This window comes from Hyla sarda, chromosome 4 (assembly GCF_029499605.1).
Source record: "Hyla sarda isolate aHylSar1 chromosome 4, aHylSar1.hap1, whole genome shotgun sequence".
Lineage (NCBI taxonomy): Eukaryota > Metazoa > Chordata > Amphibia > Anura > Hylidae > Hyla > Hyla sarda.
The window spans coordinates 264,063,137-264,639,852 of record NC_079192.1 but is presented as its reverse complement, the minus strand read 5'-3'; the positions used below and the strand labels follow the sequence as shown (position 1 = coordinate 264,639,852).

General features: G+C 42.8%; 1 protein-coding gene across 12 annotated transcripts; it reads right to left on the bottom strand.

Annotated features, from left to right (window-relative positions):
- Positions 1-253,368: 253,368 nt before the first annotated feature.
- On the bottom strand, positions 253,369-568,256 carry KCNC2 (potassium voltage-gated channel subfamily C member 2). Of its 12 annotated transcripts, none has more exons than XM_056574102.1 (6): positions 567,798-568,255; positions 566,663-567,291; positions 302,085-303,012; positions 280,789-280,944; positions 256,061-256,154; positions 254,261-254,394 (listed from the first exon to the last, which is right to left on the bottom strand). In XM_056574102.1, the coding sequence occupies exons 2-5, from the start codon at positions 567,236-567,238 to the stop codon at positions 256,093-256,095; spliced, it is 1,722 nt and encodes a 573-aa protein (XP_056430077.1). In that variant the 5' UTR covers positions 567,239-567,291; positions 567,798-568,255; the 3' UTR covers positions 254,261-254,394; positions 256,061-256,092. The 12 variants fall into 12 exon arrangements, 11 of the variants coding, with proteins under 11 accessions (XP_056430075.1, XP_056430073.1, XP_056430076.1 ...); XM_056574106.1 differs by having other exon boundaries at positions 280,828-280,944; XR_008892697.1 differs by lacking the exons at positions 254,261-254,394; positions 256,061-256,154 and adding exons at positions 259,806-262,180; positions 273,810-277,261.
- Between the last annotated feature and the right edge of the window lie 8,460 nt (positions 568,257-576,716).

The following is a 576,716-nucleotide window of genomic DNA, read 5'->3' as shown; positions in this document are numbered from 1 at the left end:
CAATGATTGGTGCCTGGCCCAATTAGCTTAATTGGCTCCCACCTGCTCCCTGCCTTTATCTAGTCTCCTCCCTTGCACTCCCTTGCCGGATCTTGTTGCCTTGTGCCAGTGAAAGCGTTTAGTGTGTCCAAAGCCTGTGTACCTGAACTTCTGCTACCCATCCTGACTACGAACCTTGCCGCCTGCCCCCGACCTTCTGCTACGTCTGACCTTGCTTCTGCCTACTCCCTTGTACCGCGCCTATCGTCAGCAGCCAGAGAGGTGAGCCGTTGCTAGTGGATACGACCTGGTCACTACCGCCGCAGCAAGACCATCCCGCTTTGCGGCGGGCTCTGGTGAAAACCAGTAGTGGCTTAGAACCGGTCCACTAGCACGGTCCACGCCAATCCCTCTCTGGCACAGAGGATCCACTACCTGGAAGCCGAATCGTGACAGTAGATCCGGCCATGGATCCCGCTGAGGTGCCGCTGCCAAGTCTCGCTGATCTTCCCACGGTGGTCGCTCAGCAATCGCAGCAGATTGCCCAACAAGGACAGCAGCTGTCGCAGTTGACCGCCATGTTACAGCAAATTCTGCCTCTGCTACAGCAGCAACCATCTCCTCCGCCAGCTCCTGCACCTCCTCCGCAGCGAGTGGCCGCTCCTAACCTCCGCTTGTCCCTGCCGGACAAATTTGATGGGGACTCCAGACTCTGCCGTGGATTTTTGTCTCAGTGTTCCCTGCATATGGAGATGTTGTCAGACTTGTTTCCTACAGAACGGTCTAAGGTGGCGTTCGTAGTAAGTCTTCTTTCAGGAAAGGCCTTGTCTTGGGCCACACCGCTCTGGGACCGCAATGATCCTGCCACAGCCACAGTCCAGTCCTTCTTTGCTGAAGTCCGAAGTGTCTTTGAGGAACCTGCCCGAGCCTCTTCTGCTGAGACTGCCTTGCTGAACCTGGTCCAGGGTAATTCTTCCGTTGGCGAGTACGCCATACAATTCCGTACTTTTGCTTCTGAACTATCCTGGAATAATGAGGCTCTCTGCGCGACCTTTAAAAAAGGCCTATCCAGTCGCATCAAGGATGTGCTGGCCGCACGAGAGATTCCTGCCAACCTCCAAGAACTCATCCATTTGGCTACCCGCATTGACATGCGTTTTTCTGAGCGACACCAAGAGCTCCGCCAGGAAAAAGACTTAGATCTCTGGGCACCTCTCCCACAGCATCCTTTGCAGTCTTCGCCTGGGCCTCCCGCCGAGGAGGCCATGCAAGTGGATCGGTCTCGCCTGACCCAGGAAGAGAGGAATCGCCGTAGAGAAGAAAATCTCTGTCTGTATTGTGCCAGTACTGAGCATTTCTTGGTGGATTGCCCTATCCGTCCTCCACGCCTGGGAAACGCACGCACGCACCCAGCTCACGTGGGTGTGGCATCTTTTGCTTCTAAGTCTTCTTCTCCACGTCTCACGGTGCCCGTGCGGATTTCCCCTACAGCCAACTCCTCCATCTCAGCCGTGGCCTGCTTGGACTCTGGTGCCTCCGGGAATTTTATGTTGGAGTCCTTTGTTAATAGATTCAGCATCCCGGTGACCCGTCTCGTCAAACCGCTCTACATTTCCGCGGTCAACGGAGCCAGATTGGACTGCACCGTGCGTTACCGCACAGAACCCCTCCTGATGTCTATCGGACCCCACCACGAAAGGATTGAGTTCTTCATTCTCCCCAACTGTACCTCTGAGGTCCTCCTCGGTCTGCCTTGGCTCCGGCTTCATTCCCCCACCATTGATTGGACCACCGGGGAGATCAGGAACTGGGACTCTGCCTGCCACAGGAAGTGCCTCTCCCCCCCTCCCAGTCCCATCAGGCAAGCCTCTGTGCCTCCCCATGGCCCCCGTCCTGGTGTCACACTGCCCCGTGCCAGGCCTCGCCCTCTGCCCTCCCTCCCCATTCCCACTCCTGCTGTACTGCCTGCCGTTGAGGAAACCCTCCATTCTTTCCAGGTGTCCTCATCCCAGGGGAGGCAGTTACCGGACAAAGAGAAGGGGAGACCTAAGGGGGGGGGTACTGTTACGCCTAGCGCTCCGGGTCCCCGCTCCTCCCCGGAGCGCTTACGGCGTCTTTCTCCCTGCAGCGCCCCGGTCAGTCCTGCTGACCGGGAGCGCTGCACTGTGTTGGCCGTTGGGGATGCGATTCGCACAGCGGGACGCGCCCGCTCGCGAATCGCATCCCAGGTCACTTACCCGTCCCGGTCCCCTGCTGTCATGTGCTGGCGCGCGCGGCTCCGCTCTCTAGGGCGCGCGCGCGCCAGCTCTCTGAGACTTAAAGGGCCAGTGCACCAATGATTGGTGCCTGGCCCAATTAGCTTAATTGGCTCCCACCTGCTCCCTGCCTTTATCTAGTCTCCTCCCTTGCACTCCCTTGCCGGATCTTGTTGCCTTGTGCCAGTGAAAGCGTTTAGTGTGTCCAAAGCCTGTGTACCTGAACTTCTGCTACCCATCCTGACTACGAACCTTGCCGCCTGCCCCCGACCTTCTGCTACGTCTGACCTTGCTTCTGCCTACTCCCTTGTACCGCGCCTATCGTCAGCAGCCAGAGAGGTGAGCCGTTGCTAGTGGATACGACCTGGTCACTACCGCCGCAGCAAGACCATCCCGCTTTGCGGCGGGCTCTGGTGAAAACCAGTAGTGGCTTAGAACCGGTCCACTAGCACGGTCCACGCCAATCCCTCTCTGGCACAGAGGATCCACTACCTGGAAGCCGAATCGTGACAGTTACTAGGTGTCTTCCTACTTGTCCAGAGCACATCCCCCCCCCCCCCCCCGGATGTGCTCTGGACAAGTAGGAAGACACCTAGTAACAGCTTTTTTAAACACAAATAAAACATAGAAAACTTAATTTTTTAACCCTTTAAGGATACAGTCAATTTTATTTTTACATTTTAGCTTTTTCCTCTTCGCCTTCAAAAAATCATAACTCTTCTATATTTTCATTCACAGACTAGTATGAGGGCTTGTTTTTTGCGCAACCAGTTGTCCGCGGCAATGCCTTCACTCACTTTACCATAAAATCTATGGCGCAACCAAAAAAATATTACTACTTTGTGTGGGAAAATGCAATTATGCAAATTTTGGAAGATTTTGTTTTCACACCATACAATTTACGGTAAAAATGACATTTGTTCTTTATTCTTTGGGTCAATACGATAAAAATTAAACCCTTTATTACATACTTTTCTATTACTGTTGCGCTTAAAAAAAATCGCAAACTTTTTAACCAATTTAGTACATTTAAAATCCCTCTATTTTTTTCATTTTTCTGTATAAGCGGCGGTATGAGGGCTCATTTTTACTGATACCATATTTGTACTTTTCACTGATACCATATTTGCATATATAAAACTTTTAATAATTTTTTTTATCAATTTTTTTGGAAATAAAATGTTATAATAAAAGCTGCAATTTTGGAAAATTTTTTAACATTCATGTCCTTCACCGTACGGTATCATTAACATTATATTTTAATAATTTGGATATTTACGCACACGGCGATACCAAATATGTTTACAAAAAAAATTACACTTTTTGGGGGTGAAATGGGGAAAATGGAACAATTGACATTTTTATTGGTGGAGGGGATTTTTCAATTTTTTTTACTTTTTTTTACTTTTATTTTTACACTTTAATAGGGGACTATTTATAGCAATCATTCGATTGCTAATACTGTTCAGTGCTATGCATAGGGCATAGCACTGACCAGTGTTATCGGTCATCTCAGACCAGAGCAGAAGACCCGTGAAAGGAAGCGGAGACAGGTGAGGGGACCTCTGTCTTCCGTTCTGGATGATTGGATCTCTGTGGCAGCACTGTGGGCGATCCGATCATCCATTTTAGTGACCGCAGCGCTGCAGATGCCTTGATCTGTATCTGCTCCGATGCTCGCGGTAATGTATAGGACATAAATGTGCATCCTGGATCGTTAAGTTACCACCGCACCAGGGCATACATTTACGTGCTGCGTCATTAAGGGGTTAAACAAAGTACATTAGAAAGATTTTTTATTTACCATAAGGAGTGCAATAGCAAAAATTAGTTTTAATGAGAGTGCACATTTAAAAATAAGAATGCAAAAACAAAAATTGGTTTTGTCATTAGGGGCGAAAGCTTATCTTTTTATTCTTTAACCTGGCATGCTACTGAACCATTGATACGACTGTTTAAACTATATTAATTGTATTGGAAAGCAATTGGCTTTACAAAATAACTGTACAAAAACAACACTGTACAGTATTTTATTTCTTCATGAAAGTCATTAACAGACTTAGGCAACAGTATATGCATACAGTATTACACATCTGGGTCATGCAGTTGGTGGGATCACTGGAAAAGTACCCAATAAATGTAACGGTGGTCATAATGTGTACCTATTCTTACACCATAAATCCTACTAAGAGATTTTAATTCTGATTGGCTGTTTCCATCATGACAGTATAAGAGATAGGTGCCTTAAAACTTAGCTTTTAATGAATTATAAAATTTAAAAAAATATCACCAATAATAAAGTGCATGTATAGTACTATCACCTAAATAAACAATTTAGCTGCTCCCAGATTCTATCTACAGGCGGTATATTATATAAATTTCACCAAATAGTTATTACACATGCCCCCATTTGCCAACCCAACGCGTTTCTGTCTGGTCGGAGTATAACGTAGACCAGACTTCATCAGGGGTATATATAAGCATGAGTGATATCGATGTACAATAAACAATAATCTGAATTCCAAGAAACCAGCAGCACATGGCCACAATAGGAAAAACGAGTCAAGAATTATAACATACAAGCACACAGTATGTGGTAACCCGTAGCAACCTAATTATAGAGACATAAACAATGCCTCACACATAATAGAAAAATGAGGCTGTTGATTGCGGGCTCCAAAAGCCTTAATATATTTACAGGAATGTGGCTGTTGTCAATAGCAACCAAATTAAACTGATAATATCAAACACTGCAATCAGCAGAGTGCTCTGCTTTGCAGGCATTTGTTTGGCACCTAGTTCCACACAGTGAGTATGCTATAATACCTTTGGTGCAGCGGACTGTCTTCTGATTTTACTGTTCGCTGCAGCGAATATTAGCCTTAATATATAATATACTATATATATATATATGTTAAGGCTTTTGGAGCCCGCAATCAACAGCCTAATGTTTCTATTATGTGTGAGGCATTGTTTTGGTCTCTATAATAAGGTTGCTACGGGTTACCACATACTGCGTGCTTGTATGTTATAATTCTTGACTAACTTTACCTATTGTGGCCATACACTGCTGGTTTCTTGGAATTCAGATTATTGTTTATTGTACATCGATATCATTCATGCTTATATATACCCCTGATGAAGTCTGGTCTACATTATACTCCGACCAGACGGAAACGCGTTGGGTTGGCAAATAGGAGCATGTGTATAACTATTTGGTTAAATTGATATAATATACCGCCTGTAGATAGAATCAGGGAGCAGCTGAATTGTTGCTTTATTTAGGTGATAGTACTATACACGCACTTTATTATTGGTGATATTTTTTTGATTTTATAATTCATTAAAAGCTAAGTTTTAGGGCACCAATCTCTTATACCGTCATAATACAATTTCCGATAGGCTAATTTATCTGTGGTTACGTAGAGCCAATATTTCTTTAAGTTAATTTCATGAAGGTTTCTATCCTAAGAGATACAAGGATTCAAGTTTTTTTTATTTTTTTATTTGACTATGCTACAGGGGCTGTAAAGTTAGTGTAGTTCATAATATAGTGTCTGTACCTGTGTGTCATGGTGGTCACGCAATTCTTCTGGGATTTTTGCACCAATATTTATTTTTAACTCAGGTCTCGGGTTTTCCCAGGTTGCAGTGTGTCGAGACATGACATCACTAGTCAGGTGTGCAAAGGGTGCCTGTCCTGCTTCAATGGATGGAGCGACTGCTGGGTAATAGAGATCATTTTGCAACAGCTGGAGGCAACCTGGTTAGAAAATACTGGTCTTTTGAATGGAATGCAACTCATTTGTGTTTCAGTGATGTGTGGGAGGAAGGAAAGTGACCTCACACTTTCTTACAAGGAAGTATGGGATGTGTAGTTTAAGAGACCGAACTCCAACAGAGAATAGCCAGTTCATCTTTGCAGATGACACCAAGCTTTGCAGCACGGTACAGTCTATAGAGAATGTGTATAGGTTACAAGACGACTTGGATAGACTAAGTGTCTGGGCATCCACTTGGCAAATGAGGTTCAATGTGGATAAATGTAAAGTTATGCATCTGGGTACTAATAACCTGCATGCGTCGTATGTCTTAGGGGGGATTAAACTGGCAGAGTCACTGGTAGAGAAGGATCTGGGTGTACTTGTGGATCACAGACTACAGAATAGCATGCAATGTCAGGCTGCTGCTTCCAAAGCCGGCAGGATATTGTTATTTATCAAAAGAGGCATGGACTCAAGGGACAGGGACAGAATACTCCCCCTTTATAAAGCATTGGTACGGCCTCACCTGGAATATGCTGTTCAGTTTTGGTCGCCTGTTCATAAAAGGGACACTGTGGAGCTGGAAAGGGTGCAGAGAAGCGCGACTAAACTAATATGGGGCATGGAACATCTTAGCTATAAGGAGCGATTAAAGGAGCTACAATTGTTTAGTCTTGAGAAGAGACGTTTAAGGGGGGGATATGATAAACGTATATAAGTATATTAATGGCCCATACAAAAAATATGGAGAAAAACTGTTCCAGGTTAAACCCCCCCAAAGGACGAGGGGGCACTCCCTCCGTCTGGAGAAGAAAAAGTTTAGTCTCAAGGGGCGAAACGCCTTCTTTACCATGAGAACTGTGAACTTATGGAACAGTCTACCTCAGGAACTGGTCACAGCAGGAAAAATTAACAGCTTTAAAACAGGGTTAGATACATTCCTGGAACAAAATAACATTAATGCTTATGAAGAAATATAAAATCCCATCCCTTCCCCAATATCGCGCCACACCCCTACCCTTTAATTCCCTGGTTGCACTTGATGGACATATGCCTTTTTTCGACCATACTAACTATGTAACTATGTAACAAAAATATAACCACAGTGTTATGGTAATCTCGCAACAAAGCCTTTTAGCCCCAAGACAAGCACAGATCCTTCCTAAGCATGTCCATTACTGTCTGGCAGGTAAGTACTGAAACCACCTTATGGTGGAGAACCCCTTTAAGGCTATTAAAACATTTGTAACCATTTTCTTATTGTCCAATGAATGTAAAATAAAAAAATAAAGCTACTTTGCAATAGGTCTTAATCTAAATGCTTCTATAGCTCTGATTCTGGCTAAGCTTCTCCATGGTAACAGCAAACAAGTTCTGTTTAGTGTAATCCTGCAGTCTTGCCGTTTCATGCTATTTTTCATTTATGCTCTATTGGTAAAAACTGTGCACAGCATGTTTTGGACCTGTTATGTATTTTTCATTTAGGTGACCTGTTAAATATTCTGTTTACCTTTTATTTCCTTTAGTACAAGTCTTAGGACTGAAGCAGCATCCAAGTCATAAAAATCTTTGATGTCCAAACTAGATTTTCTTTTTTTTTTTTTTTTTTTGGGCGGGGGGGGGGGGGTTGCTCCATTTTATAGCTACATTTTAAAGCATTTATTTGAAAGCCTTGTATGTTTCAATAAGTATTATTGTACTAAACCTTGCCTGGGGAAATGTTTAAGTGTACTTAAACAAATGCATACCATTTTGCAAAAAGTATCCATTGCTTTATATAAATAAATATATATATATATATATATATATATATATATATATATATACACACACACAGTATATATACTCAAAAATTTGGAAATGTTTACTCTTTATGCACTTGTGTTTAGAAGCCAAGTACTGTTTATTTATGATACTGCATTGATTCTGCATACAAAGCAACAGACTTGAAGCATTCCCTTACAAAAAGTTAACAAAATAAGAAAATCATATACATTTTCTGTGAGATTTCATAAGATATAGCAATCTGATGTTTTATATTTTTGTTCTATGGAAACATATTTATATAAATTATTTGTATACTGTTTTGACATTTAGTGGACTTTTTTCCAAAAACTTGGAAGAAATAGGCTGAAAGTAAATATAAAATGACATATGAAACATTAATATTTAATGTCCAGAAAAGAAATCTGTATACTGGGAAAACTTGGATCTGGCATGCTGGGTTTATGTGTGAATCTTTACCTCCCTGTGAGATAATATCTGCCAACAGTGACTATAATATCATCACGCACAAATAACATATCCAAGTCAAAGTAAACTCATCAAAACAACTCCTGTTTTAAATAACAATGTTTCGCTACATATTGATATTGTACTATTATTTAATAAAAAAAAAAAAAAAAAAAAAAAAAAAAACAACCACAATCCTTTGTGATAGTACTGACAGGTTTGGGGAACCAATAAGCTTTGAGCCTGCCCCTTCAGATAGAAGGGCGCTGTGTCCAATAATCACTCTCTTTAACGGTTAATGCTACACCCTTTCATCACTGCACAGCTACACCCTTTTGACCCTGCATCCCTAAGCTACCACATAATGCCATCTATAATACTATACTAAATTACTGAATAAATCATCGCCCAGCACAATGTCAGCCTTATCCAGTGACTGGCTGAGCAGTAATGTGACATATTGACCACAGTATCAGGAAGTGCAGCATAGCATATTCTGTGAACCACAATAATAGAGGCTGTGGGGGGAGCGCAGGGTGTAAGGACAGGCTTTTTTTACATTTATCAGGCAGTCTATTTTCAAGAAAATAGAATGTCCAGTGCAGTGTATGTCCAACGAATTCACTTTATTGGCTAAAACCCAGGATACTTGGATACAGCATACACAAGTGACGCGTTTCGGCTCAAGGATGAGCCTATGACTAAGGCTCATCCTTGAGCTGAAACGCGTCACTTGTGTTTGCTGTATCCATGTATCCTGGGTTTTAGCCAATAAAGTGAATTCGTTGGACCTACACTGCGCTGGACATTCTACTTTCTTTTCATATCTACTTGGCGCTGCCCACGCCAGTCCGTGCGCACGGTGCTTGAGGAAGAGAGCTGGACTCACATCTATACACATGTTAGTCTATTTTGTCTATACACCTGTTAGTCTATTTTGTCTTTGGACCCATTCTCTTAATCCACATAATTTTGCATGTGAGAGCTCCAGAACTAACCACAGTGTTCTAGATGCGGTCTCACTTAACCCGTCCTGGACACAGGGCGAACAGGTACGCCCAGGATGTACCTATATGCCTTGAATGTTTCTGTTCACTGCCGGTAACTGGGTGGGGAACATGATGGGATGCCTGCTGAAATCTTTCAGTAGGCATCCCGTGCAAATCTCTGGGGTGGTCCTGAGATCCCCCACCCCATCCCCATGCCTCAAATCATCAGTCATTTTAGATCAAATTATCTTTTCAAAAAGCCCAATCGTGCTCCATCTTTTCTGAGGCCTGTAGTGCGCCTGCAGAGCACTTTACATCCACATATGGGGTATTTTCATAGTGTTACAAATTTTGGAGGGCTTTTTCTCCTATTACCCCTTGTAAGGGTTAACAAACTTTCTGAATGTAATTTTGGGGTCCACTATGGGGTATTTCTACCATAACGACGCTCTAAATCACTTCAAAACTAAACTGGTCACTGATGAATTCTGATTTTGAAATTTTCGGGGAAAATTGGAAAATTGCTGCTAAACTTTGAAGCCCACTAATGTCTTCAAAAAGTAAAAACATGTCAACTTTATGATGCAAACAGAAAGTCCACAATCTATGTGTGAATCAATATATCATTTATTTGTCATGTCCATTTTCCTTACAAGCAGAGCGCTCCAAAGTTAGGAAAATGCTAAATTAAAAAAAAAATCATGACATTTTTTTATTTTTCACCAAGAAATGATGCAAGTATCAACAAAAATTTACCACTAACATAAAGTACAATATGTCACGAAAAAACAATATCGGAATCAAATTCACAAGCAAAAGCATCCCATAGATATTAATGTTTAAAGGGGTATTCCAGGAACTGGAATTCCAACTGACTCCAGAAAGTTAAGCAGATTTGTAAATTACTTCTATTAAAAAATCTTAATCTTTCCAATAATTATCAGCTGCTGAAGTTGAGTTGTTCTTTTCTGTCTGGCAACAGTGCTCTCTGCTGACATCTCTGCTTGTCTCAGGAGCTGAACAGAGTAGAACAGGTTTGCTATGGGGATTTGCTTCTACTCTGGAAAGTTCCCGAGACAGGTGTCATCAGAGAGCAATTAGACAGATAAGAACAACTAAACTTCAGCAGCTCATAAGTACTGAAAGAATTAAGATTTTTTGATAGAAGTAATTTACAAATCTGTTTAACTTTCTGGAGCCAGTTGATATATATATATATATATATATATATATATATATATATATATATATACATATATATATATAAAAGTATTTTCCTGGATAACCCCTTTAAGTGACAGTGGTCAGATTTGCAAAAAATGCTATGGTCCTTAACGTCAAAATAGGCTTGGCCCTTAAGGGGTTAAGCTCTATGCAATGGGACCACAGTCTTTCTTTTTCTACTGGTTATACCTCTAGTTATGCAGTTATTGATTTCCCTAATTACTCATAAATCCTTCTCTTCTGAAGTCTTTGCTAACACAGAACTGCTGACACAGGATTCATTCTGCCATGGTGCAAAATTTTACATTTAATAACATTTAATTGCAGTTTCTATTGTTTTGACAACTTATCTGGCATAGTTAAACTATTTACTATATGACGGAAACCTTCAGGAACATAAAGGCCTATTACAAACATCTATTACACTTGTCTTTAACAAGCACCCTACACTATTAGCATAAGGCACCATAGAAAGAGGGGCAGGGGCACTATACATCACAAACTTGAACAGTATAGTGTTACTGCCATGGGGTTTCCCTGCCAAGAGCAGGAAGAGTGCCAAATTGGGTCCTTAGTGTTTACCAAGCAGTTTATATGGATCAAAGTCTCCCTGCTGCCCTGCTGGCACTCTACAGTAGTTCTAAAGGAACTAATGTGCAAGTGGCACATGATGTGAATGCATTGCCAGCCACGTAAACAACTCTATACAACATGTGTAGAGCAGTGCAAGAGTGGTAGTGTGATAAAATGTGATATAACGCATATCAAACCAAAGAAAGTTTAAGAAATTATATACATTTCTTTTTTTTCACTCTCATTTTTAATGTCAGCTGTCAATATTTCCTCACCGAGTTTATGAACTAAAGAAAAGACAGTACATTGATTATTTGTTTTATTTAGAATTAATTTAGGATGTGCAGCCATTCTGTTTTCCTTCAATCCGTACTATTTAATTCTTCTTTTCAGCTAAGCACTTGAAATCATTCATGTCATTTTAGAGAATTTCTCTCATAGCTATAGGCATTTTCACATCTTCTGATGATTTATTATACTAGTTACTCAGCTGCTGAAAGTCAGGTATAAAATATTTAAACCTACAGGGTATGGTGGGGAGATTACCAATGCTACACATATTCTGAAATCTGATTAGGAAATACATATGAGACTTTGGAATGACATCCTACTTGGTTTACTGTAAAAAAGAACAGAGAAACTATTCCTAAAGGACATCTTTAACAGGTCACAAAATATTAAGTAATGCACAGAACTCAACTTTAGGCATACAATTCTAAAGCGTTTCTTTTTGAAGATGATACTCTCCTATGCAAAGCCAAATGCTCAGGTGAACAGACCTCACATAGCTTTACCCAGTTTGCATACGGTACAGTTGACAGCCCCCAGACTCAGTGTTCCTTCCAAGCCTTTGTAGTTAGATAGAAAAGCAGTTAGGGACCTGGGCACAGTTCCATCTAAATTGGTTGATCCAGAACAGCAGCAAATAAATTTTGCTGTATATTAACAAAACAATTATCCACAGCTAAGACTGTTAATTATTTTATGGTAACATCCCTAATGCCTGAGACATAGAAGGCATTAAATAGGCACTGTCAGAATCAAAACATTTTTATATGTTCTACATTATAGCAAAACATTAACCTTTCCAATATACCTCAATAAAATGTTATCTCCTTTTTATGGAAATTATGGCTTATACAAAGACCACTAGGGCCCTCATACCATCCAGAACAGAATCCTGTCAAACTGCAGCATAAGCTTTTTCCCCATAAACTTCTGTCCTGTCTATAAGACTGCAGCATGAAAACAGAGAGGAGAGGGTTACAGAGTAGCCTGCAGTGATTGGATGAATAGACCCAGCACAAGAGACTCATGGAGGTACTGAATACATAGTGGGCAGCTATCCAGCATTCTGCCTGGTTTCTAGGAAAAATGTACTAAGAGAATCTTTTTAAAACCAACATCCCTAATTGAGAAATGGTAAATATCTAAACTACTTGTGATTAAGGGCAGAAAAACTGTTAAAGGGGTTATCAGCCTTTGATGGCGTATTCTCAGGATAGACAATCAATTCTTAATTTGTCAGGGCCTGACTTTGAATCTTTTTGATTGAGGGGCTGCAGAACTTGTGGTCATATTTTTAGTCAACATTCTATTTGTTGTGGTGGGGCAAGGTATCAGCGATTCAATTGAACAAGATAAGGCTGCACTGCCACTACAAACGGTGAACTTTTAAACATTGAAGAGGTTGCAGTGCTCCAATGAGTGTCATGATGCCTTCCAACGAGTGTACCTCAGATGTTATATTGATGGCCTACATTAGGATAGACCATACATTTTTAAGACTAAATAAGCTCTTCTGTGTCAAAATACCTGGTTCTCCTTGTGAAGGACAAAGGGTGTGGACACTGTGCCACCCAACTTATTTGGCTTTAGGAAATCCTCAAGCGTATTGTATAAGTAGCCCACCTTGTTTCCTCCCTTTACCTTTATCATGGGGATCTTGACTTGGATAGAGAAGGCTACAAGGTTGTTTCCTCTGAGCGTGGTAGCTTGTCGATTGGAAAGAGAGATTTTGGGCATTCTGCTGGTATCAAGGACTTTTTTTCTTCCATTTGGTATCTAGTCTAATCCTATGCCAGATTTATCAAACAGCATGAGCAACTGGATAAGTCTGGTGCACATTTAAAGGAAATCTGTCATCAGTATCACCTGTACTAACCTGTCGATACCGACAGATAGTGCAGGTGACACTGATGACAACGGTACTCACCTTGTCCCATTCCGTGGTGGGGATCTTCGTTTATTGCCTCCGTTAGCTCAGCTCCAGGCATCCGGCTTGGGGCATCGGTGGAACTTAGTCACGTCACCCCAGCTGTTCTCTCACAGCAGGAGATGGGTCTGCTTATTTAACGGGTCCCGCAGAAGGGCCTAAATCATAATTGTGCTCCCAAGCATAAACATGAACAAAATAAGCCTATAATTTGTGTATATAAGGCAGGGAGGGCCTAAAGTGTAACTTTTAATTAATCTATTAAAAAGTATTTTTACTCGATAAACACCCAGTGTCAGTGTTATAAAATAGAATTAAATAGATAATACCAGTTGCAGTATACTAATAGCGTATAGACACCAACATCCGGTGTCCACACTGTTAGCGAGATTGGTCTACAAAATGCAGATTGAGTAGCATAGTGATCCAAAATCACATATAGACAAAATTCAATAGTATATAATTCCCAACGTGTTTCTAGTGCAATCATGCGCCGTCCTCAGGGGAATAAAGCAAAAGCAAGCTATCAGGTATTGATAGCAACCTGAATCAATATGTACAGTTAGTTATCGTGTATGCATCAACCATATCACTTGTCCTCAATAGAGGATCACCTATACTGCAATCCCTTTAAAAAGGAGCAGCTAATCCCACTGCTCACTGAATCAAGGACTCAATTGCCGTGAAACTCCAGGTACGTATACAGTGATGTATTCAGGTTCGGTACTGGAGTTCGGCAAGTAGTTCAGATGGAGCGCATACCTGCAGTGGCAGGGAGCCGTCACAACCGGCTACTGTGCGCTCTGTGCTCCCTGTAGGACTCAGCAGGGAGCAGCAGCGGTGACATCACTAAGCTCCGACCATGCCCCAAGCTGGGTGCCCGGAGAGGAGCTAATGGAGAAGATTACGAGAGATCCCTGCCACGGAACAAGACAAGGTAAGTACCTTTGTCATCAGTATCGCCTGCACTATCTGTCAGTACCGACGGGTTAGTGCACGTGACACTGGTGACAGATTTCCTTTAAACTCAATGTGCATTGTCTAACTGTTACATGGTATTAGTAAATCTGTATGTTGACCTCCTACATAAACATCTTCTTCATATTTGGCTTTAAAAGTGGTATATGATGGAGTTTCCCCATCCTATGAAACAATATCATATGGCTTAGATATACCATCCCTTTGTAATCATTGGGAATCTGAACTCTGTGTCCCCCACTGATTATGAGAATGAAGTGTATGCATTGCTGATATAGAGCCGTGTTCCTGCATGGATGTACTCTCAGCCAACTGTGCAAGGGGTTTTAGCTTTAATTGTTTTCCAGATGATTTAAATTCACACAAAATCTCCATTCTAAAGCTGAATAAGATACAAATTGCAATGGAAAACATCATCAAAGCTTGGCATCAGGGCAGCATCAGTATTTGTGCTTGTAAATATAAGTAGCCTGTTACGCCGAGCGCTCCGGGTCCCTGCTCCTCCCCGGAGCGCTCACGGCGTCTCTCTCCCTGCAGCGCCCCGGTCGGTCCCGCTGACCGGGAGCGCTGCACTGATATGGCCGTCGGGGATGCGATTCGCACAGCGGGACGCGCCCGCTCGCGAATCGCATCCCAAGTCACTTACCCGTCCCGGTCCCCTGCTGTCTTGTGCTGGCGCGCGCGGCTCCGCTCTCTAGGGCGCGCGCGCGCCAGCTCTCTGAGTCTTAAAGGGCCAGTGCACCAATGATTGGTGCCTGGCCCAATTAGCTTAATTGGCTTCCATCTGCTCCCAGGCTATATCTGCTCACTGCCCCTGCACTCCCTTGCCGGATCTTGTTGCCTTGTGCCAGTGAAAGCGTTTAGTGTTGTCCAAAGCCTGTGTTACCTGAACTCCTGCTACCCATCTTGACTACGAACCTTGCCGCCTGCCCCGACCTTCTGCTACGTCTGACCTTGCCTCTGCCTAGTCCTTCTGTCCCACGCCTTCTCAGCAGTCAGCGAGGTTGAGCCGTTGCTAGTGGATACGACCTGGTTGCTACTGCCGCAGCAAGACCATCCCGCTTTGCGGCGGGCTCTGGTGAACACCAGTAGCCTCTTAGAACCGGTCCACCAGCACGGTCCACGCCAATCCCTCGCTGACACAGAGGATCCACTACCTGTAAGCCGAATCGTGACATAGCCCTTGATGTTGAATATTGTTAGTGTTATTGTGATTTTACAGCAGAATTAAAAACTTTATAATATTTTGTCAGTATTGTACACTGCATGAGAGGAACTATGCTAGAAGCAAACCATGTGTGATTTCAGTGTCAAGTTCCTCTAAGTGGCTGTGTTGGTTGCATGTCAGGTTACATAGGCCAAGATTTTTCAAACTGTGTGAGAGAAAAAAAATAGAGTGATTTCCCCACAGCAACCAATCACAGCTCAGCTAACGAGCTCTGGTAAAGTTAAAGCTACATTTTTGCACCATGGTCTGTAGTTTTTGTTTTGATAGGACTATTTGATCGCTTTTTATTAATATTTTTATTGTGTGTGAAATGACCAAGATGCACAATTTTGGACATTGGTATTTATTTTACGTGTACTCCATTGACCGTGCGGTTTAGTTAACCTTATATTTTAATAGTTCAGACATTTACATATGTGGCTGTACCACATGTGACTATTTTAAATTTTTTATTACATATTTTATTTAAAAAATGGGAAATGGGGGGGGGGGGGGCATAATTCAAACTTTTATTAGGGGAGGGGCTTATTCCCATTTATTAACTTTTTTTTACACTTTTTACTTTTTTTTTATCCCCCATAGGGGCTATACCAAGCAATCTTTTGATTGCATACACTGTTCAATGCTATGCCATAGCATAGCATTGATCAGTGTTATCAATGCTCTGCTTCTCTAGCCTGCATGGCAGGCTTGGAGCAATAGAACACCGATCAGACGGTGAGGAGCCAGGTCAGTGCCCTCTCGTCGTCATCTCAGCTGATCGGGACATTGCAATTTCGTTGCGATAGTCCCGATCAGCTCCACTCCGGATTCTTCCCCTTTCATTTTAGACGCCACGATCAACTTTGATCGCGGCGTCTAAAGGGTTAATGCCTGCAATCGGATGCCCAGCATTAACCCTAGGTCCTGGCTACTGATAGCAGTTGGGACCCACCGGGTTTAAAGCGTTCTCCGCTCGTGAGCACGCTTTAAACGTCAGTAACGGGATACAGGTATGCCCTGCATCTTTAAGAACTTGGGCGTACCTGTACGCCCTGAGCCCTTAACAGGTTAAGTGCAGCAATCACTGTTGATCACAACATTTGAACTGTCAGATAGGCAACATCCTAGTAATCCCTGATGTTGGTCATTACCGGATGGGGTTAGCTGCAGATAGCAGTCTGCCACTCCCGAGTATGGAGCGGGTCTAGCTCCTAAGAGCGTGCCATACTTCCTCACCAACATGTCATATATATATATATATATATATATATATATATATATATATATATATATACTCACTTACTCACTCTCTCTCACTCTCTCTCTCACTCTCTCTCACTCTCTCTCTCTTTCGCTTTCTCCCTTCCCTGTCAGTGCTTTTCTGCAGTGATTTGGGCTTGTGGTGAATTGCTGCTGTGAAGCTGTTTTTCTGTGCAACACACACACTGCTCTATATCTATTTGCAATAAAATGCTCTCTCCGACATAAAACGCTGGAATGGCTGGCCGCAAGATGGCTGCCGATAATATAGGGCTGTGACATCACAGGGTCATCCCACCTACCCGCCTTCCCAGAGTTCCTTGCCCCATGTCCTCAAATGTGGATCCACCATTTTAGATGCCCCGGAGCTTGGACCGCACTAAATGGAGTTTAATGAAGCTATTTGTTTTATTGAATTGCGTTGAAATTCGGATTTGTTGCAAATTGAATTTTTCATAAAATTTGTAACAAATTTGGATTCTTCAGATTCAATTCACTCATCCCTAATCAATAATCGTGAACTCTATAGAAAAGGATACAAGAAAAAGCCAAACTCCATAACATGGAGGAATACAGGAACCCCAAAACCAAACTCCAGAACGTGGAGAAATGCGGATCAGGATAACAAACAGGAATATTACAAAACCAAACTCCATAACACAGAGGAATACGGATCAGGACTCTAAACAGGAATTCTAAAGACAGAGCATGGGTACCAGCAAGATTCACAGTTTGTACACAGACTAAGATATGACAAGGTACTAACAGCCGACAGATGTACATAAAATCAAGCAGACTAAAATATATATCATAACAGGAATCCAACCATGGTTAAAACTCAGATATTAACAAACAGACTAAACAAAGGTCAAAATAATAACCATCTCAGAGTTCCAACAGAGCTCGGGGTTTAAAGCCACACCCGAGCTGTAATAGGGTGAGAGCATTAACTCTCTCAACCCTGGGAAGAATTAGCACAGAAACTGTTCAGACATAAAAACAAAGTCTGAACTCGACTTAAAACGCAAAATAGCAAAAATACAAAAACATTACACCAAGTGGCCTCTTTCCAGATATGTCCCTGTTTACAACTTAACAGCATGAATACACATAACCCAGAGGGATAAATACACCACAGCATTTTACCCTCTTACACAGAAAAAAAGAGGGAATAGAAACATTCAAAAACAAACCATTTTCTATACTGCCTGAAAATGTATACACCTATGCAAGATAAATCTTAGAACAATAAAGTAGTTTTTACTGTGAAGATAGAAGAAACTTAACGTAAAAACTTATTTAGTCAAAGAAACAGGGAAGTTTAGCATGGTAATTTAAATCTCAGCCTTACGGAAGATTAATAAGATTGTTCTGCAGATAGTTCCTATAAGCTGCTTACAACTAAACCACTCGCTACAAATGGATGCAAAGATCTCTGTCACAGAACTTTTGGACCACAAAGCTATAAAACTTCAAACTGACCTCCAGGGGAAGTGTCTGTTTTAATGGTGTATGTCACTTATGTTGTTATTTAGTACTAATGGTGTAGGAAGAAAAATGGGCAAGAATTGTCTCCTTATTCCTTATTGTAGAATTCATGCTATTTCTTTAGCTCACAGTGTCCACCAAAATTCAGATTTCTTTGAGCTGAATGTGCCTTTCCTTTTAAAACCTACATCCATTTTTACAGATGTTTTATTTGTTTCCTTATATATTTACTCATTTTATTTTATTCATCAATTGCCCCAAGTGGGACTTCATATTGCTTTATTTCAGTATATTTTGGAAGTTCTGCACTAAATACCCCATAATGGCAAAGTAAAAACAGAATTTTAGAAATCTTTGCTAGTTAATTGAAAAGCAATAACTAAAATATTGCATTGACAAAGGTTTTCAGATTCTTTATTCAGTACTTAGTTGAAGCAATTACAGCCTCCAGTCTTCTTGGCTATGATTCCACAAGGTTTATACACTTAAAATTAAGGATTTTTTTTTGCCAATTTTCTCTGCAGATCCTCTCAAGCTCTGTGAGTTTGGATGAGGACGGTTAGTGGACAGCCATTTTAAGGCCTCTCCAGAGATGTTCAATTGGGTTCTAGTCAGTGCTCTGGCTGGGCCACTCAAGGGCATTCATACAGTTGTCCCTTAGCCACTCCTGTGTGGTCTTGGATGTGTACTTAGGGTTGTTGTTTTTTAAAAGGTAAAACTTTGGCCCAATTTAAGGTCCTGAGCACTCTGTACTTTCTCCATTCAGCTTTCGATTAACTCTGTCTCCCTGTCCTAGCCGTTGAAAAATACCCAAACACCATGATGCTACCCCCATCATATGCTACACTGTAGGGAGGTTATTGGGAAGGGGATGAGCAGTAGCTGGTTTCTTAAAGACATGAGGCTTGGAATTGAGGCCAATCAAGTCCTTTAGGTGTCCTATTTTGCAAAGTCCAGGTGGGTTTTAGACTAGAAAGGAGAGGCTTGTTTCTGACATCTCTGCCCAGATTTGTGAAGTGTTTTTTTTTTTTTTTTTTTTTTTTTACTTCAGAGGTGACTCTAGGCTTTGCAAGGACTTAGTTGATCATAAGGCCCTCACTGACACTTATAATTTAAAAAAAATAATATGCAAGCTGTGAGATGGTGATTGTGCCACACCATGACCACTACCATTACCACCACTTAGTTATTGGATAATACCACCATACTAATACAGAGACTAAATAGTGGTGATCTTAGCTCTACACAGGATCTGCAGACCATATAAATGATTACCATACAGAACCTGATCCAGCATGACATGAAGACTTCCTTTAATCCATTACTCCCCTCCACAGAATGTGCCAAGAAATCATCTTAGGCTAAACTCTTCCAGCATATTCCCCACCTTTTCCCTACCCATAGTCCCCAAATAATGCCTACCTTGATGCTCGGACTCCCCGCAATCTGAAACTTATCCCCTATCCTTAAGATAGGGGCTATGTTTTTCAAGACTGGAGACCTCGTTTAACCCATTCAGGACCCATGACCTACATGTACTTCATGGGACCCCGGTACTTAAGGACCCATGACGTACATGTACATCATGGTATATTCCGGTCCCTGCCACGGCGCCCGGCAGAGATCGGAATGGCATGACTGCTGAAATCGTTCATCAGGCATGCCATACAAACGCTGAAGGGGGTCCCGGGACCCCCATATGTCAGCAATCCCAGCAGAGCACTCGCGAATTCACGCGAGCGATCTGCTGCGATTCCGGTCACTTGCAACCCGATGACCCGGAAAACGAAGGTGATCAGCGGTGTACGATACACCGCCAATCACCTTCGGTTGCTGGGAGCGGTGACCGGCAATCGTCCGGCCAATAGCAGCGTGGCAGAGGAGGGGTTAACGGTCCCCTCACGCAGCTCTGCTCGCTCGCTGAGAACAGTCAGTGGGCAGAGGTGCCAGAAGAGGACCGGGACCCCCCCTCTGTGCTCCGGAGCCCCCTCATCCACGGCGATTGCCTCCCTAGTGCAGGGACAGTGTTCTTTCAGAGAAAGGTAGGTGTAAAATAAAAGTGAAAGTATAACCCCCCCCCACCTGACCCCCTAATAGGCCCCTAGGGTCCTGTAATCAGTGTCGCCAGGGACCTATTAGGCTTTGTGCGCCACCCCTTTTTTTTGGCCGCAACGTTTTTTTCCCCCCATTATAACGGTGTGTGAGGGATAATCACATACCGTTATATAAAGTAGTTCACCAAGCACCACCCTACATACTCCCCCCCCCCCCGCACACACCCCTCCCCCCGCCACCATAGAAAAAAGGCAAGTCTTACGCTTTTTTAGCCTCCGACTCCAAATCTGCCAGTGAGGACAAGGAAGATCCTACTTTTTTGTGTTCTTCCTTGTCCTCCTCATCATCTAGTAGTGATGAGGAGTCCCCTGTATGGTGGCGGAGACGCCGCCAGGCGAGGCCACGCACCCCCCATGAAAGTGACCCAGTGGCTGACACTAGTACGAGTGGCAATGCCACTCGTAATAGGAGTCCGGCCCCCCAGACAAGTGCACCGGAGCCCCCTTCCGATGACCCTGTCTGGAGCCCCCCAGAGGGTTATCAGCCACGGATTCCTGAGTATGTTGGCGACTCAGGAATCCGAATTGACCATGCTGGCTTCACTGATCTGGACTTTTTAAGTTTTTTTTTAAGTGACAGCCAGGTCAATCACATGGTGGAGCAAACGAACTTGTATGCCCAGCAGTTCATTGCCCACCACCCTGATTCGTTTTGGCAAGGTCCAATGAATGGTACGCCATTGATGCAGTGGAAATGAGGACATTTTGGGGCCTCTCGCTGCATATGGGCCTGGAGCGGGGACGTCCTCTATCAGACCCTGCTTTACAGTATGGCGATGACACGGAAGCGGTTCGAGGCCATTCGGAAATGCCTGCATTATGCAGATAATGCGGCATGTCCGTCCCGAGGAGATCCCACCTATGACCGGCTTTACAAAGTGAGGCCGGTCATCGATCACTTTGGGGCCAAATTTTTGGAGGCCGACGTACCGCTCAGGGACCTCTCGGTAGATGAATCTCTCATCAGTTTTAAGGGGAGACTCAAACTCTGCAGTATATTCCCTCGAAGCGGGCGCGGTATGGCGTAAAACTCTACAAACTCTGCGAGAGTACCTCCGCGTACACTTGCAAGTTTAGAGTATATGAGGGACGAGATTCTTGTATTGAACCCCCAAAATGTCCCCCCACTCTGGGTGTTAGCGGGAAACTCGTTTGGGACCTTATGCACCCATTGCTGGATAAGGGTTTCCACCTGTACGTGGATAACTTTTATACCAGCATCCCTCTGTTCAAACCCCTTTCTGCCAGATTCACGTCCGCTTGTGGGACCGTGCGGAAGAACCAGAGAGGCCTCCCTCTAAATTTGGTCCAGACGCCTATCCCCAAGGGTGAGTCCCGTGCCCTGACTCATGATAACCTGTTGTTGGTGAAGTATAAGGATACTATTCCCACTATTCATGGGAATGGCAGCACCCCTGTCCCTGTGCGAGGTACCGTGGGACCGGTCCTCAAGCCCGATTGTATTCTGGACTACAATTGGTATATGGGTGGAGTTGATCTTTTAGATCAAATCCTCAAGCCATATAACGCCATGTGGAAAACACGGGCATGGTACAAAAAAGTTGCAGTCTACTTGGTACAGGTTGCCATGTACAATGCTTTTGTACTATCCCAGTACGCTGGCAACACAGGGACATTCCTCCAGTACCAAGAAGAAGTCCTAAGGTTCCTGATCTTTGCTGACTGGGAAAGATCAGGTCGGACTTCCCAAGGGTCTGGAGTTATAGGCGCCAGGATCGTCCCTGGCCAGCACTTTCCAGGTGAGGTCCCCCGCACTGGTAGGACGGGACAAGCCCAGAAAAGATGCAGAGTGTGTCACAGGAAAGGGATACGGAAGGACACCACCACTCAGTGTGACACTTGCCCAGATAATCCGGGCCTCTGCATAAAAAACTGCTTCAGGGAGTATCACACTTCCATGGAGCGCTAAATTTTCCCTTTTCATTAGAATTTCCCATAATTTGACTAATGTACCAAGTGCAGAGTACATTCAAAATGTTAACCCCAATTAACCACTAAATTGCCAAAAAAAAACTGGGAAAAAAAAAAACCTGATAAGACCTCTGGGGGTGTTTTTTCAGAAATGGGTCATAGGTCACTGAGTCACTATCATCAGGGACTTTTTATGTTGCCTCAAATGCACAGCGCTCTCTCTCCACCTGAGCGGGTGCGCATTTGAGGCAACAGGTTAGGGACGGCCACACACACAGAGCATAGGGTTTGGGGCGGGCATATTTTTTTTTTTGTTTTGGCTATGCTCTGGGTCATCATTCTAGGAACATATCCTGTTTTATTATTATTTATAATTTTCTGGCCCACTGTACCCCATATTACGGGCCTATGTACCCCACCTGTCTACCCCAGTTACGGCCCGTTGTCCCCCAAGTGTTCCCCTATTTTAGGGCTCAGTGCTCCCTCAAATCCTGGCTCCATATGAAGCTCAAGGCCCCTGACTGACCTCACACTATAACAAGACCTGGTGTGCACCCGCCGAGCTGCTGTCATAAAAAAAAAAAGGTATGTCCTTACTCCAAAGAAATGTATTTACAAATTGTGGGGGGGTCTTTTCTGCTATTAACCCTTGTAAAAATGTAACATTTTGGGGAAAACCAACATTTTAGTGAATTTTTTTTTTTTTTTACATATTTTACATATGCAAAAGTCGTGAAACCCCTGTGGGGTATTAAGGCTTACTTTATTCCTTGTTACGTTCCCCAAGGGGTCTAGTTTCCAAAATGGTATGCCATGTGTTTTTTTTTTTTTTTTTGCTGTCCTGGCACCATAGGGGCTTCCATAATGCGACATGTCCCCCCCCATTTCTGCAAAGTTGGCAACTGTGACTCCTTCTATTCTGAGCATTGTAGCGCTCCTGCAGTGCATTTGATGTCCACTTATGGGGTACTTCCATACTCAGAAGAGATGGGGTTACAAATTGTGGGGGGTCTTTTCTGCTATTAACCATTGTAAAAATGTAAAATTTTGGGGAAAACCAAAATTTTTGTGAAAAAATATGCAAAAGTCGTGAAACCCCTGTGGGGTATAAAGGCTCACTTTATTCCTTGTTAAGTTCCTCAAGGGGTCTAGTTTCCAAAATAGTATGCCATGTGTGTTTTTTATTGCTGTCCTGGCACCATAGGGGCTTCCTAAATGCGACATGCCCCCCAAGCAAAATTTGCTCTCAAAAAGCCAAATATGACTCCTTCTCTTCTGAGCATTGTAGTTTGCCCGTAGTGCACTTCAGGTCAACTTATGGGGCACCTCCATACTGGGGTTACAAAATTTGGGGGGTATTTTCTGCTATTAACCCTTGCAAAAATGTGAAATTTGGGGGAAAACGCAATTTTTTGTGAAAAAAATGTTCTTTTTACATATGCAAAAGTCGTGAAACCCCTGTGGCGTATTAAGGCTCACTTTATTCCTTGTTACATTCCTTAAGGGGTCTAGTTTCCAAAATGGTATGCCATGTGTTTTTTTTTTGCTGACCTGGCACCATAGAGGCTTCCTAAATGCGACATGCCCCTCGAGCAAAATTTGTTCTCAAAAAGCCAAATATGACTCCTTCTCTTCTGAGCATTGTAGTTCGCCCGTAGTGCACTTCAGGTCAACTTATGGGGTACCTCCATACTCAGAAGAGATGGGGTTACAAATTTTGGGGGGTATTCTCTGCTATTAACCCTTGCAAATATGTGAAATTTTGGGGGGAACACACATTTTAGTGAGAAAACATTTTTTTTTTTACATATGAAAAAGTCGTGAAACACCTGTGGGGTATTAAGGCTCACTTAATTCCTTGTTACGTTCCTCAAGGGGGTCTAGTTTCCAAAATGGTATGCCATGTGTTTTTTTTTTGCTGTTCTGGCACCATAGGGGCTTCCTAAATGCAACATGCAAAACCATTTCAGAAAAACGTCCTCTCCAAAATCCCTTTGTCGCTCCTTCCCTTCTGAGCCCTCTACTGCGCCCGCCGAACAATTTACATAGACATATGAGGTATGTGCTTACTCGAGAGAAATTGGGCTACAAATGTAAGTATACATTTTCTCCTTTTACCCCTTGTAAAAATTAAAAAATTGGGTCTACAAGAACATGCGAGTGTAAAAAATGAAGATTGTAAATTTTCTCCTTCACTTTGCTGCTATTCCTGGGAAACATCTAAAGGGTTAAAATGCTGACTGAATGTCATTTTGAATACTTTGGGGGGGGGGTGCAGTTTTTATAATGGGGTCGTTTGTGGGGTATTTCTAATATGAAGACCCTTCAAATCCCTGAAAAAGAGTGAGTTTGAAAATTTTGTGAAAAATTGGAAAATTGCTGCTGAACTTTGAAGCCCTCTGGTGTCTTCCAAAAGTAAAAACATGTCAATTTGATGATGCAAACATAAAGAAGACATATTGTATATGTGAATAAAAATTTTTTGGGGGGAATATTCATTTTCCTTAGAAGCAGAGAGCTTCAAAGTTAGAAAAATGCTACATTTTCAAATTTTTCATCAAATTTTGGGATTTTTCACCAAGAAAGGATGCAAGTTACCACATAATTTTACCACTATGTTAAAGTAGAATATGTCACAAAAAAAAAAATCTCAGAATCAGAATGATAAGTAAAAGCATCCCAGAGTTATTAATGTTTAAAGTGACAGAGGTCAGATATTCAAAAAATGGCTAAAAAATTGTCCTAAAGTGTAAAATGGCTGGGTCCTGAAGGGGTTAAAGGGGTACTCCTCTAGAAAACATTTCTTTTAAATCCATTCGGTGCCAGAAAATTAAACAAATTTGTAAACCTCTCTTGCTCAAGAACTGTCCAGAGCAAGAGAGGTTTGCTATGGGAATTTGCTCCTACTCTGGACAGTTCCTGACATGGACATAGGTGTCAGCAGAGAGCAATGTGGTCAGGCATAAAGGAAATTAAAGAAGAAATGACCTTCCTCTTTACTATATAACAGCAGATAAGTACTGGAAGGATTGAGATTTTTAAATAGAAGTCATTTACAAATCTGTTTCTGGCACCACTTGATTAAAAAAAATGTTTTTCCCGTGGAGTATCCTTTAAGTGGTGGTAGGTAGATAAATCCCCACCTCATTACGTATACACCCCCAGTAAGTAAGTAAGTAAGGTGGATGCCTCCAGTAGAGAGATAATTCCCCATAGGTGTATACTTTCCCCTAAATTCAACAGCTGCTACTAATAAGTAAGTAATTTCCTCCAATTAGGTAGAAATCTGCAGAAAGTAGATACAATAGGTACAGTGGGGAGTTTCCTATTAGGTAGATCCTCCCAGTGGGTAGGAACAAAGGTAATTTCTGCTATTAGGTAAACACCCCTGGTTGGTATAGAATTCCCCCTATTAGGTAGAATTTCCCTATAGGTAAGTAGGGAATCCTCCCTATTAGGTAGAAGTACCCAGAAGAAAGTAAACTCCCCTATTAGGTAACCCCCCCCTCCCAGTAGGCAACTAGGGAATCTCCCCTATTATTTAGAAGCCCCCAATAGGTAGGTAGGGGATCCTCTCTAATATGTAGAAGCCCTCAGTAGGTAAGCGGGGAGGGGAAAAGAACATTCTCACACGTACTACCAAATTGACTCTAGCTTCAGGTGGAATTTAGTAAGCTTTTATTACCCTGTTTTCTGGCACACTTTGCTATTTTTTTTTACATTTAGATACTTTAACTCCTTGGGGACGGAGCCCATTATAACCCTAAGGAAGGGAGCATTTTTTGCAATTCTGACCACTGTCACTTTAAGCATTAATAACTCTGGGATGCTTTTACTTTTCATTCTGATTCCGAGATTATTTTTTCGTGACATATTCTACTTTATGTTAGTGGTAAATTTTGGTTGATACTTGCATCATTTCTTGGTGAAAAATGCAAAAATTTTATGAAAAAATGGAAAATTTTGCATTTTTCTAACTTTGAAGCTCTCTGCTTGTAAGGAAAATAAACATTCAAAATAAATAATATTTTGATTCACATATACAATATGCCTACTTTATGTTTGCATCATAAAGTTGATATGTTTTAACTTTTGGAAGACACCAGAGGGCTTCGAAGTTCCGAAGCAATTTTGCAATTTTTCACAAAATTTTAAAAATCGGAATTTTTTAGGGGTCAGTTCAGTTTTGAAGTGGATTTGAAGGGTCTTCATATTAGAAATACCCCATAAATGACCCCATTATAAAAACTGCACCCCTCAAAGTATTCAAAATGACATTCAGTAAGTGTGTTAACCCTTTAGGTGTTTCACAGGAATAGCAGCAAAGTGAAGGAGAAAATTCAAAATCTTAATTTTTTACACTCGCATGTTCTTGTAGACCCAGTTTTTGAAATTTTACAAGGGGTAAAAGGAGAAAAAGCCCCCCAAAATGTGTAACCCAATTTCTCTCGAGTAAGGAAATACCTCATATGTGTATGTCAAGTGTTCGGCGGGCGCAGTAGAGCGCTCATAAGGGAAGAAGCGACAATGGGATTTTGGAGAGTGAGTTTTGCTGAAATGGTTTTTGGGGGCATGTCGCATTTAGGAAGCCCCTATGGTACCAGAACAGCAAACAAAAAACACATGGCATACCATTTTGGAAACTAAACCCCTCAAGGCATGTAACAAGGGGTCCGGTGAGCATTAACACCCCACAGGTGTTTGACGACTTTTCGTTAAATTCGGATGTGTAAATGAAAAAAAAAATTTTTTCACTAAAGTGCAGGTTTTTTCCCCAAATTTACCATTCCTACGAAGGGTAATGGGAGAAAAATCGCCCCAAAATTTGTAACGCAATTTCTCCCGAGTACGGAGATACCCCATATGTGGCCCTAAACTGTTGCCTTGAAATACGACAGGGCTCTGAAGTGAGAGAGCGCCATGCGCATTTGAGGCCTGAATAAGGAATTTGCAGTAGGGGTGGACCCGGTTACAAGGATGGGGCATGTCTCCACCAAAACCCTACAGCAGTGTCTCCCACAGGGTGCCTCCAGCTGTTGCAAGACTCCCAGCCTCCCAGGACAGTCTATGGCTGTCCGGCAACACTGGGAGTTGTGGTTTTGCCACAGCTGGAGGCGCCGTTTAGGAAACACTGCGGTATGGGGGGAGGGGAGGCGGGCGATGTGTAAGGGGGTGTATGTGTAGTGTTTTACTTTTTATTATTTGTTAGTGTAGTGTTTTTAGGGTACATTCACACAGGCAGGGGTTCACAGTAAGTTTCCTTGAAGGAAACCCACTGTAAACCCGCCCGTGTGAATGTACCCTGTACATTCACATGGGGGGGGGGCACCCCAAACCTTCAGCTGTGGCAAAATGACAACTCCCAGAATGCACTGACAGACCGTACATGCTGGGAGTTGTAGTTTTACAACAGCTGTAGGCACACTGGTGGGGAACCACTGAGTTAGAAAACAGACTAGCTCAGTGATTCCAACCCATGTGCCTCCAGCTGTTGCAAGACTACAACTCCCAGCATGTACGGTCTGTCAGTGCACTCTGGGAGTTGTAGTTTTGCAACAGCTGGAGGCACACGGGTTGGAACCACTGAATTAGGAAACAGTCTCTAGCTCAGTGTTTCCCAACCAGTGTGCCTACAGCTGTTGCAAAACTACAATTCCCAGCATGCCCGTACAGTCAGGGATGCTGGGCGTGTAGTTCTGCAATATCTGGCCCTTCAGATGTTGCAGAATTACAACTCCCAGCATGCCTGGACAGTCTGGGCATGCTAGGAGTTGTAGTTATGCAACAATTGGGGAAGAACAGTGGCCTCCAAACTGTAGCCCTCCAGATGTTGCAAAACTACAACTCCAAGCATGCCCAGACTGTCCAGGCATGCTGGGAGTTGTAGTTCTGCAACATCTGAAGGGCCAGATATTGCAGAACTACACGCCCAGCATCCCTGACTGTGTGGCCATGCTGGGAGTTGTAGTTTTGCAACATCTGGAGGGCTACAGTTTGGAGACCACCATATAGTGGTCTCCAAACTGTGCCACTTCAGATGTTGCAAAACTACAACTCCCAGCATGCCCAGACAGTCAGTGCATGCTGGGAGTTGTAGTTTTGCAACATCTGGAGGACCACAGTTTAGAGACCACTACACAGTGGTCTCCAAACTGTGACCCTCCAGATGTTGCAAAACTACAACTCCCAGCATGCCCAGACAATCTTTGGCTGTGTGGGCATGCTGGGAGGTGTAGTTTTGCAGCTTTTAGAAGGCCACAGTGAAGATCACTTATCGCGATCTTCACTGCAGCCTTCTCAGCCGCAGTTTCCGGCCGCCGCTCCTCCTGCTCGCGCCGCTGCTCCGGGATGTCGCCTCCGCCGCCTCCTCTGGTCCGGGTAAGCCGGGCCATGTAACCCCCCCTCGCCGCCCGTATTCCCCCCGCTCTGTACCGACTTCGATCGGTGCGCAGAGCGGGGGGAAATGAGCTGTAACCCCCCCGCCCCCCTCCTGCCATTGGTGGTCAGCCTGACCGACCAATAGCAGGGAATAGGAGGGGGTGGCAACATTGCCACCTCGCTCCTATGCTTTAGGCTGGTCGGAGCTGTCTCTGACAGCTCCGATCAGTCTTATTTTCTGGGGGATCGGGTCAACAGTGACCCGATTTGCCCGGATCGCGGCAAATCGCAGGTCTGAATTGACCTGCGATTTGCTGCGATCGCCGATATGGGGGGGGGTCTCAGGACGATATGAGGGGGTCAGCAGGCATCCCGGTCCGATCACCACCCGGCGAGCGGCAGTGATCGGAAATACGGAGGGCGTATGGATACGCCCTCCGTCCTTAAGTGACGGGACGCGAGGGCGTATGCATACGCCCTTTGGCCCCCTATATAATCTGTACATATCTTGGGGAATGGACAAAATGTAACCTAAATTTAGTTTGGCTGTTTTTCCTGTGTTAGGCAGTACCTCCCTTTAGGCCATATTTTGTTGCTTGGCCACATGGTAGGTTCCAGAAAGAGAGGAGCCCAAAATGGCTTTCAGGATATAAACTTAGGCTAAATAAATATACACCACACTTCATGCTTGCAAAGGATTCTTGCTGGCAGAACCATACCACATCCCCAGAAGTGACCCCCCCCTCTTAAGTAGAGAGGGTTAAACTGCTGTAATCAAGTTTACTTTGATCCTGGCAGTGTGACAGGGGCTTGGCTGTGTGTGACAGCTCCTGCCATGAACTTGTGGGTATACTGGGCAACACCCATGAGATCAGATGACAGATATATCCATCATGTAACTAGTCTGTAAACCCGCTCATGGTGTATATACCTGTCTTCAGATGTAAAGGGGTTGAAAAAGCAAGGTAGTATATGTAGTATATTTTTAAATGAACATGGCATAATATACTATCATAATTAGAGATGAGCGAACTTTAGAAAAATTCGATTTGGCCAATTTTGACAAATTTTAAAAAAAAATACTGTTTGATCTAAATTTATTTGTGGTGAATCTACATTAAAACAACTATTTCTGGCCTACAGAGAGCCTCAATAGGGGGTGTAGAACACTTTGTTGTGTTCTAACATGCATTCGGAGTGTGTTGGGGTAGGGAAATAATACTGTTATTCAGTATGACATGCAGATTACAGGCATCGCTTTTAGAATGCCTGCCGCAGAGAGGCACAATGGCAGAGCTTGGAGGTGGCATCAGTATGAGGAGACCATATAGTGGCTGAAAGAAACAGCCTGGAGGTGGCTGAAGTAGGAGGAGACCATATAGTGTCTGAATGGCACAGCCTGGAGTTGGCAGCAGCATGAGTAGACACCAGGGCTTCACCATCCCTAAGAATAAAAGATGACTTTTAAAATTTAAATTGAAGATTTAGGGTAGCTAGGGCTACCGTAAAAAATTTTAGGCCCGGGCCCAGCAGCATCAGTAAACCATATATTGGCTGAATGGCACAGCCTTGAGTTGGCAGCAGCATGAGTAGACACTAGGGCTTCACAATCCCTAAGATTAAAACATGAATTCTGAAATTTAAGCTGGAGATTTTGGGTAGTCACTGCTACCATAACAAAATGTTTATTTCCAGACCCAGGCCCAGCAGCATTAGTAAACCATATATTGCCTGAATGACACAGCCAGGAGTTGGCTGTAGCATGATAGCATGAGGAGACCATATAGTGTTTGAATGGCACAGCCTGAAGTTGACCAAAGCCTGAGGAGACCATTGAAATTTATGATTTTTAAATTAAAATTTAAGATTTTTAAATTAAGGATTTTGAAATCGAACTTTTAACTCCCAAGTTTTAGTGTCCCGGGCCCCGGTGTGTGGGTACAAAGGACCAAATCTAGCCTGGAGGTGGCATCAGAAGGAGAAGATCATATAGTGGCTGAATGAAACAGCCTGGAGGTAGCATCAGTATGAGAAGACCATATAGTGTCTGCATGACTGCCTGGAGTCTGTGTCAGCATGGGGAGACCATATAGTGTCTAAATGGCACAACCTGAATTTGTCTGAAGCATGAGGAGACCATATAGTGGCTGAATGGCACAGCCTGGAGTTGGCTGAAGCTTGAGGAGACCATATAGTGGCTGAATGGCACAGCCTGTAGTCTGTGGAAGCATTAAGAGACCATATAGCAGCTGAATAACTGCCTGGAGTTTGTGGCAGCCTGGGGAGACCAAATAGTGTCTCAATGACACAGCTAGAAGTTGGCAGAAGCATGAGGAGACCATTTAAATCTAAGAACTTTAAAATAGAAATTTAAGATTTTAAATTGAAACTGAGGATTTTGAAATTCCCTAACTTTAAGTTTTTGTGTCCCGGGCCCTGGCATGTGGGTACAAAGGACCAAATCTAACAAGGAGTCACATGTCACATGGCAGCACAATGACAGAGCCTGGAGATGGTATCAGTAGGAGGAGACCATATAGTGGCTGAATGACACACCCTGGAGTTGGCTGAAGCATAAGAAGAGACCATATAGTGGCTGAATGAGACAGCCTGGAGGTGGCATCAGCATGATAAAACCATATAGTTGCTGAATGTCTGCCGGAGTTTGTGGCAGCATGGGGAGACCATGTAGTGTCTGAATGGCACAGCCTGGAGTTGGCAGCAGATGAGAAGACAATAGGGCCTCACAATCTCTAAGAATAAAGATACATTTTTACATTTCCATTGAAGATGTATGGTAATTAGTGCTACCATAAACATATATAGGTAATGTCCTAGGCCTAGCAGCATCACTAAACCATGTAGTTGCTGAATGACACAGACTGGAGCTGGCTGAAGCATTAGTAAACTATATATTGGATAAATGTCACAGCCTGGAGGTGGCTGAAGCATGAGGAGACCATATAGTGGTTGAATGACACAGCCTGGAGTTGGCTGAACCATGAGAAGAGACCATGTAGTGGCTGAATGAGACACCCTGGAGGTGGCAGCAGCATCAGGAGTCCTGAAAGTAACCCAGTAACAGAGTGGGGCAGTGGGTGGCAGTACCAGTATTCGGTTCCCCCCCCCCCCTCCCCCCCCGATTCAGACCTGTGAGAGGATGGCCGATGGCGCCAATAGGCATTGGTCAACTGACTACATAGGATGCCTCTGTAGTGGGTCAGTTTGTCCTCCCTCTCAGTGGGTGTAAAAAAGGCCCCTATTTTGTGTCGGTAGCAAGGGTCTAATAAGATGGAGATCCAGAAGTCATCCCACTGCCGAATGGTGACAATTCGGCTGTCACTACGCAAGCAAGTAAGCATGCATCGTGCTATTTGTGCAAGTGACTCGTCGGCACTCCCTGCCTCCATCTCCCCTGCATACTGCCATGGTGTGTCTGGGTCCTCTGTCTCGCCTCCCTTATGACCCTATAGATACTCTGGCGGCTCCTGCTCCTCCTCTCCTGTCAGATTACTAGAAAAACCGTCCATTTGACGAAACCTAAACTGTACTCCACTGTGCCCCTCCCCTCCTCCTTCTCCAGTTAAGCCCCCACAGGGCTCATGTGGCCGTGATATGTAGGCCCATGTCTCCAGTGCCCTGACCAGCCATCGTTTCCAACACATGTTGTAGGAAATTAAGCAGTGGAATGACGTTGTTCATCCTGTAATCCTGGTGACCTACTTATAATGTGGCTTCCTCAAAGGGTCTGAGCAAACGGCAGGTGTCACGTATGAGCTGCCACGGGTTCACATTGAAGTTACAAAGGGGAGTACCCCTATCCGCTTTGATCTTCAAGAAATTGGTGATGGCTTTTCTCGGTTTGTACAGTCGGTCAAACATATGGAGGGGGGAAATCCAACGTGTGGCAACGTCTAAAATCAGACTATGTTGGGGGATACTGTTCTGACGCTACAGCTCAAGGATGGTATGCTTTGCGGTGTACGAGTGGCTGAAGTGCATGCTAAGTTTCCTTCCCATTGTTAGGATGTCTTGCAAATGGGGGGAACACTTCAGGAACTGCTTCACAACCAGATTGAACACATGTGCCATGCAGGGTGCATGGCTCAGCCTTCCCAGTCGCAGCGCATGCAAGATGTTCTTCACATTGTCGGTCACTATGGTTCCCATTTCCACTTTTCGTTGAGTAAGCCATGCTGCAATTTCTTTACGAATGACTTTTAGTAGTTCCTCCCCTGTGTGACTCTTTTTGCCAAGGCAAACCATGTGAAGAACAGTGTGATACCGCCGTGCCCTGCACACATGGTATGCTGAAGGGCCACTGAGACTTGTCTGAAAAGTTGAGGCAGAGGACACGGTGGAGGATGAGGAGGCAGAGTTGCACACTTTCAAAGGACCAACGGCCTGAGAGCATGGAGGAGGAAGAGGCGTGACCTGTCCAGGTTGGTGTTGTGGCTGTGCAGGAACCACATTCACCAAGTGAGCCGTATTGTCCCTGACTATAGTTAGAGCTCCAGATGTTGGCACTGCTGTGCACTTTGGTACACACCAATAGGCTCAAGGACTGGACCACCTTCTCTTCCACAAAATTGTCTAGGGCTGGTACTGCCTTCTTCGCAAAGAAATGACGGCTTGGCACTCTCTACCTCGGCTAGGCACAAGCCATCAGTTCTCCAAAAGGTGCAGAGTCCAGCACTTGAAAAGGGAGGGCCTGCAGCACAAGCAACTTAGACAGGAGCACATTCAGCTTCTGTGCCGTTGAATGAGTAGCAGTCAATTAGTGTGGACTGTTGGTGGGAAAATCAGCTACTGGGCGGTGTGGCAGTTTTTCATCAAGCATCTGGAGGAGGTTCACATAGCCACATGCAAGATATTTCGGCAGAAGGTGAAGCGCGGCCAGGGTCCCAATGTTGGCACCAAGGCCCTGCATCAACATATGCTTCGTCACCATAAAGCGGCCTGGATTGTTGGTGGAATGGCTCACTAAAAGTAGTAGGAGCAGGAGCATCTGAAGCGACAAAAGGAGGGTATGACACACAGCTCCCTTCGGCTGAGGTGGTGAAGCCTTGGCTGGCTGAAAGAGGGAGCAGCGTGCCACTGGGTGATGCAGCAGGCTGGACCACTACATCGGAGCCGCGGTTCTCCCAGGCTGCTTTATGGTGGCGAAGCATATGTTGACGCAGAGCCATGGTGCCAACATTGGGACCCTGACATATGCTGACAAATCCTGCATGTGAACCTCCTCCAGATGCTTGATGAAAAACTGCCACACCACTGAGTAGCTGATTTTCCCACCAACAGTCCGCACTTATTGACTGCTACTGCAGCCGTCTCCAGAAATCCCTGTTCCACTACCCCTCGGGAAGGTAGACTGCTGTGAGGCAGGTGGTCTCCCCCGGGCACGTTTAGCTCCAGAATTTCCTCTTCTGCCACCACGCTGACTGCACACCATGCTACCACCTTACTGACTCAGCTGCTGCCTCACGGGCAACCTGCAACTCTCTCCTCCTGGTAATGATGAAGCCCCTTCTGCACCCGGCTACCAATTGCGATCAGCTTCATCATCATTAACAAGTGTCTGCACTTCATTGATGTCCTCCTCAGGTTCCTTAACAGTGTCTTCTTCAGGAGCCTGAACCCTGGCAACACCGTCTCCCACATCACTCTCCTCATCTCTACGGATGTCTCCTCCACTTGTTGGCTGGGCAGTAGCTGCTGACTGTCCTGTATTAGATCGTCCTCAGTGAATAGTGGAGCTGAACCCACAGCATAAGATACTTCTGTAGGGAAGGGAACAGCATAGGACAGAAGCAAAGGGAGGACAGGGACTGCTCCCGGGCCATGCCAACTAAGAGTTGTGTCTGATGAACCCACCATCTGTTGACTGGTGGTATCAGATGTCACTTGTGATGAAGTGGATTACCGTGTTAACCAATCGATGACGGCAGATGGGTTGCTGGTTGAGACACAACCGCTAGCTGATACCGGGAGCTCATGCCTCTCCTTGTGACTCCTGCTGCCACTCACCCCTACTCTGCTGCGACCTCCTCTGCCTGATGAATTTAGGCCTCTGACACTCCTCTGTGCACATCCTGGCACTTCTTTGCCTGACATACTTAGTGCGTATATGAGGGGAGTACAATACGCTTCACTATGCTTAAAACAGTATTTGTCTAGAACAGTAGCAGGTGTGTACTTTTGCCTGGACTTTCACAGTATCTTTTCTCTTAACAGTTTAACAGGTTTAAAATAGTACACTACTTAGATGTTGGTATGTGGTATGCACTTATGAGGGCAGAAAAATGCGCTACTGTACTCTTAATAAACGCATTGGGTTAAAATACCAGCCTGTAATTATTTTTGGCTGTCCTTTCACAGTATTTGGGCCCTTGACAGATTAACAGGCACAAAATAGTACACCACTTAGATATAGGTATGTGGTATGCACTTTTGAGGGCAGAAAATGTGGTCCACTACGCTTAAAAAAATGTATTTTAGTAAAACACCAGCTGGTAATTACTTTGGCCTTGACTTTCACAGTATCTAGGCCCTTGACAGATTAACAGGTACAAAATAGTACACTACTTAGATGTAAGTATGTGGTATGCACTTATGAGGGCATAAAAATGCGGTACAGTATGCCAAAAAAAACAACATATTTTTGCACAACACCAGCAGAACACAACAGTGCTGCAGCACAAAAAAGCTGTGTACTAAACACAAAATTTCACTCTGTCAAAGACTATTAGGAATGGACTGCTGGGTATTATACCGTCTACAGACTAGTATAACCAGTAGATTAGTTGTTGTGGAACAAAAGACACAGAATTGCGCTGAAAAATTCTTCCTGCCTCCTCTGCTAAGGTTTATGAAGTTGAGGCAGCTTGTTGAAATGTATGAGGCAACACACAGCTATCTGCCCCAATGCTGAAGAAAGTAACTGAGAGGTTATTGGCTGCAGTAAAAATCCTTTTCAGTGAAAAAAAAACTGCTCTCTGTCCACCATAATGATGATGTGACTAGGATGTGAAACACTGCTGGAATGAGCTTTTTTGTGTAACACAAACATACAGTGATATCCGTCCTATCTGTATGCAGTGTTATGAATGATATGACGAGCCGCAAAATGGCTGCCGATTATTTAGGTCTGAGACATTACAGCGGTGACTGGCTGCTGATAGGCTGCATCCTGCATGTGATTCAGGGCCATCCCGCCTACTTCCCTTTCCACCTTCCCAGCGTTCCTTGCCCCCTGTACTGACATGTGGAACCGCCATTTTAGATGCCCTAGAGCCTGGACCACAGGAAATGGAGTTTAATGAAGCGATTCGCACAATAGAATCGCAAAACTCGTAACAAATTCGGGTTCATCAGCTTCAATTTGCTCATCTCTAATGATAATAGTGTATATATTTAATTTATTTTGTGTATCTGAATAATTTATTTATGTTCTTTAAAGCACAAGAAATAAAAAAAAGCAAAATAGATCTGTAAGAACACCAAGGGTTAACCTTTCCTGATTTTTTTTTTTTTTTTTTGGGCCTAGTTGCTACGCTGTGCCAAAGCCAATCTGGCTTTGGCAGCAATTAGGCTGAGTCCCCTGTGAGTTGAACATTTAAGTCCAGCTCACTACTTTCCTGGTTGCCAGTGAAAGAGCTTGTCTCGTAGTGACCACCATTCTTTGTCCTGTATTATTGTAATTGATCTTGGCTTGGCTTTCTGACTTCTCTTCCGTATTTGCGTATTTGTACTTTGATAACTTCTGGTCCTGACTCTGACTTGACTGTGTGTTTGTCAAGTTTTATTTCTGTTAGTTGGCTAGTTTTGACCCTGACTTGACTATGTGTTTGTCTTGTTTAATGTCTGTTACTTTTGTGTGCACCCAGCTGTTGTCCATCACTTATTGTAGGAAGGGTCCGTCTTTATGGTTGTGGACCTGTTATCTAGGACAGGTATGCAAGTAGGCATGGACAGAGGGTGTGGGCAAGTTTAGGGCTGCACTCTATCCCAGCCCTACATGACAAGATCTCTTCTAGAAGGATGAAAACTATGTCTCTAGTACCACCTATAGGTAGCTACCCTATAAGTCAACACCCTTTATGGAACCCAGACCAGCTGGGTCTGTAAGACGAATCAGTATTGGTACCAGTATCAGCACAAAAAGACTACTGTGGAATACTGTGATCAGCAATTTAGTATACATTCTATTTTTCAGATACAGATACACAAACAAAATATTACATGGCTATCGTGCATATCTTTTATATTCACTGCAGAATATCTATAGATGGATACTAGCTGAAGACTAAAAAGGTTGGCTAGAAATTTTTACTTGATTAAACATTAAGATAAATAGACAAATGCTGACAATATAACAGGCCTTCAGATAGACAGAGGGCCTTTACTAATTTACTAGTGTGTAGTGAAAGTAGAGTAAATCATCTAAATGAAGAGGAAGCGTGGCATTGAGATACAGTGAGAACATTTTGGGATGCTATCTAACACACAAGCTCCTAGGAAGCTCATATCTCAGCAAGCTTCCTCTAATTAGCTTCTAATTTGCTCCTGTACTGTAGACATTTTAGTAGGATGCCAGCGTATTCTGCCAATACCATGTCAGTTCTGGACACATTTCAAATGTGAATTTAGTAAAATTTTGTTTGCATTTTGTTAGAACATTGCTACAAAATGGATTCAGTTGTTGTTATTAGGTAAGTAAAAGCTGACTGTTTTGCAGGAAATAAAGTATATTTTATTAAATTGTAGAGAAAAAATAATTATTCATTAGTCCTAGAATATTAAAAGATCAGGTATCTACGGTTTCTTTTTTTTGCGTGAGCTTTTATGCTTGTGTTTTTGCTGAAATATTTTTAAAACTTTTACAAGGCTGTGATTGGTAGGAGTGAAAAAAGGTGACATGTTCGTGCGGACCTGTTGTCCGTCTACAGCCACCCACAGCATGTATGTTTGTACACCAAAACAAGCAAACTACAATAAGTTACAGGGGGGGGGGGGGGGAGTTCAGAATCTTTGTGTCTTTCTACAATCGCATTTGCATACTCTGGCTAAGCAACTCCACTAAGTGGAACAAAGGTATCCAATTTTGGCAGCAAAGAGGGTGTATATTAAAAACCTAGACACACAGACCTAGACTGGTGTGATTGGTATGAGCATCAATTGGGGACATGCATTAAAATCTAGCCTTACTCATAGCAATTCCTATCATTATTAAAAGAAAAATCATGGTTCAAAACAAAAAGGAGAAGTAAGAATAATTTTTGTGTGTAGTTTTTTTTTAGGTAGTTTTTTTAAGCCATGGCTATGAGTGCATTCAAAATTATCTGGAAGTATAAAGGAAGGTCTTATACTTTTCTTACTGGATTCACTTCACTATTTTACTTTTAACTTTAAAGATAACTTGTCACATTGTACATGTTGTCTGAGTTGCAGACATCATGTAACAGAGCAGGAGGGACTGAGCAGAATAATATATAGCTTTGTAGGAAAAAAAATATAGAACTTATAATGTATTCACTTACTTGTCTGCTCATTCTTCCAATGGGGAGTGTTATCAGAGATTGAAATCCTTTCTTGTTTAAATTTGCGCACCAACATAGTTGTTAATCAGTGGAGAATACCACCCACTGGACTCCAAAACCTAGAATGACCAGTATTTAGTTGGATTGTATTATGTATTTATTATTTTTTTAAAGAAATTATGGCCCCAATGTACCTTTTGCCTGGAACCAGAATTGTCTGGCTTTTCCCACAGCAACCAATCACAGCTCAGCTTTCATTTTGCCTTTGTGGTGTCCCTATACCCTTGTATTGTGGTTAACCTTTACTTGATATGAAAAGTGATCTGTGCTTTATTGTTATGGGTCAAATTAGACATTTTTAGTTTTATGTATATATACTCATTGAATACTGACCTACATACTTGTGCCAGATTAGACTGCAAGCTTTAAAATGCAGGTTCCCTTTAATAACCTTATAACAAGATCTCAGTAATAAGGGAGGAGATTGTCCTACCCAACTCTTTTATATAGGAATATTTTTGGTCAGCTTTGAAACTTAGCTTTGAATATCCATTTAAGCATGCCAATATGTGAATTGTTGAAATGTACTGTATAATAACAATATTTTCAATATTTTATTAAGAGCTATCATTTTACTATTCCTACTCCTAATTTCTAAGGTTTTATTGTTGTTTGATTATGTCAATCTGGTTAAAGAGTACCTATCAACTAAACTGTCACTAACCCCCCCCCCCCCCCATTTGTCCCTGACACTCACTAACTCTATCCCTGTCATTGTTTTTGCTTCAAACTTAATATAAATACCTTTTTGGTGGTCTGTTTGGCAGCTCAGGATCCTGCCATATGTGAGGGGAGGAAGGGGGCGTGCCCCACCAGGCGCTATGTCAGTGAAGCCTGCTGGTGGGGAACGCTTCCGCCCTCCCTTCACACTGTAGCAGAGTCTGGACCGAGGAGAGCAGCGGAGGTTACAGTTGAAGGCCGGCTGGGAGAAGGTGATAACTTCTTACACACAGCTCTGTCACCTGTCTCCAGCCGGCAGGCCATGTCTGCAGCTGCTGCGGGCACAGCGCTCATTCCCACCTGTGCTGGTCACGTGGCCCGGCTGCAGTCTGAGATTTTGGACTCATGCAAGGCCAACATGAGTCCGAAACCTATAACAAACTAGCACCAGAGACAAGTAGGGAGAACCCTAGTGGTGGTTTATACAAAATGTAATTTAACATGAAAATATATATTTTTTTAAATAGAATACATTTAGGAATTTGCTAGGAAAGTCTTAATGTCCAACATATAAAATAAAAAATTCCTAACAGGTGCTCTTTCAAAGCCTTGGAAATAGATCTATATTTTTTTACTTGTGCTGATCATTATATTATATACAGATTTCACATTTCCTTTAATGCAAGAAAATGTATAATCTTCAGTAGGTTGCTTTAAAGTTTACCTGTCACTTTAAAAATCTATTTTTTACTAGTCCTAAAGACAAGTCAAATGATTTGATCAGTCAGGGTCTGAGAATTTAGACCCTGACCATTCACTAGAAGGAGCCAGGAGCGAAGAATGTACTGACCAAGACAATTCTATAGACTCACATTGTAAGTTTTTCTCGCTTAGCGGGCTTTTATACCAGGACTTCTAGGTTGCAGTCAGGGTCTGAACACCGGGTCAGATGACGACCGATCAAAACTGTTAACATGTCTCTAAAACATGTCAAAAGTTTTTTTATGAGTGACAGTGCCCATTTTAACTCCTTGGGGATGGAGCCTATTTTAACCCTAAGGACGGGAGCATTTTTTGCAAATCTGACCACTATCACTTTAAGCATTAAAAACTCTGGGATGCTTTTACTTATAAATTTTATTCTGAGATTTTTTTTTGGTGACATATTCTTATTTATATTAGTGGTAAATTTACACCATTTCTTGGTGAAAAATTCCCAAATTTCAGCACTGCTTGTAAGGAAAAGGGACATGTCAAATAAATTACATATATATTCACGTATAAATTATGTCTACTTTATGTTTGCATCATAAAGTTGATATGTTTTTACTTTTTGAAGACATCAGAGGGCTTCAAAGTATAGCAGCAATTTTCCAATTCTTCCTGAAAATTTCAAAATCAGAATTTTTCAGGGACCAGTTAAGTTTAGAAGTGAATTTGAGGGTCTTTATGTTGGAAATCCCCATTATGAAAACTGCACCCCTCAAAGTATTCAAAATGACATTCAAAAAGTTTGTAAACCCTTTAGTTGTTTTACAGGAATAGCAGAAAAATGGAGGAGAAAAAGGAGGGTAAAAAGGCCCCCCAAAACTTGTAATTCATTTACTCTCGAGTACGGAAATACCTCACATGTGGATGTAAAGTGCTCTGTGGGTGCACTAGAGGGCTCAGAAGGGAAGGAGTGACAATGGCATTTTGGAGAGCGAATTTTGCTGAAATGGTTTTTGGGGGGCATGTCTAATTTAGGAAGCCCCCATGATGCCAGAAAAGTAAAGAAAACCCACATGACATACAGTTTTCGAAACTACACCCCTCAAGGAACATAACAAGGGGTACAGTGAGCCTTAATACCCCACAGATTATTGACAAACTTTTGTTAAACTGTGACGTGAAAATGAAAAATTTGATTTTTAACACTAAAATGTTGGTGTTACCCCAAACTTTTCATTTTCACAAGGAGTAATAGGAGAAAATGTCCCCTAAAATGTGTAACCCTATTTCACTCAAGAAAGGAAATATTTCATATGTGGATGTAAAGTGCTCTGTGGGTGCACTAGAGGACTAAAAAGGGAAGGAGCGACATTGGGCTTTTGGAGAGCAAATTTTGCTGAAATGGTTTTTGGGGGGCATGTCGTATTTAGGAAGCCCCTATGGTGCCAGAACAGTAAAAAAATAAAAAAAGCCACATGGCATACTATTTTGGAAACAACACCCCTCAAGGAACATAACAAGGGGTACAGAGAGCCTTAAAACCCCACAGGTGATTGATGAACTTTCATTAAATTGGGGTGTAAACATTTTAAAAATATTTTTTTCAATAAAATGCTGGTGTTACCCCAAATATTTCATTTTCACAAGGAGTAATAGGAGAAAACAGCCCCCAAAAATGTATAATCCCATTTATTCTGAGTAGGGAAATACCCCATATGTGGATGTAAAGTGCTCTGCAGACGAACTTCAATGCTCAGAAGATTAGGATGCTGGGCGTGTAGTTTTGCAATATCTGGCCCTTTAGATGTTGCAGAACTATACCTCCCAGCATGCCTGGACAGTCTGGGCATGCTAGGAGTTGTAGTTATACGTCAGCTGGGGAAGAACAGTTTGAAGACAGCTAAGTAGTGGTCTCCAAACTGTAGCCCTCCAGATGTTGCAAAATTACAACTCCAAGCATTCCAGACTGTCCAGGCATGCTGGGAGTTGTAGTTCTGCAACATATGAAGGGCCAGATATTAAAGAAATACACGCCCAGCATCCCTGACTGTCTGGGCATGCTGGCAATTTTAGGTTTGCAACATCTGTAGGGCTACAATTTGGAGACCACCGTATAGTGATCTCCTAACTGTGCTTCTTCAGATGTTGCAAAACTACAACTCCCAGCATGCCAAGGCAGTCAGTGCATGCTGAAAGTTTTAGTTTTGCAACATCTGGAGGACCACAGTTTAGAGACCATTACACAGTGGTCTCCAAACTGTGGCCCTCCAGATGTTGAAAAACTACAAATCCCAGTATGCCCAGACAGCCTTTGGCTGTCTGGGCATGCTGGGAGTTGTAGTTTTGAAACTTCTAGAATGCCACAGTGAAGATCACTTACCGGCGATCTTCACTGCAGCCTCCTCTAACGCCGCACTTTTCGGCCGCACTCCTCCTGCCGCCGCTTCTCCGTTGACGCCGCTGCTCCATGCTGCCGCCACCGCTGGTCCGGTAAGCTGGCCCTGGTCCCCCCCTCGCTGCACGTGTTCCCCCCAGCTCTGCCCGGACTTCGATCGGTGGGCAGAGCGTGGGAAATGAACTCTAAGCCCCCCGTCCCCAACTGCCATTGGTCGGTCGAACTGACCAATGGCAGGGGATAGGAGGAGGTGGCTCCACTTCCACCTCGCTCCTATACTTTAGGATGGTTGGAGCTATCTCTGACAGCTCAGATCACTCTTATTTTCTGGGTGATTGGCCTGGAATTGCCGCAAATCGCCGACCTGAATTGACCGGTGATTTGCGGCAATTGCCAACATGGGGGGGTCCCAGGACCCCCTAGGCATTGCCACGGGATGCCTGCTGATAGATATCAGCAGTCATCCCAGTCCGGTCCCCGCTCGGCACACGCAGGGACCGAAATTCCCATGGGCGTACAGGTACGCCCTCCGTCCTTAACCTCTTAAGGACCCATGACGTACCAGTACGTCATGAGTCCGTTCCCGATCTATAATGCAGGGCCACGGCCGTGGCTAATAGCGCACGGAATTGATCACAGTGCCGTGCGCTGTTAACCCTTTAGACGCGGCATTCTAAGTTGAACGCCGCGTCTAAAATGAAAGTGAAACCATGCTGGTTAGCTCAGGGAGCTGTTCGGGATCACCACGGCGAAATTGCAGCATCCCGAACACGACACAAGGAGGGTCTCCTACCTTGCCTCCTAGTGTCCGATCGCCGAATGACTACTCAGTGCCTGAGATCCAGTGATCAATGTAGAAGATCAGTGTGTGCAGTGTGATTGGTCCCTATGGGAGCTATAACACTGCAAAAAAAAGTGAAAAAAATAAGTGAATAAAGATCACATAACCCCTTCCCTAATAAAAGTTTGAATCACCCCCCTTTTCCCATAAAAAAAAAACAGTGTAAATAAAATAAACATATGTGGTATTGCCGGGTGCGTAAATGTCCGAATTATAAAAATATATTGTTAATTAAACCGCATGGTCAATGGCGTACGCGCAAAAAAATTCCAAAGTCCAAAATAGTGCATTTTTGGTCACTTTTTATATCATGAAAAAATGAATAAAAAGCGATCAATAAGTCCTATCAATGCAAAAAATTATACCGCTAAAAACTTCAGATCACGGCGCAAAAAAAATGAGCCCTCATATTACCCCATACGTGGAAAACTAAAAAAGTTATAGGGGTCAGAAGATGACAATTTTAAACGTATACATTTTCCTGCATGTAATTATGATTTTTTACAGAAGTACAACAAAATCAAACCTATATAAGTAGGGTATCATTTGAATTTTATGGACCTACAGAATAAAGAGAAGGTGTAATTTTTACCGAAAAATGTACTGTGTAGAGACGGAAGCCCCCAAAAGTTACAAAATGGCGTTTTTTTTTTTTAATTTTGTCTCACAATGATTTTTATTTCCGTTTCGCCGTAGATTTTGGGTAAAATGACTGACGTCATTACAAAGTAGGATTGGTGGCACAAAAAATAAGCCATCATATGGATTTTTAGGTGCAAAATTTAAAGAGTTATGATTTTTTAAGGTATTGAGGAAAAAACGATGGATTTATTTTATATGACTCTTAACCCTTCGAGGACATAGCAATTAAAAATGTTTGCATTTTTATTCTCATCGCTTTTTAATAGCTACAAGTCTATAGGGTCATCTATACAGTTAATTCAACATTTTTATCATATTGTTCACTATTTTTTAGTTTTCATAGTGAACTGAACATAGCATAGCATTGATCAGTGTCATCCGCACTCTGCTTATACAGACTGCCTAGTAAAGAGAACAGATCTGATGGCATGGAGGCAGGTGAGGACCCTCCAGCTAATGTCAGCTAATCAGGACCCCGCAATCATGCCATAGGGTTCCCGATCATCCCACCGAGTTTAACGTCAATGCAATTTTTACATTTTAGATACCCCACTGATGTCTGGCATTAGCAATAAGTCCTGGTTGCTAATAGCAGGGTAACAGGGTATGAAGTGTGCTCAGCTTGTAAGTATGATTTATTCACGACTGACCGTGGTCAGGGGTGCATGTATATCCTGTTTTGTTAAGGTGTTAATCCTGTTGTTCTTTGCTTCTTGAGAACAACTACTAATAGTGATTGTCTATTAAGTTTCCTGGTCCCCAGTCTGTTTGCATGTGGAATTTTCAATCCCATTTCATTTGATCGCACCACAACTATACACAGTGTAGAGTTGCATAAGCTCAATGAGTGAGGAAAAACTCTTTTTACCAGATGTTTGTAAGACTTTATAGGATTTCTAAATCTTGCACATTTCAATGCGCCATCATCCTAATTGTTTCATTCACATCTTCTTTCTAACACAGGATCAATAACCCTATTAAAATAACCAATTAATAGAATTAAACATTTATTACACTAAACAACTCCAGCGTGTACTGTATCTTTACCTATCCAATATCTCCAGAAATGCTGTCAAAGATAAGTACACTGCTACAATTACCAATCCAATCCTTTAGGTCTGACTACATAGTGCTATATATCTTCCTTGAGCATTTCAGGATAAATAAGGGTTATAACTCTTGCTTATCCACAGTTTAAACGCATAATTTACTGTCTTGTAAAGTAGATGGGTCTCTTAAAGACTTATGACTTCTTGTGCATATGACTTACATATTTAAAAATAGCAGTTCACAATCTTATTATCTCCTCAATGAAAATATCCTTGTCATGAAAGCGAGAAAAAATCCTCACCTAACCTCTTTTCTCATTCTCCATCACACTCATTCCTGTCTGACTACACTTTGTCTGTTTATTCCCTATTTTTGTACCTTGTGCTTTGCCTGCTAACCCTTTGCATCCTGACCTACCACCCTTGTCATGCCCCTGTACTCACTCAGAACAGGGCCCGCCATGCAGTTGAGGCTCCATTACTTAAGTAGGTAGAACAATTGTCTGTGGTTAGCCTAGGGCTGCACTTATCCCTGACCTGCATGACACCTATCCCCAATTTATGTTTTCTGTCATTGTAATCTCCAATTCTATTTTGTTTTAAAGATCATAGGAATTAAACAGCTGGATAGTTTTTGTTTGAGGTCTCTGCATTTGTATTCCCAGAAGAGGATAACTTATTCAAGAATTAAATGAAATTCCTAGTTATAATAATCTTTTATTCCCAGCTCCATTGATTCCTGCAACCAACAGCAATTATATGCAACAAGTGTTCCAACAAATAATATAAATTGTTCTTGAAGATAACACAAATGTCCCTTCAGCTATTGACATAGAGATGGATGCAAATGCTTCTGCAAGATAATAATTGTATTAGCAACACGTTTTTATTTCAGGTGATAATGTAGTAATGCTATTTACAAATAGTGAATGCTGATCCCAATCACCACAGTTACTATTGCAAACCAAGACCGTCTTTAATGCTACAGCATTTATTCCTGCATGTAACAATAGATATTCCAGACATTGCATCCATTACACATGCAGAGAACTAGAACTGTTTTACCAGATCAAAACAATTATTTCAGCAAGTAAATAGTAATCACTTTTGTGGATAGTTGTATTTAGCAGTAATTTATTCACTTGGATATTAGCAACAGTCCATTAAACACAGCCCTCTTTTCATACCAGCAATAGGGAAAACTGGGTAGGTAGACTAAGAAAAGCTGCAGATTGGCATACTTTCATATGCCAACAATACTGCAGTTTTGCTGGCAAAAGTGTTAAACTATTGGCCAAGAAATGTGACATCCACTGCATGAGGACCCCACCTAAATAGTAAATGCTTCTTTGAATAGTTCCAATTAGTACTTTTAAGATATTTGTTTTCTTTCAGTGAATGAGAACACCCTTGAGGGTCTATTCACATGTACAGTATTCTGTGCAGATTTAACGCTGTGTTCAGTGATTTCAAGCTGTGTCCAGTCATTTAGTTTACATTGAAATCTGCAGTAGAAAATCCTGCTCATCAAATCTGTGCAGAATACAGTACGTGTGAATAGACCCTAAAGGAAATATCCAGTGCTGAAAAACGTATCCCCTATCCTTAGGATAGGGGATAAATTTCAGATTGGGGGGGGGGGGGGGTTAGACCGCTGGGGCCCCCGCGATCTCCTGTATGGGGCCCCAGCAGCCCACAGAAAGGTGGCGTGATGACCACTGCACAAAGCGCCGGCTGCCCCCCCTCAATACAACTCCATGACAGAGCCGGAGCGCTGCCTTCGTCAATCTCCGGCTCTGCCATAGCGATGTATTGAGGGGGCATGTCGGCCGCCGCTTCATGCGGTGGTCGACACCTACTATCTGGCCAGTGAGCCGGGGCCCCATACAGGAGATCGCAGGGGGCCCCAGCGGTCTGACCCCCCGCAATCTGAAACTTATCCCCTATCCTTAGGATAGGGGACAAGTTTTTCAGCACTGGATTAGCCCTTTAAATACATTCAGAGACTGCAAACTTCTGCACAGCTTGAATAGCTCTCCCCTGAAAGAGCAAAATGTGTGTGTTCTCATATTTGACTCTGCGAATGCGCTGCCAGCAGTCACAGAGCAACTGCAGAATAAGCTCCCTGCTTTGGCCGGGTAGCTCTGTATGTCAGCTCGTGACTGCCAGTGGGAAATCCGATGCTACGAGCAGACATAACAACCAATCAGATTACTTCTTTCCCGTTTCAGAGATCTTTTGAAAAATGAAGAAGTGATCTCATTGGTTGCTATGGGCAACTGCTCCATTGCTCCTCTATGCAGGTTTTGATTTATCTCCCAAAAAGATGTCTTAAGATGTAACTTTAATAAATGAAGAATCACCAAACTGGATTAGCTGTTGGACAATTGTTTTATTTTATTTTTTATCTACAGCAATAATTATTAGTAAATAAGAAGGTAAATGTCATGTTTGTTTTATTAAAAAAATATATATATTTTGACTTTGCTTTATTTCATTGTGGTAGTCGTTTTTTTTTGCAAAAGTGACAACAGGGAGTTAAAGAAGTACTCCGGGATAGAAAAACGTATCCCCTTTCCTAGGTGTCAGATCACAGGGGGTCCTCTGACTGCCGGGACCCCCAAAAGCTCCTGCTCAGGGCTCTGGCTCTCCTTCTAAATGGAGTGTGTTAACCACTGCAAGGAGCGATGACTGACATGTCCCCTTCATGCAGCTTTAACCCCTTAACGACCTCAGGCGTAAATGTACGACCTGGTTTGGCGGGACTTCCCGCACCAGGACGTACATTTACGTCCTGTGTATGACCGCGAGCATCGGAACGGTGCTTGCGTCATACACAACAGGTTCCGGCTGCTAGTAGCAGCCGGGGACCCGCCCGTAATGGCTGACATCCACGATCGTGCAAATGTCTGCCATTAACCCCTCAGATGCTGTGATCAATACAGATCTGATCATCCAGCATGGCATCCGTAGAGGTCCCCTCACCTGGCTCCGGCCGTCTCCCGGGGTCTTCTGCTCTGGTCTGTGATCGAGCAGACCAGAGAAGAAGATGACCGATAACACTGATCAGTGCTATGTCCTATACATAGCAATCAAAGGATTGCTATAGATTGTCCCCTATGGGAACATAAAAAGTGTAAAATGGAAATTGAAAATGTAAAAAATAAAAAGTAAAAAAAAACGTATAAAATTAAAAAAAAGTCCAAAAATGCAGCTTTTTGGCACATTTTATTTTAAAAAATTATAAAAAAAAAAATATCAAAAAGTTTTAAATATGCAAATGTGGTATCAATAAAAATTACAGATGATGGCGCAAAAAATGAGCCCTCATACCGCCCTATATATGGAAAATTGAAAAAGTTATAGGTGGTCAAAATAGGGCGATTTTAGATTACTGATTTTGTACAAAAAGTATTCCGGCATTGTACGGGCATTCTGCTACAGCAGAGTCTACCTGGCACCCTGCCTTTGATTCAGCAGCAGCTAGATGGCCCCGTTGTATAACCTGAGCTCATCTCTATGATCCATATGGTGTATGAAGAGCTCTTTGGTACCCCCTGGTATATTGGTATTGTCCATTTACAGGCTATCATGCCTACTAGGGGTTATTTATCTAATTGTTACAACTCTGAAGTTCTAATAATCTAATTTTTATTACTTGTGCTAATTCTAGTATTTCTAAGCAATTGGGACTGCTGCTGTCTGTAGTGCGTTTTTTTTAACTACCTATCTGACACCGGTCATCTATATTATATATATTCTCTTTGGCATAATACCTGTGCCCTCCAAATTACCCCTCATTAAGTTCTGTTTGAACGGAAACGCGTTGGGTATAATTATATATATATATATATATTAAAAAAATGGGGTTGATATTGGTGTTATCTTGGTGTACAGAGATAAGGATCTTTATGCGAGTTAGGGGAGCTGCATCTTGTGTTCCCCCTTTTCCTTGTATTTTAGTTTTGGGTTGTTTTGGTACCACAATAAATACACTACCCTTTATTATTTTGGTGTATTTTAACATTACCTAATTAAAAGTTATATTTTATGGCACCTACTTATATTTTTGCACATTTGAAAACAAAACCCTCCAAAATGCGCAAAATTTAGGTTTTCATGAAAATTTCCTCACTAAAAATTTTTTTGGGGGGTTGGCCGTACATTTTATGGTAAAATGAGAGGTTTCATTACAGAGTAAAATTGGTCACGTAAAAAACAAGCCCTTATATGGGTCTGTAGATGGAAATATAAAGGAGTTATGGATTTTAGAAGGCGAGGAGGAAAAAACTAAAACGCAAAAATAAAATTGGCCTGGTCCTTAAGGTGAAAATGGGCTTGGTCCTTAAGGAGTTAAGGGAGATTCCCGAGTGCAGCGCTCTGGCTCTGCCAAAGAGATGCATTGAGGGGAAGTGTTGGCCATTGCTTCATGTAGTGATCAACATGCCCCAGTCTGGAGGAGAGCCGGGCCTCATACATGAGGTTGAAGGGGGTCCCAGCAGTAAGACTTCCTGCAATCTGACACTTATCTCCTATCCTTAGGATAGGGCATATGTTTTTCTATCCTGGAGATCTCCTTTAAGACATGTTAGTTTTCACTTTTTAAAGGGGTTCTCCGGCGCTTAGACATTTTATCCCCTATCCTTTGGATTAGAAGTAGAGCAGGAAAAAACCCTCAGGTATGGCGCTGCAGACTCTTGTAGACAGATGAGGCGGATGCCAAAGGTAATAGGAAAGTCCTCAGCAGGACATTTTATTAAAAAAAACAATAAAATGGACAAGATTACGCGTTTCGGGAGGATCCCTCCCTTCCTCAGATCAGGATCCTGATCCTGATCCTGATCTGAGGAAGGGAGGGATCCTCCCGAAACGCGTAATCTTGTCCATTTTATTGTTTTTTTAATAAAATGTCCTGCTGAGGACTTTCCTATTACCTTTGGCATCCGCCTCATCTGTCTACAAGAGTCTGCAGCGCCATACCTGAGGGTTTTTTCCTGCTCTACTTCTAATATTGACTCCCAGGACGACTTGTTTCCTCCTGCAACCCATCGGCATAGCAGCGACTCGTACTACAGTACCCAGATTATATCGTGGGTGATATGCTTTTTTGCATAGATCTCAAGGTGAGCGGCCATCTATAAGCCCCGTGGGGTTCCCCCCCCCACCCACCACCCGATCTATTGAGGGTAAATACACGAGGCGCCGTCCGTCGGTCCTTTCTTTTCTTTTCTCTACTATCCTTTGATGGGGGTCTCGCCGCTGGGGACCCTCGTGATCTTGCACGCCGCACCCAGTTTAGAATCAGCCCCCGGAGCGTGTTCGCTCCGGGTCTCATTACTGTCGATCACGGGGTCAGAGCGTTGTGACGTCAAGGCTCCGCCCCGTGTGACATCACGCTCCGCCCCCCTCAATGCAAGCCCATGGGAGGGGGCGTGACATCACACGGGGTGGAGCCTTGACCTCACAATGCTCCAGGCCCCGTCGCATGAACTCTGGTTTGCATTAGCCATGGGGACACGTCTGATGATTTAATAAGGGAATATTGTTCAGCTACATTTAGAGCAACAATGGGATGTGATGGCTCAAGCCAAACACACAATTGTTGATGTATAGTCTAGGCCTTAAACATGTGATGTGTTTGTATCTTTGACTTTGACTAACATTTGGCCTTGTGCCTCTTGCATATGTGGAGGGTATTATACATTTTATCTTTTATTTCTACGCATCGTGATCAATAAAATTCTTGTTTTACACTTATTCCAACTTTCTGTCATTCACCAAATATATTTATTTAATGTGCATGTTTATCTTTTATTTCTACGCATTGTGATCAATAAAATTCTTGTTTTACACTTATCCCAACTTTCTGTCATTCACCAAATATATTTATTTAACGTGCATGTTTATCTTTCATTTCTACGCATTGTGATCAATAAAATTCTTGTTTTACACTTATCCCAACTTTCTGTCATTCACCAAATATATTTATTTAATGTGCATGTTTATCTTTTATTTCTACGCATTGTGATCAATAAAATTCTTGTTTTACACTTATCCCAACTTTCTGTCATTCACCAAATATATTTATTTAATGTGCATGTTTTTTTGCCAGTGAGTTTGTTTTCATTGCAGTAGCTTTCCAAAGCCAACAGGATTTAGATAGAAACAATTAATTAGAGCACTGGCAAGATACTGTATATTTGTACAAAACACTCCACATATTTGTATCATATAGTATTTCTTCCCAGTACCCATAATTGAAAATATGTTTATGTAATTGAAAGTACTTGTACAGAATACAACAAAGATGTAAATATTCCTACAACTCCTACAACCAGAACAATTAATCTCTAGCTGTAGCATTTTCAAAGAACAATTCTTACAAATAAAAATGAAACAATGACTGCATAAGCTTTAATTACTATGTAAGTTAAAGTTAAACCATACAAAATGTTTTGTATTTCTCATATTTGACCCCTTAAGGATCACTTAAATTTCTGCTCTGTGCCCGCTGTTTGAAGCATGCTCAGGAGCTCAGCACGCTTTATACCCTGTGGAGCTGGTTAACAGCTAGGATCCATGACAAATGCTTGACATCACCGATCAGGTTGATTTATGCTATTAACCCTTTAGATGCCATGATCAAAGTTGATTACAGCATCTAAAAGTGGTAAAATTCAGCTGCCGGACCTTAAGGTCCTGATCAGCTGATATGATGGCTATAGGGGGCCCTACCTGCCTCTGTGATGTCCGATCGGCACTTCAAGAATGTAGGCAGCCTCAGCAGCCTGTATAAGTAAAGCGCTGATAACACTGATCAGTGGTATGCTATGCTTTTTCTTACTAATTGTGCATTTTATTGCTGTTCTCTGAAGCTATCCTTTGTTTTTTGTTTGTTTTATATCTATCAAACGAAGAATGAAGTTTATGGAGTGCTGGCCTGTGCACCTTTTTCAGTTGCATAGCATTGTTCAGTGTTTGCAAAGTCCAATAATAAAATAAAAATGTAAAACTTGTTTAACCCCTTAAGGACACATGACGTACTGGAACGTCATGTGTCCACTCCCGATCTATAACGCGGGGCCACGGCGTGGCCCCGCGTCATAGCGGTTCGGGCCCGGCCTCTAACAACGGCCGGGACCCGTGGCTAATAGCGCGCGGCATTGATCGCTGTGCCGCGCGCTATTAACCCTTTAGACGCGGCGTTCAAAGTTGAACGCCGCGTCTAAAGTGAAACCGAAAGCATGCCGGCTAGCTCAGTGGGCTGTTCGGGATAGCCGCGGTGAAATCGCGGCATCCCGAACAGCTGACAGGACAGCGGGAGGGCCCCTACCTGCCTCCTCGCTGTCCGATCGCCGAATGACTGCTCAGTGCCTGAGATCCAGGCATGAGCAGTCATGCGGCAGAATCATCGATCACTGGTTTCTTATGAGAAACCAGTGATCAATGTAAAAGATCAGTGTGTGCAGTGTTATAGGTCCCTATGGGACCTATAACACTGCAAAAAAAAAGTGCAAAAAAAAAGTGAATAAACATCATTTAACCCCTTCCCTATTAAAAGTTTGAATCACCCCCCTTTTCCCATAAAAGAAAAAACACAGTGTAAATAAAAATAAAAATAAACATAAATGGTATCGCCGCGTGCGGAAATGTCCGAATTATAAAAATATATCGTTAATTAAACCGCACGGTCAATGGCGTGCGCGCAAAAAAATTCCAAAGTCCAAAATAGTGCATTTTTGGTCACTTTTTATATCATGAAAAAATGAATAAAAAGCGATCAATAAGTCCTATCAATGCAAAAATGGTACCGTTAAAAATTTCAGATCACGGCGCAAAAAATGAGCCCTCATACCGCCCCATACACGGAAAAATAAAAAAGTTATAGGGGTCAGAAGATGACAATTTTAAACGTATTAATTTTCCTGCATGTAGTTATGATTTTTTGCAGAAGTCCGACAAAATCAAACCTATATAAGTAGGGTATCATTTTAATCGTATGGACCTACAGAATACATATCAGGTGTCATTTTTACCGAAAAATGTACTACGTAGAAACGGAAGCCCCCAAAAGTTACAAAACAGCGTTTTTTTTTAAATTTTGTCGCACAATGATTTTTTTTCCCGCTTCACCATAGATTTTTGGGCAAAATGACTGACGTCATTACAAAGTAGAATTGGTGGCGCAAAAAATAAGCCATCATATGGATTTTTAGGTGTAAATTTGAAAGAGTTATGATTTTTTAAAGGCAAGGAGCAAAAAACGAAAATGCAAAAACGGAAAAACCTCCGGTCCTTAAGGGGTTAATATATGTGAATAAGCCCCTTCCCAATAAAAATAAATCACCCCCTTTCACATTTTTCAAATAAAATAATGTACACAAAAATAAGTATAAACATATTTGGTATTGCTGTGTGTAAATGTCCAAGCTATTCAAATATAATGTTTAGAAAGTCCAGACTTGAAGATTTTGATCATATCCTATAGCAGAAAACAATTTATAAAAAAATATTATCAAATCAAATATAGTACCGATAAAAGCTACAAATCACGCTGCAAAAAATTTGCCCTCATACAGCCCTGCATACTCAAAAATAAAAGTGTTTTTGGGGTCAGAATAGGACAATTTTAAGCATATTAATTTTCTTACAGGAAGTTACAGGAGGGATTTATCCACAGGTTAAGAACCTTTTTGGTGTAGAAAAGTCATAGAAATGTCTCTGTTGCACACAATTTGGGATGACTAAAATGACTTTGGCACGCACTTTTTTTTTTTTTTACTTTGCTGTGGTTGCTGATATATGAAGTGCAAGCTTGTCACAAAGCCCACAATTTGCCACAAACAGTCCAGACCTGACTTTCAAAACTGTCTATGGAGAGCATTTAAATAAAACCACAAATCTATGTGCACAGCAGGGTAAACAGTTGTAAAAATGAAGCAGAGAAAGAACCAAAGTGATAAATTTGTCGCTTGTAAACAAAACTAAAGTAAAAACAAATTATTGCAAAACACACTTTCTAAAGACACCCAATGATAAATGTCCCTTATAGTTTATTTTTTTATTTTTTTAACATAGTGAAGGAAACAAAACCTGTATGTTGTATATCATTGTTATTTTACTCATCTACAGAATAATTATGTCATTTTTACCGAAAAGTGCACTGCGTATAAAAGAAGCTGCATCTTTTTTTAAAATTTTCGGTTTTGTCCCACCCAGACCTTTGGGTGAATTTAAAGAGTTGTGGCTATTAGAAGGCAAGGAGTAAAAAATGCAAAAATGAAAACCACCTGCATCCTTAAAGGGGTACTCCGGTGCTTAGACATCTTATCCCCTATCCAAAGGATAGGGGATAAGATGCCTGTCCGCGGGAGTCCCACCACTGGGGACCCCCGTGATCTCTGGGTCTGATTACAGGCGACCACAGGGCGGGCGGCATGTGACGTCACACCTGCACCCCCTGTGTGACGTCATGCTCCGCCCCTCAATGCAAGCCTATGGGAGGGGGCGTGATAGCTGTCACACCCCCTCCTGTAGGCATGCATTGAGGGGCGGAGTGTGAAGTCACACGGGTGCACAGGCGTGACGTCACACGCCGCCCGCCCTGTGGTTGCCCGTAATCAGACCCGGAGCAAACACGCTCCGGGGACTGATTACAAATGGGGTGCGCGTGCAAGATCACGGGGGGCCCCAGCGGCGGTACTCCCACGGTCAGGCATCTTATCCCCTATCCTTTGGATAGGGGATAAGATGTCTAAGCAACGGAGTACCCCTTTAAGAGGTTAATAGCTAACAAAATGTGTCTACAAGAGCTGTTCTTGGTTATAAGTGTAAAATGGCATGTAACTAAAACTATATAATCTTGATCAGGTCATCCAAAGTCATCTACTCACATTAACATAATAGAAGTCATGTATTGACCTCTTTTTTTTTTTTAACAACATATAGAGACATTTATCAAGACCGGCATCTCTACTGCTGGTCTGAATAAATGCCCCGGCAGCACACAGGCTCATAAGATTTATGTAGAGGCATGTGCCAATTCACCAGCCTTACATACTGATCTGAAGAATAAAGATAACATGTCAATTTCACCTAACAGTGAACAACGTAATAGAGACCCCCCCCCCCCCCCTAACAATTTTTGGGGGGAGGTTCACAGCATATTTTGTGAAACATTTTAAGGTGTCATTGCAAAGTAAAACTGGTTTAGCAAAAATATAGAGGAAAAATAATAAGGTTATGGCTATTCAAATGTGAGGAGGAAAAATGAAAATGAAAAAACACATTTCCCTTACACATTTCATTAACTACTAGGTTGCTTGTTTTTCTACACCGGACCTCAACCTATTCCTGACTACTCTCTTTTCTTGCTCTTATGTACCGTGTCCTTTTATTCCTATACCTGGCTCTAACTCTTCTAGTCCTGTGGTCATGTTCCAGTTTTGTCAGCTTTTCTGTGCCCTTTTAGAGCTACAGCCTCTGGCTGCCAACTGGTAATTACCCTGGGAGCCACAACAGGGGCATACAAGTGGTGCCCAAAAAATAAACAGATTTGTAAGTTACTTCTATTTAAAAGTCTTCATCCTTCCAGTGCTTATCAGCTGCTGTATGTGTTCTGGATTAATTCATTGTTCTTGTACAGAATGTATATACCGAAGCATAGAGAAATAAATCAGACAGAGCCATTGTGCTTTAGCGTTCTGTGTGCTGTCCACTGGCTTTATTTCAAATCGTTCAAGCTTATATCCCCTTTGTCATTAACATAAGTTCCCACCCCCTGCTAGGGGATGCTCTAGCATATGGGGAGTGAGCAAATATCATGGGGGATGAGCCTTGTCCTCGTGTCTCTCAACTTACTGTAACTGTTTCACAAGTTTATTTTGTTCAGTCTTCAAACGATGGCGGGGGCCAAGATGGTGGGAGCGATGTAGTGAGCAGAGAGGGGAGGGGCAGATGGGGAAGGGGCTTCCTAAATGAAACATTTTTTTACATCGAAGGAAAGCATAGACACATCTATTACAAGCCCCCTAAAAATGATCATTCTACCTTTCCGTAATTCCCATCATCCAAACTCATCTGCCCCAATGTGTTTTCTCGAACGTTTCACTGCACTTTAGACGACCCATGGCTTATCCATGGACCCCCATAGCCTCAGACTTTACACATATGGAGTCAGATGCTGTCCCTATGGGTCACTGGTGTTATAGATGGCATTGAAGCTCTGTAATGGGGTATAGGCTTCATCTGTAATCTCAAAGTCCACATTTGTCATCACTGGCGTGGCATTCTTGTCTGTCGTCTCACACTTCTTCTTTAGGCAAGGCAAAACACAACACACAACAAAGCAAGATTATTAGAATTATAAGTATGGTTATTTTACTGGTCCTATATTGGCTGAGATATCCGCGCAACAAGTCTCTCAAACATCTTGTATACCCCCTTTTTCCTTTTACACCATACATCATATCTAATGCAGTACCATTTTGGAATATTATAGCGGATGTGACTCTTAGTTGTTCGGTCTAACCTTGAAGAGCATTTACAAAGAAATGTGTTAATCTTAGTTGGTTATAATAGATATAATTAATTTTACTCATGGAAATCTGGGATATTATTGACTCAACTACAGATTTTTACTTGACCTATAGCTGTAAAACTCATCTGGGGCCCCCCTTGGGACTCCTTTAACATCAATATACACAAAGGGATCGAAACTCCCAGCAGGGGCTTCACGTTTTCCTCTAAAGTGCGGTTTAGATTTCTTTGTAGGTTTGGTAATGGAAATGTGTATAGGCAGACTTGTCTTGACTAATGTGTATTCCCCAGTTTAATTCCTTTCTAATTTTACTCTAAACTTCATATCCCCAAGTATCCCATACTTTACAATAGTTACCATTTACTCATCCCGCTAGCTAGGTCTATCCTTTCTATAATCCTACACCAAGTATTCCTTTCCTTTATATTACTCACTGAAGTACTTGTTGCACCCCGCTATTTGTACATGTTCACCTACTGATTCTCCTCATACAACGTCACCTCCTAACAATCCGTTGTGATTATCTTTCCCTTTGGAACAACCATGGTTATGCACATACATAGATTTAACAATTATCAGAGATACATCTATACGGGATCATCATATGCAATCTTCTCTTTCCTCACTTATTTCCTGCATAGGTTTTGAAGAAATGGGTGACAATTACATAATCTGAATTAGGTACAGTTTCACAAAAGGTTCTTAATTGTATACTTTACTGTATCTATGGTTAGGGATCAATACAATTAGACTAGGAGATACTGATATTGACTAGTGTTGAGCGGCATAGGCCATATTCGAATTCGCGAATATTCGCGAATATATGGACGAATATTCGTCATATATTCGCGAATATTCGCATATTCGTTATATTCTCGTTTTATTTTCGCGTATGCGAAAATACGCATATGCGAAAATTAGCATATGTGGAAATTCGCATATGCGAAATTTAGCATATGCTAATTTTCGCATATGTGAATTTTCGCGCGCCAGTCTCACACAGTAGTATTACAGCCTTCTTTACACCACACAAGCTGGAAGCAGAGAGGGGTGATCACTGTGATGTGTACTGTGAAGAAAAAAAAAAAAAAAAAAACGAATATTCGTAATTACGAATATATAGCGCTATATTCGCGAAATTCGCGAATTCGCGAATATGCGATATTCGCGAATAATATTCGAATTGCAAATATTCGCGAGCAACACTAATATTGACTTACCCCAGGCAGTTGGATGAAGTCTACTCATATTCTCTGAAACAGGTAAGATGTTTATGGAGCGTGTTGTTCAGGTACCTTTATTGTTTTTACCTAGGTCATATGTCAGATGTAAATGATGACATCTGTACAAACCTTCTTTCTGGATTGTTGAATCCTGAGGCGACCCAATGTACTGACATTACTATGCACATAGCTCTCCTCTGCTTAGTGTATGGGGTCATATATGTTACCATGGGGTACAAGACTTCTGGCACATACATTTTCTTACCAACTCTTCCCGGATGCCATCTTTGCCCTGTACCACCGCTATTCTTCATCGGTTGGTCTCTCTCAGCATGCATAGCTGGTTCCTGCAAGAGACCTAACCAGAAAATTCCACATTGCCCATCCACCTGTACACTTTGTACCATCATTGTGGGGGAACAGGAGCGCTGCAGCCTTGGCAGCCTCCTTCACCATTCAATCCCCTTGGCTTCTTGGGCTGTTTCCTTCATGTGTCTCTGATCTTTATGATGGCCACTTTCTCTAGCCGCTCTCGGACTTTGAATACTTGAATTACAAACTACAGATTGGTTCGCTCAGGGATTCAAGAACACTCTTACTTCAATAGGCCCATACTTGTCGGCGATAATTAAAGTGCACCCGTACTCATTGTGTCATACCTTTAGATATCTTACACATCTCAGTGAATACCTTCAACTCTACTTCTCTGAATCACCAGCTCAAATAGAGTGGTTTATTGCAGTAGAACTTCATTCTGCGTGTGGTCACCATATATCCTGTCTTATGTATTACATCTTTACATTACTTGGAACAAACTTACATTTTTGACTCAGCATTAGCCATGGATTCTCCGATATCCTATCATGGCTCTTGAATCTTCATGGCTCTTGAATATTCATATTACACTAAATATCATTATTAAGTTATCCACTTAGAATGTATAGGTATATCACGTTGTGTATGCAGGTACTATAACACATTCAAGTTTAAACAGTAGATTTGTAGTTCCTTCAATTTAATTTGACTGTGTCTCATTAGACCAAGGCTGTTCTGTCAATCTTCCTATAAGCCCTTCCTTTTTCCTCCCACTCCTCTATGTCACTGGTCCCCACCCCTATGAGTCTGGCTTTTTGTCTTTCTTTCAGTTTGTTCATTCCTCAAAAATCCTTGAGCAATCAGTGCCTACATGGAGACATACCATACACATGTTACATGTAACAATACCAACATTTACAAATACTCAACATACAACACACACAGACAGGGCCCACATTCTCACCAAAAATAAAATGTAAAAGAATAAAAATATATACAGAGCTCTTTCAAAAATTGGGAAAAAATCATCTTCAATGCACATTATTTATAATCAATAAACCATTAGCTGATTTAAAATGCGTAAAGTAATATTCATTAATTAAACAGTGATCACTTTTTCATTTATTTTACGTTTTATTTTATTCTCATTGGCCAAACTTCTCTTGTTACTCCTATAATATAATCAGACAGTTAATTGCATTTCCTTATAAATTTCCTTTCCTTTTTTTATCCATCTTGAACTCCTGCGAAAACAAACATAAGAGATTAATAAAATATCATCAAGTAGTTTCATTATGACATAATCATGTACATACACAGTTTCACCTAAATCCATTCACTGGTCCTACCCCGTGTATTCCTAATTTATCATATATGTTTCACTTGACTAGGTGTGTTAAAATGGCTACAGGGGAGTGGAGGTGAGTACTAATTGTATGAACTAAAATGGCTGCTGGGGGAGGAACTTCACTTCTGGGAGTGGTAACATGGCTGCCCCCCACAGGAGTAAGCACATGGCAGAGACTAGTAGCCTAGAAGGAGAGGAAGAGAGAAAAAAGCATGGAATGAAGAAAGGTAAGATCTGGGTTATAACTTTAGGGATAAGTATTAGGGTGTCACTCCATAAGGGATTCTTAGCTCCATAATAATATTATACAGACCAATTTTCACACTCCCCCCCCCCCTGCTTAATACAAAGACTCTCTTAATTGAAAATATGATAATTCTCACCATCCTATCACCAGTTTATAAACAAATGTATGTCTGTACATCGGTGTTAACTTCAATATCTAAATATTTGCATCATACTTTCAGCCAACACCTTATGCATATCTTGTTCCACAATAGAGTAACAGAAAAAGATATCCGGCACTGTTTTGATTCCTTTCTAAAGTGTGAGCATATGCTGCTGATTTAATGCTATGAGTCCAAAGATCAATGTAGGTGGTGCTTCACGCTAAGATAAGGCAAGTGAATAACTGAACACATAAGAAAAAGAATTACGGAGCAGCTCACCAGTTTCAGAAGATCAGACATGTAGCATCGCGGTCAGGCGGTGGGAGGACGGGGAGGCTGAGATGTTACGGGGGGAATCAGATGTCAGGGCCACAGCCGTATCGCACCCTTTGGTGCTTCGTCAGGCCCCTGTGTGCCTTATGCCTATCTATTCACCTCACATTCTTTTGCCTATCTATATCCATTCAGAGAACTACAACATAACTAAGCCAAATCACAATTGTTCACAATTACACTGCCATATATATATAAACCTTCTTGGTTCCTATCAACCATCAATATATTTCAAACTTGCAACTGCCTTAATATCTATAATTTATCAATTCCATTTTGAACTCACATGCTTTCAATCAAAACTCCATTTTCTTTCTATACAACTCTGTGTAATTCCCTTCCCCCACTTCCTCTCCATATGCAATTCTATCAATGAGATCAGATTACTTCTGCACATTCCAAAGCCCTGCAGTTCTCTTCAGCCCTCCTTTCAGCTATAGCCCCCTCTGTCTCCTAAAAACCAGAAACCAACAAGCTCTAGGGTGCCCCCAGCTGTTGCAAACTAAATCCCTCTCAAAAAACCCTTACTTTTAGGAGATATCTTTAAAACACTAATACATTAGATCTAGTATTAGAAGGGAATTTATTTCCCCGTCTTCATCTGAATTAGCTAATTTAACAATAATCCATGGACACATTAAGACAAGACAAGACATATATCACATATTCAATCAGTTATTATGGGACAAGTTCCAGAAGTCTGCTATTGCCGGGAAAATCCCTTGTACCCCCAGTCTTAGATAAGCTCTAATTATGGTGTTATACCAGGCAGCCAGCACCATATCCGTCCTAGATCACTTATCTATATATGACTCTGTCCTAAACATTCTGATGATGCCTTAACATCCCAATGCTTATTTATGACAACCTACTCCGCAACTCAACTCCCCAATGAACAGTCCCAATTCCACTTATTCATTCACACACACTTCATTCACACTCGGAAGTAAGATAGATACATTATACATGGGTAATTGGCTGGACGAGAATTTATCTGTCTTTCTCTGTTAGGTCACATGTAAGTCAGCTAGATCAGCATGACAAAACAAAGGGGAGACATGGGTGTTTTTGGCTAGGTACAAGTATGTCCTACCGTATGTCTGGAGTTGAATCCCATCTGCATCCACCTTTGTTCAATCGTCTGGTCTGGGTATTACGACATGCACATGAGGCCTATAATCCAGCCCCACGATATTGGGCGACATCTGTTCTGGAATAATTAATCGTTCTTGTACAGAATGTATATACCAAAGTATAGATAAATAAATCAGACAGAGCCATTGTGCTTTAGCGTTCTGTGTGCTGTCCACTGGCTTTATTTCAAATCGTTCTAGCTTATATCACCTTTGTCATTAACATAAGTTCCCACCCCCTGCTAGAGGATGTTTTAGCATATGGGGAGTGAGCAAATATCATGGGGGATGAGCCTTGTGTCTCTCAACTTCCTGTAACTGTTTCACAAGTCTCTTTTGTTCAGTCTTCACACAATGGCGGGGACCAGGATGGTGGGAGCGATGTAGCGAGCAGAGAGGGGAGGGGCAGATGGGGAAGGGCCTCCTAAATGAATATTTTTTTTTTACATGGAAGGAAACCATAGAAACATCTATTACATATGCTCCACAGGAAGATCTTTTCTTTTTGAATATCTTTTCTATCTGACCAGAATGCTCTCTACTGACACCTCTGTCCATGTCAGGAACGGTCCAGAGCAGAAGCAAATCACCATAGCAAACCTATCCTACTCTGGACAGTTCCTGACATGGACAGAGGTGTCAGCAGAGAGCACTGTGGTCAGACAGAAAAGACATTCAAAAAGAAAATAACTTCCTTTGTAGTATACAGCAGCTGATAAATACTGGAAGGATTAAGATTTTTTTTAATAGAAGTCATTTACAAATCTGCTTAACTTTCTGGCACCAGTTGATTTGAAAAAAATTGGTTTCCACCAGAGTACCCCTTTAAGGGTAAAGATCAGTGCTTCCTTGGACTACAGGCCGTAGTCTAGCCAATACTACACCCGTTGCACCTAAGGATTTGTTACCTTAGCTTTGAGAGGTGTGATTCCCCCAATGCTCCAATATAGATGGAACTTAGATAAAAAGCAAAGCATACTGAACATTTGGCCAAACATAGTAAAGCAGTGCTTCTTGTATTCAGTTACAAGAAGCAATGAAGTGTAATGAGGACCAAATAGAGAAAAAAAAAATAAAGTGCTTTTGCCATTTTATACTTAGAATTCCATTTACAGGTTTTTATTGGATGTATGAATCAACACAATGTTGATGTTTATAGAGCACTGGTGACTATTAAACATCAACAGAAAAAGTACTGTGGAATTATTAAAACCCTGAAAACAATAAGCACAAATTTTTCTTATGGAAAAAAAAATGGGATAAATAAATTAACTAAAAACGGACAAAATCATCCTACAGTACAATTCTAATATAATGCTCCAACGGGTGTGGACTCGCTGTGTTACCTTCCAGTTTGACTTTGGCCATACTAGGGAGCAAAGTCTAGATATTCTCCAGTTTTCCCACTTTTTCCCACTCCTGGATGTGGAATCTGTATAGTACTGGTCAGCAGCAGGATATTCCACCCAGTGAGAATTCAGCAGCCTCAAAGAGAATGGGCCTCATTTACTAAGCTGAAACCGACCAGTTTTTGTCTGGTTATTTTGGCGCAGAGTGTCTGAGACATGTCTGCGCCAGTCTGCGCCAGTGTGCGACAGTGTGCGTCTGGAAAATCCGACAAATCCAACATTGCACTGTGAAAAGCCAAAAAGGGGGCGTGGTCTATCACAAAGGGAGCGTGGTGGGCCCGAAAAGGGGCGTGGTTTCACAACCCGACCGATTTACTACTGAATTCACAGAAAATCCTGTGGGTAAATGGCTGGAAATATCGACCTAGAAAAAGCTGGTCAGAAAATGTTCCCGACTTTTCCCAATAGGAAATAAAGAGAAAAATCCTGCAAGTCTAAAACAACTTTTCCACTAGTAAAAACCCGACACTCTTAGTAAATGAGGCCCAATGTGTAGCAGAGGTGAGGTTGTTTGAGTGTCAGCTGGATGAAGACCATGTGATTTATGATATGTTAGCTTCTTGGACTTTTCCATTAACCTGATAAAATCAAAAGCCCTCCTTCTCAAGAGCCCTTGTCAACCCTTCTGAACAAAACATACGTCCATCCAATAGAAGACTTTACATGTCACCTATGTGTGGATATTCCCAGTCCTGCTCTCACTGATTGTCTCAGAATGATTGTTTCTTTTAGCTTTGCATACCCAAATTCACATATTTTAAATGTCTGCTTTATTGGATTTTGAAAAATGTTTAAAAAAAAAAACACTCTGATACAGAAATACTTTTAGTGTATTGTGAGTGTATTTTCTACAGAATTATATTTTTCAATCTATGGGAAATACATCTCATGCAGAATTGGCCTTGCTTTTAAATTCTCATTGATGTCTAAAAGTCCAATATTTTATCATCTTTCTATATACAATCATATTTGATTTCTTTTTATTTGGCTTCTCAGCATATTTTAAGCTCCACCATTTCATGGCATTGTCTAGTATAAACTATACATATCTAAGGTATGCCAGTCATCAGTCTTTAATAAAATGGAAATTGGAACAGTATGTTTGATGAAAAAGAATACAAAATTAATGAAGACACTGACTTATATTTATTCTTTTGTATCAGTTGTGATAAATCAGAAAGTCATGTTCCGGAATACGATTTATGGATTTTGAAGTATGGCATTTCAGTCACTGAGAGATGGGTTATTCTTCAAGTTTTAGAATATATTATGTAGTCAATTGAAAACTATTGTGAACTTGGTATTATATGGTGCAGAATTATAATCAGGGAATAATTATCTCATTCCAAATTCAATCTATCTACTGATGACAGAAACATAAAAGCTCAAACATAAAGAAAAGGAAGGAAAATGAAATATGAATTTTAAATTACTTTCTAAAGGCTAATTGTACTAAACAAAAAAATCATTGAAATAGGTGATATGTATTATTACATTGTTATTGCTATAACTGTGTGGTTGTGATCTTGTCATACTAGTCATCCACTGTCTAGAACAGTAAACTAGATAAATTACACTATGTGCTCACTCCTCTGTTATTTTGCATTTATTTAACAAAACAAAAAAAACACAACTTACCAGGTTTTCTTTCAGTCATGATGTATGCTACTAGTAAGAATCTGTTGGTTTGAAATATGTGTTAATAGACACACAATGCATTTAGATAACCATTAGACCCTTTCACCAAGTTTACATTTTGTTTTGCTGAGGCTCTATGCTAAAAAAAAAAAAAAAAGTGTTTCCTTTATCAATCTGCACTCAATTCAATATAATTGGAATGTGAAAACAGAATTTTTAAAATTTTTGAAAATGTGTTTAGCAAGAAAATCTAAAAATGTGAATAGACCTATTTTTTTAGACCCTTAGCCATTTAGCACTGGGAGCTTTTTGTTTCTCTTGGGCATCTTTGAGATGTTTCTTCACTTTCAAAACCAAGTCAAGGGGAAAGAGATGCCTGTAGAGTTCAGGCACAGGACTGTGTAGAGGCATAGATCAGGAGAAGGGTACAAAACATTAATGCTTCCCTGAAAGTTTCCAAGAGCCCAGTAACCTCCACAATCATTAAATGGAAGATGTTTTAAACAACCAAAACTCTTCCTTGAGCTAGTACACCAAATTAAGTAATTGGAAGAGAACTTTGGTAAGTGAGGTGACCAAAAACTAATAGTCACTCTGACTTTGACATGTGTGCAGGTGGGAAAAACTTCTAGAAGGTCAACCATCACTGCAGCATGAGTGTTCAGTAAAAGATTCAGTAAAGCCACCCTGAAGTTTAAAAAAGTTTAGTCCTTTAAAAAAAAAGTACTTAAATGACTTTCAGACTATGATTGCCTTTTGCCCTCAAAATTTTTTTTTTTAATCAACTGGTGCCAGAAAGTTAAACAGATTTGTAAATTACTTCTAATAAAAAATCTTAATCCTTCCAGTACTTATTAGATGCTAAATACTACAGATGAAATTATTTTCTTTTTGGGACACAAAGGTCTCTGCTGACATCACGAGCAAAGTGCTCTTTGCTGACCTCTCTGTCCATTTTAGGAACGGTCCAGAGCAGCATATGTTTGCTATGGGGATTTACTCCTACTCTGGACAGTTCTTATAATGGACAGAGATGTCAGCAGAGAGCACTGTGCTTGTGATGTCAGCAGAGAGCTCTGTGTTCCAAAAAGAAAATAATTTCCTCTGTAGTATTCAGCGGCTAATATGAACTGGAAGGGTTAAGATTTTTTTTAATAGAAGTAATTTACAAATCTGTTTAACTTTCTGGCACCAGTTGATTTAAAAAAGAAAAAGAAAAAAGTTTTCCACCGGAGTACCCTTTTAACCCCTTAAGGACCTAGGGCGTATGGATAAGCCCTGGCTTTCTGGTACTTAAGGACCTAGGACGTATCCATACACCTGTGGGAATTTCAGCCCCTGCCGCTCACCGGGCGGGGACCGGACTGGGGTGACTGCTGATATAGATCAGCAGGCACCCCGTGAAAATGCCCAGGGGGGTCATCAGACCCCCATGTCAGCGATCGGCGCAAATCCCAAGTTAATTCACACTTGCGATTTGCGCCTATTCCAGGTCATTATGGGTCTATGGTGACCCGGTGACCCGAAATATAAGGGGGATCGTGGTTGTCTAAGACACCTACGATCCCCCTGAAGGGATAGGAGTGAGGTGGCAGGGGTGCCACCCCTCCTACCCTTGCTATTAGTCGTCAGAAGCGACGACCAATAGCAGATCAGGGGCGGGGGGGTGAACTTTGCTTCTCCCCGTCCTGCCCACCCACAATAGGCGGGGCAGAAAGGGGAAACCGAAGAGGACCGACGGCAAAAGATCCACTTACCCATCCGGAGGCAGTGGGCGACGGTGATCGGTGGGCAGCGATGTCGTGCGGCAGAAGAGGACGGCTCACTGGATCCTACGGAAGTCAGTAAGTTGCCTAGCAACATATGGAGGGCTAAAGTCTGAGACCACAGTACAGTGGTCTCTACACTGTAGCCCTCCAGATGTTGCAAAACTACAACTCTCAGCATGCCCAGACAGCTGTTTGGGCATGCTGGAATATGTAGTTTTGCAACAGCTGGAGGGCTGCAATTTGAGACCACCATACAGTGGTTTCTAAACTGTATCCCTCCAGATCTTGCAAAACTACAACTCCTAGCATGCCAGAACAGCTGTTTGCTGTCTGGGCATGCTGGAATTTGTAGTTTTAAAACATCTGGAGGGCCACAGTTTGGAGATCACTGTGCAGTGATGTTGCAAAACTGAAAATCCCAGCATGCCCAAACAGCAAACAGCTGTCTCGGCATGCTGGGAGTTGTAGTTGCGTACCTCCAGCAGTTGCATAACTACATCTCCCAGCATGCCCTTCGGTGATCAGTACATGCTGGGAGTTGTAGTTTTTCAACAGCTGGAGGCACACTGGTTGGAAAATACTGAGTTAGGGAACAGAACCTAACTGAAGGTTTTCAAACCAGTGTGCCTCCAGCTGTTGCAAAAGTACAACTCCCAGCATGCACGGTCTGTCAGTGCATGCTTGGAGTTGTAGTTTTGAAACAGCTGGAGGTTTGCCCCCCATGTCCCATTCACACGGACGGGTTTATAGTAAGTTTCCTGCTTCAAGTTTGGGCTGCAGCAAATTTTTCGCCGCAGTGCAAACTCCTGCCGGGAAACTCACCGTAACAAGCCAGTGCGAATGTACCCTAAAAACAATACACTACACTAACACAAAATAAAGGGTAAAACACTACATAGACACCCCCTTACACTGCCCCCCCCCCCCAATAAAAATGATAAATGTATTGTACGGCAGTGTTTCCAAATGGAGCCTCCAGCTGTTGCAAAACAACAACTCCCAGCATTTCTGGACAGCCACTGACTGTCTAGGCATGCTGGGAGTTTAGCAACAGCTGGAGCCACCCTGTTTGGGAATCACTGACAGGGAATAACCCTATGTCCACCCCTATGCAATCACTAATTTAGTCCTAAAATGCGCATGGCGCTCTCTCACTTTGGAGCCCTGTCGTATTTCAAGGAAACAGTTTAGGGCCACATATGGGGTATTTCCATACTCGGGAGAAATTGCACTACAAATTTTGGTGGGCTTTTACTCATTTTACCCCTTATGAAAACGGAAAGATGGGGGCTACACCAGCCTGTTAGTGTAAAAAAATAAAAAAAATGTTACACTAACATGCTGGTGTTGCCCCATACTTTTTATTTTTACAAAGGAAAAAAAGACCCCCAAAATTTGTAACGCAATTTCTCCTGAGTTCGGAAATACCCCATATGTGGCCGTTAAATGCTCTGCGGGCGCGCAACAAGGCTCAGGAGTGAGAGTGCACTATGTACATTTGAGGCCTAAATTGGTGATTTGCACAGGGGTGGCTGATTTTAAACTGGTTCTGACATAAACACAAAAAAATAAATACCCACATGTGACCCCATTTTGGAAACTACACCCCTCACGGAATGTGACAAGGGGTATTGTGAGCTTGAACACCCCACAGGTGTTTGACAAATTTTCATTAAAGTTGGATGGGAAAATGAAAAAAAAAATTTCACTAAAATGCTGGTGTTACCCTACATTTTTTATTTTCACAAGGGAAAATAGGAAAAAACTAAAACAAAATTTGTAACCCATTTCTTCTGAGTATGGAAATACCCCATATGTGGATGTAAAGTGCTCTGCGGGCGAACTACAATGCTCAGAAGAGAAGGAGCGCCATTGGGATTTTGAAGAGAAACTTTGTCCGGAATTGAAGGCCACGTGTGTATACAAAGCCAGATATAGTATAGTATAGTGCCAGAACAATGGACCCCCCCCCACATGTGATCCCATTTTGGAAACTACACCCCTCATGTAATGTAATAAGGGGTACAGTGAGCATTTATGCCCCACAGGTGTCTGACAGATTTTTGGAACAGTGGTCCGTGAAAATGAAAAATAAAATTTGCACAGCCCACTGTTCCAAAGATCTGTCAAATGCCAGTGGGGTGTAAATACTCACTGCACCCATTATTAAATTCTATGAGGGGTGTAGTTTCCTAAAGGGGGTCACCTGTGGGGGGGGTCCACTTTTCTGTCACCACGGGGGGCTTTGTAAACGGACATGGCCCCTGACCACCATTCCAAACGAATTCTCTTTCCCAAATTTTTTTTTTCATTTACACATCCAAATTTAACAAAAAGTCATCAAACACCTGTGGGTATTTAAGGCTCACTGTGCCCCTTGTTACGTTCCTCAAGGGGTGTAGTTTCCAAAATAGTATGCCATGTGGGTATTTTTTGCTGTTCTGGCACCACAGGGGCTTCCTAAATGCGACATGCCCTCCAAAAAACGACTGCGCCCGACCAAGACTTGACATACACATATGAGGTATTTCCTTACTCGAGAGAAATTGGGTTACAAATTTTGGGGGGCTTTTTCTCCTATTATCACTTGCAAAAATTCAAAAACTGGGTCTGCAAGAACATGCAAGTGTAAAAAATGAAGATTTTGAATTTTCTCCTTCACTTTGCTGCTATTCCTGTGAAACACCTAAAGGGTTAACACACTTACTGAATGTTGTTTTGGATACTTTGAGGGATGCAGTTTTTATAATTGGGTCATTTTTGGGTATTTCTAATATGAAGGCCATTCAAATCCACTTCAAAACTGAACTGGTGCCTGAAAATATTCCGATTTTGAAATTTTTGCGAAAAATTTGGAAATTGCTGCTATACTTTGAATCCCTCTGATGTCTTTCAAAAGTAAAAACATGTCAACTTTATGATGCAGACATAAAGTAGACATATTGTATATGTGAATCAATATATAATTTATTTGGAATATCCAAAATGCAAAATGTTCAATTTTTTCATCAAATTTTTGAATTTTTCACCAAGAAATGATGCAAGTATCGACAAAATTTTACAACTAACATAAAGTAGAATATGTAACGAAAAAACACTCTCTGAATCAGAATGAAAAGTAAAAGCATCCCAGATGTGGTCAGTGGTCAGAATTTCAAAAAATGGCCGGGTCCTTAAGGTATAAAGGGGCTGGGTCCTTAAGGGGTTAAGGAAAAGTTAAATGGACAAAAGTGCAGAGATATTCCTAATGAAAATCTTATCCAGAGTACTCTGGACTTCAGATCGGGCTGAAGATTCATCTTCCAACAATACCCTTAGCACACAGTTAAGACAACACAGTAGGGGCTTAGGGTCAAATCTTTGAATGTATCAGCCAGAGCCCTGAGTTGAACCCACTCGAACATCTCTAAAGAGACCTGAGAATGGCCCAATCTAATACCACAGAGCTTGAGAGTATCTGCAGAGAAGAAATTAAATAAATCCCTAAATCCAGGTATGCAATTCTTATAGCATCATATCCAAGACTGAAAGCTGTAATCACTGCCAAAAGGTGCTTCAACTAAGTACTGAATAAAGGGTCTTAATACTTACATCACTGCAATATTGTAGTTTGATCTTTTCAATAAATTAGCAAAGCTTTGAAACATTCTGTTTTTACATTTTATTACATCTTATTATGCAGAATGATGGGGGAAAACTTGAATTTTTTGTCCAAGGCACAACAAAACAAAATGTGAAAAATCTGAAGATGCATTGTATCTATAAACCATTGACTGTCATATTTTACATTTTTTTCTTTATAACAATAGATTTTATGGATTCATACTAAACCACTTCTCAGTAAGCCTCCAAGAGATCCATATACTTCACTATAGGATATATGGACATTTTCAAAAAAAGATTATTAATTACTTGGTAAACAAATTTCATCTATGATGTGTTTTAATCTGCAGTTATTTAATAATTTGTAACTTTTCCGACTTTTCCGACTTTTGCCGTACATGAACACTACTAGTTAAACAAGTAACATGGTATTTATCCCAAGATAAATTTTTAAAGTTGAAACTTCTTATTTTAAGGCTCAAATCTAATAACCTTTCTGGCTTATACTTACAAGGGTTCTTGGGCTACATTTACTACATTCCTTGTGAAAGAGATATTAGAAGGAGGCACCAGCTGCATGAACAGAGTAAATAGTCAGTGGTGAAAGCCCCTTGTGTTCCCTCCTTTTGCTTCTGTATGGTTTCTATTAGAGATGGGAAAATCAAAGCTGACGAAGTCGAATCTGAATTTACTCGCGCTTCGTGATAACGAATTGCTTAATTTACTTTATTGTGTGCGGGCTGGCGGGTGGGGGCTAAAGGGGCAGCTACACGTGTGAGGACATAGTGCAAGGAAGTCTGGGAAGGCAGGACCCCCCTGAATCACATGGTTGCATGCAACCTATCAGCAGCCAGCCAGCCCTGTGATGTCACAGCCTTATATATTTGGCAGCCACCTCAATCCATTCACCTCAAGCCTGCATTCATTCTGGCTAGAGAGAGAGCAGACACTGTGTGTTCACTAATCAGCGTTACTGACAATACAGATCAGCACAGGGAAAATCCATTGACCTCAAGCCCGCATCACTGCAGGCAGGCAGGGAGAGTTTAGAAGTCTTTTCAAAGTCTGCCTGTTGAGATCATGACAGCAAGTACTCCCCATTCAAAGACTGCAAGTAACCATAGTGCAGGCAGGGACAGTTCAGAGAGAGAAAGTACACTTTTTTCTATTGCAACTGTACTGGGGTGTATTACTGTAAAAAAAATCTCTTTAATCTCTTCAATTGTGACGCCATATGGTCTCCTGATCCTGCTGCCACACCCAGACTGTCATTGTGCCGCTCTGCTGCATTGATTCTAATAGCAATGCCTGTAATCTGCATGTCATACTGAATAACAGTATTATTTCTGTGCCCCAACACACTCCCTATGCATATAACGGCAAGGCAAAGTGTTTTACACCCCTATTGAGGCTCTCTGTAGCCCGGAAATAGCTGTTTTTAATAGTCATTCACAGCAAATATATTTGCATTGAACCAAATTTTTTCAGAAAATTCTGTAAATCAGCTGAATCGAATTTTTGAATAATTAGTCCATCTCTAGTTTCTATCTAGGATTTCTGTAGTTAATCTCTTCTATCACCTTCTGCTGTAGATGTACATGTAATTGTAAGGCTTATTCCCATTTTGCAAGGAATTGTATGTTGCTAGGATCTCCATCAATCCTGAAAGTGCAGGAACTGTAATGTTGGTTTAGCATTGTGTCCTCTTTATTGAAATCCAGCATGATCATGTTCAAGTGAATTGGGCCATTCTGACATGCTCAACATTTGCAAGAGATGTGAGAGGCATGTGAGTTCACTGTCGCATATATGGTTGTATTGCCATCTCATTCAGGATCAGAGAATTAAATTAACTTAATCTACTCTTCTCAGGTCATACTAGACCCAACCTTGTTTTACTTTGGCATCCTAATCAAAGTGTTGCCCCTTAGGAATGTAACTTAGAAATATTTTATCTCATTACAACAGCAAAACTGTTGCTCCATAGTAATTGGAGGTTGAAAAAACACTCATGACGCCCAATACTCACATTTCTGAGGATGCCCAATTCTGACTCTTCCATGTGTTGGTGGTTGTGGTGGAGAAGATCCAGAATATGTCAAAGTACTGTCAATCTCAGTACTGTACTGTAGTGTAAATCACTTAGTGTGCAAAAACGGTTCAGATTTATTCACATCATCAGCTGTCTAAGAATCTGTGGAAGGCCAATGCCGAAATGCATCCTGTACCTTGTACCTATGATTAGACGTAAATAAACCTGAACCTTGGTGAGTGCCGGTGTAGTAAAAAAAAAAAACTGTGTTCTGCGACCGAATGTGATCCTACAGCTGTGAAAATTGCTGAGTCACTGGACGGTCAGTGATTGGCTCAGACGCGCACACCCGCCCCCTTGCTATTGGTTGTAGAGGGGCTGGGAGAGGGGTGTGCACATGTCAGCTCAATCCTCCACTCAATCCTCCAATAAAGTTTTTTTCACAGGGATGGATCACTTACAGTGGGAGGAAACACACTCCCCCCCCCCCCCCCTCGACACTGTGAGTGCGTGCTGCGGGGACAAGTTACATGAATCCCCAGCATGGGGACAACTGTCAGAAATCCCGCTGCATGGGGGGGACACATTTCTTCCCCACTGAAAAGCAGGCATCTCAAGCACATTTCCCATCGCTGTCGCGTGTATCTCAGAGCGGAGACTGAAATACAATCAGCCTGTCAGGAGCGGAGTGGTGCTGTTAAAGGTGCCCAAGATCCCTGCTACTCAGCGGGGAAGAAATGTGCCCAGAGCAGAGACTAAAATGAAAGCAGCCTGTCTTCAGCGAGCAGGACTGTGAAATGGGGGCGGAGATTGTAGTGAAAGCAGCGCCCTAGATCCCTGTGCCCAGAGCGGAGATGTGGAAATGTGTCCCCCCTGCAGCATGATGTCTCCCTGCTGTGGATTTCTGACAGTTTTTCCCCGCAGCATGATGAGTCCCCACTGGGGATTCATGTAACTTGTCCCTCGCAGCGCACACTCACAGCGGGGGGAGAGTGTGCTTCCTCCTACTGTGAGCAATCCATCCCTGTGAAAAAAACTGTGTCGGAGGATTGAGCTGACACGTGCACCACCCCCTCGCAGACCCCCCCTCCCCCTCAACAACCAAAAGCAGGGGGGCGGGTGTGCGCGTGTGAGCCAATCACTGACTGTCCAGTGACTCGGCACTTTCACTGCTGTAGGATCACATTGGCCACAGATCACAGTTTTTTTTCACTACACTAGGATTTTCTAGTTGTTGTGCTGATCCCATTTTCTCCAAATGACCCCTTATGAGGCATATGGACTTCAAAAAAGGATTTTGTCCTCTATAAATCATAAATGAGCCAAGAGGTAATAAGCCGCAGCCCTTACAATTGTGCACCTGGTCTGTTATTTTATTAAATGTATACTCAAGGCTTTTAGCAGCTCTCATATTAATAGGAATGTCTCTGATAAATTATTCCATTTATCTCAGTGTTAGATTCCTCATTGTAGGGTTTAAATAATCCTCTTTGTTTCAACAAACTTTGCATAAATCAGTATCATATGTAGTACCAAGCAGAAAACCAGGGAAACATTGAATATTTAAGTTATAAAATAGACATAAATTGAGCTGCTTTTCATGTAGACACATGACAGCTTATCCGGAAAGGTTACCGGAAATCACGTGTAAGTTTTCCTCAGACTTCCTTTATTTTGTCAGCCCTGATCCAGCTGACACCCTGAGAAATCATATCCCTGAATCATTACAGACAAATGAAGTAAAACATGACATCAAATGATCTAGAACAGTCAGGAGCATGCAGCAAAGAAATATAAGAGGGAAAGGAAGAGATACATCAATTCATAAATTACTATTTGTATTTATATGTCTCGATTCAAAATCAGCTCAAGACTGTAACTATCCAGCCAAATAAATATATATATTATACATTTAAGTATTTACTAACACTGATGTGCTTGAAATGAACTCAGGTCTGGATTTTCTTTTTTTATCACTCACTTAAATGGGCACTGTCACCAACTTTATTTTTTGATATGTTGTAGTACTTATTTACTACAACATATCTCTAATATACTTTTATTATGTTTTTTTTTTTTTTCATTAAAAAGGTTCAATTTACATTTAAAAACCGGCTACTGAAAAAGGACTGATTTTGGAGTGGCAATCAGTCCTTTTTCAGTTGGGTTGCACTCGCTCCCTGCCTGTCAATCAGACAGGCGGGAGCGAGCGCATTGGCTCCCCGGCCACTGGCTGGGAGGCCACTCCTCCCGCACATCGGCACCGCCGCCTCGTTCCCGCCGCTGTCCAGCACGCCAGCTACCGGACTCTGCAGTAACTGCAAGTGTAATGAGGGAACGGGGTATGCGGGGCGGGGGGGGGGGGGGGGAGGGAACGGGCTAGTGCCGTAGCGGGGGGGGGGGGGGAACGGGCTAGCAAAAAAAAAAATTGGATGGTGGGAGCTACCCTTTAACACATATTTCCAATCAAAACGAGTGACAGAAAATCAGTTAAAGGGGTTATCCAACAAGCTTAATAAAAAAAAACTCAGATCAGCATTGGACATACATTTTGCATCTATTATTCTACTGTGACCTATGTATCTCCTGTACATGGCTCCAATTAACCTTTTTGCCCTCCTACTTGTTCACTTCCCCGCACACTGTCTATAAACTACAGTTCCCAGCATTCTTTGCTGCCGCTCTGTGCTCACGTCTTTATAACTGCCGCTTTCTGCTCCAGTCATCTGACCAGCCCCAACGCTCAGAATGTTACAAAGCAACCATTCCCATCCTGCTTTCATCTGCTGTACTATATAGCAATGATTCACAAAATACGTGCCTCCATCTGTTGCAAAACTACAACTCCCAGCATTTCCAAAAAGTCAAAGTCCATCTGTGCATGCGTGGAGTTGAAGTTTTTAAGTTTTTAAACAGCTGAAGGCACCCTTTTTGGGAAACACTGCTACATAGTATAAATATATATATATATATATATATATATATATATATATATATATACACACACACATATACACACACACATATACACACACTTGTATTTTTTTTCATACAGGTAGTTGTGCATATTAGATATTTTATTTCTATATACTAGCTGAGTACCTGGCGTTGCCCGGTTTTTCCTTCCCAATCCTTGTTGGAGAGGAAAATAAACAAAGGAGGAAGCTTTTGATTTCATATCCCGTCCTAATATATTGTTGTCATATCCCAACCCCATATCCCGTCCTCATATCCCGACCTCCTATCCCGACCTCCTATCCCGTACTCCTATCTCGTCCTCCTATCCTGACCTCCTATCCCATCCTCCTATCTCGACCTCCTATCTTGACCTCCAATTTCGACCTCCCATCTCGTCCTCCTATCCCGACCTCCTACCCCGTCCTCCTATCTCGACCTCCTATCTTGACCTCCTATCCCGACCTACTATCCTGATCTCCTATCCCATCCTCCTATCCTGTCCTCCTATCTTAACCCCCTATCTTAACCTCCTATCTCGACCTCCTATCTCAACCTCCAATTTCGACCTCCTATTCCATCCTCCTATCCCGACCTCCTATCCTGACCTCCTATTCCGACCTCCTATCCCGTCCTCCTATCCCGTCCTCATATCCCGTCCTCCTATCTTGACCTCCTATCTCGACCTCCAATTTTGACCTCCTATCCAGTCCTCCAATCCCGACCTCCTATCCCATCCTCCTATCTCGACCTCCCATCTCAACCACCTATCCCGACTCCTATCCCGACCTCCTATCCTGTCCTCCTATCCCGTCCTCCAATTTCGACCTCCTATCTCGTCCTCCTATCCCGACCTACTATCCCGTCCTCCTATCTTGACCTCCTATCTCGACCTTCTATCTCAACCTCCAATTTCGACCTCCTATCCCATCCTCCTATCCCAACCTCCTATTCCGACCTCCTATCCCGACCTCCTATCTCAACCACCTAACCTGACTCCCATCCCGACCTCCTATCCCGAACTCCTATCTCGACCTCCAATTTCGACCTCCTATCTCGACCTCCTATCCTGTTCTCCTATCTCGACCTCCTATCCCGTCCTCCTATCCCATCCTCCTATCTCGACCTCGTATCTCGACCTCCTATCCCGACCTCCCATCCTGTCCTCCTATCTTGACCTCCTATCCCGACCTCCTATCCTGACCTTTTATCCAGTCAGTGCATGATGGGAGTCATAGTTTTAAAAAAAACATTAGGTAGGCAGAAGTTCTCCCTCATTAGTTAGGCAGCAGTTCCCCCAAATTAGGTAGGCAGCTGTTTCCCCCCATTAGGTAAACAGCAGTTCCCCAACATTAGGTATACAGTAGTTCCCCCACATTAGGTATGCAGCTGTTTCCCCACATTAGGTAAGCAGCAGTTCCCCCACATTAAGTATGAAACAGTTCCCCCACATTAGGCATGCAGCAGTTCCCCCACATTAGGTATGCAGCAATTTTGGCACATTAAGTATGCAGCAGTCCCCCCACGTTAAATATGCGGCAGTTCCACCACATTAGATATGCAGCAGTTCCCCCACAAACGGTATGTGGCAGTTCCCTGACATAAGGTATGCAGCAGTCCACCGGCCTGGCCATGCCGCCCCCCCACCCGACAGTAGCACCCCCGTCATCTATCGACTGGATCATCCTCCTGGCAGTAGCACCCCCATCATCTATTGGCAGCACCATCCTTCTGGATAATGGGGTTGCTACTGCCAGGAGGATGATTCTGCCAATGGATGATGAGGGTGCTACTGGGCACCCTGGCAATGGCACCCTCATCATCCATTGGCAGCACGATCCTCCTGCCAGAACCCCTGAATATCAAAGCCTAGTAGCACCCCCTTTCTCCCTGGCTGTTTACATGGTCAGGTGCATCCAGTCTTCCTTGCGCTGGCTGGCTTCTGGTGACTGACCTGTGCTGGTCCTGTTTTTAACTGATCAGTGCCAGTTACCTCGGTGCCGTCCACCAAACTCCACCGCTGATGTCCCATCACAGAATGCTCCGGTGCCTGAGGAATGGCACCACCAGGCAGGAGAGGACCGGGGGTGAGGTTCTTAGGACGTGCTTCCAAGTAGATGAAGAGTTAGGGGGGAGTTAATGCCAGCCAGCCTGCCGCATGGCAGTTGTGGATGTGCCTCCCGACAGGTGAGGACGGGGGGTGGGGGGGGTGACTGCTGATAAATGTGCCGCTGGAGTTGGCCAGCTGAGGACCGCGTGGGGTTGATCGGGCAGAGACGGGTGCTGATGAACGTGCCACTAGCAAGCTTTGGACCGGGTGCTGCCCGCACCCCGGTCACTACGCCTCTGTATAAATGCAACATATCATCATTCTCCCTCACAGAAAGAGACTCATCTGGTCCGTCTAGGCAGTTGAGTCATGTGATCTCCGTCTCGGAAGGTGGAGGCTCTAGGAGGAGCCACAGCAGCTGAGACGAAGGTGCCAGAAGAGGGAGGCAAAAATTAGTTTTGATGACTTTTAACTATAGTAATAATGGTGGTAGGAATTTTAAAATTTTAATGAATATTAATTGCAAAAATAAAAAACCATGAAGGCGTAAACTAACAATAGATTCAAATTATTAACTGAACTACCCCTTTAATGTTTATAGATCTGTGAGTGCATAATTGACTAATGTATAGACCAACGGCTGTAATCATGTCTGACAAGAACTTAATTCAGCCATAAAACAGGCATTTTGTTGACATACATTATCCAAGCTGCTGTATTTAGCATTCACTCTTAAAGAAAGTCTTGCTAAAAGTGACAGCAAACAGATCTTCTAACTGAAATCCCCCATCTCCATCTGGTATGAACAGGTTTGGTAACGATATATTTAGACTCTATTTTTATATATTTCAATCAAAGTTAAACTTATTTTGTAAAAAAAAAAAAAAAAAAAAATTAAAACAGTTTCAACCTGTTCTACTTTCAGCACAAAAATAAAGTTTTTACTTGCCAAGAATCTGTTCAATGCCAAAAGCATGTCCGGAAACCTTTGGGGCGCTGGGACACCTTAATCACTTCTAGGTACTCTTAACAGTTAAAAATTAGCCGTAGAACATTTTAAGACAAACATTTTGATATGTTACATTTATAATACAAATAGTTAATCTTACTTCATTGTAACAAAGTTTTCTGTAACTAAGAGGTGTAATAAAAAAGATTTAAAAGGAATAATACAGTCAGCAGGAAAAGATGGAGCATAGCCCCCGAAACCAGAGGAATCACTAGAAAGGTGAGTACAGATCAGATGGTTGGACACATCAGAGAGCAACGGACAGGGAAACACAGCTTGCTGCATTCCCCTTTCCGGCGTCCAGAAACAATGGATGCTGGATGCCATACAACTGATGACAACTTGTCATCAGTTGTGGCATCAGTTGCGTCAAGATCTAAATAATATATTAAAGGGGTATTCCAGGCAAAAACTTTTTTATATATATATATATCAACCGGCTCCGGAAAGTTAAACAGATTTGTAAATTACTTCTATTAAAAAATCTTAATCCTTTCAATGGTTGTTAACTACTGAAGTTTTCTGTCTAACTGCTCAATGATGATGTCACGTCCTGGGAGCTGTGAAATAATGGGAAAATATCCCCATAGGAACTGCACAGTTCCCGGGACGTGAGTCATCAGAAAGCAGTTAGACAGAAAAAACAACTCAACTTCAGAAGCTAATAACTATTGCAAGGATTAAGATTTTTTAATCAAAGTAATTTACAAATCTGTTTAACTTTCCGGAGCCAGTTGATATATAAAAAAAAGTTTTGGCCTGGAATACCGCTTTAAGGAATATAGGTGCACTACTGTGGTAGATGTAAACAATGACATTGACTAACCCTCAAAATTGATATAAAATTGAGACATTCGCCAGTATATCCTTATATGAAGAACACACCTGAGCCTGTACACCAACGCCAAGGTTTCTCAAATGGTGTGGGACCTAACACTAACCTACCTGTGCATGATAAGCAAAACCAGGGGCCAGTGGGCGATTACAGCAGCATTAGGTCTGACCTACAGACTGCTCCTGGGTTACCTCCAGTGTGGCTGAGCACACATACAATGGGAGGGGGGATACAGGCTATAAGCCCCACCCAAGTTGGCTGATATGTTGCCGACCTCACAGATGAACCTTAATGCTACCTAAAATGATAATGAAGGCGCATTAGTATAAACTTAAAGCAACTACATTGGCGTGGTATCAGATAGCAGAAGGTGCTCAACCCATGAATGCAGATGTGCATAGATACTGGGGGCAGAGCATGCACTTTTGGTCCATTGCTATGGGTGATCCCAAGCAAAAAATGCGTACAATGGAGGATGCATGCAAACGACCACAAGTACCACATTGGCATCCTGCACCAGATGAATAGGTGTGGATGTGTGTTCAGTCTAACTGGAGGTAACCCGGGAGCAGTCTGTAGGTCGGACTTAATGCTACTGTGATTGCCCACTGGCCCCTGGTTTTGCTACTTGAGAAACCTTGACATTGTTGTTCGGGCACAGGTATGTCCTTTATATAAGATGTACTGGCTAATGTCTCAATTTTACATCAGTTTTGAGGGTTAGCCAATTTCCCCAAAAAAAGTAAAAAAAAAAGTTAATAGAGATAATTTAACCCTTTCCCTAATAAAAGTTTGAATGACCCCCCTTTTTCCATAAAAAAAAAACTGTGTAAATAAAAATAAACATATGTGGTATTGTCGCGTGCGTAAATGTCCAAACAATAAAAATATATCATTAATTAAACCGCATGGTTAATGGCATATGGGCAAAAAAATGCCAAAGTCCAAAATAGTGTATTTTTGGTCACTTTTTATACAATAAAAAAATTAATAAAAAGTCTGATCAAAACAAAAATTGTACCGCTAAAATCTTCAAATCACGGCGCAAAAAATGAGCTCTCATAGCGCCCCATACGTGGAAAAATTAAAAAGTTATAGGGGTAGACAATTTGAAACATTTAAATTTTCCTGCATGTAGTTATGATGTTTTTTCAGATGTACGACCTGTATAAGTAGGGTATCATTTTAATCATATGGACCTACAGAATGAAGATAAGGTGTCATTTTTATCAAAAAATGTACTGCGTAGAAACTGAAGACCCAAAGTTTACAAAATGGCGTTTTTTCTTCCATTTTGTCGCACAATGATTTTTTCCCGTTTCGCTGTAGATTTTGGGGTAAAATGACTGATTTAATTACAAACTAGAATTGGTGGTGCAAAAAATAAGCCATGATATGGATTTTTAGGTGCAAAATTGAAAGGGTTGTGATTTTTAAAATGTAAGGAAGAAAAAACTAAACTGCAAAAACAGAAAAACGCACCGTTAAGGGGTTATAGCGCAGCTGTCACTGATTTTAGCCCCAATAAACTAGCCCTAGGATGACAAAGTTTTAAAGATTACAATTCAAGCATACCTTTTTCTGCTTTCTAGCAGCTTTAATCTGGTAAAAAAAATGTTCTTTATTAACCCCTTCCGGCTATAGGACGTATACATACGTCCAAGCATCTGACGCGTTTGCGCAATTGGACGTATGCATACGTCCTACCGATCTCCGGCACTGCCATGGGCATCGCAGGAGATCGGCAATGGGACCCGGCTGTTAATCACAGCCGGAGTCTCGCCGCAGCTGCCGGAGCCATGATCGAGCCGGTCCCGACAGCATTAACCCCGTAGATGCCATGATTAATCCTGATCACTGAATCTATGGTGTTGACAGGGGGAGTGCCCTCCCCCTGTTCACCAACGGCGGTGCCGGGATACGATCGCGGGTTGCCGTTGGTTGCTATGGCAGCAGGAGGTCAGATCATGATCCCCTGTATGCCTGCTGTGGAAGCCTCTGAGATCCAGCCATAGGCTGGATCGCACAAGCTGTAGTGTGTGTGGCTCATCGGGTCATACTGTGCTGCAGTACAAATGTATTGCAGCATAGTATAACCTGTAAAAAAATTTAATAAAAAGTTCTTCAATAAAAGTATGAAGTATAAAAAACATTAAAAAAATGCCCCTTTCCCAATAAAAACCCTGTATTATCACCCCAAAAAAAAATCAAAAACACAAATCATATACATAATAGTTATTGCCACATCCGAAATGACATGTACTATAAAACTATAATGTAAATTATCCCGCACGGTGAACGCAATAAAAAAACATAAAAAAAGCGCAAAATTCACCAATTTTGGTACAAATAGCGGAATAAAAAAGATCAAAAAGTAGCACATAGCCAAAAAATATCAAAAGGTAGCACCTGCCAAAAATAAGCCCTTACTCAATGGCGTCGGATGAAAAATAAAAAAGTTATGGCTGTTGGAAAATGAATGGCAGAAAAATAATTTTGCTCAGAAAAGGAAAAAGAACATAGAAAGCCATATAAAATGGGTTTCGCCATAATCGTACTGACAAACAGAATAAATATAACATCACTTTTACCGCGGCGCAGTGTACACCATGAAAAAAAACTTTAAAAAAAACTTGTTTTTCACAATATTTTGAAGTTTTTTACAAAAAATGCTGCATGTGTCAACAAAAATGTACCAGTCATATAAAGTACAAAATGTCATGAAAAAACTATTTCAGAATCGCTTTGCTCAGAAAAAGCATTCTGAAGTAATTGCCAATGAAAGAGATACATGTCAAATTTTAAAAAAGAGCCTGGTCATTGAGGTAAAAAAATGTGTCCATCCTTAAGGGGTTAAAGTCAGTCACAGTCAGATATCGCCTGTATGTCATCGCTGGGACTGTTGTGTGATTGGTACACAGTTCCCAGCGCATAGTCCCCTTATTCTTCTCATATGTGGGTGGCACTTAAACAGTGCCCTTTCTCCTGTGCCCAGCGGGGATGAGATGCGGGCAGAACAGCAAGCGCTCAGTCCCTAAGGCCCTATGCGCTGCGTAATGCTGTAGCGGAATGAGCCAGCTACCCATTCTCCTGTCTTCCTAGAGTGCATAGTGGTGATGCGTTGTGCGGGGCCAGCTCATTCTGCTACTGCATTATGCCGCCCATCGGGAGTGGCCTCCCGCATCGCATCACCGCTGTGCACCAGCGGACCACAGCGGTCCCAACGCTGACATACAGAGGATATCCGACTGTTGCTGACTTTCCTAAAAAGCATTTTTTAGCCCAATTAAAGCTGCTAGAAAGCAGCAAAAGGTATGCTTGAACTGTAATTTCTAACAACTTTGTCATCCTGGGGCTAGTTTATGGGGGTTAAAATCCGTGACAGTTGCACTTTAACTGCGGGTACTACTGCTCCCAACATGGAGCACACTGAGCTCCATGCTGGGAGCTGTAGTACCTGCATTAATAGACAGATCGCAAAATCTGGCCAATCACAGCTCTCTGCGGGAAATCTGAATCTGTGATGTGAAGAACTTTACAATGCAGAACATAGTGCAGGATCGAGCAGAAGAGCGACTGACCGACCACATCAATACATTATATGGGAGGATTGCAACAGGTGTCAGACCCGGGGGTGATCTGTCTATTAATACAGGTACTAACAGTCTGTCCATGCTGGGAGTAGTAGTACTACCTAAAAATGTAAAAACTAAAGAAAAAAAAGGGAAAAAATTTAAAAACACACACACACACACTTTATTATATTGATTCACCATTAATTTATTCAGATCTAATCAAATTATTAAAAAAAAACTGGCGAATCAGCCAAATCAAATTTTTCTAAAAATTTGCTCATCTCTAGTTACATTATATGGATAGCCAGGTACATGTTAAATACCAAAAGCATCAAAAATTGGCAACTGAAAACCAGGACTGAATCATAGGCCAGTGGAAGGTTGCGGGCTGTTCTGATGAGCCATGTTTTCTTTTACATTATGTGGCAGAGACATAACTTACCTGGGGAGATGGTACCAGGATGCATACTGGAAAGAAGTAAAATACGCAGAGACAGCATAATGCAATGTTCTTCTGGGAAGCCTTGGGTCCTGGAAGTTGTGTCGATGTTACTTTGAAATATGCCATATAACTCAGCACAAACCAAAAATATGCCTAATAGTATCAGCATTCCCTAAATGTGGCACATTTTACATTACATTTTAATACATTTTGTACCAAAAAATAATTTTGCACTTCATGAACTCATAATTTATATTCTGGTGCAATTTGATTCACATTTTGAATCCATTTTGACCACTGTTTGGTGCATAAAGGTGGGGGAAATTCTACTACTCTGGGACCACTACCACTATGGCGGTGTAAACAGTCTTCCATTTTTCACAGCCTGACAAGCAGGAATAAATCAAGGGAACATATTATTGTTGTTGATAACAATATTAAGTGCCTTTGTTTCTACTATTCCATGATGATATTTTTATTTACTCTTGGTCTTGGTGTTTAAGAGTATGATCTTACACTTACACTGGCAGAGCATTAAGAAACCAACAGTGGCCAAAGTATGGTCTTTTCAGTTAGGCAGCATAATAGTGATGCTGGGTTTCTTCTTCTTCCTTTCAACCATATAGATATAGATCCTGGAAGTATGGGTAACCACTTTTGCTTTTATATATATAATGGACATTTTTCTATGATGCACTAAATTTTCAAAAGTATGTACACCATGCTTTACTATGTAGCAAACAGAAAAATCTAACAGTCAGGCAGACTTAAAAAGGGGTTTGGATGAACCCTTTTATTACTATCCAAACACATTGTTTACAAAAAATATATTGTTGAAATACATTTTTTAATTATATATTTTGGTTTAATAAAAAAAAGTATAACATTTAATTGGCCACTTTTTATATGTTGTACATCTTGGCAAAACATTAACCTTTACAATATACTTAAAAAGAAAATGTTATTTCCTTTTTGTAGAAATCATGGCTAATAAAATTATGTCTTTGTCCAAGCTGTGAGGATGGGCTAGCACTCCTCTGTGCTCTCTCCTGTCTGATAGTACACATCTGTGCTCTCTCCTGTCTAATTGCACTCCTCTGTGCTCTCTCCTGTATCATAGTACTTCTCTGTACTCTTTCTTGTCTGATAGCACTCCTCTGTGCTCTCTCCTGTCAGATAGTACACATCTGAGCTCTCTCCTGTCTAATTGCACTCCTCTGTGCTCTCTCCTGTATCATAGTACTTCTCTGTACTCTTTCTTGTCTGATAGCACTCCTCTGTGCTCTCTCCTGTCTGATAGTACTCCTCTGTGCTCTTTCCTGTCTAATAGTACTCCTCTGTGCCCTTTCCTATCTGATAGTACTCCTCTGTGCTCTCTCCTGTCTGATATTACTCCTCTGTTCTCTCTCCTGTCTGATGGTACTCCTCTGTGCCCTCTCCTGTCGGATAGGACTCCTCTGTGCTCTCTTCTCTCTGACAGTACTCCTCTGTGCTCTCTTCTGTCTAATAGCACTCATCTGTGCCCTCTCCAGTCTGATAGAACTCCTCTGTGTTCTCTTCTGTCTGATAGCACTCCTCTGTGCTCTCTCCTGTCTGATAGTACTCCCCCTGTCCTCTCTCCTGTCTGATAGTACTCCTCTGTGCCCTCTCCTGTCTAATAGTACTCCTCTGTGCTCCCTCATATCTGAAAGCACTTCTCTGTGCTCTCTCCTGTCTGATAGTACTCCTCTATGTTCTCTTCTGTCTGATAGTACTCCTCTGTGCCCTCTCCTATCTGATAGTACTCCTCTGTGCTCTCTCCTGTCTGATAGTACTCCTCTGTTCTCTCTCCTGTCTGATAGTACTCCTCTGTGCTCTCTCCTGTCGGATAGGACTCCTCTTTGCTCTCTTCTGTCTGACAGTACTCCTCTGTGCTCTCTCCTGTCTGATAGTGCCCTCTCTGTGCCCTCTCCTATCTGATAGTATTCCTCTGTGCTCTCTCCTGTCTGATAGTACTCCTCTGTTCTCTCTCCTGTCTGTTGGTACTCCTCTGTGCCCTCTCCTGTCGGATAGGATTCCTCTGTGCTCTCTTCTGTCTGACAATACTCATCTGTGCTCTCTCCTGTCTAATAGCACTCCTCTGTGCCCTCTCCTGTCTGATAGGACTCCTCTGTGCTCTCTCCTGTCTGATAGGACTCCTCTGTGCTCTCTCCTGTCTGAGAGTACTCCTCTGTGCTCTCTCCTGTCTGATAGTGCCCTCTCTGTGCCCCCTCCTATCTGATTGTACTCCTCTGTGCTCTCTCCTGTCTGATAGTACTCCTCTGTTCTCTCTCCTGTCTGATGGTACTCCTCTGTGCCCTCTCCTGTCGGATAGGATTCCTCTGTGCTCTCTTCTGTCTGACAGTACTCCTCTGTGCTCTCTCCTGTCTAATAGCACTCCTCTGTGCCCTCTCCTGTCTGATAGGACTCCTCTGTGCTCTCTCCTGTCTGTTAGAACTTCTCTGTGTTCTCTCCTGTCTGATAGCACTCCTCTGTGCTCTCTCCTGTCTGATAGTACTCCCCCCTGTCCTCTCTCCTGTCTGATAGTACTCCTGTGTGCTCTCTCCTGTCTGATAGTACTCCTCTGTGCTCTCTCCTGTCTAATAGTACTCCTTTGTGCCCTCTCTTGTCTAATAGCACTCCTCTGTGCTCTATCCTGTCTGATAGTACTCCACGGTGCTCTTTCCTGTCTGATCGCACTTCTCTGTGCTCTCTCCTGTCTGATAGTACTCCTCTATGTTCTCTTCTGTCTGATAGTACTCCTCTGTGCTCTCTCCTGTCTGATAACACTCATCTGTGCTCTCTCCTGTCTGATAGTACTCCTCTGTGCTCTCTCCTGTCTGATAGTACTCCTCTGTTCTCTCTCCTGTCAGATAGTACTCCTCTGTGCCCTTTCTTGTCGGATAGGACTCCTCTGTGTTCTCTTCTGTCTGACAGTACTCCTCTGTGCTCTCTCCTGTCTGATAGGACTCCTCTGGGCTCTCTCCTGTCTGATAGGACTCCTCTGGGCTCTCTCCTGTCTGATAGGACTCCTCTGGGCTCTCTCCTGTCTGAGAGTACTCCTATGTGCTCTCTCGTGTCTGATAGTACTCCTCTATGTTCTCTCCTGTCTAATAGTTCTCCTCTGTACTTCAGCTTGGACAAAATTATGATTTTATAAGCCATGATTTTTATAAAAATAAAATAAAATTGTCATATGAAGTATATCAGAAAGATTTATGTGCTGCCAAGATGTACAACTTATAATTTTTTTTTGAATCTGACAGTTTAACATCACATCAACATTCCTATGTTGCACTTTTTTGAATCATATAAAGACAATATCATGGTAAATACTTACAGTCCTCACAGATTAAAGTACTTAACATCATATTATCATGGAAATACTGTGTTTCCACAGAAACCTCTACAGCCCTCTTGAGTTTTGCAAGAGATGATATTACAATACAATTTTGGCACATGGAAATTAAATCAGAGTAACTGCTCAAAATGTAAATTTAATTTCTGAGGTTTATATGTGAAAAAAAAAGAAATAAACTATGATCACTTCTAACAATGCAGATAAGGCAGACAAGTGGACGCTTCAACACTTGGCTTTGGTTCTGTTTTGTCCTTGGCTTTAACTGGTCATATGGCCATCAGCAATTATCTCTTGTAACAGGACGCAACTCAGTAGACCTGGCCTCAAAGTATGTGGCTTGGTTCCTACGCCTAATTGTGGTTTAAACACCTGCTTTGAATATTTTGCTTTTGGCACGGATGCAATTTCAGCCTACTGCATCCTCCCTGCAGGTGGCACATTGTCTCTTTGAGATTATAGCTTAGATTCCTTAGTTAATGAACAGATTTATGAAGAACATAATTTTATCAAAAATGCCTCTGTATGGACCCTGTAATTACAATCTACATAATATTCTTGGACTCTAAGTTTGGATTATTTGAACTGTATTTTCTTTTCAGATTTGCTTTCAAATTCAGATTTTTGCATATTTGAAAATATAATAAAAAATTACTCATGGCTCAAAATATAAAACTATAATAAAACTCATGGAAAACACATTCTGCTTTAATGTATAATTTTACAATGGATTTAAAAACACTGTTTGTTTTATTATAGGACACCTAATAAAATACAGTAATGACATTGGTTTATGCTGTATGTGTTATGGTTATTATGACTATTCATCTTTATTTGTACACCATCCACTTAAGTGTTTTCTCTTATCTTTTATGGTGAAGATGATAATTTCAAAAATAATATGATGTTTCACTGCTAAATTTAAAAATGTTAGTAACAGAATTATTAAATTATAATGAAGTATAATAGAACATGTGACATTTATCCATCACAAGTATTTGAGAAGCATCAAGCTATTGGCAAAGTACCTGTCAATAAGAATTGCAGTAAAGGTTTACATCCCTGGACATAACATGATTTAAGCACCACAATTTATAATTCTTGAACATCATAAATTTAATGTATAGAAATAGCTACAAAGTAAGGCAAATAAATGAATAAATAGTTAAAATCAGAACTGTATGACATTTAAGTTGTCTTTGCTGGAAGTAAATAACTATATCGAGAGGGACTCTGTTTGGGTAACCAGACATTCTTGAAGCTTACAGTAGCCACAAGATGCACATTCTTTATGTCTACATCTGAAACATAGAAACATAAAATGTGTCCGTAGGTAAGAACCATTTGGCCCATCTAGTCTGCCCAATATCCTGAATAATATGAATAGTACCTGGCCCTATCTTATATGAAAGATAGCCGTATGCCTATCCCATGCATGCTTAAACTCCTTCACTGTTTTTGCAGCTACCACTTTTACAGGAATGCTATTCCATACATCCACTGCTCTCTTAGTAAAGTAATACTTCCTCATATTACTTTGCGTGAATTAGATGAGAAATATTAACCAAGAGAGCTGTTAACCAATCTTTACATTAAATTGTATATCTTTCAAGGATAAATTATTTCCAATAGCTTGGGCAATAGATAGATGTTATTTTATAATCTCTTCTAACTGAGTTCTTTACTTTAACAGGTAGGTATGGGAACATAATATTATCTTAACCCCTTAAGGACTCAGCACATTTGGGCCTTAAAGGGGTACTCCAATGGAAAACTTTTTTTTTAAATAAACTTGTGCCAGAAAGTTAAACAGATTTGTAAATCACTTCTATTAAAAAATATTAATCCTTCTAGTACTTTTTAGGGGCTGTATACTAAAGAGAAATCCAAAAAAGAAATGAATTTCCTCTGATGTCATGACCACAGTGCTCTTTGCTGACCTCTTCTGTCCATTTTAGGAACTGTCAAGAGCAGGAGAAAATCCCAATAGCAAACATATGCTGCTTTGGACAGTTCCTAAAATTGACCTAAAACACTGAAAAAAAAAGTTAAAAAAAAGTGTTAATAAAGGTAATTTAACCCTTTCCCGAATAAAAGTTTGAATCACCCTCCTTTTCCCATAAAAAAATAAAACAGTGTAAAAAAAATGTAAAAAAGTTCTATCGCCGCGTGCGTAAATGTCCAAACTATAAAAACATATCATTAATTAAACTGCACGGTCAATGGCGTAGGCGCAAAAAATTCCCAAAGTCCAAAAAAGTGTATTTTTGGTCACTTTTTATACCATTAAAAAATGAATAAAAAGTGATCAAAAAGTTCGATCAAAACAAAAATCATACCAATAAAAACTTCAGATCAAAGCGCAAAAAATGAGTTCTCATACCGCCCTGTACGTGGAAAAATAAAAAAGTTATAGGGGTCAGAAGATGACATTTTTAAACGTATAAATTTTCCTGCATGGAGCTATGATTTTTTCCAGAAGTACGACAAAATCAAACCTATATAAGTAGGGTATCATTTTAACCGTATGGACCTACAGAATAATGCTAAGGTGTCATTTTAACCGAAATATGCACTGCGTAGAAACGGAAGCCCCCAAAAGTTACAAAATGGCGTTTTTTCTTCAATTTTGTTGCACAATGATTTTTTTTTCCATTTTGCCATGAATTCTTGGGTAAAATGACTAAAGCCACTGCAAAGTAGAATTGGTGACGCAAAAAATAAGCCATAATATGGATTTTTAGGTGGAAAATTGAAAGGGTTATGATTTTTAAAAGGTAAGGAGGAAAAAACTAAAGTGCAAAAACTGAAAAACCCTTAAAGTCCTTAAAGGGGTACTCCGCCCCTAGACATCTTATCCCCTATCCAAAGGATAGGGGATAAGATGTCAGATCACCGGGTTCCCGCTGCTGGGGACCAAGGGGATCGCTGCTGCAGCACCCCACTATCATTACTGCGCAGAGAGAGATAGCTCTGCACGTAATGATGGGCAATACAGGGGCCGGAGCATCGTTACATCACGGCTCCGCCCCTCGTGCTGTCACGGCCCGCCCCTGTCAATACAAGTCTATGGGAGGGGTGTGGCGGTCGTCACGCCCCTGCTATAGACTTGCATTAAGGGGAAAGGGCGTGATGTTATGAGGGGTGGAGCCATGACGTCACGCTGCTCTGGCCCCTGTATCGCCCGTCATTACGCACAGAGCGAACTTGCTCTGTGCAGTAATGATGGCGGGGTGCCGCAGCGGCGATCCCTGGGGTCCCCAGCAGCGGGACCACGGCGATCTAACATCTTATCCCCTATCCTTTGGATAGGGGATAAGATGCCAGGGGCGGAGTACCCTTTTAAGAGGTTAAGGCCTCAGACAATTTTATTTTTATGTTTTCGTTTTTTCCTCCTTGCCTTCTTAAAATCATAACTCTTTTATATTTTCATCCACAGACTAGTATGAGGGTTTGTTTTTTGCACGATCAGTTGTCCTTTGTAATGACATCACTCACTTTACCATAAAATGTATGGCGCAACAAAAAAATACTATTTGTGTGGGGAAATTGAGAAGAAAACCGCAATTTTGATAATTTTGGAAGGTTTAGCTTTCATGCTGTACACTTTACGGTAAAATAGACCTGTTTTTTTATTCTGTTGGTCAGTGCAATTAAAATGATAGCCATGATTACATACTTTTCTATTATTATACTGCTTGAAAAAAATTGCAAACTTTTTAACCAAATTAGTGCATTAAAAATCCCTCTATTTTGCAGACCTATAACTTTTATAAGCGGCGGTATGAGGGCTCATTTTTTGTGCCGTGATCTGTCTTTTTTTTTATACCACAATGGCACATATAAAACTTTTAATACATTTTTTATCAATTTTATTTGGAATAAAATTTTATAAAATGTTTTTAACGTTCATGCTGTTCACCATACGGGATACTTAACATTAAATTTTAATAGTTCAGATATTTACGCACACGGCGATACCAAATATGTTTATTTAAAAAAATTACACTTTTTGTGGGTAAAATGGGGAAAAACTGGCAATTTGCATTTTTATTGGGGGAGGGGATTTTTCAAATATTTTTAACTTTTATTTTTACACTTTTATACTCTCCATAGGGGACTATTTATAGCAATCCTTTGATTGCTAATACTGTTCAGTGCTATGCATAGGGCATAGCACTGATCAGTGTTATCGGTCATCTTCTGCTCTGGTCTGCTCAATCTCAGACCAGAGCAGAAGACCCGTGGAAGGCAGCAGAGGCAGGTGAGAGGACCTCCTTCTGCCGTTCTGGATGATCGGATAGCCACGGCAGCGCTGCGGGCGATCCGATCATCCATTTTAGTGACCGCACTGCAGCAGATGCTGTGATCTTTATTGATTGAGGGGTTAATGGTGGACATCTGCGTGATCGCGGATGTCGGCCATTACCGGCAGGTCCCTGGCTGCTATCAGCAGCTGGGACCTGCCTCTTATGACCCGAGCATCGCTCCGATGCTCACGGTTATGTATAGGACGTAAATGTACGTCCTGGTGCGTTAAGTACCCCCTCACCAGGAAGTACATTTACGTCCTGCATCGTTAAGGGGTTAAAAAGCATAATGTATTAAAATATTTTTGAGTCCAATGAGTCTTGGCTTGTAAGTCTGTGCTTGCCCCTGAACCTTCCCTCCAAGCTTTAAAAACAATGATGGATGTAGGCATAATATCATAGGGTTATAGGAGGCATGGATTTATGATTCCTTTAAATGATACAAATTCTAACCATAAAATAATAAAGAATTAAAAATAAAAAACATATTTATTAAAATAAATATTGTACAACTCGGACATGTTAAATGCATTCTTCCTCCTTACACCCCCTCCTTACACCCCCTCATGGCCTAAATGTTCTAATATTTTTAACTCATAAAATCTGTAGCGATGTACTTATATTATATGTCCAATTTAGTGTTGCAACTTTAAGAGTTGCCAGGAATACTTTGCAGATACACTCTGGCTCTAAGTTGTGCATCATTAATGGAGAAATGCTATTTCACACGGAGTATAAAATATGAAAAATTACTAAAAAAAAAATCACAAATAATATAGTTATCAAATACATCTCTTTGGGGTAACTATTTACATGACAAATAAGACGAATAAGATGCACATTGATAATTAGTACAAATTAAATTGTATTACTAAAGTTAGGCCTGTCTCTACCAGAATTTGCACCAAAAATGTAAAAACCCAACCAACTCTCCATTTTACTAAAAAAAAAAGTGTGGTCACTGAGAAAAGAGGACGTGGTTGCCGAAAAGAGGGCGTGTCCCCAACATTTTCAAAAAAATCCCAACATAGTTATTTAGGTTTCCACAGAAAATGTGGTGGACTTGAGTTCCGGAAACCCCATGTGAAAAAATTAAAATTTAAAAATTTAAAAAAATTAGGGAAAAGTGTAAAACATACGGAAACTTTAGAAAATACTGCGGAAAAAGACTTGTAGGGAATAAAAACCCACAAAGAAAACTACACTACACTCTTATGAAATCAGAGCCATTATGTTGTGGAAAATAATCAAGCACAAAAAAACCTGTTATTTTCAATAGCTATTTTTTAAAGCCATTTATTTACCTGTCATATACACACATATGAAGAAGAGAGGGAGAAGAAATATTGCCTGTTAAAATATTTTATGAGTAAATTAACACTTTGACCACATTTCTGCATAATAGAGTGCTGCATGTTATATACATATTGGGTTTATTTAAAAAAAAAAACAAGCAGGAACATAACAGTTCAGCAGAAGGCTTCTCAGCAGCCGGTTAACTCAGTCCATACAACAAAACAAATAGAAGGTTGCTCCCTCATAAACATCCATACATGACCTTGTAGTGGTGGTTACTACAAGTGCCAGGCAGCAAGGCTCTCTCAGTCCTATTCTCACTGCTGTGACTGCTCCAGTCTGTAGCTCACTGCAGAGCAAAAACGTGGCAACCACACTCTTTAGTCGACACTCTCCTCACCTGAGGTCTAGGAGCAGCAGTTTTAATACAGACTAAGTCCAGTAAAGCCCGGACCGGACTTTGGGAACGGCCTTCCACCCACACTACAGCCGTTCCAGGAAAAGAGCCCACTAAAACTGCATGGCAGTTATCCTAGCTATGCACATATCAGTAACCTACTGTTACTGATTACAAAAAATGCACTTTTCCCCCCACTGAGCCCCGGGACTTCGGTGGCACATACACTGAAGCTTCCTTGCTTTAGCTTAGCTGCATGGCAACACTGAAATGGATTGCCGGATTGGCCTCTTTGACAACCCTGGAAGTTTAGTAGTGAATGCAGAAATCTACTTGGCACATATCTACCTTCCACCACTTTGCCTGCTGGTCTCCTACAATATATATATATTGTCAGAACCCGTGGGGTTTAACAGATCTGACAGCTCTCTCTGTTTTGTTTTGTTTTGGGCTATGCCCAGCTGTCTGGACTGGTCAGCTGACCTTGATGCTAGCACTTGGTGTTGACCTATTTAAGCTGGCAGTCTACTCCCAATCCTTGCCTGCTTAAGAGCTCTCTGTACTCCTAGCTAGCATTTATATTGCATCTGTTAGATCTGGCAATTTGACCATTTGGCTCCCCTCTCTTTCTTCTCCTGGCTTTGTGACTTGGCTTATCTGTAACCTCTTGGTATCAACTCGGACTGTGGACAGCGATTTATTGTGTGTATGTTTAGTTATTTTTCTGTTAGTCTGAGTGATTTCATTATGTGTCCTGACCTCCATCTGCATTATAGTTTATTATTTTTACTGGACTGCCCTCACTTATTGTAAGTAGGAGTCATCACCATGGTTACGGACCTGCTACCTAGGGCTGATATGTAAGTAGGCAGGGATAGGGGGAATGGGCAAGAATAGCGTGCACTCCTTCCCTGCCCAGACGTGATTATATATATGCTTTAGGTTTATTTATGGTGACATATACTCCTAGGAGTGATAATTAGAAAATTAGGAAATTATGTAAGTGTACCCTGGGATTTTACTCTAAAAGTACACTAAAATATAATGCAAAGTTAGAAAGTGCAAAACATTTGTATTTGAAGACTCTCATTTATATTCTGACTTATATGGTTTTCCTTTGAGTTTGCAGCAAATCTGAATTCGTAGTGATTGTCAGTGTTCCTGGCACTAGTTTCCTTAAAGCATTCTTCAAGTTTAAGTCCTTTCAGAATGTCAGACAACCATATCCCTTCTGTAATTTCTTTGTAGAGTGAGATGTGTTCTGCTTCAGATGCTGACAGATATACCATAGGTTGCATTGTTGCTTTACAGTTGATTGCTGACTGGAAAAATGTAAAGCCGTACCCTGCTGAGGATTTCCTATCAGTTGTCCAAGAATTCCAGCAGGCATCTGACTATACAACAATCCTTTCTTTTAAGGCATTGAGGTTTCATACACTAAAATATGAGTATACACATTCATAGCTATTGTTCTGAATCCCTAGAGTGTAGTGCCAATTGATACCAATGTAAAAGGTCTAAAATATAATGTTTGTGTACTGCTTAATGGCCTTGTGAAACTTTATAATAAGTAGGAAAAATATACATTGGTCTAGAGATATGATATAGACATGACCATTGGTACAGTAAAGAACAACATAGCTTGTAAACAAAGTAATCCAAAGTAATTTCAAAGTGATCCAGTACAGAAATATACATACGTAAGGGCTCGTTTTTGTAGGAATAAAATATTTTCAGTTCAGTATTACACCTATTCTTGTTCCATACTGTGCACTAAATTGTCTGTTTCTTTAGCCATATGTGTTCCATTTTCCATAAAGGATTAACACGTTTTTGCTGTTTTTGTAATGTTGTTAAAATACAGATGGTAAACATGAAACAAATACTTACATGCATTTTTAAATGGTGTCCATACAGATCTGTTGAAACATGCTGAAGTTTTGGAAATATGCCATGTCCATCAAAATAATGTTAATAAAAACATTACACTAAAACATTTAAATGCTTTGGCAATTCTTTTTTTCCAATGTAAAAAATTATTTTATACAGATCTGGAATGCAAGTGTAAATGAGCCTGACTATCTACATTGGATTTTTATTTTATTATAATGTAATATAATTTTTAATTTTTATAGTTTTCATTTTTTTAGTTTTCATTTTTAGTTTTTCACAAAATGTTACTCTATATTGCAAATAGTACAGAAAACACACAAATAGGTTGTAAGATCAATTTTAAAGTTATCTAGCTATACCTTTTTTTTTTTTTTTTTTTCACTAATGTGCCCATATTGTATAATAGCATAAAAAGTCATTTACTTGTGTCTGTCGCTCCCCCATGTAGCTCCTGTGTTTTGGCAAATATACTGATTTTGGCAAATATACTGACCACATTAGTACATGTGAACCCAGTCTTACTGAAGTGATTTGTTTAATTTTTCTCTGGGAGAAGTGAATTACAGTCATTATTTTGTTGTTTCAAACAACCCCCCCCCCCCCCCCCATGTGATGCCAATCTGATTGTAAGCGTTTTTGTAAATCACTTCATGAACCAAAAGGCATCTCACTTTTCTGTCTCTAGTAACAGCTATAACAGATCAAATTACAGGAAGAGTAGGGTTAAGCAAATTCTATGCACAAGGGAGAGAAAGAGAGTCATAGAAATGTTTACACCTGCTAAAGATGAGCCACACTGTTTTAGAGAGGTAAATCAAGGCTTTCCTCTCACACCCATTAAAGGGGTATGTCACTGGGGAAAAAAAAAATGAATCAACTGGTGCCAGAAAGTTGAACAGATTTGTAAATTACTTCTATTAAAAAATCTTAATCCCTCCAGTACTTTTCAGCTGCTGTTATGATCCACAGGTAGTTCTTTTCTTTTTGAATTTCCTTTCTGCCTGACCACAGTGCTCTCTGCTGACACCCCTTTCCATTTTAGGAACTGTCCAGAGCAGGGTAGATTTTCTATGGGGATTTGCTCCTACTCTGGACAGTTCCCAAAATGTACAGAGGTATTAACAGAGAACACTGTGGTCAGGCAGAAAGGAAATTAAAAAAGAAAAGAACTTCCTGTGGATCATAACATCAGCTGAAAAGTACTGGAAGGATTAAGATTTTTTTTTATAGAAGTAATTTACAAATCTGTTTAACTTTCTGGCACCAGTTTATTTAAAGCAAAAGGTTTTCCAGTGGAGTACCCCTTTAAGCTCAGGACAGCTGTCCCTTGTGTAATACCATGGCATGTATGTATACCATGCTGCGCTGTCTCTCCCCCTCTCCCATCTCTTTAGCTTTTCTTTATCCTCAGTAACAGCAACACCATTAGTGTAATCATTTCCTTCCTGAGATTCTCCTGCTGTTTCTTTACTTTGCTGTTTCTTTACTTTCTGCATGCACAGCAGTAGCACCTTGCAAACTGAGTACATTGGTAGCCCCTTCTCCCTGTACATGCCATCTATAGTACTGTATTGTTTGAATTATCAGTCCAGCACAATGCTAGCCTGTTTAGTCCAGTATACTCCAGCATTATGTCATGGCAGAGCAGAGAGGAGTTTGTGCTGAGCTTTGATTAGCCAGAGAAGTAAGCGAGGAAGTTCTGTGTGTGTATATTGTTAGCAGACAGTCTAGCTTTGGTCCTACTGCCTAAAATAGAGAGAATGAGAAAAAGCTGTGCACCATGGAAGGGACTCTCAGGAGCTCAATAACAGCAGTTGTAGTACTATATCACTATTCTAAAATCTGTCAAAATCATGTAGATTTTGAAACAACAGGTAATGAGTGCACTTTTCAGATTTGCACAGGTAATATCTGCAGAAATTGTTTGCAGATTTTGGAGCAAATCCCCACAGATCTTCAGCAAAATTCACAAGTGCAGGTTTTACAAATCATTTACTTTTTCCTTAATTGTTCTTCTTTAGAAAACAATTAAGTCAAATTAAATCATTCACAATGATTCCCAAAAAATCCAAGCTGTGTGAGCTTAATCTTATATTGCTAGTCTATTTTTCCTGCTCTCGGAATGTGAAGGTTTGTCTGAACCACAGGCAGATTTTTTTTTAGTATTCTGAGCCCATAACCTATTTGTTGATAGAGTACCTAGCACAGTGGAAAATGTAGTGCAAGTAATTGAATCATCAGACCAGATCTTCCTTGCATAACAAAATGCTTTACAGAAAATGCATAACTGTAATGTGGTATAAGGAAGAGAGTGTAATCCATTTCTGTGTTTTAAGAAGTGATCTCTGTTGCTGTTGTTGTTTTTCTAAATATATCAATGCAAAACATATTTTTTAAACATTGAGTCACCTTGAAGTGATGTAACAGAGTGATGAACAACAGTTACAGTGAAGTGATGTAATGTTTTGTGCATTTTCATAACACAATAGGTCTGTTGTCTCACTTTAAGGTTGTTCTTCAGGCATTACAAATGTGTGAGCTGGATATTCATAAATAATAATTGACTCACTCATTCAAGAGGATTATCTGAAATATCACATGAATAGGACAATGCTACAGCTTATACTACCACTACTAAAAGTAATGTATGTGGAAGGACGAGCTTCTGTAAACATTGAAAAGGCTTCAGTGCTGCAGCCTCTTGAAACAGCGGTGGATGGGCCAGGTGTCAGACCCTTGATGATCTCATACTGAATTTTAGAACATATAATGTGTCTGGCCATTTGGCCCATCTAGTCTACCCAATAATCTCTTTAGAATCTTTTTAGTGACTCTCTATTCCTATTCTTTGAATAGTGTTTTAAGCAAAGGACCCTCTTAGGAGCGGGAGAAGGTTACAAAACATATTGCCGCTGCGTTCATACTACATAATTCCCCTGGAATTAGGCGGGCGGAATTACGCGCGGTGAACTTTTACATCAGTGCGAATGGGTTTCCAAGAGACTCGTTCACACTGAGCAATTTCAGCGGCAGACAATTCCGCCACGGAAATTGTTCCGCACAGAGAATGAACATGTTCATTCTTTGTGCTGAATTCAGTGAGCCCTGCATAGCCGTCAATGGTGACGCGCAGTGCCGCGGGGCCCCACCGCTGACAGCGGCTGCCAGGCTGAATTTCTGCTGGCTGAAATTCACGAGCGAAGATTCAGCGTGCATGCCGCAGTGTGAACGCACCCTTAGACTATTTAGGCTTTAGGCTGTGTGTTCTACTAAAGTCCAATGGGACAAATAGAGTAATAAATAGTTTGGTATTCTGTATAAAAAATATTTTAGAGTTACAAATAAATTACATTTTGTTATTGTTATCACCAACAAAATGGATATGTGATACAACATTCCATTTGGCAATGGCTACAGAATCTAAGAAGTGTCCACAAGAAAGTATGTTTTTCCTGGTTGTGCTCTTCAGAATAGGGATGGAAAGTGGAAATACAAAGAGCTGACTGTGAAATACATAGGCACCAGCTGCATCATCTTGGGTCACATGCTTCACATTCAGAACCCGAGAAAGAATGATAGCCAGAAGTATTGTTTTATTATTAAAAAAAAATAGCTGGATCTGATGAAATAAGATTTGAGCAGTGTAATCAAAATTCTATCCCAATACTTGCATCATACCTCATTGGTGTGCCAACTCTATCTCTGTATATTGAATTCATAAAACATAGACAAATAATCAAGAGAATAGCATTTAGGAAGCAACAAGCTGAGGCTGAGACAGAACTAAAGTCAAAGAGAAGCCAGAAGGCAATACCTTACCGGCTAGACGCTGCTGCAACAGGGAGCCGGAAAGCCACACCCAACTGAGCTGCCACTTTCAGGAGAGCAGCAAGGCCAGGAATAGGCGAATAATGCATTCTTTGAACATTTAGCAAAACTAACTTTAAGACACTGACTTAAAAATTCTTTTATATATTAATTTATTTAACTTCTTTTGCTCCTTTTTTAATTAAGTGCCTTTATCACTTTGAATATAATGAAAGATTTGCTGAATGTTTGCTGCCATTATTTTTAATTAAGTTCAAGCAAACCTCTGCTCGATTAAAACATGTTGAGGTTGTATCAATATAAGACAGAGAATTGATGATAGATGCAAGACTCAATTACAACACGTATCAACCCAAAGTTTAAAGAGCACAATTCACTAAAACACAATTACATGATAACCAAATCAGTCATGCTGTCTTTGTTCTAGTAGCTTTGTTGAGTCAATTATGCATACCCAATAGAAAACTTGAAATTTAAAAATGACACATTTGTGCAATCAATTAACTATTGCAGATATACTGTAATAATGTGCATTGGTATTGGTATGGAGAAGAAGTTGGCTCCTTTTTATCTGCTTTGCATTTTGCAGAATGTCAAAAAGATATTAACAATCATTGGAGGACATATTTGATCAGGTAGTAAAATATTGTGCTAGAATTCAGTTCTGATTATTTCTCCAACTGTCTTAAATGGTCACGGTCAGATACAAAAACTTTTTATATGTTTTACATCTCAGAAAAACATTAACTTTTCTGTTATACTTTATAAGGAAATAATACTTCCTTTTTATAGAAATCATGGCTTATAAAATCATGGCTATGTCCAAGCTGAAGCACAGGCATGGACAAAGTCCAGTAAGTGAGGGTGGGCTAGCACTCCTCTGTCTGATAGGACTTCTCATTGCTCTCTCCTGTCTCATAGTACTCCTCTGTGATCTCTCCTGTCTGATAGGACTCCTCTGTGCTCTCTCCTGTCTGATAGTACTCCTCTGTGATCTCTCCTGTCTGATAGGACTTCTTAGTGCTCTCTCCTTCCTATCAGACAGGAGAGAGCACAGATGAGTCCTATCAGACAGTAGAGTGCACAGAGAAGTCCTATCAGAAAGGAGAGAGCACAGAGGAGTGCTATCAGACAGGAGATAGCACAGAGGAGTACTATCAGACAGGAGAGAGCACAGAGGAGTCCTATCAGACAGAGTACAGAGGAGTACTATCAGATAGGAGACAACACATAGGAGTCCTATCAGACAGGAGAGAGCACAGAGAAGTCCTATCAGACAGGAGAGAGCACGGAGGAGTACTATCAGATAGGAGAGAGCACAGAGGAGTCCTATCAGACAGAGTACAGAGGAGTACTATCAGACAGGAGAAAACACAGAGGAGTCCTATCAGACAGGAGAGAGCATAGAGGAGTGCTGTTAGACAGGAGAGAGCACAGAGGAGTGCTATCAGACAGGAGAGCGAACAGAGGAGTGCTATCAGACAGGAGAGAACACATAGGAGTCCTATTAGACAGGAGAGAGCTCAGGGGAGTGCTATCAGATAATAGAGAGCACAGAGGAGTGCTATCAGACAGGAGTGAGCACAGAGGAGTACTATCAGACAGGAGAGAGCAGAGGAATCCTATCAGACAGGAGAGTGCACAGAGAAGTACTATCAGACAGGAGAGAGCACAAAGGAGTACTATCAGACAGGAGAGAGCACAGAGGAGTGCTATGAGACAGGAGAGAGCACAGAGGAGTACTATCAGACAGGAGAGAGCGCGGAGGAGTCCTATCAGACAGGAGAGTGCACAGAGAAGTCCTATCAGACAGAAGAGAGCACAGAGGAGTCCTATCAGACAGGGGAGAGCACAGAGGAGTGCTATCAGACAGGAAACAGCACAGAGGAGTACTATCAGATAGGAGAGAGCACAGAGGAGTCCTATCAGACAGAGCACAGAGGAGTAGCATCAGACAGGAGAGAACACAGAGGAGTGCTATCAGACAGGAGAGAGCACAGAGGAGTGCTATCAGACAGGAGAGACCACAGAAGAGTACTATCAGACAGGAGAGAGCACAGAGAAGCCATATCAGTCAGGAGAGAGCACAGAGGAGTCCTATCAGACAGGAGAGAGCACAGAGGAGTCCTATCAGACAGGAGAGAGCACAGAGGAATGCTATCGGACAGAAGACAGCACAGAGGAGTACTATCAGATAGGAGAGAGCACAGAGGAGTCCTATCAGACAGAGCACAGAGGAGTACTATCAGACAGGAGAGAACACAGAGGAGTCCTATCAGATAGGAGAGAGCACAGAGGAGTCCTATCAGACAGAGCACAGAGGAGTCCTATCAGACAGGAGAGAGCACAGAGGAATGCTATCAGACAGAAAACAGCACAGAGGAGTACTATCAGATAGGAGAGAGCACAGAGGAGTCCTATCAGACAGAGCACAGAGGAGTACTATCAGACAGGAGAGAACACAGAGGAGTCCTATCAGATAGGAGAGAGCACAGAGGAGTCCTATCAGACAGAGCACAGAGGAGTCCTATCAGACAGGAGAGAGCACAGAGGAGTGTTATCAGACAGGAGAGAGCACAGAGGAGTACTATCAGATAGGAGAGAGCACCGAGGAGTATTATCAGACAGAGCACAGAGGAGTAGCATCAGACAGGAGAGAACAAAGAGGAGTCCTATCAGACAGGAGAGAGGACAGAGGAGTGCTATCAGACAGGAGAGACCACAGAGGAGTGCTATCAGACAGGAGAGAGCACAGAGGAGTCCTATCAGACAGGAGAGAGCACAGGGGAGTGCTATCAGATAGGAGAGAGCACAGAGGAGTGCTGTCAGAGAGAAGTGAGCACAGCGGAGTACTATCAGATAGGAGAGAGCAGAGGAGTACTATCAGACAGGAGAGAGCATGGAGGAGTCATATCAGACAGGAGAGAGCACAGAGGAGTCCTATCAGACAGGAGAGAGCACAGAGAAGTACTATCAGACAGGAGAGAGCACAGAGGAGTCCTATCAGACAGGAGAGAGCACAAAGGAGTCCTATCAGACAGGAGAGAGCACAGGGGAGTGCTATCAGATAGGAGAGAGCACAGAGGAGTGCTGTCAGACAGGAGTGAGCACAGAGGAGTACTATCAGATAGGAGAGAGCAGAGGACTCCTATCAGACAGGAGAGAGCACGGAGGAGTCATGTCAGACAGGAGAGAGCACAGAGGAGTCCTATCAGACAGGAGAGAGCACAGAGAAGTACTATCAGACAGGAGAGAGCACAGAGGAGTCCTATCAGACAGAAGAGAGCACAGAGGAGTGCTGTTAGACAGGAGAGAGCACAGAGGAGTGCTATCAGACAGGAGATAGCACAGAGGAGTACTATCAGATAGGAGAGAGCATAGGGGAGTCCAATCAGACAGAGCACAGAGGAATCCTATCAGACAGGAGAGAGCACAGAGGAGTACTATCAGACAGGAGAGAGCACAGAGGAATACTATCAGACAGGAGAGAGCACGGAGGAGTCCTATCAAACAGGGTAGAGCACAGAGGAGTACTATCAGACAGGAGAGAGCACGGAGGAGTGCTATCAGACAGGAGAGAGCACGGAGGAGTGCTAGCCCATCCTCACTTACTGTACTTTGTCCATGCCTGCTTAGATAAAGCCATAATTTTATTAGTTATGATTTCAATAAAAAAGTAAATAAAATTTTCTTATGAAGTGAAATGAAAGGAAAGTTTTTGAATCTGACAGTGCCCATCTAAATTTTATATTGTGAGCAGGGATAGCATCAAAATAATAAGACTAACAAAGTACTTCATTTTTTGCCACTGAAGTGATAGCAAATTCTCCTTGTCTTTGGTAATGAATGGTAGTAAATTATTATATAGGGGTGTATATAGGAAGTAGAGCTTGAGGTATAATTTGGACAGTTTGTCTTGTTTTTCTTATATATATTTTTTATCTTTCACTGGATGGGGGTGCATTTTCTCACTTAAATATATATATATATATATATATATATATATATTTTTTTTTTTTTTTTTTTAAATAATGATTAGCCCTGTAACTGGGGCTGACATAATGGCCCTAGTTAGAGGGGAGACATCCCCCTAACAATGCAGATGAAATAATCGCCTGTCCGGAAAGCAGTAAGCCGTATTACTTCCTGCTGAGCTGTATACACATTGCTCAATAAGCGCTGTGTATACAGATATTGAGAAGCCATTGATATACATCTTTCCGGCCTTCTTTCTGCAAAGCCTTTGCTCCAGCAGTGGTACAATCGCCATGCTACTGTTATACTCTACATGGCCATTATAAAGTGGTCATGTACAGGGAATTGCTGAATAAACAATAGATTTCACCATGTCCTTTTTTATTAAACAAAAATAAAGCCAAAATAGAAAAGCCATGTGTAAAACATTAAACCAATGAATCTATAGTTTGTATAACAATCTTTAGCAACAATAATTTGAAGTAATGTTTTTCTGTATGACTTTTTCTGTCTCTTCCATTGTTCTGGAATTTTAGCCCACTCTTTACAATGCTATTTCAATCTAATAAAGTTTGTGGGCATTAATGCATAGCTTAAAATCCTGCCAAAGCATTTCAATTAGGTTAGGGTTCTTAGCCTAGGCCATACCAACCCACTTACAACAGAGCAGGAAAATACGGAACATTGTGTAGGCGCTGATCACAGAATCCAGATCATTCAAAACACAATTGTGTCAGAAAAAAAGTGCCAGGAGGCACTATCTTTATTAACAAACTTCCAATGATGCGTTTTGGAGGGTATTTCCTCCTTCCTAATGCAAATCTGAGGAGGGAGGAATTACCCTCCGAAATGCGTCATTGGAAGTAAGGGTGTTTTTAGTTGCTTACATACTGTTAAATAAAAATTGACAAGTTGTAATTTTTCATGTGTTGTTTTTCATTTTAGGTTTTAATTTGCCTAATTTTAAGAAGAGATCATGTGTGATCTAAAATTCTAGTTTAGTCTTTAGTGCCTCAAGTGCACACTCCCTCGGAACGGAGCTGGTCAAATTGATAGTAAAGTAAAAACTCCAGTACCTGATGTCATTCTGAACTGAAATTGGTCAGTCATTTCTGGAAGCCATGGATTATTTCCTGGGCAACAAGCTGTGTTTGGCTGCTAGGACAAAAGCTATCACAACTCTATCGGGATGATAGTTAAAGCAACACCAATTATGGTACTTTGAGTTAACTATATTACTCAGTAGGTTTGGAAGAGATTAGATGCCATATATTGCAGCAGCAGTTGCAAACAAAAGGTGGTTGCGTGTGGTAAGTATCAACTTTATAAATTGACTCTTGTCCTTTAATCACCGTTATTTATCCAACCCTCTTCCCCTTTTTTTTAACAGTATTCCCCATAATACTTGGACCCTTCTTATAACCTAGCCTAATATCCATATATAGCTATGAAATAGATTTATATCAGTTGCATAAGGATGCAAATGAAAAGTTTCCGGTCCACTGAATGTTGAAAACTTCTCTAAGATCTCTGAAAATGTGTATCTTATTGTTATATATGTTGTCAGAGCTTACAGCTATATAAACCTGTATGAATCTTTCACCATTTAGGTTTTTGCAGACGTTTGTCAACTCAAATCAATACTTAAAGGCTTTAAGGCACTCAGTAATTTCCATAATAGACTCACAAAAATGTCAGGGGCACATAAAGTAAAATTTAAAGAATTTTCCCATAAAACTCAGCTATGTTGAGTATATTTATACAGCACTTGTATGTGTCAACAGCAGCAGTTCTTTCTTCTTCACTTTTATTGGGACTTTAAATAAAGCTGTCAACTAGACACAATTTTGAATAAGTTTCACACTAAATGTAATACAATTCAAAAGGAAAAGGTTGCATTAAAGAGACATTCCGGGAATCAGTTCCTAACTCTCACAAACCTTTAATAAGGTAAAGTAATTGTTATTATTTAATTATTTATAGTTGGTTTAAACAGGTATCAGGATGTCATTGAGGGGAAGGGGAGGGGGTCACAAATTTCTTCTGAGAGGTCCCAATCTTTAAAAGCATCTGACATTAGGACAATCCCAAACACGAGAGTGAGGGTGAGAGAGAGAGAGGGAGAGAGGGAGAGAGAGAGAGAGAGAGAGAGAGAGAGAGAGAGAGAAAGAGAGAGAGAGAGAGAGAGAGAGAGAAAGAGAGAGAGAGTAGCTGGTCACTAACCACATAACTATACAAAAAAATGTTATGTTTAGACTCACTTGTATCTTTTAACTCCCACGTCTCCAAATTATTTACTCACACCTACATTAGGTCCCATAATAAAAAAAAGAAACTGATTACGATTATAGTTTAATTATATCAGCCTTATTATACAACAAACCTTCTAGTAAACTCATTAAAACCATCTAAAAGAATGTGCATGAAGAAGGGGTTGGAGGTCACAGGCAAGGAGCCATATGCTTATGATGCATAGTTCATCAGAGGGCACTCTAATAAGATTCTAATAAGAAATGTGTAATGAGAAAATTGGAAACAATGATAAATTACTTTTTATATTTAAATTAATACAGATACATCTTTCATAATAAAAGGGTTTGCCTCAAAACTTAGACTAAAGCTGGGTTAACACTAAAATAGGTAATAAGATAGGTATAAAAATATTTTTATGTAAAAATGTGTTCGATTAAAATCTATAAAAAGTGGCCGTTCAATCTTGCAATTGCTGCCAATTTATAACTATGTTATGTTTATGCTTTCTTTAATTTATTTTACAATGGGTGAACGCTGCCTTTGACCATTTTTTTGTGGGGCTGTCCTTCCTGTTATTTCAGTTTTTTAGGAAATTATATTTTTATTTACTTAACCAATTTGTTTATTCTATTTGTTTTTGGATCACGCTATTTTCAACTTGAAAGGGGTTATCCAGGAAAAAACTTTTTATATATATCAACTGTCTCCAGAAAGTTTAAAATTGTTTAAGATTTGTAAATTACTTCTATTAAAAAATCTTAATCCTTTCTGTACTTAGGAGCTGTTAAAGATGAGTTGTTCTTTAGTGCTTTAGTTCTACCGTATATACTCGTGTATAAGCCGACCCGAGTATAAGCCGAGACCCCTAATTTCAACCCAAAATCCCAGGAAAAGTTATTGACTCGAGTATAAGCCTAGGGTGGGAAATACATCATCCCCCCCTGTCATCATCCAGACCCGTCATTAACATCCTCATCATCCCCTTGTCATCATCCCACACATCCCCCCTTCATCATCCCCTTATCATCCCACACATCCCCCCTTCATCATCCCCTTATCATCCCACACATCCCCCCTTCATCATCCCCTTATCATCCCACACATCCCCCCTTCATCATCCCCTTATCATCCCACACATCCCCCCTTCATCATCCCCTTATCATCCCACACATCCCCCCTTAATCATCCCCTTATCATCCCACACATCCCCCCATCATCCCACACATCCCCCCTTCATCATCCCCTTATCATCCCACACATCCCCCCTTCATCATCCCCTTATCATCCCACACATCCCCCCATCATCCCACACATCCCCCCTTCATCATCCCCCCATCATCCCACACATCCCCCCTTCATCATCCCCTTATCATCCCACACATCCCCCCTTCATCATCCCCTTATCATCCCGCACATCCCCCCTTCATCATCCCCTTGTCATCATTCGCCCTCAGTGGTCTTCAACCTGCGGACCTCCAGAGGTTTCAAAACTACAACTCCCAGCAAGCCCGGGCAGCCATCGGCTGTCCGGGCTTGCTGGGAGTTGTAGTTTTGAAACCTCCGGAGGTCCGCAGGTTGAAGACCACTGCGGCCTTCGACATCATCCAGCCCCCTCTCACCCCCCTTTAGTTCTGAGTACTCACCTCTGCTCGGCGCTGGTCCGCTCCTGCAGGACTGTCCGGTGAGGAGGTGGTCCGGGCTGCTATCTTCACCGGGGGCGCCTCTTCTCCGCGCTTCCGGCCCGGAATAGAGGCGTTGCCTTGACAACGACGCAGAAGTACGTTGGCAATGAACGCACCTCTGCGTCGTTGTCAAGGCAACGTGACTATTCTGAGGCCGGGCCCGAAGCGCTTAGAAGAGGCCTCCCCGGTGAAGATAGCAGCCCGGAACCACTATCCCACCGGACCACCTCCTCACCGGACAGCCCTGCAGCACCGGACCAGCGCCGAGCGGAGGTGAGTACTCAGAACTAAAGGGGGGTGAGAGGGGGCTGGATGATGTCGAAGGCCGCAGTGGTCTTCAACCTGCGGACCTCCGGAGGTTTCAAAACTACAACTCCCAGCAAGCCCGGACAGCCGATGGCTGGCCGGGCTTGCTGGGAGTTGTAGTTTTGAAACCTCTGGAGGTCCGCAGGTTGAAGACCACTGCGGGTGGGGGAGTTCACTCGAGTATAAGCCGAGGGGGGTGTTTTCAGCACGAAAAATCGTGCTGAAAAACTCGGCTTATACTCGAGTATATACGGTAAGTGCTCTTTGATGACACCTGTCTCAGGAACTGTCCAGAGTAGAAACAAATCCTCATAGCAAACCTCTTCTACTCTGTGCAGTTCCCAAGACAAGCAGAGATGTCAGCAGAGAGCACTGTTGCCAGACAGAAAAGAACAACCCAACTTCAGCAGCTCATAATTATTAGAAGGATTAAGATTTTTTGATAGAAGTAATTTTCAAATCTGGAGCAAAGTAGAAAATTAGTCAGCTCACCCGGCCACTGCACGGCAATGTTCCTCCAAGGATACGAAGAAAGCAGGTAGATGCCAGCTATTAAGAAACTTCACCTTTATTGGAACCACGTAAATTCATCGACATGGAGAGACTTCAATAAGACAAACATTTAAAATTCCAGGAATCAGCGCCAAGCATCTGTTTAACTTTCTGGAGCCAGTTGATGTTAATTTTTGTTTTCCTGGAATACCCCTTTAAGTAGTGGTGTATTTAATAATAGTATGATTAACAGTTATGGTTAATATACACTATCATAACTGTGAATTTTTTATTTTTTTTTACAGGATAGTTATGAATCTCAAAGTTAAGAACAAATTGCTTTTGTGAACAATTGAAAAGTTGAAAAATATTCAATTTTTGGGGATCGTGTCCTCATCATTATGTACTCCAACATTAAAGGGGTATTCCACCCCTAGACATTTTATCCCCTATCCAAAGGATAGGGGATAAGATGTCAGATCGCCGCGGTGCCGCTGCTGGGGACCCCTGGGATCCCCGCTGCGGCACCGCGCTATCATTACAGCACAGAGCGAGTTGCTGCACGTAATGATGGGCGGTACAGGGGCCTGAGCATCGTTACATCACGGCTCCGCCCCTCGTGATGTCACGGCCCGCCCCTTTCAATACAAGTCTATGGGAGGGGGCGTGGCGGTCGTCACGCCCCCTCCCATAGACTTGCATTAAGGGGACGGGCCATGATGTCACGAGGGGCGGAGCCATGATGTCACGCTGCTCCGTCCCTCGTATTGCCCGTCATTACGCACAGAGCGAACTCGCTCTGTGCTGTAATGATAGCGCGGTGCTGCAGCGGGGATCCCGGGGATCCCCAACAGCGGGACCGCGGTGATAGACATCTTATCCCCTATCCTTTGGATAGGGGATAAAATGTCTAGAGGCGGAATACCCCTTTAAGATGCTGCTGCTGTTCCTGTCTCTTTCAGGCTTTGGTGGACTAGTGGTAACTATAGCCAGCAGAGAGAAGGCACTGATGGATTTATAGTAACTGTAGCTAGCAGACAGCAGGCATTGGTGGACTAGTGGTAGCTGTAGCCAGTGGACAGCAGGCATTGGAGGACGAGTGGTAGCTGTGGCCAGGCCTTGTGATGTTGCTGCATTTGGTTACATACATTTGTAATTCCTAAACTTCGGTGATGGGCATGTCTTACTTTCCGGTTGCAGAGTTGCAACAGGATTGATGTCTCTAAATGGTGAAGAAGAAATAGCATTTGCAATTATTAAAGAGTTGAAAAATTATCAAAACTTCTTTCTTTTTGGAGTTGCAACAGGATTGGTGCGTGAAGGTGTCCTAAAATAGTGAAAATATAATAGATTTTGCAAACATTGAAAAGTTGAAAAAATTACCAGAAAATTCTCCCTTTTTGGGGGTCGCAACTGGATTGTTTTCTCAAAAATTGCATGTATATATATATATATATATATATATATATATATATATACACCCCCAATCTACTGTGCCCCTTCTCTGGAAGGTTTTTCTTTGAAGCTTTCTGAAGCAGCAGTGTTGCTGTCACCTGCATGTGAGCTGATTGTAGGACTGAGCCCTTTTTCACCATTAGGACTGAGCCCTTTTTTGCAATTGTGACCACTGTCACTTTATGCATTAATAACTCTGGGATGCTTTTACCGATTATTCTGATTCTGAGATAGTTTTTTTGTGACATATTCTACTTTAACACAGTGGTAAATTTTTGGCATTACTTGCATCTTCTTGGTGAAAAATCCCAAAATGTCATGAAAATTTTTAAAATTTGGCATTTTTCTAACTTTGAAACTCTCTCCCTGTAAGGAAAATGGATATTCCAAATACATTTTATATTGATTCACAAATACAATATGTCTACTTTATGTTGGCATCAGAAAGTTGACATATTTTTACTTTTTTAAGACATTAGAGGGCTTCAAAGTATAGCAGCAATTTTCAAAATGTTCACGAAAATGTAAAAATCTGAATTTTTCAGGGACCAGTTAAGTTTGAAGGGGATTTGAGTGGCCTTTTCAAAGTATTCAAAATGACATTCAGAAAGTTTGTTAACCCTCTAGGTGTTTCACAAGAATAGCAGCAAAGTGTAGGAGAAAAATCAAAATCTGCATTTTGTACACTAACATGTTCTTGTAGCCCCATTTTTTTTAATTATTTCAAAGTGGTATAAGGTGAAAAAGCCCCCAAAATGTGTAGCCCAATTTTTCTTGAGTATGGAAATACCTCATATGTTGACATAAAGTGCTCTGCGGGCTCACAACATGGCTCAAGAGGGAAAGAGCAACTGTGGGATTTTTTAAAACAAATTTTGCTGCTATGGTTTTTTGGGGGCCATGTTGCATTTAGGAAGTCCCCATGGGGCCAGAACAGCAAAATAACCCCCACATGGTATACCATTTTGGAAACTACACCCTTCACGGAGCGTAACAAGGGGTATAGTGAGCCTTATCACCTCACAGGTGTTTGACGACTTTGTGTTGAAATTGGACATAAAAATGGATATTAGATTTTTAACACTAAAATTATGGTGTTACCCAAAATTTTTCATTTTCACAAGAGATAATAGGAGAAAATGAACCTCAAAATGTGAAGCTCAATTTCTCCCGATTAAGAAAACGCCCCATATGTGGACGTTAAGTCCTCTGCTGGCGCACTACAGGTCTCAGAACAGAAAGAGCGCCATTGGACTTTTGGAGAGAGAATTTTGCTGAAATTTGAGGGCCATGTGCATTCACAAACCTCCCATGGAGCCAGAACAGCAGAAACCCCCCCACATGTTACACTATTTTCGAAACTAGACCCCTCCAGGAATGTAACAAGGGTTACAGTGAGTGCTTACACCTCACAGGTTTTTTGAACAGTGGGCCAAAAAAGTGAAAAATTTGATTTTTAACACTAAAATGATGGTATTACAAATTTTTCATTTTCACATGGGGTAGTGGGAGAAAATGGACCCCAAAATTTGAAGCCCAATTTCTCCTGGTTAAGAAAACACCCCATATGTGGACATTAAGTGCTCTGCTGGTGCAGTACAGGTCTCAGAACAGAAGGAGCGTCATTGGACTTTTGGAGAGCGAATTTTGCTGAAATTGAAGTCGGGGGCCATGTGCATTTACAAACCTCCCATGGAGCCAGAACAGCAGAAACCCCCAACATGTGACCAAATATTGGAAACTTAACACCTCACAAAATGTAATAAGGTGTGCAGTGAGCATTCACACCCCACTGGCGTTTGACAGATATTTGGAACGGAGGGCTGTGCAAATGAAAAATTAAATTTTTCCAAAATTGATCCCAAAATCAGTCAGACACCTGTGGGGTGTAAATGCTCACTGTACTCCTTAATACATTCCGTGAGGGGTGTAGTTTCCAAAATGGGGTCACATGTGGGGGGTTCCACTGTTCTGGCACCACGGGGGGCTTTGTAAACACACATGGCCTTCAATTCCAGAAACATTCTTTCTCCAAAAGCCCACTGGCGCTCCTTCTCTTCTGAGCACTGTAGTTCGCTTGCAGAGCACTTTACATCCACATATTGGGCATTTCCATACTCAGAAGAAATGGGGTTACAAATATTGAGGGGGCTTTTTTCCTATTACCCCCTGTGAAAATGAAAAATTTGGGATAACACCAGGATTTTTGTGAAGAAAAAATAAAACAATTTCATTTTCACTTTCCAACTTTAACGAAAAAACTATACCCCTTGTTACGTTCTGCGAGGAGTGTAGTTTCCAAAATGGGGTCACATGTTGGTGTTTTAAATTTTTTGCGTTTATGTCAGAACGGCTGTAACGATCAGCCACCCCTGTGTAATTACCTCAAATGTACATGGCGCTCTCACTCCTGAGCCTTGTTGTGCGTCCGCAGAGCATTTTACATCCATGTATGGGGTATTTCCGTACTCAGGAGAAATTGTGTTACAAATTTTGGGGGTCTTTTATTCCTTTTACTTTTTGAGAAAATAAAAAGTATGGGGCAACACCAGCATGTTAGTGTAAAAAAAAAAAAAAATTACAATAACATGTTGGTGTAGACCCCAACTTTACTTTTTCATAAGGGGTAAGAGGAGAAAAAGCCCCGCCAAAATTTGTTAGGCAATTTCTCCCGAGTACAGAAATACTCCAAATATGATCCTAAACTGTTGCCTTGAAATACGACAGGGTGTTGAAGTGAGAAAGTGCCATGCACATTTGAGGCCTAAATTAGGGATTTGCATAGGGACTTACCCGGATGCAAGAATTAGACTTGCCTCCAATACCGAAATTACCTTATGGCAGTGTTTCCCAAACAGGATGCCTCCAGCTGTTGCAAAACTACAACTCCCAGCGTGCCCTTTGGCTGTACGTGCATGCTGGGGGTTGCACTGACAGCAGAAGGGCATGCTGGGACTTGTAGTTATGCAAAAGCTGGAGAAATACTACTACAGCATGCCATTTGGCTTTCCATGCATGCTGGGGGTTGTAGTTATGCAGTTAACAACTGGAGCCACACTGGTTGCAAAACACTGAGAGTTTGTTACTTAATTCAGTGTTTCCCAACCTGTGTGCCTCCAGCTGTTGCAAAACTACAACTTCCAGCATGCATGGTCTGTCAGTGAATACTGGGAGTTATAGTTTTGCAACAGCTGGAGGCACACAGATTGGGAAACACTGAGTTAGGAAACAGACAATGTTTCCCAACCAGTGTGCCTCCAGTTGTTGTAAAACTAAAGCTCCCAGTATGCCCAGACAGTCAAAGGGCATGTTGGGAGTTGTAGTTATGCAAAAACTGGAGGAGAACAGTTTGCACACCACTGTGTATTGGTCTCCAAATTGTAGCCTTAGAGATGTTGCAAAATTGTAATTCCAAGCATACCCAGATTGCCCAGGCATGCTGGGAGTTGTAGTTCTGTAACATCTTAAGGGGCACATGTTTCTGAACTACAACTTCCAGCATGCCTGGGCAGTCTGGGCATGCTTGGGGTTGTAGTTTTGCAACATCTGGAGCGCTACAGTTTGGACACCACTGTATAGTGCTTTCAAAACTGTGGCCCTCGAGATGTTGCCAAACTATAACTCCCAGCATTCCCAGACAGCCTTTGGCTGCCTGGGCATGCTGGGAGTTGTAGTTTGGCAACTCCTAGAAGGCAGCAGTGGAGATCACTTAACACTGATCTTCACTGCTACCTACACCGCTGCTCCAACGCCACCTCCTCACTGCCACAAACCCCACTGCCGATCCCGCTGCTGCCTGCACCCATCCCGCTGCGATCGCGAGTCCCTGGACTCCGGTAACCACCGCCATCTCCCCCCCCCCCCCCCCCCGCTCTGCCTGACATCCAGAGGCGGGCAGAGCGGGGATTTCAACAGTAATCCCCCCGCCCCCAACTGCCATAAGTTGCTTAGTCCTAACAGACCAATGGCAGGGGATAGGAGGAGGTGGCATCACTGCCACCTCGCCCTATTCTTCAGGATGATTGGGGATGTCTCTGATATCTCCAATCATCACTATTTTCCGGGCTATCAGGTCACCAGAGACCCGATCAGCCCAGAATCGCCGCAAATCGCCAATCTGAATTGATCGCCAATTTGCGGCTATTGCCGACATGGGAGGGTCTCAGGAGCCCCCAGGCATTTGCATGGGATGCCTGCTAAATGATTTCAGCAGGCATCCCGGTCCCCGACCAGCTAGCGGCAGGGATGAAATTCCCACGGGCGTACCCATACACCCTCAGTCCTTAAGGACTTTAAAATGGGGGCATTTAAAGAGTACCTTTCACCAAACAAAACTTTAAATATATTGTTTCTTATGTAATTATAAGACACTTTGCTATTTACTTGCTGTTAAAATTCTCAACCTTTATATATTTTTAATGTGATTGAAAAAACGGCCACTAGGTGGCTCTGTTCTGTTCTCTGCCACAAGTCAAACAGTTGAAGTACTTTTGAATGGATGTAGCTCATATATGTTTCAATTGGTGGGGTGGCCGATGTGTGGGAAGGAGAAAATGGAATTATGGGATTTGTTGGCAAAAAAAAAAAACTCAAACAGGAAATATCAGTTCACCAAAAGCTAGTCACAGTGTTATGGTAATCTCACAACATAGCCATTTAGCCTCAAGACAAGCACAGAGTCTTTCTAAGCATGTCCAATACTGCCTGCCAGGTACGTACTATAAACACCTTATGGTGGATAACCCCTTTAATGGCCTGGGAGCTATATGACACATTATGCATGCATTGGATAACCTAGGTCATGTGATCTTGCTTCTAGCTGCAGTGTATGCCAGGCTACCCTGACATCATCTCAGTGTTCCTTGTACTTCCTTTATTTATTCAAGTGCAAAAACACCATGGGGGAGATTTATAAAAAAAAACCTGTGTAGAGGAAAAGTTGACCAGTTGCCCATAACAACCAATCAGATTGTTTCTTTTCTTTTTGAAAGGACCTCAACTTTTCCTCTACGTAGGTTTTGATAAATCTCCCCCATGTGTTACTCATCCCTTCTGCTACTAATGGCAAAATAATAGAATAGCTAAAAAAAAGAGAATGTCACAGAAATCAGAATGATTGCACCACTCTTTTTCCTTATATTCTTATATTGATATATTTTGTCAATATGGGTACTGCAGAATTGTAAAAATTGAAATCATAAAATTCACAGGCTTCTCCTGATTTCATTATCAATAAGACTAGAGCTCTTAAAGGATTGCAGAATAATAACCAAATTGTGTGAAAACAATCTGATAAAGGTGCAAATATTGTCATCACGAACAAGGGTATTTATAAAGATATGACCGTGACACTCCTGAATGACAGAGAGACATATAGGAGACCTGATCTTGATCCTTCAGAATAATTTATGAATGGCATTAAAATAATTATTTTAGAGGCAAAAATGTCTGGGTTAATAATCGAGGAGGAATATTCATTTTTGTTTAATCCATCATCTGCTGTCGCAGTGTTTTATGTATTACCCAAAATTCACAGGCATAGTTGAACTGTTCCTGGCCGTCCAATTGTTCCTGAATGCAAAAACATCACATTAGTGTCTATGTGAACAAATTTTTGGTTCCTTACGTTACCCTTTACGTATCAAATGTACTGTAACTTTTCCACCTAATATGTTGATCGCAAGTCTGGATATTGAGTCACTTTATACGAATATGACACATGATCTGGAGTTATCTGCAATTCAACATTTTTTTTAGCACTAAAGGCACACAAGACACAAATTATGCATATATTCATTTCTAGGGTAGTGAGAAAACACTAGTATTTTTTTTTCAAGAATATTCTGAATACACATCAGATATTTTGTTTTAGTGATGCTACATAGATGACATACTTATTTTTCAGGATGGTACTGTACACCTTTTTCACTTTTGGAATGCACTTCACTTTAGAGATTAAGAAATTCAAGCTAAATTTTTTAGATTTAACAAATCCAATAAACGAACCGTGTTCATACAGGTGCTCATACAGGTGTTTATTGTAAACCAGCATATATAAGTAGCTTTCTGAGGTCAACTAATTACCATCTAATACCTCTAGGCATATTCAACCCTATTAAAAATTATTTAAAGGGGTACTCCGGTGAAAACCTTTTTTCTTTTAAATCAACTGGTGCCAGAAAGTTAAACATATTTGTAAATTACTTCTATTAAAAAAATATTAATCCTTCCAGTACTTATTAGCTGCTGAATGCTACAGAGGAAATTCCTTTCTTTCCCGCGTAAATTTTTCAGCGTGAATTACTCTTCATTTACTCCGTGTGAATGCACCCTAAGAATGCAGCTGCTGCAGCCACTTTAGGAAAAGCACCTGTAAGAAGGAGTTTTGTGAAAAATGGGGGAGATTTATAAAAAGCTTTGCAGAGAAAAAGTTAACCAGATTGTTTTTATCTTGTTTTTCAGAGGTCTTTTTAAATATGAAAGAAGCTGTTTTATTGGTTGCTATGGGCAACTATTCCACTTATCCTCTGCACAGATTTTGATACATTTCCTCCAATGACTACTGGAGGCATGGATCAGTGAAGATTTTTTAACTTCGATTCCACTGATTACATATTACTGCCACCACCCCTATTGTCTACTGGCTACTACTTACACCAGTCCACCTTGTCTGCAGTTCACTCGCTACACCTATCACCAGTCCACAACCTTGCTGTCCAATTGCTGTAACTACCACCAGTCCAACATTCCTGCTGCCACTACTACCAGACCTATGTAAGAACAGAGCCCCTCTCCTATACATTGTTTGTCACTGTACTGCTGCTGATGCAACTACTTCTACCACCAACCCTGCTGCCACTACTACCAGACCTATGTAAGAACAGAGCCCCTCTCCTATACATTGTTTGTCACTGTACTGCTGCTGATGCAACTACTTCTTACCACCACCCCTGCTGCCGCTACTACCAGACCTATGTAAGAACAGAGCCCCTCTCCTATACATTGTTTGTCACTGTACTGCTGCTGATGCAACTACTTCTTACCACCACCCCTGCTGCCACTACTACCAGACCTATGTAAGAACAGAGCCCCTCTCCTATACATTGTTTGTCACTGTACTGCTGCTGATTCAACTACTTCTACCACCAACCCTGCTGCTGCTACTACCAGACCTATGTAAGAACAGAGCCCCTCTCCTATACATTGTTTGTCACTGTACTGCTGCTGATGCAACTACTTCTTACCACCACCCCTGCTGCCACTACTACCAGACCTATGTAAGAACAGAGCCCCTCTCCTATACATTGTTTGTCACTGTACTGCTGCTGATGCAACTACTTCTACCACCAACCCTGCTGCCACTACTACCAGAGCTATGTAAGAACAGAGCCCCTCTCCTATACATTGTTTGTCACTGTACTGCTGCTGATTCAACTACTTCTACCACCAACCCTGCTGCTGCTACTACCAGACCTATGTAAGAACAGAGCTCCTCTCCTATACTTTGTCACTGTACCCCTGCTGATGCAGCTACTTCTACCACCACCCCTGCTGCTGCTACTACCAGGCCTTCACAACCAGATAACGTATTTTTTCTTTTTGGCTTTCATTTGTAAAAAAATCCATTACACTTTCCAGGAAGCCAATTCTCTTGCTGTTCCCCACAATGTAAAAATGCTTGTATCACTTTCAAAAAGCTAATTCTTTGCAAGGTGCAAAACATGATGCTACTTCCAAAAAAGGATATTTTTGGACCACTTGAAAACAGGAAATGTTTCGGCCAATATCTATATTTGTGCATTAATTCATTAACAAATAACTGCCATCAAGATTGACTTTTTAAACCTTTTATTCTTTTAGAAAAGGATACAAAGGCTTCTACTGCAGTGTGATTGTTAGTTACCACGGGTTACCGAATATTGCAGACACATTAACTAAGCCATAAATAACAGGGCTCTTTGGCTATTAGACAGTATCATAGCACAAGTGTTAGCATTATTAACTTAACTTAAAATCAAACTTTTTGCTAAAATTAGGCAAACTTTCCAAACCAAAATTTTAAAAAGTGCTCTCATCTCCAGTAGCGACCAATGTCTTCCTAATTTTTAAGTCACTTTAAAATAATTTTTGTAACCAATAATCATTTTGCCATGTTCTTTTATATGACTTCATTTTCATTGAATGCTAATGTGGTATATATATATATATATATATATATATATTTGTTACATATTATTTGGCTATACAGTCATCCCTAATGTGATATAACTATGCATGTGATCTTTATCATGTTCTTGCCAGTATATAACATTTTTAGTCACTTTATTATATCACAGAATTTATATGATACTGATACCTGTCACTATTTGTGAAATAAAGTAATTGCATCAAAATCATGTATATGTTAATCACTAGTATGATATAATATGATACCATCAATAGGATTTTACACACCAATAACATGCATAATAAGTTCATACTTTTGACAATAAATTGAACTTTAAGATTGTATATTATTTTTATATATATTATTAATAATGTTTACATATTGTTAACCACTTAAGGACCAAGGGCATACCTGTACGCCCGTGGGAATTTCGGTCCCTGCCGCGCGCCGGGCGGGGATCGGACGGGGGGTGACTGCTGATATATATCAGCAGGCACCCCGCGCAAATGCCATGTCGGTGATCAGCGCAAATCGCAAGTGAATTCACACTTGCGATTTGCGCCAATTCCGGGTCTATGGTGACCCGGAAAATAAGGGGGATCGCAGTTGTCCAAGACACCCACGATCCCCATGAAGGGATAGGAGTGATGTGGCAGGGGTGCCACCCCTCCTATCCCTGCTATTGGTGGTCTAGGCGCGACCACCAATAGCAGATCGGGGGCGGGGGGCTTTAATTTCAATTTCCCCGTTCTGCCCACCCACAATAGGCTGGGCAGGACGGGGAAATGATGGAGGACCGGCGCTGACGTCCACTTACCCCGCGAGCGAGGCTGCGGGCGACGATCGGTGGAGGAGATCGAAGTCCGGCGATGTCGTGCGGCTGGCTCCCTCCATCCGAGGGAAGCCGGTAAGTTGCCTAGCAAAATCTGGAGGGTATAGTTTGAGACCACTATACAGTGGTCTCTAAACTGTAACCCTCCAGATGTTGCAAAACTACAACTCCAAGCATGCCCAGACAGCTGTTAGGGCATGCAGGGATTTTTAGTTTTGCAACAGCTGGAGGGCCACAGTTTGGATATCACTGGCAGTGATCTCTAAACGTGGCCCTCCAGATGTTGCAAAACTGCAACTCCTAGCATGCCCAAACAGCAGTTTGCTGTCTGGGCATGCTGGGAGTTGTAGTTTTGCAACAGCAGGAGGCACACTGGTTGGAAAATACTGAGTTAGGTAACAGAACCTAACTGAAGGTTTTCCAACCAGTGTGCCTCCAGCAGTTGCAAAAGTAAAACTCCCAGCATGCACGGTCTGTCAGTGCATGCTGGGAGTTGTAGTTGTGAAACAGCTGGAGGTTCCCCCCCCCCCCCCATGTGAACGTACAGGGTACATTTACACGGGCAGGTTTACAGTAAGTTTCCTGCTTCAAGTATGAGCTGCGGCAAATTTTTCGCCGCAGCGCATACTCCTAGCGGTAAGCTTACTGTAAACCGCCGCCAGTGTGAATGTACCCTAAAAACACTACACTTCACTAAACTAACACATAATAAAGGGTAAAACACTACATATACACCCCCTTACACTGTCCCCCCAATAAAAATGAAAAATGTATTGTACAGCAATGTTTCCAAAACGGAGCCTCCAGCTATTGCAAAACAACAACTCCTAGCATTTCCGGACAGCCACTGACTGTCCAGGCATGCTGGGAGTTTAGCAACAGCTGGAGGCACCCTGTTTGGGAATCCCCTATGTCCACCCCTATGCAATCCCTAATTTAGTCCTCAAATGCACATGGCGCTCTCTCACTTCGGAGCCCTGTCGTATTTCAAGGCAACAGTTTATTGCCATATATGTGGAGAAGTTGCACTACAAATTTTGGGTGCTTTTTCTTCTTTTACCCCTTATGAAAAAGAAAAGTTGGGGTCTACGCCAGCCTGTTAGTTTAAAAACTTACACTGACATGCTGGTGTTGCCCCATACTTTTTATTTTCACAAGAGGTAAAAGGAAAAAAAGACCATCAAAATTTGTTATGCATTTTCTCCTGAGTACGGAAATACCCCATATGTGGGCGTAAAATGCTTGGTGGGCGCACAACAAGGCTCAGGTGTGAGAGCGCACCATGTACATTTGAGGCCTAAATTGGTGATTTGCACAGGGGTGGCTGTGATTTTACAGCGGTTCTGACATAAATGCAAAAAAATAAATATCGACATGTGACCGCATTTTGGAAACTACGCCCGTCACGGAACGTAACAAGGGTTATAGTGTGCCTTAACACCCCACAGGTGTTTGACAAATTTTCATTAAAGTTGGAAGGGAAAATAAAAAATAAAACATTTTTTCCCAAAAATGCTGGTGTTACCCTAAATTTTTCATTTTCACAGGGGAAAATAGGAAAAAAGCCCCCCAAAATTTGTAGCCCCATTTCTTCTGAGTAAGAACATACCCCATCTGTGGATGTAAAGTCCTCTGCGGGCGAACTACACTGCTCAGAAGAGAAGGAGCGCCATTGGGATTTTGATGAGTAAATTTGTCCGGAATTGAAGACACGTGTTTACAAAGCACCCATGGTACCAGAACAGTGGACTCCCCCAACATGTGACCACATTTTGGAAACTACACCCCTCATGTAATGTACTAAGGGGTACAGTGAGCAGTGTGGTGTAAATGCTCACTGCACCCCTTATTCAATTCTGTGAGGGGTGTAGTTTCCAAAATGGGGTCACATGTGGGGGGTTCACTGTTCTAGCACCACGGGGGGCTTTGTAAACGTACATGGCCCCTGACTTCCATTCCAAACAAATTCACTCTTCAAAAGCTCAATGGCGCTCCTCCTCTTCTGAGCATTGTAGTTTGACCGCAGAGCACTTGACGTCCACACATGGGGTATGTCCATACTCAGAAGAAATGGGGTTACAAATTTTGGGGGTAATTTTCTCCTATTACCCCTTGAAAAATTTTAAATTTAGTGAAAAACCAGCATTTTAGTGAAAAAACTTTACCTGTGAGGTGTTAAGTCTCACTGTACCCCTTGTTACGTTCCTTGAGGTTTGTAGTTTCCAAAATAGTATTCCATGTGGGTATTTTTGCTGTTCTTTGCTTTCCAAAACCCAAATGCGACTCCTTCTCTTCTGAGCATTGTAGTTTGCCCGCAGAGCATTTTACGTCCTAACATGGGGTATTTCCATACTCAGAAGAGATGGGGTTACAAATTTTGGGGGGCATTTTCTCCCATTACCCTTTATAAAAATGGTAAATTTGGGGAAAAAACTGCACTTTAGTGAAAAAATTGTATTTTCATTTACACATCCGACTTTAACGAAAAGTCATCAAATGCCTGTGGGGTTTAAAGGCTCACTGGACCCCTTGTTGAGGGGTGTAGTTTCCAAAATGGTATTCCATGTGGGGGGTTTTCTGCTGTTCTGGCACCATAGGGGCCTTCTAAATGTGACATGCCCCCCAAAAACCATTTCAGAAAAACTCACTCTCCAAAATCCCACTGTGGCTCCTTTCCTTCTGAGCCCTCTACTGCGTCCGCCGAACACTTGACATACACATATGAGGTATTTCCTTACTCGAGAGGAATTGGGTTACAAATTTTGAGAGGATTTTTCTCCTTTTACCCCTTGTAAAAATTCAAAAACTGGGTCTACAAGAACATGCGAGTGTAAAAAATTAAGATTTTGAATTTTCTCCTTCACTTTGCTGCTATTCCTGTGAAACACCTAAAGGGTTAACACACTTACTGAATGTCATTTTGAATACTTTGAGGCATGCAGTTTTTATAATGGGGTCATTTGTGGGGTATTTCTAATAAGAAAGCCCTTCAAATCCACTTCAAACCGGAACTGGTCCATGAAAAATTCAGATTTAGAAAATTTTGTGAAAAATTGCAAAATTGCTGCTGAACTTTGAATCCCTCTGATGTCATCCAAAAGTAAAAACATGTCAACTTTATGATGCAAACATAAAGTAGACATATTGTATTTGTGAATCAAAATATAATTTATTTAGAATGTCTATTTTACTTACAAGCAGAGAGCTTCAAAGTTCAAAATTTTTTCATCAAATTTTGGAATTTTTCACTAAGAAACAATGCAAGTATCGACAAAATTTTACCACTAACATAAAGTAGAATATGTCACAAAAAAACTTTGTCGGAATCAGAATGATAGGTAAAAGTATCCCAGAGTTATTAATGCTTAAAGAGAAAGTGGTCAGATGGGCAAAAAACGCTCTGGTCCTACAGTAAAAATTGGCCTGGTCCTTAAGGGGTTAATAATAACCGTTATCCATAGGTCCATTTTTTATGCATACTAGATAAAACATCATATGAACACTATTTATGCACAGAATCTCTTTGAGAATGCCTTGATTCAGAATGTTCACAACTTAATGGAGACAAATCCACTCCGTGAAAATGGTGCCAAATGCTAAAAGATCAACAACCTTACCAAGTTTTTTTTGTATTAATAATGCATTGATTTGTGTACTTACAAAATTTCCTGCCGCTACTGTAGCTTCAGGAACTCATTGCTAATGTTAATTGAGAGGTTAATAATGTGGATCGCTTTTGCCATCTTGTGGCCATGTTAGGTAACATCACTATTACCATTGAGCTTTCAGCAAAGATAAACAAGGATTTCTTTTACAAATGAAATATGTGATGTGTTTGTATACTTATCTGCAATACTTACATGGCATAAGCAATTACGTAGCAACTTGTTTATTAACGAATGGTAAATTTCTCTAAAATCATGTTATTGAAGCTTTCCATAAACAATAGGCATATATAGAGCATGCAGTTAGTTACAAGTAAGCTTGAAAAAATATACAGAACCATTAAGTCCAAGGTATAATCCTACTCTGGTTATCAAGAGAAAAGCAATAACGCACCTATTAAGCAGGTGTTACTTGGTCAATATTAGGAAAACATTTGTATTATAATAAACCCCATAGCATTATCTCTCTTTCACCAAACTTTTACCATTGGCACAATGCAGTCAGGCAATTAACCCTTTAAGGACCCAGCCATTTTACACCTTAGGACCCAGCCATTTTTTGCACATCTGACCACTGTCACTTTAAACATTAATAACTCTGGAATGCTTTTAGTTATCATTCTGATTCCGAGATTGTTTTTTCGTGACATATTCTACTTTAACATAGTGGTAAAATTTTGTGGTATCTTGCATCCTTTCTTGGTGAAAAATCCCAAAATTTGAAGTTTGAAGCTTTGAAGCTCTCTGCATGTAAGGAACTTTGAAGCTCTCTGCTTGTAAGGGAAATGGATATTCCAAATAATTTTTTTTTATTATCATATACAATATGTCCACTTTATGTTTGCATCATAAAATTTACGTGTTTTAATTTTGGAAGACACCAGAGGGCTTCAAAGTTCAGCATCAATTTTCCAATTTTTCACAAAATTTCCAAACTCACAATTTTTCAGGAACCAGTTCAGGTTTGAAGTGGATTTGAAGGGTCTTCATCTTAGAAATACCCCACAAATGACCCCATTATAAAAAACTGCACCCCAAAGTATTCAAAATTACATTCAGTCAGCGTTTTAACCCTTTAGGTGTTTCACAGGAATAGCAGCAAAGTGAAGGAGAAGATTCACAATCTCCATTTTTTACACTCGCATGTTCTTGTAGATCAATTTTTTTAATTTTTACAAGGGGTAAAAGGAGAAAATTTATACTTATATTTGTAGCCCAATTTCTCTCGAGTAAGCATATACCTCATATGTCTATGTAAAGTGTTCGGTGGGCGCACTAGAGGGCTCAGAAGCGAAGGAGCGACAAGGGGATTTTGGAGAGTAAGTTTTTTTTAAATGGTTTTTGGGGGGCATGTTGCATTTAGGAAGCCCCTATGGTGCCAGAACAGCAAAAAAAACACATGGCATACCATTTTGGAAACTAGACCCCTTGAGGTAGGTAACAATGAATATAGTGAGCCTTAATAACCCATAGGTGTTTCACGACTTTTGCATATGTAAAAAAAAATAAAAAAAAAATTTTCACTAAAATGAGTGTTTCCCCCCAAATTTCACATTTTTTTCAAGGGTTAATAGCAGAAAATACCCCCAAAAAAATTGTAACCCCATCTCTTCTGAGTATGGAGGTACCCCATAAGTTGACCTGAAGTGCACTACGGGCGAACTACAATGCTCAGAAGAGAAGGAGTCATATTTGGCTTTTTGAGAGCAAATTTTGCTCGGGGGGCATGTCGCATTTAGGAAGCCCCTATGGTGCCAGAACAGCAAAATAACCCCCACATGGCATACCATTTTGGAAACTAGACCACTTGAGGAATGTAACAAGGTGTAAAGTGAGCATTTACCCCCCACTGGTGTCTGTCAGATCTTTGGAACAGTGGGCTATACAAAATTTTTAATTTGCACAGCCCACTGTTCCAAAGATCCGTCAGACACCTGTGGGGTGTAAATTCTCACTGCACCCCTCATTACATTCCGTGAGGGGTGTAGTTTCCGAAATGGGGTCACATGTGGGGTTTTGTTTTTTTTGCCTTTGTCAAAACCGCTGTAACAATCAGCCACCCCTGTGCAACATCACCTCAAATGTACATGGTGCACTCTCCCTTCTGGGCCTTGTTGTGCGCCCCCAGAGCACTTTGCGCCCACATATGGGGTATCTCTGTAGTCGGGAGAAATTGCATTACAAATTTTGGGGGGCTTTTTTCCTCTTTACCTCTTGTCAAAATGAAAAGTATAGGGCAACACCAGCATTTTAGTGTAAACATTTTTTTTTTACACTAACATGCTGGTGTAGACCACAACTTCACCTTTTCATAAGGGGTAAAAGGAGAAAAAGACCCCCAAAATTTGTTAGGCAATTAGTACGGCGTAGTACGGCGATACCCCATATGTGACCCTAAACTGTTGCCTTGAAATACGACAGGGCTCCGAAGTGAGAGCGCCATGCGCATTTGAGGCCTGAATTAGGGATTTGCATAGGGGTGGACATAGGGGTATTCTACGCCAGTGATTCCCAAACAGGGTGCCTCCAGCTGTTGCAAAACTCCAAGCATGCTTGGACAGTCAACCGGCAATACTGGGAGTTGTTGTTTTGCAACAGCTGGAGGCTCCATTTTGGAAAGAGTGGCTAACCAGACGTTTTTCATTTTTATTGGGGAGGGGGCTGTGTAGGGGTATGTGTATATGTAGTGTTTTTTACTTTTTATTTTATGTTAGTGTAGTGTAGTGTTTTTAGGGTACAGTCACACGGGCGGGGGATTACAGCGAGTTTCCCGCTGCGAGTTTGAGCTGCCGCGCAAAATTTGCTGCATTGCAAACTTGCAGCCTGATACTCACTGTAAGCCCCTGCCCATGTGAATGTACCCTGCACATTCACAGGGGGGGTACCTCCAGCTGTTGCAAAACTACAACTCCCAGCATGCACAGTCTATCAGAGTTATAGTTTTGCAACAGCTGGAGGCACACGGCTTGGGAAACACTGAGTTAGGAAACGGACAATGTTTCCCAACCAGTGTGCCTCCAGCTGTTGCAAAACTATAACTAGGCATGCTGGGAGTAGTAGTTCGGAAACATCTTTAGAGCCAGATGTTGCCGAACTACAACTCTCAGCATGCTTGGAGTTGTAGTTTTGCAACATCTGGAGGACTACAGTTTGCAGACCACTAATACAGTGCTTCCCAATCTGTGCCCTTCCAGATGTTGCAAAACTACAACTCCCAGTATGCCAAAACTGTCCAGTCATGCTGAGAGTTGTAGTTCTGCAACATCTGAAGGGCCAGATGTTACAGAACTACAACTCCCAGCATGCCTGGACAGTAAGGGCATGCTGAGCATCTGGAAGGGCACAGTGGTCCCAAATCTGTGGACCCCCAGAAGTTGCAAAACTGCAACTCCCAGCATGCCCAGACGCCAAGGGCTGTCTAGGCATGCTGGGAGTTGTAGTTTACAGGGTCCCAATACAGCAATGCATGTCGCTTTACGGCGACGTGCATTGCTGTAAAGTGCCCGACCGCGGCTGAAGATCCAGTAACCTGTCGCCGCCGCCATCTTCATAGCTGGGATCTGGGTCTTCAGGGACGAGGTAAGTACCGGGGCCAGGCCCCAGCACTCCCCCATCCCTCGCCGCGTCCTCCGGTCTTCCTCCCGTCCTCTCCGGATTTCCTGGGGCCGGGCAGGGCGGGACGAAGTAATGGCCCCCTTGCGATTGGTCGGTTAACTAACCGAAGGATAGCAGCGAATAGGAGGAGGTGGCAGGCTTGCCACCTCGCTCCTATACTTTAGCATGGTCCTGGTTGTCTGTGACAGCCGGAATCATGCAAAATTACTGGGCGGTCGGGTCCCAGAGACCCGATCAGCCCGGTATCGCAGCAGATCGTAAGGGCGATTTCCCTCGGAATTTGCATGGCCCCCTTCGGCGTTTGCCCTGGATGCCTGCTGAAGCATTTCAGCAGGCATCCGATACCGAGCTCTGCCTGGCGCGTGGCAGACACCGGAAAACGCCAGGACATACGGGGACGTCCTGGGTCCTTAAAGCCCAGGGTGCGGGTACGTCCCCGTACGTCCTGGGTCCTTAAGAGGTTAAAGGGGTACTCCGGTGGAAAACATTTTTTTTAAATCAACTTGTGCCAGAAAGTTAAGCAGATTTGTAAATGACTTCTATTTAAAAATCTTAATCCTTCCAGTAATTATCAGCTGCTGTATAATACAGAGGAAGTTCTTTTCTTTTTGAATTTCTTTTCTGTCTGACCACAGTGCTTTCTGCTGATACCACTGTTCATGTCAGGAACTGTCCAGAGCAGGAGAGGATTGCTATGGGGAATTGTTCCTGGTCTGGTCCTGACATGGAAAAAACGTGTCAGCAGAGAGCACTGTGGACAGACCGAAAGAAATTCAAAAAGAAAAGAACTTCCTCTGCATTATACAGCAGCTGATAAGTACTGGAATGATTACGATCTTTAAATAGAAGTAATTTACAAATCTGTTTAACTTTCTGGCACCTGTTGATTGGAAAAAAAATATATATGTTTTCCACCGGAGTACCCCTTTAACCCCTTAACCTCTTCAGGACATAGGGCGTATGGATACGCCCTGCATCCCGAGTCCTTAAGGACCGAGGGCGTATCCATACGCCCGTGGGAATTCCGGCCCACACCGCTAGCCGGTTGGGGACCGGAGCCGGATGCCTGCTGAAATCGTTCAGCAGGCATCCCGGCATATCGCCCAGGGGGGTCATTATGCCCCCCCATGTCGGCGATCGCCGCAGATCGCTGGACAATTCAGTCCAGCGATCTGCGGCGATTCCGGGTCAATCGGGTCTCCGGTGACCCGGTGACCCGGAATTACTGGCTGTTCGGGGCCGTCTCTGACGGCCCCGAACAGCCAGAGCCTGCAGGGGTGAGGTGGCACTGGTGCCACCTCACGATCGCCCTGATTCGTCGGCCGGATTACCGGCCGACCAATCAGGGCGCCTGCTGCGGGTGTCACTCCCGCACCCGCTCCGCCCCTCTTCCGGAGGGCGTGAGCGGGTGCGGGAAGACGACCCCCGGTGCTGGGGACCCCGATCCCCGGCGCCCCTGTTGGGATCGGGGCCCCAGGAGCAGCTGCGGCGGCGAGGGACAGTCCAGCGATGAAGCAACAGCAGGAGGTGAGTTACAGCCTCCTGCTGTTGCTTAGCAACAGCTCCCAGCATGCAAAAAGGGCATGCTGGGAGCTGTAGTTATGCAACAGCAGGAGGCAGACCACCACAACTCCCAGCATTCCCTTATGGGCATGCTGGGACTTATGGTTTTGCAACAGCTGGAGGCACATTATTTCTATGGAAAAGTGTACCTTCAGCTGTTGTCTAACTACAACTCCCAGCTTGCACAAACAGCTAAAGTGCATGCTGGGAGTTGCAGTGGTGCATCTGCTGGTTGCATAACTACAACTCCCAGCATGCCCGTTGGCTGTCGGTGACTGCTGAGAGTTGTAGTTTTGCAACAGCTGAAGGCACACTGGTTGTGAAACTCAAGAGTTTTTTTTTACCTAACTCAGTGTTTCACGACCGGTGTGCCTCCAGCTGTTGCAAACTACAACTCTCAGCAGTCACCTTACACCATGCACCGTACATGCTGGGAGTTGTAGTTTTGCAACAGCTGGAGGCACACTGGTTGTGAAACACTGAGTTAGGTCACAAACTCAGTGATACATAACCAGTGTACCTACAGTTGTTGCAAAACTACAACTCTCAGCAGTCACCGACAGCCAACGGGCATGCTGGGAGTTGTAGTTATGCAACAGCTGGATGTCCCCCCCAATGTGAACGTACAGGGTACACTCACATGGGCGGAGGATTACAGTAAGTATCTGGCTGCAAATTTGAGCTGCCGCAAACTTTCTGCTGCAGCTCAAATTGCCAGCGAGAAACTACTGTGAACCCCCCGCCCGTGCGACTGTACCCTAAAAACACTACACTACACTAACACAAAAAATAAAATAAAAAGTAAAAAACACTACATATACACATACCCCTACACAGCCCCCCTCCCCTCCCCAATAAAAATGAAAAACGTCTGGTACACCACTGTTTCCAGAACGGAGCCTCCAGCTGTTGCAAAACAACTCCCAGTATTGTCGGACAGCCGTTGACTGTCCAGGCATGCTGGGAGTTTTGCAACAGCTGGAGGCACCCTGTTTGGGAATCACTGGCGTAGAATACCCCTATGTCCACCCCTATGCAATCCCTAATTTAGGCCTCAAATGCGCATGGCGCTCTCACTTTGGAGCCCTGTCGTATTTCAAGGCAACAGTTTAGGGTCACATATGGGGTATCGCCGTACTCGGGAGAAATTGTGTTACAAATTTTGGGGGGTATTTTCTGCTTTTACCCTTTTTAAAAATGTAAAATTTTGGGGAAAACAAGCATTTTAGTTAAAAAAAAAAAAAAAATTTTTACATATGCAAAAGTCGTGAAACACCTGTGGGGTATAAAGGTTAACTTAACCCCTTGTTACGTTCCCCGAGGGGTCTAGTTTCCAAAATGGTATGCCATGTGGGGGTTTTTTTGCTATCCTGGCACCATAGGGGCTTCCTAAATGCGGCATGCCCCCAGAGCAAAATTCGCTTTCAAAAAGCCAAATGTGACTCCTTCTCTTCTGAGACCTGTAGTGCGCCAGCAGAGCACTTTTCACCCCCATATGGGGTGTTTTCTGAATCGGGAGAAATTGGGCTTCAAATTTTTAGGGGTATTTTCTGCTATTACCCTTTTTAAAAATAAAAAATTTTTGGGAAAACAAGCATTTTAGGTAAATTTTTTTTTTTTTTTTTACATTTGCAAAAGTCGTGAAACACCTGTGGGGTATTAAGGTTCACTTTATCCCATGTTACATTCCCCGAGGGGTCTAGTTTCCAAAATGGTATGCCATGTGGGTTTTTTTTGCTGTTCTGGCACCATAAGGGCTTCCTAAAGGTAACATGCCCCCCAAAAACAATTTCAGAAAAACGTACTCTCCAAAATCCCCTTGTCGCTCCTTCCCTTCTGAGCCCTCTACTGCGCCCGCCGAACATTTTACATAGACATATGAGGTATGTGCTTACTCGAGAGAAATTGGGCTACAAATACAAGTAAAAATTTTGTCCTTTTACCCCTTGTAAAAATTCTAAAATTGGGTCTACAAGAACATGTGAGTGTAAAAAATGAAGATTGTGAATTTTCTCCTTCACTTTGCTGCTATTCGTGTGAAACACCTAAAGGGTTAAAACACTTACTGAATGTCATTTTGAATACTTTGGGGGGTGTAGTTTTTATAATGGGGTCATTTATGGGGTATTTCTAATATGAAGACCCTTCAAATCCACTTCAAACCTGAACTGGTCCCTGAAAAATACTGAGTTTGAAAATTTTGTGAAAAATCGGAAAATTGCTGCTGACCGTTGAAGCCCTCTGGTGTCTTCCAAAAGTAAAAACACGTCAATTTTATGATGCAAACATAAAGTAGACATATTGTATATGTGAACCAAAAAAAAATGTATTCGTAATATCCATTTTCCTTACAAGCAGAAAGCTTCAAAGTTAGAAAAATGCTAAATTTTCAAATTTTTCATCAAATTTACGGATTTTTCACCAAGAAAGGATGCAAGTATCGACAAAAATTTACCACTATGTTAAAGTAGAATATGTCACGAAAAAACAATCTCGGAATCAGAATGATAACTAAAAGCATTCCAGAGTTATTAATGATTAAAGTGACAGTGGTCAGATGTGCAAAAAACGCTCCGGTCCTTAAGGCCAAAATGGGCTCCGTCCTGAAGGGGTTAAGGACCAGGCCAATTTTCACTGTAGGACTAGAGCGTTTTTTGCACATCTGACCACTGTCACTTTAAGCATTAATAACTCTGGGATGATTTTACATTTCATTCTGATTCCGAGAATGTTTTTTCGTGACATATTCTACTTTATGTAAGGGGTAAAATTTTGTCGATACTTGCATCATTTCTTGGTGAAAAATTCCAAAATTTTATGAAAAAATTTAAAATGTAGCATTTTTCTAACTTTGAAGCTCTCTGCTTGTAAGGAAAATAGACATTCCAAATAAATTATATATTGACTCACATATACAATATGTCTACTTTATGTTTGCATGATAAAGTTGACATGTTTTTACTTTTGGAAGACATCAGAGGGCTTCAAAGTTCAGCAGCAATTTTCAAATTTTTCACAACATTTTCAAAATCAGAATTTGTCATGGACCAGTTCAGTTTTTTTGTTCTCAAACATGTTTTTATTTGGATTTCAACAAAGGAAACAAACAAAGTATATACATGAAAGCTAATCTGACGCAGTAGAATTATACCATAAGGATCCAATGTACATATACGAGCGCTAATACAGAGTATGGACATGTCGTATAAACTTATCGTGTGAGTCTCCTACTAAAAGGGCAAGTCTGCAAAGCAGTACAATAGGATCCGGGAGGGGGAGGGGGGAAGGGGGGGTGGGGGGTGAGTGGATGAAGGGAAGATGGTGTAGTACATAGGCTGTATAAATTCTCAATCATCATATATTTACGGATAGTCACAAGAAACTATGTTTGAACGTAAGCTAGCCAGGGATTCCAGGTTCCATCAAATTTGTCTATTGATCTAGTCACTTTGTGAGATAGTTTCTCAAACCAGCATATCTGAGAAACTTTTGCAAGCCACTCCTCAACCATCTGGGGGGGGCTAGTCTGCAGCCATTTTAGAGGTATGATTTGTTTTGCTGCCATTAGAAGGTGTGTGAGTAATGAGTCTCTCTGCGGGGTGTGGGATGCAGCCTAGAAGAGTATTAGAGTGTTAGAGTGATCGTTTTATGTAAGATATGTGAGCTAATACATTCAATTTCCTGGCTTTGATGGAGAGACCGGAGCTTGGTGTTACATTAACCAAATTTGCTTCCAGAATGTAGTTATGTTCGGACAAGTCCACCAAATGTGTAGGTGTGTGCCTTCATAGTGCCCACACCTCCAGCATAAGTTGGAGTCAGAGAGTTTATGGGTGTACAACAAATCGGGGGTCCTATACCATCTGGAAATCAATTTGAATTGAGTCTCCAGGGTCCTTACACATCTCGAGAAGCCTCTGCTATGTTTCAGCATGAAGTTCCTTTCCTCACTTGTAAAAGAGTGGGATAATTCTTTTTCCCAAGATGTGAAGTAACCAGGTAGACTGTTTGAGACCAAAGAGGATTGAAGTGTAGAGCGTGACGATAGTTTCCTGAATTTTTCTGATAGTGATTGTGGAGAAGTCTCAAAGTCTGTGAGTTCTCTCAGTGGGTGAAACTTGGCGAGAAATATTTTACTGCATTTTTGAAAGTGAGCCAGATGTAAAAAAGATAATCTCGTACCTGGGAATAGCAGTGTTATCTCTTCATCAGTGAGAGTCCGACCGTCAGGGAATAGATGCATGAGTGAAATATTATCTATTTGCGACCACATACCGCTGAACCCCTCCGCCTCTTTGTCAACAACCACAGGTAATAAATATGAAGGAGTAAGAGGTGAAGGGAAGGGGGAGAGAGAGGGAAGAAAAAGAGAAGAAGCTTTATGTATACCTGAGAATAGGGTGTTTAAGCAGAACGCCTGATTGGTATGTTTAGGAGGGAACCATAGGTCTCTCGTCAGTTGTCCGGAATATGCGGATCTAGCTAGGTCTAGGTGGTCCAAGGGTTTAGTCAGAGGGAATGCCAGGTCAGTCCACCTACGGAATTGGATCGTTTTATAGAGATTTTCAACATCGAGTATATTTATACCACCTTGCTCAGGTGAACGGGCAAGTAAAGAGTAGGCAATACGAGGTCTTTTATGTTTCCAAATGTAGTTAGAGAATAGGGTCTTAACTTTAGTAAAAAAGTGGAGAGGTAAGGCTATAGGTAGCATTTGTAAGATGTATCTAATCTTGGGGAGAATGTAGCAATTGATGATATTTTTACGACCCAACCACAAAATTATGGGAAGGTCATAGTCTGTGAGAGATTTTGCGATGCTTACCAGCAAAGGTTTAAAGTTAAGATCGTACAATCCATCTAGGGCACTAGATATGTTGACACCCAGGTACTTAATTGAGAGCTTGGCCCAGGGGAAGGGGATTTTTTCTACAAGCGTCCGCACATCCGAACGTGATAGTGTAATATTCAGCAATTCGGACTTGGTAATATTAACTTTGAAGTTAGATATGTATCCAAAGTCTCTGAATAAATCAAGCAGGTGCTGAAGGTCTGAGGTTGGGTTACTAAGGAGGAACAGCAAATCATCTGCAAAGGCAAGGACCTTAAGTTGGCTTTTGGGAAGGGCATGACCGGCAATCATGGGTGATTGTCGGACCCTTTGTAAGAGAGTTTCCATGGTGAGAATGAACAAAGTCGGGGACAGGGGACAGCCCTGCCTAGTCCCATTCGTTATCTTAAAATGTGAAGAGATACTGTCATTAACCAGGAGCGAGGCATAGGGATGGGTATATAGGGACAAAATGGCAGTAATGAACTGGGGCGGGAACTGGAAGCTTCTGGGAGTCTCTGACATGAAGGCCCAATTGACTCTATCAAAAGCCTTCTCGGCGTCTACACCGAGAAAGGCAAGCGGGATTCTTTGTTTGTGAGCGTGCTGGATAACTGATAACAGCCTGGATGTATTGGTGCGGCCCTCTCTTCCAGGGATGAATCCCGACTGTTCCACACCTATCAGGTGTGGTAAGTATTTCTTAGTTCTCATAGAGAGCAGTTTTGCCCAGATTTTCAGGTCAAGATTTAGAAGAGAAATGGGCCTGTAGCTGCCACATTCCTCGGGATTTTTCCCTTCTTTGTGAATGAGGGTAACATGGGCTGCTAGAGACTGGGTAGGCAGTGATCCACCCCGGAAGAGTGAATCGCACATTGCAGTGAGATGCAGGCTAAGAATGTTCAAGAATTTATGATTATAGGCTAAGGGGAGGCCATCCGGACCCGGGCTGCATCCAGGGGGGAATGAGGAGACAACTTTAAGCACTTCCTCCCCAGTGATCGGTGCCATCAAGTCAGCCTGCATGTGTTCATCAAGAACTGGGAGGTTCAGCTTCCTGAGGAAATTGAGCATTGCACAGTGTTTGTCTGCGGTTACTTGGGGGTTATCAGAGGCGTTGAGATTATATAAGGAGGTGTAGAACTTCTGAAATGCCTGTGCTATGTCGGGTGTATTTGTTAGAAGGTCCCCTTCTTTGTTTCTGATTGCATGTATGTGTTGTTTCATTCTTGCCTTTTTAATGAGGGATGACATCAATTTACCACCTTTGTCACCATGGGCATATATGCGATCTCTGTGATGTAGGTACGCTTTGGCTGTCTTCTCATTGAGGAAGGAATTCAATTCCTCACGCAGCGATATCAATTCGGCCTTGGCCTCTCTAGCTAAACTCTGCTTGTGAATCTTCTCTAGTTTGGAGATATTGTTCAGAATGTCAGTGATCCTGACCCGGCGCTCCCTCTTCAACCTGGTCCCCCAGGAAATGAACACCCCTCGAATGAATGCCTTATGGGCTTCCCAAATCATGGGTGGGCTAGGACCAGAGGATGTATTAATGTCAAAGTAAGAGGTCAGTTGTGTCTGAATAGAGCTGTTGAGTTATCTAAGATGCTTTCATTTAGTCTCCAGCGCCAAGAGTTAGAAGGTAGAGAGGACAGATTCAGTGAGAGCGAGATAGGAGCATGATCGGAGATTGAAATAGAGTCAATACCTGTGTTGTCGAGGAGTGGCAGCAAGGAGGAGTGCGTCAGCAGGTAATCCAGTCTGTGGTAAGAGTTATGCACCGTTGAGAAGTGGGTGTAGTCCCTGATGGTCGGATTCTTCTGTCGCCAAGCATCTACAAGAGACAAATCACTCAGTTTAGATTGTAATTTGGCAATAGCTTTCTGGGGGATAGCGGAGCGCTAATGTGAGGTGTCAATGAGCGGGTTCAGGGGCACGTTTAGATCACCCGCAAGTACAATCAGACCATCAGCAAAGAGTCTAAGTTCCTCTTGTTTCTGCAAGAGCCATGGGACCTGGGCGTGGTTAGGAGCATATAAATTTGCTAGAGTAATTTTATGGGAGTGCCTCAGGAATCCTCAGGAATCCTAGGTCCTCAGGAATAATGCTCTACCCTCTGAATCAGTATGAGTCTGAAGCACCTTCAAGGGGCAGTTTTTGTGTACAGCTATCAAAACCCCCTTAGACGCTGAGGTGATGTGACTAGAGTGGTACCACTGGGAGTAAGCACCATGTGAGAGATTCGGGATGTTACTAGCTTTAAAATGTGTTTCTTGAAAAAATATTATTGCAGGGTTCAGTTTACGTAATACCTGGAATACCTGACTTCGCTTGTTGGGTGAGTTCAAACCACACACATTAAAAGAAACAAAGGTCGTTGGAGGTGTGACTGACATATTGAAGCGGACAAGCAAGGAGGGGTAAAAAAACGTGGCTAAAGGGGGGTTCAGCAGCGTCCACAAGGCTAAAAAAGCTGTATCTGTGTGGGACCCCTGAATAGAGCAGGAAAACAGGAGGAAGGGTGAGCTTCAGTCAGGGAAATGAAAGTGGGGCGTGGGAAGGGAGGGGGGAGGAGAGAGAATAATAGAGATGAAAACGGGAAGAGGGGAGAGAGAAAAGAATAAAGAAGGGTAGCCTAGGAAAGTACCGGTAAGACGGCAGTTTTCACCCTGTAGTATTGGGCAAAGAAGGAGGAGAAAGAGTGAGGCAAAGTAAAGTAAGTACAAGATGGAGGGGAGCAGCGGCAGTGGTGGAAAAGAAGAAGAAAAGTGGGATGTTTATGGGGGCATGGGGAGAAGGTGGGGATGTCAGATCAATTACGAGTCAATAGGGAGAAGTAGAGACAAAGGGTGTGGAGGAGAGGGTAAGGGGAGGAGAGAGAAAGCTGCAAAAAAATTTAGAGAAGGGAAGAGGGGAGAGAGGAAGGGAGACGGAGCGATGGTATAAATACCAGAGCAAGGTCAGGGGTAAAGTGGTATAAGATATGAGATTGGAAACTTGAAGTTAATAGTTGGAAGTTAGAAGTAAAAAGTAGAAGTTAGAAGGGGGAGGATATAGTGCCTAGTCTGAGGCGCACGCCAAAAAAAACTCTTCATATATAAGGAAACAGTTTAGTAACAGTATAGGAAACATCCTGACATATCATGGAACATTACAGTGAACAATAGTGCATGGCCAAGAGGCTAAGAACAAGTATTAAGCAATAAAGGCTTAAAATAGTAGTTAACAGAAGCCCATGAAACATGTGTCACACATCATAAGATTATAAGAGAACATTGAGGAATGCAACAAGCAAAACCAATATTAATATCTATCCAGAAAAAAAACTTCTCAGTCTCGCGAGGATACCGGTGTACAGTTGGGTACTTGACTGAGGAGCTTCGCTGAGGGTCCAAGACACCACAGGGAGTCTATCTGGAAGCATCAATCGACCATCAGTCTTAAGAGTACAGTGGGGGGGGGGGGGGTAGTGGTGTACGGGGTGAGTGTGGCAAAAGGAATGACATGGCATCCCGTAGAAGGGGGAGGGGGGATTAGGGGTACGGGAAGTCCACAGTTACTCACGGACCGAAGTTATATTAGCCTCCTGGCAACTCAAAAAGGTGACAGCTTGAGCCCCACATCAGCCCCACATCTTCCGGGCCAGGCGCGATCAAGGACCAGGACATACAGCAAGTTAGTTACAACAGCAGGTGGATGAATCTCAAGCACTATTGGTTCCAGACGACTTCTTTTCCTTGGGGGTACGCGATCTTGAGACCCTTTTCCATTCTCCCATAATCGGCAAGGCAGGGAGCGGTGTAGTATTAGCAGCCGGGAGCCACAAAGGTACTTCCACTGGGTCAATTCCAATCTGGTCCCACGCCGCGTCTAGATCAGAAGGTGACCTGATGACCAGTCTCTTGCCACCTTTAATGATAGAAAGGCCGAAGGGAAACAGCCATGCGTACTGGATACGTTACTTTATCTCTCAATTTCTTCAAAAAGGGGTGCAGCAGGCGCCTCTTGAGCAGGGTGGTAGGGGCAATCTCCTGATATAGCGAGATCTCCGTATCATCATAGTAGATCGGTCTACGCTCTCTGGCTGCTTGTAAAATCGCAGCTGTATCCACAAAAGAGAGCAGACCACATACAACGTCTCTTGGGGGTTCGGCAGGCTTTGGCTTAGAATGGAGTGCTCTGTGGATGCGTTCAATTGTGACTTTCACTGCACGGTCAGCTCCAAAGAGACCTGCGAAGATTTCGGCCGCCACTTTAGGTAAAGAGTCAGGGGCCCAGGACTCAGGTAAGCCCTTAAATCTTATGTTTCTCCGCCTGCTTCTGTTCTCCTGATCTTCTATCAGGGTCAGATCATTATTCAAGTGGGTTTCGAGGTGTTCTGTTCTGGTAGCAAGGGCAGAGGCATGTGCGGATATTTCCGAAGCTGCAGATTCTAAGGCCTCAGTGCGGAACCCCATGGACAGGACCTCAGATTTAATGTCCGCCAGATCAGCTCGTACGGGCTTGAGGGCTTGAAAGAGGGTCTTTTTCATGCAAGATTTCAGGAGAGCAGGGGTCAGAGTGTCTGAGGATGAATCCTCCAACTCACTGTCTCCGTCGTCAGCTTCCTCTGGGTGCCTCTGCGCAGCCTGTTCCAGCGCCATCTTGGAGCTCCGTGCAGGGGAACAGTCTGGCTTCTTAGAGAAGAATTTGGAGATGTCGGCAAGGTTTCTCCGGGCTTTTCGGGTGTCAGGCATGTCACAAGGTTGATATTTCCCTATCTTGACCATCACAAGTCACAGTTTCAAGCTTGAAATAGCGTTTTGGCGGCGTTCAGGCAAAAGAGCGCGGACTCACACAGCCATTCCAATCAGCGGCTAGGCTCCGCCCCCGGACCAGTTCAGGTTTGAAGTGGATTTAGAATACCCCATTATAAAAACTGCACACCTCAAAGTATTCAAAATGACATGCAGTAAGTGTGTTAACCCTTTAGGTGTTTCACAGGAATAACAGCAAAATAAAGGAGAAAATTCAAATTCAAAATTCAAAATCTTCATTTTTTACACTTGCATGTTCTTGTAGACCCAGTTTTTGAATTTTTACAAGAGGTAAAAGGAGACATATCTTCTCAAAATTTGTAACCCAATTCCTCTCGAGTAATTAAATACAGCATATGTGTATTTTAAGTTTTCGACGGGTGCTGTAGAGGGCTCAGAAGGGAAGGAGCAACAATGGGATTATGGAGAGTGAGTTTTTCTGAAATGGTTTTAGACAATAGGGCTGCACAATCCCAAAGATTAAAACATGAATTTAAAAATGTTAATTAAAGATTTTTCATAGCTAGTGCCACCATGACATATATTTTAGGTAATGTACCAGGCCCTGCTGCATCAGTAAACCATATAGTGGCTGAATGGCATAGCCTGGAGATGGCGGCAGCATGAGTAGACAATAGGGCTTCACAATCCCTAAGATTAAAAGGGTGTAGAAAATCCCGGGTACCTGGCACGATCCACTGTAACGGGACTCTTTGTACACAACAGATCCCAGCCAGCTTAAGGACCAAGGTGAGCAGTTTATTCAATGTAATAATCCTTGCACCACAATACTACTCTATGGGAAGCTATGCTTATCTTTTTTGTCTGTAGTTTTCTCTAAGATTAAAAGGTGAATTTCAAGATTTAAATTGAAAATTTACGGTAGCTAGTGCTACCATAAAATATTTTTAGGTAATGGCCCAGGCCTGGAGGTGGCTGAAGCATGAGGAGACCATATAGCGGCTGAATTCCACAGCCTGGAGGTGGCTGAGGCATGAGGAGACCATATAGTGGCTGAATGGCACAGCCTGGAGTTGGCTGAAGCATAAAGAGACCATACAGTGGCTGAATTGCAAAGGCTGGAATTGGCTGAAGCATGAAGAGACCATATAGTGGCTGAATGCCACAGCCTGGAGGTGGCTGAAGCATGAGGAGACCACATAGTGGCTGAATGTCACAGCCTGGAGTTGGCTGAAGCATGAGGAGACCACATAGTGGCTGAATAACACAGCCTGGAGGTGGCTGGAGCAAGAGGAGACCATATAGGGGCTGAATGGCAAAGCCTGGAATTGGCTGAAGCATGAGGATACCATATAGTGGCTGAATGGCACAGCCTGGAATTGGCTGAAGCATAAGCAGACCATATAGTGGCTGAATTCCACAGCCTGGAGGTGGCTAAAGCATGAGGAGACCATATAGGGGCTAAATGACAAAGCCTGGAATTGTCTGAAGCATGAGGAGACCAAATAGTGGCTGAATGGCACAGCCTGGAGGTGGCTGATGCATGAGGAGACCATATAGTGGCTGATTGGCACAGACTGGAGTTGGTTGAAGCATGAGGAGACCATATAGTGGCTGAATGGCACAGCTTGGAACTGGCTGAAGCATGAGCAGACCATATAGTGGCTGAATTCCACAGCCTGGAGGTGGCTAAAGCATGAGGAGACCATATAGTGGCTGAATGGCAAAGCCTAGAATTGACTGAAGCATGAGTAGACCATATAGTGGCTGAATGCCACAGCCTGGAGGTGGCTGAAGCATGAGGTGACCATATAGTGGCTGAATTGCACAGCCTGGAGTTGGCTGAAGCATGAGGAGACCATATAGTGGCTGAATGCCACAGCCTGGAAGTGGCTGAAGCATGAGGAGACCATATAGTGGCTGAATGGCACAGCCTGGAGTTGGCTGGAGCATGAGAAGATCATATAGTGGCTGAATAGTACAGCCTGAAGGTGGCATTAGCATTAGGAGTCCTGAAAGTTACCCGGGGACAGAGTTTTGCGGTGGGTGGCAATACCAGTACCTGGTGACAAAGGTGGGTGAAAAATGGTCTGATGCAGAGGAATGTTTTTTAACTGGGGAGCAGCGCCTTAAATCTGTTTGGCACTATCCATATTTGTGAAGTGTTGGTGTGGCACCATGGTCAATCTACTCTGATGCATCACGCATTGGTGGGCGGAAATCCTGGCTGATCCATGCCTGATTCATCTTCACAATGGTCAGTCCCTCAACATTTTTTGTGGAGAGATGAGTTCTTCTTAGAATGACTATGGCCCCCACCTCACTAAACACCCGCTCTGATTGTACACTACTGGCCGGGCAGGACAGCTTTTCCAGGGCAAACTCTACTAGTTGCAGCCACAAATCAAGTTTGGCTGCTCAGAAGTCCAGCGGATCTTCAAGGTGTGTTGACATGGTCATGTCAAGGTATGCTACCACCTGCTGGTTCAGGTCCTGCTCCAGGTGTTTAGCCACGCTGAGGGGTACCTGGGAGGACTCTGTAAGTCGACCTAATGCGGCCGTAATTGCTCACTGGCCCCTGTTTTGCTTATCATTCACAGGTAGGTTTAACGCTAGGTCCCGTGCCATTTGAGAAACCTTGGTGTTGGTGTGCGGGCTCTGGTATGTCCTTCATATAAGGATATACTGGTGAATGTCTCAATTTTAACATCAGTGTTGAGGGATAGCCAATGTCACTGTATACATCTACTACAGTAGTCCACCTATATTCCTGTATTGTCCTGCTCCAGGTGTACCTGCTGCTGATGAGTTGCTTCACTATGCAGGTGAAGAAAGCTACTCATTAGCGACTGTAGACTCAGACTCCTGCTGATGGAGCTGGTACTGCTCCTGCTACCCCAACATTCCCCAGCAGCCATGGCAGTGGAAGGTGAGCAAGTGCAATTGAATTCAATCCAGCTCGTTCCACCGATACACCCTCAGCACGGATCCGCACCCAGCCTGGTGCACACAAATCCAATCAAGAGAAACGATCCAGCGTGGGTAAGTAAAAAATCCAGACTTTATTAACTCACGGTAAAAACGGTACAAGCAATCAGCAGATCAGATACATTTCAGGCGCATGCGCCCTTCGTCAGTGATGTCATTCCTCAGCAAAGGTGTCAGTCAAATACCGGGCAGGTAGTGGGTGGAAAGTTTCTCACCAATCACACTACACAACGACCGCTGACATCAGTGCAGGGGGAGGATACTGATACAATACATAGATAAAATGTAGGTAAAAGTACACAAATGCTAAAACAGTACACTTATAAGCGATGTTACATTGGATGGCTTTGTTACAATGAACATAGTTGTAAAATACAGTAGATCCATGTTTACAAAACATGCAAAAGTAACATTTGTCATTGCAAACTGTTTTCATGAGCAATCATGTGTGTGAATGCGGCGTTAATAATGGAACAGCAATTCTCTTCTAAGATTCAATCCTTTGGGTGCGCTATTACCCAGGGTGAATTGCCAAAATGCTTCACGTTCCAATAATTTTCGCCGCACACAACCACCACGAGGCCCTATGTGAACACGCTCTGTAGCATATATTTGAAAGCAGTTAGTGTTTCCACCATGAATAGTTTTAAAATGTAAAGACGCTGCCAATCGATTTCTGATGGCATTACTACTTATGTCATTGAGATGCTCCAGTGCTCTAACCTTTAATTTCCTCGTGGTAGAACCTACATATTTAAGTTGGCACTGTGAGCACTCAATGACATAAATTACATTATGGTGGTTACAAGTGATGTAATCTTTTATATTGTAGTTTTTTATTTGCTCTGCATCAGAGAATTGTGTGCATAACTTAACATAGTTACATGTTCTACAAATCCTACTGCCACATTTAAAAAATCCTTTATTTCTTAACCAATTATGTCTATGTTTGCTGTGTTAAACAGGACCAGACTTGGAGATAATATATCCCCTACAGTTTTGGCTTTTTTAGGAACTATGTGACAGCCTTTGGACAGTATTTTAGCCACAGTTTTGTCCTGTCTAAGGAAATGAAGGTGTCTATTGATAATGCGCTTGACCTGTGTAAATTGAGGAGAATAAGTAAGTGCAATGACAGGTTTCCTCTCAAAATCTTGGCCTTTTTGTTGTACCTGGTGAACAGGTGGAGAAATTAAGAGGGAGCAATCTTTTTTGGCTACTGTTTTTTTTTTTTTTTTTTAGCTCTAGATAGAATACATGCAGAGTAGCCTCTGTCTGTGAGTCTCCGTGAAGCCTCACCAATTTGAGACTCGGAGAAAGTGGGATCACTACAGTTCCTCTTGATACTTGTGAATTCTCCTATAGGGATTGCCCTGATAGTATGTGGAGGATGATTGCTATCTGCTCTAAGAATCGTATTTCCGCAGTAGGTTTACGAAAAGTAGAGACAGAAATGATTTGGTCTGGCACTGAATTAAATTCAAGGTCAAGAAATTAAATATTAGATGTATCTAAATGGTGAGTGAATTTTAGATTGAAAGGATTATTATTTATGTATTCCAAGTACAGTGGTATGGCAGACATATCACCCCTCCAAATAAGGAGGAGATCATCTATGAATCTGCCATACCACTGTACGTTGGATAAAAAAAGGGTTGGATGCTGAAAAAAGGTACCTGGACTCCCAATAGGACATTGTCAAATTAGCCAGGGATGGTAAATGTCTGGCGCCCATTGAAACACCACTTACTTGGATAAAAAATACTCGATCAAAGGAAAAAAAAATTATGTGTCATGAGATACCATATACTCATCTTAATGAATTCCTTCAAATTGACAGTGTAGTTACTGTGATTGTCTAAGTGATACACCAGCACTTCCAGGGCAACGTGCCAGGGAATGCTGGTGTACAGTGAGACAACATCACATGTTAACCAACTATAATCACTCCTCCATGTGAAGCGCTCAAATGCTCTGAGAACGTCCCTGGAATCCTTAAGATAACCAGGGACCCTTTGGACCATAGGCTGAAGCATTTGATCAGTCCATATGGAAAGTTTTTCCAGAAGGGATCCACAGGAGAAGACAATTGGTCACATTGGGGGGGGGGGGGGTACAACTTGTTTATGTGTTTTAGGAAGTCCATACATGATGGGGATGATAGGCTCTTCCACCAGCATGTATTCCTTGTCCCTATTGGTGATTACTCCCAGGCTGACACCCTCACTAAGTAGTCTATCCAGCTCATTTTTAAATTTAGCAATAGGATTACTATCAAGTTTTTTGTACACATTTGTGTCAGAAAGCAACTCATTAATTTGTTCTGCATATGTAGTCTTGTCCATCACAGTGACCGTGCCGCCCTTGTCAGACATTTTGACAACTATGTCTTCAGCTGTGCTTAATTCATTAAGGGTGGCATTCTCACTGCGAGAGAGGTTACAATGTTTTTTAGAAGAATCTAGTACACTGTTGCCAAGGGCAATTAAGTCTGCCTCTACCGCATTTTGGAACAAATCCATGCCATTAGTTCTAGACTGTAGCGGATAGAAATAAGGATTTGCATTTCTATGAGCAGGATTGTTATTGATTACAGCATTAGGTTGATAATTTTTCCCTGCAAGATTCTGTAATGCACACAGTGCCACCTGCTCGGAGAAATGCAAGTCACCAAATTCATTGACATGATTGATTTTATCAATTGCATCGTTACGTCACGGCTCCACCCCTCGTGACATCACGGCCCGCCCCCGTCAATACAAGTCTATGGGAGGTCGTCACGCCCCCTGCCATAGACTTGCATTAAGGGGATGGGCCGTGATGTCATGAGGGGCGGAGCCATGACGTCACGTTGCTCCAGCCCCTGTATCGCCCGTCATTACGCACAGAGCGAACTCGCTCTGTGCAGTAATGACAGCGGGGTGCTGCAGCGGCGATCCCCGGGGTCCCCAGCAGCGGGACCGCAGCGATCTAACATCTTATCCCCTATCCTTTGGATAGGGGATAAGATGCCAGGGGCGGAGTACCCCTTTAAAAAATATGTAGGTTATTTGAAGGGGAAAAATTCATACCCTTACTCAAAACAATTTCCTGCTCAGGAGTAAGTGTTCTGCTAGATAAATTTAGTACTGTTAGTCTCTGTTCACTTGACTCCTCAGCCTGGGGGTACCGACGTCGGTTGTGCTTTCGCCCCCCCCTCCGGGAGGTTTTCCTTTGAGCTTGGAGTTTTTTGGAAAATTACGTTGTTGAACAGCTGAGGACTGTGAAGCGTCCGACTCTGTGCTATCTCCGTTGGCTTCGGTTTCATACTCCGATGAGCTGAATGTAACATTTTGTTTGAGGTTTCATAATTTTCTTCTGTTGTTATTATTTTTGTTTTTGAGGATTGATTTGGGCTCACTCGATTCCCATTTTCCCCAAGCATAGACTTGATTGGTTTCATAGTCCCGAATATCCCGCTGCAGTTTGATTTTTTTAGTTTCCATGATGTGGGTTTCCATTTTATTGATGCGCTCATTTATTTTATCCATGAAATCTTTGTATTCAGGTAAGTCCTTATATGATTCAGCCTCACTTTTAAATTTGTGAATGTCCTCTGTGAGGGTTTCCAACTTGAGAGACTCAAATTTGGTAATGGTCCGCATTATGCTCCTAGAACAAATGGTAAGAGCCTCGTTCCACTCACTTAGCATTTCATCACAAGATATCACATTGGGGATTTTTCTGATACGTAGACCCCAAGGAATGAAATCTTTAGTTATGTAATTGGTGAGGGTGGTGTGATCCCACCATAGCTTCATTTCCTGATATTGCAGGCGTTCAAGATTGTGCATGCATACTTTTAAGTTCACTAGGTTGGGTTCCTGGGAACCTGATGCGGCAAATAGATTAGCTACTTTCGCAGAGCGATTCAGGCCAGCCATGCTGCTAAACGCAATAGTGAACTGGGTTGCAATTAGATAGTACCTTGCATGTGAGTCCGTAAAGTCCTCTGGATGGTGGAGAGCGCGGAGTAGCTGTAAGACTTGACAAGTGCACTGTGTGCATTACAGATTCTTGCAGGGGAAAATTATCAACCTAATGCTGTAATCAATAACAATCCTGCTCATAGAAATGCAAATCCTTATTTCTATCCGCTACAGTCTAGAACTAATGGCATGGATTTGTTCCAAAATGCGGTAGAGGCAGACTTAATTGCCCTTGGCAACAGTGTACAACATTCTTCTAAAAAACATTGTAACCTCTCTCGCAGTGAGAATGCCGCCCTTAATGAATTAAGCACAGCTGAAGACATAGTTGTCAAAATGTCTGACAAGGGTGGCACGGTCACTGTGATGGACAAGACTACATATGTAGAACAAATTAATGAGTTGCTTTCTGACACAAATGTGCACAAAAAACTTGATAGTAATCCTACTGCTAAATTTAAAAATGAGCTGGATAGACTACTTAGTGAGGGAGTCAGCCTGGGAGTAATCACCACTAGGGACAAGAAATACATTCTGGTGGATGGGCCTATCATCCCCATCATGTATGGACTTCCTAAAACACATAAACAAGTTGTACCCCCCCCCCCCCAATGCGACCAATTGTCTTCTCATGTGGATCCCTTTTGGAAAAACTTTCCATATGGACTGATCAAATGCTTCAGCCTATGGTCCAAAGGGTCCCTGGTTATCTTAAGGATTCCAGAGACGTTCTCAGAGCATTTGAGCGCTTCACATGGAGGAGTGATTATAGTTGGTTAACATGTGATGTTGTCTCACTGTACACCAGCATTCCCTGGCACGTTGCCCTGGAAGTGCTGGTATATCACTTAGACAATCACAGTAACTACACTGTCAATTTGAAGGAATTCATTAAGATGAATATATGGTATCTCATGACACATAATTTTTTTTCCTTTGATCGAGAATTTTTTTATCCAAGTAAGTGGTGTTTCAATGGGCGCCAGACATTCACCATCCCTGGCTAATTTGACAATGTCCTTTAGGGAGTCCAGGTAACTTTTTTCAGCATCCAACCCTTTTTTATCCCACATACAGTGGTATGGCAGATTCATAGATGATCTCCATACCACTGTACTTGGAATACATAAATAATAATCCTTTCAATCTAAAATTCACTCACCATTTAGATACATCTAATATTTAATTTCTTGACCTTGAATTTAATTCAGTGCCAGAACAAAATCATTTCTGTCTCTACTTTTCGTAAACCTACTGCAGGAAATATGATTCTTAGAGCAGATAGCAATCATCCTCCACATACTATCAGGGCAATCCCTATAGGAGAATTCACATGTATCAAGAGGAACTGTAGCAATCCCACTGTCTGTGAGTCTCAAATTGGTGAGGCTTCACGGAGATTCACAGACAGAGGCTACTCTGCATGTATTCTATCCAGAGCTAAAAAAAAAAAAAACAGTAGCCAAAAAAGATCGCTCCCTCTTAATTTCTCCACCTGTTCACCAGGTACAACAAAAAGGCCAAGATTTTGAGAGGAAACCTGTCATTGCACTTACTTATTCTCCTCAATTTACACAGGTCAAGCGCATTATCAAGACACTTTCATTTCCTTAGACAGGACAAAACTGTGGCTAAAATACTGTCCAAAGGCTGTCATAGTTCCTAAAAAAGCCAAAACTGTAAGGGATATATTATCTCCAAGTCTGGTCCTGTCTAACACAGCAAACAGACATAATTGGTTAAGAAATAAAGGATTTTTTAAATGTGGCAGTAGGATTTGTAGAACATGTAACTATGTTAAGTTATGCACACAATTCTCTGATGCAGAGCAAATCAAAAACTACAATATAAAAGATTGCATCAATTGCAACCACCATAATGTAATTTATGTCATTGAGTGCCCACAGTGCCAACTTAAATATGTAGGTTCTACCACTAGGAAATTAAAGGTTAGAGCACTGGAGCATCTCAATTACATAAGTAGTAATGCCATCAGAAATCGATCGGCAGCGTCTTTACATTTTAAAACTATTCATGGTGAAAACACTAACTGCTTTCAAATATATGCTACAGAGCGTGTTCACATAGGGCCTCATGGTGGTTGTGTGCGGCGAAAATTATTGGAACGTGAAGCATTTTGGCAATTCACCCTGGGTACTAGGGCACCCAAAGGATTGAATCTTAGAAGAGAATTGCTGTTCCATTATTAACGCTGCATTCACACACACGATTGCTCATGAACACAGTTTGCAATGACAAATGTTACTTTTGCATGTTTTGTAAACATGGATCTACTGTATTTTACAACTATGTTCATTGTAACAAAGCCATCCAATGTAACATCGCTTATAAGTGTACTGTTTTAGCATTTATGTACTTTTACCTACATTTTATCTATGTATTGTATCAGTATCCTCCCCCTGCACTGATGTCAGCGGTCGTTGTGTAGTGTGATTGGTGAGAAACTTTCCACCCACTACCTGTCCGGTATTTAACTGACACCTGTGCAGAGGAATGACATCACTGATGAAGGGCGCACGCGCCTCAAAAGCGTCTGATCTGCTGGTTGCTTGTACCGTTTTTACCATGAGTTCATAAATTCTGGATTTTCTACTTACCCACACTGGATCGTTTCTCTTGATTGAACAGTGGAAGGTGAGCACAGAGGGCCCCCGGAGTCAGAGCTGCGAGAGGATGGACGATGGAGCTGATAGGCATTGGCCAGCTGACTACATAGGATGTCTCTGTAGAAGGTCAGTTTGTCCTCCTTCTCAGTGGGTGTAAAAAAGGCCCCCATTTTGTGGCGGTAGCGAGGGTCCAATAAGGTAGAGAGCCATAAGTCATCCCGCTGACGAATGGTGACAATTCGATGGCCACTACGCAAGCAAGTGAGCATGCATTGTGCCATTTGTAGAAGTCACTCAGAGGGACTCCCTGCCTCCATCTCCACTGCATACTGCACGGTGTTTCTGGGTAAGCAGTGGAATGACGTCGTTAATCCCATTATCCTGGTGATTTACTAATAATGTGGCTTCCTCAAAGGGCCTGAGCAAACGGCAGGTGTCACATATGAGCTGCCACTGGTTCACATTGAATTTACACAGGGGAGTACCCCTTTCCGCTTGGATCATCAAGAATTCGGTGATGGATTTTCTCTGATCGTATAGTCGGTCCAACACATGCAGCGTTGAATTCCAATGTGTTTCAACGTCACAAATCAGATTATGTTGGGGGATAACGTTCTGACGCTACAGCTCAAGGAGGGTATACTTTGCAGTGAATGAGTAGCTGAAGTGCATGCAAAGTTTCCTTCCCATTGTTAGGATATCTTGCAAATGGGGGGGGGGAACACTTCAGGAACCGCCTGACAACCAGATTGAACACGTGTGCCATGCAGGGTGCATGGCTCAGCCTTCGTTGTTGCAGCACAGACAAGATGTTCTTCCTGTTGTCAGTCACCGGTTCCCATTTCCAGTTTTAGTAGAGTAAGACATGCTCCGATTTCTTTATGAATGACTTTTAGCAGTTCTTTCCCTGTGTGACTCTGTTCCCCAAGGCAAACCATGCAAAGAACAATGTGACACTGCCATGCCCTGCATACATGGTATGCTGAAGGGGCACTGAGACTTGTCTGGGCAGTGGAGGCTGAGGACACAGTGGAGCATGAGGAGGCGGAGTCGCCCACTGTCACAGGACCAAAGGTCTAAGAGCGTGGAGGAGGAAGCCGTGTGACCCGTCCAAGTTGGTGTTGTGGCTGTGCAGGAACCACATTCACCCAGTGAGCCATAAAGGACATGTATTGTCCCTGACCATAGTTACAGCTCCAGAAGTCAGCGCTTCCATGTACTTTGGTATACACAGACAGGCTCAAGGACTGGCCCACCAGTCTCTTCCCAAAAATTGTGTAGGGCTGGTACTGCCTTCTTCGCAAAGAAACGCTGGCTTGACACTCCCCACCTAGGCTCAGCACAAGCCATCAGTTCTCTGAAAGGTGCAGAGTCCACCACTTGAAAAGGGAGGGACTGCAGCACCAGCAACTTGGACAGGAGAACATTCAGCTTCTGCACCGTTGGATGAGTGGGCGCATGCTGTTGTCTCTTGGACATGGCTTTGCGGATGGATTGCTGGTGGAATGGCTGACTAAAAGTGGGAGAAGCAGGAGCATCTGGAGCAACAGAAGGAGGGTATAACACATGTCTCAGTTAGGCTGAGGTGGTGGAGCCTTGGCTAGCTGAAAGAGGGAGTAGCGTGCCACGGAGTGATGCAGCAGGGTTGATGACTACATCGGAGCCACGGTTCTCCATGGCCGCATATGTTGACGCAGGGCCGTGGTGCCAACATTGGGACCCTGGCCATGTTTCACCTTTTGCCAACATATCCTGCTTGTGGCTATGTTAACCTCTTACGGATGCTTGATGAAAAACTGCCACACTGCCGAGTAGCTGATTTTCCCACCAACAGTCCGCACTAGTTGACTGCTACTGCCCCTGTCTCCAGGAACCCTTGTTCCACTACCTCCTGAGAAGGTAGGTTGCCACGAAGCATGTGGTCTCCCTCGAGCACGTTTGGCTCCAGAATTTCAACATCTGCCACCATGCTGACTGCCAACCATGCTACCACCTTGCTGGTTCAGCTGCTGCCTTATGGGCAACCTGCAACACTCTTCTCCTGATGATGATGATGAAGCCCCTTCTGTACCCGGCTCCCAATTGCAATCGGCTTCATCATCATCAAGTATCTGCACGTCACGGATGTCCTCCTCAGGTTCCTCAACAGTGTCTGTTTCAGGACCGTGAACGCTGGCAACACCGCCTCCCACATAACTCTCCTCATCACTACTTGCTTGCCTATCGGAGGAAGCAGCGGATGTCAGGTACAAAATTGTACACTACGCACTGAAATAAAACACCAGCCGATGATTACTTTTGCCTAGACTTTCACAATATGTTGGCCCTTGACAGATTAACAGGTACAAAATTGTACACTACTTAGATGTAGGTATGTGGTATGCACTTATGAGGGCAGAAAAATACGCTACAGTACGCTTAAAAAAACCATATTGGAGTAAAACACCAGCCGGTGATTACTTTTGCCTGGACTTTCACAGTATGTAGGCTCTTGACAGATTAACAGGTACAACATTGTACACCTTTTAGATGTAGGTATGTGGTATGCACTTATGAGGGTGGAACAATGCACTACAGTACACTTAAAAAAAAACATATTTTTACACAACACCAGCAGTACACAGTCCCTGTGTACTAAACCCAAAATTGCACTCAAAGACTATTACGAGAGGACTGCTGGGTATTATACCATCTACAGACAAGTATAACCAGCAGACCATTTGTTGTGGAAAAAAAGACACAGAATTTCACTGAAAAAGTATTCCTCCATCCTCTTAAGGTTCATCAAGATGAGCCAGCTTGTTAAAATGTTTGAGGCAACACTCAGCTCTCTGCCCCTCTCTGCAATACAATGCTGTACAAAGTGACTGGGAGGTTAATGGCTATAGCAAAAAATATTTTCTGTGCAAAAAACGCACTGCTCTCTGTCCACCAGAACACTGATGTCACTAGTAGGTGAAATCCTGCTGGAAAAAGCTTTTCTGTGTGACACAAACATGACGTCCTTCCTATCTCTCTGCAGTGAAAGGATGAAGTGGCAATCCGTAATATGGCTGCCGATTATATAGGGCTGTGACATCACAGGGGTGACTGGCTGCTGATAGGCTGCATCCTTCATGTGATTCAGGGTCATCCCGCCTACCCACCTTCCCACCTTGCCTTCCCGACTTCCCAGAGTTCCTTGCCCCATGTCCTCACATGTGGATCCGCCATTTTAGATGCTCTGGAGCCTTTAATGAAGAGTTTTGCATGATAGAATTGCGACGATATTCACATTTGTTGCTAATCGAATTTTTCATGAAATAAATTCCGATTTGTCAGCTTCGATTCGCTCATCTCTAAAAATCCCCAAAAAATGATCAATGGAAATCAAATTTATCAACCCATGGAGGTCTGGATATGGAGTCACACTCAAAATCAAAGTGGAAAACCACACTACAGGATTATCCAACTTTGATGTAATATCCTTAAAACAAGTCAAAATGAGGCTCAGTAGTGTGTGCGGCCTCCACGTGCCCATATGACCTCCCTACAATGCCTGGACATGCTCCTGATGGAGGTGGCAGATGGTCTCCTGAGAGATGTCCTCCCAGATCTGGACTAAAGCATCTGCCAACTCCTGGACAGTCTGTGGTGCAACGTGGCATTGGTGGATGGAGCAACATGATGTCCCAGATGTGCTCAATTGGATTCAGGTCTGGAGCGGGCCAGTCCATAGCCTCAATGCCTTCCTCTTGCAGGAACTGCTGACACACTCCAGACACATTAGGTCTAGCATTGTTTCGCATTAGGAGGAACCCAGGGCCAACCGCACCAGCATATGGTCTCAAAATGGGTCTGAGGATCTCATTTCGGTACCCAAGGGCAGTAGGGCTAGCTCTGGCAAGCACATGGAGGGCTGTGCGGCCCCCCTCCAAGAAATGCCACCCCACACCATTACTGACCCACCGCCATACCGGTCATGCTAGAGGATGTTGCAGGCAGCAGAATGTTCTCCACGGCGTCTCCAGACTCTATCATGTCTGTCACATGTGCTCAGTGTGAACCTGCTTTCATCTGTGAAGAGCACAGGATGCCAGTAGCAAATTTGCCAATCTTGGTGTTCTCTGGCAAATGCCAAACGTCCTGCACGGTATTAGGCTGTAAGCACAACCCTCACCTGTGGACGTCGGGCCCTCATACCACCCTCATTAAGTCTGTTTCTGACCGTTTGAGTTGACACATGCAAATTTGTGGCCTGCTGGAGGTCATTTTGCAGGGCTCTGGCAATGCTCCTCCTTGCACAAAGGGGGAGGTAGCGGTCCTGCTACTGGGTTGTTGCCCTCCTATGGTCTCCTCCACGTCTACTGGTAGCACCTCCATGCTCTGGACACTACGCTGACAGACACAGACAACCTTTTGCCACAGCTCGCAATGATCTGCCGTCCTGGATGAGCTGCACTACCTGAGTCACTTGTGGGTTCTAGACTCCATCTTATGCTACCACTAGAGTGAAAGCACCGCCAGCATTCAAAAGTGACCAAAACATCTGCCAGGAAGCATAGGAACTGAGAAGTGGTCTGTGGTAACCACCTGCAGAACCACTCCTTTATTGGAGGTGTCTTGCTAATTGCCTATAATTTCCACCTATTGTCTATTCCATTTGCACAACAGCATGTGAATTGCCAATAAGTGTTGCTTCCTGAGTGGACAGTGTGATTTTACAGAAGTGTGATTGACTTGGAGTTACATTGTGTTGTTTAAGTGTTCCCTTTATTTTTTGAGCAGTATATATATATATATATATATATATATATATATATATATATATATATATATATACACAGGATGGGCCATTTATATGGATGCACCTTAATAAAATGGGAATGGTTGGTGATATTAACTTCCTGTTTGTGGCACATTAGTATATGTGAGGGGGGAAACTTTTCAAGATGGGTGGTGACCATTGCAGCCATTTTGAAGTCAGCCATTTTGAATCCAACTTTTGCTTTTTCAATAGAAAGAGGGTCATGTGACACATCACAAGAAAAACAACGATGTGCTTGGTTTTAACGTAACTTTATTCTTTCATGAGTTATTTACAAGTTTCTGACCACTTATAAAATGTGTTCAATGTGCTGCCCATTGTGTTGGATTGTCAATGCAACCCTCTTCTCCCACTCTTCACACACTGATAGCAACACCGCAGGAGAAATGCTAGCACAGGCTTCCAGTATCCGTAGTTTCAGGTGCTGCACATCTCGTATCTTCACAGCATAGACAATTGCCTTCAGATGACCCAAAAGATAAAAGTCTAAGGGGGTCAGATCAGGAGACCTTGGTGGCCATTCAACTGGCTCACGACGACCAATCCACTTTCCAGGAAACTGTTCATCTAGGAATGCTCGGACCTGACACCCATAATGTGGCGGTGCACCCTCTTGCTGGAAAAACTCAGGGAATGTGCCAGCTTCAGTGCATAAAGAGGGAAACACATCAATTGCATGTAGCAATTTTGCATATCCAGTGGCCCTGAGGTTTCCATTGATGAAGAATGGCCCCACTATCTTTGTACCCCATATACCACACTATGCCATCAATTTTTGTGTTCCAACAGTCTTGGAGGGATCTATCCAATATGGGTTAGTGTCAGACCAATAGCAGGGGTTTTGTTGTTAACTTCACCATTCATATAAAAGTTTGCCTCATCACTGAACAAAATCTTCTGCGTAAACTGAGGGTCCTGTTCCAATTTATGTTCTGCCCATTCTGCAAATTCAGTGCGCCGATCTGGGTCATCCTCGTTGAGATGCTGCAGTAGCTGGAGTTTGTAAGGGTGCCATTTGTGAGTAGCTAATATCCGCAGAAGGGATGTTCGACTAATGCCACTCTCCACTGACATGCGGCTAGTGCTACGCTGTGGGTTCTTGCTGAATGAAGCTAGGACAGCCACTAATGTTTCTTCATTAGTGACAGATTTCATGCATCCACATTTTGCCAAATCCAACACTGAACCAGTTTCACGAAACTTAGCAAGCAGTTTGCTAACTGTAGCATGAGAGATGGGTGGTCTAGTAGGGTGTCTTGCATTGAAATCTGCTGCAATGACCAGGTTACTACGTTCACCAGACATCAACACAATTTCTATCAGCTCCTCACGTGTTAACCTCGGCGACATGTCAATGGCTGTAAACAATCGTGTTGCTCGTGAATATTTGCAATGCAAATTTTATTTGCGAATATTGCATATTCGCGAATATAGCACTATATATTCGTAATTACGAATATTCATTTTTTTTTCACAGTACACATCACAGTGATCATCCCTCTCTGCTTCCAGCTTGGGTGGTGTAAAGAAGGCTCCAATACTACTGTGTGAGACTGACGTACAAATTTACGCATATGTGAAAATTTACATATGCTAATTTCTGCATATGCGAATTTACGCTTATGCTAATTTTCGTTTATGCAAATTTTTGCATATGCAAATGTTCACATAGGCGAATCTTCGCATATGCGAAAATTTAACGCAAATATTACGAATATGCGAATTTAGCGAATATATGACGAATATTCGTCCATATATTTTCAAAATATCGCATATTCGAATATGGCCTATGCCGCTCAACACTAGTAAACAAAAAGAAACTTGCTGATTTATCAATCAGCCTGAAACCCTATTTGTTACAGCTCAACTTTCATATCTTAACAAGCTCTTCTAAAGTGAAAGCTATTCTAAACCGAGGATACTGTGTTGCACATACCCGTGTGCCAAATATATACTGATTTAAAAAATGGAAAAATAGCAGTCCTACTAGGCTAGGAAGAAAATTTTGAATAAGTCAGAATAAATAGAGATAAGTAAAAAAGAAAGATAGGAAGTGTCTTACCGGCTCCGGCGAAAGCAGTTATATGCGCATAGCAGTGCTTAACAGTGATCCGGATTGATGCCTCTCAGCTCCGGCAGCACGGGGAAGGTGTAGGAGAGGTGAAGATGTCCGGTACAGATGGTTATTGTGTAGTCCGCTGGAAAAGGTAATCGTTTGTAGCATGTGGCAGCACTGGAGGTCTCTGGTGTGGGAAACCTCTCTACCCCGACGGCTCGGGGAGAAGCTGAGAGGGCAGTAAAAGACTAGTGTTGCTCGCGAATATTCGCAATGCAAATTTTATTCACGAATATCGCATATTCTCGAATTCGCGAATATTTGCGAATATAGCACTATATATTTGTAATTACGAATATTTTTTTTTCACAGTATACATCACAGTGATCATCCCTTTCTGCTTCCAGCTTGTGTGGTGTAAAGAAGGCTCTAATACTACTGTGTGAGACTGGCGTACAAATTTTCGCATATGCTAATTTTCGTTTATGCTAATTTTCGCATATGCTAAATTTCGCACATGCGAATTTTCGGCCATGCTAATTTTTGCATATGCAAATTTTCGCATGTGCGGAATTTCGCATATGCGAAAATTTTACGCAAATATTACGAATATGCGAATTTAGCGAATATATGACGAATATTCATCCATATATTCGCGAAATATCACAAATTCAAATATGGCCTATGCCGCTCAACACTATAAAAGACCAATAGTGGTGGACATATAATCCAAATAGTCCCGACTTCTTGTGCAAAGGCAGTCTTGGACCAGACGTGTTTCGGGGAGCAGTGTCCCCTTTTTCAATGATGGATATGCAAAGACTGTCCATTGAAAACGCGTTTAGTCCAAGACTGCCTTTGCACAAGAAGTCTGAACTATTTGGATTATATGTCCACCACTATTGGTCTTTTACTGCCCTCTCAGCTTCTCCCCGAGCCGTAGCTGCCACACGCTACAAATGAACATTACCTTTTCCAGTGGACTACGCAATAACCATCTATACCGGACATCTTCACCTCTCCTACACCTTCCCTGTGCTGAGAGGCATCAATCCGGATAACCGTTAAGCACTGCTATGCGCATATAACTGCTTTCGCCGGAGCCGGTAAAAGGCACTAAGTGCCTGACTTTGATCTATTTTTCCTCTTTTACTTTGTACCCGTGCCGCCGGGGTATAGAGGATAGATCTTTAGCGCTACTGCTCATACAAGTATACTCAATGAGCTCGTAACTGCGAGCCTCCAGCGCTGCAAAAACTGTTTATTGGACATATTCTATTACAAACATTGGACTATAAACCCCCACCATTGTCCCACCGTTTAAGTGCAATACTATTTTAACGTCATGTTTTAAATGTTTATAACTAACTTTTACCATTCTATTTTAGTGAGCTGTCTGCGGCAAGGGCCCTGCCCCAGACCTCACAGTATTATTCAATAAATGTAATTATATTTTATATCTTATCTTATTATCAGACACTTACTTTCTTTCTTATTTATCTCTATTTATTCTGCCTTATTCTAAATTTTCTTCCTAGCCTAGTAGGACTGCTATTTTTCCATTTTTTAAATCAGAAAGTTGAGCTGTGATTGTTTGCTAAAGGAAAAAACAGACAATTAGGGTTTCATATAATGCAAATCGAAAAAACACTGCAGTTGTACTTCCACCCATTTAGAATCCAGAGAGTCATAAGAAGTAGGTTCCAAAAGCTCCATTATTGAAAGCTTGCAATAAAACCATAAAAATGCTGTATACAACGACAGGAAGGCCGTAAAGGAGCTTTTGGGCCCTACTTCTTACGACTCTCTGGATTCTAATTGGGTGGAAGTGCCGCTGCAGTATTTTTTCTACTTAAATTATATGCATCCACTACGGACCTCTGCCAAGGTTCCGTCTTCACCACTGCTGGCCTGCATACCCCCAACTTTCTCAGATGTCCCTACTAGTAGTGACATATCTCCTCACAAGGGTACCCTACATGGACGTACCGCATGGTCATGCCTGGCACTGTCACCTCCACCTTTTGCACTTCTCTACTCTCTCCAAATAGGGTTTCAGACTGGTTAATAAATCAGGGCTATAATGTCAATTAAACCACATAGTCAATGACATATGCATAAAATCCAATCCAGAATTGTATATTTTTGATAGTTTCATATATTAATAATAAAAAGCAATCAAAAAGTACCATTAAAACTACACTGCAAAAAAATTAGCTCTCTTATCCCTATTACATGGAAAAATAAAGGGGTCAGAAGAGGACACATTTAAACATACTAATTTTTGAACACAAAAAGTTTAACATTTTTAAAAGTAGTAAAAGATAATCAAACCTATATAAATTTGGTATCATTGCAATCGCGAGGACCTACAGAATAAAGTGTAATTATTACAGAAAACTTTACTGCATAGAAACTAAAGCCCCCAAAAGTTTTTTTTGTGTGGTTTTTTACTTCGCCCCACAAATATTTTTTTTTCACAGAAGATCTGGTGGTAACATGTGTGATGTCATTACAAAGTGTGAAAAAATTTAAAGACATGCCCATCTTTCGAATAAATAGCTTCGGTGGCGACTATCCCGGAAAGAAAAGAAGAACATTTTGGCATGTTTGGGGCACAACAATAATAAATGGAGTGATAATTTATACAGAACTCCAATTGTAAATGATGGACGATATGTTAACAACATGGATGAAATATGAGAAGACAGTTTGCTGGTCACAACTTGAGAAAAAATACAGCTGGCTGTTACTGAACATAAGTCAATGTAGTTGGTGGCAGCTGTGGCTATAGACAGGTGTGGGGACAGTCCTTTAGCTAACCAGTGATGCTGCAACATTGTAGAATGGAAGATGCAGGGTTTCCTCCATAGCAAATTGTTGGTAAAATAGAGTTATTTTTCCCACAATGCCTCACTTCCTGCAGAGTAGGGATAGATGCAGCAGAGGGACAAATCGCTTACAGGCAAAAACAGCCGATAGATGATGTGCCTATGTATGATATAAATATGCTTTTACTTTTCCTAAAATAATGTTTTTTGTTGTATATATTGAGGGAAAATATACTTACTTCTCTGCAATCCAGAATAGGTAGCTCAAGCTACTAAAGTGCCAAAGCCTGCCAAGCCTCCTCATATCCCCTAATCTAGTAGCCCCTCTTTGATTGACATAAAAGGACCTGTACATGAGTAAAGGAGAGTCTGGAAGGCATGGGAAAGTTAGAAGGTGTGCCAATTAGCCCCACCTCCTTGACACGACCAACAAATAAAAAGACAATGCTTTGAATCCACCATCGGCTCCAGGAAAGGTACAGTTTGCATTTATACCCTAACAACTATCCAGTGGTGTCTGTAACTCTTAGCAGAAAATATTGATTCCCTTTAAACAGCCCATTTTTGGTTTTTACAAGGTTGTCAGTCTGACAACATAGTGGAGGAGAGAATACCTCCAGAAGAAAAGAAGAGTGATAGCAGGGATGGTGGGTAGTAGAAATCTAGGATCAAATTCAGTAGATGCGACAAGATAAAGCAGAAGTTTATGGTCCTCTAATAAAAGTAAGATACCTTAAAGCAAAATACTTCACTGAAGTTATGTAACATATCTATTTGTACATATAATATGTACAAATCTGCAGAATGGATACAAACAGAATGTGACAGACCCCATTGACTTTAATAAGGTCTATCCAGTTTCTGGCATGGTGACCACCATTTTACTGGACTTTACCAGACAAAATAGTGCTTACAACGCTTTTTTGTCCATTATTTGAATTGAATCAGCGAAAGCCAGTGTGAACATAGCCTAATAAAGAGCAGGACATCACTTAGTTACCCCTCTGACAGCAGAATTGGCCCCAAAGCAAAACTGTCATGAAATTTGAGCCATGTAGACTTATGCCAGTATGTTAAAGGGGCTTAAATTTGTAATTCAGCATTACCTTTGCCTTCTTTATAGCAGCATTGATGTTTATAAAAAAAAACACTTTATTTGGCAGTCTCCAACAGTCAGGTCGATGTGGCCAGGGGTTCACAATGCCCTGCCTCCTTTACTTCAGCGCTGGGACTGCTATGTGATTGACACACGGGTCATCAGCATATGCATCCTTCATCTAGTCTTGTGTGTGTGGTGAGTTCTCTGAGCGAGCACTCACTACTGATGCCTCCTGGTGACAAACTGGGTACTGCGGTCACTAGAGGCAGGGAGCTCTCTCACCCTCTGCCTCTAGCAATACACAGGCTCACTGACTAAGGAGGCATTTGGAGCGAATGCTCACTCAGAGAACACACCGCGTGCATGGAGTCTAGATGGGAGTGCATGCGCTGAGAACCTGTGTATCAATCACACAGCAGTCCCAATGCTGTAGTAAAGGAGGTAGGTATTGATGTAATTACAAAGTACAATTGGTCCATCATAAAAAAAAAAGTGTTCTTATGGGTCTGTAGGTGGAAAATTGAAAGACTTATGGCTATTACAATGTTAGGCGGAAAGAAAATGAAAACTCCTAAATTAACCACTTTCCCTTTCTATAACGCGGGGCCACGACGTGGCCCCGCGTCATAGTGGGTCAGGCCCAGCCTCTAACAAGGGCCAGCACCCGTGGCTAATAGCGCGCAGCAATGATCGCAGTGCCGCACGCTATAAACCCTTTAGACGCGGCGTTCAAAGTTGAGATCCAGGCATGAGCAGTCAAGCGGCAGAATCATTGATCACTGGTTTCCTATGAGAAACCAGTGATCAATGTAAAAGATCAGTGTGTGCAGTGTTATAGCCCCATATGGGAGCTATAACATTGCAAAAAAAAAAGTGGAAGAAAAAGTGAATAAAGATCATTAACCCTTCCCCAAATAAAAGTTTGAATAATCTCCCTTTTCCCATAAAAAAAAAAAAAACTGTGTAAATAAAAATAAACATATGTGGTATCGCCACGTGGGTAAATGTCAGAATTATAAAAATATATAATTAATTAAACCGCACAGTCAATGGCGTATGCGCAAAAAAATTCCAAAGTCCAAAATAGTGTATTTTTGGTCACTTTTTATACTTGAAAAAATGAATAAAAGCGATCAACAAGTCCGATCAATACAAAAATGGTACCGCTAAAAATTTCAGATCACGGCACAATAAATGAGCCCTCATACTGCTCCATATACGGAAAAATAAAAAAGTTATAGGGGTCAGAAAATGACAATTTAAAACATAAAAATTTTCCTGCATGTAATTATGATTTTTTTCAGAAGTACGACAAAATCAAACCTATAAAAGTAGGGTATCATTTTAATTTTATGGACCTACAGAATGAAGAGAAGGTGTCATTTTTACCAAAAAATGTACAGTGTAGAAACAGAAGCGCCCAAAATTTATAAAATGGCGTTTTTTTTTTCAATTTTGTCTCACAATATTTTTTTTTTCCATTTCGCCGTAGATTTTTGGGTAAAATGACTGATGTCATTACAAAGTAGAATTGGTGGCACAAAAAATAAGCCATCATATGGATTTTTAGGTGCAAAATTGAAAGAGTTATGATTTTTTAAGGTAAGGAGGAGAAAATGAAAGTGCAAAAACGGAAAAACACCTGGTCCTTAAGGGGTTAAAAATGATGGTGTCCTCTTAAAGCTGAAATGACTATTAATAATCCACCATCCACAGATAAAAGGGACAGACCCATATTCCATAAAAGTAAGAAAGCAATATCAATGGAATGTGGCAGACAGATTTTACTTTGGATGCAAAGTCAATGTAGGTCCACTGGATGGTGCTATATCCTCATTATATCAAAAACAAATAGAAAAACATTTTGCTTGGAAAATTAAAGTACATTCCGAAAAGTAAATGTTGCATTACTTTGCAAGAGGGTCTCTTTTTTTACTGTTGTTTATGTCAACACTTTAAAATGTGATGGAAATTTCCCTTTATACATTTTTATGTTCTACCATGTACACATCTATGGACATGGCTAAGTGTGCTGAAGAAATCCATTATAGCACAATATGTACAGCTATCTTAGACTTTTCAAGAGTGTTTTCCTATACTATTCTAAATGGAATGCCCTGTATTAGATTATTATAGACATTGTCCAGATACACTTAACCCCTTCCTGTCACAGGACATATGCATACGTCCCTGTTGTCTACATAACTGGACATATGCCTACGTCCTAGCAATATCCTGCTCAGTGCGATCGCCGGTGGTAACGGGCTGTCAATCACATCTGGAGTCTCACCGCAGCTCCTGAGACTGGGATCTCACCAGTCTCGGCAGCATTAACCCCATAGATGCTGTGATTACTCCTGAACACAGCATTTTAAGATTGACAGGGACAGGGGGTTCCCCTGATTATGAACGACAATCCCGCAATACGATCGCAGAATCCCATTAATAAACATGGCAGCAGGAGACTTCCTTGTGTCTGCCTAGTACACAGACTGAATGTCATACAGTTATACTGTACAGATGTACTGCAGCATAGTATAACAGGTGAAAAGTGTAAAATATAAAAATAAAATGTTTTTCAATATTTTTTTTTATGTAAAAAAATGCCCTTTTCCCAATAAAACACTGTATAATCACCCCTCCCCCCTAAAAAAATCTTCCAAACCTATACATAATAGGTATCACCATATTTGTAATGACTTGTACAATAAAACGATAATTTTTTTATCCTGCACAGTGAACACCGTGAAAAAGGACAACAAAGAAAGTGCAAAAACGCAAATTTTGGTCCAAAATGTGAAATAAAAAAAGATATCTCAAAAAAATGGCACCAATAAAAAGTACAGCTTGTCCTGCAAAAAATAAACCCCACACAATAGCGTTGGATGAAAAATAAAAATGTAATGGCTGTCGGAACATAGCAACACAAAAAAGAACATAAAAAAATCTATTTAAATTGGATATCACCATAATCGTACCGACCCACAGAATAAAAATAACATAATTTTTACTGTACAGTGAATGATAGGTCACGAAAAAATCACGCCACGAAGTAAAAGCATGTCAAAGTTATAACCACTTAAAGAGACACTTTGGGCTTGGTCATTTAGGGGTTAAAGGTGTTATCCACCATAAGGTGATTTTAGTACATACTTGATAGACAGTCATGAACATGCTTAGGATGGATCTGTGCTTATCTTGGGGCTAAATGGCTATGTTGTGAGATTACCCTAACCTTGTGGCTAGCTGTTTGAGAACTGGTATTTCCTGTTTGAGTTTTCTCTTTTGCCCACAAATCCCATAATTCAATGTTCCTCCCTCCCACACATCAGCCACCCCACCCATTGAAACATAAATGAGCAGCATCCATACAAAAGACCTGTGGTTTTCAATCGGGGTGCTTACAGCTGTTGCATTAGTTGCATATTGATCTCTCTTCCATCAAGTGATCGCTCCACCCATTGAAGCAGACAGGCTCCCTGTCATAGCAAGTCAGGTCTCAGCCGCAAAAAATGTGATTAAAAAAAAAAAATAAATGTGAATAAGTCTCTCCCGTAATAAAAGTTTAAATCACCCCCCTTTTCCCATTTATCTAAGAAAATGATGTAAACAAAAATAAACTTAAACATATGTGATGATGCCACATGCAGAAATGTCTATACTGTTATATATATATATATATATATATATATATACCGTATATATATATACCGTATATATATATATATATATATATATATATATATATATTAAGTGCATGTGTGTATGTAATGTGTTCAGTATGGGTGTAGTGGGTGTATATGATGCATGCATGTACAGTATGTAATGTGTAAAGTATGTGTGTTGTGGGTGTATATGATGTATGCTTGTTCAGTATATATTGTATACAATATGTGTTGTGGGTGTATATGATGTATGCATGTACAGTATGTAATGTGTACAGTATGTGTTATGTGTGTATGATACATGCATGTACAATATGTAATGTGTGAATTATTTGTGTTCTAGGTGTATATGATGTTTGCATGTACAGTATGTATTGTGTACAGTATGTGTGTTGTAGGTGTATATGATGTATGCATGTACAGTAAGTATTGTGTACAGTATGTGTTATGTGTGTATGATGCATGCATGTACAGTATGTAATGTGTAGTGTTGCTTGTGAATATTAGCAATTCGAATTTTATTGCGAATATAGCACTTAATATTCGCAATTACGAACTAGGTCAATTGGCAATTAACTGAGTGTTTTAACTGTGGGAACTAACTAAATTGGGTACCAAATATGGTTATTAGAGTTAATTGAAACTGGATGTAATGTGTAATGCTGGGTATGAATGAATGAATGAATGAATGGGAGGTTAAGGAACCTAATGGGATATTTATCAATACATTTGCAGAGTAAAGGTTGCTCAGTTGCCCATAGCAACCAATCAGAATGCTTCTTTCATTTTTCAAAGGCCTTGTTAAAATGAAAGAAGCAATCTGAGTGGTTGCAATGGGCAACTGCACCACTCTTCCTCTACACTGGTGTGTAAATGTAATCGATTTTGCATAGGTAAAACTATTAGACCCCTATTCCACCGTATTCGTGAGCATATTCGCTCTTTAAAGACAGGAGTGGGGTCTAAACGTTTTATCCAACATTTGGCCAAAGCCCATAATAGTGACCCGGCTTGCTTCCAATTTACCGCGTTAGAAAAAGTGGAGTGTATTCACACTAGAGGAGATCGCAATGCGATTCTCCTGAAAAAGGAAGCAAGATGGATATTAAGACTAGAGGCCATGGGGCCTATTGGTCTTAATGACCGGACAGAACTGAGCATACTATTATAAGTTTTTTCTTATATATGGTCCTTTTTGTATTGCTATTGTTTTTAAACCTTTTTAACTCACTGTGCACTGATTAAATGTTTACTGTTGCTATAGTTACATCTTACCTGGTGCTATATACGTTCCGTCTGATGTCATGACGCTAAGCCTGTTGAAGCGCTCCGGCGTGAAATGGTACTATTGCTTTTATTCACCTGTTGAACCCGCCCGTCCTGTGTATGTCTTACACTCTGCACTGTCTGCCATGAATAAATCCACTTGATTCATCAGAATTTGGGTGAGTGCCCTCTCTCTATTCATAACTTCTATGGAATGCACCTTAGTAAAAACTGACATGCCTGATGCAAAAGAATGTTCAAAAAATCCCATTGACAGGAATGGGATTTTTTGACGGCCATTTTCAGGACTTTTTGCCGGGAGTTTTAACGATGGTTTTTTACAGATTGATACCTGTAGAGTGAAAGGGGCTTTACATTTTTCCTTTTTTTTAATTTGGATTACATTTTTTTTTTACTTTTGATAGGTTAGGGAACAAAGAAAGGGCTTTGTGGGCCTCTTTTGTGCCCTTGTGTAAATAGATTGGCATCTACCATATTCCGTAACTGGAATACCTTTTGTAGCAATAATTTACTGTTTACGCTCTCAAAAATACTCTTACAAACAAGCTATGTGCATTCTGCATCTGCTTTGCCTGCAATACACTGTTGCTATAGCAATATACTGTATACTGTATTGTTATGTCTCCCCACCTGTCTGATGCTGTATTTACAATATTAATACACACAAAAGAGAGCATGAACACTGTATTATGCAAACAGTATGATATACCATCCAGCAATCTGGCAAACATTAAACATAATAGTAATATGAGAACATAGCAGTCTTGTTGTTTATTGCAATATGATACACATCTTTTGACAAATAACGTGATACAACATGATGGCCTTATCACAATTGGCTCTTATATAATATGTTGACCTTTGCACAGCAGAAGGCAACATTTGCAAGTCATGGCTAAACATTGTGATCTGCCTGAGATTGCTTGGGCCTGCTGTTTGTTGGCTGTTCCCAAGCCATGGTATCAAAATTGTACCAAGACTGAATGAACCATAGACAGACATTTGATAGAAGATAACACAGCAGCACATGTGGTTGATATATGAATGGAAGAAAAACCATCTCAACTCCATATACACAGTGACCTTTGTTGACCTTTGCACAGCAGAAGGCAACATTTGCAAGTCATGGCTAAACATTGTGATCTGCCTGAGATTGCTTGGGCCTGCTGTTTGTTGGCTGTTCCCAAGCCATGGTATCAAAATTGTACCAAGACTGAATGAACCATAGACAGACATTTGATAGAAGATAACACAGCAGCACATGTGGTTGATATATGAATGGAAGAAAAACCATCTCAACTCCATATACACAGTGCCCGATCCAGACCTGGCCCAGTGCATCTTGTGCAGACATTTTAAACAGACAACCAATCCAGCACTTGTGTTAAATTCAGATTTTTATACCAAATAACATTGTAGGTGTCACATGTTCATGACATTAAATATCAAACTTAAAGCGTTTCAAGCACGTGCATTCTTTTTCATCTTTTGACAGATCGCATGCGCTCGAAACCTGTTAGCTAATCACCTACACCCATATCTTCAGGAGGTCTCCCCTGACCACAGTGCCATCTTCCAACAGGATATTGTTTTGTATCATCAGGCTTGGATCATTAGTGAGTGACTGAAGGAACATGACTAATGCTATGTTCACACCTCCAGAGATTTTCTGTGCAGACATTGCAGAGACCGCGGACACTAGCATAATATGAAGGCGATAAGAATGCACAAGAATGCACCGTCTTTGAACACATGGCTATGCATTCCGTGCGGAGTCTGCAGAAAGAATGAACAGATTTATTATTTTCGCAGACACGGAAAATGGAATTTCAAATGTCAAATGCAGTGGCGAGGAAATTCTGCCGTGTGCACAGCGCAGCAGAATCGCATTGAATACAATGGGACTCAGCTGCTCCAGAATCTCTGGTGGAATTCCAAAGCAGAATTCTGAATGGAAATTCCAGATGTGTAAACATTGTCTAAGAATTCTTCACACTGCCTTGACTTCAAAACTCACCAGTTTGGTGTATGCTGCACTAAGCCCTGAGAAATGCTCCTGCTCCTCCCAAAAATATGTATTGACTGACAAAACTGCTACAGTGAGTACATGTCAAGTTAAGTATGGAGGGTGTTAGCCACCTTGTGGAATATGTTCCCTGGAATCTGCAAGCAATGATCTCTTAAAACGGTGGACCCTTATATTTCCTAATGTCTTCACAACAACATTGTCATTATAGTGGATACTGCACATTCAATATTAAGGCTTCACACGCTCCCTAGAGGACCGTGAACACTTATGAACCTCTATGAATTCTCACGCAGGATATTGCCATTCCAGGATTAAGTTCTCTGGTAGTTTGTTCTTTCAAATGCATGAATTCGTAATACCAAATTTCCTTTTGTGAATTTCCTGGCCTTTGACTTTTATGTTTGTGACTTATTTTGTTTGTATTTTATGAAAACTTTAAATAAAAACTATAAAAAAGAAAAGGTGGACCCTTTAGTGAGTAGATATTCCCAATGCAGTAATCGTTCAGTGTAAAGTAAATGCTTGCCTGCTTTTGGGATCATTCTGCAATCACAGATCCTGGTAATATGTAATAATTAAATTTCCCTACCTTTTTAGAACATATATTTTAAACTGGCAGAGTCACTGGTATAGAAGGATCTGGGTGTACTTATAGCATGCAATGTCAGGCTGCGGCTTCCAAAGCTGGCAGGATATTGTCATGTATAAAAAGAGGCATGGACTCAAGGGACAGGGACATAATACTCCCCCTTTATAAAGCATTGGTACGGCCTCACCTGGAATATGCTGTTCAGTTTTGGTCGCCTGTTCATAAAAGGGACACTGTGGAGCTGGAAAGGGTGCAGAGACGCACGACTAAACTAATATGGGGGCATGGAACATCTTAGCTACGAGGAGCGATTAAAGGAGTTACAATTGTTTAGTCTTGAGAAGAGACGTTTAAGGGGGGATATGATAAACGTATATAAGTATATTAATGGCCCATACAAAAAATATGGAGAAAAACTGTTCCAGGTTAAACCCCCCCCCCCCCCCCCCAAAGGACGAGGGGGCACTCCCTCCGTCTGGAGAAGAAAAAGTTTAGTCTCAAGGGGCGACACGCCTTCTTTACCATGAGAACTGTGAACTTATGGAACAGTCTACCTCAGGAACTGGTCACAGCAGGAAAAATAACAGCTTTAAAACAGGATTAGATACATTCCTGGAACAAAATAACATTAATGCTTATGAAGAAATATAAAATCCCATCCCTTCCCCAATATCGCGCCACACCCCTACTCTTCAATTCCCTGGTTGAACTTGATGGACATACTAACTATATTAATGACATATAGGATGATAGATAAACAGATAGATAGGGACGACCCCAATGGGAACGAACGTCGCACCTACGTATGCGAATGTGTTCGTCGCCCACCTTGAGGAGGATGCCATCTATGTACCCCACCACTTAAGCCATGTGCTGGGGGGGTGGAGGTTCATTGACAACATCTTCCTCATCTGGTCCGGCAGTGCCAGTCAACTCCAGGCCTTCCATAAATATCTCAACAGCATACAAAATAACATCCAATTCACACTTACTCACTCCTCCACAGCAGTTGAGTTCCTGGATACACTTGTACGGATAGAGAGATGCTGTCTACAGACGGATCTGTATATTAAAAATACAGACAGTAACTCAATGTTGAGGTACAACAGCCAACACCCTTAACATATGCTGAATTCATTACCAACTAGCCAGATGTTAAGAGCAAAGAAGTTAATCAGTTCTGGCGACAAGCTGGAGTAGGCTCTCACCAAGATGGCTTCCAACTTCGGAGAACGTGGTTATCCTCGGAATCTTATTGATCAATGCAATCAGAGGGTTTAACACATGAATAAACAGGTGACACACACAAGACAAGAGATTAAAAGTCCCCCACATATTGCCTTCATATCCACCGTCTCTGGAGTATCAGGTAGATTGTCAGGGTAGATTTTCAGGAGACACTAGCATATCCTGAGAGACGGGTATGAGAAGAATTTACATCTCCCCCAATTATGTCTTACAGTAGGTCTGGGAACTTGAGAGACCGCCTGGTGAGAGCAGACAGGTCACTACAGGGTCCCAGACAGGGTTTCATTACCAATGCAAATTATGGATCTTTTCCCTGCAGGTCCTGCGTGAATTGCCCCTTGATGCAGAAGGGAAATAAATGTATACATCCCACAACAGGGAAAGAAAACCTGATCAAACATTATCTTACCTGTAGCTCCACTTTTTAAATATATGTCTTATGGTGCCCATGCAGGCTTTTTTATGCGGGGGAAACAAACTGGGATTTTAAGACAAGAATTAACCACCACACTATAAGAAAAAAGAGACAGGACCTCTCTGTAGCGAAACATTTTGATGAGTTTGGACACGCCGAAAAGGATCCTCGATTTATGTTGTTGGATCACATCCCCCCACTGAAGAAAGGTGGGGACCGTGTTAGCCTGTTAAAGAGAAGGGAACTTAGGTGGATTTACACCTTAAATTCCCTTAAACCTGTTGGTTTAAATACTGAATTCAAAATTAGTCATAGAATTTGTAACTCGAGACAAGTTTATTTATTCCTTACTGCAGAAAAGGTGCACTGAGATGCCTCTGTAAACCCTGATGTATGTTTGGTACTTTATATTACATTATATTCAAGTTTGTAATCACTTATTTTTTTCTTTCCATACGTGTGAGTGGAGAGCGGCGGGCATTGAATCACACCGGACACTGGAGACGCCCTTCTGTGATAATTTATATTTTTTTATTTTTTTTCTCACATTTTTCATGTTGGCATGAGATCAATCTCAATCTGAACATCTTGGGTACCAATCTTGGATACAAATGTGTACAGCTATAAGCAAAGATGGACAAGTGGATGCCAGGATGACCATATCCAGTATGAGCGAATTAGAGTACCATCACCCGATTGGGTCCCCACTCGGATTGACACAAGACTGGTATGTCTGAGGGAACGGGTCCCCACTCTGTGACAAGTGCTCCTGATTAAGGGTACATCCCCATGATGCGCTGGTATTACCAGTGAATGGCTGCACAAGTATGATATGGCATACTTGACAGAAAGGTAATGCCAGGTCCCAAGATGGTGCACGTCCTAACAGAGCACAGAGGACGCATGCACATGGGTTTCTCACCAGAATATTGTTTACATAACATCACTTACGTTCTAGACCGGAAATAGTGCAAGCATGGTCGCACTGTACACAATGCAGCGTTCCCGTGTGTTCCGGTGGGCGATATGCATGCCGAAGCTCCTCCTCCTCCTAGGAAGGTACACTAATTATGATAATCACCTGCACCTTAATTATGAACTTTATGTATAAAGACTTTTACTGTGTTAAGTTTTTCCCTGGGATTTTAATTTCATATGCGGTAGGCCTCCTATGTATATGCCGTGGATGTTATATGACCTGCATCATATGATCATAATGTCACTGTGCCATTGTTTCTCTAATTGTAAATAATCAAGGTCACTAATTGTATTACACCTGTATGCTAAATATATGTGGCACTATGTACCAGTTGTTACGCCGAGCGCTCCGGGTCCCTGCTCCTCCCCGGAGCGCTCGCGGCGTTCCTCTCTCTGCAGCGCCCCGGTCAGACCTGCTGACCGGGAGCGCTGCACTGACACTGCCGGCGGGGATGCGATTCGCATAGCGGGACGCGCCCGCTCGCGAATCGCATCCCAAGTCTCTCACCTGTCCTGGTCCCCGGCTGTCTTGTCCTGGCGCGCGCGGCTCCGCTCCTTAGGGCGCGCGCGCGCCAGCTCTCTAAGATTTAAAGGACCAGTGCACCAATGATTGGTGCCTGGCCCAATCTGTCTAATTAGCCTCCACCTGCTCCCTGTCTATTTGACCTCCCTTCCCCTTCACTTCCTTGCCGGATCTTGTTGCCTTTGTGCCAGAGAAAGCGTTACAGTGTTTGCCTTACCAGTGTACCTGACCTCTTGCTATTGCTATTGACTACGAACCTTGCCGCCTGCCCCGACCTTCTGCTACGTCTGACCTTGCCTCTGCCTAGTCCTTCTGTCCCACGCCTTCTCAGCAGTCAGCGAGGTTGAGCCGTTGCCGGTGGATACGACCTGGTTGCTACCGCCGCAGCAAGACCATCCCGCTTTGCGGCGGGCTCTGGTGAATACCGCCAATCCCTCGCTGACACAGAGGATCCACATCCAGCTAGCCGAATCATAACACCAGTCACTGCTTGACAAAGACCGCGTGAGGCTGCTGAAACGTCGCTACTCTTGATGTTTTGCTGAATAAAGCCACATATTATTCACAGATTCCCTGAGTGGTGCTGTTTTTCTAAAGTAGATATATGGATAGATATTAGATAGATAAATATTAAATCAATGGATAGATATTAGATAGATAAATATTAGATAGATAGATATTACATAGATATTAAATAGATAGATATGAGATAGATAGATAGATAAATAGATAGAAATCCAAAAAAGCTGCACATTCTCCAGTTCACATTAAATGGTATTAAGGTGTACGCAGTCATAAAAGGCTTGGTTAAGGACCTCAACTTCAATAAAAGAAAAAAACGCAGCACACAAAAAATCTTCAGTGCAAAAAAATTGTGTTTATTCCATCCTCAGCAAGAAATACAAAAAAGTGCAACATTTCGTTACTCCCACACCATCTTCATGCCTGAAGATGGTGGTGTGAGACTACCGAAAACTTTGCACTTTTTTGTATTCCTTGCTGAGGATGGAATAAACACCATTTTTTTGCACTGAAGATTTTTTGTGTGCTGTGTTATTTTCTTCTTTTAGATAAATAGATAGACATGAGATAATAAAAAATGAAGCAGCACTCTGTGATAGATGAAAAAAGTGGAGTTAGGTTTTATGCATCAAGTGCAGTACACAACGTTTCGACCGTCTCACACGGTCTTTGTCAAGCAAATAACATGTGCTCAAGTGGTTTCTTAAACACGTGGTGCCTCCATGACATCATCACATCTCATTATGCATAAATAATTACAATTGTTTTACAGAATATTCAAATATAATGCAATAGTACGTGATCACAAACATATATATATATATATATATATATATATATATATAAGCATCATCATACAGAGTGAATATAGGACGTCTTATGGGCGAGTATTATAAGAATTGCATTCAAACATCCTCAAGAGTTATTAATAAGTGCTTGTGGGCGTGAATAATATGGGAGGAGTTACACTGTATGTGAGTCACTCACCAGGATATTATGGTGCATGTATATGTATCCATCTGCCATGCCGTTGCTGGCATTCAGCTTCCGGACCCTAACTCAACTTCCGTTGTGGTATCCAGAACAGGACGGCTGGGATCATGTGACTGCCTTAGGATCACATGATCACGTGCACGTAGATATGCGGTGGCCGAGTACGTGATGGTGTTTCCTCATATTCTTCTCCTGCCCTGTCAGGCAGAGTCCCTCTATGTCCCTAGGGCCAACTGTAGTGTTATCCCCTATGTACATATGTTATCCCTTATAAAGTGTAATGTACCTTTAAATATTATACCATGTGATTAAAGTTATACCATGTGATTATTACCCAGGAGGCACTAGTGACCAAGTGACCCCCCAAGTGACCTATGGGCTCCTTGCACAGCCCCCTATATAACCAGGGGAGGGGCTGCAATCTCTCACTTGTTCCTGAGGTCCAGTGAAGTCAAGACATCTTACAGAGTGTGTCCAGAGCATTGGAGGCCTCAAGCCTAAAGTCTGCAGCCACAAGTCAGCTCAAGTAAGCTAAAGTCATTTTCTTGTCAGTCATCAGTCAAGTCAATTGTCTAGTCACCGTGGCCTGCACTAAAGTGCCTCTAACTACTGCAAGTCCCAGCAAGCCTGCAAGGTCCCCCTGTGTCACTGGTCACCTCATTGGGATTTTGGCTGTACTGCATAGACTGTGTAATCTGTCTAACCTCAGTAAAGCTACCGTTGTCCGTAACTTGGCGTCGGTGTCTTCATTGTCTCTGTGCCTAGCCCAAGACAAGCGGTATTACCTTCGGGTGGTTATGGCTAAACCACGCCCTGGCGTCACAACAAGAAGGGGTTAATGACATCTGCCCTTAAGGTTATAACATCTACCCTGCAACTCACACCCCAATGCTACAGATAGATATAGATAGACAGATAGATAGATAGATAGATGATAGATAGTCTGTTCCTCTAATGCAAAGCCACAAACTCTAGTGGTAATGTACAGCAAATCAATCAATCATTGCAAACGCTTCTTAAACACAATTGTATCATTTCTTTCAATGCTGTTTGTGAATGGGTTGTTTCATCTTCTGTAAAATAACATGCTATTTTTAGCATGCACATAAGACATTTAACACGGTTTATCTGACAAAGAAATTAATTAATTTACTGGAAAACCAAAACTTTGTGACATTGATTTAGAAATGTTATCAGTTCCTTGACCCAGACAGAATGAAGTCTACCGTTCTCTCATTTTTCCTAGTCTATTTTTGTATTTGGATGACATTGTTATCTCCTCTAAAATTTGCTCAGCAGTCACTTTAACAATTGATCAGACCTTTCTACCCCACAAGGCTGTTAGGCACCAGATAAACTGCATGCACTCTGCATTGTGTAATAGCGATCAGAAGAAACCATCTCAGTCTTATAGTTCAGCAAATTGGATTTATTGGATGACTTTTGTTTGTGTGCATTTCTATTATAAAGTAGAAGATTCCCTTGCAATGCTATAAAGAAACATAAACAACACGTGTTCAGCTCTGCTACACTGTTATAATCCAGATATTATATTAACCCCATAAGGACCCAGCCCATATTCACCTTAGGACCCGGCCATTTTTTGCACATCTGACCACTGTCACTTTAAGCATTAATAACTCTGGGATGCTTTTACTTTTCATTCTGATTCCAAGATATTTAAATGCATTTTGAAGCTCTCTGCTTAGAAGGAAAAAGACATACCAAATAAATTATATATTGATTCACATATACAATATGTCTACTTTATGTTTCAATCATAAAGTTGATATGTTTTTACTTTTGGAAGACATCAGAGGGCTGCAAAGTTCAGCAGCAATTTTCCAATTTTTCACAAAATGGAAGGGCCTTCATATTAGAAATACCCCATACATTATCCCATTATAAAAACTGCACTCCTTAAAGTATTCAAAATGACATTCAGAAAGTATGTTAACCCTCTTGTGTTTCACAAGAATAGCAGCAAAGTGAAGGAGAAAATTCAAAATCTTAACCCCTTAAGGACCAGGCCATTTTACACCTTAAGGACCAGAGCGTTTTTTGCAATTCTGACCACTGTCACTTTAAACATTAATAACTCTGGAATGCTTTTAGTTATCATTCTGATTCTGAGATAGTTTTTTCGTGACATATTCTACTTTAACTTAGTGGTAAAATTTTATGGTAACTTGCATCCTTTCTTGGTGAAAAATCCCAAAATTTGATGAAAAAAATGAAAATTTTGCATTTTTCTAATTTTGAAGCTCTCTGCTTGTAAGGAAAATGGATATTCAAAATAAAACATTAGGTTCACATATATCGGCGGGCGCAGTAGAGGGCTCAGAAGGGAAGGAGCGACAAATGGGTTTTGGGGGGCATGTCACCTTTAGGAAGCCCCTATGGTGCCAGGACAGCAAAAAAAAACCACATGGCATACCATTTTGGAAACTAGACCCCTCGAGGAACGTAACAAGGGGTAAAGTGAACCTTAATACCCCACAGGTGATTCACGACTTTTGCATATGTAAAAAAAAAAAAAATGTTTTACCTAAAATGCTTGGTTTCCCAAAAATATTACATTTTAAAAAAGGATAATAGCAGAAAATACCCCCCAAAATTTGAAGCCCAATTTCTCCCGATTCAGAAAACACCCCATATGGGGGTGAAAAGTGCTCTGCTGGCGCACTACAGATCTCAGAAGAGAAGGAGTCACATTTGGCTTTTTGAAAGCAAATTTTGCTCTGGGGGCATGCCGCATTTAGGAAGCCCCTATGGTGCAAGAACCGCAAAAAAAAAACCACATGGCATACCATTTTGGAAACCAGACCCCTCGAGGAACGTAAAAAGGGGTAAAGTGAACCTTAATACCCTACAGGTGTTTCACGACTTTTGCATATGTAAAAAAAAAAAATTTTTTTTTACCTAAAATGCTTGGTTTCCCAAAATTTTAACATTTTTTAAAAGGGTAATAGCAGAAAATACCCCCTAAAATTTGAAGCTCTATTTCTCCCGATTCAGAAAACACCCCATATGGGGGTGAGAAGTGCTCTGCTGGTGCACTACAGGTCTCAGAAGAGGAGGAGTCACATTTGGCTTTTTGAAAGCAAATTTTGCTCTGGGGGCATGCCGCATTTAGGAAGCCCCTATGGTGCCAGGACAGCAAAAAAAAAAACACATGGCATACTATTTTGGAAACTAGACCCCTCGGGGAACGTAACAAGGGGTAATGTGAACCTTAATACCCCACAGGTGATTCACAACTTTTGCATATGTAAAAAAAAAATAATAATTTTTACTTAAAATGTTGGTTTCCCAAAAATTTTAGATTTTTAAAAAGGGTAATAGCAGAAAATACCCCCCATAATTTGTAACACAATTTCTCCCGAGTACGGCGATACCCCATATGTAGCCCTAAACTCTTGCCTTGAAATACGACAGGGCTCCAAAGTGAGAGCGCCATGCGCATTTGAGGCCTAAATTAGGGACTTGCATAGGGGTGGACATAGGGGTATTCTACGCCAGTGATTCCCAAACAGGGTGCCTCCAGCTGTTGTAAAAGTCCCAGCATGCCTGGACAGTCAGTGGCTGTCTGGTAATACTGGGAGTAGTTGTTTTTCAACAGCTGGAGGCTCCGTTTTGGAAACAGTGTGGTACCTGACGTTTTTCATTTTTATTGGGGAGGGGGGCTGTGTAGGGGAATGTGTATATGTAGTGTTTTTTTACTTTTTATTTTATTTTGTGTTAGTGTAGTGTAGTGTTTTTAGGGTACAGTCGCACGGCCGGGGTTCACAGTAGTTTCTCGCTGGCAGTTTGAGCTGCAGCAGAAAATTTGCCGCAGCTCAAACTTGCAGCCGGATACTTACTGTAATCCTACGCCCATGTGAGTGTACCCTGTACATTCACATTGGGGGGGGGGGACATCCAGCTGTTGCAAAACTACAACTCCCAGCATGTACGGTCTATCAGTGCATGCTGGGAGTTGTAGTTTTGCAACAGCTGGAGGCACACTGGTTGTGAAACACCGAGTTTTGCAACAAACTCAGTGTTTTGCAACCAGTGTGCCTTCAGCTGTTGCAAAAGCTACAACCCCCAGCATGTACGGACAGCGGAAGGGCATGCTGGGGATTGTAGTTATGCAACAGCTGGAGACACACTGGTTTGCTACTTAACTCAGTGTGCCTTCAGCTGTTGCAAAACTACAACTCTCAGCAGTCACCGACAGCCAACGGGCATGCTGGGAGTTGTAGTTATGCAACCAGCAGATGCACCACTACAACTCCCAGCATGCACTTTAGCTGTTTGTGCAAGCTGGGAGTTGTAGTTACACAACAGCTGAAGGTACACTTTTCCATAGAAAGAATGTGCCTCCAGCTGTTGCAAAACCATAAGTCCCAGCATGCCCATAAGGGAATGCTGGGAGTTGTGGTGGTCTGCCTCCTCCTGTTGCATAACTACAGCTCCCAGTATGCCCTTTTTGCATGCTGGGAGCTGTTGCTAAGCAACAGCAGGAGGCTGTCACTCACCTCCTGCTTGATCGACGCTGCAGGTCAGTCCCGCCGCCCCCGTCGCCGCTCCTGGGGCCCCGATCCCAACATTAACGCCGGGGATCGGGGTCCCCAGCACCAGGGGTGCACGTCCCGCACCCGCTCACGTCCTCCGGAAGAGGGGCGGAGCGGGTGCGGGAGTGACACCCGCAGCAGGCGCCCTTTTTGGTCAGCCGGGAATCCGGCCGACGAATCAGGGCGATCGTGAGGTGGCACCAGTGCCACCTCACCCCTGCAGGCTCTGGCTGTTCGGGGCCGTCTCTGACGGCCCCGATCAGCCAGTAATTCCGGGTCACCGGGTCACTGGAGACCCGATTGACCCGGAATCGCCGCAGATCGCTGGACTCAATTGTCCAGCGATCTGCGGCCATCGCCGACATGGGGGGGCATAATGACCCCCCTGGGCGATATGCCGCGATGCCTGCTGAACGATTTCAGCAGGCATCGGGCACCGGCTCCCCTCCGGCTAGCGGCGGGGGGCCGGGAATGGACAGGACGTACGGACTCGGAAACGGGGGCGTAGGAGTACATCCATTGTCCTTAAGGGGTTAAAGGGGTTATCCAGGAAAAAACTTTTTTTTATATATCAACTGGTTCCAGAAAGTTAAACAGATTTGTAAATTACTTCTATTAAAAAATCTTAATCCTTTCAGTACTTATGAGCTTCTGAAGTTAAGGTTGTTCTTTTCTGTCTAAGTAATCTCTGATGACACGTGTCTCGGGAACCGCCCAGTTTAGAAAAGGTTTGCTATGGGAATTTGCTTCTAAACTGGGCATTTCCCGAGACACGTGTCATTAGAGATTACTTAGACAGAAAAGAACAACCTTAACTTCAGAAGCTCATAAGTACTGAAAGGATTAAGATTTTTTAATAGAAGTAATTTACAAATCTGTTTAACTTTCTGGAACCAGTTGATATATAATAAAAAGTTTTTTCATGGAATACCACTTTAATTTTTTGCACTCGCATTTTCTTGTAGACCCAGTTTTTGAATTTTTACAAGGGGTAAAAAAAGATAAATCTCCCTAAAATTTGTAACCCAATTTCTCGAGTAAGGAAATACCTCATATATGTACGTAAAGTGCTCTGTGGGTGCACTAGAGGGCTTAGAAGGGAAGGACCGACAATGGGATTTTGGAGAGTAAATTTAGCTGAATTGGTTTTTGGGGGGCATGTCACATTTAGGAAGCCCTTATGGTGCCAGAACAGCAAAAAAAAAAAAAAAAAAGAAAAAAGAAAAATACATGGCATACTATTTTGGAAACTACACCTCTCAAGGAATGTAACTAGGGGTACAGTGAGCCTTAACACCCCACAGGTGTTTGATGACTTTTTGTTATAGGTGGATGTGCAAATGAATTAGTTTTTTCACTAAAATGCAGTTTTTTCACCAAATGTTACATGTTTACAAGGGGTAATAGGAGAAAATGCCCCCCAAAACATGTGAACCCCATCTCTTCTGAGTATGGAAATACCCCATGTGTGGACCTCAAGTGCACTGTGGGCGCACTAGAATGCTCAGAAGAGTAGGAGTCATGTTTGGCTTTTGAAAAACAAATTTTGCTGAAATTGTTTTTGAGGGGGGTATGTCACATTTATGAAGCCAATATGGTGCCAGAACAGCAAAAAAATATAAATAAAAACACATGGCATACTTTTTTGGAAACTACACCCCTCAAGGAATGTAACAAGGGGTACAGTGAGCCTTAACGCCCCACAGGTATTTGACCTTTTTTTTTTGTTAAAGTTGGATGTGCAAATGATTTATTGATTTTTTTTCACTAAAATGCTGGTTTTCCCCCAAATTTTACATTTTTACAAGGGGCAATAGGAGAAAATGCCCCCCAAAATTTGTAACCCCATCTCTTTTGAGTATGGAAATACCTCATGTGTGGACATCAAGTGCTCTGCTGGCACACTACCATTCTCAGAAGAGGAGGAGTCACATTTGGCTTTTGGAAAGCAAATTTTGCCAAAATGGTTTTTGGGGGGCATGTCCAATTTAGGAAGCTCCTATGGTGCCAGAACAGCAAAAAAAAAAAAAAACACATGGCATGCTATTTTGAAAACTACACCCCTCAATATACATAACAAGGGGTACAGTGAGCCTAAACACCCCACAGGTGTTTGCCTCAGAGAGGTTGAGCCGTTACCGGTGGATACGACCTTGGTGCTACCGCCCCAGCGAGACCATCTCGCTTTGCGGCGGGCTCTGGTTAATACCAGTAGCAACTTAGAACCGGTCCACCGGTACGGTCCATGCCAATCCGTCTCTGACACAGAGGATCCACCTAAATCCTGACAGTGCGAAGTTCCTCCAAGGCGGGTCCCTGGAGCTGTCCCAGAAGCAACTGTTTCTGTTGATGAGGCGGTAATGCATTAATTCCAAAGAGGCTGTAGAACTTTTCTTTAAAGTGCCTCAATGTAAAAGGGTCACCATTGTAGGTGGGAAGCACAGAATTCCCCAAGAATACAGGTGCAGAAACAGGGGCTCCTAATACATAGGGAGAGGCTGGAGGTGGACTTGCTGGATCCGGCCCTGCCTGTGACGAAGGTCTTGCTGGAATCACCGGAAGAGCTAGTCTTTGTGAGGTAGAAAGTGTGGGTGAATGCGGCAGCCCCCTTCTGACTAGGGGTGGAGGTCCCATTGTTGGGGATACTGGAGCCTCGCCCCCCTGCTGCTCAGGTGGGGACTGTGGCACTGCAGGTTCTGACATCTTTATATTTGGTATGCTGGCCCTTTAAATAAATCTTGGATTCCTAGGTCCCGAGGAGATTCGCAGTTGTTCTCTAACCTGGAACTTGAGAACGTAGATTTCAAATTTAAGAGCGGTGACTTGAAACTCAATAGCCTTTAGTTGAAATTTGATTGTGTTGATCGGCAGCTGAAGTGACTCTATATATGACCTCAATTTGGCAATCTGATTTCTCAGAGTCCCGAGCTGTCCCGGCTCTTTACAACTTCCAACCCGCTGTCGCACTCTGCGCCTTTTCCCGCGCTGAACTATCTCTTTTTTGGTCTCTGGCACTAGACTGCAACAAAATGGCTGCCGCGGCACCGAGGGCTTCAGTGGGCGGGGTCTCTGGATCACGCGCGCAGGAGGGCCCTGCGCCGACTTCAGCTCTTTCTCTTTCAACTTGTAACTCCGCTGTACTCTTCGCCTCCCCCCTTACTTTTCATGCGCACTTCCTCCACACAGCATCATGCGCGCAAGCCCTTACTCTGGAGTATAAATCACAGTAGATGAATTCAGTCTGTTACTTTCTGGGGGGGAGTACAACTTCACTAGTGGCAAAAGTAGTAGGCACACACCCGAATCCTGTTCGTGCGACGCCAAAAAGGCTTTGTGGTAACTGCCTTGGGGTGTAGTGTAGTTGGGGTGTTGCTTCGGTATATGAGGGGTTAATTTACACCCCTGTCACTCGTGACGCCAGGGTGGGGGTTAATACGCTGAGGTAAATCTTCGGCCTATCGCCACCCTTCCCAGAAACGATAGGTGCGTGCTTAAAAGAATGAAGGTCCACAATAGAGGTGAACTTGAACTTGCATAAACTTTACTGAGGTACTTGCGGTACATCCAATTAACAGCAACAGTCTTAGCAATACAATCTCTGTACAGCACGGCAGTGATTGACAGATGCTGCGGACCATTGACTTATCCAAAGGATTATTAGAATTAGGATTGATGCAGAGATCCGTCCGGATTTAGGGGTCTGTTTAGGTCCTGTTTAGATCTTGCAGAGTTAACAGGGATTGAGATAACGCACACTTTTGTAAGATGGCCGTGGCCGCAAGGCTTGGGCCTAGTCACTGCTGAGGACAGCTGCGCAGATCCTCCTTCATCAGCAGCACACGAGGAAAGAGACTGAATAATGGCCACCGCTCCCTTATATGGGCAGGGGCAGGGCCATTTTGGATAGGTCCGGGTCAGCTGTCACTCACCGTTACAATGCATGGTGGGTGCATACGTCACGGGAACATCCAAAGGTCCTAAAGTAAAAAACCATAGAGTTTCTTCCTGATCACAGGACCCGCAGGTCCTGCTACGCTGCGAACAGGTGCATAACTAAATATATACATTTCTATACCTATAGTTATATAAATATCAAATAGAAGTACTATATATGTACTTACTAAGTGAGAGGTGACAAGGGGAAATCTAGACAAGAGGGACCCCAATGTCCTAGAGACTCTGACTATGGGGACCTCTATACAGGTAACGTATAGGATATGGTACCGGAACACCACAGGTATAACAGAGACTTGGTTGGACGATAGCTGTGACTGGGCGGTCAACATACAGGATTATAGTCTATTCAGGAAGGATCGGACAAAATGGAAAGGGGGAGGAGTTTGTCTTTATGTGAAATCAAGTCTGAAGGATGTATGGAAGGGAAATGATAATGTCATTATGGGTAGAAATATATGGAGATGAAAATAAAACAAATTCTGATAGAGGTTTGCTAAAGCCACCAAACATAATGGAAGATCAATTACTGAGGCAAATAAACAAGGCAGCCAATCAGAATGATGTCATAATAATGGGGGACTTAAACTATCCTGATATAAACTGGGAGACTGAGACCTGTGAATCTCATAAAGGAAACAGGTTTCTGACTATAGCTAAAGACAATTATCCGTCCCAAATGGTGCAGGGCCCGACCAGAGGGGGCGCCCTACTAGACTTAATATTAACCAACAGACCTGACAGAGTAACTAATGTGCAGGTAGAAGGATACCTAGGAAATAGTGATCATAATATAATACATTATAAATTGTTCTTCAATAAGGGAATCTCTCGAGGGGCCACCAAAACATTGAACTTTAGGAAGGCAAAGTTTGATCAACTCAGAGAAGCCCTTAACAATATGAATTGGAATAATGTCCTCAAAAACAAGAATACTGACACTAAACGGGAGACTTTTAAAAATATCTTAAATTCTCACCGTAAGATGTTTATACCTTATGGGAATAAAATGGTCAGAAATAAAGGAAAACCAATATGGATTAATAAAAATGTTAAGGGGACAATAAGTGACAAAAATAAAGCATTTAAATTACTAAAACAGGATGGCAGTGAAGAAGCATTAAAAAGCTATAAAGAAAAATGTAAAATATGTAAAAAAAAAAAAAACAGATAAAAGCCGCAAAAATAGAGACAGAAAGCCTTATTGCCAAAGAGAATAAAACTAACCCCAAAAGGTTTTTTAACTTTATAAATAGCAAAAAGGTTAAAAATGAAAGTGTTGGCCCTTTAAAAAATTATGAGGAAGAAATTATAAATGGGGATCAGGAAAAAGCAAATATATTAAACAAATTCTTCTCCACTGTATTCACCGTCACCGAGGAAAATGAAATGCCAGGTTAAATACAGCGAGATAAGGTAAACTCCCCAGTACAGGTCACCTCTCTAACCCAGGAAGAATTACATTGCCGCCTACAAAAAATCTAAATAGACAAATCGAGAGGTCCAGATAGCATTCACCCCCGTGTTCTAAAGGAATTAAATAATGTAATAGGCAGACCCCTATTTTTAATGTAACATGGACTGTTCCCCAGGACTGGTGCATGACAAATATGGTGCCAATATTTAATAAGGGGTCAAAAGGTGACCACGGGAATTATAGGCCTGTTAGTTTAAACTCTGTTGTATGTAAATTGTTTGAGGGTTTTCTAAGAGATGCTATTTTGGAGTATCTTGATAAAAATAAATGTATGACTCCATATCAGCATGGCTTTATGAGGGATCGGTCCTGTCAAACTAACCTCATCACCTTTTATGAGTAGGTGAGCTCCAGACTGGACCAGGAGCAATCGCTGGATGTCGTATATCTGTATTTTTTCAAAGCATTTTATACGGTGCCACATAAAAGGTTGGTACATAAAATGAGAAGGATGGGGCTGGGGGAGAATCTGTGTAAGTGGATAAATAACTGGCTCAGTAATAGGAAACAGAGGGTGGTTATTAATGGTACTTATGTGAATTCAAGTAGAGAAAACAGACATGGTCGCACATTCACAAATTGTATTTTGATCTAATTGCTTCTCAGCATAAATTCAAAAACTAACAGGTTGTCAGTATGCATTTTGATCAAAAGGTACAAGCCCACTCACCACGTCAAGGCCACCTATTTAGAGTGGGTCCCTAACGTCCATAGCATAAAAGTTGCACTGGGCGGCGACCACCACTGCCGCAACACCAGTGCCCACAGTGGGAACGATCCAACGGCAGAGCAGTCCCAATGCAACTCAGACCAGTCCTAGGCCGCGCCTCCCCATAGACACGGTGCCACGGCAGCAACGGGCACCACACCAGTGTGAACAAGGTGTAAAAGCTCACTTACCATGTGCTCCCAGTCAGACTGGGAGACTGCCAGAAAGGAATGAGCCCTGTGTAGCCACCTGTTAAGTGGGCAATAAATAACAAAAATAAAGCATTTAAACTACTAAAACAGGATGGCAGTGAAGAAGCATTAAAGGGGTACTCCGGTGCTTAAACATCTTATCCCCTATCCAAAGGATAGGGGATAAGATGCCTGATCACGGGAGTCCCGCCTCTGGGGCCCCCTGGATCCGCCCCTCAATGCAAGCCGACGGGAGGGGGCGTGATAGCTATCACGCCCCCTCCCGTAGGCTTGCATTGAGGGGCGGAGCGTGATGTCACACGGGGGCGGAGGCGTGACGTCACACGCCGCCCGCCCTGCGGTCGACCATAATCAGACCCGGAGCGAACACACTCTGGGCACTGATTATAAACGGGGTGCCGCGTGCATTATCCCGGGGGTCCCCAGCGGCAGGACTCCTGCGATCAGGCATCTTATCCCCTATCCTTTGGATAGGGGATAAGATGTTTAACCTCGCTGGCGGTATGATTCTTTCTGGAAATTTGTACCAAAAGCTGTACAATTTTTTGCACTGAATCTCACATCTCCCCCCGCCCATTTCACATCTCCCCCATCACATTCCCCCTCCCTTGTCACATTCCCCCTCTCCTTGTCACATCCCCCCGTCACATTCTCCCCCCTCCTTGTCACATTCTTCCCCCCTTGTCACATTCTTCCCCCCTTGTCACATTCCCCCCCTTGTCACATTCCCCCCCTTGTCACATTCCCCCCTTGTCACATTCCCCCCCTGTCACATTCCCCCTCCTTGTCACATTCCCCCCTGTCACATTCCCCCCCTTGTCACATTCCCCCCCCCTTGTCACATTCTCCCCCTTCATGTTACATTCCCCTCCCCCTGTCAAATCCCCCCCTTGTCACATCCCCCCCTTCATGTCACATGCCCCCTCCCCTGTCACATTCCCTCCTCTTGTCACATTCCCCCCCCCCTTGTCACATTCCCCCCTGTCACATTCCCCCCCCCCTTCATGTCACATCCCCCCCCCTTGTCACATCCCCCCTTCTGTCACATCCCCCCCTCTGTCACATTCTTCCTATCCCCCCCCCTTGTCACCTTGTTCTGCAGCAGAATACACTAGGTTTGCCGGGCAGATTTCAAACCTAGTGTATTTGCTGCAGAACAAGCCCTTTCCCCTTCAGCCAATCACAGGCTTTACACCACTGCGGCCTGTGATTGGCTGAAAAGTGAAAGGTCCTGTAAGATGAATAGAGCAGGGACCAGAGCGCACGGAGGGGAACGACATCTTCAGGGACCGGGACTAGGTGAGCAAAAGGTTTTTTATTTTACTACTTTTTCCTTTTACATTTAGCTCAGTGTTTTTCTGACAGGGTACCTCCAGCTGTTGTGAAACTACTACTCCCAGCATGCCCGGACAGCCTTTGGCTGTTCGGGCATGCTGAGAGTTGTAGTTTTGCAACAGCTGGAGGCCCCCTGGTAGGGAAACAATGACTTTTAGTATTTTTCTTTACCTGCTCTGGCCGGCCCCCGCAACGGGAGCCGACCAGAGCAGATAATCGCATGTTTTCCCGGGGGCCGCATCGCTATATCGCATTGCTTTTGTGATATATCGTGCAGCCGGGCCGGGAACTCTGTAATTCTACCCCGAGCGTGACTCGGGGTTACCGATCCTGGCAGGGAAAATTAACCCCGAGTCACGCTCAGGAATACTGCTCAGGAGGTTAAGCACCGGAGTACCCCTTTAAAAAGCTATGGAGAAAAATGTAAAATATGTAAAATAAACAGATAAAAGCCGCAAAAATAGAGATAGAAAGACGTATTGCCAAAGAGATTAAAACTAACCCCAGAATGTTTTTTACTATATAAATAGCAAAAAGGTTAAAATTGAAAGTGTTGGCCCTTTAAAAAATTAGGAGGAAGAAATAATAAATGGGTATCAGGAAAAAGCAAATATATTAAACAAATTCTTCTCTACTGTATTCACCGAGGAAAATGAAATGCCAGGTGAAATACAGTTAAGGCTAGATAAGGCAGTGCCACCTACAAAAAATCTAAATAGACAAATTGCCAGGTCCAGATGGCATTCACCCCCGTGTTCTAAAGATATTAAAGGGGTACTCCGGTGCTAAGACATCTTATCCCCTGTCACGCCCCCTCCATAGGCTTGCAATGAGGGGGCGGAGCCGTGATGTCACACGGGGGCGGAGCCTTGACGTCACTATGCTCCGTCCCTGTGATCGCTAGTAATCTAGCACGATGCACCGTGGAAGATCACGGGGATCCCCAGTGGCGGGACCCCCGCGTTCAGGCATCTTATCCCCTATCGATAAGGGATAAGATGTCTTAGCGCCAGAGTACCCCTTTAAGTAATGTAATTAACAGACCCCTATTTTTAATATTCATGGACTCTATAATAACAGGGTCTGTTCCCCAGGACTTGCGCATGGCAAATGGGGTGTCTATATTTAAAAAGTAGTCAAAAGGTGACCACGGGAATTATAGGCTTGTTAGTTTAACCTCCGTTGTATGTAAATTGTTTGAGGGTTTCCTAAGGGATGCTATTTTGGAGTATCTTGATAAAAATAAATGTATGACCCCATATCAGCATGGCATTATGAGGGATCGGTCCTGTCAAACTAACCTGATCAGCTTTTATGAGGAGGTGAGCTCCAGACTGGACCAGGGGCAATCACTGGATGTCATATATCTGGATTTTTCCAAAGCATTTGATACGGTGCCACATAAAAGGTTGGTGCATAAAATGAGAATGCTTGGACTGAGGGAAAATGTGTGTAAGTGGGTAAGTAACTGGCTCAGTGATAGGAAACAGAGGGTTGTTATTAATGGTACTTATTCTAATTGGGTTACTGTTACTAGAGGGGTACCACAGGGGTCAGTCTTGGGTCCTGTTCTATTTAATATGTTCATTAATGACCTTGTAGAGGGGTTGAATAGTAAAGTAGCAATCTTTGCAGTTTATACTAAACTCTGTAAAGTGGTAAACACAATAGAAGACAGTGCACTGTTTCAAATGGATCTGGATGGGTTGGGGTTTGGGCTGGGAAGTGGCAGATGAGGTTCAACACTGATTAATGTAAGGTAATGCACATGGGGAAGAAAAATCTGGGCTGGGATTATGTATTAAATGGGAGAACACTTGGGATGACGTGGAAAAGAACTTGGGAGTCTTAGATAATAGTAAATTTAGCTGTAGTGACCAGTGTCGGGCAGCTGCTGCCAAGGCAAATAAAATCATGGGGTGCATCAATAGGGGCATAGATGCCCACGTCAAGGAAATAATTCTATCACTGTACAAATCACTAGTCAGACCACAGATTGAATACAGTGTGCAGTACTGGGCACCAGTGTACAAGAAAGATATAGTGGAGCTGAAGAGGGTTCAAAGATGGGCAACCAGAGTAATACGGGGAATGGGAGGACTGCAGTACCCAGAAAGATTATCAGAATTAGGGTTATTTAGTTTAGAAAAAAGAAGGCTTAGGGGCTAACTAATAACTGTGTATAAATATATCAGGGGACCTTACAGAGATCTCTCCCATGATTTATTTATACCCAGGACTGTATCTATAACAAGGTGGGCATCTAGAGATAGATGTTTGTTCGTTTTTTTACTGTAAGAGCAGTGAGACTGTGGGACAGTCTCTGCCAGAGGAGGTGGTCATGGTGAACTCTGTAAAATAATTTAAAAGGGGTCTGGATGCATTTTTGGAGAATAATAACATTACAGGTTATGGATTCTAGATCTATATCAACTCAGTAGGGACTCATTAGGGTTATAGGTTGAACTTGATTAACTCTGGTCTTTTTTCGACCTTATGAACTATGTTACTATATTACCTTCGTCACCGGGACTGGTATTAACACCCACCACCCCACTTTACCAAAGTGTACCAAAGTGCACGGCAGCACCGAAGTTCGGAGCTGTAACTATGGTCAGGGACAATATATGTCCTTTACGGCCTACTGGGTGAAAGTGGTTCCTGCACAGCCACAACGGCAACTTAGACAGGTCACGCCGCTTCCGCCTCCACACTCTCAGGCGACTCCGCCTCCTCATCCTCCACTATGTCCCAAAGTCAACCCAAGGAGAACTCGTCTGACCACGAAAGAAGTGGAGAGACTGACCTTTGTGAAGCTGAATCAGGCATGGATCAGCCAGGATTTCCACCCACCAATGCCTGATGCATCAGAGTAGTTTGACCATGGTGCCAAACCAACACTTCACAAATATGGATAGTACCAAACAGATTTAAGGCGCTGCTCCCCAGTTACAAACATTTCTCCACATCAGACCTTTTTTCACCCACCTTCGTCACCAGATACTGGTATTGTCAGCCACCGCACCACTCCTGATGCTGCTGCTGTCATCTCCAGGCTGTGTCATTCTGCCCTATATGTTCTCCTCATGCTGCCGCCACCTCCACGCTGTACCATTCAGCCACTATATGTTCTCCTCATGCTGCCGCCAACTCCAGGCTGTGCCATTCAGACACTATATGGTCTCCTCATGCTTCCGCCACCTCCAGGCTGTGTCATTCAGCCACTATATGTTCTACTCATGCTGTTGCCAACTCCAGGCTGTGCCATTCAGCCACTATATGGTCTCCTCATCTGCCGCCAACTCCACGCTGTACCATTCAGCCACTATATGTTCTCCTCATGCTGCCGCCAACTCCAGGCTGTGCCATTCAGCCACTATATGGTCTCCTCATGCTTCTGCCACCTCCAGGCTGTGTCATTCAGCCACTATATGGTCTCCTCATGCTTCTGCCACCTCCAGGCTGTGTCATTCAGCCACTATATGGTCTCCTCATGCTTCCGCCACCTTCAGGCTGTGTCATTCAGCCACTATATGGTCTCCCTATGCTTCCGCCACCTCCAGGCTGTGTCATTGAGCCACTATATGGTCTGATGATGCTGCTGGGCCTGGGACATTACCTATAAAACTTTTTGGTAGCACTAGCTACCATAAATCTTCAATTCAAATTTGAAAATTAATCTTTTAATCTTAGGGATTGTGAGTCCCTATGGTCTCTTCATGCTGCTGCCAACTCCAGGCTGTGTCATTGTGCCACTATATGGTCTCCTCTTGCTGCCGCCAATTCCAGGCTGTGTCATTTTGCCAGATTTCTATAAGCAAATCTTGGGCGATTACGAAACAGACGGGCGATCTTGCAACCCCCAGTATTTTCAAATAGTCTGTTTTATAAGTTTAGAATGACAGTCATAAACAGAAAAAAATGTCACATCATTGTCTTTTCTCTGATCTTTCTTTTTATGTTTCCTGAGCTCTTCTCTCGGTATTTTATCAACTTCCTCCGTCTGTTTCGTAATCGCCCGAGATTTGCTTATAGAAGAAATAAATCTCTAGCAAACCACCTTATAAGAGCAGATGTAAAAAAGAAACAAATGAGCAAACAGACCTTCTTAAAAGCAAGACAGTGAGGGATATTTCCCTGCCTGTCATGCCAGAACTGCAATACTATCATCAAAGGAGATGTCATGGTGCACCCGATTAAGGGGACTAAAATTCCCATCAGAGGGTGGCACTCATGCAACAGCACGCAAGTGATTTATTTTTTAAAATACTCTTGTGGTAAAGGCTACGTTGGCCAAACCACAAGGAGCATTAAACAAAGAATTTACGAACACAAGAGCGCAATTAGAACTTTTAAAAAACAGGACAATGTGAACAGTAACGAAGGTGATGCGGTAAATAAAGAAAATTTTGAAACAAGCATAGCGAGACATTTTTTTCGAGCATAGACATCACGTGAATGAACTTAGATGGCAGATACTTGAGAATGTTGAAGGATAAAATAAAGAACAAATCAAAATGAAACTACTGAGAAATGAGGTACGCTGGATACAGAAATTAGGCACTTTAAAACGGGACGGAATTAATGAGATCTGTAACTTTAATGTTTTTCTATAAATATATGTATACTGGAGCTTTGATATTTTTAAGTGTGTTTTTAATTATTTTTGATACTTTTTGTAACTTTTGTATTCTCACTATAGAACTGAGATCTCGCGAGAACAATAGATGTATTTCATCTGGTGATGGGCGTTTTTCACACTATGCTTGACAAAGAAGGCGTTGCCTTTGAAACGTTGTATGGACTTCCACACCCTAGGGTGCAGGAGATGGACACAGGTTATATGAATACAAAGAACCTGGTGACCTGCTAAAAGATCTCCGCCGGACACTGCTGTTATATTTTTTGTGCACATGGGTGAATATATTTTTTGTGAGGATTGTATTTCTCTGTGAAACTTTATAAAAGAATAATATTGAACAGTAATTAAGCGTGTGTTACAATTTTTTCTGTGGATGTATAATACTGAGCGCTCAGGTGAACCACGCTCACCCTTTGCACACCAGTACCCTTGATTGTTGTTTGCAAGACTGTCCCAAATTTAGCACTCAGTACTCAGATACCTCCAGGACTCAAGTCATGAGGAAAAGCATACAAGCATGTATCAATATCAGAAGGAAACAAAATGAGATGGCAATTCATCAATTGTTGACCAGAACTGAAGAGGATGGCCCTTTTGTGGCAGTGAATTTGTAGGGGGCACAATGTGGGGGCACTATCATAATTTATGGGGCATTTTTTGTGTCATATAGTTTTTGTGGGATCACTGTATGGCACTATCATATTTTGAGGGGCAATGTGTTGCACTATCATGTTTTACCCATTGACAACATGTGCTGTACATGTACAATGTGACCATCTGGAAATTAAGATAGAAAAAAATTGTTGCACTCACCACGTTTTAAATGTTGAAGTAAAGCAGGTTTTACTAATGCGTGCTGTACATACAGGTAGAGGGGAAGGGAGTACATGTACTTGTACAATGTGACCATCTGGGCCTTAGCCTATCTTGCTATACCTGTAAGTCTGTAAGCCTACATTGTGCAGTAAGTCTATAAAACAAGCACATGAGTTGACTTCATTAGTTTAAAAGTGTGCATACCCTTAACACCTTCAGGATCAGGCCAATTTTGGCCTTAAGGACCAAAGCCCATTTTTCAAATCTGACCTGTCCCACTTTATGTTGTTACAACTTTGGGACACTTTAATTTATCAAAGTGATTCTGAGATTGTTTTTTTGTGACAAATTGTACTTAATGTTATTGGTAAATTTTTGTCAATAAATTCTGCTTTTTTTTTCCAAATTCCAGATTCTATGCTTTTAAGAAAGATAGTCATACAACATAAATTAGTTTATAATTAGCATTTTAAATATGTCTATTTTATGTTGGAATCAATTGTTAAAGGGGTACTCCCATGGAAAACTTTTTTTTTAAATCAACTGGTGCCAGAAAGTTGAACAGATTTGTAAATTACTTCTATTAAAAAATCTTAATCCTTCCAGTACTTTTTATGGGCTATATACTACAGAAGAAATGCTTTTCTTTATGGATTTCTCTGATGTCACACCACAGTGCTCTATGCTGACCTCTCCTGTCCATTTTTGGAACTGTCCAGAGCAGGAGAAAATCCCCATAGCAAACATATGCTGCTCTGGACAGTTCCTAAAATGGACAGCAGAGGTTAGCAGAGATCACTGTGGTTGTGACATCAGAGAAATCCAAAAAGAAAAGCATTTCCTCTTTAGTATACAGCCCATAAAATGTACTGAAAGGATTAAGATTTTTTAATAGAAGTAATTTACAAATCTGTTCAACTTTCTGGCACCAGTTGATTTAAAAAAAAAAAAAGTTTTCCACGAGAGTACCCCTTTAAATGTTTTAATTTTTTAGGAGGTTACGGGGCTTAGAAGTTTGGCAGCAATTTTCAACATTATAGAGAACATTTCTAAATCAGATCTTTTTAGGGACCAGTACAGTTCTGAAGTAGTTTTGAGGGGCCTGTATGTAAGAACCCTCTCTATAAATCACGCCATTATAAAAAATTGCACCCCTGAAAATAATCAAAATTACTTTTGGGAAGTTTATTAACCCGATAACGACCATGGACGAGTATAGACGTCCAGTTTGGCGGCCGTTCCCGCAAATGGACGTCTATACTCATCCATTATTATCGTGGGTGCTGCCCAGTGCACCCACGAGATCGCGCCAGGGACTCGGCTGTATCACACAGCCGGGACCCTGCTGCACTGCCGGGGCCGAAGTAAACTTCAGTGCCGGCAGTTTTAACCCTTACAGCCGCGGTCGTAAGTGTTATGACAGAGGGAGGGGGCTCACTCTGTCTCCTCTGCAGCACCCCGCATCGCGATCGCGGGGTTCTGTGTCTAATATGCGGCTGGCCGCGGCCTGCCGCACTGCCGGGAGTGAAGTCCACTTCACTCCCGACAGTTTAACCCTTACAGCCGCGGTCAGAAGTGACCGTGCGCTGTAAGGAGTTCTGACAGAGGGAGGGGGCTCCCTCTTTCTCTCCTGCAGCACTACGGAGCATCGCAGGTTGCTACTGCATACCTGGGCAGCCGGGGGTCCTACAAAGACCCCCAGGTCTGCCCTGGGTATTGCCTGTAGGACGTGCCAGAGGCACGTCCTGATATGCTGCCTGCTAGTGAAAACTGGCAGGCAGCATATAACTGCAATGCTTTGGAATACTAAGTATTCCAAAGCATTAAAAAGTGTAAAAATAAATAAATAAAATAAAAGTGTAAAAATAAATAAAAATGTTATAAAAGTGTAAAAAAAAATACATTTATTAAATGAATCTAATAAAAAAAATTCATAATGTGTAGGATTGCATTGGCGGACATCCGCGGCATGTAATATGCTGTAGATGTTCACCATGTGATCCTACACATTATGCAGCAGTTACGGTAATGAGCTCCCTGCTGGGTAGCTTTGTGTGTCCACTCATAGCGGCGGATTTCCGGCTGGCAATCATGAGCGGACACACTGAGCTACCCAGCCGCAGCAGTGATGGATATATTCGCCATGAGCGGGTGCTTATTCCCACAACATGGCGGATATATCCATCAGGAGCCTTCACTGTCACAGACAGACGTGTTATACTGCTAGCCAACCAAGGACCAATCAAAGAGGTCCAGCCAATAACTTGTAGAGGTGCGGTATATAAATGGGGTCACTTGTGGGGGTACTGTTCTGCCCTGAAAATCAAATGGCGCTCCTCTCCTTCTGAGTCCTACCACGCGGCCAAGGAACCATATATGGCCTAAGCAGGGGTATTTCCGAACATGGAACAAGCAGCTAAATAAAATATAGGGTGCATTTCTTTCAATATCAGAAGTGATGTACAAAAAAATATGTCCCACAAATGATGCATTTGTGAAAAAAAGCTAGTTTCGATTTTTTAACACGGACCTTGAGGGGTCTAGTTTTTAAAATGGTGTAATTCGGGGTGGGGGGGTGGTTCTCATGTTCTACTACTTCTCAGTTGCTGCAATCCTTGCTTAGCACATAAAAATAAGATGTACTTTTAAAATTTTAAAAATGTCAAGTAAATTTGTTAGGCCTCTAATACATCTAAAATGTGAATAATAATAATAAAAAAAAAGTTCAGAAAATAAAGTAGACATATGAAATTATAATTTTTGATAAATAAAAATAAAGATTATGTATAAATATATGCAACCTATTAACGTCAAAATAAAAAAAATCGTTTTTATTTCAAAAATTTCACGGTTTCTTGCATTGTAAATAAAAAAATACAAATGATATCGATTAACTTATACTATTTTAATGTAGCACAACTTGTGACAAAAAAACAATGTTAGAATTGTTTTCATTGGCAAAACATTACCAGAGTTATTCTCAAATAAAGACATACATCCCAGATTTGAAAAAACAGGCATGGTCTTTGAGGGGCATACAGGCTTAATTAGCTTGGTCCTTAAGGGGTTAATCCTTTATGGGTTTCACAGAAATTAAAGCAAAGTGGAAGTGAAATTCAAGATTTTAAAAAAAATTTTTTAGCAAATATGCCATTTTGCTAAATTTTTTCGTCAACACTGCGGAAAATACAACAGGAGAATACAACTCAATATTTATTCCCATAATGCTGACATATTTAGAAATATCCCATATGTGGCATTTGTGCGCTACATGACTCACACACAGGCCTCAGACATTAAGGGCACGGTGTTGATTTTGGGTCTTCCCTTTATTCAGGATATTTTGTAAACATCTTATCAAGATGCAGGGGCCTTTGGGTTCCAAAATATTTTTGTGAGACAAATTGATGTTTTCATTGATACCATTTTGAGGTACATGAGACACTCTGATCGCTTTTTATTCCATATTTTATGAGGTGGTACAAATAAATCGGTTCTGCCAATGTTTTTATTTTTTTACTGTTATTTTTCATGCGTTATATATTACATGTTATTTTTGTCTGCTGTTCAGTACGATTATGGGGATACCTAAATTACATACTTTTTTATTGTTCATCCCATTTACATTGCAAAAATAAGTTTTTTTTGTAAAAATAATTTTTTTGAGTGTCACCATATTTTGAGAGCTGTAACTTTTTTATTTTTTTACCAATGGATCTGTGAGGGGTCTTATTTTTTGCGGCATAAGTAGTGGTTTGAATGGTACTCTTTGGGGTATATCTGACATTTTGAAAACTTTTTATAAAATTTTTAGTGAGGCGGGATTACCAAAAAGAAGTAATTTTGGCAAGATTATTATTATTATTTTACGGTGTTCACCATGCAGTATCAATAATATGGTAATTTTATTCTACAGGTTGGTACAATTATGGCGATACCTCATTTATGTACTTTATTTGATGGTTCACTACTTACACTATAAAAACTATTTTTTCTTAAAAATATCTTGTTAGTGCCTCGCTATTTTCTGAGAGCTGTATTCTTTTTAATTTTTATACCAACAATTTTGTGTGATGATATTTTTCCATGAAGAGTTGACGTTTTTAGTGGTACCATTTTGGGGTACATGGGACATTTTGATAAATTTTTATTTTAGTTTTACAGAGGCGGCATTGATATCAAGCCATGAATTTATAAATTTGGCTTTATATCAATGGTATTTATTAATGTATTTAATTGTGCGGATTGACTAATGTGTTTTCTTGCTTGGGTTGTTACAGATACGGCGATACCAAATATGTGTATATAATTTTGGGGAGAAGGAAAGGGAGATTGTGTATGTTTTTCTTATTTATTTATATTTATTGTTTAACCCCTTAAGGACCAAGGACGTATGAGTACGTCCTTGGTCCCGCTCCCGTGATATAACGCAGGGTCCCACGGTGACCCCGCATTATATCACGGCGGGCCCGGTGTCCTAGTGAAGCCGGGACCCGGCCGCTAATAGCGCGCGGCACTGATCGCGGTGCCGTGCGCTATTAACCCTTTAGCAGCGCGCTCAAAGCTGAGCCACGCGGCTAAAAGTGAAAGTAAAAACTGCTGGTTAGCTCAGTGGGCTGTTTGGGATAGCCGTGGCGAAATCACGGCATCCCGAACAGCTTGCAGGACAGCCGGAGGGTCCCTACCTGCCTCCTCGCTGTCCGATCGCCGAATGACTGCTCAGTGCCTGAGATCCAGGCATGAGCAGTCAAGCGGCAGAATCATCGATCACTGGTTTCCTATGAGAAACCAGTGATCAATGTGAAAGATCAGTGTGTGCAGTGTTATAGGTCCCTATGGGACCTATAACACTGTGAAAAAAAGTGAAAAAAAGTGAATAAAGATCATTTAACCCCTCCCCTATTAAAAGTTTGAATCACCCCCCCTTTTCCCATAAAAAAAACACAGTGTGAATAAAAATAAACTTGTATGGTATCACCGCGTGCGAAAATGTCCGAATTATAAAAATATATCATTAATTAAACTGCACAATAAATGGCGTACGTGCAAAAAAATTTTGGTAACTTTTTATATCATTTAAAAATGAATAAAAAGTTAATAAGTCAATAAGTCCTATCAATGCAAAAAATGGTACTGTTAAAAACTTCAGATCATGGCGCAAAAAATGAGCCCTCATACCAACCCATACATGGTAAAATAAAAAAGTTATAGGGGTCAGAAGATGACAATTTTAAACGTATAAATTTTCCTGCATGTAGTTATGATTTTTTCCAGAAGTGCAAAAAAATCAAACCTATATAAGTAGGGTATACTTTTAATTGTAGGGACCTACAGAATAAAGATAAGGTGTCATTTTTACCAAAAAATGTACTACGTAGAAAAGGAAGCCCCCAAAAGTTGCAAAACTGTGTTTTTTTTTTCAATTTTGTCGCACAATGATTTTTTTTTCCATTTCACCGTAGATTTTTGGGCAAAATGACTGACGTCATTACAAAGTTGAATTGGTGTCGCAAAAAATAAGCCATCATATGGATTTTTAGGTGCAAAATTGAAAGAGTTATGATTTTTTTAAAGGCAAGGAGCAAAAAACAAAAGTGCAAAAACGGAAAAACCCTCGGTCCTTAAGGGGTAAATAAACAATAGCCAGGTAACCAGTGGCTGTTCAGAAGTCTCTTGTTTCCATGGCTACCCATGAGACCCTGCGATTGCATTGCGGGGTCTCATTGGAGAACAGAGGGAGCTCCCTTCCTCTATCACCGGCGATCAGTGCTGGGGTTACACTGACTGCAGCACTGAAGGGGTTAACCGTCAGGATGGGAGTGCAGCTCTGCTCCTGACAGTTGCAGTGGGTGTTTGGCGATATGTAATTGCCGGCTCCTGCTGCCGATCACCGCCGCACCACACCCACGGCATCGTGAATAGACATATACATATGTCCATTTGCGGCAAGTCACTGGAAAAATGGACGTATATATATGTCCAGCAGTGAGCAAGAAGAGACAAGAACCGGCACGTACGAAACTAAGCGACACAGTAAGCGGACATTACACACAGGACGGGATCCACTCAAAGCCTGCAGCGGAGGTGCGTAGCCAAAACAGGGAGCACGATGCAAAAGCAAAGGAAGACAGAGGCCGCACTCACCGGTCAGGTCTGTTTATTCTTATCCAACCAGCATAGCGGTGTAACAGGCAGGGGAGCGGGGTAGGAGGCGGGGAACTCCGGGACAAGTTGTTTTGTGTGACTTAGCGCACTTCCTTTAGCCGGAATAGAGTAAGTGCGCTAAGCCGCACAAAACAACTTGTCCCGGAGTTCCCCGCCTCCTAACCCGCTCCCCTGCCTGTTACACTGCTATGCTGGCTGGATAAGAATAAACAGACCTGACTGGTGAGTGCGGCCTCTGTCTTCCTTTGCTTTTGTATATATATATATATATATATATATATATATATATAAAAAAGAGGATTGCAGCAGCACACATTGGTCAAAAAAATTGAGGCTCTTAGCGCACTTTTTGATCAAAACGTGTCCCCCATCCACCACGGGGAGGTGGCCTCATTTAGGATGGGAACCTAGCACAAATTCTGAGCCTAACACTCAACTATCCACTCACCTCTGCTGGGCATATAGCCTCTGACTGGGTGACATGCTGGATCCATTTAAAACTCCACCTGTGAGAAAGGGGGAGGGGTGCACAGCTAAACAGGGTGCCATTACCCCCTGAATTGTACACACAAGAAAAAAAGAAAGATAGCCGGTACAACAGCCTAATACACGGGTGCACACTGCCATGGCATCAGAGTATACAAAAAAAGAGGATTGCAGCAGCACACATTGGTCAAAAAAATTGAGGCTCTTAGCGCACTTTTTGATCAAAACGTGTCCCCCATCCACCACGGGGAGGTGGCCTCATTTAGGATGGGAACCTAGCACAAATTCTGAGCCTAACACTCAACTATCCACTCACCTCTGCTGGGCATATAGCCTCTGACTGGGTGACATGCTGGATCCATTTAAAACTCCACCTGTGAGAAAGGGGGAGGGGTGCACAGCTAAACAGTGTGCCATTACCCCCTGAATTGTACACACAAGAAAAAAAGAAAGATAGCCGGCACAACAGCCTAATACACGGGTGCACACTGCCATGGCATCAGAGTATACAAAAAAAGAGGATTGCAGCAGCACACATTGGTCAAAAAAATTGAGGCTCTTAGCGCACTTTTTGATCAAAACGTGTCCCCCATCCACCACGGGGAGGTGGCCTCATTTAGGATGGGAACCTAGCACAAATTCTGAGCCTAACACTCAACTATCCACTCACCTCTGCTGGGCATATAGCCTCTGACTGGGTGACATGCTGGATCCATTTAAAACTCCACCTGTGAGAAAGGGGGAGGGGTGCACAGCTAAACAGGGTGCCATTACCCCCTGAATTGTACACACAAGAAAAAAAGAAAGATAGCCGGCACAACAGCCTAATACACGGGTGCACACTGCCATGGCATCAGAGTATACAAAAAAAGAGGATTGCAGCAGCACACATTGGTCAAAAAAATTGAGGCTCTTAGCGCACTTTTTGATCAAAACGTGTCCCCCATCCACCACGGGGAGGTGGCCTCATTTAGGATGGGAACCTAGCACAAATTCTGAGCCTAACACTCAACTATCCACTCACCTCTGCTGGGCATATAGCCTCTGACTGGGTGACATGCTGGATCCATTTAAAACTCCACCTGTGAGAAAGGGGGAGGGGTGCACAGCTAAACAGGGTGCCATTACCCCCTGAATTGTACACACAAGAAAAAAAGAAAGATAGCCGGCACAACAGCCTAATACACGGGTGCACACTGCCATGGCATCAGAGTATACAAAAAAAGAGGATTGCAGCAGCACACATTGGTCAAAAAAATTGAGGCTCTTAGCGCACTTTTTGATCAAAATGTGTCCCCCATCCACCACGGGGAGGTGGCCTCATTTAGGATGGGAACCTAGCACAAATTCTGAGCCTAACACTCAACTATCCACTCACCTCTGCTGGGCATATAGCCTCTGACTGGGTGACATGCTGGATCCATTTAAAACTCCACCTGTGAGAAAGGGGGAGGGGTGCACAGCTAAACAGGGTGCCATTACCCCCTGAATTGTACACACAAGAAAAAAAGAAAGATAGCCGGCACAACAGCCTAATACACGGGTGCACACTGCCATGGCATCAGAGTATACAAAAAAAGAGGATTGCAGCAGCACACATTGGTCAAAAAAATTGAGGCTCTTAGCGCACTTTTTGATCAAAACGTGTCCCCCATCCACCACGGGGAGGTGGCCTCATTTAGGATGGGAACCTAGCACAAATTCTGAGCCTAACACTCAACTATCCACTCACCTCTGCTGGGCATATAGCCTCTGACTGGGTGACATGCTGGATCCATTTAAAACTCCACCTGTGAGAAAGGGGGAGGGGTGCACAGCTAAACAGGGTGCCATTACCCCCTGAATTGTACACACAAGAAAAAAAGAAAGATAGCCGGCACAACAGCCTAATACACGGGTGCACACTGCCATGGCATCAGAGTATACAAAAAAAGAGGATTGCAGCAGCACACATTGGTCAAAAAAATTGAGGCTCTTAGCGCACTTTTTGATCAAAACGTGTCCCCCATCCACCACGGGGAGGTGGCCTCATTTAGGATGGGAACCTAGCACAAATTCTGAGCCTAACACTCAACTATCCACTCACCTCTGCTGGGCATATAGCCTCTGACTGGGTGACATGCTGGATCCATTTAAAACTCCACCTGTGAGAAAGGGGGAGGGGTGCACAGCTAAACAGGGTGCCATTACCCCCTGAATTGTACACACAAGAAAAAAAGAAAGATAGCCGGCACAACAGCCTAATACACGGGTGCACACTGCCATGGCATCAGAGTATACAAAAAAAGAGGATTGCAGCAGCACACATTGGTCAAAAAAATTGAGGCTCTTAGCGCACTTTTTGATCAAAACGTGTCCCCCATCCACCACGGGGAGGTGGCCTCATTTAGGATGGGAACCTAGCACAAATTCTGAGCCTAACACTCAACTATCCACTCACCTCTGCTGGGCATATAGCCTCTGACTGGGTGACATGCTGGATCCATTTAAAACTCCACCTGTGAGAAAGGGGGAGGGGTGCACAGCTAAACAGGGTGCCATTACCCCCTGAATTGTACACACAAGAAAAAAAGAAAGATAGCCGGCACAACAGCCTAATACACGGGTGCACACTGCCATGGCATCAGAGTATACAAAAAAAGAGGATTGCAGCAGCACACATTGGTCAAAAAAATTGAGGCTCTTAGCGCACTTTTTGATCAAAACGTGTCCCCCATCCACCACGGGGAGGTGGCCTCATTTAGGATGGGAACCTAGCACAAATTCTGAGCCTAACACTCAACTATCCACTCACCTCTGCTGGGCATATAGCCTCTGACTGGGTGACATGCTGGATCCATTTAAAACTCCACCTGTGAGAAAGGGGGAGGGGTGCACAGCTAAACAGGGTGCCATTACCCCCTGAATTGTACACACAAGAAAAAAAGAAAGCGGACACAGTAAGCGGACATTACACACAGGACGGGATCCACTCAAAGCCTGCAGCGGAGGTGCGTAGCCAAAACAGGGAGCACGATGCAAAAGCAAAGGAAGACAGAGGCCGCACTCAACGGTCAGGTCTGTTTATTCTTATCCAACCAGCATAGCGGTGTAACAGGCAGGGGAGCGGGGTAGGAGGCGGGGAACTCCGGGACAAGTTGTTTTGTGTGACTTAGCGCACTTCCTTTAGCCGGAATAGAGTAAGTGCGCTAAGCCGCACAAAACAACTTGTCCCGGAGTTCCCCGCCTCCTAACCCGCTCCCCTGCCTGTTACACTGCTATGCTGGCTGGATAAGAATAAACAGACCTGACTGGTGAGTGCGGCCTCTGTCTTCCTTTGCTTTTGTATATATATATATATATATATATATATATATATATATATATATATGTCCATTTGCGGGAAAGGGTTAATACTTAATACTGTGTATTGCCACCTTAAGTATCAATGACAATGTGCAGTCTTTTGTAATAGCTGTGTAGGAGGCCAAAACTTCTGCAGGTGGTATAGCTGTTCTTTCATCTTGGCAAATGCCTCTAGGTAATGCAAAGTATTTGGTCATCTTGCATGAACCACATGTTTGAGATCTCCCCAGAGTGGCTGGATGATATTAAGGTCAGGAGACTGTGATGCCACTCCAGAACCGACTTTCTGTTGTAAATACTTGAGGGTCACCTTGTCCTTGTGCTTAGAATAATTTTATTGCTAAGTCCAAGTGAATCCCATGCAAGCTTTCATGCAGAAGAATGCAAATTGTCCGCCAGTATTTTCTGATAACATGCTGCTTTCATCTTCCCTTTGATTTTCCCATTACCCCATGCATTTAGAGTGCTTTGAAATATCAGTGATCAACCACCATGCTTCATAGTGGGGATGGTATTTTAGTACTACTACTACCTAAAATGAATGCTGCTACTACTACATAAAGAAGGATGTTGCTAAAAGGGGCTGCTACTACTTAAAGGGGGCTCCTGCTACAACTCCCTAAGGGTATGTTCACACTGAGGAATTGGGGCGGAAATCACGCTGAAGATTTCCACCCCAAAATACATTTTTTTTTCCGCTCAGAATTAGCAGAGATTTCGCGCGGAAATCGCACGGAATTCGCACGGAATCCCGCGCGGAAATGCAGGTTTCATGCGGATTTTGTGTGGATTCCACGCGGATTCTGCGTGGAAATGCTTCTGAATGAAAAAAAAATGAACATTGATCTCTATGGTAGAACGACGCTGATTCTGCCTGAAAGAAAGAACATGTTCTTTCTTCAAGCGGAACATACTTCCTCATCAGAATTCAGAAGTGTGAACTGAGGGGCAGAAATTCTGTACAACTCTATGGGGTTTTCACTGTTGAATGATTTGGAGAGGAAAAAGTGAGCAGAGTTACTCGTGGAAATTCCTCTCCAATTCCTCAGTGTGAACATACCCTAAAGGGGGTGCTGCTGCTTCTACCTAAAGGGGACTGCAGAAGCTTCTGCAGCTACTACTACTACCTAAGGGGAATGCTTCTATTACTACCTAAAGGACGCTGCTTCAAGCAGGGCTCTGTACACTGAGGACAAGCAGGGCTCTGTACACTGAGGAGAAGCAGGGCTCTGTACACTGAGGACAAGCAGGGCTCTGTACACTGAGGACAAGCAGGGCTCTGTATACTGAGATCAAGCAGTGCTCTGTACACTGAGGACAAGCAGGGCTCTGTACATTGAGGACAAGTAGTGCTCTGTATACTGAGATAAAGCAGTGCTCTGTACACTGAGGACAAGCAGGGCTCTGTACACTGAGGAGAAGCAGGGCTCTGTACACTGAGGACAAGCAGGGCTCTGTACACTGAGGACAAGCAGGGCTCTGTATACTGAGATCAAGCAGTGCTCTGTACACTGAGGACAAGCAGGGCTCTGTACACTGAGGACAAGTGGGGCTCTGTACCTGAGGACAAGCGGGGCTCTGTACCTGAGGACAAGCAGGACTCTGTACACTGAAGACAAGCAGGGATCTGTACCCTGAGGACAAGCAGGGATCTGTACACTGAGGACAAGCAGGGCTCTGTACACTGAGGACAAGCAGGGCTCTGTACCCTGAGGACAAGCAGTTTGCGACTTTTTGAGCACCTTTTTTTTTTTTTTTTTTAAATGCTACAGCACGTCTTGTAAGCCAGGTCTGACCTGGCTTAAATTTGCAACTTTTTTTTAAGGGGGTTTGGACTGGGACAAAAAATACACTCTGACATTTAAGAATAAGCAGTCCATTTATTTTTTGGTGGGGTCTGAATGCTGGGACCTCCACCAATCACCTCGCTTCAAGTTGCTCTCCAGCTGTTGCAAAGCTACAACTCCCATCATGTCTGGAGCCTCAGGCATTATGGTATGCAGCTTTGTAACAGCTGAAGGCCACAGATTGGAGTACAGTGTCCCCATCATCACTGCAGAACTTACAAATTACAGCAGTAATGGGACAGTCAGGAGAATACACAACAATTTCACTGACCTGAGTGATGTCTTCTCTGTTGTCGTTCCTTTTCCTCTGGTCCAGACGCCAGGTCTTCTTCCAGCTTCATCTTCTCTGCAGAGTCTGAGGCCCAAACTTCATTGTCTCCTCACTATGTCAGCAGATTCTCATCCTCTGTATGACGACAATAATCATTATAATACTGCCAGATACTGTGCCCTAAATAAAATACTGCCCACACTGCACCCACGGAATGTAATACTGCCACACACTGTACCCACTGAATATAATACAGCCATACACTGAGCCCTGAATATAATACTGCCATACACTGCGCCCCAAATATAATACTGCCATACACTGAGCCCTGAATATAATACTGCCATACACTGAGCCCTGAATATAATACTGCCATACACTGTGCCCCAAATATAATACTGCCATACACTGAGCCCTGAATATAATACTGGCATACACTGTGCCCTGAATATAATACTGCCATACATTGCGCCCCAAATATAATACTGCCATACACTGAGCCCTGAATATAATACTGCCATACACTGCGCTCTGAATATAATACTGCAATACACTGCGCCCCAAATATAATACTGCCATACACTGAGCCCTGAATATAATACTGTCATACACTGCGCCCTGAATATAATACTGCCATACACTGCGCCCTGAATATAATACTGCCATACACTACGCCCTGAATATAATACTGCCATACACTGCGCCCTGAATATAATACTGCCATACACTGTGCCCTGGATATAATACTGCCATACACTGTGCCCTGATTATAATAATGCCATACACTGCCCCCTGAATATAATACTGCTATACACTGTGCCCTGAATATAATACTGCCATACACTGCGCCCTGAATATCATACTGCCATACACTGCGCCCTGAATATAATACTGCCATACACTGCGCCCTGAATATAATACTACCATACACTGCGCCCTAAACATAATGCTGCCATACACTGCGCCCTAAATATAATACTGCCATGCACTGTGCCCTAAACATAATACTGCCATTAGTCTTTGGATTAGCCTTTGGATAGGGGATAAGTTATAGATTGCGGGGGGTCCAAGCATTGAGACCCCCCCCGATCTCCTGCCTGAGGGCCCAGTCATTATGCCAGAAGTCGACGTCTGACCCCACAGGAAGCCGTGGTCAGCACGCTCCCTCCATGTATCTCTATGGAATATACGTAGGGGTGTGTCGGCCGGCACTTCGTGCGAGGTCGGCATACCTCTTTTCCAGCTGACTGCCAAGGCCCGTACTGGAGATCGTGGGGGTCCCAGCGCTTGGACCCCCCCACAATCTATAACTTATCCCATATTCTTTGCACCCCGCATCTATCAATCATGCATATACACCTCCCCCTTACCCTTGGTTTCCTCAGCCACACACCTCCCCAAACCCCCCCATCCTTGTTATCCTGACCAATACCCCCCAGCCTCCCCCCCTTCAATCATAAATATATACCCCTCCCCTCATCCTTGGTCCTAACCCCCCAGCCCCCCCCCCATCAATTATAAATATACACCCCCCCCCTCATCCTTGGTCCTAACCCCCAGCCTCCCATCAATCATAAATATACACCCTCCCCTCATCCTTGGTCCTAACCCCCCAGCCTCCCATCAATCATAAATATACACCCTCCCTTCATCCTTGGTCCTAACACCTCAGCCTCCCCCCATTAATCATAAATATACACTCCCCCTCATCCTTGGTCCTAACCCCCCAGCCCCCCCCCCATCAATCATAATTATACACCCCCCCCTCATCCTTGGTCCTAACCCCCCAGCCTCCCCCATCAATCATAATTATACACCCTCCCTCCTCATCCTTGGTCCTAATCCCCCAGGCTCCCCCATCAATCATAATTATACACCCCCCTCCTCATCCTTGGTCCTAACCCCCCAACCCCCCCCCCCCATCAATCATAAATATACACCCCCTCCCCATCCTTGGTCCTAACCCCCCAGCCTCCCCCCATCAATCATAATTATACACCCCCCCTCCTCATCCTTGGTCCTAAACCCCCAACCCCCCCTCCTCATCCTTGATCCTAACCCCCCAGCCTCCCCCCATCAATCATAATTATACACCCCTTCCTCCTTGTTCGTCACCCCCAGCCTCCCCCCCCCCTTCAATAATACATATACAACACCCCCCTCTCCTCAGTCTTACCTTAATCACACGCAGATCAGTCCCGCGCTCGGCAGCATTTCCGGGCTCCCAGCTTTATGGCGTGAAGATGCAGGGGGGAATGACGCCGCACGTGACGTCGCACGTGACTCCCCTGCGCTCCCAGGGCTGGACAGGGTGGCAGACAGAGCAGGCGGACACAGACGGGAGCGGGCAGCATATTTTCAGACCCCCCCACCCCCGGACTGCGGACCTGGCCGCCTCTAAGTCGGCGCTTGGTCCCCCTAGTTATAGAGCCGGGCCCGCAGGCGGCCCATGCGACCGCCTGTACAGCCCGCTGGTCCTATTTTCATGTAGGGGCCTGGAGCCCCTACGTTAATCTGGCCCCAAAGCGGCCCCAGGCCCAGCGGCCCACCGAGATAGATCCGGGCCTGCCTATAGATCCGGGCCAGCCTATACACCAGCTTGCTATCTGCTCTTGACTAAGATGAAGACCTTGGGATGAGGCCAAGAGAAGTGAGATAAGAAGAGGATGGAAATTGGAAGACAAAAGGGAGTAACTCTCACTGGCACCTACCTACCTGAGGCACCTGCAATATGGGGGAAACCATGTGAAGGGATCTTTCTACCTACTGGAGCAACTTAACTACTTAAAGAGTCCTGTCATCAAACCTTATTTTCTAAACTGACACGGTTTATATTTCCTAACAACTCCTAACACCCCTTCTGCCCTTTTTTTCCCAAGCATTAAAAAGCTTTATATCACACCTTTTCCCTTGTTCCCATTGTGTGAGCTCCCGGAAGAAGAAAGTGGGTGTTCCCCTGCAAGCGCAATGTCGTGTATGCAGTGTAGTAGCATTATTAAAGGGGAAAATATCCATCATCCCAAAAAAGAACATAACATTCCCGTGAAAGGCTATTTTAATTGCACCAGTGAGAACATTATATACTTATTAAAATGCTCGTGTGGTATGGGCTATGTAGGGCAAACCAGTAGAATGACAAAAACGCGCATTGCTGAACATAAAAACGCTATAAGAAAAACATTGGAGAACAAAACCTATCCCATGGAAAATAAATTCGGAGAAACTTCAGTAGCTAGGCACTTTTTAGAAAACAACGTTAGGACCAGTGATTTAAGATGGCAAGTGATGGAACAGATAACGCAAGGTGTGAATAAGGAGAGCAATAAAAAAAACAGCTTCTCCGCAGGGAAGTATTCTGGATGACAGAACTTGAAACCATCCAACCTTCAGGATTTAATGAAATTTGTAGTTTTAGACCATTCTTATTATATTTATAATACATAGAAAGTGTAATGTATGATGTATTTGTAAAAATGTTACTAATATGTTTATAGGACAAATCTTAACTAAGTGTAAGTAGATGTGCATATAAGTACATAAGGAGGTCTTTCAGCAGGTTCAGGTACGCATAAGTAAGGGGGTGTGACCCTCGAAATGTCACGTCATATCCTGTTGCCCTGAGCTGAGAATACCTGGCTGAAATGTAAATTTTGCATACTGCACTTTATTGGAACAAAAGAGGTAAATAAAGAAGACCGGCTGGTCGTTTATACTCTACTGGAACAGTGAGTTTATCTTTATATGTGTATGCTAGCACTGCCCTTGCGTTGGAAGCCGTGGAACTTTTTAAATGTTGCAATGTCATTGAAGCCTGCAAGAGCTGTGCCCTGCCATGCCCCGCATGCACTTCCTGAGTTTGGTCTCCTGCCAGGCCGGGAGGAGTCCAAACTAACTGACTTAAACAGGGAACAGAACAGAGCCACCTAGTGGCCTTTTTTCCCAATCACATTAAAAACATATAAAGGTTGAGATTTTAACAGCAAGTAAATAGCAAAGTGTCTTATAATTACATAAGAAACAATATATTAAAAGTTTAGTTTAGTGATAGATACTCTTTAATGTGGGGGAGAACTACTTATTCTTCCCCAACCCACCTATGTACCCACTCTACTTTATGGGACACCAAAGGGGTTATTACCTAGTATTTTTTATAATGTTTTCCTGTTATGTCGCCTATTATACCAAACTATGATTGACATTAGGCCCCTCTCCTTTGTGACTCCACCTTCACGTAGTCAAACCCATGACCAAAATGGGCTGCTTAATCTAAAATGCCCAAGCTTATTCGGTCCCTGTCCAGCACTGACTATAAGTTTGTTTTATTCATGAAAGGAGTTTTTCTCCCTCCACTACACTCCTTCCTCTGTCATTCTCTGTTGTTTTGTATGTCTGCACATGCAGCAGCCTGTCAATCACTGCCTTGAAGAAAGGTGGGGGCGCACTTTCCTCATGCATAGAGCAAACATTTAACTGTTCACTGCATTCTTTCATTCTCTCAGCACTCCTATTTGCTAAACTACATTAATTTCTGTTTTGGTAAGTAGGAGTAACACATTATAGCTGTAATATGCCTAAATGGACAAATCCACTTTATCATGACTTTTAGTCATGTCTTATGGGGAGAGGCCCCTGCCAAATGTTTGCCCAGAGGCTTCGACCAACCTTAAACCTGTACATATACAGTGTATGACAGTAAATTGGAGACCTAGTCAGCATAAATTTCCATTTAATAAGCTGAAGTGGAAATAAGTGACTAAATTGTGTTAGAGCAGAATGGGCTTTGAAGACCTTATCAATCAAGACTAGTGCCTTGGTAGTTCACTCTCTACAATGTCAGTGCAAAATGTTGATTTCTTTTTCATGTGTTATAACATTGCAGACTGTTTGAATGCCTTCAAGACATTTATCAAAGTCACCTTTGAAATGTCAGTTTGCAGTTATATAATACCAATGTATGTGACATTAGTGGATATAAACCTTGAGTTTCCACTGCATGTCTATTTCTTCCTGAGATAAAATATGTGTTTGAAGTCATTAATTGTCAGGGCATTTGAATAATGGAAATAGAACTGTCCTTGTTCAGATTTTAAGAGAAGTGATATTTAATATTATTTAATTACTTGCCAATTTTAGAATTTTAAAAGGGCATTTTAAATATTTGATAAGTATTAAAAAAGTATAATTCATTTTGTTATTAGTTTGATACAACTTACATATAGCGTTATTCCATCTCTGTAGTACTATATATTCTTCTGTATATTCTTCTATATTGGAGGAATGATTGCAATATATGATGGCAGAAAAGCATATTTGTTGTGGTTGTATGGTGTCCTATAGCTGGGAGACCCAGAGATAACTTTTTATCAATAGGGAAAATATAACTTAAGTATTAGAATTAACATGATGAACTAGGTCTTGCTCAATTGCTAAGCTGGACTCACATGGTAGAAATTGTAATAAAAAAACACTTTTGTAGATAGATATATATATATATATTGTTACGCCGAGCGCTCCGGGTCCCCGCTCCTCCCCGGAGCGCTCGCAACTTCCTCGCATTTGCAGCGCCCCGGTCAGACCTGCTGACCGGGTGCGCTGCAATGTCTCTCTCAGCCGGGATGCGATTCGCGATGCGGGAGGCGCCCGCTCGCGATGCGCATCCCGGCTCCCGTACCTGACTCGCTCCCCGTCGGTCTTGTCCCGACGCACGCGGCCCCGCTCCTTAGGGCGCGCGCGCACCGGCTCTCTGCAATTTAAAGGGCCACTGCGCCACTGATTGGCGCAGCAGGCTTAATTAGTGTGTTCACCTGTGCACTCCCTATTTATACATCACTTCCCCTGCACTCCCTTGCCGGATCTTGTTGCCATTGTGCCAGTGAAAGCGTTTCCTTGTGTGTTCCTAGCCTGTGTTCCAGACCTCCTGCCGTTGCCCCTGACTATGATCCTTGCTGCCTGCCCTGACCTTCTGCTACGTCCGACCTTGCTGTTGTCTACTCCCTTGTACCGCGCCTATCTTCAGCAGTCAGAGAGGTTGAGCCGTTGCTGGTGGATACGACCTGGTTGCTACCGCCGCTGCAAGACCATCCCGCTTTGCGGCGGGCTCTGGTGAATACCAGTAGCAACTTAGAACCGGTCCACCAACTCGGTCCACGCCAATCCCTCTCTGGCACAGAGGATCCACCTCCAGCCAGCCGAATCGTGACAGTAGATCCGGCCATGGATCCCGCTGAATTCCCACTGCCAGTTGTCGCCGACCTCACCACGGTGGTCGCCCAGCAGTCGCAACAGATAGCGCAACAAGGCCACCAGCTGTCTCAACTGACCGTGATGCTACAGCAGCTTTTACCACAACTCCAGCAACAATCTCCTCCGCCAGCTCCTGCACCTCCTCCGCAGCGAGTGGCCGCTTCCGGCCTACGATTATCCTTGCCGGATAAATTTGATGGGGACTCTAAGTTTTGCCGTGGCTTTCTTTCACAATGTTCCCTGCACTTGGAGATGATGTCGGACCAGTTTCCTACTGAAAGGTCTAAGGTGGCTTTCGTAGTCAGCCTTCTGTCTGGGAAAGCTCTGTCATGGGCCACACCGCTCTGGGACCGCAATGACCCTGTCACTGCCTCTGTACACTCCTTCTTCACGGAGATTCGAAGTGTCTTTGAGGAACCTGCCCGAGCCTCTTCTGCTGAGACTGCCCTGCTGAACCTGGTCCAGGGTAATTCTTCTGTTGGCGAGTACGCCATCCAATTCCGTACTCTTGCCTCCGAATTATCCTGGAATAATGAGGCCCTCTGCGCGACCTTTAAAAAAGGCCTATCCAGCAACATTAAAGACGTGCTGGCCGCACGAGAAATTCCTGCTAACCTGCATGAACTTATTCATCTGGCCACCCGCATTGACATGCGTTTTTCCGAAAGGCGTCAGGAGCTCCGCCAGGATATGGACTTTGTTCGCACGAGGCGGTTTCTCTCCCCGGCTCCTCTCTCCTCTGGTCCTCTGCAATCCGTTCCTGTGCCTCCTGCCGTGGAGGCTATGCAAGTTGACCGGTCTCGCTTGACACCTCAAGAGAGGACACGACGCCGCATGGAGAATCTATGCCTGTACTGTGCCAGTACCGAACACTTCTTGAAGGATTGTCCTATCCGTCCTCCCCGCCTGGAAAGACGTACGCTGACTCCGCACAAAGGTGAGACAGTTTTTGATGTCAACTCTGCTTCTCCACGCCTTACTGTGCCTGTGCGGATATCTTCCTCTACCTCCTCCTTCTCTGCTATGGCCTTCTTGGATTCCGGATCTGCAGGAAATTTTATTTTGGCCTCTCTCATCAACAGGTTCAACATCCCTGTGACCAGTCTCGCCAGACCCCTCTACATCAATTCTGTTAACAATGAAAGATTGGACTGTACCGTGCGTTACCGCACGGAACCTCTCCTAATGTGCATCGGACCTCATCACGAAAAAATTTAATTTTTGGTCCTCTCCAACTGCACTTCTGAAATTCTTCTTGGATTACCGTGGCTTCAACGCCATTCCCCAACCCTTGATTGGTCCACAGGAGAAATCAAGAACTGGGGTACTTCTTGTCTCAAGGACTGTCTTAAACCAGTTCCCAGTACTCCCTGCCGTGACCCTGTGGTTCCCCCTGTATCCGGTCTTCCTAAGGCTTATATGGACTATGCTGACGTCTTTTGCAAGAAGCAAGCTGAGACTTTACCCCCTCACAGGCCTTATGACTGTCCTATTGACCTCCTCCCGGGTACTACTCCACCCCGGGGCAGAATCTATCCTCTGTCTGCTCCAGAGACTCTTGCCATGTCAGAGTACATCCAGGAAAATTTAAAAAAGGGGTTTATCCGCAAATCCTCCTCTCCTGCCGGAGCTGGATTTTTTTTTGTGTCCAAAAAAGATGGCTCCCTACGCCCTTGCATTGACTACCGCGGACTTAATAAAATCACGGTAAAAAACCGCTACCCCTTACCTCTTATCTCGGAACTCTTTGATCGCCTACAAGGTGCCCACATCTTTACCAAACTGGACTTAAGGGGGGCTTATAACCTCATCCGCATCAGGGAGGGGGACGAATGGAAGACTGCATTTAACACCAGAGATGGACACTTTGAGTATCTGGTCATGCCCTTTGGCCTGTGCAACGCCCCTGCCGTCTTCCAAGACTTTGTTAATGAAATTTTTCGTGATCTCTTATATTCCTGTGTTGTGGTTTATCTGGACGATATTCTGATTTTTTCTGCCAACTTAGAAGAACACCGCCAGCATGTCCGCATGGTTCTTCAGAGACTTCGGGACAATCAACTTTATGCCAAAATGGAGAAATGTCTCTTTGAATGTCAATCTCTTCCTTTCCTAGGATACTTGGTCTCTGGTCAGGGACTACAAATGGACCCAGATAAACTCTCTGTCGTCTTAGATTGGCCACGCCCCTCCGGACTCCGTGCTATCCAAAGTTTTTTGGGGTTTGCCAATTATTACAGACAATTTATTCCACACTTTTCCACTATTGTGGCTCCTATCGTGGCTTTAACCAAGAAAAATGCCAATCCCAAGTCCTGGTCTCCACAAGCGGAAGACGCATTTAAACATCTCAAGTCTGCCTTTTCTTCTGCTCCCGTGCTCTCCAGACCTGACCCATCTAAACCCTTCCTATTTGAGGTAGATGCCTCCTCAGTGGGAGCTGGAGCTGTCCTTCTACAAAAAAATTCTTCCGGGCATGCTGTTACTTGTGGGTTTTTTTCTAGGACCTTCTCTCCAGCGGAGAGAAATTACTCCATCGGGGATCGAGAACTACTGGCCATTAAATTGGCGCTTGAGGAATGGAGGCATCTGCTGGAGGGATCAAAATTTCCAGTTATCATATACACTGATCACAAGAATCTCTCCTATCTCCAGTCTGCCCAACGACTGAACCCTCGCCAGGCCAGGTGGTCGTTGTTCTTTGCCCGTTTTAACTTTGAAATTAATTTTCGCCCTGCTGACAAGAAGATTAGGGCCGATGCCCTCTCTCGTTCTTCTGATGCCTCTGAAGTAGAGGTCTCTCCGCAACACATCATTCCTCCGGACTGTCTGATCTCCACTTCTCCTGCCTCCATCAGGCAAACTCCTCCAGGGAAGACCTTCGTTTCTCCACGCCAGCGTCTCGGGATTCTCAAATGGGGACACTCCTCCCATCTCGCAGGCCATGCGGGCATCAAAAAATCCTTGCAACTCATTTCTCGTTGTTATTGGTGGCCGACTCTGGAGACGGATGTTGTTGATTTTGTGCGGGCCTGTACTGTCTGTGCCCGGGATAAGACTCCTCGCCAGAAGCCTGCTGGCCTCCTTCATCCTCTGCCCATTCCCGAACAGCCTTGGTCACAGATTGGTATGGACTTTATTACAGACTTGCCCTCATCCCGTGGCAACACAGTTGTTTGGGTGGTCGTTGATCGATTATCCAAGATGGCACATTTTATTCCTCTTCCTGGTCTTCCTTCAGCGCCTCAGTTGGCAAAGCAATTTTTTGTACACATTTTTCGCCTTCATGGATTGCCCACGCATATCGTCTCGGATAGAGGCGTCCAATTTGTGTCTAAATTCTGGAGGCCCTCTGTAAACAGCTCAAGATTAAATTAAACTTCTCTTCTTCTTATCATCCCCAATCCAATGGGCAAGTAGAAAGAATTAATCAGGTCCTGGGTGACTATTTACGGCATTTTGTTTCCTCCCGCCAGGATGACTGGGCAGATCTGCTACCATGGGCCGAATTCTCATACAACTTCAGAGTCTTCGAATCTTCTGCTAAGTCCCCATTTTTCGTGGTGTACGGCCGTCACCCTCTTCCCCCCCTCCCTACTCCCTTGCCCTCTGGTTTGCCCGCTGTGGATGAAGTGACTCGTGATCTTTCCACCATATGGAAAGAGACCCAAAATTCTCTTTTACAGGCTTCATCCCGGATGAAAAGATTTGCCGATAAGAAAAGAAGAACTCCCCCCATTTTTGCTCCCGGAGACAAGGTATGGCTCTCTGCTAAATATGTCCGCTTTCGTGTCCCCAGTTACAAACTGGGACCACGCTATCTTGGTCCTTTCAAAGTCTTGTGCCAGATCAACCCTGTCTCTTACAAACTCCTTCTTCCTCCTTCTCTTCGTATTCCCAATGCCTTCCATGTCTCTCTCCTTAAACCACTCATCATTAACCGCTTCTCTCCCAAACTTGTTTCTCCCACTCCTGTATCCGGTTCTTCTGACGTCTTCTCCGTGAAGGAGATTCTGGCCTCTAAGACAGTCAGAGGAAAAAAAATTTTTTGGGTGGATTGGGAAGGCTGTGGTCCAGAAGAGAGATCCTGGGAACCTGAGGACAACATCCTAGACAAAAGTCTTATTCTCAGGTTCTCAGGCTCCAAGAAGAGGGGGAGACCCAAGGGGGGGGGGGTACTGTTACGCCGAGCGCTCCGGGTCCCCGCTCCTCCCCGGAGCGCTCGCAACTTCCTCGCATTTGCAGCGCCCCGGTCAGACCTGTTGACCGGGTGCGCTGCAATGTCTCTCTCAGCCGGGATGCGATTCGCGATGCGGGAGGCGCCCGCTCGCGATGCGCATCCCAGCTCCCGTACCTGACTCGCTCCCCGTCGGTCTTGTCCCGACGCACGCGGCCCCGCTCCTTAGGGCGCGCGCGCACCGGCTCTCTGCAATTTAAAGGGCCACTGCGCCACTGATTGGCGCAGCAGGCTTAATTAGTGTGTTCACCTGTGCACTCCCTATTTATACATCACTTCCCCTGCACTCCCTTGCCGGATCTTGTTGCCATTGTGCCAGTGAAAGCGTTTCCTTGTGTGTTCCTAGCCTGTGTTCCAGACCTCCTGCCGTTGCCCCTGACTACGATCCTTGCTGCCTGTCCTGACCTTCTGCTACGTCCGACCTTGCTCTTGTCTACTCCCTTGTACCGCGCCTATCTTCATCAGTCAGAGAGGTTGAGCCATTGCTGGTGGATACGACCTGGTTGCTACCGCCGCTGCAAGACCATCCCGCTTTGCGGCGGGCTCTGGTGAATACCAGTAGCAACTTAGAACCGGTCCATCAACACGGTCCACGCCAATTTCTCTCTGGCACAGAGGATCCACCTCCAGCCAGCCGAATCGTGACATATATATATATATATATATATATATATATATATATATATATATATGTTACGCCGAGCGCTCCGGGTCCCTGCTCCTCCCCGGAGCGCTCGCAGCGTATCTCTCTCTGCAGCGCCCCGGTCAGACCTGCTGACCAGGAGCGCTGCACTGACATTGCCGACGGGGATGCGATTCGCATAGCGGGACGCGCCCGCTCGCAAATCGCATCCCAAGTCACTTACCCGTCCCGGTCCCCGGCTGTCATGTTCTGGCGTGCGCGGCTCCGCTCTCTAGGGCGCGCGCGCGCCAGCTCTCTAAGATTTAAAGGGCCAGTGCACCAATGATTGGTGCCTGGTCCAATCAGCCTAATTAGCTTCCACCTGCTCCCTGTCTATATAACCTCACTTCCCCTGCACTTCCTGGCCGGATCTTGTTGCCTTGTGCCAGTGAAAGCGTTTAGGCCAAGGTAAGCTCCCAGGAAGGGGTATAGAGCTGTGTGTCATCAATGTAGAAATGGTACTGGAAAACTGGAAACCAAATCTGCTGATCATTTTTCCATTGGGGAATGTTTAGAGAGAAAAGAGAAGATGACTCAGTAGATCCTTAAGGAACCCCAACAGCAAGGGGAAAAGGAGAGGAAGTAGAGCTGAAAAATGAGACACTGAAGGAGCGGTCATAGAGGTTGGAAAAAATGGAGAGAGCAGACTCCTTAAGACCAATAAAGGGGGGACCACTGATGAGGAGTTAGTGATCTACAGTGTCAAAATCCACAGAAAGATTTAAGAGAATTAATACAGAGAAATTGCCAATAAATTTGGCTGTCAGGAGATCATTAGTGACTTTGGTTAGGACCGTTTCTGTAGAGTGTAGGGAGCGGAAACCAGACTGTAGGGGATTAAGGAGGGAGGTTTTAGATTAGATTAGAGACAGGTCGATGGTACGCTGTACAGGACGGGTCCAGAGATGTTTTTTTTCGGTAATGGGGTAATGACTGAATGTTAAATAAGGAGGAAGGAAAAATACAAGAGGAGAGGGAGAGATTAATGCGTACCTATCAGATCCCACAACAAAAAATAAAAATGATTATGTTACTCAGTACCTAATCCTGAACTTGTACATCTAAATATCCCTCTATCACCTATATTTACTATAAAAATACCTTTTTTTGTCCCTCCCTTGTGGAGGTAGGAGGTGATTGTTCATGTAGTCTTGCAGTCTTATCCATGACTCATAGACAAGTCTGATGCTGCTGCAGGACTGATTAGTATTCCAAATATGGGGATCTCTAGTGGTAGAATTTTCAGGAGCTGTTTTCTGTATTATATACTCAAAAAATTTAAACAACCATATTACAAAAGGTCTTTAATTTTTATCAGTAGCAATGTCATGCCTGTTTATGTCTGTGTTCACACAGCCATTTGGATTTGCTTGTGTGTGAACAGTTTTATGTTCCCTGGTCAGGGAATAGTTAATGCCTCTGGCTTTTTTGGGCCAATAGCTCCTAGGGTGTGTCTATTTAATGTCAGCCCAGTCTAGCCTCTGGGCTGGTGATTGACTTCATTATATCCTGGACATGCTGCATGGAGTTCTTGGTGATTACATCTTGCTGCTGTCATGTTTGACATGCTGCTTTGGAGCTTTGGGTGAAAAACTCTTTGTTTGAGCTTTTAATCTACTATCTCTGTTTTAGCATGTGCTTTGTATTTTCTGGTTGGCCAGTAGTCTATTTGGATTTGTTATTAATGGCTACTTCGTTAGTGGAATGGAGTGTCCAGTTTGTGTGTCCAGTGTGAACAGTGTCCTATGTTGCATCCATGATAACGCTCCATGGGGACTGCTCCATTGGGACTGCTCCATGGGGACTTCTTGTCTACTGGAGGTGTTCGGAGGGATTGGTATTCCTATCTTGTGTTCAGTGCGAACAGTGTTCTATAATTATATCCTTTTGTATCCATTTTATCCTGTAGTATCCGAGTTGTAACCTGTTTTGTTCTGGAATATGTTCAGACTTATCCGTTTCCATGTCTGTTGTTTTGAACTCTATGGGGGACATTTATCAATGTTTTCTTATGTATTCCTTTTTTTTATTTTTTTTTTTCTTACAATTTTTTTTGCTTATGTGCGACTCATTTATCAACTGCTTTCAGTCTGTTGACAAATTTCGTTCACTTAAGCACGTTTTCTTTTTTTGCTTTGATAGTGGCTTTTTCTGCTCCATGTCTGAGCTGGAGTAAATTTAGTAGCTTTTTTCATGCGATGCAACTTTTTTTTGACTGTCGCACTTGATAAATCTCTGACCACTGCAAGTCAAAAATCACTTTTTGCTTTGGTAAGCAAGATTTTTATTTTTTTGCTTAGGACACTGAACATGCAAAAAGTCGCAGAAAAAATAGCGTGACTTTTTTGCGACAATTTTAAGCAAAAAAAAACTACTAAATGCTTTGATAAATGTCCCCCTATATGTTTATTAGTTCCTTAGTCACATCTTTTTAGTTTTGTTCATGACCGCTTATCTATAGTGTCCTCTGTTCACGACCACTGAGTCCTCTGTTCATGTCTGCTGATATAGTGTCCAATGTGCTGCTCACTGATCGATGTCTTCTGAACTTTTATACTATGGAGTTCTATGTTCCTGTATGTTTCTGGTTTGTGACCAGCTATTTGTTAGTATGTGTTGTTTTTAGGCCCCTGCACTTTAGTTCAGGAAGGTACCGGCCCCCAGTTGTCGATCCACCAGTTAGGGTGGATGGGCAAGTAGGCAGGGAGAGTGGTTTTAGGGTCAGTTTAGGGCTCACTGTCACGATGCCGGCTGGCAGGTAGTGGATCCTCTGTGCCAGAGAGGGATTGGCGTGGACCGTGCTAGTGGACCGGTTCTAAGCCACTACTGGTTTTCACCAGAGCCCGCCGCAAAGCGGGATGGTCTTGCTGCGGCGGTAGTGACCAGGTCGTATCCACTAGCAACGGCTCACCTCTCTGGCTGCTGAAGATAGGCGCGGTACAAGGGAGTAGGCAAAAGCAAGGTCGGACGTAGCAGAAGGTCGGGGCAGGCAGCAAGGATCGTAGTCAGGGGCAACGGCAGAAGGTCTGGAATCACAGGCAAGGAACACACAAGGAACGCTTTCACTGGCACTAAGGCAACAAGATCCGGCGAGGGAGTGAAGGGGAAGTGAGGTGATATAGGGGAGTGCACAGGTGTAAAGACTAATTGGAACCACTGCGCCAATCAGCGGCGCAGTGGCCCTTTAAATCGCAGAGACCCGGCGCGCGCGCGCCCTAGGGAGCGGGGCCGCGCGCGCCGGGACAGAACAGACGGAGAGCGAGTCAGGTAGGGGAGCCGGGGTGCGCATCGCGAGCGGGCGCTACCCGCATCGCGAATCGCATCCCGGCTGGCAGCGGAATCGCAGCGCCCCGGGTCAGAGGACGTGACCGGAGCGCTGCCGCGGGGAGAGTGAAGCGAGCGCTCCGGGGAGGAGCGGGGACCCGGAGCGCTCGGCGTAACAGTACCCCCCCCCTTGGGTCTCCCCCTCTTCTTAGAGCCTGAGAACCTGAGGAGCAGACTTTTGTCTAGGATGTTGTCCTCAGGTTCCCAGGATCTCTCTTCAGGACCACAACCCTCCCAGTCCACTAAAAAAAAATTTTTCCCTCTGACCTTTTTGGCAGCTAAAATTTCTTTGACCGAGAAGTTGTCCGAGGAGCCGGAAACAGGAGTGGGAGGAACAGATTTGGGAGAAAAACGGTTGAGGATGAGTGGTTTGAGAAGAGAGACGTGAAAGGCATTAGGGATACGAAGAGAGGGAGGAAGAAGAAGTTTATAAGAGACAGGATTAATTTGACACAAAATTTTGAAAGGACCAAGATAGCGTGGTCCCAACTTGTAGCTAGGGACACGGAAGCGGACATATTTAGCGGAGAGCCATACCTTGTCTCCAGGGGAAAAAACGGGGGGAGCTCTTCTTTTCTTATCCGCGAACTTCTTCATGCGTGATGAAGCCTGTAAGAGAGAATTTTGGGTCTCTCTCCATATGATGGAAAGGTCACGAGAAATTTCATCCACAGCGGGCAGACCAGAGGGCAAGGGAGTAGGGAGGGGGGGAAGAGGGTGACGGCCGTACACCACGAAAAATGGGGATTTGGAGGAAGACTCAGAGACCCTGAAGTTATACGAGAATTCGGCCCATGGGAGGAGATCTGCCCAGTCATCCTGGCGGGAGGAAACAAAATGTCGCAAATAATCACCCAAGATCTGGTTAATCCTTTCTACTTGTCCATTGGACTGGGGATGATATGCAGAAGAAAAATTTAATTTAATCTTGAGTTGTTTACAGAGAGCCCTCCAGAATTTAGACACGAATTGGACGCCTCTATCCGAGACAATCTGCGTAGGCAATCCGTGAAGACGAAAAATGTGTACAAAAAATTGTTTAGCCAACTGAGGCGCAGAAGGAAGACCAGGAAGAGGGATGAAATGTGCCATTTTGGAGAATCGATCAACGACCACCCAAATAACAGTGTTGCCACGGGAAGGGGGTAAATCAGTAATAAAATCCATACCAATCAGAGACCAAGGCTGTTCGGGGACAGGCAGAGGATGAAGAAAACCAGCGGGCTTCTGGCGAGGAGTCTTATCCCGGGCACAGATAGTGCAGGCTCGCACAAAGTCCACAACATCCGTCTCCAGAGTCGGCCACCAATAGAAGCGGGAGATGAGTTGCACAGATTTCTTGATACCCGCATGACCTGCGAGATGGGAGGAGTGACCCCATTTGAGGATTCCGAGGCGTTGGCGAGGAGAAACAAAGGTCTTTCCTGGAGGAGTCTGCCTGATGGAGGCAGGAGAAGTGGAGATCAGGCAGTCAGGTGGAATGATGTGTTGCGGAGAGAGTTCAACTTCTGAGGCATCCGAGGAACGAGAGAGAGCATCGGCCCTAATGTTCTTATCGGCAGGACGAAAGTGAATCTCAAAATTAAATCGGGCAAAGAACAGAGACCACCGGGCCTGGCGAGGATTCAGCCGTTGGGCAGACTGGAGGTAGGAGAGGTTCTTGTGGTCGGTGTAGATAATAACAGGAGAACTTGATCCCTCCAGCAGATGCCTCCATTCCTCAAGTGCTAATTTAATGGCTAGAAGCTCTCGATCCCCGATGGAGTAGTTCCTCTCCGCTGGAGAGAAGGTCCTAGAGAAAAAACCACAAGTGACAGCATGCCCGGAAGAATTTTTTTGTAGAAGAACAGCTCCAGCTCCCACTGAGGAGGCATCAACCTCCAATAGGAAGGGTTTGGAAGGGTCAGGTCTGGAGAGGACGGGAGCCGAAGAAAAGGCAGACTTGAGTCGTTTAAAGGCGTCTTCTGCTTGAGGAGGCCAGGACTTGGGATCAGCATTTTTTTTGGTTAAAGCCACGATAGGAGCCACAATGGTAGAAAAATGTGGAATAAATTGCCTGTAATAATTGGCGAACCCCAAAAAGCGTTGGATAGCACGGAGTCCGGAGGGGCGTGGCCAATCTAAGACGGCAGAGAGTTTGTCTGGATCCATCTGTAGTCCCTGGCCAGAGACCAAATATCCTAGAAAAGGAAGAGATTGGCATTCAAACAGACATTTCTCAATTTTGGCATAGAGTTGGTTGTCACGAAGTCTCTGAAGAACCATACGGACATGCTGGCGGTGTTCTTCTAGATTGGCAGAAAAAATTAGGATATCGTCCAGATATACAACAACACAGGAGTATAACAGATCACGAAAAATTTCATTGACAAAGTCTTGGAAGACGGCAGGGGCGTTGCACAGTCCAAAGGGCATGACCAGATACTCAAAGTGTCCATCTCTGGTGTTAAATGCCGTTTTCCACTCGTCCCCCTCTCTGATGCGGATGAGGTTATAGGCGCCTCTTAAGTCCAATTTAGTGAAGATGTGGGCACCTTGGAGGCGATCAAAGAGTTCAGAGATGAGGGGTAAGGGGTAGCGGTTCTTAACCGTGATTTTATTAAGACCGCGGTAGTCAATGCAAGGACGAAGGGAGCCATCCTTTTTGGACACAAAGAAAAATCCGGCTCCGGCAGGAGAGGAGGATTTACGGATAAAGCCCTTTTTTAGATTCTCCTGGACGTATTCGGACATGGCAAGAGTCTCTGGGGCAGAGAGAGGATAAATTCTGCCCCGGGGTGGAGTAGTGCCCGGGAGGAGGTCGATAGGGCAATCATAAGGCCTGTGAGGAGGTAGAGTCTCAGCTTGTTTTTTGCAGAAAACATCCGCGAAGTCCATATAGGCCTTAGGGAGACCGGTTACTGGAGGAACCACAGAGTTACGGCAAGGGTTACTGGGAACCGGTTTTAGACAGTTCTTGGAACAAGAGGACCCCCAACTCTTGATCTCCCCAGTGGACCAATCCAGGGTAGGGGAATGAAGTTGAAGCCAGGGAAGACCAAGGAGAATTTCCGAGGTGCAATTGGGGAGGACCAAAAGTTCAATCCTCTCATGATGAGATCCGATGCTCATAAGAAGGGGCTCCGTGCGGAAACGTATGGTACAGTCCAATCTTTCATTATTTACACAATTGATGTAGAGGGGTCTGGCGAGACTGGTCACCGGGATGTTGAACCTGTTGACGAGAGAGGCCAAAATAAAATTTCCTGCAGATCCAGAGTCCAAGAAGGCCACTGTAGAGAAGGAGAAGGCAGAGGCAGACATCCGCACAGGCACAGTAAGACGTGGAGAAGCAGAGTAGACATCAAGGACTGTCGCACTTTTGTGCGGAGTCAGCGTACGTCTTTCCAGGCGGGGAGGACGGATAGGACAATCTCTCAGGAAGTGTTCGGTACTAGCACAGTACAGGCAGAGGTTCTCCATACGGCGTCGTGTCCTCTCTTGAGGTGTCAGGCGAGACCGGTCGACCTGCATAGCCTCCACGGCGGGAGGCACAGGAACAGATTGCAGGGGACCAGAGGAGAGAGGAGCCGAGGAGGAGAAACGCCTCGTGCGAACAGAGTCCATATCTTGGCGGAGTTCCTGACGCCTTTCGGAAAAACGCATGTCAATGCGAGTGGCTAGGTGAATAAGTTCATGTAGATTAGCAGGAATTTCTCGTGCGGCCAGAACATCTTTAATGTTGCTGGATAGGCCTTTTTTGAAGGTCGCGCAGAGGGCCTCATTATTCCAGGACAATTCTGAAGCAAGAGTACGGAATTGTACGGCATACTCGCCAACGGAAGAATTACCCTGGACCAGGTTCAACAGGGCAGTCTCAGCAGAAGAGGCTCGGGCAGGTTCCTCAAAGACACTTCGGATTTCCGAGAAGAAGGAGTGTACAGAGGCAGTGACGGGGTCATTGCGGTCCCAGAGCGGTGTGGCCCATGACAGGGCTTTTCCGGACAGAAGGCTGACTACGAAAGCCACCTTAGACCTTTCAGTGGGAAACAGGTCCGACATCATCTCCAGATGCAGGGAACATTGGGAAAGAAAGCCACGGCAAAACTTAGAGTCCCCATCAAATTTATCCGGCAAGGATAAGCGTATCCCAGGAGCGGCCACTCGCTGCGGAGGAGGTGCAGGAGCTGGCGGAGGAGATGACTGCTGAAGCTGTGGTAGTAACTGTTGTAGCATAACGGTCAGTTGAGACAGCTGTTGGCCTTGTTGCGCTATCTGTTGTGACTGCTGGGCGACCACCGTGGTGAGGTCAGCGACAACTGGCAGAGGAACTTCAGCGGGATCCATGGCCGGATCTACTGTCACGATGCCGGCTGGCAGGTAGTGGATCCTCTGTGCCAGAGAGGGATTGGCGTGGACCGTGCTAGTGGACCGGTTCTAAGCCACTACTGGTTTTCACCAGAGCCCGCCGCAAAGCGGGATGGTCTTGCTGCGGCGGTAGTGACCAGGTCGTATCCACTAGCAACGGCTCACCTCTCTGGCTGCTGAAGATAGGCGCGGTACAAGGGAGTAGGCAAAAGCAAGGTCGGACGTAGCAGAAGGTCGGGGCAGGCAGCAAGGATCGTAGTCAGGGGCAACGGCAGAAGGTCTGGAATCACAGGCAAGGAACACACAAGGAACGCTTTCACTGGCACTAAGGCAACAAGATCCGGCGAGGGAGTGAAGGGGAAGTGAGGTGATATAGGGGAGTGCACAGGTGTAAAGACTAATTGGAACCACTGCGCCAATCAGCGGCGCAGTGGCCCTTTAAATCGCAGAGACCCGGCGCGCGCGCGCCCTAGGGAGCGGGGCCGCGCGCGCCGGGACAGAACAGACGGAGAGCGAGTCAGGTAGGGGAGCCGGGGTGCGCATCGCGAGCGGGCGCTACCCGCATCGCGAATCGCATCCCGGCTGGCAGCGGAATCGCAGCGCCCCGGGTCAGAGGACGTGACCGGAGCGCTGCCGCGGGGAGAGTGAAGCGAGCGCTCCGGGGAGGAGCGGGGACCCGGAGCGCTCGGCGTAACACTCACTTTCCCTGTCCCCTGGTCAGTCCCTGACAAGCAACATATAAAAAGTTTTTGCATCCGACAGTTTCAATTTAAACATTTTATTAAAGTGGCTGGTGATAGTAGGAGAGGAAGACTGGACAAGGTGTGAGGTGATAGGGTCACTAGAGCAGATAATGGGGCTGAAGGAGGAGAGGCCTGGTAGAATTTGTCCACATTTCCTGACAAAAAGTAAGAATGACGAAGAGAAAGTATAGTAATGAATGGGATCAGCACTTTTAGGGGAGGAGTCTTTTTGGAGTGAAAGAGTCTTTTTGAGTTGTTAGACAGAAAGGAGATGAGGGAGATGAAAGAGCTTTATTTGCCAAGGTGAAGGGCAGAGTTATAGTGTAGATTAGTTTTCCTCCACAGACGTTCAGCATACTTCAAACACTGCCAAAAAAAAAGTTCTTTGCATGTGCCAGGATTGCTGATGTCTGTGTCTATGCAGGGTAGTCTTGAGGGTGTCATGGTTATGTTTGGCTGCTAGATTGGGGTAGGAGAGGGAATAGCATGGGGACAATGTAGACTGTAAAGTTTCTATAAGTTGATTGGTGTTTATGTTGTCTAGGTTTCTGTAAGTGTATGAGGATTAAGTGTCCAGAAGAGGATAAGAGGCTTTGATAGAGAAGGAGAGAAGGTTGTGAAGAATTTTTGAAGTTGGAGACAGCAAAGTCTAATGTATTTCAATCATTGTGTATGGGAGAGTCAGTAAGCTATGTAAGTCAAAAGGAGGAGAATGAAGATAGAAGTCAAGAGGCAGATGAGGTGATTGGGGTGTCAATGGGGATGTAAAAATCACCTATGGTGAATGTAGGTGTTTCTGAGGATAGGAAATTAGGGAACCAGGTACTAAAATTATCAAGACCTGGTAGTAGTAGTTGAGTAGCAGCAGCATCACATTTCATTGCTGTGCAACAAGTTTTCAGGACTGGTACCTTCTCCACTGTGTGAATTCATTTTGCACATTTAATTTTACTGTTACTTTTAAGGACTAGCATTAGTAGCCGCAGCTCAGAAAACCTTTTCACTTTGTTTTACTGTTCAGCACAAACGTCTACAGAAGTTGTAAAGGCTCCACTGTGAAAATTCACATCAAGCATATCTGTTTCTCTAAAAAAAAAAAAGTCTGTAGTAGTAGCCACAGTGCAGAAAATAATTTTTTTTCTGTCAAACTATTACTGTTACATGCTTTTAGGGGTGGTAAATGCTCGACTGTGCAAAGTTTTTTTTCACATTGTGGGGAAAAAGTTTTTTTTGCTTATTTAATATAGCCTGAGTTGTTATTTGAGAATAATGTAAAGGTTCAAGTGTATGTCTTGTACTTACCTATTTGAGCTGATGTAGTAGGCATAAGGTTGGCTCCATGTTGGTTTCCAATACCGTACTAAAGTGATACTTACTGTAATGCAGCTTACATTTCTCAGAAAGTGTTTGGAGTCTTATGGGTTAAGTTGTTTGAGGTCAGTTCACATCATGTGCAGTTTTAATGCATTTTCTTATTGAAAGTATTTTTTTTTGAAAAATATTGCATAAGACAAAAATTCATTTCACAATAGAAGTGTTTTATAAAGATTTGTCTTCAGGCTGTGTTCACATGTTCACATGAATTCATATTGCATGTTATACACTTTTTTACTGGATTTTGGCTGTTTTTGCTGCAGTTTTTAAAAATCATGTAAAATTAATTTTTTTATATAATTTGCACAATTACGGTAAAATTTCATCATTTTTGCCATGATATTGGGAGAATAAGGGCATAGAAAGGAAAAATGCAGCAAAAAGTGCAATGTGAGAACAAAGTAGCCTCGGGAGAGGTGTCTAACACTATATATTCAGATCCTATAAAAATAGCATTGGCACCATACAGATCTGGGAGGGGATGAATCTGGCAGGAGGGTATCTGGTAGGTGATGATGTCCTCCTGCAGTTCAAAAGAAGTCAGCTGACCCAGGACTGACATCCCCTTACACACATTAAGCCAAGTAATTTCTGTAAGTCAGAGAAGTGATCACTTGACCCAGGTATAGTAATAAAACACATAGAGGCAGCTTAGCTGAAATAAAACAAATAGAACTGTACAGCTGGAGATTGGGCATAATAATCATTATCTACAGAAATCTTGATTTTGCAGGACTAATTGTACTTTGTAATGACACCTTTTATGTTACCATAAAATGAACAGCAGAACTGAAGAAGCAACTGAAAAGACGACTTGTGAACCAACCATTGGTTGATACACATGGGAAGCTAATCCATTTGGTCTGAATCCACGTAAAATCTTCTGTAACACAAATGGCGGAAAAAAGGGGATGGTAAATTAATCAAAAATATATCAAAACAGTGCATTCCAGCTTGCTGACCCTTGCTGATCCTTGTCCCCTGCTGAACATGTACTGTCAATCACACTCAGAGGAGTGATTACAGTCAGAGAAGATGGGACTAGGTAAGTATAGCTCCCCCCCCCCACACACCCAGGGGACTACTTACAGGACCAGCGAGGGATACTCTCTAAAATCATATCTTCAATAGTGTTGAGCGGCATAGGCCATATTCGAATTCGCGATATTTTGCGAATATATAGACGAATATTCGTCATATATTCGCTAAATTCGCATATTGGTAATATATGCGTTTTATTTTCGCATATGCGAAAATTCGTGTATGCGAAAATTAGCATATACAAAAATTTGCATAATGAAAATTTGCATATGCGAAAATTAGCACACAGTAGTATTAGAGCCTTCTTTACACCACACAAGCTAGAAGCAGAGAGGGGTGATCACTGTGATGTGTACTGTGGAAAAAAAAATAAAAATAAATAAACAATATTCGTAATTACGAATATATAGTGCTATATTCGCGAATATTCGCAAATTCGCGAATATGCGATATTCGCGAATAAAATTTGCATTGCGAATATTCGCGAGCAACACTAATCTTCACCATCCCTGCAGGCAAAAACATCTCCCGGAGATGATAAGGAAAACGATTTTACCATATAACGTTTTCCCACTCATTAAATATAGTGAAATATCATGACAAGTTCCCTTTTAATGACACCAAGCAAAAGGCTTCATGCCAACAACATTTTGGCCTCAGCTTTGGCCTCTTTCAAAAGAAAACATACCCTCAAATACCATAAAATTACTTAATAACAGTTTGAGAAACATGACAAAGAATGTAAGATGCTGACCCTGTAGTTCCCCAAATGTCAATCAGGTCAATCATCTTTGGGATGTGCTAGAAGTCCAAGCTATGAAAATCTCACCATGCAACTTACAAGACTTAAAGAGACACTGTCATTATGAAAACCATTTTATATTTTGTAGTACTGCTGATAAGATGACTTTTTAAAATATACATTTATTTAAAAAAATGTAAATTTTACTGAAATATAAAAAATAAAAATAGCCGCCATTACGGGTCATCTATCTTTATGCAGACAGACTACTCTGTATTTTGCAGCATACTGGACACCGTCCGTAAAGTGTGTTGGTATGCAGTATAGGAGATCACCATTGCACCACAACAGCCTTCAGCTGTTCCTAAACTACAACTCCCATGATGGGAGTTGTAGTTTTGCAACAGCTGGGGGAAGGGGCAGACCCATTCGGATGTTGTCTGAAGGCCCAGCCGGCAAAAGGGCCTGCCGCCTGTCATATAAAATGTTTAAAAAAAATTATTATTTTTTTAATAGCCAGGCCCAGCACGGGGAAAGGGCCCGCCGCGGCCACTAGGTCTGTGTGGCTCCGATGTGGCAGCCAGGCCTGGAGCTGTTGTCCTCAGTGAACATAGCCCTGCTTGTCTTCAGTGTACAGAGCCCTGCTTGTCCTCAGTGTACAGAGCCCTGCTTGTCTTCAGTGTACAGAGCCCTGCTTGTCCTCAGTCTACAGAGCTCTGGTTGTCCTCAGTGTACAGGGCCCTGCTTGTCCTCAGTGTACAGAGCCCCGCTTGTCCTCAGTGTACAGAGCCCCACTTGTCCGCAATGTACAGAGCCCCACTCTTTACATGATGACACAATCTGGATATAAGTTATATGTGAAATATAACTTATATCTCTGACTGTGCCATCATGTAGGGGGCAGTGAAAGGCAGGTGGAAGATGAAGTAGGCATCCCAGCAGCACAGAGTATTTCTGGCAGGAACTGTACAGAGGCTGCCTGACTACAGTTCCCTCCAGAAATACTCTGTGCTGCTGTGCTATTTCTCTAATAAATCTAAAATGCCTCAGCCTCACCCAAGCAGGGGGCAAAAAAGGTAAAGTGTGTGGCTTATGACTGGACTAGTTGTCATTTTCTATCTGCCTTTCACCGCTCACTATATTATGGCTCACTCTGAGATATGAGTTATATATCTGACTGTGCCATCATGTAATGAGCAATGAAAGGCAGGTACTCCAGTGGAAAACTTTATTTTTTAAATCAACTGATGCCAGAAAGTTAAACAGATTAGTAAATTACTTCTATTAAAAAATCTTAATCCTTCCAGTACTTATTAGCAGCTGTACACTACAGAGGAAACTTTTTTCTTTTTGGATTTTTTTCTGTCACAACCACAGTGCTCTCTTCTGACACCTTTATCCATTTTAGTAACTGTCCAGAGAAGGAGAAATTCCCCATAGCAAACATGTGTTGCTCTGGACATTTAATAAAATGGACAGAGGTGTCAGCAGAGAGCACTGTGGTCATGACAGAAAAGAAATCCAAATAGAAAATAATTTCCTCTGCAGCATACAGCCATCAATGAGTACTGGAAAGATTAAGAATTTTTAATAGAAGTAATTTACAAATGTGTTTAACTTTCTGGCACCAGTTGATTTAAAAGAAAAAAAAAAGTTTTCTACCGGAGTACCCCTTTAAGGTGAGTGGAGGCTGGAGCCAACTTGGAATGGGTATCACAGACAGAGTGTTAGGAGTTGCGCTGTGGTCAAACATTCTGGCCGCGGACGCACTCCTCCTCCGCTGCCTGGCACGGTCCGTACTGCGATTCGCATCCCACGATACAATCGCATTCAGCCCTCTGCTTCTTACCTCCCTTGTCATCCTTGTGTGCTTCCTGCTTGCCGGCGCGTGCGTCCTTGCCTCCTAGGAAACGCGCACATTTAATTGGTTCTTGCTGCTCCATGACCCTATAAGTACAAGCACTTCCTTTTGACCCTTGCCAGATCTTTGTGCCTTATCAGCCTTAGAGAAAGCATTCAGTTTGTGTCTTGCATTGCCGTGTATCTGACCCTATTGCTACATATCCTGACTTTGCTCCTGTGCCGCCTGCCCTCTGATCTCTTGCTCCGTGACCTGACCTTGCTACTGTGCCGCCAGCCCTGACTATGTGTTGCCTTTATCTTCCAGTGCCACGTTACACCTCTGCTGCCTGTGTGGACGAGTCATATCAGGGGTAGCGACCTGGGTGCCGCCTGCCACAGCAAGTCCATCCCGCTTTGTGGCAGGCTCTGGTGAAAACCTGTGGCACTTTAGACTCCACTCCCTGGTACGGTCCACATCATCATCCTCCTAGGTTAGCGGGTCTACTACACCTTAGTCGTAACAGTAAGATCTGGCCATGGATCCCACCAAGGTGCCACTTCCTAGTGTCGAGGATCACTCCTCAATTGTGGCTCAGCAGTCACAACAGCTGGCTCAACAGGCTCAGCAGCTGAATCAGCTGTCCACCATGATGCAGCAGCTCCCTTCCATACAGCAGCAGCAGCAACAGCAACAGCAGCAACAACTGTGGTAATCCACTCCAGTGGATCCTTCGGGGACAGCAACTTCCGGGGCATCCCTTGGTCACAAGCTTCGCCTGTTGCTGCCAACCAAGTATGAAGGGGACCTTAAATTGTGCAGAGGCTTTGTTACTCTGTGCTCTATGCATGTGGAACTCATGCCTGATCAGTTTCCATCTGAACGAGCAAAAGTGGCTTTTGTGTGAGCCTTCTTTCGGGTAAGGTGCTGGCCTGGGATACTCCTCTCTGGGACAAAGATGATCCAGTGATGACCAATCTGCAAGCTATCCTTTGAGAACTCTGCAGTGTCTTCGAGGAGCCAGCATGTTTTTCCTCGGCAGAAACCGTGCTCCTGAACCTCCTTCAAGGGGATTCCTCCATTGGTGACTAGGGGGGTCCAATTCCATCCTCTAACTTCTGAATTGGATTGGAATGATGCGGCTCTGTGTGCCACCTTCAAGAAAGTACTTTCTAGCAGAATAGAGGATGCCCTGGCCACATGGGACCCACCATCTTCCCTGTCTGAATTGATTCTGCTGGCTAATCGCATTAATGTGTGTTTTGCTGAGAGACAAGAGGAGCTCTGTCAGGAACGTGAACCTGACCGTTCACGTTGTCTTCCCCGTTTGGCTCTGGTGTTTCAGCGGCCACCTCTGCCTACTTCTTTGCCTTCTGCCGAAGAGCCCATGCAGATGGATCGAGCTCATCTGTCTCCTCAAGAGAGGTCACGCCGACAGGAAGAGAATCTGTGCCTGTACTGTGCCAGCCCAGAGCATTTTCGCAATAAATGCCCTGTTTGGCCTCAGCAACCGGGAAACATGGGAGAGGCATCTCTAGGTATGAATAAATATCTTCTTTCAGTCACACAACTTGCTAAGCTTCTGTAGATCTCTACTATCAACGGGGAGTACCTGAATTCCGTGGTGAAGTTTATCACTGAACCTCTGAAGATGCAAGTGGGTGCTATGCACAAGGAGTGGATCAAGTTCTATGTGCTTCCACACTGTTCTTCCTCAGTTCTCCTCGGTCTGCCTTGGCTGCAACGCCAGGCCTGGTTCTTGATTGGGGATCTAGAGAAGTCTCCCGTTGGGGACAGGATATCTGGAACCGCTGTTTGGTGACTATTCAACTTAATTTTCCTTGTCCCTCTCTGCGGGTCTGCTTACCCCATACGTAGACTTCGCTGACGTGTTTTGCGAGAAGCAAGCAGAAAGTCTTGCTCCTCATTGACCCTATGATTGTCCAATTGATCTTCTGCCAGGTTCTTTGCCCCCTCGAGGAAGAATCTATTCTTCGTCAGTTCCTGAGAGGCAGGCCATGTCTGAATACATCAACGAGAACCTACAGAAGGGCATCATTTGAAAGTCTACCTCTACTGCCGGAGACGGTTTCTTCTTTGTGGAAAAGAAGGGTGGCTCTCTCTGTCCCTGCATTGATTACTGGGGACTTAATAAGATCATCATCAAGAACCGGTACTCTCTCCCACTGATCTCGGAACTATTTGATTGACTATGGGGACACAAGATTTTTATCAAGTTGGACTTGCGAGGGGCATATGACCTTATTAGAATCTGGGAAGGAGATGAGTGGAAACTTTTAATACCCGTGATCGACATTATGGGTACCTAGTGTTGCTGTTTGGTCTCTGTAACGCCCCGGCCGTTTTTCAAGAATTTGTCAATTATATATTTGGAGATCTCCTTTACACTTGCATTGTGGTGTGTCTGGATGACATCTTGATTAAAGATGAGCGAACTTACAGTAAATTCGATTTGTCACGAACTTCTCAGCTTGGCGGTTGCTGACTTTTCCTGCATAAATTAGTTCAGCTTTCAGGTGCTTCGGTGGGCTGGAAAAGGTGGATACAGTCCTAGGAAAGAGTCTCTTAGGACTGTATCCACCTTTTCCAGCCCACGGGAGCACCTGAATGCTGAACTAATTTATGCAGGAAAAGTCATCCACTGCCGAGCCGAGAAGTTTGTGACGAATCGAATTTACTGTAAGTTCGCTCATCTCTAATCTTGATCTTCTCGCCCAACTTGGAAGTTCATCGCACTCATGTGCATTAGGTTCTGCGACGCCTTCAGAGCAACCTCCTCTATGCCAAGCTCGAGAAATGTCTGTTAAAGAATTCTTCTTTGCCATTCCTCGGCTATATTGTCTCTAACCAAGGCCTTCGGATCGATCCTGATAAGCTGTCTTCTGTTCTAACCTGGCCGCAACCTTCTGGTCTGCAGGCTATTCAACACTTCCTTCACATTGCCATTACTTTTATTGGCAGTTCATTCCGCATTTCTCCCCCCTGGTAGCTCTGATTGTGGTTCTTACTAAGAAAGGTGCCCATCCCAAGTCTTGGCCGCCTGCAGTGGAGGAAGCTTTTTCTCGTTTGAAGTCGGCATTTGCCTCCGTACCAGTTCTGACGACACCAGACCTGGACAAGCCATTCTACCTTGAAGTGGATGCCTTTTCTGTTTGAGCCGGAGCAGTTTTGACTCAAAAATCCTCCAAGGGCAAAACAGTGGCATGCAGCTTCTTCTCTAAAACATTTACTCCTGCTGAGAGGAATTACACCATCGGAGATTGGGAACTTTTGGCTATTAAGTTTGCTCCGGAAGAATGGCGTCACTTGTTAGAGGGAATAGCTCATCCTATCAATATCTATACGGACCATAAAAATTTTCTTTACTTACAGTCCACACAACGTCTGAACCCCCGGCAGGCCAGTTGTTCACCTTTCTTTTCCCGGTTTAATTTTCTCATTCATTTTTTACCTGCACACAAGAACGTCAGAGCCGATGCCCTCTCTCGAGCTTTCGATGTGGCGGGTCAGAGACCTTTACCTCATCATCTTGTGCCTCCAGATCGATTGGTTTCGGCAGCACCGATCAATCTTCTGCTTGTCCAGACTACGTGTTGCCTTTTCCTTCCTTTTCCTGCCATGTTACACCTCGGCTGCCTGTGTGAATGAGTCGTATCAGGGATAGCGACCTGGGTGCCGCCTGCTGCAGCATGTCCCTCCCGCTTTGCAGCGGGCTATGGTGAAAACCTTAGACTCCGCTCCCTGGTAAGCCCATGTCATCATCCTCACAGGTTAGCGGATCCACTACACCTAAGTCGTAACACAGAGATCCCAAGTTGACTTTAAAAGGAGAAGGATAGTTCAGGGTTTTTAAGCACTTGGTGTAGTTAAGGTGATTGGCATTGCCATCCTTCAAAGTACACCATAGCCTCAAGGACACTGCACCCCCTATTCTTTTCTATGGCAAATATTCATATACGTACTGGGCGGGAATAGGGACAGGGCAGAGGTGGGGCCAGGGTGGAGTCTTGCTGTGTATTCTCCAGCTGTGTGCCTCCAGCTCTTGCAGAACTACAGACAAAGGATGTGTGGGAATGCTGGGAGTTGTAGTTTTACAACAGCTAAAGGCAACACTGCTCTAACGCAGTGCTTTATAAACACTGAAGCTCCAGCTGTTGCAATGTAAAACTATAACTCTCAGCATGCTTGAACAGCCAAAGCTTTCTCTGACTCCTGAATGACAAAGAAGCTGATTAGACATTCAGGAGTCTGTGAAAGCTGAATGACACACATAATGACAGCTATGTTGATTAACATCCAGCTTTACTAGGAACAGATAGAAAATGTATGAATAAAAACTACTGTGCAGTGATTTGCAGACTGCCCAAAGGAGAAAGGGTTACAGAGTGCAGTGTTTTGCAGTTTCTATGAGCAATCATTGGATATGTACTTTATTGATCAATAAATAAATGATCTGCACTCTATTGGGAGAGTCTGTCACAGGCAGCCACAGAAACCTAGCAGAAGCCTCGGGCAGCCGTTACAACTGACACACTGGAGGTGATCCAAACCACTAGAGATAGGAAAAAAGGCAGTTTAAATGTTGTTATCAGATCACTCCGCTCCGGCTATTAGCAGTGGCCCTCAGTTGCAGAAAACCCTCTCCTGAGCCCTCTCTATATACCCTTAATGGCCCCATTACATCAGGGATTGTCAAGGGGTTAAGGTTATGGATGATTGGTGTTTCTGTGTCACCTAAGAACAAACATTTAAAAATTGATATCAATTTAACCAAGAGTCAAACCCTGTGCTAATATTTACAGATCACAGAGGTTAATGTGTATTCAACTATATATATATATATATATATATATATATATATATATATATATATATATCCAGTCATCAGACAGCAGGTGAAGTGGGTCACATTTACTATGTGACAAGCACAGTAACCTAGTTATCATACAAGCAATGAAATACCATAGAAACAACCCTTTTTATGTAAAATCTAGCAATAGCTTATAGAAATCCTTAACACACCCATTACTTATGTACTATGTCAAAGAAATAGATTTCTGTTTCATCATTTATTAGCTATGATAATTTAGTTCCTCCTTTTTTCCACTGTATGAAATTTCTCCAAAATTCCTATGGTTGCTTGCTGTCTTTGAATGGGGATTTCTCCCAGTTTTGAACTCAATTGACAGACTCTGAAACAACTTATGAACTGTCCCTGCCTGCACTATGGTTGCTTACAGTCTTTGAATGGGGAGTGCTTCCTGTGATGATCTCAGTTGGCAGACTATGAAATGACTTCTAAACTCTCCCTGCCTGCCTGCCTGCAGTGATGTGGGCTTGAGGTCAATGGATTTCCCCTGTGCTGATTAGTGACCACACAGTGTCTGCTCTCTCTCTAGCCAGAATTAATGTGGGCTTAAGGTGATGGTCTTCGACAATGGCTGCCGAATATATAGGACTGTGACATTCCAGAACTGGCTGATAGGCTGCATGCCGTTATGTGAATCAGGATGATCCCGCCTTCCCAGACTTCCTTGCCCCATGTCCTCACACGTGTAGCCGCCATTTAAGCCCCCTGGCCTGCACAAAATGTAGTGAATGAAGCAATTTGTTACCATGAAGCGCAAGGAATTCGGATTGATTCAGAATCAAATTTTTCAAGAAATTGGGAACGAATTTGACTTCATCAGCTTTGATTCACCCATCTCTAATTATTAATGCGTCAGTGACAGGAAATCAGGGCTTTATAATTTATATGTTGATTCTATGTCTCCGGAGCAGCAATGGCTGCTTAAATTCTGAAATACTTCCAGATGCACAAAAAATTTAAAATTCATTTCACAACATTTAATATATCTAATGAATCATTGGAAAGGAGGCGTATAACAGTTATATGTTATTTATAAAATCCTTTTAGCAAAATGTCTACCTTATACTAGCATTCACAACCATTCCCCGCTCTTTATATGCTTACACAGTACTTCTCTTGTGTGCTACATGTTAAACAATTTTCCTCTATTCAAATTTAAATGCAATGAGCTGCATTATCCTGCATATAGTAGGTTTCTACCTGGATAATGTCTTCCTTGTGGAACCCCTGTGGAGTTGGCTGAATTATCTGAAATGTCAGATGGCAGAGGGAGACCACAAATGAACGTGTATGCTCTTAATAAAGACTGAAGCTGTGATCACATGATTAGCAGCCATTTCATGAAAGATAGTGCTGATTGGTGGGGACTTTGATCACATGATTGTGACATCACACAGGTCCTTGGGGATTTGCCCAGATGACCACAAGCTTAACCAGAGAAAAGACATGCTTCTAGCTGTGAGAAACTGCACCACAGAGACAGCCCCAAGCTGAGAGAACTTGCTTCACACAGCACCACACTAGCTGAGAGAGAGACCTGCTGGCAGAGACAAGCACTGGGTCCAGATGTCTGGTGAATATAGTGAGAGGAGACTGCTGGTTAATGGTGTTGTGAGGGTAAGCCTAAAGCCTCTTCCCTGTTCCACTACAGGACATCTGTCTCCTAACTCAAAGTAAAGACTCTGAGGTCCGGTGGCGGATATTACACAGCACAGGCTGCTTCAGTGATGCTGTGGAGCAGGACTTATAAGGGCCCCAACACTCCTATGTGCACCAACGGCCATTGGGGCGTAGATAAGGGGGTGGGCCGCAGGTGTGCTAGTGGGTGGGTGAGAAAAATCCCCTTTGCATTCCTATCTGTGTTACACTATTTTATTATCCTATGTCTGTTGTTCATTTGCTACTTACTATATTCACATTAGACTGTGTCAGTCCCATTGTACCAAGTATCCTCCCAGTGGTCCCCACATCCCTACCGCGGATGCTCCACTGGTAGGGGGCTCAGGATCCGCCTGTCGGGCGTAGTGAGGTAGCCAGGGTAAGGGACCTCAGAGACACTAGGGGGCACTCCCAAAAATCCGCTACACTTAAACTAGTGCAGCACAGTAGTTCATTCCGGAGCTTTAAATGTCTCACTATATATTATTCAATGCATGCTGTAATGGTCCACAGGTATAAATTAGGCGCTTTGCGTGTATTTTCAATCATTTAAAAAATCACTGTTATTTCAGTTGTATCTTCAGAACAAGCCACCATAAGAACTGTGAATCTGTGAAACAGTCTATCACAAATTGTTAGTGCAGAGTAATGTTAATTCACATTAATAAGTGTAGGATTCTTATTTAAATTTACCCAATGCTATCCGCAGTTTTCATAACCTTTCCTTTCATCAACATTGTGGCCCCTACCCCTTGGTTAAACATGCAGTTTAACTATAAGTGCATGAGCAATAACACTTATTTTTTTTACCATTATATGAATTTTTTACCTGCTCTCCCATGTCATTTGTTTGCTAAATGAAAGCAGAAAGTAACAGCAAATGCTATTATGTCTTCCACTTACTGCTCCCCTATGTCTTTTAAGCAGACACAAAAGCAGCAGGAGCAGGATGGAAGACATTATACAGACGCAATGGGCCGTGTTCCTCTTAATCTAGCACTGGGGTAAAATAGTAGAACGCTTACTTGAAATAGTAACCGTGTCTGTTTCTATGCAGCAGCTCCTATCCACTCATGTCTCCATAGACACCTCTGAACTTCAGTTAGACCTGATCCCTTAAATGCGCCTGTTGTTATAGAAGTGGAAATCTATACTTGTATACAGATATAGATTATTAAGACAAAGTGTCTCCCTCCTATAGCTATGTTTTTTGCCTCTAACAATGACATGACTGCTGTAAGGAAGCAACAGGAGGAAGTAAGGAAAAGACTGAAGTTTAAATGGCTGGGCTCATAATGGAAATACTGCACAATTGCAGCTCTTAGGGTGCATTCAAACGGCTGTCTGTCCCCATTTTTTCCCCCATTAAGGTTCCGTTGTTCCTGCTTGTAAACGGATTGCAAACGGTTGTAAAATAATCCCTTTGATGTCAATGGGATTTTTTTTTTACAATCCTTTCACATACGTTTGCACCCATCTGCACTCATTTCCGTTTTTTTTTTATGGGAGAAAGGACGGTGCATGCAGTATTCTCTCTTCCTTCCAAAAAAATGGAAGAAAAAACGGATACAGTAAATTTAACATTGATATCTTTGGAAAACGGATAAGCCTTTAATGTCATCTGTTTGCATCCGTTTTTTCAATCCGTTTTTTTATCTGTTTTTACTTCTACTATGCTCAGGACAAAAACATATTTTTGGGGTTTATTAACTGTACAATAACGGATCCCAACGGATAACATACGTTTGCATCCGTTATTGTCTGTTCCGTTTTTTTTGTTTTTTTTCACGGGAGAAGAATGGGACGGGTCTAGATGGCAGTGTGGATGCAGCAGAAGGTCAGAAACAGTCACATTTTTATTTTTACTGAAAGTACAGTACACAGTCTAACATAACAAGCTGGGGCTCAAAGGAAATGTGACTATTCAGGACATTGTACATAAGGGTAAAAATCTTTTGAACAATACTTATACTCTTTAAAGTATTTCAGAAGCTTAACCCCTTAAGGACGCAGGACGTAAATGTACGTCCTGGTGAGGTGGTACTTAACGCACCAGGACGTACATTTACGTCCTAAGCATAACCGCGGGCATCGGAGCGATGCCCGTGTCATGCGCGGCTGATCCCGGCTGCTAATCGCAGCCAGGGACCCGCCGGCAATGGCCGACGCCCGCGATCTCGCGGGCGTCCGCCATTAACCCCTCAGGTGCCGGGATCAATACAGATCCCGGCATCTGCGGCAGTTCGCGATTAAAATGAACGATCGGATCGCCCGCAGCGCTGCTGCGGGGATCCGATCATTCATAACGCCGCACGGAGGTCCCCTCACCTTCCTCCGTGCGGCTCCCGGCGTCTCCTGCTCTGGTCTGTGATCGAGCAGACCAGAGCAGGAGATGACCGATAATACTGATCTGTTCTATGTCCTATACATAGAACAGATCAGTATTAGCAATCATGGTATTGCTATGAATAGTCCCCTATGGGGACTATTCAAGTGTAAAAAAAAATTTAAAAAAATGTAAAAGTAAAAGTAAAAAAAAAGTGAAAAATCCCCTCCCCAATAAAAAAGTAAAACGTCCGTTTTTTCCTATTTTACCCCCAAAAAGCGTAAAAAACATTTTTTATAGACATATTTGGTATCGCCGCGTGCGTAAATGTCCGAACTATTAAAATAAAATGTTAATGATCCCGTACGGTGAACGGCGTGAACGAAAAAAAATTTAAAAAGTCCAAAATTCCTACTTTTTTAATACATTTTATTAAAAAAAAAATTATAAAAAATGTATTAAAAGTTTTTTATATACAAATGTGGTATCAAAAAAAGTACAGATCATGGCGCAAAAAATAAGCCCCCATACCGCCGCTTATACGGAAAAATAAAAAAGTTATAGGTCATCAAAATAAAGGGATTATAAACGTACTAATTTGGTTAAAAAGTTTGTGATTTTTTTTAAGCGCAACAATAATATAAAAGTATATAATAATGGGTATCATTTTAATTGTATTGACCCTCAGAATAAAGAACACATGTAATTTTTACCAGAAATTGTACGGCGTGAAAACAAAACCTTCCAAAATTAGCAAAATTGCGTTTTTCGTTTTAATTTCCCCACAAAAATAGTGTTTTTTGGTTGCGCCATACATTTTATGATATAATGAGTGATGTCATTACAAAGGACAACTGGTCGCGCAAAAAACAAGCCCTCATACTAGTCTGTGGATGAAAATATAAAAGAGTTATGATTTTTAGAAGGCGAGGAGGAAAAAATGAAAACGTAAAAATTAAATTGTCTGAGTCCTTAAGGCCAAAATGGGCTGAGTCCTTAAGGGGTTAAAGGGAATCTCCAGTAAAGAAAAAATATATAGAAATCCACTTGTGCCAGAAAGTTAAACAGATTTGTAAATAATTTCTATTTAAAATTCTTAATCCTTCCATTATCAGCTGCTATATGTTCCAGAGGGAGTTCTTTTTTAATTTATTTTCAGTCTGAGCACAGTGCTCTCTGCTTATACATCTGTCCAATTCAGGAACTGTTCAAATCCCCATAGCAAACCTATCCTGCTCTGGACAGTTCCTGACATGGACAGAGGTGTTAGCAGAGAGCACTGTGGTCAGACAGAAATGCAATTCAAAAAGAAAAGAACTTCCTTTGGAGCATACAGCAGCTGATAAGTACTGGAAGGATTAAGATTTTTTAATAGAAGTAATTTACAAATCTGTTTACATTTCTGGCACCAGTTGATTTTAAAAAAAAGTTTTTTTTCCACCGCAGTACCCCTTTAACCCCTTAAGGACCCAGCCATTTTACACCTTAGGACCCGGCCATTTTTTGCACATCTGAGCACTGTCACTTTAAACATTAATAACTCTGTGATGCTTTTACTTATCATTCTGATTCCGAGATTATTTTTTCATGACTTATTCTACTTTAACATAGTGGTAACCTTTTGTGGTATCTTGCATCCTTTCTTGGTGAAAAATCCCAAAATTTGATGAAAAATTAGAAAATTTTGCATTTTTCTAACTTTGAAGCTCTCTGCTTGTAAGGAAAATGGATATTCCAAATAATTTTTATTTTTATTCACATTTCTAATATGTCTACTTTATGTTTGCATCATAAAATTGATGAGTTTTTACTTTTGGAAGACACCAGAGGGCTTCAAAGTTCAGCAGCAATTTTCCAATTTTTCACAAAATTTCCAAACTCACAATTTTTCAGGGACCAGTTCAGGTTTGAAGTGGATTTGAAGGGTCTTCATATTGGAAATACCCCAGAAATGACCCCATTATAAAAACTGCACCCCCCAAAGTATTCAAAATGACATTCAGTCAGCGTTTTAACCCTTTAGGTGTTTCACAGGAATAACAGCAAAGTGAAGGAGAAAATTCACAATCTCCATTTTTTACACTCGCATGTTCTTGTAGACCCAATTTTAGAATTTTTACAAGGGGTAAAAGGAGAAAATGTATACTTATATTTGTGGCCCAATTTCTCTCGAGTAAGGACATACCTCATATGTCTATGTAAATTGTTCGGCGGGCGCAGTAGAGGGCTCAGAAGCGAAGGAGCGACAAGGGGATTTTGGAGAGTATGTTTTTTTTAAATGGTTTTTGGGGGGCATGTTGCATTTAGGAAGCCCCTATGGTGCCAGAACAGCAAAAATCCCCCACATGGCATACCATTTTGGAAACTATACCCCTTGAGGTACGTAACAAGGAATAAAGTGTGCCTTAATACCCCACAGGGGTTTCACGACTTTTGCATATGTAAAAAAATTAAAATAAAATTTCACTAAAATGTGTTTCCCCCCAAATTTCACATTTTTGCAAGGGTTAATAGCAGAAAATACCCCCCAAACATTGTAACCCCATCTCTTCTGAGTATGGCAGTACCCCATAAGTTGACCTGAAGTGTACTATGGGTGAACTACAATGCTCAGAAGAGAAGGAGTCATATTTGGCTTTTTGAGAGCAAATTTTGCTCGGGGGTATGTCGCATTTAGGAAGCCCCTATGGTGCCAGGACAGCAAAAAAAAACACATGGCATACCATTTTGTAAACTAGTCCCCTTGAGGAACGTAACAAGAAATAAAGTGAGCCTTAATACCCCACAGGGGTTTCATGACTTTTGCATACGTAAAAAAAAAAAAAATTAACTAAAAGGTGTGTTTCCCCCCCCAAATGTAACATTTTAGCAAGGGTTAATAGCAGAAAATACCCCCCAAAATTTGTAACCACATCTCTTCTGAGTATGGAGGTACCCCATAAGTTGACCTGAAGTGCACTACGGGCGAACTACAATGCTCAGAAGAGAAGGAGTCATATTTGGCTTTTTGAGAGCAAATTTTGCTCGGGGGGCATGTCGCATTTTGGAAGCCCATATGGTGCCAGGACAGAAAAATAACCCCCACATGGCATACCATTTTGGAAACTAGACCCCTTGAGGAACGTAACAAGGGGTACAGTGAGCTTTTACCCCCCACTGGTGTCTGTCAGATCTTTGGAACAGTGGGCTGTACAAAATTTTTAATTTGCACAGCCCACTGTTCCAAAGATCTGTCAGACACCTGTGGGGTGTAAATTATCACTGTACCCCTCATTACATTCCGTGAGGGGTGTAGTTTCCGAAATGGGGTCACATGTGGTTTTTTTTTTTTTTTGGTGTTTGTCAAAACCGCTGTAACAATCAGCCACCCCTGTGCAAATCACCTCAAATGTACATGGCGCACTCTCCCTTCTGGGCCTTGTTGTGCGCCCCCAGAGCACTTTGCGCCCACATATGGGGTATCTCCGTAGTCAGGAGAAATTGCATTACAAATTTTGGGGGGCTTTTTTCCCCTTTACCTCTTGTCAAAATGAAAAGTATAGGGCAACACCAGCATGTTAGTGTAAAAAGTTTATTTTTTTACACTAACATGCTGGTGTAGACCCCAACTTCACCTTTTCATAAGGAGTGAAAGGAGAAAAAGACCCCCAAGATTTGTTAGGCAATTTCTCCTGAGTACGGCGATACCCCATATGTGACCCTAAACTGTTGCCTTGAAATACAACAGGGCTCCAAAGTGAGAGCGCCATGTGCATTTGAGGCCTGGATTAGGGATTTGCATAGGGGAGGACATATGGGTATTCTACGCCAGTGATTCCCAAACAGGGTGCCTCCAGCTGTTGCAAAACTCCCATCATGCCTGGACAGTCAACGGCTGTCTGGCAATACTGGGAGTTGTTGTTTTGCAACAGCTGGAGGCTCCGTTTTGGAAACAGTGGCGTACAAGACGTTTTTCATTTTTATTGGGGAGGGGAGGGGGGCTGTGTAGGGGTATGTGTATATGTAGTGTTTTTTTACTTTTTATTTTATTTTGTGTTAGTGTAGTGTAGTGTTTTTAGGGTACAGTCACATGGGTCGGGGATTACAGCAAGTTTCCCGCTGCGAGTTTGAGCTGCCGCGCAAAATTTGCTGCATTGCAAACTTGCAGCCTGATACTCACTGTAAACCCCCTGCCCATGTGAATGTACCCTGTACATTCACAGGGGGGGACCTCCAGCTGTTGCAAAACTACAACTCCCAGCATGCACAGTCTCAGGGCATGCTGGTAGTTATAGTTTTGCAACAGCTGGAGGCACACGGGTTGGGAAACACTGAGTTAGGAAACAGACAATGTTTCCCAACCAGTGTGCCTCCAGCTGTTGCAAAACCACAACTCCCAAACATTCCCAGGCATGCTGGGAGTAGTAGTTCGGCAACATCTTTAGAGCCAGATGTTGCCGAACTACAACTCCCAGCATGCTTGGAGTTGTAGTTTTACAACATCTGGAGGACTACAGTTTGCAGACCACTAATACAGTGGTTCCCAATCTGTGCCCTTCCAGATGTTGCAAAACTACAACTCCCAGTATGCCAAAACTGTCCAGGCATGCTGGGAGTTGTAGTTCTTCAACATCTGAAGGGCCAGATGTTACAGAACTACAACTCCCAGCATACCCAGACGCCAAGGGCTGTCTGGGCATGCTGGGAGTTGTAGTTTACAGGGTCCCATTACAGCAATGCATGTCGCTTTACGGCGACGTGCATTGCTGTAAAGGGCCCGACCGCGGCTGAAGATCTACTCACCTGTCGCCGCCGCCGCCGTCTTCACGCCGGGATCCGGGTCTCCTGGACGAGGTAAGTACTGGGGCTGGGCCCCAGCACTCCCCCGTCTCCCGCCGCATCCTCTGGTCTTCCTCCCGTCCTCTCCGGACTTCATGGGGCCGGGCAGGACGGGAGCAAGTAACCGCCCCCCCCCTGCGATTGGTCGGTTAACTAACCGACGAATCGCAGGGTATAGGAGGAGGTGGCCGGCTTGCCACCTCACTCCTAGTCTTCAGCATGGTCCTGGCTGTCTGTGACAGCCGGGATCATGCAAAATTACCGGGCGGTCGGGTCCTAGAGACCCGATCAGCCCGGTATCGCCGCAGATGGCAAGGGCGATTTCCCTTGCGATTTGCGGCGATCGTCGACATGGGGGGCCTACATGGCCCCCCTCGGCGTTTGCCCTGGATGCCTGCTGAAGGATTTCAGCAGGCATCCAGTTCCGATCTCTGCCCGGCGCGCGGCAGGGACCGGAAAACGCCAGGACGTACAGGGGACGTCCTGGGTCCTTAAAGCCCAGGGTGCGGGGACGTCCCTGTACGTCCTGGGTCCTTAAGAGGTTAATATGCTAATAGTCAGAGTAGCAATCCAACTGCAAAAAAACTTCTCTTTCACCTATGTGGTCATGAGCTTCAAGCTTCAAAATCCACAATAAATATTCTAGTGATCATACTAAATCTTCTGCTATAAAATATGTGCTGTTATTCATGCATTACAAAGTTGGGTTTCCTCTTTATTATTCAGAGTTATATAATTTTTGTTTAGATTAGCAATGAAAGCAGGGATTTTCTTGTGAACCCTTCATTTGGTGGTGCCAACATTTCTAGTTTCTAGGAGGGAAAAAGCCTTTATGGTCTGGCTTTTGTGAAATAAAATTGATGCATCCACTGGCCATCTACAGTATAGAAAACATGTGCACATCTACTTTAATTGCATTTAATATATCACACACAGGACATACAGTAATCAATGTAGCCTAATATGTTGCTTATGAGCCTATAACAAGTACCTTATACCCTAATGGCTGCAAAGTCAGATCCAAATGGGGTTGTATTTTGCTGGTTCTTTGGGATCCATTAGTGTTCCAAAGCCTTGGCCCACCAGGAGATCCTCTAGTTACCTGTGTATGTCATTCCTAGTCTGGTACTAAATAGAGGAATCTGGCAGAGTATGTTTTACAGCTTGCAATGTTTGTAACATATGATCAGTTAAGGTTTCAAACACTTATCCTTAATTCAAGACATATTAAGATCATGTTAACAAATTTGCATTATTTGTGCATTTTAATCAGCAGGGAAAAGTTTATTTAAGTGTAAAGCATATTTTCTCCTCAAAAATGTTACCTTTAAATCAATGTATTGTTTATTGGACAAAAATAACATCATAAAAAAAAATAAAGTTCTGCAGAAAGAAATATACAAACAAACAAACAAACCTAAAGGGTACATCGCTATTGGCTTTTACCTGTCATTTGCAGGAATTATTTAGTGATTGTTTTAATATTTTATCTCCACCGGCATTGCAAGAATTGGTTGTCACTTTTACAATAGATAATAGCTTATAGAGGTTATCTCATGAATCATTATCACAGCGAAAGTCCTGAGGTGCAGTTAAAGGGGATTTCCAGCAAAAAAAGTTTATATATATATATATATATATTTTAAAGAAAAAAACAACCTGTACTTACCTCCTTTACTTTCTCTGCAGCCTCTGTTTTTGCGGAGCCCAGTCTCCACTGTGCTAAACACCCCAGTGTTTTCAGATAATGGCTGACATTTATCATTGTCTTTAGACAGTTTTTTGTGTCTACAAAAGGCGCAAAAAAGGTTTACACATTTCTGCTGATTTTGAGTTGCAATCCACTGATTTTGGCAATACACATGATATGCAAGGGTTTTATGAATTGTGCCTTTTTGTGAAAAGGCGCAAAAAAGGAGCATTGCAACTTAAAAGTCGCTAAAACTACACCAGCCCTAACTTAGCTTTTTGGTGTATGTGAAAAGAGACATTTCAGAAAATGTAACCTGCACAAAATGTATCAAATGCTCTGTGACCAGTTAATAAATGTGGTGCTCCTACACATTACCAGCACACAAAATAAAGGTGTAGAAAAATGCTTCACTTACACTACAATGATAAAAGCCGGCCAATATGTCACACTGTTGATCAGCCAATCACTGACCAAAGCGGTGTCCCGTCTCAGCCTGTGATTGGCTTAGCGACTACATGACATATAGAATGCAGCACTGGGAATCGTAGGATGACTAGGCGCTGCAATGTATACTGTAGGGAGAGTGAGGAAGGTGAGTACAAGTCTTTTTTATTTTTTATCAAACAGCCTGGGCACATTTAAAAAAAATATTTTTAGCTGGACAACCCCTTTAGTAGATGTTTTCAAAGAATATACAGTATTATGTCAAGATACCCCTTTCGCCATTTTTCCCACCATTTGTTACCCCTTTTCTACTGCTAATCTTTGCTGCTGGGGGTTGACTCTAGACATTTTCCAAGCTTTGGTCCTTTCTTGGGAAGCATAAAGCTACTTCTATGAGCTAATCTGTAGTGAAGACAGGATCATTTTGGAGAGATCTGGCATTGAGAAGAGTGAGCATGCATGTCCACCGGCACTCATGAAATGAGATCATGAAATGGATATGCAAATTGCTAAACATTTTGAAAACCAGGTGGCATTAAACCATGCACAGTACAGTACATAGATTTCATAACTTTTTACTGCATAATTTTCTTAACATCATGCGAATTCAACAGTGTTACTTTTTTTCCATACATCTAATATATAAAAGTGGGACAACTCTTTTAATGCAAACTATCATTCATTATAAAAGAAAGATTTGCATTACTAATTAAACATTTAGCTGATTCTCATAAGACATCTTCTCAATCGCTAATTATCTAATTCCATTCAGAATAATTCCTACTTGATGATAATTTGCCGTGCATTAGGATTTCATTAGCAATCAACCAGTACATTCAGTTTCCATAAAGGTAAAGGAAAAATAACTCCAGGAAGCTGAGATCTGGAGTCCTCAAACTGGAGAGCTGTGTTAGCTGTGTCTGTGCCTGTATGTTACATGGAGGGAATTCTGTGGCCACCAGCAAAGGTATTTTATTCAAAAGCCTTCAATACATAAAAGTCCTAATTTTTAACAAAATGGGAAATAACTTATAAATGAATACCAGAAGGACTAAGGCAATTAATGGGTATATTATACCTGTAAATGAAGCCTAAAAAAAGTAGGTTCTGCAGCGTCATGCCTTGTGCACTGTAAGGCCGGATTCAAATTTCAGAGAATGCACAGAACGTCCGCACGGAAAACAGATGCGGACATTCCGCACATATGACTAATTCGGCACGTGCTAGGACCGCTCGGAAATGCACCGTCTCATAGATGGCAATGCATTTCCTTGCAGAATCGGCAGAAAAATAGACATGTCTATTCTTTCTGTAGACTCCAGAATTGGAATTTCAATGGCAGAAACATCTGGTGTGGAAATTCTGCCATGTGAACAGTGCAACAGAATCCCATGTTCACACATCCAGAATGTCCACACAGAAAATCTCTGTGCAAAAATTCCGGAGAGTGTGGGCACCAGCATAATAGGACCGCACTGGAATGCTCAATCTCATAGACGGCTATGCATTCCTTGCGGTGTCTGAGCAAAGAATGAACAGATTCATTATGCGGACACGGAAAACGGAATTTCCGTGCCAGAAACATCTGTCATGGAAATCCTGGACATGTGCCCAGCGTAGCAGAATTCTGTTTAAATGAACAGGACTCTACTGCTCCGGAATCCCTGGCGGAATTCCGCACGGAAATTCCAGACATGTGAACAGGGCCTAAAACTCAAGTGAAAGGTATCTGTACAGAATACCAAACATTTCCTTTGGCTTACACTATCCTATGACTGTATCTACTACTACTATGTATGTCCTAGCGAATCATGTATTAGATTAATTACAGGTACACTTTTAGGTTTTAAGTTAAACTAGGCTTCACGTGTACTATGTCAAATGTAAATAGTTACAAGCCTTGCTTTTGTAAATATATTATTTTTTATTTTTTTTTAAATACTGTATATGACTAGGATTTTGGTATTATTTGCAATATTTAAAAAGAAAAATTTGCACAAGATAAACACACAAATTATTGTGCGAAAAGTGAAAGCAATTTTAATGCATTATTTATATAGCATATCATACATTTTTCAAAGTGACAGTAAAATTAAAATAATCTAAGTAATCCACTGTGCTAAAGTAGAGGTAGTGGGTAGATTGCATTAAAAATGACATTTATTCTGGGTTTCCTTGCAAAGAAAGAAAACAACATGTTTATAAGTCATTTTTCTTTATTCCAGCCTATGGACAATGCCAAATATTTACTCAGTTACCAAACCAAATGACCACTTTATTTAATTAGTTTATTAAAATGTTAGAATTATTTAGATAACCTGATTCATCAGAAATGTGGAGACACTTATTGATTCTGTTTTTCTTTACATTTAGTAAGTCAGATTTGTTATATTTACATTTTTCTTATGATTGGAATTAAATTTATATCAGACAATATCTGCCAAATGTAAAAATGTGGGTTAGACTAATCAATTTGAGGTAAAAAAAAATGTGTTTGTTGCCCAAAACAACCAATGTCCTGATATCCTTTACATTGAGTTATTACACAAGTTAAAGGGTACCTCTCATCAAAAAAACTTTTGATATATTATAGATTAATGTATGCAGAATAACTTCACAATTGCATGTTATTAAAAAATATGTTTCTTTCTATTTAATTTTCCACTTTGAAGAAATGACCACTAGGGGTCTCCCTTCCAGTCCTGGCAGGAAGCATTTCAGACTCATGCTGGAGTCCTAAACACTACGAGCTGCCAGTCTGCTTTGTTCACAAAGGAGAACACTCAGAGCTGCCAGCCTGCTTTGTTCACAGCCTGTTTGGCTGTGAACAAAGCAGGCTGGCAGCTCTGAGTGTTTAGGACTCCAGCATGAGTCAGAAATGCTTGCTGACAGTACTGATTGGGAAAAATACAATAGAAAGAAGCATATTTTTCATTAACATGCTATTGGAAAGTTATTCAACATTCATTAATTTATAATATATCAAAAGTTTATTTGATGAGAGGTACCCTTTAAGGTCCCATTGGTTGAGATACTGCAATTTGTGACAGGAACAGAATTGGCTAAAAGGCTGTATTCAGAAAGTAGTCAAAATACTAAAATTAGACTAATGTTATAAGTAGCGTACCCCAGGGGTCTGTGCTGGGAGTTCATATATGCAGATTATCCAAAGCTCTTTAGTGATGTAAACACTACACTTAATATCTTATTCATGCCAGGTGACCTGGATAAATGGCTAAATGCCAGATGAGGTTCAATTTTGGGGGAAATTTACTAAGACCACTAGTTCCCACACCAGTCTTCAGTAAAATCCCACTCGATATGATTTAAAAGCTCCAAGATGTACTAGTGTAGACTTTAGCTGCAATTTATGCCAATTTACCAGTGTAAGGTTTGGAAAATTTGTCATGCAAACACAAAATTTTGACTTTTTGAACATCTGCACTAGGCACAGATGTTGATAAATCCCCCCCACCCCCACCCCAGAGTAAATAGATTGCACCCGTTTCAGCCCCTCAATGTAAAAGCACCTCCATATGTTTAGCAGTAGACTGTACATCTGTATACAGTTATCTACCTATCTACAGTATTTTTGTTCTGTACTGTATATACACTGTAAGCTCTCACAAGCAGGGCCCTCACTCCTCTTCTTTGAATATTTAGTGTGTAATAATGCCTAATACTATTCTTTATTTGTACCCCCAAAATTGTACATTGAATCTGTAATGGCATATAAATAACAAAATAATATCATTATGATTAGTATTATTATTATTACCCTGAATAATTCACTTTTGAAGCTACAATAGAAAAGCCTTTAGGTGTAATTATTAATAATGAAGTCAATTTTAGCACGAAATCACTTGCCTTTAAAGTATTATTTTACCCTGTAATAACGCACTGGCGTGACCACATCTTGAGTATGCAGTCCCCTTGTGGGCACAAGGCCACAAAAGAAATATATCAGAGATACAGAGAAAAAATCAAAAAGGGAAAACCAAATTTAATATGGTGTATGGAAGATCTCAGTTAGCTTGAAAGTTTATTTAAAGTAGATGTCTTCACCCTAAAAAGACAAAGATATAGTTTAATACAGAGACAAGATATTATTAACCCAATTGATCTATCCAAGTATGAAAGGTTGCACTTGATGGGCTGAATTTTTATTTAGCTGTAAATATGTAACATATGTCTTTGTGCTTAACCTAAAGGGAATATGGTGATAAACAAATATTTTCTTACAATAACATACTATATTCACTTTACAACTTACTATGTACTTGCCCTCCAGAATGCGCAGCTATACAGGATGATCACAGAATAAGATTTACTTGTCAACCATGTTAAAGCAATTTTTTAATTTTTTTTCCTACCAACATTATAAATGAAACCACCATAGAACATAGCTTTCACGACCCCTGTGAGAACATTTATATTCTTACTTACCTTTCCTTGTTGCTCAAAAGTCACAGGAGATTTTGGGAGATAAATGTGCTATGTGTGTCTATGAGTTGCCAGTGGCTTGGATGTAAATTGAAGCCTGTAGAAGGTTGTGTTAGCCCATAGAGTTGCTTTTTTTGCAGCAAAATTACATTGGCTCATTAAAATGTACATTGTTGTTTCAACGCAAGTTATACCATTGAACGACGTGAATCCATTCTGTAACTTTTATCTTTTTGTGGTTATAATTGGTAATCTCACAAAAACATTCCAATATTTCTTGTCTATACTTCTATTAACTATAAGTGGTTACCTATGATCCATCATTTATCATTGGCCTATGAGTATGTTACATTTCTATAGGTTTAATCACATCTCATTTACAAATCCTAAGATCTCATTATCAAAAGAATATATAATCAATGATCAAAGTAATAGAAATGCAAATGAACCTTCAATATTATCTTGACTAGATATTCTCAGTTCTGTATAATATATGTATAGTCAGAAGAAAGAGGACGGTGCAGAATGAATTTGCATACAATGGCCCAGATTGACTAAATGTATTTGCCCACAGCAACCAATCACAGCTCAGCTTTTGCTCTTTTTTTTTTTTTTTTTTAAAGCTATAAAAGCTGAAATGTGATTGAATGCTATGGGCAAATAAGACAATTTTATTAAATCCGGACCATATGTTGTCTTGAATTGAAAGTGTGAGTGAGCATGCACATGAGCACCCAAATATTCACCCAGATATTCTGCTAAAATATTCTTCCCCAATACCATTAGTGAAAGGAGTGTTGGCATTTCTACTTTACTTCACTCAATGAACAGGATGAACTTGATACACAATTTATCACTTCATTTGTGCTGCATAAAAGTTTTTTCAGCGCTGTGGTTTACCTCTTCAGATATTTTGTATTAAAATACAAAATTACAACATGTTTCAGGTATAGATTAACCCCTTCTCATGACATCATACACAATTGCTTTAGACCTTATATATGTTCTGTATACTTGAAAAAAGAAAAATAAAGACTTGTGATTTTAGTATTCTAGAGGGTTAGTGGCACAATAGTGCTTCTTCTTATACACAGCAAGTGATATAAGTATTAAACATGTCACTATATTTCTCACTTAATATATCTTCAAAGGTGTTATTAACATGACATTTTCACCAGATGTTGGTAAAGACCCAGGTTATCCATACATAAAGAAACCAAAACAAATAACCTCAGAAATTAAACAAGGGTGAACATTTTATCAAGACAGTGATCCCAAACACACAGCCAATAAAACTCTCAAATGGTTTCAAAGAAAGAAAATAAAGCTACTAGAATGGCCCAGCCAGTAACCTGATTTAAATCAAATTGAAAATCTTTGGAAAGAATTGAAGATCAGGATTTATAGAAGTGGCTGTTATACTTTGCACTCCGGCTGCACGCACCGTCCGCAAGCGCATTGTTCCCTTCTCCCCTGTCGCCGGCGGGACTGGGATTCCCAGCCCGTTCCTTACCACGTTCCCCTGCTACCTCCTCTGGTGCTTCTCAGCTCTGGCACGCACACTCCGAAGCTTTGGAGTTTAAAGGGCCAGTACTTCCATAATTATGTTTAACACCTGACACTACTCACTAAGTCTCTGCACCTCCCACACTTCCCTGATGGATCTTCAGTACCCCAAGCCTGAGTCCTGTCTTGGTTTTGTGACTCAGTGCTCCATGCACATTGAACTCATGGCGGAACAGTTTCAGTCTCTTAACTGGAAGGGCTTTGGCCTGGGCAACTCCACTTTGAGATCGAAGTGATGCTGTCACAACCAATCTCAAGGCTTTCCTGACGGAATTTCGGGGAACCAGCCCGAACCTCCTCTGCTGAGACGGCATTGTTGAGTCTTTCGCAGAGCAACTCCTCTGTAGGCAAGTATGCCATTCGGTTTTGTACGCTGGCATCGGAGTTATCATGGAGCAATGAAGCTCCTTGCACCACCTTCAAGAGAGGACTATCTAGTCATATCTAGTCATATCAAGGATGCCCTTGCTACCTGAAAATTGCCATCTAACTTGAATGAACTGATACAGTTGGCATCCCGAATTGATATCTGTTTCTCTGAGCGTCGTGGGGAACTTCACCAAGAAAGGGAGTCTGCATGACCTCGGCGCTTTCCTCATCTGGCATCTGTCTTCCAGCAGCCACCGCAACCCTCTACGTTGCCTCCCGCTGTGGAGGCTATGCAGGTGGATCGGTCTCGCCTGACCCCGCAGAAAAGGACTCGCTGATGAACTGAGAATCTATGCCTATGCTGCGCCAGTGCAGATCACTTCTTAAATGATTGTCCTCTACGTCCACAGTCACAGGGAAACGCTCGCACCTAGGGTTTGTGGGAGAGGACTCCCTAGGTGTGAATACCACCTCTCCACACTTACATTTGACGGTCCAGCTTTTTCTACCCTCTGAAGAGATTGTCTCTGTTCTTGCCTTGTTGGACTCTGGTTCCGTGGGAAACGTTATTGATGCCTCCCTAGTACATAGGTATCATCTTTCTGTAACTCGCCTGTTAAAGCCCTTGTACATCTCTATGGTCAATGGAGAAAAACTGTACTGTACTGTATGTGCTGTACCGCACTGAAATGTTGTCTATCCAGGTCGGAGCCGTGCATAAGGAGAACTTGTCTTTCTATGTACTCCCTCATTGTACTTCTCCTCTCCTGCTTGGTCTGCCGTGGTTGCAACTCCATGCCCCGCAGCTAGATTGGAAAACTGGAGAAGTTCTTCAAATACGTTTGTCTAAGTTGGAACCATCTACTGGTCCTCTGCCCGGTTTTCTTTAATTCCTTCAGGATTTTGCTGATGTCTTCAGTGACAAACAAGCTGAAGTCTTACCACCACATAATCCCTATGATAGTCCTATTTACTTACTGCCTGGCTCCATACCTCCTCAGGGCAGAATCTACCCATTGTTGGTCCCTAAAACTCAGGCCATGTCTAATTACATCCAGGAGAATCTTCAGAAGGGATTTATCAGGAAGTCTTCTTCTGCCGGAGCAAGGTTCTTCTTCGTGGAAAAGACAGGTCCTTGCAACCTTGCATTGACTACCAAGGCTTGAATGAAATTACAGTAAAGAACCGCTGCCCTCTTCCTATAATCTCAGAATTATTTGATCGTCTGTGGGGTGCCAAGATCTACTCTAAACTAGACCTTCATGGGGCCTATAATTTGATTTGTGTATGAGAAGGGGACAAGTGGAAGACTGCGTTTAATACTCGTGATGGGCATTTCGAGTATCTTGTGAGGCCATTCGGACTCTATAATGCTCCAGCAGTCTTCCAGGAGTTTGTCAATGACATTTTTCATGACCTATAATGGTCTATTTGGATGACATTCTCATCTACCTACCCAATCTCCACACTCATTGTACACCCCTCCGTACACACACCACAGTGTCTCCGAGACAACCATTTCTATGCAAAACCTGAGAAGTGTACTTTTGAAAAGACCAGCCTTCCATTTCTGGGGTATATTGTTACCAGTCAAGGTCTACAAATGGATCCTAACAAGTTGTTCGCTGTACTGGATTGGCCCCAACCTTGTGGCTTGAAAGCAATTCAGCACTTCGTCGGCTTTGCCAATTATTATCGGCAATTTATTCCTCACTACTCCACCTTCCTTTCTCCTACCAAGAAAACTGCTAATCAGAAGGTCTGGACTCCTGAGGCCGAAGAAGCGTTCAAATAGTTAAAGCCTGCCTTCGCTTCTGCTCCTTTGTTGTCTAGACCCTATCCAGGCAAGCCATTTATTTTGGAAGTGCTTCTTCAGTTGGTGCAGGTGCAGTTTTGATACAAAAATCCTGTAAAGGAAAAACTGTAACCTGCATATTTTTCTCTAATACCTTCTCTCCTGCGGAGAGAAATTATAACATTGGAGATTGCGAGCTCTTGGCTATTAAGTTTGGCTTGGAAGAATGGTGTCATCTCTTGGAGGGCTCTGCCCATTGTCTCAACCCTGGACAGGCTCGCTGGTCTCTGTTTTTCTCCAGATTTGACTTTTTTATTCACTTCCATCCAACAGAGAAGAATTTTTGGGCTGACGCTCTATCTAGATCCTCTGAAGTGCAAGACCAAGAATCTCACCCTCAACATATTGTTCCTCCTAATCGTTAGTGTTGCTCGCGAATATTCGCTATGCAAATTTTATTCGCGAATATCACATATTCACGAATCCGCGAATATTCACGCATATAGCATTATATATTCGGAATTACGAATATTCTTTTTTTTTTTTTTTCACAGTACACATCACAGTGATCATTCCTATCTGCTTCCAGCTTGTGTGGTGTAAAGAAGGCTCTAATACTACTGTGGTGTGAGACTGGTGTTCACATATGCAAATTTTTGCTTATGCTAATTTTTGTATATACAAATTTTCAAATATGCTAATTTTCGCATATGCGAAAATAAAACACGAATATTACAAATATGCAAATTTAGCGAATATATGACGAATATTCGTCCATATATTCGCGAAATATCGCAAATTCGAATATGACCTATGCTGCTCAACACTACTAATCGTCTCATTTCCGCAGAACCATCAAGTCTTCAGCACCTGCCTCCTGGAAAGACTTACATAACTCCCCATTTAAGACTCCTAGTCTGGAAAGGGGGTCATTCTTCTTTGTTGGCCGGTCATGCCAATATTCAGAAGTCCTTGCAACTCATCTCCCAACAGTATTGGTGGCCAACTTTAAAACAGGATGTTGTTGACTTCGTTCGTGCCGAACCTGCTGGCCGACTACATCCTTTGCCAGTTCCTGAGCTGCCCTGGACCTACATAGCAATGGATTTTATTACTGACCTTCCTTCTTCTGGCGGCAAAATGGTCATCTGGGTTGTTGTGGACCGATTTTCTAAAATGGCTCATTTTGTGCCCTTGCCTGGCTTACCATCTGCACCGCAGTTTGCCAAGCTATTCCTTTGTCATATCTTCCGGCTCCATGGGTTGCCTACTCATATTGTCTCCGACCGGGGAGTTCAGTTCGTCTCTAAGTTCTGGATGACCCTCTGCTCACGTCTCCAAGTTAAATTGGACTTCTCCTCAGCTTACCACCCTTAACCCCTTAAGGACCAGGCCATTTTACACCTTAGGACCGGAGCGTTTTTTGAACATCTGACCACTGTCCCTTTAAACATTAATAACTCTGGAATGCTTTTACCTATCATTCTGATTCCAAGATTGTTTTTTCGTGACATATTCTACTTTATGTTATTGGTAAAATTTTGTCGATACTTGCATTGTCTCTTAGTGAAAAATTCCAAAATTTGCTGAAAAAATTGAAAATTTTGCATTTTTCTAACTTTGAAGCTCTCTGCTTGTAAGGAAAATGGATATTCCAAAAAAAAAAAAATTATTCACAAAAACAATATGTCTACTTAATGTTTGCATCATAAAATTGATGTGTTTTTACTTTTGGAAGACACCAGAGGGCTTCAAAGTTAGGCAGCAATTTTCCAATTTTTCACAAAATTTTCAAACTCACTATTTTTCAGGGACCAGTTCAGGTTTGAAGTGGATTTGCAGGGTCTTCATATTAGAAATACCCACAAATGACCCCATTATAAAAACTGCACCCCCCAAAGTATTCAAAATGACATTCAGTCAGCGTTTTAACCCTTTAGGTGTTTCACAGGAATAGCAGCAAAGTGAAGGAGAAAATTCACCATCCTCATTTTTTACACTCGCATGTTCTTGTAGACCCAATTTTTGAATTTTTACAAGGGGTAAAAGGAGAAAATTTATACTTCTATTTGTAGCCCAATTTCTCTCGAGTAAGGACATACCTCATATGTCCATGAAAAGTGTTCGGCGGGCGCAGTAGAGGGCTCAGAAGCGAAGGAGCGACAAGGGGATTTTGGAGAGTATGTTTTTCTGAAATGGTTTTTGGGGGGCATGTTGCATTTAGGAAGCCCCTATGGTACCAGAACAGCAAAAAATCCCCACATGGCATACCATTTTGGAAACTAGACCCCTTGGGGAACGTCACAAGGGGTAAAGTAAACCTTAATACCCGACAGGTGTTTCACGACTTTTGCATATGTAAAAAAATATATATTTTTTTTCACTAAAATGTGTGTTTCCCCCCAAATTTCACATTTTTGCAAGGGTTAATAGCAGAAAATACCCCACAAAATTTGTAACCCCATCTCTTCTGAGTATGAAGGTACCCCATAAGTGGACCTGAAGTGCACTACGGGCGAACTACAATGCTCAGAAGAGAAGGAGTCATATTTGGCTTTTGGAGAGCAAATTTTGGTCGGGGGGCATGTCGCATTTAGGAAGCCCCTATGGTGCCACAACAGCAAAAAACCCTCACATGGCATACCATTTTGGAAACTAGACCCCTTGTGGAACGTAACAAGGAATAAAGTGAGCCTTAATACCCCACAGGGGTTTCACGACTTTTGCATATGTAAAAAAAAATATATATTTTTTCACTAAAATGTGTGTTTCCCCCCAAATTTCACATTTTTGCAAGGGTTAATAGCAGAAAATACCCCCCAAAATTTGTAACCCCATCTCTTCTGAGTATGAAGGTACGCCATAAGTGGACCTGAAGTGCACTACGGGCAAACTACAATGCTCAGAAGAGAAGGAGTCATATTTGGCTTTTGGAGAGCAAATTTTGCTCGGGGGGCATGTCGCATTTAGGAAGCCCCTATGGTGCCAGGACAGCAAAATAACCCCAACATGGCATACCATTTTGGAAACTAGACCCCTTGAGGAACGTAACAAGGGGTACAGTGAGCATTTACCCCCCACTGGTGTCTGTCAGAACTTTGGAACAGTGGGCTGTACAAATTTTTTTTATTTGCACAGCCCACTGTTCCAAAGATCTGTCAGACACCAGTGGGGTGTAAATTCTCACTGCACCCCTCATTACATTCCGTGAGGGGTGTAGTTTCCGAAATGGGGTCACATGTGTTTTTTTTTTTTTTTTGCGTTTGTCAAAACCGCTGTAACAATCAGCCACCCCTGTGCAAATCACCTTAAATGTACATGGTGCACTCTCCCTTCTGGGCCTTGTTGTGCGCCCCAGAGCACTTTGCGCCCACTTATGGGGTATCTCCGTAGTCGGGAGAAATTGCATTACAAATTTTGGGGGGCTTTTTTCCCTTTTACCTCTTGTCAAAATGAAAAGTATAGGGCAACACCAGCGTGTTAGTGTAAAAAATGTATTTTTTTACACTAACATGCTGTTGTAGACCCCAACTTCACCTTTTCATAAGGGGTTAAAGGAGAAAAAGCCCCCCAAAATTTGTAACACAATTTCTCCCGAGTACGGCGATACCCCATATGTGGCCCTAAACTGTTGCCTTGAAATACGACAGGGCTCCAAAGTGAGAGCGCCATGCGCATTTGAGGCCTGAATTAGGGATTTGCATAGGGGTGGACATAGGGGTATTCTACGCCAGTGATTCCCAAACAGGGTGCCTCCAGCTGTTGCAAAACTCCCAGCATGCTTGGACAGTCAACGGCTGTCCGGCAATACTGGGAGTTGTTGTTTTGCATCAGCTGGAGGCTCCATTTTGGAAACAGGGGCATACCGGACGTTTTTCATTTTTATTGGGGAGGGGAGGGGGGCTGTGTAGGGGTATGTGTATTTGTAGTGTTTTTTTTACTTTTTATTTTATTTTGTGGTAGTGTAGTGTTTTTAGGGTACAGTCACACGGACGGGGGATTACAGCGAGTTCCCGCTGCGAGTTTGAGCTGCCGCGCAAAATTTGCTGCATCGCAAACTTGCAGCCTGATACTCACTGTAAGCCCCCCGCCCATGTGAATGTACTCTGTACATTCACAGGGGGGAGGGGACCTCCAGCTGTTACAAAACTACAACTCCCAGCATGCACAGTTTATCAGTGCATGCTGGTAGTTATAGTTTTGCAACAGCTGGAGGCACACGGTTGGGAAACACTGAGTTAGGAAACAGACAATGTTTCCCAACCAGTGTGCCTCCTGTTGTTGCAAAACCACAACTCCCAGCATTCTCAGGCATGCTGGGAGTAGTAGTTCGGCAACATCTTTAGAGCCAGATGTTGCCGAATTACAACTCCCAGCATGCTGGGAGTTGTAGTTTTGCAACATCTGGAGGACTAGTTTGCAGACCACTAATACAGTGGTTCCCAATCTGTGCCCTTCCAGATGTTGCAAAACTACAACTCCCAATATGCCAAAACTTTCCAGGCATGCTGGGAGTTGTAGTTCTGCAACATCTGAAGGGCCAGATGTTACAGAACTACAACTCCCAGCATGCCTGGACTGTAAGGGCATGCTGAGGATGTGTAGTTTTGCAACATCTGGAAGGGCCCAGTGGTCTCCAAACCGCATGCTGCAAAACTGCAACTCCCAGCATGCCCAGACTCCAAGGGCTGTCTGGGCATGCTGGGAGTTGTAATATACAGGGTTCCATTACAGCAATGCATGTCGCTTTACGGCGACGTGCATTGCTGTAAAGGGCCCGACCGCGGCTGAAGATCTACTCACCTGTCGCCATCTTCCTCGCCGGGATCCGGGTCTTCAGGGACGAGGTAAGTACCAGGGCTGGTCCCCAGCACTCCCCCGTCCCCCGCTGCGTCCTCCGGTCTTCCTCCCGTCCTCTCCGGAATTCCAGGGGCCGGGCAGGGCGGGAGGAAGTAACCGCCCCCCCTTCCTGCGATTGGTCGGTTAGTTAACCGACGGATCGCAGGGGATCGGAGGAGGTGGCAGGCTTGCCACCTCGCTCCGATACTTCTGCATGGTCCTGGTTGTCTGTGACAGCCGGGATCATGCGAAATTACCGGGCGGTCGGGCCCTAGAGTCCCAATCAGCCCAGTATCGCCGCAGATCGCAAGGGCGATTTCCCTTGCGATTTGCGGCGATCACCGACTTGGGGGGCCTACATGGCCCCCCTCGGCGTTTGCCCTGGATGCCTGCTGAAGGATTTCAGCAAGCATCCAGTTCCGATCTCTGCCCGGCGAGCGGCAGAGATCGGAAATACAACAGTACGTTCTCTAACGTACTTGGGCATTAAAGCCCAGGTAGTGGGGACGTTAGAGAACGTCCTATGTCCTTAACAGGTTAATCCAATGGTCAGGTCAAAAGGGTGAACCAGGTCCTTGGGGACTATCTTCGCCATTTTGTCTCTGTTCACCAAGATGACTGGGCCGATTTACTACCCTGGGCCGAGTTTTCTTACAACCATAGGGATTCTGAGTCCACTGGGACTTCACCCTTCTTTGTGGTCTATGGGCTTCATCCTCCTCTTCCCTTGTCTTCTTCTTCCAGAGTTCCTATGGCTGATGAACTAGTACGGAATTTGGCCTCCATCTGGCAGAAGAGTCATCACTCCCTTCTATATGCCATGTACGGTATGAAGTCGCAAGCAGACAAGAAAAGCCGCCCTCCTCCCAAATTCTCTCCTGGGGACAAGTGTGGTTATCCTCCAAATATATCCGCTTTAAGGTACCCTCTTATAAACTGGGTCCACGCTATTTGGGTCCCTATAACGTCAAAAAACTACAATCCCGTGGCTTATACCCTCCATCTGCCTTCCTCTCTCCGGATCCCGAATTCCTTCCATGTCTCCCTCTTGAAGCCTGCCATCCACAATCATTTTTATCAAAAGGACATCTCACCTTACCCTATCTCTGGTACTTCTGATGTTTTTGCTGTCAAGGAAATCTTGGACTCCAAACTGGTCAGAGGAAAATGCTTCTTTCTTGGAGATTGGGAGGGATTCGGGCCTGAGGAAAGGTCTTGGGAGCCTTGGAATATCCTGGACCAAGAACTGCAAAAGGAGGGGGAGACCAAGGGGGGTACTGTTCCACTTTGCCCTCCGGCCACACGCACTGGCCGCGAGCGGATCATTCCCTTCTTCCCTGCCGCAGGCGGGCCTGGGATTCGCATCGTGGGACGTGCCCGCATGCGAATCCCAGCCCGTCACTTACCACGTTCCCCTGCTGCCTCCTCTACTGCTACTCAGCTCCGGCACGCACATCCCCTAGCACGCGCCAGAGCTTTGAAATTTAAAGGGCCAGTACACCCATAATTATGTTTCACACCTGACACTACTCTCTAAGTCCCTGCACCTCTCACACTTTCCTGCCGGATATTCAGTGCCCCTAGATTGAGATGAAGCATTCCATATTTCCTGTTTGCCTTACCCGTGTATCCAGACCTTCCCGCTACATTATTTGACTCCGCACCTTTGCCGCCTGCCTTGACCTTCTGCTATGTTTGACTACGCCACTGCCTTATCCTTTGGTACCTCACCTTGCCCAGCTACCTGTGTGGTCAAGCCGTGTCGGGGGTAGCCACCTGGATGTCGCCTGCCGCAGCAAGCCCATCCTGCCTTGCGGCAGGCTCTGGTGAAGACCAGCGGCACCTTAGACTCCGCTCCCCGATACAGTCCGAGTAATCAGCCACACAGGTTAGAGGATCCACATCTAGCTCTGTTACAGTGTTCCATGGAACCTTCAAGATTTGAAGACTGTTTAGGTGGAAGAATGGGACAAAATCACCCCAGAGCTATGCAGGTGATTAGTTTGTCCATAAAGGAGGCGTCTTGAAACTTTTTTTTTTTTAACCAACAAAGGCTTTAAGACAAAGTATTAGAAAATATCAATACGCATGTTCAATACTTTTTCTCTACATCATTTCACATTATGAAACAACTTAATTTCTAATCTTATTTGTTTTGGTTTCTTTGTATGTATGGATTACTTGGATTGTTACCATCTGGTGAAAATTTTATGTAGCACCAATAGCACCTTTGGAAATATATTTAGTCAGCAATATGGTGACGTGTTCAATACTTATTTTACTTGCTGTATGGTGATCCTAATACCAATTCCAAGACAGAGAAATAGGTGAAGAAGTCTTGCAGGAGTTCATGTCTTCTGTAGATGTTCTGGGGTGACCAAATGGCATATATGTTGAAGTTTTGCCATAAAATTAACACATTACTTAAACTATGCATAAGCTCATATAACATACTAAACAAAATGTTGCAAAAAGTACAGACATAGCACTGATGGGTGTATATCTGTCAGTATGCCATGTGGCTCGCAGAGAGTGCAAGATAAACTTGGTGATAGGGTCCTTTAATTATAGAAGCTCTAAGCAATTTTGTGTTATTTGTACTAACCTTATTACTGTCATCTGCTATGTATATTTCCAATGCTTACAGTATAGTAGCAGCTAATTTTTTTAAATGTATTTCTCAACAAGTCATTTCAATAAGAATAAAAGGACAACAAATGAATGAATCTTTAAATAAAGGAAAATATTTTATTTTATTAACCGAAATATACATTGTCATGGACAGAGTAACAAGTAACAATTCACATTTTAATAGCACAGCACAGATAAAAAGATATCTCTTTCCTTGGCAAAAAAATAAAATTAATATTCTTATACAACAAATATTTATGCTGCTGGATCCTGTAGAGATGACAAAGCAATGGAGTTTTTAAGCACACACTATTAATATGTTCTTGCCACCATGACTTTATCAGTAATACTTAAATTTTGTCTCATAGAATAGATGGTAAGAATTGCTGGCTAACTAACGAGTTTAGTTTTGATGGCAAAATAATTCTGGCATATTTAACTGGAAATATTCTAGAATAAAGGAAGATAGCACAATACACTTGTCAGATGGGTTATTAATTACAGTCCATGAGTACTAAGTGGTGGTGTCCCAGAAGACTACATCAGAAGACACCGTGGCAGCTTCGTGTCTTATTAGTTCTACAAAGTCTAATGGAGCAGAACCACTTAATGAACTGGAGCCTACTGTACTATATATCTTCTGCAATACAAACAGCAATAAATGAACACAGATCTGCCTAAACAGATCCTGATAAGTTAACTTACACCTTTTATGTGCATTTCTATACAGTCTACAGCACAAACTAGAGTACTGCAGGAATTGTGAGGTAATCCAAAATGTATGGGGGTTATACACACATACATTGATCAATAGGAATCGTACAATGGAACATGTACTCATATTGATGAAAATAGCGCATATTCCATGCTCACATTTATATACAACTAATGTGCCAGCCCAGACCATTCAGGTTGTTGGCAGCTGAAACATTTCAGTCTGTGATTGTTGCACTTTGCAGATCAAGCTGGTCATCAGATCTTACTCACTACCTTGAAACATGAGAAGTTTACATCTAGGGCCCATTCACCAGCAGGAATTTCTTTCCAGTATAGTCCTTGTTATGGCTAAATTCCACTGTCCCTTTTTCAGCAGTCATAAATCCATGATAAATTCCGTATAACACTGTAGTCAATAACAGCAGCACCAAATATTGTATTAATCCCTTGATTAAAATGCTATACTATTATTTTCATAATATATCACTTCTATAATTTACGATATGATCACTATTGGTTTCTATATATATATACTGGTCCTTGCAGCTCATGCTATCAATTCTGGTATATACCATTAAAATTTACATTAATCTATGAATAAAACATATTGCCTAGTCTAGGACAGATTGATAACAATGAGCAGAGCATTTTAGTTAACTTTGGAGCCTGCATTTTTTTCATCTTATCACCAGCCCAAAACATCATATCTTTTAATAAAACAGGTAAGCTAAACACTGATGTCTGATGTCACAACACCTGTAAATCAGATAGTAACGTGTCATTCAGCAGAGACGTTTTATTGTTGTATGAGTTTAATTTTAAAAGAAAGGTACCATTTAGCCATGCTCCATTAAACTGCATATGTCATATCTAGCTTATATTTATATAAGTCTAATTGTATTTCCATTATACTATGGGTTAATCTGCTGCACAGGAAATAGTTATATACTGCGGATATAGCATATAGAGGTTGTGAATGTGACCTAGTGTCAAGGGCTGAAAATTGATCATCAAAAAAGGCTATCTGCTGTGTTCTCGAAAAATAGACAAGTTGTGAGAATGACTTCAGTGTTTAGTGTTTTTTCATGAAAAAACTTTCTTTTGTTTGTCTAACAACTTAAAGGTGTATTCCAGCTTTATACATCTTAACCCCTATCTAAAGGTGCAGCCCCCGACATTCTGTGCCAGGCACTGCCTCCGGAATGGGGACATGATGTCCTTTGGATAGGGGATAAGGTATATAAAACTGGAATACCCCTTCAATTCGCAAGAAGTTAAAAAGGTTGTCTGGGACCAGTAAAACAAGTCTGGTTTTTTTTTTTTTCTCAAAAACAATGCAACTTTTCTGGCACTGTTTTTAAAGAAGTAGAACCATTTTAGTAATCCTGGACAACACCTGCAAGAATAGGTAACCAATCACTTATTAGCTGTTGAAGTCCCAGTTTATTCCATGTTCTGCAAAGCACCTACAAACTTATCGATGATGCCAGTAGATAAGGTGCAACAACAGCTAGAGTAATAATGTCGGCCTATTCTTCATGTAATATAATTGAACATTGTTTTGTCTTACGAAATATATGACTTGTGGTACGTGGCAATGGTTAATGGCTTTTATATCAGGTAAAAAAGAAGTAATTGACTTTCTACATAATTCAATTCAGTAGAACAGCAACCATACTTAAAGCACAGAAAACACAGCAAAACGCAAAAGAAAAGAATGCAGCCTTGAACTAGTTGTTTACAGGCACAGTTTGAGTGTTTGAAGAGAGGTGAATGAAACAACTTAACAACTGGTTAGACAAACCAACATGAACATATATGACAAACAAATTTCAAAAGAAAGAATTGAGAAAACGTTGACTTAAAAAATGCCAAATTTGATTCTAGATGTTTAAGGCTGGTCAAAAAAAAAAAAATTCTTAATAAAATATACAGCCTTGGTCATTTAGCTGAAACATGCAAGTACACAAGCTTCTTTCTCTAGTTCTTAAAATTTTGCATGTGTAAAATTTGAAGAACCCTTGTGTAAGAAGACCTGCTAGCTGTAAATTGCAAGCCTGGATGGCAGTTACCTTTTTCACATGTATTGTGCCTTCCCAAGCCATTATGAAAGAGATCTGGCCTCTGCTTGCGTGTAACCAGTAATGACAACCTCTTTGCAGTTATCTGTGTGCAAACAACCAGAGACATTTCGGTACTCTATTATACAGTATTAAACAAATCAAAGTCATCTAAAAATACCAACGGAAATTAGAAGATAAAAACAAAATCCTACTGGCAGGACAACTGAATAGCAAATGATACGATGCCAAGCTTATGTTCTGAGCCATTTTGTAGCTCCTGTAATCTGCAACATTGCTTTGATATGATGTGTAGACGGGATGGTCCATGCATATGGTCTGATCTGTTACACTGCGAGCTCTAAAGACAGGATCCCAGACATCTTCAGAATGGATCAGAAACTCACAAGAAATGTACGATCAATGAAGTGTTGGTTATCATTTGGAAGCACATTGGTATAGCTGTATGTCCCTGAAAATGTATGTAATTATTAAGTATACTGGCCGATCCATTCATACTTTATCTTTTTTATTTATTGCCAGGAGGAAACTAGAAAGTTAGAAGATATGCACAAACTCTGCAGGATAAATTACTTTATGAAATGTCTGCTGACAAAGTGGTGTTTCCTAGCATTTCCAGTTGAGATTATGCATTGTATATGTTGTCTGGATAGAGCCTTGAGTTAATGCTACATTTAATTATTTCCATTATGTGGTCAATAGCACTTGAGAGATATCTATTTGTCAGATTGGTATAGTCTGTTTTATAAGATGGATGGGATAGGAGACCGAGAGCGTCTGAGAGGACAAGGTGAACTGTAGGGTGATGTTACAGGAGACAGTCTCAAGCCAGCTATGTTGTTTAAACTTCGGGATTTCTCATATCCTTTACGAAATAGTGCACAGACATCAGTTGAATTCAACCAGAAAAAGACAGAGACAAACATTAAAATGAAATGCAATCAATTATGAAGCCATCAAAAAGGTTTATGTCAACAGTAATGAAAAGCCGAGACAATTTATAGGTCAATCATACCCCACATGCAGTATTATAATTTATGACAAAGAAAATATTTAAATGAGAAAAAATACATTTTATGAAGTATAAACTAGTTATTTCAGGGTCTTGATTTGATCTACAATTGTGGCAGCTGAAACAACATGACATGTTAAACTGTATGGTCAAAAATGCATAATACAATACACAAAGCAACATGTGAAATGCGAAGTTCAGTCTCAGAATGTCCTTGACAAATAATTATACAGCAAGGACCAAGTTGCAGATGGAAATAAATGATCAAACCTTTCATTCATAATTTGTTTCAAACTCGGTCAAGCTAATGATCGATAGAGTTTGAAACAAATAACAATATTATTATTATTATGGTATTATAATGAATTTACCATTCTCTAGGGCTAGTATTTCATTAATTTAACAGCATTTCATTTAAAAAAAAATGTAAATAAATGTTTAGTAGGAATACCAAGGTCAACATTCACATTCATGCACTTTTCTGGTTGTCATGTATTTTGTGATATAAGATAGATCAAATTTGTAATCTGAAAAAAATAGTAACCATACCATACATAAATGTACCTTATAAATAATTATTACATTTTTGATTTTTAAACATTTTCTAATATTTTTGAATATTGTCATATTTTAGAATATTGTCATATACTCTTTCTATATTATTTAGCTTTTATATATTATCTTGCTTTAACTAAAAACTAAAAAAAAGATAACCATATACTGGAATATACAGAATTGATTTTAGAATGTTATTTTTGATTGGGCATGAACACGGTTATCTCATCTAGAAAGCCAAACAATGAATTGAAGGGGGGAAGACTCAAGTTGTTGGATGCAGTTAAAAAATACTTGTCATCACACCATATTTTCTAAACTAACTCAGATTGTATTCCCTAACTACTCGTAACACCCTTCCTGACTTTAAAATAAAAATTCAGAGCTTTAAAAAGCTCTGTATCATACCGTTTCCCTTGCTCACATTGTGCAAGCTCCTGGCAGGGGAAAGTAGGCGTTACCCAGCAGGTGCAACATCACTGAAGTCTGCAAGAGCTGTGCCACACCATGCCCCGCACACGCACCTGAGTTTGGTCTACTGCCAGGCTCGGAGGAGACCAAACTACCTGTTTGACTTGTGCATGGAACAGAACAGAGCCACCTAGTGGCCATTTTTTCAATCACATTAAAGGTACTCTCTAAGTTGAATTGTCATTACATGCAGTACTACTGTCATGCCATCTATTTAGATGACTGGATGTCAACAGTCAATGTTCTGGATTGCTGGTTCCCCTGCTATCAGCTAACAGATTATGCCAGTACCAATTTAGGCTGAGGAAGCCTGACTCTTTTTCGGTTGAGTGCATCAAGACACTGGAGAACTGTGCCACAATACTAAAGAGGGCAAAAAAAAAGGGGCATTTTAAGGAAGACATTCGTGTGAGATGCACCGAGAACCTGTAGTTATAGACAGTTAGCCTGGGGGTTGTCCATCATGGGTTGGATACTGGTTAAAAAAAGTGCCTGTGAAAAGGTTAAGTAGTGGGTCACCTAGAGTACTTAATAAACCCATAAGAGAGATGTGCCATTGTTGTGTTGTCTAGCAAGACCCAATGATCATCATGAAGGAACAGACAGTGAGCTGACAGAGAAAATTGTTGCTTCCTTAGAGTAGAGGGCTGAAAGTACTATTAGCCATGGAAAAGGACAGCTTGGGGAGCTCCGTGCAACCTGTCACAAAATCATTGTGGGCTTGGACTTAATCAGTCCTGGCAGAAATGAATTCTGGAAGGTCTGTATGAGTTGTGGGATTCATAAACCTTAAGGGCAGCCAAAGTGGTTTAGGGTGTGAGAGACTTCAACCTGGGAGGTATACTGTATATCAAGGTACAGGGAGTTCTGTATGAAATGTCAGCCTGAAGGACCAGAAAATAGGGATAAATTAACTACCTGTGACCATGATTCTCTGGAACAGTGCCATATCTTGAGAGTGATGTTTCTTTTGTTAGGTAAGGATGAGAGGTCATGCCAAGCATGATATACTTCTAGTTGACATTTAATTGTTGAGGTCTATGTGGAATTAGTATTTATTTATTAGGTATTTATTAGTATTTATTAGGTTTAAAGTTAGTTTATTTAAAAGACTGTAATGGTTGTGTTCTAGAATGTTCAAATGTTCAGCAATCAGCAACACTAGTAGTATCCAACAACCTTCAAATGTGGATAGCCACCAAGAGTACAATTTTTTTTTATCTCCTTTAAAATACAATTCTCTATGCTCATGTGGTAAATGTGTAAACAATGACAGATATAAAAAATAAATAAAAATAAGCAAATGATTCCCACCTAACAATGATAAGCAGAGTGCCCTCCACATTCTGGATCATAATGGTTACCAGCATTCTAATGTTCTATTCTTGCTTAAATGGTTTATTTACCTCTTAAAAGATTAACCGTGGGAAACCCCCTTTTCAAGCTGTGCAACATTGTTTTTACCTAGTTTGGCTCTTGTATTGCTTATGTTGGCACCTGTAGTTATATACAGCTAGTCCTCCTTGATGAGACAACCCAACATTGCAGTGAAAATAAATTCAAGAACATATGTTGACACATTGACACTATCCTAGTAAAAAACTGTTACCTCCCATAAGGGATCTCTTTCCTAACAATGAATAATTTCTTTCTTAGCAGAATCCTGCTCCCTGCTACACAGAAAAAAATAGGCAAACAATGGTTCACAGTAAATTTAATTCAGTTGGTGACTTGGTAAGGAAAATATCCTGATCTGAACCCAATAGAACAAACTATAACTGCTTCCTAAGTAAAACAGAAAGCTGTTTCAACACTCTTTAAACATTTAGCGTCTTTATTTCAAAAATCCAAATTTTAACACATCAAAATTTAAACACTTTTATGGTATAACTGCTTCCTTTAGTATGACTTATAGTACAGCTCTTTTGTTGATGTACTGCAGTGCATATTTTTTATATTATATTTAGAATTAAAGGTAATTTGTCCTTTTATACCATATCTATATCACGCTCAGAGCTGAAGTGTCAAGGTGGCGATGCCAAGCCACAGCATGCATGCCTCCTCCCTCTCCCACCCCTCCTTGCCTTGATTGATTAAAATACAGGACTGATCAATTATGCATTGCAAGGAGGGATGAAGGAGGGAGAAGGCATGCATGGCATGTATGTTGTGGCTTGAGCTCTGAGCATATTTTAGATCTGACAGAAAAAAAGGCCTGCAGAGGAATAAGCCAGGATCTGCATGGCAAACTAAGCTAGTTTATTCCATGGTACAAGGCTCTTGGAGTCTGCTTCACTCTCTCAAAACTCATAATTTTGTCCTCTAGTCTTACTGTCAAAAAATGTTTATATTATCTTTCTGAGGAAACTCTAAAATGCAAGTTAAGTTTCCATAATGGAATAATTTGTTACTTAATGTCCCAAAAATTCTTAAAGCAGGATTTGTGGAAGAAATGCCTATGTGTCCTTTAGATCAGGGGTTCTCAACCAGGGGTATCCCAAGGGTTATGCGGGGGTACGGCAATTCGCTGACAAATATCGGCCATGCATTGGACAGTATTTGTCAGCCAGAGCAAAGATTGGACGCCGTACAGACGTTGCATTGAGGTGCCGACACAGTGCAGAAGGAAGTCAACCGTCAGTGCGGTCCTCGACTCCCACCGAACGGGATAGACACAAGACTGTTAAGCATGTTAAACTAAGCATGTTAAACTAAGGGTGTTATTGTTTGTATCTCATATATTGGCACAGGGGGATCGGAGTGGAGAATAATGGCACAAGGGGATTAAGATGGAGGGGGGGATAATGGCAAAAGGGGTTTAAGATAGAGGGGGATAATGGCAAAAGGGGATCAGAGGGAGGGGGGGAATAATGGAAAAAGGGAATTCATAAGGAGGGGGGTAATCATAATCCTCCCCCACCCCATCTTAATCCCCTTGTGCCATTCTTCTCCCCTCCCTCTGTACCCACGCACATACTTTCACCCTTTGGGGGTACAGTAATGAAAATGGTTGAGAACCACTGCTTTAGATTCATCATTGCAGGAGAATCATGTTTGCTGCCCATAGCAGCATAACTAACACCAACAAAAAAAACTGCAAGAACTAACAGGACAACATTAATTAATTGTTAGTCATTAATTGTTAGTCTGGTAATTTAAAATGGACTCAGAAAGGCAAGCATATATGAAAAGTCTTTTTGAACATTCTTTCTCTTTAGGATACTGTGAAGATGCTACATATGTGTCAATAACGAGAGTTTCCAAAACGTTTTCCAAGGAAGTGACAATTTTACTGCTGTTTACATACCCTGAAGTTGGTCACAGACATCCTTTGGTTGAGTGAAAAAATAATGCTACACTTGATATGCACATGGGGCCCCACTGCCACCCACAGTCATACTCTTGCCTGCCTGTTTTTGAGTACCCTGAGAACTGATACAAACTTGGTGACTTTACAAGTTTCTCCTCCCTTCTCAAGACAAGCACCGAGCTTCTTCTTGAAATGTTCCCAGGCCCTGTGCAGTATTTTGTCAGCAATCGTCACATTGTTAGTGATCCTGATTTTAGTCTACATGAGAAAGTAGCATTCTTTGCTCTTCTCTTCTGTCATTCCACATTTGCTGGAGCAGATGTCCTAACACTTGCATTTTCACCTCCCCTTCCATGCTGTTAGTTCATTGTAATACTTCATCATCACACTGTATCCTTCATTTTCATTGCTTTCCACTTGGCACAATTTCACCTTCTCCAATACCTCTGCCTGGTTGACTTTAGGTAACATGGATGAAGCCAAAGACATTCTTACTCTTAGGTACAAAGTACTGGAAAGAGATGTAGCGGTGCTTCTGTGAGAGTGTTGGCTCCTTCGGTATCATTGCATTACTGGGTTAATCCCAAACCAGCATATGCGTCCGCTGTACCTTTACTTCTGAGTAATGGAGCCATGGACAAACTGTAGCCCACTTTGTGAATTTAGTGCACATAGCCAGATGACTTCAGTTCGTGCTCCCTGCCCCAAGATTTTTTTTTTCTTTAAAAGAACTGATAAAGCTGTTTTGTGGAGGAAGAAGTGCCTAGGCATGGAAACAATATCCATAAAATTCAGTTTCATTCCATCACTTTTGACATATTAAAGACTCCAGACAGAGCCCACACACAACACAAGAAATAGTAGCTTACATGTTTCAGAGATAATCATTACTCTCATTCTAAATGTGAACATTTAACATGTAGCAATTGTTGCACAGAGTAAAAAAAAAAACTTATAAAGTGAATTGACAAATAAGCAATATACTGTGTATGACAACTATTCTACATTGTATATTTCCTGATTGTTAAGCATACTTTGTATGTGGAATATACTGGTGCTAGGTCACTTGTGCACTCTAACAGAGGTGAAAAACACCCTATTTTGGTGTATGCTGCTATTGGACTAGTGGTCCCCCATATACCACTATTAAATAACAAAAAACTGTAATATAGCCAACAGCGCAAGGTAGAAAAGAGTGATAGTATAAACAGTGTGGGTTGTAGAGATTAAAGGAATCAAGCTTTGAAGCCGTAAATGTGGAAGATCACTGGAATGTGTAAAAAGCAGCTATCCTGTATGTGGATAGTGTTCCCAGATGGAGGAAAAATGACCTGGTCACCTGATGACCATATGTCCTCAGATCAAGAGATCCAAAATCGTTACAGCAGTTCTTAGTTCGGGCAGCATGTTTTGTCAAAGTTAAACAGATTTGTAAATTACTTCTATTAAAAAATCTTTACCCTTCCAGTACTTTTTAGCAGCGTCATGAGGAAATTGTTTTCTTTTTGAATTTCTTTTTTGTCTTGTCCACAGTGCTCTCTGCTGACACCTGATACCCGTGTCAGGAACTGTCCAGAGCAGCATAGGTTTGCAATGGGGATTTTCTCCTGCTCTGGACAGTTTCTGATACAGGCATCAGTTGTCAGCGGAGAGCACTGTGTACAATACAAAAAAGAAATTCAAAAAGAGAATTTCCTCTGTAGCATACAGCTGCTAAAAAGTACTAGAAAGGTAAAGCTTTTTTCTAATAGAAGTAATTTACAAATATGTTTAAATTTCTGGCACCAGTTGATTTTAAAAAAATAAAAAAAATTCCACTGCAGTAACCCTTTAAACACTTGGCCAATTTTTGTTTTTGCAATCTTGTTTTTTCCTCCTCTTCTTCTAAAAGTCATAACACTTTCAATTTTGCACCTACAGACCCTTATAGGGGCTTGTTTTTTCGTGACCAATTGTACTTTTTAATGACATATTTTATAACATAATCTGTGGTGATGCAAAAAAAATTATTTGTGAAGTGAAATTAAAAAAAATCTGTATTGTAATTTTTGAGGGGCTACCGTCTCTACACAGTGCACTTTTCGGTAAAAATTACACTTTATCTTTATTTTATAGGTCCATACAATCACAAGAATACCCAATTTATGTAGGTTTTATTTTATTTTACTACATTAAAAAAATTATAACTAAATGCACCAGAATTAGTATGCTTAAAATTGTCATCTGATGCCCTATAGCGTTTTTATTTTTCCACATACAGGGCTATATCAGGGCTAATTCTTTGCACCATGGTCTGTAGTTTTTATCAGTACCATTTTGTTTTATTGGGACCTTTTGATCACTTTTTGTTAATTTTTTTATGGTTAATGAAGTGATCAAAAATGCACAATTTTAGACTTTGATATTTTTTTTACGTGTACGCCATTGACTGTGTGGTTTGGCTATCCATTTATTTTTTTGGTTCTGACATTTACACACGCGGCAATACCACATATCTTTATGTTTATTTTTTAATTACATAATTTTATTTAAAAAATGGGAAACAGGTGGTGATTCAAACTTTTATTAGGGGATGAGCTTATTCACATTTATTAACTTTTTTACACTTTTTACTTTTCGTTTAGTCACTATAAGGGGCTATAACATGCAATCTTTCTATTGCACACACTGTACAATGTTGAGCTTTGGTTCAGCATTGATCTGTGTTATCCGTGCTCCGCTGCTCCAGCCTGTCATGGCTGGCTGGGGACATCAGAGCACAGATCGGACGGCAAGGAGGCTTGTAAGGGCCCTACTGCCACCCACTTAGCTGATTGGGACATCGCAATTTCACCAAGATGGTCCCAATCAGCTCTCCTGAGATGCTGGGATAATTTTGTAACATTTCAGATGCCGCAATCAACTTTGATTGCTGTGTCTAAAGGATTAATGCTGGGCATCTGACGATCAGCGATGTCCGGCCTTAACTGTAGGTCCTGGCTGCTGATAGCAGTAAGGACCCACTGTGTATGAAGCACATTCAGCTCGTGAGCATGCTTCAAACATCGGTAACAAGACTGGAGCATACAGGTATGCCTTGCGTCCTTCACTACCAGAAGGCAAGGGCGTACCCATATGCCCTGCATCCTTAACTGGTTAAGATTGGTGTTGGATACTTCACTCCAACCAGTGTTGGTGCTTCTCTCCTGCTGGTGCCTCCTTTTACTTTTCCTGATGATGCTCTATTCCTGCTCTGCAAATGATGTTCTAAATACACTACAATGTAGTGATTGGTTGTAGTGGGCTCAAAAAGTCATCAGAAGTGTGACAGTATCATCAGGGTAAATAAGCAAAGGCATCAGAGTGTACCTGAACACTGATGTTGATGCAAGTAAGCACCAATTTAAGTTTACACTTCTAGTTGAAGTCATTAACCTCACTCGGCTTTAGGGTCGCATGCAACCACACTACCTGACAACAATCACATCATGTTAATAGGCAACTGGCAGCTTTCTCTTCTGCCGCCTTGGCTCCCATCTTCTATAGCAGTACATGGCCATAGTTTGTGATAGTACTGAAATGTCTATACCCTTGCTTTGAACATTTATGAATTTGCCAAATAAGTAGCCCACCAAGGCTCCTGTCTGCAAGAAATTTACAGGCCCTCTGGGGAATATACATTTAGACACCTTGCAGTTTTTTACTACTGATTCCTGTAGCTGGGGGCCGGCATTAATAACCAACATGCGGCGATCGCTGTGTCCGGCTATTAACCCTTTTGATCGCAGTTGTCAAAGTTGACAGCAGCATCTAAAGGTGTCTTTATCCCGTCCCTGGTGGTCCAGTGGGGTGGATCGCCCCCCCCCCCCCACCACGGGCGATCGCACGGTGGGGGAGCGCTGATACACTGCTGAGGTAGCCTGAGCGCTTACCTCTCCTGTAGTGCCGTCTCCTGCGCTCAGAATGATAAATCCTGGCAGGGCCAGGCTTTATCAATCGAGCGCAGAGCACACAGATCAATGTGCTTCTATGGAACCACATTGATCTGTATGAGGAATCAAATGATTCCTCCTAAAAGTCCCCTAAGTGGACTAAAAGTGTAAAAAAAAAAGTAAAAAAGTTTAAAAACACACACATTAAAAGTTTAAAAACACACACCTTTTCCCAAATTCCATATAAAAAATATATAAACATATATAATAAAAATAAACATCCATAAATGTCCGAACTATAAAAATATATCTTTAATTAAACCGCATGGTCAATGGCATACGCGCAAAAAATTCCAAAGTCCAAAATAGCGTATTCATGGTAACTTTTTATATCATAAAAAAAACAATAAAAAGCAATCAAAAAGTTCCATTAAAACAAAAAGTGTACAGATAAAAACTTCAGATCACAGCGCAACGTGAAAAAATAAAAAAGTTATAGGGGTCAGAAGATGACAATTTTAAATGTATTAATTTTCGTGCATGTAGTTATGATTTTTTTCTAGAAGTACGACAAAATAAAACCTATATAAATAGGGTATTAATTTAAATGCATGGACCTACAAAATAAAGATAAAGTGTCATTTTTACCGAAAAATTTACTGCATGGAAATTAAAGAAATTTACTAAATGGTGTTTTTTTTAATGTTGTTGTACAATGATTTTTTTTTCCATTTCGCCATAGATTTTTCAGTAAAATGACTTACGTCATTACAAAGTAGAATTGGTGGCCCAAAAAAAAAAAAAAGCCCTCATATGATTTTTTAGGTGCAAAATTGAAAGGGTTATGATTTTTAAAAGGTAAGGAGGAAAAAACTAAAGTGCATGAACAGAATTTTACACATTGTTCCTTTCACTTTATCTCCATGGTAATTAAAGGATTTGATGGTGCTCCCAAGGGCAGTCAAAGGTTTACTAATCAGTGTGCTATATAGATTTAGCTGTGTCCCCAGCTATATTGTTCCGACCCAGTCATGGTGACCAACATAATTTCCTTACTGAAAGGAGAAATCCTGACATGGAAATTAGGCTTTAACCCAATCATGTTTCCACTGACCTCCTCCTTAGCAGCATTTTGAAGAGGAATTTACAACATTGCCCCTACCTTCCCAATTTGGTCAGTATGCTATCAAGTTCCACTGCCTGGTGTCAGAGTTTGCTAACACCAAGTTATGTCTGGCCAGTATGATGTTATCTTCCTTCAGGCTTAATGACATAATCTTTTCATCGACAATATTGGATCTTCATTTTGGAAGGGTTTTAATGAAAGGAACACACTTGTTGGCATACTGTTTGGTCCTAACCTTTATGAATTCTGCTGATGTAGTTTAACCCCTTAAGGACCCGGGTTTTTCCGTTTTTGCATTTTCATTTTTTCCTCCTTACCTTTAAAAACTCATAACTCTTTCAATTTTGCACCTAAAAATCCATATGATGGCTTATTTTTTTGTGCCACCAATTCTTCTTTGTAATGACGTCAGTCATTTTACTCAAAAATCTACGTCGAAATGGAAAAAAAAATCATAGTGAGACAAAATTTAAAAAAAAACACCATTTTGTAATTTATGGGGGCTTCCGTTTCTACACAGTACATTTTTCGGTAAAAATGACACCTTTTCTTTATTCTGTAGGTCCATATGATTAAAATGATATCCTACTTTTGTAGGTTTGATTTTGACGTACTTCTGGAAAAAATCATCAAATTTTTATTCATTTTTTTCATGATATAAAAAGTGACCAAAAACACACTATTTTGGACTTTGGAATTTTTTTTCGCGTACGCCATTGACCATGCGGTTTAATTAATGATATATTTTTATAATTCGGACATTTCCGCATGCAGCAATATCACATATGTTTATTTTTATTTACACAGTTTTTTTTATGGGAAAAGGGGGGGTGATTCAAACTTTTATTAGGGAAGGGGTTAAATGATCTTTATTCCCTTTTTTTTGCACTTTTTTTTACAGTGTTATTGCTCCCATAGGGGGCTATAACACTGCACATACTGATCTTTTACATCGTTTAATGGTTCCTCATAGGAAACCATTGATCGATGATTCTGCCGCTTGAGTGCTCATGCCTGGATCTCAGGCACTGAGTAGTCATTTGGCGATCGGACAGCAAGGAGACAGGAAGGGACCCTCTGGCTGTCCTGTAAGCTGTTCGTGATGCCGCGATTTAGCTGCAGCGACCCCAAACAGCTCTCTGAGCTAACCGGCAAAGTTTTATTTTTACTTTAGACGCGGCGATCAACTTTGAACACCGTGTCTAAAGGGTTATTAGCGCGCGGCACCGCGATCAATGCCACGCATTATTAGCCACGAGTCCTGGCCGCTGTTAGAGGCCTGTGCCCGACCCGCTATGACGCGTTATAGAACGGGAGCGGACTCATGATGTATCAGTACGTCATGGGTCCTTAACAGGTTGAAAGAATTTATTTAGGTAAACAGCTCTGTTAGGAAGTTTATCAACTGTTCTGTCTATTCCGTAAAGTTGGTCATTGGGGGGAGAACACTTAGGGCCTAATACATTTCCTTAATAATGAATTGTTGGTACTTGTTTGCCTTTTTTTCAAGAACTCACATGAGAACTTAATTGAATACTCCCTAGCCAAGAGGTTGCATATTTTGTTCTTTAATATGTTAATTGATCACCTAACCAACATGCATAGGAACATATAGTTTCAGTTTGTCTTCAAGTGGGAGTTCTCCAGACTGATGGAATTTCCTTCCTGATTTTGCATTGTTTCAGTAGTCAGGTGGTTCTTAAATAATCTTGGTTCAGGCAACATTTACCATCTATAAACTGGTCCACTGGACAGTTTGTCCACTGGGTTCTCTTCTGCTTCCAGGACTGCAACCAAAATCCGGTGTACACACTCTACTTCCACTGAGGTTTATTTCTCCTCCAGCTGGCCTTTCACCTCAGTATCCACTTCATAACCATTATGAGCAGATTGATCATGCTGAGGGAGGGCCTTCAACTTGTTTTGAATTAAAGAAAGGAGGGAGTGGAACAAAAACTTTCAATTTCCAGAATAGTCACTATTATTAATTTGTCATGCTATATAGTCTTTGTAATGCTTATGCTTTTTTATTTTTACACAGGTCCTGAACAAGATGTTTAGGGACATTGTTTACCAAAACGTTTTGGGATACATGAACAATATCCTGATCTATTTCAAGGATATTCAAGTCCATCAACTCTATGTCCACTGTTGCTTTGCAAGAACTCCTTTTATGCCAAGTTGGAGAATTACCCCCTTGAGCCACAAGAAATATTCTTCATGGGTGACATTTTTTCTTCTTGAGGCCTTTGCATGGATCCTAATGTTTCTGTGGGTCCCCTGGCCTCCTCAGCAAAGTAGTCCAGATATATTCTTCCCTGCTGTCTGGTCATATCAAAATAAGACAAACCTGTATCCATTGGTGGCCATAATGGAAAAAATGTCAAGGAATTTGTTTCACTTGCACTGTATGTATGTGCTGTATGAGTACAAACCTTCCAAACAGGAACCTTGAAGTCTACTTCAGCCATTTTATATTCCAACTGAGCCTTGGGCTGAAATTTCAACATATGTTACTATGGATTTGCCCCTCGCTCAGGGCTTCACCACCATCTTGTTGGTGGTAATTGAAAATGACCCATTTTGCCCTATTGTTTGAGTTACCTATTCCTTCTTCAAGGAGATCTCCCATCAATGTCCCAAAACTGCTCTGGTGCATAATTACTAATGATTACTACAAATTTCAGTGCACAAATGGAGTGTGGTGTCCCAGTACAGCATTTCATACGGTACTTATCTATTTATGGGTCCCCATAGCCAGAGTCCCTAGGACGTAGGGATCCCTGTAATCTAGTCTACCCTTGGTCGCCTCTATCCTAATGTATAATTAGTAATTTATGCATAGATAATATAAATAGCATAGTATAAATGTAAATAAATGGTTAATTACTTGTTTCCATGGTGTTGCAGGGCCTTCGGGTCATGTGATGCGTTCCAAACCTCACTCTGGATGCGTTCCAGGTCTCACTTTGGTATCTCTAGCCTCGTTTTGGTTTTATAATGTATATAGATCCTGTGACGTAAGCAATCCCATCACACCATGTAAGGTGAATGGCAGACGTTCGGACCAATCAGATTCGCCACGCCCATATAAGGGAGCGGCGGCCATGTTTCTCTCTCTTACCTCTTGGGCTGTCAAGTAGGCAATACCTGTACAGCAGAAGATGCAGTGAGTTGGGCCCGAGCCTTGCGGCAACGGCTGAACAATTATAATTATGGAGTGTATCACCTCCCAAAAACTCTGCAGCATCTCCGGACCTAGTACCTCCCCTAAATCCGGACTGATCTGCAAATCTCTTAATAAATTAAGAGACTTATTGTCTAGCTAAAGGTCCGCAACGACTGCCAGTCGCTAAGTAACCAAAGGACTGTTTGTATGAGACTGTTACTGCGCCGTGAATATTGCAAGCACTTCAGTAAATGTTATTCAAGTTCAAGTTCAAATCTCCTTGTGGACCTTTAGTTATTTTATGCACCTATCGTTATTGGGAAGGGTGGCGATAGGCCGGAACACTGATTCAGCATGCCAGCCCTCAGCCTGGTGTCACAAACTCTCGGGTTAACATTAACCCCTGATATACCTATACCATACCACCACTACCATACACCCCCCAAGGGCTACCACAAAGCTTTTTTGGTGTTGCACGAACAGGATTCGGGTGTGTGCCTACCATTGCCACTAGTGAAAGTGTACTCCCCCCTAAGAAAATTACTTTATTCATGTGTTGCTGTGTACAGGAACGGTGCTTGTGGTGCATCATACAAGGGGGCCAAGAGAAAAGTAAGGGAGGAGGCGAAGATCTGTATACAGTTAAAATGTGTAAACTGCGTAATGAGCTCATGCTGCGATCCTCTGGTCCGGTCGGCACAGGCGGATCCGAACTGCTGCCGGAAAAGCGCGCGAAGAAAGCCCGTGCTGCGCCATGCCACGCCCCAGGGCGTGGATGCCAAGTTGCTGTATCCCAGCGAAAGGGAACTCAGAGGTGCAGGAGTCGTTTCTGGAGGGACCGGAAGTCGGGGCTGCACCGATAGTGTCCTTCCTGCCCAGCGCCATTTTAGAGAAGCCCGCTATAAAAGACGCCACACAGAGCAACCTCTCCAGTCTGCAGAGAGAGCCGGAGAATATAGACATGGCGGAGAGCAGCGTTCCATGTGGTCAAGTTGGCAAAATGGCACCAGAAACACGGAAAGTTGTGGCAGTCGCAGCCCAACTTTTTCAAGAACTTGCTGAAGAGGGGGCCTGCAATCTTCCCCCACTGCCTGATGATGACGACAATTGGCCAGAGACACCTCCAGCGAACAGTGCAGGGACACCTGGAGGTGCGTCACCGGTGAGATTGTCCCCTCACCACAGGACCTGGGGCTCGTGGGCCGAGATCCCGTCGGAGGAGTCTGCTGTGAGTACCCCGCCAGAGGGGGCCTATTCTTCCACCTCCAGCCCTGAGGTCATTCCTCGATCAAGCTTGCCAAGTGCACGACCGTGCTCACCAAAATTGCCGCAATGGGTGTTCGGAGATTAACCGGAGCTGATCGAGTACATGCACAGAGTACTTCAACCGTTACCTGGGAAGACACTCCCATCAATCCCAACTGCAGAACGGGAAAGGGCCCGTCAAGAAGCCGAGCTGGTCGAATTGATGGAAAAGTTAAAGGCCCGATACAAAGAACTCTATGCTCCAAAGCACGTACATTTGCCTTGCGAAGAAAGAGTGCGGTATCAAGAAAATACCAAGGAAATGGAGGCATTGTACATCCGTAAATGGGATCACCCCCGAGAAGGGGAGGAGTCATTAGAAAGGAGAAGAGCAACTGTGGCCAAGTTCGACAAGGTCAGAGGTTATGGGACACTCCTTGACTGCCACACTGGGCAGACCATCCTCGTAAACCGGCGAGCAGTACAAAGGCCATATCTCCATAAGAAGTTCAACACTTTGGAGGTGGGTGAAATTGTGGAGTACACCCCCGTCCAGAGTCTTCGTGGAGAATGGGCTGCAGCAGTCACCAGACCAACAGCCCCAACACAGCTTCCTTTCAAATATTTCCCATCCACGGATTGGGAATCTGATCCCCTCAACTTGAGGCCGAAAAGGTCTGCTCCTAAAGCCTCCACCAGCGTACCCAAGGAGGAGGAGCCTAAAGAGTCAAGTTCATCATTTTCTGTGTACAGCAAAGAGTCAAGTGCATCATCCTCTACATACAGCAAAGAACCAAGTTCTTCATCTTCTTCATACTGTCGAGAGTCAAGTTCTACACAGGGTGAAGAAAACAGGCCAAAATTGCAGCCACCCAAGTCGGTACCTAGACTCTCTTGGAGCAGTGAGAGTTTGTCTAACCCTGGGGTACCCACAGATGTACCAAGGCCCTCTCGGAGCAATGAGAGTTTACCAATTCCTCAGGTACCAATGAAAGGGTCATGGGTTGCTCCTAATTTGGAGATGGTGCTCAAGCCCTATTGCCCCACTGTGATCCCGACCAGTCAGCCTGTAACCCCTTCTCAAGCTGCCTTCCACAATTCCATTCTCACCAATATGGTGTGGCAAAGCTATGTCAAGTCTTATCCTTCCCCTGATGTTGGCAGATATAGGGGAACCCAGAGAGGCACTAGAAGAGTAAAGAAGAACATCTTCTAAAGAGACTCTAAAGTAATGTCTTATTGTTTTTTTTTTTTGCTGTCTAACCATTTTGTCTTACAGTAACCAAGTTCAAGAAAAGTGCCTAGCACGACTGTGCTAAGTTTGTTTCAGTTTAAAGTTCAGCAATGTAACCACTAAGCTTGCGCCTGACTATTAAGTCAAGAGACTTCTAGCCTGTAGGAGATTCATCAAGGACTGTACCCGGCTGAGTTGTGGTTAAGGCCGTGTTCATTTTTCATTGAACTCCTAGTGTAGGTGGACTGCTGATCCTTACACGCCATTTTGTATATTTTTCCTCAATTGGACTCCTAGTTTAGGTGGACTGTTGATCCTTACACGCCTGTTTCATGTATAAACCACCAACTTCATAAGAACTCTTATGACAAATGTTGCACTTATTGGGTGAATGCACCTGAAATATGTTGGAGTGTTGATAAATATATAGTAAATTTGTATATGGTTCCGTACACAGAAAGATGTCCCTGTGTCTGTGTACATAAATAGTAAGTAAGGTCTGTACATAGAAAATATAGTCAAATGTCTATGTTCATTAAAATAACTTAGAGTTGTACGTGGAAAATATCGACGTACAGCACGTGTACACTCAATACTAAAAATATATATATTTTTTGTAAATACAAATGTACAATAAACAAAAGGTGTTTAGTAGTAACTCAATAGGGGACACCTCGGCTCCTCCGAGGGTAGTATTATTGCTGTCGCCCATCGCTAGCACCTATCTCAACAAAAATAGTAGGAAGGATTCCCTTTCAAATAGTACTTGCAAATAGTGCCCTAGATTACTCACTTAATGTACTACCTCAAAATTTATCTAGTACATAAATCAAATAAATATCTCACTTAAGAAAACATTTAAGGAATTGTAGCATATTTATACCCAATTCCTGCCACTGTTAGGTACACTTCTTCTTTTCTCTTTTCATTGCGTGTGTGAGATGCTCTGCCTGGCCAGTAGGTGCTCTTACAAATACAGGAAATAAACACGTAATTCTTAGAATAACCTGGATAGGTTGTTTTGAAAGTGCTCTAGGGGTAAGTAGCGTGTATTCGATAGACCCTAGCAGCCACCCCTACTGTGAACTAGCTTCCGGCTAGCCAGTATACCTTTTGTGTACTTACTAACAGATCATTTATTGTTGGCATATAAAAAAAAAATGCGAGATAATAACAAAATGTCTAGTCAGCTTGATGCAAAAGGTAAATAGAGCTGTACCAATATCTAGTTAGCCTTATGTATAGAGGTATATGCTAATGTTCAGTTTAGCCTTAAATTGTATCATAAGTTTTATAAAGTTATATACGAAGCTAGAAACTAAAGGATAGATAGCTTCTTCAAATGTCTAGATAGCAGTCAAATGTCTAGATAGCATCAAAAATGTGTTTAGACTACTCAGGATGTATAGCGAAAGTACAAATCATCCTATTCTATAGCATGCTGTTCTAATGCTAGTCCTAGTCCCTCTGTCTCAGGGGACAGACATCGAGGCCGACTTATCTTTAGTAAGTGGGTTTGTGGTGTCCCAGTACCGCATTTCATACGGTACTTATCTATTTATGGGTCCCCATAGCCAGAGTCCCTAGGACGTAGGGATCCCTGTAATCTAGTCTACCCCTGGTCGCCTCTATCCTAATGTATAATTAGTAATTTATGCATAGATAATATAAATAGTATAGTATAAATGTAAATAAATGGTTAATTACTTGTTTCCATGGTGTCGCAGGGCCTTCGGGTCATGTGATGCGTTCCAAGCCTCACTTTGGATGCATTCCAGGTCTCACTTTGGTATCTCTAGCCTCGTTTTGGTTTTATAATGTATATAGATCCTGTGATGTAAGCAATCCCATCACACCATGTAAGGTGAATGGCAGACGTTCGGACCAATCAGATTCGCCACGCCCCCTGCCCATATAAGGGAGCGGTGGCCATGTTTCTCTCTCTTACCTCGTGGGCTGTCAAGCAGGCAAGACCTGTACAGCAGAAGTCGCAGTGAGTTTGGCCCGAGCCTTGCGGCAACGGCTGAACAATTATAATTATAGAGTGTATCACCTCCCAAACACTCTGCAGCATCTCCGGACCGAGTACCTCCCCTAAATCAGGACGGATCTGCAAATCTCTTCCTAAATTAAGGTCCGCAACTACTGCCAGTCGCTAAGTAACCAACGGACTGTTTGTATGAGACTGTTACTGTGCCGTGAATATTGCAAGCACTTCAGTAAACATTATTAAAGTTAAAGTTCAAATCTCCTTGTGGACCTTTAGTTATTTTATGCACCTATCGTTATTGGGAAGGGCGGCAATAGGCCGGAACACTGATTCAGCATACCAGCCCTCAGCCTGGCGTCACGAACTCTAGGGTTAACATTAACCTCTTATATACCTATACCATACCACCACTACCATACACCCCCCAAGGGCTACCACAGGAGCATTATAACTTTGTAGGGGGGCACAACATTAGTCATATTTACTATGCGGAGGACAAAAAGACACAATGATCTCCACTATGTGTGGTGAATTATGAGGAGAATTATTACTTTGTGGGAACTAGAAATGGTACTATTATTGTTTGGGTGAGCTGAGAATAACACTATTAATATGAGAGGTACATAAGAGGGTACCATTACTTTTGGGACAGAACAAGGGAAAATATTTGTGCAGTCTCTGGCAGAATCATACTCAAGGAGTACAGAGTTTGAGAGGCTTATGTTCAAAGGGCACAGTGTGTAACATAGTTATATTCAGTGGGTACAGGAAGAAAACTGCATTTAGAGGGTATAATGTGTTTCAACATAGATTTCAAGGGGGTAAAGTGTATGGCAGAGTTGCATTCAGGGACACAGTGCCTGTCAGGGTTATATTCAGGGGCACCGTTTGTGGTAGGGTTATAGTGTGTAGCCGGGTTATTTTCAGAGGAACAGTATATGCCAGTGTTATATCCTAAAGGTACAGTGTCTGGCAGGGTTATATTAAGAGGACACATTGTGTAGCAGTACAATAAATAGTATAGCTAGCATGAGAACAGTGCTGAGGCTTGTTGTCTTGATCTAGTGGGTGCTCTGCTTCAAAAGGCTTCAATCCATGAATCAATAAAATATGAAACCAATCAACGTTTTTTTATTTGCCAATGGTACAATCTACAGTGTTTCAATCTTACAATGGAAAAGATCTCATGTGAGATTTAAACATTGCATTTTATTTATATTATTGATGGGTGAATAAAAACCTTTAATTGGATTTTTTGGAGTGTCATATCTGCTTTTTGGAGTTGTGTGTGGCAGTATTAAATTCAGAGGGTACAGGATCTTGCAAGGTTATATTCAGAGTTTACAATGTGTGGCATAGTTACATTTTGAGTGTACAGTATGTGGCAGGGTTATATTCAGGGAGCACAGTAATTGACAGAGTTATATTCAGATAATTCAGTCAGTGTCTGGCAGTATTATGTTAAATATCGTCAATATATAGAGGATGAGGATCTGCTTATAGATGGAGAAGAACAGAGTCACTGATATTATTGTATATTCTGCCTGACTATGTTCAATCAGTGATCTAGTCACTTGTAAGTTCTAGTTTCTAGCATACATTTACCACTGCTTAGGTTATACTGGGAGTTGTAGTTTCATATGGTAACATTTTCTTTAGAGCTTTACATTATTTGATTATTACAGTAGAAATCAGTTTTGAAAGCAATGTTTAATGTGTCTAATGTGTATGGCTGGCCCCAGTCTTCTTGCTACCCACTCCAATAGTTAACCAATTGCACCTTTGCACCTTTCGTCTTTTCTTTTTTTAATGGCAAAAAATCCAGGTGTGTTAAGCACTATTTTCCATATTCCAACTTAAGGTGCCATTTACACACTATCACCCAAAGGGTGAATAGGGAAAGAAGAGGTAAGCAGCTGACATATAGCTTTTATCTTACCAAAAACAAAAATTTCACGCAGAAAACCAAACTCTTTTTTCCCCCAAAATCATCTTACGGGGGACAGACTGAAGGCCTCAATACAAATACACTACAGTGAATATGGACCATATTTCCAGAAGTAACCTTGGGGCACACTCAAAAAGTATTATACTCCCCACATCACTACTATTATAATAAAATAAGTTGTATGTCTAATTTCTAATTTTTCAAGTAATGATCAGAATGGTAGCCCTTACAACAGTACCCAGCTACATTATAACGGTTCCCCATATTATGAAATATCCCGCTATTAACCTTAATAAAAGAAACAAGATTGGATTGGGGAATCTTCATGGTAAAATTGCCAATGCACTTTTTGCTATTTAATCAAGCTCATTGAGATGTTTTGTTTTTCACTAAGCTAATACATTGTTGGTATGACATCCTGCAAGAAAGACAATGTGATCTGACTTCTTATTATACAGTGCCTTTTATGGTTGAAATTTAGGTAAAACTCAGGATTTCCCAATCTTTTTCTACTGAATTCTCACCAGCTAGAATTGGGGAGGTTGGGCCTTACCAGCTGTGGTCCAAGTACATAGCAAAAATTACAAATATTGGGGGAGATTTACAAAACCTGTCCAGATGAAAAGTTGCTGAGCTGCCCATAGCAACCAATCAGATCACTTCTTTTATTTTTCACAGGCCTTTTCAAAAATGAAAGAAGCGATCTGATTGGTTGCTATGGGCAACTCAGCAACTTTTCCTCTGGACAGGTTTTGATAAATCTCCCCCATTGTCTTTCCATTTATATGTTCTCTCTTGAACCCAGTATAGCATTACTATGAGAACAATTCTGTTACCAGACCAGAGATTGGTGCAGCCAGAGAAAGGCCTGTGCAATGTTTTATCACTTTTGCTAAAACCTCCTAAGGAATAGTGTTTTATACTGAGTGTTTATTTGTGTTGAAGATACTGTTTAATTTTGAATGTTTACCCAGCCGGTTTAGTATATTTTACAGTATATCACACAGAGCAGTTTTCTGAACTGGTCAGTACCGAAATAGCTGTAAATATTACCCTGTCAGGTTATTAAATTAGGACAAATAATGTCAAATGAAACTCTTTTATTAGGACTAAAAGAAATGTTTAATAATTATAAATAAAATATATAAAGACATTTCACAGGAAACAAATATTGTTCTTCATTTTTCACTATGTTTAGTCTCTGGCTCCAAACAACTCAGTCTGAAAGGAGAAAGTAGGAAGGTTCTGAGGAACTCTCTAGTAACAGTTAACATGAACAACCCATTTAGGATGAGTGCATAAACTTAATGTATGCTTCTTTTCCTGATAAGACAGAGTATTTATTCCCTTCTGCTCCCTATTTAATAATGTGACATGGAGTGAGGATTATAATCCTGTTGTGCCCTGTCCATAAGGAGCTAAATTGAGTAAAATAGACACAAAAAATAATGTAGTTGTGTTGAGTGTTGAAACCAACAAGCCTGTGGCTCATATTCTTTTTGTGAATTAGAGGGACACAGTTTTCTTTTCTGTTAATTTTATTCGTTGTCTCTCTTTGACTGACTAAGGCCCCTTTCACACTGTCGTCATGACACAGCAGACGGTTGCAAACATGTGACGGTTGTTGGGAAACCTGGGGAGAATAGCGGGAGAAAAAACACTGCAAGCGCTGTCTTTTTCTCCTGCTACTCCCGCTACAAAACAATGGCGCCCGACGGACCCCATTGACTATAATGGGATCCATCGGGACCCGTTATTGCCCATTGTGCCCCATCCAGATAACAGCAGTAAAAAAAAAAGAATAAGAGAACTTAATGGCCGTTCTCTACGGGGTGCAACGGTAGTATGTAAAAATACCCTAAACTGGTAAACAATCTCAAATGAATGCTCAACTTTAAGCAGTATGTCAGTAATGTAAGTATAATTTTTTTTCTTTGAATATCCTTATTGTCAGGCTTTATAAACCCAAAGAGTTTAAGAATTAAAATCTTAAAAATAACAAAATTACAAAACTACTAAAGTTTGAAATTCAAGATGCTGTCTGCAACTTGAAAAACGTGACTGCTTTCTACCAGAAGTGGCTGCATTCTTGTCCATGGGCTGTGTCTGATATTGCAGCTCAATCTCATGCATATAAATGCTGCAACACTAGACATAGCCTATTTACAAGACCGGTGCTGTCTCCAGTAGAAAACAGGCTCTTCCAATCTTAGACATTCCCTTTAAAGGGGTTATCTGCTGCCCTTCCTTTCGGAGCACCGCTCGCAGCTTCCGAACGCTGTGTGCTTGCGTCGCCCACTCGTGACGTCGACCGCTATCACGCCTCCTTCCCATAGACTTTCGTTGAGGGGGCAGGCGTGACGTCCCGAGGGGGCGGGCGTGACTTCACAAGGGGGCAGCCTCGAACAGAGAAGCCCACACACAGCGTTCAGAGTAATGAACTTCAGGATGCTGCGAGAGGAGCTCCGAAAGGCAGGGCAACGGACAACCCTTTTAAGCATATCCTTGTAAGAAATAAATAAATGTGTCTGTAACTAATGTTGATGAATGCTTGTTAATTCACATAATAACATATTTATATTCAACATTCCCTTTTGTATTTTAAGCTAGATATATTTATTTTGTTGACTTGCAAATATCTTTCAGCATCTCTAGTTTACCTAAACACATGTGCAGGTCAGGAATGTCTAGGTTATAATGTTATCTTCAACTATTATTCCTCTAGCTGTGGCTATCATTACAATGTATAATATACAATATGTTTACAGGACAATCAGACAATATAAATAAATAAAATGAGAACATGAGACGTAAATGATTAAATGGTTAGATTGAGCAACACACATTGCCAAGCAACTTGTCAGCAAACATCTTTGGGAGATGAAGGAAATAAAAAAAGGAGCAAAGCAGTACGTTGAACACCATACACTCATTCATTGTGCAGGTATCTTAAGAGCACAATTATCAAGCGATGGATTGGTTAGCTGTAGTTGGAGATATTTAGATTTCTTTGGGTACATCTGCATTTATAGTTTGCAATAAAAACCTTTCTTCAAACTATAGAGTACACAGAAAATTCTGTGCAAAATTCTAAACCATGAGATCTAGGATACAATGGCTCTGATGTTCTAATAATAGTGTGTTGCAAATGCTGGTCAGATTCTGTGACTGTTTTCTTTTTTTTTGCATGGTATTTATTATTTTGGTGCATGTGTATTTGTGTGTGGGTTTTATTTTGCTCAATGTGGTAGGAAAAGCTGACTGATAGCATTTCCTGTCACTCATCAGTGTGCAGAACTGAACCAGCAATCTGCAAACACAACAAAGTGCAGCAAGAAAGGGGGGAAAAATGAAGGAGCTGCATTTGCTTCAAAGACCGCAGCCAGGAACCAAGCTGTAATGGCAGACATCATCGATCACGCTGATGCCCCCCCATTAACCGTACAGGTGACATGATCAATACTGATCATGGCATCTGAAGTATTAGGGGTCTTACAGAGACTTGTCATGACAAGACTTGTCAATGAGTCAATATTGTGGCCAGAACTCCACTGCTGGTCGACCAAAGAAGTAAAGTGGAGATGACCCTAATCAATGCTATGCCTATCCATAGCACTGAACATGTTAAACGCTATAATTGCTATAAATAGTCCCCTTTGGAACTAAAAAATAAAAAGTGAAAACATAAATGAGAATAAGCCCATCCCTTAATACAAATAAAACTTCTTTCTTTCCCATTTTACAAATAAAATGAATAAATAAACAAAAACATATTTGATATTGCTGATATTGAAATGTCCAAACTATTAAAATATAATGTTAGCGATCCCAATGTGAACTTCATAAATGTAAGAAAAGATACCAAAAACCAAAAATGCTGCGTTTCGGTCACTTTCCATTCCAGAAAAAAAGTTATAAAAAGTGATCAATCACATATATTCAACACTGGTATCGATAAAAACTACAGATCATTGTGCAAAAATTAGCCCTCATACAGCCCCATATACAGAAAAAATAATAAAGTAATAAGTGGTAAGAATAGGGTAATTTTTTACATTCTTCTTTTGTTTTTTAAAAGGGGGGGGGGCAGGTTAAGATATTTTCCTTGCTTTCTCACTGTGGTAAAAACAGCACGGGCCAGCGAGGTGTGACTGTGTTAGTACAAATAGATGTAAAGATTAACTGATCTGGCTCAGTTTCTTAAAATCATGTAATATTTGTATGTTGTGAAATCTTTATTCATATCACTGAAGTTCTTAATGCTTTCAGTACCCAGAAGAAAATCTATTGTCACTCACCAATTGATATCATTTTGGACATTATTTTTGTCTCTTTTTAATAACTTTTTGTCTATTTAATGTAATTATTTGATACTTTTATATCTAAGTTTCTGTATGGAGCAAATGTAATGCTTTTTCTTTCTATGATTCTGTGTAGTGAGCTAAATAACTCACGATTCTAAAGCCGTCAGATTAGTTGTCTGCAGTATGCAATGTTTAGCCTTATATCTCCAACAGCTTGATAAATAGCACACTATAATAAGGATAGCCACCCTTGGAACACCAGCTGGAAATCTAGTTTTGCATATTTCGATTTATAATTTAGCATTTTTATGAAATAACCTTAGCCAATATGAATATAATCAAATGTTGAGAACGACCATAGCTGGAGTGCCAATTGTTGCCTACCTTTGCTTAATATAGTAGTTTATTCATATTATAATTTAATTGTAAGAATACAGCCCATACCTTTACGGATCCCTCCATCAGTATTGCACGAGTATTCACCTGCTGTCAGGAGAAAACATGTTCCTGCTCTTCTGTTTTTTTCCCTGGTGCTAGAGCGTCTCATCGGGTGCCTTTCTCCTGGTGATAGTGGCTGGTCACTTCCTGAACTATCCTCACCTAGTAATATTTAGGAAGGATTTGTACCAAAGAAAGAAATTATAAAAAATTGAATGCACTATTAAGAAATATTATTAAAGCATTCCTCTCGTACACACAGGTAAAATTTCTCTACGTGTGCAGAATGTATAGATATCATACCTGGTGCTCTCTTGTTTTATGTTGCTGCCACAATTTGTATGCTTTTGTGCCTCTGCAGTGGGAGGGAAACACATTGGGAAGAATTTACAAAAACTTTCCATCTTTGCACAAGCTATCTTTTAGACATATTGTCAAGTTTGTGCCTTGGTTTTTATTTTGGTGCATGATCCATATAAAATTTGATGATATCAGACATGTCAAAAAAGTGTCTAAAAGTTTTTATACTAATCCTATCCTTGCTTGGCTGGGTTCACACAGAGTACAATAGAAAAAAATGCATGAAATAGGTATAACAAAGTATTTTTTAACCCATAATGGGTTCAATTAAAGTCTATGGAAAAGCAGCCATCAGTGCACACTATTGTAAACCTGACCTGTTTTGTGTTTATGCCAGATTTTTTTGCGCATTGTGCCAAAAAACCTATAAACCCAACAAAACCTAAAAAGTGGCATGGCTGACCTAAAAAGGGGCATGGTCAGTCAGTAAAGGGGGAGTGTTTTCACAACCCGACCTATTTACTATTGAATTCACAGAAAATCCTGTGACTAAATGGCTGGAAATTTCCACCAAGAAAAAGCTGGGCAAAAACTTTCCCAACTTGTAAATCTGTAAATCTCCATAGTAAATAGAATGGAATCATTCAAGTCTGAAACATCTTTACAATTGTAAAAATCCAACACTCACTGTATTGAAAAATGATGTTAAAATTACAGTTTTTTTTATTTTTTCGTTTTTTTCTTATACATTTAAATGATTTGTTTTGATTTTCCATTGTATAAACCCAGCCTTACATAATACACCACCACTATGCACAAAATACACATAGTAGGCTTCATATTTGTGGCTTAAACATAGACAATCTATAGTGACGGTCATTTTGAAACTGTCGAGTGTGGGCAATTTTGCTATTTTTTAATAAATGTGTAGCTCATTCAATGCACCATGGTGCATGTAGTGTCAAAATTCAAGTGCAACGGGGATAGTCATGTGGGCCATTGTGCATAGAGTAATATAAAAATCCTAAATACATTGAAAGAGTTTTAAGAAAAGGACAAACCACAGTAGCAAGACAGAGGGAACTGGTAATGGTAACTATACATTCTATACATTCTGGAAAATCTTTACTGTAAACTGGTGTGTCACTTTAAAAATGTATATTTATTTCATACAAGTGGCAAACATAATCATCATAACTACAAATCAACTCTTTAAAAACTTGACTTGTAATAATTACTCTTAAAAGATATGTTAGCACCTCAATATTGGACAAAAGGCAATATAAACCATAGCCGCAGATATGTTATGCAACTCAGTTATTGATATCTTGGCTAATCTTAAACCATCATGAAGGTTACCCTCACAAAGTATTCAAGGATATCCAATAGGCAACAGGGTCTGAACGAGATTGTCGCATTCATTCTGGGGTTTTCACTTTTTAAATCATAGCTTTCAGTCTTGTGTTGACCATATCTCTTCTAATGTTCTCCATATATGTGATTTTCTAATGCGACAGACTGCATTGTCCCTACATTTCATGCCTATTCCAACTCACCTTTAGAGGAGCACTTGCCATTAAAAGGGTCCATTGCTTACCCTACAGAAGAGCTTACATTCTCTTGCTACATGGAATATAAAGCTCTACATGTATGTCATTTGGTTATATGGATCCAAAAAAAATATAATATAGAAAATGAAAGGTTCAGATATAATGGCGCTGTTGGACCTGAACACTTATGACATGCACATTTTATCTTGAAGTGCTCAGGTGTGTGTATAATAAATTATACAATGCCCACACATAGTTCCACCCCTACAGATTGGATGAATTATAATTAGTTCATATTTATCTGGCACTTAGGGTACCTGCGGATATGAAATTAGTATTGATGTTGTAGATGAATAGCCATTTCTGTCTGCCACATGCTTATGCCAGCAAAGCAAAGTAAAAAAAAAAAAAAAAAAAACTCATGCAGTGGGTACATGTTCGGATCCTACACTCACCAGGGACATTTCAGGCGCTTGGAATAATGTAATCAGGGAAAGCCCCACAATGACTTAGCTAGGGATAGCATGTGGCCAGTCAGAAATAGTAATACAGCTATGGCATTAAAGGGGTACTCCGCCCCTAGACATCTTATCCCCTATCCAAAGGATAGGGAATAAGATGTCAGATCGCGGGGGTCCCGCCGCTGGGGACCCCCGGGATCTACCATGCAGCACCCACCTTTAGCGGCTTCCGGAAACGCTGGAGGTCCTCAGGCTGAGTCCATCTCGACCACGAGGACGGAGCATAGTGACGTCACGGCTCCGACCCCGTGTGACATCACGCTCCGCCCCCTAAATATAAGTCTATTGGAGGGGCGTGACAGCTGTCACGCCCCCTCCCATAGGCTTGCATTGAGGGTGCGGAGAGTGATGTCACACGGTGGCAGAGACGTGACGTCACTATGCTCCATCCCCGTGATCACCAGTAATCAGACCCGGAGCGAAGACGCTCCGGGGACTGATTCTAACGGGGTGCGGCGTGGAAGATCACAGGGGTCCCCAGCAGAGGGACCCCCGCGATCAAGCATCAAGCTGTCCGGGCATGCTGGGAGTTGTAGTTTTGCAACATCTGGAGGTCCGCATGTTGAAGACCGCTGATGAAGGGATTGACAGGCAGTGATGATGAAGGGGGGGGATGATGACGGGGGGCCTGGATGATTACATGGGGGGATGATGTATTTCCCACCCTAGGCTTATAGTCAAGTCAATAACTTTTCCTGGGTTTTTGGGGTAAAATTAGGGGCCTCGGCTTATATTCGGGTCAGCTTATACTTGAGTATATGCGGTATTTCCTTTAAAGGGGTACTCTGGTGGAAAACTTTTTTTTTTTTATAAATAAACTGATGCCAGAAAGTTAAACAGATTTGTAAATTACTTCTAGTAAATCTTTATCCTTCCAGTACTTATTAGCAGCTGTATGCTACTGAGGAAAATCTTTGCTTTTTGAATTTCTTTTTTGTCTTGTCCACAGTGCTCTCTGCTGACACCTCTGTCCATGTCAGGAACTGTCCAAAGTAGCATGGGTTTGCTATGAGGATGTTTTCTCCTGCTCTGGACAGTTCCTGATACGGGCATCAGGTGTCAGAGCACTGGATCACTGTGGACAAGACAAAAAAGAAATTCAAAAAGAAAAGAATTCCCTCTGTAGCATGCAGCTGCTAAAAAGTACTGGAAGGATAAAGATTTTTTAATAGACGTAATTTACAAATCTTTTTAACTTTCTGGCACCAGTTGATTTAAAAAAAAAAAAAAAAAATGTTACCCCTTTAAGAAAACTGAATGTATATGGAGAATTTTAGAAGAGATGTGCTCAATACCAGACTGATTGCTTTAGTCGCCATTTTGAACAGTGAAAACACCAGACTAAATGTGGTGGTCCCTCATCTTAAAGGAGTAGTCCAGCGGTGAAAAACTTATCTCCTATCCTAAGGATTGGGGATAAGTTTCAGATCGCGGGGGGTCTGACCGCTGGCGCCCCCTGCAATCTCCTGTACGGGGCCCTGACAGCCCCCGGGAAGAGGTCGTGTTGACCACTGCACAAAGCGGCGGCTGACACGCCCCCTCAATACAACTCTATGGCAGAGCCAGATCGCTGCCTTCGGCAATCTCCGGCTCTGCCATAGCGATGTATTGAGGGGGCGTGTCGGGCGCCGCTTCATTCAGTGGTCAACACACGCTATCTGGACAGCGAGCCGAGGCCCCGTACAGAGAGATCGCTGGGGGCCCCAGCGTTCCGACCACCTGCGATCTGAAACTTATCCCCTATCCTTAGGATGGGGGATATGTTTTTCACCACTGGACTACTCCTTTAAGCAGTGAAAATCCTACCCAGACCCTGTTGCTATTTGGATATCCTTACAGACTTTTTGAGTGAAACTTTCATGATGGTTTCAGATTTACCCACTATATCATTGGCTGAGTTGTAAAATATATCTGTGGCTACTGTTCATTTTGCATTTTTTCTAATAATTGGGTAAGCCAAGTTTTAAAAGGGTGAGTTTGTAGTTCTACATAATAGGTGAATTTAGATAAGTATTACACATGAAACAATCTACAAAAGTAAATGAATCTAAGGACTTAAAGGGGTTGTCAAGTGAAAGAAAACTTATCCCCTATGCACAGGATATGGAATAAGTATCTGATTGCTGGACCCCCTGCGATCTCCTAAAGGGGACCCTGGCTCTCTGAGATGTGTGTGCTATGCGAGCACTGAAACGACCCGAGTGCTGAATTCGGGCATCTCTGGCACTCCCATAGAAATTAATAGAGCATGTGTCGTCTGCAGCACACTTTCCTCTCAGAGAGAGATTGCAGAGGGGTCCCAGAGGTCAGACGACCCGCGACCAAATAGTGTTTATTTACAGTGATTTTTATTTTGCAGATGTAATGTGAGCATGCTCCTGGAGCTCCGCCAAGCACCAAGCCTGCTATCCGAATAAGGTAGATAACCGGCGAACCGGGTCATGGATGGTGTCACCTGCACTACCAGCCTGTACCAACAGGTTAATGCAGGTGACACTGATGACAGATTCCTTTTAAGTCATACAATGGCAAGTGTATAACATATTCATATGATATATAATTTCAATGAAATATTTATATGATATATAATTTAAGTGAAAAAAAACAACAACAAAAAGTAACAATCCAAGTTATATGATATGATGGTCTATTTACCACTGCCTCCACGATCTACTGTCTGCATTTAATCATCAGGTACTGCATGTGCTAATCATAAGACTTTACATGGGTCCTATAAATGGACCAAGGAACTAATTCTGGCTTTGCCTTTATTCCTACTGCTACATACAGGACACTATTTATGCTACTGTCTCTAGTGTATCACCAGGCGGACCAAGAAACTAATTCTTTATTTTATAACAAGCATTCAAGGGGTATTCCAGGCAAAAACTTTTTTTATATATATCAACTGGCTCCGGAAAGTTAAACAGATTTGTAAATTACTTCTATTAAAAAATCTTAATCCTTCCAATAGTTATTAACTTCTGAAGTTTTCTGTCTAACTGCTCATTGACGATGTCACATCCCGGGAGCTGTGCATGATGGGAGAATATCCCCATAGGAACTGCACAGCTCCTGGGACGTGAGTCATCAGAGAGCAGTTAGACAGAAAACAACAACTCAACTTCAGAAGCTAATAACTATTGGAAGGATTAAGATTTTTTTATCAAAGTAATTTACAAATCTGTTTACCTTTCCGGAGCCAGTTGATATATAAAAAAAAGTTTTGGCCTGGAATACCCCTTTAACAAGCCCTGTTACTAACTACATGATATCAATTTGTATATGGGACAGGCAATATTATATACAATACCAAATAGAAAATGACCCCCTATATTGGATTTGCCATTGGAGAATTACTGTGCTGTTTAAAAGTATATGGACACGAATTCTGGAATTTTTTTTTTACTATATATTACCCATATATTACTGATTTTATAATCATTTAGTGTATTTTTTTTTTTGTAGGTCGAGATGGGACTATAGGTTTATTTTTGTATATTTTTCCATAATTGTGTAAGTGGGAGTACTGTTACTTTGGTTCTTCTTGCTACTTATATATTTAAAAAAAAAAAACTCCTAGGGTATGAGAGTTTTACAGTAACCTCGGTTATATGAAGGTCTAGTGAGCGGCATCCTTCTCTTTTATATTATGCAACATTATTATACGATATCTATTTGAATGTAAACAGCAAACGCAATGCTGCCTACGCATATTTATAAGTGGTTCTTCAAAAGATGAATATTGTTTTCCTTCTTTCTTGAAAACCAATGCAAAAGGGTAGGTAAAGGTACTAGAGATGAGCGAACTTACAGTAAATTCGATTCGTCACAAACTTCTCGGCACGGCAGTTGATGACTTATCCTGCGTAAATTAGTTCAGCCTTCAGGTGCTCCGGTGGGCTGGAAAAGGTGGATACAGTCCTAGGAAAGATTCTCCTAGGACTGTATCCACCTTTTCCAGCCCACCGGAGCACCTGAAAGCTGAACTAATTTATGCAGGAAAAGTCATCAACTGCCGAGCCGAGAAGTTCGTGACGAATCAAATTTACTGTAAGTTTGCTCATCTCTAAAAGGTACCATGGACCTAAGGATATCAATGACCCTTGGTGATTGTAATTACAAATAGATCACATAAAGAACACACCAATAAGGTATTTTATAAGATAAAACTTAACCTTTACTGCAATAATTTGAGATTGATGTTACAAAATTGAAAGAAGTGTATCAAATGAGCTATATTAATTAGCATTTCATCAATTGTGTTCATGGAATCCTTCGATTTTGAAATACATGTGTACTGTCTACATCAGTGACTATTGTTTGGTTCCACTATTGTGCCTTTGATTCTTTCATCGCTCTGTCATTACAGACTATGATTGCACTGTCACTGATGCACTGACACCGACTCCTAGCTCCACCCAGACTGCCGTCTTTTGACAAACGCTACAACTAATTCACGAACCATTATTTAACCATACTAATCTATCTTTGGCTAGTATTACTAACCTTTTATCATGTTATGCTAACTAGTATGTCATCTGAATTGTATCTAATTGCTACTTTGTTGCTGTATCCTATAACAAGTGTATGGTAGCACCTTGTGGATCCTTCTGTGGCTTCTCTCTAATGCCTGATGAGCCCTTGATACCACTGGGCGAAACGCGTTGGCTAAGAGAGGTCTGTCACTGTTACGCCGAGCGCTCCGGGTCCCTGCTCCTCCCCGGAGCGCTGACGGCGTCTCTCTCTCTGCAGCGCCCCGGTCAGACCCGCTGACCGGGAGCGCTGCACTGACATTGCCAGCGGGGATGCGATTCGCATAGCGGGACGCGCCCGCTCGCGAATCGCATCCCAAGTCACTTACCCATCCCGGTCCCCGGCTGTCATGTGCTGGCGCGCGCGGCTCCGCTCTCTAGGGCGCGCGTGCGCCAGCTCTCTGAGACTTAAAGGGCCAGTGCACCAATGATTGGTGCCTGGCCCAATTAGCCTAATTAGCTTCCACCTGCTCCCTGGCTATATTACCTCACTTCCCCTGCACTTCCTTGCCGGATCTTGTTGCCTTGTGCCAGTGAAAGCGTTAGTGTTGTCCAAAGCCTGTGTTTCCAGATCTCCTGCTATCCATATTGACTACGAACCTTGCCGCCTGCCCCGACCTTCTGCTACGTCTGACCTTGCCTCTGCCCAGTCCTTCTGTCCCACTAGCCGTTGCTAGTGGATACGACCTGGTTGCTACTGCCGCAGCAAGACCATCCCACTTTGCGGCGGGCTCTGGTGAGCACCAGTAGCATCTTAGAACCGGTCCACCGGCACGGTCCACGCCAATCCCTCGCTGACACAGAGGATCCACAACCAGCTAGCTGAATCGTGACAGTCACAATTATATTTTATTTACCTGTATATTAATTTCCCTCTCCCCAGTCCTCACTTAGTTTTGGGAGGGTCATGTCCTTCAGGTAGGGACAGGATTATTGTCAGATTAGGTACTCACCTATACCCTATATTCCCTTTCCCTCTCACTGTTCTTGGTGATTTCTTTAATTGTACACTATAAACTTCTTTCAATTTTGTAACATCAATCTTAAATTATTGCAGTAAAGGTTAAGTTTTATCTTATAAGATACCTTATGTGCTCTATTTCCTTTTTTCTTGGTTTCAGTATGAACATCAGCTCTTAATTACATGTAATAAGTAAGTGTTACCATGAGTAATACTTTCTAAATAAATAATATGAGGGAACTGATAATAATACAATATGGAACCCCTTAAGGACTCATTATTTTTACATTTTCGTTTTTTCCTCATCGCCTTCAAAAAATCATAACTCTTTATTTATATATTTATATTTTCATCCACAGACTAGTATGAGGGCTTGTTTTTTGCGCGACCAGTTGTCCGTTGGAATTCCATCACTCACTTTACCATAAAATGTGTGGCGCAACCAAAAAAATACTATTTGTGTGTGGAAATTAAAAACAAAACCTCAATTTTGCTAATTTTGGAAGGTTTCGTTTTCACGCCATACAATTTATGGAAAATGTGACATGTGTTCTTTATTCTTTGGGTCAATATGATTAAAATGATACCCATGATAACATACTTTTCTATTACTGTTATTTTTACTATTTTTCCGTGTAAGCAGCGGTATGGGGGCTCATTTCTTGCACCGTGATCTGTACTTTTTACTGATACTGTATTTGCTTATATAAAACTTGAAATACTTTTTTTATAAAAATTTTTTGAATAAAATGTTATAAAAAAAGCAGTTATTTTGGATATTTTTTTTTTTACCTTCACTCTGTTCACCGTACGGAATTATTAACATTTTATTTTTATAGTTGGGATATTTACGCATGCGGGGATACCAAATATGTATATAAAATATTTTTTTACACATTTTGGGGGTGAAATAGGGAAAATGGGCCAATTTATGTTTTTATTGGGGGAGGGGGTTCTTCAAATTTTTTTTACTTTTGTTTTTTACTTTTTTTACTTTTATTTTTACACTTTAATAGTCCCCATAGGGGACTATTTATAGCAATCATTTGATTGCTAATACTGTTCAGTGCAATGCATAGGACATAGCACTGATCAGTATTATTCGTCATCTTCTGCTCTGGTCTGCTCGATCGCAAACTAGAAGACCCTGGGAAACGGCCGGAGCAAGGTGAGGGGACCTCTGGCCGCCTTGCTGGATAATCGGATCGCAGCGGCAGCGCTGCGGGCGATCCGATCATCCATTCAAAGTACAGCGATGCTGCAGATGCCGTGATCTGTATTGATCACGGCATCTGAGGGGTTAATGGCGGACTTCCGTGTGATCGCGGATGTCCGCCATTACGGGCGGGTCCCTGGCTGCTATCAGCAGCCGGGACCTGCTGCGCATGAGGCGAGCATCGCTCCGATGCTCGCGGTTATGAATAGGACTTAAATGTACGTCCTGGTGCGTTAAGTACCAGCACACCAGTACCAGTACATTTACGTCCTGCGTTGTTAAGGGGTTGAAGGGGTTATCCAGGAAAAAACTTTTTTTTATATATATCAATTGGCTCCAGAAAGTTAAACAGATTTGTAAATTACTTTTATTAAAGTACTTAGGAGCTGCTGAAGTTGAGTTGTTCATTTCTATCTAAGTGCTCTCTGATGACACCTGTCTCGGGAACTGTCCGGAGTAGAAGAAAATCTACTCAACAACTCAACTTCACCAGCTGATAATTATTGGAAGGATTAAGATTTTTTAATAGAAGTAATTTACAAATCTGTTTAACTTTCTGGAGCCAGTTGATATAAAAAAAAAGTTTTTTGCTGGAATACCCCTTTAACACCTTCCCGCTATAGGACGTATGTATACGTCCAATCATCCGACACATTCGCGTAATTGGACATATGCATACGTCATAGCGACCTCCTGCACTGCAGGAGATCAGCGACAGGACCCGGTTGTTAATCACAGCCAGAGTCGCGCCACAGCTGCCGGAGCCGCGATCGCGTTGATCCCGGCAGCATTAACCCCCTAGATGCCGTGATCTATCCTGATCACGGCATCTATGGTGTTGACAGGGGGAGTGCTCTCCCCCTGTTCTCCAACGGCAGCGCCGCAATACAATCGCAGGTCGCCCTTGGTTGCTATGGCAGCAGGAGGTCGCACAGGCTGTAGTGTCTGCAGCTCATCAGGTTATACTGTGCTGCAGTACAAATGTATTGCAGCATAGTATAATCTGTAAAAATTGTAAAAAATAAAATAAAAAGTTCTTCAATTAAAGTATGAAGTGTAAAAAATAAAAATAAAAATGCCTCTTTCCCAATAAAAGCCCTGTATGATCACCAAAAAAGATCAAAAACACAAATCATATACATAATAGGTATTGCCATGTCCATAATGATGTGTACTATAAAACTATAATGTAAATTATCACACAAGGTGAACGCCGTAAAAAAAAAACCACAACACAAAAAGCACAAAATTCGCCAATTTTAGTGCAAATAGCGGAATAAAAAAGATCAAAATGTAGCACAAAAATTATACCAATAAAAAGTACAGCTCATCCCACAAAAAATAATCCCTTTTTCAATGGCGTCGGACGAAAAATAAAAAAGTTACAGCTGTTGGAAAATTAATTTGCAGAAAAAGAATTTTGCTCAGAAAAGGAAAAAGAACATAGAAAGCTATATAAAATGGGTATCGCCATAACCGTACTAACCCACAGAATAAATATAACATCACTTTTAACACACAGTGTACACTATAAAAAAATAATAAAAAAAAAAACGCCCGAAATTTTCCAAAAATCTGGCGCAGACAGAATTTCTGGCGCAATGCGACAGAATCTGGCGCACAACCTGACAAAACATGTCGTGTTTGCAATAGTAAATGAGGGCCAATATGAATAAGAAGAATGAGATTGCAAAAATCGGAAAGATGCAAAAGACTGAAATGACAAGAACTATCTAAGAACAAATATTTTTGTTACATTTCTGCCTGCCATAAGGACAATGCATTCAGATTTAATTGATTTAATTGTTTTTCGGATGTGCCACATTATTGTTGTGTATGTTCTTTGGCCAACTGATAAATCTCTAGTGTTTCTATCATGTCAGACTGAAGACAGGTAGGGTGTTGTTTATGTTTTAGTAGGAGGAAGAGCAAATCTTGTTTGTTTTATTTTTCATGTATTTTTCAAGGCATTTTAACCCCTTGCCACAGAACACCGGGTATACCCGGCACTGCGGAACAGGAGGGTTATGAAGCAAGCTAAGAAGCTGAGCTCGCATCATACCCGCACAGTGACGGCTGCTATCTGCAGCCAGGACCTGTGGCTAATGCCGAACATCACCATTCTGGCAGATGTCAGGCATTAACTCTTTAGATCAAAGTTGATCGCCGCGTCTTGAAGTGTAAGTAAAAGCAACTTAGTCGGGCTGATTGGGACATCAAGATTTTATCAGCTAGGATGCAGTAGGAGGGTGTCTTACCTGCCTCCTGTGCGTCCGAACGGCGATTGATTGCTGCAAGCTTGAAATCCAGGCTTGAGCAAACACTGATCAATGCAAGGCTATGGCTTTGCAGTGATCTGTGTAAAAGATCAGTGTGTGCAGTGTTTTAGGTCCCTATGGGAGCTATAACACTGCAAAAAAAAAGTGAACAAAAAAAGTTAATAAAGATCATTTAACCCCTTTCCTAATAAAAGTTTGAATCACCCCCCTTTTCCCATGTAAATAAAAATAAACATATGTGGTATCGCCATGTGCGTAAATGTCCGAACTATAAAAATATATAGTTAATTAAACTGCACGATCAATGGCGTATGCGCCAAAAAATTCAAAATTCCTAAATGGCGTATTTTTGGTCACTTTTTACAACATAAAAAAAATGAATAAAAGCGATCAAAAAGTCCGGTCAAAACAAATCATACCGATAAAACTTCAGATCACGGCGCAAAAAAAATGAGCCCTCATACCACCCCGTACATGGAACAATAAAAAAGTTATAGGGGTCAGAAGATGACAATTTTAAACAAATAAATTTTCCTGCATCTAGTTATGAAAATCAAATAAAAGTAAAAAAAATCAAACCTATATAAGTAGGGTATCATTTTAATCTTATGGACCTACAGAGAAAAAATATGATGTCATTTTTAATGAAAAATGTACTGCGTAGAAACAGAAGCCCCCAAAATTTACAGAATGGTGTTTTTTCTTCCATTTTGTCGCACAATGATTTTTTTTTCTATTTCTCCGTAGATTTTTGGGTAAAATGTATGATGTCATTACAAAGTAGAATTGGTGGCGCAAAAAATAAGTCATCATATGGATTGTTGTCACGATTCGGCTGGCAGGAGGTGGATCCTCTGTGCCAGAGAGGGATTGGCGTGGACCGTGCTGGTGGACCGGTTCTAAGTTGCTACTGGTATTCACCAGAGCCCGCCGCAAAGCGGGATGGTCTTGCAGCGGCGGTAGCAACCAGGTCGTATCCACCAGCAACGGCTCAACCTCTCTGACTGCTGAAGATAGGCGCGGTACAAGGGAGTAGACAAGAGCAAGGTCGGACGTAGCAGAAGGTCAGGGCAGGCAGCAAGGATCGTAGTCAAGGGCAAAGGCAGGAGGTCTGGAACACAGGCTAGGAACACACAAGGGAACGCTTTCACTGGCACAATGGCAACAAGATCCGGCGAGGGAGTGCAGGGGAAGTGAGGTGTAAGTAGGGAGTGCACAGGTGAGAATACTGATTAGGCCTGCTGCGCCAATCAGTGGCGCAGCGGCCCTTTAAATGGCAGAGACCCGGCGCGCGCGCGCCCTAAGGAGCGGGGCCGCGCGCGCCGGGACAACACAGATGGGGAACGGGTCAGGTACGGGAGCCGAGATGCGCATCGCGAGCGGGCGCGTCCCGCATCGCGAATCGCATCCCGGCTGGGAGTAATATCGCAGCGCACCCGGTCAGCAGGTCTGACCGGGGCGCTGCGAATGAGAGAACGCTGCGAGCGCTCCGGGGAGGAGCGGGGACCCGGAGCGCTCGGCGTAACAGTACCCCCCCCTTGGGTCTCCCCCTCTTTTTGGAGCCTGAGAACCTGAGGATAACACTTTTGTCCAGGATGTTGTCCTCAGGTTTCCAGGATCTCTCCTCAGGGCCGCAATTCTCCCAGTCGACCAAGAAGAATCTTTTACCTCTGACCGTCTTGGATGCTAGAATCTCCTTCACAGAAAAGACGTCAGAAGATCCGGAAACTGGAGTGGGAGAAACAACTTTGGGAGAGAAGCGGTTAAGGATGAGTGGTTTAAGGAGAGAGACATGGAAGGCATTGGGAATACGGAGAGAAGGAGGAAGAAGGAGTTTGTAAGAGACAGGGTTGATCTGGCACTTGATTTTGAAAGGACCAAGATAGCGTGGTCCCAGTTTATAACTGGGGACACGAAAGCGGACATATTTAGCGGAGAGCCATACCTTGTCTCCGGGAGCAAAAATGGGGGGAGTTCTTCTTTTTTTATCAGCAAATCTTTTCATCCGGGATGAAGCCTGTAAAAGAGAATTTTGGGTCTCTTTCCATATGGTGGAAAGATCACGAGTCACTTCATCCACAGCGGGCAAACCAGAGGGCAAGGGAGTAGGGAGGGGAGGAAGAGGGTGACGGCCGTACACCACGAAAAATGGGGATTTAGCAGAAGATTCGGAGACTCTGAAGTTGTATGAGAATTCGGCCCATGGTAGAAGATCTGCCCAGTCATCCTGGCGGGAGGAAACAAAATGCCGTAAATAGTCACCCAGGACCTGATTAACTCTTTCTACTTGCCCATTGGATTGGGGATGATAAGAAGAAGAGAAGTTTAATTTGATCTTGAGCTGTTTACAGAGGGCCCTCCAGAATTTAGACACGAATTGGACGCCTCTATCTGAGACGATATGCGTGGGCAAACCGTGAAGGCGAAAAATGTGTACAAAAAATTGCTTTGCCAACTGAGGCGCTGAAGGAAGACCAGGAAGAGGAATAAAATGTGCCATCTTGGAAAATCGATCAACGACCACCCAAACAACTGTGTTGCCACGGGATGAGGGCAAGTCCGTAATAAAGTCCATACCAATCTGTGACCAAGGCTGTTCAGGAACAGGCAGAGGATGAAGGAGACCAGCAGGCTTCTGGCGAGGAGTCTTATCCCGGGCACAGACCGTACAGACCCGCACGAAATCAATAACATCAGTCTCCAGAGTCGGCCACCAATAAAATCGAGAGATGAGTTGCAAGGATTTTTTGATGCCCACATGGCCTGCGAGGTGGGAGGAGTGTCCCCATTTGAGAATCCCGAGACGCTGGCGTGGAGAAACGAAGGTCTTCCCTGGAGGAGTTTGCCTGATGGAAGCTGGAGAAGTGGAGATCAGACAGTCCGGAGGAATGATGTGTTGCGGAGAGACCTCTACTTCAGAGGCATCAGAAGAACGAGAGAGGGCATCGGCCCTAATGTTCTTGTCAGCAGGGCGAAAATGGATTTGAAAGTTAAAACGGGCAAAGAACAACGACCACCTAGCCTGGCGAGGGTTCAGTCGTTAGGCAGACTGGAGATAGGAGAGATTCTTGTGATCAGTGTATATGATAACTGGAAATTTTGATCCCTCCAGCAGGTGCCTCCATTCCTCAAGCGCCAATTTAATGGCCAGTAGTTCTTGATCCCCGATGGAATAGTTTCTCTCCGCCGGGGAGAAGGTCCTAGAAAAAAAACCACAAGTAACAGCATGCCCGGAAGAATTTTTTTGTAGAAGGACAGCTCCAGCTCCCACTGAGGAGGCATCTACCTCCAATAGGAAGGGTTTAGATGGGTCAGGTCTGGAGAGCACGGGAGCGGAAGAAAAGGCAGACTTGAGATGTTTAAATGCGTCTTCCGCTTGGGGGGACCAGGACTTGGGATTGGCATTTTTCTTGGTTAAAGCCACGATAGGAGCCACAATAGTGGAAAAGTGTGGAATAAACTGTCTGTAATAATTGGCGAACCCCAAAAAACGTTGGATAGCACGGAGTCTGGAGGGGCGTGGCCAATCTAAGACGGCAGAGAGTTTATCTGGGTCCATTTGTAGTCCCTGGCCAGAGACCAAGTATCCTAGGAAAGGAAGAGATTGACATTCAAAGAGACATTTCTCCATTTTGGCATAAAGTTGATTGTCACGAAGTCTCTGAAGAACCATGCGGACATGCTGGCGGTGTTCTTCTAAGTTGGCAGAAAAAATCAGAATATCGTCCAGATAAACCACAACACAGGAATATAGGAGATCACGAAAAATTTCATTAACAAAGTCTTGGAAGACTGCAGGGGCGTTGCATAGGCCAAAGGGCATGACCAGATACTCAAAGTGTCCATCTCTGGTGTTAAATGCGGTCTTCCATTCGTCCCCCTCCCTGATGCGGATGAGATTATAAGCACCTCTTAAGTCCAGTTTGGTAAAGATGTGGGCACCTTGTAAGCGATCAAAGAGTTCCGAGATAAGAGGTAAGGGGTAGCGGTTTTTTACCGTGATTTTATTAAGTCCGCGGTAATCAATACAAGGACGTAGGGAGCCATCTTTTTTGGACACAAAAAAAAATCCAGCTCCGGCAGGAGAGGAGGACTTGCGGATAAACCCCTTTTTTAAATTCTCCTGGATGTACTCCGACATGGCAAGAGTCTCAGGAGCAGGCAGAGGATAGATTCTGCCCCGGGGTGGGGTAGTACCCGGTAGGAGGTCAATAGGACAGTCATAAGGCCTGTGAGGAGGCAAAGTCTCAGCTTGCTTTTTGCAAAAAAACGTCAGAATAGTCCATATAAGCCTTAGGAAGACCGGATACAGGGGGAACCACAGAGTCAAGGCAGGGAGTACTGGGAACCGATTTAAGACAGTCCTTGTGACAAGAAGTACCCCAGTTCTTGATTTCTCCTGTGGACCAATCAAGGGTTGGGGAATGGCGTTGAAGCCACGGTAATCCAAGAAGAATTTCAGAAGTGCAGTTGTAGAGGACCAAAAATTAAATTTTTTCGTGATGAGGTCCGATGCACATTAGGAGAGGTTCCGTGCGGTAACGCACGGTACAGGCCAATCTTTCATTGTTAACAGAATTGATGTAGAGGGGTCTGGCGAGACTGGTCACCGGGATGTTGAACCTGTTGATGAGAGAGGCCAAAATAAAATTTCCTGCAGATCCGGAATCCAAGAAGGCCGTAGCAGAGAAGGAGAAGGTAGAGGAAGATATCCGCACAGGCACAGTAAGGCGTGGAGAAGCAGAGTAGACATCAAGAACTGTCTCATCTTTGTGCGGAGTCAGCATACGTCTTTCCAGGCGGGGAGGACGGATAGGACAATCTTTCAAGAAGTGTTCGGTACCGGCACAGTACAGGCATAGGTTCTCCATGCGGCGTCGTGTCCTCTCTTGAGGTGTCAAGCGAGACCGGTCAACTTGCATAGCCTCCACGGCGGGAGGCACAGGAACGGATTGCAGAGGACCAGAGGAGAGAGGAGCCGGGGAGAGAAACCGCCTTGTGCGAACAAAGTCCATATCCTGGCGGAGCTCCTGACGCCTTTCGGAAAAACGCATGTCAATGCAAGTGGCAAGATGAATAAGTTCATGCAGGTTAGCAGGAATTTCTCGTGCGGCCAGCACATCTTTAATGTTGCTGGATAGGCCTTTTTTAAAGGTCGCGCAGAGGGCCTCATTATTCCAGGATAATTCGGAGGCAAGAGTACGGAATTGGATGGCGTACTCGCCAACAGAAGAATTACCCTGGACCAGGTTCAGCAGGTCAGTCTCAGCAGAAGAGGCTCGGGCAGGTTCCTCAAAGACACTTCGGATCTCCGTGAAGAAGGAGTGTACAGAGGCAGTGACAGGGTCATTGCGGTCCCAGAGCGGTGTGGCCCATGACAGAGCTTTCCCAGACAGAAGGCTGACTACGAAAGCCACCTTAGACCTTTCAGTTGGAAACTGGTCCGACATCATCTCCAAGTGCAGGGAACATTGCGAAAGAAAGCCACGGCAAAACTTAGAGTCCCCATAAAATTTATCCGGCAAGGATAATCGTAAGCCGGAAGCGGCCACTCGCTGCGGAGGAGGTGCAGGAGCTGGCGGAGGAGATTGTTGCTGGAGCTGTGGTAATAGCTGCTGTAGCATCACGGTCAGTTGAGACAGCTGGTGACCTTGTTGCGCTATCTGTTGCGACTGCTGGGCGACCACCGTGGTGAGGTCGGCGACAACTGGCAGTGGGACTTCAGCGGGATCCATGGCCGGATCTACTGTCACGATTCGGCTGGCAGGAGGTGGATCCTCTGTGCCAGAGAGGGATTGGCGTGGACCGTGCTGGTGGACCGGTTCTAAGTTGCTACTGGTATTCACCAGAGCCCGCCGCAAAGCGGGATGGTCTTGCAGCGGCGGTAGCAACCAGGTCATATCCACCAGCAACGGCTCAACCTCTCTGACTGCTGAAGATAGGCGCGGTACAAGGGAGTAGACAAGAGCAAGGTCGGACGTAGCAGAAGGTCAGGGCAGGCAGCAAGGATCGTAGTCAGGGGCAACGGCAGGAGGTCTGGAACACAGGCTAGGAACACACAAGGGAACGCTTTCACTGGCACAATGGCAACAAGATCCGGCGAGGGAGTGCAGGGGAAGTGAGGTATAAGTAGGGAGTGCACAGGTGAGAATACTGATTAGGCCTGCTGCGCCAATCAGTGGCGCAGCGGCCCTTTAAATGGCAGAGACCCGGCACGCGCGCGCCCTAAGGAGCGGGGCCGCGCGCGCGCCGGGACAACACAGACGGGGAACGGGTCAGGTACGGGAGCCGAGATGCGCATCGCGAGCGGGCGCGTCCCGCATCGCGAATCGCATCCCGGCTGGGAGTAATATCGCAGCGCACCCGGTCAGCAGGTCTGACCGGGGCGCTGCGAATGAGAGAACGCTGCGAGCGCTCCGGGGAGGAGCGGGGACCCGGAGCGCTCGGCGTAACAATTGTTAGGTGAAAAATTGAAAGGGTTATGGTTTTTAAAGGTAAGGAGGAAAAAATGAAAGTGCAAAAATGGGAAAACGCTATGTCCTTAACCCCTTAATGACGCAGGGCGTAAATGTACGTCCTGGTGACGGGGTACTTAACGCACCAGAACGTACATTTACGTTCTGAGCATAACCGCAGGCATCGGAGCGATGCCAGCATCATGTGCGGCAGGTCCCGGCTGTAGATCGCAGCCAGGGACCCGCCGGTAATGGTGGACACCCGCGATCCTGCGGATGTCCACCATTAACCCCTCAGATGCCGTAATCAATACCGATCACGGCATCTGCAGCATCGCGGTCACTTAACAGGATGATCGGATCACCCGCAGCGCTGCCGCGGCGATCCGATCATCTTGCACGGCAGACGGAGGTCCCCTCACCTGCCTTCCCGCAGACCAGAGCAGAAGATCATCGATAACCCTGATCAGTGCTATGTCCTATACATAGCACTGAACAGGATTAGCAATCGAGTGATTGCTTTAAATAGTCCCCTATGGGGACTATTAAAGTGTAAAAATAAAAGTAAAAGTAAAAAAAATGTGAAAAACCCCCTCCCCCAATAAAAACGTAAATTGGCCCATTTTCCCTATTTTATCCCCAAAAAGTGTAAAAAAATTATTTTATATACATATTTGGTATCGCCGCGTGCGTAAATATCCGAACTATTAAAATAAAATGTAAATGATCCCGTACGGTGAACGGCGTGAACGTAAAAAAAAAAGTCCAAAATAGCTGCTTTTTTTTATAACATTTTATTACAAAATTTTTTTTATAAAAAATGTAATAAAAGTTTTGTATAAGCAAATATGGTATTAATAAAAAAAGTACAGATCACGGCGCAAAAAATGAGCCATCATACCACCGCTTATACGGAAAAATGAAAAAGTTAGAGGTCTTCAAAATAGGGGGATTTTAAACGTACTAATTTGGTTAAAAATTTTGCGATTTTTTTTAAGCTCAACAGTAATAGAAAAGTTTATAATCATGGGTATCATTTTAATTGTATTGACCCAGAGAATAAAGAACACATGTCATTTATTTTCACCATAAATTGTACGGAGTGAAAACAAAACCTTCCAAAATTTGCAAAATTGCAGTTTTCTTTTTAATTTCCCCACACAAATAGTATTTTTTTGGTTGCGCCATACATTTTATGGTAAAGTGAGTTGATTGCATTACTACGGACAACTGGTAGCGCAAAAAAACAAGCCCTCATACTTGTCTGTGGATGAAAATATAAAAGAGTTATGATTTTTTGAAGGGGAGGAGGAAAAACGAAAACGTAAAAATAAAATTGCCCTTAAGGTCCAAATGGGCTGAGTCCTTAAGGGGTTAAGGGGTTAAAGGGGTACTCCACTGGAAAACATTTGCCAGAAAGTTAAACAGATTTGCAAATTACTTCTATTAAAAAATAGTACTTATTAGCTGCTGTTCTGTTCCACAAGAAGTTCTTTTCTTTTTGAATTTCCTTTCTGCCTGACCACAGTGCTCTCTGCTGACACATCAGCCACATCAGGAACTGTTCAGAGCAGGAGCAAAACCCCATAGAAAACCTATCCTGCTCTGGACAGTTCCTGACATGGACAGAGGTGTCAGCAGAGAGCATTGTAGTCAAGCAGAAAAGAAATTCAAAAGGAAAAGAACTTCCTGTGGATCATAACAGCAGCTGATAAGTACTGGAAGGATTAAGATGTTTTAAAGTAATTTACAAATCTGTTTAACTTTCTGGCACCAGTTGATTTAAAAAAAAAAATGTTTTTAACCCCTTATGACCCAGCAATTTTTTTTTTTTTGCTTACAATTTCTTCTTCCTCACATTCTTTATTTTTCCACTAACAAAGTTGTATCATGGCTTATTTTTTGTGGAACAAGTTGTATTTTTCAGTGGAGCCCTTTATTTTATCATATAATGTTTTACAGAGCAAGAAAAAAATAAAATAAAAAGGCTAAATTAAAAAAATATATAAATAATTGCACAATTTTGAGGGCCAATAATTTTTTCGCCTTTTACAATACTGTAAAACTGACTTGCTAACTTTATTCTTTGGGTGGATATGATTTCAATGAGAGCAAACTTAGATCATTGTTTTATGGTTACAAAAAAAATATCAAACTTGAAAAAAAAAATTCTGACCTGTATAGCTTTTTAATTTTTTCACCTACAGAGTTGTTTTTAAGGTTTCTTTTTTGGGCCATGAGCTTTAGTTTTTAGCAGTACCACTTTTGCAAAAGAGTGAGTTTTTGATGACTTTTTGTTATGTTCCTTCTAGGATATGATGTGGTCAAAAATCATCAATTTTGGCATATGGAATTTTATTTTCTAAAATTGACTGTGCAGAAGCAGGAATGTGATAATTTAATAGTGTGATAAATTATGCACATGGCAATACCAAGTATTTTGTTTTTTGATTTTTTACAGTGTTGTATTTAAAAAAAATGCTAATAGGGGGTTATTTAATATTTATTGGGGGGAAATGTATTTTCCATGTTTACAATTTTTTTTACTTACACATTTTTTAGCCCCTCAAGGGGCCTTTCATAAGTCATCATTAAATGGCTTACATAGATCAATGCAATGCCATCGCATTACATTTATATATGTTTTTGGCACTTTGTCTGACCACAGTGTTCTCTGCTGACACCTCTGTCCATGTCAGGAACTGTCCAGAGCAGGATAGGTTTGTTATGGGGATTTGCTCCTACTCTGGACAGTTCATGACATGGACAGAGGTGTCAGCAGAGAGCACTGTGGTCAGACAGAAAGGAAATTTGAAAAGAACAGAACAGAACTAAAATAGAAGTAATTTACAAATCTGTTTAACTTTTTGGCACCAGTTGATTTAAAAAATTTTTTTTCCAGTGGAGTACCCCTTTAAATGCAGTGATAGCTATTGATCATGTCATTTGCCAACAGATGTCAGTTGCTGACTGCAGTGGGCATCTGCGAGTTATGACGTGGACCCGGCATGTGAGTCTGCGCCATATTCTCCTCATTTGACCCATGACGTACATGTATGTCATGGGTCAGGAAGTGGTTAAAAATAAAGGAAGCAATCTGATTGGTTGCCATGGGCAACCGATACACTTTTCCCTTGCACAGGTTTTGATAAATCTCCCCCATTGTAACTTTACTGAAAAAATTAACTTCTGAATGCCATATTGGACCAAAACGATAATTTCACTCCAGAATCATGAATAGTTTAGAATAACGAAGGAAGTCGAAATATTTTAATGACAAAACAAGGAATGTGCTTATAGAAAAATAAACTAAAATTAACAAAAAGTTTTCACAGTGTGAATAACAAAAAGTTCAGGATACCAAATGAGATCAAAAAGCAAAAACTAAAAATGCGATTAATGAAAATAAACAAACAGAGCTGCATTTTTCTGTCATGCACATGTCCACTGTACATGATATATTTTATGTTACTGTTCTACTATACCTGACATGTTGTGCTCCATCAAGCGGTTGTCTTTACCAAGGCATGCATCCACCTGTGTGCTGTTACATCCTATGTTAAGATCCATCTTGCAGAAGGTAGGACTACCAGCCTGAGGTCCATGAGGAATGTATTTCTTTCTTTTCCGTGGAAGTTTCTGTTTTGCCATAGCAAGGGAGTAGTACATTCCAAAATTGTTAACAATGACTGGAACAGGCATTGCAATTGTAAGTACACCAGCCAATGCACACAGTGCTCCTACCAACATTCCTGACCATGTCTGAGGGTACATGTCACCATACCCCAAGGTAGTCATAGTAACCACGGCCCACCAGAAACCAATTGGAATATTTTTAAACTGTGTATGCTTGCTTGCTGATGGATCATTTGGACTGGCACCTATTCTCTCGGCATAGTAGATCATTGTGGCAAATATTAAGACTCCTAGAGCCAAAAATATTATGAGAAGCAAAAATTCATTAGTACTAGCTCGAAGAGTGTGCCCAAGCACTCTTAGTCCTACAAAATGGCGGGTTAGTTTAAAAATTCGGAGGATACGGACAAATCTTACAACCCTGAGGAAACCTAATACATCCTTAGCAGCTTTGGAGGACAGTCCACTTAGTCCAACCTCCAGGTAAAATGGCAATATAGCCACAAAATCTATAATGTTTAGTAGATTTCTGACGAATTCAAGTTTATTTGGACAGAAAGTTACACGTACTAAAAATTCTAATGTAAACCATACCACACAAACTCCTTCAACATATGTCAAGGCAGGGTCAGTCTCTATCTCAATTAATGACACCATTTCTGTGCCATTATTCACAGGTTCTGTTTTATTGATGATGGAATTAAATGCTTCATGAGTCTCCAGACAAAATGTTGTTATTGATACCAAGATGAAGAACAAGGAAGCAAAGGCGATGAACTGCAAGAAAAAAAAGAAAGAAAACATATGTTTAAAGTACAGTTTGAAAGTCATGTATTCTTTTCACAAATTCAATTTTATTCACACAATAGCTTAAATATAACGCATGTCAATTAAATCGCCCAACGGCATGAAAGCACTTACAGATGTTTACGGTCCAGAGTTAAAATGGTGCAGTCTTTATTAATACTGTGAAGTCATTATGACTTCCCAAATCAGTAGTGTTTATTAGATTACTACTAAAATGTTGTAATATTAGGACAACCTAACAAGTCTTAAAGAGGTGTACTTTCTTGGTGTACTTTGACCATTAAAAAATACTTTTATTCAAACTGTCATATAATTTGTGGTTTGCTAGAAAATCAGAGATAGGCCTTTGAAAAAGTAGAAGTTTTTCAGATTTTTTGGGGAAACCATTAAACTTAAAAAGTGAAAACAGGCAACCGAAATGTCAACTTCGAACTGTATTTAAAAAATAAATAAATAAATAAATGGATGACATGCTTTGATTTTATATGAGAACATCTCTGTAAAGCTGCAATCATATATGTTGTTTTTTGTGCAGATTTTTAAACCAAAGACAGGAACGGTACCAATAATATCAATAGTATTTAGGAAACACTGCTCTTTTGTATCATCCCGAAAGATTGGAAATTAGCAAATGTCATGCCCATTCACAAGAAAGGTAGTAGGGAGGAATCAAGCAACTATAGACCAGTAAGTCTGACATCAATAGTGGGGAAATTAATGGAAACCCTACTAAAGGATAAGATTGTGGAACATCTAAAATCCCATGAATTGCAAGATGAAAAACAACATTGGTTTACTTCAGGGAGATCATGTAAAACAAAGAATTTTTTGACTGGGTGACTAAAATAATAGATGGGGAGGGGCAATAGACATCGCATATCTAGATTTTAGTAAGGCTTTTGATACTGTCCCACATAGAAGACTTCTCAATAAACTACAGTCATTGAGCTTGAACTCTCATATTGTTGAGTGGATTAGGCAGTGGCTGAATGACAAACAACAGAGGGTTGAAGTCAATGGAGTATATTCAGAGCAAGTTCTTGTTACCAGTGGGGTACCTCAGGGATCTGTACTGGGACTAATATTGTTTAATATCTCTGGCAACTGAAATTTTATGTGGACAAGTGCAAGATAATGCACCTGTGGCGTAAAAACCCTTGGGCAGAATATAGAATATTTGACACAGTCCTGACCTCAGTATCTGAGGAAAGGGATTTAGGAGTAATTATTTTAGAAAACTTAAAGGTAGGAAGACAATGTAATAGGGCAGTAGGAAATGCTAGCAGAATGCTTGGATATATAGGAAGAGGTATAAGCAGTAGAAAGAGAGAAGTGTTCATGCCGCTGTACAGAACACTGAGACCTCACTTGGAGTATTGTGCACAGCACTGGAGACCGTATCTCCAAAAGGTTATAGATACTCGAGAGAGAGAGTTCAGAGAAGAGCTACTAAACTAGTACATGGATTGCAGGATAAAACTTACCAGGAAAGGTTAAAGGACCTTAACATGCTTAGCTTGAAAGAAAGAAGAGACAGAGGGGATATGATAGAGACTTTTAAATACATAAAGGGAATCAACGCGGAAAAGGAGGAGAGCATATTTAAAAGAAGAAAAACTACCAAAAGAGGGCATAGTTTTAAATTAGAGGGGCAAAGGTTTAAAAGTAATATCAGGAAGTATTATATTACTGAGAGAGTATTGGATGCATGGAATAGCCTTCCTGCAGAAGTGCTCGCTGCAAATACAGTGAAAGAGTTTAAACATGCATGGGATAAGAATAAGGCTATCCTTCATATAAGATAGAGCCAGGGACCATTGATAGGATTCAGAGTATTGGGCAGACTAGATGGGCCAAATGTTTCTATGTATCCAAAATTGTTTTTGTCCACGAAAACAGTGTCATAAACTGCATTTGTAAATCTAGTTTTATATAGCAACACCATATAGAAGCACATAGATTGACATACAGTCCCAAGCATACAACTTTCCCATTAGCCTTAACCCCTTAAGGACTCAGCCCATTTTGGCCTTAAGGACTCAGACAATTTAATTTTTATGTTTTCATTTTTTCCTCCTCGCCTTCTAAAAATCATAACTCTATTATATTTTCATCCACAGACTAGTATGAGGGCTTGTTTTTTGCGCGACCAGTTTTCCTTTGTAATGACATAACTCATTATATCATAAAATGTATGGCGCAACCAAAAAACACTATTTTTGTGGGGAAATTAAAACGAAAAACGCAATTTTGCTAATTTTGGAAGGTTTTGTTTTCACGCCGTACAATTTATGGTAAAAGTGACGTGTGTTCTTTATTCTGAGGGTCAATACGATTAAAATGATACCCATTATTATATACTTTTATATTATTGTTGCGCTTAAAAAAAATCACAAACTTTTTAACCAAATTAGTACGTTTATAATCCCTTTATTTTGATGACCTCTAACTTTTTTATTTTTCCGTATAAGTGGCGGTATCGGGGCTCATTTTTTGCGCCATGATCTGTACTTTTTTTTGATACCACATTTGCATATAAAAAACTTTTAATACATTTTTTATAATTTTTTTTTTCAATAAAATGTATTAAAAAAGTAGGAATTTTGGACTTTTTTTATTTTTTTTCGTTCACGCCGTTCACCGTACGGGATCATTAACATTTTATTTTAATAGTTCGGACATTTACGCATGCGGCGATACCAAATATGTCTATAAAAAATGTTTTTTACGCTTTTTGGGGGTAAAATAGGAAAAAACGGACGTTTTACTTTTTTATTGGGGAGGGGATTTTTCACTTTTTTTTTACTTTTACTTTTACATTTTTTTACATTTTTTTTTACACTTGATTAGTCCCCATAGGGGACTATTCATAGCAATACCATGATTGCTAATACTGATCTGTTCTATGTATAGGACATAGAACAGATCAGTATTATCGGTCATCTCCTGCTCTGGTCTGCTCGATCACAGACCAGAGCAGGAGACGCCGGGTGCCGCACGGAGGAAGGAGAGGGGACCTCCGTGCGGCTTTATGAATGATCGGATCCCCGCAGCAGCGCTGCGGGCGATCCGATCGTTCATTTAAATCGCGAACCGCCGCAGATGCCGGGATCTGTATTGATCCCGGCACCTGAGGGGTTAATGGCGGACGCCCGCGAGATCGCGGGCGTCGGCCATTGCCGGCGGGTCCCTGGCTGCGATTAGCAGCCGGGATCAGCCGCGCATGACACGGGCATCGCTCCGATGCCCGCGGTTATGCTTAGGACGTAAATGTACGTCCTGGTGCGTTAAGTACCACCTCACCAGGACGTACATTTACGTCCTGCGTCCTTAAGGGGTTAAAGGGGTACTCCGGTGAAAACCTTTTTTCTTTTAAATCAACTGGTGGCAGAAAGTTAAACATATTTGTAAATTATTTCTATTAAAAAATTTTAATCCTTCCTGTACTTATTAGCTGCTGAATACTACAGAGGAAATTCTTTTCTTTTTGGAATGCTCTCTGATGACATCACGACCACAGTTCTCTCTGCTGACGTTATTATAATAATAATACTTTATTTATTGTTGTCTTTAGTGGGATTTGAACCCAAGTCCCCAACACTGCAAGGCAGCAGTGCTAACCACTGAGCCACCATGCTGCCCTTAGCGTAGATCTGCTATGCATCTGCTATGCATCTGCTATGCATCTGCTATGCATGGTTGCTAAAATGGACAGAGATGTCAGCAGAGAGGACTGTGTTCGTGATGTCATCAGTGTTCCAAAAATAAAGGAATTTCCTCTGTAGCATTCAGCAGCTAATAAGTATTGGAAGGATTAAGATTTTTTAATAGAAGTAATTTACAAATATGTTTAACTTTCTGCCACCAGTTGATTTCACCGGAATACCCCTTTAACCTCTTAAGGACCCATGACGTATGCATACATCAACACACCCTGGGTCTTAAGGACCCATGACCTATGCATACGTCATGGTCTTTTCCTGGTCTCCGCCACTCACCCGGCGGAGATCGGAAGCGGATCCCAGCTGAAATCCTTCAGCAGGCATCCAGGGCAAACGCCGAGGGGGGCCATGTAGGCCCCCCATGTCGGCGATCACCGCAAATCGCAAGGGAAATCGCCCTTGCGATCTGCGGCGATACCGGGCTGATCGGGTCTCTGGGACCCGACCGCCCGGTAATTTTGCATGATCCCGGCTGTCACAGACAGCCAGGACCATGCTGAAGACTAGGAGTGAGGTGGCAAGCCTACCACCTCCTCCGATCCCCTGCGATTCTTCGGTTAGTTAACCGACCAATCGCAGGGGGGGCGGTTACTTCCTCCCGTCCTGCCCGGCCCCTGGAAGTCCGGATAGGATGGGAGGAAGACCGGAGGATGCGGCGGGGGACGGGAGAGTGCTGGGGACCGGCCCCGTTACTTACCTCGTCCCTGAAGACCCGGATCCCGGCAAGGAAGATGGGCGAGGAAGATGGCGGCGGCGGAGACAGGTGAGTGGATCTTCAGTCGCGGTCGGGCCCTTTACAGCAATGCACGTTGCCGTAAAGCGACATGCATTGCTGTATTGGGACCCTGTAAACTACAACTCCTAGCATGCCTAGACAGCCCTTGGCGTCTGGGCATGCTGGGAGTTGCAGTTTTGCAACATCTGGAGGTCCACAGTTTTGGGACCACTGTGCCCTTCCAGATGTTGCAAAACTACCCATCCTCAGCATGCCCTTACTGTCCAGGCATGCTGGGAGTTGTAGTTCTGTAACATCTGGCCCTTCAGATGTTGCAGAACTACAACTCCCAGCATGCCTGGACAGTTTTGGCATACTGGGAGTTGTAGTTTTGCAACATCTGGAAGGGCACAGATTGGGAACCATTGTATTAGTGGTCTGTAAACTGTAGTCCTCCAGATGTTGCAAACTACAACTCCAAGCATGCTGGGAGTTGTAGTTCGGCAACATCTGGCTTTAAAGATGTTGCCGAACTACTACTTCCAGCATGCCAGAGAATGTTTGGGAGTTGTGGTTTTGCAACAACAGGAGGCATACTGGTTGGTAAACATTGTCTGTTTCCTAACTCAGTGTTTCCCAAATTTTGCGCGGCAGCTCAAACTCGCAGCGGGAAAATCGCTGTAACCCCCCCTGCTTGTGTGACTGTACCCTAAAAACACTACACTACACTAACACAAAATAAAAAGTAAAAAACACTACATATACACATACCCCTACACAGCCCCTCTCCCCTCCCTCATAAAAATGAAAAATGTCTGGTACGCCACTGTTTTCAAAATGGAGCCTCCAGCTGTTGCAAAACAACAACTCCCAGTATTGCCGGACAGCCGTCGACTGTCCAAGCATGCTGGGAGTTTTGCAACAGCTGGAGGCACCCTGTTTGGGAATCACTGGCGTAGAATACCCCTATGTCCACCCCTATGCAAATCCCTAATTCAGGCCTCAAATGCGCATGGCGCTCTCCCTTTGGAGCCCTGTCGTATTTCAAGGAAACAGTTTAGGGCCACATATGGGGTATTGCCGTACTCGGGAGAAATTGCCTTACACATTTTGGGGGGCTTTTTCTCCTTTTACCCCTTATGAAAAGGTGAAGTTGGGGTCTACACCAGCATGTTAGTGTAAAAAAATAAATTTTTTACACTAACATGCTGGTGTTGCCCTATACTTTTCCTTTTGACAAGAGGTAAAAGGGAAAAAAGCCCCCCAAAATTTGTAATGCAATTTCTCCCGACTACGGAGATACCCCATATGTGGGCGCAAAGTGCTCTGGGGGTGCTCAACAAGGCCCAGAAGGGAGAGTGCACCATGTACATTTGAGGTGATTTGCACAGGGGTGGCTGATTGTTACAGCGGTTTTGACAAACGCAAATAAAAAAAAAACACATGTGACTCCATTTCGGAAACTACACCCCTCACGGAATGTAATGATGGGTGCAGTGAGAATTTACACGCCACTGGTGTCTGACAGATCTTTGGAAAAGTGGGCTGTGCAAATTAAAAATTTTGTACAGCCCACTGTTCCAAAGATCTGACAGACACCAGTGGGGGAATAAATGCTCACTGTACCCCTTGTTACGTTCCTCAAGGGGTCTAGTTTCCAAAATAGTATGCCATGTGGGGGTTATTTTGCTGTTCTGGCACCATAGGGGCTTCCTAAATGCGACATGCCCCCCGAGCAAAATTTGCTCTCAAAAAGCCAAATATGACTCCTTCTCTTCTGAGCATTGTAGTTCGCCCGTAGTGCACTTCAGGTCAACTTATGGGGTACCTTCATACTCAGAAGAGATGGGGTTACAAATTTTGGGGGGTATTTTCTGCTATTAACTCTTGCAAAAATGTGAAATTTGGGGGGAAACACACATTTTATTGACATTTAAAAAAAATTTTTTCACATATGCAAAAGTCGTGAAACACCTGTGGGGTATTAAGGCTCACTTTATTCCTTGTTACGTTCCTCAAGGGGTATAGTTTCCAAAATGGTATGCCATGTGTTTTTTTTCCTATTCTGGCACCATAGGGGCTTCCTAAATGCAACATGCCCCCCAAAAACCATTTCAGAAAAACGTACGCTCCAAAATCCCCTTGTCGCTCCTTCCCTTCTGAGCCCTCTACTGCGCCCGCCGAACACTTTACATAGACATATGAGGTATGTACTTACTCGAGAGCAATTGCACTACAAATATAAGTATACATTTTCTCCTTTTACCCCTTGTAAAAATTCAAAAATTGGGTCTACAAGAACATGCGAGTGTAAAAAATGAAGATTGTGAATTTTCTCCTTCACTTTGCTGCTATTCCTGTGAAACACCTAAAGGGTTAAAATGCTGACTGAATGTTATTTTGAATACTTTGGGGGGGGGGTGCAGTTTTTATAATGGGGTCATTTGTGGGGTATTTCTAAGATGAAGACCCTTCAAATCCACTTCAAACCTGAACTGGTCCCTGAAAAATTGTGATTTTGGAAATTTTTGGGAAAATTGCTGCTGAACTTTGAAGCCCTCTGGTGTCTTCCAAAAGTAAAAACTCATCAATTTTATGATGCAAATATAAAGTAGACATATTGTATATGTGAATAAAAAAAAAAATTTGGGGAATATCCATTTTCATTACAAGCAGAGAGCTTCAAAGTTAGAAAAATGCAACATTTTCAAATTTTTCATAACATTTTGGGATTTTTCACCAAGAAAGGATGCAAGTTACCAAAAAATGTTACCACTAAGTTAAAGTAGAATATGTCACGAAAAAACAATCTTGAAATCAGAATGATAACTAAAAGCATTCCAGAGTTATTAATGTTTAAAGTGACAGTGGTCAGATGTGCAAAAAATGGCCGGGTCCTAAGATGTAAAATGGCTGGGTCCTTAAGGGGTTAAATGATTTATCAAAACTCGTGGATAAGAAAAGTCAACCAGTTACCAGTAGCAACCAATGAGATTGCTTCATTCATTTTTGAAAATTCCTCTGAAAAATTAAAGAAACAATCTGATTGGTTGCTATAGGCAACTGGTCAACTTTTTCTCTGCACAGATTTTGATGAAACTGCCCCTATGTTGTTCTGTGAATGTGAATACATTTAATATATTTTTACACTATCAATGTAAAAATGCCCATGCTGGCTGAAATAATAAAATGTTTAAAGGAAAAAAAAGTAATTGTAGGTTACTTAATAGTGTTGAATGTTTAGTAAATAATTAAAAACATTGCCAGAACTGACTTTTTAGCAGGCATCCTTTAATACATTTGTCTGTTTCATTATTCTCAGTTCTGCTTTAACATGGGCTTAATTAATTAATAGCTGTGAAAGAAACCTTTCTCCCTTAGTTAATTACTGTAATTAAACCCAGGTTAACCAAACAAGTGGATCAGGTAAATACATTGTTGTTAAAATGTATGATATTGGAGAAGTAAGACACAATGAGGTAGATTATTAATCAATGTAAATAAAATGAAGCTATGTTATACACAGTATCTTTTTAAGTCATAAAATGAAAAAATGAAAAACATTTTATAAATGTTTTTTTCTGCTGAATTCTATAAAATCCAATGGAAAACTAAATTTTGTTCACTTTTGTAGACCTGTAATTGTTACAGATAGACAATTAAGTAGCAGAGACTTTTTTTTAGCAGTCTTATAACTAATGTCCATCACATATTTTATTAAATTATTTAGGAAGTATCTGGGAACATAAACAGACCAAAATGTGTCCCAAGTAGAGTTGTTCGAACTCTTGAAAAGTTTGGTTCGCTGGAGTCGCCGAACTTTTTGAAAATCACGATTTTGGTTTGGTTCGACTTGAACCGGCAATGAATAAGCCCCTAAACATGTTTAAAACAATGCCTAACAGCTCTAAATCCCTGTTTAACACTGTTAGGAGTATATTCAAGTAGTTTTAAAGTGTTTTAACCTCTTAAAGAGGTACTCCAGCCCTAATACATCTTATGCCCCATAAGGGACTAGAATAGGGGATAAGATTTCTGATCGCTGGGGTCCCGCTGCTGGAGACCCTCCCAATCTGTCATTCAGCACCCACCTTTGCGAGCTCTCCGCAGTGCTGGGGGCTCCGAGTGTGCAGCGTGATAACCATGGGGCCGGAGCGTGACGGGGCGGGGTGTGACATCACAATACTCCGGCCTTGTGGTCGTCACGCTGCACACCCGGTGCCTCCAGCGCTGCAGAGAGCTCGCAAAGGTGGATGCTGAATGACCGATTGTAGGGCTCCCCAGCGGCAAGAACCCCCCCCCCCCCCCCCCGCGATTAAACATCTTATTTCCTATGCCTTAGATAGTGGATAAGATGTAATAAGGCCAGAGTACCCCTTTAAGGATTCAGGGCATACCTATACGTCCTGCACCCACTCCCAAAATATAACGAGTGGTCAAGGGGTGACCCCGCGTCATATCGGGTCGGTCCCGGCGGCTAACGGTAGCCGGGAACAGGGGCTAATATTATTAACCCTTTAGACACAACGATCAAAGTTGATCGCTGTGTCTAAAGTAAAAAAAAAAAAGCATACCCGGCTGAAACCAAAACCGGCTGAAACCGCGGTGTACCGATCATCTAGGACGCACGAGGAGGCGATTGATTGCTCCAAGCCATAAATATATGTGGTACCGCCGCGTATGTAAATGTCTGAACTAACCTCTTAAAGAGGTACTCCAGCCCTGAACTATAAAAATATATCATTAATTAAACTGCACAGTCAATGGTGTACACGTAAAAAAAAAATCCAAAGTCCAAAATAGCATATTTTTGGTCCCTTTTTATACCATAATAATAAATACCATAAGAATAAAAAGTGATCAAAAAGTCAGATGAAAACAAAAATGGTACCGAAAAAAACTTCAGATCACGGTGCAAAAAATTGTACATCCCCGCATGCGGAAAAATTACGTATTCATTTCTGTGCATGTAGTTATGATTTTTTCCAGAAGTAAGACAAAATCAAACTCATATAAGTAGGGTATCATTTTAACCGTATGGACCTACAAAATAAAGGTAAGGTGTCATTTTTACCAAAAAATGTACTGCGTAGAAATGGAATCTCCCAAAAATTACAAAGTGGTGTTTTTTTCTTCAATTTTGTCGAACAATTTTTAGTTTTTTTTGGTTTCGCCATAGATTTTTTTAGTAAAATGACTGATGTTTTGGCACAAAAAATAAGCCATCATATGGATTTTTAGGTGGAAAATTGAAAGGGTTATGATTTTTAAAATGCAAGGAGGAAATAAACAAAAATGCAAAAACTGAAAAATGCTGAGTCCTTAAGGATGGGTACTACTCCATGTATCAATCGTGGCATGCAGGGTACGGCTGTCTCAGCAAAATAATGGCGACTAGGTACTCATTTTTGCCAGCAGCTCTGGCTAGCCGCAGGGTGGTGGCAAAAGCAAACACAACAAATTTGAATTTGGCCAGCAGCCCTAGCTGGCCGCAGGGTGGCTGCAAACATGACAAATCTGATTTTGGCCAGCAGCCCTTGCTGGCCGCAGGTTGGTTGCAAAAGTAACCGCTATAAATTTGTTGAATTTTGGCACAGTCAGGCATGGCTGAAAGTAGCAGCAATGGAGCAAAACTGTTTTTCGGTCACATATTTTCCCTGGCCATGGATACTACTCCACGTATCAATCGTGGCATGCAGCGAACGGCTGTCCCAGCAAAATAATGGCGACTAGGTACTCATTTTGGCCAGCAACCCTGGCTGGCCACAGGGTGATTGCCAAAGCAAACACAACAAATTTGAATTTGGCCAGCAGCCCTAGCTGGCCACAGGGTGATTGCAAACACAACAAATTTTATTTTGGCCTGCAGCCCTGGCTGGCCACAGGGTGGTAGCAAAAGCAAACGAAAAAAATTAGAATTGGACCAGCAGCCCTGGCTGTCCGAAGGGTGTTTGCAATAGCGAGACAACAGAAATGGTGCAGAGCTATTTTTCAGAAAAGTATTGCTCCTGGGCCTGGCTATACGTACTACTCCATGTATCAACCATGGGTTAGGCCATCTCAGCAAGATATGAGCGACTAGATACGCGCCACCTTGGCTGGGCACACTCCATTAGTTGCTTGATGGCCGTGGAATCCACAAGAAGGTATGAGAGGACCTGTGCCACCAGCAATTGGGCAGGTAGGAACTGAGGTGCACTACAACAGGGTGTCTGGGAGAATACTGTTGTCTGGGGTACATGGATTCCCCAATGAATAACTGATGGAAGGGGAGGAGGAGGGCACGACACAGATAAGGCAAATCCCAAAAATGTGCTGCCTATGGAAGAGGCCTGACTGTTAGACAGTTGGTAGAAGACGGCATGGATTTTTCCAAGACTCCCAAAAATTATCCCTGTTATTGTGGATGATGGGTTGTGTATGTTTTGGCCTGGATGGAAGTAGGGTGATGGTGGATTGGTGATCCTAGTAGTAGCCTGCATACTGCAGACTGTGGTGAGGGAGAGTTATCTGTAGCCAGCAGACCGCAGCCAATGGTGGACAAGGTATACTTCTACCCAGGCTTTGTGATACTTGAGGTGCTGACGTAAAGGCCTAATTCCTAAATTTGGACCCTGTCTGTGCCTCACTATTCTAGTAAAGAATTTCCAAACGCAAGGATACCATACATAGGATACCGACTGTGCCCCTGTTCTAGAATGTTCAACATCCAACTGTGTCCCTGTTCTTTTTACTCAAGCCTTCAGATCAAGCACCAGTGTCACCGTCACTTGCTCCTGAGCTGCTCAGACCAGAAGGCCTGCTGACATCCTCCTCTTTAAACACCTCTTCATCACTTCCACCACCACCACTCCTCTCTGTTAGCTCTTCTGATGTGTCATTGTGGCCTCCTTGTTCCCCTGCACCACATCCACCATGATGCCTTCCAGAATCCTCACTACTACTACCACCAGTCCTACTAGTGCTATGCTTGGTCATTGCAGCCCCTTCCCCCACTTCAGCAACACGCTCAAAAGGCTAACTGTGTGTCATGTCTATATTGGTCTGTATTCACACACAGCCTATAGCTATTGCATTGGGTTTGTGTGAACAGTTTTAGTTTTCCTAGTCAGGGAATAATTAATTGCTCTGGCTGTTTTAGCGCAGGCCTCTCTTAGCCAATAGCTTTTGGGCGTGTCTATTTATTGTTAGCCCTTGTTAACCTCTTCAGGACACAGGGCGTATGGATATGCCCTGCATTCTGAGTCCTTAAGGACCGAGGGCGTATCCATACGCCCTTGGGAAATCCGGTCCGTACCGCTAGCCAGTTGGGGACCGGAGCCGGATGCCTGCTGAAATCATTCAGCAGGCACCCTGGCCCATCGCCCAGGGGGGTCCTGAGACCCCCCCATGTCGGCGATCGGAGAAAATTGCATGTCAATTCAGACATGCGATTTTCTCCAATTCTGGGCTGATCGGGTCTCTGGTGACCCGATCACCCGGAAAATAGGGCTGATCGAAGCTGTCAGCAACAGCCCCGATCAGCCTAAAGGATAGGAGTGAGGTCGCAAAGCTGCGATCTACTCCTATCCCCTGGCATTAGTCAGAACGGAGTTCTGACCAATGGCAGCGCAGGACAGGGGGTTGCCATGGCAACCCCCGTTCTGCCCGCCCCCGGATGTCGAGGGGCTCTGGGAAGAAGATGGAGGCCGTACCTGCAGGAGAAGATGCCTGGGGACCTGGGATCTTCGCTGGAGCCTGCTGGATCTTTGCTCAGGTAGGGAATCTACAGTGGGGGGGATTGAAAGTGAAAATAAAACGATCTTTACTGTGGCAACCACTAGGGGGGGGCCAAACTGCAACTCCCAGCATGCCCAGACAGGCTGTCTGGACATGCTGGGAGTTGTAGTTTTGCAACATCTGGAGGGTCACAGTTTGGAAACCACTGTTACAGTGGTGCCCAAACAGTAGCCCTTCAGATGTTGCCAAACTACAACTCTCAGCATGCCTCGACTGCCCAAGCATGCTGGGAGTTGTAGTTCTGTAACATCTGTCCCTTCAGATTTAGCAATTTTCATGAAATTTTTGAAAATTGCTGCTCTACTTTGAAGCCATCTAAATTTTTCAAAAAGCATGTCCATTTTATGATGCCAACATAAAGTGGACATATTGTATTTGTGAAGAAAAATAAAATTAATTTGGAATATCCATTTTCCTTACAATTAGAGAGCTTCAAAGTTAGAAAAATGCAAAATTTTCATGAAATTTTGGGATTTTTCACCAAAAAAGGATGCAATTAACGCCGAAAATTTACCACCAAAATAAAGTAGAATATGTCACGAAAAAACAATCTCAGAATCAGAATATTCAGTAAAAGCGTTTTCGCGTTATTAATTCGTAAAGTGAAGGTGGTCATAATTGAGAAAAAGGGCTCAGTCCTTAAGGTGAAAAAGGGCTGCGTCCTTAAGGGGTTAAGCTCTGGTCTGGTTATACACCATTATGCCCTGACTTGATAAGATACTGCCATGCGGTCAAAGGAGGCAGGATGAAACACTTTGTTTGTGCTTTTAATCTACTATATCTGTCTCTGCATGCACTTTATATTTCTATTCATGTTGTGTGATGCTCTTAGTAGATTTTAACCCCTTAAGGACACATGACGTTCTCATACGTCTCCATTTCCGAGTCCTTAAGGACACATGACGTATGAGAACGTCATGTGTTTTACCGGCCCCCCGCAACCATCTGGAGCGGAGCCGGTCCCCGATGCCTGCTGAAATCGTTCAGCAGGCATCGGGGCATATCGCCCAGGGGGGTCATTATGACCCCCCATGTCGGCGATGGCCGCAGATCGCTGGACAATTCAGTCCAGCGATCTGCGGCGGATTCCGGGTCAATCGGGTCTCCAGTGACCTGGTGACCCGGAATTATTGGCTGATCGGGGCCGTCAGAGACGGCCCCGAACAGCCAGAGCCAGCAGGGGTGAGGTGGCACTGGTGCCACCTCACGATCGCCCTGATTCGTCGGCCGGATTACCGGCCGACCAATCAGGGCGCCTGCTGCGGGTGTCACTCCCGCAACCCGCTCCGCCCCTCTTCCGGAGGACGTGAGCGGGTGCGGGACGTGCACCCCGGGTGCTGGGGACCCCGATCCCCGGCGCCCCTGTTGGGATCGGGGCCCCAGGAGCAGCGGCGGCGGCGGAGACGACGAGGGACTGACCTGTGCGGCTGGATCGTTGGAGGTGAGTGACAGCCTCCTGCTGTTGCTTAGCAACAGCTCCCAGCATGCAAAAAGGGCATGCTGGGAGCTGTAGTTATGCAACAGCAGAAGGCAGACCACCACAACTCCCAGCATGCCCTTATGGGCATGCTGGGACTTGTAGTTTTGCAACAGCTGGAGGCACATTTTTTCTATTGAAAAGTGTACCTTCAGCTGTTGTGTAACTACAACTCCCAGCTTGCACAATCAGCTAAAGTGCATGCTGGGAGTTGTAGTGGTGCATCTGGTGGTTGCATAACTACAACTCCCAGCATGCCCGTTGGCTGTCGGTGACTGCTGAGAGTTGTAGTTTTGCAACAGCTGAAGGCACACTGAGTTAAGTAGCAAACCAGTGTGTCTCCAGCTGTTGCATAACTACAATCCCCAGCATCCCCAGCCAAAGTAGTATGCCTCCAGCTGTTGCATAACTACAACACCCAGCATGCCCTTCCGCTGTCCGTACATGCTGGGGGTTGTAGCTTTTGCAACAGCTGGAGGCACACTGGTTGCAAAACACTGAGTTTGTTACCAAACTCGGTGTTTCACAACCAGTGTGCCTCCAGCTGTTGCAAAACTACAACTCCCAGCATGCACTGATAGACCGTACATGCTGGGAGTTGTAGTTTTGCAACAGCTGGATGTTCCCCCCCCCCCCCCCAATGTGAATGTACAGGGTACACTCACATGGGCGGAGGATTACAGTAAGTATCCGGCTGCAAGTTTGAGGTGCGGCAAAATTTCTGCCGCAGCTCAAACTGCCAGCGAGAAACTACTGTGAACCCCCCGCCCGTGCGACTGTACCCTAAAAACACTACACTACACTAACACACAATAAAATAAAAAGTAAAAAACACTACATATACACATACCCCTACACAGCCCCCCTCCCCTCCCCAATAAAAATGAAAAACGTCTGGTACGCCACTGTTTCCAAAACGGAGCCTCCAGCGGTTGCAAAACTACAACTCCCAGCATGCACTGATAGACCGTACATGCTGGGAGTTGTAGTTTTGCAACAGCTGGATGTTCCCCCCCCCCCCCCAATGTGAACGTACAGGGTACACTCACATGGGCGGAGGATTACAGTAAGTATCCGGCTGCAAGTTTGAGCTGCGTCAAATTTTCTGCCGTAGCTCAAACTGCCAGCGAGAAACTACTGTGAACCCCCGCCCGTGCGACTGTACCCTAAAAACACTACACTACACTAACACAAAATAAAATAAAAAGTAAAAAACACTACATATACACATACCCCTATACAACCCCCCTCCCCAATAAAAATGAAAAACGTCTGGTACGCCACTGTTTCCAAAACGGAGCCTCCAGCTGTTGCAAAACAACTACTCACAGTATTGCCAGATAGCCGTTGACTGTCCAGGCATGCTGGGAGTTTTACAACAGCTGGAGGCACCCTGTTTGGGAATCACTGGCGTAAAATACCCCTATGTCCACCCCTATGCAAGTCCCTAATTTAGGCCTCAAATGCGCATGGCGCTCTCACTTTGGAGCCCTGTCGTATTTCAAGGCAACAGTTTAGGGTCACATATGGGGTATCGCCGTACTCGGGAGAAATTGGGCTTCAAATTTTGGGGGGTATTTTCTGCTATTACCCTTTTAAAAAATGTTAAATTTTTGGGAAAACAAGCATTTTAGGTAAAAAAAATATATTTTTTTTACATATGCAAAAGTCGTGAAACACCTGTAGGGTATTAAGGTTCAAATTACCCCTTGTTACGTTCCCCGAGGGGTCTAGTTTCCAAAATGGTATGCCATGTGTTTTTTTTTTGCTGTCCTGGCACCATAGGGGCTTCCTAAATGCGGCATGCCCCCAGAGCAAAATTCGCTTTCAAAAAGCCAAATGTGACTCCTTCTCTTCTGAGACCTGTAGTGCGCCAGCAGAGCACTTTTCACACCCATATGGGGTGTTTTCTGAATCGGGAGAAATTGGGCTTCAAATTTTGGGGGGTATTTTCTGCTATTACCCTTTTTAAAATTGTAAAAATTTTGGGAAACCAAGCATTTTAGGTAAAAAAAAAATATATTTTTTTACATATGCAAAAGTCGTGAAACACCTGTATGGTATTAAGGTTCACATTACCCCTTGTTACGTTCCCCGAGGGGTCTAGTTTCCAAAATGGTATGCCATGTGTTTTTTTTTTTTGCTGTTCTAGCACCATAGGGGCTTCCTAAATGCGGCATGCCCCCAGAGCAAAATTTGCTTTCAAAAAGCCAAATGTTACTCCTTCTCTTCTGAGACCTGTAGTGCGCCAGCAGAGCACTTTTCACCCCCATATGGGGTGTTTTCTGAATCGGGAGAAATTGGGCTTCAAATTTTGGGGGGTATTTTCCGCTATTACCCTTTTTAAAAATGTAAACATTTTGGGAAAACAAGCATTTTAGGTAAAAAAAAAATTTTTTTTTTTACATATGCAAAAGTTGTGAAACACCTGTAGGGCATTAAGGTTCACGTTACCCCTTGTTACGTTCCCCGAGGGGTCTAGTTTCCAAAATGGTATGCCATGTGTTTTTTTTTTGCTGTTCTGGCACCATAGGGGCTTCCTAAATGCTTCATGCCCCCAGAGCAAAATTTGCTTTCAAAAAGCCAAATGTGACTCCTTCTCTTCTGAGACCTGTAGTGCGCCAGCAGAGAACTTTTCACCCCCATGCAAGGTGTTTTCTGTATCGGGAGAAATTGGGCTTCAAATTTTGGGGGGTATTTTCTGCTATTACCCTTTTTAAAAATGTAAAATTTTTGGGAAACCAAGCATTTTAGGTAAAAAAAATATATATTTTTTTTACATATGCAAAAGTCGTGAATCACCTGTAGGGTATTAAGGTTCACTTTACCCCTTGTTACGTTCCCTGAGGGGTCTAGTTTCCAAAATGGTATGCCATGTGTTTTTTTTTTGCTGTCCTGGCACCATAGGGGCTTCCTAAATGCGGCATGCCCCCCAAAAACCATTTGTCGCTCCTTCCCTTCTGAGCCCTCTACTGCGCCCGCCGAACAATTAACATAGACATATGAGGTATGTGCTTACTCGAGAGAAATTGGGTTTCAAATACAAGTAAAAATTTTCTCCTTTTTACCCCTTGCAAAAATTCAAAAATTGGGTCTACAAGAACATGCGAGTGTAAAAAATGAAGATTTTGAATTTTCTCCTTCACTTTGCTACTATTCCTGTGAAACACCTAAAGGGTTAATACACTTACTGAATGTTTTTTTGAATACTTTAGGGGGTGTAGTTTTTATAATGGGGTCTTTTATGGGGTATTTCTAATATGAAGACCCTTCAAATCCACTTCAAAACTGAACTGGTCCCTGAAAAATAGTGAGTTTGAAAATTTTGTGAAAAATTTCAAAATTGCTGCTGAACTTTGAAGCCCTATGGTGTCTTCCAAAAGTAAAAACTCATAAATTTTATGATGCAAACATAAAGTAGACATATTGTATATGTGAACCCAAAAAATATATATTTTGAATATCCATTTTCCTTACAAGCAGAGAGCTTCAAAGTTAGAAAAATGCAAAATTTTCATTTTTTTCATCAAATTTTGGGATTTTTCACCAAGAAAGGATGCAAGTTACCATAAAATTTTACCACTAAGTTAAAGTAGAATATGTCACGAAAAAACAATCTCGGAATCAGAATGATAACTAAAAGCATCCCAGAGTTATTAATGTTTAAAGTGACAGTGGTCAGAATTGCAAAAAACGCTCCGGTCCTCAAGGTATAAAATGGCTCGGTCCTTAAGGGGTTAAGCTGTGTTTGCTTAGTCGGTTTCAGGATTTTATTATCCTTTCTGTCATGTGTCTGTTCACACTGTATTTGCTCTCATATCCTTTTATGTGAAGTTCTTTGTTTTATATCTCTGTTTTCCTACTGGGCCAGCATCCTGACCACACTGAGGTGTGTGTGCCGCTGGTCAGTAGTCTATTTGAATTTATTATTATGGCTATTCCTATTGTGGAGTGGAGTGTCCAGTTTGTGTGTCCAGTGTGAACAGTAGATGCAATAAAATTCCCTCCAAACAGGCAGAGTTCAAGAAGGCGCTGGAAATCAAATAAAATGTAGCTTTTCTTTATTCCCACAATGCAACGCGTTTCGCGGAGGTTCCACTTCATCAGATGAATGTGGAACCTCTGCGAAGCGCGTTGCATTGTGGGAATAAAGAAAAGCTACATTTTATTTGATTTCCAGCGCCTTCTTGATCTCTGCCTGTTTGGAGGGAATTTTATTTCATCTATGGTTATGTGAAGCGGAGCGGCTGCTGAGACCATTTACCTTAACACACTCTTTCCCATGGTTGTACTTGGATGGAGTACAACAGCATCTGGTAAGCGCTAATTCACACTGAGCGTTACCATCTGTTATTTGGGTATCACACAAGGGGGCACATCCTTTTGTCTTCTTTTCTCTTCAGTGTGAACAGTGTCCTATGTCTGGCATCCCTGTTTCTGGTCCATGGGGACTTGGAGTCTTCTGGACGTTCCTGAGGGATTGCGGCTTCCTGTCTTGTGTTCTGTGTGAACAGTGTTCTATTTTACCTGTTCAGTTTTAGTGTTTTGGCTCAGTTCTTCTGCTATCCCCTGCATCTCCTGTATTCTGCTGTATACTCTTATCATGCTTAGTCTTGTTCATTTTAGCATGTCTGCTGTTAATCTGATCTCCGGTTTATGAACTGTTTTCTAATTCACTATATTCTGCCCTGTTAGCGATATATCCCTGTTTCTGGTCCTTGGATTTGGAGTCTCTTGGACGTTCTGGGGGATTATGCTATATTCCTGAAGTCTGTTGACTTCTTATCCGTTTTCCTGTCTAGTGTTTTGAACTCTATATGTTTATTAGTTCTTGTATTCTGATCGCTTGAGTTTTGTACAGGTCTACTTATCTATAGTGACCTCTGTTCATGACCACAGATCTATGGAGTCCTCTGTTCACGGCCTCAGTGCCCCTTGTTCATGTCCAATGATCTAGTGTCCCCTGTTCATGTCCGCTGATGGTGTCCTCTGTGCTGCTCACCGATCTGTGTCCTCTGAACTGATATCTAGAATTGTATGTTCCTGTTAGTTTTCTGGTTGGTGACCAACTATTTGTTAGTGCGTGTTTTTAATTAGGCCCCAGCACTTTAGTTCAGGGAGGGACCGGCGCCCAGTTCTCGACTCACCGTTTAGGGTGAGTGGGCAAGCATGCATTGAGAGCGTTATTAGGGTCAGTTTAGGGCTCACTCTCCTTGTCCCCCGGTCGGTCCCTAATACTGTGCCCCAACTTCTCTTTGTGGCTAGTGCTATCTTTCTGCGTAACAGTGGGGGGGGGAGCAAAGACAGAGAAGAGGAAGCAGACCCTCTAGGACAGGCAATTCTTTTACCAGACATATTTTTTAAGGATAGTTTAATCCTTTTTGGGGGATTTTTCAACGATGTACTTGTCAACAAGTATTACCATATCTTACATTTCACTACAGAGTTAAATCAACATCTGTCTACAAAAACTGTTGCACAACACTGTGTGTGTGAAGCCATCTTTATAAATTTGATTCAACTGATTTCAACATGTTAAACTGAGTTTCCAAGGGTTAAGTCATTCTCATTTATGAGAAAACAAACAGCATTTCTCATTTTCCTTATTAAAGTATAGATTCAAAGAAGTCAGAGAGTATATTATATGACATTGTCTGGCTTCCTAAAAGAAACTTTATTGCACAGCAAAGAAAAAAGCTGATCCAGTCAATACTCCCAATGCTATTTTGAGTAAATAGTACACTGCTCAAAAAAATAAATAAAGGGAATACTAAGATAACACATCCTAGATCTGAATGAATGAACTAATCGTATGAAATACTTTCGTCTTTACATAGTTGAATGTGCGGACAACAAAATCACACCAAAAATATGAATGGAAATCAAATGTATCAACCCATGGAGGTCAGCATATGGAGTCACACTCAAAATCAAAGTGGAAAACCATACTACAGGCTGATCCAACTCTGATGTAATGTCCCGTAGGACCTCCCTACAACGCCTGGGCATGCTCCTGATGAGGTGGGGGAAGGTCTCCTGAGGGATGTCCTACTAGACCTGGACTAAAGAATCTGCCAACTCCTGGAAAGTCTGTGGTGCAACATGGCGTTGGTGGATGGAGCGAGACATGATGTCCCATATGTGCTCAATCGGATTCAGGTCTGGGAACAGACGGGCCAGTCCATAGCATCAATGCATTCCTCTTCCAGGAATTTCTGACACACTCCAGCCATATGAAGTCTAGCATTGTCTTGCATTTGGAGGAACCCAGGGCCAACCGCACCAGCATATGGTCTCGCAAGGGGTCTGAGGATCTCATCTCGGTACCTAATGGCAGTCAGGCTACCTCTGGCAAGCCAATGGAGGGCTTTATGGCCCCCCAAAGAAATGCCACCACATACCATTACTGAATGCTGGAGAATGTTGCAGGCAGCAAAACATTCTCCACGGCATCTCCAGACTGTCACATCTGTCACATGTGCTCAGTGTGAACCTGCTTTCATCTGTGAAGAGCACAGGGCACCAGTGGCGCATTTGCCAATCTTGGTGTTCTCTGGCAAATGCCAAACATCCTGCACGGTGTTGGGTTGTAAGCACAACCCCCACCTGGCCCTCATACCACCCTCATGGAGTCTGTTTCTGACCCTTTGAGTGCACACATGCACATTTGTGGCATGCTGGAGGTCATTTTGCAGGGCTCTGGCAGCGCTCCTCCTGCTCCTCCTTGCACAATGGCAGAGGTAGCAGTCCTGCTGCTGGGTTGTTGCCCTCCTACGGCCTCCTCCACGTCTCCTGATGTACTGTCCTGTCTCCTGGTAGCGCCTCCATCCTCTGGACACTATGCTGACAGACACAGCAAACCTTCTTGCCACAGCTCGCATTGATGTGCCATCCTGGATGAGCTGCACTACCTGAGCCACTTAGGTTGTAGACTCTGTCTCATGCTACCACTAGAGTTAAAGCACTGCCAGCATTCAAAAATGACCAAACCATCAGCCAGGAAGCATAGGAACTGAGAAGTGGTCTGTGGTCATGACCTGCAGAACCACTTCCTTATTGGGGGTGTCTTGCTAATTGCCTATAATTTCCCCCTGTTGTCTGTTCCATTTGCACAACAGCATGTGAAATTGATTGTCAATCAGTGTTGCTTCCTGAGTGGACAGTGTGATTTCACAGAATTGTGATTGACTTGGAGTTACATTGTGTTTTTTGTGTTCCCTTTATTTTTTTGAGCAGTGTATAATTATGTTCAAAGCAAATTACAGCACCTGCTAGGATCAGGCAAAATAACAGTGCACTCTGCTCCTGATTGTGCTGCTGGTTTGCCCTTCTCAAGCAACATATAAGTAGTATTTTATATTAAAATAGCGATCATTGTTGAAAATAGTCTCTTACAAATTTGGAATGAGATTATTTATTTTCCTTATTTCCTGTTGTGTACCTATGCGATCATTCTGAGGAAGAAAACAAAGCTGTGTGATAGTAATTTATTCATTAATAGTCTCTGTAGCAGCTATATAAGGCAGATTACTGTGCAGCTAAAACACACACATTTTTCTTTGACATTTTGCATTGCAGTTATTAGCCTCCTGGTTTGTACAGGTAAAGCATTAAATGGGCACCGTCATATTAATAAACTTTTCATATGTTATATTGACATATCAAAAGTTTCGAGCAGTCAAGCAGAATAAACCATGCAACACTCCAGGAGAGGAGTCCACAATCCAAGTTGGTTGCGCATCATAGCGCGGGTGGATTAGTTTGCCTGTCCCGGAAGAGGGCTGGAGGATTTCTCTAACCCTGCTGTGTAGGATGCTGTGGAGGCTGCTATGGTGGTCCCTGAGGCTGCTGACTGGGACTTAGATGAAGCAGCTTCCCTTCGTTCTGCCATCTCCTAAGGGCATACTTCTGGCTGTACACAGTCTATCCTTCCAGGTGGGATCTTCCAGGTGCAGCAGGAAGTATCCCTCATGAAACATGATCTTCGCAATATTAAGGCTCACACTATTGCTATAGAAAAACAAGTTTCTAATGTGAAGGGCAACATGTCCCAGCAAACCAAGAAGTCTTCTAAGTCTTCTTAAAAGGTATCTGCACTGGCGCTCCAAACCGACAATCCTGAAAACACACTTAGGCGCAATTATGTGCTTTTTTAAATTTTCTAGAGAAGATGGGGGTTCTGACCCTACAGGATTTATTAAGAGTTGGCTAATCCAGACCTGTTTAGGGATCAGGGTGGAGGTGGCGGGGGCATGCGAATTCCACATTTAATACAATATCATTACTTAGGCATTTAAGTTACCTCTACCATTTTGAGGTCCTTAACCTTACACCACTTAGTGGAAGTTTTAACTTTTATATTGCTGATTGGCAGAAGCTACTGTATACCTGTCTGTCATGGGAGGGTCAATTTGAATTCAATGGTTCTTAAGACCCAACTTCTGTACGTGCTTCATAATTCCCCTATGTGACTTCCCCTCAAACCCTTTCTTGGTATAAGCTTGCACTTGATTTGGAGGTTGGGGAAGGGGGGGGCGTCTAGACTTAAATTGGAGGTTGTGCAGCATTCCTGTATTTTCTAGAGATCCAGGGCCAACATAATTAGGGCTGGTGCAGTAACAGAGCATCTACTGTCTCTAAATATATACTGCAATAATGGTCTGCCACATTGCTCTTTTTACCAATTCTTGCAACTTTAATACACTTTTGAGGTACAAAGTAGAAATTATCCCATTATTGTTGCACAGAATTTGACACTAGACTCTATTGTATTGGCTAAAGGGTTGGCTGGTTTTATTTCCAGATTGTATCTGTTGTTTCAAACAAAAAGAAATAATCCAGCGTGGGTCAGTAGAAATCCAGACTTTATTAGAACTCACAGTAAAAGCAGTACAGGCAACCAGTAGATCAGACGCGTTTCAGGCGCATGCGCCCTTCGTCAGTGATGTATCTGTTGTTTCTCTTGAAATTTATGGTCTCTCAATCTCTTAAAGTACCTTCTCAGTGGGAATGGGATCTCAGCCCAATGGCAATCTAATTTTAATGCTGTTCTGAATCAATCCCTGGGGATTATTATACTTTATATGCTTCACAGAAGTTTTTCTAAAAAGGTGGGCTTTCAGATTGATAGTGCATTTCCTAGGTGTTCATGCATCAGATCTATTTCACATGAACTTTACATGTTCATCACATCTACTTTACATGTTGTGGACATGCCCTCACCTGAACACATGATGGTTCAAGGTGCTTCATACTGTCTTCTCTGTATATCCGATATCTGTCTCTAGGGACTATAAATTCTACCTATTGTTGGTTTACTAATGAGATAAATGCACATGGTCAGATAGCTATTGGCCAACATTGGATACCGTCTACTCCCCCGACAAACGGCGCCTTGTGTATTACCCCAGGACAAATGAGGGGAGTGGGGAATTACCCTATGGGGCTTATAGATGGCCGCTCACCTCAAAATAGAGCAAAACAGGCACATAACCCCAATAATTTGGAGTACCAATGACGATGAACTGCTGCCAAGCTAGTGGGTTGCAGGAGCTGACCTAGGTTGTCCTGTGGAGTTAAGGATGAGAAGTGGAAAAACAAAACCCTTGGGTACCAGCGCTGCAGTCCTTATAGATGAAATTACAGGAGTCCAAATGTAATGCGGATCCTGGGCAGGTCCATTTATTGAACAAAAACAAGAAACAAACAATGAAAACAGAAGCCGAGGATCTGAGGAAGGGAGGGCTCCTCTCGAAACGCGTCATCTTCTGTTTTTATTCTTTGTTTCTGGTTTGTGTTCAATAAATGGACCTGCCCAGGATCCGCATTACATTTGGACTCCTGTAATTTCATCTATAAGGACTGCAGCGCTGGTACCCAAGGGTTTTGTTTTTCCTCTTCTCATCCTTAACTCCCCCTGTAAAGCATAAATAAGATAATGAGGTCAATATCATGTTGGATTAGAAGTGGGAAATTTATCATAAGCAATGCACCACTGAAAAGTATGAAAAACTCTGTTCCTTGTGGTTGAATAATTCCTCCCTAGCCAGTGATTATTTGTAACACGATAGACTATTGTGTTCTGGTGCCCTTATCCTTGGTGTATGGGTGGGATGTCTACTTAGAGATGCATCTTTCTCTGTTTCTTATAGATACTTAAATCTTCTCTGTTTATGAATGTAGTTGTGGAACCATTTTGCACTGCAGATTTTTTTCCGATGCTGAGCACTATTTTGTGGATTGGGGTGAGAGGAAGGGCGTTGGGATAAAATCCTGTAAAATCAATTATCTGCATGGTCACTATTAGAGAGCCCTTTGAATGTACTCATATGTATGTAATTAAATAGAATATGCTTTTGAAAACTACTTTCTTGTCATATTTTCTTCGTCATTTTCAATCATCTTTGCGTTCCGCGACCCGCCACCTTATGCTATTATATGATCACAAAATTTCTCAGTGAGCAGCGCGGACCCGACTCAGGTAATTATGCCACCGGGGATGGGGGGAGGCAACGGGGCAGCGGCGCCGGCAATGGGTGCCGCTGCCCCTTCTCTCCCCCTGGCTGTCGGCGCTGCTTCTCTCCCCCTGGCTATCGGCGCCTCACCGATAGTCAGGGGGACAGAACGGGCAGCGGCGCCGATAACCAGGGGGTGAGAAGGGCCGACAGCAGCGCTCTAGACCCCAGGAAATGCAGGGGGAGAGAAGCGGGCAGCGACGGCCTCTCTCCCCCTGCCTTTCCTGGGGGTGTATCGGCGTATAACACGCACACAGACTTTAGATTAAAAATTTTAGCCTAAAAAGTGCGTGTTATACGCCGATAAATATGGTAGTTCCTTCCTACCTACATTACAGAACTCTGTCTGCATGCATCCCATAGCGTTAAAAGAAGCAGCAGTGAACATGTCTGACCACTGCTCAATTCAAACCTCAGACAAGGGCCTTACTTCCATAATCTGTTAGTTTCTATTGACAGAGCGCTAGTGATCAGATACTTATCCATTATTCTTTGAACGAAAAACCCTTTAAGTTTTTCTAGTTTCCATTTATGTACTAAATTGACTGAATCTCAAAGTCTCTTAGTTTTTGTAGATAAATGTAAAATGTAGTACTTTATAATAATTAGGAAGGTCTGTTCAATTACATTTACCATGCAGCAGCATTTAGTTCTTTAGCAGATACTCAAATAAAGGATATTCTTTATTTAGGCTGTAAATAAAAGGACGCATCTTGGCTTATCTATTTCATTCATTTTTGTTGAATTAATTGCTAAATATGGCACTGAGCAAAGCCAGATACTTATCAGCCAAGCTCCATTTCTATTCCATTTTTCACAAATGATCCTATCTGATGGCACTGCGCTTCAGCTTGGCTTTACCCACATATCTAGAAGAGGAATTTATTTAATAGGAAATGTTTTTTGTATATTTTCTTAGCTAATGAGCTATCAGAGACTATTTAAATATTTTGTATGATGGTCTAGGGTGGCATCTAAATCTTCTCAAAGCGTACATGTCATTTAGAAAAACTTTCATTGCTTAGACCCCCACGATCAGAAAAACAAGCAGAAAGAAGTGCACGTTAGCATGCTTTACTCCCCAACTCGCAGCAATTACCACCAATCTCCTCTGGATGGCCACATATACTTATATTGTGGCCGCAGGACAGAGATAGCTCTGAGCAGGGCAAGATAGCACCTTGCTTGTTCTCCTGATGGTGGGGGTCTTAGTACTGTCTCTGTGGCATGTCAAAAGGTTTATTTTTTGAATAACTTTAGAATAAGCCCTAATTTTTGGACACTATATCTTTTATATGGCATTTTTCATTAGTTTATCCTCTGCAGGCTCGATCACAAATTTTTAGTTGTCCCTGAGCTAGGGTGCTATTACCTCTTTTATACACTGCTCACAAAAAAAGAGATGATCCTTCTCACCTAAGCATCTATAGCACATCCTAAGAAGAAGAAGAAGAAACAGCAGCAAGGGGGACAGTATAGAGCGATAATGAGCAGTTTAAGCTGTAAATCCAACAATGACATGGGGATTTTATCTCTGTCTACCTCTGTCTCTACTTAGCTATTCCCTTTTTTTCTCCTTCTTTTTTTCAATAGATTTGTATTGACAGCTGTAACCTGATACTTTGCTAATCCATCTCTAGACAAAATTCAGCTGTTTTTCAAAATGCATGACTAGTTTGGAATTGAAGGAGGCAAGAAATTAGACTGATAAGTGGAGAAAGAGGCATTTTTCTTTACTAAGCTATATATTAAAATCATTATTATACAGTGGTCCCCCAACATCCGATGGTAATTCGTTCTAAACGACCCATCGATGTTGAGGGATTCGTGCAATGTAAAGTATAGGAAGTTATACTCACCTGTCCCCGCCGCTCCGGACCACGTCCTCACAGCTCCCGATGCTGTCCCAGGGGCTCCCGATGCTGTCCTGCTGCTCCGGCGTCTTCTTCGGGATCCTCCGGCTTTTTCCGCATCTTCTCCAGTGTCGGGGCCTTGCTTTCTGGTGACGTTATTACGTTAGTGCGCCGGGACGGCGTGCGCACAACGTATTAACGACGCCGGAAAGCGAGGCCCAGACTGCGGAGAAGATGTAGAAAACGCCGGAGGATCACGAAGTGGACCCGGAGCAGCGGGGATAGGTAAGTGAACCTGTCCGGGATGCTTAAACTGCTACCCGACAGCAGCTTAAGCATTTTGCGCTGTCGGATAGCAGTTAATGCGATGGCCCGACATATAAAAGCATGAGAGAGGCCATCGTATGTCGATTTGATCATATGTTGGGGCCATCGCATGTCGGGGGGTTACTGTATTCATTTACCTTTGCCTATTACAAATCAACACATGCTATATCAATCAATCCCTTAAGGACATAGGATTTTTGCACTTTAGTTTTTTTCCTCCTTACCTTTTAAAAATCATAACCCTTTCAATTTTGCACCTAAAAATCCATATGATGGCTTATTTTTTGAGCCACCAATTCTACTTTGTAATGTCATCAGTCATTTTATCCTAATGCCTTCTAGCTACCAGTAAGCTTTTACTTTCACTTTAGACACGGCGATCAACTTTGATCGCCGTGTCTAAAGAGTTAATGCTGGACATCTGCCTGAACGTCAATGTCCAGCATTAGTCACGGGTACTGGCTGCTGATAGCAGCCTGGACAGTGCGGGTATGATGCAAGCTCAGCTCCTGAGCTCTCTTCAAAACCCTCCCATGCCGCAGCGCCATTTAGAAACGGCGTTTTGCGGCAACGGATTAACTAATTAATCATATTGAAATATTTTTTCCATGGCTGTATGCTGATGAAGTTGTTGTAATGATTTGACCTAGTTTTGTCCAAAGGGTTAAACGCAATCTGTTTAACTCTCAGGCACCAGTTGATTTATTTTTCTTTCTCCAGAGTACCCCTTTAATATAGGAAAAACATCCAACTGCAACCTAACCATGCATTTTCTCTTCCAGATATTTATATCTAAAAATATTGCCAAATCTGTTAACTTTTGAATGTTGAATGTTCATGTAGAACAATAACCCATAGATTCCCTTAACATCTAAACTTTAGAACAACAATTGGTAAACATGAATTTTACCTTCCATACAATCATAAATCAGAGTTGAACTTGTGACTGTCATTCTCCAACATATCAAAATGTATAAGTAGTTGGAAACATGAAAATAGCTGTGTTTTTCAAGCTGCACTTATGGAGAGGCTCTTAATGTCATTTGTTCAGAAGAGTATTAAAATGAACCAAACTGTTCATTACATGTGGAAAGATACAAGTGGTTAGTAGAAAATGAAGTACGATCATGTAAACACAAGAGCATTATCAAGGATGCTAGTATCATCACATTTTACAAAGTAACATAAATGATATATTTGTGTCTATTTAAAATGATTATGCGCTGAAAACATTTTGCCATTGAATAATACACCACAATTGGTTCTGCTGTCTTCATAGTCTTACAAAATGGAACAGTTAGATTGGGGACTTTGTACTTTTTTACCAACATGTCCCATACAGTGATCATTCAACTTACAATGGCCTCAGGTTACAATATTTTCAACAATACAATGGTCTTTCCTGAACCATTGTAACTTGAAACCAGACTCAGCATACAATTGAACACAGAAACAGTCTGGATCGGTGGATCATGTCAATGGCTGACTGATCTGACCAGAGTGGTCCCCCTGCATTATTAAAGTGCATGCATTATAGTGCAGCACTGTAGTGCTCTTTGCCTGTGCTCAAACTAGCTGTTCCTTTGGACATCAGATGAGGGTGGATCCATTTTGTTTTTCTGGTACACAATGTGTAATGTAAAAGGACCCTGAAAAAGAATTTGCCCTTTACATGCAGTAAAACATAATGTATAGCTTGAGCAGCTTTTATATGCATGGACTTGCTTTATCTGTATTAGTAATCTGTATTGGTGGAGGTGTGAATTTATGAGATGTTGCCAGGACATATTGAAAGTTATTCCAAGTGGCAGTGCCTATTTCATCTTGTCTTTTAATTTTAGATTAACATTTTGGAGACCTTTAAATCAATTATTAGTTTTCCGCAGAGTTAAAGGGGTACTCCGCCCCTAGACATCTTGTCCCATATCTAAAAGATAGAGGATAAGATGTCTGATCACATAAGTCCCGCCCCTTAGGACCCCTGCAATCTCTCCTGCAGCACCCATTATGTATGGAGCAAAGATCGCTCCGTGTCTGATGACTCTCAATACGGGGGCCAGAGTATCGTCACATCGCGGCTCCGCCCCTTGTGACATCACGCCTTGCCTCCTCAATGCAAGCCTATGGGAGTGTGGCATAGCGCACGTCATGCCCCTTCCCATGGGCTTGCATTGAGGGGGCGGGATGTGACGTCACAAGGGGGTGGAGCCGTGATGTTATGATACTCCAGTCCCTGTATCGCGAGTCATCCGACATGGAGCAATCTTTGCTCCGTGCAGCTTTGGATAGGGGATAAGATGTCTAGGGGCAGAGTACCCCTTTAAGTTCTCATCCTGGAATCACTGAATATTGTATCAGGGATTTGTACTATACAAAATGCATGGTTAAAGTCTGTACTCCTACTCCCATCATTTTTCATTGATAAAACTTAGCAAAAGGACACAACAAATAAAAAAATACAAGAGCATTCCTCAAGTGTGGAGTGAGCCTAAATGCATAAAAAATGTGTGACTTTTTGGTATGCATTTGGGCACTTAAAACTAATGAAACTAATAAATGTTACACACCTAGACTACAAAGTCTAAAAAGGTACCACTTTAAACTGCACGAGTCACTATAAAAAGTCTGTACATTTTAGACAAACCAAGTCAAGTTTATGAGGTTACTGCAATAATACCTTTTTCCTCAAGCACAAACAGGATATGAGGTCGGGATATGAGGTTGGGATATGATGATGGGATATGAGGACGGAATATCAGGTTGAGAGATGAGGACGGGATATGGGGTTGGGATATGACAACAATAAATGAGGATGGGGTATGAAGTGAAAAGCTTCCTCCTTTGTTGATTTTCCTCCCCAACAAGGATTAGGAAGGAAAAACCGGGCAACGCAGGGTACTCAGCTAGTAGTGGATAAAACAAAAGCAGTAAGTTTATCTAGTGAGGAGAAATCTCATATGATTAAGCAATACCTCTGGTGTACTTTAAAATATGTTATACATGCTTAAATGCCCAAGTGGGTTGCTCTACAATGGATGTGTTGTCAACCAACTTAGACAGCCCTGCCCAGGGTCTGGTCAGGCAGCATTTGGCTGCTCTGCCAGTGGGTCATTCCCCCTGTGGACACTGGTGTTGCAGCGGTGTGGCTGCCGCTCAGTTTGGCACCATTTTATGCTAGTGATGATAGGCACCTGCTACAAACAGGTGGCCATGACATGGCTAGCAAGCTTGCACTTCGTGATCAGAAAGTACACTAACAACCTGTTAGTTTAATACATTTTGCTGAAAAGCCTTAGCTCACTGTGCATGTTGTAGATGTGCTACCATGTCTGTTATTTTCTCTATGTAAATTCACAGCTCAGAAACATGCATCGTTCAAACATAAAACAGTTATAAGCTTTACGATCCCACGTAGCTTATAAGCAGCATGTTTTGCTGCATATTTTAGGCAGCTTATTTTGCTACTCATGATCTCAATGGGTAAGAAAATATGCAGCAACAGATACGCAGCAAAATATGCTGCGTATATGCTACATGGGACCTTTTATAGTGTTTCTAATTCTTTAGTAGTAACCCTAATATTTTAAAAGTTACTCCAATTGATCAGGATAGGGAGGGTGACCTTAGGCAGTTGTGCCATCAAGAGATGTACTAGATATATTAAATGAGTGCAATAAGCACACATGGTCTCATTGAGACTATGGTATTTGTATTTTAGGGATTCTGTGTCAGTACCTCTACCCAGTTGCAAAATACGGTGGAATGGGGTTCTGATGAACTGTTACTGAGGAGAATTGTTGCAACACTCCATGTGCATTGGGAGAGTGCAATTCTCTTTGTGTGTTTACAATACTGGAGATGATGAACGCTGCCTTCTAAAAAAAAATATATATTCTTGTTTGTTCCAGTCTAAACTTACACAGTTCATGAATTGGTAAGTTTTTGATTATCTCCCCCACAGTGTTTCTGTACAGCATTCTGTATGCTGTTCCTGGATGTCAGTTACTGAGGACGTGTTGAAGTCCTAACACAACAATCCATCTTAAATATTATCCATCGATGATATTGATCGTGTGTGCTTTTTTCTAAGATCTTCCGTTTCTAAGATCCACTTTGTATGGTGATGTTAGGGCTTAAAAAGCTTTGACCTTTCTAGGAGAATAGAGTTTTTATGTTTATTTTTTTATATTTTTGGAATCTTCTCTCTATAACCCTACACAGAAAATAAGGTGGTAAATGTGGTAACTTATTAACAAACCATGTTCCTATCTACCCATGCCTAAGGAAATAAAAATAATTGTCTAATCCACATCTAATATAAAACAGGGATTAAACCCAGTTGGATTTTTTTTAGTATAGCTTACAGCAGCTGATAAGTACTGGAAGGATTAAGATTTTTATATAGAAGTAAGTTACATATCAGTTTAACTTTTTGGCACCAGATTTCGATTTTAAGAAAAAAAATTCCACTGGAGTACCCCTTTAATAAGAGTTTCATAAACAGTGCAGCATAATGAGCTATAGGGGGAGATTTATCAAAACCTGTGCAGAGGAAGAGTGGTGCAGTTGCCCATAGCAACCAATCAGATTGCTTCTTTCATTTTCCACAGGCCTCTAAAGAGGCCTGTGGAAAATGAAAGAAGCAATCTGATTGGTTGCTATGGGCAACTGGACCACTCTTCCTCTGCACAGGTTTTGATAAATCTCTCCAATAGTGTTTACATAAACATAATAAACACCATAGTTTAAGCTGGTACACTGTTTATGAAGCACCCATAAACATCTATAGGTGTTACATAAATTGTGTAAAACAGCTTGTTGGCTGTTTCCGGAATCCTATCTACCCCCAACTGCCACCATGAGGCTATAGGGGTGAAGGTGCACCCATTGTAGAGATATCAGGTTCAGACATTTGTAATATATCCTGTGAAAAGTAAAACTTAAAGAAAAACAAAAAGGACATATTGTATGTTCTACAAAACAGATTTTCTCTGGGTTTGTTTCTAGGGGGAAGAAGACAACATCCATATTGTCAATAGTACTATGCTTGTAACAAAAGACATGTAGTTAAAGAATTTGTAATACCATCAATATAGTGCATCAACGATTTGGACAAACTACGTAGACTGCCATAAATGGTGGTCAGACTATTGTTAACAAGCACCAGGGGAACAACGTTTTCCCTTCCAATCCTTATTTATTTCTGATACATTAGACTTACATCTGAAAAGCTTCTAGCCACGAGCTCCACAGAATGCATTGTGCAATTTCTATGTCTCCCTTTGAACACTATAGATAACTCATAAACAGGAAAACAAACTTAATGTGATATTTTTTACCGTGATGCAGCATGGAGCCTGTTAGAACAAACAATTTTGAATAGATCCACATGAAATAGTCAATAGATGTAATTTTATGCTAAACAGTAGGTCTAAATCGTATTCCATTTATGTGAGTTAGATTGCCTCTAGATTGTAATGAATGTGGGAAACCTTGGAGTAAACTTTAGTTATTCTGCATTATGAACTGCAAACAATGTTTTCCAGATTCTAAATGCTCATCAGCAGCTGTAAGGATGAAAAACTAATACTGTACATTGTGTTCCAGATCTGACCTCATTTTTCATTCTGGGGCTGCCTCACGAGACAGTATCAAATAGAGTGGTCCATCCTTGTCAGAAAGGATAGGCTCCAGATCAAGTTATCCTATATGTTACTAAAACCCTTGCTGATACTGCTGTCTGTGCATCTCATGCTGCTGTGATGGGAGGTCATTGCACACATCCATCAGCATGTAAAATATCATCTTTAGAGAAATAAGTCTGGGCTTCTGTAAATGTATCTGGAGATACTTTAAAAAGGGAATTTCCAGGCTAAATTAATTGATGATCTATCCTAATTAATATCAGATCAGTGCTAAGAAACGCACACAGCAGCAAGCCCTTGGGCCATCAATATAAACATTTTCCTATGGCTCCAGCAGCATACCATTTATTGTATTGGTGTCTTCCAATGTGTGAGAAGGTCCACTGGGCTCAATGAGGGCAATTGTAATCTCTGCACCCCTATCTTGTAAACAGTAAGATAAACCGAAAGAATATACACCAATTAACCTATAGGAGAATACGTAGCAATATACAGATGTAGCAGAGTTAACATTTAGACTTGATGCATTAACAGGACTACTTGACATGATGCAACTTTAACTGTTAGACCTGCTGCATCTGCACTTTTTATGCAAGTCTTTGCAACAGTCAGACTTAGAATATTAACTTTGGACAAGTGTGTTGCTCGGCTATTGGAATTGCCTATGTATTCTTACTGCTGGAAATGGTGTGGCGTGGGGATATACGCCATAAATGGGGAAATTTGGGGGCACTCACTTGATAGACTGTAAGGAATCTTGCTATTCTCTGTCATTAACCAAGCGATGACCAATTGATGTCCTATACTGTGAGCTGTTCGTCACAATGTGCTGGGTGTGCACCAGCTGTGGTCTATACTTAATCTATGCAACGTCTAGTGGATATGAGGTTCTTCATCAGCTGCAGTATGTATAGATCTATGCTATGTTGTTGTGAAATGAGTTTTATGTTACAGCTGTGGTCTGTACACAATCTATGTTATGCCTCATAGGAATGAGGTTCTGCTTCAGGTGCAGTCTGTATGTAATCTATGTTATGTCTTAGTGGAGTTTAACCCCTTAACGACCATGGACCTATATACTCGTCCATGGGCCGTTAACGGGGTATGACGAAGGCTCCCGACTCAAGCCCGCGTCATACCGGCCGGCCCCCAGCTGATTCTTGTAGCTGCGGGCCGGCGTTAATAGCCGACATGCAGCAATTGCCGCGGCCAGCTATTAACCCTTTAGATCGCCGCTGTCAAAGCTGACAGTAGCGTCTAAAGGTGCCTTTATTCCATACCTGGTGGTCCAGTGGTGTGGACCGCCCCCCCCCCCCCCCGTAGTGTGATTGCGCGCGGGGGGGGGGGGGGGGGCGATATACTGCTGAGGTAGCCTGAGGGCTTGCCTCATGTCCTGTGCTGGGTCCAGCGATCTGAATGATAAAGCCTGGCAGGGCCATGCTTTATCAATCGAGCGCAGAACACACAGATCAATGTGGCTTTATAGAACCACATTGATCTGTATGAATAATCAAATGATTCCTCCTAAAAGTCCCCATAGGGACTAAAAGTGTAAAAAAAATAAAAAATAAAAAAAAGCTTTTAAAATACACACATTAACCTCTTACTTATTAAAAGTTTAAATCACCCCCCTTTTCCCAAATTCCATATAAAAAATATATAAACATAAAATAAACATATGTGGTATCGCCGCGTGTGTAAATGTCCAAACTATAAAAATATATTGTTCATGAAACCGTACGGTCAATATCGTATGTGCAAAAGAATTCCAAAGTCCAAAATAGCGTCGTTTTGGTCACTTTTTATACGATATAAAAAGGAATAAAAAGTGATCAAAAAGTCAGATCAAAACATAAATGGTACCAATTAAAACTTCAGATCACTGTGCAAAATATTAGCCCTCATACTAACCTGTATGCGGAAAAATAAAAAAGATATAGGGGTCAGAAGAGGACAATTTTAAATGTATCAATTTTCCTGCATGTAGTTATGATTTTTTTTCCAAAAGTACGACAAAATCAAACCTATATAAGTAGGGTATCATTTTAATTGTATGGACCTACAGAATAAAGATAAAGTTAAATTTTTAACAAAAAATGTACTGCGTAAAAAAATTTTAGTTTTTTCTTCAATTTTGTCGCACAATGATTTTTTTTTCCTGTTTTCCCATAGATTTTTGGGTAAAATGACTGATGTCGTTACAAAGTAGAATTAGTGGTGCAAAAAATAAGCCCTCATATGGATTTTTTAGTGCAAAATTGAAAGGAAAAAATGAAAGTGCAAAAGCAGAAAAATGCTAAGTCCTTTAGGGGTTAAGCATTACTTTTTGTCTGTGCAGAACATTATACCAAGCCTTACGGAATAAAGGGCAGGATAACTACTGATGTATGCAACGCAACTGCTACATAGGTGACAAATCATTCATTTCACTTTTTATTGTACACCACAGTGAATAAATTATTAAATAGTGAAAAAGATATTTGTACAAAAATGTATTACAAAAATCCCTTCATATAATTAGAAGGTATGTAAAAAAGATTGTTGTTCTGGCTGCCATCGGCTGTAAATTAATTCACGTATTACACCTCTTCCACATAGTCTATCATTTGAGTCACATTAGTGTGCATGTATAAATTATATATGACCTGTGTTCACACCAGTCTATTCCAGCAATAATGTCATTCGTGTTGGTGCTGGTCTCTGTTCACATTGGTTTTGAACATACAGCATTATTCATTCAGTGGGTTACTTATTATAGCAATCCTGTAGAAAACAGCCCCCTCTAACAGTCCAATTCCCCTCGCTGTTAGTATATAAATGAGTTCCAAATGTGAACAGGACTCAAGGTTCACTATACTTTAAGGAACATCACTGGGTGAAAAGAAAAAAAGGGAAAAACCTGCAATCCCGAGCTTGCTTCACAGGTTCCTCCGGATGGATGGCAGTCCTCTCGGTCAGGATATCGTATCGTTCAGGATCCTTCACAAGACATATGTGCTCAGGTTGGGTAGAGGTGCTTGATTCATTTTGGATGGTAACAAGATGGTATTATTGCGATTAGAAAGACTGCAATATCGTCTGGGTTTGCGGATTCAACGCGTTTCCTGCTGTCAAAGTCATCAGGAATCTTTTTTGGTACAGCATGGTAATAGCTCAGTCTGTCATTTCAGCTTGAGTAAATCACCTGTATACAGCTCTGATGGCGGCCGTATATCAAGAAACGCGTTGAATCCGCAAACCCAGACGATATTGCAGTCTTTCTAATCGCAATAATACCATCTTGTTTCCATCCAAAATGAATCAGGCACCTCTACCCAACTTGAGCACATATGTCTTGTGAAGGATCCTGCACGATACGATATCCTGATCCCATCCTCCTATCTCAACCTCCTATCCTGACCTCCTATCCAGACCTCCTATCCCATCCTCCTATCCCGACCTCCTTTCCCAACCTCATATCTTGACCTCCTATCTTGACCTCCTATCCCATCCTCCTATCTCGACCTGCTATCCCGTCCTCCTATCCCGACCTCCTATCCCGTCCTCCTATCCCGACCTCCTATCCCGACCTCCTATCCCGACCTCCTATCCCGACCTTCTATCCAGACCTCCTATCTCGACCTCCTATCCCGACCTCCCATCCCGTCCTCATATCCTGACTCGTAATATGTGTACCAGGTAATGAAATAGCTCCAGCCTAATGAAATTAGATGGGAACATATATTTCCCATTGGGACTTTAAAAAAAAAAAAAACCTGACACTCACAAATGGGGGTAGTTAAAGGTTAAATTAACTATCCTATATTTTAAGTGGACATATAAGTAACATGTGAGCAAGTATTATCGAAATATCTCCATATATTTCCCATTGACTTGCATGGTACCTTAAACATAAGCCCTGCCCCTGGCAAATGGGGGTGAGTAAGGGTTTAATCACCTATCCTATGTTTGTTGTTGACATATAAGTAACATATGTGCCAAGTTTCATGTTAATATCTTTAGCCGTTTGAAAGTTTTTGGGAACATACACACATACATACATACATATATACATACATACATACATACACACACACACACACACACACACACGTTGAGTTTCATATATATAGATATATTATTAAAGATCATGCTTAGTTTGATTTACTGAAAATTATAGTTTTCCTTGATATAGTCTGTTTGCTAGTCGTTCCAATGACTTAGCAGATTTTTACTTCTTTGAAGGCCAAGATTTATTTCTAAAATACTATAAAAGAATGGAAGCTTGCACTCACTGCTCCTGAAATATTCTACAGGAGCGGTGAGTGCAAGCTTCCATTCTTTTATAGTATTTAGCATCTGGTCTAGCTAACTTGAGCTTAGCACCTCGCAGTAGTACTCTATTTAAAGGGGTATTCCAGGAAAAAACTTTATATATATATATATATATATATATATATATATATATATATATAAATCAACTGGCTCCAGAAAGTTAAACAGATTTGTAAATGATTTCTATTAAAAAATATTAATCCTTTCAGTACTTATGAGATTCTGAAGTCAAGGTTGTTCTTTTCTGCCTAAGTGCTCTCTGATGACATGTGTCTCGGGAACCACCCAGTTTAGAAGCAAATCTCTATAGCAAACCTCTTCTAAACTGTGTGGTTCCCGAGACACGTGTCATCAGAGAGCACTTAGCCAGAAAAGAACAACCTTAACTTCAGAAGCTCAAAAGTACTGGAAGGATTAAGATTTTTTAATAGAAGTAAAATCTGTTTAACTCCCACCTGCCATTCCTAATCCAGCACACTCACGCAGTGCCGCACTACCTCCTTTGTGAATTGCTACCTATCTAGTTCTCTAATAGTGCAGAGCACGCACAGCAGACTTGCCAGTCAGCAAGAGTGTGACACACCTGGAAATCATGGAAATAGATGAGCAGGCTATGTTGGAGCAACTAGACGCAGCGATACTCACAGGAAGAGATGATGTGGGGGGATATTTCCTTGACTGCAATCTCAAGGAAGAAGTAGAAGTTATCAGTCTGAAGACCCTTGAACATCGTATAACTACATTATCAGAGAAGGAAATTGCATCCTTCTGGACAATTCATTCATTACAATCGTATGAGCAATGCGACAGAGCCCCTAGAGGCTTGCGTATGTATAAGCAACCGGCAATTTTCCAGGATGATGCTATTTTTACTCAAACATGGATCCAAGCTCATCACGAACACGCTATGAAGCTGCTGCATATAGTCCTCACACGTAATCGCATAGTGCATGACAAAATCACAGAACATTTACAGGAAGCAAAATTGGAATACATCAAAAGATCATCACCCGATCAAACCAACCTATTCTTAGAGAAATTAAAATATAGATTGCTACCATTACAGGAAGATCTGAAAATTAAGAAGCGCGATAAATTTGTCAGAGATAAAAGGGACTATGATAAGAATCAGGAATTTATCTGGCAGAACAAAAATCCTGCGAACAAACCAGGAAATAAAAAAGCCAGAAATCACAAACCCAAAACAGATAAATATTATAGCAATCCAACCACAAGCCACCATAGCACAACGGAGAAAAAAACGCATAAGGAAACGCCACTACAATCTGAACAAACATCCACTAATAAAAATGAAGCCATCCCTTTAGAGAAAGAAAAAGAATTAGAAGAGGAAGACAAAAGGCAAAGAAAAACCGACCAAGACCCATCAATGCAAGAACCAAAAAAGAAGAGGACTGCAACATGGAGGAACAAAACCTAAATTCCAATGTCATCAATCTTACCACCGACCCACTGGACTCAGCCACTATAGCCCTCCTCACGAAAGGACTTAATTATGGACTTTCAGAATGTTTCAATGAGACTACCTTCGAAATAGACCTAGCAAGGGCCACTCGAGAAATCAGTTTACATAAATTTTTCTCAAATAAACCTATATCTAGTCAGCACATATGTGAGAGGGACAATCGTATATGTATAGGTCCCCTAGGGTTCTTCCCTCCCGATACTGATGGTACAGACAGAGAATGCATAGCTATGTTAGCTACAGGATTCGAGCAAGATAGGAAGTCTACTGATGACCCTGGGAAGGAGAGTAGTTTTTTCAATAAAGGGAAAAAATCTAAATTTAATCCACCAGTTACACAAGGCAGTAGTATAGACTCCTTTGTCAAAGCCGTCACAAGAGACGTAAAAGCTATGATATACCCGAATCCTACCATGAATCTCTCCAGTCAAGAACTACAGGCACTAAAACAGTTAGAAAAAAGGGAGGATATTACTGTAATTCGTGCCGACAAGGGGGGGAGTGTCGTAGTGCAATATACATCAGAATATATGGAGGAAGCTGTCAGACAGCTGGCTGACACTGAGACATACACCCCCTTGTCGGCCGACCCAACCCCCAAGATTCTTAATAATCTGAAGTCATTCTTGCATAAATATGTTACTAGAAAGGTTATATCAGAAAAAAATGCTGAAAAATTATTACCTGATATTGCAAAACCAGCACGATGGTACCACTTGCCAAAAGTCCATAAATTGCTGAGCCGACCCCCAGGCAGGCCAATAGTAGCCGGGATCGGCTCAGCGACCGAGTTTTTGTCTCAATACCTAGACTGGGTTCTTACCCCATTACAAACATCTATATTGTCACATGTAAAGGACACTAAGCATCTTCTTCAAATTTTAAAAGAAGTTCATGTAGAAGGAGGGAGTAGTCTATGCTCGATAGATGTCACTAGCCTGTATACCCGTATGCCCCATGAGGCGGGTATACAGGCAGTGAAAGAGTCTCTCACACAAGCTAATGTTTCCGATAATATGATTGAATTCGTGACAGAGGGCCTTGATTTTGTACTTCACAATAACACCTTCATGCATGGCGAACAATGGTACAAACAGAAGACCGGCACCCCTATGGGGACACCGGTCTCCTGTGCCTATGCAAATTTATTTTTGAGTAGTTTTGAAAATCGGTTTATATACAGTACCACTAATCCATATCTCCCTTTCATAAAAATGTATTATCGCTATGTTGACGATATCATCCTAATATGGACCGGCACGCAAGCTTTATTTAATGAGTTCACAACATACTTGAATAACAATAGCGTGAATATGCATTTCACCAATAACTATGGAGGCAAGACTTTAGAGTTTCTGGATCTAAAACTCCTTATTGAAGGGAACTGTATAGTTACTGAAAATTACAGGAAAACAGTAGCTAAAAACACACTGCTACATTTTAATAGCTCCCACAGATTTATGACAAAAAAGAACATTCCATATGGGCAATTTATTTGCCTAAAAAGAAATAACAGTAAAAATGAGACTTATGTAATACAGGCTAATGAGCTAGCAACAAGGTTAAAAAAACGCAACTATCCTGATAATGTAATAAATTATGGTAGAAATAAAGCAGAGAAAACTAATAGGGAAGATCTACTTAAAAATAAAAATCCACTTAATAAGTTGGAAAATCTAAAAGAAAGATTCACCTTTGTATTCCAAAACACTCCTATGAATCCAGTGATAGAGCGAGCTATACGTAGTAACTGGTTTCTATTGGAAGCCAATGAAGATTTGGAAAAAAAGAGCAGAAAACAAACCGCGTATAACATACAGAAAGAACCTCACCATAGGAGATAAATTAAGAAAGAAATCTAAGAGTAGCAATACATCAGCGAAAAAAGAAACCTGGCTTAGTGACATCACACCTAAAGGTACCCACCAGTGTAAAAACTGCAATCAATGCAGATATTGCTGGGAAACTAAACACGTAAGGCTAGGAGCAGTCTTTCATACTATTAAAGAGTTAATTACCTGTCGCACGAAAAATTTTGTCTATGCTATAATATGTCCCTGTGGCTTCTTCTACATAGGCCAGACGAAACGCCAGCTCCAGAAGCGTATTAGGGAACATTTTTATACCATACGCGCTGGAAAGCCAGGAGCATCCCGTCTGCAGGCCCACGTAAGAGAAGCCCATAATAATAACCCTGATGTACTACGCTTTTTAGGCTTAGAAAAAGTGTCATGTAATAAGTATGAACGAATAGAATCGAAATTATTACGAGTGGAGACACCATGGATCATTAAAACTAATGCCACAGGCAACATAGGGTTAAACGACAAAACGGAACTCTCAGCATGCTTCTAACTATCTTTGCTTTTAACACACCTCCCCCCTACCACGTCACCTGATCATGTGAGAGATGTTCAGGTGCATGATAGGTGAAGCACTAGATTCACTTGTATATAAGGCAGTCACAGGCAGTATGGGTCATGGCCGGACGAAGCACACCAAGTGTGCGAAACTAGAGCTCGGTCGCCACCACTTGTCCCCCCACTCCCCTCTCTTCTGTACCCCGCATGTGAGTATGTCTCAATAAAGAAGACCCTGCAGCCACACTGGTGAGTGCCGATATTTTCATTTCTCTTCACGGATATCATAATTTACAAATCTGTTTAACTTTCTGGAGCCAGTTAATATATATATAGTTTTTTTCCTGGATAACCCCTTTAACTATACTGGCTGTTGTCCTGTTCATCTTTATTAGCGTCTTCTCCATTCACACATATGGAGCAGTCTGATTTTGCCCTCTGAGTGACTCTCTTCTTTTGGTTACTATTCACACAAGATTTATTTCTGCCAATGATCTATCCAGTGTGATGCAGCCTGTATAGTGTTAAATGTGTTAAAGGGGTACTCCCCTGAAAAAAAAAAAAATTATTCAACTGGTTCCAAAAAGATAAATAGATTTTTAAATTACTTCTATTTAAAAATCTTAAGCCTTCCAGTACTTATCAGCTGCTATATGCTCCACAGGAAGTTCTTTTCTTTTTGAATTTCCTTTCTGTCTGACCACAGTGGGCTCTGCTGACACCTCTATCTATTTTAGGAACTGTCCAGAGCAGGATAGGTTTGTTATGGGGATTTGCTCCTACACCGGACAGTTCCTGACACAGAAAGAGGTGTCAGCAGAGAGCACTGTGGTCAGACAGAAAGGAAATCGAAAAAGAAAAGAACTTCCTGTGTATCATACAGCAGAAGATATGTAATGTAAGGATTAAGATTTTTAAATAGAAGTAATTTACAAATCTGTCTAACTTTCTGGCACCAGTTGATTAAAAAAAATGTTTTCCAGTGGAGTACCCCTTTAAAGTATTCCAATGTGGTTGTGATTTTAAAATTCAATTCAATACAATACTTAAGTTCACTACACAATCTTTCAAGCATCCTTTTGGCTATGTACTCCATAAATTGACCCCACTCCTTCGTACTTAAATGATAATTCAAAATGAGGTTTAAGATCTCTGGGGACAATGTTCTCTTCTAAATAAATACAATGGAATTTATAATGTTGATGATGTACTTTATCTTTTTGCTCTGTTATTTTTTACATTCATTTTGATGACAGATCCTAATAAAACCTTAATCATAATTTTTTTTTTTTTGCTTAATACAATAGAACAGCATGCATATTAAGACAATAGTCTGCCTGTCACAGAATAAATCTATGAACAGGGTATAAACAGACTGCCCATCTGCTGACAAACAAGAAAACACTTTTTCATTGGCTGATTGGATCTTTTGTGCAGCCAATAAAATCACTGTTATGAGCCACACACGATGAGCCACACACACTAACAATGATGAAATTGAGGGCCACGCAACTGATCAAGTCTTGTGAAGGCTCGGGAGCCCGTAAGCCGATCTATAAGGGCCCTAAAGGAGTACTTTGCCTTTAGGCTCGGGAGCCCGTAAGCCGATCTATAAGGGCCCTAAAGGAGTACTTTGCCTTTAGGCATCTTATCCCCTATCCCTATCTTATCACGGGGTTGTCCGGTCTGCATGCACAGAATACTAGTGACCACAGCCCAAAGCTGTGGTCATTACACCTCCTCCATATGTCTCTATGGGAGATACGGAGCTATGCTAATGCTGTCTCTCCCACAGAGTTGAATGGGGTGGGGGGGTTGACAAACACAGCCACTCCAAAGCCTAGCACTGCCAGCGTTCTGAACATAAGTGTTTAGAACGCCTGGGTGCCAGGTTGGAGATTGCCAGGGTCCCTTTGGATATTGGATAAGATGTCTAGCAATGGAGTAGCCTTTTAAGAACTAACAAAAGCATGAGGAATAGCTTTATATCCTTGGAGAATTCTTTTGTCCATTTAAATGAACAAAAAAGCCTGCTGCACTTTGGACCACCTCTATGGCATTTGCAAATATGCAAGTTTGCAGGCAATATAGGTATTAAAACTGGGGATGAGAGCATTGTGTGTTGCACAGAAAAGCATTTTTACTGCTGCGATTCACCTCAAGCCCAAATCCAGCCTAGAAGCATTGATAGGGAAGGGAGAGAGATTGAGAGTGCAATTTTGGGTGTATTACAGCAGCGACTGTGTGCTGCAGCACTGGTGTGTACAACAACTGAAAAGCTAATAGTAGCCAGCCAATTAGGGTGAGAAGCGCACTAAAAACCATAATCACCTGCTATTAGTGCCTAATACAGGTTGCGTAGGGGAGCGTATTGTCCTCTATTAAGTGTAAACTGTGCGTACATAGGGGTTGTACCATTTTGTTCCTGTTAAAGTCTTAAGGGCCTAGTTACTGTGAAAGGCCAGCCAAAAGTACACACCTGCTGCTGTTCTAAACAAATACTGTTTTTAGCACAGTGGAGCGTATTGTACTCCCCTCATAAGTGCATACCACATATGTACCACATACGTAGTTACTGTGAAAGACCAGCCAAAAGTACACACCTGCTGGTGTTGTAGACAAATACTGTTTTAAGCATTAGGGAGCTTATTGTACTCTCCTCATAAGTGCATACCACGTACGTACATCTGTGTGGTGTACCATTTTGATCCTGTTATAGTCCTAAGGGCATAGTTACTGTGAAAGGCCAGACAAAAGTACACACCTGCTGGTGTTGTAGACAAATACCGTTTTAGGCGTAGTGGAGCTTATTTTCCTCCCCTCACATATGCACTAAGTATGTCAGTCAGAGAAGTTCTACTAGAGGATAGTCTGCAGCAATTGCCCAGCCAAGAAGTGGAGGAGACATCCACAGCTTCCTCTGCTAAACAGGAAAGTAGTGATGAGGAGAGTGGCATGGGAGGTGGTGTTGCAAACATTCATGCTCCGGAAGCAGACACTGTTGAGGAACCTGAGGAGGACATCAGTGACGTGCAGACACAACTCAATGATGATGAAGCCGATCGCACTTGGGAGCCGGGTGCAGAAGGGGCTTCATCATCATCAGTAGCTGTGAGGCCGTAGCTGAGCCAGCAAGTTGGTAGCATGGTTGGCAGTTAGCATGGTGGCAGAAGTGGAAATTCTGGAACCAAACGTGAGCAGGGTAGACCCCCTGCTTTGCGGCAGCCTACCTCTCCGGGAGGTAGTGGAACGGGGTTCCTCAATCAGCGGCAGTAGCAGTCAATCAGTGCAGACTGTTGGTGGGAAAAATCAGCTACTCGGCGGTGTGGCAGTTTTTCATCAAGCATCCGAAGGATGTTAACCTGGCCACATGCAAGATGTGTTGGCAGAAGGTGAAGCGTGGCCAGGGTCCCAATGTTAACACGACGTTCCTGCATCAACATATGCAGCGTCACCATAAAGCGGCCTGGGAGAACCGTGGCTCTGATGTGGTGGTCCAGCCTGCTGCATCACCCAGTGGCACGCTGCTCCCTGTTTCAGCCAGTCAAGGCTCCACCACCTCAATCAAAGGAAGCTGGCTGTCATGCCCATCTTCTGTCGCTCCAGATGTTCCTGCTGCTCCTACTTCGAGTTAGTCATTCCGCCAGCAATCAATCAGCAAAGCCATGTCCAAGAGACAATAGTATGCGCCCACTCATCAAACGGCGCAGAAGATGAATGTGCTCCTTTCCAAGTTGCTGGTGCTGCAGTCCCTCCCTTTTCAAGTGGTGGACTCTGCACCTTTCAGAGAACTGATGGCTTGTGCCGAGCCGAGGTGGAGAGTCCCAAGCCATCATTTATTTTTGAAAAAGGCAGTGTGAGCTCTGCACAATTTTGTGGAACAGAAGGTGGGCCAGTCCTTAAGCCTTTCGATGTGTACCAAAGTGCAAGGCAGTGCCGATGTGTGGAGCTGTAACTACGGTCAGGGACAATACATGTCATTTACGTCCCACTGGGTAAATGTGGTTCCTGCACAGCCATAACAGCAACTTGGACAGGTCCCGCCACTTTCGCTTCCTCGCTCACAGGCCGTTGGTCCTGAGACAGTGTGTGACTCTGGCTCCTCATCCTCCACCGTGTCCTCAACAACTCATCAGCAGCAGGTAGATCTAGAGCAGGTCCTGAACCAACAGGTGGTGGCATACCTTGACATGACCCTGCCAACACACCTTGAATATCCGCTGGACTTCTGGGCAGACAAACTTGATATGTGGCCCCACAAAAAGTGGCCCCTGGAAAAGCTGTCCTGCCCGGCCAGTGGTGTGCCATTAGTGCAGGTGTTTAGTGCGGCATATGGGTCCATGGTGACCCGGAAAATAAGGGGGATCGGGGTGGTCCAAGACACCCACGATCTCCCTGAAGGGATAGGAGTGAGGTGGCAGGGGTGCCACCTCTTCTTTTCCTGCTATTGGTCATCTAGAAGCGATAGCAGATCGGAGGTGGGGGGGGTTAACATTCAGTTTACCCGTTCTGCCCACCCACTGTAAGCTGGGCAGAACAGGGAAACCGAGGAGGCTGGCGCCGAATGCACTTACCCATCAGCAGTGGCGGAGGCGATGATCGGTGGCGGGGATCGGCAGCAGAAGAAGATAACGATGTGGCTCCCTGGATCCTCCGGAAGCCGGTGAGTTGCGTAGCAACATCTGGAGGGCTACAGTTTGAGACCACTATACAGTGGTCTCTAAACTGTAGCCCTCCAGATGTTGCAAAACTACAAGTCCCAGCATGCCCAGACAGCTGTTTGGGCATGCTGGGGTTTGTAGTTTTGCAACAGCTGGAGGGCTACAGTTTGGAGATCACTATGCAGTGGTCTCTAAACTGTGGCCCTCTAGATCTTGCAAAACTACAACTCCTAGCATGCACAAACAGCAGTTTGCTGTCTGGGCATGCTGGGATTTGTAGTTTTGCAACATCTGGAGGGCCACAGTTTGGAGATTACTGTGCAGTGGTCTCTAAACTGTAGCTCTCCAGATGTTGCAAAACTGTAAATCCCAGCATGCCCAAACAGCAAACTGCTGTCTTGGCATGCAGGAGTTGAAGTTGCGTACCTCCAGCTGTTGCATAACTACATCTACCAGCATGCCCTTTGGCGATCAGTACATGCTGGGAGTTGTAGTTTTGCAACAGCTGGGGGCACACTGGCTGGAAAATACAGAGTTAGGTAACAGAACCTAACTGAAGGTTTGCCAACCAGTGTGCCTCCAGCTGTTGCAAAAGTACAACTCTCAGTATGCACGGTCTGTCACTACATGCTGGGAGTTGTAGTTTTGAAACAGTTGGAAACAGCAGCAGGATACATTCACACATGCAAGTTTAAAGTGAGTTTCCTGATTCAAGTTTGGGCTGAGGCAAATTTTTCGCCGCAGCGCAAACTCCTAGCGGGAAACTCACCGTAACCCGCCAGTGCTAATGTACCCTAAAAACACTACACTAACACAAAATAAAGAGTAAAACACTACGTATACATCCCCTTACACTTCCCCCCCCCCCCCAATAAAAATGAAAAACGTATCGTACGGCAGTGTTTCCAAAACAGAGCCTCCAGCTGATGCAAAACAACAACTCCTAGCATTTCCGGACAGCCACTGACTGTCAAGGCATGCTGTGAGTTTAGCAACAGCTGGAGGCACCCTCTTTGGGAATCACTGGCTATACCCCTATTTCCACCCCTATGCAATCCCTAATTTAGTCCTCAAATGCGCATGGCGCTCTCTCACTTCAGAACCCAGTTGTATTTCAAGGAAACAGTTTAGGGCCACATATCGGGTATTTCCGTACTAGGGAGAAATTGCACTACAAATTTTGGGGGGCTTTTTCTTCCTTTACCTCTTATGAAAAGGAAACGTTGGGGGCTACACCAGCCTGTTAGTGTAAAAAAATAAAACAAATTTACACTAACATGCTGGTGTTGCCCAACACTTTTTATTTTCACAAGCGGTAAAAAGAAAAAAAGACCCCCAAAATTTGTAACTCAATTTCTCCTGAGTATGGAAATACCCCATATGTGGGCGTAAAATGCTCTGCGGGCGCACCACAAGGCTCAGGAGTGAGAGCGCACTATGTACATATGAGGCTTAAATTGGTGATTTGCACAGGGGTGGCTGATTTTACAGCGGTTCTGACATAAAAGCAAAAAAATACCCACATCTGACCCAGAGGACTCAGAAGGGAAGGAGCGACAATGGGATTTTGGAGAATGAATTTTGCAGAAATGGTTTTTGGAGGGCATGTCACATTTAGAAAGCCCCTATGATGCCTGAACAGCAGAAAAACCCCACATGGCATACCATTTTGGAAACTACACCCCTCCCGGAATGTAACAAGGGGTATAGTGAGCCTTAACACCCCACAGGTGTTTGACGAATTTTCATTAAATTTGGATGGGAAAATGAAAAAAAATTTGACTAAAATGCTGGTGTTACCCTAAATTTTTCATTTTCACAAGGGAAAATGGGGGAAAAAAAGGAAATTTTTAACTACATTTCTTCTGAGTATGAACATACCCCCTATGTGGATGTAAAGTGCTCTGTGGGGGTACTACAATGCTAAAAAGAGAAGGCGCGACATTGGGCTTTTGAAGAGAAAATTTGTCTGGAATTGAGGCCACATGTGTTTACAAAGCCCCCATAGTGCAAGAACAATGGACCCCGTGACCCCATTTTGGAAACTACACCCCTTATGTAATGTAATAAGGGGTACAATGAGCATTTTCACCACACAGGTGTCTGACAGATTTTTGGAACAGTGGTGCGTGGAAATGAAATATGTAATGTTTCATTTGCACAGCCCACTGTTCCAAAAATCTGTCAAACACCAGTGGGGTGTTAATACTCACTGCACCCCTTATTAAATTCTGTGAGGGGTAAAGATTCAAAAATGGGGCCACATGTGGGGGGGTCCACTGTTCTGGCACCACATGGGGCTTTGTAAACACACATGGCCCCTGACTTCCATTCCAAACAAATTCACTCTCCAAAAGCTCAATGGCACTCCTCCTCTTCTGAGCATTGTAGTTCGCCAGCAGAGCACTTGACGTCCAGACATGGGGTATTTCCATACTCAGAAGAAATGGGGTTACAAATTTTGGTGGTTATTTTCTCCTATTACCCTTTGTGAAAATGTAAAATTTGGGGAAAACCAGCAGTTTAGTGAAAATGTTTTATTTTTATTTACACATCCAACTTTAACAAAAAGTTGTGAAATGCCTGTGAGGTGTTAAAGGGGTTATCCAGGAAAAAAACTTTTTTATATATATCAACTGGCTCCAGAAAATTAAACAGATTTGTAAATGATTTCTATAAAAAAAATGTTAATCCTTTCAGTACTTATGAGCTACTGAAGTTGAATGGTTCTTTTTTGTCTAAGTGCTCTCTGATGATACGTGTCTCTGATGATACGTATCCCCATAGCAAACCTCTTCTACTCTGTACAGTTCCCAAAGAAGCAGAGATGTCAGCAGAGAGCACTGTTGCCAGACAGAAAAGAGCAACTCAACTTCAGCAGCTGATAATTATTGGAAGGATAAATATTTTTTAATAGAAGTAATTTATAAATATGTTTAACTTTCTGGTGCCAGTTGATATATATATATAAAAAAAAGTTTTTCCTGGAATACCCCTTTAAGGCTCACTGTACCCCTTGTTACATTCTTTGAGGGGTGTAGTTTCCAAAATGGTATGCCATGTGGGTTGTTTTTTTGCTCTGCTGGCACCATAGGGGCTTCCTAAATGTGACATGCCCACCACAAACCATTTCTGCAAAATTTGCTTTCCAAAAGCCAAATGTGATTCCTTCTCTTCTGAGCATTGTGGTTCGCCTGCAGAGCATTTTACATCCTAAAATGGGGTATTTCCATACTCAGAAGAGATGGTTACACATTTTTGGGGGCATTTTCTCCCATTACCTTTTGTAAAAATGGTAAATTTGGGGGGGGGGGGGGGGGAAATTGCACTTAAGTGAAAACATTTTTTTTTTTCATTTACACATCTGACTTTAATGAAAAGTCGTCAAACATCTGTGGACTAGAACCCTTGTTACGTGCCTTGAGGGGTGTAGTTTCCAAAATGGGGGGGGGGGGGGGTTCTGCTGTTCTGGCACCATGGGGGCTTCCTAAATGCAACATGCTCCCAAAAACCATTTCAGCAAAATTCACTTTCCAAAATCCCAATGTTGCTCCTTCCCTTCTGAGCCCTCTGCTGCGCTTGCCGAACAATTGACATCCACATATGAGGTATGTCCTTACTCGAGAGAAAATCAGTTTCAGATTTTGGAGGACTTTTTCTCCTATTACCCCTTGCAAAAATTAAAAAACTGGGTCTACAAGAACATGCGAGTGTAGAAAATGAAGATTTTAAATTTTCTCCTTCACTTTGCTGCTATTCCTGTGAAACACCTAAAGGGTTAACAACTGAATGTCATTTTGAATACTTTGAGGGGTGCAGTTTTTATAATGGGGTAATTTGTGGGGTATTTCTAATATGAAGACCCTTAAAATCCATTTCAAAACTGAACTGGTCCCTGAAAAATTCTGATTTTAAAAATTTTGTGAAAAATTGGAAAATTGCTGCTCAACTTTGAAGCCCTCTGATGTCTTCCAAAAGTAAAAACATGTCAACTTTATGATGGAAATATAAAGTAGACATATTGTATATGTGAATCAATATATCATTTATTTGGCATGTCTATTTTCCTTACAAGCAGAGAGCTTGAAAGTTAGAAAAATGCTAAATGTACAATTTTTTCATAACATTTTTTAATTTTTCACCAAGAAAGGATGCAAGTATCGATGAAAATTTACCACTAACATAAAGTAGAATGTCACATAAAAACAATCTCGGAATCAGAAGGAAAGGTAAAAACATCCCAGAGTTATTAATGCTTAAAGTGACAGTGGTCAGATGTGCAAAAAATTGCCGGGTCCTACACTGAAAATTGGCTGGGTCCTTAAATGGGCACTCTCATTAGAACTAATTTTTGCTATTGCACTCCTTAAGGTAAATGAAAAATATTTCTATTTTTAAAAAAATTAAGTTTTCTATGTTTTATTTGTGCTTAACCCCTTAAGGACGCAGCCCATTCGGGCCTTAAGGACGCAGAAAATTTTATATTTACGTTTTCATTTTTTCCTCCTCGCCTTCAAAAAATCATAACTTTTATATTTTCATCCACAGACTAGTAAGAGGGCTTGTTTTTTGCGCGACCAGTTGTCCGTTGTAATGCCATCACTCACTTTACCATAAAATGTATGGCACAACAAAAAAAATACTATTTGTGTGGGGAAATTAAAAAGAAAACCATAATTTTGCTAATTTTGGAAGGTTTCGTTTTCACGCCGTACAATTTACAGTAAAAGTGACATGTGTTCTTTATACTTTGGGTCAATACGATTAAAATGATACCTGTGATAACATACTTTTCTATTACTGTTGCGCTTAAAAAAAATCACAAACTTTTTAACCAAATTAGTATGTTTAAGATCCCCCTATTTTTAAGACCTATAACTTTTTCATTTTTCCGTATAAGCGGCGGTATGAGGGCTCATTGATCTGTACTTTTTATTGATACCATATTTGCTTATATAAAACTTTTAATAAATTTTTTATTAAATTTTTTTTTGGAATAAAATGTTATAAAAAGCAGCTATTTTGGACTTTTTTTTTACGTTCACACCGTTCACCGTATGGTATCATTAACATTTTATTTTAATAGTTCAGATATTTACGCATGCGGCGATACCAAATATGCATATAAAAAATTTTTTTACACTTTTTGGGGGTTAAATAGGGAAAATGGGGCAATTTATGTTTTTATTGGGGGAGGGGGTTTTTCAAATTTTTTTAACTTTATCTTTTTACTTTTTTTACTTTTATTTTTACACTTTAATAGTCCCCATAGGGGACTATTCATAGCAATCATTCGATTGCTAATCCCATTTAGTGCTATGTATAGGACATAGCACTGATCAGGGTTATTGGTCATCTTGTGCTCTGGTCTACGGGAAGGCAGATCAGAGCAGAAGACTCCCGGAAGACAGCGGAGGCAGGTGAGGGGACCTCCGGCTGCCGTGCTGGATGATCGAATTGCCGCGGCAGCGCTGCGGGCGATACAATTATCCAATTAAGTTACCGCGATGCTCAGATGCCGTTATCTGTATTGATCACGGCATCTGAGGGGTTAATGGCGGACATCCGCGGAATCACAGATGTCCGCCATTACCGGCGGGTCCCTGGCTGCGATCAACAGCCGGGACCTGCCGCGCATGATCCGGGAATCGGAGCGGTTATGCTTAGGACGTAAATGTATGTCCTGGTGCGTTAAGTACCCCGTCACCAGGACGTACATTTACTGCGCTCGTCGATAAGGGGTTAAAAAAAGCTCAAGAACACATTTTCCCCCAACTCATACACAGACTTTGGACCAAAGTCCAAACACAGGAAGTGCCGCCTGGAGTGCTGAGGGGGGGGGGGGTCCAATCAACAGCATATGGCAGTTATGTGTGAGAGGAGCTATGATTGGATGAGGCTGGACACCCCCCCCCCTCAGCACTCCAGGCGGCACTTCCTGTGTTTGGACTTTGGTCCAAAGTCTGTGTATGAGTTGGGGGAAAATGTGCTCTTGAGTGTTTTTAAGCACAAATAAAACTTCATTTTTTTAAACAAAGTATATTATAAATATTTTTTATTTACCATCAAAGTGCAATAGCAAAAATTTTTTTAATGAGAGTGACCCTTTAAGGGGTTAGAGGGGTACTCCGGTGGAAAACTAATCAACTGGTGCAAGCAACTTAAACATATTTGTAAATTACTTTTATTAAAAAATCTTAATCCTTCCAGTACTTATTAGCTACTGAACACTACAGAGGAAATTTTTTTAATTTTTGGAACACAGAGCTCTCTGCTGTCATCATGAGCACAGTGCTCTCTGCTGACATCTCTGTCCATTTTAAGAACTGTTCATAGTAGCAGATAATCCCCAAACATATGCTGTTCTAGTCAGTGTCTAAAATGGACTGAGATGTTAGCAGAGAGCACTGTGCTTGTGATTCAGCAGAGAGCACTGTTTTCCAAAAAGAAAAGAATTTCCTCTGTAGTATTCAGCAGGTAATAAGTATTGGAAGGATTAAGATTTTTTAATAGAAGTCATTTACAAATCTGTTTAACTTTCTGGCACCAATTGATTTAAAAAAAAAAAATAATGTTTTCCACCGGAGTTTAATCACAGTTTCAATCTAGAAATGGAGGTATGACACTGATACTGAATTTATGCAGATAAGTTATGTCTATAAAAATATATACGTTGTATTTATTAGTTAATTTCCCATGGAAATCACTGTTGGATGTTTCCATGGAAACGCAATACCATGGATACCAAGTCATTATTGGACATGACTAAGTCCTTTGATTCTGGATGGCAGGACACAGTTAATGTAGAAACATGGGAGAACATGAAGGGAACCATATAAGACCACTTTCATTCTATTTGTGTAATTCATGAGATGTGTAGTTACACATTTAATTGTTCCTGAAATGTTCTCCTGTACACTGATTATTTTTCTGGTGCAATGCATATGGCTGGCATGCCTCTATTGAGCAAAAATATCAGAAGTGAACAATTTCCGTGAGAAGAATTTTAATTGGTGAATTATTGATGAGAAGAATTTTAATTGGTGAATTATTGATTTTTGTATTTGTTTTTATGTACTATGAAAGTAGAAATCCCCTCTGCTCGAGTGGTAAATAATATTTTCCAATCACAAAGACATAAAGGAAGCAAGTTAAATGGGTGTTCCCCTGGAAAACATTCTTTTTAGATCAACTGGTGCCAGAAAGTTAAACAGATTTGCAAATTACATCTCTGTCCATTTTAGGAACTTTCCAGAGCAGCATATGTTTTTCATGGGGATTTTCTCCTACTCTGGACAGTTCCTAAAATGTACAGAGATGTCAGCAGAGAGCACTGTGTTCCAAAAAGAAAATAATTTCTTCTGTAGTATTTAGCAGCTAATATGTACTGGAAGGATTAAGATTTTTTTTTAAAGAAGTCATTTACAAATCTGTTTAACTTTCTGACACCAGTTGATTTATAAAAAAAAAAAAAAAAAAAAAGGTTTCTACCGGAGTACCCCTTTAACCCCTTAAGGACGGAGCCCATTTTCACCTCTAGGACGAAGCCCTTTTTTGCAAATCTGACCACTGTCACTTTAAACATTAATAACTCTGGAATGCTTTTAGTTATCATTCTGATTCTGAGATTGTTTTTTCGTGACATATTCTACTTTAACTTAGTGGTAAAATTTTGTGGTAACTTGCATCCTTTCTTGGTGAAAAATTTAAAAATTTGATGAAAAAATTTAAAAATTTGATGAAAAAATTTAAAAATTTGATGAAAAAATTTAAAAATTTTCATTTTTCTAACTTTGAAGCTCTCTGCTTGTAAGGAAAACGGATATTCCAAATATTTTTTTTTTGGATTCACATATACAATATGTCTACTTTATGATTGCATCATAAAAGTGACGAGTTTTTACTTTTGGAAGACACCAGAGGGCTTCAAAGTTCAGCAGCAATTTTCCAATTTTTCTCAAAATTTTCAAACTCGCAATTTTTCAGGGACCAGTTCAGGTTTGAAGTGGATTTGAAGGGTCTTCATATTAGAAATACCCCATAAATGACCCCATTATAAAAACTGCACCCCCAGAAGTATTCAAAATGACATTCAGTAAATGTTTTAACCCTTTAGGTGTTTCACAGGAAAAGCAGCAAAGTGAAGGAGAAAATTCAAAATCTTCATTTTTTACACTCGCATGTTCTTGTAGACCCAATTTTTGAATTTTTACAAGGGGTAAAAGGAGAAAATGTATACTTAACTTTGTAGCCCAATTTCTCTCGAGTAAGCACATACCTCATATGTCTATGTAAAGTGTTCGGCGGGCGCAGTAGAGGGCTCAGAAGCGAAGGAGCGACAAGGGGATTTTAGAGAGTACGTGTTTCTGAAATGGTTTTTGGGGGGCATGTCACCTTTAGGAAGCCCCTATGGTGCCAGAACAGCAAAAAAAAAAAACACATGGCATACCATTTTGGAAACTAGACCCCTTGAGGAACGTAACAAGGGATAAAGTGAGCCTTAATACCCCACAGGTGTTTCACGACTTTTGCATATGTAAAAAAAAAAATAAAAAAATTTTCACTAAAATGTGGGTTTTGCCCCCAAATTTCACATTTTTGCAAGGGTTAATAGCAGAAAAGACCCCCCAAAATTTGTAACCCCATCTCTTCTGAGTATGGAGGTACCCCATAAGTGGACCTGAAGTGCACTACGGGCGAACTAGAATGCTCAGAAGGGAAGGCGTCATATTTGGCTTTTTGAGAGCAAATTTTGCTCGGGGGGCATGTCGCATTTAGGAAGCCCCTATGGTGCCAGAACAGCAAAATAACCCCCACATGGCATACCATTTTGGAAACTAGACCCCTCACAGAATATAATGAGGGGTACAGTGAGCATTTACCCCCCACTGGTGTCTGACAGATCTTTGGAACAGTGGGCTGTGCAAAATTTTTCATTTTCACGGACCACTGTTCCAAAGATCCGTCAGACACCTGTGGGGTGTAAATTCTCACTGCACCCCTTATTACATTCCGTGAGGGGTGTAGTTTCCGAAATGGAGTCACATGTGGGTGTGTTTTTTTGCGTTTGTCAGAACCGCTGTAACAATCAGCCACCTCTGTGCAAATCACCTCAAATGTACATGGCGCACTCTCCCTTCTGGGCCTTGTTGTGCGCCCCCAGAGCACTTTGCGCCCACATATGGGGTATCTCCGTACTCGGGAGAAATTGTGTTACAAATTTTGGGGGGCGTTTTTCCCTTTTACCTCTTGTGAAAATGAAAAGTATAGGGCAACACCAGCATGTTAGTGTAAAAATTTTTATTTTTTTACACTAACATGCTGGTGTAGACCCCAACTGTTCCTTTTCATAAGGGGTAAAAGGAGAAAAAGCCCCCCAAAATTTGTTAGGCAATTTCTCCCGAGTACGGCGATACCCCATATGTGACCCTATTCTGTTGCCTTGAAATACGACAGGGCTCCAAAGTGAGAGCGCCATGTGCATTTGAGGCATGAATTAGGGACTTGCATAGGGGTGGACATAGGGGTATTCTACGCCAGTGATTCCCAAACAGGGCGCCTCCAGCTGTTGCTAAACTCCCAGCATGCTTGGACAGTCAATTGCTGTCCAGAAATGCTGGGAGTTTTTGTTTTGCAACAGCTGGAGGCTCCATCTTAGAAACACTGCCGTACAATACGTTTTTAATTTTTATTGGAGAAGGGGGGTGGGGGGTGGGGGGGCAGTGTACGTGTGTATATGTAGTGTTTTACTCTTTATTTTATGTTAGTGTAGTGTAGTGTTTTTAGGTTACATTCACACTGGCGGCGGATTACACTGAGTCTCCCGCTAGGAGTTTGAGCTGCGGCGGAAAATTTGCCGCATCTCAAATTTGCAGCGGGGAACTCACTGTAATCTGCCGCCAGTGTGAATGTAGCCTGTACATTCACACGGGAGGGGGGTCAAAACTACAACTCCCAGCATGCACTGACAGACCATGCATGCTGGGAGTTGTAGTTTTGCAACAGCTGGAGGCACAATGGCTGGAAAACCTTGAGTTAGGTTCTATGACCTAACTCAGTATTTTCCAACCAGTGTGCCTCCAGCTGTTGCAAAACTACAACTCCCAGCATGTACTGATTGCGGAAGGGCATGCTGGGAGATGTAGTTATGCAATGGCTGGAGGCACGCAAGTACAACTCCCAGCATGCCAAGACAGCCTTATGCTGTTCCTGAATGCTGGGAGTTGTAGTTTTGCAAGATCTAGAGGGGTTCAAGTTGTAAATCACTGTCCAGTGGTCTCAAAACTGTGGCCCTCCAGATGTTGCAAAACTACAACTCTCAGCATGCCCAGCCAGCAAACTGCTGTCTGGGCATGCTGAGAGTTGTAGTTTTGCAACATCTGGAGGGCTACAGTTTGAGACCACTTAGTGATCTACAACCTGAACCCCTCTAAATATTGCAAAACTACAAGTCCCAGCATGCCCACACAGCAAACAGCTGTCTGGGCATGCTGGGAGTTGTAGTTTTGCAACATCTGGAGGGCCACGGTTTAGAGACCACTGTAAACTGTGGCCCTCCGGATGTTGCTAGGCAACAACTCACCTAGCAGGACCCGGAAGCCGCCGCCGCCGCACGTGGGGGATCCCCGCATGGAGGATCGCGATCCGGGATCCAGGTAGGGACCTTCGGCGCCGACCCTCCCTGGACGGTTCCCCCGTTTTGCCCGGACACCGATAGGTGGGCAAAGCGGGGGAACCGAACTTTAACCCCCCCTCCCCCGGTCTGCTATCGGTCGGTCGCTTGGCCGACCAATAGCAGGGATAGGAGGGGTGGCAACCCTGCCACCAAACTCCTATCCCTTTAGGGGGATCTAGGGTGTTTCGGACACCTACGATCCCTCTTATTTTCCGGGTCACCGGGTCACCAGTGACCCGTATGACCCGGAATCGCGCAGATCGCAGGTCTGAATTGACCTGCGATTTGCACGCATCGCGGTCATGGGGGGGTCTCAGGACTCCCCTCGGCGATGTGCCGGGATGCCTGCTGTTAGATAACAGCAGTCATCCCGGTCCGATCACCTCTACCGGTGACGCGGCGCTCCCGGAACCCCGCGACGTACATGTACGTCGCCGCGCGCCAAGTGACACTTCGCGGCGCCGTACATGTACGTCGCTCGTCGTGAAGGGGTTAAAGGTCACAAAGCACACACAGACACCTTTTCTATGTATGGGCGTGGGACCGCTCCTGTCTATTGTTATTAATGTCTATGGTGCTGGCTTTAAAGAATATCAATAAATGCTGTTAAAAACAGCTTAGGCTTCCAAGAAGTGACACGCTTACACAGAATGGAGAAGCTACTGGTGGACACTCTGCCCCATTTAATAAAATATACAACTATCTGGCTTCCATGGAGCTCCTTTGTGGCCTCCAGGTAATTTGAAACTATCCACCCCTCACCATGATCAGACCTCCACACATCTCCCACACATCGGACGCTACCTCACAATACCCTTCTAGATTTCCTTATTGCCTTAGTCATCCTCACCCATTATAGCTGTCTAGTGCTGCCTGGGTGTCTCGAGAGTCTGGAACCCCACCGACTGGCGTGGTAAGTGCCCTTTCTTCTAAATATTTTCCTGGCCCTCTTCTCCTCTGGATTTTTCTATTCTTCCCTTCTCTTTCTCTTCGTACCACTCCCCCCACCCCCCCCCCCCCCACACACACACACGCACACACACTCCTTACCTCCTCCTTCTCCTTCTCCTTTTCCAACCCTAGTTGCCCACATGACATCATTGGTTATCTAGATGCACGCCGTTACTATGAATAATAATAGTCACCCCTGCATACTTTTCATGTGCATACTTTCTTTTTTACTGTGTTGTATTTTGATCACATATGGGCATACTGTACATTTGATGTGCCCTCCTTTCATACTCTGGCTGTCACATAACATGCTTTGAGACTTTTGTTTCCAACATGCCTTACTGGCTTTAACTATCCGTCCCTACTGTATTACTGTTCACTGCGTAGTCACGTTATATGCCTATGAACTGTCTTGCATTACCTGTTTGCAAAGTCTATATGTGACACTGCTTTACCATTTATAGATGACCCATCTGTGAATGTTATGCGTTGTCTGTACCTGTTTTGCACAGAAATAAAAGCTTACTTTGGAAAAAAGTCACGCCTACACAGATCACTTGTTCACATCTCAACGTGTTTTGGGCACAAGCGACCGGAATTTGCCGAGATATGAACGGGTGATCTGAACAGGTACTTTTTTGTACTTTCTGCTAACTTGAAACAAAGCTGCTTCTGTTTATGTGCTAGACTGTCCATATTTTCTACAACTGTTATTAAAAGTACATATAAAGAAAACAAAACAAAAAAAAAAACAGCTTAGGCAAGATGGCTGCCCCCCATAATAATGTAGAAAAAATTAAATCAAGATGACACATTCCTTTTAAACTTTATTACTGCTAATTCAACCATCCTATCTCAAGTATTCTTAGACCATTGTAACACTTGGCTTTGTTCACATCTATGTTGGAGACTTCGTTAGGAGCGTCTATCACAGATCCTAACAAAATGGTGGACGGAATAGTCAAGCATGCAGCATTTCTGTCGCCAGTAAAATGTGGGACACCATTACAGAAATTCAACAAATCCTATTATAGTCAGAAGGTATATTGCTGTCATACTCATAGTTCTATTTCTATGAGCAGAATAGAAGAGATGAACAATACAGATGTGAACATAGCCCTAAACCTACAGTCATGGCCGTAATGTTGGGACCCCTGAAACTTTTCAAGAAAATGAAGTATCTGTCACAAAATTAAGAGTAACACATGTTGTGCTTGCTATACACGTGTTTGTTCCCTTTGTGTGTATTGGAACTAAACAAAAAAAGGGAGGAAACAAATAAAATTGGACTGTTTCAAGCATGTGATGCTCCTTTAAACTCTCCTGGGGCAAGTAACAGGTGTGGCAATATAAAAATCACACCTGAAAGCAGATAAAAAGGAGAGAAGTTCACTCAGTCTTTGCATTGTGTGTCTGTATGTGCCATACTAAACATGGACAACAGAAAGAGGAGATGAGAACTATCTGAGGACTTGAGACCCAAAATTGTGGAAAAATATCAACAATCTCAAGGTTACAAGTCCTTCTCCAGAAATGTAGATTTGCCTTTGTACACAGTGCGGAACATTATCAAGAAGTTTGCAACCCAATGCACTGTAGCTAATCTCCCTGGGCGTAGACGGAAGAGAAAAATTTATAAAATGTGTCAACACAGGATAGTCTGGATGGGGGATAAGAAGCCCCAAACAAGTTCCAAAGATATTCGAGTGTCAGCGCGAACTATCCGTTGACATTTAAATGAAATTAAACGCTATGGCAGGAGACCCAGGAGGACCCCACTGCTAACACAGAGACATAACAAAGCAAGATTGCATTTTGCCAAAATGAACTTTAGTAAGCCAAAATCCTTCTGAGAAAAATTCTTGTAGACAGATGAGACCAAGATAGAGCTTTTTTGTAAAGCACATCATTCTACTGTTTACCAAAAATGGAATGAGGCCTACAAAGAAAATAACACAGTACCTACAGTGAAATATAGTGGATTCTCAATTATGTTATGGGGTTGTTTTGCTGCCTCTTGCACTGGGTGCCTTGAATGTGTGCAAGGTATCATGAAATCTGAGGATTACAAAATGTACTGCCCAGTGTCAGAAAGCTGGGTTTGCGTCCGGGATCTTTGGTCTTCCAGCAGGACAATGACCCCAAACATACGTCAAAAAGCACCCAGAAATGGATGGCAACAAAGTGCTGGTTCTGAAGTGGTCAGCAATGAGTCCAGATCTAAATCCCATTGAACACCTGTGAAGAGATCTTCCAATAAGAGAGACCTGGAGCAGTTTGCAAGGGAAGAATGATCCAAAATCCCGGCTGAGAGGTGTAAGAAGCTTATTGATGGTTATAGGAGACAACTGATTTCATTTATTTTTCCAATGTGTGTACAACCACATATTAAGTTAAGGGTGCCAATAATTTTGTTCAGCCCATTTTTGGAGTTTGCTGTGACATTGTGTCCAATTTTCTTTTTTTTCCCCTCCTTTTTTGGTTTAGTTCCAATACACACAAAGAGAATAAACATGTCTATAGCAAAACATGTGTTACTGCAATCCTTTTCTGTAAGAAATACTTCATTTTCTTGAAAAATTTCAGGGGTGCCAACATTTACGGCCATGACTGCATGTGCTACTTACTCTCAGTAAAAATCCCAGTGATGACATCACCAAAGTGTCACCTTGTGTCACAAAGTCAGGTGTAGAGAGCTACTACTAGTACCACTATTCAAAGCACACTATGTTCTGTAAATCCATAGAGTCAAGGGCATTTCATAGACTTAGACTTGTCTCTTATGGGCCTAGTATAGTATACATGCAAATGATTCACACCTCAATGGATATGTCAAAAACTGGATACATCTATCTGGCATATCTGCCATGTAAATACTTAAAGGGGTACTCCACCCCTAGGCATCTTACCCCCTATTCAAGGACAGGGAATAAGATGTCTGATTGCAGGGTTCCTGCTGCTGGGGACTCCCGTGATCTCTCCCTCAGCTCACCGATGTTCACTCTTCATGGTGTTGCATCCAGAGTACCAACCCATCTGGTAGGTACCTGTCATCCTACAGTGTATACAATACTTTGATGGTGTTTCACTAGGGGAGCACATTTTTTCCTTCTTTCTATAGCATTTAGTTTAGAAAACATGGTAGTGTAATAATGTATCAACTTGTTCATACAATCTAGTGCAAGAAAAACTTTTCCAGGACCTGTCATCATTCCAGCAGTTAACTTGTTTCTGAAATAAGTAGGTGCACACATATCCATAGCAACAGACTGTGAAATAAATGCATGCTGACTATATTCTGCCAAACCAAGTAAATCCAAACAGAAATAGCAAAGGGATTGCAGGTAAAACCCAATATAGTTTATGTAAATGAGATAACGAGGTGTGTGTGTGTATTTATGTGTCTGTGTATGTATGTGTGTGTGTATTTATGTGTCTGTATGTGTGTGTGTGTAAAAACTACTCAATGTAAAATACACTTAGATGGCAAATACCGTATATATATCATGGTATACCACGCACCGGCCTATAACACGCACCCTCATTTTTCCAAGGAAATTTTGGTATAGTTTTTTTTACCAAAATATCCATGGAAAAATGAGGGTGCATGTGTGTGCAGGTGCACCTCGATAAACTGTTTCTGGTGGCTTCTGCAGTTCAATGATTTAAAGCAAGCGCCAGAGTGCCGCTTCTCTATTCCCTCCCCGTCCCCGGTTTTATAACTAAACATCCCGCCGCCTCCACTGCCCAATTCCATCCCCGTCCCCGATTTTATAGTTACATGTGCCCTGGGGACTGCTCCCGCGGCCTCCTGAGCTGTCACTGTACGCCACGCACTGACTGACGAGTGACGTCGTGTTGAGGACGTCACTCGTCATTGCGCAGCGCACAGTGACAGATCAGGAGGCCGCTGGAGCATGAAGGACCGCAGTCCCCAGGACCCTTGTAACTATAAAACCGGGGACGGGGAGGGAATTGGGCCGTGGCGGCTGAATATTTAACTATAAAACCGGGGACGGGGAGGGAATTGGGCCGTGGCGGCGGCGGGACATAAACCGTGTTTCTCCGAAAATAAGAGTGGGTCTTATATTAATTTTAGTCACAAAAAACACACTAGGGCTAATTTTCAGGGTAGGGCTTATTTATTTACGGATGGGGGCTGCAGCAGTGTGGAGGATGGGAGGCTGCAGGAGTGTGGAGGATGGGGGGCTGCAGGAGTGTGGAGGATGGGGGGCTGCAGGAGTGTGGAGAATGGGGGGCTGCAGGAGTGTGGAGGATGGGGGGCTGCAGGAGTGTGGAGGATGGGGGGCTGAAGGAGTGTGGAGGATGGGGGGCTGCAGGAGTGTGGAGGATAGGGGGCATCCTCCACACTCCTGCAGCCCCCCATACTCCTTCAGCCCCCCATCCTCCCCTTCCCCTGTCATCCTCCACACTCCTACCGTACCCTACAGCAGTGTTTCCCAACCAATGTCCTCCAGCTGTTGCAAAGCTACAACTCCCAGCATGCCCGGACAGCCTTTGGCTGTCCGGGCATGCTAGGAGTTGTAGTTTTGCAACAGCTGGAGGCCCACTGGTTGGAAAACACTGCCCTACAGTGCCCCCCACCCCTCTGCCATAATAAACTTGGGTACCGGTACTCATTTCACTTTCTTACCGTACGGTACCCTGCGGCGAGATCTTCTCCTGTAGCTTACCGTAGCAGCCGGGGGCAGGGACACGTCCGTGACGTCGGCCGTGCATGCGCGCCGATGTTTTAGAACGTCAGCGTCCCTGCCCCGGCTGAATTACGGTAAGCTAACTTGCCGCGGGTGCCTCGGGATCAGCCAAAGGAGGCGGGGGGGGGGGGGGTTGGCCGAGGGGGGCTGTGGGGTCTGCGGGCATTACTGGGGTGGCCGGGGGGGATGTGGAATCTGCGGGCATTACCGCACTGTGGTGGCCAGGCGCGGTGTCGGGTCTGCGGGCATTACTGTGGCGGCCGGGGGGGGGGGGGGGCTATGGAGTCTGCGGGCATTACTGTGGTGGCCATGTGGGGTCTGCGGGCATTACTGGCGGCCACAGCCTGCTAGGGCTTAATTTCGGGGTACGGCTTATTTTCGGGGAGACACGGTAACTATAAAACCGGGGCCGGAATCTGGCAGTGGCAGTGGGACTCTGGCCAGGCAGAAGCTGCTGCAGTTCAATTATTTAAAGCACCTGCTTTAAATCATTGAACTGCAGCAGTTTTTGCGGGGTCACAGTCAGTCTATCGGCGTATAACACGCAGATAGGCTTTAGGTTAAAATATTTTGCATAAAAAAAGCGTGTTATACGCCGATTAATACGGTATATCGTTATTCATACTAAATGTTGTTTTATAACCAAGAGAACTTAATACTGAATATTTCTATTTAAATGCATAAATATTACATGACAATAACTTAAATGACAATAACTTAAATGAAATGTATCATTTGTATATTTTTACTACCTAAAATCAGATAATGATGAAAAAAAAAAAGTTTCTAATCTCTTTAAAATGTGTTCTTATCATTTTTAATCTACTTTATGCACACTTATATTATGGCCGTCATCTTGCGTTAGCTGTTAGCAGGGTCAAACAATATGCTTTACTACAGCCACATGGACAATAGAAATCTGTGGATTAAAGATATTTTTTTACCTGTATGTGGAAGTTTTATGGTCATTTTTTGTGACCTACGAAGAAGTTAGTGTCAAGGAAGGGGAGATGTGACCTGTGCTACCTTTATATCCGACTGTCAATTGAATTTTACCTTTCATAATAAAGAAATGACTTCTAAAATAGAAAATGTTATCGTATTATTAAGCTAAGTGGCCAAAGTGAAGCCTGCAAGATTTTGGGATTTTTCTAATAATATAGATTAAATATAAATATAAATTTTTGATTTAGAAAATGAAAAATAAATTCAACAATAGGCAATTTGTAATAACACATTTACTTTACAAATGAACCAAGAGTATGCACTACAAATAAAAAATATTCAAAGAAATTCTGAAGTTCTGAAACAAGAGTTACATTGCATAAAATTATATTCTGTATAGATATTCTGTCGGCTGCGAGCACCCACTGAATTGTTTGCCTTAATTTTAATATTTCGTGGTGGAAATTCTGCACAGTGCATGGTGCAGCAGAATGCAATTGAAAATAGGATACTGCTGCATCTGAATTTTCCTAATGTGAATGCACTCCCTTAATGCTGTCTATAAGAATAAAATATGAGGAAAAAGAAATGACCATGATATCAGTAAAATAAGATGCGATGTGTATTGAAGGGGGGGAGAGCATGTCCTCTAATACAATGTGACATGCAACTAAGGGTGCTCCCTAAATGCCCTATGCACCCGATGTTCATGACCAAGTCCCACTTTCCTGAATCTAGTTGAATCTGTACCTTTTAGGGAAAACAACAAAGACTGTAACATTAATTAGGATTAGGAGTATGATCAGTCCAAAAAGCCTGCAAACTACCACCCTCCACCGAAAGGAAGCGGCCATATTTATTTGTTTTTTTTCATAAAAAGTCAAACTTACTTCACTCACATAAGCTGTTTGAAAGTGTTGATGGGCAACAGGACAGCTCCTGGAAGAAATCCTAAAATCTTAGCATATAAAATCATAAAAAGTACTAGTACTCTGCTAATGGTTTTTACAGGGAGATAGGGCGGATCTTAATTTTTCTTCTGCCATACAGTTCTATTATTGCATTTAATCTATCTTGAACCAGGAGCATTTCCGAACACAACATTAAACCCTTAAAGGGGTACTACCGTGCTGACAACCTATCCCCTATCTTAAGGATAGGGGATAAGTTGCCTGATCGCGTGGGGTCCCGCCGCTGGGGACCCCTGCAATCTCACATGCAGCACCTCGCTCTCATCAGGCCCCGGAGCGAACATCCGCTCCGGGTCTGATGACGGGGCCGGTGATCGTGACATCACAGCTCCGTCCCGTGTGATGTCTGCCCCTCAATGCAAGTCTATGGCAGGGGGCGGAGCCGTGACATCACGATACTCCGGCCCTGTGATCGGCAGTCCTCAGACTCGGAGCGATGTTCGCTCCGGGGCCTGATGAGAGTGGGGTGCTGCGTGCGAGATTGCGGGGGTCCCCTTTAGATAGGGGATAAGTTGTCAGAATGGTAGTACCCCTTTAAGGACCATGTGTTTTTCAGTTTTTGCACTTTCGCTTTTTCCTCCTCACTTTTAAAAATCATAACCCTTTCAATTTTGCACCTAAAAATCCACATCATGGCTTATTTTTTGCGCCACCAATTCTACTTTGCAATGACATCAGTCATTTTACCCAAAAACCTACGGCAAAATGGGAAAAAAAATCATTGTGCGACGAACTTGAAAAAATGCCATTTTGTAAATTTTGTGGGCTTCCGTTTCTACGCAGTGCATTTTTCTGTAAAAATGACACCTTATATTTATTCTGTAGGTCCCTATGATTAAAATGATATCCTACTTATATAGGTTTGATTCTGTCGTACTTCTGGAACGAATCATAACTACATGCAGGAAAATGTATACTTTTACCACATATGAGGGCTCATTTTTTGTGACGTGATCTAAAGTTTTCAGCAGTATGATTTTTGTATTGATTGGACTTTTTGATCACTTTTTATTAATTTTTTCATTATATAAAAAGTGACAAAATACGTTATTTTGGACTTTGGAATTTTTTTGCGCAAACGCCATTGACCATGCGGTTTAATTAATGATATATTTTTATAGTCTGGACATTTTCACACGCAGTGATACCACATATGCTTATATTTATTTTTATTTACATGTGTTTTTTTATGGGAAAAAGGGGGTGATTTGGACTTTTTTAGGGAAAGGGTTAAATCACATTTATTAACTTTTTTTTACACTTTTTTTTTTTTTTGCAGTATTATAGCTCCCATAGGGGCTATAACACTGCACAAACTGATCTTTTAGACTGATCACTGCAAAGCCATAGCTTTACATTGATCAGTGTTATCAGCGGTCGATTGCTCAAGCCTGCATCTCAGGCTAGGAGCAATCAATCGCCAATCGGACGCGCCAGAGGAAGGTAAGAGGACCTCCGCTCGTGTCCCAGCTGATCGGGACACTGCATTTTCACTGCGGTAGTCCCGATCAGCCCCACTGAGCAGCCGGGAAGCTTTTACTTTCATTTTAGATGCGGCATTCAGCTTTTAAAGGGTTAATAGCGCGTGGCAGCTGTTAGCCCCAGGTCCAGTTACATGCCACCGTGTGACCCTGCGTTATATCCCGGGAGCCGGCCAAGGACGTAAATATACGTCCTTAGTCATTAAGGGGTTAAAGGGGTTATCCACCATAAGGTGATTTTAGTAGTATGTACCTGCCAGAGCTGGGTATTTCGCAGTAGAATTGTGAGAAAACTGTCACACACAGGTACAGACACTATATTATGAACTACACTAACTCTTCAGCCCCTGTAGCATAGTCAAATAAAAAATAATCCTGGAATACCCCTTTAACATGAGAAATATTCCTAATGCAATTCCCTAATGTATTTCATGTGCCTCATGGCAATAGTGCAAGTGGAATATTAACATCGATTAAGGGTCTATTCACACGTATAGTATCCTGCACATATTTGATGCTGCAGATTTGATGCTGCATTCAGTCAATTAATTTACATAAAATCACAACATCTGCAGCACCAAATATGAGCAGAATACTGTATGTGTACTTTTTCAGTGTGCCTCCTATCATTATATGATTCTGCAAGGGGGATGAGTAAATGTAATGCAGTGGTTAAACATTAGTCTTGCATCCATGGAAACTACAGAACAATCTGACTTGATGCTCATTTTGAACTACTGAATATTTGATGACTAAAATAAAAAAAATATATAAAAAGAAAAAACAAACTTTACTTCTTGCTGTGCTTATAACCTGAGATAGTGATTCACGTCTTCCATGTAGTTAGATGCCAACCTGCTTAAATATTCAGAGACTGGACTTAATCTCCATAATGAACATGACAATTCTCCTGTGAAGAAAAAGTTTTTTTTTTTTTTTAATTGTCACATGTAACATTGTTTTCATAAAACTACCGCTTGATTTTATGATACGGGCAGATGGAGAAAAAAACGTGACCGTCTGCAGCACTGCACCTTGGTTCACAACCAGATATGGATATCTACTGTATAAGGTTTTCAGATGAGTAAATATATATGTGTGTGCAAATAAGCAGCAAGTGCCTATGAGACAGAGCCAATCTTCTCAAGTTTATAGCACACAGCATGGGGGATAAGATGTTTGATCGTGGGGGGCCCCAGCAGCGGAACCCCTGCGATCAAACATCTTATCTCCCACAGCACTCGGCATTCTAAACAAACACCGGCTTCCTGCGGCAGTGGTCGTGACATCATGACAACGCCCCCTTGTGATGTCACGCCATGCCCCCTCCATTCATGTCTATGGGAGGGGGCGTGTCGGCCGACACGCCCCCTCCCATAGACATGAGTGGAGGGGCCATGGCGTGACGTCACAAGGAGCTGTCACAATCACGGCCTCCAGCTCCGAGTATTCTGAACAAAATGTTCAGAACGCTGGAGCACCAGAGTACCTCTTTAAATTGCTTGGCTCACAAAAGAAGTTCACTCTACATGGCTATATATTAAAAATTTTCTCAAAGTACCAATATTTAGCCAAATGTAACTATAAATGTGGGTTTCTATAGCATATTGTGTCAGTTATAAATAATAGATATGGGGATGATTTATCAAAACCTGTGTAGAGGAAAAGTGACGCAGTTTCTGATAGCAACCAATCAGATCACTTCTTGCACCCCTCTTCCTCTACACAGCTTTTGATATAGCTTCCCAATATGTTCTCGCTTATCCTAATCATTCTAGGATTCTTTGGCATCATCGCATCTGCAAAAATCTTTTATGATATCTTGGTAAGTAACTGTAGTCTCAAAGTAAAAACTTCTGATTAATACCTTGGGGGAAATTTATCAAAACCTGTGCAGAGGAAAAGTTAACCAGTTGCCCATAGCAGCCAATCAGATTGCTTCTTTCATTTTAGAAAAGGCATTTGACAAATGAAACCAGCTATCTGATTGGTTGCTATGGGCAACTGGTCAACTTTTCCTCTGCACAGGTTTTGATAAATCTTCCACTTGTGTCTGAAAAGTAATGGATTTCTATGACCAACACTGTGGAATTTTTTGCAGTATTTTAAGCATTATTTTTACTAAGCAATAAACAGATCTTAAATTGGGACACAGGTTACAGGTCATAGGTCCTGAGAGTGTTCAGTGTGTCACCAGAAATACTAATACCAATGTTTTAAACTGCAACATCCTTTTTTATTATCCTTGTGCTGTGACATAATGGTGTATATTATATTTAAGCTCCATGTCTATTAGCTCTGTACTGTGACATCACTGGTCCATTATCCTTGTATTATAATGCTGTTTGATATTACTGCACAAACCTTTGCACCCCTAATATAAAACAATGTCCTCTTGTGGAAGTTTTTCTTCTTTTAAATATACTCTCCTCCTTTACTGTGTTGATTCCCTTTATGTATTTAACCCCTTAACGACCAAGGACGTATATTTACGTCCTTGGCCGGCTCCCGTGATATAAAGCGGGGTCACGCGGTGACCCCGCGTCATATCGGGTCGGTCCCGGCATGTATCTGATGCTGGGACCCGGGGCTAATAGCGCGAAACAGCAATCGCGGTGCCGCACGCTATTAACCCTTTAGACGCGGCATTCAAAGTTGAACGCCGCGTCTAAAACAAAAGTGAAAGTGAAATCAGCGGGGCTGATCGGGACTACCGCAGTGAAAATGTGGTGTCCCGATTAGCTGGGACACGAGCGGAGGTCCTCTTACCTGCCTCCGGCGTGTCCCCTCAGCGATTGATTGCTCTAAGCCTGAGATTCAGGCTTGAGCAATCGACCGCCGATAATGCTGATCATTGCAAAGCTATGGCTTTGCAGTGAACAGTGCTGGCAATCAGTGTGTGCAGTGTTATATGTCCCTATGGGAGCTATAACACTGCAAAAAAAAAGTGTAAAAAAAAAGTTAATAAATGTGATTTAACCCTTTCCTTAATAAAAGTTCGAATCACCCCCTTTTCCCATAAAAAAAACACACCATGTAAATAAAAATAAATGGTATCTCTACATGCGTAAATGTCCGAACTATAAAAATATATTAATTAAAGCGCACGGTCAATGGCGTAAGCGCAAAAAAAATTCCAAAGTCCAAATTAACGTATTTTTGGTCACTTTTTATATCATGAAAAAATGAATAAAAAGCGATCAAAAAGTCTGATCAATACAAAAATGGTACCGATAAAAACTTCAGATCACGGTGAAAAAAATGAGCCCCCATATGTGGAAAAATAAAAAAGTTATAGGGGTGAGAAGATGACAATTTTAAACGTGTCATTTTTACCGTAAAATGTACGGCGTAGAAACGGAAGCCCCCAAAATTACAAAATGGCGTTTTTTTCTTCAATTTCGTCACACAATGATTTTTTTTTCCGTTTCGCCGTAGATTTTTGGGTAAAATGACTGATGTCACTGCAAAGTAGAATTGGTGGCGCAAAAAATAAGCCATCATATGGATTTTTAGGTGCAAAATTGAAAGGGTTATGATTTTTAAAAGGTGAGGAGGAAAAAACGAAAGTGCAAAAATGGAAAAACCCGTGGTCCTTAAGGTGTTAAAAGATCATATCCCCTCTGTCTTGTCCTCTGTCACGCACCTGGATGTAGGCTGTCACAAAGCTGGAAGTGGATCCTCCACCTGTGTGGCAGATGACTCGGACCGTATCGGGGGGGAGGAGTCTAAGGTGCCGCTGGTCTTCACCAGAACCCACCGCAAGGCAGGATGGGCTTGCTGCGGCAGGCGACACCCAGGTAACTGGGCAAGGTGAGGTACCAAAGGATGAGGCTGTAGCGTAGTTAAACGTAGCAGAAGGTCAAGGCAGGCGGTAAAGGTTCGTAGTCAAAAAACGTAGCAGGAAGGTCTGGATACACGGAAATGACAAAACAGGAAATGGGAACACTTTCCCTCAGGCAATTGGCACTGAAGATCCGGCAGAGAAGTGGGGGAGGTGCAGGGACTTTAAAGAATAGTGTCAGGTGTGAGTGATAATTATGGGCGCACTGGCCCTTTTAAATTTTAAAGCTCTGTAGCGTGCACCCTACGGGACGGAAACACGCACTCCGGGGCTGAAGCACAGTAGCAGAGGAGTCAGAGGAAGAAGTAGGTGACACGACGCGATTCGCATGCGGGCATGTCCTGCGATGCAAATCCCTGTCTCACAGAGAGCAGTTATAATGCGTTTGTGGCCGACATGTGCGGCCGGAGTGCAAACTCTTACAGTACCCCCCCCTTTCCTTGACAACATAAACATCTGAGGTAGCAGAGATGGGAGAAGGAGAGATGTCCCTTTGAGAAAAACGGTTGAAGATGGCTGGTTTCAGGAGGGAAACATGAAAGGAATTCGGGATCCGGAGAGAGGAGGGAAGATGGAGGGAATAAGCCACAGGATTGAGCCGTTTCTTGACTTTATAGGGACCCAAATAACGAGGACCTAGTTTATAACTGGGTATCTTGAAACGGATATATTTAGAGGATAGCCAGACTTTGTCAACAGGAGAATATTCAGGAGGACGTCTCTTCTTGTCTGCCTGAAATTTCATGCGAGAAGTAGCCTGTAGAAGTGAAAGACGTTTCTTTTGCCAGATGGATGAAAAATTCTGCACTTGTTCATCAACAGCAGGAACTCCAGAGGAAGATGACAAGGATGAGGAGGACGAGGGTGAAGTCCATAGACCACAAAGAAGGGTGAAGCAGAGAGAACTCTGCCCAAGGTAGCAGATTGACCCAGTCATCTCGACGTGCTGAAACAAAATGGCGTAGATAGTCTCCCAAAACCTTATTCACCCTCTCGACCTGTCCATTTGATTGTGGATGATAAGCCGAGGAGAAATCCAACTTAATTTGTAGACGTGAGCATAGGGCCCGGCAGAATTTAGAGAAGAGCTGAACCCCTCGGTCGGAAACAATATGGGAAGGGAGTCCATGCAAACGAAAGATATGATGAAGAAAAAGCTTGGCAAGCGGTGGTGCTAATGGAAGGCCAGGTAGTGGTACAAAATGAGCCATTTTAGAAAATCGATCCACTACCACCCATATGACAGTATTACCATGGGAAGATGGAAGGTCTGTAATGAAGTCCATGGCAATGTTGGACCAAGGAAGCTCAGGAACTGGCAAGGGCTGAAGCAGACCTGCTGGCTTGGAACAGGTTGTGTTGTCCTGGGCACAGACTAAGCAGGACTGAACAAAATCAATGACATCCTTTTTCAAAGTTGGCCACCAATAATGTCTGGAGATGAGCTGTAGGGACTTACGAATACCAGGATGGCCGGCCAGAGGAGAAGAATGTCTCCATTTCAACACTCGGAGTTTCATACGAGGAGATACGTAAGTCTTTCCAGGAAGTAGATGTTGGAGACTTGCTGGTGCTGTAGAAATGAGACACTCCGGCGGGATAATATGCTGTAGAAGAGATTCACCGTCATGCACATCTGAGGACCTGGAAAGGGCGTCAGCTCTGACATTCTTTTCTGTAGGACGGAAGTGGATGAAGAAGTTAAATCTGGAGAAAAATAAAGACCAACGGGCTTGTCGTGGGTTGAGACGATGGGCTGAGAGAAGATAAAGTAAACTCTTGTGGTCTGAATGAATTGTGACAGGATGTACCGAGCCTTCCAAGAGGTGACACCACTATTCTAAGGCCAGCTTAATGGACCCTTCGATCTCCGATAGTGTAATTTCTCTCCACAGGGGTGAAGGTTTTAGAGAAAATGCCGCAGGTTAAAGTTTTTACCTTAGTAGATTTTCGTGTTAATACTGCCCCTGCTCCAACAGAGGAAGCATCCACTTCCAAGAAAAATGGCTTGATAGGATCATGTCTAGATAAAACAGGAGCAGAAGCAAAGGAGGACTTCAACTGTTTGAAAGCTTCTTCAGCCTCTGATGTCCACACCTTTGGATTAGCCATCTTTTTGATAAGGGAGACGATGGGAGCTACCAGAGTAGGGAGGTATAAATTGCCGATAGTAGTTGGCAAAACCAAGGAAGCGCTGGGTCGCTTTCAAACCAGACGGTTGAGGGCAGTCTAGAACTGCAGACAACTTGTCGGGATCAATTTGGAGACCTTGACTCGTAAAAATATAGCCCAAGAAAGGAAGACTGTTTTTTTCAAAAGTGCATTTTTCGAGTTTGGCATAGAGACGATTTTCACAGAGATGCTTCAAGACTTGGCGGAGGTGGGAGCAATGAGATAGAGTTTTGGGCGAATAAATGAGTATGTCATCTAGATAGACAACGATCTGCCTACGGTTAAAGTGTGTGCTGCCTGTCTGCCACATTAGAGATTTCCCTGGGTGCAATTTTCCGATTGTCGTGTTGCATAACCTCTGCTGAGTTTAGAGACGCCATTACATTTTGACATTTTGAGAACCTGTAGATATGTGTATGTATATATATATATATATATATATATAGTAAGAGATTAGGTAACGGGGATAACGTCTCCTGGGTAGACAGGCACAGTTTTTGCAGGAACACTGTAGAAATTGCAGTCCAAACAGCAGGGGATTCGTTTAACTGACCTCAGCCAGTTTTATTGACAGGTTGAGGTACAGAACATAAAATATAAAAAACAAAATCCTAAGCCTTTCCGGCTCTAACTAACAACAGGAAACCTCACTAACCAAGTGCCGGCCTAATACCGGGCACCAAACAATATAGCAAAGTCCATACCAGTTGTAGTGTTCTCACAGGCTCCATGCAGATAACCTGTTCCCAGGGTGAGAGAGAGATGTGTCTGAATTCTCAGCCTTATATCAGGCCAGCACACCTGAAGAGTGATTACCTGACAGCCCAAAACCCGGACTGTCCGGATGGAGTGGGGGCCCACCCTTCTCTCCCCACTCCAGCAACACAGGCCCAATAAACACACAGGTTTTATACAAACCCAAATTGCAGAGACGTCTGCATAGACCTCTGCTGAACATTTCCCTGGTTGCTTTAAATTACATAAGTGAGGAACCTCGGGCACACATAGACCCCGTCCACTACTTCTCCAGACACTCTGTCACAATATATTTATATATATATATATATATATATATATATATATATATATATGTATTGTTCTTCTGACTTCAAAGCTATAACATTTATAGCTACATCAAAACATTTGTATTGTATTGGATTTGCACAAGAAGTTTAGATAAGAGTTACATTCGTTTCAGGTCAACGTGTCTACAGGTCTCATTCCTGCACTTTGCATACAGAGACAGCTGTCTTGTGGTTGCTTCACTAGGGAACAATGGGTTAGCTGCACCACCGTGCCATGTGACATATACTAATGATTACTACACCCAGTATAACCCTTGTTATCCTTCCTCCTGCTTATCAGAGACCTCAAAAATTTTGGAATGGTTTTCACAGCTGCACTGTGGACCTTTACTTTCAAAACTTATCAGAAATGTTCATGTTATTTTTAAATCACATCTTTATCTGTCTTGATAATAAACCATGCAACAAAGTAACTGACAAAGCGAAATTCCAAATTGGCCTCCACCTGACTCAAATTTAGCTCTATATTTTACCACTGCCCATTGCATGGTAAATTATCACCAAAGTCCAATGGCCCCAAATATTTCATAAACTGTAACCTTTACTTCTACTGTAAAGTAAAACACAACCACCTATAAGGCAGTCTTTTACATGATACAAATTATTACTATGTATTTTTTTTTTTGATTAATTAACTACCGTATTTTTCGCCATATAAGATGCTCCGGCATATAAGACGCCAATTTTAAAGGAGGAAAATCTAGAAAAAAAAGATTCTGAACCAAATACTGTAGTAAAATATTTTATATCAGTATAGTTCCCCCACAATAGTTGGCAGTATAGTTCCCCCACAATGGTAGGCAGCTCCCCCCCCCCCCCCCACAATGGTTGGCAGTATAGTTCCCCCACAATAGTTGGCAGTATAGTTCCCCCATAATGGTAGGCAGCTCCCCCCCCCCACAATGGTTGGCAGTATAGTTCCCCCACAATGGAAGGCAGCTCCCCCCCCCCCCCCCCCACAATGGTTGGCAGTATAGTTCCCTCACAATAGTTGGCAGTATAGTTCCCCCACAATGGTAGGCAGCTACCCCCCCCCCCCCACAATGGTTGGCAGTATAGTTCCCCCACAATGGTAGGCAGCTCCCCCCCCCCCCACACACAATGGTTGGCAGTATAGTTCCCCCACAACTTTCCGGAGCCAGTTGATATATAAAAAAAAGTTTTTGCCTGGAATACCCCTTTAACCCTGACTAGTCTCCTTGCCCAAGCTGCTGAACACCCCCTCCCTACAGCATGATGGTGCCACCTCGCTGCTTCACTGTAGGGATGGTATTGGGCGTGTGATAATCAGTAATTAACCCCTTAAAGACTGTGCCCTTTTTTGCAATTCTGACCACTGTCATTGTATGCATTAATAACTCTGGGATGCTTTTACCGAATATTCTGATTCCGAGATAGTGTTTTTGTGATATATTCTACTTTAACATAGTGGTAAATTTTCGTCGTTACTTGCATCGTTTCATGAAAATTTTGAAAATTTAGCATTTTTCTAACTTTGAAACTCTCTGCTTATAAAAAAAATGGAATTTAAAGTGGATGACCAGGGAGTCAGGAGTTTGTCTGGCGCAGAGAGGAACCATCAGACAGCCAAGTAAAATCAATGGATTTATTAGATGCAACGCGTTTCGCTGCGCATGCGCAGCTTCATCAGGCATGACAAGGGAAGGCTGGTAACAGGTATATATACCTCCAGGAATTAACCATTAGAGTGCTTTTTAAGAAGAGTTGTTACAAAGAATTGCATATCCATATGACAATGTATGAAAAAAATATATAAATAGATATAAATAAATATAAATAGATAAAACAGAAATCACAAAAATAATAATAAGACAGCAATATGAACGCACAATGCAATCCTGTAAACATATATATATATAAATATATATAATATAATTATAATTATCGCATGTGGTGTGAATAAGGAGTCACACCGCTTGATCGCCGGTGCGGCATTCAACAACACAAGTTGGATATTATTTCAAGAAATGTATATGATATAAAGAGTTATGTATAATGATTCAAGGGATAGAAAAATTATTTAATTGTATATCGCTGCCTTATTAAAAAAATAAATGACAGTGCGGTAAACCAAATCGCAACTGACCAAAAGGAAATGTATGAACACTACTTAGAAAATGAGATGAACTCGATTAACTAGTGTGGTATTGGATACAGCAACCGGCAAAAACGCAGGGTGTGAATATTCGTACAAAAATCCAAATTAACAAACAATAAATAAATAAAAAATACAAAAGTATTTATATGTAAAAAAGAAGAAAGAAAAATAATAATAAACAAAACTTAAATAATAAGACATAAGGAATAATAAATACACAGTGGGGCGCTCCAGGATGAACAGCACAGAAGGAACGAAGAAAAATCAAGGTATAATATTTTCGAAATTAATCCATATGAAAAATTGGGGAATTTTTAAACCCCAAATTTACAAATTATTTAACTGTATCGATACATTCGTTAAAACCTTGAGGGTGCAAAGTATGTAATTTGTGAATCCAAAAGGATTCGCGATTGTTTAGTCTTTGTATTCTGTTAGGTAAATGAATGGGGATAGTTTCTAAAATAATTAGTTTTAAAGTTTCAGTGTTTTTTTGATGATGAAGAGTGAAGTGTCGGGACAAACTATGCAACAAAAAACCATGTTTTATGTTCCATCTGTGTTTGTTCATCCTGGAGCGCACCGTTTGTGTGGTACGGCCAACGTATTGGCGGTCGCAACCACAGGTTAATAAATAGATAGCAAAAGTGGTGTCGCAATTTAGTGAATCCTTAATTTTAAATGTTTGTTGTGTAAAAAAGGAAGAGAAAGTATCAGTTTGGATGATCCATTCACAACAGAGGCAGCGACTTTTTTTACAAGGAAAACAATATGGTTTAATAGAACAGGAATTCTGTGGTATACGATGTTCGGAAAATCTGCTGGGGGCTAATAAGTTGCTGAGATTTTTGGAACATCTGTAGGTGACATTAGGGACTGGGGGAATTAATTGGTTTCGAATTTTATCATTTTGAATAATGGGCCAATTTTTTGTTAGTATTTTTCTAATATTAGATGCCTCAATATTGAATCTAATATTAGAAAAATACTAACAAAAAATTGGCCCATTATTCAAAATGATAAAATTCTAAACCAATTAATTCCCCCAGTCCCTAATGTCACCTACAGACGTTCCAAAAATCTCAGCAACTTATTAGCCCCCAGCAGATTTTCCGAACATCGTATACCACAGAATTCCTGTTCTATTAAACCATATTGTTTCCCTTGTAAAAAAAGTCGCTGCCTCTGTTGTGAATGGATCATCCAAACTGATACTTTCTCTTCCTTTTTTACACAACAAACATTTAAAATTAAGGATTCACTAAATTGCGACACCACTTTTGCTATCTACTTATTAACCTGTGGTTGCGACCGCCAATGCGTTGGCCGTACCACACAAACGGTGCGCTCCAGGATGAACAAACACAGATGGAACATAAAACATGGTTTTTTGTTGCATAGTTTGTCCCGACACTTCACTCTTCATCATCAAAAAAACACTGAAACTTTAAAACTAATTATTTTAGAAACTATCCCCATTCATTTACCTAACAGAATACAAAGACTAAACAATCGCGAATCCTTTTGGATTCACAAATTACATACTTTGCACCCTCAAGGTTTTAACGAATGTATCGATACAGTTAAATAATTTGTAAATTTGGGGTTTAAAAATTCCCCAATTTTTCATATGGATTAATTTCGAAAATATTATACCTTGATTTTTCTTCGTTCCTTCTGTGCTGTTCATCCTGGAGCGCCCCACTGTGTATTTATTATTCCTTATGTCTTATTATTTAAGTTTTGTTTATTATTATTTTTCTTTCTTCTTTTTTACATATAAATACTTTTGTATTTTTTATTTATTTATTGTTTGTTAATTTGGATTTTTGTACGAATATTCACACCCTGCGTTTTTGCCGGTTGCTGTATCCAATACCACACTAGTTAATCGAGTTCATCTCATTTTCTAAGTAGTGTTCATACATTTCCTTTTGGTCAGTTGCGATTTGGTTTACCGCACTGTCATTTATTTTTTTAATAAGGCAGCGATATACAATTAAATAATTTTTCTATCCCTTGAATCATTATACATAACTCTTTATATCATATACATTTCTTGAAATAATATCCAACTTGTGTTGTTGAATGCCGCACCGGCGATCAAGCGGTGTGACTCCTTATTCACACCACATGCGATAATTATAATTATATTATATATATTTATATATATATATATATGTTAACAGGATTGCATTGTGCGTTCATATTGCTGTCTTATTATTATTTTTGTGATTTCTGTTTTATCTATTTATATTTATTTATATCTATTTATATATTTTTTCATACATTGTCATATGGATATGCAATTCTTTGTAACAACTCTTCTTAAAAAGCACTCTAATGGTTAATTCCTGGAGGTATATATACCTGTTACCAGCCTTCCCTGTCATGCCTGATGAAGCTGCGCATGCGCAGCGAAACGCGTTGCATCTAATAAATCCATTGATTTTACTTGGCTGTCTGATGGTTCCTCTCTGCGCCAGACAAACTCCTGACTCCCTGGTCATCCGCTTTTAATTCCACATTTACCCAGGAGGGCTGCAGTGGACCGGCTTCCATACCTCTTCTGCTCTTAACCTTGTTGTGTGTGGGCGCACAACCAACTTTGATAAGCAGCTTGGGAATTACTGTCCCCCACCCCCACCTGCAAGATCTACTGATCCCGCACATGAGGCGCCTTCCTTCCTTTCTCTAGATATAAAAAAAATGGGGCATTCCAAATAAATTATATATTGATTCACATATAAAATATGTCTACTTTATATATGCATCATAATGTAGACTTTTTTTTTTTTTGGGAAACATCAGAGGGCTTCAAAGTTCAGCAGCAATTTTTAAATTTTTCATAAAATTTTCAAAATCTGAATTTTTTCAGGGACCAGTTCAGGTTTTAAGTGAATTTTAGGGGTCTTCATATTAGAAATACCCCATAAATGACCTCATTATTAGTGTTGCTCGCGAATATTCGCAATGCAAATTTTATTCGTGAATATCACATATTCGCGAATTCGCGAATATTCGCGAATATAGCACTATATATTCGTAATTACGAATATTATTATTTTTTATATATATTTTTTTTCACAGTACACATCACAGTGATCATCCCTTTCTGCTTCCAACTTGTGTGGTGTAAAGAAGGGCTCTAATACTACTGTGTGAGACTGGTGTGCGAATTTTCGCATATGCGAAAATTTGCATATGCAAATTTTCGCATATGCAAATTTTTGCATATGATAATTTTGTATATGCAAATTTTTGCATATGGTAATTTTCGCATACGCGAATATTCGCATATGCGAAAATAAACGAGACTATTACGAATATGCGAATATTCGCGAATATATGACGAATATTCGTCTATATATTCGCGAATATTCGCGAATTCGAATATGGCCTATGCCGCTCAACACTACTCATTATAAAAACTGCACCAAAGTATTCGAAATGACATTCAGAAAGTGTGTTAACCCTTTAACCCCGGTGTTTCACAGGAATAGCAGCAAGGAGAAGGAGAAAATTCACAATCTTCATTTTTTACACTCTCACGTTCTTGTAGACCCAGTTTTTGAACATTTACAAGGGGTAAAAGGAGAAAAAGCCTGCAAAATTTGTAACCCAATTTCTCTCGAGTACGGAAATACCTCATATGTGGATGTCAAGTGCTCTGTGGATGCACTACAAGGCTCAGAAAGGATGGAGTGACAATGGGATTTTGGAGAGTGAGTTTTTTTTTAATGGTTTTTGGGGGGCATGTCACATTTATGTCCCTATGGTACCAGAATAGCAAAAAAAAAAAAAAAAACAACACGGCATACTATTTTGGAAACTACACCCCTCAAGGAACGTAACAAGGGGTCCAATGAGTCTTAACACCCCACAGGTGTTTGACGACTTTTCGTTAAATTCGGATGTGTAAATGAAAAAGAAAAAAAAATTTCACTAGTGCTGGTTTCCCCCAAAATTTTAATTTTTTTACAAGGGGTTATAGGAGAAAATGCCCCCCAAAATTTGTAACCCCATCTCTTTTGAGTATGGAAATACCCCATGTGTGGACATCAAGTGCACTGCCGGCGAACTACAATGCTCAGAAGAGAAGAAGTCACATTTGGCTTTTAGAAAGCAAATTTAGCTGAAATGGTTTTTTTGGGGGGCATGTCACATTTAGGAAGCCCCTATGGTGCCAGAACAACAAAAAAAACACATGGCATACTATTTTGGAAATTGCACCCCTCAAGGAACGTAACAAGGGGTACAGTGAGCCTTAACACCCCACAGGTGCTTGACAAATTTCCGCTAAAGTTGGACATGAAAATGAAAAATTAGATTTTTTCCACTAAAGTGCTGTGTTACCCCAAATTTTTCATTTTCACAAGGGGTAATTGGAGAAAAAGTCTCCGCATTTATTATGTATGGAAATACCCCATATGGGGATGTAAAGTGCTCTGTGGGCGAACTACAATGCTCAGAAGAGGAGCGTCATTGAGCTTTTGGTGAGAGAATTTGGTTGGAATAGAAGTCCGGGGCCATGTGCATTTACAGGTGCCAGAACAGTGGACCCCCCCACATGTCACCCCATTTTGGAAACTACACCCCTCACAGAATTTAATAAGGGGTTTACACCCCACAGGTGTTTGACAGATTTTTAGAACAGTGGGCTTTGCAAATTAAAAATTTTATTTTTCATTTTCATGGACCACTGTTCCAAAAATCTGCCAGACAGCTGTGGGGTGTAAATACTCCCTGTACCGCTTATTACATTACGTGAGGGGTGTAGTTTACAATATGGGTTCACATGTGGGAGGGTCCACTGTTCTGGCACTATGGGGGCTTTGTAAACACACATGGCCTTCAATTTCGGACATGGCCTTCACATTCTCTCTCTAAAAGCCCAATGGCGCTCCTTCTCTTCTGAGCATTGTAGTTTGCCCGCAGAGCACTTTACATCCACATATGGGGTACGTTCTTAAACACAAGAAATGGGGCTACAAATTTTGCTTTTTTCCCTATTCTCCCTTGTGAAAATGAAAAATGAAGGGTAACACCAGCATTTTAGTGAAATATTTTATTTTTTTTTCATTTTCACATCCTACTTTAACGAAAATTTGTCAAACACCTGTGGGGTGTTAAGGCTCACTATACCCCTTTTTACATTATGTGAGGGGTGTAGTTTCCAAAATGGGGTCACATCTGGGTATTTATTGTTTTGTGTTTATGTCAGAACCACTGTAAAATCAGCCACCCCTGTGCAAATCACCAATTTAGACCTCAAATGTACATGGTACGCTTTCATTCCTGAGCCATGTTGTGCGCCCACAGAGCACTTTAAGCCCACATATGGGGTAGTTCTGTACTCAGGAGAAATTGTGTAACAAATTTTGGGGGTCTTTTTTTCCTTTTACCGCTTGTGAAAATTTAAAGTATGGGGCAACACCAGCATGTTAGTGTAAAGCATGTTGGCGTAGACCCCAACTTTACCTTTTCATAAGGGGTAAAAGGAGAAAAAAAAGCCCCCCAAAATTTGTAATGCAATTTCTCCCGAGTATGGAGATACCCTATATGTGGCCCTAAACTGTTTCCTTGAAATACGTCAGGGCTCCAAAGCGAGAGAGCTCCATGTGCATTTGAGGCCTAAATTGGGGATTTGAATCCGCCACAAAAATACCCTATGGCAGTGTTTCCCAAATGGGGTATCTCCAGCTGTTGCAAAACTCCCAACATGCCTGGAGAGTCAGTGGCTGTCCGACAATACTGGAAGTTGTTGTTTCTCAACAGCTAGAGTGCCGTACAAGACGTTTTTTTTTATTGGGGGGGACTGTGTAGGGGTATGTGTATATGTAGTGTTTACTTTTTATTTTGTGTAGTGTAGTGTTTTTAGGGTACATTCACACAGGCGGGTTTACAGTGAGTTTCTTGCTGGGAGTTTGAGCTGCAGTTGAAAATTTGCCACATCTCAAACTTGCAGCAGAAAACTCGCTGAAAACCCGCCCGTGTGAATGTACCCTGTACATTCACATGGGGGCGGGGGGACCTTCAGCTGTCGCAAAACTACAACTCCCAGCATGCACTGACAGACCATACATGCTGGGCTGGGAGTTGTAGTTATGCAACAGCTGGAGGTACATTGGTTGTGAAACACTGAGAGTTTGTTACTTAACTCTGTAGTGTAGCAGTGTGCCTCCAGCTATTGCAAAACTGCAACTCTAATCATGCCCTTTGACTGTCAATGCATGGTGATTGTTGCAGTTTTGCAACAGCTGGAGACACATTGGTTGCAAAACCGAGTATGTTACCTAACTCAGTGTTTTGCAACCAGTGTGCCTCCAGCTGTTGCAAATCTAGAACACCCAGCATGTACAGTCTCTCCGTGCATGCTGGGAGTTGTATTTTTAAACAGCTGGAGGCACACTGGTTGCAAAACACTGAGTTAGGTAACATACTCGGTTTTGCAACCAATGTGTCTCCAGCTGTTGCAAAACTGCAACAATCACCATGCATTGACAGTCAAAGGGCATGATTAGAGTTGCAGTTTTGCAATAGCTGGAGGCACACTGCTACACTACCAGCATACCCTTTGGTAGTATGTGCATGTTGGGAGTTGTAGTTATGCAACAGCTGGATGCACACTTTTTTATAGAAAAAAATGTGCCTCCAGCTGTTGCATAACTACAACCCCCAGCATGCACAGACTACCAAAGGTCATGCTGGAAGTTGTAGTTGGAACTCCAGCTGTTGCAAAACTACCGGACCAGGGAAATGTAGGAGACCCCCGCCGGCCCAGATCATCGCCATGATCGCGGTCCCAATCACCGCCCAGCAGGGTCTTGATTGGTTGGTCATTTCGAGCGATCAATCATGGGATCGTGAGGCGGCACCCGTGCCACCTCACTCCTGCTGGGTAAGGGTGAATGGGGCTTTTTCACCCTTTTTTTCCGGGTCACCGGGTCACTAGAGATCCAATTGACCCGGAATCGTCAATTCAGACCGGTGATTTGCAGCGATCGCTGACATGGGGGGGGTCTCAAGACCCCCCCCCCAGCAGTTTGCACGGGTGCCTGCTGATAGATATCAGCAGTCACCCCGGTCCTGTCCCTTCCTGGCGAGCGGAGGGGACCAGAATTACCACAGAAATCTGATACATTTTTTGTTATTTTAGCACATACTGTAAAAAAAATTTAGAAAAAAGTTTGAAAGAGTCTGAAAATTTTCCACATGCATTGCATAATTATGTTAAAATAAGGGAGATGTTTTAATAAAATTTATGGCTTATCAGACAACAGGCTATGTATCACTCATTAATGGAGATCTGGGCCACTTATATCAGATCCCCAGGGGAGCAAGCACTACTATCAGCTGTATGCGCACACGCACACATAGTTAAAAAATGTCTGTCATTGTAAGCCACAGGACCTGCAGCCTTTAACTTATTGGCGCCTGCACTGTTCAGGAGATCACTGTCTGGACAGAAGTAATCATGAGTTGTTGTTTTTTTTTTTTCATCCTGGCATGGTGGGGATCTGGGAGGTGTCTGACTAATTACCTATCTACTTACCTACCTACCTGCCTGAATATCTACCTGGCTATATGCCTGGCTAAATTCCCAACTACTTACTTATCTACCTACGGCGCTACCTACCTGGTTACCTATGTTCTTGGCTACCTACCTACCTAGTAACCTACCTGACTATCTATCTACCAATGTATTTATATACGGGGGTGGGATCAATCTATCTATCTACCTAAGGATGTATTTACCTATTGGGGGGCACCTACCTGAAGACATACCTTCCTATGGGGGGGGGGGGACTACGACTAAAAAGGGATCTAACTACTGTGGGATAAATCTACCTAATGGTGAAACTACCTGCCTACTGAGGGGAAATACCAACTTAATAGGGGACCTACTAACCTACCCACTTTTACTGTTTGGAACACCAAAGTGGGCATTATTATTAGTTTGGGGGCCTAGAGATTGGGAGATTGTGCAGAGATGGGAGATTGTGTGAAAAAAAATTGGAGTCTAAAATGTTTGTCCTGCAGATGCTGAAGAGAAGAGTTTTGGCTGGAAGAAGTCATGACAGTCTGAGCCTGAAGGAGAAGAAAAGGAAAGAGGGTGGCTGTGATCCAAGAAGACGTCCATTGTGAGTTCCTTTAATTTAATTATATGTATATTACTCTGTGGCCTGATTTTTTTTTTTTTTTTTTTTTTGGAGGGTAAGTCTTTGCCTTTGGGGTTTGGAGCACGTTGTGGAGGGTATATGTTGGATGGGAGAGCTGTTATAGCACATCCCCAGAGGCACTATGGTAGTAGACACGCCTCTAGGCAAACATTTGTGAGTTCAACAGCTATAATTTAGCTCATACCACAAGCATAATAAAATGAGAAGCAACAAAGGTGATGTGGTATGATATTTATTATTATGTGTATATCTGGTCATAGAAGCACTTTAGTTCTGGAGTGTGGTAGCTTGGGGGGTGTAGGGTATGGCGAGTGTAGCTGTGCAGGTAATAAAGGGTGTTTGTTAACCCTTGCTATTCGTGATGCCAGGGTGTGGGCTCCTCAATAAAGCTTTTCCTACCGCCGCCCTTCCCAGGAACGATAGCGAGGTAGATGATAATGAGTTTACGTAGATAGTAATAATGGATTGTCCACAACCGGAAAGCTTCTGTAAACAGCATTAACTTTACTGAAGATTTTCTGTATACTTCAACAACATAACAGTCTCTCATCAATACAGCTTCCTTTTGGAGATTGACAATGGTTGGGACTTTAGCTTTAAGAGTCTCTAGACTATTGCGCTGCTCCACTGGATTTGGAGAATTAGTTGCGGTCCAGTAGTCAGGCTAGTAGCAGCAATTGGCATAAGACTCACAATTTTTGGTTCTGCTGAGGCCGTAGGTTTTGAGGCCTAGCGTGTCGTTGAAAGTTGCGTAGCACACCGTCCTGTTAGTCCGGCATCCACGAGAGCAGCAACCCAAGAGAGCGATAATTGGACGCAGCTCCCTTATATGGGCAGGGGCTGGACTAAAGCTAATTGGTCCATATGGATGTCAATCACCATCACAGAGAATGCTGGGTAACACGTGACCCAGGGACCTCCTAAGGTCCTGCAACATACCATAGAGGTTACTAGCTTGGTCACATGACCGAAGGTCCTGTGACGCTGACCAAGGTAAGTACTATACATTCCTATATAATATAGATAGAATTACTAATATATACATTTATTAATATACAAGTTAAATTAAGGAGAGGCGACTAGGGGCTGTCTCACCTGAGGAACCCTACCTGAACGTAGTTACTCTGACTTTGGAGACCTCTACACTAGGTACTGGAGGCAATACCACAGGAGTTTGTGAATTCTCAAACCAAACATACTATAGTTTAATCCATGGCAATGTAATAACCTATACAGCTGGGCTTGGGGAGGGTAGATTTTTTCCTATCTTTGTATTGATATGAATGGCACTGAGTACAACAACTGCATAGAAGACAAACTAAACAAGTTGTATGGAACATTAATTTAAAACGTAATGGCATATGACGAGGGTATGTCATCACTATAAGATCAGTTGATTTCTGACCCTGGGACCTCTAACTATTCTTAAAAAAAGGGGCTGCAACACTGTTGTAGCACTATACCTATTTGCTGTCTTTTCCTGCTCAGCATTGCCCCAGTCCCTGATGAGAAGCCCTGTTCAAGTCAATGGTGCCAGATGCACTTCCAGGTGGCCAGGAGAGGCACAAAAGTGAGACCCCCTTTGGCCAAGTGATGCATATCGTAGTAGCTCACCCATCAGGTGGGTATATTTTTTAAGACTTCCCTTTAATGTCCTATATATATATATATATATATAATTAAAAAAGGTAGCTTGATTTTTTTTTCTACCCATGTATAATATTATGTCTGCATTTGAACTTTTTCAGTCATCTAGAATTCCTCACATAGTAGTACCTTCAGAAAATTGTAAGAGTAGAATACTGGTAATTATGTGCTGCATACAGTAGCTCAGCCTGTATTCAATCCCTTTAATTCTTTTCCTAGGTCCCACTGATTGTGAGTTTATTACTTTCCACTGATATGTAAATGGTCGTGCTGAGTATACATCAAATACAATAATTATATATTTTGCTAATACATGGGTGGTAGTCTATTATAGTAAAGTACACTTATGTTCAACACTGTAATACATAATAAAATGACTGCATGTGCATGTGCAGTAGGTAATAACCTCTACTTTGCCAGTTTTAAAAATAAAATGAAACCTATAGGACCAACAGATGAATTTGTATATGTCAATCATACTTAGCAAACAACACCTGTAATATTAGAGAATCTGCTGTGCTGGTCTGTATATTTTATACTAGCATAACACTTCAATTATAAGAGGTCATTTAACCCCTTAAGAATGAAGGGCATACCTGATTCCATTACCGGGGTTTAAAACATTCTCACGAGCGGAGAACACTTCAAACTCGGTGGGTCCCGGTTACTATGAACAGCCAGGACCCACGGTTAATGCCGGGTATCGCCGATCGGGCTGATGCCCGGCATAAACGCTTTAGACGGTGCTATCAAAGTTGAACGTGGTGTCTAAAAGCCGTGTTTCTCAAGCGCGGTCCTCAAGTATCTCCAACAGATCATGTTTTCAGGATTTCCTTAGTCTTTCGTAGGTGATATAATTATGGTCAGCGAATTAGTCACCACAGTCATATCACCTGTGAAAGACTAAGAAAATCCTGAAACACTGGTCTAAAGTGCGGGGTTAACGGGGCAGGTTAGCTCAGGGCAGCTGATCGGGACATCCAAAGTAGTAAAATAAAATAAAACCTACATAAATTGGGTATCATTGTAACCGCATGGACCTACAGAATAAACATAAGGTCTCATTTTTACTGAAAAGTGCACTGCTTAGAAACAGAAGTTACAAAATGGTGTGTTTTTTTCACCACACAAATATATTTTTGTTTGTTTTGCCGCAGATTATGTTATAAAATAAGTGATGTCATTACAAAGTACAACGCAAAAAAACAAGCCCTTATTTGTAGGTGCAAAATTGAAAGCGTTATGATTTTTATAAGGGGAGGAGGAAAAAACTAAAGTGCAAAAACAAATATTGGCCTGGTATTCCGGGCAAAAACATCTTATCCCCTATCAAAAGGATAGGGGATAAGATGTCTGCTCGCGGGGGGCCCACTGCTGGGACCCCCCCACGATCTCCCTGCAGCATCCTGCATTCTATGCGTAGCTGCGTCTGCAGTTTCGGAAACCGCCGGGCTTCCGAGACGAGGACGTGACGGCACGCCACGCCCCCTCCATTCATTTCTATGGAAGGGGGCGTAATGGCCGCAGCGCCCCCTCCCATAGACATGAATTGCTTTACATATGCTAGCACACCATTGTGGCTACAATCTGCACTTTGCAGTATCCACATGTTGATCAGGTTCATAGCATTAACCCCGTCTCAGGAGCAGTGCTTGAGTGATTGTTTGCTCTAGGACTTCTGTTCTATGTACCCTTTTGTAGCAGTGAAAGAACAGAAACAGCATATTCATAGATGACAATGGCTCTCTTTTCCAATATAGTTTTAAACTGTCTCCACATCCTCGTGCCATCTCTTCCCCTGATAAATTATACATATACCAGGCCACCTTTTTCCATTGTTCCATAGTACAATTCTGATGCTCATGTATCTATTGTAGGCCCCAAATGCAGCAAGCTCCCAAGCACAATGGGATCTGATACCTTTCTATGTTCTCCAGAATTAAAAGGGTACTCCGATGGAAAACAATTTTTTCATATCAATTGGCTCCAGAAAGTTAAAAAGTACCTGTCACCAAGTAAATTGTGACAGAGCTTTACAAAGCCGTGTATCATACATTTCTTCTTGCTCACATGCAATTTCCCAGCATGAGAAAGTGGGCGTTTCCCAGCAGGCATGACATCACTGAAGCCTGCTTGGGGACCACTTCTGCCCTCACATGGTTGCAGCATTGTGATGAATAGAAGACCTCAGGCTCTGTGCATGTTTCAGTCTGTGTTGCTATCAGTGAGGCTCTCCTGCAGCTTTCAGTCTGTGCAACTTTCTGTGAAAATCTGTGGAGATTTCACTTTCTGTGCAGCTGTCAATCAAGCTCAGTGCAGAGAAGCAATTACTGAGTTTGGACTCCTGCCAGGCTGGGAGGAGACCAAACTCACTGTATTAATTGTGGCAGGGAATAGAACAGAGCCACCTAATTTTATATTACAATTTAAACATATTTATGGTGATAATTTTAAAAGCATGTGAATGGGGAAGTGTCTGCTAATTACACAAGGAACACTATACTAAAAGTTTTATTTGCTGACAGATACTCTTTAAACAAATTTGTAAATTACTTACATTAAAAAATAATAGTTTTATCTAGTACTTATCAGCTGCTGTAAACTACAGAGGAAGTTGTATAGCTATTTTCTGTCTGACCACAGTGCTCTCTGCTGACACCTCTGTCCGTGTCAGGAACTGTCCAGAGCAGGAGCAAATCCTTATAGCAAATCTCTCCTGCTCCGGACATTTCCTGACATGGACAGAGGTATCAGCAGAGAGCACTGTGGTGAAACAGAAAAGAACAACTCAACGTTCTCTGTAGTATACAGCAGCTGATAAGCACTGAAAGGATTAAGATTTTTTAATAGAAGTAATTTACAAATCTTTTTAACTTTCTGGCACCAGTTGATTCGGGAAAAAAAAAAATTATAATAATAATATGTATTCCACCGGAGTACCCCTTTAACTTCTGTTACTGTGAGATCAACAAGACTGTCTTGACTTAATTCTCAATGTATGAAAGTAAGTCTGGGGAGCCCATCACTCTTCTACTGATTTACCATTTGTCATTCCTTAGACCACTTTTGGTAGGTTCTAACCACAATATACCATTAAAGGGGTACTCCGGTGCTTAGACATCTTATCCCCTATCCAAAGGATAGGGGATAAGATGCCTGACCGCGGGGGCCCCGCTGCTGGGGATCCCCGTGATCTTGCGTGTTCGCTCTGGGTCTGATTACTGTCGATTACTGGGCCGGAGCATTGTAACATCACGGCTCCGCCCCCGTGTGCCGTAACACTCCGCCCTCTCAATGTAAGCCTATGGGAGGGGGCGTGATGGCAGTCACGCCCCCTCCCATAGACTTGTATTGAGGGGCGGGGTGTGACATCACACAGGGGTGGAGTCGTGACGTCATGCTCTTTCGCTCGCGTGGTCTGGATCAGAAGCCTCAAGCGTTGCCGGAAGCCGTTGAGGTGGGTGCTGCAGCTGAGATCCCGGGTGTCCCCAGCAGCGAGACTCCCGCGATCTGACATCTTATCCCCTATCCTTTGGACAGGGGATATGATGTCTAGGGAAGGAGAACCCCTTTAACACCCTACAATACCAACCTTATTTGAGATGATCTGAACAAGTCATCTAACCATCACAGGTTGCTTGCTTTTATTCAAGTGGTGACTGTCTAATATATCCACTCTCTTTACAGATGCCATTATCACAAGATATTCAATATTATATTTACATTACGGTGATGTTATTTAGCACAGATGTATGGAATTACAGACCCCAGCTTGCAATTTGTACTCAGTATTCTGGATATCCCCAATTCAGTTTTCGATAAACCCTATAGAGATCAGCTAATAAATGTTTACTTACTTCTTAGCACTAATATTTCAATTTTTAAATAGTAATAAACATTAGATCATGAACTGTACAAAAAAACTATCCGCAAGTTGCTGTTGACAGTGCTTTTTTTGTTTTTGTTTGTTTGTTTGCTAAATTATTAAGCTAGATGTTATTAAACAACAAAACAAGATTCTTCAATGTCAAAATAAACCTCCATTCATACCCTTTGTGGCATTAGAAGGAATGTGTCATCAGAAAATTACCTATTGTTCAAATCATGTTTTTATGTTAACCCTATTTTTTAAGAATTTTTGGTGATGTTTTTTTCTACTCTTCCATTTTAATTTCAATATTTTATAATAAACCTTAAATACTGCTGTTTTCAATCAGGCCACAAGGCTTAAAGGATAAGTCTCATGCATAAAAACGTATCCCCTTTCGCTTCGGGCGGGGGTTGTGAAGCACTCCTGTGCTACAGCACAGGGGCTCTGTACAGGAGATCACGGGGGCCCCAGCGCTCGGACCACCCACGATCTAAAACGTATCCCCTATCCTTCGGATAAGGGATACGTTTTTATGCATGAGACTTTAGTCCTTTAAAACTAAGTAGAAGTTTCATATTTTGTGCAGATCGTTTCCCAGTAATCCCTTTCTTCTCAGAGCTGACAAGTAGTACAGTGAAAGGTGACAGCAGTAAAGAAATAACACTGGATCCACAACCATTCACAGCAGAGCTTAGTATCCCATCATGGTATTATGACCTCTGAAAAGGTCACAGTGAATGAATGCCTACTAGTGTTATCAATTCATCTGAAAGGTACCAGTCCTCTCTATTGTTATTTATGGTGCATGGGCCCTGCTGTAAAGCATATTACTAAATGCTGTTAAAAACTGCTCAGGCAAGATGTGAACCCCCAAAATAATGTAGAAAAAGAAAATATGTTTAAAAAAAGAATAAAAAAAAACTGTATCTGGCTCTAATCAGGAAAAAAAACTAGGTGATACATTCTCTTTCAGTATCGCCACCTTCAACATATCAATTATTGTCTCAAATTTGCAGAATGCGGCATGTGAATGAATAGTATCTACTGTTATTGTCTTGAATTTTACATTAACATGCAGTGAGAGTATTTCCCCAGTGGTCTATCATTAACTTCTAATTTATTTGTTATAATGGCCACTGACGGCACTGGGAGAGAACAGATACAAAAAGACATGGCTGTCACTGTGTTGGACCTTTCGCTACAGAATAAGTGTTTGACACTTTTGTTCTTTCAACAATGATAAAAAAAATATTTGCAGACCATCCAAAAAAAGCATAAAAGTTTTCTTTGAAACTGCATGTAGGTTGCCATGGGAACTGCAGTTCTGTTATCTATTTCTCTTCTAAAACTTTTCCTTTTATATATGAAATGTATCATCTACCGCATACCATTCAATCTAATATAGTATAAAATGTGACCATGAAAAATAAGATATGAAGGCATACAACTAATATACACGAAGGGGGTTATAAAAACTCTGTCTAATCAGGGCTCCTTGTTATGATGATACTTAGATGTTTAAGGTCAGGGAGAGACTATAAGTTAATTATCATATATGATTTACACTAAATAAAAGATTGTCAATGACCTCCACAATGACCATGACCTCCTAAAGTGACAGCAGGGACTGCAGAGCAAGCTCCCAACTGCGGCCAGGTAGCTCTGTGTGTCCACTTTTAGCGGCAGGATTCTACAGTGGGAAATCCGCCACTACGAGCAGAAACACAGAGCTTCTGCCGTTGGCGCATCCGCAGCGTGAAATATGCTACGGATGCGCCCTGTGTAACCCTGCCCTAAATAATAATTTTCCTCATGACACATTCATGTCATTACACTTTTTGCACAAATTTGAGTTAGTTTCCAATTTACATTTTATTTCATTTTGCTGTTTTTCACAAAATATACCCAGACATACAGACACCAGCAGATAGGTCATGTGGAGATAAAATTAACTGTTCTGCAGCTACATCTATAACAAGGGGGCATCCTCTACATTTAGAGGAAAGAAGGTTTCTACACCAGCACAGACAGGGGTTCTTTACTGTAAGAGCAGTGAGACTGTGGAATTCTCTGCCTGAAGAGGTGGTCATGGTGAACTCTGTAAAAAAGTTCAAAAAGGGGCTGGATCGATTTATGGAGAATAATAACATTGATGGTTATGTATTCTAGATTTATAGGGACAGAACGTTGATCCAGGGATTTATTCTGACTGCCATATTTGGAGTCGGGAAGGAATTTTTACCTCTAGTATTTTTTGCCTTTCTCTGGATCAACTCAATTCAGTAGGGACTCATTAGGGATATAGGTTGAACTTGATGAACTCTGGTCTTTTTTCAACCTTATGAACTATGTTACATACCTCGTATAGAGCTGCCCGATTCCTTTTAAGTGCATCACCTAGAATCAATGCAATAACACAATTTGTAAGGCAGAACATTTTTAAATGAATGCAGACCCTTGACCAGACTAGACTTTACATTAATGCAGGCCCCAGTCCTTACCCCTAAGTTAATACATTATTAAAAACAGGTCCCCAGTTTAAGATCCTATGGTAAGCAAGAAAATTTTTAGACCCCTTAGCAGACTCACATACTTATCATTGTGGTCCCCAGGCCCCTCAGCTCCCAGTCGTTTTGCATCACGATGTTTTGTGTGCTGCCTAACACTGTGGGGGAAATCTTTCAAAACCAGTGTAGAGGAAGAGTAGTGCAGTTGCCCATAGCAACAAATCAGATTTCTTATTTCACTTGTAAAAAGGCCTCTGTAAAAGAATAGAAACAATCCGATTGGTTGCTATGGGCAACTCCACCACTCATTACCTACACAGATTTTGATAAATATTCTCCCATGTACTGATGCTGAATGGTGCCAAAATGCTCATTTTATAATCTGCCACTAGTGGCAATCAGGTATGAACAAGGGTTATCTTGCATGAAAAAATTATTTCTTCAACAAAAAAAACTGCACCTCATTTGTCAGCAGGTTGGGTGTGGTTTTGCAGCCATTGACAGTTGTAGTGCCATTTTTGGAAGCAATTAGCTCTGTTTTTCTATTTCTGGATAATTCCTTTAAGTCTAGGGTACGGAAGTACATCTAAAAGAATTTAATTGGTCCTCACTAAAAAAAAACATTTTTTTATATACCTTTCAATACAATATAATACACTGCTCAAAAAATGAAGGGAACACTTAAACAACACTATGTAACTCCAGGTCAATCACACTTCTGTGAAATCATACTGTCCACTCAGGAAGCAACACTGACTGACAATCAATTTCACATGCTGTTGTGCAAATAGAACAGACAACAGGTGGAAATTATAGGCAATTAGCAAGAAACCCCCAATAACATACCACTACTCAGTTCCTATGCATCCTGGCTGATGTTTTGGTCACTTTTGAATGCTGGCGGTGCTTTCACTCTAGTGGTAGCATGAGACGGAGTAGTGCAGCTCATCCAGGATGACACATAAATGCGAGCTGTGCCAAGAAGGCTTGCTGTGTCTGTCAGCATAGTGTCCAGAGCATGGAGGCACTACCAGGAGATAGATCAGTACATCAGGAGACCGTAGGAGGGCAACAACCCAGCAGCAGGACCGCTACCTCCGCCTTTGTGCAAGGAGGAGCACTGCCAGACCCCTCCATGAGTGTGGCCCGATGTCCACAGGTGGAGGTTGTGCTTACAGCCAGAGAACACCAAGATTGGCAAATTCGTCACTCGTGCACTGTGCTCTTCACAGATGAAAGCAGGTTCACACTGAGCACATGTGACAGACGTGACAGAGTCTGGAGACACCGTGGAGAACGTTCTGCTTCCTACAACATCCTCCAGCATGACCGGTTTGGTGGTTGGTCAGTAATAGTGTGGGGTGGCATTTCTTTGGGGGGCCATAAAGTCCTCCATGTGCTTGCCAGAGGTAGCCTGACTGCCATTAGGTACCGAGATGAGATCCTCAGACCCCTTGTGAGACCATATGCTGGTTGGCCCTGGGTTCCTCCTAATGCAAGACAATGCCAGACCTCATGTGGCTGGAGTGTGTCAGCAGTTCCTGCAAGAGAAGGGCATTGATGCTATGGACTGGCCTGCCCGTTCCCCAGACCTGAATCTGATTGAGCACATCTGGGACATCATATCTCCCCCATCCGCCAATGCCATGTTGCACCATAGACTGTCCAGGAGTTGGCGGAAGCCTTAGTCCAGGTCAGGGAGGACATCCCTCAGGAGACTATCCGCCACCTCATCAGGAGCATGCCCAAGCATTGTAGGGAGGTCATAAGGGCACATGGAGGCCACACACACTACTGAGCCTCATTTTGACTTGTTTTGAGGACATTACATCAAAGTTGGATCAGCCTGTATTGGGGTTTTCCACTTTGATTTTGAGTGTGACTCCATATCCAGACCTCCATGGGTTGATAAATTTGCTTTCCATTGATAATTTTTGTGTGATTTTGTTGTCAGCACATTCAGACGAAAGACGAAAGTATTTCATATGATTAGTTTATTCATTCAGATCTAGGATGTGTCAACTTAGTGATCCCTTTATTTTTTGAGCAATATATTTAGGCATACATCCAATTGTAAAAGCCCAAAAATTTTGTTATTTCCCTTGACAAGACCAGTTTAACAACCCCTTATTCCATACCTAGTTATTTATTTCCAGAGATATTTTATTTCATTCATTTCTTTTCAGAAAATATTTTCTCTCCAGCATTTTCTAGTGGGCGTTGAGCTTTTTTCAATGTGCTTCACGAACAGCTCTACCACCTATTTCATACTGCCTTCTGTGCTTACATGAACTTTCATACAACACAAGTGACCGTGCTGACCTGATTGCGGGGATGTTTGAGGGCTCATCTCTTGCGCCGTGATCAGTTTTTATCGTTACCATTTTTTTTTTATGGGACTTTATGATCGCTTTTTATACTTTTTTTTAGGGTATACAAAGTTATCAAAAATACGCAATTTTGGACTTTGGTATTTTTTATGTATACGCCATTGACCGTGCAGTTTAATTATCATTATATTTTTATAGTTCGGACATTTACACACATGGCGATACCACATATATTTATATTTATTTTTGTTAACATATTTATTTTTTAATGGGAAAAGGGGGGTTATTCAAACTTTTATTAGGGAAGGGCATTGGCGTACCAAGTGGGGGTGGGGGGGGGGGGGGGGGCGGCGCAGCCTGCCCCGGGTGCCACTCACAAGGGGGGTGCCATTAGGGGTGACACCCTGCCATGCGTCCAACCGTCAGGGTCATTCCCTGTTTCTGTGAGCTCGATCTGCAGTGGAGCTCACAGAAACAATGTGAAATAATACTGGTATACCCACCCAACGTACCCCCAGGGTAACTTGTGCCTGGAGTACCCCTCCTAATACTGGTATACCCACCCAATGTACCAATGTACCCCTACGAAGGGGTTAACTTGTGCCTGGAGTCAATCTGTCACTGTCACTGATACGTGACGTGACGCCAAGGTGGGTGTGGGTGGTGGAATGTGTCGGACGGCAGAGCTGCACTGAAGTCTATTACGTCAGCTGTCAGGACTGGTCCCAGGCATACCAGTTCAGTGAAGCGTGTATGAGGAACGAGCAGGATGGTAGGAACAGCTGGGGCGAGTGGTGCACCCTGCTGGGAGAGCTATGGGAGGGGGGAGAAGAGAGAAGAGGGGGTGGTGGTGTTATTATTGTTGTTTGAGAGACTGACATGAGGCAGACATGAGGCACAGTAATGGGGGGGCGTTGATGATGCAGACATGTGGCACAGTAATGTGGGAGTTGGGGTGGGGGGTGAAGAGGCTGAAATAAATCATATCAACCTCATCACCCCCCCCCTAACCCTCACATTACTGTGCAACATGTCTGGATCATCAACAACCCCCCCCCCCCCCCCATTACTGTGCATCATGTCTTCATCACCCCCAACCCCCCCCCATTACTGTGCCTCATGTCTTCATGACCCCCCACCCCCATTACTGTGTTACTGTGCCTCATGTCTTCATCACCACCCCCAACCCCCCCATTACTGTGCCTCATGTCTGCATCACCCCCTCGACCCAACCATCCCATTACTGATCCTTCCTCTTGTCTGCATCATTACTGTTTTTATGGGCTACCTGCCCAAACTGTGTCCCTCAAAATGTTGCAAAACTACAACTCCCAGCATGCCTCCAGCATGAAAAGACAGCCATTTGCTGTCTGGGCAGGCTGGGTTTTGTAGTTTTGCAACATCTGGAGGTCCACAGTTTGGACATCACTACATATGTGGTAGTATTATATTCATAGGGTACAGTGTGTGGTATTATATTCAGAGGACACAGTGTGTGGTATTATATTCAGAGGGTACAGTGTCTGGTAGCATTATATTCAGAGGGTACAGTGTGTGGTAGTATTATATTCAGAGGGTACAGTGTGTGGTATTATTATATTCATAGGGTACAGTGTGGTATTATTATATCCAGAGGGTACAGTGTGTGGTATTATTATATTCAGAAGGTACAGTGTGTGGTATTATATTCAGAGGACACAGTGTGTGGTATTAAATTCACAGTACACAGTGTGTGGTATTATATTCAAAGGGTACAGTGTGTGGTATTATATTCAGAGGGTACAGTGTGTGCTAGTATTATATTCAGAGGGTACAGTGTGTGCTAGTATTAAATTCAGAGGGTACAGTGTGTGGTATTATATTCAGAGGACACAGTGTGTGGTATTATATTCAGAGGGTACAGTGTGTGGTATTATGTTCAGAGGGTACAGTGTGTGGTAGTATTATATTCAGAGGGTACAGTGTGTAGTAGTATTATATTCAGAGTGTACAGTGTGTAGTACTATTATATTCATAGGGTACAGTGTGTGATAGTATTATGTTAAAAGGGGACCCTGTATGGTAGTGTTATATTCAGAGAGCACAGCGTGTGGCAGTATTTTATTCAGAGAGAGCAGTGTCTGGCAGGGTTATAATAATAATTGTTTTCCCATAGAGGATCAGAATGCGCTGGGTGTAATTAAGGGTGGGAGGGGGTTAATTAAGGGGGGAGGGGTGTAATTAAGGGGGGTGAGGAAGGGGGTGTAAATAAGGGGGTGAGGGAGGGGGTGTAATTAAGGGGGGGAGAGGGTGTGATTGGGGGAGGGAGGGGGTGTAATTAGAGGGGGGAAGGGAGGGGGGTGTAATTAAGGGCGAGGGTGCCAAACAAATGGTCCGCCCCCGGTGTCAAATGCTCTAAGTACGCCCCTGGGGAAGGGGTTAATTCACTAATTCACATTTGTTAACTTTTTTTTTTTTTTACAGTTTTTACACAATCTTTTTGTCCCCATAGGGCACTGTCACATGCAATCCTTGGATTGCATACACTGTTCAGTGCTATGCCCAAGCATAGCATTGATCAGTGTTATCATTGCTTGATTGCTCCAGGCTGCTGAGGCCTCCTGGAGCATCAGAGCACTGATCGGATGGCGAGGAGGCGGGTTAGGGCACTTCGGCATTCCTCTTAGCTGATAGGGACACCATGGTTCTACCGCGATGATCCCGATCAGCTCCGCTGAGTTGCCCGGAATGGATTTTTTTCCATTTTAGAGTCCGCAATTAACATTGATCGTGACGTCTAAGGGGTGATGCCAGGCATCACCGCAATTGTTAATGTCCGGCATTAGACACGGGTCCCTTCTGCTATAAGCAGGGTCAGCTTGTGAGCCTTTGTCATAGCAGGGGAGTGGGTGCAGGGCATACAGGTACGCACTGCATCCTTAACAAGATAAATAACCTGGCACTAACAAGTTTAGGTCTAGCCCTGCTCTTGGGATACAGAAGTTGGACTAGGGACTTTCTAATGCAACCATTGGGTATGAGGATCATGTGACCAAAGCATCATTCCTCTGGGTACAGTAAATTAAAGAATGTTAACCATTTAGACTCTTAATACCTCAGAGTATGCAATAAACATAAACATGTCTGACTCAGAATGGAAGCTGGAAAAATTGTAATGGGACACTAGAAAGGCATACATTCTGCAGCTCAGTCTCGCCTTTACAACTCTTGAGCTCAGAAGTGGCTGCCGTCACACCCCCTCCCGTAGACTTGCATTGAGGGGGCGTGGCCTGATGTCACAAGGGGCATGGCCAACCCCCGCAGCGCGCACACAGACATTTTCAGGATGCAGCCAGAACACTTGCCAGTGGAGTACCCCTTTAATAATTTTGCAAACAGCGATCAGCTAAGACACATCAGCCTTCTGTCCTCATCTGCAGCTCTGAAGATGATATAGAGCTGACAGATGCCCTTTAAGCCTTGTTCAAATTTGTTGCAACATATTTATTGTGGTATACTGTACATTGGAAAACATCAGATCTATCACACAGGATGAACCATGGTGATAAATTTGGTGTACCTCCTGCCAACCTGATTTAGTAACAAGCTAAGCTGAAATGGAGACGTTGATGTGAAATATTTATATGGTGTCCCGGTGCGGAACACACCTGTCTTCAGTCAGGTGGATGTCAACTAGTGTGTCTGCTCCAGGCCCACTACTCAGGTTTAAATGCTAGCCAGTCAGTGAGGACTACAATTCCCATAATGCCCTAAAGAAACTGTGATCCCTGAAGTAAACTCCAGTGAACTTTGCACCAACTGTTAAACTGTTACTGTGTATTTTGCAACTTCCTTAAAAATTTAATAGTTTACATAACCCTGCATCTGTGGTTGTTATTGCCTAAGTGCTTGGCCCAGGAAGCTACTACCCTTGGAGTGTGGAGGTCAACACTACCCTGGTGTCACAAACTTTATTCCAGTCCCATTACCCCACCAGTATTGAAAACACGCCATCACCCTAGTTATCCACCATATTTACACTATACCAATATGCACAATGAGAATGCTGTTAGAATATATATTGAGTTGAACCCCTGGTGAAAAACTAATCTGAATATGGTTTTAAGAGGCTGTTATGTTGTAGTTTTGCCCTTCTCTAAAGATATTACGTGAGCTGTAAAGGTTTTTATTAACTACTGACTTAGTCCTAGACAATAATTTCAAATTTTTAGGGATTTTGTTATGAACAGTTATTTATTTTTTATTTTTTATAAGCTATGCAAATAAACTTCCAGTTCTTTCACATGCAAGTTCTTTTATATCTGCATTCTCGATAATAGTTAGCCCCTTCACAGCTGGTAAACAAGTAACATTTCAAAGACACAAAGCATATCTTGCAGCGAAGCCTATGATCATCCTACAGTATCTGAACAAAAGAAGATCCCCTACTGAGGCAATGTGGGAAATAGGAGGAGCCTTCCTTTCAGTGTCTGAACAATGCATGGCACAGCTGTCCTGCTGCTCAAAAGGTTAGTCTTAAAGTTTAAAGGACTTTAGTAAGTAAAATAAAAGAAACATAAAACAATATTTTATCTATATATTCTTATTTTAAGATTATATGTTCAACATATCAACAATCTCTATATAGCGTCATTAACTCTTAATACCAGAAGACAAGCCTGTAATGAGGGACATGACTGTTGTTTGTTAAATATTTTCTGTCTTTTAATTATTCCTTAATGTCAGCACTTACAGGTTAATAAAACAGATGGATAGATACTTTTTGGTGGTGTCCCTCTTGGTGAGAGATCTCTTTGACCGCTGACATGCCTCTAAGATGCACTTGAAGACATTTTGTCCAGGTACTAGACTTTGGAAGGGGGTGCATCACTGGATTGAGAAATGCAGGATTTTCGTTTCTACTCATTAGGTGTCACAGCACCCATTAGGTGTCCTGCCATTGACAGTTGAGGCATCAATACCTTTGTTTGCATTGGTGTAATAAATGAGAAACCTGGACTGCAACAGACTGGAACCATACCAGAGACAATTCTAGGTTTTATTTAGGATCCGACGACAGTCGGGTAGTAGTATGTATGCTTTACACATCTACAAAATACCACATTACTATTTTTTTTTTATCTATTTGCTTTTTACAAATAATGCTCTTCTAGGGTAGGCACTAAAACAACTGTGTTTTGTGCCATAAAACTGAAGATAGCAATTTGGCTTTACCAGACAGTAATGGACATGCTTACGAAGGATCCATGTTTGTCTTGGGGCTAAATGGCTATGTTATGACTTCACCATAACACTACTCTTTTTGTGAAATGGCTATTTCCTGTTGGTGTTTCCTCCCTGTAAGTCCCAGGATCCCTTGTTTGTTGGTGTGAGGTCGCGTTTCTTCCTCCCACACATTAACCACCCCATCCACTGCAGCACAGCTGAGCTCCTGTCCATGCAATCTGTGCTTGAAACTACAATTCTATGCAGCCCTGTGGAGAATGATCTTCCTCCCAGCCAGCAGTCACTCCACCCATTGAAGCACAGACACACTCCCTTTCAACACCTGACTAGTGATGTAATGTCTTGGGCCACACTGCAACCTGGGAAAAGCCTGAGACCACACTCAATTTGTATCCTGCTAAAATTGAACATTGGGCAAAGATAACATAATTGCGAGACAAGCCATGAAACACAGGTACAGACATTATATAATGAACAACACTAACTTTACAGCCCTGCAAGACAGTCGAATAAAAAAAAAAATCACAAAACATCCCTTTAATTATATGTAGGATGTGTAAACTGCATTGTAATATTAATCTCTCAGGACAAGAGCTTTCAGCTTCTTAGTGGCTGATCACATCACATTTCAGCTATACGCTCCAATTACATGTCAAGATACTATCAATAAAGTTATTCTACATAATGCAGCAGTTTATTGGAAGCATGACCACATGGTTCAATAGGACAAGTGAAGGCTACTTTTAACTATGATTTTTTTAAGCTGGATACCTTGTAGAATATCCTCAGCTGTGAGAAGTAACAGGTTTGTGTTGGTTTTCTTCCTCTATATGTTGACAAGAATGTTTTAATTTACTGACAGCAAGCAGAAGTCTTAAACATGTTGAAGAATTTAAAAAATAGAGTAAAATTCAAATAACTAGACATGTTCAGGGCTACTAAGGTTTTGGATTGTATCAGAAATTATGAACTATGGAAATCAGGATACATATAGATAAACATTTATACATAATACTTTTCTCTTGCTGCTGGCAATAGGTGGTTTCTGACTGTGTAAACTCCAGCTTTAACAGATTAATTCATAATAGAAATAGAAATGCGCCACTGAGGAAAGCCAACGCGTTTCTGACATGTAGTTGTCGTTATTCATGGCTAAAACAGCAAAAAACGCAATGTAAAACTATATGTAGACTGACCACACAAAAATACACATTGTTCATTATAATTGTCATGCTTGGAAAAGAATGTTAATATATGTGTGTAATTCACAAGATCACACAGGGGTTAATGGCATATATAATCTATATATATCTATATGCCTCTATACTCTCATTTATTTTCATATATGTATTTGATTTGCATGGACTCAAAGGGGTAAATGGCATCTATAATCTCATTTAGCCAATATATATATATACCATACAGAACTTTACAAGTACAGAGGTGATTGTTATTGTGTAATTATGATATCACAGCACAAGGGAGAATCATACCGTGACATCATAGTTTAGCAATCATGTTCACAATCCATCACATTACAAGAATCCCAGAAGGTGATGTGACAAGGCAGAGATAACAAACACAACATTACCACAATAAATGTCATTGGATAGGAAAATTGTCCAGTAGTGTTACAGTACGTAAATAATACAGAAAATTACATAGCTGATGTAAAAAGATATAGGTGCATCAGAAGAAGAAACCATCCTTTCCAACTCAAAAATGTCAATTAGAATTAATTCTTGGATCAACAGAAATATAGTAACCTGTATAATTATATATTTCAAGAAAGGCATCCAGGCCCTTCTTAGACTAGATGAATGGATTAATGTTTACATCATTATGAGGCATAGAGTTCCATAGTTTCATTGCTCTTACAGCATAGAATCTTTGTCTCTGATGAAAAAAAAAATACTTTCATCTAGAGCCTCTCACATCATGGGTACATAGAACTGGCATGAATTGGCATCTTTGTTCTAGTTTCTCTTTTCCTGTCTATTTGTCTAAGCAGTTGGTATGCAACTGTCCCATGGCCTGATGCAGAACAATGGATCATACATCTTGATTCTTCATGTCTGCATAGATATTGAAGGAGTTCCATTGCTTAAACTCTTTTTCTTTTAAAATATATTTTTATTTAATTTTAAACAAGTTGTAACAATAATGATTTTTTACATACCAATGCTTACAGATAAGTAGTCAGTCAGCATAGTGTATGGCCAAACACAGGCTATTAGCAAGCTAAAGAAGCAAAACGGTGTACACTCTGCTAGGCTACAGCCTCAGATCTCAAGCGGCAGGGCTAGGAAGGTATTCACCAGCCAGGTTGACCAGAAAAAGCCATTGCATGACTAGGGTCTGGAAATTGACCAATGATACAACACACAATAAATAAACAAATGAACTTTGGGGGTAGGGGAGGAGAATGGAAGGAAAGGAAGGGGTCAGTTTTGTAGGGGGAGGAGTGGTGTTAGGGATTTAGGAAGAAGGAGGAAGAGGGATGGGGGGGGGGGGAGAAAATATAATATGTGAATCATACTAAGTGGCCGGAAGAACAAAACATGTTTGTCTATCAAATGTAATAGAACAAATCAACATGCATTGAGTTGAGATGTCCAATCCAGGACAAATTAGCTGGTTACAGAGATCACATACATAGGCAGAGTATTGGGTAAAAGGCAAGAAGAAGAATATTTCAGGTTAACTACATAAACAAAAACATTTCTGTATTTTGCCCAAGGGGACCATGAAGAACAGAATTTGTGCTGCGTTCTATCCTCCCAATAAGCCAGCTACTCCAATCTGTATATCTGGTCCACCTTCACAACCGGCAGGTGGCAGCTAGTAGGATGCGAGCTGAGGCCAGTAACTACCTAATCAGAGCAGCAGACTGTTTATTACAAGAGTCTATAAAAATAGGAGCAAACACACCTCCAGAGAAAGTGTCATTTTATGTTCTGTTACTGTGTTTATTATCCAAACCACTTTTGACTAATGTTATTATGCAATAGGGAAGCACCACCAGAAATTACACTTTCAACATGTGTCTGAGTAAGGTGTACCACCTAGTCAAACCTTTAAACCAATTATCTTGTGGCCATATAAAACAGGAGACAAGTTTGGGGACTGCATGGATAGGAAGTTAAAAATACCACCTGTAAGTCATGTTCCCAGACTAAGACAAAGGAGAGTATCTTACTCTGGCTTGTGTATTTCTCTGATGATTATAGTAAGTGCTACATGAGTCTGTCCAATTGTTTCTTGGATTCCTCTAGTGCTATGTTCTTCTTCTTTTTCCTATTTGTTTAGTTATTTCTCCTTTCCTGTTTGTGTTTTCCTAATATTTGTATTTGGAAGTTGTTATAGACTTGCTTAGGTTTTGCTCAGTTTTACTGTAAATCCTAAGGGGTATCTGAGTATTAGGAGCCACAGTAAGGACCCATGGAAGGTGACTGCTATGGATGAAGCCTAGTTCTGTCATCTAGAAACCAGGTGGAACTGTTACAAGAACAAGCATAATTAACAAATCAATGTCACAACTAGTATCTATGAGTCATAGTGATCCAAAAAAGGGTAATAAACTTACTGATGACACAACGAAAAGGGAGCACAGTGATGTCACATAACAGTGATAGTAAACACAGTAACATAATAAAAGGATATTGCATAGTGATGTCATAGTACTGAGGTTAGGAACATAGCAGATTGTAGTGCAGCGATGCCAAAGCATAGGGGTAAAAACAAGATGATAAACCTCAAATAGATTTCGCACAGCTGTGTCACAATATAGGAAATAAACTGTGTAAGTTATGTTTAAAAAAAAAAAAAACTGTGGTATTTCCTTATGTGGCTATTGAGCCCCTTATGTGGCCATCGAGCCCCTTTAGGCACCAGCCCCACATTTGTATCTATGTAACCCTACAGTTATGCTCCTGTACAGAGAGCTGCATTGTCATCTAGGAATCCCAGCCTTTAGTTGTGTCATTGTCAAAGAGGGAGGAAGGAGGAGGCACACAACTGAGAGAATAAGCATTGCAAGCAATACCCACTGAGCCCACAGGATAATAAACAGACATGTGTACATATCTAAAAAAAAAAAAAAAAAGTAATAAATTGAACAAAGTTTAAGTTTAAAAAATGGGCTAATGCATTTGCACTATTGGAACGACCCTTTAAATCCACGCATTCACCTTCAGCGGTGGCCTACCTATTCAGTCCTACATTTTCATGAACTATGCTACTTGTACCCATAATAATGATACAAAATTTGGAATTTTTTTTGCACAAGCCCCGCCTTTGAGCAAAAAAATATTGTGTAAGCTCCAAAAAATGATTAAATAAAAATGTTGCGCAATCTTGCCACTCTGCTCTGACCCAGGGAATGATACTGTAAAGTCTCTCAAGTCAGTATGGAGCAATACTGGTCAGCCTTATAGTAATATTATTATTACATTTTTTTAAACACATAGGTATAATGTATGCAAATGAAACCAGAAAACATCTGTTCATAAGCATTTCATGAAAGAGGTGACATACCATCAAAAGAATATCACCGAAATCTAGGGGGGGTATTTTATTTCACTTCCTTTTTTCATTTGCTATAGTCACATATGATGATGGTGGCTCAGTCAGTGAGAAACATCCATAATTTATTTCTTTATCTCTCAAATACAGTAGCTAAAACAGTAGAGACTTAGCAGAGAAGTCATTGAACCATTGGGTTGCCATGGGAACAGGACATTACTAAACTGCACATGTTGTGAATGGACTGTGCAGAATAAAATTCCATGTGAACGTGAGACAGGCGTTCCACAATCCAGCAGACAAAGAAAATAAACAGAAATTAGGTTGTTTCTTCCAGTGCCCAAAACTGATGCAACCTGCTGTTATTTTACACTTGGTTTTAAAGAATAATACTCATGCTGTCATTTTATGATTCTCAATATTGTAGTTCTTCAGCACCTCATTCAAGTTAAAGGGGTATTACAGGATTTATTTTTCTTCAGGCTTTGAGCCCATGATGCTAAGTTATAATACTGTGTAATACGCTTCTATTAACTCTGTGTGCTTCTTTGTCCCGTTTTCATGCACAGGTCCTACACCCAAAAGTGCTGTCGAGTAGATCATTTTATATTACTGTTGTCTCTGACCTTTCTCAGCATTCTATGTGGCCAGAGACAATGGGGGAGATTTATCAAACGATTTAGACTGGTTTTTCCTGTCTAAATTTGTCTCACAGAAAGTCGCAGTCTAAATATGTGCGACTTTTCTGCGACTTTTGCTGTAGAGGATTTTTAGAACATTATGCATGCAAGTCTATTTTAGATGGAAATGCATTGGAAAAATGCATTGGTGCTGAATTTATCAAGTGCGACTTTTGTGCGACAAGTCGCATCTGCCCAAAATACACTGAAATGTCAGACCATGTTGGAGCAGGTCTCAATGCAGTTTAAGCTGTAGACCCTGAAGTCTGAGCACAGAATTTATCAAGGGCTGTGAGATGTTTGATAAATTAGGAGCACAATAGACAGGAGACTACCACATACGCTGGTCTATAAGCATACCCAGAATAGACTAGATTAGTAAATGTCCCCCAATATGTCATAATTTACATCGTCTACAGGGGAGTTTGTCTATGGTGCAGTGGGTGGATAGCAGAATGGATGGGATTTACTGAAGTAATGCTATCCATCCACCCAATGCAGCATAGCCACTTGTAATACAGTAACCCCCCCGACCTACGATGGCCCCGACATATGATAAAATCGACATACGATGGCCTCTCAGAGGCCATCGCATGTCGATGTCAGCATCGACATACGATGCTTTTATATGTCGGGGCCATAGCATTAACTGCTATCCGACAGCGCAAAATGCTTAAGCTGCTGTCGGATAGCAGTTTAAGCATCCCTTGCAGGTTTGTTTACCTATTTCCGCTGCTCCGGGTCCACTTCGCGATCCTCCGGCGTCTTCTGCATCTTCTCCAGGGTCCGGGCCTCGCTTTCCGGCGTCGTTATTACGTCACTACGCACGCCGCGCCGGCGCAACAGCGTAATAACATCACCAGAAAGCGAGGCCCGGACCCTGCAGAAGATGCGGAAGAAGCCGGAGGATCGCGAAGAAGACACCGGAGCAGCAGGACATCATCGGGAGCCCTGGGACAGCATCGGGAGCTGTGAGGACCTGGTCCGGAGCGACGGGGACAGGTGAGTACAGCTTCCTATACTTTACATTGCACGGATCCCTCAACATACAATGGATTCGACAAACGATGGGTCGTTTGGAACGAATTACCATCGTATGTTGAGGGACCACTGTACTTTGACTCGCCGCATGAAATGTTGAGAAAGGTCAGAGACAACAGTAAAATAAAAAGACTTGCACTACAGCAACTCCAGCTGTGGGTCCCATGTATAAAAATGGGACAAAGTGGTGTATAAGGTAAATGAAGCATATTACATAGTAATATATAAGTTGGCACCATTGGCACAAAGGTTAAAAAATAAATCTGGAATACCCCTTTAGGGTAGGGTCACACGTAGCGTAAATGCTGCATTTTTTAAGCAAATGCAGTTTTTTTTAGTGTTTGCTAAATTTATGGGTGTTAATTATTGCTCCTGTAGAATTTGCTAGCACAGAAAAAAATGCATGTGTGTCAAATATGCAGCGTATACGCTACGTGTGACCCTGCCCTAAAAGAGATTATCCAAAGGATAGGGGATAAGGAGCTGATGGATGGGAGTCTAACCACTGAGATCCCACGATTACAAGAATAAAGGTCCCTTGTCCACTGAGTGAACGGAGCAGTAGCATGCATGGACAGGCAACGCTCTATTCACTCTCTATGGGACTTGCACCATAGGACTCGGCTTTGGTAGTAATTTCCTATCACGTGGATAGGGTATAACTTTAAATCTTAGGACAATCCATCTAAGGCTGCATTCATTTTTGCAATACGGTTCCGTATCAGTTTTTTGTATAAAAAAAAACGTATACAACCGTTTACACCTCTGTACGGTTTTAAACCGTATACGGTTTGAAAACGGATGTTCGGTTGCATACGGTTTTATGTTTGTTTTATTTTGTCCTTAATTAACCTCCCTGGCGGTATGATTCTGTCTGGAAATTTGTACCAAAAGCGGTGAAATTTTTTGCATTGAATTTCACATCACCCACCGTCACATTACCCCTCCCTTGTCACATTCCCCCCCCTTATCACATTCTCCTCCCCCTTGTCACATCTCCCCCTCCCTTGTCACATCCCCCTTGTCACATTCTCCCCCCTCCTTGTCACATTCTCCCCCCTCCTTGTCACATTCTTTCCCCCTTGTCACATCCCCTCCCTTGTCACATTCCCCCCCCCTTATCACATTCTCCTCCCCCTTGTCACATCTCCCCCTCCCTTGTCACATCCCCCCTTGTCACATTCTCCCCCCTCCTTGTCACATTCTCCCCCCTCCTTGTCACATTCTTTCCCCCTTGTCACATCCCCCCCCCTTGTCACATTCCCCCCCCTTATCACATTCTCCTCCCCCTTGTCACATCCCCCCCTCCCTTGTCACATCCCCCCCTTGTCACATTCTCCCCCCTACTTGTCACATTCTTCCCCCCTTGTCACATTCCCACCCTTGTCACATTCCCCCCCCTTTTCACATTCCCCCCCTTGTTACATTCTCCCCCCCCCTTCATGTTACATTCCCCTGCCCCCTGTCACATCCCCCCCTTGTCACATTCTCCCCCCCTTGTCACATCCCCCCCTTCATGTCACATTCCCCTCCCCCCCCCTTGTCACATTCCCCCCTCTGCCCCTCTGTCACCCCCCCCCCCCCCCCCCCTCTGTCACATTCAACCCTCTGTCACATTCTTCCCTCTTATATACTTCAAACTCCTGGGCCGAAGCCCGGAGTCACTAACTCCCCTCTAAGGAAAAGCCCCCTTAAAATTTAACTTTTATTAATATTATTAAAATATAATCCCTAGTTGTGAGATAAAAACAGTATCCACAACAGTGCAGAAGTACCAAGGCTCAAGTGTAGTTCCAGACATACAGTCTGTGTAATAAAGAAATAAATGGTGCTGCAGTACACCAAAAGAGAGCAGTGTTGTGGGTTGCAATTAAAACATGAACTGTACGGCCATCCTCGACATGTTTCGCTGTGGCTACAGCGTTGTCAAGAGGAACATGTGGCTACAGTGATCCCGCCGCCTTGTGCATCTTTTTATAGACCCATCGGCTATCATCATCACTACTCGACTCTAATGCCACCAATGATAGGTGTCTCTGATTTACTTCCGGGTATAGATACAGGTAAGTCTATCCCCATTTAGGTAACCAGCCACTCAGGTGCTCACCTACCTGTGTGACGTACTCCCCGTCTGAGTCAGATGTGGCGCGTCATCGGGTATGCGTCCGATTCCCCCCTCTTCCTTTCATCGCAATGCACATTTGGGAAATGCGCATGCGCATTGGTAAAAAATCTGACTTAGAGCCAGCTGGTCCCTGTGTGAAGCAATGCGCATGTGCCGGGGATATCGGTGTTTATTATCTGTGAAATGAAGTATGTCATAAAGTATCAGATAATACAAATGTTGTTGATAAATACCCACTATCAGCAAAAACTGATGTCTTACCAGTAACCAATGGGGGGAATCAATAAGAATAAATAACAATATGGAACCATATCAGAAAAGCAAAACCATGCCTTATTGTTTTATTGACTAATATAGCATCAACCATCATAATGGCTTATAATGGGCTAAGATATTACCATGTTACCTATTGTTATATTATTATAGTGATACTGTCCCTTATTGTGCACTCCTCAGATGTTAATACTAAAATATGGTCTTCATATGCAAATATATATGAGAAGTCATATGGAATTTGATTGCCCAAAAGGGGGGGTGGGGGGTATAAATGGACCTCCCCTAATGTCTTACAAGAAGTCCCTAAGGAAATAATAAGTAAAACGGGGAAAAATGGGGAATAGGTACCATGTATCTGATGTTAAGGTAATGGATATCATTAATCCATATGTATGGGAGAAAAAGAGGGACAGATTGAATACATGATAGGCGGGATCTAAATGTGTAGTGATCAATTGTAATCAACATAACAGGGATAACTTAATATACCGTATTTATCGGCGTATAACACACACTGACGTATAACACGCACCCCATTTTAACAGGGAAATTTAAGTAAAAAAGATAAAATGTAAAATAAATTACTTGGACTAAATGCCACAGCATCCCCCCAACTTCATTTTCTTCTGCACCTCAGTTTGGTCCCGTCCCCTCCAGTGCCACATCATTCCTACCCTTTTATTAGTCCCTGTGCCACATTTACCCCTCTCATCACCACCCCCCATGTCTCATCATTTCCCCCTGTCATAGACCACCACCAGCCATACATACATTAATCCTTTAGTGCCTCCCCCACCATCATTTCCCCCTGTCTCATCATCCCCCCACCCTGTCTCATCATGTCCCCCATCATTCCCCCCTTATCATCCCCCCCCACCCTGTCTCATCATCCCCCACCCTGTCTCATCATGTCCCCCATCATTCCCCCTCATCATCCCCACACCCTGTCTCATCATGTCCCTATCATTCCCCCCTCATTATCCCCCCACCCTGTCTCATCATGTCCCCCATCATTCCCCCTCATCATCCCCCCACCCTGTCTCATCATGTCCCCCATCATTCCCCCCACCATGTCTCATCATCCTCCCTCATTCCCCCCTTATCATTTCCCCCCATCATCCCCCCCTCATCATTTCCCCCTGTCTCCTCCCCCCCATCATTTCCCCGTCTCATCCCCCCATCATTCTCCCTCCTCATCATTTCCCCCTCTCTCATCCCCCCCTCATCATTTCCCCTGTCTCATCCCCCCATCATTCCCCCCCCCTCATCATTTCCCCCTGTCTCATTATCCCCCCATCATGTTCCTCCTATGGCATCCAGTGGTCTTCAACCTGCGGACCTCCAGATGTTGCAAAACTACAACTCCCAGCATGCCCGGACAACAGTTGGCTGTCCGGGCATGCTGGGAGTTGTAGTTTTGCAACATTTGGAGGTCCCCAGGTTGAAGACCACTCTTCCCCTTTCCTTACTTGTCTGCGCTTCGGCTGTCTTGCGGGGTCAGTGAAGCAGATGAGTTACGTCCTCTCCCGGCTTCTCTGTGCGGCACATCACTTTTCGGCGGAGACTACAGGAAATGAAAAGTGACTTGAGTGATGCCGGGAGAGGACGTAACTCATCTGCTTCACTGCCTGCAAGACCCTCCGCCTGACCTGCCAAAGCGCAGACAGGTAAGGAAAATAAACAAAACTAAAAAAAGCAGGAAAGAGGGAATGATGAGGCAGGGGGAGGGAGGGGGAATGAAGTAAAAGTAAAAGTGAAACTTACTTGTTTTCTACCGCACTATCCAAAGGAACTGGTGGATAATGCGGGAGACGCTGATTAAAAAGTAGCGCAGCTCCGGGCAAGGTAGGGCTCATTTTAATCAGCGTCTCCCGCACTATCCACCAGTACCTGTGGGTAGTGCGGGAGAAAACAAGTGACAGTGCGGGGAGGAGACGCCGCTGGTCAGTGATTTAAAGTGGCAGCGGCCGTGCTGTGAATACTTAACAAGCAGGCGCTGCTGCGGCCGCTTTAAATCAGTGACCAGAAGATTTATCGGCGTATAACACGCAGGCAGACTTTTTGCCTTAAATTTAAGTTTTAAAAGTGCGTGTTATATGCTAATAAATACGGTACGTGCATCCGATTAGGATGCATACCAGAAAAAAATAATAATAATTTTCCTTGTTGTGGTGACAAAAATTGTGAAAAATACCAAAATTGACAGTTTGGCGATAGAAGAAAGTGAAACTCTATAAGAATGCTGAAAATGAAAATCCTTCATTGATCCCATTCGGGGCTTTATTCTTGAGTCAAAATATCCATTTTGCCTCTTCTTGTAAAAGGCGAACATCTAGGTCTCCTTTAAGGGGACCCAGTTTGAGGTGACACAAACCATAAAAACGGAGGTCATTGTGTACATATTGTATGTGCCTGGCTAATGGTGTATCTGGTTCAGTACGAATATTGCTAAAGTGCTGTGACATCCTGCGTCGGAATTCTTGAGTGGTTTTACCGACGTATAGTTTTGGACAATTACATTTTGCTATGTACACTAAGTTACTAGTGCCACAATTCATAAATTGACAAATTTGATATACTCGTTTATCTACCGGATTAATAATCTCCTTAGTTTTTGGAACAAAAGGGCAAAATTTGCAATGACCACAGGGATATGATCCCATTGTGTTATTATGTAGCCACATAGGTGGTCTGGTTCAGGTAGTTAAATGACTATGGACCATTTGGTCCCTCAAATTTTGTCCTCTTCTATATGTCAAGCTTGGTCTAGCCCCGATCACAGGTAATAGGTCCTGAGCTCTCGCTAGGAGATGCCAGTGCCTGCATAAAATAGCCATCACTTGGTTGGTACAACTGTCGTATGTACCAATGCACCAAACCTTTTTCTGGGTGTCTCTTATTGAAGGCTGGGAGAGGAGATTAGTCCTCTCACTATTGTGAGCTCTTCGAAAGGCAGTCTTAAGATGTTTGCGTGGATAACCACGTTGTCTGAAGCGTTGATATAAATCCCTACTTTCCTGATGAAAAGTACCTTCTTCAGAACAGTTCCTCCTCGCTCTAAGGTACTGCCCTACCGGGATGCTCCTCTTTAGAGGTTCTGGATGTCAACTATCTCAATGCAAAAATGAATTAATCGAGGTCGGTTTCCTGTAGATGTCTGTCTGGATATGGTTATTGTCATCCACATAAATGTGGAGATCAAGAAAATTAATTGACCATCCCCCGACCTCTGATGTGAAGGCCATCCCTATCTCATTGTTATTGAGGTGTGAGACGAAATCATAAAAAAGTGCCTGTGACCCATCCCATAAAATGAGGATGTCAGCAATATAACGTCCCCAAAATAAAATGTGCTCTGTGAAATAAGCCAAATCACCTGAAAAAACACACGTGTTCTCCCACCACCCTAAAAAAAGATTAGCATAATTAGGTGCACAAGATGCCCCCATAGCGGTGCCCTGTGTCTGGTGATAGAAAGTGCTGTTAAATAAAAAGTAATTGTGAGTCAAAATAAACTGTAAAAGTGATAGTACAAAAAGTGAAAAATAGTGTTTTTAGTGCAAAGAAATTGAGAGACAGCTTGAAGTCCCAGTTTATGGCGTATGTTGCTGTATAAGCTCTCTACGTCAAGGCTGGTAAGTAAAGTTGTGTCAGTGACCATGATGTCAGAAAGTTTTAAGACAGTGTCTTTAGTGTCTCTCAAATAACACGGAAGTGTAGTGACAAAAGGTGCCAAAACTTTATCCATATAAAGGCTACCACCCTGTGTGAGACAATCATTACCGGAGACAATTGGTCTCCCTCGAATTGGAGTGGTGTGCTTGTGTGTTTTAGGAAGAACATAAAAAGTGGCAATCATGGGATGAAAATTATTGATGAATTTAAATTTGTCTTCCGTGAGGAGACCTTCGATTTTTGCACACATAAGTAGATGTCTATATATTATATTGTTTATATTATATATTATATTGTTTATATATAAATTTATATATTATATTGTTTATATTTTACAAGAAGAGGCGAAATGGATATTTCGACTCAAGAGTAAAGCCCCGAATGGGATCAATGAAGGATTTTCATTTTCTGCATTCTTATAGAGTTCCACTTTCTTCTATCGCCAAACTGTCAATTTTGATATTTTTCACTTTGTCACCACTGTCACGATGCCGGCTGGCAGGTAGTGGATCCTCTGTGCCAGAGAGGGATTGGCGTGGACCGTGCTAGTGGATCGGTTCTAAGTCACTACTGGTTTTCACCAGAGCCCGCCGCAAAGCGGGATGGTCTTGCTGCGGCGGTAGTGACCAGGTCGTATCCACTAGCAACGGCTCAACCTCTCTGGCTGCTGAAGATAGGCGCGGTACAAGGGAGTAGACAGAAGCAAGGTCGGACGTAGCAGAAGGTCGGGGCAGGCAGCAAGGATCGTAGTCAGGGGCAACGGCAGGAGGTCTGGAACACAGGCTAGGAACACACAAGGAAACGCTTTCACTGGCACGATGGCAACAAGATCCGGCGAGGGAGTGCAGGGGAAGTGAGGTGATATAGGGAAGTGCACAGGTGATAAGACTAATTGGGACCACTGCGCCAATCAGCGGCGCAGTGGCCCTTTAAATCGCAAAGACCCGGCGCGCGCGCGCCCTAGGGAGCGGGGCCGCGCGCGCCGGGACAGGACTGACGGAGAGCGAGTCAGGTACGGGAGCCGGGGTGCGCATCGCGAGCGGGCGCTACCCGCATCGCGAATCGCATCCCGGCTGGAGGCGGTATCGCAGCGCCCCGGGTCAGTGGATCTGACCGGAGCGCTGCAGTGAGGAGAGTGTAGCGAGCGCTCCGGGGAGGAGCGGGGACCCGGAGCGCTCGGCGTAACAGTACCCCCCCCCCTTGGGTCTCCCCCTCTTCTTAGAGCCTGAGAACCTGAGGAGCAGACTTTTGTCTAGGATATTGTCCTCAGGTTCCCAGGACCTCTCTTCTGGACCACAACCCTCCCAATCCACTAAAAAAAAGGTTTTCCCTCTGACCTTTTTTGATGCCAAAATCTCTTTGACGGAGAAGATGTCCGAGGAGCCGGAAACAGGAGTGGGAGGAACAGATTTGGGAGAGAAACGGTTAATGATAAGTGGTTTAAGAAGAGAAACGTGAAAGGCATTAGGAATACGAAGAGAAGGAGGAAGAAGAAGTTTGTAAGAGACAGGATTAATCTGGCACAAAATTTTGAAAGGACCAAGATAGCGTGGTCCCAACTTATAGCTAGGGACACGGAAGCGGACATATTTAGCGGAGAGCCATACCTTGTCTCCAGGGGAAAAAATGGGAGGAGCTCTTCTTTTCTTATCCGCGAATCTCTTCATGCGTGAAGAGGCCTGTAAGAGAGAATTTTGGGTCTCTCTCCATATGATGGAAAGATCACGAGAAATTTCATCCACAGCGGGCAGACCAGAGGGCAAGGGGGTAGGGAGGGGGGGAAGAGGGTGACGGCCGTACACCACGAAAAATGGGGATTTGGAGGAAGATTCAGAGACTCTGAAATTATACGAGAATTCGGCCCAAGGTAGAAGATCTGCCCAGTCATCCTGGCGGGAGGAAACAAAATGTCGTAAATAATCACCCAAGACCTGGTTAATTCTTTCTACTTGTCCATTGGATTGAGGATGATATGCAGAAGAAAAATTTAATTTAATCTTGAGTTGTTTACAGAGAGCCCTCCAGAATTTAGACACGAATTGGACGCCTCTATCCGAGACGATCTGCGTAGGCAACCCGTGAAGACGAAAAATGTGTACAAAAAATTGTTTAGCCAACTGAGGCGCTGAAGGAAGACCAGGAAGAGGGATGAAATGTGCCATTTTGGAGAATCGATCAACGACCACCCAAATAACAGTGTTGCCATGGGATGGGGGTAAGTCAGTAATAAAATCCATACCAATCAGAGACCAAGGCTGTTCGGGGACAGGCAGAGGATGAAGAAAACCAGCGGGCTTCTGGCGAGGAGTCTTATCCCGGGCACAGATAGTGCAGGCTCGCACAAAGTCCACCACATCTGTCTCTAGAGTCGGCCACCAATAGAAGCGAGAGATGAGTTGCACAGATTTCTTGATGCCCGCATGACCTGCGAGATGGGAGGAGTGACCCCATTTGAGGATTCCGAGGCGTTGGCGTGGAGAAACAAAGGTCTTTCCTGGAGGCGTTTGCCTGATGGAGGCTGGAGAAGTGGAAATCAGGCAGTCAGGAGGAATGATGTGTTGAGGAGAGAGTTCAACTTCAGAAGCATCTGAGGAACGAGAGAGAGCATCGGCCCTAATGTTCTTATCGGCAGGCCGAAAGTGAATTTCAAAATTAAATCGGGCAAAGAACAGAGACCACCTGGCCTGGCGAGGATTCAGCCGTTGGGCAGACTGGAGGTAGGAGAGGTTCTTGTGATCGGTGTAAATAATAACTGGAAATCTTGATCCCTCCAGCAGATGCCTCCATTCCTCAAGTGCTAATTTAATGGCTAGAAGCTCTCGATCCCCGATGGAGTAGTTCCTCTCCGCCGGAGAGAAGGTCCTAGAAAAAAAACCACAAGTAACAGCATGCCCGGAAGAATTTTTTTGTAGAAGGACAGCTCCAGCTCCCACTGAGGAGGCATCAACCTCCAATAGGAAGGGTTTAGATGGGTCAGGTCTGGAGAGCACGGGAGCCGAAGAAAAGGCAGACTTGAGCCGTTTAAAGGCGTCTTCCGTTTGAGGAGGCCAAGACTTGGGATCGGCATTTTTTTTGGTTAAAGCCACGATAGGAGCCACAATGGTAGAAAAATGTGGAATAAATTGCCTGTAATAATTGGCGAACCCCAAAAAACGTTGGATGGCACGGAGTCCGGAGGGGCGTGGCCAATCTAAGACGGCAGAGAGTTTGTCTGGATCCATTTGTAGTCCCTGGCCAGAGACCAAGTATCCTAGGAAAGGAAGAGATTGGCATTCAAACAGACATTTCTCTATTTTGGCATAGAGTTGATTGTCACGAAGTCTCTGAAGAACCATACGGACATGTTGGCGGTGTTCTTCTAGATTGGCAGAAAAAATCAGGATATCGTCCAGATATACAACAACACAGGAGTATAGGAGATCACGAAAAATTTCATTAACAAAGTCTTGGAAGACGGCAGGGGCGTTGCACAGGCCAAAGGGCATGACCAGATACTCAAAGTGTCCATCTCTGGTGTTAAATGCCGTTTTCCATTCATCCCCCTCTCTGATGCGGATGAGATTATAAGCCCCTCTTAAGTCCAGTTTGGTAAAGATGTGGGCACCTTGGAGGCGATCAAAGAGTTCAGAGATGAGGGGTAGGGGGTAGCGGTTCTTAACCGTGATTTTATTAAGACCGCGGTAGTCAATGCAAGGACGTAGAGAGCCATCTTTTTTGGACACAAAGAAAAATCCGGCTCCGGCAGGAGAGGAGGATTTACGGATAAAGCCCTTTTTTAAATTTTCCTGGACGTATTCAGACATGGCAAGAGTCTCTGGGACGGACAGAGGATAGATTCTGCCCCGGGGTGGAGTAGTGCCCGGGAGGAGGCAGTCCTTGGAACAAGAGGGCCCCCAACTCTTGATCTCCCCAGTGGACCAATCCAGGGTTGGGGAATGAAGTTGAAGCCAGGGAAGTCCAAGGAGAATTTCAGAAGTGCAATTGGGGAGGACCAAAAGTTCAATCCTCTCGTGATGAGATCCGATGCACATTAGAAGGGGCTCCGTGCGGAAACGTATGGTACAGTCCAATCTTTCATTGTTTACACAATTAATGTAGAGGGGTCTGGCGAGACTGGTCACCGGGATGTTGAACCTGTTGACGAGAGAGGCCAAAATAAAATTTCCTGCAGATCCGGAGTCCAAGAAGGCCACAGTAGAGAAGGAGAAGGCAGAGGCAGATATCCGCACAGGCACAGTAAGACGTGGAGAAGCAGAGTAGACATCAAGGACTGTTTCACCTTTGTGCGGAGTCAGCGTACGTCTTTCCAGGCGGGGAGGACGGATAGGACAATCCTTCAGGAAGTGTTCGGTACTAGCACAGTACAGGCAGAGATTCTCCATGCGGCGTCGTGTCCTCTCTTGAGGTGTCAGGCGAGACCGGTCGACCTGCATAGCCTCCACGGCGGGAGGCACAGGAACAGATTGCAGGGGACCAGAGGAGAGAGGAGCCGGGGAGAAGAAACGCCTCGTGCGAACAGAGTCCATATCCTGGCGGAGCTCCTGACGCCTTTCGGAAAAACGCATGTCAATGCGAGTGGCTAGGTGAATGAGTTCATGTAGATTAGCAGGGATTTCTCGTGCGGCCAGAACATCTTTAATGTTGCTGGATAGGCCTTTTTTAAAGGTCGCGCAGAGGGCCTCATTATTCCAGGATAATTCTGAAGCAAGAGTACGGAATTGTACGGCATACTCGCCAACAGAAGAATTACCCTGGACCAGGTTCAACAGGGCAGTCTCAGCAGAAGAGGCTCGGGCAGGTTCCTCAAAGACACTTCGAATTTCCGAGAAGAAGGAGTGTACAGAGGCAGTGACGGGGTCATTGCGGTCCCAGAGCGGTGTGGCCCAAGACAGGGCTTTTCCAGACAGAAGGCTGACTACGAAAGCCACCTTAGACCTTTCAGTGGGAAACTGGTCCGACATCATCTCCAAGTGCAATGAACATTGGGAAAGAAAGCCACGGCAAAACTTAGAGTCCCCATCAAATTTATCCGGCAAGGATAGTCGTAGTCCAGAAGCGGCCACTCGCTGCGGAGGAGGTGCAGGAGCTGGCGGAGGAGATGATTGCTGAAGCTGTGGTAGTAACTGCTGTAGCATAACGGTCAGTTGAGACAGCTGTTGGCCTTGTTGCGCTATCTGTTGTGACTGCTGGGCGACCACCGTGGTGAGGTCAGCGACAACTGGCAGAGGAACTTCAGCGGGATCCATGGCCGGATCTACTGTCACGATGCCGGCTGGCAGGTAGTGGATCCTCTGTGCCAGAGAGGGATTGGCGTGGACCATGCTAGTGGATCGGTTCTAAGTCACTACTGGTTTTCACCAGAGCCCGCCGCAAAGCGGGATGGTCTTGCTGCGGCGGTAGTGACCAGGTCGTATCCACTAGCAACGGCTCAACCTCTCTGGCTGCTGAAGATAGGCGCGGTACAAGGGAGTAGACAGAAGCAAGGTCGGACGTAGCAGAAGGTCGGGGCAGGCAGCAAGGATCGTAGTCAGGGGCAACGGCAGGAGGTCTGGAACACAGGCTAGGAACACACAAGGAAACGCTTTCACTGGCACGATGGCAACAAGATCCGGCGAGGGAGTGCAGGGGAAGTGAGGTGATATAGGGAAGTGCACAGGTGATAAGACTAATTGGAACCACTGCGCCAATCAGCGGCGCAGTGGCCCTTTAAATCGCAAAGACCCGGCGCGCGCGCGCCCTAGGGAGCGGGGCCGCGCGCGCCGGGACAGGACTGACGGAGAGCGAGTCAGGTACGGGAGCCGGGGTGCGCATCGCGAGCGGGCGCTACCCGCATCGCGAATCGCATCCCGGCTGGAGGCGGTATCGCAGCGCCCCGGGTCAGTGGATCTGACCGGAGCGCTGCAGTGAGGAGAGTGTAGCGAGCGCTCCGGGGAGGAGCGGGGACCCGGAGCGCTCGGCGTAACAACCACAACAAGGAAAACTTTTTTTTTTTCTTTTTTTTCTGGTATGCATCCTAATCGGATGCACGTATATTAAGTTATCCCTGTTATGTTGATTACAATTGATCACTATACATTTAGATCCCGCCTATCATGTATTCAATCTGTCCCTCTTTTTCTCCCATACATATGGATTAATGATATCCATTACGTTAACATCAGATACATGGTACCTATTCCCCATTTTCCCCCCTTTTACTTATTATTTCCTTAGGGACTTCTTGTAAGACATTAGGGGGAGGTCCATTTATACCCCCCCCCCCCCTTTTGGGCAATCAGGCCCTGTTATTTAACCTTTCATCTTAACGTCAAATTCCATATGACTTCTCATATATATTGGCATGTGAAGACCATATTTTAGTATTAACATCTGAGGAGTGAACAATAAGGGACAGTATCACTATAATAATATAACAATAGGTAACATGGTAATATCTTAGCCCATTTTAAGCCATTATGATGGTTGATGCTATATTAGTCAATAAAACAATAAGGCATGGATTTGCTTTTCTGATATGGTTCCATATTGTTATTTATTCTTATTGATTCCCCCCATTGGTTACTGGTAATACAGTTTTTGCTGATAGTGGGTATTTATCAACAACATTTGTATTATCTGATACTTTATGACATAAAGCTTTTCATTTCACAGATAATAAACACCGATATCCCCGACACATGCGCATTGCTTCACACACCGACCAGCTGGCTCTAAGTCAGATTTTTTACCAATGCGCATGCGCATTTCCCAAGTGTGCATTGCGATGAAAGGAAGAGGGGGGAATCGGACGCATACCCGATGATGCGCCACATCTGACTCAGACGGGGAGTACGTCACACAGGTAGGTGAGCACCTGAGTGGCTGGTTACCTGAATAGGGATAGACTTACCTGTATCTATACCCGGAAGTAAATCAGAGACACCTATCATTGGTGGTATTAGAGTCGAGTAGTGATGATGATAGCCAATGGGTCTGCAAAAAGATCCACCAGGCCGCGGGATCACTGTAGCCACATGATCCCCTTTACAACGCTGTAGCCACAGCGAAACATGTCGAGGGTGGCCGAACAGTTCATGTTTTAATTGCAACCCACAACACTGCTCTCTTTTGGTGTACTGCAGCACCATTTATTTCTTTATTACACAGACTGTATGTCTGGAACTACACTTGAGCCTTGGTACTTCTGCACTGTTGTGGATTAGTGTTGAGCGGCATAGGCCATATTCGAATTCGCGAATATTTGCGAATATATGGGCGAATATTCGTCATATATTCGCGAATATTCGCATATTTGTTATATTCTCGTTTTATTTTCGCATATGCGAACATTCGCGTATGCGAAAATTAACAGATGTGAATATAAACACATACAAAATTAACATACGCGAAAATTTGCATATGCGAAACTTCGCATATGCTAATTTTCGCATATGCGAATTTTCGCACGCCAGTCTCACACAGTAGTATTACAGCCTTATTTACACCACACAAGCTGAAAGCAGAGAGGGGTGATCACTGTGATGTGTACTGTGTAGAAAAAAACAAAAAAAAAACGAATATTCGTAATTACGAATATATAGCGCTATATTCGTGAAATTCGCAAAATCGCGAATATGCGATATTCGCGAATAATATTCGAATTGCGAATATTCGTGAGCAACACTATTGTGGATACTGTTTTTATCTCACAACTAGGGATTATATTTTAATAATATTAATAAAAGTAACATTTTAAGGGGGCTTTTCCTTAGAGGGGAGTTAGTGACTCCGGGCTTCGGCCCAGGAGTTTGTAGTATATAATTGGTGGACCCCTCACCCTCCTTTGGGCTTTTTCAATTGGTATTCTTCCCTCTTGTCACATTCCCCCCTCTGTCACATTCCCCCCTCTTTCACATTCCCCCCTCTGTCACATTCCCCCCATTGTCACATTCCCCCCTCTGTCACATTCCCCCCAGTCACATTCCCCCCCCTGTGACATCCCCCCTGTCACATTCCCCCCCTTGTCCAATCCCCCCTCTGTCACATTCCCCCCTCTGTCACATTCCCCCCTTTGTCACATTCTTCCTCCCCCCCCTCTGTCACATTCCCCCCTTGTCACATTCCCCCCTTTGTCACATTCTTCCCCCCCTTCTCACCTTGTCCTGCAGCAGTATACACTGGATTTGACAGGCAGATTTCAAACCTAGTGTATTTGCTGCAGAACAAGCCCTATCCCCTTCAGCCAATCACAGGCTTTACACCACTGCGGCCAGTGATTGGCTGAAAAGGGAAAGGTCCTGCAAGATGAATAAGGATGAGAGCAGGGACCAGAAAGCACAGAGGGGAATGCCATCTGCAGGGACCGGGACTAGGTGAGCAGAAGTTTTTTTTATTTTACTCCTTTTTCCTTTTACACTTAGCTCAGTGTTTTTCTAACAGGGTGCCTCCAGCTGTTGTGAAACTACTACTCCCAGCATACCCGGACAGCTGTTTGGCTGTTCGGGCATGCTGAGAGTTGTAGTTTTGCAACAGCTGGAGGCCCCCTGGTAGGGAAACACTGACTTTTAGTATTTTTCTTTACCTGCTCTGGCTGGCCCTCGCCACGGGAGCCGACCCGAGCAGATAATCGCATGTTTTCCCGGGGGCCGCATCGCTATATTGCATTGCTTTTGCGATATATTGTGCAGCCCGGCCGGCAACTCTGCAATTCTACCCTGAGTGTGACTCGGGGTTACCGATCCTGGCAGGGAAAATTAACCCTGAGTCACGCTCGGGATTACCGCTCAGGAGGTTAAATAAAGTTCTTCTTGTTCTATTTGTGAGAAGAACTTTCGGCGTGCACTGAGCATGTGCAAACTGTATGGTGCAAACTGGATGAAACTGTACGCACATACGGTTCTGTACGGTTCCCATTGACCACCATTTTTTTTTTAAACGTATACGGGTTGTATCCGGTTTTTCATCCGGACATAAAACCATAGTAGACTACGGTTTTTTGAACTGGAAAAAAACGGATAAAACCGTAAATGATGCAAAACGTACACAACCGGATGCTATGTTTGGCATATGGTTTTCAATGACATGTCTATACATACAGTTTGCAATAAGGTTCCATACGTTTTTTACACTGAAACTGGATATAGGATCCATATTGCAAAAACGAGATGTGAATGCAGCCTAAAATAGAATTCAATAGTAGAAAGAAACTCGACACAGCTCGCCTAATCACTAGCACCTGTCAATCACTGCCTCTGCTGGCTGAACCACGTCTGGTGGTGCTCACTGGTAAAAGCAAAGTCCAATGCAAATCTTCATATATAAAGAGAAAAGAAAACCAGGGCGACTCACCACGTATGTATACTTCAAACTTCTTTATTAATCCATGAAGGGTACAAACAGTGCAGGACGTTGGGCCAGTTGAAGCATATCTTGCGAAACGGCACCGTAGGCCCGAACGAACGTCCCCCTGTGTTTCGTCCACCCGTGTCCTGCACTGTTTGTACCTTTCATGGATTAATAAAGAAGTTTGAAGTATACGTACGTGGTGAGTCGCCCTGGTTTTCTTTTCTCTTTATATATGAAGAGCAGCCTAAAATAGGTTTTCATGTTTCACATATATACTATATATTTTATTCCTGTAGAATTTTTTAATACATTTTGGCCCACATTTATTAAGCAGTTTACACCAATTTGTAAATTCTAAAATGTGACAAATTTGAGTAACAAATTGCTACTATTGTAGTAACACAATTTATAAAGGCCTTGAGCATGACGGTATGGTCTTCAGGATGTGGGCAAGGTCTTTAAATTTCAGCTAGAAAGCTAGAAAGTGGCACAAATTGACTTGATTTTTCTGTCTTAAAGTCAGTCCCAAACACATCAAACTTATTATAAGGCATGCACCTTTTAAAAGATTTCAGACAAATAGCTTTATATTTTTTCCTTTCCGAGACTGAAAAAAACATCAGTCTTAGTAACTGTGTGTCTTTGTGTTATAATTGCTCACCGTTTTCACAACTCTGCCATCTGAGGATAAATGGAAATTATCTTATTTACATTCAAAAATCAAAGCCTCTTAGGATCGTTTCAGATTAACATACATGTGCAGCTTCTTACAAGAGGGCTCTAATATGTTGTAACAAGACTTGTGCATGTATGTTTGAAATGAACAGTACTCACAGTCAACCCCCTAATGTAAGCAATAATGGAATTTGAACATGAAATAGAAAGTATTATTATCAATGGTTGTAGCTCTCACAATGAATTCCGAGAGTTGATCACTTGCAAATGAATCTTCATAATTAGACAGATTATTGTACAGAAGACTACATCTTTCTATTCCAGAATGTGGACCTCCACAAGTATTCATGAAAATAAAAAATTATAAAAATGTTCATTAAAATGGAGTTAGACTTCTCCTACTGTGTTACTAGCACTGTTCACGCTTCCTCAAGTGATGTCCCAACCCTCAAGAAACCATAAATTGTTTGATGCATTTCAGATATCAATGACCCTTCTCAAGGAGCAATTTTCATATACCCCTGACCAAAACCTATTGGTAAATAAAAACAACAAGAACAGTTCACACCATCCCAGTATTTTTTAGCAGTCAAGTGTTTCAAGCATTTTAGTGACTATTTTTGAATCTCCTCACAGAATCCAGTTTATTATTGTCAGACTAAAGTGAGGCCATTCATAATCGCCAAAGTCCTACGCCTCCAACTAATGAGCCCCTTTTTTTTGTTCCATCACAATGTGCCACAGTACGAAAAATAAAGAATAGTGAGGATGGTGTGGAATACTTGACCGACCAGCACAGAGCCCTGATCTCAACCCCACTGACCACTTTTAGGATGAACTACAACAGAGATTGTGAGCCAGGCCCTTTCATCCAACATCACTGTCTGTCAATGGAAAAAACTGCAAAGGAGGATCCGACTTCATATTAATACATATGTACTGTGTATAGAACGGGATGTCCTGCAAGTTAAAGGTTAAGAGTCTATCAAGTTCAACCTAAAACCTTACTGTGTTGATCCAGAGGAAGGCAACCAACCCCCACGAGGCTGATGCCAATTGCCCAATGACAAAGGAAAAATTCCTTCCCGACCCCAATATGGCCATCAGAATAAATACCTAGATTAATGTTCTATTCACATAAATCTAGTATCCATAACCTGCAATAGTATCTGTTAACTTGTTTACAGACATCACAACATCATGTGGCAGAGAGTTCTATAGTCTCACTGCTCTTACAGTAAATAATTCCCATCTGTAATGATATTGAAACCTGCTTTCCTTTAAACATAGAGGATGCCCCCATGTAATAGTCTCCACGACATTGGACCCCCCAAAGTAAACATTTGGGGTTTGAGTCTGACTGTTCCTGTCGACTATTTTAGACACTGTTTATTTATATAGTCATAATATTTGTTGTTTTGTACACAAAGCTCTTCCAAATATGTTTGACGAAGATATCCGAAATCAGAGTAGCAATAACATAATAACAGTAGGTTTTCCTTACCCAGGACTATATAATATCACACATCTGTGTTTTTCTTTTTGGTGTTTCTTATGACTGTTCTGTGTTCATTTCCATGTCCATATGTCAAACAATATTTGGCAGTTCTTTATGCGCCTGGCACACAAGTCATCCATTTATCCTCAAGGGTACTTTGTGGCCATCTCATATATTGATTTATCAGCTGTTTATCACAATAATACTAAATGACTAACACTAAAAGCTTCAACATCTTTTCTGCTTTTTATGTCCATTAAGCTAGCATTAGCCATGACGACATAATGTTTAAAACCTCATATATCACATAACAAAGTAAATGTGTAACATTACATGAGTGCTTTGTACTTTGCCATTACTTTACACATGAGAAATTCATTTAAAGTTTAAATAATCCTGCAATATTTAAGAGTTGTTAAAATATTTATTAACCCGATGAATGGATAACCATATGTCACCAGTTTCAATGCTGAGAATGTGCTGTGGTTATCTGACTTTTGTTCCAAAGATGACATTACTAAGACATTTGTTAACACAGGATCATTGCAAAATAGTGTGCCAAAGTGAGACAGCTGATTATACAGAGCACTCTGCTATCTCTATACCTTACATAAACTGTATGGATCAGAAGCACGCATGATAAGCCTCAAGTCTTCCCAACTCCAAATCTAAGGCTAATACACAGTTGGGCTATAAAAAAAAAAAAAATGTTTTTCTTATTACTGTGTTCTATGTAAAATTGACTGGTAAGTCCTATTCAGAAAAATATTATGACTTGTCAGATTAACTTTAAGGTCCTTTCTTACAGCTCAAAGAAACTTACTTTTCAAAGTTTTATATACGTTTTTGACTGCATAACTTTTGCTGAAGCAGGAAAAAAACAGACAAAAAAAGTCTAAAAATTGCAAACAAATGAATAAAAAAATAGACCAAATGTCACAAAGAAACTTCAGAATGTGCATTGTTTAGGGGGGGGGGGGCAGCTGATGGATAACCTCTTTGAAATACCAACCAAAAAATGACATATTATGTACAAAGCTTAATACATAAAAGTCTGCTTAGGCATTTCCATTTAGTCCCTGCATAGTTAAACAAACATAGGGGGAGATTTATCAAAACCTGTGCAGAGAAAAAGTTGCTGAGTTTCCCATAGCAACCAATCAGATCATTTCTTTCATTTTGCAGAGGCCTTTTAAAAAAATCAAAGAAGCGATCTGATTGGTTGCTATGGGCAACTGGTCAGCTTTTTCTCTGCACTGGTTTTGATAAATCTCCCCCATAGTTATTAGTTTCCATAGTATTTGCACTTATAGCCATCATAGCAATAGTATCATAGGGATGCCAGTAACACCCAGTATGTGTAAAGATAGTCTAGTAATGGGGAAACAAGGTCCTGTCACTTATGCCATATGGGATAATAGTGCTAACCTTTAACAAGGAAATGTTGAGAATGTCCATATAACATGCACAACCCTGGCATCTATTGCATACAATACAAATCCTCCCAGCAGGAATAAAACTGTTTGAGTGCTGAATAGTTAAAAAAGAAACATAGTCTATGTTACAATGTTCAATGTTGAGAGGGGTTACTCACCTTAGATTTTGGGAGCTTTTTACATAAGTAAAACTAAAGTGGCTCAGATGAGTAAGGAGGAAGTCCACGCGGCATGACGTAGGTTGCCATGCCTCCATGCTTACGCCTGTCCCTTGACCTCCCCCCCCCCAGTGAACCACCCTGCACGCCGAGAATGAGGTGATGGATGCGAGCTTGGTGCCGAGCCCTAAGTCGGGCACTAATGTGTTGGTCTGTCTGGAATGTCACGGGTCCCTTCTGTGGATGGGCTGGTGTAAACTCCCGGCTGGTGGCTTCATTGTGGATGAATGGCAGGTTCCTGGATTGGACGCCATGCTGCAGGTAGGAGGGATGCGCTGCAGCTGGACGCACCACGCCACCGCCATCGCCCCCGCTGAGATCACACGTGCAGACTCGTGACCGGAAAAGTACGGGTGAGAGCTGGTGGTGGCGTCAAGGGTGGAGACCTGCCCTGGCTCCCAGATCTGGAACCAGTGAGGATGCCTGGCAGCCTGTGTGGAGGTGAGCGTAGACTAAACTGTATATTCTGCTGCACAATGGCTGGAGCACACAATGGACAATGGTTATCTAAGTTTGCTGCTGGTCTTTCTTACGGTCTCAAGAGTGCCATACAGTTAACAACAGTGTAATGGCTGGAGTATATACTGGATGGAGGCTACCTGGGTTTGCTGCTTGTCCTTTTCTGGACCCAGGAGGGGCACATTGTGCTGCAGACTTGGTGTGTTGTAAATAACTCTTAAAGAGGACATTCATAGACTGAGGAGCCAAGTATACGGTGGTATTGGATACGTTAAGAGATCTGGTAGGTGTACTGGATCAATGGTGGGGAATGGAGGGTGGAGAGGATATGTTTTTTTCTTTTCTTTGTTTGTTTTGTGTTAAATGTCTGTTAAAATAGTAGATGGATTATAAGTGGGATGGGAGACAAGATAAAGAGAACAGCAGTCTTCGATCAAATTAACCGGAACCTTCCAGAAATTGTTGCCATTTTAGAGACCCATCTGACCCCCGGTAATACTCATTACTCAAGAAAATGGGCCAATCATATATGACACTCTATATATTCCACATACTCAGCAGGTGTCTCTGTCTACATACATCACTTAATATCATTCAATGTTAGGGAAACCAAAATAGATGAGTTTGGAAGATACATCTTTCTATATGCTCTCCTTAAAAACCAGAAAGTTATCCTGGCTTTTGTTTATATACCACCACCCTTCTCCCTTCAGGTTCTGTGTCAATTATGCAACTTTGTACTCGCCCACCAGGCCCTGATACTTAACGGGGATTTGAACGCTGTAATGAAGGAGAATAAATACAGAGTTGCAGGGTCGACTTAGAAAAATCGGGGAAAATCACAGTTGGCAACATTTTTGGAGATTATGGGATGGGTAGATGTATGGAGATTGTTACATGGGGCAAAATCATTCTCTTGTTATAGTGCTTTGTATAGAACTGCCTCACGTATTGATTTATGTTTTGGAAATAAGTTGCTACTTCATGGTTAAAGAAAATGTCTTACGAAGCTAAATCAATTTCTGACCACTGTCCAGTGCAGGTTGTATTGGGGTGGGAACAGGATAGTGGGACAAGAATAAAACAGATGAGAATTAACCCACACTGGCTCACTTTAATAGACAAGGGTGAATACATAATGTCCATAATATCTGTTTCCTTTAAGGCATTTGTCAGGGGAATACTGTTTAAAGTGATTTGTGGGGGAAAAGGAGTTTAAAAAATGGCGGAAGAGGAGTATGCAATTAGCCCAGGGTTGTTGTCACATGACAGAATGAAAGAAAAACAAAGAAAACTTTCGGAATTTATTAATGAGAAGGCTCAAAATATAGAAGGGGAAAACCAACAAAAATGTTGGCTCAAATCATTAGGAATGATGAGGGTAAGGGACATATAGAAAATATCAAATTGGAAGATGGGTATTTTAAAAATGATTCAAAACTGATTGGTAAACATTTTGTAGAAATTTTTTTTCAGAAGTTTATAAAGTTGGAGGGTCAACAGAGGGGATAGCGTTAGATACATTTTTTAAGAAAATTAAAATGCCCCATATTACATCAGAGGATAGGGAAATCATGGATAATCCTATAACAAGAGAGGAACTGGCAGAAGCAATAAGAATGGCTCCTTGTAACTCCACTCTAGCAGGTCCCGATGGTCTGCCATTTAAATTTTTCAAAAGATACTGATTGCAGTATTGATTCCAATAATTTGGGAAGTAGTGGAGGGGGCATGTAAGTCTGGCCTGCTCCCGTGTTCTATGTTAGAAGCTAATATAGTCCTAATCCCAAAGAAGGGAAAAGATCCCATTTTGGTTGAAGCATACAGACCTATCTCCCTCTTAAATGCGGACGTTAAATTAATAGCAAAGATTTTGTCAAAGAGATTGGTGGGAGTAATACAGGGATTGATAGGGGAGGGTCAGGTTTATACCCGGTAGAACAATTGTTGATAATATTTGCCGGACTCCAGATAAGGGGGGTGATTCTCACTCCATCCTGTCGCTAGATGCAGTTAAAGCGTTCGACAGGGTGGAGTGGGAGTTTCTCTGGAGGGTATTGAGGGAAGTTGGGATGGGTACTAAGTATATAAACTTGATAAAACTATTGTATAATAAACCTATAGCCATAATTTTGATAGATGGTAAGCCCTCGGTATCTTTTGAACTTTCTAGAGGTACTCGGCAGGGGTGTCCCCTTTCTCCGCTTTTATTTTCCCTTTACAGAGACCCCCCTTGCTATTGCCATTCAGGAGGAGAGGAAATTAGAGGTTTTGGTTTAAAAGGTGATGTAGATAAGAATGCATTATACGCGGACGACATCCTGTTATTTATTAAAGATCCGAAAGTGGGAGTCCCAAAAATGATGTCAATTATTGAAGAATTTGGTGAAGTGTATGGGTTTCAAATTAATTGGGCTACACCATTTTATTTACAATTAGACCCGCATGCAGAAATAGATTATTTCCTTTTTACTGTTGTTCCCGAGGGAGAGTGCTTTCGATATTTGGGGATTCAAATATCAAATAACCCTAGAGACTTTATTAAGGATAATTTGAGGCCGTTAATAAACAATGTAAAGAAGCCCATTGGGCTAAATTGCCTCTCTCAATGGGAAAAAGAATGGCAATAATAAAAATGATTGTCCTCCCTCAATTTTTATATTTGTTTAAAGCTTGTCCTGTTTGGATTTCTGCAACTTAGTTTTTGTTACTTGAACGTACACTCAATAAGTTTATCTGGGGAAGAAAGAGGGCCGGACTCAAATATAATGTTATGCGTGTACATGAGAATGAGGGTGGGATGGGTTTACCTGATTTTAGGCTATATTACATTACTAGATTAATTAATGTAATGAAAATCAATAATAAATCAGATATACGGGATCACTGTTTAAAGAACACTTCATAAGTTTAGAGTTTAAAGAGTTTAAAGTTTATTCACTGCCCTTGAAGCAGGACAAAACACACCGGCACTTTGTAAGTATTTAACATTTGCGGAAGCTCTGGTGAACACACGGACTTGGTTAAAAAAAACATAGCATATTAATGGTAGTTTAAAATTTACACCACTTTGACACAATAGCAATTTAGAAGAGTTCAATGGGCTTGGGCAAGAGGTATTTTGGGATAAGAAGGGGGTAAATGTGATTCAACACATATATAGTATCACAGTATTAAAAAGGTTTGAAGAAATGCAGCACAAATTTAAATTGGAAAAAAACACATCAATTCTCGTATATCCAATTAAGAGCAGCGGATAAGACCACCAGGGATAGGAACAGGTTGCGGATAGAAGAGGACGAGTTTAAAGAATGGCTAAATAGCGGAAATAGTGATGTGAAGTTTACGCTCAAAATTTACAATAGACTCTGAGAAATGGGGAAAGGGGAGGGGGGAAATAAGGAAGATACAGCATATCTGTGAGTAGGTGGGTATACATCTTAAAAAAAGGAAGTTGGGAAATAGCCATTAGAAACACCAGACACCTCTCAATTAACACCAACTTTAAAATTATGCAATTCAAAAGTTTACACAATTTGTACCTTTCTCCCAAGATTATAAGGAAGATGGGATATAAAGATAATGCAAAGTGTCCTCGATGTGGAATTGAGGAGGCATATTTTTTATCATATTATTTGGGATTGTGATGTTGTGCATGGTTTTTGGCAAAGTCCTCCAGTGTCTTTCAGGATATTTCCGCATTAACATTTCCTCAGGTTATTTTGGGAACAAAAGAAGATAGGGGAAATAAAGGGGAGCTAATCCTTAGACTTTTTAAGTTTCAAATTGCGGGGGGTCTGACCGCTGGGGCCCCCACGATCTCCTGTACAGGGCCCTGACAGCCCGTGGGAAGGGGGCGTGTTGACCACCGCACGAAGTGGCGACTGACACGCCCCCTCAATACAACTCTACGACAGAGCCGGAGCACTGCCTTCGGCAATCTCCAGCTCTGCCACAGAGTTGTATTGAGGGGGCGTGTCGGCCGCCACTTCGTGCGGTGGTTAACACGCGCTATCTGGCCAGCGAGCCAGGGCCCCATACAGGAGATCGTGGGGGAGCCCCAGCGGTCGGACCCCCCACGATCTGAAACTTATCATCTATCCTTAGGATAGGGGATGAGTTTTTCACCACTGGACTACCCCTTTAAGAATATGGCTCTAAGAATGATGTCTGGAATACGCAGACCGGACTACATTAGTAGGAAGAATTAAAAAAAATGAACTGCTTAATGCCAAAAGAAAATGGGTTTGGTAAAATTCCCAAAAATATGGAAAATATGGGAAAATTTTAAAACTAACTGCTCAGATCAGGACACTTGGATAAGGTTTTTTTTTCCTTCATGTAATTGTTTTCTAATGGAATTTTAAAATAAAAAGTTGCGCAGATCACTTCAATATTGATCAAGCAATACACCTAAATCTTCCTCTAGCGGTGGCAACTGTGGTACAGGCTAGAGAGGGTCCTTTATCTGATATGTCAAATGGCAGTGTGGTGTAGATAACCAGATGTTCCCTGTGACCCAACAACTATCTTTTGTCAAGGTAGCTCTTCACATATGCAAAGTGCAGGAATGAGACCTCTGGATACCATAAAAGAACTTTGAACCAAATTTCTTTGGTATCGATTTTACAGCTTTTTAGCCAGAAGAATGGTCACTGTCCCTTGAAATGCTGCTGTTAGCAGCTTTACTGAATTTAGCAATCTTAACCCCTTAAAGACAGAGCCCATTTTGACCTTAAAGAGGCACTGTCATTGTTAAAAACCTTTCATATACTGCAGGACTCATTATAATATGACATTTCACAATAGACACCTGTTAAAAAAAATTTAAATTTTCACCTGAAATTCAAGCTCATAATAGCCACCACTAGGGGTCACCTGTCTTTTAGCCAGACAGACTAGTCTAGATTTTACAGCATACTGGATACCGGCCATAAAGCATACCGGTATCCAGTATAGGAGATTTCTATTGTGTATGCAAAACTACAGATAAAGGATGTGTGGACATGCTGGGAGCTGTAGTTTTAAAACAGCTGGAGGCAACACTGCTCTAACACAGTTATTTACAAACATTGCAGCTTCAGTTGTTACTAAACTACATCTCCCAGCATGCTGAAATAGTCAAAGCTTTCTCGGACTCCTGAATGACAATGAAGTTGATCAGACATTCAGGAGTCTGTGAAAGATGAATGACACACATAGTGACAGCTATGCTGATTAGCATCCAACTTTACTAAGAGAAGATAAAACAGATAGAACATGTATTCATAAAAATGCTGTACTTACCGTATATACTCGAGTATAAGCCGACCCGAGTATAAGCCGAGACCCCTAATTTCAACCCAAAATCCCAGGAAAAGTTATTGACTCGAGTATAAGCCTAGGGTGGGAAATACCTCATCCCCCCCTGTCATCATCCAGACCCGTTATTAACATCATCATCCCCTTGTCATCATCCCACACATCCCCCCTTCATCATCCCCTTGTCATCATCCCACACATCCCCCCTTCATCATCCCCTTATCATCATCCCACACATCCCCCCTTCATCATCCCCTTGTCATCATCCCACACATCCCCCCTTCATCATCCCCTTGTCATCATCCCACACATCCCCCCTTCATCATCCCCTTATCATCCCGCACATCCCCCCTTCATCATCCCCTTATCATCCCACACATCCCCCCTTCATCATCCCCTTGTAATCATCCCACCCCCCCCTTCATCATCCCCACCCCCCTTCATCATCCCCACACCCCCCCCTTCATCATCCTCTTCTCATCATTCGCCCTCAGTGGTCTTCAACCTGCGGACCTCCAGAGGTTTCAAAACTACAACTCCCAGCAAGCCCGGGCAGCCATCGGCTGTCCGGGCTTGCTGGGAGTTGTAGTTTTGAAACCTCCGGAGGTCCGCAGGTTGAAGACCACTGCGGCCTTCAACATCATCCAGCCCCCTCTCACCCCCTTTAGTTCTGAGTACTCACCTCCGCTCGGCGCTGGTCCGGTCCTGCAGGGCTGTCCGGAGAGGAGGTGGTCCGGTGAGGAGGTGGTCCGGGCTGCTATCTTCACCGGGGGCGCCTCTTCTCCGCGCTTCCGGCCCGGAATAGAGGCGTTGCCTTGACAATGACGCAGAAGTACGTTGGCAATGAACGCACCTCTGCGTCGTTGTCACGGCAACGTGACTATTCTGAGGCCGGGCCCGAAGCGCTTAGAAGAGGCCTCCCCGGTGAAGATAGCAGCCCGGAACCAGTATCCCACCGGACCACCTCCTCTCCGGACAGTCCTGCAGGACCGGACCAGCGCCAAGCGGAGGTGAGTACTCAGAACTAAAGGGGGTGAGAGGGGGCTGGATGATGTTGAAGGCCGCAGTGGTCTTCAACCTGCGGACCTCCGGAGGTTTCAAAACTACAACTCCCAGCAAGCCTGGACAGCCGATGGCTGCCCGGGCTTGCTGGGAGATGTAGTTTTGAAACCTCTGGAAGTCCGCAGGTTGAAGACCACTGCGGGTGGGGGAGTTCACTCGAGTATAAGCCGAGGGGGGTGTTTTCAGCACGAAAAATCGTGCTGAAAAACTCGGCTTATACTCGAGTATATACGGTATATCTAAAAAAATCCTTACACTAATTTTATAAAGATCTATACTTATATTTATACATGTTATCCTGTTATGAATTCACCATAATGTCTTATGATTACTGCAGGCAAGCTCCAAGTATCTTCCTCTGACACATGACACAGCATAAAACCAGAGAGGAAAGGGTTACAAAGTAGAGAGTACCGATTGGCTGACTGCACATGCTTGCTCCTGTGAGGGAGACAGACTGACACGCCCCCTCCAGCCTGCACAATGAAAAAGTAACTCACCAGCAGATAAATGCTTATATCTCTGGATATATAGGTCCAAGACACATAAAAACAATATGCACATGATCAGGATTGGGTCCTGAGTTACATATCACTTTTTTCTTTTTTTTGCACTATGACAAGTATGCTTTAAGAACCAGGCCAATTTTATTTTTGCATTTTAGTTTTTTCCTCCTCGTCTTCTAAAAATCATAACTCTTCTATATTTTCATCTACAGACTAGTATGAGTGCTTGGTTTTTGCACCACCATTTGTCCTTTGTAATTACATGACTAATTTTACCATAAAATGTATGGCACAACCAAAATAATACTATTTGTGTGGGGAAATTGAAAAGAAAACAGCAATTTTGCAAATTTTGGAAGGTTTCATTTTCACTCCATACACTTTACAGTAAAAATCACATGTGTTCTTTATTCTGTGGATCAATACGATTAAAATGACACCCATGATTACATATTTTTTTATTATTGTACCCCTTTAAAAAAAATGTAAACTCCCTCTATTTTGACAACCTATAACGTTTTCATTTTTCCTTATGAGCGGCGGCTTGAGGACTCATTTTTTGTGCCGTGGTCTGTACTTTTTATTGATACCGAATTTGTGTAAATAAAACTTTTAATCATTTTTTAATGAATTTTTTTAAATAAAATGTGACAGAAAAGCAGCAATTTTGGACTTTTTTATGTTCACGCCATTAACATTATATTTTAATAGTTTGTAAATTTACGCACATGGCGATACCAAATAGGTTCATTTTATTTAATTAGTTTTACACTTTTTGGGGGTAAAATGTGAAAAAGGGACAATTAAAAATTTTTATTGGGGGAGGGGATTTTTCAAATTATTTTTTAAAATTTTTTCACTTCTTTTTTTATACTTTTTATGTCCCCATAGAGGACTATTTATAGCGATCACTTGATTGCTAATACTGTTCAGTGCTATGCATAAGGCATAACACTGATAAGTATTATAGGCGATCTGTTCTGGTCTGCTGGAAGGCAGATCTGAGTGGAAGATGCCAGTAAGGTGGTAGAGGCAAGTGTGGGGACCTCCCGGACGCCATGTTAGCTGATCTGATCCCCGTGGCCATGCCGCGGGCGATCATATCAGCCTGAAATGTAGCCACACTGCCAAAGATGCCATGATCTGTATTGATCATGGTCATCTGAGGGGTTAATTGTGGACATCCACGCGATCACGGATGTCGCTCATTACCTGTAGGTCCCCGGCTGGTATCAGCAGCCGGGACTTGCCGTATATGACCCGAGCATTGCTCCGATGCTCGCAGTCATGTACAGGACATAAAAGTACACCCTGGTGCGCAAAGTACCACTGCATCAGGACGTACATTTAGATCCTTGGTTGTTAAGGGGTTAAAGTGATTTTACCTAGGTATAAGTCTTTTGGCCTAGGTTAAGATATTCTATGTGTAGAATCCCTAGAAGATGTTGCTCTGGTGAAAACTAGTTCTAACAGGCTTGGGTTCACAACTGGGATCAAAGATATTACTCATACCATATATGTTTAAAAAAAAAAAAAAAAGACAGTTCCATTTCTTTTTGTCAAATAGCCACACAGGGGGATATTTATCAAAACCTGTCAGATGGCTTCTTTAATTTTTCAGAGGCCCTTTTCCAAAATAAAAGAAACGATCTGATTGGTTGCTATGGGCAACTCAGCAATGTTTCCTCTGGACAGGTTTTGATAAATCTTCCCCATAGTGCTTTCTATTGTCATCATACATTTAGCCTGGGGCTACATAGGTAGTTGGGCAGCAAAGAGAACTGTGATGCACTGTGGTGGCGCATTTTGGCTAAGAAAGGCAAATAGGTATGACTCAAAAGTGGCCCAGCATTTGCAAGAAATCTATCTTGGGTCATGTTTTATGTATCAACTGGCTCCAGAAAGTTAAACAGATTTGTAAATTACTTCTAATAAAAAATCTTAATCCTTTCAGAACTTATGAGCTGCTGAAGTTGAGTTGTTCTTTTCTGTCTATGTGCTCTCTGATGACACGTGTCTCGGGAACAGCCCAGTTTAGAAACAAATGCCCATAGCAAACCACTTCTACTCTGTGCAGTTCCTGAGACAAGCAGATATGTCAGCAGAGAGCACTGTTGCCAGACAGAAAAAAAAACTCAACTTCAGCAGCTGATAATTATTGAAAGGATTAAGATTTTTTAATAGAAGTAATTTACAAATCTGTTTAACCCCTTCCCGCAGAATGTCATATATAAACGCCGGGTTGTGCAGTGCGTTCGCGCATCCCGGCGTTTATAAATGACATTCAGTTAACCCGGCGATGCTAAGCATCGCACGGGTTAACTGGCAGAAGTCCCGCTGTTTCCAGCAGGGGACAACTTCTGCTTCACCCCCAGGACCATCCATTGATGGTCCTGGTCAGCGATCACTGTGATTGGTCCCTGTGGACCAATCACAGTGATCTGGGGTGAAAGTTGAGATCCCCCGCACTGCACGCCCCTGGAAGTCGGGCAGAACGGGGGACGATGGCTGCGGGGACCTGCGGCATAGGGGGGGGGAACATCAGGGGACCGGCGGACTTACCTGGCTGGACCGAGAAGCACTGCGGGACCGGCCACGTGGGCGAGCAGCAACGGGACCGGCAGGTAAGTATATGGTCCTCAGAAGCAGCAGTGAAGATCTTCACTGCTGCTTCTAGGAGTCTGAAAACTACAACTCCCAGCATGCCTAGACAGCCTTTGGCTGTCTGGGCATGCTGGGAGTTGTAGTTTTGCAACATCTGGCCCTTCAGATGTTGCCGAACTACAACTCCCAGCATGCCCTTCAGCTGTCTGGGCATGCTGGGAGTTGTAGTTTTGCAACAACTGGAGACACACTGGTTGGGAAACATTGTTTCTAACTCAGTGTTTCCTAACCTGTGTGCCTCCAGCTGTTGCAAAACTATAACTCCCAGCATGCACTAACAGACCATGCATGCTGGGAGTTGTGGTTTTGCAACAGCTGGTGCACCCCCCCCCCCCCCCCCCCTGTGAATTGTGAATGTACAGGGTACATTCACATGGGCGAAGCTTTTACAGTGGGTTTCTCGCATCTTGAGATGCAGCAAATTTTGCGCCGGGAAACTCGCTGTAATCCCCCGCCCATGTGACTGTACCCTAAAAACACTACACTACACTAACACAAAATAAAATAAAAAGTTAAAAACACTACATATACACATATCCCTACACAGCCCCCCTCCCCCAATAAGAACGTCCGGTACGCCACTGTTTCCAAAGCAGAGCCTCCAGCTGTTGAAAAACAACAACTCCCAGTATTGCTGGACAGCCGTTGACTGTCCACGCTGCTGGGAGTTTTGCAACAGCTGGAGGCACCCTGTTTGGGAATCACTGGCGTAGAATACCCCTATGTCCACCCCTATGCAAATCCCTAATTTAGGCCTCAAATGCGCACGGCGCTCTCACTTTGGAGCCCTGTCGTATTTCAAGGCAACAGTTTAGGGCCACATATGGGGTATCGCCGTACTCGGGAGAAATTGCGTTACAAGGTTTGGGGGGCTTTTTCTTCTTTAACCCTTCATGAAAAGGAAATGTTGGGGTCTACACCAGAATGTTAGTGTAAAATTTTTTTATTTTTTACACTAACATGCTGATGTTGCAATTTCTCCCGACTACAGAGATACCCCATATGTGAGCGCAAAGTGCTCTGGGGGCGCACAACAAGGCCCAGAAGGGAGAACGCACCATGTACATTTGAGGTGATTTGCACAGGGGTGGCTGATTGTTACAGCGGTTTTGACAAACGCAAAAAAAACAAAACCCCACATGTGACCCCATTTCGGAAACGACACCCCTCATGGAATGTAATGAGGGGTGTAGTGAGAATTTACCCCCCACAGGTGTCTGACGGATCTTTGGAACAGTGGTCCGTGAAAATGAAAACTTGTACAGCCCACTGTTCCAAAGATCTGTCAGACACCAGTGGGGGGCAAATGCTCACTGTACCCCTTGTTACGTTCCTCAAGGGGTCTCGTTTCCAAAATGGTATGCCATGTGGGTTTTTTTTGCTGTTCTGGCACCAGAGGGGCTTCCTAAATGCGATATGCCCCCCGAGCAAAATTTGCTCTCAAAAAGCCAAATATGACTCCTTCTCTTCTGAGCATTGTAGTTCACCCATAGTGCACTTCAGGTCAACTTATGGGGTACCTCCATACTCAGAAGAGAAGGGGTTACAAATATTGGGGGGTATTTCCTGCTATTAACCCTTGCAAAAATGTGAAATTTGGGGGGAAACACACATTTTAGTGGAAATTTTTTTTTTTTTTTTTTACATATGCAAAAGTCGTGAAACACCTGTGGGGTAATAAGGCTCACTTTATTCCTTATTACATTCCTCAAGGGGTCTAGTTTCCAAAATGGTATGCCATGTGTTTTTTTTTTTTTGCTGTTCTAGCACCATAGGGGCTTCCTAAATGTGACATGCCCCCCGAGCAAAATTTGCTCTCAAAAAGCCAAATATGACTCCTTCTCTTCTGAGCATTGTAGTTCGCCCATAGTGCACTTCAGGTCAACTTATGGGATACCTCCATACTCAGAAGAGAAGGGGTTACAAATATTGGGGAGTATTTCCTGCTATTAACCCTTGGAAAAATGTGAAATTTGGGGGGAAACACACATTTTAGTGAAAAAAAAATAATTTTTTTTTTACATATGCAAAAGTCGTGAAACACCTGTGGGGTATTAAGGCTCACTTTATTCCTTGTTATGTTCCTAAAGGGGTCTAGTTTCCAAAATGGTATGCCATGTGTTTTTTTTTTGCTGTTCTGGCACCATAGGGGCTTCCTAAATGCAACATGCCCCCCAAAAACCATTTCAGAAAAACGTACTCTCCAAAATCCCCTTGTCGCTCTTTCGCTTCTGAGCCCTCTACTGCACCCGCCGAACACTTTACATAGACATATGAGGTATGTGCTTACTCGAGAGAAATCGGGCTACAATTATAACTATAAATTTTATCCTTTTACCCCTTGTAAAAATTCAAAAATTGGGTCTACAAGAACATGCGAGTGTAAAAAATGAAGATTGTGAATTTTCTCCTTCACTTTGCTTCTATTCCTGTGAAACACCTAAAGGGTTAAAATGATGACTGAATGTCATTTTGAATACTTTTGGGGATGCAGTTTTTATAATGGGGTCTTTTGTGGGGTATTTCTAATATGAAGACCCTTCAAATCCACTTCAAACCTGAACTGGTCCCTGAAAAATAGTGAGTTTGAAAATTTTGTGAAAAATTGGAAAATTGCTGCTGAACTTTGAAGCCCTCTGGTGTCTTCCAAAAGTAAAAACTCGTCACTTTTATGATGCAGACATAAAGTAGACATATTGTATATGTGAATAAAATTTTTTTTTATTTGTAATATACATTTTCCTTACAAGCAGAGAGCTTCAAAGTTAGAAAAATGCAAAATTTTCAAATTTTTCATCAAATTTTTGGATTTTTCACAAGGAAAGGATGCAAGTTACCACAAAAATTTACCACCATGTTAAAATAGAATATGTCACGAAAAAACAATCTCGGAATCAGAATGATAACTAAAAGCATTCCAGAGTTATTAATGTTTAAAGTGACAGTGGTCAGATGTGCAAAAAACGCTCTGGTCCTTAAGGCCAAAATGGGCTTGGTCCTGAAGGGGTTAACTTTCTGGATCCAGTTGATATATATATAAAAAAACATTTTTCCTGGAATACCCCTTTAACTATAGTACACTGGTTTAAACTAACTGGGGGACATATTCAAAAGCTTGCCCTGTAAAATGAATTGTGCTGATGAATTTATGGGCCAGTTGGGGGGACTGGGCAGGTGCAAATGGTGACATTTACTATGCTGATGAATGTATTGGCCAGTGAGGGGGGCTGACCTTTACTGCAATGATGAATTTACAAACCAGATGGGGAGGTGTTAAAATTCCCTGCAACTTTTTAAGCTTGCTCAGGAGACTGACTTTAGTAGGATCTGTACTAGGGAATAACTGTTGATGCACTCAATGTCTTAGTGCATTAATGTATTTTACCAAAGAGAAATCTGCAGAAATTCTAAATTAATTATTCACCAAAATGGTATAACCCATCTATAAACAAATGCATGGCATATGCCAGTGAAAAAGGTGAAACTTAGCAAATAAAGTAAAATGCATTTGAATCACTGAAATAAATGCTATAATTCTGCACCTTACAGGAAGGAAATGTACTTTTCATTGGCCACCTTAGATCTCTTTATGTTAAAAATGAGCCCTGTTTATGACCTTAATGTGTCATACTGAATGTGTGTGTGGGGAAGAAGAATCCCTTACTGATGATGCTTTTAAGAATGTCCCCAATTGAGTATGACATATTAAGGTCACAGTTAGGACACATACAAAGAAGCCTTTGAAAAATCCAGCAACACTTAGTCTAGGTAGAGGTGAGAAATGAATAGCTGGCTATAACAGTCTATACAAGGATGACATTTCACTACCCTTCCGTGGTATTAAAGTGTACATTACATCAGTAAAACCCTGTACTTATAAATGGAGAGCCATGTCAGAGTGCAGTTAAATGGGTTTTTCTATGAACCACACTAGCTTAAATGTTACTGTGACCACACATAGAGCGTTCTTTTTTTTTTTTTTTTTATACAGCATGATATTGTTTTCCATGCACTGATATGAACTCATTTGACTAGGCTGGGTTGGCAATTGAGGTATTTTCTGCTTTAGGGTATGTTTGCATGGGCCGAAAAAGTGCTGTTTGTGACACGGAAAACATGTCATTGTCCATGTCAACAACAGCACAGTTTCAAAGACATTGGGAGCAGTGTAAACATGCTAAAAAGAAGTGGCATGTCAGTTATTTTAAGCATGGTTCAGCACTGAGGATCCCATTGAAGTCAATGGGAGTTTCAAGGTTGGCTCCCACTCCCCAATGAGTCCTTATATGGTACTGATTGACTTTGATACCATATGAAGGCATTTGTAAATTGTTTTGTTACATGCTCCATTGGACACAATATTAAGGGCTTATTATCATTTAGAATAACTGCTTCTAGGGAAGAGTACCTTTGTAATACAGCACCAACCAAAGATCCATATGGAGGCAAATTGAGTTGCTATAGATTGGCATTAATACAAAACATAGTGACCATAATAATATCTGACTTACTCAAATAATATGACATCACTTGTTGCCAATTCTGTAAGATTATGAAGGTCCACCTACCCCCACCAGATCCCCCGTCCTTGTGTCCCAGCAGGATTACTCATACATCCATATGATGGTTGCCTATGTAGAAGCATGCGACATGTACATCACTGTGTTGTCTCCATAGCTGCACATTGCACACAGAAAACAGCCACAGATGCAGTTTAGGAGTTGGAGTGATGTTCTATCGTCACATGCTCCATAGGCAGCCATCGTCTGGCCAACACAAAAGGATGGCAATTGTCAAGGGGGGGGGGGGGGAGACTAGAGAATAATAAAGGATGTGATGTCATAGTATATGAGTAAATCCAAAATTAATATTATTAATATTATATTATTAATGCAAGAAAGTGTCCAACCACTTTAATCCTTAGATTTTTTACATACTTCTAGATCTATTTACTGAAGTAATGCTTACGATCAATCCACTATGATTTTTATAACAATAACGCTTACATTATATTAATGACCAAGTTGGAGGTTTTTACCTACTGTTGCCGTTTATAATCACGTATTAAGCTAAAAATGGCTAAAAATTTACTATTTTACTATTTCATCCTTCTTGTAAATAGTCTATTTTACTGAAGAGATCTTTTCTAAATACCCTGTGAGTATGTTATTCCTTTGTAATCTGCTTCAATAATGATGTTCTTCAGAAAATCTCGAGCTGAGTCACCAGTGTGCAGCCTTTTCTATGAAAGTGACCCAGAGGAACATCTGTTCACACTTCCCAGATGAGAAGTTGACAAGATCAGTGGACTGGGGCTCAAAACGTTGCATCAATTGAAGCATATAATCAATAAAAGGCAATAATAGCCACATTACAGGATGTTGTCAATTGAAGGCTAATAGTATCAGTGCTCCAAGATCATGCTTTCCTTATGGGACATTAGACTATAAGTCTGATTGTCACGATGCCGGCTGGCAGGTAGTGGATCCTCTGTGCCAGAGAGGGATTGGCGTGGACCGTGCTAGAGGATCGGTTCTAAGTCACTACTGGTTTTCACCAGAGCCCGCCGCAAAGCGGGATGGTCTTGCTGCGGCGGTAGTGACCAGGTCGTATCCCCTAGCAACGGCTCAACCTCTCTGGCTGCTGAAGATAGGCGCGGTACAAGGGAGTAGACAGAAGCAAGGTCGGACGTAGCAGAAGGTCGGGGCAGGCAGCAAGGATCGTAGTCAGGGGCAACGGCAGGAGGTCTGGAACACAGGCTAGGAACACACAAGGAAACGCTTTCACTGGCACTAAGGCAACAAGATCCGGCGAGGGAGTGAAGGGGAAGTGAGGTGATATAGGGAAGTGCACAGGTGTAAACACTAATTGGAACCACTGCGCCAATCAGCGGCGCAGTGGCCCTTTAAATCGCAAAGACCCGGCGCGCGCGCGCCCTAGGGAGCGGGGCCGCGCGCGCCGGGACAGAACTGACGGAGAGCGAGTCAGGTACGGGAGCCGGGGTGCGCATCGCGAGCGGGCGCTACCCGCATCGCGAATCGCATCCCGGCCAGAGGCGGTATCGCAGCGCCCCGGGTCCGTGGAACCGACCGGAGCGCTGCAGTGAGAGGAGTGTAGCGAGCGCTCCGGGGAGGAGCGGGGACCCGGAGCGCTCGGCGTAACAGTACCCCCCCCCTTGGGTCTCCCCCTCTTCTTGGAGCCTGAGAACCTGAGGACCAGACTTTTGTCCAGGATATTGTCCTCAGGTTCCCAGGACCTCTCTTCTGGACCACAACCCTCCCAATCCACTAAAAAGAAGGTTTTCCCTCTGACCTTTTTAGATGCTAAAATTTCTTTGACGGAGAAGATGTCCGAGGAGCCGGAGACAGGAGTGGGGGGAACAGATTTGGGAGAGAAACGGTTAATGATAAGTGGTTTAAGAAGAGAAACATGAAAGGCATTAGGAATACGAAGAGAAGGAGGAAGAAGAAGTTTGTAAGAGACAGGATTAATCTGGCGCAAAATCTTGAAAGGACCAAGATAGCGTGGTCCCAACTTATAGCTAGGGACACGGAAGCGGACATATTTGGCGGAGAGCCATACCTTGTCTCCAGGGGAAAAAATGGGAGGAGCTCTTCTTTCCTTATCCGCGAATCTCTTCATGCGTGAAGAAGCCTGTAAGAGAGAATTTTGGGTCTCTCTCCATATGATGGAAAGATCACGAGAAATTTCATCCACAGCGGGCAGACCAGAGGGCAAGGGGGTAGGGAGGGGGGGAAGAGGGTGACGGCCGTACACCACGAAAAACGGGGATTTGGAGGAAGATTCAGAGATTCTGAAATTATACGAGAATTCGGCCCAAGGTAGAAGATCTGCCCAGTCATCCTGGCGGGAGGAAACAAAATGTCGTAAATAGTCACCCAAGATCTGGTTAATTCTTTCTACTTGTCCATTGGATTGAGGATGGTATGCAGAAGAAAAATTTAATTTAATCTTGAGTTGTTTACAGAGAGCCCTCCAGAATTTAGACACAAATTGGACGCCTCTATCCGAGACGATCTGCGTAGGCAACCCGTGAAGACGAAAAATGTGTACAAAAAATTGTTTAGCCAACTGAGGCGCTGAAGGAAGACCAGGAAGAGGGATGAAATGTGCCATTTTGGAGAATCGATCAACGACCACCCAAATAACAGTGTTGCCATGGGATGGGGGTAAGTCAGTAATAAAATCCATACCAATCAGAGACCAAGGTTGTTCGGGAACAGGCAGAGGAAGAAGAAAACCAGCGGGCTTCTGGCGAGGAGTCTTATCCCGGGCACAGATAGTGCAGGCTCGCACAAAGTCCACCACATCAGTCTCTAGAGTCGGCCACCAATAGAAGCGAGAGATGAGTTGCACAGATTTCTTGATGCCCGCATGACCTGCGAGATGGGAGGAGTGACCCCATTTGAGGATTCCGAGGCGTTGGCGTGGAGAAACAAAGGTCTTTCCTGGAGGAGTTTGCCTGATGGAGGCTGGAGAAGTGGAAATCAGGCAGTCAGGAGGAATGATGTGTTGAGGAGAGAGTTCAATTTCAGAAGCATCTGAGGAACGAGAGAGAGCATCGGCCCTAATGTTCTTATCAGCAGGCCGAAAGTGAATTTCAAAATTAAATCGGGCAAAGAACAGAGACCACCTGGCCTGACGAGGATTCAGCCGTTGGGCAGACTCGAGGTATGAGAGGTTCTTGTGATCGGTGTAAATAATAACTGGAAATCTTGATCCCTCCAGCAGATGCCTCCATTCCTCAAGTGCTAATTTAATGGCTAGAAGCTCTCGATCCCCGATGGAGTAGTTCCTCTCCGCCGGAGAGAAGGTCCTAGAAAAAAACCCACAAGTAACAGCATGCCCGGAAGAGTTTTTTTGTAGAAGGACAGCTCCAGCTCCCACTGAGGAGGCATCAACCTCCAATAGGAAGGGTTTAGATGGGTCAGGTCTGGAGAGCACGGGAGCCGAAGAGAAGGCAGACTTGAGTCGTTTAAAGGCGTCTTCCGCTTGAGGAGGCCAAGACTTGGGATCGGCATTTTTTTTGGTTAAAGCCACAATAGGAGCCACAATGGTAGAAAAATGTGGAATAAATTGCCTGTAATAATTGGCGAACCCCAAAAAACGTTGGATGGCACGGAGTCCGGAGGGGCGTGGCCAATCTAAGACGGCAGAGAGTTTATCTGGATCCATTTGTAGTCCCTGGCCAGAGACCAAGTATCCTAGAAAAGGAAGAGATTGGCATTCAAACAGACATTTCTCAATTTTAGCATAGAGTTGATTGTCACGAAGTCTCTGAAGAACCATACGGACATGCTGGCGGTGTTCTTCTAGATTGGCCGAAAAAATTAGGATATCATCAAGATATACAACAACACAGGAGTATAACAGATCACGAAAAATTTCATTAACAAAGTCTTGGAAGACAGCAGGGGCGTTGCACAGGCCAAAGGGCATGACCAGATACTCAAAGTGTCCATCTCTGGTGTTAAATGCTGTTTTCCACTCATCCCCCTCTCTGATGCGGATGAGGTTATAGGCGCCTCTTAAGTCCAATTTAGTAAAGATGTGGGCACCTTGGAGGCGATCAAAGAGTTCAGAGATGAGGGGTAAGGGGTAGCGGTTCTTAACCGTGATTTTATTAAGTCCGCGGTAGTCAATGCAAGGACGTAGAGAGCCATCTTTTTTGGACACAAAGAAAAATCCGGCTCCGGCAGGAGAGGAGGATTTACGGATAAAGCCCTTTTTTAGATTCTCCTGGACGTATTCAGACATGGCAAGAGTCTCTGGGGCAGAGAGAGGATAAATTCTGCCCCGGGGTGGAGTAGTGCCCGGGAGGAGGTCGATAGGACAATCATAAGGCCTGTGAGGAGGTAGAGTCTCCGCTTGTTTTTTGCAGAAAACATCCGCGAAGTCCATATAGGCCTTAGGGAGACCGGTTACTGGAGGAAGCACAGAGTTACGGCAAGGGTTACTGGGAACCGGTTTTAGACAGTCCTTGGAACAAGAGGGCCCCCAACTCTTGATCTCCCCAGTGGACCAATCCAGGGTTGGGGAATGAAGTTGAAGCCAGGGAAGTCCAAGGAGAATTTCCGAGGTGCAATTGGGGAGGACCAAAAGTTCAATCCTCTCGTGATGAGATCCGATGCTCATTAGAAGGGGCTCCGTGCGGAAACGTATGGAACAGTCCAATCTTTCATTGTTTATACAATTGATGTAAAGGGGTCTGGTGAGACTGGTCACTGGGATGTTGAACCTGTTGACGAGAGAGGCCAAAATAAAATTTCCTGCAGATCCAGAGTCCAAGAAGGCCACAGAAGAGAAGGAGAAGGCAGAGGCAGACATCCGCACAGGCACAGTAAGACGTGGAGAAGCAGAGTGGACATCAAGGATCGTCTCACCTTTGTGCGGAGTCAGGGTACGTCTTTCCAGGCGGGGAGGGCGGATAGGACAATCCCTCAGGAAGTGTTCGGTACTAGCACAGTACAGGCAGAGGTTCTCCATGCGGCGTCGTGTCCTCTCTTGAGATGTCAGGCGAGACCGGTCGACCTGCATAGCCTCCACGGCGGGAGGCACAGGAACAGATTGCAGGGAACCAGAGGAGAGAGGAGCCGAGGAGAAGAAACGCCTCGTGCGAACAGAGTCCATATCTTGGCGGAGCTCCTGACGCCTTTCGGAAAAACGCATGTCAATGCGAGTGGCTAGGTGAATAAGTTCATGAAGATTAGCAGGCATTTCTCGTGCGGCCAGAACATCTTTAATGTTGCTGGATAGGCCTTTTTTAAAGGTCGCGCAGAGGGCCTCATTGTTCCAGGATAATTCAGAAGCAAGAGTACGGAATTGTACGGCATACTCGCCAACGGAAGAATTACCCTGGACCAGGTTCAACAGGGCAGTCTCAGCAGAAGAGGCTCGGGCAGGTTCCTCAAAGACACTTCGAATTTCCGAGAAGAAGGAGTGTACAGAGGCAGTGACGGGGTCATTGCGGTCCCAGAGCGGTGTGGCCCAAGCCAGGGCTTTTCCAGACAGCAGGCTGACTACGAAAGCCACCTTAGACCTTTCAGTGGGGAACTGGTCCGACATCATCTCCAAGTGTAATGAACATTGGGAAAGGAAGCCACGGCAAAGCTTAGAGTCCCCATCAAATTTATCCGGCAAGGATAGTCGTAGTCCAGAAGCGGCCACTCGCTGCGGAGGAGGTACAGGAGCTGGCGGAGGAGATGGTTGCTGGAGCTGTGGTAGTAACTGTTGTAGCATAACAGTCAGTTGAGACAGCTGTTGGCCTTGTTGCGCAATCTGTTGTGACTGCTGGGCGACCACCGTGGTGAGGTCAGCGACAACTGGCAGAGGAACTTCAGCGGGATCCATGGCCGGATCTACTGTCACGATGCCGGCTGGCAGGTAGTGGATCCTCTGTGCCAGAGAGGGATTGGCGTGGACCGTGCTAGAGGATCGGTTCTAAGTCACTACTGGTTTTCACCAGAGCCCGCCGCAAAGCGGGATGGTCTTGCTGCGGCGGTAGTGACCAGGTCGTATCCCCTAGCAACGGCTCAACCTCTCTGGCTGCTGAAGATAGGCGCGGTACAAGGGAGTAGACAGAAGCAAGGTCGGACGTAGCAGAAGGTCGGGGCAGGCAGCAAGGATCGTAGTCAGGGGCAACGGCAGGAGGTCTGGAACACAGGCTAGGAACACACAAGGAAACGCTTTCACTGGCACTAAGGCAACAAGATCCGGCGAGGGAGTGAAGGGGAAGTGAGGTGATATAGGGAAGTGCACAGGTGTAAACACTAATTGGAACCACTGCGCCAATCAGCGGCGCAGTGGCCCTTTAAATCGCAAAGACCCGGCGCGCGCGCGCCCTAGGGAGCGGGGCCGCGCGCGCCGGGACAGAACTGACGGAGAGCGAGTCAGGTACGGGAGCCGGGGTGCGCATCGCGAGCGGGCGCTACCCGCATCGCGAATCGCATCCCGGCCAGAGGCGGTATCGCAGCGCCCCGGGTCCGTGGAACCGACCGGAGCGCTGCAGTGAGAGGAGTGTAGCGAGCGCTCCGGGGAGGAGCGGGGACCCGGAGCGCTCGGCGTAACACTGATATATGTAATTACCGGAAACTTGTCTCTATAGAGTGAGTAAAGGAATACAACAACCTGTAAGTTGCAGTTGGGCAAAAAAGTATTTAGTTAGCCATCAATTGTGCAAGTTCTTCCACTTAAAAAGACGAGAGGCCTGTAATTTTCATCATAGGTATACCTCAACTATGAGAGACATAATGAGGAAAATAAATCCATAAAATCACATTGTCTGATTTTTAAAGAATTTGTTTGCAAATTATGGTGGAAAATAAGTATTTGGTCACCTACAAACAAGCAAGATTTCTGGCTCTCACAGACCTGTAACTTCTTCTTTAAGAGTCTCCTCTGTCCTCCACTTGTTACCTGTATTAATGGCACATGTTTCAACTTGTTATCAGTATAAAAGACACCTGTCCACAACCTCAAACAGTCACACTCCAAACTCCACTGTGGCCAAGACCAAAGAGCTGTCGAAGGACACCAGAAACAAAATTGTAGACCTGCACCAGGCTGGGAAGACTAAATCTGTAATAGGCAAGCAGCTTGGTGTGAAGAAATCAACTGTGGGAGCAATTATTAGAAAATGGAAGGCATACAAGACCACTCATAATCTCCCTCAATCTGGAGCTCCACGCAAGTATCACCCCATGGTATCAAAATCATCACAAGAATGGTGAGCAAAAATCCCAGAACCACATGGGGTAACTTTGGACCAAAGTTACAAAGGCTACCATCAGTAACACACTACGCTGCCAGGTACTCAAATCATGCAGTGCCAGACGTGTCGCCCTGCTTAAGCCAGTACACGTCCGGGCCCCTCTGAAGTTTGCTAGAGAGCATTTGGATGATCCAGAAGAGGATTGCAAGAATGTCATATGGTCAGGTGAAATCAAAGTAGAACTTTTTGGTAAAAACTCAACTTGTCTTGTTTAGCGTAGAAAGAATGCTGACTTGCATCCAAAGATGAGGCGGAAACATCATGCTTTGGAGCTGTTTTTCTGCTAAGGGACAAGGATGACTGATCTGCATAAAGTAAAGAATGAATGTATAAAGTAAAGAATGAATGGGTGAAAACCTCCTTCCATCAGCAAGGGCATTGAAGATAAAACATTTTAAGGTCCTGGAGTGGCCTAGCCAGAATCCAGATCTCAACCCCATAGAAAATTTTTGGATGGAGTTTAAAGTCCCTGTTGCCCAGCAACAGCCCCAAAACATCACTGCTCTAGAGGAGATCTGCATGGAGGAATGGGCCAAAATACCAGCAACAGTGTGTGAAAACCTTGTGAAGAAGTACAGAAAACATTTGACCTCTATCATTGCCATCAAAGGGTATATAACAAAGTATTGAGATAAAATTTTGTTATTAACCAAATACTTATTTTCCACCATTATTTGCAAATAACTTCTTTAAAAATCAGACAATGTGATTTTATGGATTTTATTCTTATTATGTCTCTGATAGTTGAGGTATACCTATGAAGAAAATTACAGGCCTCTCACATCTTTTTAAGTGGGAGAACTTGCACAATTGGTGGCTGACTAAATACTTTTTTGCCCCACTGTACCTAATAAATATACTACTTTCCAAGTCGGTAGACAGCCATAACTGAATTTATGTTCAGTGCCGGCTAATGGAGCACCATCTCACACTTTTTACATAGATGTAACCTGCAGTACATAAAAAGCAGATCACAATGCAAGGGCATTTTGCTTTTTTATGTTATATTATTGTACTGTATAAATAATCTTTGGAGTCATTTAGTGCAGAAGCTTCTCTTTTAAGTGGTTTCTAAGCACAATATATGGGCAGGGATTGCCTTAATGTGAACATCCCTTTAACTGTACAACTGTATATAGAAATATTACAAAAAAACAAAAATGATGGCAGTAATGAAAAATAAAACAAATCTTTACATGATCTATGAACTGAACTTTTGCTTTTTAATAAGCATCAATATAATTCATATTCACACAATACTCTTCACAGTAAAATTGTTTTACACTGCCATTTCCAAGAGGTCCAACAACTGTAAAAATAGCCCCAGAGTTATTGAATAATCACCATTTAGGCTAAACTTTCTGGGTGCATATAGATTAGAGGAACTGACCATTGCTTTCCTGAGGTATTTTTTGCTCATCACATTACCATGAATAATTTTGCTTACCAACAATTTGCATTTATATGATGAATAAATATGTTAAAAATAAAGGTGCCCTGCATATCCCTTTGCTTTATTAAGTTCAAAGATAGCTGTGGGTATTACTTTTTATAGCTGTTAAGCCATTGTAAATATTTGGAAAGAATCTTTAAAATTTAATTTATGTCATGAGAAAAAAAATGCAATAAAAAAGTTAAAAGGTTTCTGAAGACCTATTCATGTAATTTAGTTAACTGTTTGTTGATGATCTATCTATCTCACTATCATTGGTCTATCTAATGATCTATCCATCTCTCTCTCTATCATTGGTCGGTCTATCTATCTATCTGTCTATCTCTATATCTATCTATCTATCTATCTATCATCAGTCTATCTATCTATCTATCTATCTATCTATCTACAGTTATGGCCGTAAATGTTGGCACCCCTGAAATTTTTCTAAGGAAATTAAGTATTTCTTACAGAAAAGGATTGCAGTAACACATGTTTTTCTATACACATGGTTATTCCCTTTTTTGTGTTTTGGAACTAAACCAAAAAAGGGAGAAAAAAGGCAAATTGGACATAATGTCACACCAAACTCCAAAAATGGTCTGGACAAATTTATTGGCACCCTTAACTTAATATTTGGTTGAACACCCTTTGGAAAAAATAACTGAAATCAGTCCCTTCCTATAACCATCAAAAAGCTTCTTACACCTCTCAGCCGTAATGTTGGACCACTCTTCCTTTGCAAACTGTTCCAGGTCTCTCTTATTGGAAGGGTGCCTTTTCCCAACAACAATTTTAAGATCTCTCCACAGATGTTCAATGGGATTTAGATGTGGATTAACTGTTGGCCACTTCAGAACTATCCAGCGCTTTGTTGCTATCCATTTCTGGGTGCTTTTTGAGGAATATTTGGGGTCATTGTCCTGCTGGAAGACCCAAGACCTTGGATGCAAACATAGCTTTCTGACACTGGGATGTACAGTGCGACCCAAAATCTGTTGGTAATCCTCAGATTTCATGATGCCTTGCACACATTCAAGGCACCCAGTGCCAGAGGCAGCAAAACCACCCCAAAGCATAATTGAACCTCCACCATATTTCACTATAGGTACTGTGTTCTTTTCGTAGTAGGCCTCATTCCATTTTCGGTAAACAGTAGAATGATGTGCTTCACCAAAAAGCTCTATCTTGGTCTCATCTGTCCACAAGACATTTTCCCAGAAGGATTTTGGCTTACTCAAGTTCATTTTGGCAAAATGTAGTCTTCCTTGTTTATGTCTCTGTGTCAGCAGTGGGGTCCTCCTGGGTCTCCTGCCATAGCATTTCATTTCCTTTAAATGTCGACGGATAGCTCGCGCTGACACTGATGCTCCCTGAGCCTGTAGGACAGCTTGAATATCTTTGGAACTTGTTTGGGGCTGCTTATCCACCATCCGTACTATCCTGTGTTGACACCTTTCATCAATTTTTCTCTTTCGTCCTCCCCCAGGGAGATTAGCTACAGTGCAATGGGTAGCAAACTTCTTGATAATATTGCGCACTGTGGACAAAGGCAAATCTAGATGGACTTATAACTTTGAGATTGTTGATATTTTTGCACAATTTTGGTTTGCAAGTCCTCAGACAGTTTTCTTCTCCTCTTTCTGCTGTACATGCTTAGTGTGGTGCACACAGACACACAATGCAAAGACTAGGTGAACTTCTCTCCTTTTTATCTGCTTTCAGGTGTGACTTTTATATTCACATGCTTGAAACTATTTTATTTTTCCACAATTTTGAAAGGGTGCCAATAATTTTGTCCAGACCATTTTTGGAGTTTGGTGTGACATTATGTCCAATTTGCTTTTTTTCCTCCTTTTTTTGGTTTAGTTCCAATACACACAAAGGGAATAAACAAGTGTATAGAAAAACATATGTTACTGCAATCCTTTTCTGGGAGAAATACTTTCGGGGGTGCCAACATTTACGGCCATGACTGTATCTATTTGTCTATCTTTGACTTGTTAGTGTTTTCCCACAATAACATCAGAACTCTCCTATGGCGCTGCTCATTCCTATCTCTGCAGATGCAGATGATATTACACAAAGTGTTTTCTGTGGATTCCCAAATAACACATTTTAGCAGTAGTGTAACCTACAGAATTGTTTTTAACACAGTCAATTATCACAATACATGAAAGAAAAAAGTTAGGATTCTGCTCGCCTATACTCTTAACAGCATAACACAGTGGTATATGACACTTCACAGGTTGATAAAAACCCCTATAGGCTCTATATCAGTTGCATTAGCGGATTTCACCTTTAAAAATTTAGTAACCAACGTGAGTCAAATACAGCTGAACAGAACAATATACACAACTTCACACAGGACAAAGGTTCAGGAGTACATCTGTATGTATAATTTGCCATATTTCTAATTATTCTATTAACAGATTTACATTATGTAATAAATAGTGAAGAAACCTTTTTGCTGTTTTATGCCGGCTGTGCCACTTAAAAACATGTGGGCATGGCTTTTCATAAAGGGGGCATGCCATGACACACACTTAATTTATTACAGCCTACATTAGATAGTTGGCAAATATTGTAGCTGAAATGCTAGCTCAGGGCTAGCATAGATTGTAAAGTGGGACACACAGGGAAGCTGATATAGTGTCTGATTCAGAGATGTGCACCTCTGAAATTCAGGTTTTAGAAAATTCCCCCCATGTTCCTACCAGTATACTTGATCACCTGGACGGGACCAGGCACTCAGGGAGGAACTCTTGCTGTAGGCGGCACGATCTCCATTAATTTCTATGGGAGTGTCTAAAAGGCCCAAGTATAGGGCATCATCAGCACTCTAATAGAACTAAATGAAGCGTGTGCCGTCTACTGGTAGACAACACACACTTCTCACTGAAAGAGCCAGGGTCCCGTCCCAGAGATCACAGGGGATCCCAGTGGTCGGTAGATAGGGTATAAGTCCTGTGGATAGAGGATAAGTCAACTTTTGCCAGAGTTCTTCTATAATTGTTGCCCTAGATCAGTGCCTTAGATGTCTCTTACTAAAGGCTCCCAAAACAGCAATATGTGGGTTATCCTAAAGGTCTGGCAACCCCCTGTACACTCATTCCAGATAATTAGGCTAAATTGTCCCCACACATACCCCTATGTTGTAATTCACATCTTCCTCAGATTTAGAGACTTGATACCATCTCTGCTCTGCTGGAATTGGCTAAAGGGAGTCTCCTGTATACTTTCCACCAGTTACAGCTTACTGTAACTGTTATCGTGGAGACACACCTTTCAGACCCTTGAAATTACTTCCCTTTAAAGGCATGGCCCAAACTACTCACTTGATAAAACCACTATTAAGTTACTATAAATATAAAACAAACGTGTTCCCCAACAAAGGATGTAGCTTTTCAGAAATGTAAACTAGACTTAGCAGAAGATGGGTATGGAAAGCTTTTCGGACTGCTTAAATCCTCCCTTGGTACAATCCTGGGACAGCCCTATATATATGAAATTCCTTCATGGAATATTTTATTCTCCTACTCACTTATATACTGTTGACAAAGCACCTGAGGCTGAATGCAGAGATGTGTACAGATCACTAGATCAATAATGCACACATTTTGAGTGGAAAAGGCAAAAGATGATCCAGCACTGGGTAAAAGTTGCAGCTTTATTAGGATTCGAATCCAACATACAAACTTGACATGATAAAACCGACACCCTACTAGCACCAAGCCAAGTGCGGACTCGTGCACGGGAACTTTGGAGGTGAGCTGTACAACACACTTGTTTTATACACATTTTGAGTGCAGGGATCTCCATACTGTCCCTGGCGGTAGGATTCTGTCTGGAAATTTGTACCAAAAGCGGTACAATTTTTTGCAATGAATTTCACATCTCCCCCCGACCATTTCACATCTACCCTGTCACATTCCCCCTCCCTTGTCACATTCCCCCTCCCCTTCTCACATCCCCCCCTTGTCACATTCTCCCCCCTCCTTGTCACATTCTCCCCCCTCCTTGTCACATTCTCCCCCCTCCTTGTCACATTCTCCCCCCTCCTTGTCACATTCTTCCCCCTTGTCACATTCCCCCCTTGTCACATTCTCCCCCCTTAATTTTACATTCCCCTCCCCCTGTCACATCCCCCCCTTGTCACATCCCCCCCTTCATGTCACATTCCCCTCCCCCCCTGTCACATCCTCCCCTTTGTCACATTCCCCCCTCTGTCACATTCCCCCCTCTGTCACATTCTCCCCTTTGTCACATTCCCCCCCCCGTCACATCCCCCTGTCACATTCCCCCCTTGTCACATCCCCCCCTCTGTCACATCCCCCCTCTGTCACATTCCCCCCTCTGTCACATTCCCCCCTTTGTCACATTCTCCCCCCCCCCCTGTCACATTCATCCCCCCCCCCCTTCTCACCTTGTCCTGCAGCAGCATACACTGGGTTTGCCGGGCAGATTTCAAACCTAGTGTATTTGCTGCAGAACAAGCCCTTTCCCCTTCAGCCAATCACTGGTTTTACATCACTGCGGCCTGTGATTGGCTGAAAAGGGAAAGGTCCTGCAAGATGAATAGTGAAGAGAGCAGGGACCAGAGCGCACGGGGGGAACGGCATCTGCAGGGACAGGGATTAGGTAAGCAAAAGTTTTTTTTTTATTTTACTCCTTTTTCCTTTTACACTTAGCTCAGTGTTTTTATAACATGGTGCCTCCAGCTGTTGTGAAACTACTACTCCCAGCATGCCCGGACAGCCTTTGGCTGTTCGGGCATGCTGAAAGTTGTAGTTTTGCAACAGCTGGAGGCCCGCTGGTAGGGAAACACTGACTTTTAGTATTTTTCTTTACCTGCTCTGGCCGGCCCCCGCCACGGGAGCCAACTCGGGCAGATAATCGCATGTTTTCCCAGGGGCCGCATCGCTATATCGCATTGCTTTTGCGATATATCATGCAGCCCGGCCGGCAACTCTGCAATTCTACCCCGAGCGTGACTGGCAGGGAAAATTAACCCCGGGTCACGCTCGGGATTACCGCTCAGGAGGTTAAAAACCTATTTGGGAAATATATGGGAAAAATGATGGACCCCAAGGATTGCCTATACAGGATGGTTTTTGAACTCCCCAATGATAATGGTGCAGCTCCTTCCTGAAAAGTTATTGATCCCTATGTGATATAGTTGGTAACAAAGCGCATTTTTTTTCTTTTCTTAGTTAGCATTAATGGTATGGAAAAACAGTTTTCTAAAGTATTAGCCATAAACATATCTGATTTTTTAGAAGTCCCCCCATCACCACAAGATCCACAGAACCCATCTGCAGAACCTCTGGGACACTGATCCTAATCTCCAGAAAACACACACAAGGGTATTCACACATAGCACCATAGAAAAAGGTCTCAGAGCCCCTCTCCTCAATGTAGCACTTTCATAGCCACCTCTTTTCACCACCAACTATCTGAGTATCATATGACCTTGTGATACCATACCTCCTGGGAGCCCATACACTGTAACCATGACCCTCTTCTTAATATGAGGAGTAGAGGCCATAAGCATCAACTCTAGGACACAAAGCCCTCTTTAACCATGACTCTCTTCTTAATATGAGGAGTAGAGGTCATAAGCATCATCTCTAGGACACAAAGCCTTCTTTAACCATGACTCTCTTCTTAATATGAGGAGTAGAGGTCATAAGCATTAGCTCTAGGACACAAAGCCCTCTTTAACCATGACTCTCTTCTTAATATGAGGAGTAGAGGTTATAAGCATCAGCTCTAGGACACAAAGCTCTCTTTAACCATGGCTCTCTTCTTAATATGAGGAGTAGAGGTCATAAGCATCAGCTCTAGGACACAAAGCCCTCTTTAACCATGACTCTCTTCTTAATATGAGGAGTAGAGGTCATAAGCATCAGCTCTAGGACACAAAGCCCTCTTTAACCATGACTCTCTTCTTAATATGAGGAGTAGAGGTCATAAGCATCAGCTCTAGGACACAAAGCCCTCTTTAACCATTACTCTCTTCTTAATATGAGGAGTAAAGGTCATAAGCATCAGCTCTAGGACACAAAGCCCTCTTTAACCATGACTCTCTTCTTATTATGAGGAGTAGAGGTCATAAGCATCAGCTCTAGGACACAAAGCACTCTTTACCATGACTCTCTTCTTAATATGAGGAGTAGAGGTTATAAGCATCAGCTCTATGACACAAAGCCCTCTTTAACCATGACTCTCTTCTTAATATGAGGAGTAGAGGTCATAAGCATCAGCTTTAGGACACAAAGCCCTCTTTAACCATGACTCTCTTCTTAATATGAGGAGTAGAGGTCATAAGCATCAGCTCTAGGACACAAAGCCCTCTTTAACCATGACTCTCTTCTTAATATGAGGAGTAGAGGTCATAAGCATCAGCTCTAGGACACAAAGCCCTCTTTAACCATTACTCTCTTCTTAATATGAGGAGTAGAGGTCATAAGCATCAGCTTTAGGACACAAAGCCCTCTTTAACCATGACTCTCTTCTTAATATGAGGAGTAGAGGTCATAAGCATAAGCTCTAGGACACAAAGCCCTCTTTAACCATGACTCTCTTCTTAATATGAGGAGTAGAGGTCATAAGCATCAGCTGTAGGACACAAAGCCCTCTTTAACCATGACTCTCTTCTTAATATGAGGAGTAGAGGTCATAAGCATTAGCTCTAGAACGAACTGTGACCTGAACTACAGCTACACCAGACATTAGGTACTTACCTGACATTACAAATTAATACAATGGAAAAAAGGCCCCTTCCTTAAACATGTGGAAAAACATCTGTCACAGTCTCCACATACTGTAGGCATGTCAGTTATGGAACAAGCTGGGCTTTTTGCATAATTGTCAGTGGAAACACATTGGTGAATAATATAATTGGAATAACCCTTTAATTGGCCACTGAAATGTCTTATACATGTGCGTTATTTTAAAAAGAGAACGAGACTTCAATGTTCAGATGTGGCCGATTTTTAGGGGATTTTATACAATACAATACAGTACAGAGACCCCCGACTTATGATGGCCCCGACATATGATCATTTCAACATATGATGGCCTATCAGAGCCCATCGTATGTTGAAGGCAGCATCGACATATGATGCTGCTGTGTGTTGGGGCCATCATACAAACAGCTATCTGACAGCGCTGACAACTTCATCAACTGACAGATAGTTGTTTAATGTGCCCCGTGTGCCCCGTTCTGCCTCCTGTTACTCACATGCTGTCCTGCTAACTCACGCAGGCTTCCACTGTGAGCTCCGTGTAAGCCCCGCACCCCCAGTGCAGCCATAGCCAATAGCCTGCAGCATCTTGCTGCAGGCATCCAATGAGCTGCTCCCCTTCCTTTCCTATAGAGCTGTAGTCGTCAGGATCGTAATGGAGGACATTCTGTCCCCCCCTGAAGGTATTTAAAGAACTGTACAGTACTGTATGCGATGTCACACATCACATACAATACATATACACACAATACGCCCCATACATCAATGTTTCCCTATCAATGTGCCTCCAGCTGTTGCAAAACTATAACTCCCAGCATGCCCAGATAGTCAATGGCTGTACATGCATGCTGGGAGTTGTAGTTGTGCAACAGCTGGAGGCACCCTGGTTTGTTAAACACTCCCCATACACTCCACATACAATGGTCATCCCAGAACCAATTAGCAGTTTCCCATAGAGATATGTATTCAACATACAGTGGTTCCGCGGCCCCAGAACCAATTACCATTTTTACATAGACATATGTACTCGACATATGATGGTTTCAACATATGATGGTTCTCCTGGAACCAATTAATATCATATGTTGAGGGTATAAAAAGACATAGCATTCAAAATAGAAGTAACAATGTATAAAAATTCTAATCATATGGAGGCAATGTATTGTCTACAGATTTGGCACTTGCTATGATATAAATATATGGATGTGCTAACTTTTGGTTTAAAAATAAGCCAACTAAAATGTTACCAACACAAAATATTTCCTATTTCTTTGTTGCCTGTGGAGCAAAACATATTACATAGTGAAGCCAGAAGGGCATTCTTGTGTTGTTAATTGAGATGTCAAATTGAGGAAGACACCAAATTTGGTTTCATGGTACATTGACCTGTAAAAGTGAAAACATCATTCATTCACTGCTTCATCCTACCTTGAAAAGATGTAGACAAGATGTGAAAAAGATGACTGTAATACTAATGTCATTATACACATCTGCACACAATAAAATCAGGACTATTATTTTTTTATGGTGGCATTTTCCTTATCCAAAATGGTAATATTTTAGGTTTGGTAAACCTTGATGATAGGAATACACATGAAAAAGTATGGTGTCATAAAATGATTCACTCTATTTTAGAAGAAAAGATTGAAACAACTGTATGTAATGTAATAGATGGCACTGTGGCGGGCGTTAGTGTTGCTGCCTGCCAGTTCTATAGTGCCTTTGACATGCTCATGATGGTTATTTCTTTTACTGCAGTTTGCTGTCTGGGCATGCTGGGATTTGTAGTTTTGAAACACCTGGAGGGCCACAGTTTGGAGATCACTGTGCGGTGGTCTCTAAACCGTGGTCCTCTAAATCTTGCATAACTACGACTCCCAGCATACACGAACAGCAAATGGCTGTCTCAGAATGCTGGGAGTTGTAATTGCTTGCCTCCAGCTGTTGCATAACCACAACTCCCAGCATTTCCTTTGGTGATCATTACATGCTGGAAGTTGTAGTTTTGCCACAGCTGGAGGCACACTCGGAAAATACTGAGTTAGGTAACAGAACCTAACTCAAGGTTTGTCAACCAGTGTGCCTCCAGCTGTTGCAAAACTACAACTCCCAGCATACACAGTCTGTCAGTGCATGCTGGGAGTTGTAGTTTTGCAACAGCTGGAGGTTTGCCCCCATGTGAATGTACAGGGTACATTCACACGGGCAGGTTTACAGTGAGTTTCCTGCTTCAAGTTTGAGCTGCGGCAAATTTTCCTCCTCAGCGAAGACGCCTAGCGGGAAATTCACCGTAAACCCCGCCCTGTGCGAATGTACCCTAAAAACACTACACTACACTAACCCATAATAAAGGGTAAAACACTACATATACACCCCTTACACTGCCCCCTCCCCCCAATAAAAATGAAGAACGTATCGTACGGCAGTGTTTCCAAAATGGAGCCTCCAGCTGTTGCAAAACAACTCCCAGCATTTCCGGACAGCCATTGACTGTCCAGGCATGCTGGGAGTTTAGCAACAGCTGGAGGCACCTTGTTTTGGAATCACTGGCATAGAATACCCCTATGTCCAACCCTATGCAATCCCTAATTTAGTCCTCAAATGTGCATGGCACTCTCTCACTTCGGAGCCCTGTCGTATTTCAAGGAAACAGTTTAGGGCCACATATTGGGTGTTTCTGTACTCAGGAGCGATTGCTTTACCAATTTTGGGGGACTTTTTCTCTTTTTACCCCATCTGAAAAAAAAAATTGGGGTCTACACCAGCCTGTTAGTGTAAAAAAAAAAAAAAAACATTTTACACTAACATGCTGGTGTTGCCTTGTACTTTTCATTTTCACAAGAGGTAAAAGGAAAAAAAAAGACCCCCAAAATGTGTAACCCAATTTCTCCTGAGTGCGGAGATACCCCATATGTGGGAGCGTAAAATGCCCTGCGGGTGCACAACATGGCTCAGGAGTGAGAGCGCACTATATACATTTGAGGCATAAATTGGGGATTTGCACAGGGGTGGCTGATTTTACAATGGTTCTGACATAAATGCCAAAAAATGCATACCCACGTGTGACCCCCTTTTGGGGACTACATCCCTCATGGAATGTAACAAGGGGTATAGTGAGCCTTAACACTTCACAGGTGTTTGATGAATTTTCGTTAAAGTTGGATGGGAAAATGAAAAAAAAAAAATTTCACTAAAATGCTGGTGTTACCCTAAATTTTTCATTTTCACAAGGGAAAATAGGAAAAAAAGCCCCCCAAAATTAAGAACATACCCAATATGTGGATGTAAAGTGCTCTGCGGGCAAACTACAATGAAAACATTTTTCTGGAACTGAAGGCCATGTGTGTTTACAAAGCCCCCATAGTGCCAGAACAATGGAACCCCCCACATGTGACTCCATTTTGGAAACTACACCCCTCATGTAATGTAATAAGTGCAGTGAGCATTTACATCCACAGGTGTCTGACAGATTTTTGGAACAGTGGTCCGTGAAAATGAAAAATTTAATATTTCATTTGCACAGCCCACTGTTCCAAAGATCTGTCAAAGGCCAGTGGGGTGTAATTGCTCACTACACCCCTTTTTAAATTCTGTGAAGGGTGTATTTTGCAAAATGGGGTCACATGTGGGGGGGTGCACTGTTCTGGCACCATGGGGGCTTTGTAAACGCACATGGCCCCCGACTTACATTCCAAACAAATTCTCTCTCCAAAAGCCCAAAGGCGCTCCTTCTCTTTTGAGCATTGTAGTGCGCCAGCAGAGCACTTGACAACCACACATGGGGTATTTCCATACTCAGAAGAAATGGGTTTACAAATTTTGGGGAGCATTTTTTCCTATTATCCCTTGTAAAAAATTAAAACTTTGGGGAAAAAACAGCATTTTAGTAGTGAAATTTTTTTTTTTTCATTTTACACATCCGACTTTAATGAAAAGTCATCAAATATCTGTGGGGTGTTAAGGCTCACTGTACCCCTTGTTACTTTCTTCGAAGAGTGTAGTTTCCAATATAGTGTGCCATGTTTTTTTTTTTATTTACTTTTGCTCTTCTGAGCATTGTAGTTCCCCAGCAGAGCACTTGATGTCCACACATGGGGTATTTCCCCCAGGCTCACTGTACACCTTGTTACGTTCCTTGAGGGGTGTAGTTTCCAAAATACTATGCCATGTGTTTTTTTTTTTGCTGTTCTGGCACCATAGGGCTTCCTAAATGTGACATGCCCCCCAAAATCCATTTCAGCAAAATTCACTCTCAAAAATCCCATTGTCGCTCCTTCCATACTGGGCCCTCTAGTGCACCCACGGAGCACTTTACATCCACATATGAGGTATTTCCTTACTCGAGAGAAATGGGGTTACACATTTGGGGGGGATTTCTCTCCTTTTACCCCTTGTAAAAAATTCTAAAAATGGCTCTACAAGAACATGCGAGTGTAAAAAATTAAGATTTTGAATTGTCTCCTTCACTTTGCTGCTATTCCTGTGAAACACCTAAAGGGTTAAAAAAAACTTTCTGAATGTCATATTGAATACTTTGAGGGGTACCGTTTTTATAATTGGGTAATTTATGGGCTATTTCTAACGTGAAAGCCCCTAAAATCCACTTCAAACTGAACTGCTCCCTGAAAAATACAGATTTTGAAATTTTCTGTGAAAAAGTGTAAAATTGCTGCTGAACTTTGAACCCTCTAATGTCTTCAAAAAGTAAAAATATGTCAACTTTATTAAGCCAACATAAAGTAGACATATTGTATATGAATCATTTATTTGGAATATCCCTTTTCCTTAATTTTCAAAATTTTAATAACATTTTGGGATTTTTCACCAAGAAAGGATGCAGCAAATAACGATGACAATTTACCACTATGATAAAGTAGAATATGTCGCGAAAAAACAATCTTGGAATCAGAATGAAAGGTAAAAGCATGCCAGAGTTATTAATATATAAAATGACAGTGGTCAGATTTGCAAAAAAGGGCTGCGTCCTCAAGGTGAAAATAAGCTGGGTCCTTAACCCCTTCCCGCAGAATGGCATATATAAACGCCGGGTTGTGCAGTGCGTTCGCGCATCCCGGCGTTTATAAATGACATGCAGTTAACCCGGCGATGCGAAGCATCGCACGGGTTAACTGGCAGAAGTCCCGCTGTTTCCAGCAGGGGACAACTTCTGCTTCACCCCCAGGACCATCAATTGATGGTCCTGGTCAGCGATCACTGTGATTGGTCCCTGTGGACCAATCACAGTGATCTGGGGTGAAAGTTCAGATCCCCCGCACTGCCCGCCCCTGGAAGTCGGGCAGAATGGGGGACGAAGGCTGCAGGGGCTCGCGGGGACCTGCGGCACACGGGGGGAACACGTGGGGACCGGCGGACTTACCTGGAGCAGCGGCAGGACCGAGGATCAGCGGCAGGACCGGCCACGTGGACGAGCAGCGACGGGACCAGCAGGTAAGTATGTAGTCCTCAGAGGCAGCAGTGAAGATCTTCACTGCTGCTTCTAGGAGTCTAAAACTACAACTCCCAGCATGCCTAGACAGCCTTTGGCTGTCTGGGCATGCTGGGAGTTGTAGTTTTGCAACATCTGGAGGGCCCCAGTTTGGAGACCATTGTATAATGGTCTCCAATCTGTGCTCTTCCAGCTGTTGCAAAACTACAACTCCCAGCATGCACTGACTGTCCAGGCATGCTGGGAGTTTTAGTTAAGCAACATCTGGCCCTTCAGATGTTGCCGAACTACAACTCCCAGCATGCCCTTCAGCTGTCTGGGCATGCTGGGAGTTGTAGTTTTGCAACAGCTGGAGACACACTGGTTGGGAAACATTGTTTCTAACTCAGTGTTTCCTAACCTGTGTGCCTCCAGCTGTTGCAAAACTATAACTCTCAGCATGCACTAAAAGACCATGCATGCTGGGAGTTGTAGTTTTGCAACATCTGGAGGGCCCCAGTTTGGAGACCGTTGTATAATGGTCTCCAATCTGTGCTCTTCCAGCTGTTGCAAAACTATAACTCCCAGTATGCACTGACTGTCCAGGCATGCTGGGAGTTTTAGTTCAGCAACATCTGGCCCTTCAGATGTTGCCGAACTACAACTCCCAGCATGCCCTTCAGCTGTCTGGGCATGCTGGGAGTTGTAGTTTTGCAACAACTGGAGACACACTGGTTGGGAAACATTGTCTGTTTCTAACTCAGTGTTTCCTAACCTGTGTGCCTCCAGCTGTTGCAAAACTATGACTCCCAGCATGCACTAACAGACCATGCATGCTGGGAGTTGTGGTTTTGCAACAGCTGATGCAAGCACCCCCCCCCCCCCGCCCCGCCACCCCCGTGAATGTACAGGTTACATTCACATGGGCGAGGCTTTTACAGTGGGTTTCTCGCATCTTGAGATGCAGCAAATTTTGCGCTGGGAAACTCGCTGTAATCCCCCGCCCATGTGACTGTACCCTAAAAACACTACACTACACTAACACAAAATAAAATAAAAAGTTAAAAACACTACATATACACATACCATTACACAGCCCCCTTCCCCCAATAAGAACGTCCGGTACGCCACTGTTTCCAAAGCAGAGCCTCCAGCTGTTGAAAAACAACAACTCCCAGTATTGTCGGACAGCCGTTGACTGTCCAGGCATGCTGGGAGTTTTGCAACAGCTGGAGGCACCCTGTTTGGGAATCACTGGCGTAGAATACCCCTATGTCCACCCCTATGCAAATCCCTAATTTAGGCCTCAAATGCACATGGCGCTCTCACTTTGGAGCCCTGTCGTATTTCAGGGCAACAGTTTAGGGCGACATATGGGGTATCGCTGTACTCGGGAGAAATTGCGTTACAAGGTTTGGGGGACTTTTTCTTCTTTAACCCTTCGTGAAAAGGAAATGTTGGGGTCTACACCAGAATGTTAGCGTAAAATTTTTTTATTTTTTACACTAACATGCTGATGTTGCCCTATACTTTACATTTTCACAAGAGGTAAAAGGGAAAAAAGCCCCCCAAAATTTGTAACGCAATTTCTCCCGACTACAGAGATACCCCATATGTGAGCGCAAAGTGCTCTGGGGGCGCACAACAAGGCCCAGAAGGGAGAGCGCACCATGTACATTTGAGGTGATTTGCACAGGGGTGGCTGATCATTACAGCGGTTTTGACAAACGCAAAAAAAACAAAACCCCACATGTGACCCCATTTCGGAAACGACACCCCTCACGGAATGTAATGAGGGGTGTAGTGAGAATTTACCCCCCACAGGTGTCTGACGGATCTTTGGAACAGTGGTCCATGAAAATGAAAACTTGTACAGCCCACTGTTCCAAAGATCTGTCAGACACCAGTGGGGGGCAAATGCTCACTGTACCCCTTGTTACGTTCCTCAAGGGGTCTAGTTTCCAAAATGGTATGCCATGTGGATATTTTTTGCTGTTCTGGCACCATAGGGGCTTCCTAAATGCGATATGCCCCCCGAGCAAAATTTGCTCTCAAAAAGCCAAATATGACTCCTTCTCTTCTGAGCATTGTAGTTCGCCCATAGTGCACTTCAGGTCAACTTATGGGGTACCTCCATACTCAGAAGAGAAGGGGTTACAAATATTGGGGGGTATTTCCTGCTATTAACCCTTGGAAAAATGTGAAATTTGGGGGGAAACACACATTTTAGTGAAAAAAAATATTTTTTTTTACATATGCAAAAGTCGTGTAACACCTGAGGGGTATTAAGGCTCACTTTATTCCTTGTTGCGTACCTCAAGGGGTCTAGTTTCCAAAATGGTATGCCATGTGAGGGTTTTTTGCTGTTCTGGCACCATAAGGGCTTCCTAAATGCAACATGCCCCCCAAAAACCATTTCAGAAAAACGTACTCTCCAAAATCCCCTTATCGCCCTTTCCCTTCTGAGCCCTCTACTGCGCCCGCCGAACACTTTACATAGACATATGAGGTATGTGCTTACTTGAGAGAAATCAGGCTACAAATATAAGTATACATTTTCTCCTTTTACCCCTTGTAAAAATTTAAAAATTGGGTCTACAAGAACATGCGAGTGTAAAAAATGAAGATTGTGAATTTTCTCCTTCACTTTGCTTCTATTCCTGTGAAACACCTAAAGGGTTAAAATGATGACTGAATGTCATTTTGAATACTTTGGGGGGTGCAGTTTTTATAATGGGGTCTTTTGTGGGGTATTTCTAATAAGAAGACCCTTCAAATCCACTTCAAACCTGAACTGGTCCCTGAAAAATAGTGAGTTTGAAAATTTTGTGAAAAATTGGAAAATTGCTGCTGAACTTTGAAGCCCTCTGGTGTCTTCCAAAAGTAAAAACTCGCCACTTTTATGATGCAGACATAAAGTAGACATATTGTATATGTGAATAAAAAATGTTTTTATTTGTAATATACATTTTCCTTACAAGCAGAGAGCTTCAAAGTTAGAAAAATGCAAAATTTTCAAATTTTTCATCAAATTTTAGGATTTTTCACAAGGAAAGGATGCAAGTTACCACAAAAATTTACCACCATGTTAAAGTAGAATATGTCACGAAAAAACAATCTCGGAATCAGAATGATAACTAAAAGCATTCCAGAGTTATTAATGTTTAAAGTGACAGTGGTCAGATGTGCAAAAAACGCTCTGGTCCTTAAGGCCAAAATGGGCTTGGTCCTGAAGGGGTTAAGGAGTAAAAATTGTATTCTTCTGACCCCTATAACTCTTATATTTTTCTGCATACAGGGCTGATGAGTGCTCACTTTTATTGCAACGTGATAGTTTTTATCAGCACCATTTTTGTTTTGATGAGATTTTTTGATCGCTTTTTATTCACTTTTTTTCTGGTATATGAAGTGACTGCAGCATAAAAACAGAAGGGGGTTATAGGACAGCATGCAGTGATTGTATGATGAGACCTAGCACATCATGGCAAACTCAGGGAGGAAGATGAGTCATGCAAGATGAGTGAGGACACCCCCCTCCAAAGCACTGACAAAGTGAGCTACAGATAGAAAGTATTTATGTGAGAAATATAGGTGCTAGACAGATAAAAACTATATATGTACATGATCAGGATTAAGAACTCTTTAATCATTTGCAATGTGTTTGCTTTATGTTGGGATCTTTAGGTTAATATCCTTTTTACTTTTCTAGGACTGTGAAGTTAGAGGGCTTAGAAGTTTAACTAATACATTTCCAAATTTCTAAAATTGTTTTTTAAGGGGAAAAATTTATTTCTAAGGGAATTTGGGAGGCAATTTCACCCAATTAAAAAAAAATCACAACAGGATTTGGGAACTTTGTTAACCCTTTAAAGAGGTGTGCAATCCATTTTGCATAATTATCTCAGATTTAGCTGAATCTATTTTTGGTACCTTGCACATTCTTATTTTTATGGTGTTCACCATGCAGGATAATATTATACAGTATGGGTCTTTCCAAACACATTGATACCTATAATCCACAGTTTTTTTTTTCTTTTTGCTTGTTTGTTAGTTTTTTCTTTGTAATAATAAACAACTTTATTGGGAAAGGGGGAATTTTTAACACTTTATTTTTATTTTACTTTTGTAAAAACTTTTTTTTTTTTTTTTTCAAGCTGTGATCATCTGCTCACTACTAAGCACAGAATTAGAAGATTTACATGAATAAATGACAAGTTATCCTGAAACTTTTCCCACTGAACTGTATATCAATCTGCTCAGTTCATCCTGCGCTTTAATATGCTATTTATAGAATAGACTGCATTTTTAATGAGACAGGTTCCCTCTAAAATCTTTGAAATATGGGAAGGGATGCTGTTAAAACACATAAGCTTCTGTCTGCATTGTTGGCTTTAATAGAACTTAGCATTTAAAGTCTAATCTATAGTTTTACCTGAATATAGTTAACCATACAGTTCTCACATTTGCGTTAACCATTTAGTTCTCACATTTGAGTTCATGCTACCACAGAACAAGTTGTCACCCACTTTTGTGCCATATAATTATGGTTTGCATCTTGATCAATGTATAGTAACATGGGGAGGACAGGTACTACTTACTGAAACTATTTCTAAATAAATAATACTCTTTTAAATAGATGACACTCCATCTCCTTTAGGCTATCCCCCACTCATTTTCACCTTCTCAAACTTTGTAGCTTGTTAGTCCAGTCCTGGGAATAGTGTTACCGATACTGTGCCATAAGCAGTATGCGCTACAAGCACATCTTTAACATAGAGTATGCGTATGCTGGTTTGCAAACAGCGTGGAGTTCCCATGTGGTCATATTAGACTATTCCTGTTGCAAGGCAGTGCTGGTACTTGAATACGTTTTTATTATAAACTCTAAAAGATGTACTAGGAGGATTAGAATGGTAAAAATGTCGATATGAAAACAACTCTTCTGGAGCTAATTTTAATATGTCCAGCAATGCTTTTATAGAAGCTTCTTAAAGAGATTGTCTCAAACTGGGTCTGTGTGCCAAGGTAATACTGAAAATATTAGCGCTATCACACACATGCCCCAAATGAGAAAGAGAAATACCGGATCTATGGTCAGAGGATCAGTCTCTAGTGGTATCTAGGGCAAGGCAGAGGAATGTACAGGAGAGAGATGAAATTCCAAATGTACCCATAGTTTAGAGTTTTGATGGGGACATAAATCTAAAATCTGAGACAGCAGCTAAATATTACAGATCTAGATCCAGCAACGCTGCACCCCTGCTGGTCTTATTATAAGCAAATAGCACTTTCTAGGGCTGTAGGCTGCACTACATGCTTCCAGCACTACATGCTCCATCCCCAGGAGAGTTCGGGAAAGCATAACTAACCTGCCCGAACAGGAGGGTGTCCCGGAGGCCAAGGAGAGACAGCCTGGTGTCAGCTTTTTAGGGCTGTGGGTGGAAGGGCTCTCTTCTCGGCATGTCGGCAGCTCTGTCTTCACATGCCGGATGTCCTGCACTGACTGTGTGTGAGCGCGGTCCCTGTGCTTGCTCACAGACAGGACGTCCTGCACATACACAGCAGCCAATGCAGCTGTGATGTCCTATACTGAATACCGGTGTGCTTTACGGCCGGTATCCAGTATGTAGTAAAATACAGGGTCGTCTGTGTGCAGAATTATAGATGAGGGGGTGGCAAATTTAAAATGGTATTTTTAGGTAAAATTGACAGTTTTTTTAAAAAATAATATATATTTAAAACAGTCATTTTATCACTAGGTCTACAAAATACAAAAAGTTTTGTATGATGACAGTGCCTCTCTAACTGGCTTAAATGGGTACTCCGCCCCTAGACATCTTATCCCCTATCCAAAGGATAGGGGATAAGATGTCAGATCGCCGCGGTCCCGCTGGTGGCGACCCCCGGTATCGCCGCTGCGGCACTGCGCTATCATTACTGCACAGAGCGAGTTCGCTCTATGCCTAATGACGAGCGATACAGGGGACGGAGCAGCGTGACGTCATGGCTCCGCCCCTCGTGACATCACGGCCCGTCCCCTTAATGCAAGTCTATGGCAGGGGGCGTGATGACCGCTACGCCCCCTCCCATAGACTTGTATTGAAAGGGGCGGGTCATGACATCACGAGGGGCGGAGCCATGACCTAACGATGCTCCGGCCCATGTATTGCCCGTCATTACGTGCAGAGCGAACTCGCTCTGTGCAGTAATGATAGCACGGTGCCGCATCGGCGATCCCGGGGGTCGCCAGCAGCGGGACCGTGGCAATCTGACATCTTATCCCCTATCCTTTGGATAGGGGATAAGATGTCTAGGGGCGGAGTACCCCTTTAAGGATAAACCAACTAAAATTTATTTTAAAGAACTTTAGACAAGTCACGGAAAAAAATGTGGTGTCCCGGTACCGTATTGCATACCATACCTAATGCAGAGGTCCCCAAAGTCAGAGCAACTACGTTCCGGTAGGGTTCCTCAGGTAGGACATCCCCTAGTCACCTCTCCTTAAGTCTATCTTTAGTGATAATAAATGTATATATTTAATAATTATATATTCTATATTAATGTATAGTACTTACCTTGTTCAGCGTCGCAGGACCTTCGTTCATGTGACCATGCTAGTAATCTCTATGGTATGTTGTAGGACCTTAGGAGGTCCTTTGGTCACGTGTTACCCACAAATGGACCAATTAGCGTTAGTCCAGCCCCTGCCCATATAAGGGAGCTGCATCCATTTATCGCTCTCTTGGGTTGCTGCTCTCGTGGATGCCGGACTAACAGGACGGTGCTACGCAACTTTCAAAGACATGCTAGGCCTTAAAACCTCCGGCCTCAGTGGAACCAAAACCGTAAGTTCAAATCTAAATCCCCGCTAATGCTAGCATGACTACTGGACCGCAACTAATCCCTAAATCCAGTGGAGAAACGAATAGTACTAAAATACTCTTAGTGCCAAAGTCCCAACCTTTGTCAATCTCCAAGGAAAAGCTGTTGTTATACTCAGAGACAGTTGTATTATTGAAGCTTGCAGAAAACCTTCAGTAAAATTTTATGCTGTTTCAGAAACTCTCCGGTTGTGGACAGTTCTTCTTATCTACCTCCCTATCGCTCTTGGGAAGGGTGGCGGTAGGAAAAGCGTTATTGCGGAACCCCCACCCTGGCATCATGAATAGCAAGGGTTAACAAGCACCCTTTAATTGCTGCACAGCTACACTCATACCCTACCCATACCCTACACCCCCAGGCTATCACAAAAATAAAAAGAAAATGTCTTTTAAAGAAGCAAATTGACCAAGATAAAACCTCCAGTCTGCTTGTGGCAGTAAAGCAGCAGACCTTGGTAGACCTTGAATGTGTATTTTCACCTAGATGGATGTAGCTGAGGGGAAATCCTAAAGAAATATAAGGCCTACTTTTGGTGGTGAAAAGTAGACCTTGAGGTTGCCAGGCCTTCTAAAATATACATATTTTCTTCAGACAAAGCATATCTGCTTACAGAACTCAAGGACAGCAAAGTGGATTCCCTTCAAATGTAATAATATATTCAGCAGCAGAGATTTTCTTCACTCCAATTAGTAATTGAATCCCAATGAGGGTTACAATTTAACTTCCAAGCAAACCTATCAGTATGCTTTTAGATCACAGAAAGAAACCCACAAAACGTGGGAAGAGTATACAAACTCTATGCAGATATTGCATTTTGTCTAAATATTTTGTCTTCAAAAATTGTTTAGAAAGGAAAAAAAATAAATAGAGACAATCCATTCAGTGATATCCTTTACAGGAGGGAGATTACCTTTTCCCTTTAGATCAATGAGACATATGTCTCCACATTTCATATCTGCCAGCCTACAGGAGATTTCTGTAACCAGCGAATTGGCAGACTATTGAGTACGTTATCTTCTGTTTTCATGTCTCTAAGTTGGGATATCAGTAGATCAAAGAGTTTTTACAAAGGTGGCTGTCAACAGGTTGCAAGCAAGGATGTCAACTTTTTCCTAAAAAAGTACTTAAAGGGGTACTCCGCCCCTAGCCATCTCATCCCCTATCCAGCAGCGAGACCCCTGCAATCTCGACTGTGGCACCCCAGACATCCAGTGCACGGAGCGAACTTCGCTCCATGCTGGATGACTGGCGATGCGGGGCGGAGGCTCGTGATGTCATGGCCATGCCCGTTAGTGATGTCACAGCCACGCCCCCTCAATGCAAGTCTATGGCAGGGGGCGTGATGTCCATCTCGCCCCCTCCCATATGCTAGCATTGAGGGGGCATGGACGTGACCTCACAAGCCTCCGGTGCTGCACCCTACGCTATAAATGTATGCTAGGGGATAAGATGTCTAGGGGCGGAGTACCCCTTTAAATGACCTGGATTCAGATGAACATAAGACTCTCAGATCCAAGAGTCCAAAAAGTGGTTTCAGGTGTGTCTGTCCTAGTCCACAGCCCTCAAGTTTTAATTTGTATCACAATAAGTTCTGCATTATTATTCTCTCTTTCACAAAACAAAACCTTAAGGTCCTTACAGGTCATCTGGCCAGAAAAAAGACAGTCATCATCATCTTCTGTTTACCCTCGTTGTATGCCTCAAACTTAGGCTAAGGTGCTCTTGATGATTTTTAGAAGAGAACTCATCAAATATGAGAGAACTGGTTATGCCTGCCCATAGTAGAGCTCAGCTTTATTTTACCAGAGTTCATTAGCATATGAAACTTGATCTGTGATTGGTTGCTGTTGATCTTTTACATCAACAGGGCTCTTTGGGCCCTACTTTAGCCAGAGATTCTTGAGGTGACCCTAAAATTTGGAGAAATTCCAAGTGGTACATATTCAGAGAAGCTCTAAGTTCAGAGCAGACTGACCTTGTCTTGAACATAGTGAATTCTGGGGAATGAAGTATCAGGTCTACAAACAAATTCTTAGATCATCATAATAACGGGAGATTCTAAAAACAGATATAATGGCAACCAGAAACAAAACAAAAAACTGTTTGTCACTATCTTGGAATGTGTTAATTTTTTTTCTTATTGCTTTTCTTTTTATAATGAGGATCATGTGCAAAATCAGGAAGAAAAAAGCAGAATCAATAGCAATAATTCAATATTGGCCCTGCATGGAATGGTTTCCTTTTGCATTATCTCTTCTAGAAGGTGACTTTTGTGAGCTTCCAAACAATATTTCTTGACTTAAGGCAGTTTAATGCATCTACATTTAGACAAACTGCACTTAATGGCCTGGAGTTGGATAAAGCACAGAAAAGTAGTAATTCCAATAGTTTTGCTGCTAGGAGACCTTCTACCCTCAGACCTTCTTCAAGATTGAGGAAGATTTTCTAATCTTGGGGTACACAGCCTCAGGCATCACTGTGGGCCCTTCCTCAATTTCTTTAAAATGGTTTTGACAAATGGCTTGAGCTAAACACTTAAAGTATACCTGTTGCCAACAAAAACTTTTGATATAATGTAGCTAATACCATTATATGTATATTTGTAGCATACATTGATTAAAAAAATGTGTATATTTTTGGGTGAAAAAATGCTGTCCCTCTGTGTGTCTATGAGGAGTCCAAATACAGGAAGTGAGGGCAGGAGAAGCAGGGCTCTATGCAGGCTTCTGGCTTGTCAATCATCATGCTGTGTGAGCAAGGGGCATGTCATAGAGCCTTAGTGTACAGAGCCCTGCTTGTCCTAAGTGCACAGAGCCCTGCTTGTCCTAAGTGCACAGAGCCCTGCTTGTCCTGCTTTCACTTCCTGTATTTGGACTCCTCATAGAGACACACAAACAATAGTTATAGGGACAAAAATATACACATGTTTTAACCAATGTATTATACAAATATATATATATATAATGGTATTATCTACATTATATAAAAAGTTTTAGTTTACGACAGGTTCCAGTTCAGTGCCACTAATGCTCATCTTGGAATATTATCTAGCCCCTCTATAATGCACAGGCTTTTTAATGCAGCAGAAAAACACCTTTCATGCTATTGTCTCTTCTTGGGACTTCTCCATGGTTCTGAACCAGCTTATATCCCTTATACTTGAACCAGCTAATAAGACTTCAATAAAGCACATATCATTCTATCAAAACTATTTCTAGATGCCATCAGCAGTGCTAAGAGTATAGGAAAGCTGCAGGACTTATCATATGAAACATTTTAGCTGTGTGATAAATCAATTTATTTGATCAACTACCAATGTGACCCAGGGAATCTCTCTGCCAATAAAATAAAGAACAACAAAGTTAAATCTGTTGGATAGAAAAATGATGTAGATTCCATATCTTCAAAAATGCTACCATTAAAGAAAACAGCAATGTTGTTTCTACGATCTAATTAAAAAAAAACTAGTAAAGGCAACATACGGATTAAAGAGTCCCCTACCGATCTGAAATTGTAAACATATCCTAAGGATAGGTTGTTTAATACATTTTGCAGGAAAAAAACCTTAAAGGTCCTATTGAGTACTGATGTAGGACATTGACATTTTTTTTTAAATATTTACTTGAATTTTTCAGTTTTAGACAGCACAAACTTCCCTCCCTCAGCTGTTGTCTTATACTGCTGCATAGAAATGCATAATGGAGTGCCTTCTTCTTACAGAGTACTTATCTTAACCCCTTAACGACCACGGACGTAAATGTACGTCCTGGTTTGGCGGGACTTCCCGCACCAGGACGTACATTTACATCATGTGTATGACCGCGAGCATCGGAAGGGTGCTCGCGTCATACACGGCAGGTTCCGGCTGCTAGCAGCAGCCGGGGACCCGCCCGTAATGGCTGACATCCGCGATCGTGCGGATGTCAGCCATTAACCCCTCAGATGCCGTGATCAATACAGATCACGGCATCTGCGGCATTGCGGTACTTTGATCATCCAGCATGGCGGCCGGAGGTCCCCTCACCTGACTCCAGCCGTCTCCCGGGGTCTTCTGCTCTGGTCTGAGATCGAGCAGACCAGAGCAGAAGATCACCGATAATACTGAGCAGTGCTGTGTCCTATACATAGCACTGCACAGTATTAGCAATCAAAGGATTGCTATAGAAAGTCCCCTATGGAGACATAAAAAGTGTAAAATAAAAGTTGTAAAATGTAAAAATAAAAAGTAAAAAAAAAAGTGAAAAATCCCCTCCCCCAATAAAAATGAAAATTGTCAGTTTTTCCCATTTTACCCCCAAAAAGTGTAAATTTTTTTTTAATAAACATATTTGGTATAGCCACGTGCGTAAATGTCCGAACTATAAAAATATAATGTTAATGATCCCGTACGGTGAATGGCGTAAGCGTAAAAAAAAAAATCCAAAAATGCTGCTTTTTTGTCACATTTTATTAAAAAAAATTAATAAAAAATGCTCTAAAAGTTTTATATATGCAAATGTGGTATCTAACAAAAGGACAGATGACGGTGCAAAAAAATGAGCCCTCAAACCGCCCTATATACGGAAAAATGAAAAAGTTATAGGTGGTCAAAATAGGGCGATTTTAGATTACTGATTTTGTACAAAAAGTTTAAGATTTTTTTTAAGCGGTACAAAAATATAAAAGTATCGAGCCATGGGTATCCTTTGTAATCGTATTGACCCACAGAATAAAGAAAATATATAATTTTTACCGTAAATAGTACAGTGTGAAAATGAACCCCTCCAAAATGTGCAATATTTTGGTTTTCATTGAAATTTCCCAACTAAAAAAAATGGTTGGGGTTCGCCGTAAATTTTATGGTAAAATCAGAGGTTTCATTACAAAGTAAAATTGGTGACGCAAAAAACAAGCCCTTATATGGGTCTGTAGATGGAAATATGAAAGAGTTATGTATTTTAGAAGGCGAGGAGAAAAAAACGAAAACGCTAAAATAAAATTGGCCTGGTCCTTAAGGTGAAAATGGGCTTGGTCATTAAGGGGTTAAAGCTTAGTTTATTAAAATGTTTTCTGAAGGTAAATAGTTTTTTAACATGTGTTTTATTATGAGTAAGGGGCTCAAGGGCGGTTAAACCATTCTGTGCTGCCTACAGAACTCAGGTAAGTAAGTTTAAAATAACTTCCTTGAAATGTGGTTCTGGAAATTTAATCATTTAGAAGAAGACTTCAGTTGCTTTTGTTAGTGTACTTTTGTACTTATTTTTATCATCTATATCATCCTAATTAATATGGAGGAGTGGTCCTGGAATCGGCTGCTCCAGCAGTTAAGTGAAAACTAAGGGATGATGTCGGCGGTGCCTCGAGGATAACGTGTAGATTATCTGCAAAAAAGACAAGTTCCCTAAAGGTATTGGATACTTGTTTATTTATGATAAAACATAGGTGATAAAATATCTTACACATCTTACACACAAATCACAAATAAACAAGTATCCGATACCTTTAGGGAACTTGTCTTTTTTGCGGAGAATGCATCTTCTCCTCGAGGCGCCGACGACATCATCCATTATTTTTCACTTCTGGAAACTGCTGGAGCAGCTGATTCCAGGACCACTCCTTTGTTTCAAAGACCGACATCAATTGATGCTTGTATAGGAATATAGAAAAGGTGTTTCCCTCAATAACGGCACTGATCCATGAATAGATGTAGATGCATTTATTATAACATTAAAAGAAACGCGTTTCAACTCCAGACTGGGGTCTTCATCAGGCCTGATGAAGACCCCTGTCCGGGGTTGAAACGTGTTGCTTTTAATGTTATAATATATGCATATACATCTATTCATGCACCAGCACCGTTATTGAGGGGAACACCTTTTCTACATTCCTATCCATGCTTTGTTACCGGTGAGACTGACGTCACTCCGGGAAGTTCCTCGTGGCAGCTGTCCGGCCTTCCATTCATTCCAAGATGCTACTGTTGGTGTTGTGCTCTAAGTGCAACACCTAAGGGTAAGGACCCATCTTTCTTACCACTCGGTTTCACCCACCGAAACGGTCCTCACTAGGGGCGCACCTCTTGTTGTTTTTTTATCTCCTTGTATCTACTGATGCTTGGGCCAGGATGCCGGGCTGCAAGAGGATTACTCGAGAGTGAAATTATATACGCACTTTACAGTGTTGTGCCTGATACTATCTTCCATACAGTCATGGCCGTAAATGTTGGCAACCCTAAAATTTTTCTAGAAAATGAAGTATTTCTCACAGAAAATAATTGCAGTAACACATGTATTGCTATACACATGTCTATTCCCTTTGTGTGTATTGGAACTAAACCAAGAAAGGGAGGGAAAAAAGCAAATTGGACATAATGTCACACTAAACTCCAAAAATGGGCTGGACAAAATTATTGGCACCCTTAACTTAATAATGGGTTGCACACCCTTTGGAAAAAATAACTGAAATCAGTTGCTTCCTATAACCATTAATAAGCTTCTTACACCTCTCAGCCGGAATGTTGGACCATTCTTTCTTTGCAAACTGCTCGAGGTCTCTCTTATTGGAAGGGCGCCTTTTCCCAACAGCAATTTTAAGATCTCTCCACGGGTGTTCAATGGGATTTTGATCTGCACTCATTGCTGGCCACTTCAGAACTCTCCAGCACTTTGTTGCCATCCATTTCTGGGGGCTTTTTGACGTATGTTTGGGGTCGTTTCCTGCTGGAAGACCCAAGATCTCGGATGCAAACCCAGCTTTCTGACACTGTGATGTAGAGTGCGACCCAAAATCCATTTGTAATCCTCAGATTTCATGATGCCTTGCACACATTCAAGGCACCTAGAGCCAGAGGCAGCAAAAGAACCCAAAAACATCATTGAACTTCCACCATATTTCACTGTATGTACTGTGTTCTTTTCTTTGTAGGCCTCATTCCATTTCTGGTAAACGGTAGAATGATGTGCTTTACCAAAAAGTTCTATCTTTGTCTCATCTGTCCACAAGACACTTTCCTAGAAGCATTTTGAATTACTCAAGTTCATTTTGGCAAAATGTAGTCTTGCTTTTTTATGTCTCTGTGTCAGCAGTGGGGTCCTCCTGGGTCTCCTGCCATAGCGTTTCATTTAATTTAAATGTCGAAGGATAGTTTGCGCTGACACTGATGCTCCCTGAGCCTGCAGGACAGCTTGAATATCTTTGGAACTTGTTTGGGGCTGCTTATCCACCATCCAGACTGTCCTGTGTTGACACCTTTCATCAATTTTTCTCTTCCATCCACGCCCAGGGAGATTAGCTACAGTGCCATGGGTTGCAAACTTCTTGATAATGTTGCACGCTGTGAACAAAGGCAAATCTAGATCTCTGGAGGTGGTCTTGTAACTTTGAGATTGTTGATATTTTTCCACAATTTTGGTTCTTAAGTCCTCAGACAGTTCTCTTCTCCGCTTTATGTTATCCATTCTTAGTGTGGCACGCACAGACTCACGATGCAAGGACTAAGTTAACTTCTCTCCTTGTTATCTGCTTTCAGATGTGATTTTTATCTTGCCCACATCTGTTACTTGCCCCAGGTAAGTTTAAAGGAGCATCACATGCTTGAAACAATCTTATTTTTCCACAATTTTGAAAGGGTGCTAATAATTTTGTCCAGCCCATTTTTGGGAGTTTGATGTGACATTATGTCCAATTTGCTTTTTTTCCTTGCTTTTTTGGATTAGTTCCAATACACACAAAGGGAATAAACATGTGTATAGCAAAACATGTGTTACTGCTTCTGTGAGAAGTACTGTATTTATCGGGGTATACCACGCACCGGCCTATAACACGCACCTCATTTTATCAAGGATATTTGGGTAAAAAAAGTTTTTTACCCAAATATACATGGTAAAATGAGGGTGCGTGTGTGCGCGTGTATACTCCGATACACCCCCAGGAAAGGCAGGGGGAGAGAGGCCGTCGCTGCCCGCTTCTCTCCCCCTGCCTTTCCTGGGGTCTAGAGCCCTGCTGCCGACCCTTCTCTCCCCCTGGCTATCGGCGCCGCTGCCCGTTCTGTCCCCCTGACTATCGGTGCCGGCGCCCCATTGCGTCATTGCTATGTGGTGCTGGCGTGCGTCCCCTGCATCGTTGCTATGCGCTGCGCGGCGCATGACGTCAGTGCGCCGCGCCGTGCATAGCAACAACGCAGGGGATGCACGCCGGAGGCCTGCAGCAGCGCAGACCCGACCCCGGCTACAGGTAATTATGCCACCGGGATGGGGGGAGGCAACGGGGCAGCGGCACCGGCAATGGGTGCCGCTGCCCCTTCTCTCCCCCTGGATATCAGTGCCAATAGTCAGGGGGACAGAACGGGCAGCGGCACCGATAGCCAGGGGGAGAGTAGGGCCGGCAGCAGGGCCCTAGACTCCAGGAAAGGCAGGGGGAGAGAAGCCGGCAGCAATGGCCTCTCTCCCCCTGCCTTTCCTAGGGGTGTATCGGCGTATAACACGCACATAGACTTTAGGCTAAAAATTTTTGCCTAAAAAGTGCTTGTTATATGCCGATAAATACGGTACTTCCTTTTCTAGAAAAATTTCAGGGGTGCCAACATTTAGGGTCACGACTGTATATTGTATTCCACACACCTGTTCCGAGCAAAACCATACTACTGTCGCCTCAATAAACTGGGTGTGCAGGTTACCTTAGTAGTAGTTACCTCACCACCTACACATACGGTTATATTGACTTCATATTTAGAGATCATTACATCTATACAACAATAAATTGTCTTTAATATTGCTATACCATCATTTACGGCACTTAGATAGTGCCACATTCTCTCTGCTCCTGTTTTTTCCATATACTATACCCCATCCTAATTATTATCATTCATTGCCGAACTCTTAGAAAAGGCTATCTTCAGAGGGTGCTAGTCATAGTTACTTCTTGGTTCAAAATGAGGTAGAAAGTTTCACTAGGGCACAACATGTTTACTTAGAAATTATTTTGTTTAGCATTGTATATTTTATTGGTGCTATGGAAATATAAGAGAAATCATAATGTGAAGAATTATCTTGGTAGATATGCCTTGCATATTCTTAACCCCTTGCTGGAGTAAGCTCATACATATATTTACCTTATGTACTATATGTTCCGTCTAAGTGCATACCTGAAATTCACAAAGTAATTTAATTCAGAAACTCTCCCTGAATGTAAAGCAAAAACCTTGTGAGACAACAACAGTCTTCATTAGGATATTGTCTTTCTAAAAGGGTCTATGGAAAAAAATCAGCTGATGCTGTGCTGAAAAGGTATTATCTGTCTAAACTACCTCAACTTCAAAACTCAAATGTGCTTGTTGTTTCTAATGCAGCAGAACATATTTTATTCATGACGCACCTCAGACTGTGTTTGAAAGGCGGTACAGGAATTTGCATATTCCCAGATGAGAAGTGTTACTCAGCTGTTCTTTTAAACAAAAGTGAACTCTGCTATTTTCTATCATTCATGATGATCTGCATACAAGAAAAATATACCCTGGTACATTGTATGATGTGAAAAAATTGTGAAATAAAGTGACCATTGGAGTCTAAACTAGAATTGTTAACCACCAATAATAAACTAAAGTATATTCCAAAAGTCACTTGTCTTAAAATTAGAGGTGGGAGAATCTTTAAAGGGGTTTTCTAGACAGTGAGGTAATTTTTGAAAACATACTAACCAGCCCCGATCCTCAGCTGTCACCATCCTGACAACAGTTACTCCCTCCTGCCTTCCTCTTTCTACGGGATCGTGTGACATTTTATTTTGTGCAGAATATTTCCCCTCAGTCAACTACTGGGCTAAAATGGAATTTCTTGCAGAAATTAAACATCAGAAACTAGTAAGAAGAGACAGGGAATAGGAACTGTCACAATGTCAGAGATAGGGGATCAGGGCAGGTAAGTATGCCATCTTTTTATTTTCACTGCAACCCAAGGCATTTGAAAAACACTGCTTGGAAAACTCCTTTCAATCTTCTATTCCCTATTTAAGCTTTCGTTTGAGTTTTCTTTTTAGGTGTGACTCCACATTGGTAAATCATTTCTACCATCTATAATTGACATTTTGTGAACAATAAAATAGAATAATAATGTTAAGGCATATAGCATATTGAACAGTGTGACACTTTTGTATCTGAAGCCTTTTTTTTTAATGTGATTTCATAGCTTTTTGCAAACACTACTCTAAATCAGCGGTTGTAATGAGCCCCATTGCCTTACTACCTTGGAGAGAGACAAAATCACGAGTCTGCATCTATTTGTTACTCACAGTCACATAAAACAGGAAAATCTATTCCTTGGTCCAAGCAGTGTGTGCTTTGACATACGGTCATTGGAGCTTGTCACTTGAGTTGTCAGAGCATGGCTGGTGCTAGGAACCATACATTACATAAAGCAACACTGCTTCAATAACATTTGGCACCACAGTGGATGATGGTATTATGTTACCATAGAGGTTTTAGCATCATTTCATAGATATCTAGCTCCTGAGCAGCAGGACATAAGAACTACAGAACTAAGAGCTCTGCAATTTAGGTGTTGTACATTGAAAGGTTCTGTTTGCCTATTTTATGCAAACTAGGAACTACATTTTTTTTTTCATACACAACTTCATTTTTAGTAGATTAGTCCCTTGAGTTCAGTGAAAATGATTTTCCTACCCTTAAAGGGGTACTCTGCTGCTCAGGGTTTGGAACAAACTGTTCTGAACGCTGGAGCCGGCGCCGGGAGCTCGTGACGTCATAGCTCCGCCCCCTCATGACGCTACGACATCACGAGCTCCCGTCATGGGCTCCAGCGTTCGGAACAGTTTGTTCCAAACGCTGAGCAGTGAATTACTCCTTTAAACCTAATGACTTTATGTGGCCATGTATCTCACTATTGCCTTTTAGAATAATAGTAGTTATCAATGCAAGATATATACATTCCCAAGTGTAAACATAGCACATTGCTCAATATCTTATTGTTCTAATGGGCTATCTTCCCTTGAACGTTTGAAATAAAGTGAGAATTAAAACACAATTCCAGAAGCATACCAAATCTTTTTTTTACTGCTCATGAAAAGCCTTGATCCAAATGAATACAAGGACAGAGATTCATTCAGCAATGATAAAGATAAATTAAGACATGGCAAGCCTGAATGTATTTCTTCCTTGGCTATTTCTTGTGTAATGAACTGAGTAGATCAAAGTCACTAGATCATTACAAGAATTATGGTTTTCTTCAGAAAAAAAGATCTCAGTTTGCCATGTCCATTTGTAATTCTTTGTTATAATAGGAATGATAATAATCATTAGAGAAATAAAAGTAGTGCAGTTTTAATAACTCTTATAGCATTTCCACCAGCATGTAACCTGTGGATCCACCTACTTATGTACATAGGCCAGAAGTTTACTATTATTGTTAGGGTGATCTTACACAATTTAATACCAAGGGTTCCACCCATCCACTATTGCCCAATATCAGAAATCAGCTTATCTCTAAACAATATTCTCAGGACTGATCAAATCGATATACAGTAGTGAAGAAGACTCCTAAGCATTATATACTAGAGAGTCATTTAGACCACACACTATTATTAATTAAACTTTCCTTTATTTTCACAATGTCAAAAATAACCATATACTATTAAATACTTATAATAACCTTATAAAAATTCACTAACTCAGCATGAGGGAGTAACCTAAAAGAAAACACACTGTGCCAATAATATGGGGTATACTTGTATCCCCTGGGGCAATCCTCAGTAAGTATACCCCTGCTAAAGGCCACAAAAATGTGCTTTTGGGGTCCAGCACAGCACTTTGATGCCAAAATAGTTGTCTCTGACACAGATTAGGATATTATCGTTATACATATCATTTTGGAGATTTCCTAGTATAGGTATATTTGGCCTACAAGATGTAGTTTGCCATAATACATTGTGGTATACAATAGCTTATACTTACTGAGGATTGCCCCAGTGGATTGAAGTATACCCTATATTATTGGCAGAGTGTGTGTTTTCCGTGATTATCCTCTCATGCTAAGTTAGTGAATATTTATAAGAAAGAGAGTTACCTTACATATAGTAGTTACCTTACATACAGTAGCACTGTGTTGGTATCATCTAGTTAATCTCAATCAAGCATTCAATAGCATATGGTAAACACGGAAACCAGAAGCTGGCATTCTGAACATAAATGTTCAGAACGCCGGAGTTTACGGCATGGAGATCGCAGGGGGTCCCCCCGATCAGACATCTTATGCCCTATCCTTTGGAGTGCCCCTTTAATGCATCAGCAATTTAATTCACTTGGAGTCTTTAAAGTTTAGTAGATATTTTTTTCTTATGGTTATCAGGTTGATTTTGAGCAGTCTTGTATCAAACTTAAATAAATAAATGGAAGCATGACATCTTTGAAGGCACTATCCAAACCTTGGATCGTTCTGCAGTACATCCTTTAGATTTTATTAATATGCAGATAAAGGGTAGGATGATAATAATAGATTAGATTTGGTATGCACCAATGTCATTCGTCTAAAAGTTCCAAGTCTAGGCCAACATCAAGGCTTTTTCAAAATTTTGTAATTTTGTTTTCAATATTCAGAAAAATGAAAACATATAGCTACGGAAAAAAAGAAAAAAAAAGAAAGAAACAAAAGAAAATCTGTCAAAAAGTAAAAAAGTTTTGTCCTGGCAATTGTACTCAAAAGCTATACTGTACTTAGGTATCTCCATGGATGTCATTGAGAATGAATTTGGCAGCATTCACACGAGTGAACTACTATTCCATTCATAAGGGGCAACTGGTAACTGCTGTTCTCTTGATTGCTGGAGGTGATGCCAGTCAGAGCCCCAAACAACCATACATTGTTGAGGGGGTTGTTTGGATAGATGGTAAATGTTGTTGGTAAGCCAACCCCTTTACGTATTCACAGTAGCATTTAGTGCAATAAATGCTAAATAATAAGCCATAGACCACCTTTAAATACAGCTGGGTGCATATCTATTGGAGGACTTCTATTGGAAGACATTGAATTATGCCAGAAAATATGTAACTGATGCAATGTCATTAAACAATCTCTCACTGAGTTCCTGTAAAATGATGCACATTTATCCAGAATAGCAATGCTTAAAACGACTGTTCAGGCGTGAACACAACACAGCTTTCCATACCAGGCACGTTGGCTTTCTCAAAGCTTCTACTCTTAACCTTTTCATGAATTTAATTTAGCACTAAACTTTGGTTGTCAGTATTTCCTTTCAAATACTGTGAGAGTTCATGTAGGGTTCAGTGGTTACAAGGTATCTAGATCTTGTGGCTGAAAAATAGCCCCTAGTCATCTGTCCTTCATCATTCTGTTCGACAAGTCTATATGATATTCTTTGGTAACATACTGTACAGCAAACTTGATATATAACTTGATATATAACTCAAATGTACAGTATACGCTTGAGCTTCTTATTGCAACTTTATATATATATATATATATATTTATATATATATATATATATATATATATATATATATATATATATGGTTCACAAGAAGCATTCTAAAAATAGTCAGCCTCAAAGAGCCAAACACAACCAGAATTCAATTTAGAAAGTTAATAGCAATATTACATGAAAGGACTACCTCCTATCTAACGTACAATAAATTGTTATTCTTTTTTTTTTTTATCTCAGTACATGGTGTCCACCTAGGTGTCTTAACTAGGTGTCCACCTAGGTGTCTTTAGCTAGATGTCCACCTAGGTGTCTCTAGAAGCCAAATACATTTTTGCTGTCATAATTATGTATACAAGTCATAATCTAATTCATTTTGAGTAAAAAGTATGGAATAAACTAATATAGAATTAAATAATTAGCCATATGAAGTATTAACAGTGAGAACATTTCAATGAAATGCAATCTGCGCTTGCCAGGACAATTGCTTACCTTGATATCAAGGACCAGACAATGACTTCGGTCAGACACCTCATGTTTGTTGTGCATGATTGTACTAAGACAGACAGGGTCATGCTCAGTACTCTAAGAGGGTTACTAACTTACGTGCTCATATATGTTTACCATGCCTTTTGAGTGAATCGCTAAAAGCAAATTGTTGAAACTCCTTACTGTCACAATATTATCTCTTCCTATGCTCTTCTTCACTGAGGCATTAATCACCTAACAGTACCAAATCTCCTCCATCACAGCATAGTCTCCTTCTACATTTACCTGTACTAAAACATTTTCCCCTTGTGGCATCATATGCCCCCCCCCCCTCCTCTAAAAAAACATATTTCTCTTGTTTTCCCCTGCAGCACCACATCTCTTCCTTTACAGTGCCATTTCCTTTCCCTGCTGCAGCATGTTTCCCCCATAGTGCCATCTATTTAACCTTAAGACACATTTTACCCTTTCTTCCAATCTATCCTGGAACAGTTAAATGAGGGTAATGGGTGCAATGTCCATAGCCCCAGGGAGGAGAACTTTTTTGCATACATTTAAAAGTGTCAGCAGGGTTAATTCTGGACACCATTTGAAAATTCTTGGAAGCATTTTAACAAATATAATATGAATTTTTACGATTAAGCTGTGAATTATATGTTATTCCTTTTGTGTTAGGGTGGCTAAATAGTTAGCACTGTTATTGTAAAAACAAATTTAAAAAAACAGCACATAAAAAACATGAAAAAACTTTATTGAAAAATCTCCATAAAAACCTTGAGGGTGGCAGAGCACACAGACATGAAAAAATATATACAAAAAGCACAAGGAAAAAGTCCAAATCACAAGGAGCTGACGCGTTTCGGGTCTGCTGACCTTTACTCATAGCATGAAGATGGGGGAGTCAGATTGTGAGCCCCAAGGGACAGAGCGTGGCAGTATTTTACATAATTGTCAGATCATTATGTTGGTACTACATAATGCAAACCATTGCAGAAAACTATAGCACTACAGTCTAATAATTTCACCGTACATTGATGAAAAGTTGGTCAGATTAGATTATACTTATCACATATGGCATAACAGATGCTCTTTCTCTATTACATTTTTTTTTCCATTGTTTACTGGCTATCCTGTTAGAATAAAGAGGTCTGGCCTACAGAATGTCACATTGTGTAAATATCCTTCTATTAGAGCTGTTCAAGTTTCCAGCAGTATCTTACTCCACATAAAATACAGCTCAGGATGAAAAGTGTTTCACAGAGGTCTGTATTACTTTTCCTCCTCCAGTAACACTAATGCTAAATCATTGGCCGTGAAACCACTTTCAAGTCTTGAGGAAGATTTCACGTTCCATTTTTCATGCTAGCTGGAAAAGTGTTCTTGAAAAGCTTTCTCAGACCATTTTTAGCTCTAAGAACATCTGTGTGATACCACCATAAGGCACACAATGGATTTTCTTTTCCTTTTTTTAAGTCTTCTAGCCAAAGGTCATTAAAAGGAAAAAGGCCCAGGATGTCTGCCTAGATATTAGTAAAGAGACATAGAGATATATCTGAAGGACATTTTCAACTACAAACTAACTTAGATGCTCAATGTGACAAGATGATCAATGGTTGATGCTGATGTTCTACAATGTTATAATTTACAAGGCAATAAAGGGGTTATCCAAGATTTTAAAAAATGTGGGGTAATTTATTTTAAAAACCGCTCCCATCTGTCTTTAGGTTGGTTGTGCTTCTGCAGCTCAGTTCCATTGAAATGAATGGAGGCAAATTGTAAAACCACACCCAACCTGGAGACAGACGTGGAGCTGTTTTTGAAAGAAATTATCTGTGTTTTTCTATTCCTGGATAACCCCTTTAATATGTTTTTCATCATATGACCATGGCTGCAATTTAAAATGGAATAAAAGGAAAAAATTATGCTTACATAAATATTTTAGCTACTTTACGCTCTGCCGTGATGAGGGTAAAGGGCACCCTCTATTTTATCCACGTGCTCTAAATATCTTAAAAAATAGGTTTGTCATAGTGAGAGAGTATCTTTAAAGGGGTACTCCAGTGCTAAGACATCGTATCCCCTATCCAAAGGATAAGGGAAAAGATGCCTGATCGCGGGGGTCCTGCCACTGGGGACAGCTGTCACGCCCCCTCCCATAGGCTTGCATTGAGGGGGCGAGGCATGACGTCACACGGGGGCGGAGCCATGACGTCACTATGCTCCGTCCCCTTGATCGCCAGTAATCAGACCCGGAGTGAGCACGCTCCAGGGGCTGATTCTAACAAGGTGCGGCGTGGAAGATCACGGGGGTCCCCAGCAGCGGGACCCCCGCGATCAGGCATCTTATCCCCTATCCTTTGGATGTCTTAGTGCCGGAGTACCTCTTTAAACACTTCTATGCATGTTCAGTTCGTAGTTATAGAGACAGGAACAAATTTTCCATTCGATATTGCACTTTCTATATCAAAAGAGTTTATATGTACATTACATCACTGGAAAAAACGTGCACAGGCCAGGATTCCATAAACTTCACTGTTTATTGGATAGATATAAAATTGCCTCATAGAACAGCATTTGATAGCCTTATATAACATCAATGAAATGGACAGTTAGCAGGAAAAAACATATCAGTCTGACACGTTTTGAATCAAAAGATTCTTAGTCGTAGCCATTACATCATTCTTGCTTCAAGTCATGTTAATACACACATTTATAATACGGCCAATTCAAAGTCTCAAGAAAATAATACTTTTAATATGTTTTGGTTGGTGGATTCATGACATTGATTCAGTGTCATATGTGATTCATTCATTTACTTTGTTAGATTTATTTATTCATAATTTTTATTCAGTGCGTCATTCTCTTTCGGCTTTGTCAAAGCTGCTAAAGATGATTACTTTAGACCACATCACTTTTATACTATGTCATGTTTGCATCTGTTATGTCCATATGTATTTTCTTCCCTGAGCTGCAGATAAAATGTATTAAACAATGTGAGTCACATAGAGATTTTCATGATGGCTGTTTCACCAGTACATGCACAATTTCCACTGGCAGATTTGTAATGTTTCAGTTCCCCATTATTTAAAATCAGCATTGCTGATTATTCGATGATGATGATGATGATGATTATGGTTTGTTTCCAGCATGCAGTCTAATAATATCCTATTTGCCTATAACAAAACATGGTGTAGTTTATAGACAAAAATTAAGTTATTTAGCTTGTATAAAAAAATATGATCCCTGTGATGCCTGTAATAGTTGAAATTACATTATACTGTACATGGTAAATTTAATAGAAAACTCAATTATGGAAAAGGCTGCATCTTGGTAAAGCAGGAGCAATACTCATGTTCACACACTCCTAAAATATTTTAGTGTGTAAACGGTGTGAAATAAATACTAAGATAATGAAACAAATGCCTTTAAAAATGCTCATTTCAAATATTGGTCCACTGACCTTAGAGCGAAACTTTCTGCATATATATGGCAACATAGCCAAGCATAATAGAATGATATGGTAACAGAACCAAGCTTACTGCACAATTACAAAAACAATAATAGGCTTACTACATAAATAGGGTACCAAAAACAGTGATGTTTATTGAATAGTTATGGTAACAGAACCAAAGAGACTTAAAAAGGACCCATGGTCACTCTGAATAAAATTAATTGCAGTAACCAGTAAATAGCTTGTGGGGGCTTATTACATGCCTGTTAACAGCATAAAGATCAGCGCCCCCCCCCCCCCACCCCATTTGCTGACTTATGGGGCATTATAGTCCACTCTGATTAATTAAGTGAATCCGTCAGATGGGTGGGACTTTATTTTTATACGGGCAAATTTATTAAAGGGGACATGGCCTTATGACAAGGGTGATGTGCGTGTGAGACCATGCCTCTTTTACTAAATATGCAGCACACCCCTGTACAGTTACCACATGGAGGCCATCTAAACATAGCACATATAAAAATAAAGTCCCATCGAACATTGGCGGAGCACCATTTTAAATTGCCACTATAAAAGCTGAAACTCAAAACTTTTGGCCATGCCTGTACACTCAGTGCAGTTCTTATACACCCTCAAATGTACACTCTTAAATATAAATACAGGCTCAGAGGCTTAACACATATGTGTATATATATATATATATATATATATATATATATATATATATATATAGATAGCTATATACATATATATATATATATATATTTACACATAGATTATAATTTTCATTTCTAGAAAATAGAATTCAATCAGAACATAGAAATGCCTTTACTTTTTGTTTATACCCTTTTTTTCTTTTTACTTATTTTTGTATGATTTGATACCAAATGAGCCATGTGATGTTTTCCTTTCTAGCTTCTACATAATTTTTGGCACATTCCCATACTCTTTTTCACCACAATTTAAATGGAACTTCAATAGTAAGTCAGGGCCAGAATGTGTACACTGAGTATTTCATGAAAATACAAAATGTGACATAAAGTAGAATAAAATAAACAGCTGGCAAAATAAGAAATGAAATAAGATGAATTATTAAGCAGGCAGCCTGCACTGTTAACTACAGGAGAAGTCAGGCATTTTATTATAACAACTAAGACAATACCGCAATGTGACATTATTAAATAATTATTACAGTTTCTAAACTTCGGCTGAGAGATGAATCCAAATCTTTGTAGTCCCTGTCACATAGGATATAATCTCATGACTCATTGTATGAATGTTGTGCAGTCTCATAACTAATGAGATCTTTGTTTATCATATCATACTTTCACCTGGCCATCCATGACAATAGTTTCTAGGCATTTGTCTTCTGTTTTAAAGAGATTTCTACTATTTTATGTCTACTGGAGTGAATTAACTGTTAGGACAAGCTGAAATTGCCATTGACATAGCCTTATACATAGAATTATACAGGAACTTTTGAGACCACAACATTTGCTCACTATGATAATTTAAGTAGTAATTTTACCTGCATTAGTCCTATGGAAAAAAAACGCAAATTATAATATCAAAATGCTAATTATAATATCAAAATGCAAATTATGATATCAAAATGTACCTCTTCTTCTAATAAAGTCAGCTCTTCTAAATATGAATTAAACACATGCCACTAACATGGCTGAAAAGTCTTGCCTTTCATGCTTGTTCCTGCTCTGTCACCTCTGAAATACAATGCCTAAATCATTAAAGGTCCTTCTCCCCTGGAAGGGCATTGAAGGATAAACCAGCAAAGATATCCATCACAGGATCTATAGAGTAAGTTGTCTATTGTAATGTATCAAAGGCACCTCTTCCACAGGGAAAATCATTTAAAAAACTATATATAGAAAGAGAAAAATATTTTACCTATATGCAGGGCCGGTATTTCTGCCTACACAAGGATTTCTGCCTACACAAGCGAAGCTCCATTCTGGCACCCCCTCCCCATCCGGTCGAACTGCCCCCCCCCCCCCTACCTGTGCATGCTGTGAGTTGTAGTTATGCAACAGCTGGAGGCACACTTTTTCATAGAAAAAATTTGCTACCACCTATTGCATAACTACAACCCTCAGCAGACGCAGACAGCTAAAGGGCATGCTGGGATTTGTCGTTTTGAAGCAATTGGAGTCACAGTATGTGGAAAAACTTCCCTATAGGACAAAAAAAAATTTGAAACAACAAAGGCAATAATTGTAAAAAAAAAAAAAACTCCCCTAATAAAAGCTTAAAAGAAAAATGTCACATATTTTCTTCCGCACTATCCACAGGTATTGGTGGATAGTGCGGGAGACGCTGATTAAAACGAGCCCTACCTTGATCTGATGCGTGCCGCCGTTTGCCCGCAATTGTAGTTTTAATCTCTGTGTATATCTAGCTGTAACTGGCAAAGGCGGGGATTCTGCGGGCTGACGGACACTGACATCAGCGCCGCTCATGAATATTCATCCCTCCTGTTCTCCCTCTCTTCGCCGCTCCTAACCAGAGGGAGGGATGAATATTCATGAGCGGCGCGCGCAGCGCTGACGTCAGTGTCCGTTAGCCCGCAGAAGCCCCGCCTTTGCCAGTTACAGCAGGATATACACAGAGATTAAAACTACAATTGTGGGCGAACGACGGTGCGGATCAGACCAAGGTAGGGCTCGTTTTAATCAGCGTCTCCCGCACTATCCACCAATACCTGTGGATAGTGCGGGAGAAAATATGTGACAGTTTTCCTTTAAATCACTCCCCTTACTCCCCATTTTTCAAAAAAATAAGTAAATACAAATAAACCAACATATTTGGTATCACCGCATGCATAAATGTCCAATAAATGAAAATATAAGAATTCTCACAGTCAATGGCATAAACCTTTATTTAACCCCTAAAGGATTCAGGGTTTTTCCGTTTTAACATCTTCAATTTTTCCTCTTTAAAAAATCATAACTCTTTAAATTTTGCACCTAAAAATCTATATTGTGGCTTATTTTTTGTGCCAACAATTCTACTTTGTAATGACATCAGTCATTCTACCCAAAAATCTACGGCGAAACGGGGAATAAAATAATTGTGCGACAAAATTGAAGAAAAAACACTATTTTGTCACTTTTGGGGGCTTTCGTTTCTACGCAGTACATTATTCGGTAAAAATGACATCTTATGTTTATTCTGTAGGTCCATGCGGTTAAAATGATACCCTACTTATATAGGTTTGATTTTGTATTTCTTCTGGAAAAAATCCTAACTAGAAAATGTATACGTTTAAAATTGTCATATTCTGACCCCTATAACTTTTTTATTTTTCTGCGTTCAGGGCGCTATGGGGGCTAAGTTTTTGTGCCGTAATCTGAAGTTTTTATCGGTTTTATCGTTTTTGTATTGATCTGACTTTTTGATAGCTTTTTTTCATTTTTTCATGATATAAAAAGTGATCAAAATTACGCTATTATGGACTTTGGAATTTTTTTGTGCATATGCCATTGACCGTGCGGTTTAATTAGAGGTATTATTTTTATAATTTGGACATTTCCACACGTGGCGATACCACATGTTTATTTACCCTTTTTTTTATTGCACTGGGGGGAGAGGGGGGGGGGGGCCACAAAAAGGTAACCGGGACATCCTTGTGTCCCGAAAAGATCTTTCAGGACACAGGGATGTCCTGCTGAATGTGAGGGGGGCGGGGAATTAAAGTATTTATCTGCGTATAACATGCACTGGCATATAACATGTACCCTCATTTTCACAGGAGAATTTGAGGGGGGGGAAAAATGTTAAATAAATGACTATAGCTCTGAACTATATATAGCCTCATCATCCCCCCAACTTTGATTCCCCTTAATCCTCAGTTTGCCCCCCCTCCTTCCTCCCCCTTTTATCAGCCCCTGTGCCATATTTAACCCCTCGCCTCCTTTCCCGTGTTTTCCCCTGCTCATCATTCCCCCCCCCTGCTCATCATTCCCCCCCCTGCTCATCATTCCCCCCCCTGCTCATCATTCTCCGCCCCCCCCCCCCCCGCTCATCATTCTCCCCCCAGCTCATAATTTCCCCCCACGCTCATCATTCTCCCCCTGCTCATCATTCCCCCCCCCTCATCATTCTCCCCCCAGGTCATCATTACCCCCCCCGCTCATCATTACCCCCCTGCTCATCATTACCCCCCCTGCCCATCATTCTCCCCCGTTGCTCATCATTCTCTCGCCTGCTCATCATCCCCCCTGCTCATCATCCCCCCTGCTCATAATTTCCCCCCCGCTCATCATTCTCCCCTGCTCATCATTCCCCCTGCTCATCATTCTCCCCCCTGCTCATCATTCTCCCCCTGCTCATCATTCTCCCCCCTGCTCATCATTACCCCCCCTGCTCATCATTCTCCCCCCTGCTCATCATTACCCCCTACTCATCATTCTCCCCCCAGCTCATCATTACGCCCCCTGCTCATCATTCTCCCCCCTGCTCATCATTCCCCCCGCTCATCATTCTCCCCTGCCCATCATTCCCCCCTGATTATCATTACCCCCCCCCCTGCTCATCATTCTCCCCCCTGCCCATCATTCCCCCCCCGCTCTTCATTCTCCCCCCTGCTCATCATTCTCCCCCCTGCTCATCATTCTCCCCCTGCTCATCATTACCCCCCTGCTCATCATTCTCCCCCCCTGCTCATCATTCTCCCCCCTGCTCATCATTCTCCCCCCTGCTCATCATTACCCCCCCTGCTTATCATTCTCCTCCCCTGCTCATCATTACCCCCTACTCATCATTCTCCCCCCAGCTCATCATTATGCCCCCTGCTCATCATTCTCCCCCCTGCTCATCATTCCCCCCGCTCATCATTCTCCCCTGCTCATCATTCCCCCCTGATTATCATTACCCCCCCTGCTCATCATTCTCCCCCCTGCTCATGATTCCCCCCTATTCATCATTCTCCCCTGCTCATCATTACCCCCCCGCTCATCATTCTCCCCCCTGCTCATCATTCCCCCCAGCTCATCATTATCCCCTCTGCTCATCATTCTCCCCCCTGCTCATCATTCTCCCCCCTGCTCATCATTACCCCCCTGCTCATCATTCTCCCCCCCTGCTCATCATTCTCCCCCCTGCTCATCATTCTCCCCCTGCTCATCATTACCCCCCTGCTTATCATTCTCCTCCCCTGCTCATCATTCTCCCCCCTGCTCATCATTCTCCCCTGCTCATCATTACCCCCCCTGCTCATCATTCTCCCCCCCTGCTCATCATTCTCCCCCCTGCTCATCATTCTCCCCCCTGCTCATCATTACCCCCCCTGCTCATCATTCTCCCCCCTGCTCATCATTACCCCCCCTCACTCGTCATTTCCTGCAGCACTGGGGTGTAATGAAGAAAACTGTGCCCTGCAGGAATTGTTGAGTGACGCCCTTGACGTCGTGCAGAGGAGCCGCAGGAGACGTCACTCGTCACAGCCCACATGACCCGACACATCACCTGAGCCTGCTGAGCGCGGCCAGGTAAGGAAATATAAAATATAGAAAAAGCAGGAGGAGTCCAATGCGGGCCCACAGGTGCTGCCGCTGGTCACTGTTTTAAAGTGGTCGTGGCAGGGCTATCCCCCCCGATCCGCAACTCAGCAGCCGGCAGGGATGTCCCAAAAAAAAAAAAGAGGTAAATTTTTCCGCCCCACCCCCGGCTGCGGACCTGCCCGCCCCTAAGCGGCCGCTTGGTCCGCCTGGTGGTTCCGCCGGGCCTGCCTATATAGTTTGACTTTCAATACTTAATCTTAATTTAACTTTCTTATAAATCAATATTAGTGCTGTCAGTGTATATTGGTGCATTACATTGACCTTTTCCTGCTTAATAGGATTTCTACAGCTTTTAGAGCTGTTTATACTTTGGTTTAACATATATGTTTAGTATTTTACATTTTAATATTAATCTCAACAATAGGTTAAAGTGGTTGTATCATCACAGACCGCCACTTTAATGTGAGAGTTGACACAGTAATAATCTTGGCACCTAAAACCTTCTGCAGTTATTAAAGTTAAAGCTGTGGATGGGTGCCCCTTTCTTCTGGTAATATATGGTCCAGCTGTGTCCTCCAAGGTAGTAATTGCTTTTTGTGGTACCTTTGTGTCCTGAAAAGAGCAATGGAAACAACCTTTATGACAAGAACAAGGTCAAACATGTAATGCTTATGTATATCATGCTACATAATGTGTAAAATGAAAATTTAGGGTGGGCGAATGAGGGTGAAAAAAAAGCTTAAGAGTTTCTGGAGAAGTTGTTTATAGGGTAGGGTATAACAAGCTGATTGGTAAGGGATCTGAACTCTGGAACCACTACCGATTTAGAAGCACTGACAGTGCTCTGTTTGTTCTCTATGGGGCCCCTGAATATTGCCAATTCCTAAACTCAACAACGTCCGGCAGCCACATACAGATAGAACAGAGTCATGGTCCTGCATGCAAGGTGCATTTCATTGATTTTGGGGAACATTTTTAGGATTGGTGGGGGACCCAGCAGTCCAACCCCAACTGATTAGCTTGTTATCCTTTGTCCTATGGATAAGGAAAACGTCTTTAGATGTAAAACCTCATTTAAGGAGAATGTCTATCTTGTCAGTAAGCATAAACTTAAAGGGGTACTCCACTGCTAGACATCTTAGCCATTATTTAATGCTGGGAACCCCACGATCTACCTGCCGCACCCGGTGTTCTGAACAAATGCTGGGTTACCGTGGCAGTGATCATGATGTCACGCCATGACCCTTCCATTCATGTCTTTGGTATTCCGTTTTTTTTTTTTTTTTTTTATTTGACTATGCTACTGTGGCAGTAGTTTATAATGTAGTTAATAGTAGTTAGTAGTTAATGTAGTAGTAGTAGTAGTAGTAGTAGTAGTAGTAGTAGTAGTAGTTAAGAGTAGTAGTAGTTAGTAGTTAATGTAGTTTATAATATAGTGTCTGTACCTGGGTTTGATGGCTGGTCTCGCAATTCTTATGTGATCTTTGCAACTATGTAAAATTTTAGCAACACACAAAATGAGTGTTGTCTCAGCTTTCCCCAGGTTGTAATGCGGGCTGAGACATTACTTCACTAGTCAGGTGTTGAAAGGCCTGTCTTTGCTTTAATGGGCGGAGCGACAGCTGGGTGGGAGGGAGACCATTCTCCACAGGACAGGGAATTGTAGTTTCAAGCACAGAACAGCATGCATGGCAATTCAGCTGTACTGCAATGAGTGGAGTGACTGATGTGTGGGAGGTAGAAAAGTTACTTCCCAATTACAAACAAGGGATCCTGGGAAATGTAGTTGGAGGGCAGGAACACTAGCAAAATCTAGCCATATTACAAAACAAAAAAAAAGCAGCATTAGTAGGCTCACAACACCATCATTTAGTCCCAAGACAAGCACGGATCCTTTCTAAGCATGTCCATTACTGTCACGCAGGTAGGTACTGGTCACCTTCTGGTTGATAACCCCTTTAAAATGAAAATGTTTGATTAATTCTTAGAGCCCTATTAGATGTGCAGAGCCAATCTTAAAGATCAGGGCACATTTAGGACATTATAATGAGGCTCAACTACCATGTAAGGAGGGTGGATGAACAATTGCAGAATTGTTTGTGCGGCCTTTTGCTACAATCATTTACCACTTGCACATCCTCTATTAACCTCTTAAGGACCAATGACGTTGTGGAACGTCATGGCACCCTGGGCTTTAAGGACCAATGACGTCCCACAACGTCATGGCATTTTCCGGTCCCTGCTGCTCACCGGGCAGAGATCGGAACGGCATGCCTGCTGAAATCGTTCAGCAGACATGCCGTGCAAATGCCTAGGGGGGTCCTGGGACCCCCGCATGTCGGCGATCACAGAAAATCGCATGTCAATTCAGACATGCGATTTTCTCCTATTCCGGGCTGATCGGGTCTCTGGTGACCCGATCACCCGGAAAATAGGGATGCTCGGACCTGTCAGTGACAGGCACCAGCATCCTGCAGGATAGGAGTGATGTCACAATGCTGCGATCTCCTCCCATCCCCTGCCATTGGTCAGAACTGATTCTGACCAATGGCATAGCAGGACGGTGGGTTGCCATGGAAAACCCCCGCTCTGCCCGCCCCTGGATTTCAGGCAGAACGGGGGGAGAACATGGAGGCCGGTACCTGGAGGAGAAGACTCGTGGGGCTCGCCAATCATCGCAGATATTCACCGGAGATCCTAGCTCAGGTAGGGAATCGACGGTGGGGGGGGGGGGGGGGGGGAGAAATGAAACTGAAAGTAAAGTGATTTTTACTGTGGCAACCACTAGGAAGGCCAAACTCCAACTCCCAGCATGACCAGACAGCCAAAGGCTGTCTGGGCATGCTGGGGGTTGTAGTTTTGCAACATCTGGAGGGTCACAGTTTAGGCCTCCAGATGTTGCCAAACTACAACTCTCAGCATGCCTAAACTGCCTAGGCATGCTGGGAGTTGTAGTTCTGTAACATCTGTCCCTTCAGATTTTGCAATTTTCATGAAATTTTTTAAAATTGCTGCTCTACTTTGAAGCCCTCTAATTTTTTCAAAAAGTAAAAATATGTCCATTTTATGATGCCAACATAAAGTGGACATATTGTATTTGTGAATAAAAATACAATTTATTTGGAATATCCATTTTCCTTACAAGCAGAGAGCTTCAAAGTTAGAAAAATGCTAAATTTTCAAAATTTTCATGAAATTTTTGAATTTTTCACAAAAAAAGGATGCAAGTAACGCCGAAAATTTACCACCAAAATAAAGTAGAATATGTCACGAAAAAACTGCCTCAGAATCAGAATATTCTGTAAAAGCATCTTAGAGTTATTAATGCTTAAAGTGACGGTGGTCAGATGTGCAAAAAACGCTCTGGTCCTAAGGTGTAAAATGGCCTGGTCCTTAAGGGGTTAAATAGGAAAGCAAGTGACAGATTTTTATTTTTTTTTAGTTTACACCACTGGTTGGCTTTACTTCAGACATAGGTAATGCAAATATGAGCATTATTTTGGAGCACGAACTGTATTTTAGGTCATGTCCCCATCCTGATAGCGCTACAGCCCTTTCCCCATAGGCCATACCGCCCTATGTAGTGGGGGTTGTTGATTTGTGGGGCCCCATAGCAAAATCAGGGGGGGGGGGGGACCTCTATTCTGATTTTTGCTATGGGGCCAAAAAGTTCTAGTTACACCCCTGGCCTGAGCATATTTTCCTGGCTTGTCTCACTATACTCTGGAGTATGACTTCTGTATATACAACCTGTCTAGAAAAAAACGGTAACAATAAGGAGTATGTTTTGTCATATTAACATGTGGTTGGTAGTAATACTTTATCTTCCTAATGTGTGTATATTACCTTTGTAACTACTGTATTAAAAAAAGAAACATGTAATGAAAAACCTAAGAAAATCATTATGTCACATACAAAATATAAAATGACCTGATCTCATATTAACATTTATTAGAATTGTTATAAGGATTATAATTATTCAGTCAAGATACGTTGCTAAGATGGGGATTCTGTGTTTTAGTAATCCAGTTTTCTAAACATAGATGGTAAAACACCTCGGTTTCCAGACAGAATTTATCATGAGGAAGAAGCAGATGCATTTGCTGTTTTCAGTTCACAATGTTGGGTGCTAAGCAGGTTGGATGTCATTTTATTTTTAGCTACTTGTAGCAGAGAAACCACATGACTGTCCTTACACTGTAGATTCCAATAACCTTCACAGCTCAAAATGTAACAGTTTATGGCGCTGTAACACAGGACGAGCAAACCAACATTTCTAATATGAAACATACAGACTGTCAATGGTCACAAATTGCAAATATACTGCAAATGATTTTAGAAATGGTAAATATAAGTTAAAGGGGTACTCCGCTGGAAAACTTTTTTTTTCAATGAACTGGTGCCAGAAAGTTAATCAGATTTGTAAATTCATATTTAAAAATCTTAAGCCTTCCAGTACTTATCAGCTGCTGTATGCTACAGAGGAAGTTGTGAAGTTCTTTTCTGTCTGACCCCAATGCTCTTAGCTGACACCTCTGTCCATGTCAGGAACTGTCCAAAGCAGGAGAGGTTTTCTATGGGGATTTGCTCCCACTCTGGACAGTTCCCAAAATGGAAAAAGGTGTCAGCAGAGAGCACTGTGGTCAGACAGAAAGACATTTTAAAAAGAAAAGAACTTCCTGGTGAACATACAGCAGCTGATACATACTGGAAGGATTAAGATTTTTTTTATATAAGTAATTTACACATCTGTTTAACTTTCTGGCACAAGTTGATTAAAAACATTTTTTTAAAGGCTTAAATCCTCTGCTCTAATAATGGAGCAAGTTAGGTGCCTGGAACTGGGAGAAAAGACAGAAAGGTTTTCTTAATTTTTCTTACTGCTTCTGCATTTAACGCAAAAGACAGAATGGGGAGGGGTAAGAGGCGTCAGCATCAATGACTCAGTAGCAGCAGCTCCCTCTGCTCTGTATACACTCCTGCTAGTAGTATGTTTGTGGGAGTATGTTGATCCTAAAACCTCATGGTGTAAAATTAAAAATGCTTTCTACAGTAGAGTACAAATTTACAATACAACAAGGAAAGTAAAAATCTATTGGGAGAAGATTACCTTAAAAGAGGAGCGTGGCGGCTAGGAAAATAAAAGGTTTCTGTATGTAGGGATATAAATTTGTATCCTGTTTAAATGTCAAAGCTTTCCGTCTGCACAATCTAAACCTGTTGACTGCGATCAATTGTTCGGCTGCTCACAGGTTGCAATATCTTCTGTTCCTAGACTTGTTTGTTATTGCCATGTAAGTCTGAATAAGAAGATCTGCAGTCATGTATCGATAGGAGAGGACAGATCCCCTATTTGGTTTGATGTCACAGCTATGGTACAATGACTTTTCAAATCAATAAGACAGAGGAAAGCGGCAATGTTATTCTATGAATGCAGAAAACCAAGAGCTAGACTGTTTCCATAGAAACATAAGCATCTAGAGCAGACGAGAAGATGTACGTTACAGTGCATGGGTGAAAATATACACATTTCCTGGTGCTGCGGGATAATGCCACTTGTTTTGCTTATTTAATTTGAAGCCACGGTAAGGATACATTTGTAAGTATCAGTCTACCTTCAGAATGTGTTAGAACCATAGCGAGAAATGATTACGGAACAATTAATGTTTCTAGCAAATCAGACTTTATCTGAAAAGTAGAAGGAAAATGATAGCAGCCATAGTCCCGGAGAAAGGTTTAAAGGGGTGGAGTACCCCTTGCTGCGGGGTCGACCACGCGCCCTTGTGACGTCCCACCACGCCCCTTCAATGCAAGTCTATGGGAGGGGGCGTGGCATTGAAGGGGCGTGGCGGAACGTCACAAATGGGCATGGTCGACCCACCGCAGCGCGTGCACACAGAGTACAGAACTAAATGTTCCGAAAGCTGGCCAGTGGAGTACCCCTTAAATGTCATAAAGGGCAGAAGCAGATAATCAATTGCCATCTCACACGTTTTCCATTAGGTCAATATAGTAAATGATCACCTTGTTCATTACAGATACAGTAACCCCCCCGACATGCGATGGCCCCGACATATGATCAAATCGACATACGATGGCCTCTCAGAGGCCATCGCATGTCGATGTCAGCATCGACATACAATGCTTTTATATGTCGGGGCCATCGCATTAACTGCTATCCGACAGCGCAAAATCCTTAAGCTGCTGTCGGATAGCAGTTTAAGCATCCCGGACAGGTTCACTTACCTATCCCCGCTGCTCCGGGTCCACTTCGCGATCCTCCGGCGTCTTTTGCATCTTCTCCGGGGTCCGGGCCTCGCTTTCTGGCATTGTTATTACGTCACCAGAAAGAGAGGCCCAGACACCGGAGAAGATGCGGAAGAAGCCGGAGGATCCCGAAGAAGATGCCGGAGCAGCGGGACAGCATCGGGAGCCCCTGGGACAGCATCGGGAGCAGTGAGGACGCTGTACGGAGCGGTGGGGACAGGTGAGTATTAAATGCACTTTTTACATTGCACGAATCCCTCAACATACAATGGATTCGACAAACGATGGGTCGTTTGGAACGAATTAGCATCGTATGTTGAGGGACCACTGTACAGTTTAAAGTGCAGTAGGAGATTTCTCCATAGGTATCCATTCTGGAAAACCCAATTGCTAACAATAACAAAGCAAATGGTGAATATAGGTTCAAATGTGGCAAAATCAAATCGTAATTCAACTTGTCTCATCAGATTAACATTATGCAAAACACAAATAGCGCTTCTTGCAATGAAACTGCCTAGGGATACATACTGCATTAAATATATGTTATTCCAGAGTGCTTTAAACTCCACTCATTTGCTGTATAAATAATTCAGTATCAGTCCAAGTCAATATGCAATTAATTTGTAGGACTTTTCAAACAGATGACATGGGTTGTGTAGAAGATTCAAAAAATTAGTCTAACAGTAGGAAATGGTAATAAATAAAATAAATAAATAAACAAATAACCATCACTCACCATCATGTTATGTCCCTGTGGTTCCAACACAGAGGCTCTGGTGGTGCCCATTAGTTTGGTTTACTTTGCTACAGAAAGGACTAAGTGCATCCATACAACCACAGCAGCTATTCACTGGCTACAGCGGTTTTGCCATACATGTAGGCATCACAGCTAAGCCCAGTAAAAAAGGGCAGTTGTAATATCACTACAGTAAAGTAAACAAAAACCAGCAAGGACACCTAGGCAGTTGGGTAGCAGCAATGGGTGAATTATAGAATGTGCTTCTACGAAATCCCTAGCTCTCTCCATGCCTATCAGCTGCATTCGCCTCCAGACAGCTGCCACTAACAGCCGGAATGGAACAATCTTTGCTGACAGCTTTTAACTGTTTAGATGCTGCAGTCAAAACAGTTTTTAGACGACATTATTGATGGTGTAGTGACTCCCCATAATGCGATACTTTGCCATGGAAGCCTGCGGTATTTAATAGGAATCCCTGGTTGCCGTTACTATTGTCACAGCTGTCTATGTTGATCTTACTGATCAATACTATGCAAAAGGAGTATAAGCAATCCAATGATTGCTTATAATAGTCCCCTATGGGAACTTATAAAGTGTAAAAAAAAAAAATAATGTTTTTAACAATATAAATCACTTATAAAAAATGTAATAACCCTCCTTTTCTTATTTTTAAAATGATAAAATTGTAACCAAAAAATAATAATTACATCAACATATTTAGCATCACCAAATGTGGAATTGTCCAAACTATTAAATTATTATATTCTTGATACTACACACAGTCAACACAAAAAATAATTCAAAATTGTTCATTTTTGGTAACATCATATAACAGAAAAGAAATAAAATAATAATCCAATCTAAATCAAAATGGTCATGATAAAATCTACAGATCACAGTACAAAACAAATTAGCCCTCACACACTTTACAGCAGCAAATTTAAAAAATAAGAACAGGGCAATTTTTGGTATATTTATATTTCAAGAAAACATTTTAATTCATTAAATGGGCACTGCCATTAAAATGTATTTTTGTACATTTGATTCCTTAGGCAAAAAAAAATATTTGTAATTTACTTCCTGTAAAATAATGATGTTTTCTGTGACTTTCATGGCCTTATAAATTTGGCCACTAGGGGTCTCCCTTCTGAATCATAAGCAGTGCATGGCTCTTGCTCTCTGCCTGTGTATGAAACAGGCAAGAATGAGCGCTGTGCACGGCCACGTGCATCGCTCCTCATTTACATGTCCCTGCCTTCTTTCATACCTAGCCGGCCAAAATATCTGTAGGCCTAGTTTTAATAGGGTGTGCAGGAGGAAGGATCAGAGAGAAAATGGAGTGCATCTGGGGGCAGGGAATGGTGCCATAAACAAGCCAGGGGGGCTAGATAAGTACATTTGACACTTTGTGGAGTACTTTTTTTTATTTTTTTTTAGGTCCCTGGATAACTCCTTTAAACTCTACTACAGCCCAGATTTATCAATCTTCCTGAAACCAAAACTATCTGGTTTGGCCCATAACAACCAATCACAGATAAGCTTTTATATCTTAACGAGCTCTGATAAAATAAAAGCTGAGCTGTGATTGGTTGTTATGGTCAAAACCAGACCGTTTTGTTTTCAGGCAGATTGATAAATCTGGGCCTTGTCTTGCCAAAAAATTCCATGTGCAGTCTGACTAGAATGGCTTTCCTTATCAATTCACTCCAGCTCTATGGTTATGGATGGATCTTTAGCAGAATGAATACAACAATATTTATAGTAAACAGAGTCTATGATGCTCTCTGGAAAATTCATCTGTTAGTGTATACTCCTAGCTCTGCACCATTGATTTTTTTTTTTATTGCAAATTCCCATTCCCCAGGTATTACTGCCTTTATCAAATATGCTAATGAGGACCAAGACTGTCAATTGGGTTGTCCCCACCAATCAGTTCTTAGCTCAGGTCCACACTCTGGTGAGAATTTATCAGTGGGAACCCCTTTTAACAGTCCATCAACTGCAATAATTTCTATAGATTGCTGGAGACTCCAGTTTGCATATGGGGGGGGGGGGGCTGAAACAAAAAAAATATGTTGCTGGGGAAAGGAGGGTGGGGGTAGAAGAAACAGAAGTAGATACATTTTTGGAATGGCAGCCAGAAGTGAATACTACTGACAGAAGACATGACAGGTTCTCTTTATAGGGGTAATCCGGTGGAAAACAATTTATTTTTTCTAATCAACTGGTACCAGAAAGTTAAACAGATTTGTAAATTAAAGAGAAAAAAGGGGTGTATGTGCAGCTCACAATAATAGTACACACTGAGGTCAAGCCAGGGCATGCAACTATACCCTAATTGCACAAAAGGAAAAGCCAATAGTAAGAAGTTGCCCGGACCTTCTAAGTGAGTAAATAATGGTATGGATATTAAATGAGGAAATTTTAAATAAATGATTGTCTGGATCGTGCTTCAATGATAATAATATAAACAATTTATTAAAATAGGATAAATAGACTGTAGTTAGTTGCTTCTCACAGGGCCCATGTGAGAAGAACATATTGTCACGATTCGGCTACCAGGTAGTGGATCCTCTGTGCCAGAGAGGGATTGGCGTGGACCGTGCTAGTGGACCGGTTCTAAGCCACTACTGGTTTTCACCAGAGCCCGCCGCAAAGCGGGATGGTCTTGCTGCGGCGGTAGTGACCAGGTCGTATCCACTAGCAACGGCTCACCTCTCTGGCTGCTGAAGATAGGCGCGGTACAAGGGAGTAGGCAGAAGCAAGGTCAGACGTAGCAGAAGGTCGGGGGCAGGCGGCAAGGTTCGTAGTCAGGATGGGTAGCAGAAGTTCAGGTACACAGGCTTTGGACACACTAAACGCTTTCACTGGCACAAGGCAACAAGATCCGGCAAGGGAGTGCAAGGGAGGAGACTAGATAAAGGCAGGGAGCAGGTGGGAGCCAATTAAGCTAATTGGACCAGGCACCAATCATTGGTGCACTGGCCCTTTAAGTCTCAGAGAGCTGGCGCGCGCGCGCCCTAGAGAGCGGAGCCGCGCGCGCCAGCACATGACAGCAGGGGACCGGGACGGGTAAGTGACCTGGGATGCGACTCGCGAGCGGGCGCGTCCCGCTGTGCGAATCGCATCCCCAACGGCCAAAACAGTGCAGCGCTCCCGGTCAGCGGGACTGACCGGGGCGCTGCAGGGAGAAAGACGCCGTGAGCGCTCCGGGGAGGAGCGGGGACCCGGAGCGCTAGGCGTAACAGTACCCCCCCCCTTAGGTCTCCCCTTCTCTTTGTCCGGTAACTGCCTCCCCTGGGATGAGGACACCGGGAAAGAATGGAGGGTTTCCTCAACGGCAGGCAGTACAGCAGGAGTGGGAATGGGGAGGGAGGGCAGAGGGCGAGGCCTGGCACGGGGCAGTGTGACACCAGGACGGGGGCCATGGGGAGGCACAGAGGCTTGCCTGATGGGACTGGGAGGGGGGGAGAGACACTTCCTGTGGCAGGCAGAGTCCCAGTTCCTGATCTCCCCGGTGGTCCAATCAATGGTGGGGGAATGAAGCCGGAGCCAAGGCAGACCGAGGAGGACCTCAGAGGTACAGTTGGGGAGAATGAAGAACTCAATCCTTTCGTGGTGGGGTCCGATAGACATCAGGAGGGGTTCTGTGCGGTAACGCACGGTGCAGTCCAATCTGGCTCCGTTGACCGCGGAAATGTAGAGCGGTTTGACGAGACGGGTCACCGGGATGCTGAATCTATTAACAAAGGACTCCAACATAAAATTCCCGGAGGCACCAGAGTCCAAGCAGGCCACGGCTGAAATGGAGGAGTTGGCTGTAGAGGAAATCCGCACGGGCACCGTGAGACGTGGAGAAGAAGACTTAGAAGCAAAAGATGCCACACCCACGTGAGCTGGGTGCGTGCGTGCGTTTCCCAGGCGTGGAGGACGGATAGGGCAATCCACCAAGAAATGCTCAGTACTGGCACAGTACAGACAGAGATTTTCTTCTCTACGGCGATTCCTCTCTTCCTGGGTCAGGCGAGACCGATCCACTTGCATGGCCTCCTCGGCGGGAGGCCCAGGCGAAGACTGCAAAGGATGCTGTGGGAGAGGTGCCCAGAGATCTAAGTCTTTTTCCTGGCGGAGCTCTTGGTGTCGCTCAGAAAAACGCATGTCAATGCGGGTAGCCAAATGGATGAGTTCTTGGAGGTTGGCAGGAATCTCTCGTGCGGCCAGCACATCCTTGATGCGACTGGATAGGCCTTTTTTAAAGGTCGCGCAGAGAGCCTCATTATTCCAGGATAGTTCAGAAGCAAAAGTACGGAATTGTATGGCGTACTCGCCAACGGAAGAATTACCCTGGACCAGGTTCAGCAAGGCAGTCTCAGCAGAAGAGGCTCGGGCAGGTTCCTCAAAGACACTTCGGACTTCAGCAAAGAAGGACTGGACTGTGGCTGTGGCAGGATCATTGCGGTCCCAGAGCGGTGTGGCCCAAGACAAGGCCTTTCCTGAAAGAAGACTTACTACGAATGCCACCTTAGACCGTTCAGTAGGAAACAAGTCTGACAACATCTCCATATGCAGGGAACACTGAGACAAAAATCCACGGCAGAGTCTGGAGTCCCCATCAAATTTGTCCGGCAGGGACAAGCGGAGGTTAGGAGCGGCCACTCGCTGCGGAGGAGGTGCAGGAGCTGGCGGAGGAGATGGTTGCTGCTGTAGCAGAGGCAGAATTTGCTGTAACATGGCGGTCAACTGCGACAGCTGCTGTCCTTGTTGGGCAATCTGCTGCGATTGCTGAGCGACCACCGTGGGAAGATCAGCGAGACTTGGCAGCGGCACCTCAGCGGGATCCATGGCCGGATCTACTGTCACGATTCGGCTACCAGGTAGTGGATCCTCTGTGCCAGAGAGGGATTGGCGTGGACCGTGCTAGTGGACCGGTTCTAAGCCACTACTGGTTTTCACCAGAGCCCGCCGCAAAGCGGGATGGTCTTGCTGCGGCGGTAGTGACCAGGTCGTATCCACTAGCAACGGCTCACCTCTCTGGCTGCTGAAGATAGGCGCGGTACAAGGGAGTAGGCAGAAGCAAGGTCAGACGTAGCAGAAGGTCGGGGGCAGGCGGCAAGGTTCGTAGTCAGGATGGGTAGCAGAAGTTCAGGTACACAGGCTTTGGACACACTAAACGCTTTCACTGGCACAAGGCAACAAGATCCGGCAAGGGAGTGCAAGGGAGGAGACTAGATAAAGGCAGGGAGCAGGTGGGAGCCAATTAAGCTAATTGGACCAGGCACCAATCATTGGTGCACTGGCCCTTTAAGTCTCAGAGAGCTGGCGCGCGCGCGCCCTAGAGAGCGGAGCCGCGCGCGCCAGCACATGACAGCAGGGGACCGGGACGGGTAAGTGACCTGGGATGCGACTCGCGAGCGGGCGCGTCCCGCTGTGCGAATCGCATCCCCAACGGCCAAAACAGTGCAGCGCTCCCGGTCAGCGGGACTGACCGGGGCGCTGCAGGGAGAAAGACGCCGTGAGCGCTCCGGGGAGGAGCGGGGACCCGGAGCGCTAGGCGTAACACATATACATTAAAAACAACCTTTAGGTAATAATGTACATAAAAATGTGAAATGACAAAAATACCAAAAATTTGAATAATATTAATGGCATAATAATAATATCACTGGCATATAGTGAGTGCAGCTGGTGTTTAACCGCTGATATCTAGGCACCAACTGCGCAATATGTGAAATGTAGCTGAGGGTGTCTGTATAATCGTTTCCCTCTTTTCCTTCTTTAGAATATAATGTATCCTTATAATAGTTCAGCAATTTATGACAGTTTCCAATAAGTGTTACCGATCCTCTTGGTGGCAACCTGGGTAAGAGGCGCTGTTTTCACAGTGTGTAGATGGTGCCGGTACACTGGGTCCTCTGTGCAACGTTCCAGATGGTATTGGTAAAGTCCAGTAAGGTCCTGGTGAAAGCGGTCGCTTTCACCAGGACCTTACTGGACTTTACCAATACCATCTGGAACGTTGCACAGAGGACCCAGTGTACCGGCACCATCTACACACTGTGAAAACAGCGCCTCTTACCCAGGTTGCCACCAAAAGGATCGGTAACACTTATTGGAAACTGTCATAAATTGCTGAACTATTATAAGGATACATTATATTCTAAAGAAGGAAAAGAGGGAAACGATTATACAGACACCCTCAGCTACATTTCACATATTGCGCAGTTGGTGCCTAGATATCAGCGGTTAAACACCAGCTGCACTCACTATATGCCAGTGATATTATTATTATGCCATTAATATTATTCTAATTTTTGGTATTTTTGTCATTTCACATTTTTATGTACATTATTACCTAAAGGTTGTTTTTATTGTATATGTTCTTCTCACATGGGCCCTGTGAGAAGCAACTAACTACAGTCTATTTATCCTATTTTAATAAATTGTTTATATTATTATCATTGAAGCACGATCCAGACAATCATTTATTTAAAATTTCCTCATTTAATATCCATACCATTATTTACTCACTTAGAAGGTCCGGGCAACTTCTTACTATTAGATTTGTAAATTACTTCTATTTAAAAATCTTAATCCTTCCAGTATTTATCAGCTACTGTGTGCTACAGAAGAAGTTGTATAGTTCTTTTCTGTCTGACCACAGTGCTCTCTGCAGACACCTCTGTCCATGTCAGGAACTGTCCAGAGCAGGAGAGGTTTTCTATAAGGATACTCTGAACTCTGAACAGTAAAGAACTATAAAACTTCCTCTGGAGTATACAGCAGCTCATAAGTACTGGAAGGATTATGTTTTTTTATATAGAAGTAATTTCCAAATCTGTTTGACTCTTTAGCACCAGTTGATTTAAAAAAAAAAATTTCCACTGGAGTACCCCTTTAAGCATCCTGTTAAAGCAATGAGAGTTCTTAAAGGTACTGCTATCTTTAAATGGGTAACTGAAAAAGATGATGACAGAATGTGAGTTTGTAAGCTTTATCTGTGATCCCTTCATCAGGCATGGTTTAACACAATATCTTAAGAATCACATATTTATACACAAGAGGACATAGGAACAGCGTGGTGAATAAGACAAGTGATTGTCACCAGAGGCATCAATATGTTACTGGGATTAAACAGCTGGGGCTATGAATTGAGCAATTTATAGATAAGGAGTGTAAAAGCCGTATTGTGTTGGGATTGAGGTCTTGCTCGTTGTTATGATGCCTTCATTAGGTCTGACAATCCTTAAGTGATGTAGAATGGCATAAATCCATGTGACACATTAATTCCTGTTCTGTGTGTCAGAGGTTGCCATAAATTTGTATTCCCAGATTCCCCTGTCTCTCTGGAATTTGTAATCTTCTTTTAATACTAATATTATCATGTCTGTGATGTTGTGGTGAAGGCAACAGAAATGTTGTTCTACAGGTAGATCAGTCCTGATATTATTGTGTGACAATGAGAGTTTATTCTTCTTCAGCCGTTTCACCAACATGGAGTTTCTTATTAGGACATTTAGTGGATACAATTAAGTTGACCACATTTTGGGTGCGGTACTGGAAGGATTAAGATTTTTTAATAGAAGTAATTTACAAATCTGATTAACTTTCTGGCACCAATTGATTTTAAAAAAAAGTTTTCCACCGGAGTACTCCTTTACCAGTCAAAATTCCGCTAATGCCAGACAGTGGTGATCATGCCAATGCCTGGCATTAAGCTTTTAGATCCCATGTTCAAAGTTGATCGCAAGATATAAATCTCAAAATTCCTAGTGGCGATGAGTTTGGGACTACTAATCATGATCTCCCTGAGGTAATCACAGGGTCCCAAATAGCTGGTTCTACAGGTAGATCAGTCCTGATATTATTGTGTGACAATGAGAGTTTATTCTTCTTCAGCCGTTTCACCGACATGGATTTTCTTATTAGGACATTTAGTGGATACAATTAAGTTGACCACATTTTGGGTGCGGTCCCACATGGATGATGGCCAGAGGGTAACTACTTGTCTCCGTACCTACCAATTGGCGTTCCAAATGTGTAGGCATCCTCAGTAGCCTGTTAAAGTAAAGCACTGATAACAATGATCAATGCTATGCTTCTGAATTAGCCCCTTCCATAATAAAAGTTTAAATCATTCCCCTTTTTCAATTTTTTAAATAAAATAATATAATTGAAAATAAATATAAACATGTTTGCTTTTTCCAGATGTGAAAATATCTGAGTGATTACAATGTATTGTTAGTCAAATGGTCCAGAATTGCTAATTTTTGGTCACTTCATACACCAGAATTTTTTTTATAAAAAAAACAATGGAAAAGCAAAAATAAAAACTACAGATCACAAAAATGAGTCCTCATACAACCCTATCAAATTTAAAAATAAAATGATGTAATGAGGTTAGAAAAGGCAATTTTTATCATTTTTTTACTACAAAAAAAAATTGTTAAATAAAACAAAACTTATATAAATTGGGTATCGGTGTAATTGTATTGACCAAAAAAATTAAAGTACTGTGTCATTTTATCTACCGTATTTATCGGGGTATACCACGCACTGGCCTATAACACGCACCCTCATTTTACCAAGGATATTTGGGTAAAAAAAGTTTTTCACCCAAATATCCATGGTAAAATGAGGGTGCGTGTGTGTGCGCGTGTATACCCCGATACACCCCCAGGAAAGGCAGGGGGAGAGAGGCCGTCGCTGCCCGCTTCTCTCCCCCTGCCTTTCCTGGGGACTAGAGCCCTGCTGCCGCCGCTTCTCTCCCGCTGGCTATCTGCGCCGCTGCCAGTTCTCTCCCCCTGACTATCGGTGCCGGCGCCCCATTGCCGGCGCCGATAGCCAGGGGGAGAGAAGGGGCAGCGGCATGCTTCAGGCCTCCGGTGTGTGTCCCCTGCGTCATTGCTATTCACTGCACAGCGTGGCGCACTGACGTCATGCGCCGCGCTGTGCAGCGCATAGCAACGACACAGGGGACGCACGCCGGAGGCCTGAAGCAGCGCGGACCCAACCCCGGCAACAGGTAATTATGCCACCGGGGATGGGGGGAGGCAACACGGCAGCGGCGCCGGCAATGGGTGCCGCTGCCCCTTCTCTCCCCCTGGCTGTCGGCGCCGGCAATGGGGCGCCGGCACCGATAGTCAGGGGGACAGAACGGGCAGCGGCGCCAATAGCCTGGGGGAGAGAAGGGCCGGCAGCAGGGCTCTAGACCCCAGGAAAGGCAGGGGGAGAGAAGCGGGCAGCGACGGCATCTCTCCCCCTGCCTTTCCTGGGGGTGTATCGGCATATAACACGCACATAGACTTTAGGCTAAAAATTTTAGCCTAAAAAGTGCGTGTTATACGCCGATAAATACGGTATTAAATGCACTGTATAGAATCGAAATCCCCAAAAGTTTGGTAAATTAGCTTTTTTTTTTTTTTTTTTTAATGTTACCCACAAGTACACTACCCTGCATTAGTATATTTCATTTTCAAGATACCTATGATATACTTTGTGACATAATTTATCTATACATAGTAAAAGACCCATCCAGCGTTAGCATTTCTTTTTACGATCTTTTACCCACAAATACATTTGCCTTGCAGTAGATTTTGTGGTGAAATGATTGATGTCTTACGCAAACACAATTGGCCCTACATAAAATATGCCCTCATGTAGGTGAAAAATCAAAAGAGTTATGGATTTTAAAAGGCCATGAGGAAAAAAACTAAGCATAAAAATGAAAATTGGCCCGGTCATTAAGGCCAAAAAGTGTCAAAGATAGATATATTGCTGTGTATTTTTAGTTGGCAGAAAACTAATTTAATGAAAACCATATAAATCCATATTCAACAAGCTTCTCTTTTATCACCTGCACCCTGGCAGAATGTTTGTCATTGCATGCTACAGATAAAGCAAAGTGTGGTATTTGAGGCTCCATATCTAGATCTAACCCATTTGAGTATATATTTAGAAATCAATAAAAAAGGAATTTTCGATCTGAAAAAGAAATTAAGTTTAAAAGTTAAATTTTAAATGGCCACATTTCAGATTCAAATACGTTTTATGTGTTGTATCTCTTGCCAAAACATTAGCCTTTCTAATATACTTCATAAGAAAATGTCATTTCCTTTTTATAGAAATCATGGCTTATAAAAAAAAAGACCACTAGGGGTCCCCATACCATCCAGAACATGATCCTGTCTGGCTGCAGCATCATCTTTGTCCAAGTTAAAGCACAGGCATGGTCAAAGTCTACTAAGTGAGGGTGGGACTAGCACTGTGCTCACTCCTGTCCTGTCTACCAGACTGGAGAATGAAAACAGAGAGGAGGGGGTTCCAGAGCAGCCTGCGGTGATTGGATAAGGAGACCCAACACAGCACAGCAGACTCAGGGAGAAAGATGAGTCACGCAGAGTGAGGACAAGCGAGTTTTGAGGTACCTGTGCAAATAATACACAGAATCTCTGTATCAAGATGTGCTCATTAATATATGTATAACATAAGAAGCAAGTAACCCTTTATTGTCTTGTTCATGATTCGATTTTACAGCTAGTCCTATGTAGGTCACTTTACAGTGTTTTAAGTAAACCTTGTGTTTCCAGTTAATTGTCTTTCTACATGGAAGGCAGAGCTGTCAGTATTTTACTGTATATTACAATATTTATTGATCTGTTCTCAGAATCATCAGCTAGTTCTGGAAAAGCAGCTACATGAGGTGATTTATAATAGAACACGACTGAAAAATATTGATCGGTTACTTATTACACAGATGGTAAAATTGTAATTACGTATAACAAGCAATTCCAGATAACAGATAGAGGAAAGCTGAGAAAAGTTTTTATTTTAAAGCAGGTATCCACAGATTGACAATATAAGAAAGGATATTTTCGGAAGCTCCTGCCATATATGGTATGGCACTTATGTTTGATAGATAATCCCTTAGTTGTATCTGTCATAGGTATATGACTGAGGTATACGGCAGGCACTACCACCTTATGTAGAGCTTGGACAGACACTGTGAGATGCATTATGGAAAATGATTATTATATCTTTACTTATTCTGCATCATCATATGTTAGGACATTGCTAGCCTAAAAATGTTCAATAATATCTAGCATACAAATACAAAGGTAACTATTATTCTCTAGAGCTGAGTTTAGATTGCACCTATAAGTACAAAGTGATTGAAATCAAGTATTGAACCTTTGCTGGGAACCACCAATGTGGTTGGTGTTCTGGTCTGCTAACAGAAGATAACCGTATATTTGCAGGCAGAAAACATACCCACTTTTATGCCATACAGTTAAGTCAGCAACAGTACTACCCAATCTTCCAGCTTCTTTTTCTGCCATAAGATTTAAACTTTAACCAGAAGACAAATATACCAGCAACAATGAAGGCATCCTTTAAAGGGGTATTCCATGAAAAAACTTTTATATATATATATATATATATATATATATATATATATATATATATATATACTGGCTCCAGAAAGTTAAACAGATTTGTAAATGACATATTTAAAAAAAAATAAAAGTCTTAATCCTTCCAGTAGTTATCAGCTGCTGAAGTTGAGTTTTTCTTTTCTGTCTGATAACAGTGCTCTCTGCTGTCACCTCTGCTTATCTCAGGAGCTGTCCAGAGTAGGAGCAAATCCCCATATCAAACCTCTAATGCTTCGGACAGTTCCCGAGACAAACAGAGGTGTCAGCAGAGAGCACTGTTGTCAGACAGAAAAGAACAACTCAACTTCAGCAGCTGATAACTATTGGAAGGATTAACATTTTTTTAAATAGAAGTAATTTACAAATCTGTTTAACTTTCTGGAGCCAGTTGATATAAGAAAAAACTTTTTTTCCTGGAATACCCCTTTAATATTGGGAATTAGGTACAGGAAACTTTGCTGTATTTATCATTTCCATTATGAAAAAAATCAACAAGAAAAGGATAGTGTATGCCAACATTTGTATGAACATATGTGTGGCAGTCCTCTCTGACAGATTAGTAGGGTAGATGTCTACTGCTGTTGCACAAAATTTGCTACAGTTGTATCATATTTTGTAAATAGTTCAACAGCATGTTCATAAACATGTCAATAGTTTTCCTGAGTAATTGCAAAAAATATTTACAAACTGTATACTCCTTAAAATAAATATGCAATGTGTAGAGAGATGCGTGCGGCACTGCGGTTAGACTGGATTGGTGAGGCAAAAAAAATGCTGCTGGAACTAGCTGTAGTGAAGTATGTGGTGGTGCTCTGATTGCAAAGTATTCCAGGTTAAACAGTTGATAGAGAGTTCAGAGAAAAATCGGCACTCACCGTTACTTCATATCTTCATGCTTTATTGCATATGCATAAGATACTCACATACAAGGAAGGGAGACATACAGTGGGGGGGAATCTGGGCGACAAAGCTCCGTTTCGTACAAGTGATGTACTTCCTCCGGCCATCTTACCCTAGCGTTACTGCTGAATGTTAAAAACAGAGGGAGGTAGGAATGTCGATGAATTAAAGGCAGGCTGACAGCCCCAGTATGCCTGTTGCGTTAGTTCGTAAAATCCATTGCGTTTCTCTGTTTAACATTTTTCTATCGAGTCGCTCACCTCTGTTTACATTTATTACCTCCAGTCCTGCAAACTTTAATACATTAGGATTATTACCGTGTTTTTCTTTTATGTGGGATTATGCTAGGTTGAAATCCCACATAAAAGAAAAACACGGTAATAATCCTAATGTATTAAAGTTTGCAGAACTGGAGGTAATAAACGTAAACAGAAGTGAGCGACTCGATAGAAAAATGTTAAACAGAGAAACGCAATGGATTTTACGAACTAACACAACAGGCATACTGGGGCTAAATGACAGGACAGAGCTGTCAGCCTGCCTCTAATTCCTCGACACTCCTACCTCCCTCTGTTTTTAACATTCATACGTCACTATGTAGGTGTGCACAATAGAGATTGGTGGATAGGTAGACTCACCTGTATATAAGAAGCAAAAACGCTAGGGTAAGATGGCCGGAGGAAGTACATCACTTGTACGAAACGGAGCAACAACTTAAAATAAGTATACTCACCATTTAATACCCCAATCTTCCTTGCCGGACACAAGAAATGAAGTGCAACAGCATCTGGCCATTGACAAGAGTTTATGGCAGTCAGGGGCGTTGCTAAGATCTAAATAGATGCCTCAAGACACACAAACACAAACACACACACACACATATATATATATATATATATATATATATATATATATATATGACAGCATCATTATAGAATAGGACAACTTAGATAGATGGATAGATAGATTAGTACTAAACTACTTTTATTGTGCATCTTTGCTGAACTATACCAATCCCACATGCATATACCGATACAAAAATTCTTTGTTCTAAACATTTGCAAAATCCATAGTAGCTATATGAAACTAAGTATAAAATGGGGATTATTTGCCCTATAGAAAGTTATCTAACTAGCATATAGGAGCCTTACAATAAGTCTAGGTTCACATGGACTGAAATGTACTTCTGTGTGGATCCACTGAAAGATCCACTTAGATATGCTTTGCTATCTATGGGGATGGCAATGCAGTCCTCGCTGTCCTAGTGCCACCCCCGGGATCTCCAGTGGAAGTTCAGTGCAGAGATTCTGCATTGTGAACCTGGCCTAAGTGTTTGTTGCTTTAATGTTTAAGGGGTTTTCCCTTCCGACTAGCTGAGGAAATAATTAGCTGATGGGGTAGAGGATGCATCCGTTGGAGCCCTCATAATCTTAAAAAAGAGGACCCCAATCTCCTTTGGATAGGGGATAAATTTGTCGCTTGGGAAAATTAGGTTAAAGGGGAACTCCAGTGGAAAGAAAATGTTTTCAAATCAACTTGTGCCAGAAAGTCAAACAGATTTGTAAATTACTTCTATTTAAAAATCTTAACCCTTCAAGTACTTATCAGCTGCTGCATATTACAGATATACTACAGAGAAATTTATGAAGTTCTTTCCAGTCTGACCACAGTGCTCTCTGCTGACTCCTCTGTCTGTGTCAGGAACTGCCCAGAGCAGGAGAGGTTTTCTATGGGGATATGCTTCTAATCTGGACAGTTCCTGACACGGACAAAGGTGTCAGCAGAGAGCACTGTGGTCAGACTGGAATGAACTGCACAATTTTCTCTGTAGCATACAGCAACTGATAAGTACTGGAAGGATTAGGATTTTGAAATAGAAGTGTGACGGACTGAACAGGGACCTCTCAGTGTCCCCCTCTGCCAAGAGCAACTTTTCCTTCCAGACGAAAAGCCCCAGCATACCACAGGCAATATCTCTAGGCAGGACTAGAGATTATCACATCCTTGTACCCAAAGAACCAGTCAACACCAGTCTTCAGGTTTAAAACTCAATCTCTCTTTATTGAGGAACAAGTGTCTCCTTTTATAGGAAGAAACATCACAGGGGGAAGTGCAGTAAAGACAATTCAGGTGACAGTAAGTCTGGGAGATAATTCAATAAAGGTAATTAGTTCTCCCTATACAGTGCCTTGTGCAGAGGGGGAACCATGTGCAGAGGGTGGACTGTGGGCAGAAGGTGGACTGTGTGCAGAAGGGGGACCGCGAGTAGAAGGTGGACCATGTGCAGAAGGTGGACCATGTGCAGAAGGTGGACCGTGTGTAGAAGGTGGAGCATGTGCAGAAGGTGGACCATGTGCAGAAGGTGGACTACGTGCAGAAGGTGGACCATGTGCAGAAGGTGGACCATGTGCAGAAGGTGAACCGTGTACAGAAGATGAACTGTGTGCAGAAGGTGGACCATGTGCAGGTGGATCTTGTGCAGAAGGTGAACTGTGTGCAGAAGGTGGATCTTGTGCAGAAGGTGAACTGTGTGCAGAAGGTGGAATGTGTGCAGAAGGGGAACCATGTGCAGAAGGTGGGCCATGTGCAGAAGGTGGACAGTGTGCAGAAGGTGAACCGTGTGCAGAAGGTGAACTGTGTGCAGAAGGTGAACCCGGTGCAGAAAGTGAACCATGTGCAGAAGGTGAACTATGTGCAGAAGGTGGACCATGTTCAGAAGGTGGACCATGTGCAGAAGGTGGACCATGTGCAGAAGGTGAACCGTGTACAGAAGATGAACTTTGTGCAGAAGGTGGACCATGTGCAGGTGGATCTTGTGCAGAAGGTGAACCGTGTGCAGAAGGTGGACTGTGTGCAGAAGGTGAACCATGTGCAGAACGTTGACCGTGTGCAGAAGGGGGACTCTGTGCAGAAGGTGAACTGTGTGCAGAAGGTGGACTGTGTGTAGAATGTGGACTGTGTGCAGAAGGTGAACCGTGTGCAGAAGGTGGACTGTGTGCAGAAGGTGAACCATGTGCAGAACGTTGACTGTGTGCAGAAGGGGGACTCTGTGCAGAAGGTGAACTGTGTGCAGAAGGTGGACTGTGTGTAGAATGTGGACTGTGTGCAGAAGGTGAACCGTGTGCAGAAGGTGGACTGTGTGCAGAAGGTGAACCATGTGCAGAACGTTGACCGTGTGCAGAAGGTGGACTCTGTGCAGAAGGTGAACTGTGTGCAGAAGGTGGACTGTGTGTAGAATGTGGACTGTGTGCAGAAGGGGGACCGTTAACTGAGGGGCAAAAACTATGGAAATAGTGATGTCCTTAAGTCCATCAAAGTCCCGGTCTTTCTAGTGCCCACCCCTAAAGCTAGTCCGAGTTCCGCTCAGTCACTCTTCCATAGTTCATAGTCACTCTGGAAGCCCAGGCAACAATAGCGAAGGGGTAGGAACCATCACAAGAAGTAATTTACAAATCTGTTTAACTTTCTGGCACCAGTTGGCAGATTGATATATATGATTTTGTGAAACAATATACAGTAAAACTAGGCTTAGAACTCCAGTGGGCGGTCTGTCTTACTCAATGAATGACAGCTTGCCCTTTATTTGCATGCATACAGAGAAAGTGTCAATTTTTGTGTGAACACCATCTACTGGATCTCACGCCTTGAACCCACTGCATCCAGGGAGGGAAATGTGCTGCTGCACACTTCACCAGCTTATAACTAGCGATAGATAACAGTGGGTCTCAGGAGTGACATCTGGTACAATCACAACTTTTCACATGTCTGAAAAACATGTCAAAAGTTGTTTAAAATTACATTACCCCTTTAAATTTCATGATCCAAAGAATCAAATAACTTGTAATGTGGAAAATGTAATACACAATTTTGAGGAAAAAGCCACAAACTCTCCAATTGTGAGGCACTAAAAAAAAAAGTATATGAGGGAGCCTAGAGAAAAAAAAAGCCAGGAAAAACTGCGACTGCTTTATCCAGCATTTTTGTGTGTTTTTTTTTTGTGTGTTTTTTAAGTGTGTAAAAAAAGCCCTGTGGGTCCTTTTTTATGTATATTTTACAGGCTTAGTAGAGAAAGCTACCTTATAGATGGAGTTCATGACTAAGGGTGCACTCACACCCCGTTTTAATCCTACGCCGGCAGCTGTAGGATTAAAACATGGTGTGAATGCACCCTTAGTCTGAGGTTAGCATCGGCCCCCAAAACTGCTGGCGTCAAATCCCGATTATTACCCCTGTACCCACCGCCAGAGGGGTCCCAGGAAGAGTCAGTATCAACAGGAGTGAAATAAAAGAGAATAGTAAATAAAAAGAAGAAAATGCAGTGTGTGAAACCATCTGAAAGATGCTAAATAATGTACTATGAACATTATTCCCTGCTTACCACCATAGCAAATACAAATAGGAAAGATGTCCCTTAAGACCAATTGTGTTGTTATATTCTTACACAGCCATTTGTCCCTAGATGCTCCTGCTGAAAGCCAATATTTCTCATGAGCATATGTATATACAGTATTCTGTAAAGATTGTTAGGAAACATATTTTACATAATATTTTTGAAACCATAGAATCAAATGTATAGTTCATAGCTTACACATTAAGTCAGTGTATATCTATCTATCTATCTATTTATTTGTTTACCAGAGAATGGGAAATACCGTATTTTTCTCCGTATAAGACGCACTTTTTCTTCCCCAAAACTGAGGGGGAAAAGTTGGTGCATCTTATACGGCGAATACACCCCTATTGGGTCGGTCCCTGCGGTCATCAACAGCCGAGACCCGCGGCTAATACAGGATATCACCTATCGCGGTGATGCCCTGTATTAACCCATCAGACGCGGCGATCAAAGCTGACTGCCGCGTCTGAAGCGAAAGTCAGGCTGTTTGAGACCACCGCGGTGAAATCACGGCGTCCCGAACAGCTTACAGGACACTGGGAGTGACCTTACCTGCCTCCTCGGTGTCTGCTCCGTGCCGGGATCCCCTGCATGGCGGCGCTCTCCTTCGACGTCATCACGTTTTCACGCACGCCATCCCGTCATCCAATAGGAGCGGCGTGCGTAGCGACGTGATGACGGCATCGGAGAGCGTAGATCCCGGGGAAGAAGACGTCCGGAGCGTCAGGGACACCCCGGGCACGTGGCGACAGCGATGGAGCAACATCCAGGGCAGCAGTGACGGATCCGGAGCGGCGGGGACACCTGAGTATTACCTCCTATCCAGTGGTCTTCAACTTGCGGACCTCCAGATGTTGCAAAACTACAACTCCCAGCATGCCCGGACAGCCAACGGCTGTCCGGGCATGCTGGGAGTTGTAGTTTTGCAACATCTGGAGGTCCGCAGGTTGAAGATCACTGTTGGGTGCAGAATCTTTTTTTTATAGATTTTGCACCTTTAAAATTGGGTGCATCTTATATGCCGGTGCGTCCTATAGGGCAAAAAATACGGTAGTTCCCGTGGCTGTGCGCTTGTGTCTTGCCTGCAGTAATGATCTACATAACAATGCTACGACATACGTAGGAGTACATAATGGCCAGATTAGTTATGGTGCATTCCCTTTTACTAATTCTTCAAAATTCTGTCACTTGTGTTACGTCGGGGGCTGAGGTAAACTACCAATCTAATAATGACTCATCACACGCTGGTTAAAGATGACTGCTTGAATTAAACAGCATGCACAAAAGATGTTGTGTAAGCACCCTCATTATTGGGCAGTGAGACAGACAAAAAAAAAATCACGACTCTGGTGGGTAATAGTTGATTTTGTCAGAACTAAATTACAGTTTACCCTCATTCACTGACAGTTTGACAGATTCCCTGACATAAACACATTACATTTTGCTCATTTGCATTAGTTCACAGCTGCTTAGAAAAAATTATGCTAAATAGAAACAGGGGACTATGTGAATGCACAATATAATATGGCATTTGCACCCCTGGGACTGTGTTTACAATTGGCAAAGAGAATGCGTCCCCTGAATGAAGCCTCTCCCAATGTATATTTCATTATTCGTTATGTAGAAAATCAGCCAGTTTTGTGGCTACATTCAGACTACTTTTAAGATTTATGTCGGGCTGGCAAAATGTCAAAAAAGAAGCTAATGTATAGCCTGATGTGTTGTCTACGTTGAATTAGACAAACGTAGCCAAAATGTGATTGCATTCTGTTTATTTCCTGAATGCATGCGCTGTCTATGCTGAAAAGCGTATATGTGACTACCAATAACAACTAATGATCACTGTCCAAAAATGAGCCCTACACAGCCCAGTATACGGAAAAATTAGAAAGCTATAGGGGGGTCAGAACAGGGCAATTTTAAACATACTTATTTTGTTAAAAAAGTTAGAGTTTGTTTTACAGTAGTACAATAATAGAAAAGCATGTAACCATTGGTATCATTTTAAAGGGATACGCCATTGGAATACATTTTTTTTAATCAACTGGTGCCAGAAAGTTAAGCATATTTGTAAATTACTTCTATTTAAAAATTGTAATCCTTCCAGTACTTATCAACTGTTGTATGCTCCACAGGAAGTTGTTTTCTTTTTGAATTTCCTTTCTGTCTGACCACAGTGCTCTCTACTGACACCTCTGTCCATTTTATGAACTGTCCAAAGCAGGAGAAAATCCCCATAGCAAACCTCTCCTGCCCTGGATAGTTCCTAATAGAGACGAGCAAAGTTACAGTAATTCGATTCATCACGAACCTCGCGGCTCGGTGGTTGCTGACTTTAGCCTGCAAAAATGAGTTCAGCTTTCAGGGGGGCTGGAGACTCTCTCCTAGGACTGTATACACCTTTTCCAGCCCACTGGAGCACCTGAAAGCTGAACTAATTTTTGCAGGCTAAAGTCAGCAATCGGCTGCGAGGTTCGTGATGAATCGAATTGTTTTAACTTCACTCATCTCTAGTTCCAAACATGGACAAAGGTATCAGCAGAGAGCACTGTGGTCAGACAGAAAGGAAATTCAAAAAGAAAAGAACTTCCTCTGTAGTATACAGTAGCTGATAAGTACTAGAAGGATTAAGATTTTTAAATAGAAGTAAATTTACAAATCTGTATAACTTTCTGTCACCAGTTGATTAGAAAAAAAATGTTTCCAATTTAATCGTATTGACCCACAGAATAAAAATATATTTTTTTGTACGGTTTTACCATAGAGTGCACTGCACAACAATAAAACCCAGTAACAGTTGCAAAATGATTGGTTTTCTTTTCAAATTCCCCACACAAATAATATATGTTTTGGTTGTACCATACATTTTAGGATAAAATGAAAGGTGTAACAAAGTACAATTGTTCCTGAATTCTTCCTCTTAGAAGACGAGGAGGAAAAAACAAAAATAAAAAATGAAATTGTCTGTGTCCTCTAGGTCAAAAGGGTTTAAGGTTTGGTGGAAAATTTCAACAGCAAATAAGGCTTCAGATCTATAGCCTTGTGGGCTGAAGAGAAAGGACAATTCTAAAAGTCATAGAGATTCCATAGAACTAATGGCAGAGGTAGCATATCTTGCAGGTTGACAATCAGGGCCGGACAGGCCATCGGGCATACTAGGCATTTTCCTGGTGGGCCGGGCCATCCGTGGGCCGGGCTGTGCCCCTGCCTATCTTAAATACTGTGGGGCTGCCATTTTAAGAGCTCCGCACAGAGAGAGAGGGAGAAAGGCCTAATCTCCTCCCTCCTCAGTGATTATGGAGCTGACAGAGAGGAGGGACAGCCCACCCCTGAGGAAGCAGGGCCGTGAGTTAAGTCAGTCACTTATCTTAACTTATCTTCCCCTTGGAGAGAGTCTCCCGTGATCCTGGCTGGGCTCTGAGGTGAAATCATCATAATTATCACCAGGTCCCAGGTCTATCTCCTCTCTGGTTGCTGATCTGTTCTTACCGGCAAGTACTACTGCTCCCAACATGGAGCACACTCCATGGATTAATAGACAGATCCCAGCGGGTGTTACTTCTGACACCCGATGCGATCATCCTGTATAATGTATAGATGTGGGCGGCCGGCTGTAGTAGGAGTATATGCCGAATATATATACCTATTATTCATATTTCCCACAGAGAGCTGCGAGTGGCTGGAACCATCTGGCCAATCAGAGCTCTCTGTGGGAAATTTGAATAAGTGATGTAAATTCTATTCACATCACTGGCTGGCCGCAGTATAGTGCATAGTTGCGAGCGCAGGAGAAAGCCGTTCCATCTCTGCTAAAGATAAGACAATCGCATCGGGTGTCAAGAGTCACACCCAGGATGATTTTTTTAATTAGTACAGGTACTAGAGCTCCCATCATGGAGCAGTCTGTTCCATGCTGGGAGTAGAAGTACTGCCTAAAAAAATGAAAAAAAGTGAAACACACATACACACACACTTTATTAAACACAATATTAAAATACATTAATTATATAAAAAACTTAAAAAATATATTGTTTTTACACTTAAATGGCCTTTAAATGGCCACTTTCTACATTTTCATTATTGTCAGCTACATTTTTAGGTCTTTAGATCCCTGCCCGCCCACATAAATTGATCCCTGTTTAAAAATGAACATTAACATTTGTATTTCTTTTTTTGGTGGCTTTATAATTTTTTATACACCCAAGAATGGAGTCTACATTTTAGGCTGCTTTCACACTATGAGTATTCATCTGTTATTAAACATGCAGTTTCTGTATTGTATACTTAAAAATGGATGTATTATAACGGATGAAATAATGGGTGCTAATGACTGAATAATGTTTGTCAAAATAACGGTCATATTCATCCATTAAGACCCGTTATAACAACTGTCATGTACGGCGGTCTTAACACCCCTGCCTACAGACTTCTGCAGCCGGGACTACTACTCCCATCATTGAATAGACTTGTTTCCATGGTGGGAGTAGTAGTTCCCCAGATGTGGGAGCCTGCCAGTGGCTGGGGAGACTACATTAGTGTTTATATTACTACCCCCATCATGGAACATACTCTGTTCCATGATGGGGGTTGTAGTACATGGGCTGTGGGATTGATCGCACTGGGTCTCATGCGACCAGAACTTATTAAACAGGGGAGCGGGTGGCATGCTCCGCTCCCATGCGATGTATGGTGTATTATTACTTTCACTTTTAAATTCCCCGCTGGGAGCCCTGAATGGCCGATACCGAGGAGCAATTCAGTGCTCCCGCCGGGGTTTTTACACTACTAACTTGACCCCCAAATAATAATTAATTGACCCCAGTGTGTCTTTAATAATTCAGTGACCCCAGTGTGATTTTAATAATTTATTGGCCTCAGTGTGCTTGTCCTTATCCCCCCCCCCCCCCCCACAGTGTCCTTATTTCCCCTCCCGCTGCCTGCTCCTCATTTCAGAGTGAAAGTAAAAATACACTGTACATCCCAGGAGAGAGGGTGTTAGGTAATTTAGATAAAATAACCTAAATAGATGATAATTATATTGTTTGCTTATTATGTCTTTATTAAGAGCAGATACTTTTTAATTGTTTAAAGCCTCAAGTACAGAACTATGTTCGGGATCCATGCTATACAGATCCTGGATAGGGAAAACATTCATTTAATGAAACAATCGTGGTAACACTGAAGTAAAACCTTTAAAAGACAACATTTCTCTTATTTAATTTTTCTTAATATTATTCCCTTAACTACCAGGACAAATTTTTTTTTCAGGTCTATGTTTTTTCCTCCTTGCTTTCTAAAAGCCTAAACCCATTTTTTCATCCACAGGGCCATTTCTCTTAGCCCTAGGGGAATTTATGAGAAATCATTTGATTGCTCCTACAGATCAATGCAATTGAAAAAACTAAATTAGTAACCAATATAGCCACCCTTCTTTTCATCCATAAGCATTCCATTCATGGAATCTGTCAGATTCTTGATCTGTTTATTTATTAGCATTTTTTGTGCAGAAGCAACCACAGTTTCCAAGACACTGTTTAGATAGATGTACTGTTTTCCTTTAATTTTGTTATTGTTGCCCACATGTTCTCAATGGGGTTTAGGTTAGTTGAGGAAGGGGGCAATGTCATAATGGATTCATCTTTAAAAATAAAAAAAACTTTCAAAACGCTTTTTAACATGTTGTCCAGACATGACAAAAAGTTAAGATTGCACTGGGTCTTACTCCTGAGACTTACTGCAATCACATGTTACAATTGGGAGAAGGGCATCTCACTTTCCAGCTGTCAATCACATCCAACTTTTTCTCACTATAAGTCTATGCAGTGAAAAGGTCAGATCTACCTGCCAGCTAGGGAGTGAAGCAAGCTGCTGAGCACTTCACCAGCTTATAAATGGAAATTGCAGCAGGCCTCAGGAGACCCACTGCAACCTAATTTTTTGAAATGTCTTGGAAACATGTCAAAAGTCTTTTTAAATGACACTTTAAATTGGCACTATCAAATTCAAAAACTTTTTCTATGTTGTACAACATTAACCTTTCTAACATACTTTAAAAGAAAATATAATTTCCTTTTTTATAAATCATGGCTTATAAATAAAAACACTCCTTACCATCCAGAACATAATCCTGTCCAGCTGTAGCATCATCTGTGTCCAAGCAGAAACACAGGCTGACACTAACACTACTCTGTGCTCACTCCTGTGCTATCAGACTACAGCATGCAAAAAAGGGAGGACAGCGTTACAAAGCAGCATGCAGAGATTGGATGGAGAGACCCAGCACTGAGGGAATAAGCTCAGTTATGCAGAGTGTGGACACGCCCCTCCAAAGCACAGAATGATAAACCAATTGAGTAACAGATAAAAGGTATTTGTAAGAAATATAGGCACTAGACACATAAAAACTATATATTCAGGATTAGGTGCTGAGTAACATATAACTTTTTTTGTGGGATATGGCAGGTACATTTTAAAGGGGTATTCCACCCCTAGACATCTTATTCCCTATCCAAAGGATAGGGGATAACATGTCTGATCATGGGAGTCCCGCCGCAGGGGACCCCCGCCATCTCGGCTGCGGCACCCCAGACATCTGGTGCATGAAGCGAACTTCGTTCATTGCCGGATGACTGGCAATGCAGGCAGAGGCTCGTGATGTCACAACCATGGACCCTCAATGCAAGTCAATGGGAGGGGGCGTGATGGCCGTCACACCCCCTCCCATACACTTGTATTGAGGGGGAGAGGCCATGACTTCCCGAGACATCACAAGACTCTGGCGCTCCCATACTGCACCCGACACTCTAAACGAACGCCTGGTGCAGCAGGGAGGGGATAGGGGATAAGATGTCTAGGGATGGAGTACCCCTTTAAGGCCTTTAATAGCTAGCCACACAGTGGAGTACTTCTATGCATAAGATGGAGCATTATCCTAAATAAAAAAAAGCATGGTCTTCTTGAAAGATGCAGACTTTTTTCTGTACCACTGCTTGAAGAAAGTGTTTTCTAAAAACTGGAAGTATAAAGGAGAATTCCATGATAAAGGCTGGAAAGTTAGCATGATTTAGTGTCTGCACCTGTGTTTGATGGCTGGTCTTGCAAATCTTATGTGACCTTTGCCCTGATATTTATTTTTTAACAGCATACAAAATAAGTTTTGTCCAGTAGCCTCTGACATTACATCACTAGTCAGATGTTTAAAGGCAGCCTGTCCGTGCTTCAATGGGTGGCGCGTCTGCTTGGTGGGTGTCACGATGCCGGCTGGCAGGTAGTGGATCCTCTGTGCCAGAGAGGGATTGGCGTGGACCGTGCTAGTGGATCGGTTCTAAGTCACTACTGGTTTTCACCAGAGCCCGCCGCAAAGCGGGATGGTCTTGCTGCGGCGGTAGTGACCAGGTCGTATCCACTAGCAACGGCTCAACCTCTCTGGCTGCTGAAGATAGGCGCGGTACAAGGGAGTAGACAGAAGCAAGGTCGGACGTAGCAGAAGGTCGGGGCAGGCAGCAAGGATCGTAGTCAGGGGCAACGGCAGGAGGTCTGGAACACAGGCTAGGAACACACAAGGAAACGCTTTCACTGGCACGATGGCAACAAGATTCGGCGAGGGAGTGAAGGGGAAGTGAGGTGATATAGGGAAGTGCACAGGTGATAACACTAATTGGAACCACTGCGCCAATCAGCGGCGCAGTGGCCCTTTAAATCGCAAAGACCCGGCGCGCGCGCGCCCTAGGGAGCGGGGCCGCGCGCGCCGGGACAGGACTGACGGAGAGCGAGTCAGGTACGGGAGCCGGGGTGCGCATCGCGAGCGGGCGCTACCCGCATCGCGAATCGCATCCCGGCTGGAGGCGGTATCGCAGCGCCCCGGGTCAGTGGATCTGACCGGAGCGCTGCAGTGAGGAGAGTGTAGCGAGCGCTCCGGGGAGGAGCAGGGACCCGGAGCGCTCGGCGTAACAGTACCCCCCCCTTGGGTCTCCCCCTCTTCTTGGAGCCTGAGAACCTGAGGACCAGACTTTTGTCCAGGATATTGTCCTCAGGTTCCCAGGACCTCTCTTCTGGACCACAACCCTCCCAATCCACTAAAAAGAAGGTTTTCCCTCTGACCTTTTTTGATGCTAAAATCTCTTTGACGGAGAAGATGTCCGAGGAGCCGGAGACAGGAGTGGGAGGAACAGATTTGGGAGAGAAACGGTTAATGATAAGTGGTTTAAGAAGAGAAACGTGAAAGGCATTAGGAATACGAAGAGAAGGAGGAAGAAGAAGTTTGTAAGAGACAGGATTAATCTGGCACAAAATTTTGAAAGGACCAAGATAGCGTGGTCCCAACTTATAGCTAGGGACACGGAAGCGGACATATTTAGCGGAGAGCCATACCTTGTCTCCAGGGGAAAAAATAGGAGGAGCTCTTCTTTTCTTATCCGCGAATTTCTTCATGCGTGAAGAAGCCTGTAAGAGAGAATTTTGGGTCTCTCTCCATATGATGGAAAGATCACGAGAAATTTCATCCACAGCGGGCAGACCAGAGGGCAAGGGGGTAGGGAGGGGGGGAAGAGGGTGACGGCCGTACACCACGAAAAATGGGGATTTGGAGGAAGATTCAGAGACTCTGAAATTATACGAGAATTCGGCCCAAGGTAGAAGATCTGCCCAGTCATCCTGGCGGGAGGAAACAAAATGTCGTAAATAATCACCCAAGACCTGGTTAATTCTTTCTACTTGTCCATTGGATTGAGGATGATATGCAGAAGAAAAATTTAATTTAATCTTGAGTTGTTTACAGAGAGCCCTCCAGAATTTAGACACGAATTGGACGCCTCTATCCGAGACGATCTGCGTAGGCAACCCGTGAAGACGAAAAATGTGTACAAAAAATTGTTTAGCCAACTGAGGCGCTGAAGGAAGACCAGGAAGAGGGATGAAATGTGCCATTTTGGAGAATCGATCAACGACCACCCAAATAACAGTGTTGCCATGGGATGGGGGTAAGTCAGTAATAAAATCCATACCAATCAGAGACCAAGGCTGTTCGGGGACAGGCAGAGGATGAAGAAAACCAGCGGGCTTCTGGCGAGGAGTCTTATCCCGGGCACAGATAGTGCAGGCTCGCACAAAGTCCACCACATCAGTCTCTAGAGTCGGCCACCAATAGAAGCGAGAGATGAGTTGCACAGATTTCTTGATGCCCGCATGACCTGCGAGATGGGAGGAGTGACCCCATTTGAGGATTCCGAGGCGTTGGCGTGGAGAAACAAAGGTCTTTCCTGGAGGAGTTTGCCTGATGGAGGCTGGAGAAGTGGAAATCAGGGAGTCAGGAGGAATGATGTGTTGAGGAGAGAGTTCAACTTCAGAAGCATCTGAGGAACGAGAGAGAGCATCGGCCCTAATGTTCTTATCGGCAGGCCGAAAGTGAATTTCAAAATTAAATCGGGCAAAGAACAGAGACCACCTGGCCTGGCGAGGATTCAGCCGTTGGGCAGACTGGAGGTAGGAGAGGTTCTTGTGATCGGTGTAAATAATAACTGGAAATCTTGATCCCTCCAGCAGATGCCTCCATTCCTCAAGTGCTAATTTAATGGCTAGAAGCTCTCGATCCCCGATGGAGTAGTTCCTCTCCGCCGGAGAGAAGGTCCTAGAAAAAAAATCACAAGTAACAGCATGCCCGGAAGAGTTTTTTTGTAGAAGGACAGCTCCAGCTCCCACTGAGGAGGCATCAACCTCCAATAGGAAGGGTTTAGATGGGTCAGGTCTGGAGAGCACGGGAGCCGAAGAAAAGGCAGACTTGAGCCGTTTAAAGGCGTCTTCCGCTTGAGGAGGCCAAGACTTGGGATCGGCATTTTTTTTGGTTAAAGCCACAATAGGAGCCACAACGGTAGAAAAATGTGGAATAAATTGCCTGTAATAATTGGCGAACCCCAAAAAACGTTGGATGGCACGGAGTCCGGAGGGGCGTGGCCAATCTAAGACGGCAGAGAGTTTGTCTGGATCCATTTGTAGTCCCTGGCCAGAGACCAAGTATCCTAGGAAAGGAAGAGATTGGCATTCAAACAGACATTTCTCTATTTTGGCATAGAGTTGATTGTCACGAAGTCTCTGAAGAACCATACGGACATGCTGGCGGTGTTCTTCTAGATTGGCAGAAAAAATCAGGATATCGTCCAGATATACAACAACACAGGAGTATAAGAGATCACGAAAAATTTCATTAACAAAGTCTTGGAAGACGGCAGGGGCGTTGCACAGGCCAAAGGGCATGACCAGATACTCAAAGTGTCCATCTCTGGTGTTAAATGCCGTTTTCCATTCATCCCCCTCTCTGATGCGGATGAGATTATAAGCACCTCTTAAGTCCAGTTTGGTAAAAATGTGGGCACCTTGGAGGCGATCAAAGAGTTCAGAGATGAGGGGTAGGGGGTAGCGGTTCTTAACCGTGATTTTATTAAGACCGCGGTAGTCAATGCAAGGACGTAGAGAGCCATCTTTTTTGGACACAAAGAAAAATCCGGCTCCGGCAGGAGAGGAGGATTTACGGATAAAGCCCTTTTTTAAATTTTCCTGGACGTATTCAGACATGGCAAGAGTCTCTGGGACGGACAGAGGATAGATTCTGCCCCGGGGTGGAGTAGTGCCCGGGAGGAGGTCGATAGGGCAATCATAAGGCCTGTGAGGAGGTAGAGTCTCAGCTTGTTTTTTGCAAAAAACGTCCGCAAAGTCCATATAGGCCTTAGGGAGACCGGTTACAGGAGGAATCACAGAGTCACGGCAAGGGTTACTGGGAACCGGTTTTAGGCAGTCCTTGGAACAAGAGGGCCCCCAACTCTTGATCTCCCCAGTGGACCAATCCAGGGTTGGGGAATGAAGTTGAAGCCAGGGAAGTCCAAGGAGAATTTCAGAAGTGCAATTGGGGAGGACCAAAAGTTCAATCCTCTCGTGATGAGATCCGATGCACATTAGAAGGGGCTCCGTGCGGAAACGTATGGTACAGTCCAATCTTTCATTGTTTACACAATTGATGTAGAGGGGTCTGGCGAGACTGGTCACCGGGATGTTGAACCTGTTGACGAGAGAGGCCAAAATAAAATTTCCTGCAGATCCGGAGTCCAAGAAGGCCACAGCAGAGAAGGAGAAGGCAGAGGCAGACATCCGCACAGGCACAGTAAGACGTGGAGAAGCAGAGTAGACATCAAGGACTGTCTCACCTTTGTGCGGAGTCAGCGTACGTCTTTCCAGGCGGGGAGGACGGATAGGACAATCCTTCAGGAAGTGTTCGGTACTAGCACAGTACAGGCAGAGATTCTCCATGCGGCGTCGTGTCCTCTCTTGAGGTGTCAGGCGAGACCGGTCGACCTGCATAGCCTCCACGGCGGGAGGCACAGGAACAGATTGCAGGGGACCAGAGGAGAGAGGAGCCGGGGAGAAGAAACGCCTCGTGCGAACAGAGTCCATATCCTGGCGGAGCTCCTGACGCCTTTCGGAAAAACGCATGTCAATGCGAGTGGCTAGGTGAATGAGTTCATGTAGATTAGCAGGGATTTCTCGTGCGGCCAGAACATCTTTAATGTTGCTGGATAGGCCTTTTTTAAAGGTCGCGCAGAGTGCCTCATTATTCCAGGATAATTCTGAAGCAAGAGTACGGAATTGTACGGCATACTCGCCAACGGAAGAATTACCCTGGACCAGGTTCAACAGGGCAGTCTCAGCAGAAGAGGCTCGGGCAGGTTCCTCAAAGACACTTCGAATTTCCGAGAAGAAGGAGTGTACAGAGGCAGTGACGGGGTCATTGCGGTCCCAGAGCGGTGTGGCCCAAGACAGGGCTTTTCCAGACAGAAGGCTGACTACGAAAGCCACCTTAGACCTTTCAGTGGGGAACTGGTCCGACATCATCTCCAAGTGCAATGAACATTGGGAAAGAAAGCCACGGCAAAACTTAGAGTCCCCATCAAATTTATCCGGCAAGGATAGTCGTAGTCCAGAAGCGGCCACTCGCTGCGGAGGAGGTGCAGGAGCTGGCGGAGGAGATGATTGCTGAAGCTGTGGTAGTAACTGCTGTAGCATAACGGTCAGTTGAGACAGCTGTTGGCCTTGTTGCGCTATCTGTTGTGACTGCTGGGCGACCACCGTGGTGAGGTCAGCGACAACTGGCAGAGGAACTTCAGCGGGATCCATGGCCGGATCTACTGTCACGATGCCGGCTGGCAGGTAGTGGATCCTCTGTGCCAGAGAGGGATTGGCGTGGACCGTGCTAGTGGATCGGTTCTAAGTCACTACTGGTTTTCACCAGAGCCCGCCGCAAAGCGGGATGGTCTTGCTGCGGCGGTAGTGACCAGGTCGTATCCACTAGCAACGGCTCAACCTCTCTGGCTGCTGAAGATAGGCGCGGTACAAGGGAGTAGACAGAAGCAAGGTCGGACGTAGCAGAAGGTCGGGGCAGGCAGCAAGGATCGTAGTCAGGGGCAACGGCAGGAGGTCTGGAACACAGGCTAGGAACACACAAGGAAACGCTTTCACTGGCACGATGGCAACAAGATCCGGCGAGGGAGTGAAGGGGAAGTGAGGTGATATAGGGAAGTGCACAGGTGATAACACTAATTGGAACCACTGCGCCAATCAGCGGCGCAGTGGCCCTTTAAATCGCAAAGACCCGGCGCGCGCGCGCCCTAGGGAGCGGGGCCGCGCGCGCCGGGACAGGACTGACGGAGAGCGAGTCAGGTACGGGAGCCGGGGTGCGCATCGCGAGCGGGCGCTACCCGCATCGCGAATCGCATCCCGGCTGGAGGCGGTATCGCAGCGCCCCGGGTCAGTGGATCTGACCGGAGCGCTGCAGTGAGGAGAGTGTAGCGAGCGCTCCGGGGAGGAGCAGGGACCCGGAGCGCTCGGCGTAACAGTGGGAAGGAGATCATTCTCCGCAGGGTTGCAAGGAATTGTCCCAGGTGTGCTTCAATAGGTGGGGTGGATGGTGTGTGGGAGGGAGAAAAGTGACCTCACACTTTTGTAGTTGGAGGAAGGGAACTCCTACAGGAAACAGTCGTTTCATAAAAAGAAAGCAACAGCATTATAGTGGACGCACAGCACAGTCATTTAGCCCTAAGACAAACAAAGATTGTTTCTAAGCATGTCCATTACTGTCCGTCAGGGAAGTACTAAAATCACCTTATGGTGGATAACCCCATTAAGTCTTATTTCAACCCAAAAAGGTCCAACTAGCTTATTTTGATAAATCCATCCCAGAGTGATCTCTGTTATAATGCAGGCTTGCCAATAAGAATTATTGCATTAAAGAGGTACTCCGGCCCTAAGACATTTTATCCCTTATCCAAAGGATAGGGGATAAGATGTCTGATTGTGGGGGTCCAGTCACTGGGGACCCCCACAATCTTTCATGCAGCACCCCCTATCATCAGCCTCACAGAGAAAAGATCGCTCTGTGTCTGATGATTCACGATCACGGAGCCCGAGTATCGTGACGTCATGGCCCTTGTGATGTCACGCCTGGCCCCTCAATGCAAGCCTATGGGAGGGGGCGTGGTGGCCATCATGCCCCCTCCCATAGGCTTGCATTGAGGGGGTGGGGTATGACATCACAAGGGGGCGGGGCTGTAACATTACGATACTCCGGCCCCGTGATCGTGAGTCATCAGACAAGGAGCGATCTTCGCTCCATGAGGCTGATGACAGGAGTGCTGCTGATAGGGGTGCTGCAGCCACGGGACCCCCCGCAATCAGACATCTTATCCCCTATGCTTTAGATAGGGGATAAGATGTCTTAGGGCTGGAGTACCCCTTTAACTGCACCTTCTTCCCAGCAGTTCAGGACACATTAGGTAGAGATTCTTAGAGGGAACCAAAAGAACAGCATTGCGATGTCACATCAATATTTAGACTTAAGAGCATTTTTAATTATGCCAATTGAAAACCTATTATATTTTGCGTGATCTAACAGTGCCAATTTATACTTAATCATGGGGAAACCCCTTTTAAATCAAGTGGTTTTGAGATGAAGTTACAATACAGCATTAAACACAAAACAATATGTTTTAGTGTTGAGAAAATAACCCCTCTCACTGTTATGCAATTGAGAACATATTGATTTTTGCAATTTGTCAGAGTATATTTGATCACTACCTTGCGGATATGGTTTAATGAAAAAAGCAAACTGTTTTCTAAAATGAAACTGTTACGCCGAGCGCTCCGGGTCCCCGCTCCTCCCCGGAGCGCTCGCTACACTCTCCTCACTGCAGCGCTCCGGTCAGATCCACTGACCCGGGGCGCTGCGATACCGCCTCCAGCCGGGATGCGATTCGCGATGCGGGTAGCGCCCGCTCGCGATGCGCACCCCGGCTCCCGTACCTGACTCGCTCTCCGTCGGTCCTGTCCCGGCGCGCGCGGCCCCGCTCCCTAGGGCGCGCGCGCGCCGGGTCTTTACGATTTAAAGGGCCACTGCGCCGCTGATTGGCGCAGTGGTTCCAATTAGTGTGTTCACCTGTGCACTTCCCTATATCACCTCACTTCCCCTGCACTTCCTTGCCGGATCTTGTTGCCATCGTGCCAGTGAAAGCGTTTCCTTGTGTGTTCCTAGCCTGTGTTCCAGACCTCCTGCCGTTGCCCCTGACTACGATCCTTGCTGCCTGCCCCGACCTTCTGCTACGTCCGACCTTGCTTCTGTCTACTCCCTTGTACCGCGCCTATCTTCAGCAGTCAGAGAGGTTGAGCCGTTGCTAGTGGATACGACCTGGTCACTACCGCCGCAGCAAGACCATCCCGCTTTGCGGCGGGCTCTGGTGAAAACCAGTAGTGACTTAGAACCGATCCACTAGCACGGTCCACGCCAATCCCTCTCTGGCACAGAGGATCCACTACCTGCCAGCCGGCATCGTGACAGTAGATCCGGCCATGGATCCCGCTGAAGTTCCTCTGCCAGTTGTCGCTGACCTCACCACGGTGGTCGCCCAGCAGTCACAACAGATAGCGCAACAGGGCCAACAGCTGTCTGAACTGACCGCGATGCTACAGCAGCTGCTACCACAGCTTCAGCAATCATCTCCTCCACCAGCTCCTGCATCTCCTCCGCAGCGAGTGGCCGCTTCAGGCCTACGACTATCCTTGCCGGATAAATTTGATGGGGACTCTAAGTTTTGCCGTGGCTTTCTTTCCCAATGTTCCCTGCACTTGGAGATGATGTCGGACCAGTTTCCTACTGAAAGGTCTAAGGTGGCTTTCGTAGTCAGCCTTCTGTCTGGAAAAGCCCTGTCTTGGGCCACACCGCTCTGGGACCGCAATGACCCCGTCACTGCCTCTGTACACTCCTTCTTCTCGGAAATTCGAAGTGTCTTTGAGGAACCTGCCCGAGCCTCTTCTGCTGAGACTGCCCTGTTGAACCTGGTCCAGGGTAATTCTTCCGTTGGCGAGTATGCCGTACAATTCCGTACTCTTGCTTCAGAATTATCCTGGAATAATGAGGCCCTCTGCGCGACCTTTAAAAAAGGCCTATCCAGCAACATTAAAGATGTTCTGGCCGCACGAGAAATTCCTGCTAACCTACATGAACTCATTCACCTAGCCACTCGCATTGACATGCGTTTTTCCGAAAGGCGTCAGGAGCTCCGCCAGGATATGGACTCTGTTCGCACGAGGCGTTTTTACTCCCCGGCTCCTCTCTCCTCTGGTCCCCTGCAATCTGTTCCTGTGCCTCCCGCCGTGGAGGCTATGCAGGTCGACCGGTCTCGCCTGACACCTCAAGAGAGGACACGACGCCGCATGGAGAATCTCTGCCTGTACTGTGCCAGTACTGAACACTTCCTGAAGGATTGTCCTATCCGTCCTCCCCGCCTGGAAAGACGTACGCTGACTCCGCACAAAGGTGAGACAGTCCTTGATGTCTACTCTGCTTCTCCACGTCTTACTGTGCCTGTGCGGATATCTGCCTCTGCCTTCTCCTTCTCTACTATGGCCTTCTTGGATTCCGGATCTGCAGGAAATTTTATTTTGGCCTCTCTCGTCAACAGGTTCAACATCCCGGTGACCAGTCTCGCCAGACCCCTCTACATCAATTGTGTAAATAATGAAAGATTGGACTGTACCATACGTTTCCGCACGGAGCCCCTTCTAATGTGCATCGGATCTCATCACGAGAAGATTGAACTTTTGGTCCTCCCCAATTGCACTTCCGAAGTTCTCCTTGGACTTCCCTGGCTTCAACTTCATTCTCCAACCCTGGATTGGTCCACTGGGGAGATCAAGAGTTGGGGGTCCTCTTGTTCCAAGGACTGCCTAAAACCGGTTCCCAGTAACCCTTGCCGTGACTCCGTGGTTCCTCCTGTAACCGGTCTCCCTAAGGCCTATATGGACTTTGCGGATGTTTTTTGCAAAAAACAAGCTGAGACTCTACCTCCTCACAGGCCTTATGATTGTCCTATTGACCTCCTCCCGGGCACTACTCCACCCCGGGGCAGAATTTATCCTCTGTCCGCCCCAGAGACTCTTGCCATGTCTGAATACGTCCAGGAAAATTTAAAAAAGGGCTTTATCCGTAAATCCTCCTCTCCTGCCGGAGCCGGATTTTTCTTTGTGTCCAAAAAAGATGGCTCTCTACGTCCTTGCATTGACTACCGCGGTCTTAATAAAATCACGGTAAAGAACCGCTACCCCCTACCCCTCATCTCTGAACTCTTTGATCGCCTCCAAGGTGCCCACATCTTTACCAAACTGGACTTAAGAGGTGCTTATAATCTCATCCGCATCAGAGAGGGGGATGAATGGAAAACGGCATTTAACACTAGAGATGGACACTTTGAGTATCTGGTTATGCCCTTTGGCCTGTGCAACGCCCCTGCCGTCTTCCAAGACTTTGTTAATGAAATTTTTCGTGATCTCTTATACTCCTGTGTTGTTGTATATCTGGACGATATCCTGATTTTTTCTGCCAATCTAGAAGAACACCGCCAGCATGTCCGTATGGTTCTTCAGAGACTTCGTGACAATCAACTTTATGCCAAGATAGAGAAATGTCTGTTTGAATGCCAATCTCTTCCTTTCCTAGGATACTTGGTCTCTGGCCAGGGTCTACAAATGGATCCAGACAAACTCTCTGCCGTCTTAGATTGGCCACGCCCCTCCGGACTCCGTGCTATCCAACGTTTTTTGGGCTTCGCCAATTATTACAGGCAATTTATTCCACATTTTTCTACCGTTGTGGCTCCTATCGTGGCTTTAACCAAAAAAAATGCCGATCCCAAGTCTTGGCCTCCTCAAGCGGAAGACGCCTTTAAACGGCTCAAGTCTGCCTTTTCTTCGGCTCCTGTGCTCTCCAGACCTGACCCATCTAAACCCTTCCTATTGGAGGTTGATGCCTCCTCAGTGGGAGCTGGAGCTGTCCTTCTACAAAAAAATTCTTCCGGGCATGCTGTTACTTGTGGTTTTTTTTCTAGGACCTTCTCTCCGGCGGAGAGGAACTACTCCATCGGGGATCGAGAGCTTCTAGCCATTAAATTAGCACTTGAGGAATGGAGGCATCTGCTGGAGGGATCAAGATTTCCAGTTATTATTTACACCGATCACAAGAACCTCTCCTACCTCCAGTCTGCCCAACGGCTGAATCCTCGCCAGGCCAGGTGGTCTCTGTTCTTTGCCCGATTTAATTTTGAAATTCACTTTCGCCCTGCCAATAAGAACATTAGGGCCGATGCTCTCTCTCGTTCCTCGGATGCTTCGGAAATTGAACTCTCTCCGCAACACATCATTCCTCCTGACTGCCTGATTTCCACTTCTCCAGCCTCCATCAGGCAAACTCCTCCAGGAAAAACCTTCGTTTCTCCACGCCAACGCCTCGGAATCCTCAAATGGGGTCACTCCTCCCATCTCGCAGGTCATGCAGGCATCAAGAAATCTGTGCAACTCATCTCTCGCTTCTATTGGTGGCCGACTCTGGAGACGGATGTCGTGGACTTTGTGCGAGCCTGCACTATCTGTGCCCGGGATAAGACTCCTCGCCAGAAGCCCGCTGGTTTTCTTCATCCTCTGCCTGTCCCCGAACAGCCTTGGTCTCTGATTGGTATGGATTTTATTACTGACTTACCCCCTTCCCGTGGCAACACTGTTATTTGGGTGGTCGTTGATCGATTCTCCAAAATGGCACATTTCATCCCTCTTCCTGGTCTTCCTTCAGCGCCTCAGTTGGCTAAACAATTTTTTGTACACATTTTTCGTCTTCACGGGTTGCCTACGCAGATCGTCTCGGATAGAGGCGTCCAATTCGTGTCTAAATTCTGGAGGGCTCTCTGTAAACAACTCAAGATTAAATTAAACTTTTCTTCTGCATATCATCCTCAATCCAATGGACAAGTAGAAAGAATTAACCAGGTCTTGGGTGATTATTTACGACATTTTGTTTCCTCCCGCCAGGATGACTGGGCAGATCTTCTACCATGGGCCGAATTCTCGTATAACTTCAGAGTCTCTGAATCTTCCTCCAAATCCCCATTTTTCGTGGTGTACGGCCGTCACCCTCTTCCCCCCCTCCCTACCCCCTTGCCCTCTGGTCTGCCCGCTGTGGATGAAATTTCTCGTGATCTTTCCATCATATGGAGAGAGACCCAAAATTCTCTCTTACAGGCTTCATCACGCATGAAGAAGTTCGCGGATAAGAAAAGAAGAGCTCCTCCCATTTTTTCTCCTGGAGACAAGGTATGGCTCTCCGCTAAATATGTCCGCTTCCGTGTCCCTAGCTACAAGTTGGGACCACGCTATCTTGGTCCTTTCAAAATTTTGTGCCACATTAATCCTGTCTCTTACAAACTTCTTCTTCCTCCTTCTCTTCGTATTCCTAATGCCTTTCACGTTTCTCTTCTTAAGCCACTTATCATCAACCGTTTCTCTCCCAAATTTGTTTCCCCCACTCCTGTTTCCGGCTCCTCGGACATCTTCTCCGTCAAAGAGATTCTGGCATCCAAAAAGGTCAGAGGGAAAAATTTTTTTTTAGTTGATTGGGAGGGTTGTGGTCCAGAAGAGAGATCCTGGGAACCTGAGGACAATATCCTAGACAAAAGTCTGCTCCTCAGGTTCTCAGGCTCTAAGAAGAGGGGGAGACCCAAGGGGGGGGGTACTGTTACGCCGAGCGCTCCGGGTCCCCGCTCCTCCCCGGAGCGCTCGCTACACTCTCCTCACTGCAGCGCTCCGGTCAGATCCACTGACCCGGGGCGCTGCGATACCGCCTCCAGCCGGGATGCGATTCGCGATGCGGGTAGCGCCCGCTCGCGATGCGCACCCCGGCTCCCGTACCTGACTCGCTCTCCGTCGGTCCTGTCCCGGCGCGCGCGGCCCCGCTCCCTAGGGCGCGCACGCGCCGGGTCTTTACGATTTAAAGGGCCACTGCGCCGCTGATTGGCGCAGTGGTTCCAATTAGTGTGTTCACCTGTGCACTTCCCTATATCACCTCACTTCCCCTGCACTTCCTTGCCGGATCTTGTTGCCATCGTGCCAGTGAAAGCGTTTCCTTGTGTGTTCCTAGCCTGTGTTCCAGACCTCCTGCCGTTGCCCCTGACTACGATCCTTGCTGCCTGCCCCGACCTTCTGCTACGTCCGACCTTGCTTCTGTCTACTCCCTTGTACCGCGCCTATCTTCAGCAGTCAGAGAGGTTGAGCCGTTGCTAGTGGATACGACCTGGTCACTACCGCCGCAGCAAGACCATCCCGCTTTGCGGCGGGCTCTGGTGAAAACCAGTAGTGACTTAGAACCGATCCACTAGCACGGTCCACGCCAATCCCTCTCTGGCACAGAGGATCCACTACCTGCCAGCCGGCATCGTGACTGAAACTAAATATACCAAATATTATAGCAACGTTCAGGCCATCATTCTGCCAGCTCTGGCATTTTTCACAATACTGAAAATTAAAAAAATTGGGCTTACAATCTCTCCCTGTTCTGGGGTGTTCAGATGAAGGGCCAGCCCCACCCTGTGGCTTTTTTTTAACCTAACAAAAGCATATGGATGTGTTGTTTACACTAGAAAATCTATATAAACCCATTTTCAAAATGTGGCATATATAAAAAAAAACAAGTAAAAAAGGATGAGAGGCCACTCACCAAATCCGTGTTCCAAAGCTTTTAATAACAGCTGTCATGCCCCCTCCCACAGGCTTTCATTGAGGGGCAGAGCATGACGTCACACGGGGGGCGGAGGCGTGGTGTCACACGCCGTCGGCCCTGTGGTCGCCGGTAATCAGACCCTGAGCAAACACGCTCCGGGGACTGATTATAAACGGGGTGCCGCGTGCATGATCCCGGGGGTCCCCAGCGGCGGGACTCCCGCGATCAGGCATCTTATCCCCTTATCCTTTGGATAGGGGATAAGATGTCTAAGAACCGGAGTACCCCTTTAATGTGTGTTTTTTTTTTTACACTTTATTAGACTTATAGGAGGAATCATTAGATTCCTCATACAGATGAATAGAGTTCTATTGAACTCTATTAATCTGTGTGCTCTGTGATCCATTGATAGAGCCTGGTCCAGACAGCATCTATCAATGACAGAGCCACGGACAGCAGAGAACAGAGATAAGCCATCCGGCTACCTCTATAGTGGATCGCCCCCTTGGGATCGCACTGCGGGGGGGGGCGATCCACCCCACTAGCCCACCAGGGAGAACACATGTCCCTTTAGACGCCGCTGTCAGCTTTGACAGTGGCGATCTAAAGGGTTAATAGCCAGCGGCAGCAATCGCCTACTGAGAACAGCCGGGGGCTGCAGAGTACGGAGCGGGCACGAGTCTGGAGCCCGCTCCATACACCCAGAGTGCCGCATGCTAGCTATTAGCGGCGGTGTGAAACTTGCTCCCAGTGCAGACGTGCGACCGCTCCTCCCCTCAGCTCTCCGAAGCTAGAGCTGGGGGGAGCGAAGGCAGAGGACGCAGGTCTGCACATGGAGCAAGAAGCCACGCCGCTTCAGAAGGCAGAGCAGGGGAGAGACAGCTTCTCATCTCCCCTGCTCTGCTTCGGAGGATGCAAGTTTCCACAGCCGGGGGCTGCAGAGTAGGGAGCGGGCACGAGTCGGGAGCACGCTCCATACAGTCTACAGAGTGCCACAGCGCTTGTCAGGTCTGGCCCTGCTTGCCCGAAGTGGGGCTAAGGGCTGGAAAAATTCACCTGCCCGGCGCCCGAAACTGCATGTCCCGGGCATCGGGCGATAGGAATTCCACATCCCTATTACACAAGGTGATTATTGGTCAAACAGGTCGATATCGTCCTGTGCAATAGGACAGGTGATTGACGAACAAGCAAACACTCATTTGTCAGGTGATCGGGTCATTTTAACCTGTCAAAAATCGTAGTTTGTCATCATTAGCACATTTCCTTGAGTTAATTGTGGCTCCCAACCATACCTCAAATTGAATGCGGTTCACTATGTGGCATGGGCTCAACATGGAAGTTTACACTCCAGTTAAGGATAGGTTACACAAATCTGTAAGTCTGGCACAGTATTTGTATATAGGTATTCATTAGGAAAGATTCAGGCTAGGCATAAAATACCCCAGTCAAGTTTCAAAGCTCTTTAAGAACATGGATTGGAAGGGATGATATCTCCAATAGGTGGCAGTAAAGAGCAATATTTTTTTCATCTGGTGGAGAGCTACTTTGCATTCTTTTTCCCATAGAGCACTGCATGACTTATAGGACTCCATATGCCAGGTTGACGGTCTCCTAAATGAGACACATTACCCTCTTAGTATATACAACAGTTCATCACAATAAGTGATCACTAGAACCCTTTATTTCATATTCACTAAAGAGTAGATGAAAGCATAGCATTTATTTTCTTGTGTAAAAACCTCAAATCTCTGGTCTCATGGGTGAATACGAATCAGTGAACACTGTACCAATGCACACACGGCGCAACCATGTAAGGAAGCTAAATGGTTTCAAGGAGTACTACGGTGGAAAACTTTTTTTTTTTTTTAATAAACTGGTGCCAGAAAGTTAAACAGATTTGTAAATTATTTCTATAAAAAAATCTTAATCCTTCCAGTACTTATTAGCTGCTGAATACTACAGAAGAAATTATTTTCTTTTTGGAACACAGTGCTCTCTGCTGAAATTTCTGTTCATTTTAAGAACTGTTCAAAGTAGGAGAAAATCCCCATAGCAAACATATGCTGCTCTGACAGAGATGTCAGAAGAGAAAACTGTTCTCGAGAGCTCTGTGTTCCAGAAAGAAAATCATTTCCTCTGTAGTATTCAGCAGTTAATAAGTACTGGAAGGATTAAGATTTTTTTAATAAAAGTAATTTACAAATCTGTTTAACTTTCTGGCACCAGTTGATTTCCACCTGAGTACCCCTTTAAGCAAAAACACACAGGACCAGGTAGGCTGATATTAAAAAGTAACACATTTAACCACTACAGCTCCCCTTAAAGGAGGTTATATAACTCATAGCTAACTTATGCATATGTCATTTGCCCGGGGGCTGTTAAAAAAGGCACAGTATGTGATGAAAAGTCTGTGTGTGTGTGTGTGTGGGGGGGGGGGGGGTTAAACACTTTTTAGGAACATTAATAAAAGTTGTGTTTTCATTTGCACTTTAGAGGGTGAGAAATAAAAGGTTCTAATGATCACTTATTGTGATTTGTTGTTGTATATACTGTGAATAATTTACCCTCCATCTATAGGTCCTTTGTTATAATTCTACATTACCCTCTCAGTCCCAGTTATTGAATAACAAGTTACCATGTTACCATTGAGACTAGGGGTGAGACAAGGCTCACAGTTGATATTGAAGTTATTGTGCAAAAACAGTGGGGGGGGGGGGGTATTTATCAATTTTGCCTGATGACAGTTTCTTTTTACCCTTTTTTTTCACTTTGGTTTTCGTGGACATCCACCAAATTTATCATTTGGTGCAAGTTGTTAGTAATTTTGGCTCAAATGTTGAAATCAGCTGTTCACAGCGCCTTTTACACAGAACTTACAGCCACAGAGGACGCGTATTTTACCCTGTATAGCAGCCATTTCAGAGTCCCTCCTGCAGTATATCAGCAAGCGACGTGAGTTATTTTCTTTTGTGGGGTTTATAGCCACCATGTGAAATGGATTTTATTTTCAACTTGAGTAGTTTTTTTTTTGTATTTTTTTTTTGTTACTTTAGTGCAGTGGTCTTCAACCTGCGGACCTCCAGATGTTGCAAAACTACAATTCCCAGCATGCCCGGACAGCCGTTGGCTGTCCGGGCATGCTGGGAGTTGTAGTTTTGCAACATCTGGAGGTCCGCAGGTTGGAGACCACTGCTTTAGTGCTTTCCTGAACCTGGGTGGCCATGTCCAATGCTGGCTCAATGTAGGGTGAAGGTCCCTCAGAGACAACTATGTTGCAGGATAGTATTGCGCAGCCCTGGAGGCGTCGCTGCTTTCACAAAAAAAATTTGAATGTATTTTGACACCTTTACATTTTCTGACATTGCTAAGTGTGTTTTCCATGTGCAAAATTTCTTGGCGGTGATTTGCGCCCAAAAAAACCTAAAGGTGCAAAATTGCACCAAAGATCGATTGGCGCAAATGAGGAATTACTGACTAAAGTTAAAATCACACACAGGACCGTGTGATTTTGAGAAAGTTGTAAAAATGACAGCGGAGAAGATGCGCCAAACTTTGGAGCAAAAAGACACTGCGCCAAAGTTACGTGAAAAAAACACATAAATCCTCTGATAAATACCCCCCAGTCTCCCCCCACCCAACAATTGCTTTTATACTCAATTCCCACTAGAAATCATCACTCATAATAGTCACCTGCACAGAAAGCCTAAAATGACTGGAAAAGCAAACCGTCTATTAAAATGATGACTCTGTAAAATGACAACTATGATCACTTCTGCCACTATAACGACAATAAATGGAAACAATAGTGATGGCTGGACATTTATCATATGAATGCAGATCTGTAGTATCATCTGATTTCCAAGCTGTTTTGGCTCCTTCCTTTGCCTGTAAGCTCTTCTTTTCTACTCCACAACAGGTTGCCATGACAACTTATATTTCAATTTCTATAAATCTCTATTTATAGAACTCAGGGTACACCATAGACAAGATAAAAAGAAATAGGACGCACAATCTTCATCGTTTAACAGCAATAACCAAAAATATTGTAAAAGAATTGGTGGAGTAACCACTAGATTAAGTTTTTTATATTTTCCAGTCATTTTAGAGCTCCTAGATTGAAGTCTACATCCTAACCGGATTGAGGAATAAACCTAACACAATTAAAGTGTTATCTGCAGCTAAGTGCCTTCATTTGAAGCTACACCATAATGAAATATGCATTACTTGAGCGCACACACATGGTATGATGGACGAGAGTTCTGGCTGCACAGTTTAATGGCTCTCGGGTCGACAGGATGAACTGCCTTTACGTAAAATTCACCAGTCACCGCTAATGCAATTAACCGACCCAATCTTCTAATCCTTCTGGGGACGACAAAGTGTTAAAATGCTCATTTCCATGCATTGCCTTTACATCTACTCTTTACAGTTTGCTGACATTAAAAGAAAAGGCCAGTCGTGTTTTTCTTAATGTGACTACTAGGGGGAAAAGCTCAGACCACAAGTAAAAGAGCTCTAGGAAAAGTGGGAACACTCATCAAAATTCAAGTCAGTTATTTATAACCTTTTTAAACCTTTCCCTCAATGGCAGCAGAGGTCAAATGGATTCCTTTTTACACACTAGATATATGGTACACCAATTATTATGACAATTACAGTGTGTATACTATTGCAAATCAGAATAGGGTGCTGTCTATGGCGTCCATTTCCAGTCATTTAAAGAGAACCTGTCACCCAATAAACTTTTAATATGTTATCTCAAAGAAAGCAGTAACCAAAGCTAGAACCGCCATTACTACTAGCAACCAGCATAAAGAAAGACCCAGTATCCGGGTCCATAAAGCATACTGAGACAGGTTTTGGTGTTCCCACAGCGCTGCACACTAGAAACAGCAGAGTCCAATGCACATTCACATAAAAGAAAATTAGCGGAGTGCTCACCATGTGGATGTAGGCACTTCAACCGGACGTGTGGAACCACAGACTCCGATTAATCCTGACAGGGAGGCAGCAGATGGATACGGGGGGAGCTTTAGACATCAGGCCACGGACCGTTACACACCCCTAGGCGCTTTGTCAGGCCGCTGACTTTTAATATAGTGTTTCTTGTGTAATTAGCAGACACTTTTCCATTCACTTGATTTTAAAATTATTAACATAAATATGCTTAAAATGTAATAGAAAAAACGGCCACTAGGTGGCTCTGTTCTGTTGAATGCCACAATTAATACAGTGAGTTTGGTCTCCTCCCAGCCTGGCAGGAGTCTGAACTCAGGAAGTGTTTCTCTGCACTGAGCTTGATTGACAGCTGCACAGAAAGTGAAAGCTCCACAGATTCTCACATAAAACTGCACAGACTGAAAGATCCAGGGGAGACTCACTGATAGCAACACAGACTGAAACATGCACAGAGCATGAGGTCTTCTATTCATCACAGCACTGCAACCATGTGAGAGCAGAAGTGGTCCCCCAGCCGGCTTCAGTGGCATAATGCCTGATGTGTGCAAGAAGAAAAGTATGATACAGAGCTTTTTAAAGCTCTGAAATATTTTTTAAGGGCTGAAGGAGTGTTTGGAATAGTTAGGAACATAGCCTGGGTTAGTTTAGAAAAGTTTATTTGGTGACAGGTACTTTTTAATTATACAACGTTCTACTATAAAGTGGGGGAAAGTTATCAAAACCTGTCCAGATGCAAAGTTGCTGAGTTGCCCATACCAACCAATGAGAATGCTTGTTTCATTTTTCAGAGACCTTTTCAAAAATGAAAGAAGCGATCTGATTGATTGCGATGAGCAACTCAGCGACTTTTCCTCTAGAGAGGTTTGGATAAATCTCCCCCAATGCGTTTCAATTCCTTACAATTTAAAGGGGCACTCTGGTGGAAAACATTGTTTTAATCAACTGGTGCCAGAAAGTTAAATAGATTTGTAAACTACTTTTATTTAAAAATCTTAATCCTTCCAGTACTTATCAGCTGCTGTATACTACAGAGGATGTTCTTTTCTTTTTGAATTTCTTTTTTGTCTGACCACAGTGCTCTCTGCTGACACCTCTGTCTGTGTCAGGAACTGTCCAGAGCAGGATAGGTTTGTTATGGGGATTTGCTCCTGCTTTGGACAGTTCCTGACATGGAGGTGTCAGCAGAGAGCACTGTGGTCAGACAGAAAAGAACTACACAACTTTCTCTGTAGTATACAGCAGCTAAAAAGTACTGGAAGGATTAAGATTTTTAAATAGAAGTAATTTACAAATCTGTTTATCTTTCTGGCACCAGTTGATTATTTTTTTTCTACCAGAGTTCCCCTTTAAAGATCTCTATTTGCTTTTAGGTAATGGAATCGTTCTTATATGTATGTTGTGTTATTATTTATATAGAGATTCCCCTTCAGGCAATGCTCACAATGCAGTTGCAGACACAATTATTTTTTTTTTTTACAACGGTGGCATAAACTTCTTAAACTAGGTAGAGGAATCACACCTCTGACAGAGGTTGGACCAACTCAAATTAGGGGTCATTGATGGCTATGAGCCTGTCTATTGTGCTGCTATGGGTCTTTGAGAGGCTACTTTGTACCACAGTCTGTCCAGCCCAGCATGACTCACGGTGTTGCACAAGTCATCAAGTTTAGGTTTTGTGACCTCTATGCTACTACCTTTCACTGAAACCTGACTACCCTTAGCTGCAAGCATGCAACATGAACCTCATACTGCAGGTCAACAGCCCCAAGGTCACAGGGTGTTTAACAGAGAATGGGGTATAGTGACTGTAATAAATCACTCAATTTAAGTGTTACTGTCATGAAAAACATTTTTTTTGTTTTTTTTAATTTAATACTGCCTTTAAAAAATCAGTTTTAGTCGGTCTCTGCTCCAAGCCCACCAGCTTGTCTCCGGATATTTGTACATGGAGCTGCTTCTCTAAATGTACTCATCAGACACAACACATGTTGGGGCACATTTTACTCAAGCCCCAGTATGTGTACTCAAGACAATGGTATGAGGCTTGAGTAAAATGTGCAACTGCTTACAATGAGGCACCGGAAACAACAAATTCCTGGTGCAAGACATTTTAAACCAACTCATACTTGGTCCCAACGTAGACTATACAGTGTAATGATGTGCCAGATTTCTTAAAAGTTGTAAGCCACTGTTATAAGTTTGGTGCATTCTTAGACTACACTATTAAAGGGGTACTCCGGGGAAAAACATTTTGTTTTAAATCAACTGGTGCCAGAAAGTTTAACAGATTTGTAAATTACTTCTATTTAAAAATCTACCCTTCCAGTACTTATCAGCTGCTGTATACTACAGAGGAAGTTCTTTTCTGTTTGAATTTCTTTTCTGTCTAACTACAGTGCTCTCTGCTGACACCTCTGCCTGTCTCAGGAACTCTCCAGAGCAGGAGGGGTTTGCTATGGGGATTTTCTCCTATTCTGGACAGTTCCTGACATGAACAGAGGTGTCAGCAGAGAGCACTGATGTCAGGCAGATTTTTTTTTTTCAAAGAAAAGAACTTCCTGTAGAGCATACAGAAGATGATAAGTGCTATAAGGGTTAAGATTTTTAAATAGAAGTAATTTACAAATCTGTTTAACGTTCTGGCACTAGTTGATTTAAAAAGTATTGTTTTTCACCGGAGTACCCCTAGAATTAAAGTTTTGGTAATCTTGGGAGAGTGTCTCCAGATGACCAGTAATACAGGCATGGTTTTGAGATGTCATTATGTAAAATGGCCTGTCACTCTGTTCTATAAGGTGCATTATACAAAAAGAGGTAATTATGTGGACTTTCACAATTACAAACTCATGACAAGAAAAATCTGTGGTACACCATTGTCAGTAATGGTTAGAATGAGGTTCAGTTTCTGTATGTAAACAAGAATGGTTCCATTCACTCAATACAATCTCTGACCTACCCCGCTTTATCTACATTATTTATGATACTTCTATTTACCAACTCTGTACAACATATCCCATCTCCCAAAGAGCTTTCGTTCTTCCAGAAGCAATTCCACTCTTGTCCTTAGGTTGTGTGTGTTATCACAACTCGGCTCCATGCACTCTATTGGAAATAATATGTGATGCCACACACAACCTGAGGACACAAGTCGGGCTCTTTCTAGAAAGAGAGCAACTTTGTTATTCAAATGGTGGATAACACTTTTAAGGAACAAAATCTACAGGCTATTGCAAGGACATGGCTATAGGGAGTGCAATGGTAGTAGTCACACCCAGACCCTGAAGTCTTAATGGGCTCAAAGACCCATGGGGGTCACGAGGGCCTTTCTATAGCTTTTACTGGAGTCTAGAATCTTAATGTTACACCTCTGGGTTATTTTATATGTAAGTTATTGGTTTTATTGTATTGGTGTGTACAGGCAAGTAAGCTACTGATGTGGCTTCTGGAAACTATTAATTGGAAAAAATACAACTCTAAGTGAAATTATACTTTGAATAGTTGCCATATGCCACAATTTTCGAAAGCACTTTTCAGTCTCTGTTGATGTTATGTATAAAGGCGACCATACACATTAAATAACTGTTAAAAATTTAAAGTGCATGCTTATTTCAATGTAGAGTGGAATAAGCCGTCTTCAAATCCCTCTGGCAGCAACTTATCTTCTGTGCCAACTCAGGATCAGCCTGTTGAAATTCAGCATGCTTTATACTCCTTTTTCTTAACTTCTGTGATCGGTAGACATTCATAGTGAGTGGGCTCAACCAAGGATCTGTCTAATTTGTATGGGCTTCTTAATCTTCTCCTAAGGACTGGTAGAATAAAACATAATTACTGGTTACAGGGTAACTTTACCAGTCATAGTAGTTCTTGAACTAGACCATCAGTGATGGAATTGAGATTGAGTCACATGGTTTTCTGTTAAATATAGTAAGAAGGATTTCTTGAAATTGTCTTTATTTCCAACTTACATCCTTTTACATCCCTATAATTTTCATAGCTGTAAGTGAATATGTAGTGCCTGTGAGCTTTTCCTATACTTACAGCTATTTATAGAATAACCAATTACAAATGAAAAAACTTAGTGACTGAAAACAGTCTTGAGGCTAAGCATGACACATAAGCACTTCTTTATTTTTCCTTAGCAAAGGAAGGTGATACTTTCCATTGGTATGACTTTTAAACCATTCAGCACTGTGATTCCCATGTGTAGCTGCTATTTCCTTTTATTGATTGACCACAAAGTCGTGCAGGCAGTCCCCAGCAATCATTCAGCTATTTCAGTAATAAAACCTGTGTGTACTTCCAGTGACGTAATGCTTTAAGACAAAAAAAAAAAAAAACAGTCTTTAACATAAAAGACTGAATTATAGAAAGTCTAATTTGCTAAAAAAAAATTATTAGCAAACAATATTTTGTGTTCTTAAAGGGGTTCTCCGGTGCTTAGACATCTAGATGCCTGATCGAGGGAGTCCGGCCGCTGGGGACCCCCGTAATCTTGCACGCCACACCCCGTTTGTAATCAGTTCCTGGAGCGTGTTCGCTCCGGGACTGGTTACCGGCGACTACAGGGCGGGCGGCATGTGATGTCACGCCCCCGTGTGATGTCACGCTCCGCCGCTCAATGCAAACCTATGGGAGGGGGCGTGACAGCTATTTGTATAAAGAACCCTTGAATTAAGGTTAAAGGGGTACTCCGCTCCTAGACATCTTATCCCCTATCCAAAGGATAGGGGATAAGATGTCTGTCCGCAGGGTTCCACCGCTGGGAACCCCGCGATCTCCCTGCTGCACTCGTTTAGAGAGCCGGGTTCAGCCCAGAGCGGCGGAGGCTCGTGACGGCACGGCAGAACCTCGCTCATGACGTCACAGCCATGCCCCCTCAATGCAAGTCTATGGGAAGGGGCGTGATGTCACGAGTGAGGCGCGGCCATGAAGTCACGCGCCTCCACCCCGCATCGCCAGTCATCCGGGACGGAGCGAAGTTCGCTCCGTGCACCGGATGTCTGTGGTGCCGCAGCCGGGATCGCAGGGTTCCTTCGGATAGAGGATAAGATGTCCAGGGGCAGAGTACCCCTTTAACACAAGTCATTGCTTGTATGACATCCGAAATGCAAGCTGGCATGGGATACTGAGGCAAGCTTAAAGGGGTTTTACTATAAAGAGATAAATAGATTTAAATAAATGCATTATGTGAGAGTGAACATATTTCCAATGTATAAGCTTTTCAAAAATTTACTGTTTTGCTCTGTTGACCTTGGTTATGACCATTTTAGAGCATGCACTGAGATGGCCAAGCATGCTCAGTTCAATTGTATATTGCTTTTTAGTCTTTGCTTTGTATGCAAGCAAGGGAGGTTGTGGGAAAGTGTGTGTTCTTTTGCCTGATAATCGCAGGGTCAGAGTTCAGAGAGGAAACCAGGAAGCGATCAGATCCATGGGAAGAAGAACAGTAGAGTGATGGAGGTCATTTTACCTTAAAAGCACATTCGTCCTCATTCATATATATGTATGAGGTTCACATCTTACTTTACCAACTTTGCTATCAATTTTACTTCAGCTTCCTCAGTCTTCATAACTTTCTTTATTGTCTCTGTTCTATCTAATCTCATGTTACTTTTCTTCTTCTTTATATAGATAGCATGATTTATTGACCTTTTCAGTCGTTTCAAGTTTTCCAAAAAAGTTTTTAGAAGAAAACTGTTTAGGTTCAACAAAGCACAGCATTTATACTATGGAATTTCCACCCAGAAATTTCCTGTATAGCGGGTGCTGCCAAAATTCTGCATTGTTCACTATGCAGCAGAATCCCATTGAAAACAATGGGAGGCTGCTGCACCATAATTTCAGAGCAAAATGTCTGAGAGAGATTCTGCAGTGTGAATGGGCCTTAGGAATACCATTAGGTTGTGTTGTGTTACATTTTTATTTAATAAAAACAAAAGAATGATAGCATTCACTCACCGCTAAGACTGTGTCTAGAGGTCCGAAGATCCGGAGTCAAGGAACAGCATACCGGGATGTGCCGAAGCACTCAGAGGCAGATATATCTATATCTGGATTTCATGCACCCCACAGGTGTCAGCTACAGTTCTGCTGGATCCCTGTTTGTGACCGCCAGTGTTTCTCCCAATAGTGGTTCTGAAGTATCAGATTTTTTAGGTGTGCTCATCCCTTGTATTCTTTTGCTACGGTATATTACATTTTTATTTCTTTACTGTCTTCTTTTTTCTGGAATTTTACATATCTTAAAGGGTTATGTGGTGGCATTGCATCGTACTGTAGGCTACTTCTACTGATACTTTAATTACAGAGTAAAAAAAAATCTAGTCATTGTCACGTCAGCTAGGGATCAGTGCAGGTCTAAGCTCCCTCCAAACTACTGTCCCAACCTACTGGGATGATCCTTCCTAAACAGCATCCCTCGAATGGGCAATGATCCCTACATTTGATTATGTGCACAGAGAATCAGGAAAGTCAGACAGACAAGGGGTTAAAGGGGTACTCTGCCAAAAAAACATCATATCCCCTGTCCAAAGGATAGGGGATAAGATGTCTAATAACGAGGGTCCCGCCACTGGGGACCCCATGATCTCCGGCACGGCACCCCAGTCATCTGTGCATGGAGTGAACCCTGCTCCATGCCAGATAACTGGTGACTACAGCTGCTATGCCCCCTCCATTCATGTCTATGGGAGGAGGCGTGACTGCTATATACTAGCCGTCATTCCTCCTCTCTAAGACATGAATGGAGGGGGCATCGCGTGACGTCACGAACATGGAAGGGACGCCACCGCTGCCAGCCCAGAGATCACAGGGGTCCCCAGCGGCGGGACCCCCACGATCAGACACATTATGTTTTTGGGCGGAGTACCCCTTCAGAGGAGTACCCCTTCAGAGGTAAGCCAGAGAGTCACCAAAAGTAAAAAACCAAGAGGGTAGCACAGTACAAATTCAAAAACAGATGACACATGAATACATATTTATTCACACAGATTCTTTAAGTAAAGTAATATATCAGCTGAAAAAGGCTATAAGCCGTAACGTGTCCTGCGTGTCGAAACTTTACTTAAAGGTTAATGTAAATAAACACAAAGGTGATTCAAGAATATTCGTGAGTGCCGGGATTCTTCCTTTTCTATGACTATTACGTCTCCTCGAGCACAACAATGAGACAAGAGTGCCGACTCCCACTTTGTGCTATAAAACTTAGAGGGTAACAATGTAAACTAAGCCTTGCATCCAGCTCAGAAGGACAATAAGGCCAGTATAAGGTCTTCATTTTGGTCAGTATCTTTGGCCAAAACTAGCAGTTGGTCCAAAACAGATGCAAATCTTTCCCTTATAGTTTTTCTCTCCCCTCTTGGTTTTTGCTAAATATTCTGACCAATATAAGCTACAAAATGAGGACCAAATAGTGACCAATATACCACATGTGAACCCAGAAAGACAAGAAGGAGAATATAGTGAAAAGCCCCGTGAGCCAAACAAGATAGCTAGGAGTGTCCTCTACTGATTTGTTGATATCGATTTTACCTCTTCTAAATATTTATTCACAAAATGTATAACATTGGATCTTGCCAATGACGACTTGACCCAACAACATTCTAATGTGTTTGAAGAAGCCTAACTACCTCCTAAGGTTCTGCCTGATCCTTGTTATTTGGTGACTATGTATTTCTGCTCCTTGAGGCATCAGATTTCTTCTATTATAGAGAATGTATCACCTCATCTTTTTTACGATTTGAAAAGAGATAGTTACATATTGCTTTCTTCTTATCTGTTTGTTTCTGATAGTAGATTTTTAACGACATATAGAGATATGCTTTACAGCAACCTCATGAGCCTTAAAGGGGTATTCCAGGCAAAAACGTTTTTATATATATCAACTGGCTCCAGAAGGTCAAACAGATTTGTAAATTACTTCTATTAAAAAATCTTAATCCTTCAAATAGTTATTAGCTTCTGAAGTTTTCTGTCTAACTGCTCTATGATGATGTCACGTTCCGGGAGCTGTGCATGATGGGAAAATTTCCCCATAGAAACTGCACAGCTCCCGGGACGTGAGTCATCATTGAGCAGTTAGACAGAAAACAACAACTCAACTTCAGAAGCTAATAACTATTGGAAGGATTAAGATTTTTTAATAGAAGTAATTTACAAATCTGTTTAACTTTCCGGAGCCAGTTGATATATATAAAAAAAAAAGTTTTTGCCTGGAATACCCCTTTAACCCCTTAAGGACCAAGGACGTACCGGTACGTCCTTGGTCCTGCTCTTCTGATATAACGCGGGGTTACACATAGTGAAGCCGGGACCCGCCTCTAATAGCGCGCAGCGCCGATCGCGGCGCCGCGCGCTATTAACCCTTTAGCCGCGCGCTCAGAGCTGAGCCGTGCGGCTAAAAGTGAAAGTGAAAGTTCCCGACTAGCTCAGTCGAGCTGTTCGGAATAGCCGCGGCTAATCGCGGCATCCCGAACAGCTGACAGGACAGCGGGAGGGCCCCTTCCTGCCTCCTCGCTGTCCGATCGCCGAATGACTGCTCAGTGCCTGAGATCCAGGCATGAGCAGTCATGCGGCAGAATCGTTGATCACTGGTTTCTTATGAGAAACCAGTGATCAACATAGAAGATCAGTGTGTGCAGTGTTATAGGTCCCTATGGGACCTATAACACTGCAAAAAAAAAGTGAAAAAAAAAAGTGAATAAAGATCATTTAACTCCTCCCCTATTAAAAGTTTGAATCACCCCCCTTTTCCAATAAAAAAAAAAACACAGTGTAAATAAAAATAAAAATAAACATATGTGGTATCACCGCGTGCGGAAATGTCCGAATTATAAAAATATATCATTAATTAAACCGCTCGGTCAATGGCGTGCGCGCAAAAAAATTCCAAAGTCCAAAATAGTGCATTTTTGGTCACTTTTTATATAATTTAAAAATGATCAATAAGTCCTATCAATGCAAAAATGGTACCGTTAAAAACTTCAGATCACGGTGCAAAAAATGAGCCCTCATACCGCCCCATACACGGAAAAATAAAAAAGTTATAGGGGGTCAGAAGATGACAATTTTAAACGTATTAATTTTCCTGCATGTAGTTATGATTTTTTCCAGAAGTCCGACAAAATCAAACCTATATAAGTAGGGTATCATTTTAATCGTATGGACCTACAGAATACATATCACCGAAAAATGTACTACGTAGAAACGGAAGCCCCCAAAAGTTACAAAACAGCTGGTTTTTTTTCAATTTTGTCGCACAATGATTTTTTTCCCCGCTTCACCATAGATTTTTGGGCAAAATGACTGACGTCATTACAAAGTAGAATTGGTGGCGCAAAAAATAAGCCATCATATGGATTTTTAGGTGTAAATTTGAAAGAGTTATGATTTTTTAAAGGCAAGGAGCAAAAAACGAAAATGCAAAAACGGAAAAACCTCCGGTCCTTAAGGGGTTAAGAAACCATAGTCTAGAGCTCAGCCATTGACTTCAATTGGAGAGTTCAACATGTAGGTATGCTCTTGGAAACCAATAATGCTTTGCAAATGGCACCCAGCCAATCAGCAGGCAGCATAGGGAAGGACTAGGTGCACCAGAAAAGCCTATGTAAACAGCTGCAGGGGGCATTTTAGAAAGAGCAGCTATAAGGAGCAGATCTGTGTTAGAGACAGTGTGTGCCATTTGCTTTAGCCTTTCTTATGCCTTTAAGCACATCCTCCTACAGTGGGAAATTGGCCTTTCTGAACACTGCAATGCTGGTATTCCACCATACATGTGTTGGACCACCTGTACCAGCAGTAGAAAGTGGTGACATCCTCATGCAGCAGATGGGCAGCTATTGTAGCCAGTGTGATTTTCAGCTGAGGCATTGGCAGCTGATCCAAGACACTTGAAGTGTGCTAAGACTTTTTGAAGAGGCAACAAGATTTGTTAGCAAGGACAACAGAGGAATGAATAAAATAATTCTGCTGATGTTTCTTCTGGATCCAATGCTGAAAGAAATGATTGAGCAAGGGATGGAGGAAGGTTCACCTCTGGCTAGTTTAGGAGGAGCTGGATGAGGATATGGAAAGCGTACCTGAGGAGCATTAGAAGATGACTCTGTCAAGATATTACATGAAGGCAGACACCCGCACAACATGATGACAGTGATGATAATTACGTCAATCATGATGATGACCATCCATGGTAGCATGGCACAGAAACAAAATAAAGTGGATTCACAGAAAAGCTCTCAAGAGTGGCAAGCTGAATGCTTCATTGCTTGCATACTGACAGACATACTGTGAGCATAAAGCAAAAAGATGAGTACTTGAGAGCCACACTCTCAGACCCTCGAGATTGTCTGCCAAAAATGTGGATAAACATACATTTGTTAAAATGAATTAGGCATGGATCAGTGAGGATTTTTAATCTACTGTGCCTGAGGTCTGCTGTCGACTCACTAGTTGTGCCACTAATCCTGCTCTCTACTGGCTACTACTACCTCCATTCCACCACCCCTACTGTTGACTCACAACTTCCACTACCAATCCCCCCATCCCCCCCCCGCTTTTGATTTGCTACTACTACTACCAGTCCACCACCCCTGCAGAGCTAGTTCTTTCAAAAACAACACTTGTCCTCAGGTTGTGTGTGGTATTACAATTTGGCTTCAATCACTTCAATGGAACTGAACTGCAATATCACACACAACCTGAGGACTGATGATGTGCTGTTTTTTTGAAGAAATCAGCTCTGCTTTTTTTATCCTCAAAACCTCCTTTAACTTAACCTTAAAGGGGTACTCTGCCCCAGAGATCTTATCCCCTTTCCAAAGGATAGGTTATAAGATGTCTGATTGCAGGGGTCCCGCCACTTGGGACCCCCGCAATCTCTGCAGCAACATCCCGCCATCATCACTACAGAGCACACTAGCTCTGTGCGTGATGACGGGACGATGCAGAGAATGGAGCCTCAGTAGGAAGGGGTCGATCCCAGAACCCTGAAACACATCTAGACATTCTTTCTATTTAGATATAGCCCTTAACAAGATGCACTTCTAATCTGCACATTATCGTAATAAAAGCCGGCATAAAGAAATCCAAGAGACCCACTTACTGCATTTGTATCTCCACAACACCAGGCATGCTGTCTGCTGCATGATTTGATCACGATCAACCTCTCCATCCAAGTGCTGCCTGAGAGGAGGACTGCTACAACTGAGATCCTCATTCATTGGAGCCTCCTGCCGGAGTATACGCTCCCACCAATTCTGTGAGCTTCATACAGCAACTACAAGTGCCGCAGCGCCCCTTAACATCAAATCAGCTGCAGGACTTTTCATATTTGGTCCGTCGCAGTACGGGACCAGCGGCCAGAGACACGGTGAGCAAATGATAATTTAACCATTGCAGACAAACTGTGGGTAGCACACTATAGCTCTATTTTTTTGGGAGATACTTCATACATATCAATTTCTCGACATCTTATTGTTGGACTAGTGGACTTTTTTCTGAATGATCAGATTACAAGTGCTTAAAGCAAACACTATTAGTGTTCTGATTTTTTCAGCCATTGGGGCCCAAATGGCAGATACTATCTGTGCTATATACTTTTGTGTTTTATGAAATTATTTTAATTGCTTTTATATTGTGTAATAAATAATTTTTGCATTCATATTAATCAAACTGTCCATAATTTTTATTTCATTGTGTATCATCCTTGAGGTGTGGTTAAAATATTATTATAATTTTTTCATTATATGTTGATCAGTGGAGATTGATCTTTTTAACCACATATTCCTCTGACGTTGGTTGTAAGTTTTCTTTCAATTTTGCACCTAAAAATACATATGATGGCTTATTTTTTGCGCCATCAATTCTACTTTGTAATGATGTCAGTCATTTTACACAACAATCTATGGCGAAACGGAAAAAAAATTCATTGTGAGACAAAATTGAAAAGAAAAACGCCATTTTGTAAATTTTGGGGGCTTCCGTTTCTACACAGTACACTTTTCGGAAAAAATGACACCTTCTCTTTATTCTGTAGGACCATAGGATTAAAATGATACCCTACTTATGTAGGTTTGATTGTGTCGTACTTATGGAAAAAAATCATAACTACATGTAGGAAAATTTATACGTTTAAAATTGTCATTTTCTGACCCCTATAACTTTTTTATTTTTACGCGTATGGGGCGGTTATATGGCTCATTTTTTGTGCCGTGATCTGAATTTTATAGTACCATTTTTGTATTGATAGGACTTATTGATCATTTTTTTATCCCCTTAACGACGAGCGCCGTAAATGTACGCGCTGCTAAGAAGTACTTAGCGCACAGAGCCGTGCATTTACGGCGCAGCTTTCCTGAATCACTGCGTCTCCGGACATTGTGATCGGAACGGGATGACTGCTGATATCAGCAGCCATCCCGGCAAATCGCCCAGGGGGGTCCTGAGACCCCCCCATGTTGGCGATCGTGGCAAATCGTCAGTCAAATTCAGACCGGCGATTTGCGCTATTCCGGGCCAAATCGGGTGTCTGATGACCCGGAAAAAAAGGGTGAATGGGGCTGTCTGAGACAGCCCCATTCACCCATACCGAGCAGGAGTGAGGTGGCACGGGTGCCGCCCCACAATCACGGACCTGCTGGGCGGTGATCAGGACGGCGATCGGAGCGGAGATCGGCACTGGCGGGGGTCTCCTACCTTGCCCTGGTCCGGCGGGGTCCCCTCAGGATCGGTGGCGGCGACAGGAGCAGCAGGATCGGTCCCTCGGCAGGATACAGAGCGGCGGTCCCGGCTGGCAGGATACACAGCAGGTGGTAAGTCCTGTTCACTTCCTGCTGTTGCAACAACTTGCAGCATGCACAGCCAAAGGGCATGCTGGGAGTTGTAGTTTTGCAACAGCTGGAGTTCCAACTACAACTCCCATCATGCCCTTTGGTAGTCTGTGCATGCTGGGTGTTGTAGTTTTGCAACAGCTGGAGGCACATTTTTTCTATGAAAAAGTATGCATTCAGCTGTTGCATAACTACAACTCCCAGCATGCACAGACTACCAAAGGGCATGCTGGGAGTTTTAGCAGTGTGCCTCCAGCTGTTGCAAAATTACAACTCTCAGCATGCCCTTAGACTGCCAATGCATGCTGATTGTTGCAGTTTTGCAACAGCTGGAGACACATTGGTTGTGAAACCTAGTTTGTTACCTAACTCAGTGTTTCACAACCAGTGTGCATCCAGCTGTTGCAATAAGTTGAAGTTTTGCAACAGCTGGAGGCACACTGGTTGCGAAACACTGAGTTAAGTAACTAACGCTCAGTGTTTTGCAACCAATGTGCCTCCAGCTGTTGCATAACTACAACTCCCAGCATGTATGGTCTGTCAGTGCATACTGGGAGTTGTAGTTTTGAAAAAGCTGGAGGTTTGCCCCCCCCCCCATGTGAATGTACAGGGTACATTCACATGGGCGGATTTACAGCAAGTTTTCTGCTGCAAGTTTGAGATGCGGCAAATTTTCCTCCGCGGCTCAAACTCACCGTAAACCCAACCATGTGAATGCACCCTAAAAACACTACACTACACAAAATAAAAAGTAAAACACTACATATACACATACCCCTACACAGTGCCCCCCCCCCAATAAAAAAAAAAAACGTCTTGTACGGCACTGTTTCCAAAACAGAGCCTCCAGCTGTTGAAAAACAACAACTTCCAGTATTGCTGGGAGTTTTGCAACAGCTGGAGACACCCTGTTTGGGAAACACTGCCGTAGGGTATTTTTGTGGTGGATCTCACTTCGGAGCCCTATCGTATTTCAAGGAAACAGTTTAGGGCCACATATGGGGTATCTTTGTACTCGGGAGAAATTGTGTTACAAATTTTGTGGGACTTTTTCTCCTTTTACCCCTTATGAAAAGGTAAAGTTGGGATCTACACCAGCATGTTAGTGTAAAAAAAAATGTTTTTTACACTAACATGCTGGTGTTGCCCCATACTTTTAATTTTCACAAGCGGTAAAAGGAAAAAAAAGACCCCCAAAATTGGTAACGCAATTTCTCCTGAATACGGGAATACCCCATATGTGGGCATAAAGTGATCTGCGGGCGCACAAATTTGAGGTCTAAATTGGTGATTTGCACTGGGGTGGCTGATATTACAATGGTTCTGACGTAAACGCAAAACAATAAATACCCACATGTGACCCCATTTTGGAAACTACACTCCTCACGGAATGTAACAAGAGGTATAGTGAGCCTGAACACCCCACAAGTGTTTGACAAATTTTCGTTAAAGTTGGATGTGAAAATGAAAAAAAAAATGTTTTCACTAAAATGCTGGTGTTACCCTACATTTTTCATTTTCACAAGGGAGAATAGGAAAAAAGCCCCCCAAAATCTGTAGCCCCATTTCTTCTGAGTAAGAACATACCCCATATGTGAATGTAAAGTGCTCTACGGGCGACCTACAATGCTCAGAAGAGAAGGAGCGCCATTAGGATTTTGGAGAGAGAATGTGTCCGAAATTGAAGGCCATGTGTGTTTCCAAAGCCCCCATAGTGCCAGAACAGTGGACCCCCCCACATGTGACCCCATTTTGGAAACTACACCCGTCACGTAATATAATTAGGGGTACAGTGAGCATTTACGCCTCACAGGTATCTGACAGATTTTTGGAACAGTGGTCCGTGAAAATGAAAAATTAAATTTTTCATTTGCGCAGCCCACTGTTCCAAAGATCTGTCAAACGCCAATGGGGTGTAAATGTTCACTGCACCCCTTATTAAATTCTGTGAGGGGTGTAGTTTCCAAAATGGGGTCACATGTTGGGGGGTCCACTGTTCTGGCACCACGGGGGGCTTTGTAAATGCACATGGCCCCCAATTTCTATTCCAACCAAATTCTCTCACCAAATGCTCAATGGCGCTCCTTCTATTCTGAGCATTGTAGTTAGCCTGCAGAGCACTTTACATCCACATATGGGGTATTTCCATACTCAGAAGAAATGGGGTTACACATTTTTGGAGGCTTTTTCTCCAATTACCCCTTGTGAAAATGAAAAATTTGGGGTAACATCAGCATTTTAGTAAAACAATCTAATTTTTCATTTACTCATCTGATTTTAACGAAAAGTCGTCAAACACCTGTGGGGTGTTAAGGCTCACTGGACCCCTTGTTACGTTCCTTGAGGGGTGTAGTTTCCAAATAGTATGCCATGTTGCAGTTTTTTTGCTGTTCTGGCACCATATGGGCTTCCTAAATGTGACATGCCCCCCAAAAACCATTTCAGAAAAACTTACTCTACAAAATCCCATTGTCGCTCCTTCCCTTCTGAGCCTTGTAGTGCACCCACAGAGCACTTGACATCCACCTATGAGGTATTTCCTTACTCAAGAGAAATTGGGTTAAAAATTTTGGGGGGCTTTTTCTCCTTTTACCCCTTGTAAAATTTCAAAAACTGGGCCTTCAAGAACATACGAGTGTAAAAAAAAATGAAGATTTGGAATTTTCTCCTTCATTTTGCTGCTATTCCTATGAAACACCTAAAGGGTTAACACGCTTACTGAATGTCATTTTGGATACTTTGGGGGGTGCAGTTTTTATAATGGGGTCATTTATGGTGCATTTCTAATATGAAGACCCCTCAAATCCACTTCAAATGTGAACTGGTCCCTGAATAATTCTGATTTTGAAAATGTGAAAAATTTGAAAATTGCTGCTGAACTTTGAAGCCCTCTGATGTCTTTCAAAAGTAAAAACATGTCAACTTTATGATGCAAACATAAAGTAGACATATTGTATTTGTGAATCAATATATAATTTATTTTGAATATCCATTTTCCTTACAAGCAGAGAGTTTCAAAGTTAGAAAAATGCAACATTTTCAAAATTTTCATGACATTTTGGGATTTTCACCAAAAAAGGATGCAAGTAATGCCGAAATTTTACCACCAAAATAAAGTGGAATATGTCACAAAAAAACAATCTCAGATTTAGAATATTCGGTAAAAGCGTTTTCGAGTTATTAATTCGTAAAGCGATGGTGGTCAGAATTGAGAAAAAGGGCTCAGTCCTTAAAGGTGTACTCCGCCCCTAAATATCTTATCCCCTATCCAAAGGATATGGGATAAGATGTCAGATCGCCGCGGTCCCGCTGCTGGGGACCCTCGGGATCGCCGTTGCGGCACCCCGCTGTCATTACTGCACAGAGCCAGTTCGCTCTGTGCGTAATGACGGGCGATACCGGGGACGGAGCAACGTGACATCATGGCTCCGCGCTTCGTGACATCTGTGGCCCTCTAGATCTTGCAAAACTACAACTCCCAGCATGCCCACACAGCAGTTTGCTGTGTGGGCATGCTGGGATTTGCGGTTTTGCAACAGCTGGAGGGCTACAGTTTGGAGATCACTGTGCAGTGGTCTATAAACTGTAGCCCTCCAGATGTTGCAAAACTGCAGATTCCAGCATGCCCAAACAGCTGTCTCGGCATGCTGTGAGTTGTAGTTGTGTACCTCCAGCTGTTGCATAACTACATCTCCCATCATGCCCTTCGGTGATCAGTACATGCTGGGAGTTGTAGTTTTGCAACAGCTGGAGGCACACTGGTTGGAAAATACTGAGTTAGGTAACAGAACCTAACTGAAGGTTTTCCAACCAGTGTGCCTCCAGCTGTTGCAAAAGTACAACTCCCAGCATGCACGGTCTGTCAGTACATGCTGGGAGTTTAGCAACAGCTGGAGGCACCCTGTTTGGGAATCACTGGTGTAGAATATCCCTATGTCCACCACTATGCAATACCTAATTTAGTCCTCAAATGTGCATGGTGCTCTCTCACTTCGGAGCCCTGTCGTATTTCAAGGAAACAGTTTAGGGCCACATATGTGGTATTTCCATACTCGGAAGAAATTGCACTACAAATTTTGGGGGGTTTTTTCTCCTTTTACCCCTTATGAAAAGGAAAAGTTGGGGGCTAAACCAGCCTGTTAGTGTAAATTTTTTTTTAAGTTTTACACTAACATGCTGGTGTAGCCCCATACTTTTTATTTTCACAAGCAGTAAAAGGAAAAAAAAGACCCCCAAAATTTGTAACACAATTTCTCTTGAGTACGGAAATACCCCATATGCGGGTGTACAATGCTCTGCGGACGCACAACAAGGCTCAGGAGTGAGAGCGGTCTATGTACATTTGAGGCCTAAATTAGTGATTTGCACAGGGGTGGCTGATTTTACAGCGGTTCTGACATAAACGCAAAAAAATAAATACCAACATGTGACCCCATTTTGAAAACGACACCCCTCACGGAACGTAACAAGGGGTATAGTGAGCCTTAACACCCCACAGGTGTTTGACGAATTTTCATTAAAGTTGGATGGGAAAAATGAAAAAAAAAATTGCACTAAAAGGATGGTGTTACCCTAAAGTTTTCATTTTCACAAGGGAAAATAGGAAAAAAGTACCCCAAAATTTTAACTCCATTTCTTCTGAGTAAGAACATACCCCATATGTTGATGTAAAGTGAAAGGAGCGCTATTGGGCTTTTGAAGAGAATTTGTCCGGAATTGAAGGCCACGTTTGTTTACAAAGCCCCCATAGTGCCAGAACAATGCACATGTGACCCCATTTTGAAAACTACACCCCTCATGTAATGTAATAAGGGGTGCAGTGAGCATTTACGCCCCACAGGTGTCTGACAGATTTTTGGAACAGTGGTCCGTGAAAATGAAAAATTTTATTTTGTTCCAAAGATCTGTTCCAAAGATCTGTCAAACACCAGTGGGGTGTCTAATCTTTCAATCTGTCAAACACCAGTGGGGTGTAAATGCTCACTGCACCCCTTATTAAATTCTGTGAGGGGTTTTCTTGGACCACAGGTGGCTTTGTAAACGCACATGGCCCCAGACTTCCATTACAAACAAATTCTCTTTCCAAAAGCCCAATGGCGCTCCTTCTCTTCTGAACATTGTAGTGCGCCAGTAGAGCACTTGACGTCCACACATGGTGTATTTCCATACTCAGAAGAAATGGAATTACAAATTTTGGGGGTAATTTTCTCCTATTACCGCTTGTAAAAATGTAAAATTTGGGGAAAAACGGCATTTTAGTAAAAAATTATTTTTTTTTTCATTTACACATCCAACTTTAACAAAAAGTCGTCAAACACCTGTGAGGTGTTGAGGCTCAGTGCACCCCTTGTTACGTTCCTTGAGGGGTGCAGTTTCAAAATAGTATGCCATGTGTTTTTGTTTTGCTGTTCTGGCACAGTAGGGGCTTCCTAAATGTGACATGCCCCCCAAAAACCATTTCAGGAAAATTTGCTTTCCAAAAGCTAAATGTGACTCCTTCTCTTCTGAGCATTGTAGTTCGCCCGCAAAGCATTTTATGTCCTAACATGGGGTATTTCCATACTCAGAAGAGATGGGGTTTGTAAAAATTGTAAATTTGGGAAAAAAAACTGCACTTTAGTGAAAAAATTTTTTTTTTCATTTACACATCCGACTTTAACGAAAAGTCGTCAAACACCTGTGGGGAGTTAAGGCTTACTGTTCCATGATGGGAGTAGTAGTACCTGTTCAGTCACCCGTTGCAAACCTTTTGTATAATGTATAGATGCGGGCGGCCGCTCTTCTATGGTTCCCTGCACTGCCATATATATACAGCTATTCATATTTCCCACAGAGAGCTGTGATTGGCCAGATGAATCCAGCCAATCACAACTCTCTGTGGGAAATATGAATGTGTGTATATATACGTCAGTGCAGGAGACCATAGAAGAGCGGACGCATCTATACATTATACAGGAGGATCCCAGCGGGTGTCAGGAGTGACCTCTGCTGTGACCTTTCCTTAACTGCAGGTACTACAGCTCCAAACATGTAGCACACTCTGCTCAATGCTGCGAGCTGTAGTACCTGCCTTAATAGGCAGATCACAACAGGTGTCAGAAGTTACACTCGCTGCGATCTGTCTATTAATGCAGGTACTACAGCTCCCAGCATGGAGAAGAGTGTGCTCCATGTTTGGGAGTAGTATTACCTGCAGTTAAGGACAAATCCTATCGCAGAGATGCGGAGCGGCTCTGTACAGCGCTCGCATCTCTGCACTATACTCTGGCCGGCCAGTGAAATGAATAGAACATCACTGATTCATATTTCCCTCTGAGAGCTGTGATTGGCTGCAATCCCCACTCTGGGCGGAAAATATGAGAGATAAGAGATGTTCTATTCACATCACTGGCCGGAGTATAGAGCAGAGATCCGAGTGCTGTATAGAGCTTCTCCGCATCTCTGCTATATTATGGACGATCGAGGGGCGATATGTCTATTAGTACAGGTACTACTACTCCCATTATGGAACAATCTGTTCCATGCTGGGAGTAATAGTACTACCAAAAAAGTAAAAAAAAAGTTAAGAAAAAAAAGTTTAACACACACACTTTATTAAAATTAATTACAATTTTGTTATAAAAAATATACATTTTGTTAAATACATTTTTTCCCATCACTACTGCGTCCTACGCCATTTATAGTGACTTCTGTTGGCTAATTTTTGCACCGTATCTGCTCTTGTGACCGGACCTAAAACTGTGAACCCAGCCTTACACATTATGATGACACTGTCCCTTTAAGCAGTGCAGGTGGATGAGGCAATATACTCAGGAGGTAGAGTGGAACTTCAGATCTTCTTTCACATATTAAAATGTTCATATATATATATATATATATATATATATATATATATATGCAAATTCAGCTGTTCTCTATCTGTAGTCAGTTCAACATATACAGCTCTCTGGAAAAACAGCATTCATTCTTCATTCACCACTTTTCACTATGCATTAAGCTCATCCTGAGAGCTCAATACACGCACACAGCTATGTAAACAAACATAGCTGCACAGTGGGCCACGTTCTTTCGAGATCTCATTTTTGAGTACTAAATTTGTAAGATATGTACTTGATGATGTTAGAAAACTAAAAGACTATATGAGGGCTAATTTTTTGTGCCGTGATCTGTTGTTTTCATTGGTGCCATTTTTGTTTTGATGGGACTTTTTAATCGCTTTTTTATAAAAAATGTTCACGGTATAAGAGACCCAAAATGCGCAATTTTGGACTTTAATATTTTTTTATGAGTACGCCATAGACCATACGGTTTAACTAACCTTATATTTTAATAGTTTGGACATTTACACATGTGGCTGTACCACACATGTTTGTTTATTTTTGATTACATTATTTTATTTAAAAAAATGGGAAAAAGGGGGGGTGATTCAAACTTTTATTAGGGGAGGGGTTTATTCTGTTCAAACTTTCTGTTCAAACTTTTATTAGGGGAGGGGTTTATTCAAATTTTTTAACTTTTTATTTTTTTATACATTTTTTTTTTTTGCCTCCATAGGTAGCTATACCATGCAATCTTTCTGTTGCATACACTGTTCAATGCTAAGCTTTTGCTCAGCATTGAGCAGTGCTATTGGTGCTCTACTACTCCAGCCTGCCGATTGGATGGCGAGGAGGCAGGTAAGGGTCCTCCCGCCATCCTCTTAGTGTATCGGGACATAACGATTTTATCGCAATGGTCCCGATCAGCTCCGCTGAGTTGCCAGGTTCATTTTACTTTCATTTTAGACACTGCAATCAACTTTGATTTGACCCAATCGTCAATGCCTGGCATTAACCATGGGTCCTTGTTGCCCGTGAGCATGCTTTAAACACCGGTAATGGACCAGGGCTTACAGGTATGCCCCTGGTCTTTCAGTTCCAGGACGCATGGGCGTACCCATACGCCCTTCATCCTTAAGGTGTTAATGACATTGGACTTAAATGTACTTAATGCTCCAGAACGAACATTTACATCCTTAGCAGCATGATGACTTTTAAGCGAGTGCAGGAGCTGTGCTCACTTCATAGGTGACAGGTCCTGGCAGCAGTGTTGGACATCAGCAATCACATTGATGCCCGCCATTAACCCATCAGATTCAATACTGATCACAACATCAGAAGCAGTTGCAGTGCTCAAGGAACCACCCGCAGCATGATTGAAGGGATCCAATGAGTAAAAATTGTGGCGTAAGCTCTGCTTATCTGCTCCATACCACTCCGAGGATCTTCTTGAATAGTCTGACCACATAGGCAGGCTATACAAGTGGATCGCCAATATTACTGATCACTGCTATGCCAATGCATAGCACTGAACAGTAATATTAAGCAAAAGAATCCTATAGTCAACTCCACTATGGGTATTTAAAAAATGTGAACTAAAATGTAAAAAAAAAAAGTTTCTTAAAAATGTGAATAAACCCTTTCCACAATAAAATTAAAATCAGGCCTTTTTCCCATATAAAAAAAAAAGTGTAAAAAAAATTAATCAATAAACATGTGTAGTATTGTGTTGTGTGTAGCTGTCCGAACTAATTAAATATAATGTTGATGATCAAGGCTTAAAGGGGTATACCAGGAAAAACTTTTTTTTTTTTTTTTTTTTTTTTTTTATCAACTGGCTGCAGAAAGTTAAACAGATTTGTAAATTACTTCTATTAAAAAATCTTAATCCTTCCAGTAGTTATCAGCTGCTGAAGTTGAGTTGCTGTTTGCAACAGTGCTCTCTGCTGACACCTCTGTCTGTCTTGGGAACTGCACAAAGTGGAAGAAGTTTGCTATGGGGATTTGCTTCTAAACTGGGCGGTTCCCAAGACAGGTGTCATCAGAGAGCACAACAGAGATCAACATTAAACATTCATTTTTACACCTTGACATCAGCATTTTTTTTATAACTTTGCTTTAAGGAACTTTGAACCTTTTCTTGAAGCCTTTAACTGTGTCTGAAAAATCTAATTCCGGAGGTAGATGCTACAGCTTCAAAGCTTTTACAGCAAAGAACCCTTTTTAAAATGGAGATTAAGCCTTTAATCCTTTTGTCAAGGAAGCTGTCTTCATGATCTTTTTAAGTATTTGCACAAAGAAAAGTTGATCATGATATTATTTAGGCCATTTATATATTTGTAGATGCTGACCCCTTTATTCCTTGATTCATTTTCATATACCCAACTTTATCTTTACATTTCAATACAAACCTTCATTTTCTTTGTGTTTCTTCCTTCTAACGGCTGAAGGGAATATATATTTTTATCTCTAAAGACCCCAGTAGGCACCAGTAGTAGTATATGCCTTTTATTTAATAAGTATAAGTCATCTTATTATAAACATTACAAAATAACTAAAAATTCCTAGAAATTTCTGGTACTAAAGCAACCTTTTTTTTGTGTGCTGGAAAGAGGTGATTGTTTTATAAAATTGTGTAGGGTGTTATATAAAGCAACTCATAAAAGAGTTGCTGGAGGCCAAATAGACTTACACTTATAATTAACAACTATCACATATTACTATTATTAACAGTTAATGTTAGAGACACATTTCACAGGGGATAACAATAAGGCAGGACAACTCATGGCTCCTAATCTTTTATCTGTCTAGTTACCCTATTAATTGCTTAAAGGGGTTATCCAGGGAAAAAAAAACTTTTTTATATATATCAACTGACTCCAGAAAGTTAAACAGATTTGTAAATGACTTCTATTAAAAAAACATTAATCCTTTCAGTACTTATGAGCTGCTGAAGTTGGGTTGTTCTTTTCTGTCTATGTGCTCTCTGATGACAGGTGTCACGGGAACCGCCCAGTTTAGAAGCAAATCCCCATAGCAAACCTCTTCTACTCTGTACAGTTCCCGAGACAAGCAGAGATGTCAGCAGAGAGCACTGTTGCCAGACAGAAAGCCACAACTCAACTTCAGCAGCTGATAATTATTGAAAGGATTAAGATTTTTTAATAGAAGTAATTTACAAATCTATTTAACTTTCTGGAGCCAGTTGATATAAAAAAATATAAAAAATAAAGTTTTTTTCCTGGGATACCCCTTTAAACTTCATAAAAGGGTTGTCTAGTTTATTTTTAAAGGATATTTCCTAATGGCATCAATACAAGATATGCCAGAAATGCCTAGGGTCCTTACCTTTAGTGAAAATGGGGGTCAGTCAGACAGCTTACACTTCCATATCCTGGTCTATACCAAACATGGCATTGAAGAAGGAACTGTGCCACAAAGGTGGGACCAGCACCTATAATGCATTTTTGGGATATCCTGTTGATATGTCAAAACATGCATAAAATTTGAATACTCCTTTAGCTAGGAGAAGTGCTAGTTGGAGAATTCATATTTTACAATGTCATGTTTTAGACTCTCAGTTTCCAAATTGGTTACCTTAAGAAAACAAACTACTTCACATAAATAGGCTATGGCCGAAAGACATTGCAGTATTTCTTGGCTAGAATGCATAAGTACAGAAGAGAGGATACATTTTGAGCAGATACTCCTTAAACAGGACTTACATGTTTGTAATATGTGATTTGTCAGTGTATATAAAAACATTTACATGCAAGTACCATATAGCACATATAAAAGTTACAGAAAAAAAAGCCAAAAAACCTCATATAAACAAAATAAAACATAAATAGCACTGTACTCTAGGGCTTCAATGAAGATTTGTGGAATATGGTGAGTGTTTTAATAGTGTAGATATTTTGTTAGGCTTTTATGTTATTTAATATGATTCACCAGCCTTGGAATAGCAGGGAGTCACCTTGCTGCTGGTAGAGAAGTGCAAATATAACATATTATCTAAAATGGAAACCAACTATCACACCACCAACAGAAGACGCCAGTACAATGAACCCCAGCTGGAGAATCCCCAGCACATGCATATTATAATGCTGATCAGTCTGTCATTTACATAGCGTAATCTCATGTTTTCCAGGCTCTGTGCCTTGCTGAATGTACCTGTTAAATAGTTATTGGGAAGGAGATTGGCTTTATCCAGGTCTCTGCATGACTTCATATGGTCACATGTTTATTTACATAAAATACTGAATAAATGAACAGAATGTCTATTCAATACTATATGTACTTACATTTCTTTTTGCAAGTGTGTGTATATGTGTGTGTGATTTCATTCACCCTGCATCAGAATAAAGCAGATTAGCTTCAAGGTCAGCCACTCATCTAGCCATGTACTGCTCCTCTTATCAGAGCCTTGCAGCATAAAATATGCACATACGTGCAGACACATTAACCAATGGTTTGGCTCGTAGCCTCCTTGACAGCTCCTTTTCTACGAGATGCCATCTAATGATATGCTCTAATGTGCTTTTATATGGTTTTAATGAATACAGGCGCTAAATCAACTGAGTGATTACACACATACATTTACACACATAATTACACATATAATTACACACATACAACGGTTGCACTAGGCACTTAAGGCAAACGACAAGTTTCACTTAATGAAGCCAATAATCCATCAGCAAAAGTCGTAGGGAACTTTACTTCCTGCCAACTACCCCATTTATATGCGTGCCCACTAATACCAATGAATATACTTCCTATACTGTAGTTGCTTAACCAACCCATAGCAACAGATTACAAACTCTTGCTATGTTAGTGACTGGGACATGAGTCGCAATTTGTAGTCTGTTGTTAAAAAGAAATTGACAAATTTTAATAGCATTAGACGCATTTCATAGAATATCTCCTTTAAAGAATAACACCCACTTTTTGAAAAAGTATTAATATTATATTTTATACCTATTAGATGTTTTGAATATTAACCAAGAAGGCCCAATACTATGTTTACACCTTTGGTACAGACCTGCAAGGACAAAGCTCTTGTCTATTTCCTAGAAAGTGAAACCTTCTCAGGAATCCCCAAAGTGTTTGATTCCCTGTCTTTTAGTATAGTTCTGAAGGGTTCTGTAAATGTTGCGGATGTACTAGGGACAGGGATGAACCATAGGTGAGAGCCCTGGCCGTTGCCATAGTTTAAAGGGGTTCTCCGATGCTTACACATCTTTTCCCCTATCCAAAGGATAGGGGGTAAGATGCCTGATTGCAGGAGTCCCGCCGCTGGGGACCCCCGGGATCTTGCACGCGGCACCTTGTTTGTAATCAGTCCCCGGAGCGTGTTCACTCCGGAACTGATTACAGGCGACCACCGGGCCGGCGGCGTGTGACGTCACACCTCCATCCCCGAGTGACGTCACGCTCCGCCCCTCAATGCAAGCCAACGGGAGGGGGCATGACAGCTATCACGCCCCCTCCCATAGGCTTGCATTGAGGGGCGGAGCGTGACGTCACACGGGGGCGGAGGGGTGACGTCACACGCTGCCGGCCCGAGGGTCGCCTGTAAGCAGTCCCAGAGCGAACACGCTCCGGGGTCTGATTACAAACGGGGTGCCGCGTGCATGATCCCGGTGGTCCTTTGGATAGGGGAAAAGATGTTTAAGCACCGGAGAACCCCTTTAAGGCACACAGCGTGCAATCTGAGGTCCATGGGGGAGATTTATCAAAACCTGTCTAGAGGGAATGTTGCTGAGTTGCCCATAGCAACCAATCAGATCGCTTCTTCAAGTTTTCAGAGGCCTTTTCAAAAATGAAAGAAGCGGCCTGATTGGTTGCTATGGGCAACTCAGCAACTTTTCCTCTGGACAGGTTTTGATAAACCTCCCCGTGTCCATCAGTGTTGACACTAAAATGGGGAATTCTTGGCTATATGGTAGTGTCATGCACTACCTCTTGTTAATAATTGACATCACTTTAGCTGATATTTGGAAGAAACACCAATACGACCAGATGTAGCTAGTTCAAATCATTCTATATCAGTCATTACCAAAGTAGTGTTTTCGCTCCTTATTCTCAACATTTCACTGCACTGATAAGTATACAGTCCCCATATCCCCTATATATCAGTGGTCTCCAACCAGCGGACCTCCAGATGTTGTAAAACTACAACTCCCAGCATGCCCAGACAGCCAACGGCTGTCCGGGCATGCTGGGAGTTGTAGTTTTGCAACATCTGGAGGTCCGCAGATTGAAGACCACTGCTATATATGATACAAAAAAAAAAAAACACACAAACATCAGCCAAACCTGAGCTAAAAAGGTTTGACCCTAACATCCTTCACTTAAAATACTCACAGGATGTCCACTAAACCCCCATGATCAGTACTCCACACATCTTCAGAACATCATATATAAGGTTTACTGTTATAAACTGTGTCTTTTAGGATTGGTCGCCCTTTAAGGGTCACAGGTAAGGTAAGAGGATGGGGAGACATCCAGATTATTCGATATATGGAGAAAAAAAAATGAAGCCAGAGAGTTATGGAGCTTCCATTTAGTGTTGAGCGCATATTTTCGAAATGCGAATTTTTAGCGGGAATATTGCCACTTTACAAAATATATATCACTATATTCGAAATATTTGCAATGACGAATATTTGTTTTGTTTTTTTAATGCTAATATTCATGCGGATATCGGCACTTCCAGACTGCACACTGATCCCTCCCTTCTTTTATGTGAAAGATATGATTGTGCATGCGCACTATGCGAATTTCATTACGAATTTTCGCATGAAAAAACCTAACATAGCGAATATGCGAATTTCGCGAACATAGGACGAATATTCATCCATATATTCGTGAAATATTGCAAATTTTTATATGGCCCCTGCCGCTCATCACTGCTTCCAATAACAGTGTATCACACCTGTGTGATACCAATTCAGTCAGTGGGTTCTTACATATCTTGGACTGGCACATAGTGCCCTGCAAAACTTACCCTAGCGGCTCTGGAAGAATAAGGATCTTCAAATAAAGCCCACATACGGCGCCGCAGCCTTTTCCAGCGTCCAGCCTTCCCATCAGGACCCACAACATCCTCTATTCCCAGCCTCTTCCCCAATTCCTCATCATCCTCATCTATAGGCGAAGCTTCCCCTGTGATCAAGTCTGGGGTCTCAAAGATATCTAGCGCTTCCTCCGCATCTCGGTGCTGGCGATAAGTCATCCAGCAACAGGGCTCTACGTCCGTTTCATCAATACCCCAAAATGCCAGTTCTTCCTCAAACAAAGGTCCGCACACATCCGCCGGGCAGTGAAGTTTGCCAGTGCGATAATAGTTTAGGACATAGGCGAAGACCCCTGGGTGGCGATCAAAGAAGAACTCATTGCCCCGACAGGTGGCCTGGAAGGAGCCTGGGACCGGTGGCTGGTCCAGTCCCGGATCGCTGTTAGATTCGCATGCTAGTAATGCCAACCGGGTCCCGGGCACGGTCTTCAGAGTACTCCGATATGTTTCGTGCCTGGTGCCCCCTACATTGAGGATTATCCTCTCATTCTCATCGATCTTGCCCATATCTCTGAATGCCACATGACGCGGATGGGTTGCAGAAGAAAGGAGACTGTGCCCTGCAGGGGTAAAACACAATAAGAGTTAAACAAGGCTCTTTATCTCATTTTATACTCTCATGTATACACTATTCTGGGCACAGCCCCCTTAAACTTGTTGACCTCCAGTTAGTAAGAACTTGTCCAGCATCTTCCTACCTGTCACTAAGCACTCCTAAGCATTCACATATAATGATCTGATCAGTCCCATTCCCTATTACAAAACACAACCTAATTCCTACCTACTATGGCAGTGTTTCCCAACCAGGGTGCCTCCAGCTGTTGCAAAACTACAACTCCCAGCATGCCCGGACAGCCAAAGGCTGTCCGGGCATGCTGGGAGTTGTAGTTTTGCAACTGCTGGAGGCACCCTGGTTGGGAAACACTGTACTATGGGTTAAGATCCTATGTAGACACTAGTAAACATAGCTCTCCTACAGGTTGTAAGCAGACATCTCGAGCCATAGAGAATACATACATGTATACACATATGCCTCTGCCTATACAAAAACACAGCTTGTCCATACCTCACACACAGAGCCAATAAAGTGCCATTAGCATGTGCCAGCCTCTCGCCCTCATCCCTGGAAGGATCAAAGGCGAGGATCGATCTTGAAGTGCAAACTACTTGTCTGTTTTTTTATGAATGGCTTTTCCTGCTCCAACTCCAAAAGGCGGTTATTCTTCTATGTCTGTCTCAGTCCATTTCTCACAGCATCTTCCTCTATGTCAGCTGCTGGAAGGATGTCACAAACACAACAGGCGGTAGCCATTAAATATAGGAGAAGAAACAAAGAACCCACGACCTCCTGGAGGATAGTGTGTGATCCCAGCGATGTACAAGCTGAAGGGTGAAGAAGATCGTGTGGTGGCTCCAGGAGGTGGAGAGGATGTCTCCTTGCCAGCCCCCTCCTGATAGAAGACAGCTGGAGGAAAGGAGCTGTCCTCTCAGCACCAGCGCACCAACTCCTCACAGAATGCACACACCCTCCTGTGGTAACATCCCTCGCCCCCTCATCACACTTCTCACTCGATTATAGACCCGAGCACAGGGTCTGCCACCACCTTCTCCCCTGCAAGTGTGATGTGCTGAGCCTCCACACCAACAGGTCTCCACACCAACAGGTCTCCACACACCTGAGCCTCCACACCAACAGGTCTCCACACCAACAGGTCTCCACACACCTGAGCCTCCACACTCCTGAGCCTCCACACCAACAGGTCTCCACACACCTGAGCCTCCACACACCTGAGCCTCCACACCAACAGGTCTCCACACACCTGAACCTCCACACCAACAGGTCTCCACACCAACAGGTCTCCACACACCTGAGCCTCCACACCAACAGGTCTCCACACTCCTGAGCCTCCACACTCCTGAGCCTCCACACCAACAGGTCTCCACACCAACAGGTCTCCACACCAACTGGTCTCCACACACCTGAGCCTCCACACCAACAGGTCTCCACACACCTGAGCCTCCACACTCCTGAGCCTCCACACCAACAGGTCTCCACACCAACAGGTCTCCACACCAACTGGTCTCCACACACCTGAGCCTCCACACCAACAGGTCTCCACACCAACAGGTCTCCACACACCTGAGCCTCCACACCAACAGGTCTCCACACACCTGAGCCTCCACACCAACAGGTCTCCACACACCTGAGCCTCCACACCAACAGGTCTCCACACCAACAGGTCTCCACACACCTGAGCCTCCACACCAACAGGTCTCCACACCAACAGGTCTCCACACCAACTGGTCTCCACACACCTGAGCCTCCACACCAACAGGTCTCCACACCAACAGGTCTCCACACACCTGAGCCTCCACACCAACAGGTCTCCACACACCTGAGCCTCCACACCAACAGGTCTCCACACACCTGAGCCTCCACACCAACAGGTCTCCACACCAACAGGTCTCCACACACCTGAGCCTCCACACCAACAGGTCTCCACACCAACAGGTCTCCACACACCTGAGCCTCCACACCAACAGGTCTCCACACTCCTGAGCCTCCACACTCCTGAGCCTCCACACCAACAGGTCTCCACACACCTGAACCTCCACACCAACAGGTCTCCACACCAACAGGTCTCCACACACCTGTGCCTCCACACCAACAGGTCTCCACACACCTGAGCCTCCACACCAACTGGTCTCCACACACCTGAGCCTCCACACCAACAGGTCTCCACACTCCTGAGCCTCCACACACCTGAACCTCCACACCAACAGGTCTCCACACCAACAGATCTCCACACACCTGAGCCTCCACACCAACTGGTCTCCACACACCTGAGCCTCCACACCAACAGGTCTCCACACTCCTGAGCCTCCACACTCCTGAGCCTCCACACCAACAGGTCTCCACACACCAGAGCCTCCACACACCAGAGCCTCCAGACCAACAGGTCTCCACACCAACAGGTCTCCACATCAACAGGTCTCCACACCAACAGATCTCCACACCAACAGGTCTCCACACACCTGAACCTCCACACACCTGAGCCTCCACACCAACAGGTCTCCACACTCCTGAGCCTCCACACCAACAGGTCTCCACACACCTGAGCCTCCACACCAACAGATCTCCACACACCAGAGCCTCCACACACCTGAGCCTCCACACACCTGAGCCTCCACACACCTGAGCCTCCACACCAACAGATCTCCACACACCAGAGCCTCCACACACCTGAGCCTCCACACCAACAGGTCTCCACACACCTGAACCTCCACACCAACAGGTCTCCACACCAACAGATCTCCACACACCAGAGCCTCCACACACCTGAGCCTCCACACACCTGAGCCTCCACACCAACAGGTCTCCACACACCTGAGCCTCCACACCAACAGGTCTCCACACCAACAGGTCTCCACACACCTGAGCCTCCACACCAACAGGTCTCCACACACCTGAGCCTCCACACCAACAGATCTCCACACACCAGAGCCTCCACACACCTGAGCCTCCACACCAACAGGTCTCCACACACCTGAGCCTCCCCACCAACAGGTCTCCACACACCTGAGCCTCCCCACCAACAGGTCTCCACACACCTGAGCCTCCCCACCAACAGGTCTCCACACACCTGAACCTCCACACCAACAGGTCTCCACACACCTGAGCCTCCACACCAACAGGTCTCCACACACCTGAGCCTCCCCACCAACAGGTCTCCACACACCTGAGCCTCCACACCAACAGGTCTCCACACACCTGAACCTCCACAACAACAGGTCTCCACACACCTGAGCCTCCACACCAACAGGTCTCCACACACCTGAGCCTCCACACCAACAGGTCTCCACACACCTGAACCTCCACACCAACAGGTCTCCACACACCTGAGCCTCCACACCAACAGGTCTCCACACACCTGAGCCTCCACACCAACAGGTCTCCACACACCTGAACCTCCACACTCCTGAGCCTCCACACCAACAGGTCTCCACACACCAGAGCCTCCACACACCTAAGCCTCCAGACCAACAGGTCTCCACACCAACAGGTCTCCACATCAACAGGTCTCCACACCAACAGATCTCCACACCAACAGGTCTCCACACACCTGAACCTCCACACACCTGAGCCTCCACACCAACAGGTCTCCACACTCCTGAGCCTCCACACCAACAGGTCTCCACACACCTGAGCCTCCACACCAACAGATCTCCACACACCAGAGCCTCCACACACCTGAGCCTCCACACACCTGAGCCTCCACACACCTGAGCCTCCACACCAACAGGTCTCCACACTCCTGAGCCTCCACACCAACAGATCTCCACACACCAGAGCCTCCACACACCTGAGCCTCCACACACCTGAGCCTCCACACCAACAGGTCTCCACACACCTGAACCTCCACACCAACAGGTCTCCACACCAACAGATCTCCACACACCAGAGCCTCCACACACCTGAGCCTCCACACACCTGAGCCTCCACACCAACAGGTCTCCACACACCTGAGCCTCCACACCAACAGGTCTCCACACCAACAGGTCTCCACACACCTGAGCCTCCACACCAACAGGTCTCCACACACCTGAGCCTCCACACCAACAGATCTCCACACACCAGAGCCTCCACACACCTGAGCCTCCACACCAACAGGTCTCCACACACCTGAACCTCCACACCAACAGGTCTCCACACACCTGAGCCTCCCCACCAACAGGTCTCCACACACCTGAGCCTCCACACCAACAGGTCTCCACACACCTGAACCTCCACACCAACAGGTCTCCACACACCTGAGCCTCCACACCAACAGGTCTCCACACACCTGAGCCTCCCCACCAACAGGTCTCCACACACCTGAGCCTCCACACCAACAGGTCTCCACACACCTGAACCTCCACACCAACAGGTCTCCACACACCTGAGCCTCCACACCAACAGGTCTCCACACACCTGAGCCTCCACACCAACAGGTCTCCACACACCTGAACCTCCACACCAACAGGTCTCCACACACCTGAGCCTCCACACCAACAGGTCTCCACACACCTGAGCCTCCACACCAACAGGTCTCCACACAACTGAGCCTCCACACCAACAGGTCTCCACACACCTGAGCCTCCACACCAACAGGCCTCCACACCAACAGGTCTCCACACCAACAGGTCTCCACACACCTGAGCCTCCACACCAACAGGTCTCCACACACCTGAGCCTCCACACAAACAGGTCTACACACACCTGAGCCTCCACACCAACAGATCTCCACACACCAGAGCCTCCACACACCTGAGCCTCCACACCAACAGGTCTCCACACACCTGAGCCTCCACACCAACAGGTCTCCACACACCTGAGCCTCCACACCAACAGGTCTCCACACCAACAGGTCCCCACACACCTGAGCCTCCACACCAACAGGTCTCCACACACCTGAGCCTCCACACCAACAGGTCTCCACACACCTGAGCCTCCACACCAACAGGTCTCCACACCAACAGGTCTCCACACACCTGAGCCTCCACACCAACAGGTCTCCACACACCTGAGCCTCCACACCAACAGGTCTCCACACACCTGAGCCTCCACACCAACAGGTCTCCACACACCTGAACCTCCACACCAACAGGTCTCCACACACCTGAGCCTCCACACCAACAGGTCTCCACACACCTGAGCCTCCACACCAACAGGTCTCCACACACCTGAGCCTCCACACCAACAGGTCTCCACACACCTGAGCCTCCACACCAACAGGTCTCCACACACCTGAGCCTCCACACCAACAGGTCTCCACACACCTGAGCCTCCACACCAACAGGTCTCCACACCAACAGGTCTCCACACACCTGAGCCTCCACACCAACAGGTCTACACACACCTGAGCCTCCACACCAACAGGTCTCCACACACCTGAGCCTCCACACCAACAGGTCTCCACACCAACAGGTCTCCACACACCTGAGCCTCCACACCAACAGGTCTCCACACCAACAGGTCTCCACACCAACTGGTCTCCACACACCTGAGCCTCCACACCAACAGGTCTCCACACCAACAGGTCTCCACACACCTGAGCCTCCACACCAACAGGTCTCCACACACCTGAGCCTCCACACCAACAGGTCTCCACACACCTGAGCCTCCACACCAACAGGTCTCCACACCAACAGGTCTCCACACACCTGAGCCTCCACACCAACAGGTCTCCACACCAACAGGTCTCCACACACCTGAGCCTCCACACCAACAGGTCTCCACACTCCTGAGCCTCCACACTCCTGAGCCTCCACACCAACAGGTCTCCACACACCTGAACCTCCACACCAACAGGTCTCCACACCAACAGGTCTCCACACACCTGTGCCTCCACACCAACAGGTCTCCACACACCTGAGCCTCCACACCAACTGGTCTCCACACACCTGAGCCTCCACACCAACAGGTCTCCACACTCCTGAGCCTCCACACACCTGAACCTCCACACCAACAGGTCTCCACACCAACAGGTCTCCACACACCTGAGCCTCCACACCAACTGGTCTCCACACACCTGAGCCTCCACACCAACAGGTCTCCACACTCCTGAGCCTCCACACTCCTGAGCCTCCACACCAACAGGTCTCCACACACCAGAGCCTCCACACACCAGAGCCTCCAGACCAACAGGTCTCCACACCAACAGGTCTCCACATCAACAGGTCTCCACACCAACAGATCTCCACACCAACAGGTCTCCACACACCTGAACCTCCACACACCTGAGCCTCCACACCAACAGGTCTCCACACTCCTGAGCCTCCACACCAACAGGTCTCCACACACCTGAGCCTCCACACCAACAGATCTCCACACACCAGAGCCTCCACACACCTGAGCCTCCACACACCTGAGCCTCCACACACCTGAGCCTCCACACCAACAGATCTCCACACACCAGAGCCTCCACACACCTGAGCCTCCACACCAACAGGTCTCCACACACCTGAACCTCCACACCAACAGGTCTCCACACCAACAGATCTCCACACACCAGAGCCTCCACACACCTGAGCCTCCACACACCTGAGCCTCCACACCAACAGGTCTCCACACACCTGAGCCTCCACACCAACAGGTCTCCACACCAACAGGTCTCCACACACCTGAGCCTCCACACCAACAGGTCTCCACACACCTGAGCCTCCACACCAACAGATCTCCACACACCAGAGCCTCCACACACCTGAGCCTCCACACCAACAGGTCTCCACACACCTGAGCCTCCCCACCAACAGGTCTCCACACACCTGAGCCTCCCCACCAACAGGTCTCCACACACCTGAGCCTCCCCACCAACAGGTCTCCACACACCTGAACCTCCACACCAACAGGTCTCCACACACCTGAGCCTCCACACCAACAGGTCTCCACACACCTGAGCCTCCCCACCAACAGGTCTCCACACACCTGAGCCTCCACACCAACAGGTCTCCACACACCTGAACCTCCACAACAACAGGTCTCCACACACCTGAGCCTCCACACCAACAGGTCTCCACACACCTGAGCCTCCACACCAACAGGTCTCCACACACCTGAACCTCCACACCAACAGGTCTCCACACACCTGAGCCTCCACACCAACAGGTCTCCACACACCTGAGCCTCCACACCAACAGGTCTCCACACACCTGAACCTCCACACTCCTGAGCCTCCACACCAACAGGTCTCCACACACCAGAGCCTCCACACACCTGAGCCTCCAGACCAACAGGTCTCCACACCAACAGGTCTCCACATCAACAGGTCTCCACACCAACAGATCTCCACACCAACAGGTCTCCACACACCTGAACCTCCACACACCTGAGCCTCCACACCAACAGGTCTCCACACTCCTGAGCCTCCACACCAACAGGTCTCCACACACCTGAGCCTCCACACCAACAGATCTCCACACACCAGAGCCTCCACACACCTGAGCCTCCACACACCTGAGCCTCCACACACCTGAGCCTCCACACCAACAGGTCTCCACACTCCTGAGCCTCCACACCAACAGATCTCCACACACCAGAGCCTCCACACACCTGAGCCTCCACACACCTGAGCCTCCACACCAACAGGTCTCCACACACCTGAACCTCCACACCAACAGGTCTCCACACCAACAGATCTCCACACACCAGAGCCTCCACACACCTGAGCCTCCACACACCTGAGCCTCCACACCAACAGGTCTCCACACACCTGAGCCTCCACACCAACAGGTCTCCACACCAACAGGTCTCCACACACCTGAGCCTCCACACCAACAGGTCTCCACACACCTGAGCCTCCACACCAACAGATCTCCACACACCAGAGCCTCCACACACCTGAGCCTCCACACCAACAGGTCTCCACACACCTGAACCTCCACACCAACAGGTCTCCACACACCTGAGCCTCCCCACCAACAGGTCTCCACACACCTGAGCCTCCACACCAACAGGTCTCCACACACCTGAACCTCCAGACCAACAGGTCTCCGCACCAACAGGTCTCCACATCAACAGGTCTCCACACCAACAGATCTCCACACCAACAGGTCTCCACACACCTGAACCTCCACACACCTGAGCCTCCACACCAACAGGTCTCCACACTCCTGAGCCTCCACACCAACAGGTCTCCACACACCTGAGCCTCCACACCAACAGATCTCCACACACCAGAGCCTCCACACACCTGAGCCTCCACACACCTGAGCCTCCACACACCTGAGCCTCCACACCAACAGGTCTCCACACTCCTGAGCCTCCACACCAACAGATCTCCACACACCAGAGCCTCCACACACCTGAGCCTCCACACACCTGAGCCTCCACACCAACAGGTCTCCACACACCTGAACCTCCACACCAACAGGTCTCCACACCAACAGATCTCCACACACCAGAGCCTCCACACACCTGAGCCTCCACACACCTGAGCCTCCACACCAACAGGTCTCCACACACCTGAGCCTCCACACCAACAGGTCTCCACACCAACAGGTCTCCACACACCTGAGCCTCCACACCAACAGGTCTCCACACACCTGAGCCTCCACACCAACAGATCTCCACACACCAGAGCCTCCACACACCTGAGCCTCCACACCAACAGGTCTCCACACACCTGAACCTCCACACCAACAGGTCTCCACACACCTGAGCCTCCCCACCAACAGGTCTCCACACACCTGAGCCTCCACACCAACAGGTCTCCACACACCTGAACCTCCACACCAACAGGTCTCCACACACCTGAGCCTCCACACCAACAGGTCTCCACACACCTGAGCCTCCCCACCAACAGGTCTCCACACACCTGAGCCTCCACACCAACAGGTCTCCACACACCTGAACCTCCACACCAACAGGTCTCCACACACCTGAGCCTCCACACCAACAGGTCTCCACACACCTGAGCCTCCACACCAACAGGTCTCCACACACCTGAACCTCCACACCAACAGGTCTCCACACACCTGAGCCTCCACACCAACAGGTCTCCACACACCTGAGCCTCCACACCAACAGGTCTCCACACAACTGAGCCTCCACACCAACAGGTCTCCACACACCTGAGCCTCCACACCAACAGGCCTCCACACCAACAGGTCTCCACACCAACAGGTCTCCACACACCTGAGCCTCCACACCAACAGGTCTCCACACACCTGAGCCTCCACACAAACAGGTCTACACACACCTGAGCCTCCACACCAACAGATCTCCACACACCAGAGCCTCCACACACCTGAGCCTCCACACCAACAGGTCTCCACACACCTTAGCCTCCACACCAACAGGTCTCCACACACCTGAGCCTCCACACCAACAGGTCTCCACACCAACAGGTCCCCACACACCTGAGCCTCCACACCAACAGGTCTCCACACACCTGAGCCTCCACACCAACAGGTCTCCACACACCTGAGCCTCCACACCAACAGG

What these genes read in the sequence shown, in the direction of transcription:
- KCNC2 (XM_056574098.1), bottom strand. Translation starts at nt 567,238, where the DNA reads ATGGGCAAGATCGATGAGAATGAGAGGATAATCCTCAATGTAGGGGGC. An exon ending in ATTCTTCCAGAGCCGCTAGG is followed by an intron (nt 303,013 to 566,662) that starts GTAAGTTTTGCA and finishes TTTTTCTTGCAG; the next exon opens with TTCATCGCCTTTGCTTCCTT. An exon ending in TGATGGAGGGATCCGTAAAG is followed by an intron (nt 256,935 to 280,788) that starts GTATGGGCTGTA and finishes TATTTCGTAAAG; the next exon opens with GATATGAGAAATCCCGAAGT.